At 47.0% G+C, this 454,674-nt stretch overlaps 1 protein-coding gene across 1 annotated transcript; it reads right to left on the minus strand.

The window, feature by feature from the left end:
• Positions 1–47,514: 47,514 nt before the first annotated feature.
• Positions 47,515–311,632, minus strand: rock1 (Rho-associated, coiled-coil containing protein kinase 1). Its single transcript, XM_072467883.1, has 33 exons — positions 310,745–311,632; positions 229,567–229,648; positions 215,566–215,666; positions 202,678–202,815; positions 199,320–199,495; positions 198,505–198,589; positions 187,385–187,529; positions 186,169–186,307; positions 185,203–185,294; positions 172,376–172,535; positions 162,153–162,204; positions 160,266–160,354; positions 159,754–159,802; positions 159,022–159,157; positions 152,376–152,467; positions 152,045–152,291; positions 130,706–130,812; positions 128,882–129,032; positions 127,964–128,124; positions 126,986–127,170; positions 119,298–119,367; positions 104,854–104,957; positions 97,463–97,628; positions 97,207–97,300; positions 96,178–96,266; positions 95,861–96,049; positions 94,881–95,046; positions 81,281–81,351; positions 76,012–76,100; positions 65,171–65,249; positions 62,284–62,545; positions 53,176–53,392; positions 47,515–48,972 (listed from the first exon to the last, which is right to left on the minus strand). Exons 1-33 carry the CDS (start codon positions 310,835–310,837, stop codon positions 48,969–48,971), a joined length of 4,080 nt encoding a protein of 1,359 aa, XP_072323984.1. The 5' UTR covers positions 310,838–311,632; the 3' UTR covers positions 47,515–48,968.
• Between the last annotated feature and the right edge of the window lie 143,042 nt (positions 311,633–454,674).

Raw genomic sequence — 454,674 nt, forward strand, 5'->3', positions numbered from 1 at the left:
AAGTCAACCAATTACTTTTAAAGTTTGGTTAGGACACTTTCCGTAGTCAGCAAAGAATGACAGTGGATGTCAATCAAGACCAAAACTTTTTAACATCAAGGAGAAAATTGTTCAGGATACAGGACAAGCAACCTGCTTGATTGGTACCACTTAAAAAAAAACATTTTACAGATTTTGGTGTCGCTGGCCTAGGCCAGCATTTATTGCCCATCCTTAATTGCCCTTGAGGGGCAGTTAAGAGTCAACCATGCTGCTGTGGGCCTGGAGTCACATGTAGGCCAGATCAGGTAATGATGGCAGATTTCCTTCCCTAAAGAGCATTAGTGAACCAGATGGGTTTTTACAACAGTCAGGAATGGTTTCATGGTCATCATTAGACTTTTAATTCCAGATATCTTTTGTTATTGAATTCAGATTCCACCACCTGCTGTGGTTGGATTCAAACATGGGTCCCTGGAGCATTAGCCTGGGCTTAACGATAATACCATTACACCACCACGCTTCCACCATTTTAAATATGCACTCTCTCCACCACCGAATAAGCAGAATTTACAAGGTGCACTGCAGCAACCTGCCACAGCTTCATTGGCAGCACCTTCAAAATCTGCAACTTCTACCACCTAGAAGGACAAGAGGTGTATGGAAACACCACCAACTTGCAAGTTCCCCTCCAAATCACACACTGACTTGGAAATATGTCACTGTTACAAAATCCGAGAACTCCCTACCAGTATTGTGGAAATACTTACACCACAAGGACTGCAGCAGTTTAAGGTAACATCCCACCACCACCTTCTGGAGAGCAATTAGAGATGGGCAATAAATGCTGGCCTTGCAACAATGAATGAATCAAGCAAGGAACCGCTGACTTTCCTTGATTATACAGAAGCATACCATGAATTATTTTTCAACTTTACAAAGCAATTTAGTTTTAATGAATTTAAAAGCAACATAAATGATGCATCAACATCGAATACAAAACACTTTTTTCCTGTGCCCTCCCCCAATAAATATCAATGATACTACAGGAAGGTAGAGGCATAGTTAATCTGTTTTAGTAACATACCATCATTGATGGACTGACTAGTGTACCTTCACTAGGATTGGAAGAATTTTGTAACAAAAGTTTGATAAGACTGCAAACCAAAATTAGTAATAAAATGGTACAGGCCATTCAGCCCTTTTGTCATTTGAGCACTGTTGCCTTTGAGCTTTAAAAGTTACACATTTCTGACTTCCGGTGACGGCGGGAGACTTCCGGTGACGGCGGGCGGGAGGTGGCCGCACAATGGAGGGCTCCTGTTCGGGAACGGCATTTTCGGGGCTTTAAGCCCGGTCCCAGGGTCCACGGAGGCGGCAGAAGCAGGGAGAAGGCACGGAGGAGGCACAGTGAAGACACAGGAGGGAAAAAAACCCAAAGAAAAATGTCAAGGGTGAGCAAGAAAACGGCCGAAAAAAAAACAGCTGAAGGTCCGTCGGGGACTGGAAAGGTCACCGCGGGGTCACCAAGGAAAATGGAGGCTCGAACACCAGGGAAGGCCGCACTGCTTACGGCTGAAGAAATAACTACGGTGATGGCTGCGGAATTTGAAAAGCAGTTGGCGCAGATTGTGAAATGCATGGAGACGGTGAGGAAGGAGATGAGGGAGGTTTTGAGTGTGCTGGTGGAGGAGGCGGTTTCCCCAGTGAGGACGGAGGTGGCGAGCGCAGTGGCGGAGGTGCGAGAGCAAGGGGAGGCGCTGAAAGAAGTGGAGGAGACGTTATTGCAGCACGGTGATCAACTTGCCTCGACGGGGAAAGAGATGCGGAAGGTGATGGACACTAACAAGGATCTGCAAGGAAAAATGGAAGACCTGGAAAACAGATCCAGGCGACAGAATTTGAGGATGGTGGGGATGCCCGAAGGAGTTGAAGGACCGAAGCCGACTGAGTATTTTGCCGCGATGCTGGCAAAACTATTGGGGGAGGGGGAGGATCCATCCCGATATGAACTGGATCGGGCTCATCGGTCGTGGAGGCCTGTACCAAAGGTGAGTGAGCAGCACGGTAGCCTTGTGGATAGCACAATTGCTTCACAGCTCCAGGGTCCCAGGTTCGATTCTGGCTTGGGTCACTGCCTGTGCGGAGTCTGCACATCCTCCCCGTGTGTGCGTGGGTTTCCTCCAGGTGCTCCGGTTTCCTCCCACAGTCCAAAGATGTGCGGGTTAGGTGGATTGGCCATGATAAATTGCCCTTAGTGTCCAAAATTGCCCTTAGTGTTGGGTGGGGTTACTGGGTTATGGGGATAGGGTGGCGGTGTTGACCTTGGGTAGGGTGCTCTTTCCAAGAGCCGGTGCAGACTTGATGGGCTGAATGGCCTCCTTCTGCACTGTAAATTCTATGACAGAGCCGCCAAGGGCAGTGACTCTGTGCTTCCGTAGGTACAGTGTGAAGGTGAAGGTCCTGAGCTGGGCCAAGCAGAAGCGGGTGGTGCAGTGGGCTGGAGCTGGTATACGTGTATACCAGGACTTTACGGTGGAGCTGGCAAGGAGGCGGGCCGCCTTCAACCGGGTGAAGAATGCACTGTACATTAGCAAGGTGCGGTGCGGCATTGTATATCCAGCGAAGCTGAGGGTGACTTACAAGCTCAGGGACTTTTATTTTGGAACGGCGGAAGCAGCAGAGGAGTTTGCGAAAGCAGAAGGACTGTGGCAGAACTGACAAATTGAGGAATGGCCATGTGCCGATGTAACCTCATGACTGCATTTTCTTCTTTTTTGTATCACTGCGCGCGGGTGTAGAGATTAAAGGAGCCAAGGTGGTATATATTTGGACAAGGGAAGAGACGGGACTTTCACTCGAAATGAGGGTTCTTTGGGGTGGAGGTGGATATGCGGGGTTTGTGTGCTAAAAGGGGATCTTTGGGCTTTCCTAAGGCCGGGCAAGTGGGAAAGGGACCTGGGCGGGGGCCTCCACGCTGGCCGGTTTAAGCCGGCCAGTGAACGGGAGTGAGGTGGGGGGAGGGGCTGTGGCCATCGGAGCCTGGCAGAACAGGGTCCAAGTGGTCTAGCCGGGGTGGAAAGTTGGGGGGAAGGAACCGAGGTTGGGAGGAGGAGTTTTACAAGAGGCAGTGGACGGGAGGAGACCTGGGGGCGGTGGGGGGAGCTGTGTAAGATTAAGGGTGACTACGGGTAATCCCTGATTCCTTTTTGTCATTTGTTTATGTTGTAGCCATGTAAAATGGCTGCGTTCCGATTAATCTGGCCAAAACCCAGTTTAAAACGGCTAACCCGAAAGACTGCTGGGAAAAGCAGCCAAGAAGACACAAGCAGGCAGCTGCAGACAGGTTTGCATATTCGGCTCTGGGAAGGTAGCCCAGATCGATACTCAGGGCTATCAACAGCCCATCAACCCAGGTATTCGCAGTTGCACTCAGGACTGTTTGCAGCTAATCTATTCAGACATCCACAGTTAAATCGGCTATCCCCGGGAACAATTGCAACATATTAGCAATTGAATACCGGGCCAGACCTGTCGGCGCCTGCAGTGGCCGAAACAAAGACAGGTGAGCAACCACCCCCCGATCGAGGAATCGCCTCACCATTGGACACATTGACCCCAGAGATTGGGGACAGAATCCAATCACTTGGGACTCAGGGTCAAGGGCCGCCCCGGGAGGCGGGAAGCCCCTGGGCCCCATAAAAGTGAAGGTCCAAGTTCAGATCTCTCTCTCTCATCTTCGCCTGCTCGAGACCTTCGCAAGACCAGCCACCGGCAACTGTAAGTTTGAATCCAACGATCGCTATCCGGTAGAGACACCTAGCCACTGACCTGTAGCAGCCTTTTGAATCCCGCGGGCCAGATCTGATTGGACAAGCCATTTGTTTCCCTGACCTGGTGGGCTCTTCCTAAGTTAAGTATTGGCCAGTAGTGATAGGTTTATTATATAGAAAGTAGTATTCGGGTATTAATATTGCTTGTTGTATATAATAAATGACCGTTGTTTTAATCCTTACTAAGCGGTGTGCTGTGTTATTAATCATAACCTGAACTTGAACCACGTGGCGGTATCATAAAGATACCTGGCGACTCATGAGCAAAGGTGATGTAAATAGAGCAAATAAACTAAGGCTAAAAAGAGCAACATAATTGGCGACATCCTGACGGGACCCGACTTAGAAGTGGAAAACCACTCCGGGAGAACCCCAACATTTTGAATTAGAATCCAATCGGAAACAAAAAAAAACACAAGTGTTCAAGCGGTTCTGGTTAATAATTCACAATTCGGAAGTGTGTATATGCATGCGTAACTAACAGGGTTATAAGGCAAAACTGATAGATTTTGTTTGTTGCGTCAAAACTATCGGCAGTTGGTATTTCGGAAAATAGCGCAAGCCGTACCCGTATCTACCACACCACCGTGGCCCCCTGTTCCAAATTTGAACGTAACGAGCAGATAAGAGAGAGCCATGCAGGCAATGCAAGCGATGCAGCGCCTCATGAACCCCGAAGATTTTGCTGTTGCACCAGTCAGCAGCGTAGGAGCGGGACAGTGTCCCGTTTGGGAAGTGGAAATCCGCAAAATTCTGCAGGGCAAAGGATGGCCCATGTGGAAGGATTTCTGCAATAACGACGACTCAGGTCCTGGAAGTATAGGGCATACTTGGTGGGAGAACCTGAGTGAGATCCACAGAAAGAGTTTAGCAAAAGCGCGCAAGCCGATGGCAATTGTGTCCTGTCTGGCACAATTGCGAGGCACAGAGGAGGTCGTCAGGATGCTCCGCAAGGAAATGGAAGGCATACATCGGATAAGTGAAACCGATATATGTGAAATTGAGAAAGAGAACCTGGAATTGAAAGGGAAATTAGCAGCAAAAGACGAAGAGGTGGCTGATGCCAAACGGGGTCACCAATCTTGTCTGGCGAACTTGAGTAGTTTCCAGTCACAATATGAAAAGGCTTATCAGGACCTGCAGCGTGCAGTCCTGGTAAAGAAAGAAACAGAAAACCAGTTAGAGAAGCTCCAGAAACAATGCAGTGATCTCAAGGCAGCCTTGAGAGCGCTCCACGCCACAACAACGGAACAAAGGCAGAGTACTTTAGACCATGCAAAGTGCCGAAAGCAGGTTGCAGACTTGAAAGCACTGCTTTCTGTCCAAAAGGGATTTCAAGAAACCTTTGGGGAAAGTTTAGAACAGGAAGACGGCCCTGATTGGGAAGAATTGCAAGAGACAGCGCAGCGATATGTTCAGGGAGCATGTGCGCAAGGAAAACCCCAAAGGAGGAAAGCACCCCCCCCCCACACAACAGATAATACAGGCTCCCATGAACCCTGTAACAACCCACTGCACCGCCACAGCAGACGAGGCGGAGGTCTTATATTCCACCCCCCTCACAGTGACCCAATTACGGGACGCATGTGCCAAAATCACACCGTTCCTCCCCGCTTCAGACCCACACCATTTCTTTGCCACCATCAAACACCAGGCGACCATGTACGGCCTGGATGAGAAAGAGCAGGTAAAGCTCACGGTCCTCAGCTTAGACCCATCAGTCGCAGCAGCCCTTCCCGACCCACAGAATGTAGGAGGAGGCACCCTTGCAGAAACGCATACCGCGATCCTGGATGCGATCGGGTACAACCGGGGCGACCCCGTAGACGGTCTGAATAAATGCAGACAGAAAAAGTCTGAACACCCCACAGCGTTCGCAGGACGCTTGTGGATTCACTTTGAAGCCGTTTTCGGCAACGTAGATCGTGCCCATTTGTCCCCAGACAATATGGCCAAGTGGACCCGCACCCTTATCTCCCATGCCACGGAAGCAGGACAGAATGCCTGTAGCAATTATGACCCCTCGGAGGAGGCTCATAATGAGAAGTGGGTGGTCAAGAGATTGTCCCGCGTTTGGGAACAAGCGGCTCATGGTAAATCAGCCACTAGAACACCCGAGGAAAACCAAGCCGCCGCAGACGTGCAGGCAGTAAGAACCACTCTACACAACCCCGCCTGGGTAAACGAGGGAAAGAACAGCCCCCCAGCCAAACCGCAAGAGTGCTACAATTGCGGCCAATTGGGACATTTTGCTAGAGAATGCAATGGCCCTAAGAAACCACAGAGTGCCCAACCGACAGGCACTCTCGATAAGAAAAAGGCAGAGCCCATAGCGACCGAGAACTGAGGTGTCCACATGATGATTTAAAGGAGACACTTGGTGAAAAGTGTTGTCCTTTCTGATGGAACCTGCAGAATGTTTTACGTTGTCTGTCTGTTTGTTAAATGTTGTACGTTGTCTGTCCGTTTGTTAAATGTTGTTCGTCCTACAGGAGAATTTTCTCACCGCCCCACACCCATTCACCTGAACTTTTTAACTTTCCCACTGACACCCACCGTGGCCACATGCCCATTCTGCCGATACCTCTGAGGACTTGCCTCAGACACCCGATCGTAGCTACTCTTCTGATTTGATGGTAGAATCAGAACAGTAACCCCACCATGATGACTACATTTTTGTCCGTTCTTTGGTCGCTTAGGCAGTGAGAAACGGCGTGAGACCCGCCCTGCCTGGGGACCCCCCCGTTGGTCAAAAACGCTCGGGTAGGGAAGATACAGTATTGGTAGCCGTCCTACCCGGGGACTCCACCCAAATCGTACCCGTTGCGGCCCACACGCACCTCATTCAAACTTTTCTTTCAAAAACCGTTTTATTTTATTTAGGCAACCTTTGGGTTGCTGCCACATGCTATTTACATCCTAGAGCATTTGGATGATAAACTTAGCACTGGTCCACCATTGGGAAGTGTGCCGTGTCCAAACATTTGTTTTGAAAAAAAAATGGGGGGAGAGTCACATGTTGTGACCAATTATAAGGGTTTAATTGGCCCCAAGAAGACAGACACACTAACACACCAGATATTAAACCGAAGTATTTACACACACTACGCTTGTCTTACAGAACTCCAGAAGCTCCAAGTCTGGAGAAAACCAGTAAACAGAAAAAGGAAAAGAAAGAAGACAGCCATGAGGACTCCCTTCTTCGTGCTCAACATGTTTGTTATGGACCTTTGGTTGCGCGGGAACGCGGACCCCATCACCCCTTTACTGTTAACACTTCATGGCCCAGTAGTACCGAGGGCCCAGTCACCAACCACGCTGCATTATCCTGGTGTGCCAAGTTCATAACTTGGTACTCCCTATCATACGTCATTGAGGCACTGTTGGCATTGGCTATACTCAGTTGTGCAGTACAGACCATGCGCCTCCGCAAGTGGAAAAGGAGAGCGTACCGCGCTCGAACCCCGGTCTATCGGACCCGATCCCCGATATTCGGCTATGACCAGACCCCAGACCCCCGCGACATATGAATAATAAAACATGCACTGGCGGTTTGTTTGTTTTTCCTGTAAATAAAAAGAGAATGTGTGGAAATGTATGACCCTGAGCTTGACTGCCAAGCCAGGAAAGAATATATTAAATGTTGTAATTGTTATTGTATAGAGAGATAAGATTGTATAATACTTGAAGACTTGTTTAGGTAAAATTAGAGGTTCCCAGTTTATTTTTTTCCAGACACATGCCCCTGCCTGACATAGCGCCCTCGAGAATTGTTTAGGTAAATTTTTGTGCATAGCTAGGGTCAGAGTAGTGGCCATGTGGGAGGTGCCCCCCCCAGTCGGGAAACAAAGAGATCAAAATTTATGTGATCCTTCACGCTTCGCGTTAGGATCACAAGGCGGGCATGTAGCCATGTAAAATGGCTGCGTTCCGATTAATCTGGCCAAAACCCAGTTTAAAACGGCTAACCTGAAAGACTGCTGGGAAAAGCAGCCAAGAAGACACAAGCAGGCAGCTGCAGACAGGTTTGCATATTCGGCTCTGGGAAGGTAGCCCAGATCGATACTCAGGGCTATCAACAGCCCATCAACCCAGGTATTCGCAGTTGCACTCAGGACTGTTTGCAGCTAATCTATTCAGACATCCACAGTTAAATCGGCTATCCCCGGGAACAATTGCAACATATTAGCAATTGAATACCGGGCTAGACCTGTCGGCGCCTGCAGTGGCCGAAACAAAGACAGGTGAGCGACCACCCCCCGATCGAGGAATCGCCTCACCATTGGACACATCGACCCCAGAGATTGGGGACAGAATCCAATCACTTGGGACTCAGGGTCAAGGGCCGCCACGGGAGGCGGGAAGCCCCTGGGCCCTATAAAAGTGAAGGTCCAAGTTCAGATCTCTCTCTCTCATCTTCGCCTGCTCGAGACCTTCGCAAGACCAGCCACCGGCAACTGTAAGTTTGAATCCAATGATCGCTATACGGTAGAGACACCTAGCAACCGACCTGTAGCAGCCTTTTGAATCCCGCGGGCCAGATTTGATTGGACAAGCCATTCGTTTCCCTGACCTGGTGGGCTCTTCCTAAAGTTAAGTATTGGCCAGTAGTGATAGGTTTATTATATAGAAAGTAGTATTAGGGTATTAATATTGCTTGTTGTATATAATAAATGACCGTTGTTTTAATCCTTACTAAGCGGTGTGCTGTGTTATTAATCATAACCTGAACTTGAACCATGTGGCGGTATCATAAAGATACCTGGCGACTCATGAGCAAAGGTGACATAAACAGAGAAAATAGACTAAGGCTAAAAAGAGCAACAATGTAAACATGCGGGTTGAGGTTTGGGGGTTGGTGGGTAGATGGGATCGTTGTTATTATGGGGACTGACATATCTTACTGATTATTGTTTATTGTTGATGGATGTAAATGTGGGTGAAAATGTGAAAAAGGAGGAGAATAAAAAAATAAAAAATAAGTTACACATTTCTTCCAGTTGGCCGTTGAAAAATCGGGATCCCACACATTGTGTGCTAGTTTCCTGGATAAGGAGAAGATTCTGCGGTGGGCAAAGGAGATGAGAGAATATACCTGGGAAGGAAACGTGGTAGTGCGTATCTACCAGGACCTGGGTGCGGAGTTGGCCAAGCAGCGGGCTGGGTTCAACAGGGTCAAGGCTGCCCACTACAGAAAAGGAGTGAAGTTCGGGGTGCTGTATTCTGCTCATCTGTGGTCACGCACCAGAATCAGGAATTTTATTTTGATACGTCGGAGGAGGCGAGTAATTTTCGGAGAAACCATGGACTGGGAGGCTTGTGAGGATACTGATATTTGGAGATGTCAGATGGGGAATGTGGGTGTGTAGGCCGGGCGGATTATTGTATTTTCCATGTGTGGATGTGGATTGGGTAAGTCTGTTACATTGTTTTGGGGAAATTACGAGTGAGGGGTGGTAGAGGGGAAGGGGGGGGGCTAGACGGTTTCCTTGAGTGGGGGCCACCATGCTAGCAGGTAGGACATATCACTTGCTGAAGGGGAATGTGTTTAGGTACCTGCAGGTGAGGGATTTTGTGAGGAAGGGAATGCCTTTGTTTCCGGCGCTGCTACCCTCGGTGCTGCAGGACAAACTTCTGTCTCAGGAAGAAATAGGAGAGGGCAAGGTCTTAGATATATATGGGTAGCTGTTGAAGAGAGAGTGCCCCGGTGGAGGAGGTTAGGCAAAATTGGGAAGAGGAGCTGGGGTGGGTGCTGGGGGCTGCTGGAGAATGGAGCGAGGCTTTGTAGTGGGTTAATGCATCCTTGCCGTGTGCAAGATTAAGTCTCATCCAGTTTCAAGTAGTACATGGGGCCCACATTATGGCGTACAGAATGAGTTGGTTCTTTTCAGGGGTGTAGGCAATATGTTGGGGGTGGGGGCGGTGAACCATGTTCATATGTTTTGCTCGTGTCCGAGGTTGGCGGGTTTTGGACGGGATTTGCAGAAAAAATGTTGACGATTTGGGGGGTAACGGTAGCTCCGAGTCTGGAGGTGGCATATGTGTCGAAGGATCTGGGAGTGCACGTGGGGAGAGAGGCCGATTTTTGGCCGGGTGCCGGGTGGCAGCAAGCAGCATTGGGGAGGGGGGCAGCAGGCTGAGGGGTGTGTAAGTGTTATGGGTCAGGGTTTAGAGAATCCCAAAGTGTATCATGGAGTTCACCTGACCCACAACTGTTAATAGATTGTGGTATGGGGAGCACACGGCCCACTCTACAGGTGTGGTACAGCAGAAATGGAAAAGTATTTTTAAAAACAAAACAATGTTTATTCTATGAACTCAAGTTAACCTTTCCAAAACAAACAGTGAACATCTTAGCAACCAGTAAATCAAGTACACCCCCCAAAGAATACAACACTAAGTAATCTGTATGCTGTCCTTTTCACCCAGAAGACTTAACAAACCTTTAAACAGAAGCACATCAGGGTTTACATTCAATACTGAAAACATTTATAATTCTGAATTCACCAAATGATTAAGAGATAGTCCTTCTTGGCAGAGAACAGCAGTACAGCTGCTTTGTCTGACTTCAGCTGCAACACATTGAAAAACGAAACCAAAAAGACAGACACACCCAAGCTTTTCTCAAAGTGAAGCTAAAAAGCAGAACCAGAGCTCAGCTCCACCCACACTCTGACATCACTGCAGCAACATGAGCAGCTAACCATTTCTTAAAGCGACATTTGCATGACACCTCCCCCCAAGAAAAAAGAACCCCATCAACTTCAAGATGGTTTCATTTTTCACCTTTTCACCACCCTTTAAGAAATGCACACAGTAAATATACTTTATCGTTGCAAAAAACACACGCAAACAGGTATAATAATAGTCCATTTTTTTCCCGTTCTTCTTCCTCCAACTGAAATCCTTCATGATTGATAGTCCCTTTGAACAGGAAGATCTCTGCAGGATCCATCCATTTCTCTACACCTCGGCATTTCTCTTTAAAGTCAGATACTTTAGTTCAATCTTATCACAGAGTCGGACTTCCGGGTGCGGCTATGCAGAGCTAGGTCGCATATTCGGCAGCTCCTGCTTGGAACGGACTTTTGGGCTCTTTTACAGGGCCCCCACGGCATTTGTTTGACATTTCCCGGTGTGGAAAGAAGGCTGCAATATTCCCCCGACAGTGTCCCCCAGGAAGGGTATGTCTCTTGGTTGCCAGACACACGCAGAAACAGTAAAAGATTTGGCTGCAACTGCAGGATAAACAGGGCCTCTTCCAGCATGCAGGCGGGGGAAGGGCAAGCTTAAAGCTGCAAGCTGACCTGAGGGCCTGTATCAAAAGTGAATTCTAGCAGCAGAGGGAACAACTGTGAAAAGACCTCATCAAGGCCACTGAAGGGACTTTCGGTTGCGGTGATGCCTAGCTAGCCGCACGCTTCGGCGGCTCCAGCTCCGACGGACCTTCGGGCTCTTTTAAGAGCCCCAACGTGGAATTTTTCGACGACGCAACCCGGTGTGGGGCGTGTGAGAAGGGAGTCCCCCCCAAACGAAGGAGGAAAAAACCGGCGGCGGCTGCAGCGCGAGGAATCGTCGACCAAAGGGTCAGAAAGAGAGAAGTACAAGATGGCGGCGGAGAAAGCGCAGGCGACATGGGGGCCTGAGCATGAAATTGTGAGACGGTGCGTGGAGCTGCTGAAGAGGGAGGTGCTGACCCCGTTGCTACAGGCAATTGAGGGGCTCAAGGAGACATTAAAGACCCAGGAGACAGAGCTCCGCGTGGTGGAGCAGAAGGTGACAGATATTGAGGACGAGATCCTGGGCCTGGCGGTTAAGACACGGACGCACGAGGCACTTCATAAAAAGTGTACTGAAAGGATCGAAGCCCTAGAAAATGGAGCGCGAAGGAAGAACCTTCGGATACTGGGTCTCCCTGAGGGTGTGGAAGGAGTGGACTGTGGAGCGTACGCAAGTACGATGCTGAGCTCACTGATGGGTGCTGAGGCCCCTACGGGCTCCTTGGAGGTGGAGTGGGCAAATCGGATTCCGGCGACAAGACCAAAAGCGGGAGAACCACCCAGGGCGATAATCGTGCGATTTTACCGCCTTAAGGATAGAGAAGAGGTCCTGAGATGGGCTAAAAAGGTGCGGAGTAGCAGATGGGAGAATGCAGTGGTACGGGTATACCAGGATTGGAGTGCGGAGGTGGCGAGAAGGAGGGCGAGCTTCAACCGAGCCAAAGAGGTGTTGCATAAAAGGAAGGTGAAGTTCGGGATGCTGCAGCCGGCAAGACTATGGGTCACGTATCAGGAGAGACACCATTATTTCGAGACGGCGGAGGAAGCATGGACCTTCATCAAAGAAGAGAAATTGGATCGGAACTGAGGGACTGATGCTGCAGGAAATGTTATTGTTAATGTTACGGTGGAAGTTAATTGAGAAGTAAACAGGGAAGGGGGGAGACATTGGGGAAATGTGGGCGCCGGTGAGGGGGGAAAGACGGGACATAGTTGGAGAATGGGGAAGGGGAGGGGGAGGGGAAAGGGAGCTGCGCCATAAGAGGCGGGTCAGGTAAAGGGATGTTCCCGCACCAGAAAGAATAAGGCGGGAAGACAGGCGCAAGGCGGATGGGAGTTCCCCACATGGGGGGGGTCGAGGAGTGAGCAGGAGTAGCCGGGGTCAGTTGAAGTCAGCTGACTTACGGAAGTAATATGGGGGGAGCAATCATGCTAGAAAGAGATCTAGCGGGGAGGGGGGGAGGGAGGGGGGGGTGGGGGACAACTGGGTTGCTGCTGCGGAAATCCAAAAGGAAATGGCTAAAGAGTGGGTGGGCGGGGATGGTGTGCGACGCTGGGGGAGCGAGCGGGAGCGCGGAGGCGGGATATGGGACTGGCCTAGAGAAGGTAATGGCTAGTCGACACGGGAGGGGGGCAGGTCGCCCCCTAGTGAGGCTGATCACGTGGAACGTGAGAGGCCTGAACGGACCGATAAAAAGGGCCAGTGTGCTCGCGCATTTGAAAGGACTAAGGGCAGACGTGGTTATGCTCCAAGAGACGCACCTAAAGGTGGCGGACCAAGTTAGGCTAAGGAAAGGATGGGTGGGACAGGTGTTCCACTCAGGACTGGACGCAAAGAATAGAGGGGTGGCCATTTTGGTGGGGAAACAGGTCGCATTTGAAGCAAAGAACATCGTAGCAGATAGCGGAGGTAGATATGTAATGGTGAGTGGCAGGCTGGAGGGAATGGAGGTCGTGTTGGTTAACGTGTATGCCCCAAACTGGGACGATGCGGGATTTATGAGACGGATGCTGGGGTGTATACCGGACCTAGAGGTAGGAAACTTGATTTTAGGAGGGGACTTTAATACGGTGCTGGACCCGGGGCTAGATAGATCCAGCTCAAGGACCGGAAGAAGGCCGGCAGCGGCCAAGGTACTTAAGGGGTTTATGGACCAAATGGGGGGAGTGGATCCATGGCGATTTCTTAGACCTAGGGCTAGGGAGTTTTCCTTCTTCTCCCATGTCCATAAAGTGTACTCCCGGATAGATTTTTTTGTTTTGGGAAGGTCGTTGATCTCTAGGGTGGAAGAAGCTGAGTACTCAGCCATAGCGGTTTCGGATCATGCCCCACATTGGGTGGACCTGGAATTAGGAGAGGAAAGGGAGCAGAGAACACTCTGGCGATTAGATGTGGGACTGATGGCGGATGAGGGAGTGTGTGCAAGAGTGCGGGGGTGTATTGAGAGATATCTGGAGGTCAATGACGACGGCGAGGTCCCTGTGGGAGTGGTATGGGAAGCACTAAAAGCGGTGGTCAGAGGAGAGCTGATCTCCATTGGGGCCCACAAAAGGAAAACAGAGGCCAAGGAAAGGGAAAGATTACTGGGGGAGATTTTAAGGGTGGATAGGGAATTTGCAGAGACCCCGGAGGAGGAATTGTACAGGGAGAGGAGACGACTCCAGACGGAATTTGACCTTCTGACCACCAGAAAGGCGGAGGTACTGTGGAGGAAGGCACAGGGGAGGAGGTATGAATATGGGGAAAAGGCGAGTCGCCTGTTGGCTCATCAATTGCGAAAGAGGGCAGCAGCGAGGGAGATAGGAGGAATTAGAGACGAAAGGGGAGACACGGTGCGAAGGGCAGGAAAGATAAATGAGGTGTTCAAGACCTTCTATGAGGAACTGTATAGGTCTCAACCCCCAGAGGGAGAGGAGGGGATGCGGCAGTTCCTGGACCAATTGAGGTTCCCGAAAGTGGAGGAGCGGGGGGTGGTAGGCCTGGGGGCACCGATTGGGGTGGACGAGGTTATTAAGGGACTGGGAAGCATGCAAGCAGGGAAGGCCCCAGGACCAGACGGGTTCCCGGTGGAGTATTACAGAAAATATGTGGACTTGTTGGCCCCGTTGATGGTGAGGACGTTCAATGAGGCCAGGGAAGGGGGGACTCTACCCCCGACGATGTCGGAGGCGACGATATCGTTAATTTTGAAGAGGGATAAAGATCCGTTGCAGTGCGGGTCCTATAGACCCATTTCATTGTTGAACGTGGACGCCAAATTGTTGGCAAAGGTACTGGCATCGAGGATAGAGGACTGTGTCCCGGGGGTGGTGCACGAAGATCAGACAGGGTTCGTAAAAGGGAGACAACTGAATGTTAACGTGCGACGACTATTAGGGGTGATAATGATGCCCCCAGTGGAGGGGGAGGCAGAGATAGTGGCGGCAATGGACGCAGAGAAGGCATTTGATCGGGTGGAGTGGGAGTATTTATGGGAAGTGTTAAAGAGGTTTGAGTTTGGGAACGGGTTTATTAGCTGGGTTAGACTTCTTTATGGGGCTCCAACGGCAAGCGTAGTTACAGGTCGACATAGATCGGAGTATTTCCGACTATATAGGGGAACAAGACAGGGATGCCCGCTGTCTCCATTGTTGTTCGCGTTGGCAATTGAACCTCTGGCCATGGCGTTGAGAGACTCCAGGAAATGGAGAGGGGTGATTAGAGGGGGAGAAGAACACCGAGTCTCGTTATATGCGGATGACCTATTGTTATACGTGTCGGACCCAGCGGGGGGAATGATTGAGGTTATGCGAATTTTGAGGGGGTTCGGGGATTTCTCGGGGTATAGGCTAAACATGGGGAAGAGTGAATTATTTGTGATACATCCAGGGGACCAGAGTAGAGAGATAGAAGGCTTGCCTCTAAGGAAAGTGGAAAGAAACTTCCGATACCTGGGGATTCAGATCGCTAGGAGTTGGGGAACCTTGCACAGACTTAATCTGACACGGTTGGTAGAACAAATGGAGGAGGACTTCAAGAGGTGGGACATGCAGCCTCTATCGCTGGCGGGCAGGGTGCAAGCAATTAAGATGATGGTCCTCCCGAGGTTCTTATTTGTATTTCAATGTCTCCCTATACTAATCACTAAGACCTTTTTTAATAAAATAGACAGGAGCATCACGAGCTTCGTGTGGGCAGGGAAAGTTCCGAGAGTAAGGAGGGGGTTCCTTCAGCGTAGTAGGGACAGAGGAGGATTGGCACTACCGAACTTGGGCGATTACTATTGGGCCGCCAATGTGGCAATGATACGTAAATGGATGATGGAGGGTGAGGGAGCGGCGTGGGAAAGACTGGAGAGAAAGTCCTGTAAAGGGACGAGTTTAGAGGCGCTGGTGACGGCGCCGCTACCGATCCCACCTAAAAAGTTTACCACGAACCCGGTGGTGGCGGCAACATTGAATATCTGGGGACAGTGGAGGCGACAGAGAGGGGTGCGGGGAGCCCTGGTGGGGTCCCCAATCAGGAACAACCATAGGTTCGCCCCAGGAAGAATGGATGGAGGATTTCAGAGCTGGTTCCAGTTGGGAATTAGGAGGGTGGGAGATTTATTTATAGATGGGACTTTTGCGAGCTTGGGAGCATTGGAGGAAAAGTATAAGTTGCCCCGGGGAAATTTCTTGAGATATATGCAGGTGAGGGCATTTACTAGACAACAGGTGAGGGAATTTCCGTTGCTCCCGACACAGGGGATACAGGACAGGGTGCTTTCAGGGGTGTGGGTCGGAGAGGGCAAGGTGTCAGAGATTTACCGAGAGATGAGGGAAGAGGGGGAGGAGTCGGTGGGCGAACTAAAAGGAAAGTGGGAAGAAGAACTAGGGGAGGAGATAGAGGAGGGTATGTGGGCTGATGCCCTAAGCAGGGTAAATTCCTCTTCCTCATGCGCCAGGCTTAGCCTGATTCAATTTAAGGTGCTACATAGAGCACACATAACGGGAGCAAGATTGAGCAGGTTCTTTGGAGTGGAGGACAAATGTGGGAGGTGTGGTGGGAGCCCGGCAAACCACGCACATATGTTTTGGGCATGCCCGGCACTGGAAGGGTATTGGAAGGGAGTGACGGGAGTGATTTCGCGGGTGGTGAAGGCCCGGGTCAAACCAGGCTGGGGGTTAGCTCTATTTGGAGTTGCGGAAGAGCCGGGAGTGCAGGAGGCGAAAGAGGCCGACGTTGTGGCCTTTGCGTCCCTAGTAGCCCGGCGCAGGATCCTACTCATGTGGAAGGAGGCGAAACCCCCCGGACTGGAGGCCTGGGTAAATGATATGGCGGGGTTCATTAAACTGGAGCAGATAAAGTTTGCCCTGAGAGGATCGGCTCAAGGGTTCACCAGGCGGTGGCAGCCATTTCTCGACTACCTAGGGGAACGTTAGAGGGAAGACAGATGACCAGCAGCAGCAACCCAGGGGGATGGGGGGGGGGTTAGTTTAGGTCAAAGATAAAGGGGTTTTGTTACTTGTGTATTGTTTAAAATTGCTGTATTGTTATTGTTGCGTTTGCTTTGTAAGAGGGGAAAAATTGTTGTTTGGGAAAAATTTTTCAATAAAACATTTATAAAAAAAAAATCTTATCACAGAGTCCCTTGCAATTTTCCAATACAGGAGCATTGGTGATCACAGCTTTCAGGCTGTCAAATGCCTGTTGAAAGCCCGCTGTCCATTGAAATTTTCGACGCTTCTTCAGCAAGTCCATCAGTGGAGCAATCACGCTACAAAGCTTTTGCACAAATTATCGATCAAATCCACTCATGCCAAGAAATCGCATTATTTCCCTTTGTCTTGAGGGTATCGGAAACTCCTCAAGGAAAGTGACTTGGGCTTTTCCAAATTCACTTTTGGCAAGGTTTATCACCAAACCCGCCTCCTGAAGTCAATCAAATAACTCTATCAGATGTTTTAAATGTTCTTTCAATGTCTGGCTGAAAATTACCAGATCGTCGATGTACACCGCACAATTGGGTAATCCTGAAACAACTTTGTTGGTTATTCGTTGAAATGTGGCTGGGGTGTTTTTCATGCCAAATGGCATAACTTTGAATTGGTATATACCATCTGGAATCACAAAAGCTGAAATCTCCTTTGCCCTTTCGGATAAAGGTACCTGCCAGTAACCTTTAAGTAAATCCAATTTGGAAATAAAAGCAGACTGTCCCACTTTCTCAATGCAATCCTCCAAACGTGGGATAGGATAAGAGTCCGTTCTTGTAACTGCATTAACCTTTCTATAGTCCACACACAACCGTTGGGTGCCGTCTGGTTTAGGCACCATCACTATGGGTGAGCTCCATTGGCTGCAACCCACTTCAATTATGCCATTTTTAAGCATACTCTCAATCTCTTTGTTAACCTGTGTGAATTTTAAAGGGTTAAGTCGATATGGATGTTGTTTTATTGGAACAGCATTTCCCACATCTACATCATGTATAGCCATTTTAGTACTTCCCAATTTATCTCCACAAACTTGCCCATGTGATATCAATAACTCTTTCAGGTCAGTTCATTTTTCCTCTGGAAGATAACTCAACAATTTATCCCAATTTTTAAGATCATCCTCATTTCCCTATTTAATTTGAGGTATGTCAAATTCACAGTCATCTGGATTTGGTTCATCACTTTGAGTTAGAATCATTAAAATCTCCTCCTTTTTCTCTCCTTCCCTCTCAAAGTACCTTTTAAGCATATTCACATGACACGCTTGGTGAGTCTTCCTTCTATCTGGTGTTTTTACCACATAATTCACCTCATTTAATTTCCTTTCAATCTGATAAGGTACACAAAACCCAGCTTTTAAAGGCTCACCTACCACTGGTAACCATACTAAAGCTTTATCTCCACTGGCAAAACTACGAACTTTGGATTTCTTGTCCGCTACCCGTTTCATCACATTTTGTCAACTTTCAAATGTTGTCTGACCAATTCACCTGCTCTATTTAATCGTTCCCTAAAATTTGACACGTAATCCAATAATGTAATTTCCGATTTCTCACCCACCAATCTTTCCTTAATCAATTTAAGTAGTCCTCTTACCTCATGACCAAAAATTAGTTCAAAAGGACTACATTTGGTTGACTCATTAGGTGCAGCCCTAACTGCAAACAGTACGAATGGAATTCCTTTATCCCAATCCTCTGGATAATCTTGACAATAAGCACTCAACATTCTCTTTAATGAGGGCAGTACGGTGGCTCAGTATTTAGCATTGCAGTCTCATGGCGCCGAGGTCTCAGATTCGATCCCGGCTCTGGGTCACTGTCTGTGTGGAGTTTGCACATTCTCCCCGTGTTTGCGTGGGTTCCGCCCCCACAACTCAAAGATGTGCAAGGTAGGTGGATTGAACATGCTAAATTGCCCCTTAAGTTGGAAAAAAAAAATGAATTGGGCTCTCTAAATTTAAAAAAAACATTGTCTTTAATGTCTGATGCCACCTTTCTAACGCTCCCTGCGATTCTGGATGGTACAAAGAACAAAGAAAATTACAGCACTGGAACAGGCCCTTCGGCCCTCCCAGCCTGCGCCGATCCAGATCCTTTATCTAAACCTGTCGCCTATTTTCCAAGGATCTACGTCCCTCTGTTCCTCGCCCGTTCATTTATCTGTCTCGATGCATCTTGAATGATGCTATTGTGCCCGCCTCTACCACCTCCGCTGGCAAAGTGTTCTAGGCACCCACCACCTTCTGCGTAAAAAATATTCCACGCACATCTCCCTTAAACTTTCCCCCTCTCACCTTGAAATCGTGACCCCTTGTAATTGACACCCCCACTCTTGGAAAAAGCTTGTTGCTATCCACCCTGTCCATACCTCTCATAATTTTGTAGACCTCAATCAGGTCCCCCCTCAACCTCCGTCTTTCCAACGAAAACAATCCTAATCTACTCAACCTTTCTTCATAGCTAGCACCCTCCATACCAGGCATCATCCTGGTGAACCTCCTCTGCACCCTCTCTGAAGCATCCACATCCTTCTGGTAATGTGGCGACCAGAACTGTACGCAGTGTTCCAAATGTGGCCTAACCAAGGTCCTATACAACTGTAACATGACCTGCCGACTCTTGTACTCAATACCCCATCCAATGAAGGCAAGCATGCTGTATGCCTTCTTGACCACTCTATCGGCCTGCGTTGCCACCTTCAGGGTACAATGGACCTGAACTCCCAGATCTCTCTCTACATCAATTTTCCCCAGGACTCTTCCATTGACCGTATAGTCCACTCTTGAATTAGATCTTCCAAAATGCATCACCTCGCATTTGCCTGGATTGAACTCCATCTGCCATTTCTCTGCCCACCTCTCCAATCTATCTATAGGCAGCACGGTAGCCTTGTGGATAGCACAATTGCTTCACAGCTCCAGGGTCCCAGGTTCGATTCTGGCTTGGGTCACTGTCTGTGCGGAGTCTGCACATCCTCCCCGTGTGTGCGTGGGTTTCCTCCGGGTGCTCCGGTTTCCTCCCACAGTCCAAAGATGTGCGGGTTAGGTGGATTGGCCATGATAAATTGCCCTTAGTGTCCAAAATTGCCCTTAGTGTTGGGTGGGGTTACTGGGTTGTGGGGATAGGGTGGCGGTGTTGGCCTTGGGTGGGGTGCTCTTTCCAAGAGCCGGTGCAGACTCGATGGGCTGAATGGCCTCCTTCTGCACTGTAAATTCTATGATTATATTTTGCTGTATTCTCTGACAGTCCTCCTCGCTATCTGCAACTCCACCAATCTTAGTATCATCTGCAAACTTGCTAATCAGGCCACCTGTACCTTCGTCCAGATCATTTATGTATATCACAAACAACAGTGGTCCGAGCACGGATCCCTGTGGAACACCACTAATCACCTTTCTCCATTTTGAGACACTCCCTTCCACCACTACTCTCTGTCTCCTGTTGCTCAGCCAGTTCTTTATCCATCTGGCTAGTACACCCTGAACCCCATACGACTTCACTTTTTCCATCAACCTGCCATGGGAAACTTTATCAAACGCCTTACTGAAGTCCATGTATATGACATCTACAGCCCTTCCCTCATTAATTAACTTTGTCACTTCCTCAAAGAATTCTATTAGGTTTGTAAGACATGACCTTCCCTGCACCAAACCATGCTGCCTATCACTGATAAGTCTATTTTCTTCCAAATGTGAATAGATCCTATCCCTCAGTATCTTCTCCAACAGTTTGCCTACCACTGACGTCAAGCTCACAGGTCTATAATTCCCTGGATTATCCCTGCTACCCTTCTTAAACAAAGGGACAACATTAGCAATTCTCCAGTCCTCCGGGACCTCACCCGTGCTCAAGGATGCTGCAAAGATATCTGTTAAGGCCCCAGCTATTTCGTCCTTCGCTTCCCCCAGCAACCTGGGATAGATCCCATCCGGACCTGGGGACTTGTCCACCTTAATGCCTTTTAGAATACCCAAAACTTCCCCTTCCTTATGCCGACTTGACCTAGAGTATTTAAACATCCATCCCTAGCCTCAACATCCGTCATGTCCCTCTCCTTGGTGAATACTGATGCAAAGTACTCATTAAGAATCTCACCCATTTCCTCTGACTCCACACATAAATTCCCTCTTTTGTCTTTGAGTGGGCCAATCCTTTCTCTAGTTACCCTCTTGCTCCTTATATACGAATAAAAGGCTTTGGGATTTTCCTTAACCCTGTTAGCCAAAGATATTTCATGACCCCTTTTAGCTTTCTTTATTGCGCGTTTGAGATTTGTCCTACTTTCCCGATATTCCTCCAAAGCTTCATCAGTTTTAAGTCGCCTAGATCTTATGTATGCTTCCTTTTTCATTTTAGCTAGTCTCACAATTCCACCCGTCATCCATGGTTCCCTAATCTTGCCATTTCTATCCCTCATTTTTACAGGGACATGTCTGTCCTGCGCTCTAATCAACCTTTCCTTAAAAGACTCCCACATTTCAAATGTGGATTTACTCTTAAACAGCTGCTCCCAATCCACATTCCCTAGCTCCTGCCGAATTTTGTTATACTTGGCCTTTCCCCAATTTAGCACTCTTCCTTTAGGACCACTCTCGTCTTTGTCCATGAGTATTCTAAAACCTATGGAATTGTGATCGCTATTCCCAAAGTAATCACCGATTGAAACTTCAACCACCTGGCCGGGATCATTCCCCAATACCAGGTCCAGTATGGCCTCTTCCCGAGTTGGACTATTTACATACTGTTCTAAAAAACTCTCCTGGATGCTCCTTACAAATTCTGCTCCATCTACGCCTCCAACACTACATGAGTCCCATTCAATGTTGGGGAAGTTAAAATCTCCCAAGACGACCACCCTATTGCTCCTACATTTTTCTATAATCTGTCTACATATTTGTACCTCCACTTCACGCTCGCTTCTGGGAGGCCGGTAGTAAAGTCCCAACAATGTTACTGAGAATTTGTTTCCCTTCAGTCCGGATGAAATGATCAATCGACACCAAGTCACTTTAACATACGTTTATTCACGGCCGGGGCTGCACCACCGTATTTCGGAGAGGTACAGTAGCAAGCCAAAGTTAATACATCCGACAGTAGCTTATATACAATATATGACACTGTTTTTTTTCTGAGGACGGCCCCCTTAGAGGAGGCCTAAATTACGGCATTCTGTTGCTTTCAGCTTAGTTATAGTTATCTTTAGAATTAGGAACCATTCCCAAGGCTGTATCTTGTTACTGCAAACTGTCTGGTGCAAAAGCAGAAGCGATTACAAAGCCCTGACATTCCAGTTTACACAAAGCTCTATTTGACATTCCATTTTCCCATCGAGCTCTATTCTATCTTGAGCCAAACTCTCATTCCCCCCTGTTATCATTTCACGATAACTTCTAATCCATAGCCACTCGTCTCAGTCTCTCCCATTCTATCTGTATTTCTATCATTTTCTTATGTTCCTCAGCACCTTCTTTCACATCCATTAACTCTTCAAGGCTCACTTCATGTTGCTGTATTAACTGTTGGGAAATTACTGCTGCACCGACACTTTTACACAAGCATTTCATTAGGAAGCTAAGCATAATTATTACAAGTATTACAACTACCAGGATTATTAATCCATGCACTAGGTAAGACCCCCATGATCCGGCAAACAACCAATCTAACCACCCATCTCTTGATATTTCATGCTGTTTCTTAACCTCTTTGCGGATATGATTCACGAGGTGGGTGATGTTCTCCGAACTATCGGGGATATAGGTGCAACATTCCGAACCGATCACGGCACAAGTCCCACCTTTGTTTGCAAGGAGGTAATCGATGGCCATTCGGTTTTGTAGGGCTACGGTTCTTATTGCCACCATTTCATTATTTATCTCAGTCAATGCTTCAGTGGTGTTGTTTGCTATCTCTTCCAGGATTTTTGCTACCTTCCTTATTTCCTTTATTGCAAGAGCTACCCCGATGGGGGGGAAGCAGGATCCCAAAGTATCGCTGCATTTCGGTTATTGCTCTCTTTTGTCGCTTCATCATTTGGTAATGGTCGCCTAAATTGGCGAGGTGGTGTATAAAGGGGTCTACATACCCCAGATAACAGGATCCCGTCCAATTCTCTGGCAACCTGGGATATGCCTTGTGACCACAAATAAAGTACGTCCCATTGTATGAAGTGAGTTTGTCCACATCAAACCCTTCAGCCATCAGGGAGTACTTGAAAGCACCTGTCCCGTTAGCGTAGGGACGTCCAGTGTACACCCATAAAACTGAGGAGACGTTATATACAGGATAGACCTTGGATATGTTGGCCACTACAAATTTGTGCTTGCATCGACTAGCACCTACGAATATCCCTTTAACCACATTCCTTACTAAACATATTATTCCCAGTGGTCTTCCCATGTTGGTGGTATTAGTGAGGGTAAGAAACGGAGGCTGGTGGGATTTGTTATAACTAAGTTGGTACCACATCTCAAAGGTGTGCATTGGATAGCCCCCCTCTTTCCAAGGTCTTGGGGATATGGGGAGAAATGATAAACTAGAAGCTGCCCCGCTGTCTGGGTATCTTACCATAGATGCGATTCTTATAGTCCTGGGGGATTGACGAGTACCATTCTGGCAAATATACCATTCTACTGTTTCCGACAGGTTAAGCGGAACAGGTTTGAGGGGGATCCCTCCCTTAGCATGGGTCGGGATATGTGTACATACCCAGCAACCAGAAACATTCATATCCTTTGCATACACATATGACATATACAGATACGTGTTTACATGTAATTCCCTTTTTTTTCCGCAGCCTTACCCTCCCTTGGTCAACGCATCCCAAGGGTAAAGTCTTATTTTTGTTTCTGCAGCTATAGTCCCAATTACAGTTGACCCGATGACAGGGTAGGTTGCCCTTAGTTACTCCACTGATGAGTATGGTCCGATTGCATCGTTGTATGTAGGCCGAACATTCGTCCGCAAGGGTCGCATTCCAAGGTCCTTCTCCTGGGTCTTGACTGGTGCATTGTAAGGTGTCTCCTCGACAGAGGTGATGAGTCTGTCTTCCTTTGGGGCCACAGGTTCTTCTCTTGGCCTCTCCTCCCGTTTCCAAAAGTCCCAGCAGGGTTACGATAATAAGTGTGGCCTTCATCCTTGAAGTGATGCTGGAGTTATTACCTAGGGCTCGAAACAGAGGGTAATTCTCTATTGCATTTTCACAACCTTACAATGGTGGATGTGGATCCAGGCATTTCTGCCTTCCACTTTTACAGCAGTGGGAGTAGTGAGTAGGACCTGGTGTGGTCCTTCCCATCGGGGTTCTAATCCTTTCCTAACCCAATTACGAATCAGAACAAAGTCCCCCGGATTAATAGTGACAGAACTGGACAAGGGAGGTATCTCCTCATAAGCAGCTCGTACACGTGAATGGAGGCCTTTTAGTACTTTAGTCAAGGCTATCACATAGTTGGCCATTTCAGTGGTCATATGGTGAAACTGTGCTTCCTTAGGTTTCCCTTAATCCCAAGGAGTACGCAAGGGTCTTCCGTATAACATTTTGGCGGGACTCAGTCGTTTTCCAGCTGGGGTTGCACGTATCTGGAAGAGGGCAATAGGCAATAATTTGAGCCAAGTGGCTCCAGTCTCTGCCTGTTGTTTTGCCAGATTCATTTTTAATGTCTGATTAGCCCTTAGCTGCTTGGGGTCGGTATGCACAATGTAATTGTTGTTTTATTCCCAGCTGAGTACAACATTTTGATCTATCCCACAAAATGAGGTCCATTATCAGAACTTAATCGATATGGAATCCCAAATCTAGGAACAATTTCTCGCATCACAACTTTTACTACCATGGAAGCTTTGTTATCTACAGTGGGGTAAGCTTCTATCCATTTACTAAATACATCAACAATAACTAATACATGTTTATAACATTGACATCTTTCCAGCTCAATGTAGTCCATTTGGAGGGTTTCAAAAGGACCCTCCGGTAGCGGGGTTTTACCCATTTCACAGGGTATTGCTTTTCCAGGATTATACTGCAGACATACTAGGCAACGACTGCTAATGTTTTGCGCTATGTCCTGCAGTCTTGGATGCCACCAAGTCTTGAGCAATACATCACCCGTAGCTCGCGCACCACAATGAGTTGCAAAGTGAACACATTCAGTTACCCAGGCTGCTAATGCATCGGGCATACAAGTTTGCCCTGCCGGGGTGACCCACAATTTGTTTACAGGATCATAACAACATCCCAATTCTTCCCATAGGCTTTTTACACAGGCAGGAGCGTCCTCCTGTAACTGAATGATGTCAGTGATGGTCGGCATTGGCTTTTCAGAGGGAGGCTGACCCTTAGAGCTTTTGGTCTGGCTTATCATTTTTGGTACCACCATGTCTTTAAAGCGAGAAGCCTCTTTGGCTTGGTGGTCCGCCTGCCGATTACTCGCGTCCACCGGGGTTTTGCCTGTCGTATGGGCAGAGCACTTTATTGCGGCTATTTGTTTAGGGAGCATTAAAGCCTGTAGTAATTGTGTAACTAACTGTGGGATATCTGAGTGCCTGCAGATGTAGAAATCCCCTGTTCTTCCATAATTGACCGAAGTCGTGTGTGACTCCAAATGCGTATCTGGAGTCTGTGTAAATGTTTATTTTCTTATTCTCTCCTAACACGCACGCTCGGATAAGTGCAAATAGCTCGGCTTGTTGGGCGGAGAACGGCGTTTCAAATGCTGCTGCTTCCAGGGTTTCGCCCTGCTGATTAACTATAGCGTACCCTGATAATCTATGCCCCCTTTCGCCGACGGAAGCACTCCCGTCGGTGAAAAGTTAATTCTGCGTCGGGCAGGGGAGTGTCAATGGACCAGTTGTGGATAAAGGGCTTGATTAAAAGGTGGAGGAGCAGTCGGCTACCCTCGATACTGCCAATTTTCAGGGTCATCGTCATCGTCTCCCTCGGTCAAGGCAAGGCCGGCCATTCGTCTGCACGGTCCCGATTTAGAAATGTTTTTTTTTACAGACTTAGGCCTTTTATGGTGGGCACATTCCTTTCTCAAAACCTCCGCAGTCTTAACAATTGCCCCTTCTATAAATTCAATACCTAACTTTAAAGCGTTAGCCTGCCAACTAGCCAATAAAGATGTATCTTTTAATTTTTGGCAGTACTCCTGCCATAACTCGATCAATTTCTTAGCCGTGGAGCTACGGTTATGTCGCCAAATAATCTGCTGTGCCTCCATAACCGTGGGCAAATCTTTTGATCCTCCCAGGGGCCATTTTCCCTTTCCCAAATTCTTATGCAATTCCCCCGACAACTGCCGCAGCTGCTTAGAATGTTCCGGATACTGTTTGCAAAGTGTCTGAAGCGCGCTTCCACTATCAGAGGTGCTATCCTGAGTTTTACCCATTGTCTCCTATCCTCGGATGATCCTTGTGGTTACCTACTTAATTTTGATGGCGATCCTAAATCGCTTATTCAATCAAGAATTTAAATGGGTTTATCCTGCCCCATTACCCAATCAGGAGGCTTAGGCAATTGTTCGAGTGTTCCGACAGGGTACGCAACGGTGGAACCCTGTTTATTGTGGAGTTTAAGGCGTCATCCGTACCTGATGGGAAGTACTATATTTTGGATGGAGTTATCGGGCTCCGCTGTAGCCAATAGTCAACCCGGAGTGTCGAACAAGTCAAGACACTCGTTGAGACAATCACTTGTTTTAAGGGCAACCTTTTATCGCGAAGGTATCAAGCAACCAGAAGGATCATCAACAGCCAAGCACCTTTCTTCGGCCGAGGGCCTCTAACCCTCGCGCACGGGTCTCTAACCCTAATTCGAAGAGGACTCTAACCCCTTACGGGCCTCTAACCCTGTCTCGGGCCTCTAACCCGGACTGTAACGGGTTCGCCGGACTGACCTGGATCTCGTAAGAGTCTCTTCAGAAACAGATGGTAGGACTAGGTCGCGCTCGGTACATCGGAGGGGGAAACCAAAGTGGTAACAAGGGTACTCACATTTGGGGGCCCGATCCCTCCTTCGCCTCCGGACACGATCAGTCAGTTACACCGACTGCTCCTGGCGAGGCTCCTTGAGATCCCACCGCTGCCACCAAATGAGAATTTGTTTCCCTTCAGTCCGGATGAAATGATCAATCGAACACCAAGTCACTTCAACATACGTTTATTCACGGCTGGGGCTGCACCACCGTATTTCGGAGAGGTACAGTAGCAAGACAAAGTTAATACATCCGACAGTAGCTTATATACAATCTATGACACTGTTTCTTTTCTGAGGACGGCCCCCTTAGAGGATGCCTACTTAATTCTTGATGGGCTTATAAGCTTGTAGTATTGTTTTGGGTATCATGTGCTTGAATGCCTGTATGCTCAAAAGTAAGGACATAATCAACTGTTTGAATGCATTGGAGTTCTTATTGTGCGGTTGGAACAAGCAACTGTCCAATGGCGTATTATATAATGAACTTCATATGATCTTCTTGTCGGATGGCCTGATGTATATTACAAGAACAATTGTAGCTAAAGCTATAAATGATTTATTAACATTAACTGTGGGTCACCTATATACAAAACAACAGATGAATAACAGTATTAATATGCACAAGCAACCTCTCTTTTCCAGCTCTCTAGTCAGTCTGAGGTCGTCTGACTCTAATATTCGCTTATATACTAATGAGACTCCTAGTGGTCAGTCGGCGAATTACAACACATCCAAGAATCACCACATCCCCTTTCCTTTGAAGCAATAAATTAATACATCATCAGTATATTTACATATGATATGATTAGCCTGTGAGTCTAACAGTATTAATTTTTAACAACTGGTTTAACAAATATATATATAGATATACATAAGAACAACAAGCATAGTCTGTACAAATAGTCCAAATCTACAAATTGAGTCGATCAGGTTTTCTTCTGACTCTGGTTGATCTTTTCAAAGTTTGACCTTGCTGCTCAGAACTTGTAGATTCAATGTTCTCCATGACATTCTCATGCTCAGGAACTGCTGAACCATCTGACACTTCAGCTGATGTTGATTCTGATGTAGATTTGCACCCATCACGTTGTTGTGAAAGTCTTCTCTGGTTTTCAAGAGTGCATGACGATTTCTTCTTAAAACCAACCATTCCTCTGTCTGTACATTGCAGGAACAAGGTGCTACTTCTTTAAGTACAGTGGCTTTTCGCGACCACTTGCCTGAATCTTCTATTCTCACAATGTCATAACTACTCAGAGGTGGTAAAGTTCTAAACACTCTGGCCGAGATTCTCTGACCCTGCACCGGGTCGGAGAATCCCCGGGGGAGGCGGAATCCCGCCCCGCTGCTTCCCTATTCTCCGGGGCCGTTTTTCGGGCACTGGCGGGATTCCCGCCACACCGGTCGGGGGCTGTCGCCGCCCCCGGCGATTCTCCGGGCCCCGATGGGCCGAGTGGTCGACAGGTTTTGCCCAGTCCTGCTAGCGTGAATTACTCACCTCAAACATGGCAGGACCTGGCAGGTAAGTGTGCGGGGGCCGTCCTGGGGGGGGGGGGGGGCCCTCCCACGGTGGCCTGGCCCATGATTGGGGCCTACTGATCGGCGGGCAGGCTGGTTCCGAGGGGGCCTTCTTTCCTCTGTGCCGGGCCCCTGTAGGGCTCCGCCATATTGCCCCGGGTCCAGCGCGGAGAAGGGAACCCCGCACATGCGTGGAATGTGGAAATACGCCGCCCGTTCCGCGCATGTTCGAACTCGTTGCAGGAACTTGTAGCCCTTCGGCGCTGGCTGGAGCTGCGGGAACCACTCCGGCATCAACTTTGCCCCCTAGAAAGTGGAGAATTCCTCATTTTCGGGGGCCGTTGATGCCGGTGTGATTGGCGCCGGTTTTCATGCCGGCTTGGGGACATTGCCCCATTATTGGAGAATCCCGCCCTCTATCATAGAATTGTTTTAGTTTTGCTTTAATGTTTTGCATTTCCTGTAGCATCACTGCATTCTCTTCCTTCTTTTCCATGTATGGAAGTGTAGTATGCAACCTTCTATTCATGAGTAACTCTGCTCACAATCTATCATGTGACAATGGTAGTGCTTTGTTACATGATTTCATGAGATATGGATCAGATTGGTTGTCCATTGCTTGCTTTAATGATTTTTTTTCTATATGCGCACTTTTTTCATTAAAATCTGTGAGATCGGACTTCCGGGTGCGGCGATGACCAGCTGAGTCGCACGTTTCGGCAGCTCCCTGTGAAACGGACTTTTGGGCTCTTGATAGGAGCCCCAACGGCAATTTTAACGGCTGAAAACACCGTGCGGTAAACCAGAAGGGTGTTCCCCCTGGACACGGATGGAAAAAGGAGAGGAAAGTGGCCGGATTGCAGCGGATCCTTTGGAACAACGGCAAGGAAGGCAAGCAGAAACCAAGATGGCGTCGGAAGGTGGCAGTTTCATATGGGGCCCTGAACAACAAGAGTTTTTGAAACGCTGCGTGGAGGAGATAAAAAAGGAAATGAAGAAAGAGTTGTTGGCCCCGATATTACAGGCGATTGAAGGGCTGAAAGAGGAACAAAAGACCCAGGAGCAGGAGCTTCGGGTCGTGAAGGCGAAAGCAGCAGAGAATGAAAACGATATACAGGGCCTGGTGGTGAAGTCGGAGATACAGGAGGCACACCAGAAACGATCTGTGGAGAGGTTGGAGGCACTGGAAAATAACGCAAGGAGGAACAACTTGAGGATTCTTGGCCTTCCTGAAGGTGTGGAGGGGGCGGACGTCGGGGCATATGTGAGCACGATGCTGCACTCGTTAATGGGAGTGGAGGCCCCGACGGGTCCGTTGGAGGTGGAGGGAGCATACCGAGTTATGGTGCGAGGATCGAGAGCAGGAGAAGCTCCCAGAGCCATAGTGGTGAGATTTCTCTGTTTTAAGGATAGAGAAATGGTCCTTAGATGGGCGAAGAAAACTCGGTGTAGTAAATGGGAGAACGCGGTGATCCGCGTCTATCAAGATTGGAGTGCGGAGGTGGCGAGAAGGAGGGCGAGCTTTAATCGGGCCAAAGCGGTACTTCACAAAAAAAAGATAAAGTTTGGAATGCTGCAACCGGCAAGACTGTGGGTCACATATCAAGGGAGGCACCACTACTTTGAGACGGCGGATGAAGCGTGGACTTTTATTGTAGAAGAAAAATTGGAATGATTGGACTACGAAAATGAACGTTTGGACAAAGTGGTGGGACGAGTGGGGGGGGGGGGGGGCGAAGAGGGATTGTATGATTAATCCTGCGGTATGGTAACTTTTCTTTCTCCCACAGGTGGTGATGGGGGGAGGTGGGGAGGGAGAGGAGATGGGGCGTTGGCCATGGGAGGCGGGGCCGAGGGAGAGGCGCGGGCTTGGTTCCCGCGCTATGATAATTATGGCGGGAATAGAGAAGCAGGAAGGAGGGGGCGCCGCACGGGGCGAGCCGTGATCACGGGGGGAAGCCGAGGTCAGCCAGAGTTTGTTGACTTCTGGGAGCAACATGGGGGGAGTAATTACGCTAGCGGGGGGGGGGGGGAGGGGGGAATTACTGGGTTGCTGCTGCTGGGGAAAGGGGGGAGTGGGTACGGGAAAGGATGGGCAGGGGGGCACCGTCTGGGAGAAATACAGCTGCGTGGGAACTGGGCGAGAAGCTGGAAAAAGATGATGGCTAACCGGCAAGGGGGGGGGGGGGGGTGGGAAGCCCCCCAACTCGGCTGATCACGTGGAACGTGAGGGGGCTTAACGGGCCGATAAAGAGGGCACGAGTACTCGCACACCTTAAGAAACTTAAAGCAGATGTGGCCATGTTACAGGAAACGCACCTGAAACTGATAGATCAGGTTAGGTTGCGCAAAGGATGGGTAGGGCAGGTGTTCCATTCGGGGCTGGATGCGAAAAACAGGGGGGTGGCTATATTAGTGGGGAAGCGGGTAATGTTCGAGGCAAAGACTATAGTGGCGGATAACGGGGGCAGATACGTGATGGTGAGTGGCAAATTACAGGGAGAGATGGTGGTGTTGGTAAACGTGTATGCCCCGAATTGGGACGATGCCAATTTTATGAGGCGAATGCTAGGACGCATCCCAGACCTAGAGACCGGAAAGCTGATAATGGGGGGAGACTTTAACACGGTGTTGGAACCAAGGCTGGATAGGTCGAAGTCCAGGACTGGTAGGAGGCCGGCAGCAGCCAAGGTGCTTAAGGATTTTATGGAGCAGATGGGAGGGGTGGACCCGTGGAGATTCAGTAGACCTAGGAGTAAGGAGTTCTCGTTTTTCTCCTATGTCCATAAAGTCTATTCACGCATAGACTTTTTTGTGTTGGGTAGGGCATTGATCCCGAGGGTGAGGGGAACGGAATATACGGCTATAGCCATTTCGGATCATGCCCCACACTGGGTAGACTTGGAGATAGGGGAGGAAACAGGAGGGCGCCCACCCTGGAGAATGGACATGGGACTAATGGCGGATGAGGGGGTGTGCTTAAGGGTGAGGGGATGCATTGAAAAGTACTTGGAACTCAATGACAATGGGGAGGTTCAGGTGGGAGTGGTCTGGGAGGCGTTGAAGGCGGTGGTTAGGGGGGAGCTGATATCAATAAGGACACATAAAGGGAAGCAGGAAAGTAAGGAACGGGAGCGGTTGTTGCAAGAACTTTTGAGGGTGGACAGACAGTATGCGGAAGCACCGGAGGAGGGACTGTATAGGGAAAGGCAAAGGCTGCATGTGGAATTTGACTTGCTGACCACAGGCACTGCAGAGGCACAATGGAGGAAGGCGCAGGGTGTACAGTATGAATATGGAGAGAAGATTGCTGGCACACCAATTGAGGAAAAGGGGAGCAGCGAGGGAAATAGGGGGGGTGAGAGACGAAGATGGAGAGACGGAGCGGGGAGCGGAGAGAGTGAATGAAGTGTTTAAGACATTTTATAAAAAATTGTATGAAGCTCAACCCCCGGATGGGAGGGAGAGAATGATGGAGTTTTTGGATCGGCTGGAAATTCCCAAGGTGGAAGAGCAGGAAAGGATGGGATTGGGAGCACAGATCACGGTAGAAGAAGTGGTGAAAGGAATTAGGAACATGCAGACGGGAAAGGCCCCGGGACCGGACGGATTCCCAGTTGAATTTTACAGAAAATATTTGGACTTGCTCGCCCCGCTACTGACGAGGACCTTTAACGAGGCAAAGGAAAGGGGACAACTGCCCCCGACTATGTCAGAAGCAACGATATCGCTTCTTTTAAAGAAGGAAAAGGATCCACTACAATGCGGGTCCTACAGACCAATCTCCCTCCTCAATGTAGATGCGAAGGTCTTGGCCAAGGTAATGGCAATGAGAATAGAGGAATGTGTCCCGGGGGTGGTTCATGAGGACCAAACTGGGTTTGTGAAGGGGAGACAGCTGAACACGAACATACGGAGGTTGTTAGGGGTAATGATGATGGCCCCACCAGAGGGTGAAACGGAGATAGTAGTGGCGATGGATGCCGAGAAAGCATTTGATAGAGTGGAGTGGGATTATCTGTGGGAGGTGTTGAGGAGATTTGGGTTCGGAGAGGGGTATGTTAGATGGGTGCAGCTGTTGTATAGGGCCCCAGTGGCGAGTGTGGTCACGAATGGACGGGGATCGGCATATTTTCGGCTCCATAGAGGGACAAGGCAGGGATGTCCTCTGTCCCCATTACTGTTTGCACTGGCGATTGAGCCCCTGGCGATAGCGCTGAGAGGTTCCAAGGGATGGAGGGGAATACTTAGGGGAGGAGAAGAACACCGGGTATCTTTATATGCGGATGATCTGCTACTATATGTGGCGGATCCAGCGGAGGGGATGCCAGAAATAATGTGGATACTTGGGGAGTTTGGGGATTTTTCAGGGTATAAATTGAACATGGGGAAGAGTGAGCTGTTTGTGGTGCATCCAGGGGAGCAGAGTAGAGAAATAGAAGACCTACCGTTGAGGAAGGTAACAAGAGACTTTCGTTACCTGGGGATCCAGATAGCTAAGAATTGGGGCACATTGCACAGGCTAAATTTGACGCGGTTGGTGGAACAGATGGAGGAAGATTTCAAGAGATGGGATATGGTAGCATTGTCAATGGCAGGGAGGGTGCAGGCAGTTAAGATGGTGGTCCTCCCGAGATTCCTCTTTGTGTTTCAGTGTCTCCCGGTGGTGATCACGAAGGCTTTTTTCAAAAGGATAGAAAAGAGTATCATGGGTTTTGTTTGGGCCGGGAAGACTCCGTGAGGAAGGGATTCTTACAGCGTAGTAGGGATAGGGGGGGGCTGGCACTACCGAGCCTAAGTGAGTATTATTGGGCCGCTAATATTTCAATGGTGAGTAAGTGGATGGGAGAGGAGGAAGGAGCGGCGTGGAAGAGATTAGAGAGGGCGTCCTGTAGGGGGACCAGCCTGCAGGCTATGGTGACAGCCCCATTGCCGTTCTCACCAAGGAACTATACCACGAGTCCGGTGGTGGTAGCTACACTGAAGATTTGGGGACAGTGGAGACGACATAGGGGAAAGACCGGAGCACTGGGGGGGTCCCCGATAAGAAACAACCATAGGTTTGCCCCGGGGGGAATGGATGGGGGATATGGAATGTGGCAAAGAGCAGGTATAACGCAATTGAAAGATCTATTTGTGGATGGGAAGTTTGCGAGCCTGGGAGCGCTGACCGAGAAATATGGGTTGCCCCAAGGGAATGCATTCAGGTACATGCAATTGAGGGCTTTTGCGAGGCAACAGGTGAGGGAATTCCCGCAGCTCCCGACACAAGAGGTGCAGGACAGAGTCATCTCAAAGAAATGGGTGGGGGACGGTAAGGTGTCGGATATATATAGGGAAATGAGAGACGAAGGGGAGACTATGATGGACGAACTAAAAGGGAAATGGGAAGAAGAGCTAGGGGAGGAGATTGAGGAGGGGATGTGGGCAGATGCCCTAAACAGGGTAAACTCGTCGTCCTCGTGCGCCAGGCTAAGCCTGATTCAGTTTAAGGTATTACACAGGGCACATATGACTGGAACAGTAAATTTTTTGGGGTGGAGGATAGGTGTTCGAGGTGCTCGAGAAGCCCAGCGAATCATACCCATATGTTTTGGTCATGCCCGGCACTACAGGGGTTTTGGATGGGGGTGACAAAGGTGCTTTCGAAAGTAGTAGGAGTCCGGGTCGAACCAAGCTGGGGGTTGGCTATATTTGGGGTTGCACAAGAGCCGGGAGTGCAGGAGGCGAAAGAGGCCGATGTTTTGGCCTTTGCGTCCCTAGTAGCCTGGCGCAGAATATTGCTAATGTGGCAAGAAGCCAAGCCCCCGGGGGTGGAGACCTGGATAAATGATATGGCGGGGTTCATAAAGTTAGAGCGGATTAAGTTCGTCCTAAGGGGGTCGGCTCAAGGGTTTACCAGGCGGTGGCAACCGTTCGTCGAATATCTTGCGGAAAGATAGATAGGGGAGAACAAAGAAGGCAGCAGCAGCGGCCCAGGACTTGGGGGGGGGGGGGGGGGGGAGGGATGGGGGGGATGGGGGTGGTGGTGTGTGGCCTGAGACAAGGCAGTTGCCAATTAGGGCTAGTTTTTATTTTTTGTTATTTAATATTTATTTATTTGTTGTTGTTTTTGTTTAAATTTAAAAAGGTCATTATTATCTGTATTGTTACAATGTTGTGTAAAGGATGCACAATGTACTGTGTTGGTTGACCAAAAATTTTCAATAAAATATTATTTAAAAAAAAAATCTGTGAGGTCCATGCCTATATGAGCATCACCATTTTTTTGTTTCACACATACCATGGAATGTACCTCATTGGTAGGTTCTTCTAACTTCTTGATTACTTGTTGTTTCGTATCTGATATGGGTGGTAGGGTAGAAATGAGATTGACATGCAGATCTCAATTTTCAGCAATTTCACCATTAATAGTTTGTATCGGTGCTTTAGATAATGTATCTTCTTTAAATTGTATCTCGTTCGCCGAATGGTAGTCCACTAAAATCAGTGAATACATCGCTGAATTTGCTGATAATGTTCTCAGAATCGTTGGAGTGTTGATCCAATCCTTTGTAGATGCTATACACCAACTGCATTAGACCGAATTCTTCACAGGACTGATCACCTAATAATGAATCCAAGCCCTCAGATACAATACAAAATGGGACGGAATAAACTGTGTTCTTCACCGCCACACTCAGGTCACAAACACCATAACGTTTAATGCTTGAACCATTATAATCTCTCAGAGATATTTTGTGATTTCTTCTAATTGGCTGAATTTTTAGATTTTAAAAAATTAGTCATGCTGATTAAATTAGCTTTGGCATCAGTGTCTAGCTTCAATTGGACCACTGTACCGTTTACTTCAAGTGGTAGCAGCCATTTGTCCTCATCAACCACATTTATTTCAAATGGAGCATCAGTTTGTATTTTTTTAAGTGCTGGGGAATTTTTTGATGTCTCCAAAAAATTAGTCTTCTCTGTTATTACTCCAACAAACAATGATGTTTCACTGGAGACTGTCTGCCACTGTGCTGACTGATCTGGGGTTGAGCTTAAAGTAACAATTCTGAGCAAAGTGATTGTTCCTTTGCATCTGGAACAAAACTTGTCAACTGCTGGACATTGCCTTGATTTGTGCCTTTAACCACATCTTTTACACGGAAATACTTTGTCCTGGTCTTTAACCTGTTGGTGTGCGAGGAGTTGCAGGAACTTTCCCGCCTTTTTGGAAAAAGGGCAGCAACCGGAGTGCTTTCTTCCAAGAAGACGCCGCCATTACTGAGAAACATTTTAGAATGCCTGACATATCTTAACTATTTGTTCCAAAGACAGCTCCGATTCCCTCAGCAACTATTCCCTCAGCTTATTTTCATGCACACAAAACACAATTTGGTCCCAGAAGATTCCACTGCAGAAAAATTAGTTTTGGCTTTTAACTTTAAATCAGTGATGAAATGATCTATGGACTCTTCTGTAAACATGATCTAAACACATAGCGTTCATAAATTCCATTTTTTCAGGGGGTGCAATGTTCATCAAATCTTCAAATTATGTCATTGAAATTTTTACTATCTTCATCGTTTGCATAATTTAAATGTATTAAACACAGCAATTGCTTCGGGCCCTGCCGCTGTTAGGAGCATCGCTGCCTTAAGCAAATCTGATTGATCTCCTAAATTTACTGCAGTAAGAATCAGATTAAATTGTTGTTTAAACACATGCCAGTTGCTGTCCACATCACCATGAAATCTGAGACCCGTTGGTGGTTTCAACTCCAAGTTATTAATTCTGGCAGTCGACAAAATCTTCAAATCTCTGTGGACCATGTGGCAGACTGATTCTCAGTGCTTAATTCCATCCAGCCCTGGTACCATGATGTTCTTGTCGAATGGCCTGATTTATATTACAAGAACACTTGCGGCAAAAGCTATAAACAATTTACTAACATGAACTGTCGGTCATATAGATACAAAACAACAGCTGAATAACTGTATTGACATGCACAAGCAACCTCTCTCTTCCAGCTCACCAGTCAGTCTGAGGTCACCTGGCTGTAACATTCAGGGGACTCCTAGTGGTCAGTCGGTGAATTACAACACAACCATGATATCACCACAGTTCATATGTCGGGGTACGCCCCATTAACAAGGTTGGTTAGTCAACGGATGCTGTATAAAAGGAAATACCTGCTACTCGTCTTGTTCAGAATAGCGATCTTAGGATTTGATTGATGGTTTTATTTAGTTAAAGGTTTATTATCACACTGTTTGTTTTTTGTTCCAGTAGGAGTGGGGTGATTGTTTTGGGGACAGAGAGGAGTGGGAGGGATTTTCTACATTGACAGCGACCAAAGAACTTTTTGTATTTGGCCATTTTCATTATGTAATGGATCCTCTTGGCCCCGCTTTCTTTTTCATTCAATTTACTGATCTGTTTAAAATGTCTTCCTCTCTGTATGACTAGCTTAACCGGTCAGGCTGGTACAGGTCTCTTGATCAGATTATTTCCATGGAATTTTAGGGATTGAATGGCCCAGTTAAGCATTCCAAAGTGCTTTCACATCTCAAGAGGCTTAATGCTGATGTTGCATTTATTCAAGAAATTCATGTTATTCATGTTAAAGATTACGTAAAGCTCGGTTTGGTCAGATGTTTCATTCCAACTTTAACGGCAAAGCTGGAGGGGGTGGCAATTTTGATTAACAAAAGAATGCAGTTCTCCTCCTTGAATGTAATCTCAGACCCTAGGGGTATTATACAATAGATAGTGGTACACTTTCTCAAATTGCTGTAGTTTTGGTGAACGTGTATGCTCCTAACTGAGACGATATGAAATTTTCCACATCACGTCTATCCTCCCTTCCCAATCTGGACATCTACCATCTTATTTTTGGAGGGAATCTAAACTGTGTTACAAATCCAAAGCTGGATTGCTCAAGTCCAAAGACATTCGCCCTTTCCGGCATTTCCAAAGCTCTCTCCACCTTTTATCAAAGATATTTGATAGATCGAGGAATAGAGGGCGATGTGGAAATGGCACAGAAAAGGAATTGAGGCTGGCACAGTTCAGCCATGATCGTATTAAATGACAGGGCAGGCTTGAAGGGCCTGGTGGCCTACTCTTGGTTCTACTTCTTGTGTGTTTAGAACTCAAATGGGTTTTGCAGACCTTGCCGATTCCTCCACCCAGTCAAAAGGGGCTTTCGTACTTCTGTCATGCCCATCATACTTACACATGCAACAAGCTTTTTCTCCACAGTTAAAACCGCTGAGTATTTTGCCGTAGTTATATCAGACCATCCGCCCTACCCCCGGCTCTTGGGTCTAAAGCTAAAGGTTTCCCTCCAAGGAGATTTAACACAACCGTACCAATTGAAAAAGATTTTTATAAATCGATATCCACCAGTATAGGCAGGGTGGCATGGTAGCACAGTGGTTAACACTGCGGCTTCACAGCACCAGTGACCCGGGTTCGATTCCCGGATTGGGGTATGAAGGGTGGGAGGTGCAGGGCAGGTGCGTAGGGGCCTCTGGGACGTTGGGGGGGGGGGGGGATGACGGATTGGGGTCCTGGAAGGGGGGGGGGGGGCTGTAAGGGGGCCTAAAGAGGGCTTCAGGGACCACATAGCAGGGTGTCCAACTGGGTGTGTGTGGGGTAATGCCCATGTGTGTGGGGGTGACATTGCCCATGGGTGGGGGGGTGGCGGTGACCCAGAAGCTCTGACAAAGTCGCAGTTAGCACCCGGAACAGGTGGCATGGCTGTGCATGTGCCACTGAATGCGCCCGGGGCCCTCCGGCCCCAGAGGACGTCTATCGGGGCATCAAAGGCCACGGGACATAGTAGGCAGCTGGCTGTCTCCACCTCTGATGTTACTCCTGGGGATATACACCGGTGGGACTCGGCCGACCTCAGCAGGCACTCAGCCTGTCGAGGCCCGAGGGGGGGGGCCTTTCAACGGCCTCCAACCGGCGGGGCTGCAATCCCACGGGCGCACGAGAATCGGCGGGCCGCGTGGTGCGATTATCGCGAACTCCCGGCGATTCTCCGTCCCTACGTGGGGTCGGATAATCCCGGCCCGTGTGTCCTTACATGCTGATGACCTCCTATTATATATTACTAACCCTGCTGCTTGTGTTGATGGCATAATGAGTATTCTCAGTGGCTTTGGCTCATTCTCTGGCTATAAACTGTATATCAACAAAAGTGAGTGTTTCCCAATCCCAAACAAATCCCCCCCCCCCCCCCCCCCCCCCCGGAGCTTTGCTGTTTCGTCTATCTGGAGCTGGTTTTCGGTCCTTAGGCGTGAACATAACACACTCTCTTGCAACTCTTCTTGGAACAAAGCTCACAAGTCTGGTCAACAAAATTAAAGTGGATTTACAACATTGGGATAGTTTGCCTCTCCTTAACTGGCAGAATTCATCTATAAAAATTAACATTTTACCTAGATTCTTATTTCTTTTTCAATGACTCTCTGGGCTGGATTCTCCGCTGTTGGGATTCTCCGTTGTGGCGGCAGTGCACCCACGGCCGGGGATTTCACGACAGCGTGGGGCTGCCCACAGTTGGCCGGCTGGCAAGACGGAGAATCCTGCCGCGGGTGGGGGCGCGCTGCACCAGAAAACTGGTGCGTTGGGATGGAGAATCCAGCCCCCTATTTGTCTTTATCAAAATCATTTTTTGTTATGGTCAACATTTACCTGAGCAGAGCGGGTGGAGGCGACCTCATGGAAAGACATAAGTTTGGGGGCACTGTTAACGGCACCTCTGCCGTTCTTGCAGGCCAGGTACTCCACAGGCCCAGTAGTAGTGGCGGCCCTCAGGGTGTGGGGACAATGGCGGTAGCACATTGGGCTGGAGGGGGTGTGGTGTGGGCACTGATATGTGGTAACCACCGGTTTGCACCGTGGGGGGTGGGGCTGGATGGGGGGGTTCCGGGGGTGGCAGTGGGCGGGGATCGAGAGATTTGGTGATCTCTTTATTGATGAGGGCTTCCCGAGCTTGGAGGAGTTAAAGGAGGAGTTTGTGTTGCCAGGTGGGAATGGGTTCAGTTATCTGCAAGTGAGGGAGTTTGTGCGGAGGCAGGTTTCGATCTTCGTGCACCTGCCGCCCCAGGAGCTACAGGATAAGATGGTGTCGAGAGTAGAAGTAGGGGAAAGGAAGGTTTCAGAGATCTATAAGGAACTGATGGAGTGGCAGGTAACCCCGATAGGGAAGGTGAAGAGGAAAGTGGGAGGAAGAGTTGGGTGGAGCGTTGGGAGGAGGCCCTGAAACGCATCAATACATCCTCGTCGTGTGCCAGGCTTAGCCTGATACAATTCAAGGTGGTCCACAGGGCAAACATGACAGTGTCCTGGATGAGCAGGTTCGTTCAGAGGGTGGAGGACAGGGGTGGGTGCTGTGTAGGGGGATCTGTGAACCATGTTCATATGTTTTGGGCATGTCTGAGGGTGAGGGGTTTCTAGCAGGGTTGCTGACGCCATGTCAGAAGTATTAAGGGCGAGGGTGATGTTGAGTCCAGAGGTGGCGATCTTTGGCATGTCAGAAGATCCGGGAGCCAGCGGGTGAGAGAGGCCGATATCGTGGCCTTTTGCCTCCCTGGTGGCCTGGATACGGATCCTACTAGGTTGGAAGGACTCGGAACTCACAAACTCGGGTGTATGGGTTAGTGACATGGCGGGGTTTCTCAGACTCGAGAAAATCAAATTCGCCTTGAGGGGATCGCTGCAGAGGTTTGCTCGAAGGTGGCAGCCGTTCATCGACTTCTTCGTGAAAAATTAAGCTGTCAGCAGGGGGTGGGGGGGGGGGAGGGAGGGAGGAAGGAAAGGGAGGCATTGTGGGGGGGGGGGTTAAGTAAGGTTAGGAAGAGCTATGACAAAGGGTAAGCCAGATACAAAACATTAGCTCCGTTCTCTCTCCAGAGATGCTGTCAGACCTGCTAAGATTGTCCAACATTTTCTGTTTTTGTTTCAGATTCCAGCATCCGCAGTAATTTGCTCTTATCATAATATAGTTGGATTGTTTAAACCCTAAAGCCACAAAATTGAGTCTGTAAGGACAATGATACCAATAGTACAGAAGCCTCAAACTCAGAAAATGTCACACACCATGCTGTCAGAGGCAGTCTAACCTTCCTCTCCACTTAACAGAAGATCTGAGTTATATCGGGGGCGGAACTTCCGGTGATGGTGGGCCGCACATTGGAGGGCTCCCATTTGGGAACGGCATTTTTGGGGTTTAACGCCCGGTCCCAGGGGCAACGAAGGCGGCAAAAGCAGGGAGAAGGCACAGTGTTGCTAATTTTCTCATTAGTTCAATTGCACTGTTTTATTACCTTTGCTCTCGAGTCGCCAGATATCTTTATGATACCGCCACGAGGTTCAAGTCCGAGTAATGATCAATAATCCAATACACCGATTAGTAAGGTTTATGGGTACGGCTTTCGCTACTTTCCGAAATACAAACTTCCAACAGTTTTGTCGCAACAAAAAATCTATCAGTTTTACCTTATCGCCCTGTTAGTTACGCATGCATACACACACTTCCGAATTATGAGTATTGATCAGAACTGCTTGAACACTTGTGGTTTTCTGTTTCCAATTGGATCTCTAATTCAAATTCTGGGTTCTCCCGGAGTGGTTTTCCACTTCTAGATCGGGTCCCGTTAGGATGTCTCCAAATAATGTTGCTGATTTTGCCTTAGTTCAATTGCTCTGTTTTATTACCTTTGCTCTCGAGTCGCCAGGTATCTTTATGATACCGCCATGAGGTTCAAGTCCAAGTAATGATCAATAATCCAATACACCGATTAGTAAGGTTTAAATCAAAGCACATTTATTATACACAGTAATCGCTACTCATGCACAAATTGTACGTCTAAGCTACTTCTACAACTAACAGGCTTATACTTAACTTTGGACTGGCCCACTAGGTCAGGGAAACAAATGGCCTTTCGTTCGGGTTCTGAGCCTGCGGGATTCGAAGTTGGTACGGTTTGGTAGCTAGGAGTGCCTATCTCGTAGCGAGCGTTGAATTAAGACTTACGATTTCGATCTTCACTACTCCGGTCACGGTCAATGTTGGTTCGTTGTTTCTGGGTGACCCGGGCAGGAAGAAGAGCGTGAAGAGAGCGAAGAGGTGGAGAAGAAGAGAACAATTTGAACTTGGGGCTCAATTCTTATAGTCCCCAGGGGCTTCCCGCCTTTCGGGGCGGACCTTGTACCGGGTCCCAAGTGATTGGACTTTGTCCCAATCGCTTGGTTCGATTTTCTCCAATGCTGGAGCGGTTCCCTGATCGATGGGCGGTCTTGAGGTGCTCGTTCACCTCCTTTTGTGTAGGCTTCTGCTGGCGTCGAAGAGTCTGGTTTTGCTTTGTGTGTCTAAATGTTGCTTATTGTTCCCGGGGATTGCTCATTAGTATGCAGATGGCTGTTGTTTTGTTATGCTGATGGTTGCTGGTATTGATATTGTCTGGCCTTTCCAGAGGTAAATACACAGCCAACCTGCAGCTGCTGGTTTTTGTCTTGTTGGCTGACTTTCCCATCAGCCTTTGCCATTCGCCATTTTGAATCAGGAGTTGGCCATTTTAAGTGGCTACAACAGTGAGGGGAAATGTCTAAAATAAGTTAAAAAATGGCCGTGAAAAAAGCAGCTGAAAGTCCGTCGGGGAGTGGAAAGGTCACCGCATGAAGGCAAGAAAAGTGGAGGCTGGGGCACCAGGGGAGGCCTCATTGCCCACGGCTGAAGAAATGACTAAGGTGATGGCCGTGGAACTCAAAAGGTAGTTCACAAAACACATGGAGGCGATGAGGAAGGAGATAGAGGCGGTATCGAAAGTGCTGGTGGAGGAAGCGATTGCCCCGGTGAGGGCGGCGGTATTGAGCGCAGTGGCGGAGGTGAGGGAGCAAGGTGAGGGGCTGAAGGAAGTGGAAGAGACATTATCGCAGCACAGTGATCAACTTACTTCGATTGGGAAGGAGATGCGGAAGGTGATAGAGATTAACAAGGGTCTGCGAGCCAAAATGGACAACTTGGAAAACAGATCCAGGCGACAGAATCTGAGGATTGTGGGTCTGCCCGAAGGAGTGGAAGGCCTGAGGCCGACTGAGTATTTTGCCATGATGTTGGCGAAGCTATTGGGGGAGGGGGATGATCCCTCCCGATATGAACTGGATCGGGCTCATCGGTCGTGGAGGACTGTACCAAAGGAAAGTGAGCCGCCAAGAGTACTGACGCTGTGTTTTCGTAGGTACAGTGTGAAAGAGAAGGTCCTGTGCTGGGCAAAGCAGAAGCGGGTGGTGCAGTGGGCTGGAGCTAGTATACGCATATATCAGGACTTTACGGTGGAGCTGGCGAGGAGGCGGGCTGCCTTCAGCCGGGTGAAGAAGGCACTGTACATCAGCAAGGTGCAGTGCGGCATAGTATACCCAGCTAAGTTGAGGGTGACCTACAAATCCAAGGACTTTTATTTTGGGACGGCGGAAGCAGCGGAGGAGTTTACGAAGGCAGAAGGACTGTGGCTGAATTGAGAAATGGTCATGTACTGATGTAGCTTCATGTAACTGTATTTTTTCACTGCGTGCTGGTGTATGTGCTAAATGAACCAACGTTGTATATATTTGGACAAGGGAAGAGATGGGACCTTCACGTGCAATGATGGTTCTTTGGGGCTTGGGTGTGTATGCGGGGTTTGTGTGCTAAAGGGGATTTCTTGGTTTTCCTGGGACCGGGCAAGGGGGAAAGAGACCCGGGCGGGGGGCAAACCGGCCAGTGAACGGGAGTGAGGTTGGGGGAGGGGCTGTGGCCATTGGAGCCTGGTAGAACAGGTTTTGGTGAGTCTAGCCGGGGTGGAAAGTTAGGGGGGAAGGAACAGAGTTTGGGGGGAGGAGTCGGGGAGGGGCGGGGTTACAATTCATGGGTGTCACAATTCATGGGTGTCATTTACGGTACTCTTTCGGGGACTGGATGGCATTGAATGTTAGGGGGAGGGTGGACTCTATAGGTCAATGGTGACCATAGGCGATTCCTGATTCCTTTTTTTTCTCCTTTGCTTTTCCCACTGTGGGAGGGTTTGTTTTATTTGATGCTTATATTGTCAGGTGGGCCGTTGTTTGGGGTGGTGGGAGGATGGGATCGTTGTTGTTAAGGGGATTGACTTTGTATTTGTTACCGTTTACTGCTTGTTGGTGGGGTGTAAATTCTGAAGAAAATGTGAAAATGGAGAATAAAAATATTTTACAAAAAAAAAGGTTAGGAAGATCAGTGGAAAGGGAGGCTGTCGAGGGAGGTCCTGTTTGTGTAAACCATGTTGGCTGGAGTTTGTTACTAAGGAGGTGGGTTGGTTATATTGTTTTGTTCTTGTTGATACCTGATCGTTAAAATTATAAATGCCTTTATACATCTTTTTCCAAATTTTCTTTTATCTGAGCAGACAGAACTCCCAGAGCAAAGCTTCAAAGCGAGTTGGTGGACGAGCACTTCCTAACCTACTATACCATTATTGGACAGCCAATATTAAAAATATTTTAATATGGTGTCACAATCCAAGTTTAAACTGGTGCCATATGAAAGTGCATTCCTGCTGCTCATCCTCTCTTCCTGCCTTAATTTGTGCCCAGAAATCTCCCCCCCCCCCCCTCTAAATACACGTCAAACCCCATTGTAATGTCTACTTTTAAAATATGGAAACAATTTCATCAGCATTTTAAACTTTCCATTCCTTCGCTGTTGGATCCTATTTCTAACAACCACTTATTCTTGCCCTCCAAGCTTGACTCAGTGTTTGGATTGGATTGGATTGGATTTGTTTATTGTCACGTGTACCGAGGTACAGTGAAAAGTATTTTTCTGCGAGCAGCTCAACAGATCATTAAGTGCATGAGAAGAAAAGGGAATAAAAGAAAATACATAATAGGGCAACACAACATATACAATGTAACTACATAAGCACTGGCATCGGATGAAGCATACAGAGTGTAGTGTTAATGAAGTCAGTCCATAAGAGGGTCATTTAGGAGTCTGGTGACAGTGGGGAAGAAGCTGTTTTTGAGTCTGTTCGTGTGTGTTCTCAGACTTCTGTATCTCCTGCCCGATGGAAGAAATTGGAAGAGTGAGTAAGCCGGGTGGGAGGGATCTTTGATTATACTGCCCGCTTTCCCCAGGCAGTGGGAGGTGTAGATGAAGTCAATGGATGGGAGGCAGGTTCGTGTGATGGACTGGGCAGTGTTCAGGACTCTCTGAGGTTTCTTGCGGTCCTGGGCCGAGCAGTTGCCATACCAGGCTGTCATGCAGCCTGATAGGATGCTTTCTATGGTGCATCTGTAAAAGTTGGTAAGAGTCAATGTGGACATGCCAAATTTCCTTAGTTTCCTGAGGAAGTATAGCGCTGTTGTGCTTTCTTGGTGGTAGCGTCGGCGTGGGTGGACCAGGATAGATTTTTGGAGATGTGCACCCCTAGGAATTTGAAATTGCTAACCATCTCCACCATCTTGATGCTGACAGGGGTGTGTACAGTACTTTGCTTCCTGAAGTCAATTACCAGCTCTTTAGTTTTACTGGCATTGAGGGAGAGATTGTTGTCGCTACACCACTCCACTAGGTTCTCTATCTCCCTCCTGTATTCGGACTCATCGTTATTCGAGATCCGGCCCACTATGGTCGTATCGTCAGCAAACTTGTAGATGGAGTTGGAACCAAGTTTTGCCATGCAGTCGTGTGTGTACAGAGAGTAGAGTAGGGGGCTAAGTATGCAGCCTTGCGGGGACCAGTGTTGAGGACTATTGTGGAGGTGTTGTTGTTGTTCATTCTTACTGATTGTGGTCTGTTGGTCAGAAAATCGAGGATCCAGTTGCAGAGTGGGGAGCCAAGTCCTAGGTTTTGGAGCTTTGATATGAGCTTGGCTGGGATTATGGTGTTGAAGGCGGAGCTGTAGTCAATAAATAGGAGTCTAATGTAGGAGTCCTTGTTTTCGAGATGCTCTAGGGATGAGTGTAGGGCCAGGGAAATGGTGTCTGATGTGGACCGGTTGCAGCGGTATGCGAATTGCAGTGGATCCAAGGCGTTCTGGGAGTATGGAGGTGATGCGCTTCATGATCAACCTCTTGAAGCACTTCATTACGACTGAAGTCAGGGCCACTGGTCGGTAGTCATTGAGGCACGTTGCCTGGTTCTTCTTTGGTACCGGTATGATGGTGGTCTTCTTGAAGCAGGTGAGGACCTCGGAGTGCAGTCGGGACAGGTTAAAGATGTCCGTGAATACCTCTGCCAGCTGGTCCGCGCAGGCTCTGAGTGCACGACCAGGGATCCCGTCTGGGCCTGTCGCCTTCCGAGGGTTCACTTTCAGGAAGGCCAATCTGACTTCGGAAGCTGTGATGGTGGGTATGGGTGAATTATAGGCTGCTGGAGCACTCGCCAGCGGATTGTTGGTTACCTGCTCGAACCGAGCAATGAATGCATTGAGTTCATCGGGGAGGGGTGTGCTGCTGCCAGAGATACTGTTCGGCTTCGCTTTGTAGCCAGTTATGTTGTTTAGTCCTTGCCACAACTGCCGAGAGTCTGTCTGTGACTCTAGTTTGGTTTGATATTCTCTCTTGGCATTCCGGATGGCTTTGCGGAGGTCGTACCTGGATTTCTTGTATAGGTCAGGGTCGTCTGCCTTGAACGCCTCAGATCTGTCCTTCAGTAGGGAGTCAATCTCGCGCTTGAGCCATGGTTTCAGGTTGGGGAACGCACGTACTGCTTTCTTTGGCACGCAGTCGTCCACACATTTGCTGATGAAGTCTGTGACGGTGGTGGCATACTCATTTAAGTTGGTCGCTGAGTTCTTAAATATGGACCAGTCCACTGTCTCGAAGCAGTCACGTAAGAGCTCTTCTGTCTCCTCGGACCAGCACTGCACAACCTTCTTAGCTGGATTCTCCCGCTTGAGTTTCTGCTTGTATGCCGGGAGAAGGAGCACCGTCATATGGTCTGATTTCCCAAAGTGCGGTCGGGGGATGGAATGGTAGGCGCCTTTGATTTTTGAGTAGCAGTGGTCAAGAGTGTTGTCGCCCCTGGTGGGACAGGAGATGTGCTGGTGGAATTTTGGCAGTACACTCTTGAGGTTGGCCTTGTTGAAGTCTCCGGCCACGATGAACAAGGCCTCCGGGTGTTCTGTTTCGTCGTTGTTTATGACTGTGTATAGTTCGTCCAGCGCCTTCCTCACTACTGCCTGGGGTGGGATGTAGACCGCTGTGATAATGGCTGAAGTGAACTCACGTAGAAGATAATATGGGCGGCACTTCACGGTCAGGTATTCCAGGTCTGGGGAGGTTTGCCTTGTGGAGGAAAAGGGGACTTAAATGTTTTACTGACCTGTTTGCAGATGGGAACTTTGCCAGCTTCAGTGAGCTTCCAGCCAAATTTAATGTACCTCAATCTAGTCTTAACTGCTAATTTCAAGCCTGTAATTTTGTTCGTTCACACTATTCCTCAACTCCCTCCAAGTACATTATTGAAAGGGATTTTGTCATTGCTTCAAAACAGCAGTGGTTTTATTTCAGGGTTGTATGATCTCATGCTATCCGCTGGACCCTCCCCTCTCCATAGATAAGAAATGATTGGGAGTGGAGCTTGGGCTCGACCTTGTGATCGGCTGGTGGGAGGAGACCCCTTTCACGGTGAACTCCACATCTTCCTGTGCTTGGTTAAGCTGAATTCAATTTAAAGTTCTGCACAGAATTCACTTTATCAAGGTCAGGATGGGTAAACTTTTCTCCAACACAAACAACAAAAGAGACAAGTGCTCACTCACCTCTGCAGACCATACCCACGTGTTCTGGTTGTGCCCAAAGCGGACTGGGTTTTGGTCACACTTCTTTGATATTGTTTTCCAAAGTTCTAGATATTGACCTAGAGCCTTGTGCTTTGATTGCCATAATTGGAGCCTCATCTGCACTGGTCAGTTTCACCAAGATGAAGGCAGACGCCATTGCATTTGCTTCATTAATAGCCTGCAGGCAGATTCTATTAACCTGGAGGTCCCCCAAACCACCCACTGCTTCATCCTGGTTGGAGGGCTTAATGTCTTTTCTATGTTTGGAGAAGATTACGTGTGCCATAAGAGGATCCACTGAAAAATGTCTTTGTAGATGGCAGCCATTTGTCTCTTTGTTTAAAGAGTTAATTACTGTTGACTGTTAATTTTACTTTTTTTTCTTGCATTGTTTTTGCTTATTCGTTTGTTTACAGGGGGACGTTGCATTGTGGTATTGTGTTGTACTTTGTTTACCTGCTCTTTACCTCTTTTGAAAAATCAATAAAAAGAATTTATAAAAATAAAGCTGTACAAAGTGGCCGCCATAAATAACAATTCTTTCTTCAGTGAATGAATAAATTTTGCTTCAATAACAAGGATTCATCCTGCATATTTTGGTGAACAATGACAATAGTAGAAAAGTCAGGTGACACGAGAATCATTTCCGACCATATTAAAACAGGCAGATGCATGTAGATAAGATATGTTTATTGGTACATACCCATCAGTGCGACGTTCAGTATCATTTAAAACATGCGTTCATCCTAAACAAATATCCAATTTCCAGTGCTTTAATACATGTAACTGCAAAGCTATTATAAATTATTTTGGGAGGTATTGGGTGAAGTAAACCATATCATGAATGTGTTCCTGCTGACTGGCAAGAGATAAAACAGCAAATACAACAATTCCTATATTACTGGAGTGACTCCTGAAATAATTCACAGAAACAAATCTTACTTAATGCCTTCTACAGTTCAAGTTTCCTGCATGTTTTCCTATGAATAACTCCCACTCACTACCGGCAGTTTATTCACCTTAATATTGCATTCAAAATTATACCCAAAATAAAATCTTAACTTAAAATACATTTCACAATGCAAAGGAAAATGTCTAAGCAAATGCAGTTATTTAAAATTATGTTGCATTAATTGTATGGCAGTAAAACAGTTCTTCAAAAGTAAGGCACCAACAGGACAACGTAAGTCCTGTTAAAGTGTCTTGAGTAGAATAATTTATGTTTTAAAACAGTGCACAATTTTTCTGTTAAGTTAATGTTGTCTATCATCTGATAGAAATCCATTTGCAAATGTAAGGCAATATATTTATAAAATTACAAAATAACGTACCCCCCAATATACTCATAAACCTGGTTGTTCTGAATTGTTGCTACTTTCCTAATGCTTCTGTTATTTCTAGTTGTTCATCAATCCATGAACCACTATGGTTTGGCAAAAAATGCATACATTAAGAGTGAAACGCTCTGCTTATTTTTCTCTGTTCGACACATTTTTAACTGAAGCATTTGGAAGAATGTAATTTCTAAGCACTTATATGAGGAGTTCACCAAACTTTTCCATCTTCTCAACAGATATGCACTGAAGGCATGAAAAGGTTGAAGACATATCAGATTACATGATGTCATTGGTATTTTCAAGCATTTAACACCATCTTGAGAGCAGTCCCATCTTGTCCTGTGCTTGTATTATCAGTACTTTGATTCCACACCTTCCCTCCTATTTAGCATAAACTATTCCCTCAACTGCAGCTGCCCTATCTTTTACTCATTTAAATGATACGATAAAGAAAGCTCAATGAGCTATTCCATAATGATCTACCTCAGTGTTCAGTTGACTATCACAGAAAAAAACCAGCATCTTATTTCTAGCTATGCTTTATCTGTTGCAATTGTAAAAAAAAAAACTATGGTAATGTGGGTAACACAGTGAATAGTCTTCTGCGTACTTCGATCACATGAAGAATGGGGAATTGGGGAATGGGAGACAGGGGTTAAACAACAATTGCAACCCTGACATTTGTAATGTTTATATTGGAAGGAACCAAATCCATTTTGCACTACGTTGTGACCTTAGAAAATCTGGCTTCTTGAAAAGAATTTTAGATTCCAATTCCATAGGAGGTTAGCTGAAATATAAAAACAAAATCATGATCAACAGAACTTTGACATCCTCCTGAACACAGCAATTAGACTAAAGTATGAAGACATGTCTGCTGAAAGCAGCAAGGAGTTTATAAAAACACTGCATTTTATTTGAATTACAGAGTAAACTATTATTTACCTCATTATATAAATTATGGTTCACACCAAATTACTAGTTGCAAGCCATTGTGCAAAATGAACTCAGAGCTTTTCTAGTTTGCAACGTTTTGTGTCCCAATCTATCCATTTTAGGCCTTTTTAGCTCCGCTATCTATCGTTCTGCTGTCCCTGGCAGCTCTGTATTATCTTTCACATGTATTTTTTCCAGTAAGCACCACAAATTCTAGTGTCTAATGCGCAGCTTCCAGCAGGATGTCATTTGATGGTCAGGAATGGAAACATTGGTTGATTTCCCCCAATCCAAAAAACACATTGATTACAGTAATCCAACATAATAACAACCAAATCCATGTCTGTCCTATATGAATCATTTCCGTGCTACATCACTGAATACCTTCGTACAGCTACAAAAACAACTTGCAATTATATGCCGCTTTTAACAATAAAATGTTCCATGGCACTTCACAGGAACTTAATCAAACGAAAGGTGACACTGAGTGAAAGAATGAGACATCAGGACAGATGACCAAATGCTTGGTCTCCCTCCTCTATTCCTGAATTACTTCTCATTCCCTATGCCTTTTAATTCATTATCAGAGGCTGGTCTGCTTACCTCTCTGGAATTACCTTCCAAAACCCATGTTGATTTATTATTCCTCTCTGCTTTCAAAAGCCTCATAGATGTCTATTTCTTCAGCTATGTCTTTTACCTTCATATCCCCCCATCACTATTCTTTCACTTCCTCAGGGTCCACTACTCTACCATCTAGCATGTAAGGATATTCATCTACAATAGAAACTGCATTATACAATGTAAATTGTTGTTGAGGAACAAATATCCTTTCCTCCTTCGCAAATCGTATGCCCCAATTCAGCTATTGTTTCAGCTGTTATTTCCTAAGTTTCTAGTACTTATTTACAACCGTTTACTGTAATTTATAAAGCTACTATAACTTGAATGCTTGGCTAGCTCAGTGGTAGGATTCACATCTTCAACTTAGGGGGTGAATCTAGTTTGACACTTCACTCCACAGCTGAGGAAATGCTGAAATTTTGGAGGGACTGTTTTTTTAAATATAAATGTTGTTATTCTCCATTTTCACATTTTCCTTCAAAGTTTACACCCACCCACAAACAGTAAATGGTAACAAATACAAAATCAATCCCCTTAACAATACCAACGATCCCATCCTCCTACCACCCCAAACAACGGCCCACCTGTCAATATATGCATCCAATAAAACAAACCCTCCCACGGTGGCAACAAAAAAACAAAGGAGAAAAAGGAAAAGGAGTCCGGGACCGCCCATGGTCACCATTGACCTATAGAGTCCACTCCTCCTCCCCCCCCCGTACACTCAACGCCCCCCAACCTCTGAAAGAGCACCGTACATGATACCTAAGAGTTGTACACCCCCCCCCCCCACCAGTCTCCAACTCCTCCCGTCCACTGCCTCTTGTAAAACTCCTCCTTCCAACCTCGGTTCCTTCCCCCCAACTTTCCACCCCAGCTAGACCACTCGGACCCTGTTCTGCCAGGCTCCGATGGCCACAGCCCCTCCCCCCACCTCACTCCCACACACTGGCCGGCTTATACCGGCCAGCATGGAGGCCCCCACCTGGGTCCCTTTCCCCCTTGCCCAGCCCTAGGAAAGCCCAGAAATCCCCTTTTAGCACACAAACCCTGCGTATCCACCTACACCCCAAAGAGCCCTAATTTCGAGTGAAAGTCCCATCACTTCCCTTGTCCAAATATATACAACATTGGCTCCTTTAGCCCATACACCCGCACGCAGTGAAACAAAAAAGAAGAAAATATAGTCATGAGGTTACATCGGCACATGGCCATTTCTCAATTTCTCAGTTCTGCCACAGTCTTTCTGCCTTCGCAAACTCCTCCGCTCTTCCGCCATTCCAAAATAAAAGTCCCTGAGCTTGTAAGTCACCGTCAGCTTCGCTGGATATACAATTCCGCACTGCACCTTGCTAATGTACAGTGCCCTCTTCACCCGGTTGAAGGCAGCCCGCCTCCTCGCCAGCTCCACCGTAAAGTCCTGGTATACACGTACACCAGCTCCAGCCCACTGCACCACCCTCTTCTGCTTGGCCCAGCTCAGGACCTTCTCCTTCACACTGTACCTATGGAAGCACAGAGTCACTACCCTTGGCGGCTCACTCGCCTTTGGTACAGGCCTCCACGACCGATGAGCCCGATCCAATTCATATCGGGAGGGATCCTCCCCCTCCCCCAATAGTTTCGCCAGCATCGCGGCAAAATACTCAGTCGGCCTCGGTCCTTCAACTCCTTCGGGCAGCCCCACAATCCTCAAATTCTGTCGCCTGGATCTGTTTTCCAGGTCTTCCATTTTTCCTCGCAGATCCTTGTTAATGTCCATCACCTTCCGCATCTCCTTCCCATCGAGGCAAGTTGATCACCATGCTGCAATACCGTCTCCTCCACTTCTTTCAGAGCCTCCCCTTGCTCTCGCACCTCCGCCACTGCGCTCGCCACCGCCTTCGTCACCAGGGAAATCACCTCCTCCACCAGCACACTCAAAACCTCTCTCATCTGCTTCCTCATTGTCTCCATGTATTTTGTAAACTGCCTTTCGAATTCCGCAGCCATCACCTTAGTTATTTCTTCAGCCGTAAGCAATGCGGCCTCCTCTGGTGCTCCAGCCTCCATTTTCCTTGGTGACCCCGCGGTGACCTTTCCACTCCCCGACGGACCTTCAGTTGTTTTCCTTACAGACGTTCATTTGCTCACCCTCGACATTTTTCTTCACTGTGCCTTCACTCTGCCGCCTCTGTGCCTTCTCCCTGCTTTTGCCACCTCAGTGGACCCTGGGACCGGGCTTCAAGCCCCGAAAATGCCGTTCCCGAACGGGAGCCCTCCATTGTGCGGCCAACTCCCGCCCGCCGTCACCGGAAGTCGAGGTACTGTATTCTTCATAAAATGTTAAAACGAGATCCCAACAGCATTCTCAGGTGTACGTGAAATAATCCATATAACAATTTGAAAAGGAGTAGGGAAGCTGTCCTTGTGTTTGGGCCAGCATGTATCCCCCAAACAACATCACCAAAATTGATTAACTGGTCATTCATCTCAAAACTGTTTGTGGGACCTCACTGTGTGTAAACTGACTGGTACATGAGATACAACATGTGACATACAATAAATTGAACAATGGCTGCATCAGAAGTATTCTATTCTTTATTCAGTGCTTGGAGAAGCCCCATGGATGTGAACAGTGCTATATTATGCAAGTATCTTTGCTTCTGATGGTCAGGGGCAGCACGGTAGCATTGTGGATAGCACAATTGCTTCACAGCTCCAGGGTCCCAGGTTCAATTCCGGCTTGGGTCACTGTCTGTGCGGAGTCTGCACATCCTCCCCGTGTGTCCGTGGGTTTCCTCCGGGTGCTCCGGTTTCCTCCCACAGTCCAAAGGTGTGCAGGTTAGGTGGATTGGCTATGATAAATTGCCCTTAGTGTCCAAAATTGCCCTTAGTGTTGGGTGGGGTTACTGGGTTATGGGGATAGGGTGGAGGTGTTGACCTTGGGTAGGATGCTCTTTCCAAGAGCCGGTGCAGACTCGATGGGCCGAATGGCCTCCTTCTGCACTGTAAATTCTATGATCTATGAAAGATGGGAAAACCTTATTTAGCTCGCTGCCTTTATATGTGTTCATTTTTGCTATTCTTACTTTAAAGCTATGCAGAATTTCAACTTTTTTCTGCACAGTCTTTAGGTTCCACTTCTCCAGGAATAGCATTTAGAACTCTTAGCAGCTATCATAGAGATATTTAGAGGCATGTTCCACAGGTATAACAGCAGCACAAACAATATGTAACCTAACTCGATTTAACTGTTATTTAAAGAGTCGCTGATACAGTGACTAAGTCAATTTAATTTCTCTTTCTTTGAATCACAGGATATTCTTCAGTGTTTGTAGGATTGTATTCTATGAACTATCCATTTTTCCAAGAAAACTGCAAATCAATAATTTTTGTCCTGTCCCTTTCCACAGTTTTACACCAGATGAAAATATTTTACCAAATATATTACCTGGGTTTAATCGGAACAATATGTTTGGCAGGTTTGCGAAAAGATTGGTTTGGCGCTGATCTTGTAGAAGAAGTCCTGGGAGAAGCACGCACAAAGGTTGAGGCAACTGGTGGACTCTTAGGAATCTTCTTCACTAAATGTCCAATCCATTTTTTCTGTTCATCCTGAGAGCATGCCAATAGCAACATATCTCTAGCTGTGTTAACGTCATAATTCACTAAGGAAAAACCACAATTTTAGCAAAGGTCAATATAAAAAATTCTACATTCCCCTCTCCCCTGTTCTAGTTACTTTGCAGTTGGATGAATAAAATTAGACAGACAACATGTTCCTCTAAACTTGTCATGAACTCCCTAAACAGCCACGAGAAGAACATCAGGTTCACTGGGTGGCTTGAACCATCTCAAAAGAATACTTTACCTTAGTTTGACATCTTACGAGCGAGGGAGGTAACATTATCGGTGACAACATACATCTTACAAACCTGTATGACAGCATGAGTATTGCAATATTCTACTGTGTTCTATTAGCTTGTTTTTTAAAAAATATATATTTTATTCAAGATTTTTTGGCCAAACATAACAATACGTAGTGTTTCTTTTACACAATAAAGCAATATAAATAACAGTGGCCAGTTTTAAACAAATAAATAAATATATAAACAAAAACAAAACTAAATGGCAACTGCCTTGTCCAAAATAAATACTCTCCAAAAATACAATCCAACAATCCAATATACAATTACCTATAACAAATACCTATACATATACAATAACATCCCTGGGAGTCCGTCCGATTCCTTCCCCCCCCCCCCCCTCCCCCCTGGGTTGCTGCTGTTGTCTACTTCTTTTCCATTCCCTCTATCTTTCTGTGAGGTAATCGACGAACGGTTGCCACCGCCTGCTGAACCCCTGAGCCGAACCCCTTAACACAAACTTAATCCGTTCTAACTTTATAAACCCTGCCATGTCGTTTATCCAGGTCTCCGCACCTGGGGGTTTGGCTTCCTTCCACATTAACAATATCCTGCGCCGGGCTACTAGGGACGCAAAGGCCAACACGTCAGCCTCTCTCGCCTCCTGCACTCCCGGCTCTTCTGCAACCCCAAATATAGCCAACCCCCAGCTTGGTTCGACCCGGACCCCCACCACCTTCGAAAGCACCTTTGCCACCCCCACCCAGAACCCCTGTAGTGCCGGGCATGACCAGAACATGTGGATGTGATTCGCTGGGCCTCTCGAGCATCTCGCACACCTATCCTCTACCCCCCAAAATTTACTAAGCCGTGCTCCAGTCATATGTGCCCTGTGTAACACCTTAAATTGTATCAGGCTTAGCCTGGCACACGAGGACGATGAGTTTACCCTACGTAGGGCATCAGCCCACAGCCCCTCCTCAATCTCCTCCCCCAGTTCTTCTTCCCATTTCCCTTTCAGCTCATCTACCATGATCTCCCCCTCGTCCCTCATTTCCCTGTATATGTCCGACACCTTACCATCCCCCACCCATGTCTATGAGATCACTCTATCCTGCACCTCCTGCGTCGGGAGCTGCGGGAATTCCCTCACCTGTTGCCTCGCAAAAGCCCTCAATTGCATGTACCGAAATGCATTCCCTTGGGGCAACCCATATTTTTCCGTCAGCGCTCCCAGACTCGCAAACGTCCCATCTACAAACAGATCTCTCAGTTGTACTACCCCAGCTCTTTGCCATGCTCCAAATCCCCTATCCATTCTCCCAGGAACGAACCTATGATTGTTTCTTATCGGGGACCGCACCGAAGCTCCCGTCCTTCCCCTATGCCGTCTCCACTGCCCCCAAATTTTCAATGTAGCCACCACCACCGGGCTTGTGGTGTATTTCTTTGGTGAGAACGGCAACGGTGCCGTCACCATTGCTTGTAGGCTAGTCCCCCTGCAGGACGCCCTCTCCAATCTCTTCCACGCCGCTCCCTCCCCTTCTCCCATCCACTTACACACCATTGAAACATTTGCGGCCCAGTAGTACTCACTTAGGCTCGGTAGTGCCAGCCCCCCCCTGTCCCTACTACGCTGCAAGAATCCCCTCCTCACTCTCGGGGTCTTCCCAGCCCACACAAAACTCATAATACTCTTCTCGATTCTTTTGAAAAAAGCCTTCGTGATCACCACCGGGAGGCACTGAAACACAAAAAGGAATCTCGGGAGGACCACCATTTTAACCGCCTGCACCCTACCTGGCAATGACAGGGACACCATGTCCCATCTCTTAAAGTCCTCCTCCATCTGTTCCACCAACCGCGTTAAATTAAGCCTGTGTAATATACCCCAATTCTTGGCTATCTGGATTCCCAAGTACCGGAAGTCCCTTGTTACCTTCCTCAACGGTAAATCCTCTATCTCTGTGCTCTGCTCTCCTGGATGCACCACAAACAACTCACTTTTCCCCATGTTCAGTTTATACCCTGAAAAATCCCCAAACTCCCCAAGTATCCGCATTATCTCTGGCATCCCCTCCGCCGGGTCCGCCACATATAGCAACAAATCATCCGCATAGAGACACACCCGGTGTTCTTCTCCCCCCCCTGAGTACTCCCCTCCACTTCCTGGAACCCCTCAATGCTATGGCCAGGGGTTCAATCGCCAGTGCAAACAATAACGTGGACAGAGGACATCCCTGCCTCGTCCCTCTATGGAGCCGAAAATAGTCAGACCCCCGTCCATTCGTGACCACGCTCGCCATCGGGGCTCTATACAGCAACTGTACCCACCTGATATACCCATCCCCAAAGCCAAATCTCCTCAGCACCTCCCACAAATAATCCCACTCCACTCTATCAAATGCTTTCTCGGCATCCATCGCCACCACTATCTCCGCTTCCCCCTCTGGTGGGGGCATCATCATTACCCCTAGCAGCCTCCGTATATTTGTATTCAGCTGTCTCCCCTTCACAAACCCAGTTTGGTCCTCATGAACTACCCCCGGGACACAATCCTCTATCCTCATTGCCATTACCTTGGCCAGAATCATAGCTTCCACATTCAGGAGAGAAATGGGCCTGTAGGAGCCGCATTGCAGCGGGTCTTTTTCCTTCTTTAGGAGGAGCGATATCGTTGCCTCTGACATAGTCGGGGGCAGCTGCCCCCTTTCCCTTGCCCCATTAAAGGTTCTCATCAGTAGCGGGGCCAGCAAGTCCATATATTTCTTATAGAATTCAACTGGGAATCCGTCTGGTCCCGGGGCCTTCCCCGCCTGCATGCTCCCAATCCCTTTCACTACTTCCTCCGTCTCAATCTGTACTCCCAGTCCCACCCTCTCCTGCTCCTCCATCTTAGGAAATTCCAGCTGATCCAGAAAGCACATCATTCTCTCCTTCCCATCCGGGGGCTGAGCTTCATATAATCTTTCGTAAAATGCCTTGAACACTCCATTCACTCTCTCCGCTCCCCACTCCATCTCTCCCTCCTCATCTCTCACCCCCCCCTATCTCCCTCGCTGCTCCCCTTTTCCTCAGTTGGTGGGCCAGCAACCTGCTCGCCTTCTCCCCGTATTCGTACTGTACACCCTGTGCCTTCCTCCATTGTGCCTCTGCATTACCCGTAGTCAACAAGTCAAATTCTACATGTAGCCTTTGCCTTTCCCTGTACAGTCCCTCCTCCGGTGCCTCCGCATATTGTCTGTCCACCCTCAGAAGTTCTTTCAGCAACCGCTCCCTTTCCCTACCCTCCTGCTTTCCTTTATGTGCCCTAATAGATATCAGCTCCCCTCTAACCACTGCCTTCAGGGCCTCCCAGACCACTCCCACCTGTACCTCCCCATTATCATTGAGTTCCAAGTACCTTTCAATACACCCCCTCACCCTTAAACACACCCCCTCATTTGCCAATAATCCCATGTCCATTCTCCAGGGTGGACGCTGTTGTTTTTCTTCCCCTATCTCCAAGTCCACCCAATGTGGAGCATGATCCGAAATGGCTATAGCCGTGTACTCCGTCCCCGTCACCTTTGGGATCAGTGCCCTTCCCAAAACAAAAAAATCTATTCGTGAATAAACTTTGTAGACATAGGAGAAAAATGAAAACTCCTTACTCCTAGGTCTACTAAATCTCCAGGGGTCTACTCCTCCCATCTGCTCCATAAAGTCCTTAAGCACCCTAGCTGCAGCCGGCCTCCTTCCGGTCTTGGACCTCGATCTGTCCAGCCCTGGGTCCAGCACCGTATTAAAATCTCCACCCATTACCAACTTCCCCACTTCTAGGTCTGGGATTCGTCCTAACATACGCCTCATAAAGTTGGCATCATCCCAGTTCGGGGCATACACGTTCACTAATACCACCGCCTCCCCTTGCAATTTGCCACTCACCATCACGTATCTGCCCCCACTATCCGCCACTATAGTCTTTGCCTCAAACATTACCCGCTTCCCCACTAGTATGGCCACCCCCCCTGTTTTTTGCGTCTAGCCCCGAATGAAACACCTGCCCCACCCATCCTTTGCGTAGTCTGACCTGGTCTATCAGCTTCAGATGCGTCTCCTGAAGCATAACCACATCTGCCTTAAGTTTCGTTAGGTGTGCGAGTACCCGTGCCCTCTTAATCGGCCCGTTCAGCCCTCTCACGTTCCACGTGATCAACCGGGTTGGGGGGCTCTTTACCCCCCCCCCCCCTTGATGACTAGCCATCTCCTTTTTCAATCCAGCTCCTCACCCGGTTCCCACGTAGCCGTATCTCCCCCAAGCGGCGCCCCCCCGCCCCGACCCCCCCCCATACCAGCTCCCCCTTCTCCCCAGCAGCAGCAACCCAGTTAAACCCCCCCCCCGCTAGATCCCAAACTAGCGTAATTGCACCCCCCATGTTGCTCCCAGAAGTCAGCAAACTATGGCCGACCTCGGCTTCCCCCCGTGACCTCGGCTCACACTGTGCGAGGTCCCCTCCTTCCTGCTTCCCTGTTCCCGCCGTGATTACCATAGCGCGGGAACAAAGCCCGCACTTCCCTTTTGGCCCCGCCCCCAATGGCCGGCGCCCTCAGCTCCTCATCCTCCCTCCCCCCCTCCCCCACGACATGGGGAAGAGAAAAGTTACAGGGTCGCAGGATTAACAACTTGGGAAGTCATCTCTTCCCCTTTTTCCCCCCCTTCATCCCACATATTCACCCCCCCACTTTTTCCCAAACGTTCTTTTTCTGGCCCGCTCACTCCAGTTTCTCCTCGACAATAAATGTCCACGCCTCATCTGCCGTTTCGAAGTAGTGGTGTTTCCCTTGATGTGTGACCCACAGTCTTGCCGGTTGCAGCATTCCAAATTTAATCTTCCTTTTGTGCAGCACCGCCTTGGCCCGATTAAAGCTTGCCCTCCTTCTCGCCACCTCCGCACTCCAATCTTGATATACGCGGATCACCGCGTTCTCCCACCTACTGCTCCGAGTTTTCTTTGCCCATCTGGGGACCATCTCTCTGTCCTCATATCGGAGAAATCTCACCACTATGGCTCGAGGAATTTCTCCAGCCCTCGGTCTTCGCGCCATAACTCGATCGGCTCCCTCCACCTCCAGCGGACCCGTCGGGGCCTCCGATCCCATTAACGAGTGCAGCATCGTGCTCACATATGCCCCGACGTCCGCCCCTTATACACCTTCGGGAAGACCAAGAATCCTTAAATTCTTCCTCCTCGCATTATTCTCCAGCACCTCCAGCCTTTCCACACACCTTTTGTGTTGTGCCTCGTGCATCTCCGTCTTCACCACCAGGCCCTGTATGCCGTCCTCATTCTCAGCAGCCTTTGCCTTCACGACCCGAAGCTCCTGTTCCTGGGTCTTTTGCTCCTCCTTTAGCCCCTCAATCGCTTGTAATATCGGGGCCAACAGCTCCTTCTTCATCTCCTTTTTGAGTTCTTCCACGCAACGCCGCAGGAACTCTTGTTGGTCAGGGCCCCATATTAAACTGCCTCCTTCCGACGCCATCTTGCTTTGTGCCTGCCTTCCTGGCCGCTGCTCTAGAGGATCCACCGCAATCCGGCCACTTTCCTCTCTTTTTTCCATCCGTGTCCAGGGGGGGGATTCCCTTCTGGATTACCGCAGTGCTTTCTGCCGTTAAAATTGCCGTTGGGGCTCCTATTAAGAGCCCAAAAGTCCGTTCCACTGGGAGCTGCCGAAACGTGCGACTTAGCTGGTCATCGACACACCCGGAAGTCTCTATTAGCTTGTTGTTCATCATGGAACATTATAAAATGCTAACATGGCAAATATTTTTCACTCTCAAACATGGGTGATGAAATATATGTTGTGAAAGATAACTGACTGTAAAAAATCATTAGATAGAGTGTTACAAGTTGCTGCACATATCAAATTTAATGAAGCTGCTATTAACCAAAATATAATGTTATTTTCCAATGATAAAATAATTCTCAATTGAAAAGAGGTACAGTGCAGTGGAATATATTTCTGCTGGCCCAATACATGAAGGGCACTACATGACTCAGAGGTAGTCTTTTTATACAAGTGACCCATCAATGCCATTGCCATTATAAGCCATAAGTAACATTTAAAGACAAAATAAAAATATTAATTAGATCTTTCATACTTGCAAGTGCAATATTATTCTGTAACAGTATTTTTTAGTTTTTCTTTGTCAATTCAATTAGAGCCTTTTGTAAAATTTTAAAACAAAAATAAACTTAAAATGAGAAATTCCTGAAACCTGTAGTGTGTGCCTGACAGAAACAGACTTTCATAGAAAGTACATTAGACAGTCCAAATAGTTTCTGTGGTGGCAAACTTAGATGGCTGGGATGTTGGGCATTGCACATGTTGGGGAAGTGGGGTGGTGCGTTAGTTTGGTGAGAATGCAGGTTGTGTAAATACACTTAAGACGAGTAACTGCTAACCACACCATAACTCCTCAACTTGTTCCAAATAACTAATCCAAATATCGATTGCCTAAACATTTTAAAAAATGAGTTCTTCCAAGAAGCCTGTGTTTACCGCAAAGGCATAATTGAATCAGTACAAAATTTATCAGAATTAAAAAAAAAAAAATTCAGCAATTAATTTGCTTTCAAGAAAATTATGATGCAAGTCATGTATGGTACTTTCTATTTGTATAATTCATCTGCTTGTAAATAAATAACAATGATCAGTTTAGCCTGCGTATATTGGTCAGACGGTGTGATACTTGAAAATGGACCGGAGATCATGGTGCCCACCACCTTCTTTTTAAAAAAAATAAAATAATTTTTATTAAAGTTTTCACAAAATATCAACAACAAAATGTAAAAGGAACCCAATAGAATTAAATACAAAACAAAACTAAACAACCCCGTGCCCCCCTCCCCCTATACATAAATAATAAATTAACACCCGCCGAAACACATAGCAAACATATACACCCCCTTACTTCAGCGGTAGGGAAATTACTGGAGAGAATTCTTCGAGACAGGATCGACTCCCATTTGGAAGCAAATGGACGTATTGGTGAGAGGCAGCACGGGTTTGTGAAGGGGAGGTCGTGTCTCACTAACTTGATAGAGTTTTTCGAGGAGGTCACAAAGATGATTGATGCAGGTAGGGCAGTGGATGTTGTCTATATGGACTTCAGTAAGGCCTTTGACAAGGTCCCTCATGGTAGACTAGTACAAACGGTGAAGTCACACGGGATCAGGGGTGAGCTGGCAAGGTGGATACAGAAGGCAGAGAGTAGCAATGGAAGGATGCTTTACTAATTGGAGGGCTGTGACCTGTGTTCAGCAGGGCTGAACACCAGGGTGTTCCGCAGGGATCAGTGCTGGGACCTTTGCTGTTTGTAGTATATATAAATGATTTGGAGGAAAATGTAACTGGTCTAATTAGTAAGTTTGCAGACGACACAAAGGTTAGTGGAATTGCGGATAGCGATGAGGACTGTCAGAGGATACAGCAGGATTTAGATTGTTTGGAGACTTGGGCGGAGAGATGGCAGATGGAGTTTAATCCGGACAAATGTGAGGTAATGCATTTTGGAAGGTCTAATGCAGGTAGGGAATATACAGTGAATGGTAGAACCCTCAAGAGTATTGAAAGTCAGAGAGATCTAGGTGTACAGGTCCACAGGTCACTGAAAGGGGCAACACAGGTGGAGACGGTAGTCAAGAAGGCATACGGCATGCTTGCCTTCACTGGCCGGGGCATTGAGTATAAGAATTGGCAAGTCATGTTGCAGCTGTATAGAACCTTAGTTAGGCCACACTTGGAGTATAGTGTTCAATTCTGGTTGCCACACTACCAGAAGGATGTGGAGGCTTTAGAGAGGGTGCAGAAGAGATTTACCAGAATGTTGCCTGGTATGGAGGGCATTAGCTATGAGGAACGGTTGAATAAACTCGGTTTGTTCTCACTGGAACGACGGAGGTTGGGGGGGCGACCTGATAGAGGTCTACAAAATTATGAGGGGCATAGACAGAGTGGATAGTCAGAGGCTTTTCCCCAGGGTAGAGGGGTCAATTACTAGGGGGCATAGGTGTAAGGTGAGAGGGGCAAGGTTTAGAGTCAATGTACGCGGCAAGTCTTTTTACACAGAGGGTAGTGGGTGCCTGGAACTCGGTACCGGAGGAGGTGGTGGAAGCAGGGACGATAGTGAGATTTAAGGGGCATCTTGACAAATACGTGAATAGGATGGGAATAGAGGGATACGGACCCAGGAAGTGTAGAAGATTGTAGTTTAGTCGGGCAGCATGGTCGGCACGGGCTTGGAGGGCCGAAGGGCCTGTTCCTGTGCTGTACATTTCTTTGTTCTTTGTTCAGATGATGACATTTGAATTCAATAAAAATCTGGAATTAAAACTCTTTAGGGTGGCACAGTGGTTCGATCCCGCCCCCGGGTCACTGTCCGTATATAGTTTGCACATTCCCTCTGTATCTGTGTGGGTTTCAACCCCACAACCCAAAAAGATGTGCAGGATAAGTGGATTGGCCACGCTAAATTGTCCCTTAATTAAAAAAAAGAATTGGGTACTCTAAATTTATTTAAAAAAATATATATATTCCATGAGTGAATTTAAAAAATCAGCTTAAATGAACAGTCTTTTGCTGTAAACATGAGGCTAAGAGAGGTTAAGATGAAAGTTAGCATGTTACTGATCACAAAAAATATTTCATACCTTTGCATGGCACAATCATCTCTTCCTTTTTATCCAAATGATCCTTATGGCACTTAACATGGCATCGCCTACATTCCAATGCAGCTGGTGGTTTGAAGACATGCCATAGAGGCTTTGCACAAGCTTCACAATTTGTAGGAAAATGGTACAGTGTAGGAATGAATTCATGACCTTTATGAGATATATAGTCAGGCTTTTCTGTTGACTGCACAGGGTCTGCTTCCACATCTTTCCGACATTCACCCTCATTGGCGTATAGTATCTGAAAGAAACACAATTTACTGTCATTCAAATACAACAACATAGAATAATTGAAATTAATGGTTCATACAAGGTTAATGCTACAAAATCACATACATAACTCTGTCAAGAGCAGAAGCATTTGGGAATATTACAGACACAAGATTGATCAGTCCTCAAAACCACACTTGGGAATCAATCTGCACAAATACCTGTAACTGTGGGAAACCTGAATGAAAGTCCAAATGGATATATAAGTTTTTCTTTTCCACATTAGGCTTGTAGCATCGTACATGGTGAGTCATGGAAAGTGTGGTCTGTTACGCTAAACTGCATTCACCCCATCTGTTCTCAGGTGGGCCAGAGATCAGCCGTGTAAACAAAGTTTCTCTCCCTCTCATTCCATCCTGCCCTGATTCATAGTTTCTCACTATTCCCTCCCCATCCTCTTTAACTGGGACCGGAATTCTCCAGCCATTGGGACAGCCTTTTCCCACCGGCAGCGCACCCTTACCCGCGGGTTTTCCAGTGGCGTGGGGTGGCTTCAATGCGAAATCCCATTGACAAGCAGTGGTAATCGAGAATCTCACCACCAGTGAACGGCGCGCCACTGAGAAGCACACTGCTGGGGGACCGCAGAATCTCCCCCCAGGGTCTTTCATCTCAACAGGTTTTCTTTCCCCACCCTCTTCCCAATAACTGAATTGAACACTCTTTCTTTTCTCGTCTCCTGCAAGATAGGACATTTCCTCTAACAGGGTTCTCAACCAGCTTCTCCTCTGCTGCCCTTCCTTGATTGGGTACCCAAGAGGATCTCTCTTCCTCTCGATGAGATTGCAGGTGCACTTCAGCTTTGGAAGGGGCAGGTATTCCTTTCATCATATCAATACAAATTGTTGTTGAAGAATAATGCTATGCCCTGATCTCTACTATAGTCTTTTCCAGGGGCACTGGTTCCTATATGAGTTCATTTTACTTGTGTCTGTTGGGGTCTCTATATTGGACCTCGCCACATTCTGCTGGTTGAGTGGACATTATAGAGAAAAAAGAACAATGAAAGAAAAAAATGTGGGGGGGGGGCGGGGGGACCAGAAGAGAGAGGAAAATAAATAGTTAATAAATAGCAGAGTCTGAACCAGTTAGTGCCAAAGGGTTAATAAATCCAATTAGATATTGAGTTGCTGTCAGGAGACTGGGAGATTGCAAATATCACATCCTTGTTTTAAAAAAAAGGGAAGAGGAATAAATCCAGTTTACTGTTTTTTGATGAACTTAGTGTGTATATATCGTGCAAGTACAGCAAATTTACACTGTTCCATGTTTAAAAAAAAATATTTTTTATGGGATGTGGGCTGGCATGATGAGCTTCCTTCTTGAATTGCTGCAGTCCCTGTGGTGTAGGTACACACACTATGCTATTAGGGAGGGCCTTCCAGGATTTGACCCAGCGACAGTGAAGGAACGGCAATATATTTCCAAGTCAGGATGGTGAGTGAGGCAGTATGGTGGCGCCGAGGTCCCAGGTTCAATCCCGACTCTGGGTACTGTCCGTGTGGAGTTTGCACGTTCTCCCGGTGTTTGCGTGGGTTTCGCCCCCACAACCCAACGCTGGGTACGTGGACTGGCCTCGCTAAATTGCCCCTTAATTAGAAAAAATGAATTAGGTACTCTAAATTTTTTTTTTTTTTTTTTTTAAAGGATGGTGAGTGACTTGGTGAGGAACTTCAAGGTGGTGGTGTTACCATGTATCTGCTGCTCTTGTCCTTCTAGTTGGTAGCGGTTGTGGGTTTGGAAGGTGCTGCCTTGATGAGTTCTGACAGTGCATCTTGAAGATGGTACACACTGCTGCTACTGTGCCTCGGTAGTGAATGTTTGTGGAAGGGGTGCCGATCAAGTGGTCAGCTTTGTCCCAGATGGTGTTGAGCTTAACTGTTGTTGGAGCTGCACTCATCCAGGCTAGTGGGGAGTATTCCAGCACACTCCTGACCTGTGCCTTGTAGGTGGTGGGCAGGCTTGGATGAGTCAGGAGGTGAGTTACTTGTCGCAGGATTCCTAGCCTCTGACCTGCTTTTGTACCCACAGTATTTATATGACGAGCCCAGTTCGGTTTCTGGTCAATGATAACTCCCAGAATAAAATAGTGGGGAATTCAGTGATGGCAATGTCATTGAATATCAAGGGGTGATGGTTTGATTCTTTCTTATTGAAGATGGTCATTGCCTGGAACTTGTGTGGCGCAAATGTTACTTGCCACTTGTCAGCCCAAGCCTGGATATTATCCAGGTCTTGCTGTATTTGCACATGGACTACTTCAATACTGAGTCTCTTAGCAAGATACCAATTGATTGCAGCTTTTCTAGGAGTAGGACAGGTTGGACAGCAACTTCCTGATTTATGCCTTTAATTGCTCATATGTAGCCGCTGGAGGTTGTTGTCCAATTTCCACTTTCATGGTTTAGTGTTGTTACAGACTTTTATATTTCTGCAACAAATTCTGGTCTGATGTTATTTTAACTGTACATAAACATATGTCCTTTCCATTTGTGACCATAACATCCCTCTATTCCGTACAGCCTAAACGCAGACAATAAAAATAAGCTCCAAATCAAAAATCCTTTATGGAAACTAACTGTGCTTGATAGCCCACCTGAAATATCCGAGGAATTTCACCAGTTTCTGCCCTGTATACATCACCTTGTGTTACAGGACGCACATGGAATAATTTGCTGGAACATAAAGGCAAAGAGATGCAAATGAGTTACAGATTTCATTCTGTATGTGCTCATTCATATACAAATCAACTTTAAAGGTAAAATGCTTGTAAACCATTAAAGATTATTAGATATAATTGTATTCATATGTAAAAACATTTGCAGTAAAAATGCTCTTTTCAGCAAAACTAATCATAACATTCTTACCCATAGATACTAGAAATTAATTGCTGAACGTGACAGGCTTGTTGCCATATTCAGATGCTGCAGAGCCATGGAACACAGTAGCGAAATACTATAGGTGAATTCTATACTATCTGGTAAGAAAGAAAAAGTCTGTTGCTATATTTTTCACCATATCAACATGCGATGCAGAAGGGGAACAAAAGAGAAAATGCTGGAAAATCTCAGCAGGTCTGGCAGCATCTGTAGGGAGAGAAAAGAGCTAATGTTTCAAGTCCAATGACTCTTTGTCAAAGCTAACAGACAGAGAAAGTGGGAAATATTTATACTGTGGAGTGAGAATGGAAGATGAGTAATAGCCACAGAAACCCAGGGAAACTGGGTGCTAATGGCCACAGAAACCAAGGGGAAAGAGTGCTAATGGCAGTCCCCAGGGAGAACAAAAGATGTGAAAGGCCAAACAGCAGAGAAATTAACATCAGAGGGTGAACTGTGAGAGATGTAGATGTGGGGGAAGGGAAAGGGGGAAGTGGGGGAAGGGAAAGGGGGAAGCAAAGAGGAGAAAGGGTAAGGATAGGTGGGTTTAAATATATATTAAGAAAGACAAGAAAGAAAGAAATGGTAAAAGACAATTAAAATGAAATGGGATGAAAACAAATGGGTCAAGGTGGGGTAGAACTAATCATGTGAAGTTGTTGAATTCGATGTTGAGACCGGAAGGCTGTAGCGTGCCTAACCGGAAGATGAGATGCTGTTCCTCCAGTTTGCGTTGGGCTTCACTGGAATATTGCAGCAGGCCAAGGGCAGACATGTGGGCATGGGAGCAGGGTCTTTTGTTAAAATGGCAAGGAACGGGAAGGTCAGGGTCCTGAATGCGCACAGACCGAAGATGCTCAGCAAAGCGATCAACCAGTCTGCGTTTGGTCTCTCCGATGTAGAGGAGACCACATTGGGAGCAGCGAATGCAATAGACTAAATTGGAAGAGATGCAAGTGAAACGCTGCTTAACCTGGAATGAGTGTTTTGGGCCTGGGATGTTAAGCATGGAAGAGGTAAAGGGGCAGGGGTTACACCTACTGCGATTGCATAGGATGATGCCATGGGTGATGGGAGAGGTACTGGGTATGGTGGCGGAGTACACTAGATTATCTCGGAGGGAACGGTGTCTGTGGAATGCTGACAGAGGGAGTGAAGGGAAGATGTGTTTGGAGTGGCATCATGCTGGAGTTGGCGAAAATGACAGAGGATTATGCTTTGCATACGGAGACTGGTGGGATGAAATGTGAGAACAAGGGGGACTCTATCCTTGTTCTGGGAGGGAGGAGAGGGTGTGAGGGTAGTGGCGCGGGAGATGGACCACACACTGTTGAGGGCCCTGTCAACAACTGTAGGTGGGAAACCACGGTTGAAGAAGAAGGAACACATTTTTGAAGCACCATTTTGGAAAGCGGCATCATCGGAACAAATGAGATGGAAGCGAAGGAATTGAGAGAAAGGGATGGAGTCCTTACAGGGTGTAGGATGCGAAGAGCTGTCGTCCAGATAGCTGTGGGAGTTAGTGGGCTTGTAGTGGATATTAGTGGATAGTCTATTGTCGGAAATGGAGACAGAAAGATCAAGGAAGGGAAGAGAAGTGTCTGAGATGGACCAGGTGAAAGTGATGGAGGGGTGGAAACTGGAGGCAAAGTTGATGACTTTATCCAGGTCCGGACGAGAGCATGACGCGGCACCAAAATAGTCATCAATGTATCGGTAAAGGAATTGTGGGAGGGGACCCGGGTAGGCCTGGAACAAGGAATGTTCCACATACCCCATAAAAAGGCAAGCGTAGCTAGGACCCATGCGGGTACCCATTGCTACACCTTTGATTTGGAGAAAGTGGGATGAATTTTTAAAAAATATATATGTTTATTAAGAATTTATTAACAACATTTTCAACCATACAAACAAACCCCCCCCCCCCCCGGTAACAAAAAGAAAAGAAAGCTCGCATAGCAAGACATAAACATGGCAAGTCGATATGATACAGAGCTTTGTACATTGGATTCCTCCCGTACATATCAGTTTTCCGGATCATTTATGCATTTTCTTGCTCAGATGCCCCCAGAAACGCCCCCCCCTCCTCCCCAAAGAAAAGTTCCCACCCCCCCGGTTGCTGCTGCTGACCGAACTTCATCTAATGCTCCGCGAGATAGTCTAGGGACGGTTGCCACCGCCTGTAGAACCCCTGCACAGACCCTCTCAGGCAAACTTTATCCTCTCCAATTTGATAAACACTGCCATGTCATTTATCCAGGCTTCCACACTGGGGGGCTTCACATCTTTCCACACTAACAAGATCCTCCGCCGGCGGCTACCAGGGACGCAAAGGCCAGAATGCCGGCCTCTTTCGCCTCCTGCACTCGCGGCTCGTCCGCTACTCCAAATAATGCTGGCCCCCAACTTGGCTTGACCTGGACTTTCACCACCTTAGATATAGTTCTCGCAACTCCCCTCCAGAACCCATCCAGTGCCGGGTACGACCAGAACATATGGGCATGGTTCGCCGGGCTTCCTGATCACCTCCCACATCTGTCCTCCACCCCAAAGAACCTGCTCAGCCTCGCCCCCCGTCATATGCGTTCTGTGAACAACCTTAAATTGTATCAGACTAAGCCTGGCACACGAGGAAGAGGAATTAACCCTACTTAGGGCATCAGCCCACAGACCCTCCTCAATCTTCTCCCCCAGCTCCTCTCCCCATTTACCCTTCAGCTCCTCTACCAAAGCCTCCCCCTCTTCTTTCATCTCCTGGTATATCGCCGACACCTTGCCCTCTCCGACCCATACGCCCGAAATCACCTATCTTGAATCCCCTGTGCCGGGAGCAGCGGGAATTCCCTCACCTGCCGCCTCACAAACGCCCTCACTTGCATGTACCTGAAAGCATTTCCCGGGGGTAGTCCAAACTTCTCCTCCAGCGCCCCTAAGCTCGCAAGCGTCCCATCGATGAACAGGTCCCCCATTCTTCTAATCCCTGCCCCGATGCCAGCTCTGAAACCCCGTCCATCCTTCCTGGGACACACCGATGGTTATCTCTGATCGGGGACCACACCGAGGCTCCCATCGCACCCCTGTGCCGTCTCCACTGCCCCCAGATCTTTAGCGTTGCCGCCACCACCGGGCTCGAGGTGTACCTTGTCGGCGAGAGCGGCAGCGGTGCCGTCACCAGCGCCCCCAGGCTCGTTCCTTTGCAGGACGCCATCTCCAACCTCTTCCATGCCACCCCCTCTCCCTCCATCACCCACTTACGGATCATCGCCACGTTGGCTGCCCAGTAGTAGCCACCCAGATTCGGCAACGCCAGCCCTCCTCTATCTCTACTACGCTCCAGGAACCCCCTCCTTACCCTCGGGGTCTTACTTGCCCACACAAAACCCATAATGCTCCTGCCTACCCTCTTAAAAAAGGCCTTGGTGATCACATTTGGAAGCCATTGGAATACAAAAAGAAACCTCGGGAGGACCACCATTTTAATCGACTGTACCCTGCCCGCTAGCGAGAGTGGCAACATGTCCCACCGTTTAAAGTCCTCCTCCATCTGCTCCACCAGCCGCTTCAAATTAAGTTTGTGCAGGTCCTCCAGCTCCAAGCTACCTGGATCCCCAAGTATCGAAAGCTCCTTTCCGCCCTCCTCAACGGTAGGTCATCTATCCCTCTTCCCTGATCCCCCGGATGCACCACAAAGAGCTCACTCTTCCCTACATTGAGCTTGTAGCCCGAGAAGTCCCCAAACTCCCTTAGGATCTGCATGACCTCCACCATCCCCTCCACTGGGTCCGCCACATACAGCAACAGGTCGTCTGCGTACAGCGACACTCGATGCTCCTCTCCCTCTCGAACCACCCCCCTCCATTTCCTGGACTCCCTTAATGCCATGGCCAAAGGTTCAATTGCTAATGCAAACAACAGGGGGGACATGGGGCACCCCTGCCTCATCCCTCGATACAGCCAAAAATACTCCGACCTCCGCCGATTCGTAACCACACTCGCCACCGGGGCTCTATATAGGAGCTTAACCAAACTGATAAACCCCTCCCCAAACCCAAGCAACACTTCCCAGAGATACTCCCACTCTACTCGGTCAAAGGCCTTCTCCGTGTCCATAGTTGCCACTATCTCCGCCTCTCCCTCCACCGATGGCATCATTATCACGTTTAGGAGCCTCCGCACATTGGTATTTAGCTGGCTGCCCTTTACAAATCCCGTCTGGTCCTCGTGAATCACCCCCGGGACACAGTCCTCAATCATCGTAGCGAACATTTTTGCAAGCAACTTAGCATCTACGTTGAGGAGCGAGATCGGCCTATACGACCCGCATTGCAGTGGGTCCTTATCCCGCTTCAGGATCAAAGAGACCGTCGCCTCCGACATTGTCGGGGGCAGGGTCCCCCCCCCTCCCTTGCCTCATTGAAGGTCCTTATCAGCAACGGGGCTAACAGGTCTACATACTTCCTATAGAACTCCACCGGGAACCCATCCGGTCCCGGGGCCTTCCCTGCCTGCATGCTCCCCAGTCCTTTAACCAACTCCTCCAACCCAATTGGCGCCCCCAAACCAGCCACCTCCTGCTCCTCCACCCTCGGGAACCTCAGTTGGTCCAAGAATTGTTGCATCCCCTCTTTTCCCCCTGGGGGCTGGGACCTCTACAGCTCCTCGTAGAAGGCCTTGAATGCCTCATTCACTTTCACCGCACTCCGCACCGTAGTTCCCTTTCCATCCTTGACTCCACCTATTTCCCTCGCTGCCATCCTCTTACGGAGCTGATGTGCCAGCATCCGGCTCGCCTTCACCCCATACTCATACATCGCCCCCTGTGCCTTCATCCACTGTGCTTCTTCCTTCCCTGTGGTCAACAGGTCGAACTCCATCTGGAGACTTTGTCTCTCCCTGAGTGGTCCCTCATCAGGGACCTCTGCATATCTCCTGTCCACTCTTAAGATCTCCCCCACTAACCTCTCCCTTTCCCTGCCCTCTCTCTTCTCCCTATGAGCCCTGATGGAGACTAACTCTCCCCTGAGGGCCCGAGTGTTCGCGCACTTAAAGGGACTGAAGGCAGACGTGGTCATGCTTCAGGAGACAAATCTGAAGGTGCCTTCAACGCCTTCCTTACTACTCCCACCTGCACGTCCCCGTTGTCGTTGGCCTCCAGATACCTTTCGATGCACCCCCGCACCCTCCCGCACACTTCCTCGTCTGCCAGCAGTCCCACGTCCAACCGCCACAGCGGGCGTTGGTCCCTCTCCTCCCCCAGCTCTAGTTCCACCCAGTGCGGGGCGTGGTCTGAAATGGCTATGGCCGAATACTCCGTTCCCTCCACTTTCGGGATCAATGCCCTGCCCAGAACAAAAACATCTATCCGGGAGTAGGCCTTGTCTACATGGGAGAAAAAAGAAAATTCGCTGGCCAAAGGCCTGGCAAATCTCCACGGATCTACTCCCCCCATCTGATCCATAAACCCCGAGCACCTTGGCCGCAGCTGGCCTCTTTCCGTCCTAGATCTGGAGCGATCCAGTGCTGGGTCCAACACAGTGTTGAAATCCCCACCCATTATCAAACTTCCTACCTCCAAGTCCGGAATACGCCCCAACATCCGTTTCATGAATCCAGCATCGTCCCAATTCGGGGCGTATACATTTACCAATACCACCCCCGTCCCCTGCAACCTACCGCTCACCATCACATATCGGCCTCCATTGTCCGCTACTATGTTCTTGGCCTCAAACGACACCCGCTTCCCCACCAGTATTGCCACCCCTCTATTCTTCGCATTCAGCCCCGAATGGAACACCTGTCCTACCCATCCCTTCCTTAACCTGACCTGATCTGCCACCTTCAGATTTGTCTCCTGAAGCATGACCACGTCTGCCTTCAGTCCCTTTAAGTGCGCGAACACTCGGGCCCTCTTAACCGGCCCATTTAGGCCTCTCACATTCCACGTGATCAGCCGAATTGGGGGGCTACACCCCCCCCCCCCCCAAACCCGGCCGACTAGCCATCTCCTTTCTTAGGCCAGTCCCGTGCCCACGTCTCCCACACCCTCCAGTCTCCCAGACGGGGAACCCCCGCCCCGACCACCTCTTCCATTCCCCCTTGGCCAATGCAGCAGCAACCCTATTGTTCCCCCCACTAGATCCGAATCTAGCTCTTTTGCTCCCCCCATAATACTTCCATAAGTCAGCTGACTCCTGCTGACCCCAGCTTCCCCCGCCTTCCCGTTGAGCCCCCCCGGTGTGGAAATCCCTCCTCCTCCTTGCGCTCCTCCACCACCACCCCCCCAACATGGGAAAAAGCACGCGCTTTCCTGAGCCAGCCCCGCCCCTGTGGCGCAGCTCCTGTTGCGGCCTTGTCCCAATTCCCCCATCCCCAAGTCTCACCTCCCTCCAGCACCGACGGCCACATTCCTCACTGTCCCCCCATCAAGAACTCTTCCCCCATCCCCATCCCACCCGTGAAACATTCTTTACCCAGTCAACATCTCCCCCACATCCACAGTCCCTCAGTTCGAGTCCAATTTTTCCGTTTGGATAAAGGTCCAAGCCTCTTCTGGCGTCTCGAAATAGTGGTGTCGGTCCTGATAAGTGACCCACAGTCGCGCTGGCTGCAGCATTCCGAATCTCACCCTTTTTTTATGCAGCACCGCCTTGGCCCGGTTGAAGCCAGCTCTCCTCTTTGCCACCTCCGCGCTCCAGTCCTGGTAGACTCGGATCACCGCATTCTCCCATCTGCTGCTCCGCTCCTTCTTGGCCCATCTCAGGACACTCTCTCTGTCCGCGAAGCGATGGAACCTCGCCACTATTGCCCTTGGCGGCTCGCCAGCCTTGGGTCTCCTCGCCAGGACCCGGTGAGCCCCTTCTAGCTCCAGGGGGCTCGGAGAGGTCTCCGCACCCATCAGCGAATGGAGCATCGTGCTCACATATGCCCCGGCATCAGCCCCCTCCACTCCTTCAGGGAGGTCCAGAATCCGGAAATTCTTCCTCCTCGACCTGTTCTCCAGGACCTCGAGTCTCTCGGCCCACCTCTTGAGCAGCGCCTCGTGCGCCTCCATCTTCACCGCCAGGCCCAAGATCTCGTCCTCGTTACTTTTGTCCTTCACCTCTCGGAGCTCTACCGCCTGGGCCTTCTGGGTCTCCTTCAGCCCCTCGATCGCCAACAGCATTGGCGCCAGCACCTCCTTTTTAAGCTCCTCCACGCAGCGCCTGAGAAACTCCAGCTGGTCCGGCCCCCATGCTGCTCGATCTCCGCCCTCAGCCCACCTTGATTTTTTTCCCCCTCGTTTCTGCCGCTGCTCCAAAGCCTCTTTTTCCGCCGCTCCACTGCTAATCCCCTCCATACGACGGAAGGGGGGACCTGACTTCACCTTCCCACATGGGATTTAGTCAAAAAATTTCCGTTGGGGCTCCTCCGGAGAGCCCAAAAGTCCGTTCTAGCAGGAGCTGCCGAAATTTGCGGCTTAGTTCTGCATTGCCGCAACCGGAAGTCAAAGTGGGATGAAAGGAGAAGTTGTTGAGAGATATCTGGCTTTGCTGTTTTCAAATTTGTTTCTGTAAATAAAGTGGCATCTTGTTTTACCTTGTTTATATATTGACATTGATTGCTTTGACAATATTTTCCAACTGAAAATATGAAGGGGGGGAAGAAACAGATCAAAAGGGATGGCACCAAGGTAGATTTTGCCACTGCCAACCTGAAAAATATGTTTCATAGTTTGGTTTTGTTGCCCAGTGAGGTATGTGGCAGTTGGAACCTTCAGTAGTTGTTGTAGGTGGAGCTTCAGTAGGCGGCATGGTAGCACAGTGGTTAGCACAATTGCTTCACAGCTCCAGGGTCCAGGTTCGATTCCTGGCTTGGATCACTGTCTGTGTAGAGTCTGCACGTTCTCCACATGTCAGCGTGGGTTTCCTCCGAGTGCTCCGGTTTCCTCCCACAGTCCAAAGATGTGCAGGTTAGGTGGATTGGCCATGCTAAATTGCCCTTAGTGCCCAAAAAGGTTAGGTGGGGTTACTGGGATAGGGTGGAGGTGTGGACGTAGGTATGGTGCCCTTTCCAAGGGCCGGTGCAGACTCGATGGGCCGAATGACCCCCTTCTGCACTGTAAATTCTATGATTCTATGGTGGCAAAAATTAGCAGGGTCCAAAGATCATTAAATCACAAGAGTGCTGGGTTGTGAAAATTACATTACGTTTAGGAAAAATGTGCCATCTCACATTCTGCGTGTAATAGAGAAAAAGATTTCCGAACAGTGGTAGTTATTATGCATTTCTACTCTCCTAGCAGTGCTGAGCAGGTTATTGCTACGTTGCAGCTTGATAATATTGTCAAGGACACCTTTCATCATTTTTCTGAAGATGGAGAGTAAGCTGAGGAGATAGTAATTGGCTGAATTGGATTAGTCCTGCTTCTTGTGGACAGGTCATACCTGGCCAATTCTCCACAAGGTAGATGCCAGCATTGTAGCTATAAAGGAACTGCTTGGCTAGGAGCATGGCTAGTTTTGGAGCACAGGTCTTCAGTACTAGTCAGAATGTTGTCAGGGCCATAACCTTTGCTGTGTCCAATGGCTTCATCTATTTCTTGATGTCATGTGGAGTGAATCAAATTGACTAAATCACTGGCTGTGATGCTGTGGACCTCAGGAAGAGGCCAAGATGGATCATTCACTAGCACTTATGGCTGAAGGTGGTTGCAAATGCTTCAGCGTTGTCTTTGACATTGATGTAGTGAGCTCTCCCATCATTGAGATGGGGATATTGGTGGAGGCTCCTCACCCAGTTACCAACATTCACAACTCGAATGTGGGAGGACTGCACGGCTTAAACTGGTCCATTGGTAGTGTGATCGCTATGCTCCATCTTTTTCATGCTGTTTCTGCTGTTTGTCATGCAGGTTTGCATCGAATTTTCAGGTATTGCCTGGCAATACACCTGGAAATGCTCTCCTGCACTCCTCAATGACCCAGGGTTGATCCTCTGGTTTGATGACAATCATATTGAGGGAAATGTTGGACCATGAGGTTACACATTGTAGTTGCAGACAATTCTGTTAATGCTGACAGCCACAGTGCCTTATGAATGCACAGTTTTAAGCTGCTAGATCTGTTCTGAATCTATCATATTCAGCACAGTGATAGTACCGCACAATACAATGGAGAGTGTCGTCAGTGTGAAGACTGGACTTCTCACCAGAAGTGAATACTGTCTCAGAGAGATACATTTGTGACAGGTAGGTTTTTAAGGCATGGTCAAGTAGGTATTTTGCTGGTTGATTTTCACACCAATTACTGCAGGCTAACTCTGGCAGATATATCCTTCGCGTTTGGCCAGGTCGGTCAGCAGTGGTGCTACGATGACCGTCTTGGTGATGAACATTGATGTCTCCCACCCATTGTACATTCTGTGCCCTTGCTACCCTCAGTGTTCCTTCCAAGTGGTATTCAACACGGAAGAGTACATGGCATTCAACTGATTAATCAGCTGAAGGATGATGCTGGGCAGTAATCAGCAGGAGGTTTCCTCTTCCATGTTTGACCTAATGCAATGAGACTGCATGGGGTTCATGTCTGGTGGATCTGTCCTGTCACTGGAACAGGTCATACCTAGGGATGGTGATGGAGTAGTCTTGAACAAAAGAAAAATACTCTGGATCCTGGAAGTCTGAAATTAGAAATGAAAATACTGGAAACATTCAGCAGGTCTGGCAGCATCTGTGGAGCGAGAAACAGAGTCAACGTTTTGAGTCTATGACACCTCTTCAGAGCATCTGAAGCTCTGAAGAAGAGTCATATGGACTGGAGAAGTCTGGAACATTGGTTGTAAGGTATGATCCTGGTGGGCAGATGATAAAAGATTATTATTATTTAATTCCAGTCGGGTACCTCTGTTGTTCCACATAATGGGAAATGGTAGCCAAGTGGTAATGTTACTGAACTAGTAATCCAGAGGCCTGGGCTACACTGTGGAGACATGGGATCAAATCCTACCAAGACAGTATGACTATGTCAAGCTGTCGCCTGACTTGCCCATGGGACAGCTCTCCTTATTTTGGCACAAGTCCCCAGACGTTAGTAAGGAGCACTTTGCAGGGTAGACTATTGTCATTTCTGGTGCCTAGGATTATTGCAAGCTGAATTGTCCAGTTTTATTCTTCAAATTTTCTGCAGTTTTGATACAGCAAATCACACAGGGTTTTTATGACAAATCTCAAGTGTTATGGTGACTATTGCTGAGACTATATTTTTTATTCCCAATTTATGAATTAATTGAATTTTAATCCCACATGCTCCATTGGTAGGATTTTAACTCATTTATCCACAGCATTAGTCTAGGGCTCTGGACTGTGTACCTAGTAACATTACTTTGAAACATCAGAGGTACCCCTGCTAGAATTTGTTTCAATCACTCTCTACCCCCACCTCATGTTAAACATCATACTTCTCATTGGTATCCTCCATTTTCTGCTTTAAACCAATTTCTTATATAACTGTGTGCTCTATTTTGGATTTCCCTATTCACCATGTCCTTTGTAACATTCTCGGGTCAAATTGGTTGTACTTACTCGATATCCAGCACCATAGAAGGATTAGACTGTTCCTTGGTCAATTCATCATTGTAAAACAATATTTTTCTGCTGCTGACCACAACATACTGTAGATAAAGAAGAGTTTGACATTACATAAAACTTTAGATCAAAATTTTGCAAAGACGTACAAAAGGCTTTAAAAATCTATTTTCCATCAGCTTGCCGATAATCCAAGTGAAAAAGTCACCAGCCTATGCAACACAGTTTGACAACCTTAAGGTTTCTGATATGCGTGACCAGCCTTACAGACCTCAAGCTGCGCTAGGTTAACTGATCTCAGCCTGAAATGCAGTTGAGACATTATAATTACTCTCAGTGGCCTGTGCAAGGAAAAGGAATGAAATTAGCCAGGATTGCTAACCACAGCCTTCAAACAAAACAGAGGAACTAAAGTCAGTAAATTGTAGCAAGGGTCCAGATGTTAAAACATTGGTAGTTAAGTACTGCAATGATACAACATATATAGAAAGGACAAAGTGAGTAGGGTAGCTGTACTAATTTGGGATAGCTTTTACAAGTATAGCATTAAGATAGAAACAGAATCAATATGATTGAGCGAAAGGATAAGGGATTGATCATGTTAACAGTGCAACTAAACATACCTGCAAAATGTGGAAAGGAATTGGAGGAAGAGATGTGTACGCAAATACATTTTCTTGTCTATTAATAGTATCCACACTCCTCATGATTTTGAATACCTCTATCAATCTCCTCTCAAACTTATCTTCTCAAAATTGTTCACATTTTTAATGATATTTAATATGAATTCTTTAGTGTTGTTGGTTTTTACTTTGTTTCATTGTGAGGGTCTTTTTCAGTTTCAGCTAGGTCCAAATCAAACATGGGTGTCAACACCTTGAAAGCATTATCTGTGAAACGTCGACTCTGTCACTTCATTTTAATTGTTTTCCAATTAAGGGGCAATTTAACGTGGCCAATCCACCTACTGTGCACATCTTTGGGTTATAGGGTGAGACCAATGCAGACACGGTGATAATGTGCAAACTCCACATGGACAGTGACCCAGGACTGGGATTGAACCCGGATCCTTGGCGCCATAAGGCAGCAGTGCTAACCACTGTGCCACCGTGCTGCCCTGCGCAGGCAATTTAAAGCCAAGCTCTGATTGCTATAGAGTCTAGGGCAGTGACCATTACCTCCCAGATCCAAGTTACCAATCCACACAGGCAGAGTATAGGCCCTGAGGAGCTTTTAAGAGGTATTGGGCAGATGCAAATGGGTAAAGCTCCTTGGCCTGATGGATTTCTAGTGGAATTCTATAAGAGGTTTGCTGATCAGTTGGTCCCGTTGCTGATAAATATGTTTAATGACTCTTTGTCCCGGGGATCTAGACTTTCACTGGCCTCTAATTAAGGAACCAATGGAGTGTGGGTCAAACTGGCCTATCTCGCTGTTAAATGTGGACACCAAGATACTGGCTAAGCTGTTGGTGGTAAGGCTGGAGTCCTGGTTCCCTGAGGTGATTGCGGAGGAACAGACAGGCTGTGTTAAGAGCCGCAATTGTCAGCCTATATTCGGAGGCTGTTGAATTTTGTTCTTTCCTCGTCCGTGGGGTCTGAGCCGGAGGTGATTGTGTATTTAGATGCCGTAAAGACATTTGACAGGGTGGAGTATAGATACCTTTTTGAAATTCTGGGGAGGTTCAGTCTAGTGCCAAAATTGATTTAATGGGTACAGCTGTTGTACAGGGCCCTTCGGCCAGGGTTCATACCAACTCCTTGAGTTCAGGGTACTTTCATTTGAATTGGGGGACTAGACCGGGCTGTCCAATGCCCCCCTCCTTTTTGCGTTAGCGATTGAGCCCTTAGCCATAGCTTCGAGAGCTTCAGGTAAGTGGAATAAAGAGGGAGGGGTGGAACAAAGGGTGTCCCTATATGCTGACGATCTGTTGCTTTAATTTACAGACCCAGTTCCCACATGGGTGATATAATGGAGCTACTGAGGAGCTTTGATTTTCGGGTTACAGGTTGAATCTGAAAAAGAGCAAATATTTTCTGGTTAACTTCACAAGGAGGGTGGTTAGAGGATTAAGTTGCTTTGTTTGTTGGTGTATTGCCCTTTTTACTTTTCGTTTGTATATTTTCTTTCCATTTTGGAGTGTTTTGTAAAAATTATTGAAAACTTTGAATAAACATATTTTTAAAAAACTTCACAAGGAGGGGAGCCAACTTGGGGGTGTTGCCTTTTCGCTTTGACCAGCTCTAGCTTCAGATATCTGGGTGGTCTATGATTGGGCCTGGCTTCATAAATTGAACTTAACAAGTTCAATTTGTCTGGTGGACAAGGTTAAGTGGTAAGGTTAAAAATGGGACAACCTTCCCATCCCCGGCGGGCAGAATCCAGTCGATTAAAATGAATATTCTTCCAAGCTTTTTGTTTTTGTTTCAATGTCTCCCTGTCTTCCTCCCTAAATCTTTTTTTGTGAGGGTTAATAGGTTGTTCTCATCCTTTATGTGGGCGGGCAAGCCCCCAAGGATCCGCAGGATAGTTCCTCAAAGGGATAGGCAGTCAGGGGGGGCCTAGCATTGCCAAATTTGCTTTATTATTATTATTGGGCGGCCAATGCTGAGAAGTTGCTGGGGTGGTGCAGTGACCCAGGTTTCGTATGAGGACAGATACAGGTGAGATCATGAAGGGGATCTAATCTGGATGCACTGGTGATGGCCTCGCTTTCTCCAGCTAGGTACTCCTCAAACCCGGTGGTCATGTCCACTTTAAGGATATGGAGATAAATCTGGCAGCATTTTACGCTTGGATCTGTAGCTAGGATGATCCCCATCTGTGCTAATCACTTATCTGAGCCATCAAGATTAGATACCACGTTCGGGGTGTGGGAAGGGGGGTGAGATACTTGGGGGCTTGTTTGTAGAGGGGCGGTTTGCCAGCTTGGAGGAATTGTCGGTGAAGTTTGGGCTTGTGGGGTCAAACTCATGCAGGTATCTCCAGGTTAGAAATTTTGTACGGGTTGCTTCCCAACATTTCCCATGGTACCAAGGACGTCTCTGATGGAAAGGATCCTTTTGTTGGTGGGATTGGAGGAGGGTAGCACATCTGGTATTTATGGGCGAATTCTGTCTGAGGATTCGGACTCGGCAGATGGGGTGAAGGCGAAGTGGGAGAGGGAGTTGTGACCCATAGTGGATGATAGGTTGAACTCCATGTCTTCATGTGCGTGGCTTGGTCTAATCCAGCTTTAGGTGGTGAATGGGGAGCACCTGACCAAAACGAAGAGGAGTGGTTTCTTTCCGGAGGTAGAATACAAGTGCCAGCGGTGTTCCAGTGGGCCGGCCAATTACACACACATGTTCTGGTCTTGCCCCAAACTGGAGAGCTTTGGGTCTGGAGAATCCTGCCCTTAAAGTTATGATCTAGTATCAACTGCCATCTGTGGACATGAGTTCCAAACTTCCAGCATGTTTTGTCAGTAAAAGTGTTTCATAACTTCACTTCTGAATTGGTACTAACGTTTCAGCCATGTCCTATAATCCTAGACTCCCAAATCAGCAGATATAGTTTCTCCCTATCTACTCTATATGTTCCCTTAAGATTTTGTAAACTTTGAGTGAATCGCTCCCTAACCATCAAAATTTCAGAGAATGCAACCCTGGTTTGCGCAATCTTCCTTGTAATTTAACCTGTGGTGTCCAGGTATCAATATAAATCATTAAAAAGCATTGATAGATACAATAAGCAATCAAAAAAAGTTCATGGAATGTTGGTCTTTACGAAGGCTAGAATATAAAGGAGAGAAAGTTATACTTTAGTTGTGTTCAGTCTTGGTCTGGGCTATGGAGTTCAATTTTGGGCACTACCTCTGTAGAGGATATATTGGTGAAGAGCAGGTTCAACAGCATCCAGTCTAAGAGTCGAATTACAAATAAAGATTGCATGGACTAAGCTTGTATTCATTTGAGCTACGACATTGCGGGATGATCTTATTGAGGTATTTAAAATGATAAAAGGAATTTTATAGGGTAGATACAGAGAAACCTTTTCCTTGTCTGAGGAATAAAAAACAAGAGGCATACTCTTAAAGTTGGAACAAGGCTATTCAGGAGCAAAATCAGAAAGCACATTTTTGCACAAAAAGCAACAGAAACATGGAACACTCCCCAGAGAGCTTTGGATGCAAAGACATTTGGAACTTTCAAGAATTTAACACATTTTTATTGGCTAAGACCATCAATGCCAGGATTTTTTAAATGGCTGGGTTTCCAGCCCTCCCACTTGAAGAGTTGACAAAAAAATGTATCTCTGCTGATCACAGCAGCCCCATTGTGACCAGACGTCTGCTGAACACTGGTGGGAGACCCGCCTCAGACGAGCTGCTGGTCAATCTGATTGGCTGGAAGCTCTGTAGTCCCAGCTGCAGCAGCGACCAGGAATGGGACTACAAGCAGTCCCCAGATTCAATGCCTCAAGAGTCCAGCACAAAGTGTGAGGGGTTTCAGGGCAGGGAGGGAAGGTGAGGCCCAGCAAAGTTGGGGTCTTGATGAAGAGATTGGGAGTACTCACTGAGGTACAGACTTTGGGGGGTGGAGATGTCGCTTATAGAAAGGGGACCCTAGAGAGAGAGGTGCCTTCACCCCTTCCTACACAAGCAGGGTGAATTGCCAGGCCTCCCTCTGCCCCAAACTCCTCCCACAAGCCTCAGAATTGAGGCCAGGTGGGAAATGGCACTTAAGTAAACAATTATTAGCCACTTAACAGCTTCAACCAGGCAAGAGTTGGCGGGTCATCTTGCCTGCTCCACATGAAATTATGAACAAGTCATGGACAGGCAGGAGGGAGGTGGGAAGGCCACCAGGAGAATTTTACAACCCTGCAAACCCACTGGAAGGGGAGGGTAAAGTTCTGCTCAGGCAGAAAAAAAGGACTGCAGAGCAGCCATCAGTCTAATTGAATGGCTCAACAGGTCTATGTAGCTGCAATAATCCTATCCTAATGTGCCTAACTCAGTTTTTAAATGTGATCTGTTGTCGACTGTTATTAAGGAATTTTACTTTTTCAGGAATAAAACTTGCTCATTTATTATCCTATTTGTATTTTAAAGTGGATGTTGATATTGTACCAAACTTGAGATTGCATATTCATTCACAAGATCTGTATTAAAAATAACATTCTATGAGAAAGGGAGATTTCGTACAGGTTTAATATACAGTTCAATAATGTGGTATACATGTTTGAAGACTTGATTCTTTTTTTAAAAACAACGGTTTCATACCTGTTTTTTCCATCCATATCTTTTGATGTTGGCCCTATTTGGAATCGATAACCAGCCCTCCATCCTGGTTTCTGATTTCAAAAATACATTGAACATGTAGTGAATGAAAACCCCTTTGACAGAAATTCTGTTTGTGAAAGCAATATTATCGCGATAGGTTTAGTCATATAGAATTACATGATAGAATTGACATAATTTCCACAGTCAGGCTGCCACGAACATCTCTTTCTTCCCTTCTTAAACCGTTAGGCTTAACAGACAGTACAGTGCCAAGATGTATAACAAGCTTTTTAAACATTACTAAAACTAATGAAAGTTGGAGTCTGGTACTTTGGGGTCAAAATCCCAATCAATACATTTAACATGGTTAAATGGTATTGTTGGGCTAAGTGCAGGGCGGGGCATATTTCTGGGTTCGTCTTCCAAAAATCTGGTCTAATTATCTGGTCATTATCACAGTACTGTTTGTGGAAGCTTGCTGTATGCAATTTGGCTGTCACATTTCACATATTAGAACAGTGACTACATTTCAAAAGTACTTCACTGGCTGTGTAGCATTTTGAGATGCTGACAGTTGTGAAAAGGGCTTTTTAAATGCATTTTTCGTTTTTTGAATCTATTGCAGAGGTTGTGACCTCCACCTGCAATGGAATAAGACGGCGCCAACCCACCCCAAAGAACCCAACATAGAAGGTCACCTAGGATCAATGTAGGTTTTCGGTCATCTGATTAAATGGATTGTGTTGTCAATGCAGGAAATGTGCAAGTGAGCAATTTATACTGCAACAGCCAGCTTAGTGAGTTCAGTTTCCGAAGGTGTTCACGGGGCATAACCGAGCCCCCACCAGAAATGTAGGATCTTGATGAAATGTCAGCTCCTGGCCATGGAATCGACACTCCTGGGGAAGATTACTTACCTCAATAATGCTTTTCTTGTACCATGTCCGAAAGCAGGTTACAGCAACAATTATGAGAAGGTTCTCAGCTTTGCCACATGAAGGCATATAAGCCTCATGTGACACCTGCAGTATGATGCAAATTTTTGTTTTGCAGCCAAGGTTAGAGCAATTGGTATTTCAGAGTATTGCTGCTCTTTTCTTGGGAGTCTGTGAATGGAAGGAGATGCTCTGGAATGGCAAAACAGCACTTGCCTCGATTCCTTGCAACATTTTGTTCCTTCGCTACCTCTAGGTTTTCTTGACCTAGGTCTTAAAAGCCATCAAAGCTTACAAGAGAGGCACGGAAATTACAACACTTCTAGGATCATCCAGCTTTCACTTCTTGAAGCAAGTTATTGTATCTCAAGATTGGCACAAATTGATGCATGCTACAACACATTCTTAGAAAAAGGATATTTGTCACTCAGAACAAGTAACAAACAGGCTCCATTTGGGGCCAGGAACCTGTCATAATATACACCAGTATATCATGGTGCAGACACACACACTGATGGACACACAGCAAGACCAATAAACACACACACACCGCAGCCAATCACCAGTTAGAGCACACTCACTATAAAGACAGGGGGCATCAGAGTTCCCGCTCATTCGGGTTGCAGCCTCTTAGAAGGACAGAGTTTACAGCTTACAGCACAGATCTTCACCATGTGCTGAGTGCATAGACTGGTTAGGACAGGCATAGGTCTTTAGTTTAATCTAACATCGTGTTAACCCACAGTGAAAGTATGTTCAACAGTTTCTAACTTAATAAAATAGTGTTGTACTATTTTAAGTGTTGGTGGCCTGTATGTGTTCCACAGATCCAGAGCACCCAACACATCAGAACCATTTGGGTATGTTGGGCCTGAAGCACGGTCACCACCCATTCAAGTCCATTCCCAACAAATAACACCACATAACTACTAAGAATTAAACAGATGTGCAAGAACCACAATCTTATCTTTGCAACATAGCATCTGCACCATATGTTGAGCGTGTGTATTCATTCACAAATAAAATTACTTGAAAGAAACAATTGAAGTAACTTGTGGGAACAGGGAGAAGGGTGGTCACTATTGCTATAATGAAAACAATTTATTTTATATTGGTACTTATTATATAGGATGAATCGAGAGAGGAAAATTGTATACATCTGGGGCGGGATTCTCCGTTGCCCGACGCCAAATCGGGAAAGGCGATCGGGTGGGGAATGGCTACCGCGCCGAAATCGCAGCAGGCGGCGGTTTGATGTTGGGTCGCAAGGCTCTGTCCCCCCCAAATCGGCATCATCGAGCCGCGCGCAGTCGCATCCCAGTTTGAATATCATTAGCGGACCTACCCGCAATGCTCCACCTCCGATGGGCTGGGTTCCCGACGGCACGGGTCACGTGTGGTCTCAGCGGTCGTGAGCCTGGAGTGGCGGCTGCGGAAAGAGAGAGGGCATGGGGACATTGTCGGGCACTGCCACACTCCGCTGAGTCGTGGGCTGGGGTGGGGGGGGGCCAGGATGTGGGCTGTGGGGTGGAGGGGTATGCGGTCCAGTATAACCAGCACCATCGGTGTGTGTGTGGGGGTGTAGGCGGATGCACGCCTGCAACTTTTCAGCCCTGCGCATGCCCAGCATGGACCCGGCGATTTCCCAACCGTTTTCCACGCGTTCCGCGGATATTTCATGCGGCGCCGGTGCTCGCCCCTCACTGGTAGCGGAATCGGTGTTGGTGTGACACCGATTTTTCCTTCATGACACATCACGGATCCTCTGTTGGCGTCAGCACTTGACACAGGAACGGAGAATCCAGCCCCTGGTCTAAGCATTTACTCTTGCTGCCCAAATTAAACCGATCATAGTTTTTTTTCTCTTCATATGTATAGTTTTCAATGACACTATGGTAAATAGCACCATCAAAGCTAATTGATTTACATGTTAAAATGCTGTAAATCAGAAAAATAATTCCTCTCATAAATATACTATATGTTTGAAAGTTTTAAAAAATAAATTTAGTCTTTCTGATTCTTTTTTTCCCAAATAAGTGGCAATTTAGCGTGGCCAATCCACCCATCCTGTACATCTTTTAGGGTAGTGGGGAGGAGACCCACACAGACATGGGGAGAATGTGGAAACTCCACACAGACAATAACCGGGGATGGGATCAAACGCGGCTCCTCGGCGCCGTGAGGCAGCAGTGCTAACCATTGCGCCACCATGCCTCCCTTCTATATGTTGAAAGTTAGTGAAAACATGCTATTTCAATCAAGAGGAAGTATTGTAGCCATGATTAAAAAAGCTAACAAGACACGCACAAGTACCGAAGGGCAACGAGGGATGGGCAATAAATCCTGGCCTTGCCAGCGACACCCACATTTCATAAATGAATTTTTAAAAAGGACTCATTAAAAAAAAAAAAATCAGTTTAATCCCAGTCAAAAGATCTCAAAGAGGGCAGAGTTGGAGAACTATAGACTTCTTGGGGCAGAATTTTACGCTCCTCACAAGGCAGGTTCTGAGGTGGGAGTTAAAAACGAAATGAATGGGATTCCCCGTGCCTGTCCAAACCCAGATGCAATTTCATGTTTGTCAGGCAGGGCCTCTGGCGGGAAACCTACCCATTCACCTATTAAGGCGCTGTAATAACCCTCACGCTACCCACGGGATGATCTGATTGACAATGCTGCTTCATTGCTTTATCCCCAGTTCATCATTTTGTGTCTTAAGAACTGTTCCGAAACTTTGGAGATTAGAAAGACCAGTTGAACCATCTTAGTTTGCAAATTCATTCTTCTATTCCATTCCAATAGGGGCTGGTTTAGCACAGTGGGCTAAATAGCTGGCTTGTAATGCAGAACAATGCCAGCAGCGCGGGTTCAATTCCCGTACCGGCCTCCCCGAACAGGCGCTGGAATGTGGCGACTAGGGGCTTTTCACAGTAACTTCATTGAAGCCTACTTGTGACAATAAGCGATTATTATTATCTTCCCGTGGGGTTTGTGGAATACGAGCTCTCCCCTGATGGGCAGAGGCCATCTATTGGAGCTCATAGAATCAACCCTTAAAAGCCAGCCTGGATTGGGATCGGCATAATCGGTAGTCCCAGTCTAAAGCTAGACCCCCCACCTCCCTGACTACCCTCACGATCTCCCGACTCAATAACCTCCCGATCCTCCGGCTGAAAACCTGACACTTGACTGACCACTCAACCCCTCCTTTGCTAATAATATGATCACATCACCACTGGCCACCTGACTCCTCCAGTGATCACCCATCCCTGCCTGACCCCCTGATGAACCCCCAGCTCACGGCTACCCTCCTGACTCCCTGACTGACCACACGGTACCATTGTTGACCACCCTCATTGACAACCCGCATCCCTCCTCAGTGCCAACCTCCAGCAAGCCCTATCAACCCTTTATCCTACCGTCTTACACACTTACCTTCTCCCTGGCTTCTAAAAGCGGCTGGGATCTTTAAACTGAGATGCTTTACGGCAGATAGTGCCATAAAAATGGGGCATAGCTTCCTTTCCTCTGACTCTGAAGGCCTCGGGAACCTGGCTGCACTGCACTATTCTCACCTGGCTCGAATTCTAAGGTTGGTAAGAAAGGTATAGCTGCATTTTAGTGTAAGTAAATAGGAGCAGAGTGGCAATTGGACTGTGATTGCCATACCACAGAATTTCTGGCCCCGGTTTTAGATGGTGTCACCAAGGGGCAATATGGATATGAGAAATAGAAGATCTCATACTCAGTACATTTAATCATAACACCCAAATGTGTAATTGTTTCTGAAACCAAGGGCGGGATTCTCCCCTACCCGGCGGGGCGGGTGGTCCCAGCGGGACGGAGTGGCGTGAACCACTCCGGCGTCGGGCCGCCCCAAAGGTGCGGAATCCTCTGCACCTTCAGGGGCTAGGCCCGCCCCGGAGTGGTTTGCGCCCTGCCGGCTGACGGGAAAGCAGCTTGGCGCCACGCCAACAGGCGCCGAAGGGTCTCCGCCGGCCGGCGTGAGTTGGTGCATGCCCGGGAGCGCCAGGCGTCATCCCCGCGCATGCGCAGAGAGCTTCGCTTCCACACCAGGAATGGCGGACCTGTACAGCCTCCGGTGTGGAAGGATAGAGTGCCCCCACGACACAGGCCCACCCGCGGATCGGTGGGCCCCGATCGTGGGCCAGACCACCGTGGGGGCACCTCCCGGGGCCAGATACCCCGCGTCCCCCCAAGAGCCCCGGAGGTCGCCCACGCCGCCAGGTCCTGCCGGTAAGGGACCTACTCCAATTTACGCCGGCGGGACTTCGGCCCATCGCGGGCCGGAGAATACGGGCAGCCCCGGGGCCCATTGAGTCGCGCCGGACCCCGGCATTCTCCGATGTGTGCGGCGGGACTCACGCTGGGCCGATTTTTGGGGGCCCGGAGAATTTGGAGGACGGCGGGAGCGAGGGTCACGCCGACCCCCGGCGATTCTCCGACCCGGCGGGGGGGTCGGAGAATCTCGCCCCTGGACTCAGTGATTCCGACAAAATAGAGTTGTGATTTTCAGAACATTATGAAAAATATATTGAAATAGGAAAACCACAGACAATTCAGTAGCACATGGCTAAATCAACCATTGTTTAAAAAAAGATCATGCTAAGCTGCATTCAATATTTTGTACAATAATGCTATTAAAATTTTACATTTTAACGGTTTAAAGGACAGTATCCCTTGTGCAAGATGAACTCTGAAAGCTAACGTGACAATTTAGCATCTCAATGAAAAACATGGGAATTACAGTTTTATGGAAAATATATAAAATTTCCGTAATGTTATTTTATCATGCGCTATATAAAAAGACAAATAATTTTAGTCATATATAATAAAACATAGACGCTCCAGCCTTTTTAACTAAGTATGAGTACGCAAAAGATTAATGCACTATTTTAAAATTGACCATGTGCTTGGTGGGCATTAACCCTCTCTGAAACTGCACTAACACTTCTGTAACCTTGAATGGTCAATGAAACATTTTGACAAATTAAAGCAGTAATGACTGCTTCTTGTATTTGTGAGTTCCTGTGAAATTAAATGTTCAAACATTCTTATTAGTAATTCTGCAGTTTTTCAATAAAGATTGTGTATATGGACATAAAGGAATGCTGTCCCTTAAATATCATAAAGCGACTTAATCAGATACAAATGGGATCAAACGTCAGCCAACATGCAGAAAGTGCAAATGGAACAAGGCTTTCAATTACTCACTGGAAAAAGATAGATAAGACATGTGTTGCAAGAGGAACACTCAACTAGGCACAAAGAATAAAAGGCATTTCTATAAAAAAAGGCATTAACTGGAACATAATGTTTTAAAATTACTCTGCCATAATATGTGTTAAGTAAATGAAATTTAAATGAGTGAACTATTTGATCACGAAGAATGTTAGCACGTCAGTACCCGAGTGGATAGATGTCAGTGACAAAATCTGGATTTGAATCAAATGCCAGTCACTGCAAGATTACTTTCCAGCAGATATAAACAAATTTGGAATAGTATCATAGAGATGATGACAAATGCAACAATTTTATTTATTTTTTAATGGAGTTTTTTTCATAGAATCATAGAATGGTTATACGGCACAGAGATTGTGAATTCCAGATCCTAAAAAGTTGCTGCGTAAAAATATTTTCCTCATGTTAACTTTGGTTTGTTTTCCAATACTTTAAATCTGTCCTCTGGATCTAGGTCTTTCCACCAGTCAGAACAATTTCTCTCTATTTACTCTGTTCAGACCCCGTCTGATTTTTAACACCTCGATCAAATCCCCACTGAACCTTCTCTTCTCTCAGGAGAACTGTCCGACTTCTCCAGTCTTTCCAATAAATTCCTTATCCTGGAACCATTCTGTACATATTTTCCGTACTTGCTCTAAAGACTTTCTAAAATGTAGGGCCCAGAATTAGACAGATTGCTCAATCTGAAACCAAACAAATGTTTTATAAACCAAAAAGAAAATGCTGGCAAAATCAAAGCAGGTCTGGCAGCATCTGTAGGGAGAGAAAAGAGCTAACGTTTCAAGTCCAGGTGACCCTTTGTCAAAGCCTTTGACAAAGGGTCATCTGGACTTGAAACGTTAGCTCTTTTCTCTCCCTACAGATGCTGCCAGATCTGCTGAGATTTTCCAGCATTTTCTCTTTGGTTTCAGATTCCAGCTTCCGTAGTAATTTGCTTTTATCCAGTGTTTTATAAAATTTATTCAACATCTTTTATAATCTCTGGGCTGGATTTTCAAATTCCAAAAAATGCCCGACACAAACATCCTGTAGGTAGGAAGAGGTCACCATTGTCAGGCCAAGGGGACATTTGTATTTATGCCCCAGTATTTCTGTCAGGTTGGGTGGGTATCAGCAGCTGCTGGGAAACCCGCCAGGTTCGGGACCTTGGGAGAAGCCTGCCGAGGAGCCAGGAACATTCTGACAGGTAAAATTAAATCTTTTGACAAATACAAATGTCATTATTAGATACTGTTTTTTAAATTACTGGAGTGATAGTGCTCTATCGGTAAGTTGACCATTATATTGACCAGCATGGTGTAAGTGTTGTGATGCAATAAAGTACTTGTCCTAATAGGAAAAGTAGTACTATTGTTGCAAATATCTAACTCATAATTCATATGTTTTAGAATATAACATAGTTTTAGAAATTAAAGTTTTAACTGTGGAAAAATGGATGCATCTGGTTGAAAAACTGGTAAACAAAATTCGGAAGTAAATAGTTGTTTGGTAGTACAGGACTTGAGTATTGGTGAAAAAATACATTTCATTGAAGGTTTCATCTTGCACTCATCAGGATCAATATTAGGGGAAACAACAACTTTATACTTTGAGAAGAGTGTTAATTACCCTGAACAGGTGCCGGAATGCGGCGACTAGGGGCTTTTCACAGTAACTTCATTTGAAGCCTACTTGTGACAATAAGCGATTTTCATTTTCATTTCATTCAATTGATTGGCTGGTGGACCATGATTGGCAGAAGCGTGTCATGGAAAATGCACCAGGACATGGTGACTGCCATTGTTTGGAACTTTAAACCAAGTAGTCGTCTTGACATTGCCCTGACAAATGAGCCAGCGAATGGCTACCATTTATTTTATTTAGCTACAAGAGGTGCAATGTGTGTACACGTTCTTTCTGTCTGCAAAGTAAGGTATTATATCAATTTCAGTGCCAGTGTGATGCTAAGTATTTAGGCTATATGTTCCAAAGACTGGTGGATCTTACCAAACAGCATGTCCCTTCTAGTGTTCACAAAGGACCAGGTACAGACCATACCCAACCAGCCCGTGCTTGCAAAACACAAACCTCAGGATCCAACATTAGATGTGGCTCTGTGTTTGGACAACATTTGCTAAATAATCGTCAGTGTTCTAAAAATTGCACTGACAACCAATTTAAGATTGTCAATGTGGCTCGCAGTGTGGCGTATTTGGGTGGACTGGAAGTTATATTTTTAGTTTTTATAATATATTTTCAAGAAAATGTTTCATGATAACACAGTAAACCAACACACATAACCGATACAACTCCAAACTTACCCCTCTCTCACCCCACCCACTCTCCCATCCCATCCCTCCAAAACAAAAACAGAGCTTAACCAAAACCACTCCCTTTAACACATGACGGTGACCAGCTCATTGAAGTAGGAAATGAATGGCTGCCGTCCTTGAGGAGAACCTTTTGTCCACCCCCTCATGATGTACTTGACCTTCTCTAAGTACAAAAACTCCATAAGGTCACTTAATTAGGATGAGGCACTGTACGGAACTGGAGTCCTCCACCCAAGCAGAACTCGCCTCCGGGCGAGGAAGGAATCTCCTTGTGCAAAAAGACGCAGACCTGAAAAAACTTAAATATGTTATGCTTCAGGAGTTGGAACTTATCCAACAGCTCCTGTTGGATAAGGGCAGCACGGTAGCATTGTGGATAGCACAATTGCTTCACAGCTCCAGGGTCCCAGGTTCGATTCCAGCTTGGGTCACTGTGTGCAGAGTCTGCACATCCTCCCCGTGTGTGCGTGGGTTCCCTCCGGGTGCTCCGGTTTCCTCCCACAGTCCAAAGATGTGCAGGTTAGGTGGATTCGCCACGATAAATTGCCCTTAGTGTCCAAAGGTTACCGGGTTATGGGGATAGGGTGGAGGTGTTGACCTTGGGTAGGGTGCTCTTTCCAAGAGCCGGTGCAGGCTCGATGGGCCGAATGACCTCCTTCTGCACTCTAAATTCTATGATAATCCCAGAACCGGTGAACGTCCCTTCGATAAACATGTCCCAAACTTTTCCAGCCTTGCCCTCCCCCATGACCAGAACGACGAGTCCAATCCCGCCAGAACAAAAAGACGAATTCTGCAGATTGGAGACCATCTTAAAATGTTGCTTGAACTGTCTCCAAATACTGAAGAGTGGACAACACTACTGGACTTAATTTTAAAAAGTAAATTTTGCGGGGGAAAACAAAAGCGGAGCTGTAGCTGTAGCCAAGGCCCTCAAACTAGTCCCTCCACAAGAACTTGACACCAACCGTCCTCATGTGGAACCCGGATCCTTATGCCACCCCTGTACCTTTTCAACGTTCGCAGCCCAATAATAAAATAACATATTAGGCAGTGCTAGGCCCCCTCCGACTGCCTCTCCCTCTGAAGAAACATCCAATGAATCAGCGGGCTCTTGCCCGCCCAAACAAAGGAAGACATCATCTTATTAAACTTAACAAAGAAAGACGTGGGGAGAAAACGGGGAGACACTGAAACAAAAATAAAAACCTCAGGCGGATATTCATTTTTGTCATCTGAACCCTGCCAGGCAAGGACAGAGGGGGGATTTTCCCACCTCTTCAAGTCCGGCTTAACCCCATTCACCAGGCTAACGTAATTCAATCTATGGAGCGAGACCCAGTCATGTGCCATCCAAATTCCCAGGTAACGAACGTTTGATTTGGTCAAGCGAAAAGGTAACGTCCCCAAATTGGTTCCCCTCCCTGGGAAATTCATTGGAAGTGTTCGGTTTTGTCCAGTTTCAATGTCTACCCCGAGAAGGAGCCAAAACTCCCAAGTAACTTCATTATCTCCTCCACATTGGAGAGTGGATCCATTTCATGCATCAGCAGGTCACCAGCATACAAGGACACCCTATACTTCCAACCTCACCCACCCCCTTCGCTGGGAGACTGCTGTTCAAACTGGCCCAGACCAAATTCCGATACCTGGGGATTCAAATAACCCACGACTGGACATGGATCCAAAAATGGAACCTGACTAGGCTGGTGGAGGAGGTTTAAAGTGACTTGCAGAGGTGAGACTCATTCCCGCTCTCCCTGGTGGGGGGAGTGCAGACGATCAAGATGAACGTGCTGTCCAGATTCCTTTTCCTGTTCAGATCGCTCCCGATATTAATCCCCAAGGCTTTTTTCACCACAATTGTTAAACTAATCAATTAATCATGGTGCTTGTGTGTGTGTGGAAGAGAGAGAGAGAGAGAGAGAGAGAGAGAGAGAGAGAGAGAGACCCAGAGGATTAGAAACAAGGTCCCACAAAGAAAGAGAAACGTGGAAGGCCTCCCGAACCTCCAGTTCTACAACTGGGCACTACCGCGGAAAGGGTACGGGGATGGGTCAAGGAACTGGGAGCGGAATGGGTCAGAATGGAGGAGAGTTCCTGCTCAGAGACATCTCTCCGAGCAGTGGCCATGAAAACACCCAACCTCTCCGGCCAGATACTCAAAAGGTCCAGTTGTAGTAGCCACACTTCAATATGGAACCAAATGCGACATCACTTCAGTCTGACTGAGATGTCCACCATGGCCCCTCTCTGCAAAAATCAAAAGTTTCCTCCCTGCGACAATGGCAGGTAGAAGAGGAGAGAGCCGCAAGGGACACAGGGCAACAAAAGGGGTGCATTTAGTGGACAGGCCCCTTCCCCCCCTCCAGCATGGCTAAATTCCAGGAGGCAGCCATGGCAGGGGGCAGGCCGCACAACAGTAACGGCCGACCGCTGGAGTCCCCAAACGGGGATCACCCCCCTCCCATAACTATTTAAAAAAATCTCCCTCCCAGGGAAGCACAGCCAGCTACCGGCCCAAGGCCGAGTGGGCATACGGCGGGCCATGGTCTAGCCCAGCAAGCGTTCAGCAGCATTTTCTTTGTAAAGTACTTTTGACTGTATTGTGCTCGGTTACCTTATGACCGTAACCAAGACAGCCTGAATGTCAAGTTCCATGTATCGAGAGGCTACATCCTATGTAAAATAGCTAACACTACATTGCTGTAAATTCTTGTAGTTACATGTTTTGATTGTCTTGTTGTGTAATGTATGATAAAAAATGTTAAAACTCCAATAAATATATTTTTAAAAACCAAGCAATCTGATTTTTCACCAAGCTGTACTGTTTGGAGCTATAATGGTTTGTTTCAATAACTGAGCATGTTATGAATGCATGGTTGAGTTTCAAAAGCTAATGAACCACTTAGTTCTGCAGGCGTGCATACACAGTTTGTCTGACAGTTTTAAGAGGTTATTAAAAGATTATTTGTCCTTTATGTGGTTTCTGAATAGAATATTTTTTATTTTACAACTGAATAACTACTTGAGGGGTTTTGTTCAATGAATCTGGAGTATTTTTTCCAGGTGTTTGAGTGACAGCTCGAGTAGATTATTAGAGGTTTAATTTTTCCTCATATCCATTACAAAGCCTTTCCATGGTTCCGGAGGTCGGTTCATAGTAAATACTGGGTGAGTGACGATGCAGGATCCATGTGGGGCACAAAAAGAGCATGGGATATGAGGACATGCAGGAATCTTGGGCATTATGAGGGAACATGGTGATGGATGAGGGTGAGGGAGCGTAAGAACGATGTAGAGAACTGCAGTAACCGAGAACTGAGGCAAATCTTCTAACCAGCCCGCTTCCGCACCCGAGCTCTCTAAGCCTACACTTAATTGGGAGTTGTGAAACCTATGTTATCCCACTCATGTCTCTCCATGTCAAAAATGTGGCAGAAATCACGAGAGGAGGCGGGTATGAGTTTCCAAAGTCTGAATTGGCCCAAGGTGGAAATCTGCTCCTGTGTCTCTATAATGTTCAGGATGCCGTAAGCCTTTTAAACCACTTTCCCAACCTTACCTGCTAAGTTCAATTATTTGTGCACATACACCTCCAGGTCTCCCTATTCCTACAGCCACTTTAGCAAAGGACCCTTTATTTTATGTTACCTCTCCTTGTTATTCCTACAAAAATGAATCACTTCACACTTGACTGCATTAAGTTTCATCTGCCACATGTTTGCCCATTCCACCATGATGTCCTCTTGAAGTCCATCACTATCCTCTTCATGGTTCACAATACTTCCAAGTTTTGTGTCATTTGCAATTTTTGAAAATGTGGCTGTACACTCAAGATCAAGGTCAAGTCTTTTATATACACCAAGAAAAGCAGTGGTCCTAGTACTGACACCTGGAAAACCACACTCTACCTTTCTCCAGTATGAAAAGCAACCATTTACCACTATGTATTCAATCACTCACCAGCTTTGGATCTATATTGTTACTGTCCCTCTTATTGCACGGGTTTCAACTTTGTTCACAAACCTATCATGTGGCACTTTATCAAACCTTTTAGAAGAGCATATAGACCACATTACCCTCATGTAAAATCCCAATTACATTTGTTAAACACAATTTGCCTTTAACTAATCTCTGCTGGTTTTCCCTAATTAATCTACACTTGTTCAAGTGTCTGTTAATTTTATTCTGGATTACCATTTCACATCACTAAGGTTAATTTGGCTGGCATGTATTTACCCGCACATTATTTTTTAAACAAAAGTGTAACATTTGCATTTCTCCAATCCTATAGCACCACCCACTATATAAGGAGAATTTGAAAATCACAGCTCATACTTCCTCAATTACCACCCTTACTTCTCTCAGCATTCTCAAATGTCACCCTGTTCCAAGTTAGTAGTGATATTGCTGTGGAACAAAACATTTTTCACTCTTGAATGCATAGTTGGCCTTGAATATTAATTAGGTCAGATTTAGCAGTCCACCAGACTTCCTCTTTTTTGCCCAAAGAAGTTGTCAGGAATGCTCTTCATCATACGTGCAGAATTACTCTGTTTGTTGAACCAGGCAGCTTTTGTTGTCCAAATGAAATGTTAATGAGTGCTAAATTGCAACTAGTTTTTCTTTTCTTTGTCGCTGTCGGATTGGGTCAAGGTTTTCCCAGTTAGCTTTACTTTACTTTAAAACCACGAGTAAAGGGAGATATTTTTTCTAGGCTGAACTGAAATTGTGACCCCAGAACTGAAAGGCTAGCATGCTAATCCACTGTACCATTATGACCCTCTAATTTGGTCAGCTCCCTATTTGATCAAGGGCAGCTTGGATAAAAGAACCTAACCGTGGGACTGAGATGGATAATGTTTACAAGTTTAGAGTAAAATTAACAAGTGAAAATTATTATTTATGTTCTGGTGCTGATTTTGTAAAAATGGATCTACTTTTATCCATCCTAACACATAAAAGAATGGACAGAAACTATTACTCAATTTCTCAAAATAATTTGAAATTTCAATTAATTCCTCGAATACATAGACACAAAACGCTTGGTCCAAAAGTAAACTGTTAGGTTTAAGACAATCTTACCAGCTACATTTCCATCAGAATCCTCACTCTGTAAACTGGCTACACTTGTGTTATCCATACGGAGCTGGAGGTCCTGAATCTTAGAACGAAGTTGTTCAAGATCACTGTCCTTACTATCAAGCTGCATTTGTAGCTCTGTACGATTGTTAGATTCCTCTGCCAATTGCTGTAATATTCAAAAATAGTTGAAGTGAGAGCAAAAATGTAATATTTCAAGATAATTGTAGAAAGTTCTCAAGGCCACTTTCAGTTAAAAACATTTTTATAAAATATATTTCATTGCCACACAGCAAAGACATCCCTGTAACCTTTTTGGCTGTTGTTGACTTCACAAAAATCGACAACAAGAATGCATAAATCACAATCTCAGGGCTATAATCTTAAAAATCTACATGATGATATGGCTTATTTCCGGAAATGTATGAAAATGCAAACAGCATTTAGCATACTAACACAATACAATGGAATAGCCATTTAAATCTCTTTAGCACAGTTCCTGATCTCATTAGGACTGGGAAACCTGAGCAACCCACCACGCTTTCTGGCCACATTGTGGCAGCCTTGGATCATATTCCCATCCTTTCTGGTTTGATGTTGAATTTGCTGCAGTGCAGTCCACACTATAGAATGTCAAATTTTCCCGACACACTATTTCTCACATTCAGGAATACTTAACCAGGTTGTGGAGACAGAATTGAGTCCCCATTTTGAAGTCATGCATTTTGCACCTATTCTTAGATCCCCATTATAAAATTCTGAATGTCTATTTGTCCAGTATTTACTAGAAATTATCTACGCAAACTTGTCATGTTGTCATTTAAGTTAGAGACACTATGGTGCCACCACTGGAAGAGTGCTGATTACAATGTGGCTGCATGAATTTCCGATAGAAAAATCGACAAGAGTGCGGCATCAAAATTTTAGTAATTATGTATCCGTATAAAAATAACGATTAGCACATCTATGTAAGATTTCCTTACTGCTTGCATTTCATTTAGGTCCTTCTGATACTTCACAACCATGTGACTATATTTCTCCCTCTCTAGGCTCAATTCCAGTTGCAATTTTTTGTTTTCCTTTTCTTTTTTTCGGACGTCTGCTGTATTTGCTTTCTTTCGATCCACTTTTATATCTTTGCGGTTCATAATTTCAGCAAGTTTATTAACAGCCTAATTGATGCAAACATAAAACATTCATGAAAATGTACCCACAAAGCAAATCAACAGCAACTATTAGCAAACTGTATTAGAATGTGGCTATTTATAGTTAGGAGAGCAGAGCATTTTAAAACATCGACCTGTGTTTTCAGTGTACGTTCCTGGTTAATTATCTTTTCATAATTAGTTTTCATGTTGTTTACGTCTTCCTCTCTCTTCTTCTGCGACTCTGAAAGAAGAAATTTATAGTGTGAGTACTTATGGTTGATCTGTGTGATGCATTTACTTAAACAACATTATTTTGACCGGTATCCCATCCTTCACCATAAATATTCCTCCACCTTTCACTTGCGCACAGTGGTAGCAGTATCCACCATCTATAAGATGCACTGCAGCAACTCACTAAAGGTCCTTTAACAGCACCTTCCAAATCTGTAACCTTTATCACCTACAAGGACAAGAGAAGCAGGCACATGGGAACACCACCACCTCCAAGTCACACATCATCCTGACTTGGAAGTATATCACTGTCACAAAATTCTGGAACCCGCCCTAACAGCACTGAGGGTGCATCAACACCACATGGACTGCAATGGTTCAAGGCGGCAGCTCACCACCACCTTCTCAAGGGCAAATAGGGATGGACAATAAATGTCAGCCTTGCCAATGATACATATATCCGAGAATGAATTTTAAAAAGTTTTTGCCTAAAGCATTTATCAGGATAGAATTCAATTTCACAAACGTTCTGGTGCATCATCTAAGTAAACATAATTTATAATTTGAAATAAAAATAGAAAATGCTGGAAAAATTCAGCAGATTTGGCAGCATCTGGAAACATGTACATTATTTATGCTTGAGTTAACGAGGTTATGGACAATGAGGAACAATACAGTTGACTTCCCTACAGTTGGTCTTCCCTACACTTGTACACAAAAATCTACTAAAAGGATCTGGAAATCATCAAAAGTGGAAAAAAATATACATGTTCAATCATCAGCCCATGGTGCCTCCCTCTACCAATAGTCATGGCTGCTACAGCAGCATTCTTATATGATATACTTTTACAGATCAATTTCAAACAATTAGCTTTATAATAGGCAATAATTGGCAGAAATAAAACAGTCAATTTAAAAGTAATTATAATATGATTAAATATGCTCCATACCTTCTCCCACATTCTTCAGTTTTTCATCAAGCTCTGCTTTTTCCTTTGATAGATTTTCTACATCTTTGGTCAGGGTTCTATTTGATTCCTCTAGCTAAACATGAATAAACATTTGCATATTTTTTATATATTAAATAATACAATGCTAAACATCATTAAAGGCATGAAGATATAAAAAAGATCGAAAATTTACTCCTGCTAATATATGCAATAGTTCACACATAAGAGTTGGCATGTGTAAAATATCCAAGCTTACTAAGATAATGGTGTTGTCTTTCTCATTTTGCTCCTGCTTATGGCGCGCTGTTACTTTCTTCAGTTCCTGATCAAGTTCATAACATTGGTCTTCTGCAATAGCTCGAGCTAGCTGCTCAGAATCCGCTTTAGTTATTGTTAGATCCATTTGTGAAGATAATGATTCCCTAGCGGAAGACAGAACAATTAACATACATAATAATGCCAGTCTTATAAATATACAGTGTGGAAAAAACATTATGCCCTATAAATTAGATGAGATTGAGGAAGCAGTGGCTGGCTGGTGTCCAATTGTTGGGGCCTCAAAAAGTATAAAATATTCAACTCACCTTGTGCGCAGCGTCTAGCATTTTCTTTCAGGTTTGCACGTGCTGCATTAATTTGAAGAACAGTATGGGAAAGAGTTCACGTATTTGCAAAATCAGAGGGGACCAACACCAATATCCGGCACCTGTCCTAGATGTCCACTGAGCAGCTCTAACCAAGTGGCACACTCGCAATGAAGAATAAGTGCGCACATCACATGCCATATTGGACTTTTAGGCAGCTGTTTTACTCTTCGGCGCCACGTCATTGACTTTCTAGGAGTTGAAATCTTAATGATAGGTATTAAAGGAAAGGGAAAGACTAGGAGAAGTGCATTGTTTATAAAATCACTATCTTTCAAAAATTCATTTGTGTTTGCATTGTGGGGGGGGGGGGCGGGGGGGGGGGGGGATCGTGAGAGGGTTTTTTTGTGGGGAGGCTTAGCTTGGCATGGGGGCATAAGGAGGACCTTCTGAACTTTTAAGACATCCCCTCATGCCGACTATGGTTCATGACACCTTAAGTGCCATGGACCACAACTCATTGAAAAGCTGGGCTGACTCCATGAAAACTGTGGAGAACTATGACATGCAAAGGAGCCGGCCAGGTTGGGAGAGCAGGGTGCAGACTCACAACGCAAACCAGCATGCACCCTTAAAAGGCACTCCCGAATATCGGAAAACCTGGGAATCGGGTTGGAAATCCTGGAATCAGATTCAAGTTGCCATTTTTAAAGGGCTCCCGAGTCATCCTGGCACTGTGAAAATCCAGCCCAACATTTTAAGTTGTGGCTTTCATCACGACTGGGAAAACTTTAGAAATGTAATAACTGTCGAGGAGGCGAAATGGGCCAGGTGACGGGATGGAAGATTACAGTCTGACATTGTTTAACTCATTGTTGAGTCCAGAAGGCTGTAAGTGCCTCATCTAATATCAGAAGATGGGTTGCTAATCCTTGAGCTTCATCAGAAAACTGCAGTTGGCCCAGGACAGAGGTATCAGCATGACAGCAAGGTGGAGAATTAAAATAGCAATTCACTGGAAGATGGGGGTCATGCTTCCAGATTGAACAGAGGTGTTTCAGAAAGCTGTCACCTCGCCTGCGTTTGATCTCCCAAATGTAGAGGAGACTGATTTATGAGTAGTAAATACAGTATGCTAATCTGAAAAAGAATATTTAAATCATTGTTTCACCTGGAATTGTGTTTAGGGCCTTGAATGATGAGGAGAGAGGGAAAAGGGTAGGTGTTACATCTCTTGCGCTTGCTTCAAAAGGTACTTGGGAAGGAGATGGGTGTTGGGGATGATAAAAGAGTGGGTCAGAGTGTCACAGAGGGAATTATCTGTTTGATGGCGGTGATCATGCTGGAGGACGTTCTGTTGAATACGGAGGCTGGTGTTAGGAAAGAGTTAATGTTCCCTGTTTGGGAACATTAGTGGGGGCATGGAATGCACTGCCTGTGGAAGTAGTTGAGTCGGAAACATTAGGGACCTTCAAGCAGCTATTGGATAGGTACATGGATGACGGTAAAATTTACGCAAAGAGTAGTGAGGCCGTGGAATGCCCTACCTGCTACAGTGGTGAACTCGCCAACATTGAGGGCATTTAAAAGTTTATTGGATAAACATATGGATGATAATGGCATAGTGTAGGTTGGATGGCTTTTGTTTCGGTGCAACATCGTGGGCCGAAGGGCCTGTACTGCGCTGTATTGTTCTATGTTCTATGATATAGTGTAGATTTATTAGTTCTTAAGGGCAGCACGGTAGCATTGTGGATAGCGCAATTGCTTCACAGCTCCATGGTCCCAGGTTCGATTCCGGCTTGGGTCATTGTCTGTGCGGAGTCTGCACGTCCTCCCCGTGTCTGCGTGGGTTTCCTCCGGGTGCTCCGGTTTCCTCCCACAGTCCAAAGATGTGCGGGTTAGGTGAATTGGCCAATGATAAATTGCCCTTAATGCCCAAATTGCCCTTGGTGTTGGGTGGAGGTGTTGAGTTTGGGTATGGTGCTCTTTCCAAGAGCCGGTGCAGACTCAAAGGGCCGAATGGCCTCCTTCTGCACTGTAAATTCAATGATAATCTATGATTAATCTAGGACAAAGGTTCGGCACAACATCGTGGGCCGAAGGGCCTGTTCTGTGCTGTATTTTCTATGTTCTATGTTTAATTGTTTAATAGATTGCACTACCGATCAGATCCCTCCCAATCTTCATCCCCAAGGCCTTCTTCGCCAACAAAGAACAAAACAGCACAGGAACAGGCCCCTCGGCCCTCCAAGCCTGCGCCGACCATGGTACCTGCCTAAACTAAAACCGTATGCACTTACGGAATCCGTATCCTTCCATTCCCACCCTATTCATATATTTGTCTAGATGTCCCTTAAATGCCGCTATCATACCTGCTCCCACCACCTCCCCAGGCAGTGCGTTCCATATATTTACCACCCTCTGTGTAAAAAAACTTGCTTCGCACATCTATTCTAAACTTTTCCCCACGCACTTTAAACCTATGTCCCCTAGTAGTTGACTCTCTGACCCTATGAAAGAGCATCTGACTATCCACTCTGTCCGTGCCACTCATAATCTTGTAGACTTCTATCAGGTCGCCTCTCAACCTCCAGTGAGAAGACTGAGTTTATCTAACCTCTCCTCATTGCTAATGCCGTCCATACCAGGCAGCACCTTAGTAAACTGGTTCTGTACCCTCTCCAAAGCACCCACATCCTTCTGGTAGTGTGGCGACCAGAATTGTACACAATATTCCAAATGAGGCCTAACTAAGATGCCGTACTGTTGCAACATGACTTGCCAATTTTTATATTCAACGCCCCGACCGATGGAAGGCCAGTATGCCTTCTTGACCACCTTATTTACCGTGCCGCCCGCTGTATTACTGTATTCTAAAATGCTTAGGAAAAAAACATTATTTTTAAATTCCTACCTGTTGCCACTTTCAGTGATCGGTGGACATGCACGTCCAGATTTCTCTGCCTATCAGTACTCGCAAGAGTTCTACCATATATTGTGTAATTCAACCTCGACAAATCAATCATTGGTTGTTCACCTTTGGAACCTGGGCTTTAATCCAGCCAGATACAATGGCCTTGGGGCTTCTGGAGCCTCAGTTCCTAGTAGGACTGAATTCACATCAAAAGACCGGCATTTACTGGCAATTTAATGCTATTGGCAAGTGTGGGAAATGTTGGGAACACATGTGGGGCTAACAGGTAGTAATTTAAAAAAAGTTTTTTTTCCCCCCAAAGCATTTTAGAATATATTAATACAGCAGGCGGCACGGTAGCATAGTGGTTAGCATTGTTGCTTCACAGAGCCAGGTTCCCAGGTTTGATTCCTGGCTTGGGACACTGTCTGTGCGGCATCTGCATGTTCTCTCCGTGTCTGCGTGGGTTTCCTCCAGGCGCTCCAGTTTCCTCCCACAAGTCCCGAAAGACTTGTTAGGTAATTTGGACACTCTGAATTCTCCCTCTGTGTACCCGAACAGGCACCAGTGTGTGGCGACTATGGGATTTTCACAGTAACTTCATTGCAGTGTTAATGTAAGCCTACTTGTGACAATAATAAAGTATTAATAGCTTTTACTGAAAAAAGCTGATCTGTTAAGAGATTAAATAAGTCACTGTTGTGGTTTATAAATCAACTGTCAATCTATATTTAGGGCAGCACGGTAGCCCAAGTGATTAGCACTGTGGCTTCACAGCGTCGGGGTCCAGGTTAGATTCCCCGCTGGGTCACTGTCTGTACGGAGTCTGCATGTTCTCCCCGTGTCTGCGTGGATTTCCTCTGGGTGCTCCGGTTTCCTCCCACAGTCCAAAGATGTGCAGGTTAGGTGGATTGGCCATGATAAATTGCCCTTAGTGACCAAAAAACGATAGGAGGGGTTATTGGGTTACGGGGATAGGGTGGAAGTGAGGGCTTAAGTGGGTCGGTGCAGACTCGATGGGCCGAATGGCCTCCTTCTGCACTGTATGTTCTATATTATTTGAAAAAAATATTAACTCTATTTTTAAATTAAACCTCTTGATTTTTTAAAGAGTTTCTCTCTTGATTTATGTGACAGTAGGATTGACATGGCTATTACTCACTCTGATCCCTCTGATAAGCCATCACCTATTACTTTCTGTACACTCACTATCAACCCTCTAATATTCTGTGCGACTTTATATGTTTGTGAACTCCAGGGAAGGAAAACACACACAACCAGGCAGTCCCCTTGATCAATACACAAACACTTAGGAACAATTGTCCAGTAACGAGTTCCTAAATTCAATGGAAATTGGATTATTTCTACAAAGAACAAAGAAAATTACAGCATATGAACAGGCCCTTTAACCCTCAAAGCCTGTGCTGATCACGATGCCCCAACTAAAAAAAAAACCTCCTGCCCTTACTCGGTCCATATCCCTCTATTTCCTCCCTATTCATGCACCCATCCAGATGCCTCTTAAATGTTGCTATTGTGGCTGCTTCCACCACATCCTCTGGCAGTGCATTCCTGGCACCCACCACTTTCTGCGTGAAAAACGTACTCCGCTCATCTCCCTTTAACTTTCTCCCTCTCACCTTGAACCTGTGCCCCTTGTAATTGAAACTTCCACCCTTGGAAAAAGCCTCTGGCAATCCACCCTGTCTATGCTTTTCGTAATTTTGTAAACCTCTTTCAGGTCTCCCCTCAACCTCAGTCTTTCCCATGACAACAATCATAGTTTATTCAACCACTCCTCCTAGCCAAAACCCTCAAAACCATATCCTGGCGAATCTTCTTTGCACTCTCTCCAAAGCTTCCATATCCTTCTGATAATGTGGTGACCAGAACTGCACAGAATACTCCAAATGCGGCCGAACCAAGATTTTATATCGCTGCAACGTGATTCACAACTCCTGTACTCAATGGCCCGGCTCGAAGGCAAGCATGCCATATGCCTTCTTAGTCACCTTGCAACCTGTGATGCCACTTTTAGGGAACTGTGGACCTGCACACCCAGATCTCTCTGTATGTTAATGTTCCTAAGGGTTCTGCCATTTCCAGTATAATTCATACCTAGATTTGATCCTCCAAAATGCATCACCTCGCATTTGTCCGAATTAAACTCCATCTGTCATTTCTGTACCCAAGTCTCCAATCTATCTATATCCTGTTGTATCCTCTGAAAATCCTCGGCACTATCAGCAACTCCTCCAATCTTTGTGTCATCTGCAAACTTACTAATCAGACCACCCACATTTTCCTCCAGATCATTTATATATACTACAAACAACAGAGGTCCCAGCACAGATCCCTGTGGTACTAGCCACAGATCTCCATTCTGAAAAACACCCTTCCACCGCTACTCTCTATCTTCTATAACCAAGCCAATTCTGTACTCATCTAGCCAGCCCACCCTGAATCCCATGTGATTTTAGTTTTTGTATCAGTCTGCCATGAGGGACCTTGTCAAACGCCTTACTAAGTCCATATAAACTCCATCCACAGCCCTTCCCTCATCAATTTTCCTTGTCATCCTCTTCAAAAAAACTCAATCAAGTTGGTGAGACATGACCTTCCCCGTTAAAACCATGCTGCCAAGTGACTTCTCTTCCTGATTATTAAACCTGCACATTCCTGGCACAATTGTGTGCTGTATGTTATAGATTAAACTAAAAAGCTCAAATAATGTTCCAGCAATACCCCAATCCACTTAATTTAACCTGTTCCTGAATAGAGGTACCCAAGCACAATACAATGCAGAGGGAGAGATTGCAACGTATATTCTAAATTCTTTTCTTTAAAGTGCCCTAACTGCAATGGTATTTCTGGCATCTTGTCACAGACATGCTGGCATGAAATGCACTCAACGGCATAATGTAATAACATGTTTGAGTACTGTGTACACTTCACGGATATAATGGTTAATGAGAGCAGCAGTGGCTGTTGCCTGGTTACAAGCTGGACCAATATGTAACGGCCTCTGAAAGATGGGTTTTAAGAACGCCTGTTAAAAATCCTGACTTTTAGAACTCTATTAAGAGATTGCAAGTGAGAATTAATTTCACTCAGCAATTGCATCTTCTGTGACAAATTTGTGAGAGTTTGTAAGCTTGGGAAAGAGCAATTAATGAAATGAAAATAAAAACTGTGGAGGAGTTACCCCCGCCAACATCCATTAAGGTAGTTGAGTCATTTTTGCAAATGTTGGGGTATTGCTGAAAAACAAGTTAACTCTCCAGGCAAAAAGCACTTTAACTCCACTTTTAGGGAGTTCCCCAATCAAACCACAGTGAATTAGCCCAGACTGAAAAACACATTCCTCTGGGCAATTTACTGTTCTGGCTCCGAAAAGCTCCCAGGACCTACAAAACAAAATTGTTTTTAAAAACATGACCACTGCAGTCAGACACACTATAACCCAGGTTTTTAACCCTTACAGTGCCAAAGGTTTCTTATCCAATATTCCTAAAATCCTCCATTTGTCACAATGCTAATAAGTCAGGGGGCACGGCAGCACAGTGGTTAGCACAGTTGCTTCACAGCTCCAGGGTCCCAGGTTCGATTCCCGGCTTGGGTCACTGTCTGTGCGGAATATGCACATTCTCCCCGTGTCTGCGTGGGTTTCCGTCGGGTGCTCCGGTTTCCTCCCACAGTCCAAAGATATGCAGGTTAGGTGGATTGGCCGTGCAAAATTACCCTTAGTGTCCAAAAAGGTTAGGTTGGGTTACGGGAATAGAATGGAGATAAGGGCTTATGTAGGATACGCTTTCCAAGGGCCTGTGCAGACTCGATGGGCCAAATGGCCTCCTTCTGCACTGTAAAATTCTATGATTCTAAGTCAAATGTTAAGATAAAAGATAGGGGTCTAGCTATTCTGTGGTAACACGGAATGAACAAAATGTTTTCCTTTACCATAAATATCCTAAATTGTTTCCTTGTCTTGTTTCCTGTAGACCAACGACATTTAGATAAATGCAAAACAAATTTACAGGATTATATATAATAAATGTTGAGCAATATGTATGTGTTCCATCTGATACTGTAGTATTTCAGCACCAGTCATCCTTCGAAAAACAAGTTCATAACATGAAGTTATTTTACCTTTCACTGATAATCTCCTGCATCCTTTTCTGAAGCTCGCTATTTATTCTGTATTTCTCTTCATTCTCTTCTTTCAGTTCCTTAACCTGAGTCTTATACAGAGTCTGTGAACAAATCCAACCAATTGTTCATAATACAATACTTCATGTTGGAAAACAAAGGAATAAACCAAGAGTATAATTTACCACAAATAAATCATAAATGTGTGCATGTAAAATTCACCCTGCATCTTCCAAAGATCAAAGTGCTATACTGTAGTTAAACAAACAATAAAACTTCAGAACAAGAATCATTCCACCTATTAAGCTTGCTCCTTCATCGGATGAAAGAGCAGCGCTCCGAAAGCTTGTGATTTCAAATAAACCTGTTAGACTTTAACCTGGTGTTGTGAGACTTCTTACTGTGCCCACCCCAGTCCAACGCCGGCATCTCCACATCAGACCTTGTACATGAATTTTCAAGGATATTTCATCATTTCAATTAAACCTGCGCCTCAGCCTATGAACCAGTGAAATATACTCAAGGAGGCAATTTGTCAATTATGAAACAAGAATGTAATGCCCTGAAAGACAAAGGCAAAATGGCAATGTAACCATTGTCTAAAAGAGTGGTTAGGGTGAGTATAAAATGAATAAGAAAGGAGAATTACAATAAGATTGAATAAAATTGCAGGAATTAGCAGCTGGAGAAATAGACAAATGGAGTCAAAGACACTAATGAATATGACAAATGAGGAGTGTGAGAACATAGATAATATAATATCAAATGTTCTACTATAAATAATACATTGAAGATTTCAAGGAAACATTAACCAGGATTGGATCTGAGAACAGTAGGTAATAAAGCCATGGTGAGCTTGCCAAATAAAATTTGGCTTTGGTCCTCATATTAGAAAACAAGGATCTGAAACTAGAAACTAGACCAGACAGCAACATTTACATAAACTTACAGGGATGAAAAAAAAAGCTGTAATAAATAAGCTAATGTATTCAAAACATACAATTTTAAAAACCTTCATCTTCGGGTTCAGATTGACACTGAAAAATGGAAAATTTACATCATTATTCAAAAAAGAAAGGATCCAAAAGGAGGATATCTTACCCATGGATTTCAGGAGGTGTTTAAAAGACTGTATAAGAGCATGCCAGAGGCTGTAAATTCTGTGGTGAGTAACTCACGTCTTGAATCCCCAAAGCTTATCCACAATCTACAAAGCTCAAGTCAAGAATATGATTGAACATTCTCCGTTTGCTTGGATGAGTTCAGCTCCAACCACATTCAAGAAGCTCAACACCACCCAGGCCAAAGCAGCCCACTTGATTGGCACCCATCCACCGCAATAAACAATTTTTTTCCTCCATTACCGATGCACAAGGGCAGCAGTGCTCATCTACAAGGAGCACTGCAGCAATTCACCAAGGTTCCTTCGACAGCACCTTCCAAACCCATAGCCTCTATATTCTTGATGCCAGCGCCACAAGCATTCAGGTAATACTGAGGTAAAATCAATCACAAAGAACTGGATATGGTGTCCGGATGACTGAAATGCATCTTCTTCGCTAGGTGTTATTTTTTCAACTCTCAAATAGCCAACATTCCAGAGGAGGCTACATGAAATGCTGCAAAGACATTCTGAAGCGCTCCTTGAAGCATGACAGCATTAATGGGGAAGAGCTTACCACCAATCGGCAAATGTGGCAGTCAAGTGGTTGAAGGGAGAACTTGTTTACATTTCTTCGAATAGTGCAGTGAGATTTTCTTATGTCCATCTGTGCAGGCATACAGGGATTCAGCTTGACAAATCTATTAAAATTCTTTGAAGATGTAACTAGTAGAGTTGACCAGGGAGAACCGGTGGATGTGGTTTATTTTGACTTCAGCAGGCTTTCAACAAGGTCTCACATAGCAGATTAATATGTAAAATTAAAGCACATGGGATTACGGGTAGTGTCTTTTTGATGGATAAAAAGCTGGTTAGCAGATAGGAAGCAAAAAGTTGGAATAAATGGGTCTTTTTCTGATTGCAGGCAGTGACTCGTGGGGTACCGCAGTGATCTGTGCTAGGACACAACTGTTTACATTATATATTAATGATTTGAACAAGGGAACTAGATGTATTATATCCAAATTTCCAGATGATACAAAGTTGGGTGGGAGTGTGAGCTGTGAGGAGGATGCAGAGATGCTTCAGTGGCGTTTGGACAGGCTGTGTGAGTGGGCACATACATGGCAGATGCAGTAATAATGTGGATAAATGTGAGGTTATCCGCTTCGGTAGCAAAAATAGGATGGCAGATTATTTGAATGGGTGTAAATTGAGAGAGGTGGATACTCAGCGAGACCTGGGTGTTCCCATGTATCAGTTGCTGAAAGTAAGTGTGCAGGTACAACAGGCAGTAAAGAAGGCAAATGGTATGTTGGTCTTCATAGCGAGAGGATTTGAATATAGGAATAGAAATGTTTTACTGCCGTTGTATAGGATATCGGTGAGGCCACACATGGGAATATTGTGTGCAGTTTTGGTGTCCTTATCTGAGGACGAATGTTCTTGCTATGGAGGGAGTGCAGCGAAGGTTTACCTGGTTGATTCCTGGGATGGCGGGACTGTCATATGAGGAGAGACTAAATCGGTTAGAATTATATTCATTGGAGTTTAGAAGAGTGAGAGGGGATCTCATAGAAACTTACAAAATTCTAACAGGATTAGACAGGGTAGATTCAGAAAGAATGTTCCCGATGGTGGAGGAGTCCAGAATTAGGGGTCATAGTTTGAGGATAAGGGGTAAACCTTTTTGGTCTGAGGTGAGGAGAAAGTTCTTCATCCAGAGTGTGAATCTATGGAATTCGCTACAACAGAAAGTAGTTGAGGCCAAATGGTTTTGTGATTTCAGGAAGGAATTCGATATCGCTCTTGGTGCTAAAGGGATCAAGGAATATGGGGGGGGAAGGCGGGATCAGGATATTGAACTTGATGATCAGCCATGATCATAATGAATGGCAGAGCAGGTTCAAAGGGCTGAATGTCCCCCTCCTGCTTTGTTTTGTCTGATTACATCACTGCTTTCCAAATGCTGTGAAATCCTTAATGGACTCTCGCAACTTCGCTACTGCCGACCTTTTGAATAACAGGGTTATATTAGCTACCCTGCAACCCGTAGGAACCATTCCAGCCTCCAAAGAATTTTGGAAAATAACCACCAATCAGAACAGATGTGACGGAACTGGGAGAATGGGATGGAGTCCTCACAGGATGTGAAGTGTAAAGAGCTGTGGTCAAGTTGCTGTGGCAGTCAGTGGGCTTGTAATGGATACTAGTGGACAGTCTATCCCCAGAAATGGAGATAGAGAGGTCAAGGAACGGAAAGGTAGGAGGTGAACTACGTAAAAGTGATTGAGGGGTGGGAATTGGAAGCAAAATTGATACATATTCCAGGTCTAGACGGGAACAGATTAATGGTGGCAAAACAATGAAACCCACCTTCAGCAGCAGAGGACAGAAATAGTGAGGAATCATGGCCAGGATTCTTCAAAATCCTGGCCAAGAGTTGACGCCAGCGTAAACACCGGAGTGGTGTATGCCAGCGTCAATGGGTCTCCTGGCCCAGCAATTCATCGGTCTTCAGGGGGCTAGCACGGCGCCGGAGTACTGCGCACTGCTCCAGCGCTGAAAGGTGGCCCTGCACGGCTGGGTTGCCGGCTCTGCGCCGGCGTGGAGCAACATGTCGGGGACCTTACAGCAGGCCGCGCGGAAGGAGGTAGGCTCCCTCCAGATCGCGGCCGCCCGCCGATTGGAAGCCCCCGATCACGGGCCTGGGCCCCATAGAGCCCCCCCCCCACCAGGACGTCCACTGCGGGCGCGGGTCCAAGCTCCCGCCGGGTGGTACCAAGTTGGAATCACGGCGGCGGGAGTTCGGCCTGTCCCCCGCGGAGAATCGCCGCGGGGGCCTATTTCAGCGGCCCCCGACCGCCGCCGCGTCGACTGCGGTTGGTGTCGATTCTCCGGTCACCGGAGAAGCGTCCCAGCATTGCAGGAATTTCCCGTGCCCGCGGCAATTCTCCGACCCGGTGCGAGCTTGGAGAATCCCACCCCATGTTTAATAAGTACGAAGTCTTACAACACCAGGTTAAAGTCCAACAGGTTTGTTTCGATGTCACTAGCTTTCGGAGCACTGCTCCTTCCTCAGGTGAATGAAGAGGTATGTTCCAGAAACACATATATAGACAGATTCAAAGATGCCAAACAATGCTTGAAATGCGACCATTAGCAGGTGATTAAATCTTTACAGATCCAGAGATGGGATAACCCCAGGTTAAAGAGGTGTGAATTGTGTCAAGCCAGGACAGTTGGTAGGATTTCCTACCAACTGTCCTGGCTTGACACAATTCACACCTCTTTAACCTGGGGTTACCCCATCTCTGGATCTGTAAAGATTTAATCACCTGCTAATGGTCACATTTCAAGCATTGTTTGGCATCTTTGAATCTGTCTATATATGTGTTTCTGGAACATACCTCTTCATTCACCTGAGGAAGGAGCAGCGCTCCGAAAGCTAGTGACATCGAAACAAACCTGTTGGACTTTAACCTGGTGTTGTAAGACTTCGTACTGTGCTCACCCCAGTCCAACGCCGGCATCTCCACATCATGTTTAATAAGAGTGAGGAAATTAAAATAATTAATATTAAAGTAAATGTACAAGAGAAAGTAATGGAACTAAAAGCTGACAAGTCTCTTGGATCTGATGACCTATATCCTCGGGTTCGAAAAGATGCAGCTGCAGAGATAATGGTTATGATCTTCCAAAATTCACTATATTCTGGCATGGCCCCAACGGATCAGAATTGACAAATATAACACCTTTATCCAAGAAAGGAGGGAGAGGAAAAATAAGGGAATGACAGGATTTCTGAGAGTTATGGTTCCACACGGGCTTTGGTATCAAACTGGGGTTCTGAGCCCCTAATTACTGGCGGTATGCCTGATCGCAAAATCTTCCCAGTATGCTTATTGGCAAAATCATCCCAGATTTTCCATAATGGTCGCCTCTGCGCTCACCATCCTATTAAGGATGGGGAGTAGGCTCTTGACGCTGTCAGTCCAATCAAAAAATTAGACTTAACGTTAGAAGGGACACGAAACACACCCAAGTGGATCATTTGTACGGAAAGTGTGGCATTTCCTGCCCAAGGCTGCACTGTTTGAAGTATGAAGCCTCCGGCTCAGATGGTCCCCAGATTGCAGCCAGCATGCCCGCAAAATCAGAACTAATTAGGCCCATAATCAACTTAATTGGCTGCCAGTCTCCATGGTGTGAGCAGTCAATTCAAGTCTCTGCCCGCCCATGTGAAACATCCCAGTGAGAAATGTGTTGATGAGCCATCTGAGCGTGGCTCCCACCTATTATCACAGGATTCCATTTCCAAGGCGCTATCATGGGGCTGTGAATATTCAGCCTGAAGAGTCTGTAAAGGGATAGTTTTAGACAGCAAGCCAAAAGGTATAATGCAGGGTAATTTACTTTGATAGGAAGAATAGGACAAAGAGAATAATTTTTCAATCTGAGAAACTACTGTTTGTGTTCAGAGGAATCGGAGTGTCCAGTGCAGAAAGGTAACATGCAAGAACAGCAAGCAATGGGGATGGCAAACGGTATGTTGCCTTTCGTGAAAGGGGGGTTGAGTATACGAATAAGGAGTTCTTCCTGCAACTGTACAGCAATTTGATGAGTCCAAAATTTGGGGCACTGATCTCCATCCCAGAAGGGGGTTCATTAAATTACTTCCTTGAAAGGGAAGATTGTCCCTGAGGAGAGGTTGGGTAGTATGGGCTTATACTTGCCAAAGCATAGAAAAATAAGAGTTGCTCTCATTGAAACACACAAGATTCCGAGAGGACTTAATAGGGTAAATGGTGAAAGGCTGCTTTCTCAGGTTGCAAAGTATGAAACTAGGGACGTAGTCTCAGAATTTTCATCTCAGTCTTTCAGCACTGAGATGAGTAATTTCTGCATTTCAATGGTTATGATTTTTTCGAATTCTCTTCCTGAGAGGGCTATAGATGCTTCCCTGTTGAATATATTTAAAGCTGAGATTGATAAAATGTTGACCTCTAAGGGAATCAAGGCATATAGAAATCAGGCAGCACGGTAAAGTTCAGGTCCAAGGTCAACCACGATCTTGTTGAAAGATGAAGCAGGCTTTAAGATCCATTTGGCTTACTTCGGCTTTGGTTAGCTCAGTTGGCTGGTTCATGATGCAAAGCGACGCCAACACTATGTTCAATTCCCATACTGGCTAGGGTTTCATGAGGTTGCCTTCTCAACTTTGTCCCTCCCTGAGGTGTGGTGGCCCTCAGGTTAAATGATCACCAGTCAATTCTCAAAAGGGAGAGCAGCCTATAGTCCTCTGGATTGTCGCGACAATTTCCTGCTGCTATTTCTTATCTTTTTATCAATAGTGACAAAAACTTGGTTAAAGGTTGAGTTTAAAAAAAATAAATTTAGAATACCCAATTCATTTTTTCCAATTAAGGGGCAATTTAGCGAGGCCAATCCACCAACCCTGCACATCTTTGGGTTGCGGGGTCGAAACCCACGCAAACACGGGGAGAATGTGCAAACTCCACACGGATAGTGACCCAGAGCCGGAATCGAACCTGGGACCTCGGCGCCGTGAGGCAGCAGGGCTAACCTGCTGCGTCACCGTGCTGCCCTAAAGGTTGAGTTTTAAGGAGGGTCTTTGCATAAGTAAAAGAAAGTCAAAAGGTTTCGGAAGAAAATTCCAGATTGTGGGACTAATCAGCTAAAGGCGCAATTGCTAATAGTGGGACACATAAAAGGCATCACAAGAACAGAAAGTATGCGTGATGGTTTGGAGGCTGCCTCAGAAGTGGTGAGCAAGGTCTCGTGGAAGTTATCGGCAGCAAAGCTTTGGGTGATCTGAAGTTTATGGAGCACTTATGATGTGTAGTCCGTCAAACTTGATACACATTTCCATTTTATTTCCAAGGGAAGACTGCAAACCTTTGTGGGTTTCAGTGCTTTGTTATCAAATGCCATTCAGTATCCTAGAATGCATAATATCTCAACTTATTACGAAAACAGTATAGACAGTGGGATTGCTTACAAAAAATTAACATGATTATGGCATTAATTATTAAGATGTATTTCTTTGTGTACTTACAGGCATACTGCACACCTGCTAGTGGCACTATAAAGCTTCCAATACCACAAAACAGTTTGTTATTTGTATTACAACCCTAGTACAGAGCAATGCATAATAATTATTTCCTCAATCGGATATTTCAGTTAAATTTGAAAATGTTAAAAACAGGTGCAATGTTACAAATTTGTAGGGATCTGCAGTATACTGGTATTGCTATTTGAGAAGATTTTCTGACGTAAACCTTTGGAGATTTGTCCATGCGTGTTGCCTGAGTAAGACCATAAGACCATAAGACATAGGAGCGGAAGTAAGGCCATTCAGCCCACCGAGTCCACTCCACCATTCAATCATGGCTGATTTCAACTCTATTTACTCGCTCTCTCTCCATAGCCCTTAATTCTTCGAGAAATCAAGAATTTATAAACTTCTGTCTTAAAGACACTCAACGTCCCGGCCTCCACCGCCCTCTGTGGCAATGAATTCCACAGACCCAACACTCTCTGGCTGAAGAAACTTCTCCTCATCTCTGTTCTAAAGTGACTCCCTTTTATTCTAAGGCTGTGCCCCTGGGTCCTAGTCTCCCCAGCTAATGGAAACAACTTCCCTACGTCCACCCTATCTAAGCCATTCATTACCTTGTAAGTTTCTATTAGATCTCCCCTCAACCTCCTAAACTCCAATGAATATAATCCCAGGATCCTCAGACCTTCATCGTATGTTAGGCCTACCATTCCTGGGATCATCCGTGTAAATCTCCGCTGGACCGTGGGGCCCAAAATTGCTCACAGTATTCTAAATGGGGCCTAACTAATGCTTTATAAAGCTTCAGAAGTACATCCCTGCTTTTATATTCCAAGCCTCTTGAGATAAATGACAACACTGCATTTGCTTTCTTAATTACGGACTCAACCTGCAAGTTTACCTTTAGAGAATCCTGGACTAGGACTCCCAAGTCCCTTTGCACTTCAGCATTATGAATTTTGTCACCGTTTAGAAAATAGTCCATGCCTGTATTCTTTTTTCCAAAGTGCAAGACCTCGCACTTGCCCACGTTGAATTTCATCAGCCATTTCTTGGACCACTCTCCTAAACTGTCTAAATCTTTCTGCAGCCATCCACCTTCTCAATACTACCTGCCCCTCCACCTATCTTTGTATCATCGGCAAACTTAGCCAGAATGCCCCCAGTCCCATCATCTAGATCGTTAATATATAAAGAGAACAGCTGTGGCCCCAACACTGAACCCTGCGGGACACCACTCGTCACCGGTTGCCATTCCGAAAAAGAACCTTTTATCCCAACTCTCTGCCTTCTGTCTGACAGCCAATTGTCAATCCATGTTAGTACCTTGCCTCGAATACCATGGGCCCTTATTTTACTCAGCAGTCTCCCGTGAGGCACCTTATCAAAGGTATTTTGGAAGTCAAGATAGATAACATCCATTGGCTCTCCTTGGTCTAACCTATTTGTTATCTCTTCAAAGAATTCTTAACAGGTTTGGCAGGACCTCCCCTTATTAAATCCATGCTGACTTGTCCTAATCCGACCCTGCACTTCCAGGAATTTAGAAATCTCATCCTTAACAATGGATTCTAGAATCTTGCCAACAACCGAGGTTAGGCTAATTGGCCTATAATTTTCCATCTTTTTCCTTGTTCCCTTCTTGAACAGGGGGGTTACAACAGCGATTTTCCAATCCTCTGGGACTTTCCCTGACTCCAGTGACTTTTGAAAGATCATAACTAACGCCTCCACTATTTCTTCAGCTACCTCCTTTAGAACTCTAGGATGTAGCCCATCTGGGCCCGGAGATTTATCAATTTTTAGACCTCTTAGTTTCTCTAGCACTTTCTCCTTTGTGATGGCTACCATATTCAACTCTGCCCCCTGACTCTCCTGAATTGTTGGGATATTATTCATGTCTTCTACTGTGAAGACTGGCGCAAAGTACTTATTTAGTTCCTCAGCTATTTCTTTGTCTCCCATCACTAGATTACCAGCGTCATTTTGGAGCGGCCCAATGTCTACTTTTGCCTCCTGTTTGTTTTTAATGTATTTAAAGAAACTTTTACTATCATTCCTAATGTTACTGGCTAGCCTACCTTCATATTTGATCCTCTCTTTCCTTATTTCTCTCTTTGATATCCTCTGTTTGTTTTTGTAGCCTTCCCAATCTTCTGACTTCCCACTACTCTTTGCCACATTATAGGCTTTCTCTTTTGCTTTGATGCATTCCCTAACTTCCTTTGTCAGCCATGGCTGCCTAATCCCCCCTCTGATAACCTTTCTTTTCTTTGGGATGAACCTCTGTACTGTGTCCTCAATTACTCCCAGAAACTCCTGCCATTGCAGTAAGGGCATGTGATTGAGAAAAGGCCACTGAGGCTACAATGTAAAACAAATTTGAATCTAAAGAGAAGATTATAGTTGGAATTAATTGTAGACCCGAGAACACGCGTGTTGCTGTGGGTATATTTTATTGTATTCAAAGTTAACTCCTCAAATATCAGAGTATCACACTGGGGACTTCCGGTGGCGACCATGGAGAGTGGTCGCACATTTGGTGGCTCCCACCTGTGGTGGATTCTTCGGACCTTATCCCAGGTTACCAGGTGGATGTAAAGCAGAATAAAGGTGCAAGAGAGTGAGGGGAAGAGACTGATCCTCTGGTGTATGGAGCTGAGGGCCAGAACTGGTCGAAAAAGAGGGAATCAGTTGGTTGGAACTGGTGCGGCGCCTGCGACGTATGTCGAGATGGTGGAGAGGCAGGGAGCGGCCCTGCCGGCTCAATGGTCGACGGAACAGCTGGTGAGCTTCTTGAATGAGATGTTCACCCAACAATGGAAGGAGAGTCTGGAGGACCTGGCCCGGGCGGTGGATTCTATCAGGGCGGTGGTCAACCACGTGGAAACGAAGCTGTTGGCCCAGGGTCAGGTGATCCAGAAGATGGAGGAGGTGGCAGGGGAACACGAGGAGCACTTTGCCTTGATGGCAGTGGAGATGGGGCTGATGTGTGATCAGTAGAAGCGGCTTCAGGAGAAGGTCGAGGACCGAGGGAGGTCACGCAGGCAGAATATAAGGATCATGGGCCTGCCGGAGGGGAGTGAAGGAGCCTATGCTGGCGCAAATGTGAAGAGGATGATAAAATAAAATAAATAAATAACTAATCTTTATTGTCACAAGTAGGCTTACATTAACACTGCAATAAAGCTACAGTGAAATGCCCCTAGTCGCCACATTCCAGCTCTTGTTCGGGCACACAGCGAGAGAATTCAGAATTCTTTGCTGGAGAAGCTGCTCGGAGAGTTGCGTTTGAATGGCCCTTGGAGGTGGATCGAGCGCACAGCGCGCTAATGAGTAAGCCCCAGGGGAATGAGCCGCTGAGGGCGATGGTGATGCGAGTGCACTGGTTCCTGGACAAGGAGCAAATTATGAGGTGGGCCAGGCAGGTGAGGTGCTGCACCTGGAAGGGCAGTGAAATCCGAGTGTACCAGAACCTGGGTGCAGAGTTGGCCAAGAGGAGAGCGAGCTTTAACAAGGTCAAGGCAGCCCTCTACAAGAAGTGGGTGAAGTTTGGGCTAAAAAAACCCGGTACGTCTGTGGGTGACCTACGAAGGCCGGGAATTGTACTTTGGTTCGGTGGAGGAGGCGGTAGATTTTGTTAAAGACAATGGACTGGCAGGAGAAGGTGGACCTTGAACTTTGGTGGAGATGCTGTGATGTTGCTGTTATGTTTGGGTCCATTTCCTTTTCTTTTACGGCTTCAGGTTTGTTCATTGTTTAGGGATGGGAGGTTGGTCTCATTGTTTGGGCTTGGGGAAGGGTCGTTTTTGGTTTGTTTGCACTAATGGTACCCCCCCGACCAGGCTGGTCACGTTGAACGTGCGAGGATTGAATGGGTCGGTCAAGAGGGCCTGTGTGTCGCACACTTAAAAGTGATTGAAGGTGGATGTGGCCTTGCTACAAGAGACACACCTGAAGGTGGGGGACCACAATAGGTTGAGGAAGGGATGGGTTGGGCAAGTATTTCATTCGGGTTGGATTTTAAAACGAAGGGGGTGGCAATTTTGGTTAATAAGCAGGTGGCGTTCAAGATGGGAAATATAGTGGCGGACTCTGGGGGAAGGTACGTTATGGTAAGCAGGAAATTGGAGAGGATGGCGGTGGTGTTGGTACACATCTATGCCCCGAACTGGGACAATGAGGAATTTATGAGGCGGGTGCTGAGGAAGATTCCGGATCTGGACTCTCATCGGCTGATTATGGGGGGGGGACTTTAACACAGTCCTGGATCCGAGACTGGACTGGTCGAGCTCGAGGTCAGGTAGGGTGTTGACTACAGCCAAGGAGCTTTGGGGGTTCATAGAGTGCATGGGGAGGGTGGGGTGGGGGGTGGTAGATCCGTGAAGATTTGGGAGCCCGGGGGCAAAATAATTTTTGTTTTATTCCCATGTGCACAAGATGTACTCCCGAATAGATTTTTTTGCATTGGATAAGACACTGTTGGCAGGGGTGATAGATATTGAGTATTCAGCAATAGTGGTGCCTGATCATGCCCCAGACTGGGTGGATTTATCAGTGAGCAAGGGGAGGAGGAGGGGGACGGGCAGCGCCCGCAATGGAGGCTGGATGTGGGATTGTTAGCGGAGGAAGGCCATCCGGGGTATGTTGAGATTAATGACACGGGCGAAGTTTCGGCAGGTACGGTTTGGGAGGCACTAAAAGCAATGGTCAGGGGGGAGTTTATTTCGATTCGGGCACACAGGGAGAAGGCAGAGCGGATGGAGATAGAAAGGCTAGGGGAGGAAATCCTGCAGGTGGATAGGAGATATGCAGAGGCCCTGGAGGAAGGGCTGTTAAAGGAACGCCAGAGGCTGCAAATGGAATTTGGGTTGTTAGCCATGGGTAAGGCGGTAGGGCAGTTGCAAAGGGTGAGAGGGGCAGTATATGAGTATGGGGAGTAAGGAGCATGATGTTAGCTCACCAGTTGAGGAAGCAGGAGGCAGCGAGAGAGATTGGGAAAGTGAAGGACACAGGTGGAAATACGGTCCTGGACCCGGCGGGGGTGAATGGGGTGTTTAGAGGGTTTTACAGCAAATTATACGAGTTGGAACCCCCAGCCGGGGAAGAGGCGGTTTCTGGGAGGATTGGAGTTCCCGAAGATTGAGGAGGGGCTGGTGGAGGGCCTGTTGACCCCAATTGGGCTTGTAGAAGTAGTAGAGGGGCTGGAGGCGATGCAATCGGGTAAGGCCCCGGGACCAGAAGGGTACCCGGTGGAATTTTATAAGAGGTTCATGGCGGTATTGGGGCCGCTCTTGGTAAGGGCCTTCAATGAAGCAAAGGAGTTGGGAGTGCTCCCACCGACGTTGTCACAGGCGACGATCTCCCTCATTTTAAAATGGGATAAGGACCCAGAAGACTGTGGGTCGTACAGGCCGATCTCTCTGCTAAATGTGGATGCCAACCTATTGGCAAAGATCCTGGCTACAAGGATCGAAGATTGCGTCCCAGGGGTAATAGGGAAGGACCAGACGGGTTTGTTAGGGGGTGGCATTTGGCGACCAAAGTTAGGAGATTATTATGCCTCCAGAGGGACGAGAGGTTGAGGTGGTGGTGGACATGGACACAGTGAAGGCCTTTGACCGGGTGGAGTGGGGCTACTTATGGGAGGTCTTGGGTCGGTTTGGGTTTGGGCAGGGATTTGTGGATTGGGTCTGGTTATCGGACCCGCTGGGGGGAATTAGAGAGTTTATGGGGATATTAGAGAACTCTGGGCGGTTTCCGGGATACAAATTGAATATGGGGAAGAGTGAGGTTTTAGCGATCCAGGCGAGGGGACAGGAGAAGAGATTGGTTGAGATGCCGTTCAAGGTGGTGGGAGGGAGCTTTCGATATTTGGATATTCAGGTGGCGCGGGAGTGGGAGCAGCTGGATAAACTAAATTTGGGGCGGCTGGTAGAACAGATATGGGTGGACATTTGGAGGTGGGATGCACTCCCGTTGTCAACGGCGGGGCGGATATAGACAGTCAAAATGACAGTCCTCCCGATGTTTTTGTTTGTTTTCAAGACTCTCCCAATTTTTATCCTCAAGGTGTTCTTCAAAAAAGTGAATGCAGAGATCTTGGGATTTGTTTGGGCGGATGAAAAAGATGTTGCTGGAGTAGGAGCGTGGGGGGGCTGGCCCTCCCGAATTTCATTAGCTACTACTGGGTGGCGAATATTGCGGTGGCCAAAAAGTGGGTAGTGGGGGGTGTATGGGAGCGGTTGGAGGCAGCATCATGCAAGGACTCGGGATTGGGGGCTTGTTAACGGCACCTCTGCTGTTCGCGCCGGCTCGGTACTCCACAAGCCTGGTAGGAGCGGCAGCCTTGAGGGTTTGGAGACACTGGAGACAGCACATGGGGTTAGAGGGGGGTCGGTGTGGGCACCGCTATGTGATTACCACCGGTTCGCTGGACGGGGGGTTTCGGAGGTGGCAGCGGACAGGGATCGAGAGATCTGAGGATCTCTTTATTGATGAGGGTTTCCCGCACCTGGAGGAGGAGTTTGAGTTGCCAGGTGGGAATTGGTTCCGGTATCTACAGGTGAGGGATTTTGTGCGGAGGCAGGTTTCGACCTTTCCACACCTGCCTCAGAGATCTATAAGGAGCTGATGGTGTGGGAGGGAGCCCCGACATTAGAGGTGAAGAGAAAGTGGGAAGAAGAGTTGGGTGGAGATTTGGAGGCTGGGTCATGGGAGGAGGCCCTGAGGAGAGTTAATGCATCCTCGTCATGCGGCAGGCTCAGCCTGATACAGTTTAAGGTAGTCCCACAGGGCGCACATGGTTGTGGCCCGATGAGCAGGTTTTGTGAGGAGGTGGAGGATAGGTGTGGGTGCTGTGCAGGTGGTTCTGGGAACCATGTCCATATGTTTTGGGCGTGTCCGAGGCGGAGGGGTTTCTGGCAGGGGTTTTCTGGCATCATGTCAAAGGTCTTAAAAATGAGGGTGGTTACGATCTTCAGTGTGTCGGAAGACCCGGGAGCCCAGGGGGTCAGAGAGGCCGACGTCCTGGCCTTTGCCTCCCTGGTGGCCTGGAGGCAGATCTTACAAGGGTGGAGGGACTCGGAGCCCCCGAAGTCGGGGATGTGGGTTAGCAACATGGCGGGGTTTCTCAGACTCCAAAAAATTATTGGTTATACTGTTGTGTTTTTGTTGAAATTTGATGTTTAAAATTGTTAAAATTAAAAATACCTCAATAAAATATTTTCTAAAAAAAAAAATTCAGAGTATCACACTTACTGAAAAATACTGCTCTGCCTCAAGCTGGTCCTGAAGCTCCCGCATTTGTCCCTCATTTCCTCGATATTGCCTGAAGAAATCAAAATGAGGCATTATCAGATAGTGGTATAACCAGCTTTAAATTAAAGCGACATTAAGTGACAAGCATAGCTGGAAAAAACATTTGACACAAAACTGCTACCATCTCTATTTCAAGTTTTTTTCCTTACGTGTATAACAAATTACGGCACTGGGAAAAATGTCTTAAATTTGGTCATTTTTTTGACTTATTTAGATGTCTAATGTGCATGAAAACATATTGTGTTTTAAGTCTCCAGGTAATGCTCTGAATGAAACTGCACCCACCTATTGGGTTTTTGTTTGTCCAATATGGAGCTCAAATCCTCTTACCATCGACACACATTGCACTAACTCAGTCAAGTGCAAGATTATTATTAATAATAATAATAATAATAATAGCAGGGCACGTGGAGTTTAACCAGGTAAAACCAGCTTGACAGAACTGCCTCTCAATTGCTTTTCAGCTAAGATCACTTTAGCAATTGTGATATTGGCTTGCATTGATAATTGAATTAAGTGAGAAGAATTCCAGATTCCAGTGGCAATCTGCCCCTCCAGATCCCAGCAAAGAGCTGAGATGGCCAGTCAATCAGCAGGTCTCTGGATCGAGAACTGCAGATTTGCCTGATTCAGCTTTCAAATTACCGTGGCTGCCATAAACTGCTAACTTGGATCCACATGCCATCTTTGAGCCACCTCCACTATTATGGAATTTGAATCATCTCCCTTCTCTTTCCAACTCTCACTTCCAACCAAGGAGGAAAGTAACCAGTCAAAGCCAAGTATATATGGAAAATTAGTAGATGCAGGCATTTGAGTTTGGCACATTTGAGAATCCGTTAAAATTTCCAAAGCTTAAGTGTCAGCATGGCTCAGAAAGTCAGGATATTATGGTTTGAAAGCATAAACTAAGATGACATTTTGTTACAGTCAACGCTGCATTGTTCAGATGGACTTAAGAGATCCTACTCAGAAGAGAGAGAGTTCTGGAATTTCATATTCCCCCATTAGCATGTGGCCATCAACCAACAAAACTAAAATATATTAAGTTGTGGGACCTTTAAGAGACTTTTTTTGGAGCAGCTTGTGGTAGAGCCCACTAGGGATCAGGCAATTCGAGATTTGGTGATGTATAATGTGGCAGACTTGATTAGGGACCTTAAGGTGAAGGAACCCATAGGGAGCAGTGACCACAATATGATAGAATTTACCATGCAGTTTGAGAGTGAGAAGCTGGAGTCAGATGTAACGGTATTACAATTAAATGAGGGTAACTACAAAGACATGAGGGAGGAGCTGGCCAGAGTTGATTAGAAAAGGAGATGAGCAGGGAAGACAGTGGAACAGCAATGGCAGGTGCTTTTGGGGGTTATTTGGGAGGCACAGCAGAAATTCATCCGAAGGAGGAGGAAGCATGCTAAGGACAAGGCATCCATGGTTGACGAGGGAAGTCAAAGACAGCATAAAAGCAAAAGAAAAAGCATACAAAGTGGCAAGGATTAGTGGGAAGGCAGAGGCTTGGGAACCATTTAAAAGTGAGCAGAGGACAACTAAAAAATCAACAAAGGGAGAGAAGATGAAACATGAGTGCAAGTTAGCTAGTAATATAAAAGATAGGAAGAGTTTCTTTCAATATATAAAAGGTAAGAGAGAGAGGCAAAAATAGACATTGGACCACTAGAAAACGTGGCTGGAGAAGTAATTATAAGAAACAAAGAAATGGCAGACGAACTGAATAGTTACTTTGCATCAGTCTTCATGGTGAAAGACACCAGTGGGATGCCAGTGCTCCAGGAGAACCAGGGGGCAGAGGTAAGTGCAGTGGCCATCACTAAGGAGAAGGTTCTAGGGAAACTGAAAGGTCTGATGGTGGATAAGTCACCTGGACCGTATTGACTACACCCCAGGGTCCTAAAAGAGATAGCTGAGGAAATTGTGGAGGCATTGGTGGTGATCTTTCAGGAATCACTGGAGGCAGGAACGGTCCCTGAGGACTGGAAAGTGGCTAATGTAACACCCCTGTTTAAGAATGGAGGGAGGCAGAAGACGGGAAATTGTAGGCCGGTTAGCCTGACTCCGGTCATTGGTAAGATTTTAGAGTCTGTTATTAAAGATGAGATCACGAAGTACTTGGAAGTGCATGGTAAAATAGGACTGAGTCAGCACAGCTTTGTCAAAGGGAGGTCATGTCTGACAAATCTGTTAGAGTTCTTTGAGGAGGTAACAAGGAAATTAGACAAAAGAGAACCAGTGGACGTGATTTATTTAGATTTCCAGAAGGCCTTTGACAAGATGCCGCATAGGAGACTGTTAAACAAGAGCCCATGGTGTTAAGGGTAAGATCCTGGCATGGATAGATGATTGGCTGACTGGCAGAAGATAGAGAGTAGGGATAAAGGGGTCTTTTTCAGGATGGCAGCCGGTGACTAGTGGTGTGCCTCAGGGGTCTGTGCTGGGACCACAACTTTTCACAATATACGTTAATGATCTGGAAGAAGGAACTGAAGGCACTGTTGCTAAGTTTGCAGATGATACAAAGATCTGTACAGGGACAGGTAGTATTGAGGAAGCAAGGGGGCTGCAGAAGGATTTGGACAAGGTAGGAGAGTGGGCAATGAAGTGGCAAATGAAATAGAATGTGGACAAGTGTGAGGTTATGCACTTTGGAAAGAGGAATTTAGGCATAGATTATTTTCTAAATGGGGAAATGCTTAGGAAATCAGAAACACAAAGGGACTTGGGTGTCCTTGTTCATGATTCCCTTAAGGTTAACGTGCAGGTTCAGTCGTCAGTTAAGAAGGCAAATGCAATGTTAGCATTCATGTCAAGAGGCTAAAATACAAGACCAGGGATATACTTCTGAGGTTGTATAAGGCTCTGTATTGAGGGTGTAAGGCTCGGAGTATTGTGAGCAGTTTTAGGCCCCGGATCTAAGGAGGACGCGCTGGCCTTGGAAAGGGTCCAGAGGAGGTTCACAAGAATGATCCCTGGAATGAAGAGCTTATCGTATGAGGAACGGTTGAGGATTCTGGGTCTGTACTTGTTGGCGTTTAGAAGAATGAGGTGGGATCTTATTGAAACTTACAGGATAATTCGAGGGCTGGATAGAGTGGACGTGGAGAGGATGTTTCCACTTGTAGTAAAAACTAGAATCAGAGGACACCATCTCAGACTAAAGAGACGATCCTTTAAAGCAGCGATGATGAGGAATTTCTTCAGCCAGAGGGTAGAAAATAATCTGTGGAACTCTTTGCTGCAGAAGGCTGTGAAGGCCAAATCACCGAGTTTCTTTAAGATAGATAGGTTCTTGATTAATAAGGGGATCGGGGGTTATGGGGAGAAGACAGGAGAATGGGGATGAGAAAATATCAGCCATGATTGAATGGCGGAGCAGGCCCGATGGGCCAAGTGGTCTAATTCTGCTCCTATGTCTTATGGTCTTTCAATGTGAAATTGCCTGCTGTACTTCTTTACAAAACTACAGTGACTACACTTCATTCATAATTTAACATGACATGTTCAATGATGCCAAGAGGTTGTGAAAGGCATTAAAACACTTGTTCTTTGAGGTCAAGGAAAGAAAGAACTTGCATTTAAATAGTTCCTTTCACAACCTCAGGATGCCCCAAAATACTTTATAGCCAACGGAGTACTTGTGAAGTGTAGTTGCTGTTGTAATGTGGAACATGCCACAGCTGATGTGGCTTAGATAGGTCCCACAAACAGCAATGTGAAAATGACCAGATAACCCATCTCTTTAGTATTTGTTCAAGAGATAAATATTGGCCAGGATATCAGAAAAACTCCCCTGCTATTCACTGATATACTTCCAAGTATATTTCATGCCTGCCTGACAGTCATAAGAGTTTTTTAAAAGTTTAATAGGTTCTGAGATTCATTATTCAAATAATACCAGCATAAAATGTCCTTTGCTCTGCGGACAGAGCATGCATTTGTCCTGACCAACTTCCTCATCACCGCATTCTATGACATTATCCAGGTGCATAGTGCATAATCAGAGGCAGCTGTTTGAATTTATTTTCATTTTGATCTACATTCACAGCGAGAAAAAAACTTGCTCGATATTACCCATAACTGGCATTATGACAGTTAAGCATTTGGTTAAACAATATTAATACATAATCTATAAATTCTCAAAAATAAGCACTACCAGGAAGAATCAATAGTGTGCACCATAGACTTATCTTGATCTAATCCAGTATTCTTCAAACTAGGGGGTGCGACCCGCGGGTGGGTCGCGGACGGGTGTTGGGAGGGTCGCGGAGCCGCCTTCGCGGCGCTCCCGATCGCACAAATCCCCGCGCAGCAGCTGGCTTTTAATAACGCCGGCTGTAAGCTGCCGTTAAAATGGCCACGAACATGTAAAGAAAATTCGGCCGCATTGCGCATGCGCGCACGATCATCAGGGTGCATGCGCAAAACTATGTGCATGTGCGTCGATGATCAGGCGCGCATGCGCAGTGCGGCTGCTATTTTTTTTAATGGTCGCAGCTTTTTGTTTTACAAGTTCGGGGTTTTTTAAAATTCATTTTATTCATTTATTTTATTCATTTAATTTTTATTTTTTTCATTTATTTTATTCTTTTTTTTTTTACAAGTTTGGGGGGGGGGTTTATTTAATAAAATTTTACGGAAAAAAATGCAGAACTTTGGACAGATGGAGACTCCATACTTTCCGACACCGGAAGGCTTCACTTTCATCCAACAGGTTCCATTAGAGAAGCATGTACGAGGGCCAAAGGGACCCGAAACCATTTCCTCCATTTTTATCATTAGCAAACAAGGTAAGAGAAAATGGAGGGTCGCTCAGGTCGGCCGGCGTGGGTCGCGAAGGTCAGCCTGTATGGGTCGCGAAGGTCGGGCGGGTTGGGTCACGAAGGTCGGGCGGGTTGGATCCCGAAAGTCGGCCGGGTTGGGTCCCGAAGGTTGGCCGGTTGGTAAAAATGGGTCCCCGGAAAAAAAGTATGAAGAACACTGATCTAATCTACCTACATATTAGCAAATATTGTGAAATTAATGCCATTGCAGCTTTAATTAGCCTGTTTAAATCCATTAGGCCTTTTCTAAAAGACACCTCCGATGAAAGGCAGAGAGCATTCTTATCTTCTGTCTCAACTTGTTGGTCCTTAGATACATAACAGCAGAGAGCATGGGATGCTTGCTCTTGTTTCCTCAGCCATTACCAATACGAGTGTTAGTCAGCAACCAAGAGGCCGATTGTAGGAGTGTTTTCAAGGACTGAGTATTGAGCTGGCTTTTACATTGGGTTCCTCCCTCTTAGTTACAGCTCAGCTAAACACAAAGACCTGTGGACACCCAACTCTAGTTAAGACCGTTTTATTTTTCCAAGCTTGGTCAACATGCGAGGGATAAATGGTAAAACCACTACTTTACACTGGTTCAGGTTCAACACTTATACAATTTTCCAATAATCAATAGCCCACCCCAGTTGGACTCGATCCAATCCTTGGAGCTGTCAATTTTACCGTGACCAATAAAATTTACTTTAGGCAGCATGATGACTGTGTGGTCAGCTCATGATTCAACCACAACCTGACATCTGTTGTTTTCCAGAACTCTTGTATCCATTATGTCTTGTTCTCTCCTATTCCCATGTTGCTTATCTCAGCCAGTTTCTGCCTATCTCATAGTCTGTATGGGTGCAGGATGTTGAAGCTGGTACCACTTTGTACCATGGATTGGCTGAGACAGGATATTGGGGCTACTGATAAGAACTGCTTAATGAGGTGGCTATATTATTGCTGACCACATTATTTCTGTCTGATTCTGTTTGCCTTAAGAACATGGGCAAGTTAGCTACCTTAAATCCCATCATGCATTGCTGCCACTATTTAGTAGCCAGGTTTAAATGCGTGTTACTACTATGTTCTAAAAACACATGTTTAATGGTTAATAATGATTACTGGGTATACTTCCTATGATTAGTCTCAATCCTCAATAAACTAACTTATGCAGAACTATTCTAGTGTTATCCTAGCTATCTGGTTTTAAAGGGTCTCATCTCAAGACACTCCCTTTCACCAACCACAGTGGCTCTGAGGGAAACCCCAAATATTTTTTCTTTGTCAGGGTGATGCATACCATTTTTCAGAGCAATATAAGGGCAGCACGGTAGCATAGTGGTTAGCACAATTGTTTCACAGCTCCAGGGTCCCAGGTTCGATTCTCAGCTTGGGTCACTGTCTGTGCGGAGTCTGCACGTTCTCCCAGTGAGGGCGTGGGTTTCCTCCGGGTGCTTCGGTTTCCTCCCATAGTCCAAAGATGTGCAGGTCAGGTGGATTGGCCATGCTAAATTGCCCTTAGTGTTGGCTGGGGTTACTGGTTATGGAGACAGGGTGGAAGGGTGGACTTGGGTAGGGTGCTCTTTCCAAGAGCTGGTGCAGACTCGATGGGCCGAATGGCCTCCTTCTGCACTGTAAATTCTATGATTCCATGAAACTGAGATTGGGAACTGTACAATTCTGCTTCCTAATGCTGTTTCCCATTCGGAGTCCAAAATTTAACAGAAGAATCAAATTACTGATCCATGATAGATCATTTGGGATTTGATTGGGTGGCAGAAGCACCACAAACAGGCCAGGCATTTTATGACAGGGAGCAGGGAAAAACTGGAAGGATGATTCTACTGGAAACAGCTGCATGTAATAATCATAAAAATAATACATAGGGTTTCTTCACCTAAAATCTTTGACATTCTACGCCTAGAAAGTTGTGGATGCTCCATTGTTGACTATATTTAAGACTGGGATAGACAGCCTTTTGGTTTCTCTTGGAATCAAGGGATTTGGGGAGCAGACAGGAAAGTGAATTTGAAACACAAGATCAGCCATGGTTGTATTGAATAGAGGAGCAAGCTCAACAGCTCGTATGTTCTACTCTTGTTCCTATCTTATGATATTGTGAGACATTACACAATAAGGTATTCGGCATTATTTTCCAACAAGTTGAGAAATTAAGAGTGGCCATTAATGACAGATGAAAAATGGAACCATTTTCACAAATAGTTAAAATTAATATTATATTTACTGTTGGATAGAATTTGCAACTTAGGTCGTGAAAGGTTCCCTGTGTCTGCATGGGTGCTCCGGTTTCCTCCCATAGTCCAAAGACCACTGACCATGATCAATGCGTGGAATTATGAGGATATGGCGGGGATGTGGGCCTAAGGGGGATTCTATGAACATTCTTTCCAATATCTTAGTATTTAAAAGGAACTGTAAAAGGATCCATAGCACACAATGGAGATTATCGTCATGCATTTTACCATTTCCATTTTTCTTTCATTTCCTATCTGAGGTGCACAAAAATATCCCCAACTTTGGGCAAATTTTAGATTTTTACCCCCTGCAGAAAAGCACTTGACCTCCACCAATGCAATGAAACATTTAGCTTATTGTTGTGTAAATCTTTGGTGCAAAACTGCCTCTTCAACCTGCTGTCCCACATTATTAAACATATTCATCTTTAACTTTTATGACTAATTTTTGAAATTGCATGTACTACAAAACTTTACACTAAGTCCTCCCCAAGCAGTACATTTAAAATATATTTTATGGAATGCTAATATTCCAAGCAGAAATAAATACTTTGAAAGTTGTGCCAGCTGGAATTCGAGCGACCGTTTGGATTCCAGCATTGAATTGATCTCTTGTTTCAGCTGCTTCTCTGAACCTTTCAGATTGTCTGCTTCCAATGACTGTGCCTTTAGTTCACTCTTTGTTATCTCTCGTTTATTCATCTCTTGATCCAACTGCAATGTCAGATTCTTCACCTGTGTAATTAAGAATATCAATCACCATTTCTTAAACTAACTAAATTTAAGATGAAATAAATTAACTGCATTAGAAAGTGCCTTTACATATCTGTCAAATTGCTCCAAAGTACTTCACATTCAAATATTTAACTATTAAAATGCAAACAGGTAAACATGGCTCCTAACATATGCACAGCAATTGAGACAGGCACTGGGGGAAGTATTCATATGCCTCATAGGAAGAAGGCAAATTATCCCAAGTTACTCGTACTTCTTTCCTGACCATTTTTTGAGGGTTTTCAGTAACTGGGGCCTGGGAGCCTGTTGTCTGCCCTCTTGGCCAAAGGTAGTGTGTGACCTTAACTGAGATGTTCAGTTTAGTTCTCATTAAAACTTTTGGGGAAATAATTTACACAGATTAAAAACAAAAACGATGTGCATATACTGCAGCATCAGGAAAGAGAAAATAAGTTTAAAATAATTTTAAAGACATTTCAATAGCCTTGAGTGATGGGTTTTTTTTTGAAATATTAAAAAGATATAAAATAATGGTATAGTGCCAAAAAAGTATTGCTTACAAACAAATTCCAAACAATACGCCATAGAAACTAAAGTGATATAACATATTATCAGTTCTCATAAAATTACCTACATGATTTACTCAGCCCGAGTCTCTCTACAGTTATAAAAGAGACACAGATACATTTATCTTACTGTTTGTTTCTGCAAAACCTACTGTTGGATTCATATGGTAAAGTAAACACAAGTATTTTTAAAAATCCAAAACAGGTCTTGGTTTGCAACCTCTCACCTCATCCTCCAATCTCTCCTTCTGTTTGCTGAGCTGCTCCACTTTTTGTTGAAACTGCTTTAAATCAACTTCCGACATTGAAAGCTTTTTTTCCACTTCCATCACCTGATTCTCTGCCCTCTGCCTGGACATCCTCTCTTCTCTCAGCTTGTTATCCATTTCTGAATAGTAACAAATAAGTTTTAAAATACATCAACATTTTAGGATGAATATTTTATCATGAACTTATGATTTTGAGATGCCAGAAGCAATTCAATGATAGCATATGCACAGAATTAATAAAACTGAATGAAATTTCAGAAAATTTCAACTGCAAGTAAAATCATTGTATATTGTACAATTGAATTCGTTGAATTGAGTCAGTTGAATCTAGAAATAGTTGTTCTATTCAAACCAAATCAAAGCTTTTTCATACACATCCTATTTTGTACTGAATTTTCTGTGACTTCATACCCAGTGTGAATTTCTATTTTTTTTTTTAAATGCACATTAACGTGATTAACTTCTTCCTTAAAGATTCATGCAATAAAACAAAATATTTCTGGAATCCGTTAGAACAGCCATCAGACAGCAAGGCTGCTGATAGATATACTGGATGGATTTACTGGCCTTTTATACACTTATAATGATCATTCAATGGTACATTCTATGATCTATGAAATAAAGAAAAACTCATATTGGCTGAGGCAACCAATATGTCTATTACGCAATGACTTCTATCATGGTATTTTTTGTCATTATATTTGTATCTATTTCACAGCTGAGTCAAAGCCAGCATTTGTGTAACTATTTATTCCTTAGTAACCCGACAATCCGATGTGCCATACACCAATGTGCTGCATGCACAAGGTTGGCCGCAGATTTACACAGAGGTCCTTTAATTCATTTGCATGAAAAATAATCTTTGCGAATACTAACCATTCATGGCCACAGACCTTGCTTCTTCTATGGATTCATACTCATCTACCAATCGTGCTTTAGTTACTTTATGCTCCGTTATTTCTTGATCGAGCCGCTGCTGTAACATTTTACGTTTGTAATTCAAGTCTATTTCCAAATTATTCTTTTCCTACAGTGAAAAGGATTTACAGAATGATTATAACATAGTGAGCATAAGAGACTGAGGAAGCAATGTTACCATGTCTTACTTGGTGGAATGTAAGACAACAAGAAAAGGTTTTGACAATTGTTCGTAAGGAATTACCCATCTGAGCTGTACTGCAGTAATAAGTGCCGAATAAAGGCAGGTTCTTTCTGACACATAAATACAATCATTCATGGGTTTTATTCTGTACCTTGAAGTTACAAAGGACTTCCTGTCCTCCTTTGCAAGAATGAATGACGCAAGATACATAGGGGGAAAGGGATAGATATTAATTGATTAATGTAATTTTCTTGAAGTAAGCTCATGTGGAAAGTTCATTATGTTATTCATATTTGTTCTAACAGTTACAGATGGTAGTTGTTTCATTAAGCATTGTGAACTTAATTACCAAACACTCTTGCACTTTTGAAAAGGGTAGAAGAAATGGAATTGCTGGAGCATGAAGGAAAACAAATGACATAAATTCCATGTAACCTTCAAAGATTTTATCCCAAAAACAAAATAATGCAGATGATAGAATATAAGCGAAATGCTTGTTTGTCTGTTTGTTGGTAAACTCCTCCGAGGTCTTTGGGCTAATCTCATTCAAGCTTTGTGGACTGATACCTTGGATCAAGGGACATGTTGTAAAGGAGATGTTGGTGCAGTGGTTAGAACTGCTGCCTCACGACGCCAAGGGCCTGGATTCGATCCTGGCCCCAGCTCACTGTCCATGTGGAGTTTGCACATTCTCCCCGTGTCTGCGTGGGTCTCACCCCCACAACCCAAAGATGTGAAGGGCAGGTGGATTAGCAACGTTAAATTGCCCCTTAATTGGGAAAAAAAAGTAAAGGAGATGTCATAAAGGTGCTTAGGCCTCCAAGCAGGGGATCCCGATGCCTTTACCCCATTAGGGCCGTGGCAGCAAGGCCCATGGACAGCCTTCCTGCTCTATTGTCATTTGAGGCCCTTATGCGGACAATTATTGTGCACATACGGTCCCATCCAGCCACTGTTGCTATTAACCCAGTGGTGGGCAGGGCTCTCATCACATGGAGAGTACAAGGAACACTCTTTTGCTTGTGGACTCCTGGGACTTGGGGGTGGGTGCCCCTCATTCAAAGGCACTAAGTGTCCCCTCGAAGGACCCGGGATTGGGCCACTGAAATACACGCCATAAGAGGAGGAATTTCTTCAGCCAGAGGGTGGTGAATCTGTGGAACTCTTTGCCGCAGAAGGCTGTGGAGGCCAAATCACTGAGTGTCTTTAAGACAGCGATAGATAGGTTCTTGATTAATAAGGGGATCAGGGATTATGGGGAAAAGGCAGGAGAATGGGGATGAGAAAAATATCAGCCATGATTGAATGGTGGAGCAGACCTGATTGGCTGAGTAGCCTAATTCTGCTCCTATGTCTTATGGTTAATATTTCAACTATTATTTCATTGAAACATTTTCTTTATCATATTTTTAAAATAATATCTTTAACTTTTATCCCTTTGTTTCCCGGATGTAGGATGGTTAGTGTAACTTTTATGAAATATAAACAAAGTGCTGGAAATGCTCAGCAGGTCTGTCAACAGCTGTGGAGAGAGAAACAGTTAACATTTCGGGGGAATGACCTTTCATCAGATATTATCCAAATTCTGTATTAGTTACCTTCTCCAGATTGCTAAGCTTGTCTTGTGTCTGCTTCTTCTCCATCTCGGTTTTTGATAGGTTCATTTTTATCATTTTCAGTTCTTCTTGTAAAGACGTGGTCCGAGCTGCAACAAATGTTGCCATTATCTGGTTACTCATTTGTGTTAGGGAGATGCACCAACAACCTAATCCAACAAAGGCTCCCCCCGCCCCCAACACACAACCACCCTTTTCAGGTAAAGCCAACACACAGTGCAATTTTAAATTATACAGACCATGAGTCACAGGTTTGATTCATGGTCTGTGCTGAGTTGGCAGACCTCAATTTGGCCAGCAGGTGGAATATCACCATTGACGGACTCTCGAGCAAAATCAGTTAGTGTTCCTGCTAACAAAGGTTATTCAGCAAGCCTTGCTCCTAAGTGAGAGCAGAATCAGATTTTGTTGTGATACTATGCTGATGGTCTCAGTTCATAATATAATGGCTATTTGAATGGGGTAGGTGATAGGTTTCTAACATTTGTGAACCAGATCCCAGCAAGAATTTTCAGGACCATAGACCAGAAAAGTGAAATGTAGAAGAAAAGTTTAGCATGTCTCTGGATGGCAAAGGAAAAAAGACCCAATTTTTCAAACCTTTCTTTGTATCTGATATGGTGGCAATAACAGAGACCTTGCTCAAAGAGCAGGTTTTGGATCACAATTCCTGGCTACAAGGTATTTAGGAGAGAGGAAAAGAAAACAAAAAATGAGTGAGGAGCAATCGTGAAAGCACTGATCAACAAAATTAGTACAGTACCGGAGGGAACGATGTCATTGGGGGGGGTTCAAAGAACCTTGTTTGGTTCACATTAAGAAATAAAAGGGGAGCCATCAGTATAACAGGTAGAGACGAATTCCTCAAATATGGACAAGAGAACTTTCTTAATCAGCATGTTTCCAGCTAAAAGAGGAAGAAAGAGGACTGGATCTAACTCTGGCATTTGAAGTGGGATATTGGAACGTGTTTCAGTGGGAGAGCATTTGAGAAACAATAACTTGCATTTTACAGCAACAATGATCACAAAACCACCAGGTGTAGAATAGTTAAGGAAAGGGACAAAGAAGAACTGAGCATAAAAATACTTAATGGGAATAGGGCTGCCTTCAGGAAGTTGAAAAGGGATCTGGACCAGGTGGATAAGAATCAAAATTTGGTAGGCAAAATAGTAATTGAACAACGGGTGGCCTTCAAAGAGATGTTCAAGTACAGCTGGGACACATTCCCATCAGCAGGAAAGGAAGGTTATCCAAAGCTGCAGCTCCCTGGATGACTAATGATTATGGAGTTAAAATGAGACAGAAGTGGGAGCTAGGAGGTGAGCGGTTGCCTTGGGGATTTGGTTTTTGTATCTGTGCCTGGTTAACAGGTGGAGTTTTGGGAAGAAAAGGGGGGCAATTGATGTTGTTGGTTCCTCCTCTGTTGGGGGATGTCTGGAGGATACAACACGAGACTGAAGTCGAATAGAGGCGCCTCATCAAACTCAGAAGGTGCAGTAGAGGAGAAAATGGTGGAACCCGTTATGTAAACATTGCCCTCCCAATGGACAACGGAGACGTTACTGGAATTCCTCATAGGGGAATTCAAAAAGCAAAGACTAGGGATGTTGGAGGACATATCCAGGGTGATTGAGGTGGCTGTGACACCCTTTCGAGTGACTCTGGATGGGGTGGAACAGCGGTTGGAAACACCGGGCTCAACAATTCGGGTGAGGTGAAGGAGGCGGTCATAGACCACAGTGACCGGATTGCCCCTTTGGAGGTAGAGGTGGTGTTACTAGCGGAGGCCCAAAAGGAACTGAAGGTCAAGGTGGATGATCAGGAGAACTGGTAGAGGTGCCAGAACTTGAAGATTGTTGGGCTACCAGAGGACATTGAAGTTATGAATGCCAGAGTATGTGGCAAAGATGTTCAGGAAAATGGTGGGGTCTTTGCGAGCCCTCCTGAGTTGGACCAGGCCCACCGCTGCGACAAAAGCCCAGATCCGGGCATCCACTGCAGGTGGTTATAGTCCGTCTCCAGATATTTCTGACCATGGAGCAGATTTTAAAGTGGGCAAAGGCCATGTGAGAGAGTAGATGGGAGGATCACCCTATCTGAATTTATCAAGATGCCAGGGCGAAAATGGCAAAATGGCGAGCTGGGTTCAACAAAGCCAAGGCGGTGCTCCACAAGAGCAAGGTGCAGTTTTGAGTGGTGTACCCAGCTCGCTTGCGGTTCACGTATAAAGACAGAGACCATTATTTTGAGAAACTGGAGAAGGCGAATGACTTTGTGAGGAAAAATGGACTGGGAGAGATCTGATTGTAGTTGTTGGATGCCATGGAATTTTGAACTTTACATGTTTATGTATCTTGTTTTTTTCTGTGTTTCTGCTTTTCTGTTTTGTCTTTTCCATGGTATGGCGTTTTCTTGTTTTCTCGAAGGAGGGTGGGTTCTTTCTTCCCAGAAAACTGGGATTAAAAAAGGGGGGTGTTTGTTTTATTGCCTTGTTCCCCAAGTGAGGATCACCCTGCTAGCAGGTATGCTAGTTACCAGGAGCGGAGTGGGGGGAGGGCTGTGGCTGGTTGCCTCGAAGGGGGGAATTGTTTTGTTTGTGGGTTAAGGTAACAAACTTAGGTTGGTTGGGTTTTCGTTGTTTGGGATGGGGCGGGGTGAAGGGTGCGTTTTAAAATTGTGTGGGTTGTTTATTTGAAGTTTGCAGGCGGAGGGGGTGATGGGTAGAGTGCTGGAGATTAAGGTTTTTTTGTTTATGGATTGGTGTGGGGTGGTGACAGCAGCTGGTGGAATCAGGGTAGGTTTGGGCCCTGTTGAACTTCCTCATGGGTGGATTCTAGTAGAGGGGGAGGCCCAGAGGCCCCCAGTTAGGATGGTTACGTGGAACGTGAGGGGGTTAAACAGTCTGGTTAAAATGTCCTGGGTGTTTGCCCATTTGAAGAGTTAGAGATGGATGTAATTTTGTTGCATGACAGGCATCTAAGGGTTAGGGATCAGAAGAGGTTCAGGATTGGATTGGATTGGATTTGTTTATTGTCACGTGTACCGAGGTACAGTGAAAAGTATTTTTCTGCGAGCAGCTCAACAGATCATTAAGTACATGAGAAGAAAAGGGAATAAAAGAAAATACATAATAGGGCAACACAACATATACAATGTAACTACATAAGCACTGGCATCGGATGAAGCATACAGGGTGTAGTGTTAATGAGGTCAGTCCATAAGAGAGTCATTTAGGAGTCTGGTGACAGTGGGGAAGAAGCTGTGTTTGAGCCTGTTCGTGCGTGTTCTCAGACTTCTGTATCTCCTGCCCGATGGAAGAAGTTGGAAGAGTGAGTAAGCCGGGTGGGAGGGATCTTTGATTATGCTGCCCGTTTTCCCCAGGCAGCGGGAGGTGTAGATGGAGTCAATGGATGGGAGGCAGGTTCGTGTGATGGACTGGGCGGTGTTCAGGACTCTCTGAGGTTTCTTGCGGTCCTGGGCCGAGCAGTTGCCATACCAGGCTGTGATGCAGCCCGAGAGGATGCTTTCTATGGTGCATCTGTAAAGGTTGGTAAGGGTTAATGTGGACATGCCGAATTTCCTTCGTTTCCTGGGGAATTATAGGCGCTGTTGTGCTTTCTTGGTGGTAGCGTCAACGTGGGTGGACCAGGACAGATTTTTGGAGATGTGCATCCCTAGGAATTTGAAACTGGAAGGGATGGGCGGGGCAAGTGTTCCATCGAACTTTGATGCAAGGATGATGGGAGTGCAGTGTTAATTAACAGGTGGGTGGCCTTTACAGTAGTCAGTATTTTTTAAAAAAAAATTATTCTCCTTTTTCATATTTTCTCCCCAATTTACACCCAATAATAAACAATAATCAGTAACAAATGTAATGTCAATGCCCATATCAATAACAACGATCCGATCCTCCAACCAAACCGCAGACATTAGCCCACATGTTACCATAAACAAATGACAAAAAGGAATCAGGAATCGTCCATAGTCACCATTATTAACACACACAGTAAAGCCCCCCCCCCCCCCGAATGTTCGATGTGATCCAATTCTCAAAAGTGCATAATGAATAATGCCCATGAATTGTAAAACCCCTTCATCCTTCCTTTGACCTTTTCAAGCGTCAAGAATTCCAGCAGGTCCCCCCACCACACCAAGGCACAGGGTGGAGAGGTTGATCTCCAACCCAACAGGTTCCGCCTTCGGGCGATCAATGAGGCGAAGGCGACAACATCTGCCTCCGTGCCCGTTTCCAACACCGGTTGGTCCAACACCCCGAATATGGCCTCCTAAGGGCCATGGTCCAGTTTCATGTGCACCACTTTAGAGATTACCCTAAACACCTCCTTCCAGTAATCCTCTAGCTTTGGACAGGCCCAAAACATATGAACATGGTTTGCGCTGTAGCCATCTGGGATGGCCACTTCCAGAATACAAAATGGACATTTGCAAAGACTGCAGGGAAAAATGGACAATTTTAAGAAAGCAAGCAGGCACAGAGCCTGTCTGCATATTTGAGCCGCAGCTCCCAGACAAGACTGAAACTGTAGGCCCATTAGCATATGGATGGCCCATCTCCGGGAACAAAGGAAGATACTTAAGTAACCGATCTGGCTCCAGACCTCAAGGCGCCAGTTCCCCAAACTGAAAGCAGAAAACAAAGCAGGTCAACGGCCACCTAGGACACGCCCAGCCATCAGGGCACCCACCCCTTTATTGGTCAAGATCAATACGAGTGATCAAGATACGGCCCAATTAATTGGGGCCAGGTTCAAGGCCTGCCCAAAAGCGCGCGAAGCTCATTCAGGTATAAGTAGGCCCCAAGAGAGAATCGCTCTCTTGGACTCGGCTCTCGCAGCGGAGAGACCCGTCCACCAGCTGCACCAGAAGCAAGAAAGTCTAAGGTCAACGCTCGTTAGACGGACGACCTTAGCTGTTCCCCTCTACCACTTCGACCCCAGCAGCCTCAGAACCGAACAATGGCCATTGTTCCTCTGACTGAATGGGTGCCCAAAGCTAAGTATAGGCTTTAGCAGTAGTGATAGTTTAGTCTGTAGCGTTTCGTGCATGAGTAGATGTTACTGTGTGTGTTAATAAATAGTATTGAATTGAACTAACTAACTGGTGTACCGACTCTTTGATCAGTATTCGGGTTTGAACCTTGTGGCGGTATCGAAAGATACCTGGCGACTCTAGAGCAAACATAATTAGGATTAAGGAAGGCGACCCCAGGTAGACCAGGAAAACGGCCCCGATTGGCAGGAGTTAAATGAGACTGCCCACAGATATGTACATGGCACATGTACACAGGACAAGCCACAAAAGAGAAAAGCACCCCAACCCCCGACTGCACAGGCAGAACACACCCCTATGAACCCTATAACCACACAGCACAGGGCCACAACAGAAGGAGGCCCAGATTTCCTGTACACCACCCCATCAGTCACTCAATTACGGGACGCGTGCGATAAAATTACACCATTCCTACCCACATCGGACCCCCACCATTACTTCGCAAGAGTAAAACAGCAGGCGACCATGTACGGCCTGGATGAAAAGGAGCGAGTGAAGCTCACAGTTTTAAGCCTCGACCCTTCAGTCGTGGCAGTCCTTCCCGACCCACAGAATGTAGGAGGAGGCACACTCCAAGAAATGCACACAGCGATCCTAGATGCGATCGGCTATAACAAAGGAGACCCCGTATAAGGTCTAAACAAATGTAGGCAGAAAAAAACAGAGCACCCCACAGCGTTTGCTGGACACTTGTGGATTCATTTCACAGCGGTATTTGGAGAGTAAGCCCGCGCCCATCTGTCCCCAGATAATATGGCCAAATGGACATGCATCCTAGTCTCTCATGCGACAGAGGCAGGGCAGAGAGCTTGCACAAATTACGACCCCTCAGACGAGGCCCACAACAAGAAATGGGTTTTGAAGAGATTGTCCCGCTCTTGAGAACAGTCCATCCAAGGCAAAACCGCTTTTGTTAAAACCGAGAAAGAACAGGCAGACATGCGTCCAGTTAGGACACGCCAGAACCCCGCATGGGTAAATGAGGGCAGGAATAGCCCACAGCAACCCAAATCCCAGGAGTGTTACAATTGTGGACAATTAGGACACTACGCACGAGAGTGCAATGCGCCCCAGAAGCAGCAAAGAAACCAACAGGCAGGCACCCTAAATAAGAATAGGGCAAAGCCAATCCACAGTGTTAGCGCCCGTTCTGAGAATATAGATATGAACGGCACCGACTGACGGTGTTCGGGCTCCACAACTTGGGTCTGCGACACCCTTTGGGACAAGTCCGGTAGACCGGTAGTGGCAGGCATCGTCCGGGGATACCCCGTAAAATTTCTTTGGGACACAGGAGGATCCCGCACGACGCTAAATTCCTCCACGATGTTTCAGCGAGACACGTGGCCCACCACCGACACCATTACACTCAGCGGTTTTACAGGCCATTTACAGCAGGGACACATCACAGCCCCTGTAGCAATCGAGATAGGAAACATTAAAACAAAACACCCCGTAGATCTGGTCGATCTACCCCAGACAGCCGAACACATGTTAGGAGTTCCCACAACCTCTCATTTGATCCGGTAAATAAATGTGTATGGAGAATGGCAGAGGCTGCATGAGCCCCCGCCACGCTCACAGTTGGAGAGTATGTATATAGGATCAGCGCAGTAGGAGACTTCTGGTTCGACCCTCGAGCCATTAGTCAGAATAAAGAAGTTAGGGAAGTCCTGCAGCAACACAAAGCAGCATTTGCACAGCACAAGCACGACTGTGGCAAGGTAGCTGGCTTAGTGAACATTACAGGACCCGACCCCAGACCCCAAAAGCAGTACGGTTTTCCCCAAGAAGCAGAGGGAGAGATCTCCAAAGTAATAGAGAGTTTGCTTGATCAAGGCGTACTCCGATCAGTAGCCTCCATGACTGACCGCTGATTACTGGGAACTGAACAAAGTAACCCCAGTAGCAGCCCCCACCGTAGCCACGAGTCCCGAGACTATGCTCAAACGGGGACTACAGTCAAAGAAAATTCCGGTTTTGGACATTAGCAACAGCTTTTGGTCCATTCCATTGGATAAAGCGTGCCAATATAAATTCGCATTCACATTCCAGGGACAACAATATACGTGGACGTGCCTTCCACAATGCTTCCACAACACCCTCTCCATTTTCCCCCGACAGCTGGCAAATGGTTTAGCAAAGTTTTCCCGACCCGATTGTCTGGTCCAATATGTAGATGATCTGCTACTACAGACGGACACAAAGGGAGAGCACATTTCACTTCTCGACGAACTTTTAGGACTCCTACAACAGATTGGATGTAAAGTGAACCCCAAGTAGGCCCAGAGTTTGCAGGAAAAAGTGATTTACTTGGGTACAGTAATCACACATGGTAAACGCGAGATCGAGCAAAAGAGAATTGACTCGATCGTCAAATTGCCCCTTCCCCATAATGTAACAGCCCTCCGGTCATTTCTAGGACTGGTTAGCTACTGCTGAAACCACATTGACGGTTTTGCCACAAAAGCAGTGCCCCTACCCGACCTTCTCAAGAAACAAGCATCTTGGGAATGGCTTCCATAGCACATGGATGCATTAAAAAGTTCCTTCAGCACAGCGCCCGGGTTACAGGTCTCAGATCCACTTTCCCCGTACGCAATTGAAGTTGCAAGCATCAACCGAACCGTTTCGGCAGTGCTCCTCCAAGAACGCCATGACCGATTAGGCCTCGTGGCATACGCCTCACGCGTGTTAGATCCTGTCGAGCAAGGATTTTCTGCCTGCGAAAGGCACCTGCTAACTTTTTTGGGCAGTACAATACTTCGCCTACATTACAGGACTCAACCCCATCACCATTCTCACTGAACACACCCCAACACAGCTGCTACTAGATGGTCGACTTAAGGATGGCACAGTCAGCCAAATCCACGCAGCCCGTTGGACCCTTCTTTTACAGGGACGGGACATAACAGTTAAGAGAACCAATAAAGCAAAAGTTCCATATAGCATACCACCCCAAATCAAGCGGCATTGTAGAAAGGATGAACAGAACTCTAAAAGCCACCCTCAGGAAAATGGTGCAACAGCACAGTGGCACCTGGGACTCAGTTCTCCCCATTGCACTGATGTTCATAAGAAACACGGCATCCACATCCACAGGATACACCCCCTACACCCTCATGACCGGACGTCCCTTGAAAGGGAGAAAATATTTATTAGGACTGGATTTGGCCAGCCCCACAGTCACCGCCCTCACGCATGAAAAAGCAGTACAGCAGATTATTGATAATGTAAAGGCAGCCCAGGTCGCAGCAGCTGTTAGACTTGGGACACGGAAGAAGCAAAGCAAAGCTTGCTTTGATAAAACGGTACACGCCACCGGGTTTGCAGTAGGGCAGCAAGTGATGCTATCCCTATACAACCCCAGTTCATTCCTTTCCCCCAAATTTTCCGGACCGCACTCCATCTCTGACAAAGTCAGCCCCTCTGTATACAAGAACACATATCCCAATGGCAAGTCTGCGTGGTATCACATAAACCAGCTTATGGCTCGCAGAAAAACCATGCACACCACATCTCGCTTGCAGCAGCAGATGAGCATGCCCCACCCACGAATGACGTATTCCTACACTCCCTCAACCCGTCCAGCCCGTCCTCAGACACAATTTCGACTCCACCCCCAGAGGCACGACTCCGCCTCTCCCTTCCTTCAACCAGCAGCGACAGCGATAGCGACAGCCCCAGCACACCACGCTATGATTACACCCCTGCACCAGTCCCCATTCCCAGCAATTCCGAACATGATTCCAGCGACCCCTTCGAGATAACTTACATTAAAACCCCTGACCCAGACCCACCACCCGACGATTATGGATTAAAACCTTGCAGCTCCAACCTCGGCACAAGATTCTGGCACCGAGACAACTCGTTCAGGCTCATCCGGAATGATGAGATGGACCCCAATTCGCCCCAATTAGCTTTAGCAAACCTACTCCAGTCAAGAGTATGGCAGCCGGGAGAAGATGATGACTTAAGAGTCTGACTCCCACCAAACAAATTTCTTTGCGACTCTGTTCGCTACTGAGCAATGAGGTGTCCAGATGATGGTAAAAAGGAACCAATGGAGAGTTACGGTGTCCTTTCTGATGGAACCTGCACCATGTTTGTGATGTATGTTTGTTCGTTATTGTGAATGTTAAATGTTGTTTGTTAATTTAAAATTTTCATGGCCCCACACCACCACTCTTTTAACGCCCACTGGCAGTTAATGGAACAAGTTTGTCCGCGGACATCCAATCATAACTACTCTCCTGATTTGAAGGTAATCACGAGAGGCAGCCCCACGACGATCACATATTCGTTCCCTTCTTGCCGGTCGCTCAGGCAGTGGAGAAACGGCACTGGTTCCCGCTCTGCCTGAGGACCCCCCCTCTGGTCAGCTACGCTCGGGTAGAGCACACACAGCACTGGTCACCGTCCTACCGGGGGATTCCACCCATTCTTACCCGCTGCGGCCCATATGCACCCCATTTTGGCTCTTTAAGTTCAAAACTCTTTTGTTTCTTTATGGCAACCCTTAGGTTGCTTCCAAATCCTATTTACATCCTCGAACACTGGGATGGTAGATCGCACAGGCTGCGAGACGGCTCGCACTGTGTCAGTATTTTTCTCGGATGTCTTGTCCCAAATATTTGGATTTTTAAAAAAATGAGGGAGTCACAGATGGTGACCAATTATAATGGGTAATTGGCAATAAGAGGACAGACAGACAGACATACGAGATCTTAAGCAAGATAATAACAGATATTATGCTTGTGTCCATAGAACTCCAGAACCTCAGAAGAAGACAGAAAGAAGGAAAGATGAAGACAACCATCATGTTCTACAGTTGGATCTTAGCGGGATCCCTCCAGTTGCGCATGGACGCTACCCCCCTGACCCCTACCACGCAGGCCGTGAATGTTTCCCACCCCTGCCATACACTAAACCCTGAGATAGTTACCAGTACACCGACCTGGTGTGACCGGTTCATCACCTGGTATTCCCTATCCTACGTTGTGGAATCACTATAGTACTTGCGATACTCTGCAGTGTCGTTCAGACTCTCAGACTGAGGAAATGGCGGAGGAAAGCCTCCTGCACTCGCACTGCGATATACACACTCAGATCCCCTATTTTCAGACTTCAACAAACCCCCAACCCCTTTAAGTGAATTAAAGGGCATCCGTGTTTTGTGTGTGTTTTGTTCGTTCCAATATAAATAAATGTAAAACTGTGTGCTTGACTGCCAAACCAGAGAGACCTGTGTTGCTGCTATTTGCACAGTTTAAAATGTGGTAAATTCTTTTGATTGTTTGAATAAGGATAGTTTAGTTAAGGATAGTTAGAGGTTCCAGTTTTTTTTATTTTGTGATGCATGCCTGAATGTCATAGCGCCCCGTAGAATTTTATAATGATGTATGTACATAAATAATTTAGGTAAAAGTTGCAATTCATAGGACAGAGCAGTGTAGAGCCTATGAAGTGCTTACGGGTGCCCAACTTGGGAGGAAAACGAAGATGACGCGGTTATTTGATCCTTCACGCTTCGCGTTGAGGATCACAAGGAGGGCGTGTAGCCATCTGGGATGGCCACTCCCAGAATACAAAATGGACATTTGCAAAGATTGCAGGGAAATATGGACAATTTTAAGAAAGCAAGCAGGCACAGAGCTTGGCTGCATATTGGAGCCGCAGCTCCCAGACAAGACTGAAACTGTAGGCCCATTAGCATATGGATGGCCCATCTCCGGGAACAAAGGAAGATACATCGCCGGATACAAAGGAACAAAGCAGGCCAACGGCCACCTAGGACACGCCCAGCCATCAGGGCACCCACCCCTTTATTGGTCAAGATCAATACGAGTGATCAAGGTATGGCCCAATTAATTGGGGCCAAGTTCAAGGCCCGCCCAAAAGCGCGCAAAGCCCCTTCAGGTATAAGAAGAAGGCCCCAAGAGAGAATCGCTCTCTTGGACTCGGCTCTCACCGCGGAGAGACCCGCCCACCAGCTGCAATAGAAGCAAGTAAGTCCAAGGTCAACGCTCGCTACCAGACGGACGACCTTAGCTGTTTCCCCTTCACCACTTCGACCCCAGCAGCCTCAGAACCGAACAATGGCCATTGTTCCTCTGACTGAGTGGGCGCCCAAAGCTAAGTATAGGCTTTAGCAGTAGTGATAGTTTAGTCTGTAGCGTTTCGTGCATGAGTAGGTATTACTGTGTGTGTAAATAAATAGTATTGACTTTGAACTAACTAACTGGTGTACCGACTCTTTGATCAGTATTCGAGTTTGAACCTTGTGGTGGTATCGAAAGATACCTGACGACTCTAGAGCAAACATAATTAGGATTAAGGAAGGCGACCATATTGACCGCCATATTCAGAGCCAACCAAAGAGAGCAACAGTGTGCCCACCCCCCCAACATTCATACACATCTTCTACCCTCTCAAAGAACTGGCTCAGCCTCACCCTTGTAAGGTGCGCTCTATACACTACCTTCAGCTGTATCAGCCCCAACCTCGCACACGAGGTGGAGGTGTTCACCTTCCGGAGCATCTCACACCAGAACCCCTCCTCCATACCCTCACCCAACTCTTCCTCCCACTTTGCCTTGATCCCTTCTAGCGGCATCTTCTCCTCCTCTAAAATAGCCCCGTAAACCGCCGATACAACCCCCTTCTCCAATCCCCTTCTCGTCAGCACCTCCTCCAGCAATGTGGAAGCCGGCTCTACTGGGAAGCTCTGTATCTCCTTTCTGGCAAAGTCTCGAACCTGCATGTATCTAAATATTTCCCCCTGCTCCAACACATACTTTGCTCCCAGCTCCTTCAATCCCGCAAAACGACCCCCAGGAAACAAATCTTTAAGTGTTCGAATTCATTTCTCCTCCCATCTCCAAAAATTTCCATCCCACTTCCCTGGCTCAAATCTATGGTTCCCCCGAATCGGCATTTCCCTTGACCCTGACCCCAACCGGAAGTGCTGTCGAAACTGCCCCCAAATTCTCAACAAGTATTACTACCGGACTCCCTGAGTATCTCCCCGGGGCCGTCCGGTGTGGCGCTGTCTCTAGCGCCTTCAATCCCGACCCCCTACCCAAACTCTCCTCCATTCTGACCCATTGGGAGTCAACCCCTCTGACCCAGCCCTGTACTTTCTCCACATTCGCCGCCCAGTAATAATACGTCAGGTTCGGAAGACCCAAACCCGCTGCCTGCCTTCCTCTCTGTAGTAGCACCTTTTTAATTCTGGCCATCTTCCCTCCCCATATGAACGAGGTAATCATCCCCTCAATCTCTCTAAAAAATGCCTTTGGCAGGAAAATCGGCAGGCATTGAAAAATAAACAGGAATCGCGGCAGCACATTCATTTTAACCGCCTGTACCCGACCCGCCAGTGACAGAGGGAGACCATCCCACTTGCCAGATCAGCTCAGTAGTCAGTATTTTGACAGACCCTGAAGGAGGTACGTGGTTGTGAGTGGGATGTTGGTGCTCCAGTAGTTTTAGTCAACACATATGCACCAAAATGGGGTGGCACAGAGTTTATCAAGGTAGTGTTGGCGGCCATCCCCGAGCTAGATTCGCAACAATTGATCATGGCGTGGGAGATTTCAATCTTGTATTAGACACACATTTGGAAACAAATTAACTTATTAGTGATAGGCAGCATGATTTCGTGAAGGGGAGGTTGTGTCTCACTAACTTGATTGAGTTCTTTGAGGAAGTGACGAAGGTGATTGATGAAGGAAGTGCAGTGAATGTTTTCTCCATGGACTTCAGTAAAGCCTTTGACAAGGTCCCACATGGCAGATCGATACAAAAGTTGAAGTCACACAGGATCAGAAGTGAGCTGGAAAGATGGATACAGAACTGGCTTGGTGATAGAAGACAGACGGTAGAGGTGGAAGGATGCTTTTCTGAATGGAAGGCTGTGACTAGTGGTGTTCCACAGGGGTCAATGCTGGGACCTTTGTTGTTTGTAGTATATATAAATGATTTGGCGGAAAATGAAGCTAGTCTGATTAGTACGTTTGTGGACGACACAAAGATTGGTGAAGTTGCGGATAGTGAAAAAGATTGTCAGGATACAGCAGGATATAGATCGGTTGGAGACTTGGGCGGAGAAATGGCAGATAGAATTTGATGCTGACAAATATGAGGTAATGTATTTTGGAAGGTCTAGTACAGGTGGAAATGACACAGTAAATGGCAGAATTCTTAGGAGTATTGACAGGCAGAGAGATCTGGGGGTACAGGTCCACAGATCACTGAAAGTGGCAATGCAGGTGGGTAAGGTAGTCAAGGTGGCATACGGCATGCTTGCCTTCATCGGTCGGGACATGGAGCATAAAAATTGGCAAGTCATGCTGCAGCTGTACAGAACCTTATGCCATATTTTGCTTACAATTCAGTTCACCACACTACCAGAAAGATATGGATGCATTGGAGAGGGTACAGAAGAGGTTTACCAGGATGTTGCCTGGTCTGGAGGGCATTAGCTATGAGGAGAGTTTGGACAAACTCGGATTGTTTTCACTGGAACGATGGAGGTTGAGAGCAACCTAATTAAAGTTTACAAAATCATAAGGCATAGACAGAGTGGATAGTCAGGTGCTTTTTCCCAGGGTGGAAAAGTCAATTACTAGGAGACACAGGTTTTAAGGTGCGAGGGTGAAAGTTTAGAGGAGATGTGTGAGGCAAGTTTTTTTTACACAGATGAGTGCCTGGAACAAAGGTGGTGGAAGCAGATTCGATGGCAGCGTTTAAGAGGCACCTTGGGGCAGCATGGTGGCGCAAGTGGTTAGCACTGCTGTCTCACGGCGCCGAGGTTCCAAGTTCTATCCCGGCTCTGGGTCACTGTCTGTCGTTTGCACATTCTCTGTGTGTTTGCATGGGTTTTGCCCCCACAACCCAAAGATGTACAGGGTAGGTGGATTGGCCATGCTAAATTGCCCCTTAAGTGGAAAAAATGAATTGCGCACTCTAAATTAAAAAGAAAGGCATCTTGACGAATATATGAATAGGATGGGAATAGAGGGATACGGACCCCAGACGTGCAAAAGGTTTTAGTTCATACATGCATCATGATCGGCACAGGCTAGAGGGCTGAAGGGCCTGTTCCGGTGCTGTGCTGTTCTTTGTTCAAGGGTGGATAGGTCGAGTCCCAAGTCCTTTGTAATTTCCGGGGTGGCAAAGGAGCTGGCAGTGTTCTTGGAGCAGAGGGAGGGGTTGGATCCATGGAGGTTTAGATCCCGGCGGAAAGCAGTTTTTCTTCTTCTCATACGTGCACTGGGTCTACTCCTGAATAGCTCTTTTTGTGGTGGGGAAATCGTTACTCCTGGGCATCGTGGGGGCTGCGTTCTCAGTGATTGTAATATCGGACCATGTCCCACACTATGTGGATATGCGGCTGGAAACCGGCCGAGCCCATCGCCCCCCCATGGAGGTTGGACACAACGCTCCTTGCAAATAAGGGGTGTTGTGAAAGGCTGGTCTCGGCCATCAGGGACTATGTGGGATTCAACAAGAACGGGGAGGTTTCACCCATTCTATATGGGAAGGATTGAAGGCGGTTATCATGGGGAAGATAATTTTGTATAAAGTCCACAGAGATACAGTTGGAATGGTGAAAAGGCAGAGGTTGGTTGACGCCAATCGTTTGCGAGGGGCATTTTAGGAGTATGGTGAGAAGGCCAGCTGGTTATTGGCTCATTGATTGAGGCAGTAGGTGGCCGCGTGGGGAATATAACCCAAGTTAAGGACCGGGGGAGGGCTGATTACTGCTCCAGATAGGATTAATAGGGCAATGGAGGTTTTCTACCGGGGCTGTACAAATCTGAGTTTTTGGAGGATGACTTGGGGATGGAGCGGATTTTGGATGGGTTGGACTTCCCGGTAGTTGATAGGGAGAGTAGGCAGGGGCTCGAGGCACCAGTGGGTTTGGAGGAGATTATGAACTGTATTTTTGTTCCATGCAGTCGAGAAAGGTACCGGGGCCGGATGATTTCCGGTGGAATTCTATAAACCGTTTGCGGTCTTGTTGTCGCCACACTTATTGGGGATGTTTAATGACTCTGTCTCGGAGCGTGTTGCTGGCCACATTGACGCAGGCATCGATCTCTTTGATCACAGAGCAGGACAAAGATCTCTTCAGGTGTGGGTCTCACAGGCCTATCTCACTTGAATACCGACGCAAAGGTACTAGCTAAAGTCCAGGCAATGCGCCTGGTGGGGTGCTTGCCGGAGCTGATCTCTGAGGACTAACGGGGTTTGTCAAGGGCTGAAAGTTGTCGGTCAATAACAGAAGACTTCTAAATATGGTCCTGACAACCTCCTTGGGGACTGATCGAGAGGTCATCATCTCTATGGACGCAGAGAAGGCATTTGATCAGGTGGAGTGCAGGTATCTCTTTGAGACTTTAGAGCGATTTGGGTTTGGGCCAACATTTATCTCCTGGGTGAGACTGCTGTACAGTGCCCCCATGGCTAGTGTCCAACCAAAGTGGTGAGTTCAAGGTTTTTTCGGTTGCACAGGAGCACAAGACAAGGATGCCCGCGGTTCCCATTACTATTCATGCTGGCGATTGAGCCATTTTGCTTAGATTGTCAGGCGGGTGGAGGGGTACAGAGCGGGGGGGGTGCGGTGGTAAGGAACATAATGTTTCCCTTTCTGCAGACTACTATTGCTATTCATTTCAGTGAGGATAATGGAGCTGTTGAAGAAGTTTGGTTCTTTCTTAGGATACAAATTGAATGTGAGTAAGAGTGAGTGGCGCATGGCAGGACCATGCTATATAAATTGAACCTGGCCAGTCAGGTGGAGGCGATGAAGAGGCGCCCTCCCGTTGTCCTTGGCAGGGAGAGTGCAAACAGTCAAAATTAACATTCTAGATATTGGGGCCGGTGTTGTTGAGGATGTTCAATGAGGCAAGGGAAAGAGGGGTGTTGCCCCCGACGATGTCACAGGCAATGATTTTGCTGATTCTTAAGCGGGCCAAGAACCCGGAGCTGTGTGTGTCCTACAGGCCGATCTCTCTGTTGAATGTAGATGCTAAGTTGCTGGCCAAAATCTTGTCCTCCAGGATTGAGGATTGTGTTCCGGACGTTATTGGGGAGGACCACACGGGGTTTGTTAAGGGCAGGCAGTTGGTGGCCAATGTAAGAAGGCTGTTAAATGTGATCATGATGCCCCTGGAAGGTAGGGAGGTGGAGGTAGTGATCGCAATGGATGCAGAAAAGGCTTTTGATAGGGCAGAATGGGACTACCTGTGGGAGATACTGGGACGGTTCGGATTCGGGCGGGGCTTTATTGACTGGATCAGGTTACTGTATCAGGCTCCTGTGGCAAGTGTACGGACGAATAGGACAACATCGGACTATTTTAGACTGCACCGGGGGACGAGACAGGGATGCCTCCTCTCCCCACTGTTGTTTGCGCTGGCTATAGAGCCGTTGGCAATTGCTCCGAGAGCCTCGAGGGGCTGGAGAGGGCTGGTCCGGGGGGGGCGGGTGGAGCATAGGGTTTCACTCGATGCGGATGACCTGCTTCTGTATGTTTCGGACCCAATAGAGGGGATGGAAGAAATCATGCGGACTCTAGGGGAATTTGGCCGGTTTTCGGGGTATACGCTTAATATGGGAAAGAGTGAGATGTTTGTGGTCCAGGCGAGGGGACAGGAGCGACGACTGGGAGAGCTGCCGTTTGGTTTGTAAAGGGAAGCTTTAGGTACCTAGGCATCCAAGTGGCGCGGGAATGGGTCCGGCTGCATAAATTGAATCTGGCCCAGCTGGTGGACCAAATGAAGGACGATTTTCGGAGATCGGACGCGCTTCCGTTGTCTCTGGCTGGGAGGTGCAAACGGTTAAGATGACGGTCCTCCCGAGATTCCTATTTGTATTTCAGTGTCTCCCCATCTTTATTCCGCGGACCTTTTTTAAGCGGGTCAACAGAGTGATCACAGGCTTCGTCTGGGCGGGCAAGACCCTGCGAGTAAGGAAGGTAATGCTTAAGCGGAATCAGGGAGAGGGCGGGCTGGCTGCTAAATTTTAGCAACTAATACTGGGCGGCTAATATAGCCATGATCAGGAAGTGGGTGGTGGGGGAGGGGTCGGCATGGGTATGTATGGAGGCGCCTTCATGTAAGGGCACCAGTTTGGGGGCGTTGGTAACTGCGCCTCTGCCGTTCCCGCCGGCACGGCACTCCACCAGTCCAGTGGTGGTTGCGGCCCTGAGAGTTTGGAGCCTGTGGAGGCGGCATGTGGGAGCATCAGTCTGGGCCCCAATCTGTGATAATCACCCGTTTGCCCCAGGGAGTATGGACGGGGGTTCCGGTTATGGTGGAGAGCGGGGATTGAGAGAATGGGGGATATGTTCATAGAGGGGAGCTTTCCGAGTATGAGGGCGTTGGAGGAAAAGTTTCGGTTGGCGAGGGGAAACAAATTCAGGTATCTGCAGGTGCAGGACTTCCTTCGTAAACAGGTGTCAACCTTCCCGCTCCTACAGCTAAGGGGGATTCAGGACAGGGTAGTTTCCAGAGGGTGGGTAGGAGAAGGGAGAGTCTCGGATATTTATAAGGAGCTTATGGGGTCGGAGGAGACGCAGACCGAGGAGCTGAAGCGCAAGTGGGAGGAGGAGCCGGGAGGTGATATTTTTCTTTTCCCATAGAATTTACAGAAGGAGGCCATTCGGCCCATCGAGTCTGCACCGGCTCTTGGAAAGAGCACCCTACCCAAGGTCAACACCTCCACCCTATCCCCATAACCCAGTAACCCCACCCAATACTAAGGGCAATTTTGGACACCAAGGGCAATTTATCATGGCCAATCCATCTAACATGCACATCTTTGGACTGTGGGAGGAAACCGGAGCAGCCGGAGGAAACCCACGCACACACGGGGAGGGATGTGCAGACTCCACACAAACAGTGACCCAAGCCGGAATCCAGCCTGGGACCCTGGAGCTGTGAAGCAATTGTGCTATCCACAATGCTACTGTGCTGATAGAGGATAGTCTATGGGCAGACGCATTGAGTAGAGTCAACGCGTCTGCAACATGTTCAAGGCTCAGCCTGATCCAATTTAAGGTTGTTCACCGGGCTCACATGACAGTGGCCCGGATGAGCAGATTCTTTGGGGTGGAGGACAGGTGCGCAAAATGTGCGGGAGGACCGGTGAACCATGTCCACATGTTTTGGACATGTCCAAAACTTTGGGGATTTTGGCAGGGGTTTGCAGACGTCATTTCCTCGATTTTAAAAATAAGGGTGGATCTGAGTCCAGAGGTGGCGATTTTCGGGGTGGCAGAAGACCCGGGAATCCAGGAGGAGAAAGAGGCAGATGTTCTGGCCTTTCCTTCCCTGGTAGCCCAGAGATGGATACTATTAGCATGGAGGGACTAAAGCCCCCGAAATCAGAGACCTGGCTATCGGAGATGGCTAGTTTTCTCTGTTTGGAAAAAAATCAAGTTCGCCTTGAGAGGGTCACTGTTAGGATTCACCCGGAGGTGGCAACCGTTCGTCGACTTCTTTGCGGGAAATTAATCGTCAGCAGACGGGAGTGGGGGGGGGGGGGGAGAGTAGTTAAGATTAGAGTAGGGGGTCAATAAGGGTGGGACCTGTACGAGAGGTAAATGGCTTTTGCACTATGCTTATGGTTTCATGTATACCAAAAATACCTCAATAAAATGTTTATTAAAAAAAAAAAATTAACATTCTGCCGAGGTACATATTTGTGTTCTAGTGTCTCCCAAGTTTCCTTCCCAGGTCTTTTTTCATTAGCGTCGATGAATTAATCTCAGCCTTTATCCGGGCAGGTAAGACCCCCAGGATTTGAAAAGCCTTCCTGCAGAGGGAGAGATAATCGTGAGGGCTGGCACTACCGAATTTGATGTTCTATTATTGGGCAGCGAACATCGAGAAAGTGCGGGTGTGGATGGAGTCATAGAAACATACGGCACAGAAAAGACCCTTCGACCCATCGCGTTAGCGCCGGGTAAAAACCTACTAATCATTTGAATCCCATTTTCCAGCACTTGACCCACAGCCGTGTATGCCTTGGCATCAGAAGTGCACATCTAAATACATTTTAAGTGATATGAGAGTCTTTGTCTTCACCACCCTATCAGACAGCAAATTCCAAACTTCCCCCACCCTCTAGGTAAAAAGGTTGTTCCTCACATTCCCTCTGAGCCTCCTTCCCGTAAATCTATGTCCCCTGGTCATTGACCCCTCCACCAAGGGGAAAGCTTTGTTCCTGTCTACTGTATCTATGCCCCTCATAATTTCAGAAAAAGCCTCTGACTATCCACTCTGTCTATGCCCCTAAGGAGAAGGTTCTGGGGAAACTGAAAGTCTGAAGGTGGATAAATCACCTAGACGGAATGGACTACACACCAGGGTTCTAAAAGAGATAGCCGAGGAGATTGTGGAGGCATTGGTGGTGATCTTTCAGGAATCACTGGAGGCAGGGAGGTCCCAGAGGACTGGAAAGTGGGCAATGTAACATCCCTGTTTAAGAAGGGAGGGAGGCAGAAGACAGGAAATTATAGACTGGTTAGCCTGACTTCGGTCATTGGGAAGATTTTAGAGTCCATTATTAAAGTTGAGATTGCGGAGTACTTGGAAGTGCATGATCAAATAGGACTGAGTCAGCACAGCTTTGTCAAAGGGAGGTCATGTCTGACAAATCTGTTAAAGTTCTTTGAGGAGGTAACAAAGAAGTTAGACAAAGGAGAACCAGTGGACATGATTTGTTTAGATTTCCAGAAGGTCTTTGACAAGGTGTCACATAGGAGACTGTTAAATAAGTTAAGAGCCCATGGTGCTACGGGTAAGATCCTGGCATAGATAGAGGACTGGCTGACTGCAGAAGGCAGAGAGTGGGGATAAAGGGGTCTTTTTCAGGATGGCAGCTGGTGACTAGTGGTGTGCCTCAGGGGTCGGTGCTGGGACCACAACTTTTCACAATATACATTAACGATCTAGAAGAAGGAACTGAAGGCACTGTTCCTAAGTTTGCAGATGATACAAACATCTTGGAAGCGCATGATAAAATAGGACTGAGTAGAGGGACAGGTAGTACTGAGAAAGCAGGAGGGCTGCAGAAGGATTTGAACAGGCTAGGAGAGTGGGCAAAGAAGTGGCAGATGGAATACAATGTGGGAAGGTGTGAGGTTATGCACTTTGAAAGGAGGAATACAGGCATAGACTATTTTCTAAATTGGGAAATACGGAGGAAATCAGAAGCATAAAGGGACTTGGGAGTCTTTGTTCAAGATTCTCTTAAGGTTCAGTGCAAGTTCAGTCAGCGTTTAGGAAGGCAAATGCAATGTTAGCATTCATGTTGAGAGGTCTAGAATACAAGAGCAGGGATGGACTTCTGTGGCTGTATAAGGCTCTGGGTCAAACCCCATTTGGAGTATTGTGAGCAGTTTTGTGCCCCTTTTCAAAGGAAGGATGTGCTAGCCTTGGAAAGGGTCCAGAGGAGGTTCACAAGAATGATCCCTGGAATGAAGAATTTGTCGTATGTAAACAATTGAATATTCTTAATGGATTTGCTGGGAGGCTCTTACTGCTACTAAAGGAGTGTTCAGTTGTGCAAGGTTACGAGGAGCCTACAGCCAGAGCATTGAGGTCTAAAATGACACCTTTGCCATTAAATCAGTGTGCACATCATGATCTGCTTGTTCTATTTCTAGTAGCTAATTGTGCATGTGCCAATGTCTTCACCAATGTGAAATTTGATGTGACTCACCACAAATGTGTATGCATAATCACAGGCACCATTGTGATCCCTAAACTGTACCTACAACATCCAAACATCAGAACTTACATATCACAATTTAGTGCCATTTGTATCTCAGTGAAGACTTTTTAATCTGATTTATCGGAGAGCATTGCTGTTCACAGACTTCCTGCAGATGCCACAACACTGAAACAGGTGGTGGATGAGGGGAAATCTCCACTGACAAGCCTGTGAAAAGTGTGTGGGCAACTGTTAGCTAGGTGAATGCCACTGAGAGCACAGTCTGGGCCAATAACTTCCATGTAGGCCATAGTACCATTAAGAACAAACAACATAGATTGATTGAAGACTCCTATTTCAGCGAGTTCCTCAGTGTTATCAGACAATAATTCTTCTGGGGAGGGGAGGGAAGCCTGCGGAAGAGGATTTTTTTTCACTTGCAAGCAGGCAGGAAATATTCCTACGGTCATAAATGACAACATATTGTTAACATCATATGAATTTCCAAATATTGCTTACCTTGCATATCACTGATCATTTCTGAGCCATGGCTACGAACTCTCCTTTCAGCATCCAAAGCAGATTGATGCTGGATAATTTCCTTCTCCAGCTGTAGCTTGATATTTTCTAAAGTTCGGTTTCTCTCCTGCAGTTCACTATTTATAGTCTCTAGCTGGCTCATTACCTTTGATGATTCAGTTTGGTTTCTCCGTAACCTTGCCGCTGTGTCCGATTCTGTTCGCAGTAAAGCATTAGCTTCTTCCAACTATTAATAAATAACAGCATTACATTTTTCAAACATACCTTGCTTTTTGATTTGAAAACTTCAGCATATGTGTTTAGGACTTACTTGCTTTTGTAACTGTATTATTTTCTCATTTGAAATGTGAGAATTCTGGCTCATCTTCTTCAATTCCTCAAGTTGCTCCTTTAGTGTAGATACTACAATCAAAAGTTACAGCCCCATTATCAATGTAACGTAATTCATTGTGCAAGCGGTTCTCTATTAAACTAATTTCTAGGTATACATTTCAAGAAAATATCGAGGAGAAATTACCTTCTTCAGTGCTATATATTCTGATCCCAGACCAGGTCCTAACAGTGGTTAGGATACTGGGCCAAAACCCCAATATTTCAGTTTATTTTAAGACTGTGTGGAAAGAATGATTTGTTCCAGGGGCAATTGCATGAAAAAAAAAATAGGGCTTTGGTACTTCTAAAACAAAACCTTTATTATAAATACAATATTAAACTTTTAACTTCACACCCAATAAATAACAGTTTACAATTATCCCTCAACACAACTATACAATTTCCCATTAAACAACAAGAAAAGAAACATACAGCTCTTAATCCAGTTTTAAATTAGCAGGGCATTGAGTAATACTTGTGGTATAGTCCACACACAATCATTGTGTTGCATCTGGTTTTGGTACCATAACAATCGGTGAGCTCCAATCGCTGCAAATCAATTCAATGATACCCTCCTTAAGCATGTTGTTGATCTCCTTTTGTACCTATACTAACTTTAGTGGATTGAGTTTGCATGGATGTTATTTGTGAATAACATTTCCTATATCTACATCATGCATAATTACTTTCGTACCTCCCAATTTATTCCCAAATACAACTTTATGTGACTGTAATAACTCTTTTAGGTTATTTTGATATTCCCCCAGAGGGTAGTTCAATAATTTATCCCATTGTTTTATAATTCCTCATTATTCAATTTAATTTGAGGAATGTCAAATTCAGAATCATCTGCATTTGTCTCTTCTCCCTGAGCTACAATGCCTAACACTTCCTGCTTCTTTCCTTCTCAATCAAAATACCTTTTTTTTAAAAACTGTTTTTCATTTTACACACTGTACACTGGACAAGGTTTTGTGCATTGGGTACAAGATACAAGAAATTTCCGTTGGTAACGACCCACCCTCCCCTCACCCACTCTTTTTGTTGCTTTAAGATATTTTCTTAGGTCTCTTATTATATGTGGGCAATTGTCATGTATCTACATATATACGGTTCTTCACCGCCCCCCATCCTATTTTTGGTGTTTCTTTGGGTATTTGTTCTTTGTGGCATGCCTCTAGGCCCCCTGATATCTGTTTTGGCCATTCACAGCTTGAACCCCCAAATAAATGGTAGGGCATACAAATGAGTCCCCAAAGATGGCACCTTGCCCATAATTGAACCATGCCTCAATGCTGAGAGTGACATGACTTAAGACAGACGGCACGGTAGCACAGTGGTTAGCATTACTGCTTTACAGCGTCAGGGTCCCAGGTTCAATTCTGGCTTGGGTCACTATCTGTGTGGAGTCTGCACATTCTCCCCATGTCTGTATGGGTTTCCTCCGGGTGCTCCGGTTTCCTCCCACAAGTCCCGAAAGACGTGCTATTAGGTAATTTGGACATTCTGAATTGTCCCTCCGTGTACCCGAACAGGTGCCGGAATGTGGCGATTAGAGGCTTTTTACAGTAACTTCAATGCAGTGTTAATATAAGCCTACTTGTGACAATAAAGATTATACAAGAATGCTCCAAACTCTCAGGAGCTTCATGATCCCTTCCATGCCGCTTTGCGGGTCTGAGATGTAGAGGAGCAGGTCATCTGCATAGAGTGAGACTCCGTGCTCTCTGTCTCCTCTTCAGATTCCCTTTCAGCTCCTTGCCATTCTAAGGGCGTTTGCCAGTGACCCAATTGCCAGGGCGAATAAGAGTGGGAAAGCGGGCATCCATTCCTTGAGCCTCTGTGCAGCTGGAAGTATTCAGAGCTGGTGGTGTTGGTCCATACGGACCAACGCCTTGGGGGCGTTGTACAGGAGTTTCACCCACAAGATGAACCCTGTCCCCAGCCCAAACCACTCTAGTACCTCTATGAGGTACTTCCACTCAACTCTCTTGAAGGCCTTCTCTGTGTCCAGGGAGACGATCACCTCTGGTGTTATCAAAATACCCTTTGAGCTTATTAACATGACACATTCTGAGGATTTTCCTTCTGTCTGGAGTTCTTATCAAATAATTTGAGGAACCTTTTAGAGTCCTAATTGACTCACGGGGCAGCACGGTAGCATTGTGGATAGCACAATTGCTTCACAGCTCCAGGGTCCCAGGTTCGATTCCGGCTTGGGTCACTGTCTGTGCGGAGTCTGCAAATCCTCCCCGTGTGTGCGTGGGTTTCCTCCGGGTGCTCCGGTTTCCTCCCACAGTCCAAAGATGTGTAGGTTAGGTGGATAGGCCATGATAAATTGCCCTTAGTGTCCAAAATTGCTCTTAGTGTTGAGTTGGGTTACTGGGTCATAGGGATAGGGTGGAGGTGTTGACCTTGGGTAGGGTGCTCTTTCCAAGAGCCGGTGCATACTCGATGGGCCGAATGGCCTCCTTCTGCACTGTAAATTCTATGATAATCTATGAATTCACCTCACTCAAATGCCTTTCAATTTGATAAGGCCCACTAAATCTAGATTTTAATGGTTCACCTATCATTGATAACAATACTAGTACTTTCTCCCTACTAACAAAACTACCAATTTTTGATTTCTTATCCACCTCTTTTTTTCATTACCTGTTGTGTCAATTTTAAATGTTTCTGAGCCAACTCACCAGCCCGAGTTAATCGCTCCCTAAAGTTGGACACATTGTCCAACAAAGTAGTCTCTGACCGCTGACTCACCAATTGCTCTTTGATCAATTTTCAGTGGTCCTCTCACCTCATGACCAAAAATCAATTCAAATGGACTGAATTTAGTTGATTCATTAAGTGCATCCCTAATTGCAAATAGTACAAATGGAATTCCTTTTTCCCAATCCTCTGGATAATCCTGACTATAGGCTTTCAACATGGTCTTTAGAGTTTAATGCCATTTTTTTTACTGCCCCTTGTGATTCCGGATGATACACTGTTGAGTTAAATTGCTTTATTCTGAAAATTCCATAACTTCCTTGGATAATTTTGACATAAAATTGGATCCCTAATCTGATTGAACTTCTTTTGGTAGTCCATATCAGGTAAAAGAAAAATTGGTTAACTCCTCTACAACTCTCTTAGATATAATGTTTCTTAATGGAATTGCCTCCAGAAATCTAGTAGATACATCCATTATGGTCCACAGATACGGATTCCCGCTTTTGGTTTTGGGCAGGGACCACATGCAGTCAATTAGGACTCTAAAAGGTTCCTCAAATGCTGGAATGGGTACTAAAGGGGCTGGTTTAATTACTGCCTGAGGTGTCCCTATTATCCGACATGTACAACAAAATTCGACTACATCCTTATGCAGTTCAGGCCAATAAAAATAATTTTGTATTTTTGCTTGCATTTTCCTTACTCCGAAATGACCCCTACAGGAACCACATGTTCTGCCACAAAACCTCCTCTCTATAACACACGGCAATACCACTTGACGAACTTCTGCCCATTTCTCATCTGCTTGAATATGTAAAGATCTCCATTTTCTCATTAATACATTATTTCTAATTTAATAACAGTCTGATATACACTCAGGACTAAAGATATCCGCTTCATCCACCACCTGCTCTTGTTCTTTACTAACCATCTAATCAAACATGGTTTCTGACAACTGAACCTCAGTCTCCCTAGCAGCACTCCTCAAGTTCTTTTCCTTCTGTCTCAACCTGTGGCTTTGTGATCTGATTAGCACACGATCAGGAAAAGCTCCCAGATATACTTTTTGCAACATCTCAGTTGTTTGACTTTCCACTGGCATCTCAACCACAGTAGGCTGTACTCCTCCCAGCGATCCAACTATATCAATACTGAGGATAAATTATACCCCTGAAAAAGGTACTTTTTCTATTATTCCTACTACCACTCACCATTTTTCACCAGACTATCTAACCATACCTTACATAGTGGCACACTGCTGCTCTCACCACTAATTCCACATATTACCACCTTTTCTGGCAATACTCCTTTCAAACTACATACATCCTCATCTCTCAATCTCTCACCATTAAAGACTGACTTGCTCCTGTATCCCTTAAGATCTTAATCTCCTTACCTACTCCACCTTGTAGACGAGTAAATCTTAACCTCACAATTAAAATACTTAAAAGTTCTGGTACCTGCTTATCCACTGGCCTCTGAACAGACTATTCACTATGTTGCACCTCTTCCACTGGGACAATGGTTTTCCTCCCACTTTAATAAACCTCACTGACTTATTCTGTTTTACTGAGTCTGCCTTCCCAGTATAGAATAGATTCTGTCTCTTGTTAGAACCTCTTCAGACTCAGGCAGAATGTCTTCAAAAAGCTGCCTCCACTAGGTGGTTTCAGTCTCTTCCTTGTCTTCAGACAAGACTGCGCTACTTTAAAATATTATTAGTCTTTTTTCCTTACCCAATGGGGAAAGAAAACTGCCGTTATCTGTGGTCTATAAAACAAGGATTGCCAGATCAGATATCACTTCCAAAAGCCTGTCCTTCTCCACAGCTTTCTCCAAAACTGCCTCTCTCCACAGCTTCTCAAAATGTATTTCTACATTCTATGGCTCCATCCAGCAATGACATCTCCCCAAGCAAAAAAACAAATTCTCTCTGCAGAGTGCAAAGCCCTTTAACGGCCCACGGACTTTCCCAGGCAAACCACCGGGCATTAGCCCATTGAAAAACACATTCCTTGGTCAATTTCACCTGGTGGTTGTTAAACCCATCCAGGCTCTGCAGAACAGAATTATTTTAAAACAATGCTAAACCCAGGCTTTTAACCCTTAAATTGCCCACTACATTTATAATCTAATTTTCTTAACATCTTTCAATTGTCACATCTGAGATTCAAGATTTTAATCAGCAAATGTGAAAAAGCACTTACTATTTTCTTACAACTCAGAAACCGCTTGCTGCTTCCCACTCGGATCTTCCCATCTCTCACTCACTTCCCGATTCTCCCTCTCGCTCATTGCTTCCCTCTCCCTCGTTCTTGCTGCTTCCCTCTCCAGATCCCCTTCCTCCCACTCTCCGCTTCCTTTTGCTGACCACCTCACTCCCTTCCTCTTGCTGTCCCTCTTGCCGTCTCGTCCATTTTCCCCCACTGTCTCCCACTCACCGCCCCTTTTTCAACCCTCTCACTACTTCCCTCTCCCTCCCGCTTGCTCCTTCCGTCTCTGGACCCCTCACTCTCCTTCCCACATGGCATTTTTCTCTGCTGACCCCTCTCTCTCACTGCCCTTTTCCTGACCCCCTCGTTGGCCTTTCCTTGAGCCCTTGAGAGGGGACTTGGGAGAGGGGTGGTGAGTGGGAGGCAGCAAGGGGGGTCAGGAGAAGGAAGCGGTAAGCAGTGGGAAACAAGAGATGTGATGAGCAAGAAAAGTGAGGGGTTGGGAGAGAGAAGCAATAAGCGTGAGGGAATAAGGGTGTCAATAGAAGTGCTGAACAAAGCAGCGAGAAGTGTTTAAATCAAAGACAACATGTGTACAGTTAGAATATGGTCCTAGGCACATATGCAGTAACAGTGCTAAAACAAAAATGGAGGCAGGGCTCCACGGTTACGTTCGGTTATAATAATAATCTTTATTGTTGTAAATGGGCTTACATTAACACTGCAATGAAGTTACTGTGAAAAGCCCCTAGTTGCCACATTCAGGCGCCTGTTCGGGTACACAGAGGGAGAATTCAGTATGTCCAATTCACCTAACAGCACATCTTTCGGGACATTTGGGAGGAAACCGGAGCATTCGGAGAAAACGCACGCAGACACAGGGAGAATGTGCAGACTCCGCACAGGCAGTGACCCAAGCCGAGAATTGAATATACAAACCATGCTAAAATAAAAATAGGCTCTAATAGAATGCATTTTAAATGGGGGATATCTGTATATGGTCCTTATTCATCCTATAAAATTGCACCACCTCACACTTACGTATATTGAAGTTAATTTTCTAATTATGCACCCTTTCTGTAAGTTTATTGGTGTTTTCATGCATTTTGCTGCAGCTTACTACACTACTCAATCTGTTGTTCGCAAATTTTGAAATTCTACTTCCAATTCCCAGTTGGTGAGCAATAGTGATCCCAGGTTAAGTGACAGACATCATAGCTCTGTTGAAAGTTTTCAAAAATAGAAACAAAAACATAATGTTTTTTATTAACCAGTTATTAACAGAATTGCTGCATTAGAAATGTACTAATACTACTACTGGCATAGAAACATTTCTTCGAATCTCTAGCACTAAATCCTGTCTTTTCCATGGATCTTCACTACTATTCATTTGTAGGTAGAAATTCCTCATCTATCGTAGAATAACTTCTTTCTACTTGTATTCAGATGTCCTTGGGAAGCACTCTAGTATTTCATTTGTTTTGCTTTAAATTGTTATTATAATTAATCAAATGGGCACAGATAAAGAATACGCTAAAATAGTGCACAAAACTAACAACTGCATCATTGGATAAACAAGTTTGCACTAAAGAGGACAGTAACATTTTAGAAAAATATTTATGTATGACACTGCAAGAATCTAGCCATTGTGCTTACCCTCATTTTCTAAATTTCGTCTCTTTTCAGCCTCTTGTTCCACTTTCCTTTGGTATTCATTGATTTTGTGCTGCAGCATAACTTTTTCCTTTTCAAGCTGAGACACATTAACCTCTAAACTTTTTCGTGAATTGCCCTATAGATAAAGCCAAAATTTCAGATGAGAAACATCTTTGATTTTAAAAAAACAGACTAATGAATCTGACTACATTGAAAATATCATATTTCAATAAGTTGCCATGATATTTTCTGAATGCGAGTATGACTAAATCAAGCCTAAAGTGCTTCGCAAGCCAGTTTCTAATGATATTGATGATTCAAGATAGATTTTTGAGAATTCTTTTACATTAAACAAAATGCAGATAAACTATAATGCATGTGAATTTAAAAGTAATCACATTATGGGATAAACTACTTTGTAACATGAATAGTACTCAAATTTTGTTGCTTAAAGCAAACAAATACAAACTACACAAATATTTCCAAAAATTCAGTATTGTTACATTTTGCATGCTACAACTGTAAATGAAGAGTAAATGCATGATCCAGATTTATTGCGTGAGATAGTAGAAAAGTTCTGAGAAACTCAAATACATCACATTTTAAAACACGTAATTTTCTAAGAGAACTATTTTAAAGTTTTGTCAATTGGAAAGTCATGTAAACGTGATGGTGATATTTGTGTAAGAAATAGACCAAAAAATAAACAAAAATGAATACAAAGCAAATTACCTCATCATCCAGCTCCTTTGTCATTTTCTCCAACTTGGTGTTTGCTGACCTAGAAACAAAACCATTGAAAACTTTCATCAGAAAAACAAACAGAACACATAGAGTTTGCTGAGGTTCTTGCCTATTATCCTTTGCAAGAACATACTCAACAACACTGCAGATTCAAATATGACATGCATCTATGTTATCTTTGTGTTGCATCATTTTTGTGTTGCACAGGGGCGGCACGCAGTGCAGAGGTTAGCACTGGGACTGCAGCGCTGAGGACCCGGGTTTAAATCCTGGCCCTGGGTCACTGTCCATATGGAGTTTGCCCATTCTCCCCTTGTCTGCGTGGGTTTCACCCCCACAACCCAAAGATGTGCAGATTAGGTGGTTTGGCCAGGCTAAATTGCCCCTTAATTGGAAACTCTAAATTTAGGAAAAACAATTTTGTGTTGCTCGCCAAAAACAGAATTACTGAAAGAAGGCTCCAACAAATTAAAAATGGACAGTTTGAGATAAAGCCTTACCTGGATTTGTGTTCCCATTCATCCTTCAATTTTACTGCATTATGTAATTTCTCCTCAAGTTCATGAATTGTCTTTTTCAAATTTTCAACCTGAAAAGCAGGATAGCTACGGTGAAGTACTTATTGATGAAACTATTTTCTTCTAAATTTCTAAGATTGAATGTCAAACAAGAACATGCTCATCAATACTGCAGTTTCAAACAAAGAAAACAGAAACACATGGCATCACTGGACATGTTTAAATTAATTGCAAGTCCTACAGTTGAGGGGGGCTGGGGGGTGCGGGGAGAAGAGAGGGATAATGAGGAAAGATATTCCCGATGTTCTGGCTAAGATTTATCCCTCAATCAACATCACAAAATCAGATTATCTGATCATTATCACAGTGCTGTTTGAGAGTTTGCTGTGTGCAAGTTAACTGCTACGTTCCCTACATTACAACCATTACGACAGTGCCTCCACTTCATAACTACTTAATTGGCTGTAAAGTGCTTTGAGATGTCCCATGGAAAGCACTATAGTCTTTCTTTTCTTGTTTTACCTCTTCGCACAATTTGTAAAGCTCTTCTTTTCTAAAAAACAATTTCTTTGCTCTAGTAGAAATAATCTCTGGTCCCTTCTCATAGTGACAGTTTCTTATCCTTCGGCAGTATACCTGGACTCTATGTTCTCTGTTTCTTCAAATGTTTTTTGAAATGGTTGAACAAATCCATCATAATACTTAACTCTTGTAATCTAACCATTACTTATAAATCCCTAAATTATATGGTGTTATCAATTGGTACTTGAAGGGAACCAGGAATTTGAAACCTGTCGGTCCCCACACACTTCAATGTCTTTCTTAAGCTTTTCCTACAAAAATGCACATTTCACACTTTTCCACATTTAATTACATCTGCCACCAGTCTGGCAATTTCAATAACCTGTTATGTGATCCTTAACCCTCTAACAGTCCTGATTGCTGTTTGCCAAACCCCTTATTGTTGCACCATCAACAAATGTTGATGTGCTCCGTGTCCAAAACGAAATCATTTATCAACACAAAAGTGGATCCAGCACCAGCTTCGGGGTACACACTGTCAACGTATTCCAATCTCAGCATCACTTAGGTTAACTCTCCGTACCCAGTCATCAAACAGCTTTCCATACATTTGTCCTCCAGAACTAGATTTACCCCTTCATTCATAAGCAGTTTTATCCCTACTAATGATTTTATTCTTACAAAGGCCCTTAATATTTAGTTTTCCATTATCTGTTAGCCTTTGTCCATCCAATCTTTATTTTCACATCCTCAGTGCACATTCTACATTTTTAATTATTTTTACCATAAATCATTCCTTTTAAACACCATAAGTCTGTATCACCACACTCTACTTTGGTTTTGGAAAGTTTGTCAAGCCACCAGAAAGAAAATCCTGAAATCAGCATTGGAGAAAATTCTGTTTCTTATTCCATTCCCTTCACTCCTCTCCGAAAATACAATTATTTATTTCATATGAAATGTTTTGAGACAGGAGCTCATATTTTAATAACAATCCATTTACAAAAAATAAGCTTGTCTTCTGTATTGCAGACAGCAATGCCATTTAGTATGACTACATGAACAATCATGTTTTTATAGTAAGAAGTCTTACAACACCAGGTTAAAGTCCAACAGGGTTGTTTCGAATCACTAGCTGTCGGAGCTCTGCTCCTTCCTCAGGTGAATGAGGAAGGAGCAGAGCTCCGAAAGCTAGTGATTCGAAACACACCTGTTGGACTTTAACCTGGTGTTGTAAGACTTCTTACTATGCTCACCCCAGTCCAACGCCGGCATCTCCACATCATGTTTTTTATAAACGCACTATTCAAATATTATAATCTGAAAGCAATTACATAAAATCCTTACTTGACTATTGTCTACAGTACAACTGGCTCGCCTAGAGGTACGAGGTGAGTTCCTATGAAGGGAATTAAAATACAGAAGAATTTTTGAAAGCATTTCAAACCTATTTGAATAAAATGTTAGGTTAATACAGTAAATACTGTAAATCAAATCAAACTTGACCAGCTTCATTCAGACAAACTGCAATTTATAACAACTTTAATGATACACTGAGAAGGTACAAGTTCACCTCATCACATTTAGTTCTGTCTATTCTGTCATAATACCAAATGAGAGAATGCATTCATGCTTGATACAAATCTGGAAAGGCCAGAATATAAAAAGCAAGAAAGCATGGGATATTTAAGTTGCCATCTAACTTAAAGATTAATACATAACTTGTGTTTATAACAATTCAACATAGAAATCATCCTAAGTTGCTGAGCAGAGTAAAATAATTGGAGGTGGTGATCTAAATCTTGGTTTAAGAGTTGGATTATGAGCAGGTTTTTAAAAGGAAGAAGAGAGAGAAAGAAATATAAGGAGGGATTTGCATAGACCCTTATTACATGCTTTTTCAGAAACCATTTGGCCTGCTTGCCTCACTGGAGCACTTCATAGCTCTCTTTATTAGGCTATATCCATTGCAGGAAAACTTAAACAGGTTCAATGCAGTCCAATTTCAGGAGAGAGTCCTGAGACAGGTGCTAGGCCTCTCTAACATATGTAAAACAGATCAAGGCCTGTTTTAGGCAGCTGCCAGAAACCCCTGAAAAACTGCCTGATCTAACATGGAACTAGACATATTTCAAGTGTCTTTGGAGCAGACAAGATAACACAGCATAATTGTTGCTTTTTTACCTCCGTTTTCCACCTGAAAAATAATCACAATGTGGATGAATTTCTACCCTATAGAGAGAGAGTTGTAGTACATGAGGCTACAACAGTGGAGGCTTTTGGCATTCCTGACTGAACAAAGTAAGTGGGAAGTGCAGAAAACACCAGAGTCAGCAGCAAAGACGACAAAGTAAAGGATTTGAGTCTAGGGAAAGTTCTGAAGAAGGATGGGTGATGCTATGAAAGTGCTGGTAGTTGAAAATAGGTCACTTGGCTGGACAGCTAGTTCGTGATCAGAGCAAGACCAGCAACGCGGGTTCATTTCCCATGCCAGCTGAGGTTATTCATGAAAGCATTTCCCCTCGCCTGAGGTGTGGTGATCCTCAGGTTAAATTACCACCTTTCAGCTCTCTCCCTCAAAGGGGAAAGCAGCCGAAGGTCATCGGGACTATGGCGACTTTACCTTTACCTAGTTGAGAATAGGCAAACAACGAGGCAGTATGCATGAATGAGGATGGAATGTTGGTTCAAGGAAACAAGAGTGGAATGAAATTGGAAGTGTTAGACTTCAGGATACTTCTAGAGAAATAAAATCAACCAATTATAAAAGTATGCATAAAAGTGTTAGCAGGCATAAAGATGAGGTCAAGGGAAACGGCAATGGCATAAATATGCAGTTTGGGGTTTAAACTCAGAGTCAAACAGAACACTGCTGCAGTGCACTGCATGGTTCAATGTGAGTGGATCTTTGGGGGTGGGGAGAAGAGTAAACTGAAGTTAATGACAAAGGAGCTGTGAACACAAGGGCAAAAGGAGAAATCATAGAATTCATTCATAGAATTTACAGTGCAGAAGGAGGCCATTCAGCCCATCGAGTCTGCACCGGCTCTTGGAAAGAGCATCCTACCCAAACCCACACATCCACCCTAACCCCATAACCCAGTAACCCCACACACCAAGGGCAATTTTGGACACTAAGGGCAATTTAGCATGGCCAATCCACCTAACCTGCACATCTTTGGACTGTGGGAAGAAACCGGAGCACCCGGAGGAAACCCACGCACACACGGGGAGAACGTGCAGACTCCACACAGACAGTGCCCAAGCCAGGAATTGAACCTGGGACCCTGGAACTCTGAGGCAATTGTGCTAACCACTCTGCTACCGTGCTCCCCAAATCATTGACAGGAATATCTTGTTGGGGGTATAACCATGCAAAACAGTCACAGAGTTGGATATGGAGGGGAACTCAAAGAAGACAGTGAAATCATCATGTTGGCAGGATAATGAGTTGTTGCGTTACCACTGATAATATCATTCATGACTTTTTGACCAAGGTGGTCTTGATGTTATTAACAAGAAACTGTATTAAAAGAAGAGAGTAGAATCATAGAAATCATAAAAAATTTATAACACAGAAAGAAACCATTTGGCCCATCCTGTCTTTGCAGTCAACAAAAGGTTAACCAGTATAATCAAATATGCAGGTCATGGTTCTTCAGATAGACACCCAAGTGCTTTTTAAACAAGATGAGAGTTTCTGCCTCTACCACCCTTTCACGCAGTGAGTTCCAGGTCCCCAATGCTGATGAAATTTTTTTCCTCATCTCCCTTCTAATCCTTCTGCTAATTATTGCTGAGAAAAGAGATGCTGTCAAAGCTTCTCATCTTGCACTTATCAGGACAGATGCAAGAATGCCAAATCTGAAAGGAAGCAACAACTTCTCCTACATGAGAAAAGGGTGCATAGTGGTTGGCAAGTCAACCGACTGGTCAAGGCATTGCCATGGAGAATGCACAGGACACTACTGTCATTGCTCCATTTGTCTAATTCAAAAAAGGCCTGGACATGTTCCCTTCACCCGCACAGGACATGTCCCTGTGTATGAATATGTGTTGTTTCTAGCAAGTGCAAGTCAGCCATATTGCTAGCTCGACTGATAAACTTAAATTGGTTGCTAGCTCGGGATTGTTCAGCGGTGCTATCCAATCATGGAATCACATCTAACAGCAGACAATACTGTGTTTTTCAAGCAGAGGTTGGCTGAGTAAATTAAGTACTGAGCCTATGCAGATAACCAAGGGGACAAGCTGTCTGATACAATCTGCCAGTTATTGGGACATAATGACTATGTACCTGGCATTGCACCAGCACTGAAATTAATATATCACATTACTCCTTTGTGTGATAGGCAGGACCTCTTTTTGGCTTGACAGCAGTATCCTGTTAATGGAAATACCACTTAATTGCTACTGCATAGTGGCAGTATGAAAAGGCTAGCTTCATCGGTTGCTTGATTTTTGAGATAACTTACCTTTCCAGGGTGAATTGAGGTAGACTGGGCATATTTTAGGTCTGAAAGAAGTGCATTAGGCTCATTTGCGAGTATGCACAACACACAGCAGGCAATGATCTGACTGCGGTAGCCTTTAATCAAGTTCTGTACTACCAAGTGACTATTTCCACCAATTATTTAAAATCCATGCTTGCTGGCTTTTTACTCCTCTTACGATAAATACTTTGCTCCATTTTTTTCTATCTAGGGCCCTCATAATTTCATGGTTTGAGAAAGGTTAAGTCCATATGTGTTCCGAGAATTTAGCGAGCTAAGGGAGAGTAGAAATGAGCTGGCTGCTAAAGACATGATGAACTAGGAACGTTTTGTTTACAAAAGGGGGTGATGATTTCAGATTTGCAAGACAGGGGAATGATGTCTGAGCAAAAGTATAAGTAACAGTGTTGGTGAATATAGGGATGGGAAAATATATTTAAGTGGTCAGGTGGGAGTACTTCAAAGTTGAGTTGCATGGACTAGACACAGCTGAAATGGATTGGCAATGCATTGCAGTTAGGGTGAATTAGGACAGGAAGGATGATCAGGGACAGGAATAAACCCGGACAGATTGTCTTCATCTTCAATTTAAAGAAATTCACAAGCTTTCAGCATTTGATTTCAGAAATGAGGGTGTAAGTTGTGGAACAAGAGGATTTGAGGAAATCATTTTTTATAAAGGTCTTCAAATTGGCCATATCCTCTAGTATGATCAGAGAGGATTAGGCAGGTGTGGCCAAGAGGAAGGTCTGAGAATACTTGAAATACTTGACTTAGGTCAGCAGTAAATAAGCACTCATGTCATGGGACTTTTGGAAATCAAGATGGGAATTGTATCTGTGGATAAGTGGAGACGAATGGCGGTGAGGCTCGGGCGCAAAGGTAAGAGAACAGCATGTTAACAGTAGTAATGTCATGACAGATGCAACTAAGAATATAAGATCATAAGAACTAGGAGCAGGAGTCGGCAATTCAGCCCCTCGAGCCCGCTCAGTCATTCAATACGATCATGGCTGATCTCCTTTCGGCCTTAATTTCACTTTCCTCCCCGTTCACCATAACCCTTCAACTTATTAGTAATTAAAAATTTGTCTATCACCTCCTTAAATTTACTCAATGTTCCGGCATCCATTGCACACTGGGGTAATGAATTCCACAGATTCACAGCCCTTTGAGAGAAGCAATTTCTTCGCATCTCTGTTTTAAATCTGCTACCCCTTAACCTAAAACTATGACCTCCTGTTCTAGATTGCCCCACAAAAGGAAGCATCCACTCTATGTCTACTTTGTCAATTCCTTTTATCATCTTATATACTTCAATTTGATCTTCTCTCATTCTTCTAAACTTGAGAGAGAGTATAGGTCTAAACTACTCCATCTCTATTCATAAGGCAAACCCCTCATCTCTGGAATCAATCTAGCCAACCTCCTCTGAACTGCGTCTAATCCCTCCTCAAGTAAGGGGACCAAATCTGTACACAGTACTCCAGTTGCGGTCTCATCAATACCTTGAATAGTTGCAGCATTACTTCTCGACTTTTATACTCTATTCCTTTAGCTATAAAGGCCAAAATTTCATTTGCCTTCCTCATTACCTGCGATACCTGCATATTAGATTTCTCCAATTCATGCACAAGGAACCCTCTGCTCCATATAACCATAAGACATAGGAGCGGAAGTAAGGCCATTCGGCCCATCGAGTCCACTCCACCATTCAATCATGGCTGATTTCAACTCCATTTACCCGCTCCCTCTCCATAGCCCTTAATTCCTCGAGAAATCAAGAATTTATCAACTTCTGTCTTAAAGACACTCAACGTCCCGGCCTCCACCGCCCTCTGTGGCAATGAATTCCACAGACCCACCACTCTCTGGCTGAAGAAATTTCTCCTCATCTCTGTTCTAAAGTGACTTCCTTTTATTCTAAGGCTGTGCCCCCGGGTCCTACTCTCCCCTGCTAATGGAAACAACTTCCCTACATCCACCCTATCTAAGCCATTAATTATCTTGTAAGTTTCTATTAGATCTCCCCTCAACCTCCTAAACTCCAATGAATATAATCCCAGGATCCTCAGACGTTCATCGTATGTTAGGCTTACCATTCCTGGGATCATCCGCGTGAATCTCCGCTGGACCCGCTCCAGTGCCAGTATGTCCTTCCTGAGGTGTGGGGCCCAAAATTGCTCACAGTATTCTAAATGGGGCCTAACTAATGCTTTATAAAGCTTCAGAAGTACATCCCTGCTTTTATATTCCAAGCCTCTCGAGATGAATGACAACATTGTATTTGCTTTCTTAATTACGGACTCAACCTGCAAGTTTACCTTTAGAGAATCCTGGACTAGGACTCCCAAGTCCCTTTGCACTTCAGCATTATGAATTTTGTCACTGTTTGGAAAATAGTCCATGCCTCTATTCTTTTTTCCAAAGTGCAAGACCTCGCACTTGCCCACGTTGAATTTCATCAGCCATTTCTTGGACCACTCTCCTAAACTGTCTAAATCTTTCTGCAGCCTCCCCACCTCCTCCATACTACCTGCCCCTCCACCTATCTTTGTATCATCGGCAAACTTAGCCAGAATGCCCCCAGTCCCGTCATCTAGATCGTTAATATATAAAGAGAACAGCTGTGGCCCCAACACTGAACCCTGCGGGACACCACTCGTCACCGGTTGCCATTCTGAAAAAGAACCTTTTATCCCAACTCTCTGTCTTCTGCCTGACAGCCAATCGTCAATCCATGTTAGTACCTTGCCTCGAATACCATGGGCCCTTATTTTACTCAGCAGTCTCCCGTGAGGCACCTTATCAAAGGCCTTTTGGAAGTCAAGATAGATAACATCCATTGGCTCTCCTTGGTCTAACCTATTTTTTATCTCTTCAAAGAACTCTAACAGGTTTGTCAGGCACGACCACCCCTTACTAAATCCATGCTGACTTGTCCTAATCCAACCCAGCACTTCCAAGAATTTAGAAATCTCATCCTTAACAATGGATTCTAGAATCTTGCCAACAACTGAGGTTAGGCTAATTGGCCTATAATTTTCCATCTTTTTCCTTGTTCACCTTACAACAGCGATTTTCCAATCCTCTGGGACTTTCCCTGACTCCAGTGACTTTTGAAAGATCATAACTAACGCCTCCACTATTTCTTCAGCTACCTCCTTTAGAACTCTAGGATGTAGCCCATCTGGGCCCGGAGATTTATCAATTTTTAGACCTCTTAGTTTCTCTAGCACTTTCTCCTTTGTGATGGCCACCATATTCAACTCTGCCCCCTGATTCTCCTGAATTGTTGGGATATTACTCATGTCTTCTACTGTGAAGACTGACGCAAAGTACTTATTTAGTTCCTCAGCTATTTCCTTGTCTCCCATCACTAGATTACCAGCGTCATTTTGGAGCGGCCCAATGTCTACTTTTGCATCCCGTTTGTTTTTAATGTATTTAAAGAAACTTTTACTATCATTCCTAATGTTACTGGCTAGCCTACCTTCATATTTGATCCTCTCTTTCCTTATTTCTCTCTTTGTTATCCTCTGTTTGTTTTTGTAGCCTTCCCAATCTTCTGTCTTCTCACCACTCTTTGCCACATTATATGCTTTCTCTTTTGCTTTGATGCATTCCCTAACTTCCTTTGTCAGCCATGGCTGCCTAATCCTCCCCCCCCCCCCCTCTGATAACCTTTCTTTTCTTTGGGATGAACCTCTGTACTGTGTCCTCAATTACTCCCAGAAACTCCTGCCTTTGCTGTTCTACTGTCTTTCCCACTAGGCTCTGCTCCCAGTCGATTTTCGTCAGTTCCTCCCTCATGCCCCTGTAGTTACCTTTATTTAACTGTAACACCTTGACATCTGATTCTACCTTCTTTCTTTCAAATTGGAGATTGAATTCTACCATATTATGATCACTGCCTCCTAAGTGCTCCCTTACTTTAAGATCTTTAATCAAGTCTGGTTCATTACATAACACTAAGTCCAGAATGGCCTGTTCCCTCGTGGGCTCCATCACAAGCTGTTCCAAAAAGCCCTCCTGTAAACATTCAATGAAGTCTCTTTCCTTGGGTCCACTGGCAGCATTATTTACCCAGTCCACCTGCATATTGAAGTCCCCCATGATCACTGTGACCTTGCATTTCTGACATGCACTTTCTATTTCGTGGTGCATTTTGTGCCCCCGGTCCTGACCACTGTTAGGAGGCCTGTACATAACTCCCATTATGTTTTTTTTGCCTTTGTGGTTCCTCAACTCTACCCACACAGACTCCACATCATCTGACCCCATGTCGTTTAGTGCTATTGATTTAATTTCATTCCTAATTAACAAGGCAACCCCGCCCCCTCTGCCCACCTCTCTATCTTTTCGATAGGTTGTGAATCCCTGGATGTTTAAATGTCAGTCCTGAACCCCCTGCAACCATGTCTCTGTGATGCCTACCACATCATACCTGCCAGTCACAATCTGGGCCACAAGCTCATCTACCTTGTTCCGTATACTGCGCGCATTTAAATATAGCACCTTTAATTCTCTACTGACCGTCCCTTTTTGTTTTCTTAGTGTGGTGGACCTTGGTTTACTGAGCCTTTCCATACACTGTGTTATATTTTGTGGGATGGGGGCTATCGTAACCTCTCCTGAGTTTTGTCTTTTCGTGCTTTTTTGTATTCCTAAGCAGCTACGCTTCCCACTGATTACTTCACCTCTTGGTTCCCTGACTTTCCCTTCCCCCCCAATCTTTAGTTTAAAGTCCTATTGACCGAAGCACTCTGAAGTTTTGCCCTATTTAGATAATAAGTTGCCTATCAAATTTTCTGACCAAAATGTTATAATCCATCTGCCAAATTTTGGGACACTCACTTAACCTATCTATATCCATTTGTAATTTTTTAATTTCCTCATTGCAACTTACTCTGCCACCAATTTTAGTGTCATCTGCAAATTTGGCAGTAGTACCTTCTATCCGAACATCCAAGTCATTAATATATATTGTAAATAGTTGGGGCTCCGAGGACCGAACCCTGTGGCACCCCACTAGTTACATCCTGCCAACCAGAAAAAGATCCATTTATTCTGACTCTCTGCCTTCTGCCGGTTACTCAGTCTTCTATCCAAGCTAATAGATTACCCCATATCCCATGTGATTTTACCTTTTGCGCAGCACCTTATAAAATGCCTTCTGGAAGTCCAGATATACTGCATCTACAGGATCCCCATTAACCACTTTGCTTGTTACATCTTCGAAGAACTCTAGCAAATTAGTCAAACGTGATTTACCCTTCATAAAACCATGCTGACTGTGATGGATTGTGTTTTGACTTTCTAAATGTCCTGTTATTACTTCCTTAATAATGTATTCTCAGAATTTCTCAACTACAGAGAATTTCTCAAACTAACTGGTCTATAGTTTCCTACTTTCTGCATCCCTCCCTTTTTGAATAAGGTTGTTACAGCAGCATTTTTCCAATCCGCTGGAACCTTTCCCGCATCCAGGGAATTTTAGAATATTATAACCAATGGATCCACTATCTCTGCTGCCTCTTCCTTTAAGACCCTAGGATGTAGGTCATCAGGCCCTGGGGATTTGCCTGCCTTCAATCCCAATGTACTTTTTCCCTATTGATGATGATTATTCTAAGTTCCTCCCTTTCTATTATCTCTGCATGACGTGTTACTATTGGGATGGTACTTGTGTCCTCCACCATGAAAATTGAGGCAAAATATTGATTTAGAGTCTTGATTAACTCCCCGGTCTCATCTGCCAAGGGACAAACATTCACATTCGCTACTCTCTTCCCATTTATATTTTTATGGAAACATTTGCTATCCTTTTTGATATTTTGCGTTAGTTTCCTTTTATAATTTATCTTTATTCTTCTTATTACTTTTTTAGTAACCCTTTATTGATCTTTAAAAGTTTCCCAATCTTCCAGCCTGTCACTGGCTTTTGCAATATGGTATGCCTTAGTTTTTGTCTTTATGTTATCTTTAACTTCCTTGCATAGCCATGGGTGTTTTCTCCACCTCTTACAATCTTTCTTCCTCTCTGGAATATACTTTAGTTGGGAGGAATTGAATATCTCCTTAAACAATTGGCACTGCTCATCAACTATCCTATCTTTCAATCTTCCAGCCCAATTCACTGGGTCCAAATCTATCCGCATGCTGACGTAATTATCTTTGTTTAACTCTGGAACGCGAGTGTGGGACTCCAGTTCTCGGCCTCAAACTGAATTTGAAATTCTATCATGCTACAATCACTCTTTCCTAGAGAATCCTTAACTACGAGGTCATTAATTACTCCCTTCTGATTGTACAATACCAAACCCCAAAAAGTGTGCGCCATGGTTGGTTCCGCAACATATTGCTCCAAGAAACAATCTCTAATACATTCAATGAACTCTCCCTCAAGGCTATCCTTGCCAATTTGATAAATCCAATCTATATGCATATTAAAATCACCCATGATTATTGTCGCACCTTTCTTATAAGCCTCCAATATTTACTGGTTTATACTGTGCCCCACTGAGGAATTACTGTTTGGGTCCTATAGATTATTCCCACCAGGATTTCTTTCCTTGCTATATCTTATTTCTACCCAGACTGATTCTATGTCTTGATCTCCAGTGACTATAACATTTCTCATTCCAGCACCAAACCCTTCCTTTACCTTTCTGCCCATCCTTCCAGCTAAGGAGTACATTGCTGAATGGGAGGTGGGAGAAGTTGTTTTTCTGGAGGCAGAGATAGGCACCGAGATGGAGGCGACAGTGCATGTCAATGAATGACCAAGATCTCAGAGGTGATTGGGAGATGAAACAGTCGAGGTGTAGCTGAGTATGGGAAATTATGTCATAGGGGAGGATAAGTGAGAGCCAAAAAAGGGCCCAAAAGTCAGAGGAGAGGGAGTGCAGGGAATTTAGGTGGTGGTTGGTCAGTGAGAATGAGTAGCTGTTCATTTAGGGCTTTTTGTTTGATTTTGTACGTTCATGCCATTATTAATGAGGCGATATGATACTGTGTCAGAGAGCTTTGCTTTCTTGTTTAAAGCAAAGTGTATTTCAAATTGACTGTACTCACTCAAAATTTCTGTAGTATGTAAAGCCTACAAAAGGTAACTGGTTGCCAACAAAGGCCTTTGGTATAGGAAATGTTTCTTCCTCGCCTTTATCTTCTTCCAGATCATCAAAGTTGCTAGTGTCGATGTCACTACTTAGTTCAGGCACAACCGGTGCAGAAGCTATAACGTAACGAAAGACGGATGTGAATTAATTGCATTAAACATTGGAATATAAAAGCAGAAGAATGACATTCAGTGCCTTGAGCCTGTTCTGCCATTCAATTAGAACATGACGGATACCTACTCTCCTCAACTCCTTTAACACTCTTGTCTAACAAAATTTATCTGTTGCAGTCTTGAAAATTTAAAACGATCAAGCACCACAGGCTTTTGAGGGAGAAAGTTCCATTTTTATTACTATTCATATGGAATGAAAAAGTGCTTCCTGATTTCAGTCCTTAATAGCTTAGCTCTGATTTGAAGATTATTCCCATGTTCTAGATTTTCCAACCACATGAAATAGTTTATCAGGAACTAACCTGTCAAATTCCGTTTGTCAATCTAAGGACCTTAATTAGATGGCTCTTCAATCTTTTTAAACTCAAGAGAATAAACCCATCTTCATAATGTAACCGTTTAAGCCCTGATGTAATTAAAGTTAAAAAGCACTATGTAAACTCTTTATGCCGTCTTGACCATTTACTTTACCCGAGTGGCTTGCTAGCCATTTCAGAAGCAGAGTTACCCACATTGCTATGGGGCAGGAGTTACATGTGGCCAGACTGGGTAAGGAAGACTGGTTTCCTTCTCCAAAGGATATTAGTGAACTAGTGAGTTTTTACAAAGAACAATAGTTTCATGTCATCATTACTGAATCTACCTTTTTATTCCAGATTTATTTAATTAATTGCTGTGGAGGGATTTGAGCTGTTGGCTCTAGATTATAAGACCAGGGGCGTGATTCTCCAAAAACTGGCGCGATGTCCGGGACCCGGCGGCAAAAACGGCGCGGATCACTCCGGCGTCGGGCCCCCCCCCAAACAACGCAAATTCTCCGGCCCCGAATGGGCTAGCAGCAGCGTGACGCCATTCGCGATGGCGTCACCCGACGTGGACGGTGACGCCGTGCGGCATCATTGACGCCGCATGGCGTGACGGCTCAAAAGACGCGACCACCCACCCCGGAAGACCCGACAAGATGGCCGCCCGCCGCGCAACCATGAGGTTCCAGGACCGTGACATCGAGGCGCTCCTGGATGCAGTGGAGGAGAAGAGGGAGCCCCTGTACCCCGGACACGGCCGCAGGGTCGCCCCACGCCTCAGCCGGCATCTGTGGAGGGAGGTGGCGAGGCTGTCAGGGCTGTGGCTCTGACACCATGGACAGGCACCCAGTGCCACAAGAAGGTGAACGACCTCGTCAGGGCAGCCAGGGTGAGTGGTCCCCCCACCCCCCCCCCTCCCCCGGCCCGATGTGCGGCACACCCCTAGGTGAAACCAATCTTAACCCTAACCTCTGCACTATACGCGCAACCGATGGCGTGCATTCATATACCTGCCTAATCTCTTTACCCCTGCCACCCACCCGCCCCCCACAGGAGAAGCGCGCACACAATAGGGAGCATGAGAGGACTGGAGGCGGCCCAGCTGATGAGAGGCCACTCACCGTACATGAGGAAAGGGCCCTGGAACTGGCTGGCGGACCTGAGGACCGGGAGGTTGCCGATGCAGAGGTCGAGGGCCCACCAGCAAGTGAGCCACCGACAGCCCGTCCCCATATCCCCCCTCCCCCATATCCCCCCTCCCCCGCATCCCTATATACCCCCTCCCCCATATCCCCCCTCCCAATAACACCCATATCCCCCCTCCCCCATCCCCCATCTCACCTGATCACCGCCTGCGTGTCTAACCATGCATGCTTCATTTTGTATCGCAGGAGCAAACGTCGAGGCATCCATCCCCGCAGGTGCCGACCGCCCGCAGGATGCCCCAGGGCGACCACGGGATATGGAGAGACCCGGACCCTCTGGCACGCGACGCCCGCAGGATGCCCCAGGGCAACCACGGGATACCGAGAGACCCGGACCCTCTGGCACGCAACGCCCGCAGGATGCCCCAGGGCAACCACGGGAGATGGAGAGACCTGGAGCAATCGGGAGATGACGCCCCTGTCTCGTGCAGGTACGGCGACGCAGGCGTGTGCCACCCAGTGACGAGGGGGGCAGCCACAGGACCCTGTCGCAGCCGAGCCACGAAGCTACTACCCAGGACAGCCCTACCCAGGACAGCCCTACCCAGGACAGCCCTACCCAAGACAGCCCTACCCAAGACAGCCCTACCCAAGACAGCCCTACCCAAGACAGCCCTACCCAAGACAGCCCTACCCAAGACAGCCCTACCCAAGACAGCCCTACCCAAGACAGCCCTACCCAAGACAGCCCTACCCAAGACAGCCCTACCCAAGACAGCCCTACCCAGGCCACCCCTACCCAGGCCACCCCTACCCAGGCCACCCCTACCCAGGCCACCCCTACCCAGGCCACCCCCACCCAGGTCACCCCCACCCAGGACACCCCCACCCAGGACACCCCCACCCAGGACACCCCTACCCAGGACACCCCTACCCAGGACACCCCTACCCAGGACACCCCTACCCAGGACACCCCTACCCAGGACACCCCTACCCAGGACACCCCTACCCAGGACACCCCTACCCAGGACACCCCTACCCAGGACACCCCTACCCAGGACACCCCTACCCAGGACACCCCTACCCAGGACACCCCTACCCAGGACACCCCTACCCAGGACACCCCTACCCAGGACACCCCTACCCAGGACACCCCTACCCAGGACACCCCTACCCAGGACACCCCTACCCAGGACACCCCTACCCAGGACACCCCTACCCAGGACACCCCTACCCAGGACACCCCTACCCAGGACACCCCTACCCAGGACACCCCTACCCAGGACACCCCTACCCAGGACACCGATATACAGGACAGTGACACAGAGTGGATGGGTGGAGACGAACCGCCACCCCAAAGTACCATCGACTCAGAGTCGGACGATGCACACGACTCAACGCCACTGCTGTCTCCAACACCCTCCACCATCGCAGAGACACTCACCTTGGTTGGGCACTTTAGTGATGAGGCGTCTGGTACACTCACGGGTGCGCACAACACAGCCGTCCCGGTACAGCAGGTGGAGGTAGGAGCAGCAGAGGGGCCGGGAGGTCGGAGGGCATCCTGGCGCAAGCGAACAGCTGCCGTCCAGATGGATCCCGGGTTCCTGGAGTTACCACACTCACCCATAGCCCCGATGCAACCACCGAACCTGGGACGAGCGAAGAGGATGACGGCCGGCTTGCAGCGGCTGCAGTCGCAGGTGGAGGAGTGCACCCGTGTCCAGGAGCTGGAAGTGGTGCCGGTCATGCGTGCCACCCAGGCCGACACCGCACGGGTGGCCTTCACGGTGGAGGCAATGGGTGCAACGGTGTCAGACATGGGGAGCAGTATGCAAGGCCTGGGGCTTTCCGTGCAGGCGGCGTCTGTGGCCCAGGACATGGCTGCCCTCTCACAGGAGGCCATGAGCCAGCGCCAGCGGCAGATGGCAGAGGCGCTCAACGCCGTGGCCCTGTCTCAGCAGGCCATAGCCCAGTCTCAGCAGGCAATGGCCCAATCCCTGCAGGCCATGGCCCAGTCTCAGCAGGCCATCGCTGAGGGCATCGGCGCCATTGCTGAGGGCATCGGCGCCATTGCTGAGGGCATCGGCGCCATTGCCCATGCGCTAGCCGGGGTCGCACCGTCACAGACAGGGATGGCCAACTCCCTCAGCTCCATGGCTGCAAACCTGCAGACCCTTGTCGATACCAGCACGGGCACCCAGGACTGGCAGCGCCAGGTGTCGGAGGGGCGTCGGATGGCCAGTCCGTTTGCACCCCCGACCCATGTAGAGGCTTGGGGGCCATTGGGCACCCCGAGAGAGGAGTCGCTGGCGCCCGTCCCTGGTCCCCCTGCAGGGGGAGTCCAGGAACACTGCAGCACCTCGGACTCCTCCCTCTTCCGTCCCAGGTGCATCGAGTGGGCAACGGGCAGGACAGGCTGGCAGCTTGCCATCCCAGTCGCCTGGGCCGCAGCCTGGCCCATCTAGGCCAGGTCGCCCGCCAAAGGGATCCCGAGTCAGAGGGCAGGAATCGCAGGAGTCCACCTCCAGTTCTGCTGTACCGTCTAGGGAACCACCTAGGCGTAGTCAAAGGGCCCATAAGGCCAAACAATTAGACACTGAGTAAGTTGGCACGGGTGCAGGGCACAGACGAGCTTTAGGGGCTCGGGCATGTGTATGCACTGTTTGTTATTAAAATCACTTTAACACCTACAGAAGCTGCCTTTGTGCTCTGTCTGAAGCATGCGGGGGTGTCATGTACGTCGAGCGCCAGTGTGTGTGTGAGGGGTGGTCTTACGTCGGACTCAAGTGAGTCTGCTCCGTTCCCCCTGGGCGGCCCTCACCATCCCAGAGGACGGGACCGTGCGCTGCAGTGTCACAGCCGCATGCAGGGATGGTCCGGGTGGATGGGGGTACTGTGGCATGGGTCAGACATCGTCCAACGATGTGGAGCCAGGAGCTCATTGCAGAGCGGGTTGTCATCATCCTCCATGGCCTGCAATAGACACGCTTCCACCGGCGCCTGTGAGAGCCCGGCCATTGTGCCGCAGGTGGATCTGCAATGGAGGGGTGGTGTGCACGCACGTGGGTGTGGTTGGGGGGAGGGGGGGGGGGGGGGTGCTGGGGGGGTGCTGGGGGGGTGAGGGTGTTGCCATGGTGTGCGGTATGTGGCCATACTCGCTGATTCCCACGCCCCCTAGTCAGTGAAGCGGGCGGCTATCAGCCTGTCCCGTGCCCGCTGGCCCAGCCGGTAACGGTGGACAGCCACCCGCCCATGTCTGCCCTGACCATTGCCCCCATCCCCCTCATCTGGGGAGGACAGTGAAAACAGCGCGAGAGGAGAGACAGCCGGGACAGTGAAAACAGCGCGAGAGGAGAGAAAGCCGGGACAGTGAAAACAGCGCGAGAGGCAAGTGAGCCGGGACAGTGAAAACAACGCGAGAGGAGAGACAGCCGGGACAGTGAAAACAGCACGAGAGGAAAGAAAGCCGGGACAGTGAAAACAGCGCGAGAGGAGAGAGAGCCGGGACAGTGAAAACAGCGCGAGAGGAGAGAGAGCCGGGACAGTGAAAACAGCGCGAGGGGAGAGAGAGCCGGGACAGTGAAAACAACGGGAGAGGAGAGACAGCCGGGACAGTGAAAACAGCGCGAGAGGAGAGAGAGCCGGGACAGTGAAAATAGTGTGAGGGGAGAGAGAGCCGGGACAGTGAAAACAGCGCGAGAGGAGAGACAGTCGGGACATTGAAAACAGCGCGAGAGGAGAGGAGAGTGAGCCGGGAGATTTAAAAAGCGCGGGAGATTTAAAAAGCACGGGAGGAAAGAGAGCCGGGACATTGAAAACAGCGTGAGAGGAGAGACAGCCGGGACAGTGAAAACAGTGCGAGGGGAGAGAGCCGGAACAGTGAAAACAGCGCGGGAGGAGAGACAGCCGGGACATTGAAAACAGCGCGAGAGGAGAGACAGCCGGGACATTGAAAACAGCGCGAGAGGAGAGACAGTCGGGACATTGAAAACAGCGCGAGAGGAGAGGAGAGTGAGCCGGGAGATTTAAAAAGCGCGGGAGATTTAAAAAGCACGGGAGGAAAGAGAGCCGGGACATTGAAAACAGCGGGAGAGGAGAGACAGCCGGGACAGTGAAAACAGTGCGAGGGGAGAGAGAGCCGGGACAGTGAAAACAGCGCGGGAGGAGAGACAGCCGGGACATTGAAAACAGCGCGAGAGGAGAGACAGCCGGGACATTGAAAACAGCGCGAGAGGAGAGGAGAGTGAGCCAGGAGATTTAAAAAGCGCGGGAGATTTAAAAAGCGCGGGAGCTGCAAGTCAGAGCGGAGATTTTAAAAGATCGCGGCATAGTTTCGGGAGCCGTTCGGAGGAAGAGGAGCAGTCTCTGTCAGGGAGAGAACCTGAGAACATCTAAGACACTCAGAAGGTAAGAAGGTAAGAAAGTGATTTTTACTCATTTTTACTTTTATACCTTTTTCAAATTGTGTGTGTCGGGGGGGAAACAGAAAAGCTGTGACCGGAGTGGCTGGTTGGGAATCTACACTAAATTTAAAAAATTAAGCATTGGTAACGAATTAAACATAATTACTTAATTATAATTTAGAGGGGTATCTAAGCCAGAGATCGGAGAGTACTATATTTAGCTTTCGCATTTATATTAGAAATCTAGTGCTAGGAAACAGATAGTTAACAGTAACTTTTTTAAAAAAAAATTTTTAAATATAAATGTTTTTAAAAAACTTTTAATTTTAATTAATTGACGCAATGTCAGTTAGAGGGGTGCAGTGCTCTGACTGTGAGATGTGGCAGGTCCGGGAGGCTTCCAGCGTCCCGGATGGCTTCATCTGCAGAAAGTGCACCCAACTGGAGCTCCTCACGGACCGCATGGTTCGGTTGGAGCAGCAATTGGATGCACTTAGGAGCATGCAGGTGGCGGAAAGCGTCATAGATCGCAGTTATATAAATGTGGTCACACCCAAGGTGCAGGCAGAGAAATGGGTGACCACCAGAAAGGGCAGGCAGTCAGTGCAGGAATCCCCTGTGGTTGTCCCCCTCTCGAACAGGTATACCCCCTTGGATACTGGCGGGGGGGATAGCCTATCAGGGGAAAACAGCAGCAGCCAGAGCAGTGGCACCACGGCTGGCTCTGATGTTCAGAAGGGAGGGTCAAAGCGCAGAAGAGCAATAGTAATAGGGGACTCCATAGTCAGGGGCACAGATACGCGCTTCTGTGGACGTGAAAGAGACTCCAGGATGGTATGTTGCCTCCCTGGTGCCAGGGTCCAGGATGTCTCCGAACGGGTAGAGGGCATCCTGAAGGGGGAGGGCAAACAGGCAGAGGTCGTTGTACATATTGGTACCAACGACAGAGGCAGGAAGGGGCATGAGGTCCTGCAGCAGGAGTTCAGGGAGCTAGGCAGAAAGTTAAAAGACAGGACCTCTAGGGTTGTAATCGCGGGATTACTCCCTGTGCCACGTGCCAGTGAGGCTAGAAATAGGAAGATAGAGCAGCTAAACACATGGCTAAACAGCTGGTGTCGGAAGGAGGGTTTCCGTTATCTGGACCACTGGGGGCTCTTCCGGGGCAGGTGTGACCTATATAAGGATGGGTTGCATCTAAACTGGAGAGGCATAAATATCCTGGCCGCGAGGCTTGCTAGTGTCACATGGGAGGGTTTAAACTAGTATGGCAGGGGGGTGGGCACGGGAGCAATAGGTCAGAAGGTGAGAGCATTGAGGGAGAACTAGGGAATAGGGACAGTGGGGCTCTGAGGCAGGGCAGACAGGGAGAAGTTGCTGAACACAGCGGGTCTGGTGGCCTGAAGTGCATATGTTTTAATGCAAGAAGTATTACGGGTAAGGAAGATGAACTTAGAGCTTGGATTAGTACTTGGAACTATGATGTTGTGGCCATTACAGAGACCTGGTTGAGGGAAGGGCAGGATTGCCAGCTAAATGTTCCAGGATTTAGATGTTTCAGGCGGGATAGAGGGGGATGTAAAAGGAGTGGCGGAGTTGCGCTACTGGTTAGGGAGAATATCACAGCTGTACTGCGGGAGGACACCTCAGAGGGCAGTGAGGCTATATGGGTAGAGATCAGGAATAAGAAGGGTGCACTCACAATGTTGGGGGTTTACTACAGGCCTCCCAACAGCCAGCGGGAGATAGAGGAGCAGATAGGTAGACAGGTTTTGGAAAAGAGTAAAAACAACAGGGTTGTGGTGATGGGAGACTTCAACTTCCCCAATATTGACTGGGACTCACTTAGTGCCAGGGGCTTAGACGGAGCGGAGTTTGTAAGGAGCATCCAGGAGGGCTTCTTAAAACAATATGTGGACAGTCCAACTAGGGAAGGGACGGTACTGGACCTGGTATTGGGGAATGAGCCCGGCCAGGTGGTAGATGTTTCAGTAGGGGAGCATTTCGGGAACAGTGACCACAATTCAGTAAGTTTTAAAGTGCTGGTGGGCAAGGATAAGAGTGGTCCTAGGATGAATGTGCTAAATTGGGGGAAGGCTAATTATAACAATATTAGGCGGGAACTGAAGAACATAGATTGGGGGCGGATGTTTGAGGGCAAATCAACATCTGACATGTGGGAGGCTTTCAAGTGTCAGTTGAAAGGAATTCAGGACCGGCATGTTCCTGTGAGGAAGAAGGATAAATACGGCAATTTTCGGGAACTTTGGATAACGAGAGATATTGTAGGCCTCGTAAAAAGAAAAAGGAGGCATTTGTCAGGGCTAAAAGGCTGGGAACAGACGAAGCCTGTGTGGAATATAAGGAAAGTAGGAAGGAACTTAAGCAAGGAGTCAGGAGGGCGAGAAGGGGTCACGAAAAGTCATTGGCAAATAGGGTTAAGGAAAATCCCAAGGCTTTTTACACGTACATAAAAAGCAAGAGGGTAGCCAGGGAAAGGGTTGGCCTACTGAAGGATAGGCAAGGGAATCTATGTGTGGAACCAGAGGAAATGGGCGAGGTACTAAATGAATACTTTGCATCAGTATTCACCAAAGAGAAGAAATTGGTAGATGTTGAGTCTGGAGAAGGATGTGTAGATAGCCTGGGTCACATTGAGATCCAAAAAGACAAGGTGTTGGGTGTCTTAAAAAATATTATGGTAGATAAGTCCCCAGGGCCTGATGGGATCTACCCCAGAATATAGAAGGAGGCTGGAGAGGAAATTGCTGAGGCCTTGACAGAAATCTTTGGATCCTCACTGTCTTCAGGTGATGTCCCGGAGGACTGGAGAATAGCCAATGTTGTTCCTCTGTTTAAGAAGGGTAGCAAGGATAATCCAGGGAACTACAGGCCGGTGAGCCTTACTTCAGTGGTAGGGAAATTACTGGAGAGAATTCTTCGAGACAGGATCTACTCCCATTTGGAAGCAAATGGACGTATTAGTGAGAGGCAGCATGGTTTTGTGAAGGGGAGGTCGTGTCTCACCAACTTGATAGAGTTTTTCGAGGAGGTCACTAAGATGATTGATGCAGGTAGGGCAGTGGATGTTGTCTATATGGACTTCAGTAAGGCCTTTGACAAGGTCCCTCATGGTAGACTAGTACAAAAGGTGAAGTCACACGGGATCAGGGGTGAGCTGGCAAGGTGGATACAGAATTGGCTAGGTCATAGAATGCAGAGAGTAGCAATGGAAGGATGCTTTTCTAATTGGAGGGCTGTGACCAATGGTGTTCCACAGGGATCAGTGCTGGGACCTTTGCTGTTTGTAGTATATATAAATGATTTGGAGGAAAATGTAACTGGTCTGATTAGTAAGTTTGCAGACGATACAAAGGTTGGTGGAATTGCGGATAGCGATGAGGACTGTCAGAGGATACAGCAGGATTTAGATTGTTTGGAGACTTGGGCGGAGAGATGGCAGATGGAGTTTAATCCGGACAAATGTGAGGTAATGCATTTTGGAAGGTCTAATGCAGGTAGGGAATATACAGTGAATGGTAGAACCCTCAAGATCCATCTGACGGATATTGGAGGGCGCCCCCAGAGAGGTCCAGGCACCTGAAACCCATTTTGAGCACGCCAAAGGACCTATCACACCCCTTGTCGCTGCATGGGCATCATTGTAGCTGTTCTCCGCGTCATTCTGTGGCCTCCGTATAGGCGTCATCAGCCACGACCACAACGGGTAACCCCTGTCGCCCAGCTACCAGCCCCTCAGCCGGGGGTGGCGTCCCTCGTGCATGCTGGGGATGTAAGACCGCGACAACACGTATGAGTCATGTACACTTCCCGGGTACCGGGCGCAGACGTGCAGGATAATCATGCGGTGATTGCAGACCACCTGGATCTTCATGGAATAGGTCCCCTTCCTATTGGTGAACACGGCCCTGTTATCTGCAGCTGGCCACACGGCGACGTGCATCCCATCGATCGCGCCCTGGACCATGGGAAGCCCGGCCACGGCAGAGAAGCCCACGGCCCGGGCATCCTGGCTGGCCCGGTCGACAGGGAAGCGGATGTAGCCGTCCACAATGGCATATAGGGTGTCTGTCACTGCCCAGATGCACCGGTGCACCGATATCTGCGAGATGCCAGACAGGTCCCCACCTGGCATCTGGAATGACCCCGTGGCATAAACGTTCAAGGCCACCGTAACCTTGACGGACAAGGGGAGAGGGTGTGTCCTCCCAGTGCCACGCGGTGCCAGGTGTGCCAGCAGGTGGCAGATGTGTGCCACGGTTTCCCGGCTCATCCGGAGTCTCCTCCTGCATTCCCGGTCTGTGAGGTCCTGGTACGACAACCGGGGCCGATACACAAGGGGCCTCATTGGGTGCCTCCGTTGCCGTGGCGCCGCGACATTCTCCTCCCCCTCCTCGTGTTCCACCTCCACTACGTGCTCCCACTGCTCCTCCTCCTCCTTGTCCTGTTGGGCGGGTGTCCCTCCAGCCTGGGCGGCTGCCGCCTGCCCCTCTGCGGCATGCTCCTCCGCGGCAGCCTGCGCCTCCTCCTCCTCCTCCTGGGCAACATGGAGAATAGTGGCTGCCGCCACGGCGGCCAACATCGCTGGCTGATCAGAAAACTTGAAGGCCTGCGGGGGGGGGGGGGGGGAACGATGACATGCCATCATTGCCCGTAACCCCCCCCCCTTCCTCCAGCCAGGTGGCATGGGCGCGACTGTTGGAGGATGGCACCTGGCCAGGCGGACAAACTCCCCTGCCCTCGCACCCCCCGTCCTCGGCACTCATCCCCCCGTACCCGGCACTCTCACCCCCATACCTGGCACTCATCCCCCCGTCCCCGGCACTCATCCCCCGGCACCGGCACTCAACCCCCCGGCCCTAGCACTCATCCCCCCCCCCCGTCCCCGGCACTCATCCCCCCCGTCCCCCTTGTCGGCACTCACCCCCCCCTTCCCCGGCACCCCCCCGAAGCCCCCACACCCCCGCACACACACCTCTCCCGCACACACACAGACTGCGGCCACGCTATCACCTCTCCTGCGGCCACCCCCCAGGCCGTGACCGACCTCCACGCTGGACGGCGTCAACCATCAGCACTGGTTGACGTCGTTAAAAAGGTGTTTTGATTCACGCCGACGTGATCCATGGTCACGTCGGCGGGACATCGGCCCATACGGCCGGGAGAATATGGGCAGCCCCGGAGTCCATTGTCTTGGGCCCGCCCCTGCCATTCTCCGAGGCGGGCGGCGCGATTGACGCCCCGCCAACGTTTCACCCTTCGGAGAATTCGGTGGGGGCGGGATTTACGTCGCCCCCCAGCGATTCTCCGACCCGCCCCTGGTCTCTGAAATTACCAGGAATACCAATAATTACCAGGTAATACGTGTTGCTAACTCTGTAACACAACTATTATGCTACTGTATCTTCTTAAAACCTTAAAAGACTTACTAGGCTGTGCAGTACACGACACATGCTAGAGTCTTTCTAGAGGTACAGCACAGATTCACTGGAATTTTATCCAGTATGAGAAAATGTAAATACTTTCAATTAGAAAAATTTAATTACAGGTAACATGTTTGAAGCATTTATGAAGTTACTTAAAATTATCGGACAGGTTCACTGGACGAAGTGTCTAAAACAGTGGTTTCTCAACCAAGGGGTTTGTGAGAATAATAATAATAATAGCTTAATGTCACAAGTAGGCTTCAACGAAGTTACTGTGAAAAGTCCCTAGTCGCCACATTCCGGCGCCTGTTCGGGGAGGCTGGTACAGGAATTGAACCCTTGCTGCTGCCTTGTTCTGCATTACAAGCCAGCTGTTTAGCCCACTGTGCTAAACCAGAAGGGTTCAAGGGGTCCACCAAGTCAGCATCTTTCAAGAATACAATTAGGTAAGAATAGTAAAAGGTCAGTGGGCCTACATGTTGAAGATTATTCGACTGATTTCACCTTTTGCTCCTCATGCAAATGACTACTACTTGTCTGAGGCAACCGAGATCGGCAGCTGATTAAACAGTCTGCTGCCACCGGGAGTTCATGATTCCAGTTCCGAATTCCAGGACATCATTCACACGAGGTGCAGATGGCTATGAAAGTTGATTTTTCTTATATTCGGAAGCGAAGTTTGGGTGAACATCATATATGGTGATCCATTTGATTTCCTGTTGTAGGATCTTGCACACATTTGTTGCTAGTTTTTACCTTGTGGTAGAAGCTACTCTAAAATAAAATAGTTGTGTTGTGTTACAGGGGCGTCTACAAAATGTTTATAACAAGGGATACAGCCTTAGATGCAAAAAGGTCAAGAACCCCTCATGTAGAATAAGAGGCCTAGAACCATGGGTCATAGATACAAGATTGCATGCAAGGCATTTGAGCCAAAGAAAGATTTTTTTTTAAAGGAGTTGTGGAATGCACATCCAGGAATAATAACTGAAACAGAATCTTTGTTCCCATTGATCAATCCTATCCACTTTTGAAAAAAAATATATTTTAAGATAGCCTGTGAACAATTTACAATGTGACAAAGGAAAGAATTCTGTAGCTTTTTTTTAAGGCCATGAAGTACTAATGCAGTCAAATGCTGCTATTTGAACCAATTCAACAGTATGTGCTATGTAATTACACCTCATTAATTATGTAAATTCAGGTTCTGAATCAGTTAGAATAACGGAATGGAAGTATATTTTTTAAATTTACAATGGCTTTAATGCAATTCACATAATATTACATAAGTAACATTTAAGGCAACTTACTCTCTCTAATGTTTTCCCATGTCCACTGATCATTTCGGAAGAAAGGATGCCTTTTGATTTCTGCAACACCATTTCGGCCTAGTCTTATTTCCCTAATGGAATAAATCAATAAACTGTCACTACAACAATGCTAGTGATCATATTAGGGAAGAGTACTGAATATGTATACACCATATAAAGACAGATTGTATACTCATCTCGTGTCAATGCAGTTTAAACTAAATTAATTAGCGATTCTTTGTTTGCAACCTTTATATAAGCCAAAATTGACCGCTAATTACACAAATTTTTGAAACTGCTCTTAATCCCTGCAAAGGACAAATTTTCCGAAAAATTTTATCCTTCCGTACAGGAGCTTTTTCTGTAAATGCTTTTGTTAGAATCAAGTGTTCACAGGATCCCAATATGAATGTATTAGACTCTGCACCTTATGAAAACTTTCACATATTGTAGAAAGTGTCACAAATTTAGCAACTTCCTTTTAATTGCAATGCTTTGCTGGAGACCTGGAAAGATGGTGAAAAAGGATATTTTTTCCCATCACGCTAGAATCCTAACAGGATAATGATATAACCGTTTCTTAATTGTTGCTGGGTCAAAATCCTGGAATTCCTTTCCAGCCAGCATTGGGGGTATACCTACACCAGATTGGAGTGCAGTAGTTCAAGGACGTGGCTCACTGCCACCTTCTCAAGGACAATTTGGGATGGACAATATATGCTGGTCTTACCAGCAACAATCGCATCCATGAAAGCAAAATAAAGGGTTTCATACAATTAATTACTTATTTTAAAATAATATTCTAGAATGTAAACAAAGATTCTTCTTGTTATGAAGAGTCCAGGAAAACGGTGAACTAGTTTGTTCTAAATCTCTATGGGATCTATTCGATCAATTAATTTGTATTTCAAGTAATGTACTGGAGAGAGCTATATTTCCTCATGGTTCATTGTCTTCTTAGTGTACCTGTCAGTGAGGAAAGCACAAATTAGGCTTTTTGCATCCTTGGAAATTTCACTGTCGTCAGGAAACATTAATGAGTTTTTGTGATTCATGATTTTGCTGTATGTTCCAACTAGTGAGTCTGCATAAAAGGGTGTGTCACCTACAAAAGAAACAAAATCACTATTAAAGATCAATTCAGATATGGGCTCTGTATAATTGAAGAGGACAATGACAAACAAGAACAACAGATTATAAACAACTGAAATTTACCGACTACCTCATAGTAATCACAGTAATTAATTTCAATATTCAGTTATCCACACTAGCTCAATCCAAGGCAGCACGCTGGTTCAGTGGTTAGCACTGCTGCCGAGGACCCGCGTTCAACCCTGGCCCCGGGTCACTCTGTGTGGAGTTTGCACATTCTCCCCGTGTCTGCGCGCATCTCACCCCCACAAGCCAAAAAGATGTGCAGCATAGGCGAATTGGCCACGTTAAATTGCCCCTTAATTGGAAAAAAGGAATTGGGTACTCTAAATTTATTTTAAAAAACATATACTAGCTCAATGGATGAGTGTGGAAGGCGTACCAGTGGAAAATGCAATCCTAATAGTTCAATCGCATTGAATAAGATAAATTGATCAAAGGATCATGTTTGTGATGTAATATGTAACCTAACAAGAATTTAACCCAATTTTAATGCAGATTTTATTTTAAAGCTTCCAGCCTACAGAATACAATCAAAACAAGCTTTCCATAATCACAGATTTTCATTGGCCTACAGGTAATCAATGTCTCTGAATTTTATTTTAAAATTATTTTAGGTGTTAAAATTATGAGAACGGAGTTGTACCTTTGGTAAAATCTGCATCAAGAGTCATTGACTACCGTCAGGGTGAAGAAAGCTACACCACAGCACATCAAGCACAGTGAAATATTTGTGTGGTCAGATCATTTTAAAATTAGCATAAGCTTCCAGACAGCACCCAGCTAAATGTAGAATTTAGTGGTTGTGCTGATAACTCTTTTAAGTTTACTTGTTGCACCCGCAAAGCATCGATAGACTCTCAGTTCCTTATCTGATTCTTAAAAGAGAAAGTTGATATTTTCCCTCAAATTTCACACACTAAATAGTATGAAGTTGTGTACATTGATTTGTTTTGTTTCAAATTAGAATTAGTAAAGCATAATTAACATTTAAATATACTAACATTAAATGTACCATTTCATCACTCACCAACAAGCATTTCATACAGGAACACTCCAACTGACCACCAGTCACACTCCCTCCCATAATACCCATCCCCTCCTTGAGATTTCAGCACCTCAGGGGAAATATAATCAGGAGTCCCCACTGCAGTATCACATCGTACCATCCCTTCCTACAATAACAAGGGAAACAATTAGGTAACAAAACTTGCATTTATATTGCGGCTTTAACACAATAACATTTTCTGAGAGTTTATTGGAGGGTTATGGAACAAAATCTGACACCAAAACACATGAGGAAATATTAGGCCAGATGACCAAAAACTTGGTCAAAGAGGTAGAATTTTAAAGAACAGCTTAAAAGAAGAAAGGGAGGAGAGGTGGACAGACAGGAGGGAAATCCAGAGTTTAAAATCTACGGCAGGCTGCCAATGGCGTGTGATTAAAACTGAGTATGCTTAGAAAACCATCAATAATGTCAGATAACAGGAATCTGGACTGAAAGTTGAGTGGTTAGCAGTTTAGTAGGAGTAGGGTCTGAAGCGCAAGAGGTGGGTCCAATCAAAAAGATCAGGGGCGGCAAGCAGGAAGGAGGGGGCGCCGCACGGGGCGAGCCGTGATCACGGGGGGAAGCCGAGGTCAGCCAGAGTTTGCTGACTTCTGGGAGCAACATGGGGGGAATAATTACGCTAGCGGGGGGTCTAGCGGGGGGGGGGGGGGGGGGAATTACTGAGTTGCTGCTGCTGGGGAAAGGGGGGAGTGGGTACGGGAAAGGATGGGCGGGGGGGCACCGTCTGGGAGAAATACAGCTGCGTGGGAACTGGGTGAGAAGCTGGAAAAAGATGATGGCTAACCGGCAAGGGGGGGGGGGGGGGGGGGGGAAGCCCCCCAACTCGGCTGATCACGTGGAACGTGAGGGGGCTTAACGGGCCGATAAAGAGGGCACGAGTACTCGCACACCTTAAGAAACTTAAAGCAGATGTGGTCATGTTACAGGAAACGCACCTGAAACTGATAGACCAGGTTAGGTTGCGCAAAGGATGGGTAGGGCAGGTGTTCCATTCGGGGCTGGATGCGAAAAACAGGGGGGTGGCTATATTAGTGGGGAAGCGGGTAATGTTCGAGGCAAAGACTATAGTGGCGGATAACGGGGGCAGATACGTGATGGTGAGTGGCAAATTACAGGGAGAGATGGTGGTGTTGGTAAACGTGTATGCCCCGAATTGGGACGATGCCAATTTTATGAGGCGAATGCTAGGACGCATCCCAGACCTAGAGACCGGAAAGCTGATAATGGGGGGAGACTTCAACACGGTGTTGGAACCAAGGCTGGATAGGTCGAAGTCCAGGACTGGTAGGAGGCCGGCAGCAGCCAAGGTGCTTAAGGATTTTATGGAGCAGATGGGAGGGGTGGACCCGTGGAGATTCAGTAGACCTAGGAGTAAGGAGTTCTCGTTTTTCTCCTATGTCCATAAAGTCTATTCACGCATAGACTTTTTTGTGTTGGGTAGGGCATTGATCCCGAGGGTGAGGGGAACGGAATATACGGCTATAGCCATTTCGGATCATGCCCCACACTGGGTAGACTTGGAGATAGGGGAGGAAACAAGAGGGCGTCCACCCTGGAGAATGGACATGGGACTAATGGCGGATGAGGGGGTGTGCCTAAGGGTGAGGGGATGCATTGAAAAGTACTTGGAACTCAATGACAATGGGGAGGTTCAGGTGGGAGTGGTCTGGGAGGCGTTGAAGGCGGTGGTTAGGGGGGAGCTGATATCAATAAGGACACATAAAGGGAAGCAGGAGAGTAAGGAACGGGAGCGGTTGCTGCAAGAACTTTTGAGGGTGGACAGACAATATGCGGAAGCACCGGAGGAGGGACTGTATAGGGAAAGGCAAAGGCTGCATGTGGAATTTGACTTGCTGACCACAGGCACTGCAGAGGCACAATGGAGGAAGGCGCAGGGTGTACAGTATGAATATGGAGAGAAGGCGAGCAGATTGCTGGCACACCAATTGAGGAAAAGGGGAGCAGCGAGGGAAATAGGGGGGGTGAGAGACGAAGATGGAGAGACGGAGCGGGGAGCGGAGAGAGTGAATGAAGTGTTCAAGACATTTTATAAAAAATTGTATGAAGCTCAACCCCCGGATGGGAGGGAGAGAATGATGGACTTTTTGGATCGGCTGGAAATTCCCAAGGTGGAAGAGCAGGAAAGGATGGGATTGGGAGCACAGATCACGGTAGAAGAAGTGGTGACAGGAATTAGGAACATGCAGACGGGAAAGGCCCCGGGACCGGACGGATTCCCAGTTGAATTTTACAGAAAATATTTGGACTTGCTCGCCCCGCTACTGACGAGGACCTTTAACGAGGCAAAGGAAAGGGGACAACTGCCCCCGACTATGTCAGAAGCAACGATATCGCTTCTTTTAAAGAAGGAAAAGGATCCGCTACAATGCGGGTCCTACAGACCAATTTCCCTCCTCAATGTGGATGCCAAGGTCCTGGCCAAGGTAATGGCAATGAGAATAGAGGAATGTGTCCCGGGGGTGGTTCATGAGGACCAAACTGGGTTTGTGAAGGGGAGACAGCTGAACACGAACATACGGAGGTTGTTAGGGGTAATGATGATGGCCCCACCAGAGGGTGAAACAGAGATGGAGGGGAATACTTAGGGGAGGAGAAGAACACCGGGTATCTTTATATGCGGATGATCTGCTACTATATGTGGCGGATCCAGCGGAGGGGATGCCAGAAATAATGCGGATACTTGGGGAGTTTGGGGATTTTTCAGGGTATAAATTGAACATGGGGAAGAGTGAGCTGTTTGTGGTGCATCCAGGGGAGCAGAGTAGAGAAATAGAAGACCTACCGTTGAGGAAGGTAACAAGAGACTTTCGTTACCTGGGGATCCAGATAGCTAAGAATTGGGGCACATTGCACAGGCTAAATTTGACGCGGTTGGTGGAACAGATGGAGGAAGATTTCAAGAGATGGGATATGGTAGCATTGTCAATGGCAGGGAGGGTGCAGGCGGTTAAGATGGTGGTCCTCCCGAGATTCCTCTTTGTGTTTCAGTGCCTCCCGGTGGTGATCACGAAGGCTTTTTTCAAAAGGATAGAAAAGAGTATCATGGGTTTTGTTTGGGCCGGGAAGACTCCGAGAGTGAGGAAGGGATTCTTACAGCGTAGTAGGGATAGGGGGGGGCTGGCACTACCGAGCCTAAGTGAGTATTATTGGGCCGCTAATATTTCAATGGTGAGTAAGTGGATGGGAGAGGAGGAAGGAGCGGCGTGGAAGAGATTAGAGAGGGCGTCCTGTAGGGGGACCAGCCTGCAGGCTATGGTGACAGCCCCATTGCCGTTCTCACCAAGGAACTATACCACGAGTCCGGTGGTGGTAGCTACACTGAAGATTTGGGGACAGTGGAGACGACATAGGGGAAAGACCGGAGCACTGGGGGGGTCCCCGATAAGAAACAACCATAGGTTTGCCCCGGGGGGAATGGATGGGGGATATGGAATGTGGCAAAGAGCAGGTATAACGCAATTGAAAGATCTATTTGTGGATGGGAAGTTTGCGAGTCTGGGAGCGCTGACCGAGAAATATGGGTTGCCCCAAGGGAATGCATTCAGGTACATGCAATTGAGGGCTTTTGCGAGGCAACAGGTGAGGGAATTCCCGCAGCTCCCGACACAAGAGGTGCAGGACAGAGTCATCTCAAAGAAATGGGTGGGGGACGGTAAGGTGTCGGATATATATAGGGAAATGAGAGACGAAGGGGAGACTATGATGGACGAACTAAAAGGGAAATGGGAAGAAGAGCTAGGGGAGGAGATCGAGGAGGGGATGTGGGCAGATGCCCTAAACAGGGTAAACTCGTCGTCCTCGTGCGCCAGGCTAAGCCTGATTCAGTTTAAGGTATTACACAGGGCACATATGACTGGAACACGGCTCAGTAAATTTTTTGGGGTGGAGGATAGGTGTGCGAGGTGCTCGAGACGCCCAGCGAATCATACCCATATGTTTTGGTCATGCCCGGCACTACAGGGGTTTTGGATGGGGGTGACAAAGGTGCTTTCGAAAGTAGTAGGAGTCCGGGTCGAACCAAGCTGGGGGTTGGCTATATTTGGGGTTGCACAAGAGCCGGGAGTGCAGGAGGCGAAAGAGGCCGATGTTTTGGCCTTTGCGTCCCTAGTAGCCCGGCGCAGAATATTGCTAATGTGGAAAGAAGCCAAGCCCCCGGGGGTGGAGACCTGGATAAATGATATGGCGGGGTTCATAAAGTTAGAGCGGATTAAGTTCGTCCTAAGGGGGTCGGCTCAAGGGTTTACTAGGCGGTGGCAACCGTTCGTCGAATATCTTGCGGAAAGATAGATGGGGGAAAACAAAGAAGGCAGCAGCAGCGGCCCAGGACTTGGGGGGGGGGGGGGGGGAATGGGGGGGGGGGGTGTGGCCTGAGACAAGGCAGTTGCCAATTAGGGCTAGTTTTTATTTTTTGTTATTTAATATTTATTTATTTGTTGTTGTTTTTGTTTAAATAAAAAAGGGTCATTATTATCTGTATTGTTACAATGTTGTGTAAAGGGTGCACAATGTACTGTGTTGGTTGACCAAAAATTTTCAATAAAATATTATTTAAAAAAAAAAAGATCAGGGGCGGGATTCTCCACCCCCCCCGGCCAGGGCGGAGAATCGCCGGGGGCTGGCGTGAACCCAGCCCCTGCCGGCCGCTGAATTCCCCGGCACCGAAAATTTAGCGGGGGCGGGAATCGCGCCGCGCCGGTCGGCGGCCTGCCCCCCCGCCCCCGCCCCCCGGTGATTCTCCGGCCCGCGACCGGCAGAGTCCCTTCGGCCCCAGCTGGCGTGGCGCCAAAGGCCTTTCCCGCCAGCCGGCGGCGCGCCAACCACTCCGGCGCGGGCCTAGCCCTTCAAGGTGAGGGCTTAGCCCCTAAAGGTGCGGAGATCCGCACCTTTGGGGCGTCCCGACGCCGGAGTGGTTCCCGCCACTCCATCCCGCCGGGACCCCCGCCCCACCGGGTAGGGGAGAATCCCGGCCCGGCTTAGAGAGGGCATAAGGGGAGAGTGAAAAGAAACTTGAGAAAGCTGTAAATTCACGTTGAGGGCAAGGTCCAAATTATGCCATGACATTAAAACTTCAAGCTATTATTCATCCTAACTAGTGTACAGGTTGGTAGGAAATGTATAAGCAGTATTACCTTTAAACAGCTGGCTTGTAATGCAGAACAAGGCAGCACCGCGGGTTCAATTCTTGTACCGGCCTCCCTGGACAGGCGCCGGAATGTGGCAACTAGGGGCTTTTCACAGTAACTTCATTGAAGCCTACTTGTGACAATAAGCGATTATTATTATTTAGGGGCTGGTTTAGCACAGTGGGCTAAACAACTGGCTTGTAATGCAGAACAATGCCAGCAGCGCAGGTTCAATTCCCGTGCGAGCCTCCCCGAACAGGTGCCGGAATGTGGCGACTCGGGGCTTTTCACAGTAACTTCATTGAAGTCTACTTGTGACAATAAGCGATTATTATTATTATTTTTAACTGGGCTCTATGTCACTGCTGGCTCCGATTTGCAAGAACCATGGGTTTGTGCTGTCTGGCTTATATTGTTTAGGGCATGGGAGCGGGAGGGGCTGGAAAGGTTTAGAGACATGTATTTGGAAGGTAAATTCACCAGCCTGGACGCATTGTTAGAGACGTTCCAGCTCCTGGGGGGGGGGGGGGGAGATTAATTCAGGTACTATCAGGTGCAAGGTTTTTTACACAAGGAACCTGCTTCATTTCCCTTGGGACCGTTGTCTTCGCTTATGGACAGGGTCCTCTCCTTGGCCGGCTTGGGTGAGGGTAGGATTTTGGAGTCTATGGGCAGATGTTGGCGATGGGGCATGCATTGTTGGAGGAAGTAAAGAGGAAGCGTGAGGCTGAGCTGGGCTTGGTCTTTGAAGAGGTGGGTATGGAGTGAGGTTCTTCACAGGGTCAACTTCACCTCCTCATGTGTGAGGATAAGCCTGATCCAGTTCAAGGTGATGCATAGGCACACCTGACAAGGGCGCGTATGAGTGGGTTCTTCTCAGGGTAGAGGATAGGTGTTATAGGTGTGAGTGTGGAGAGAAGCCAGGAGTCTAAAAGAACGCAAGAGGAGTCAGGAGTTTAAAAAGAGCATGAGAGGAGCCAGGAATTTATATAAAGAGTGTGAGAGGAGCCAGGAATTTAAAAAGAGCAGAGAGGAGCCAGGAGTGCAGAATAACGCGAGAGGAGCCGGGAGTCTAAAAGAGCGCAAGAGGAGCCGGGAGTATAAAAGAGTGCGAGAGGAGCCAGGAGTGTAGAATAGCGCGAAAGGAGCCAGGAGTCTAAAAGAGCGCGAGAGAAGCCTGGAGTCTAAAAGAGCGCAAGAGGAGCCAGGAGTTTAAAAAGAGCGCGAGAGGAGCCTGGAGACTAAAAGAGCGCAAGAGGAGCCAGGGTTTAAAAAGAGTGCGAGAGGGGCCAAGAGTCTAAAAGAGTGCGAGATGAGCCGAGAGTTGAAAAAAACGTGAGGAGCCGGAAGTTTAAAAAAGCGCGAGCGGAGCCAGGAATCTAAAAGAGTACGAGAGGAGCCGGGAATATAAAAGAGCGCGAGCGGAGCCAGGAGAAAAGAGCGCGAGCGGAGCCAGGAGAAAAGAGCGCGAGCGGAGCCAGGAGACAAGAGCGCGAGCGGAGCCATGAGTTTAAAAGAGCATATGGGGAGCCAGAAGTTTTTAAAAATCGCGAGGAGCCAGAAGACTAAAAGAGCGCGAGAAGAGCCTGAAGTCTTAAAGAGCGAGAGGAGCCACAGACTAAAGGAGTATTAGAGGTGCCGGGTGTCTAAAAGAGCGCGAGAGGAGCCAGGAGTTTCAAAAGAGCGCAAGGGGAGCCAGGAGGTTAAAAAGAGCACGAGAGAAGTCAGGAGTCTATAAATAGTGCGAGAGGAGCCTGGAGTCTAAAAGAGTGCAAAAGGAGCCATGAGTCTAAAAGAGCGCGAGAAGAGCCAGTAGTTTAAAATGAGCACGAGAGAAGCAAGGAGTCTAAAATAGTGCGAGAAGAGCCTGGAGTCTAAAAGAGCGGGAGAGGAGCCGCAGTCTAAAAGAGCACTAGAGAAGCTAGGAGTTTAAAAAGAGCGCGAGAGGAACCAGGAGTCTAAAAGAGCCGAAGAGGAGCCAGGAGTTTAAAAGAGTGCGAGAGGAGCCAGGAATTTAAAAAGATCACAAGAAGAGCCAATAGTCTAAAATAGCGCGAGTGTATAGTAGTACGTAATGAAGGAGTTTTGATAAATAGTCTTGTTGTTAAGGGTCCTCTTGGAAGGAGTGATCACAACAAGTTGAAATTCAAACTTAGATTCAGCGAGAAAAGACAGAGGACCATACTACATTTTAGCGTTGGATAGAGGTAATTAAACAGGTCTGAGGGAAGAGTTGGCCCAAGTAGACTGGGCACAAATAGTTGAGGGTAGGACAGTTGAGGATAGTTGAGGGTAGGACAGTTGAGGAACAATGACGGTTGTTCAGGGAGAGATTAAATACCATTCAATTAAAGTACTTGGGTTACATGGCTTGTGCTATGTCACAGCAAGTGTTTAGTAGGTGTCTTTGTGAGACAGAGCCGAGATAAAATGTTTAAATCCTCAATTGTTCATGGCAGCTCAAGTGGACTGGGATGAGGCCATACTTGCACTGGTGCGGTTGCTGTTGAGTAGGCTTTCGCCTTGGCCGTGCTGTGTGCTTCGGATGATGGCTGCCAATGGAGATGTTGTCTTTGCTGAAAATCTCGGCTCTGTGGTGCGGATTATTAAGGCTCACTTCCAGTTGCAGGGCACTTTTATGGAGGTGATGGAGGTGCAGGAGGAGGTTTTTGAAATGAGAGCACTGTCCCTAGTGAGACCTGCCTCTGCACAGTTGAGTTCCTGTTGTTTGGCTCATCGTCCATCCTGAAGGGTCTGTGAGGAGACTATGAGGGTATATCCATGCACCCGGCCCCTGGTGAGAGGTGGTTTAAAGAGTTCCCAAGTGAGCTTGAGGAATGGTTGCCATGGTTCAGTGGAGACTGGGTGTATCAGATTCTATGGTCACAACAAATCCTGTCTTCGAGGCCAGGGGTCAGTCTGGCCCACTGATCACTTGTCCTGTAATGTTCTGTTCCTGATGCTATTTATGAGGGGTTGGAGGTGGCCGAACCGGTCAAGGGATGCCCCCTGGAGGGGGCCTAGGCTGTAGAACATCAGGATGGCGGTGAGACGGCATGGTGAAGTAATGCAACCGTGGCATTATTAGCAACACGCTCTAACCATCTGAGCTAACGGGCCATTGCATGGCAGAAGTAATGATATCTCATGCTTCGACTGTCGGAATCCTTGAGAGATTTTAAAGAGTGCTCATTGATCCTGCTTTATCCTTGGCTTTTGCTCTCTTGGTGGGACTGGGAAGATGTCTTTATTCTGAGGACTGCCCTGCAGCTCACCTGCTACCCTGAACATTACTCCCTGTTGATCATGTTATTGCTTTCAAATGCTGTCTTTTTGCCTTCAGGGGAGTGTGAAATATGGGTACGATGTCCTGTACCGTTGGTTATCCTGATTTAGAGAAGGGAAATGGGATTTGTGCACAGTTTCACTTCTAATTGTAAGTATGCCTTATAGAGTCTTACAATCCTTGTAATTGGGGAATGGGGTGTTCTTCGCTATCATTCCCATCTCGTTTAAAAGGAAGTGAGTGAAGTCGGAGCGGGGAGAAAGGTTGGGGCTAGTGGAATTAATTCATCATTGCTGTGAGTGAGGATGGTCCCCCTCAGTTGGAAATAATCCGTTTCCGGTTTTTCTTTTCTTTTTCTTTCAATTTGAATTTAAAATTGTCTTTTATGAGTATAGGTTGAAGTGGGATTGGTAGTCATGGCTGAGAATTAAGGAAGAGAGTGGCGCTGGACATCCTTTATTTGACAACGGTTACCGTGAGCCGGATGGTGTCCCCTTCCTTGAGGGTTCTTTTTTTATTCTTTTTTTCATCTAGACAGCATTGTGCAGTTCCTGGTTCTGGTCTGTCCCAGCGGAATGGGAGGGGTTTTCGGGTGGCGGGGGGAGGGGGGCCGGCCCTCCCTCCCAGGACACCCTATTGATGAGGGTCTTGACTGTTCTTCTCCTCCTAGACTGGGATCCTCTCCTGGCTAAGGTAAGAGCGATTATCCTTTCTCTCCTTGTGTGAATGGGAGCGATGCATTGCAGTGGGTGGATGTGGTTTGGATACTGATTCCCTGTTCTGTTTTTTCCTCCGCTTTTTTTGTGTACTGTATTGTTTTGTAACTTGTTGTGTCAATTTCTAAAATCTAAAATCCAATAAATACATTGAAAATAAAAGACAGTCACCAAGAAATCTAACAGGGAATTTAGAATAAACTTTGCCACTCAATGGGTGATTAGACTGAGTTTGCTACCAAAAGGAGCGGCTGAAGTGTACAGTATAGGAGAAACACAATTTGACACGTTCATTAGAATTCTTTGAGGATGTAACAAGCAGGATAGATAAAGGGGAACCAGTTGATGCAGTGTATTTAGATTTCCAAAAGGCCTTTGATAAGATGCCACAGAAATGGTTACTACAAAAGATAAGAGCTCACGATATTGGGGATAATATATTTGAATGGATAGAGGAATGCCTAACAGATAGGCAACAGAGAGTCGGCATAAATGGATAATTTTCAGGTTGGGAATCCACAGGGATCAATGCTGGGGGGGGGGGGTCAAATATTTAGGAATAGAGAGCATTGTAGCCAAATTTTCTGATGACACAAAGATAGGTTGGGAAAACAAGGTGTGAGAACACAGAAGTGTGCGAAGGGGTACAGATAGGTTAAGTGAGTGGGAAAAATCTGATAGATCAAGTATAATGTTGAAAAATGTGAGGTTGTCCACTTTGGTGGGAAGAATAGAAAAGCACAATATTATTTAAATAGAAAGAGATGGCTGAATGTCACAGTAGAGAGAGATTTGGAGATCCTTGTACATGAATTACAAAAGGTTAGCTTGTAGGTACATCAAGTAATTAGGAAGGCAAATGGATTGGTCTTTATTGGAAGGGGACAGAGTATAAAAAGTAGGGAAGTCTCACTACAGGTGAATAGGACCTTAGCGACGCCACACCTGGAATAATGCATATGGTTTTGGTCTCTTTATCTAAGGAGGGATATACTTGCAATGAAGGCAATTCAGAGAAGGTTGATTCGGGGGATGAAAGGGTTGTCTTATGAGGAAACATTGAGCTCATTGGGGTGAAGAAGACGATGGTGATTTTATTGAAACATTTAAGATTCTGAGGGGATTGACAGGGTAGATGCTGAGGATGATCCCCTCATGGGGGAGGGGCAGTCTCCAATTTAAGACGGTGGTGAGGAGAAATTTGTTCTTGGAGAGCGTTGTTGAGGTTTGGAATTATCTGCCTTAAGACAGTAGTGGAGGCTGGGTCATGAATGTAGGCAAGACTGAGTTAGACAGACTTTTAATCTACTAGGAGTCGAGGTTGACTGGGAGGGAGCAAGCAGAAAACTGTGGCTAAGGCCACAATCAGATCAGCCATAATCGTACTGAATGGCAGAGTATGCTCGAAGGGTCAAATGGCCCAGTCCATTCCTATTTCTTATGTTTTGTTCTCATGTTCTTCTGAAACTAGGCAAGCATATGAGGGAGAAGGGATATAGATGGTAACAATGGTAGATTTAAATGAGAAAAGATGGGAGGAGGTTCAAGTGGAGCATAAACACCAGCATAGATTGAATGTGTTAAATGGCTTTCTGAGCCTTATACCCAATGCAACCCTATGAAATACAAGCCCATATCACCACTGAAGTCACAAGAGCATCTGTCAGCTAGAAATTATCACTCAGAGTTCAGAGTATCAGATCAAAACTGAAGTTGTGTGATGTCAACTGAATCTCACAAAGCAATACTATTTGGCAATAAATATATCTTGCATTACACAAAACAAGACAATGGTTCAGTGTTATGTAATTCAACAGTGTATTAGGAAAGAAATCAATACAACAAAATTGGGACAACTCATCAAACTTAAAACACAAAAACCCCCATACATTTTCAAGGGGAAAATATCCAACAGGGACTACAACAACTTACTTTATTCATCTTCATGCAAGTTCCAAAATCTGCTAATTTTAAGTGACCAGATTTGTCAAGTAACATATTATCTGGCTTCACATCTCTGAGAAAAAGACAAAAAGGAACTTTTAATTTAAAATATTTTTGAAAAGTAGAAAGTAGTTTATATGTTAATTGTTAGCAATGTTTTTGTAAACATTTAATATCGACAAAATGCACGTGTGTAACATGCAAGTGTACACGCGCATAGGGAAAAAATAACTTGTATTTTGATAGCATATTTCACAACCTCAGGATGGCCCAAAGCATTTTACAGCTAATGAGGCATTCTTAATGCGTTGTCACTATTGCCACATAGATAATGCAGCAGCTAATATGTCCAGACATTGCAATGTGATAATGATGACCTAATTTATTTTAGTGAGGCTAAACAAATAAAGTGTAAGTATTGGCAGGAAACCAGGAAGAACTTCCCTACTCTTCTTCAAAATAGTGCCACAAATCATTTACACCTACCTCAGAGGGGAGGTGAAGCCATGGTTTAAAGTCTCATTTGATAAAATGGTACCTGTAACAGTGCAACTCTCCTCAATACTGCAATGCAGTGTCAGTTTAGAGTTTGCGCTCAAGTCTCTGGAGTGGTACTTGAACCCGCAACCTTCTGACACAGGTAAGGGTGCTACCACTGAGTCACAGCTCACACACACATGTTGTTTATGTGAATTTGTGTACATATTTTAAATAACACTAAAGCTTTAACATAACTGCAAGAAACCAGTGTTATCAATTCAATTTATAACAGTTAGGATTAACGTCCAAGAATGATTAATTACCTGTGAATGAAGCCCATAGAATGAATGGCATCCAGGGCAAGTACAACTTCTGCTGTATAAAACCGGGCCCATTTTTCAGGCATATCGTAATTACTCATCAAATTTACAAGATCCCCACCAGGCATGTATTCCATCACCATGTATAGATAACGGTTATCTTGGAATGCATAGGATAGCTATTCAGAGAATAACAGCAGATTTATCAATTCATGATAGAAAAACTGTCAAAAGCAACAGTGCTATTACACATTATGCAAATGCGAATAAACACTCACATTATGGCAAAAACAAAATATTGCAGTGGAACAAAAAATAGAAAAGGTTGAAAATATTCAGGATCTGTGAAGAGAGAAATTTTAAGTCATGTCCATAACCTTTAGTATTGCTGAAAAGAGATATGGTTTCATCTTGCATTCATCAGGACAAACCCAAGAATACCAAATTTCAAACAATCATGACACTTTATATTACCAAGGAAAAGGGTGCTGATTGGTTGACAAGTCAACTCCGAGTGCGTGAGGCGTTGCCATGGACAAAGCAATGTGGAACTATAGGCTCCCCAACTTCCTGGGTAATTCAAAAAGGTGCAAAGCTTGAACATGTTCCTATTGTTGGTACAGAACAGGACTCAACATATGAAATTGTGTTGCTTCTAGCGAGTGTAAATGAGCCACATTGCTCTCAATTGATTGTTACATTTGTTGATAGTATTGCTATTATCATACTCAGCAGTGTTCAGTACTTCCCAACGCAGAATCATATCTAACAATTGACATTTTGTTTTGAGTTTTACAAGTGCAGACTGGTTGGGTATAGTCCTGTATGCCCAAATAGATGGTGCAGCCCTGGGATCCCCTCTAGGTCCAGTGCTCACTAATAGTTCCATTGGTTTCCACAAGAATGTTTGCTGGAACGAGCTTTAAGCTCGTTCCCTGTGAGATTTCCGTTAAGTAGATGATATGTTCGTGATCTCTGTATCTGCAACTTACATACTCCATTCTATGCTCAAATTCACCTCTGTGATGCAGCAGACCAATGCGCTCCCTTTCCTCAACGTGCTAGTCGAGAAACTACTAATGGGTTTTTCACTATTGCTTAGCGCAAGCCTACCTTCACTGGTCAACATACATGATTGTATTCATATAGCTTCACAAGTGATACGGTTGACCTCATCACCAATTTTGGAACTAGGGCACTAGCCATTTGCTTACCTTGTAAGCTTGACACAGAAATAGAGGACATCTTGACTACCCTGTGGAATAATGACTATCCTGATTCAGGTTATTGTTCACTGTATATAATGCACACTTACAACTTAGCCAAAGGTGACCAGTGTAGACTTTAAAAGTACCAAGTCCACGTCAAATTACTCTGGAAATGCAAAGTATCCTGAAAATTGAACAACAGGTTAAGCAAGCCTTTTCATGCTGCTTCTATGCAGTGGTGGTGTTTTCCACCAACAGGATGTGGCCATCAGTCCAAAAAGACATTCTGCCTACCACACAATTGAGCATAATTGTTTATGAATTTCAATGCTAGAATGCCAGGTATGCAGGTCAGATGTTCTAGTTATTGGCTGATCGAACCAAAGAGCATATTACTTCTGTTGTTCATAATAGGTGGAGTGTAGACCATACTCAACCAGCCCTGGCTTGCACAAATCCAAAACATCTACTTTAGAAGTGATTCTGCAATTGGGCAGCATCTTTTGAACAATTCATGAACGTGCTAATAGCTACACTTAAAACTAATTTAAGATCATCAGTTGATCTCGTAACATGGCTCATTTGCTGGAAACAACATACATTCACATGTAGCGACCTGTTCTCTGCAAACAAAAATATTATGTTCAAGCCTTGTGCCTTTTTAGAATTACCTATAAGCATGGGGAGCCTAAAGTTTCCCTTTGCTTACTCCATGGCAATGCCTTAGCCAATCAGCTGACTTGCCAACCAATCAACACTCCTTTGTTCCTGTAGTATAAATTGTTGCAATTGTTTGAAATTTTACATTCTCCACAGTGAACGCAAGATGAAAAGTTTCAGCAACTTGTCTCTCTTTTCAGCAATATTTAATAACCTTTCACAAGAACCGGAAAGCATTATAGATGTAATAAAAAGTTAATGGGAGGGAAAAGGGAGGGGGGGTGCAAAGAACAAAAGGGTAGGTCTGTGATAGGGTAGAAGGCAGGAATGATTCAGTGACAACGGGAATAACGTAGTACAGAGACAGTAAAATAAATAAAAATTAAATCATTTTATTCACAATCTACAAATATAGTGCTTGTTCCTTTTGAAAAGAGTCAACATACAATGTTTTGACTAAAGACCTTAAACTGGAAAAAGCTTTCTTCTATAGAATGACAAAAAGTCCTCATCAAAAGCATTACCTTGAAAACTTTGTGAGCCAGCTTTAACCAACACACAAGCTCATAAACTCTTGCTGTACACTTTAAAAACAATAAATACTTTAAGAATAAATGTGACATGGTGAACCATAACCTTTGTACTGTTGTCAGGCTTCAAGAGACTCTTTATTATTCTGCATCCCTTCTTCACACCCCGCCTCAAACATGTCTGTTTAAGTACAATGGGCTTCTGTCTTGCGGAAATGGGTCAAAATTATTCAACTGCATGCACAGGTATCTCATTCAAGATGAGAAGGAATATAAAAATCAAAGACACAAGCTTGATTTTTGTTTTCCATTAATATGTATATTCACTACAGAATATACAAAGCATACTTCCTAAATGTATTTACCAGGTAATATAAATTAAAATTATGAATTACATTGAATGCAATATATAATGTTCAAAGATATCCAAATTTGAAAGGTGGTCTGCATGATATCTGGTTAAAAATAGTTTTATTTGGAACTTTCAACTTTGGAAGTGTGTCTCTTCTCCATCCTAAAGACAGTGACAGCTTCCTGCGTAAGGTGCCACAGGCACAAGTCTCCCTCTGATACCTTGTCCAAATGGCTACGATTCAGCAGTAAACTAGGACAGTCGTCTATGGTGAATCACAGCCAAACCTGCTGCCTTCAACTGGTGAAATACATAATACTTTTCAGCACTAGAAAAGTATGATGGTAATAACGTTGGCAGATTTTTTGCTTTATCCACTATTAGACCAGGATTGAATCTGAAACCTTCTCAATCCATACGGTTTAGTTAGTCACTTGCTTATTTGTTAACCTCTCAGATGTATGGGTGAAATTACTATTTTTCAGGTTGAAGATCACCTATTGAAACTCATGTGGTAATTTTCAGATTCAACAAATCCATAATTTATACACAGACTTTCAAAAGCTACTCAATACAACTGCACATAATAGTAAAAACACATTTACGTTTACCTGCACAACCCATGGACTATTGGCAAAAGCCATGATGCCCCTCTCTTCCCAGAAGAATGCTGAATCAGATCGCTTAATCATCTCAAACTTGCTGAGCAGTTTCATTGCAAATACTTTTCTTGTACCTCTGTGTCTCACCTTAAAAGAAGTATTGCAATAGCAGTTAACTCAGGAACAGGGAATTGAGTCTTTAAGTCCAAGGCTAAAATAATGTCATGTATAACTTCAGAAAAATATATCCAACGTGCTTTCTTCTCTCACTAATTTTTAATGACTATATGTAACAGTCAATAGTTAAAATATTTTAATTTCATGAATCACATTGGAATCTATTCTTTCAATTTCTGAATTTGTTAACAATGAAGAATGCAAAATGTCAAACTGTGCCATGAAAATTAGACTCAAGCAGCAGTCTTTAGTTTCCAAATCATTAATGATAAGATTTGCATCTAGCTTGTGTCCATCATGCAATGAGTGTGTGCTGCAGATGTCAAATCTTCTTCATTCTCATAGATTTCCATGGAACAGACATGAGTAATTCACACAAATGCCACAGCAATTAAGAAAAACACAAAACATTATTTGTTATAAAACTTAATAACCAGAGGGTAGAAAAGCTATGAATCAGCAACAAGTGAAAATCTAACTAAATTGCTTGCTGAAGATGTTTTCTCAAGTATCATTATAGGGGTTGTTGTTTTATCAACCACCTAGTATAAAAAAATAATTATTTTAAAAATGGGAACATTATACATTCATACAAAACCAAATAAATTTGATCATGGAATTCTCCTGCTGATTACTATCTACTGATCTTGCACAGTTGATGTATCCATATTTTTCCATATTGGAAGCAGCACAGGGTACCAAGGATACAAAAAGTACTCTGGGTGAAGGACTTCATCTCCATCACCAAGTGTGGCTTAGAAGCACTACTACTGACTGATTTGTAAGGAAATAGCTGCTGGACTGGGCTTGTGGCAGGTTATGAGAGAACCTACTTGGCCTATCTCTCACCAACCTACCTGTTACAGATCCAGCTGTTCTTGACAGCTTGGCAGGAGTGACCATTGCATAGTCCTTATCGATTCAAAATCTTGTGTTTCCACCGAGGATACCCTCCATTGTGTTATATAGCACTGTTACAGTTCTGGATTTGATAGATTCAGGACAGATCTAGTAACTCGAAACTGGATATCCATAAAGCAGCAGAATTGTGTTGCACCACAATCTGTAACCTCATGGTCTTGCATTTAACCATTATTATCTAATCACCTGTCCAACCATCGTTTAATGAAAGTATAGAAGAGCATGCCAGTAGTGTGTCTGACATTGAGGTAGCAATACAATGAAGCTCCAACGTAGGATTACATGCAATCTAATTAGTGGAAACAGCATGCTATAGACAGATCTAAGCATGTTATAGACAGATCGAAGTGATCCCACAATCAATGGATTTTATAAAAGCTCTTGCTACATCCAATCAGGAATAGTGGACGACAATGAAACAACTAATAGGAGGAGGAGGCACCATTAACAACTCCGTCCTCAGCGTTGGCAGGGCCCATCATCTAAGTACAAATGACAAGGCTGAAGCGTTTCACAATCATCTTAACCAGATGTGCTGACTTCCAAGATCCCATTTTTACAGATGCCAGGTGTCAGCTAACTCTATTCACGCCATGTGTTAAAAGAAATGGTCAAGCGCACCGGACACAGCAAAGACGGTGGCGCCAAAGGTGGCTGGTTCCTCGGTGGCAGGACAGGTGAGTCATGCAAAACACCGTAGACATTTGGGGGGGGGGGACCAGACGATCCCACCGGCAGCCAATGGCGGGCCACCGGAAAACATGCCGCAGAGGCCGGAAATTCCTTCACTATCAGTCCTGACAACATCCCAACTGCAAATCCATAGGATCCCTACAGTGAAGAAGGAGGCCATTATATCCACCGAGTCTCCATCAACCCTCCAAAAGAGCCCACTCTCCTGCCCTATCCCTGTAACCATTGATCATAGCCAACCCACCTAACCTGCACATCTTTGGACATGAGGGGGCAATTTACCATGACCAATTTACCTAACCTGCACATCTTTGGACATGAGGGGGCAATTTACCATGACCAATTTACCTAACCTGCACATCTTTGGACTGTGTTCCAGAACTAGCTGCACATCTGGCAAGTTCGAGTACAGCTACAAAGCCGGCATCTACCTGACAAATTGGAAATTGACCAAATATGTGCTGTTCACAAAAGCAAGGAAACCTCAATCCAATCAACTGCTGTCCCATCAGTGTACTATTAATCCTCAAGAATCCCTCATCCTTAAGGGCCATAAAAGCAGTGAGATAAAGCAGCAGAGCCTGAAAAGCGCTGAAGTTCAGTGAGAAGCAGGGCTATAAAAATGACGGCATTTCGGAGACAACTGGACCATAAAAGCGGTGAGTGTCGGATAGCAGTAGGACATAAAAGTGGCACAAGTTCAGAGGAGCTGAGCAGGGCCATAAGAGCAGCAAGGGTTCAGAGAGCATTTCTATTAAACAGTTTGCAGTTTCAGTTTTGATCAGAAACAAAAATCAAAGTGTGACATCACAGGGAAGCTATAGGTTAATTGGTTGCTGCGTATTGTTGCTTAGGAATGGAGTCTAAATAACTGGCATATTAAGAATAAGAAGAATATTAATACTTAACAATAAGCAGCAAGTGTAGTCGGTGAGTTTTATTTTCTATTTTTAAGTAGGTTTTACTACCAGTAATGTGTGAACATTAGGATTTGTCATCGGTAAAATTTATGAGCATCAAGCTTTTTTATCATTAGTATGGTTTGTTACACCAGCAAGGATTACTAATAAATAGAGAAATAGCAGGGATGCTCCAACCTATAGAAACACATCCTGTGCTTTGTGGGAACTCCATAACCATTTGCACAGTAAATGTCATCAGTCTGGACAGAGTAGAAGTACAGAAACTGTTCCAAGTCGTGAAATGATCGAGAATGAGACAGCAAAAGTGATATGAGTAAAATAATTTTCATGCAGTAGATGGTTAAGCTCTGGAATGCAGTGCCTGAGAGTGCAGTGGAGGCAGGTTCAATCGAAGCATTCAAAAGAGATTTAGACTTCCCTGAAAATGAGGAATATGCAAGGTATGAGGAGAAGATGGTAGAATGGCACTAGGTAAATTGTTCATTTGGAGAGCTGGTGCAGACATAATCAGCTGAACAGTCTCCTTCTGCGCTGTGACAATTTTGTGATTCTGTAATCATCAGCAAAGTGATGAAAGATATCATCACTAGTGCTTACTCAGCAACACTCAGTTTAGGTTCCACCAGGACCAGTCAACTCCTAACATCATTACAACCGCAGTCCAAACATGGAGAAAAAAGCTGAACTCAGGAGGTGAGGTGAGAGTGACGGCCCCCTTGAGATCTAAGCATCATTTGATCGAGTGTGGTATCAAAGAGTCCTAGAAAAACTGACGTCAAGAGGAATCACGGGGAGGGAACTCCCAACTGGTTGGAGTTGTACCTAGTACAAAGGGAGATGGTTGCGGTTGTTGGGAGGTCTCAGTCCCAGGGTACCATGGCACAAGTTCCTCAGGGCAGTATTCTACACCCAACAATCATCAGCTGCTTCATTAATGACCTCCATCAGATGGTCAGAAGTGGGCTGATGATTGTACAATGTTCAGTGCAGTTTGTAACTGCTCAGATACTGAAGCAGTCTGTGTCGATATGCAGCAAGATCTGGACAACATTCAGGCTTGGGCTGATAAGTAACATGTAACATTTGTGCCACACAAGTGCCGGGCAATGACCAGCTCCTAGAGATAATCTAATCATATCCCTTGTCATGCGATAGCATTACCATCGCTGAATCCCCCCTATCAACATCCTGGAGTTTTACCATTGACCAAAAACTGAACTGGACCAGCCATATAAATATCATGGCTACAAGAGATCAGAGATTGGGTATACTGTGAAAAGCAACTCATATTCTGACTCCCCAAAGTTTGTCCACCATCAACAAGGCACAAGACAGGAGAGTGATGGGATACACTTGCCTGAATGTTGTAGCTCCAAGAACATGCATTCAGAACAAAGCAGTCTGCTAGATTGGCACCCCATCCACCACCTTAAACATTCACTCCTTCCATCACCGCTGCACAGTGGCAACATTTTGTAACATATACAAGATGCACTCCAGTAACTCATCAGGGCTTCTTCAGCAGCATCTTCCAAACCTTTGACCTCTACCACCCAGAAGGATAAGGGCAGCAGTTGCATGGGAATTTCACCATTTGCAAATCCCTCTGCAAGCCACACCATCCTGACCTGAAAATATATTAAGAAATGCTATAACACCAGGTTAAAGTCCAACAGGTTTATTTCAAACACTAGCTTTCGGAGCACTGCTCCTTCCTCAGGTGAGAAAGGAGCAGTGCTCCGAAAGTTAGTGTTTGAAACAAACCTGTTGGACTTTAACCTGGTGTTGTAACATTTCTTACTGTGCTCACCCCAGTCCAACGCCGGCATCTCCACGTCATGAAAATATATTGCTATTGCTTTTCCTTCACTGTCGCTGGGTCAAAATCTTGGGACTCCTTCTCGAACAGCACTATGGGCATGCCTACAGCTTCCAGACTGCAGCCATTCACATAGGTGGCTCACCACCACCCTTTCAATGGCAATTAGGGATAGGCACCAAATGCTGGCCTAGTCAGTGATGGCCTAGTTCCCGTGAAAGAATGTTAAAAAACATGATTCCCTCTAATGTTTTTTTTTTGGGGGGGAGAGGAGAGAGAGAGAGAGAGAGAGAGAGAGAGAGTGCGCAGCACTTATAATGGCTGACATTGGCGCATGACCTGCAACAGGACCTTGTGGGTTTTTACGTCACAGCATCACTAATAATGAACATTGCCCATTATCACTATGGCTGTGTTGGCTCCTAGTTAAGGGATATCACAATTTTAAAATTCTCTCCCTCATTTTCAAAGTTCTCCGTGGCCTCAGCATTCCCTTTCTCTGTAATCTCTTTCAACCCCAAAACCCTCTAAGGGTCTGCGCTCATCTACTTCTGACCTCTTGGCCATTCTCAATTTTAATTGCTCCACCACTCGTGCTCTGACTTCAGCTGTTTACCTCCTAAACTCTGAAATTTTCTCCCTAAACCTTTCCAGCTCTCTACTTCTCTTTCCTCTTTAAAATGTTCCTTAAAATTAAACTCTTTGATAAGCTTTTGGTCAACTGCCTTAAGTTGCTCAGTCTCAATTTGCTTTATGATGCTCCTGTGAAGCATGTTAGGGCATTTATTACATGAAAGATGCTGTGTAAATACAATTTGCTTCTGTTTTGTATCATAACTTAAACCATTGACATTCAGGACAGTGGTATACTCTCATCAAGTAAATATACATGTGAAGTAAATTTATGTTAATTATACATACGGTAGTTTCTACCAATACGGTTACACAGTGTCAGTGTTATAGTGATAGAGTGAATAAGTAAAGATTATTTTCTCTGCCTGAGGAGTCAGTGACAATGTGTCATCAATTTAAAATAATGATTAAGAGAAGAGGACAGATCAGCAGACATCTATTTATTATGCACAGCATTGTTTAGGACTCTAATGAGAGCAACTAATGGAATTAGTTATGGATTTATCCAACAAAAAGCTGAATGGCCTCCTGTGTTGTAAAGCTTTATGGCACTGTACCCGGACCTGTTAAGTGTTTAATCTTAAATGTAGAGTCATGGAACAGTAGAATTACTGCTAATATCATTTCATTGGTATCTATTATTTTCTCCAAGTGGGTAGTATAACATGGAAACAAACACCTATGTTAAGCGTAACTGCATTTAGTAAGGAAGGAGAAGTAGGCAAAGAAAAGAAACAATTTTAGGTTCCTAATTTGGCACAGGAAAGTTTATTCCAAGGACTAGCTTTTTGCCCATTACTTGGCCAAATACACCATCAAAGTTATGCCACATTACAGACATTACAATTATTACATTGATATTGAATTCTGCAGAAATATGTATTTTTGTTTTACGCCTATGATAAAAATGTTCTCCTGATATCACAACAATTTAAACAATCAAATCAATTTTGTTGATTTGAACAGCTGCAAATCAAAGTTGACCAATTCATGCAAAGAAGTATAAAAATGTGGTGAAGTCAAAGTGATTATTCTCTCATTGATGGTTCTGTTAGTGGAGGTGTTCAAAGTTTTTGCACATCCTATTTTTATTTTTATGGTAATAACAAGATTGTTGTATCATGTCTACATGTGGCTTGGTATTATTATTGTATTTAGCAAAGTCAACATGATTACAGGGCAGGAAGTGTTAGTGGAACAAGTGGTCTATCATTCACAGTTCATCACCATACTGAAATAATTAAAACCAAACTGCACAAATCCAATTTATGCATCTATTGAAATTGCATCTTGTAAGGTTTATAAATAAGATTTTGTGTTTGCACTCAATACCAAAATTCCAAAACTAAATGCAAAATATGGTGATGATTCCCTCTTGGGAAACCAAACACTTCCTTCACCAGTCTCAGAGCTAACTCTTCTGATGGGTATGGATACACGTGTCAGATATAACTTAAGCAGATGGCACCCAGCATACTGATGATCAGTGGGGCATGATGTGCATTTATGAATCCTCCTATGAGGGAATGAGTAATGTTTTGACCAATTAGCTGAAATGAATAACTGAGACATTAATTTTTGTACAAATTTCCTAAAAGTCAATGTTATAAATGTGGAAATATTTCACATAAATATTGCTGCTAACTTTCTTGAAGTTCATCGGAGCAATTCTGTGCTTTCTGGAAGAATATAATTTATGCAAGAAAGATATTTTGACCAGGTAACTCTGAAAATTCATTAACAAAATCAATAATGAACTGAGCACCCACAAAACTGCAAAATTTGATACTAGTTCCGACAGAATCTCAAATTTTGTCCCAAGATTGGTTAAATGTCAAGACTCACTATTTTTATCAAATTGTTATATCTATTTAACATACTGTAAGAGAATCCTTCCTGTTTATTTTCTTTGTTCCCATTTCTTTTATTAATTTTGGTCCGTGGACCCTTAATAGGAATGTGCCTTCAAGCAAAATAGTACTTGCCAGGACAGTGTGATCCTAGGTTTTGTATTTTGGAGAGGAGAAATTAGAATTGTCAGCACCAGGTCAGTCTTAGGAATCAGTTTTGGAAGAAGTCAGTTAGATTGGCTAATTGGAAAACAGTGGGTTGGCCAGGGACAGGGATCTGCCTGACAACAATCAGTGATTGGTTTCTGTGTGATGCTTTCCAAGAGAACTGGCCAGATCTTCTAGACCCTCTCTCTGCTGCCGGTTGCCAGTTGTCTCAGTAAGTCTGCAGTGAAGATCATTACAAGCTGAAGGAAAAGAAAATACCCAACTGGAGACCTAAACTTGAGAAAGAAACCAACTGGAAGCCATCCATCTAAATCAAAAGAGAGTTAGAAGGGGGAGGGTTGGGAATCCGATGGTAGACAGCCAGTTGTATTTTTTGCTTATTTAATCACCGCTAATAAAATTATTGGAAAAGATTTTTAGAGTTAGGATTTACTCACATTTGGAAACAAATGGACTTATTGGTGATGGACAGACAGCATGGTTTTGTGAAGGGGAGGTCGTGCCTTTTAGAACATAGAACATAGAACGACACAGCGCAGTACAGGCCCTTCGGCCCACAATGTTGTACTGACATGGGAAGTCAAAAAAAAAGCCATCTAACCTACACTATGCCATTATCATCCATATGCTTATCCAATAAACTTTTAAATGCCCTCAATGTTGGCGAGTTCACTACTGTTGCAGGTAGGGCATTCCACGGCCTCACCACTCTTTGCGTAAAGAACCTACCTCTGACCTCTGTCCTATATCTATTACCCCTCAGTTTAAGGCTATGTCCCCTCGTGCTAGCCATTTCCATCCACGGGAGAAGGCTCTCACTGTCCACCCTATCTAACCCCCTGATCAGTTTGTATGCCTCTATTAAGTCTCCTCTTAACCTTCTTCTCTCCAACGAAAACAACCTCAAGTCCATCAGCCTTTCCTCATAAGATTTTCCCTCCATACCAGGCAACATCCTGGTAAATCTCCTCTGCACCCGCTCCAAAGCTTCCACGTCCTTCCTATAATGCGGTGACCAGAACTGTACGCAATACTCCAAATGCGGCCGTACCAGAGTTTTGTACAGCTGCAACATGACCTCATGACTCCGGAACTCAATCCCTCTACCAATAATGGCCAACTTTCAGGGATCTATGTACAGGGACACCTAGATCCCTCTGCTCATCCACACTTCCAAGAACTTTACCATTAGCCAAATATTCCGCATTCCTGTTATTCCTTCCAAAGTGAATCACCTCACACTTCTCTACATTAAACTCCATTTGCCACCTCTCAGCCCAGCTCTGCAGCTTATCTATGTCCCTCTGTAACCTGCTACATCCTTCCGCACTGTCGTCAACACCACCGACTTTAGTGTCGTCTGCAAATTTACTCACCCACCCTTCTGCGCCCTCCTCTAGGTCATTGATAAAAATGACAAACAGCAACGGCCCCAGAACAGATCCTTGTGGTACGCCACTTGTAACTGAACTCCATTCTGAACATTTCCCATCAACCACCACCCTCTGTCTTCTTTCAGCTAGGCAATTTCTGATCCACATCTCTAAATCACCCTCAATCCCCAGCCTCCGTATTTTCTGCAATAGCCTACCGTGGGGAACCTTATCAAATGCTTTACTGAAATCCATATACACCACATCAACTGCTCTACCCTCGTCTACCTGTTCAGTCACCTTCTCAAAGAACTCGATAAGGTTCATGAGGCATGACCTCCCCTTCACAAAGCCATGCTGACTATCCCTAATCATATTATTCCTATCGAGATGATTATAAATCTTGTCTCTTATAATCCCCTCCAAGACTTTACCCACAACGGACGTGAGGCTCACCGGTCTATAGTTGCCGGGGTTGTCTCTACTCCCCTTCTTGAACAAAGGGACCACATTTGCTATCCTCCAGTCCTCTGGCACTATTCCTGTAGCCAATGATGACATAAAAATCAAAGCCAAAGGCCCAGCAATCTCTTCTCTGCCTTCCCAGAGAATCCTAGGATAAATCCCATCAGGCCCCGGGGATTTATCTATTTTCAGCCTGTCCAGAATTGCCAACACCTCTTCCCTACGTACCTCAATGCCATCTATTCTAATAGCCTGGGTCTCAGCATTCTCCTCCACAACATTATCTTTTTCCTGAGTGAATACTGACGAAAAATATTCATTTAGTATCTCGCCTATCTCTTCAGACTCCACACACTACTTCCCATCCCTGTCCTTGACTGGCCCTACTCTTACCCTAGTCATTCTTTTATTCCTGACATACCTATAGAAAGCTTTTGGGTTTTCCTTGATCCTACCTGCCAAATACTTCTCATGTCCCCTCCTTGCTCGTCTTAGCTCTCTCTTTAGATCCTTCCTCGCTACCTTGTAACTATCAAGCGCCCCAACTGAAACTTCACTCCTCATCTTCACATAAGCCTCCTTCTTCCTCTTAACAAGAGATTCCACTTCTTTGGTAAACCACGGTTCCCTCGCTCAACGCCTTCCTCCCTGCCTGACCGGTACGTACTTATCAAGAACACGCAGTAGCTGTTCCTTAAACCAGCTCCACATATCCAGTGTGCCCAACACTTGCAGCCTACTTCTCCAACCTATCCCCCCCAAGTCATGTCTAATGGCATCATAATTGCCCTTCCCCCAGCTATAACTCTTGCCCTGCGGGGTATACTTATCCCTTTCCATCACTAATGTAAACGTCACCGAATTGTGGTCACTGTCCCCAAAGTGCTCACCTACCTCCAAATCTAACACCTGGCCTGGTTCATTACCCAAAACCAAATCCAATGTGGCCTCTCCTCTTGTTGGCCTGTCAACATATTGTGTCAGGAAACCCTCCTGCACACATTGTACAAAAAGCGACCCATCTAATGTACTCAAACTATATCCTTTCTTTTCGGGTTTGATCGGGTTTTCCGAGGAAGTGACAAAGGGCAGCACGGTAGCATAGTGGCTAGCACAGTTGCTTCACAGCTCCAGGGTCCCAGGTTTGATTCCCAGCTTGGGTTAATGTCTGTGCAGAGTCTGCACGATCTCCCCTTGTCTGCATGGGTTTCCTCCAGGTGCCCGATTCCCTCTGACAGTCCAAAGATGTGCGGGTTAAGTGGATTGGCCATGCTAAATTGCCCTTAGTATCCAAAAAGGTTAAGTGGGGTTACTGGATTACGGGGATAGGGTGGAGGTGTGGGCTTGGGTAGGGTTCTCTTTCCAAGGGCCGGTGCAGAATTGATGGGCTGAATAGCCTCCTTCAGCACTGTAAATTCTATGATTCTATGATAAATGAGGGAAAGGCAGTAGATGTTGTATACATGGACTTCAGCAAAGCCTTTTACAAGGTACCTCATGGTAGACTGGTACAAAAGGTGAAATCACATGAGATCACAGCAAGTTGGATACAGAACTGACTTGGGCACAGAAGACTGAGGGTAGCAGTGGAAGGGTGCTTTTTTGAATGGACGGCTGTGACTAGTGGCATTCCACAGGGATCAGTTCTCGGGCCTTTGTTGTTCGTGGTGTATGTCCAAGATTTGGAAGTAAATGTAGCTGATCTGATTAGTATGTTCGCAGACAACACAAAAATTGGTGGAGTTGTGGATAGTGAAGAGGATTGTCAGAGGATACCGCAGGATATAAACTGGTTGGAGTCTTGGGCAAGAAATGGCAGGTGGAGTTTAATCCAGACAAGTGTGAGGTAATGCACTTTGGAAGGTCCAATGCATGTAGGAATTACACAATAAATGGTAGAACACTTGCAAGTACTGACAGGCGAGAGATCTGGGCATGCATATCCACTGATCACTGAAAGTGGCAACGCATGTGGATAAGGTGGTCAAGAAGGCATGCAGCATGCTGGCCTTCATTGGTCGGGGCATTGAATATTAAAATGAGCAAGTCATGTTGCAGCTGTACAGGACCTTAGTTAGGCCTCATTTGGAATATTGTGTACAATTCTGGTCGCCACACTACCAGAAGGATTGGAATGCTTTGGAGAGGGTACAGAAGTGGTTTACTAGGATGTTGCCTGATATGAAAGGCATTAGCTATGAGGAGAGGTTAGATAAACTCGGTCTGTTTTCACTGGAACGACGGAGGTTGAGAGGCGACCTGATAGCGGTCTACAAGATTATGAGTGGCATGGACAGAGTGGATAGTCAGAGGCTCTTTTCTAAGGTGGAAGAGTCAAGTACTAGTGGACATAGGTTTAAAGTGCGTGGGGAAAAGTTTAGAACAGATGAGCGAGGCAAGTTTTTTTTTTTTTACACAGAGGGGGTAAATATATGGAACGCGCTGCCTGGGGAGGTGTTGGGAGCAAGTACGATAGCGGCATTAAGGGACATCTAGACAAATATATGAATACGGTGGGAATGGAAGGATACGGACTCCGTAAGTGCAGACGGTTTTAGTTTAGGCAGGTAACATGGTCAGCGCAGGCTTGGAGGGCCGAAGGGCCTGTTCCAGTGCTGTATTGTTTTTTGTTATTTGGGTTCAAATGTTACAAACCTGATGACTGTAGTCAATTTAACTCAACCAAAGACACGGATATTTATGTAAAATCTAATTTCACCTGTGTTTCGACTCCAGATCAAGTAGGGCTGGAATTGATCGATCACTAGCACAGGGTGTCATAACATTACTCTTCTTTAATAATGATCAATTTTCAAAAGAAACATTTTCTTTTGTCTCAAACACTCATACTGGCATTGAAATTCTGTTACTTACTTTGACTGTTATTAAATCAATTTCACAATCATTCATTTGGGAGATGCAAGTTGAAGTGATTAGTTTAGCATAAGCACACCAATTTGCATTCATATATTTTTATATGTTAAGTCCCGTACTTCAGTTACTTGCCTTGAGAAAAACACTGGACAAGTAAAGACTGAAAAGTTAAAGTTCAGGGATGTAGAGGCAGTGCATGTTTTCTGAATACTCGTTCTTATGTGTAGAAACAACATGGTCTGACAACTTAATAACTTAAATTGCTTGACAAAATAAACGTCTATTCTTACCAAGATCAAAACTATTTTTAAAATAGCCAATAGAAACTACACATAAGAATAGCTTTAAAAAAAGCTTTGAAAAAAATAACACAGCAGCCATTATATTTAATGTACAGCCACTCATTCATTCCTCTGGAAATCGTATAAAATGCATTACAATGAATAAAGCTTCACAAAGCAATTATGTTGTGCACTGTACTTCATTAAATCTCTTTAAAAAAAAGAACCATTCTTACATCAAGAGTGCAGGCTTAATATTAAAGTACGATGCCATAAATATGCCATAAAAACTAACTGTGAGAGGTGTAAGACAGCAAGAACATAAGAATAGGAGCAGAATTAAACCTTTTGAGCCTGCTCCGCATTCAAACAATCATGGCTGATTTACCTCAACCCCACCGTAGCAAATATATTTTTATTATTAGGTATTTTTCACAAATCATTGATATTCATAGCATGATCCAAGACCACTGCAATCAACCACACCATCACCGTGAATCTGTTCTCCCATTTATGGTGTGTCAAGTGAAGGAGAATTTCATGGTTCTAACTGAAGCACAGTTATCCTACCATCCGGAATCAGGCAAAGCTGCTAGACTGAAACTGCTGATTGCTGGCCCTTCACTACATTGTATGGTATGTTGGAGCATTCTGATTGTTTCTCGGTTTGGTATGCTAGCCTCCAACAATAAAGCGAATAAAAAATTTGTCAAAACCCACCAGCTGAACTTCACCAAATGCTCCTCTCCCAATCACTTTAACAACTTCATAATCTTCTGCTTTCATCCTTAAATCCCGAACTTTACTCATTGCATCTTTGTCTGTAAAACAAATGTAAAAAGTATTAGTTTATCTTCGCTGCAATTGTGACCACGTTTTCAGTCAAGAAATGAAACTTAGTAGTGGGCACATTTTGAATGCTGTTATGGATCATAACGGCACCCACATTGCGCCAGCACACTTCTGATATGAAGCAAATCATATATCAGTTTAGTGAAACTTTTAGCACAGTTAATGTGCACGAGAAACATGCAGAGCAGGCAGATAATGTCAACATTGCATGCTGATTGACGTCATGATACCACAGCTGCTATTTTGGAACTCCACGCTCCAGTTGAAGCTCTCTCTTAAGTTTGCAACACTGAACATATGTTAAGCATCAGCAAGGAGCTCTCACCAGCGCTGTTTAAAGATATCAAGTACTTCCAGATTAGTTGATGCCGGATTTCTCCTGGCTGCTGCTACAATTCTATATGTCTTTGGGAGCTTTCCACTGTTGTTCCAAGTTGCAAATGTCTACAAGGAAAGGTGTGCCAGGTGCTCAGTACCTTTTGTTGATTTCAATATCTGCATAAACCAGTTAATTTCCAGACATGGATGGGCTTGTAGTCCTTCCTCTTAGACATGAGCACTACCAATGGTCACAGAAAGCAGGACATGTTGTGAAGGAGAAGGTGAGAGAAAAGGGCTCTCAGTGGAAGGCAATATCTGCTCAGGGAGCAATTTTCCTATTTGAAGCTCAGCAAGAAATAGTGCAAGATAAATCAGCACTTCATTAAAGAAATCCTTACTGAAATCTACCAACTGCTGCAGCCACAGCTACAACCTAATAAGAGGAGGGCACAGGCTGCTTTGCCAGTAGCTGGCAAGCTTACTGTCGTGACACATTTCTTATTTTGGGCTTCTTTCAGGCTGGAGTTGAAGATATTAGCAACAAACACCTTGCGCATTGTTGAATCAACAAGATCATTGAGACTCTCTATTTAAAGAAAGCCCATGTAATTTTCATTTCCTCATGTCTCAGACAAGCAGGTAGTCAACATAAGAGTTTAATTGAATGCAAGGTTTCCACATGGTTCAGTGTCATGGAATGTATGCATAAAACTGCCATGCAAAAAACCTGAAAGGGCTTCCACCCTCTCAATGCCCAGCTGGTGTGAGCTCAATGCCCGTTATTGTGTCAGCAGTCACATTCACGCCACACAAGTGCAGGCCATGATGATCTCCAACAAGAAAGAATATAACTATCGACATGAGATTCAATGGCAGTACCATCACTGAATCCCCCACTATCAATATTCTGGGGGTTACCATTGACCAGAAACTGAACTGGACTAGCCATATAAATACTGTGGTTACAAGAGCAGGTTAGAGGCTAGGAATCCTCACTTCCTGACTCCACAAAAACTGTCCTCAATCTACAAGGCACAAGTCAGGAGTGTGATGGGAGACTCTCCACCTGCCTGGATGAATGCAGTTCCCATGCTTCCATGCCGTTCTTTTCCACCCGCTACATTTAGCTGGTTTAGTTCACTGGGCTAAATCGCTGGCTTTTAAAGCAGACCAAGGCAGGTCAGCAGCACGGTTCAATTCCTGTGCCAGCCTCCCCGAACAGGTGCCGGAATGTGGCGACTAGGGGCTTTTCACAGTAACTTCATTGAAGCCCACTCGTGACAATAAGCGATTTTCATTTCATTTCATTCTGCCGAGAAATGGAAAAATTCCTCCCAAAGTATAAATATAAAAAGTGCTTTCCTAGTAGAAAGATGTGGCTAGCGATACATCGCAGAGATCAGTGTTAAGTGCTCTCTTACTTAGCATATATGATTTTGACTTGGGAATTGAAGAAACATTTAAATGTAAAAAAATGTTAAATAATGCATTTTTGGAAGCAGGTAAATGGAAATGAATGATAACTTAAACGGTATAAAAGTACCCTTGTATACACAGTTCATTTGCTTAATGATCCATTAAGATTAAATACATTTTCATCGGATGGCAAATAAATTTGGGATGTAATACTTAATAGGTAGGTGTTGGTGACTATGGGATTGTCTCTAAAACCACATGCATACTCTATATCTTTACGTATATTATTATTGGTAAATTTACTAGATTATGACATATATTTTTGATTTTCTTTCTTGCTGATCAAACTTCTAAATGGGCCATTGATATATCTGACACGATGCTGTGTTTTCCTCATTCTTTCATAAGATGTGGGTGTCATGGCAAGGCCAGCATTTGTTTCCCTTCCCTAATTGCTCTTGAGACTGAGGTGGTGAGTTTCATTTTTGAATTGCTACAATCCATCTGGTGTGGATGCACCTACATATATATATATATATATACTGTTCAGAAGAGAGTTCCAGCATTTTGATCCAGCGACTGTGAAGGAACAATGATATAGTTCCAAGTCAGAAGGGTGCATTGCATGGAGTGGAATTTACAATTGGTGGTGTTCATATACGTCTGCTGCCTTTGTCCCTCCAGGTGGTGAGTTTGTGGGTTTAGAAGGCACTGTTGAAGGTGGGTGGCAAGTTGCTGTAGAGTATCTTGGTACACAACGCTGTCACTGCGAATTGGTAGTGAAGAGAGTGAATTTTAATGGAGTTGGTTGGGGGGGTGCATCAAGTAGGCTGCTTTGTCCGAGATGGTGTTGAACCTCTAGAGTGATGTTGATGCCTCACTCATCCAGGCAAGTCAAAGTATTCCATCATACTCTTGTCTTGTGCCTTGTGGGTGGAGGGCTGATTTTGGGGAGTCAGGAGGTGAGTTACTCTTGTAGCTACAATATTTGAATAAATCCAGCTGGTAAAGAATAGTACTCTCTTTAGCCTATCTTTACTCTTTACTCAATCTAACATTATTTAGAGAGTTCGAACATTACAAGTAAACATCTCTGAACTCAATTACCACCCAACTCGCCATCCACCCCTCCACAAGAGTTTCAGTGACTGCCCCCTTATAGTTGTTAAACACCTGACTCTCCAGTGAAGGAAGAGACACGTCTTTACTCAGTTTTAGATTTATTCACAAAGTGAAACATTACAAATGTCCAGCTCCTAACTGGACAACACCCACCAGTGTCATTAATTACCTCTTTATATTAATTGATTTTAAATTCCACCACTGCCATGTGGGATTTGAACCCAGACCCTCAGAGACTGGACTTTTGAATAACTGGTCCAGTAACATTTCCACTGTGTTTTTTATATCTGCACAAGTGAAACTCCAATTAATGCCCTCCACCTGCATTAAATTAAATACAATTGATATATAGTTAACTCAAGTTCCCAGTTCACCAAATCTTTTAAAAGAAAGAGGAGGGCAAAAGACAGAGGGAAGAAAGCAAAACGCGTTTAAAGTTATGATCGAGGACCGCTATTTGAAGTGTTGTGTTACTAAGTGCTATTAGTAAAGGGATGAATTTGTTTATTGCTTTGTATTGAACGAGGAACAGATAATGTTGAACTATGGTAATGTGCTGAATTATCTTTGCTACTTGTCTATTAAATTGAACATGTTTCTAAGTTTGTAATCTAAGCCATTCTCTGGCAGGAATCTTCCATTTTGGATTGTAAATTTGGGGGCCGGCGCAGAGGTGGGAGGAGGAGGGTTGGCAGACCACTCACGATCTTGCGCTTTTCAGCTCATTAAATATACATGCACAAGGAGCTCGCTGATTCTCATTGTGGGCACAGACAGGAAGTCACTGCACTGCCGTTACCTCAGAGTCAAAGGTCCGGATGCCATATACAAAGATAACATGCACTATTCCTTCCACCTTTGTCCAGCCACGACCTCACCAATACCCGCTAGCCCCTCCATCATCATCCTCCACACATCTTGCACTGCCACCACCTGGTCTCAAGCATAGGCTGGCATTTGCAGACAATGCAGTGGCAACTCACCACTAATCATGGAAGACATCTACCTCATGAATGCCATTTATGTCCAGTCATAAAAGTGAATGTTCTAATTTCTCACTGGCTGAGAACTTAATTGCATGACTTGTTAATGCATGCAAAAGGGCTTCCTTACAATTTTCCGTTGGGAAGCTTGACCCGTCTTTAAAGTCCCAAGAGCTTAATTGTAAACATTCGTCCCGCCATCAGGAAACTGGTTTTTGACCTCCCGTCAAATAAGTTCTGCCACCCACCAAGCTTGCAGCTGCTGACGGGACCCAAACACGTTGCCCTCTGATTCTGCCACTTTCCAAAGCCTAGGGAATCCAGAAAAAAGATATGATATTCCCAGTAAGCTAAACACAAATGATAAAAGGTCGCACATAGAACCCCTCTAGTGCAGAAGGAGGCCAGTCGGCCCATCAGTTCCACACCAATCCTCTGAAAGCGCACGACAGGGAGGCCCACTCCCAGCATTGCCTATCCCATTGCCACACTTAACCTTTGGACACGAAGAGGAAATTTAGCATGGCCAATCCACCTAACCTGCACATATTCAGGCTACATTATATAACACTGGGCATATGAAAGTAGCACTCTGGTTCCTAGGGCGAGGTTACAGGAGTGTTTTTTTGTGCTAACAAAAGTACAAAACAGGAAACTTCCTGACATGACTCTCCAGGAGCGGATTTAGGGCTACCCAAATAATGCACTGGGGAATCCCGGACAATTTTGCTGCACTGGGATCCATCCAACAAAGTGATTGAATCGCTAACTTCGGATGCTTCTGCCGGCTTTACACAATAGTTACTCTGAAGGAATTAGAAGAAATAAAACCACTTTTAACTTTTGCGTAACTATTATAAACACCTAGACTGAATCCCATACGAACATCTCCACCTGCCCCTGTCAATTTCACTGGACCCTTGAAATCCACCCTAACTTCCAGGAGCCAATGTAGTAAACAAGGGGGTATATGGCCTCCCTGAGCTCGCCAGTGTTGCGCTGCACTGAGATCTTCAGGGTCTCTTATGTTAAAGTCCCAGGCAGATTCAGGCAGATCCAGCCAGTGGAGGTTTCAATAAAGTTTCCCAGAGCAGGTTAAGTGCACTTTAAACTCTGGTAATTCCAGCAGGACATTACTTTACATAACTGGGTGGATGTTATGGATAATCACTGAGCCATTTCAGTCAGAGGTGGTATTACTGCTCTACACTGACAGTGGGATCCCCACTCCAGATCAAATGAGAGGGAAGGTCACTGATGCAACAGCTGAAGATATGGACATAAAATCTCAAGAAAATAGGAGCTGGAGTAAGTAACTCAGCCCTTTTAGCCTGTTCCACTGCCAGTTAACAAGATCATATTTGACTTTCTGCCTCACCCAGCTTTTTGGATGACCCTCAAAATCCCTTAATTTTCTTAGCACCTCTGCCTTGAATATGCTAAACAACTGAGCATTTCTCACTCTCTGGGGTAGAGAATTTCAAAGATTCTCAGCCATTTTAGTGAAGTAATTTCCCATCTCATCCCTAAATGGCCAATGTCCCTGTTTGACATGTTCGTCAATTTTCATCTGGAGTATTATGTCCTGTTTTGGTCCTCAAAAGAAACAATATACTTGGTATTGGAAATGATCCAATGATAGTTCACCATGAATAATAACTGGGGTGGAAGGACATGGAAAACTTGGATTATATTCCCTCGAGGTGAGACAGCCAAGTGGTGATCTAATAGATGTGTTTATAATAATAAAGGGAATTGACAGGGATAACAGGAAACAATGCTTTATTTTCAAAGAAGAATTGAGCAAAAGGAGTTAATAAGCTTTAAATCAGAACTAACTTGGTTAAAAGCAAAGCCAAAAGTAAAATTCTTGACACGGAGGGTTGAGAGGAATGCACTGCCATGGATGTGGAATGATTGAGGTGCTTATGAGAGAGATAGATAAGCCCTTGGGAAATAAAAGTACAGAGGATGTGGGGAAATATTGGGGAATTAGAATTTAAAAGATAAATAGCAACCAGTGCAAACAAAATAGCAGAGCAGGCTCAATGAGCTAAAAGGCTTATCACCATTCCTATGTTCTTACAAAATCTCATTACAATTATGTTCCAAAGCAATCATTACCAATTTAAACCACAGTTTTCGGTTAAAATGTCCAGGAGTGCGGGCCCAGCAGTCTTTTTTCACTGCTCTTTGCTTCTTCTTTCCACCATCTCTTGTTATATCGCAGGAGGCACCTGCTTTATTGAAGCAACCTTGTCCGTGTGGAGTTTTCACATTCTCCCTGTATCTGCGTGGGTCTCACCTCCACAACCCAAAAATGTGCAGGGTTGATGGATTAGCCACTTAAATTGCCCCTTAATTGGTAAAATTTAAAAAAAGATCATCTGGTCCCAGATGTTAGAACAACTTTTCAGAGTTGTCTGGATTAAGATTGTTTTAGCCTGGCCTGATGTTTATCCTGAATTATTGCCAATACTTCTAGCTAAATATATTATTGAACTTCACAGTAATTATTGATGGCTGACTTGGTGGACCATTTTATAGGGCTTTGAGAGCCAAGCATGTAGCATGGGGCTGGTTACGTTGATTTTTTATTCATTCAAGGGCTGTGGGCTTCGCTGGCTAGGCCAGCACTTATTCCATATCCCCAATTGCCCTGCTGAGTTGTCTTCTTGAGTTGCTGCATTTGGTCAAGAGTGGCAGGCTCCCTTTCATAAAATCATAGAATTCCTACAGTGCAGAAGGCGGCGAATTGGCTCATCAGGTCTGCACTGGCCCTCTGAAAGAGCACCCTACCCAGACCCAAACGCTCACACTACCCCGTAACCCCACCTACGGCCAATTTAGCATCCTAACCTGCACATCATTGGACTGTGGGACGAAACCGGAGTACCCAGAGGAAACCCACGCAGACACGGGGAGAAAGTGTAAAGTCCACACAGACAGTCACCCGAGGTCAGAATTGAACCCGGGTCCCTGGCACTGTGAGGCAGCAGCGCTAACATTAGTGCCACCATGCCGCTCACCGTGCCACCCCTTTCTGGGTTTCATGTTTATTTCTATATTATTGAATTATTTACAATCTACATCATTGAGTTAGATGCACAGTAGGTAAATATGCAGATGACACAAAGATAGGTAGGAAATCAAGTTGGGAAGAGGACGTAGAGCTTCGAGATGTATATAGATAATTAAATGAGTAGGCAAAAATTTTGGAGGATGGAGTATAATATGAGAATATTTGGTAGTAAGATAAACAAGCAGCATATTATTTGAAATGAGAGACTACAGAAGGATCTAGATGTCCTGGTACACGAGTCACAAAAAGTTAGTCCACAGGTACAGCAAGTGATTAGGAAGGCAAATGAATGTTGCCTTTTAAACCAAGGGGAAGCGATTGCGCTGATAGCAACAAAGGCCTGAGGCTTAAGGCGGAAGATCTGGAGAACAGGTCAGGTTGGTGGGGATGCTGGAGGGATTGGGGGGCTCAAAGTCGACCCAATACTTTGCAGAGATGTTTTCTCAATTGATTGATGGGGATGCAGGCGTTTCCCCATCTGGAATTGGACAAAGCTCACCGGGTGCTCCGGCAAAAACCAAGGGCAAATGAGCCGCCACGAGCGGTGATTATCGTTCCAAAAATTACCAACGGAAGGGGTAAGACTTGGAGTAGGCGAAGAAGATTCGGAATATCGACTGGGTCGGGCACGCGGTGCAGATATACCAGGACATTGGGACTGAGCTGGCGAAGAGGCTGGCGGCCTTCAACAGGGTGTTTTCTGGAGCAAGGGCTTGCAATTTGGAGTGGTGTACTCGGCGAGGTTGCGGGCCACCATGGAATTGAAGGATCACTTTTCGATATGCCGGATCAGGCGGAGGCCTTCACCAGAGAGAATTTGGGGCCGCTGTGAAATGGACTGTTTGGGACTCTGGATATGAAGGGGTGATGCATGTGTTCTGCATTTGCACCTTTGTGGGTTATGTGTTTTAGGGCTTGTTTGGAGGGAGGGGGGGGCGGGGGGGGGGGGGGGGTTAAATGAGAGTAAGGGAAAGGTCCTGTGTGTTTTGGAGGGGAAAGAGGCTTGTTAATGAGGGTGGGATTTGGGCATGTTAGTGGGGAGTTTGGGCCAGAAGGGATGGGGTCGTTGTGCTGCTGAGGGAGTATCGGAGGTGGGCTTTGGTTGAGGACCACTTTGCTAGCAATGAGGAGAAGGTAGGTTAGCGAACAGGAGTGGAGTGTGGAGAGAGTCTGTGGCCTGTTTAGGTGGGTTACAATGGGCCTAGTTGTTTGTATGGGTGGTGGAGAGATGTGGGGGAGGGAGTGGGGGACCGTGGCATCAGGCACCTAGGGGTGGGGCCAGTGGCCATCTTAGGTGGGCCTGAGAGCCGGGAATTAAATCACGTGCCAATGACTGAATAGAGAAGGGGGGTGAGACTGAATCGGGTTTGATGCGGTGCTTCTGCTGGAGACTCACCTTCAGGTGTGGGACCAGATCAGATTGCTGAAGACATGGATTAACCGGGTTTTTCATTCGGGGTTTGACAGTAGGTCAAGGGAGGGGGCGATTCTGGTGAATAAGAGGGTTTGGTTTCAGGCGGGGACAGTGGTGGCGGGCCAGGTGGGGGTTGCAGTTTGATGGTTACAGGCACACTGGAGGGGACGGCAGTTTGATGGTTACAGAGGCCTCCCCCCCAGCGATTCATCGACGAAAACTGGCCAAGTTCCCGACGACGTAGTTCTAACCACATTTTGCCTGTCGGGAACGGTCGGTGGCGGCTGCAGACTCAGTACACGGCCGCCCTGGTGGGGGGGGGGGGGCGGGGGGATCCTTCACTAGGCGGGGTCTCAGGGACGGCCAGGCTAGTAATCGGAGGCCACCGATCCGTGGGCACACGCGATCTCGGGGGAGGGGGGGGCTGTATTTTCGGGGCAGCTCCGCATTGTGAGTCCGTCATGTCGTGCGGTGCGGCCGCCGTGCACATGCGCGGACTCCCAATTGGAAGTGCAGGGCCCCGGGGTACTCCCGAGACCTGCTAGCCCCCTTCAGGTAGGAGAATCACTCCGGACATTCTTCAAGAAAGTCCAGAGTGAAACGCTGGCGTTTTGAAGCTGGAGTGGGGACATTATTGGAGAATCCCGCCCATGGAGTTTTTGTTTTTTCCCCCGGTGCACAAGGTGTGCTCAACTTTCCTCAGGTAGTGGAGGATTAGCAGGAAGAATTGCAAGCGCCATCGGAGACAGCCACACAATTTTGAGAAGGAGCAGTCTGGGAAAGCACCCGGGTCAGATGGGTTCCCGGTAGAATTTTATAAGAGGTTTGTGGATTAGCTGGCCCGATTGATGCTGGGGATGTATAATTATTCACTGTCGCCGAGCTCCCTTCCGAAGATGCTGAAGAAGGATAAGGATACCATGGCATCTGGGTCGAATAGGCTGATTTTTCTGCTGAATGTGGACTCAAAACTTCTAGCTAATGTTTTGTTATTAAGGTTAGAGCCATGCCTCCTGCAGGTTGTGGGAGAGGACCAAACATGCTTTGTAAATAGCAGGAAGTTGTCATCTAATGTGAGGCAGTTACTCAACGTGGTTCTTGCCGGCGGTGGGGCCAGAGCTAGAGCCAGAAATAATTGTGTAGTTGGACGCGGAAAAGCCTTTGATAGGGTTGAATGGAGATACTTGTTTATGGTTCTAGAGAAGTTTGTATTTGTGCCTGGGTTTGTGCCGTGAGTGCGGTTGTTGTATGAGGCACCGTCGGCTAGGGTGCAAACTAAAACCACTAATTTGGGGCCATTTAGGCTTTTTGGGGGACCAGGCAGGGTTGTCCTATGTCCCTGTTGTTATTTGCATTGGTGACTGAGCTGTTGGCAATTGCTTTGAGGACCGTGGACAAATGGAGGGGGATTGTTGAGGTATCATTGTATGTTGATGAATTTTGTTGTATGTAAGGGACCAGGGGACGGTGATGGGTAATATTACAGGGCTATTGGAGAAGTTCAGTTCGCTTCATCTGCGGGGTATAAGTTGAATGTATTTGGGGGTTCAGGTGGCATGAGACTGGGCATGACTTCACAAGCTGAACTTAACTAGTTTGGCAAGCGGGGTGAGGACAGCCTTCCATTGTCTCTGGCGGGCTGGGTGCAGGCGATTAAGACGAATATCTTGCCATGATTCGTGTTGTTGTTTCAATGCCTTCAGGTCTTTCTGCCGAAAGCATTCTTTCAGGGTCTGGAGCGACTCATAACGGGGTTATGAGTGGGGCGGCCACCTCGGATTCGGAGGGGGCTTTTGCAGACGGAGGGGCAGGTGGTGGGGTCTGGCGCTGCAGAACCTGTTGTTTTACTATTGGGCGGCCAAACCCCAGAAGGTATTGGGTTGGTTTGGATCGAGTCGGGGTCAAGTAAGAGGTTGTGCCTGGAGGCGTTGGTGACAGCTGTGCTGATGTTCCCACCAGCAAAGCATTCATCGAACCAGTGGTAATCTCTACCCTGAAGATGTGGTGCCAGCATTTCAAGTTTTTTTTGGGGGGGGGGGGGGGGGGGGGTTGTTTCAGCCAGGGAAAATTTATTCCACAATTGGAGGGTGGAAAGCCAAGGGCGGAAGCGGTTAAAGGACTTAATTTTGGAGGGTCAGTTTACTGCTTGGGAGGAGCTGAGGGAGAAGGTAGGCCTTGGCAGGATGGATATGTTCAGGTACTTTCAGGTGCATCATTAGGTCAGGCGAGCATTTCCGACATTCCTAGTGGCGCCGCCATCCACTTTGCTGGAGAGAATTGTTTAATGTGCAAGATTGGAGGAAGGCAGCACATCCGGGTTATATGGACGGATTATAGGGAAGGGCAGGTTTCGGTGGAGGAGGTGAAGGCCAGGTGGGAGGAGGAGCTGGGTCCCATTTTGGAGGAGGTGGCGCGGAGTAAATCTCCCCATAAGGAGAACTCTACGTCATCCTGTGCAAGGTTAAGTTTGATACAACTCATGGTGGTGTTCACAGCACATCTCACCAAGTCCAGAATGAGTCGCTTTTTTGAAGGGGTCGAAGATAGGCGAGAGCGGTGCTCAAGGGGGCTTTGAACCATGCGCACATATTCTGGTCCTGTCCCAGGCTGTTGGGTTTTTGGGGGCCTTTTATGACACCATATTCGCAATTTTAAATGTGAATTTGGAGCCCTGTCCATTAGTACCGATATTTGGGTTACGAGACCAGCCGGAACTGAGGGTGAGGGTGATGGCGGACGCTTTGACTTTTGATTCATAGCTGGCCCGGCGATGGATCCTGCTGAGGTGCACACAGGCGGCACTGCCCAGTGCCACAGCATGACCGGATGATTTAATGGAGCTCTTGTATCTCGGGAAGGTTAGGTTCACAGTGAGGGGAGTGATTGATAGGTTCTATCGAAGATGGCATCCGTTTATATTGGATTTTAAGGATCTGGTCACTGTTAGCTGTTACTGGGGTGGGGGGGTTCTATTGGGTAGTGGGGCGGGTGGTTGTTTTTGGTCAGTTGTGGTTTGTTAAGGGTGTTGAGACATGGTTTGTTGTTTTGATTGTGACTTTGTATATTTTGTATAAAATGATAAAAACTAATAACAATATTTTCAACAAAAAGAACTACCCAATGTGGCATCCTGAAGGAATGAGGTTTCAATAAGTACATTAAAAATTGTGCAGTTTCTAATACCACAAATTTACAAGCTTAAACATTCCAACTCTCAAAACTTGTTAAATATTAACTTAAAAATCTCCACATTAAATTTGTCAAATGTAAAAGCCACAAACATGTCATAGGAACATAAGAAATAGGAGACGTAGGCCATTCGGATCCTTGCATCTCTTCTGCCAGTCAATTAGATCATGGCTGATCTGATGTGGCTGAACCCCACTTTCCCACCGGTCCCCACTAATCCTCAACTCCCTTGCCTATTAAAAGTCTGTCTAACCCAACTTTGAATACATTCAATGACCCGACCCTCTGAGAGAAGAAATTCCTCCTCATCAGGCCAGCACGGAGGCACAAGTGGATAGCACTGTGACTTCACAGCACCAGGGTCCCAGGTTCGATTCCCCGCTGGGTCACTGCCTGTGCGGAGTCTGCACTTTCTCCCCGTGTCTGCGTGGGTTTCCTCCGGGTGCTCAGGTTTCTTCCCACAGTCCAAAGATGTGCAGGTTAGGTGGATTGGCCATGATAAATTGCCCTTAGTGACCAAAATAGGAGGGGTTACTGGGTTACGGGGATAGGGTGGAAGTGAGGGCTTACGTGGGTCGGTGCCAACCCGATGAGCCGAATGGCCTGCTTCTGCACTATATGTTCTATCTCCATCGAGGAGACACCTTATTTTAAAGCAGTGCCCCATAATTCGCGATTCCCCATAAGGGGAAACATTCTCTCTAGCATTATCAAGACCCCCCAGAATCTTTACGTTTCAATAAGACCACTTCTCATTTTTCTAAACTTAAAATATATGATGCAGACCCTAAAGGAAAGAAAAAGTAAAATATGTAACTGTGAAATATAAAATAATGGAAAAGGCACGGGGAAACCCAGCCAAATACTCCAACATCTAAACTAAAGTCAATCAGGTCTAATTATAGAAGTTTTCTAAAATGGTTTCGATCAGTACTGACAAAATTAATTCAAATTGAGATCAACATGTATACGTTTCACCCTTCCCCTCAAATGGCATTGCTCTCAACAGTATTCCAATCAATTTTATTTTGCACCAATAACCAGCTTAGCCTCTGGAAACAGATTTTTATCCCTTGGCAAATTTTATGGAAAATAAATCTGAAAAATTCCCACAGGGATTTGCATACATATCCATGTACAATTCTAGGACTGGCTGATCCTCAGTAGTAAGTAAATTAGAAAATAACCATTTTGTCCTTTCCCAAAAATAAGTATGATCTTTTCAAAGACTTCTCAAGGTCTCAGTTTATTATGCAATAGCCAACTGTAAAATGCATCTATCAGCAACTTTTCTATACAATAAATTATTTTTGTCTGTGGTGGTCTAATGCTGTTGGTTCCAGTCATATTTGTACATTTAATACTAAAAGCAGCATACCTATTAACTGATCATTTGTAGATGTAAACAAGAATCCATTCACTATACTTACGCAGTTAATTAAACCTAGTTAAGCACCATCAGTCATAAAGATGAAATAAAAGGGTATTGTAACTTAAACTAGTATAATCTAAACAAGTTTTTTTTGTTAAGTGGACTGTGCTACATGATACAGGTAAAATAGCCTCCAAGTTTCAGTGTTGCAACCATCTTCCAGAAACGCAGTCATCAGCAGTTCATTGCCAGCTCGTTCTTTAAAGAGCAGCAAAGTTAAAGGATGAAAAAAATGCACTCTTGGTTCTGACAAAGAGTAAGTAGTAACCTGAAAGATTAATTCTGTTTCTCTATCCGCATATGGTGGCAGACCTATTTCCAGCATTGTGTTTTTATTTCATATTTCCATCATCTACAGTACTTTGATCTCAACTCTAATTCACTTTTTTTCCTTCTTTTTTGATTTTTTCTAAATCCTTAAATCTCATTGGTTAAGAAGGTGGACTGTTAAATCTGTATTCACCCCACTGCCCTTGCCTCAGTGTGCCATTTCAGCAACATGCAGGACAAAGAATGCAGGATGAGGGTGAAGGGAAAGTCCAGTTAACAGGTCGCATGGCGAAATACCTTGCTCTGACAAAAAAAAGGTTCTATGCTTTTAGATTTCTTCCAGAAAGAAGTTATACAAATTAAACTATTCATGTTTTTCTTTTCAGACAATCGCAGTAACTATTAACTTGACACTGTCTGTAGAAATTCACAACTTTTACTATGTAGAAGTTTAACAACAGTGCAGTAGAACATAGGAGAATACTAATGCATAGAAAAATGACTTCTACCATATATTAGAAATATTGGCTTTATTGAATCCAGGATTCTATCTTCTTATTTACAATTATATTCATGATCTTCGTTTCAAAATTGTTAATTTTAAATATTTCTGAATATTTGTACATTCTACAATACTCACATCGATTTATGAAGTTGTCAATATTCTTGTTTTTTCTTAAGGCTGGGAAGTCCAAATCATAAATTAAGGCATCCAAACTATCCTGCAAAAAAAAAAGTTTTTTTTTTTAAATGACTGCAGATTGTTAGCAATTTACACAAAAACAATATTTTAAAAAGTGTTTACTTCTAGTACTTTATGACAGGCATTACATTGAATGTTAAAAAATGATTAGACTGAATATTGAACATTGCGTGACTAATCTAAACTGATGTATTGATCAAAATAAATGTTAGGGCTCAATTTTGGTTGTGTAAAATAATCTTTGAATTGCCTGATTGTTGTCACACCAAAAAAAGAACAAATAGTATTTATGCAGAATGCAATGATCATCTCCAAACATAAGTACTGTGAAATAGGAGTACCAAATATAATTTTCCGTCCTATGGAATTACGAGGGCAATCTTCACCCGTTACAAAATAAAAAATTGAAAGGTTATGATAGAAATCTGATTATATAATAGCAAGTAAAATAGAAGCTAGTAAACTGGACTCAGAACAATGGAGCAGGATTTTGAAATAAAAAGAGACTCAAACTTCTTCTTTGCTTAGCCTCGATACCTGTGACATGAGCAACCACTAAATGTATTTAAAGTGTGATTAAACAATTTTGGAGCTATTTCAAAGCAGGTTCCATTTCTTATATTAAACTTAGTGTTAACCAGTAGAGGTCCCTTCGGCACAAGGTGCAAAGAATGCACGTTTCTGTGTAGAGCATAATTTCAATACTCCACAGAATCCCTACAGTGAAGTGGGGGGTCACTTGGCTCATTGGGTCTGCTCTGAAAGAGTACTCTACTTAGGTCCACTCCTCCATCTATCCCCTTAACTCATTGATCATGACCAATCCACCTTAACCTGCACATCTTTGGACTGTGGGAGGAAATTGGTGCACTGGGAGAAAACAAACACAGGCACCTGAAGAAGGTGCAAACTCCACATAGTAATCCAAGGATGGAATCGAACGCTGATGCTGTGAGGCAGCAGTGCTAACCACTGTGCCACTGTGCTGCACAGACAGTGTCAAACCTAATGTAAAAGTGTTTGAGGGCGCTTCTGGGCACCTTTAGTCTAACAGCAATTAATTTAAAATGTTTAAGCATTGAGAACCTTATAGGCTGTCTAACTTAAAACCTAACAGTGGAGAAAGGAGCTCTGTGCATATGTTTGAATATTATCCTGGGCAGGCAAACTGAAGTTTCTGTAAAACATAAACTGCAGCCACTAATCTTATAAGTGGCAACCTAAACATAATGGCAGATTTTTTTGTTAGGAGTGACAGTGCTCACCATCATTACTGTTCAGAAACTGATGGCAACTTTTGGAGTCTGCATATGTGCAGTTAAAAGTGAAAATCCTGAAGTTGCTGTCAAAGATTCTATGCTTATCCATAGTGGCGGCTGTTGAAACACCCACAGACTGGAATCGAGCAGAAATTTGGAATTGACAAGAATTTGTACTTTTGACACTATTAGTCACACTGTAAAAATTCTTGAAAACATAACATCTTGTTGAATGAGGTGTGCTAGGTTCAAAATTACTGCTGAACAACCTCACTAGGCTGAAAAATTAAATTCATGTTTGTGGAATAGCAAATTCCTCCTTTATGATCCAAAAATCCATTTAAAAAATAATTTTCTTAAAAGTTTATATTTAATCTTCGACCTTAATCCCATGTGTACATCCCAAACTTTATTACGCTCTCTGTAAAATTATATTTAAAAGTGTAATCAGTACTTTTAACTTCCCATTTGTATGAGAATTCTCAATATGATTGGCTCCTTATCCTGTTTTATGAGATGACTATTGCTGGATGCCTGAAGATTTCCTTGACTGGAAGACAAATTAACGATGGAAGAGAAGAAATCCACAGAGATCACCAAATGTTTGACTGCAAAATCTGGACTATTATTTTAATTTATTCTAAATTGCTGAAAAGAGAGGAATCAAGGCTGATGTCTTGGAAAATTGTAAAAAAACTGTAGCTTAACATCATGGTGAACAAAGTTACGCTTCAGCAACTGGACCTCAAGAACTCTTGTCCATAAAGGCTGTCTACAGCACAAATTCATTTAGAGAAATAAGATTGATGGATCAAATTAATTTTCCACATTTCATAATTTTTTCACGTATTGAATTTTCTACCTACTTAATAGAACATTAATTGATAAATTATTCAGTTTGTTTCAATCTTTAACCTATCTAAAGCAGATTATATGATTAGAAATATGCATGGCAGTTTTATGGCCCTGGTTAATATACAACATTAATTATAGAGGAAAGTACAAGAAGTGTGAGAGAAAAAAACAGAGAAACATAGATAACACATTTCATTCTTACGTTTATTGTATATTAGGGTTAGGATTCAATTCTTTACTACTAGCCTGTTTCACTTTTGCAGTTGGATGTTGTGAAAAGCTAGTTCATGTTTTATATGTTTTTTAAATTATGTTTATTGAAGTTTTACTTAACAACAAAACAACAAACAGCCAACGAGAATGCAAAAGTGCAAGAAATTACAAACAAATATAAAATAAAAACACATAATTAACTTAAATATTCTTACAAAACCAATCTGAGGTTGCGCGGTGGCACAATGGGTTGACATTGCTACCTCACAGCACCAGGGACCCTGGTTTGATTCCAGCCTAGGGGGACGTCTGCGTGGAGTTTGCACATTCTCCCCGTGTCTGCGTGGATTTCCTCTGGGTGTTCCGGTTTCCTCCCACAGTCCAAAGACGTGCAGGTTAGGTGGATTGGCCATTCTAAATTGTCCCTTAGTGCCCAATGGTTGGGTGGGGTTACGGGGAATGAGTAGGGCTATGGGCCGAGGTACGGTGCTCTTTCAGAGGGTCTGTGCAGACTCAATGGGACAAATGGTCTCCTTCTTCACTGTAGGGATTCTTTGATTATCTGAGAAGAGAATTGAACTCTCTTATTAATTAAAATTGCTGTACCCCTGCTCCTGCCATGGAAATTGGAATGAAAAACCTGCACAACACAACCCTTGCTTAACCTTGTCTGATCCTTGATACGCAACTGAGTTTCCTGCAGGAAAACAATATCAGAGTTTAGGCTCTTAAGATAAGTGAATGCCCTCGCTCATTTTACTGGACCATTCAACCTCCTAAAATTCCAGGTGCCCAAGCGGATTGGAGGTCTCCCACCTCCCCTTAATTCGGTCAGACATTTCCAATGAGAGAAATCAAACAAGGGACATTGAAAAGATAACAGCGAAATGATCCACCCAAGATGGCCACCGAGCCAAGTCAGATGACTCGACAAAGGGAAACCAGCAGACACCATGAGCAAACATCCACTAAAACCCACCTCATCCCCCACCCCAAAAACGCCATAATGAAATAAGAAACAAACAATAATTTATCTTAGCAAAATAAAACTAAACACAAGCTGTGAGCTCATTTTTGAAAACTATTATAATGAGCTGCATAACCCTTCTAAAACCACTCTCATTAACTTGTTAGCAGGGAGGCTTCCAACTGGTTTAGCACAGTGGGATAAACAGCTGGCTTGTAATGCAGAACAAGGCCAGCAGCGCGAGTTCAATTCCCGGACCGGCCTCCCCGAACAGGCGCCGGAATGTGGCGACTAGGGGATCTTTACAGTAACTTCATTGAAGCCTACATGTGACAATAAGTGATTATTGTTATTAGCGGCTAAATTCACGTCCAATGACGACAATGAAAAGAAAATGGGAACAATAGTTGATGTAAAAACAAACAGTAGAGAACTCTCAAATCTAACCAAAGGCATCAAGAGCCCACCCAAATAATGAAAATGAAAAGACATAAAAGTACAAAGTTGTTGTCCACAAAGCCATAATACACATCAATCAGCGCACAACTTGTGCCTTCGAAGAAAGGAGTCTGCATCTTGTGGCATGTCAAAAAGTGGTCTTTTCCCCATCCAAACGTTACACGGAGACGAACTGGATAGACCATCCCGAACTTGATTCCATTCTTGTATATCACTCCGCATTCATATCTTGGTACAGTCTAATGGAGTGGCCTTCCCACTTGAGATCACAATGTTCCTTTGTCCATAAGATCGCAAGAACTAGGAGCACGAGTAGGCCATCTGGCCCCTCGAGCCTGCTCCACCATTCAATACGATCATGGCTGATCTTTTTGTGAACTCAGCTCCAGCTCACCGTAATCTTTTATTCCTTTACTGTTCAAAAATCTATCTACCTTTGCCTTAAAACATTTTACGAGGTCGCTTCAACTGCTTCACTGGGCAGGGAATTCCACAGATTCACAATCCTTTGGGTGAAGAAGTTCCTCCTCAACTCAGCCTCAAAATAAGTGGGAGCAGATTTAGGACTATGCCCCCTAGTTCTAGTTTTACTCGCCAGTGAAAACAACCTCCCTGGTTCTATCCTATCTATTCCTTTCATAATGTTCAGTAAGAACTCTTACAACAGTAGGTTAAAGTCCAACAGATTTGTTTCAAATCACTAGCATTCGGAGCACAGCTCCTACCTCAGGTGAATGAAGAGGTGGGTTCCAGTTTCACATGCACCACCTTGGAAATTACCCTAAACACCTCCTTCCAGTACTCCCCTAGCTTTGGACAGAACCAAAACATATGAATGTGATTCGCGAGCCCCCCCCCCCCCCCCCCCCCCCCCCGCAACGCTCACACACATCCTCTACTCCTTAAAAAAAATCGGCTCACCCTCGCCCTCGTGAGGTGCGCTCTATATACCACCTTCAGCTGTATCAGCCCTAACCTCGCACATGAGGTGGAGGCATTCACTCTCCGGAGCACCTCACACCAGCCCCCCTCCTCTATAACCTCTCCCAGCTCTTCCTCCCACTTTGCTTTGATCCCTTCCAGTAGTGCCTTATCCTCTTCCAAAATGGCTCCGTACACCGCTGACACTGCCCCCTTCTCCAGTCCCCTTGTCGTCAACACCTCCTCCAGCAATGTGGAGGCCGGTTCCTCTGGGGAGCTCTGTATCTCCTTCCTGGCAAAATCCCGAACCTGCATGTACCTAAACACTTCTTTTTAATTAGTTTAAGTACATTTGAAAGTGGTTGCAGTTTTTACAGAAGTGATACCACTCAGAGAAAATAAATTAGCTACTTGTGACAATTTAGCATCAACAACGCCGTAGTCCTTTTTTATTAAAGACAATGCTAAAGTATGTTTGCATAACGCCCTGCCATATCTCTAGCCCACACTGCCACAGTAACATTCCTAAGCAGGCTGACACATGAAACAAGTTATTTCAAATACATTTGATCAGGGAACAAGAAGCAGAGAGGGAAAGGTATATTATAATATTTTTAAAGCTTACTTACAAACAGCATTGCAGCTTCAGTTGCTGATATTGTTATATGTTGCCACCCAAGGTGGGTGTAGGGAATTTCTGGGCTTCACTCAGAACTTTCCTCAAACATTCTACAGTCATAAACAGGCAATAGGCCCAGAAACAGGATCTGCGCATATTTGCCATTAATTTTACAAAGATTATCACAAATCTAAGTTCCACAAATTCTTAGGTATGGTTAAATGGTTATGGAAGTAAGTAGGTAGGTGATATTACGGCATGATTTAACTGAACAGTGAAACGGGCTTGAAGGACTGAACAGTGCTATGATCTCAGCTGATGTTAATAGTGAGCAAGTCAGATCCCAGGGTGAAACCTGGCTGGATAGATCCTAACTTTGCTTTTCTTTTGGAGACTTTGGAGAAAATTTACTGGCCAAATTCACAGGAGGCTGATGTACTATAATACAAAAAAATGAAACATTTATTGAACAAAAATAACTATATTACACCAGACAAAAAGGTTCTACTTAATACCAACACAAGAAAATGATTCAATTCACTCTATTCCTTTACCACAGCAATATATTTTCCAACATAAAAATTAAGACAAAGTATCTTATATTCTAACATTTGGAAGAAGTAGGAGGTACATGTGAAATAACAGGCAAACTGTGGTCAGACATACCACACTCAAAAGTAAATGACAGATGAGACCAAAGCAGATTACATGGATTTCTCAACAACCCACCCAGATGTACGTCACACTTTGTCTTTCTCACGAGGGTTTGCAATCTTCACATTTTAAGAACGCGCCTTAGAATTCTCTTCAAACATCGCTCCCACTTGAATGGCTGCAAAAACGGCGCACTTCATAGGGTTTCAATTTCACCTTTTGGGATCGTTTTCCTCCGGATCTCGAGTACTCTCAAACCTCGCCTTCCATGCACAATTTCAGATCCTTAGCCATGCAAGCAAAATAATACTGCTCAAAAAATCCTGCAATAAGGAGTCAGCAACCTTTTGGCTGTCTCCTTAGATCTTCAGTGCTTCTCTCAAGCCTGCTTCATTTCAATTTTTCTCCTTACAGCTCTCCCTATAATTTGGAGCCTATTGCTTTGTTCCTTTGTTTTAACTTGACTTCTGGGACCTCTTCTGATCCCTGTCTTTATCCCTGCCTGGGACTTTATGTGAGACCTCTCCAGGTCCTGATCCATGGGATACCTTCCACGTAACGGCTCTCTGGTTCAGGTATCCTGACCTGCATTTTGTGCCATTTTCTTTCTGCGCAGATGCGCAGGGTTGGGTCCGGACCTAAAGACAGTAAAAAGACACCAGCTTCACATGCACAGGAGGCCAGAGATCTGCTGAGAATTGGAGTTTCCTTTCTCCAAGGTAAGTATTTGACTTTCTTAACAATGGCCTACTTTCCTTTCTCGGATACAGCTGCTGCAAACCCACAGCACAGAGGTTACAGACTTGATAGGATGAGTAACTCCAGCAAATAATCACAAACAGTACAAAAGAGTCCGAGGGTCCACCAGAGCTCTTCCGCCTGCCAGTTTTTTAAAAGTGGAAATGTTCACACATGCGACATATTTAAATGCCACAGAATTTTGCTTTCTGGTCCAAGTTCCTGACAAGAGATATCTAAAATCACTGACAATTAGACTCTTCGGCCTTCTAGAATAAATGTTGAAACTATAAGAGCAGGGCACATTAATTTACTTCCACATTTTTAAATGGAGTTCGGTATGTCAAATTTATCTGTTACTTTCGCAATCATCAACTGGCCAGCAAAAATAGACGAATTGCCTAAATGGAGTAGACAGTGAGGAAAAGCAGCCCACAGCACCCTTGTTCCATTTCTGGAAACCAATTCAAAAGTGACAATTGGCCTCGAGGAGAGTAGAAAGACAACCTTTTAAATTAGCGTACAGTTTGGGGAGTTTTCAAGCATGTTCTCAAGTTCAGGACCAAAAGTCATTACTGTAAATGGACCTCATGCTACCTCAGAATCAAGATTTGCCCAACATCTGGAGAAACAAAATCAAAAGCAAAGCAGATCACTATCCTTACTCTCTACTTATTACAAGAGCATTACATAGCACCGCCTAAATTATCCTCTTTTAAAGAGATTATGAACCAAACAAATACAGTATCCTAATAAGAAACGGCAGAAGGACTTCCGGGTGCTGCTATGCAGAGCTAAGTCGCATGTTCGGCAGCTCTCGCTTGGAACGGACTTTTGGGCTCTTTACAGGGCTCCCAACGGAATTTTTTCGACATTTCCCAGTGTGGGAAGAAGACTGCAACATTCCCCCGACAGTGTCCCCCAGGAATGGTATGTTTCTTGGTTACCAGACCCGGCAGAAACAGTAAAAGATTTGGCTGGAAAGACAAAAGCCTCTTCCAGCATGCAGGCGGGGGAAGGGCAAGCTTAAAGGCTTCAAGCTGACTTGAGGGCCTTTATTAAAGGTGAATTCTAGCAGCAGAGGGAACAACTGTGAAAAGATCACACAAAGGCCATTGAAGAAGTAAGGAAGAGGCTTCCGGTGGCGGCCATGGAGGAGTAGGTCGCGCATTCGGCAGCTCCCGTCTGGAACGGACTCTCAGACCTTTTTCAGGAGTTTCCACAGACATTTTGGGGCAGATTGGTGAAGCGAACACTGCCAAAAGGATTCCCTCTCGAGACTTCCGGTTGCGGCTATGCAGAGCTAAGTCGCACATTCGGCGGCTCCTGCAAAAACTGACTTTTGGGCTCTTTTCAGGGCCCCCAACGGCACTTTTTCGACGTTTCCCGGTGTGGGAAGGAGTTAATAACAGCTCCCCGTCAGTATATGGCTTTAACTAGGAGCGGGGCGACAAAAAAGGTGGTGGTGGACCCGAAGAAGGGAGGGAAGAAGGACAAAATGACAGCGGGCGGAGACCAGGCAGCGTGGAGGCAGTGGGCGGAGGAGCAACAGGAGGGTATCCAGCGCTGCCTCAGAGAGATTAAAACGGACCTGCTAGAGCCGATGTAGGCTTCTATTGATAAGCTGCTGGAGACACAGACGGCCCAGGGGGTGGCGATCCGAGAGGCTCGACAAAAGATCTCTGACAATGAGGACGAGATCTAAGGCCTGGCGGTAAAGGTGGAGGCGCACAAGGCCCTCCACAAGAAATGGCAGGAGCGGTTCGAGGAGAATCGGTCGAGGCGGAAGGGGGGGGGGGGTGGCGAGGAGGGGTCATGGCTAGTCGGCGGGGGAGAGGGGGCGGGTAGCCCCCTGATCCGGCTGATTACCTGGAATGTAAGGGGACTGAATGGCCCGGTTAAGCGGGCCCGCATGTTCGCGCACCTGAAGGGGCTCAAGGCGGATGTGGTTATGCTCCAGGAGACACACCTGAAGGTGGCAGACCAGGTAAGACCGAAGAAAGGGTGGGCAGGTCAGGTGTTTCACTTGGGGCTAGATGCCAAAAATCGAGGGGTGGCGATCTTGGTGGGAAAGAAGGTGTCATTCAAGGCGTCGAGCATTGTGGCAGATAATAGCGGTAGGTACATAATGGTAAGTGGTAAGTTGCAGGGAGAGAGGGTGGTACTGGTCAATGTGTATGCTCCGAACTGGGACGATGCGGGTTTTATGCGGCGTATGTTGGGTCGGATCCCAGACTTGGAAGTGGGGGGCCTGATAATGGGGAGAGACTTTAACACGGTGTTGGATCCGGCACTGGATCGCTCCAGGTCTAGGACGGGTAGGAAGCCGGCGGCGGCTGGAGTGCTATGGGGATTTATGCACCAAATGGGAGGGGTGGACCCTTGGAGATTTGCAAGGCCGGGGGCTAGGGAATTTTCATTCTTCTCACATGTCCATGAGGCTTATTCTCGAATCGACTTTTTCATTTTGAGTAGGGCGCTGATAGCGAGAGTAGAGGATACCGAGTATTCGCCAATAGCCATTTCGGACCACGCCCCACATTGGGGGGACTTGGAGATGGGGGAGGAGAGGGACCAGCGCCCGCTGTGGCGCTTGGAGGTTGGGCTGCTGGTGGACGAGGAGGTGAGCGAGCAGGTCCGAGGAAGTACAGAGAGGTACTTGGAGACCAACGACAACGGGGCGGTCCGAGTGGGGATGGTATGGGAGGCACTGAAGGCGGTGGTGAGGGGAGAGCTGATCTCCATTCGGACCCACAAGGAGCGGGGGGAGAGGGAGAGGCTGGTGGGGGAGATGGTGAGGGTAGACAGGAGGTACGCGGAAGAGCCTGAGGAAGGATTGTTGAGGAAGAGGCGCAGCCTCCAGGCCGAATTCGACCTGGTGACCACCAGGAAGGCGGAGGTGCAGTGGAGGAAGGCCCAGGGGGCGGTCTATGAGTATGGGGAAAAGGCAAGCCGGATGCTGGCGCATCAGCTTCGGAAGCGGGACGCAGCTAGGGAGATCGGGGGAGTTAAGGACAGGGGAGGGAGCGTGGTGCGGAGTGGGGTTGGCATCAATGGGGTCTTCAGGGACTTCTACGAGGAATTGTACCGATCCGAGCCCCCACGGGAGGAGGGAGGGATGGGCCGTTTCTTGGACTATTGAGGTTTCCAAAGGTGGAAGAGGGACTGGTGGCGGGACTGGGGGCCCCGATTGGGCTGGAGGAACTGATCAAAGCGATAGGAAGCATGCAGGCGGGGAAGGCACCGGGGCCGGACGGTTTCCCGGCCGAGTTCTATAAAAATATGGACCTGGTGGGCCCGCTGTTAGTTAGGACCTTTAATGAGGCAAGGGAGGGGGGGGGCTTTACCCCCGACGATGTCCCGGGCACTGATCTCCTTGATCCTGAAGCGGGACAAGGATCCCCTGCAATGTGGGTCTTACAGACCTATTTCCTTGCTAAATGTAGATGCCAAGGTGCTGGCGAAGGTCTTAGCCACGAGGATTGAGGATTGGGTGTCGCAGATCACCCATGAAGACCAGACGGGGTCTGTGAAGGGGAGACAGTTGAACGCGAATGTGCGGAGGCTTTCGAATGTTATCATGATGCCGGCGAGGGAGGGGGAGGCGGAGATAGTGGTGGCGATGGACGCTGAGAAAGCCTTCAATAGGGTGGAGTGGGGGTACCTGTGGGAGGTGCTGAAGAGCTTCGGGTTTTGGGAGGGGTTTGTCAGGTGGGTTAGGCTGTTGTACGAGGTCCCGATGGCGAGTGTGGCCACAAATAGGAGGAGGTCCGAGTACTTTCGGTTGCACCGAGGGACGAGACAGGGGTGTCCCCTGTCCCCCCTGCTCTTCGCACTGGCGATTGAACCCCTGGCTATGGCACTGAGAGAGTCGAGGAACTGGAGGGGGTTGGTGCAGGGTGGGGAGGAGCACAGGGTGTCGCTTTGTGCGGACGACCTGCTGCTGCATGTGGCAGACCCGATGGGAGGAATGCCAGAGGTAATGAGGATCTTTAGGGAATTCGGGGACTTTTCGGGGTACAAGCTCAATATGGGGAAGAGCAAGCTGTTCGTAGTTCAGCTCGGGGACCAGGAGAGGGGGATTGGCGAGCTCCCACTAAAAAGGGTGGAGAGGAGCTTCAGATATTTGGGGGTCCAGGTGGCCAGGAGCTGGGGGCCCTGCATAGGCTTAACTTTACAAGGCTGGTGGAGCAAATGGAGGAGGAGTTCAAGAGGTGGGACGCGTTGCCGCTGTCATTGGTGGGTAGGGTGCAGTCAATCAAAATGACGGTGTTCCCAAGGTTTTTGTTCCTGTTCCAGTGCCTCCCCATGTTTATCCCGAAGGCTTTCTTCAGGCGGGTTAACAGGAATATAATGGGGTTTGTGTGGGCGCGAGGGACTCAGAGGGTGAGAAGGGTGTTCCTGGAGCGGAGTAGAGATAGGGGGGGCTGGCGCTGCCCAACCTCTGTGGGTACTACTGGGCCGCCAATGCGACGATGGTGCGCAAGTGGGTGATGGAGGGGGAGGGGGCTGCATGGAAGAGACTGGAGACGGCGTCCTGTGTGGGTACGAGTCTGGGGGCGCTGGCAACGGCACCGCTGCCGCTCCCTCCAAGGAGGTATACCACGAGCCCGGTGGTGGTGGCGGCCCTCAAAATTTGGGGGCAGTGGAGGCGGCACAGGGGGGGAAGTTGGGGTCTCGGCGTGGACCCCATTACGGGGGAAACCACCGGTTCGCCCCAGGAAGAACAGGTGGAGGGTTTTCGGGGTGGCACAGGACAGGGATACGCAAGTTTGTGGATGGGAAGTTCGCGAGCTTGGGTGAGCTGGAGAAGAAGTACGGGCTCCCCCCACATCCTTCTGGTAGTGTGGCGACCAGAATTGAACACTATACTCCAAGTGTGGCCTAACTAAGGTTCTATACAGCTGCAACATGACTTGCCAATTTTTATACTCAATGCCCCGGTCAATGAAGGCAAGCATGCCATATGCCTTCTTGACTACCTTCTCCACCAGTGTAGCTCACGTTTAACCTGATGCCATGTGACTTGTAGCCATCTGGGATGGCCGCTTCCAGAATACAAAATGGACATTTGCAAAGATTGCAGGGAAATATGGACAATGCTAAGAAAGCAGGCAGGCACAAAGCCTGTCTGCATATTGGAGAAACAACATCCAGACGAGGCCGAAACTGTAGGCCCATTAGCATATGGATGGCCCAACTCCGGGAACAAAGGAAGATACTTAAGTAACCGAACTGGCCCCAGACCTCGCGGCGCCAGTTCCCAAATCGAAAGCAGAAAATAAAGCCGGCCAACGGCCACCTAGGATATGCCCAGCCATCAGGACGCCCACCCCTTTATTGGTCAGGATCAATGCGAATGATCAAGAAATGGCCCAATTGATTGGGGCCAAGTTCAAGGCCCGCCCAAAAGCGCGCAAAGCCCCCTTCGGGTATAAGAAGGCGGCCCCAAGAGAGAATCGCTCTCTTGGACTTGGCTCTCACAGCGGAGAGACCCGTCCACCAGCTACACCAGAAGCAAGTAAGTCCAAGGTCAACGCTCGCTACCAGGCGGACGACCTTAGCTGTGCCCCTCTACCACTTCGACCCCAGCAGCCTCAGAACCAAACAACGGCCATTGTTCCTCTGACTGAATGGGTGCCCAAAGCTAAGTATAGGCTTTAGCAGTAGTGATAGTTTAGTCTGTAGTATTTTATGTATGAGTAAATATTGCTGTGTGTGTAAATAAATAGTATTGACTTTGAACTAACTAACTGGTGTACCGACTCTTTGATCAGTATTCGGGTTTGAACCTTGTGGCGGTATCGAAAGATATCTGGCGACTCTAAAGCAAACGTAATTAGAATTAAGGAAGGCGACCTATTGACCGCCATATTTAGAAACAACCAAAGAGAGCAACATTTACTGGCAAAATCTGACGGGACTCGACCTATAAGTGGCCTAGTCACTCCGAGAGAACCCAAACGAGAGAACCCAAATTTGAATTGGAATCCAATTGGAAACAGAAAAAAGTGTAAGAACGATACTGATCAAACCTCCAAGATTCGGAAGTGTGTTAACGCATGCGTACTAACAGGGATATAAGGTAAACCTGAGAGATTCTGTTGCGTAAAACTGTCGGGGGTTTTGTAGGCCGGAAATTAGCGTAAGCCGTACCAGTGTTAACATCACCACTTTATCACCCCCTGTTCCAAATTCGGTAGAGACGCCATAGATAGAGAAAAATGGCAATGAAGGCAATGGAACGCCTTATGAACCCCCAAGAATTCGAGGTCGCAGCGACCAGTAGAGTAGGACAGTGTCCCGTATGGGAAGAAGAGATCAGAAAATATCTCAAAGGGAAAGGATGGCCCCTTTGGAGTGAGTTCTGCGCCAATGATGAGACAGGTCTCGGGAGTATAGGGTATACTTGGTGGGAGGACCTGACAGAGATCCATAAGAAGAGCTTAGGGAAAGCTCGCAAGCCAATGGCAATCGTGTCCTGCTTGGCATAATTGCGAGGCACAGAGGAGGTCGTGAGGATGCTCCGTAGAGAGATTGAGGAGACAAGAGTAGTGAAGGAGAAGTGAACGGATATGAGAGAGAGAACAAGGAACTGAGAGAGCAGTTAGCGGCAAGGGACAAGGAGATGGAGGATGCCAAGCGGACACACCAGTCTTGTCTCGCCCATTTGAGCAGCTTTCAGTCCCAATATGACAAAGCCTACCAGGACAAGCAACGCACGGTGTTGGTAAGACAGGAAACCTAACAACAGGTCGAGCAGTTGCAGAAACAGTGCAACGACTTAAAAGCAGCCCTACGAGCACTCCACACTTCCACAACGGAACAAAGGCAGAGCTCGGTAGATCACGCAAAGTGCCGGAAGCAAATTGCAGAATTGCAATCTCTGCTTTCTCTTCAGAATGGGTTTCAGAGTATGTTTGGACCCCAGTTAGACCAGGAAAACGGCCCCGATTGGCAGGAGTTAAATGAGACTGCCCATAGATATGTACATGGGACATGTACACAGGAAAAAACCCAGAAACGAAAAGCACCCCAACCCCCGACTGCACAAGCAGAACACACCCCTATGAACCCTGTAACCACACACTGTTGGGCTGCAGCAGAAGGAAACTCAGATTTCCTACACACTACCCCGTTAACCGTCACCCAATTAAGAGACGTGTGTGATAAAATTACACCGTTCCTACTCCCATCAGACTCCCACCAGTTCTTTGCTAGAGTAAAACAGCAGGCGACCATGTACGGCCTGGATGAAAAAGAGCAAGTGAAGCTCACAGTTTTAAGCCTTGACCCTTCAGTCGTGGCAGCCCTTCACGACCCACAGAATGTAGGAGGAGGCACACTCCAAGAAATGCACACAGCGATCCTAGATGCGATCGGCTATAACAAAGGAGACCCTGTAGAAGGCCTAAACAAGTGTACGCAAAAGAAGACAGAGCATCCCACAGCGTTTGCAGGACGCTTGTGGATACATTTTACTGCAGCATTCGGAGAATTAGCCCGTGCCTATTTGCCCCAGATAATATGGCCAAATGGACTCGCATCCTAGTCTCTCATGCGACAGAGGCAGGACAGAGAGCTTGCGCAAATTACGACCCCTCACACGAGGCCCACAATGAGAAATGGGTTTTGAAAAGATTGTCCCGCACTTGGGAACAGACCATCCAAGGAAAAACCGCATTTGTTAAAACAAAGGAAGAACAGGCAGACATGCATCCAGTTAGGACGCACCAGAACCCCGCATAGGTAAATGAGGGCAGGAACAGCCCACAGCAACCCAAATCCCAGGAGTGTTACAATTAGGACACTATGCACGTGAGTGCAATGCACCCCAGAAGCAGCAGAGAAACCAACAGACAGGCACCCTAAATAATAGGGCAAAGCCAATCCACAGCATTAGCGCCCGTTCTGAGAACGCAGATATGAACGGCACCGACTGACGGTGTTCGGGCTCCCCAACTTGGGTCTGCGACACCCTTTGGGACAAGTCCGGTAGACCGGTAGTGGCAGGCACAGTCCGGGGACACCCCGAATTCCTTTGGGACACAGGAGGGTCCCGCACCACGCTCAATTCCTCCATGATGTTTCAGCGAGACAAATGGCCCACAACAGACACCATTACACTCAGCGGTCTTTCAGGTCATTTACAGCAGGGACACATCACAGCCCCTGTAGCAATCGAGATAGGGAACATTAAAACAAAACACCCCGTAGTTCTGGTCGATCTACCCCAGACAGCCGAACACATCTTAGGAATTGATTTCATGAGCTCCCACAACCTATCATTTGATCCGGTAAATAAATGTGTATGGAGAATGGCAAAGGCAGCACGAGCTCCCGCCACGCTCACAGTTGGAGAGTATGAAAATATGATCAGCGCAGTAGGAGACTTCTGGTTCGACCCTCGAGCCATTAGTCAGGACAAACACGTTAGGGAAGTCCTGCAGCAACACAAAGCAGCATTTGCACAACACAAGCACGACTGTGGCAAGATCGGTGGCTTGATGAATATTACAGGTCCCGACCCCAGAGCCCAAAAGCAATAAGGTTTTCCAAGAAGCAGAGGGAGAAATCTCAAAAGTTATACAGAGTTTGCTTGATCAAGGCATACTCCGATCAGTAGCCTCCACGAATAACGCACCAATTTGGCCCGTCAGGGAACCCGATGGATCATGGCGACTGACCATTGATTATAGGGAACTGAACAAAGTAACCCCAGCAGCAGCCCCCACCGTAGCCATGAGTCCCGAGACCATGCTCAAACAGGGACCACGGTCAAAGGTTTTTTCGGTTTTAGACATTAGCAACGGCTTTTGGTCCATTCCATTGGATAAAGCGTGCCAATATAAATTTGCATTCACATTGCAAGGACAGCAGTATACGTGGACTTGCCTTCCACAAGGCTTCCACAATTCCCCCTCCATTTTCCACCGACAGCTGGCAAATGGATTAGCAACATTTTCCCAACCCGATTGTCTGGTCCAATATGTAGATGATCTGCTACTACAGACAGACACAAAGGGAGAGCACATTTTGCTTCTCGCCAAACATTTAGGACTCCTACAACAAATTGGCTGCAAAGTAAACCCCAAGAAGGCCCAGATTTTACAGGAAAAAAGTGATTTACTTAGGTACAGTAATCATACACGGCAAACGCGAGATCGAGCAGAAAAAAATCGACTCGGATCGTCAAATTACCCCTGCCCCATAATGTCTCAGCCCTCCGGTCATTTCTAGGACTGGTTGGCTACTGCAGAAACCATATCGACGGTTTCGCCACAAAAGCAACGTCCCTATCCGAACTTCTCAAGAAACAAGCACCTTGGGAATGGCTTCCACAGCACACGGATGCCGTGGATGCCTTAAAAAGAACACCGCATTACAGGTCCCAGATCCACTTTCCCCGTACGCAATTGAGGTTGCAACTACCAACCGAACCCTTTCGGCCGTGCTCCTCCAAGAACGACAGGATCGATTAGGCCCCGTGGCATACGTCTCACGCGTATTAGAGCCAGTTGAGCCAGGATTTTCTGCCTGTGAATGGCACCTTCTCGCAGTTTTTTGGGCAGTACAATACTTCGCCTACATTACAGGGCTCAACCCCATCACCATTCTCACTGAACACACCCCAACACAGCTACTACTAGATGGTAGACTTAAGGATGGCACAGTCAGCCACATCCACGCAGCCCGTTGGACCCTTCTTTTACAGGGACGGGACATAACAGTTAAGAGAACCAAGACCCACACTTTCGTCGCCGATAATTTACATTATGCAGGTACCCCACATGAGTGTGAGATCATCACCACAAAGCATAATACAGGACCCTTTATACCAAAGTCAGCCCCCAGGAAAGCAGGTACTACACCCCAGAGACCCCAGCCCACAGACACATGCGCACCCCTTAGAATCTATGTGGATAGCTCCTCCACAGTTTTAAATGGGAAAAGAATTACTGGTTGCGGTATTGATGTAGAGGACTCGCAGGGACACGCCCTAGAAGAGATTTTGTTAAAATGCCCAGGACATTTAGGCTCGCAGGCAACAGAACTGGCAGTCGTAGCTTATATTGTAGATCACCCCGACTCGTTTCCGACCCCATCCGACATATATTCGGACAGTTTGTATGTCTGCAACAGTTTAACTGAATTCCTACCCCTATGAGAAACTAGAGGATTTGTTTCTGCAGACGGAAAGCCCCTACCCTCAGCCCCATTACTCCAACATATTCTGAAAACGGCCACAGACCATAAATATGGAATCATCAAAGTTCAAAGTCATCATCGTTCTTGCCCCCCCCCCCCCTCCCCGGTAACGTTAAGGCAGACGCCCTAGCGAAGGCAGGTTCCAGACATGGTCACTTTTGGAACCCCCCCCCCGAAAGCGCCCCAGTACACGCGCTTCAGGTCTCACAGACCAACATTCAAGATTTGGCAACGGCTCAAAAGGAAAATGAGACGCTCAGGGAAGTTTTAAAAGGCAACTTCCCAGCCCCTTACGATAAGTTTAAAAACGCGATAACTACACATGGCGGTTGTAGCGCACAAAGACTCCGAGAGACGAATAGGGTGAAGTCGATGAGGATTTATTAAGCGTGACTGTTTCCCCCGCAGTTCAGTAGTAGACTGCCTGCGGGGGAGGACTCCAGGTACTTATACTCCGCCTTCAGGGCGGAGCTAGAGGTCAACGTCCAACCAGGACCCGGGATCTGTCAGCCAATGACATCATGGCTTCACAGTCCCACATGACCCCTAATGCATACTACCACAGCGGTGTGATCCTAAAAGACGGCATTTATGTCGTCCCCAGCCAGGAATCAATGTATTTGTCAGTTCCATGACAATCAGTGACACCAGGGCATTGGACCCACCCTAGCCCATCTCAGACCCCTCTGCTGGTGGCCTGATTTGAAAGCCAATGTTACACATTACATTGCGAATTGCTTAATCTGTGCCCAGAACAATCCGGACAGATATGCAAGAAAGGCTCAGCTTAGTCACACCCGCCCCGTTAATGGCCCCTGGATGAATTTGCAGATAGATTACATAGGACCCCTACTCCCCTGCAGAAATGGTTTTAAGTATGTGTTGGTGGTCATCAACACCTTCACAAAGTGGGTGGAAGCTTTTCCATCCAGGACAAACACTGCCAAAACGACAGCTAAAATCCTAACCCAGCACATCTTTACAAGATGGGGCCTCCCACGCAGTATAGAGTCCAATCAAGGCTCCCATTTTACAGGACGAGTAATGAAAAACATCCTCACAATTTTCGGAATAAAGCAAAAGTTCCATATAGCATACCACCCCCAATCAAGCGGCATTGTGGAAAGGATGAACAGAACTCTAAAATCCACCATCAGAAAAATGGTGCAACAGCACAACAGCACCTGGGACACAGTTCTCCCATTTGCATTAATGTTCATTCGAAACACAGTATCCACGTCCACAGGATTCACCCCCCACACCCTCATAACTGGATGCCCCATGAAAGGCACAGAATATTTATTAGGACTGGATTTGGCCAGCCCCACAGTCACCGCCCTCATGCATGAGAAAGCAGTACAACAGGTTATTGAGAATGTGAAGGCCGCCCAGCTTGCAGCAGCCGTCAGGCTTGGAACCCGCAAGAAACAAAGCAAAGCTTGCTTTGATAAAACAGTACACGCCACCGAGTTTGTAGTAGGGCAGCAAGTGATGCTATCCCTATACAACCCCAGTTCATTCCTTTCCCCCACGTTTTCCGGACCCGACTCCATCTCAGATAAAGTCAGCCCCTTTGTGTATAAGATCACCTATCCGAATGGCACGTCTGCGTGGTTTCACATAAACCAGCTTGAGGCTTATGGCTCGCAGAACAACCATGCACACCACATCTCGCTTGCAGCAGCAGATGAGCACGCCCCGCCCATGAACGACGTATTCCGACCCTCCCCAACCTGTCCAGCCCATCCTCAGACTCAACTTCGACTCCACCACTAGAGGCACGACTCCGCCTCTCCCTTCCTTCAACCGACAGCGACAGCCCCAGCACACCACGCTACGATTACACCCCTGCACCAGGCCCCATTCCCAGCGATTCCGAACATGATTCCAGCGACCCCTTCGACATAATGTACATTAAAGCCCCTGACCCAGACCCACCGCCCGACGATTATGGATTAAACCCTAGCAGCTCCAACCTCGACACAAGATTCAGGCACCGAGACAATTCATTCTGGCTCATCCGGAATGATGAGATGGACCCCAATTCACCCCAAGCAGCTTTAGCGCACCTACTCCAGTCAAGAGTATGGCAGCGGGAGAAGATGATGACATAGAGTCTAACTCCCACCAAACGAATCCCTTTGCGACTCTGTTCGCTATTGAGCAATGAGGTGTCCAGATGATGGTAAAAAGGAACCGATGGAGAGTTACGGTGTCCTTTCTGATGGAACCTGCACCATGTGTGTAATGTATGTTTGGTTGTTATTGTGAATGTTGAATCTTCTTTGTTAATTTTAAGTTTTCATGGCCCCACGCCACCACTCTTTTAACGCCCACTGGCAGTTAATGGAACTAGTTTGTCGGCAGACAACCAATCATAGCTACTCTTCTGATTCAAAGGTAATCATAAGAGGCAGCCCCCACGACGACCACAAATTCTTACCGTTCTTGCCGGTCGCTCAGGCAGTGGAGAAACGGCACTGGTCCCCACCCTGCCTGAGGACCCCCACCTGGTCAGCTACACTCGGGGAGAGCACAAACGGCACTGGTCACCGTCCTACCCGGGGATTCCACCCATTCTTACCCGCCGCGGCCCATACACAAAACATTTTGGCTCTTTTAGTTCAAAACTCTTTTGTTTCTTTATGGCAACCCTTAGGTTGCTTCCAGATGCTATTTACATCCTCAAACACTGGGATGGCAGATCGCACAGGCTGCGAGACGGCTCGCACTATGTCAGTATTTTTCTCGGATGTCTTGTCCCAAATATTTGGTTTTTAAAAAAAATGAGGGAGTCATGAGGGAGTCACAGTTGGTGACCAATTATAATGGGTAATTGCCAATAAAGGGCAGACAGACAGACGAGATCTTAAACAAGATAATAACAGAAATTATGCTTGTGTCCATAGAACTCGGGAACCTCAGAAGAAGAAAAGACAGAAAGAAGGAAAGATGAAGACAACCATCATGTTCTACAGTTGGATCTTAGCGGGATCCCTCCAGTTGCGCGCAGACGCTACCCCCTGACCCCTACCCACACAGGCCGTAAATGTTTCCCACCCCTGCCATACACTAAACCCCGAGATAGTTACCGATACACCGACCTGGTGTGACAAGTTCATTACCTGTCCTACATTGTGGAAGCACTGTTAGTACTGGTGATACTCTGCAGTGTCGTTCAGACCCTTAGACTCAGGAAATGGCGGAGGAAAGCCTCCTGCACCCCGGTATACTCCCTCAGGTCCCCTATTTTCGGACTTCAACAAACCCCGCAACCTGTCTAAGTGAATCAAAGTACATCCGTTTTTGTGTGTGTTTGTTTCGTTTTAATAAAGAAATATAAAACTCTGTGCTTGACTGCCAAGCCAGAGAGACCGGTGTTGCTGCTACTGTACAGTTTAAAATGTTGTAAACTGTTTGGATTGATTGAGGATAGTTTAGTTAAGGACAGTTAGAGGTTCCAGTTTTTTAATTTTTGTAATGCATGCCTGAATGTCATAGCGCCCTGTAGAATTTTATAATGATGTATGTACATAAAATAATTTTGGTAAAAGTTGCAATTCATAGAACAGAGCAGTGTAGAGCCTGTCAAGTGCTTATGGGTGCCCGACTTGGGAGGAGAATGAAGCGGTAATGTGATCCTTCACGCTTCGCATTGAGAATCACAAGGAGGGAGTGTAGCCATCTGGGATGGCCACTTCCAGAATACAAAATGGACATTTGCAAAGATTGCAGGGAAATATGGACAATGCTAAGAAAGCAGGCAGGCACAAAGCCTGTCTGTATATTGGAGAAACAGCTCCCAGACGAGACCGAAACTGTTGGCCCATTAGCATATGGATGGCCCATCTCCGGGAACAGAGGAAGATACTTAAGTAACCGATCTGGCCCCAGACCTCGCGGCGCCAGTTCCCCAAATCGAAAGCAGAAAATAAAGCCGGCCAACGGCCACCTAGGATATGCCCAGCCATCAGGATGCCCACCCCTTTATTGGTCAGGATCAATGCGAATGATCAAGAAATGGCCCAATTGATTGGGGCCAAGTTCAAGGCCCGCCCAAAAGCGCACAAAGCCCCCTTCGGGTATAAGAAGGCGGCCCCAAGAGAGAATCGCTCTCTTGGACTTGGCTCTCACAGCGGAGAGACCCGTCCACCAGCTACACCAGAAGCAAGTAAGTCCAAGGTCAACGCTCGCTACCAGACGGACGACCTTAGCTGTTCCCCTCTACCACTTCGACCCCAGCAGCCTCAGAACCGAACAACGGCCACTGTTCCTCTGACTGAATGGGTGCCCGAAACTAAGTATAGGCTTTAGCAGTAGTGATAGTTTAGTCTGTAGTATTTTGTGTATGAGTAGGTATTGCTGTGTGTGTAAATAAATAGTATTGACTTTGAACTAACTAACTGGTGGACCGACTCTTTGATCAGTATTCGGGTTTGAACCTTGTGGCGGTATCGAAAGATATCTGGCGACTCTAAAGCAAACGTAATTAGAATTAAGGAAGGCGACCATACTGACCGCCATATTTAGAAACAACCAAAGAGAGCAACAACTTCATGGGGGTCGATGTTGAGGACTTTGAGGGCAACTCCCGCCCAACCTATACCACTGTGCCACACCTCTGGTGGGTCTGTCCTATCAGTGGGACAGGACATACTCAGGGATAGTGATATCTGGCACATTGTCTGTAGGCATGTCAGGCTATTGCTTGACTCATTTGTGGGACAGCTCTTCAAATTTGACACACGTCCCCAGATACTAGCAAGGGCTTTGCAGGATCAACAAGGCTCAGTGCACTATTGTAATTTGCAATGCCTAGGTCAATGCCAGGTGGTCTGTCTAATTTAATTCCTTTTAGTCTTCGAAGTGGCTTTAAACAACTGAGTGGCTTGCTAGGCCATTTCAGAGGCAGTTAAGAGTCAAACACATTGCTGCGGTTCTGGTGTCAGACCAGGTAAGGACGGCAGGTTTCCTTCCCTAAAGGACATTAGTGAACAAGATGGGATGTTATGACAATCAACAATGGTTTTGTGGTCACCATTAAACTAGCTTTTCTTATTAGTTCCAGATCTATTAATTGAATTTAAATTCCATTAGCTGCTTGATGGGTTTTTAGCTGTCTCCCCAGACCATTAGCCTAGGCCACTGGATTACTCACTCAGTGACATGAGCACTATTCCACTGCCTCCCCCATCTCTGGTATCATCCTGATAAATCGTCCTGTACTTTCTCCAAGGTCTCAGATTGAAATATAGTGCTCAGAACTGGAGACAATACCCCAGCTGAGGCCCCACCAACGATGTGTAATAATTTTGCCCGACTTCTTTGTTTTATTTTTTTAAATTCAATGCTCCTATTTACAAAGTTAATATCTCATGCATTTTCTTAACTGGCTTATCAACCCGCCCAGCCACCTAAACAATTGGTGAAAATGCACCCAAGTTTCTCTGCACAAAATAATACCACTTTGATTATATCTTCTTTCATTGTTCGTCCTCCCATTGTGCATCACTTTTACTTACCTGTGCTATGCATCTTCACATTGCACCAATCAGTCTATAAGATCCTGAAGCATGTTACCATCTTCCCCAAGGCAGTAATGGCTGCTGGGGAGATGAAACTAGATGTTAATGGAACCCTCGCAATGACCAACTTTGATAGAACTACAATTCCCGACATGCTCCAGCAAGAATCTGGCTGGTCATCAGGAGATCTGCCAGATCAGGCTTTCCTTTTGCTGTCTTGAGTTTGATACAGCGGTATTCACTAAGCAGCCTTCAGGCCACTTGTCTTTCTTGTGGCCCACTCACCAACCCTCTCACTTACTACCATGCTCACTCCCTCGCTTGCTTCCTCTCATCTCACTGCCCCTCTCCCAATCCCTTGCTCAAAGCAAGGATTGAGGAGAGGAAAGCGGCATGTTGAGAGGGTCAGTGAATGGGCCTTCAAAATGGTATAGCAACTCCGCCCACCCCTCTGTGAACTACTCCCCTGCCCCCCCCCCCCCCACGCCCCCCACCCCCCACCCCCCAAGGTTTGGGACCACTGCTTGAAAAAGGAGGGAAGTGAGGTGCATGGGTGCAGGGAGGGGGTTACAGAGTTTAGGGTCTATGGGTGCAGTAATCTTAACTGGAAATGCACACAATGCCAGAATTAGAGGAGCACAGGTATCTTGCAGATTGTGGGTTTGGAGGAGATTACAGATTTAGGAAGGGGCAAGGCCATGGACAGATTTGAAGACAAGGATGGGAACTTTCATGACGTTGCTTGATCAAGAACAATGTGGGTCTGTGACCACAAGGGTGATAGGGGAAGAGGACTTGCTGAGAGTTAAGACATGACAGATAAGATAACATAAACCAATTTAGATTTGCATTGTATATCATTTTAACTATTTATTAGAAACTGCATGATAAACACCTATACTGATATGTTATAAGACTATGCAACTTTTCAAATTGTTCAGAGAGATGCACATCAGATGCAGTTGCTACAATTGGAGGCTACAATGATACCTATGAATTTCAGTACTATACTATTTAGCTAATTTAGTGAATTCTAATCTGCATTGTGATAGGCACTTCAGGATATCACCAATTATGGTATACAGTTTGACAAAGGACCTATGTTTTTAATCTACCACTTCCCCATGTCATACCACATTTAGCAACTGCATTCCCCAATGTCAAGTGATGCTCTGTTTCAACTTTTGTTTCGCCAGAGGTTTCTATATGCATAGGCTAAAACAATGCGGTGTAAAACTATAATGTCAAATTTTGTTTTCAGCAAAGATCTCCACTTTCAGAAACCAAATAGATGCGCTCATACTACATCCAGTTATTTTTGAGAGGTTTGTTTCCCTTCACTTTTCTTAATTCAATATGAGCAGCCAAAGCATTTAACGAGCTCCTTCCAGACTTTCAAAATTCTACCTTGAATTTGGCAAAAGGTGCGCCGGAAAGGTCATGTGATGATTCTCATTTCCTGCTCACTGGTCAGCAGTTCAATAATACAATATAACTGACATCAGAAATTTAAGAGGTGACGAGAAGGAAGAACCACATATACAAATCCATATATACAAATCCATATTCCTCCACAGCATGATGTTTCAACACACCTGTTCACCAGAATTATTAGTTTTGAATGAAATTCAATATTTAACTATGCCATTTTTAATGTTTGATAGGCTCTAGCCAATCTTTAAAGCTTCTGAAGTAATTAGAATGATAAAGTTTCACACCAACTCCAGCTCTCACCCCAGCACACTTGATCGTTCAAGTAGTTAGATGCACGACTTGGTGTGGTACAGAATTGTAAACAGACACTAAAATGTATTCTTCTGTTGCTGCATTTTTGGTATTTGGGCAGGAGAGGGGAAAGCAAGGGCATAAATCAGCCTAAGGTCCCATCTCATGGCTATGCAACCAGTCTTACCTTACTGATAATAAGTGGCGTTTAAGCGGGAGAGTGGAACCAACTAGATTCCTCTTCAAAAGAGTCACCTCAGACTCAATGGACCAAATGCATGCTTCTGTGCTGTACTATTCTATGATTCTATACAAATTGAGCTAGGACAAGATGGGGTCAACTATGATGACAACAGATTTTCAAAATAATCAGGATCATACATCAACAATACTGAAGAAATGTGCTAAACGTCTGTTAGCCACTTCCCTGGCAATAGGAGAATAAAGTTCAGGAAAAGCAAAGAAACTATTCTATTACATACTATTACATAATTCCAAACACAGCCAAAGAATTATTTTATTGAAAGTCAAACAGTCATGGGAAAAATCAGCTTTAAGCGAGCCATTAAAGAAAACTAATAAAAAATAAACAGTTTCTTGTTCACAGTTAAAAATTTGAATTTCACATTATTTTCCCTTCCTATTTTCTCTTCTGCTCTTTCAAAGTCTCTGACTTTGTTGGCCTATTGCTTTGTGGGTGTCAGCTGCCTTCTAGTACTTTATTCAAGTCACCGGTCTTCGCAAATGAGCTCAAGCAGGATATCTAGAGCAGTGGGTGCCATCAGTCAGTCCCAATGCTGTACTCAGCCAATATCCATATACACTTTACAGGAGTCACCGGACACCATTGGGAAATTAAAACCTTGGCCTACATCCCAGCATTAGATCAGGAAATTAGCCAACAAAACATACACCAGGGATTGGACCTTGCATTTTTTGTGGCTCAATTCCACATCTGGTAATATATTTATCAACTCAGCTTTTCAGAATGATTATGTTCAGGATTTAAAAAAAAATAATTTATGCACTTTCAAAGAAATTGTAACATAGTGACATAGTAATAGGAGGGCAGCCAGCCCCTCAAGCCTGTTCGCCATATCATTAGATTATGGCTCCTCTGTATTTGTTCCATATCTCTTAATATTTTCGTTCCATATCTCTTAATATACTGGACTAATAAAAATCCAATTTTGACATTTTCAGTTAACCTACACGGTTAACAGGCTTTGGTAGGAGAAGTGGGTATCCTTGTTATGCAAAGTGCTGATATTACCCCTAAACTCCCTTGTTCTAGATTCACCATCAGAGGAATTTATCTCTATCTTATCTAATACTTTAATCATCTTAAACACTCAATTAGATTAACACTTAATCGCCTAGCCTCCAAGAAATACTAGCGTAGTCACGCAACCTGTTCTCATAATTGACCTTTCAGTCCTTGTATCACTCCAGCCAATTGGCATTGCACCCCCTTCAAGAATTGCACATTCTTCCTGATCTGCAGTGCATAGAACTGAATGCAGTACTCCAAATATATAAACAGAAAATGCTGGGCCATCAGGTGGCGACATGCAAGAGGGAGGTCGCACTTTTGGTAGCTCCGGCCGAGATCTACATTTATTTTAAGGCATTTTCGCCTATTTATTTGAATGATCTTCATCAGAAAACGTTCTAGACCGGTACAACAGGTTCCCCCCAAGCCAAATTCATGCCCAAAAGGAAGCGGAAAGAAACCAGGAAATGCGGAGTAGATATTCCTTCGGTGGACTCAGGGGTCTAGTGGAACTCCTCAATAGCTAAGATGGCGACGGCAGAGCTGTAGTCTTTGGCTGTCCTGATTACAATGATATGCTATCGGACGCACTTGTTTTGAGAGGCAGTGGAAGTTGGTCTCGGAGAGATTATGTAAGTCGGCTGAGGAAGCATTGGGCCTGGTCTGCGTGGAGCTTGATAAAGCCATCGGAACGGTAAAAAAAGCATGGTGATATTCTGGAAGGTATTAAGGAGGCACTCACAAGGCATGATAAGCAGTTTGTGTCATTAGAGGCCAAGATAGCAATGGTGGTTGATAAAAATAAAACGTTGAAAGTGAAATTCAACAATCAGGAAAATCAGTCAAGAAGGCAGAACCTGCAAATTGTGGGGTTGCTGGAGGAGGAAGGGCATTCGATTTGGAATAGTGTACACGGTGAGGTTGCGAGTCCCACACGAGGCTAAGGACTTTTATTTTGAAACATCTGAGGTGGTAGAGGACTTTCTTAACAAACGTGGACAGCGGTACAATTAAACAAAAGGTGTTGTATGGGAGATTTCTATGCGGTTTGTTGTGAGTATTGCAAGCTGAATGGGGTGGTGGAGATATTCTGTATGTATTTGTTGAAGTTTGTTTTCTATGTGGAAATGATGGGGGAATCTCTATGTTGTCTGGTTTATGGGTCCCTTTTTCTTTTGAGGAATAGTTGATCCTCATGTTGGGCACTGCTGTTGTCCTTTTCATTGTCCTGGTGGGAGCTACCTTACTAGCAGTGTATAATGTTGGCCAACGGGAACGAGGTGGGGGAAGAAGGTGCAGCCATAAAACCAGTTTAATCTGGTTTGGCATGCTTAGTGTCGGGATTGGGGGTGGGTGGGGGTGGGGGGGGGGGGGGGGGGGGGGGAAGAAGAGTACTGAAGCTGTGGGTCTGGTTTCAGTTTGGGGATTTGGGGGGGAATAAGGGGTGTGGGGAAGGAGTTAGCTGGCTGATCGAGAACATTCTTTGTGTTTTTCTGGGGTAGATGAATATTCTGCTGAGGTTCCTATTTTTGTTTCAATGCCTCTCGATTTTTCTTGCTAAATCGTGTGCGAAGGTAAACAAGCTTGTGCATTCCTTCATAGAGGCGGGTAAGGCAACAAGAATTTGCAGAGTGTACCTAGAGAGGGGCCGGCAGTCATTCCGCTTGGCACTACCCAATTTCCTCATGTATTACTGGGCGGCCAATGCGAGACGATGTTGGGGTGGTATAGGGAATCGGATACCATTTGGGGAACGATAGAGGCACATTCGTGTAAGAGTCCAAGCCTCTGGGCTCCAGTGATGGTGCTATTCCCATTCTCGCCAGCGAAGTATACCACAAACTCGATGGTGCTTTGAAGATATGGAGGCAGCTCAGACATTACAAGCTTGGTGCCATGCCATTATTGGCCCCTATACGTGGTAACCATTTGTTTTATGGCATGAGAAAGGAAAGAGCTAGAATGCCTTAGATACCTGTTTATGGAGGGATGGTTCACCAAATGGGAGGTGATTTCAGCAAAATTCCAACCATCAGGGGGCACAACTGTTCCGATACTTCGAATTGCGCGACTTACGTTTGTGGGGCTTGCCATGCTTCCCCTTGAGCACCACAGCCCCTGTTTGAGGAAATCTTACGGTTGCCAAGGGTTGGGGGAGAAGATCTCAAATATCTATAAGCGGACCACCTCATCGGCATCTGCGCCACTTGATCGGATGAAGGCGAAATGGGGGAAGGAGTTGGAACCCATCCTAGATGAGATGTGTGGAATTAGGTCTTTTGTAGGGTAAATTCCACCTCCTCTTGTGCATGGCTCAGCTTGATCCAACTCAAAGTAGTACAGAGCGCTCAACTAACCAAAAGTAGGATGAACGGGTTTTTTGCTGAAAACCACTTCAATACAGTCGTCTCCAGGTTATCCAAATGCTCTTGCTCGTAGGCGCCTGTGACAAGCACGTCATCTAAATAAACAGCAACATGAGGGAGTCCTTGCAGGATGTTCTCCATTACACGCTGAAAAATCATAGAATTTACAGTGCAGAAGGAGGCCATTTGGTCCATCGAGTCTGCACCGGCCCTTGGAAAGAGCACCCCACTTAAGCCCACACCTCGAACCTATCCCCGTTACCCAGTAACCCCACCTAACCTTTTTGGGCACTAAGGGCAATTTAGCATAGCCAATCCACCTAACCTGCACATTTGGACTGTGGGAGGAAACCGGAGCACCTGGAGGAAGCCCATGCAGACATGGGGAAAACATGCAGACTCCACACAGGCAGTGACCCAAACCGGGAATCGAACCTGGGACCCTGGGAGCTGTGAAGCAACTGTGCTAACCACTGTGCTACTGTACTGCACGGACAGAGGACACGGGCAAAGGACACTGCGAAAGGCAGCTGTGTATACTCGTACAGGCCCCTGTGCGTATTAATGGTGGCATACAGACTTGCATGAGGCAGGATACAGCTTTAGCTGCAAATAAGCGTGCCTCATATCGAACTTCATGAATGAATGCCCACCCGTAAGCTTTGCGTACAGATCCTCAATGTGGGGCATGGGGAGCGGTCCAACCGCGAAACCACATTTACCGTTAATTCATATTCCCCGCATATACAAACTGTTTGTCCGCTTCATGACCGATAGCACCGGCGCTGCCCTATCAGTGAACCGGATGAGCATGATGATCCCCAAAGATTCCAAGCTCGTCTCCACCTTTATACAGTAAGGCATAGGGAACCCGGAGGGCCCAGAAATACCATGGCGGAGCTTCTGAGTCAACCTGAATGCGGGCTAAGATCTCTTTTATCTTCCCCAACCACGGTTGGAACACTTCAAGGTATTTGCCCAACCCCTTGCCCAAACTACCGGAACCCATCTGAAGGATGCTGCCACTGCAGCTGTAGGTGAAACAACCAGTCACATCCCAACAGGCTGGGCCTATGGCCCAATACCACGATGAGCGGGAGGAGTCATAATAGTACCTGCGATATCCAACGGTTCCCCCGTGTAAGTGGCCAATCTGGCCCAAGTATTCATAAAATCCAGGGTCTGAACTCCCGTCTTAATGCGGGAAGACCCATCCTTCAGTTACCGGGTCGGAGCCTTGTGACATTCTGTCCAGGGCAAGGTGGTGGGTCGGGAAGGGACCCCTGCATGGGAGGGGACACGCCCTGTATCTCCTGCACCCCTTGCTCTGTGGTTTCTCAAGACAGCGTAATTTGGATCGCTTGTTGCAAAGTTAGGAAAGGCTCAGCTAGCAGCTTCTCCCGAGAGGCCACATTGTTAATGCCGCAAACCAAGCGGTTACAAAGCGTTTCAAACGAAGCAGTGCGATATTCATAGACCTCTGTAATTTTACGTAACTTTGACAAAAACTTGGTGATGGACAAACCCGGGGTCCTTTAAGTGGTATTAAACCGGTACCATTGTACTATACCAGACGGGGTTGGGTTAATATGCTGCTCCACTAGTGCCACAAGCTCATTGAAAGTTTTAGTGTCTGGGGCCGCTGGGTAGTTTAGGCTCCATATCACTCTGAATGTGTGCTCACCACAGGCAGTGAAGAAGATGACAACCTGGCGATTGTTCTCTGCAATATTGTGGGCCCAGAAAAAGTAACGCATGTACTGATTCCAACCTTCCAGTCTGCCATCAAACACATCCAATCATTCAAAAAGAGACATAATTGAAGGAAATTTCCTTCCCGTGTCCGATAAAGATGGGGAGGTGGCTCAGCTGCGTCGATAGCTATCCAGCTTTTATCCCTGTCTCCAGTTTTGTACGGGCATGAAGAGCCCACACCAAGTTTGGCCAAAAACAAAAGCTTACTTTATTTTACACTTTACTATAATGTACAGCTCCAGAAGTTCCCTACAGGGTATTCTCCAGTCGACGCCTTACTGGCCGACTCTATTTTTACAAGCAAACATTGCTACGGACACCCGCACCCTTATCAGAGGAGCTCATATTCTGAAAGATCCACAGGATAGTTAATCCTTCCTACGCTGTAAGACCCGTGCAGGTTATAACACAGAGTTAATCAAGTCCGTATGACTCTTCTTCAAAGCTGATAGGTGTGTAGATAGCCTGGGTCACCTTGCGATCCAAAAAGACGAGGTGTTGGGCGTCTTGAAGAATATTAAGGTAGATAAGTCCCCAGGGCCTGATGGGATCTACCCCAGAATACTGAAGGAGGCTAGAGAGGAAATTGCTGAGGCCTTGACAGAAATCTTTGGATCCTCACTGTCTTCAGGTGATGTCCCGGAGGACTGGAGAATAGCCAATGTTAGCAAGAAGGGTAGCAAGGATAATTCGGGGAACTACAGGCCAGTGATCCTTATGTCAGTGGTAGGGAAATTACTGGAGAGAATTCTTCGAGACAGGATCTACTCCCATTTGGAAGCAAATGGACGTATTAGCGAGAGGCAACACTGTTTTGTGAAGGGGTGGTCGTGTCTCACTAACTTGGTAGAGTTTTTTGAAGAGATCACAAAGATGATTGATGTAGGTAGGGCACTGGATGTTGTCTATATGGACTTCAGTAATGACTTTGACAAGGTCCCTCATGACAGACTTGTACAAAAGGTGAAGTCACACGGGATCAGGGGTGAGCTGGCAAGATGGATACAGAACTGGCTAGGTCAAAGAAGGCAGAGAGTAGCAATGGTAGGGTGCTTTTCTGATTGGAGGGCTGTGACTAGTGGTGTTCCGCAGGGACCACTGCTGGGACCTTTGCTGTTCGTAGTATATATAAATGATTTGGAAGAAAATGTAACTGATCTGATTAATAAGTTTGCAGATGACACATAAGGTTGGTGGAATTGCGGATAGCGATGAGGACTGTCAGAGGATACAGGAGGATTCAGATTGTTTGGAGACTTGGGCGGAGAGATGGCAGATGGAGTTTAATCCGGACAAATGTGAGGTAATGCATTTTGGAAGGTCTAATGCAGGTAGGGAATATACAGTGAATGGTAGAATCCTCAAGAGTATTGACAATCAGAGAGATCTAGGTGTACAGGTCCACAGGTCACTGAAAGGGGCAACACAGGTGGAGAAGGTAGTCAAGAAGGCATATGGCATGCTTGCCTTCATTGGCCGGGGCATGGAGTATAAGAATTGGCAAGTCATGTTGCAGCTGTATAGAACCTTAGTTAGGCCACACTTGGAGTATAGTGTTCAATTCTGGTTGCCACACTACCAGAAGGATGTGGAGGCTTTAGAGAGGGTGCAGAAGAGATTTACCAGGATGTTGCCGGGTATGGAGGGCATTAGCTATGAGAAGAGGTTGAATAAACTCGGTTTGTTCTCACTGGAACGACGGAGGTTGAGGGGCGACCTGATAGAGGTCTACAAAATTATGAGGGGCATAGACAGAGTGGATAGTCAAAGGCTTTTTCCCAGGGTAGAGGGGTCAATTACTAGGTGGCATAGGTTTAAGGTGCGTGGGGAAAAGTTTAGAGGCGATGTACGAGGCAAGTTTTTTTTTTTACACAGAAGGTAGTGGATGCCTGGAACTCGCTGCCGGAGGAGGTGGTGGAAGCAGAGACGATAGTGACATTTAAGGAGCATCTTGACAAATACACGAATAGGATGGGACTAGCGGGATACGGACCAAGGAAGTGTAGAAGATTTTAGTTTAGACGGGCAGCATGATTGGCACAGGCTTGGAGGGCCGAAGGGCCTGTTCCTGTGCTGTACTTTTCTTTGTTCTTTGTTCTGAAGAGAGCTAGAAATGTAATGGGCTTTATACTGCCGAAGAGAGGTGATGGAGCAAGTGGAGAAACACAGGTCAGGGATAGGTGGGAGCACAGGAGAGTTATGAATATTCTGAGTTGGGAGTATGCTGCATGTTGCCAGTCAAATTCGCCAAAGTGGATAAAGCAATTGATGAGCTCTGTGGGTTACATATTCAGCACTCCAGATGCTGTCTATCATACCTTCAAACCCTTTGTATTCCGGCCATCTTGAGAAAGAGATCAAATATTCTATTAGCATCTTTAATTATTCTTTGGACTTGTCCGTTAGATTTTTAGTGATTTTTTTTACATGCATTTCTTAATCTCTCTGTTTCTCCATTGTGCCTAGCTTCTCAGCTTTTAGAAATTACTCTTTTCTATTTTTCTTGGATCCAAAGTGCATGGTCTCATATTTAACCACGTTGAACTCCATCTGTCAGTTTAGCCTAAACACTTTATTCATGTGCATTTTCAACTTCCTGCCTGCATGCAAACTATTTAATATACCACCTTAGTGTAATCAGCAAACTTTGATACATGACACTCTAATCTTTTGTATTAAGTCCTTAATATCATTTTTTTTAAAAAGCTGTAGCCCATGCACAGTTCCCACTGAGGTCACAACTTGCTACATCCTGCCAATATGAGTACAAATCAATTATGCCCTCTGTCTCCTACCTCCTAATCATGTTTTATGATTTTGACATGAATATAGCCAGTCAGCTTTCAGTCATTTAACTTCTCAAAGGATTATATCAGTGACTCATAAATAAAAAATTACAAGTTTGAGTCTGTGAAACAGGCGGAGAAGGCAACATCTAACTATTACTATTACATACTATTTTTTTAATGTTTATTTAATAATTTTCATAATAAACAAAATCATACCAAATAATTAACCAGTTACACAATAAAAGAACAAGATTAACAAGCAACGGCACATATTAACATAACCCCAAAAAACTAAACTTACCCCCCTAACAGCTGATGGTGACGAGCTCCTTAAAAAAGGAACCGAAAGGCTGCCATCTTAGGTAGGGCACTACTACTGACCCTCTAATAGTAGACTTAATCTTCTCCAAATGCGAGAAAGACATGAGGTCAGCCAACCAAGCCAAGACACTGGGCAGAGTAGGAGACCTCCACCCAAGCAGAACTCATCTCCTAGCTATCAACGAGGCGAAGGCAAGTACATCTGCCTCACTCCCGTCTGAAGCACCAGCGAGTCTGATACCCCAAAAATGGCCACTAGCGGACATGGATCCAAACCAACATTGAGTAACTCCGACATGATGTTGAAGAAAGAGACAAGACCAGAACATAGGAGTGTGATTAGCTGGCCCCCAATAGCAACGTTCAGACTTGTCCTCAACCCCAGAGAAAAAGCCACTCATCCTCGCTTTAATCAAATGCGCCCTGTGCACCAACTTGAATTGGACCAGACATGGCCGAGCACATGAAGATGTGGAGTTGACCCTGTGAAGGACTTCACATACCTCATCATCCAGAATGGGACCCAACTCACCCTCTCATTTCGCGCTCATTTCACTCAACGGCGCCAACTCCACTGGGAGGTTATGGCCAGTATGTCCCTCTACCAGACCCGGCCAAAAACAAAATTCTCTTCAACAGGGAAAGGAGGGAAAATTCTTCCGTGAAAAATCGTGAACTTGAAAGTATTCAAAATAAACTGGAACCAGACAGTTTGAATTCCTCCGCCAGCTCCTTAAAACTGGCAAACCTCCTGTCCACAAACAGGTCTCCAAACCCTTCCCCTCCCATGACTTAAATGTAGCATCCAAACCCACCGCGCAGGAAAAGGTGGTTATTGCAGATGGGGACTAGCAAAGATAGGAAACAGAGCTTTAAAATGCTGCCTGAACTGCTTCCAGATTTCTCAAGGTGGACTTACCGGAGAGAAAGGCAACGGTGCAGTTACTATTGTACCAAAGCTAAATATCGTGCAGAAGCTCGCTTCCATTTGTCCCCATATGGAACCAGAATCATTGAACCACAATAATATCTTCTGAATATTGGCTGTCAAATAGTAAAGCGGTAAATTGGGTAGAGCCATGCCCATTGACTGTGTATCTCTTTGGATAAAAGCCCTCGGATCCTTGGAGTTTTACCCGCCCAAAAAAAGGAGGACATTTATTTATTGATTTTGACAAAAAAGCATTGGGGAGAAAAATGGGAAGACATTGAAAAAGAAATAAAAATCTCGGGAGTACGTTCATTTTAATAGTCTGAACCCTTCCTTCTAAGAATAGGGGGAGGCAATCTGTGGCGAGGGCCCGGAGAGAGGTCCCCTTGCAGGAGGCCTCCTCCGCGCATACACACTCGGCTTCTGGCTTCTTTATCCATCCCATCACTCTTTCCGCTGTCGCTGCTCAGTGGTCGACTTGTAGGTTTGGGAAGGCAAGCCCTCCCCTGGATTTTGTTTTCTGTTGGACCTTCTTTGTGATCCTAGCATTCTTTTCCTCCCATACAATCGCCATGATTAACTTGTCCAGTGAATTAAAAAAGGCCTTGGGGATATAGATCGAGATGGATCTTAATAGGAAGAGGTCCCTGGGCAGTACATTCATTTTGATTGACTATACTCTCCCTGTGGGAGTGTGTTCCATCTCTGCAGGTCCTTTTTGACTTCCTCTGTCAGATTGGGCAGGTTCCATTTATGGATCCCCGTCCAGTCAAGAGCGATTTGGATCCCCAGATAGCGGGATTTGTGTCAGGCTTGTTTAAATGGCAGTCCCACCAGTGCCGCCCCTCCCCATTACGGGTTCACCGGGAAAATCTCACTCTCACTTTTGCTCATGTTGAGTTTGTAGTCCGAGAAGGCACCGAACTCTTTCAGGAACGCGATGATTCCTTCCATGCTGCTTTGTGGGGCCGAGATGTAGAGAAGCAGGTCATCCATGTAGAGAGAGACTCTATGCTCTCTGCCTCCTCTTTGGATCCCCTCTGGCTCTTTGCGATCGTTAATGGGCCGATCGCTAGAGCGAACAGCAGCGGAGACAGCGGGTATTCCTGCCTGGTGCCCCTGTGCAGCTGGAAGTACTGGGAGCTGGTGTTGTTTGTCCGTACGCTTGCCATAGGAGCGTTGTACAGGAGCTTCACCCATGAGGTGAATCCTTTTCCGAGCCTGAACTGCTCCAGCACCTCTATGAGGTACTTCCACTCGACTCTGTTGAAGGCCTTTTCTGCGTCCAGGGGGACGACCACCTCAAGTGCTCTGTCCCCGGATGGGGTCATGATCATATTCAGCAGGCGCCTGATGTTAGCTGTCTACCTTTGACAAAGCCCGTTTTAACCTCTGCGTCCACCTCTGCTACACAATCTTCTACTCTTTTGGCTAGGATCTTGGCCAATATCTTGGAGTCTACCTTTAGTATCGAGATGGGTCTGCATGAACCACATTCAATCTTAGGTATTAGCGAGATTGAGGCATGTGTTAACGTAGGTAGCAGTGTGCCCTTTGCCAGTGAGTCTGTGAACATTTCCCGCTGGTGCGGGACCAGTGCAGTCGCAAACGTTTTGTAGAGGTCCGCCGGTAAATCGTCTGGTCCCGGCGCCTTCCCTGCCTGCATGGAGCTTAGACGCTCCATGATCTTTCTCAGTTCTAGCGGTGCTCCCAGGCCCCGTTTTCTGTCCTTCCCCACGACTGGCATGTCCAATCCATCAAGGAACTGTTTCATCCTCGAGTCCCCTGTTGGGACTCTGAGGTGTACAGTCCCCGTAAAAGTTCTCAAAGGTTTTGTTAACCTTGTCTGGGTCTGTTTCTAGCGTGCCTTTGTTGTCCCTAATTTGCACGATCTCTCTGGTGGCTACCTGCTTTCTCAGCTGGTGCGCCAACAGGCAGCTGACTTTGTCCCCGTGTTTGTATAGGGTGTCCCGTGCCTGCTTTCCTCGTGGAGAGCAGGTCCAAGTCCATTTGTAGCTTTTTCCTCTCCGCCAAGGCTCTATGGTCGGGGCCTCAGAATATTTACAGTCTATCTCCAGTGTGGAGTCGACCAGCTGCTGCCTGGCCACTCTCTCCTCTCTATCCCTTCATGCTTTAATGGCAACCGTTTCCCCTCTAATCACGGCCTTTAGCACCTCCCAGAACATGGAGGGTGAGACCTCCCCGTTTTGGTTGTTTGTCATGTACTTCGCTATGGCCTATGATACCCTCTTGCTGAAAGCCTTGTCGGCCAGTAGGGTGGTGTCCAACCTCCATGTGGGGCATTGGGTACTGTCTGTCCCCAACCTCACATCCAAATTTAGCATGGCCATTCCACCTAACCTGCACATCTTTGGACTGAACAAGAGAAAAAAAGATAGAAGCAAGAGATCTCAATGTGACTTGCAAGCATACAATGAGTGGTATAGGTACTGAGATCTAAAGGACAGAGTCTTGTTAAGGAAAGAGATGGCAAAATGATGGGGTACTGCAACAATTATTGGCACATAATTACAATGTTCTGTGAACAGAAAATGATGAGTTAATTTAGATGGAATATATAATGGAAAATATATATTCAGAGCATTAATGCCAACATTGTTTTAAGTCTGTAAACATCTTGATTTTGGACACAATTTTTTGGTCTACTTTTAAAAATATTTAAATGAAGTTCATCTCATGATTGTGTTCATTTAAACTGAAGAATTAGAATTTTGTGAGACACTTAGAAGTTTGACTAACTTGCACTATTTATTACTCAAATTAAACCAGATTGTTTATTTTCCCTAAATGCAGCAAGAAGCATGCACAAAAGCCCAAGAGAGACAGAAATAAAGTCAAGCCAAATATTGGATCCTATAAACTCTCAAAGAATGATTTTAGGGGGCTGAAGGAAAATAAAGGACTTTGTTATTTTAGCTCGCCGAGCAACATTTTAATTTTAGTATACTTCCTGTGGACGAACTGGAATAAAATTCCAATAGTGTACGATTGTAATAGAATTGATGTTTGTTCCTCCATCTTCTCAAGGGCAATTAGGGATGGGCAATGAATGCTCGCCTATGAACAAATACATTTAAAAAAATGTATTTTTAAAATCTTGCTTGCACAACTCATCCAGGGAGCGACGAAGTAGACCTATTTTGAAAACAGTGCTGTTACCAATGAAATTGCTTGTTATGTTTGTGTTCCAAACTCTTTCATTTCCATTGAGTTGTTGCTAAAATCATTAAATAAAAAAATAGAAAAAGACATCCAAAGTTGATCTTTAGTTCAACTTGAAATATAAATTACTAAGAACGTGAAACATTTTAACATGAAGGGGAAAATCCCTCCACCTTGCATCAGCCTAGTTCATCCACTTCACTGAAAGCCATCCTTTTTACGATAAACTAGAGTCGTAAATTGGGCACCGAAGGGGATAAGTGTATAATTCCTTATACTTCAACTTAAAAGTTGCCTTTTAAAATAAATCAGCACTTTCCTGAATGGCTAAGAGGACAAATGACTACAGTGAGGGAAGTGCTGAGCCACACAGATATGGAAACTCACAGGCTTCACGCACATTGAATGCTGATGATTCAACCATTTGCACCTAAAATAAGTAGTACTACAACAAATATCAGCTCTCCAGGGCCTTGGGTTGAAAGCCTGCCAAGACACGGCTTCTAATTTTTAGACAGTGATTCTCTTGATGAATTTTGCTTATGGAGACCAAGTATGGGCTCTTTTATGAACCATGTTCTGAAATAAGAACAGAAAAACATAAGAAATAGGAAGAAGAGGCAATATGGCCCTTTGAACCAGCTCTACTATTCAAAATGATTATGGCTAGGGTGGCACGGTGGCGTAGTGGCTAGCAGTGCTGTCTCACGACGCTGAGGACCCGGGTTCGATCCCGGCCTGGGTCACTTTCCGTATGGAGTTTGCACATTCTCTCCGTGTTTGCGTGCGTCTCAACCCCGCATCAGTGTCTACCCTATCAAGTCTCTTCAGAATCTTGAATGTTCAATGAGAAAACCTTATATTCTTCTAAATTCGAGAGAGTACAAATCTAATTACTCGGTTTCTCAGCATACAACAACCCTCTCATCCCAGGAACCAATCTGGTCAATCTTTGCCGTTCTGCTTCTAATTCAAGTATATCCTTCCTTAAATATGGAGACCAAAACTGCACACAGTATTCTAGGTGTCCTCTCTATAAAGCCCTGTATAATTGTAGTAAGACTTATTTACTCTTTAGCTCTCATCACCTTGTAATCTAACATGCCATTTGTCTTCCTCATTGCTTGTCGCATCTGCATACTACCTTTGTGTTCCTTGTACAAGTACACATTTACAAGTTTCAAACCTTAGTAAAAAACATTCTTGGCGCAGTGGGTTAGCCCTGCTGCCTCACGGCGCCGAGGTCCCAGGTTCGATCCCGGCTCTGGGTCACTGTCCGTGTGGAGTTTGCACATTCTCTCCGTGTTTGCGTGGGTTTCGCCCCCACAACCCAAAGGTGTGCAGGCTAGGTGGATTGGCCACACTAAATTGCCCCTTAATTGGAAAAAATTAATTGGGTACTCTAAATTTATGTAAAAAAACATTCTGATTTTCTATTCATATTACCAAAGTGAATTACCTCACTTTTTGCCAATTCTACTCCATCTGCCACCTTGTTACCCACTCAATTAACCTGTCCAAATCTCATGGCAGCCTTTTATGTCCTTTTCAAAGCTTATATTCTCACCTCGCTTTGTACTGTCAGCAAACTTAGATATATTATTCTGGCATTCTTTCTTTAAACCATTAAAGAGGCTGTGGATAGCTGAGGCTCTAGCACTAACCCTAGCGACACTACGATACTCACAGGCTGTTAATTGGGATGCACTGTTTAGCCCTACTTCTGCTTTCCATTGGTCAACCAATCCTCTATCCATGCTAATATATTACCCCCGACTTCATGAGCTCTTAACCTGTGTGGTAACCTTTTACGTGGCGGCTTATCAAATACTTTTTAGAAAACCAAGCATGCAGCTGTTTAGAACTTAGTTAGGCCACACTTGGGAGTATAGTGTTCAATTCTGGTCGCCACACTACCAGAAGATGTGGAGGCTTTAGAGAGGGTGCAGAAGAGATTTACCAGGATGTGGCCTGGTATGAAGGGCATTAGCTATGAGGAGAGGTTGAATAAACTTGGTTTGTTCTCACTGGAACGAAGGAGGTTGAGGGGTGACCTGATAGAGGTCTACAAAATTATGAGGGGCATAGACAGGGTGGATAGTCAGAGACTTTTTCCCAGGGTAGAGGGGTCAATTACGAAGGGGCATAGGTTTAAGGTGCGAGGGGCAAGGTTTAGAAGAGATGTTCGAGGCAAGTACATCTCCTCACAGGCACCCACTACACAGAGGGTAGTGGGTGCCTGGAACTCGCTGCCGGAGGAGGTGGTGGAAGCAGGGACGATAGTAACATTTAAGGGGCATCTTGACAAATACATGAATAGGATGGGAATAGAGGGATACGGACCCCGGAAGTGTAGAAGATTTTAGTTTGAACGGGCAGCATGGTCGGCACAGGCTTGGAGGGCCGAAGGGCCTGTTCCTGTGTTGTACTTTTCTTTGTACTACATCTGGTCTGATTAGAACAATATGTTGTGGAACCAATTTCAGATTTGGTAATGTGTAAGGAGACAGAATTAATGAACAGAACATTGGACGTAGGAGCAGGAGTAGGCCATTAAGCACTCTGAGCTTGCTCCACCATTCAATAAGATCATGGCTGATTTGGTTGTGGTCTCAACTGCATTTTTCTATCATTCCCCCTTGATTCCTCGTCTACCAAACCCTATCTAACTCTGCCTTGAATAAATTCAACGAACCAGCCTCCGCTGCTTTGTGGGCAAGGGAATTCCACCTACCAACGGTCCTTTGAGAGAAAACAATTCTCCTCATTGCTGTCTTAAACAGTAGACCTCTTATTCTTAAACTGTGTCCCCTGGTTAGAGTCTCTCCCACAATGTAGAACATACAGTGCAGAAGGAGGCCATTCGGCCCATCGAGTCTGCACCGACCCCCTTAAGCCCTCACTTCCACCCCATCCCCGTAACCCAATAACCCCTCCTAACCTTTTTGGTCACTAAGGGCAATTTATGATGGCCAGTCCACCTAACCTGCACGTCTTTGGACTGTGAGAGGAAAACGGAGCACCCAGAGGAAACCCACGCAGACACGGGGAGAACGTGCAGACTCCGCACAGACAGTGACCCAGCGGGGAATCGAACTGGGACCCTGGTGCTGTGAAGCCACAGTACTTTCCACTTGTGCTACTACAAGTGGAAATCTATCTGCTATCTACCTAATCAAATCCTCTTAGGATCTTATAAGTTTCAATAAGATAACCTCTCATTCTTTTAAATGGTCTCACAGTTAAGGATCCTCAAGCAAGAGTGATCATATCATGAACGAATTTCACATTCAGTGTATGGGTGATAAACATGGGTCTGAAATGAATGTCTTAAACTAAGGCAATTACAAAGATTGTGAAAATAGGTTAAATGCTAGATAAGCAGTGTCAGACATTTAAGGAGATACTTTGTAATTTCCAACAAAATTATATTCCATTGAGAAAGACTCTAGGAGAGGATGCATCATCTCTGGCTAACAAAGTTATGGATGGTATCAAATTGATAGAGGAGGAATACAAGACTACAAAGGATACAGTAGACAAGAAGATGGCAATATTTTAGATAATTCAGAAAATTTGCAAAGGATGACTAAACAAAAAAAGGTAGATACTCGAGTAAATTAACAAGAAATTTCAAAACAGAAAGTAAGAGCCTTACAAGCAGATATAAACATAAGAACATAAGAACTAAGAGAAGGAGTAGGCCATCTGGCCCCTCGAGCCTGCCCCACCATTCAATGAGATCATGGCTGATCTTTTGTGGACTCAGCTCCACTTTCCGGCCCGAACACCATAACCCTTAATCCCTTTATTCTTCAAAAAACTATCTATCTTTATCTTTAAAACATTTAATGAAGGAGCCTCTACTGCTTCACTGGGCAAGGAATTCCATAGATTCACAACCCTTTGGGTGAAGAAGTTTCTCCTAAACTCAGTCCTAAATCTACTTCCCCTTATTTTGAGGCTATGCCCCCTAGTTCTGCTTTCACCCGCCAGTGGAAACAACCTGCCCGCATCTATCCTATCTATTCCCTTCATAATCTTATATGTTTCTATAAGATCCCCCCTCATCTTTCTAAATTCCAACGAGTACAGTCCCAGTCTACTCAACCTCTCCTCGTAATCCAACCCCTTCAGCTCTGGGATTAACCTAGTGAATCTCCTCTGCACACCCTCCAGTGCCAGTACGTCCTTTCTCAAGTAAGGAGACCAAAACTGAACACAATACTCCAGGTGTGGCCTCACTAACACCTTATACAATTGCAGCAGAACCTCCCTAGTCTTAAACTCCATCCCTCTAGCAATGAAGGACAAAATTCAATTTGCCTTCTTAATCACCTGTTGCACCTGAAAACCAACTTTTTGCGACTCATGCACTAGCACACCCAGGTCTCTCTGCACAGCAGCATGTTTTAATATTTTATCATTTAAATAATAATCCCTTTTGCTGTTATTCCTACCAAAATGGATAACCTCACATTTGTCAACATTGTATTCCATCTGCCAGACCCTAGCCCATTCACTTAGCCTATCCAAATCCCTCTGCAGACTTCCAGTATCCTCTGCACTTTTTGTTTTACCACTTATCTTAGTGTCGTCTGCAAACTTGGACACATTGCCCTTGGTCCCCAACTCCTAATCATCTATGTAAATTGTGAACAGTTGTGGGCCCAACACTGATCCCTGAGGGACACCACTAGCTACTGATTGCCAACCAGAGAAACACCCATTAATCCCCACTCTTTGCTTTCTATTAATTAACCAATCCTCTATCCATGCTACTACTTTCCCCTTAATGCCATGCATCTTTATCTTATGCAACAACCTTTTGTGTGGCACCTTGTCAAAGGCTTTCTGGAAATCCAGATATACCACATCCATTGGCTCCCCGTTATCTACCGCACTGTTAATGTCCTCAGAAAATTCCACTAAATTAGTTAGGCACGACCTGCCCTTTATGAACCCATGCTGCGTCTGTCCAATGGGACAATTTCCATCCAGATGCCTCGCTATTTCTTCCTTGATGATAGATAAAGGAAGAGAGTAGCTCAAGTAGAGGATGAGACTTGGGAATTGATAATGGAAATAAGGAAATGGCAGCTGTTATAACATCCTGGGCTGTGCACGGCCAATTCCAGACTCACTTGACCCGGAGTCACAACACAATTGAAATTAACTATTAATTTAAAAAATACCCGAAGTCTTTGGCTGCCCAATAACTACAGTCACCAGGTTTTTATAAATGTAAACAAACAATTAATTTTTATCAATAGCTATAAATAGGCAAATACAACTGGTTAACTACTATCTAATTTCTAACCCCCTCCCTTAACTCACCCTACCTTCTACACACACACACATAAGGCAGACAACACAAAGGAGACAAAAGGGTATAAAAGAAATAATACTAAAGTAAAAGGATAAAAGTCTCTGTTTCAGATTGACATCTTCCAGTTAGATTTTTCTTCATTCTAGGCCTCTAGTTGGATGTCTTTGCTTTCAGTCTGTAATGGTTTTTACTGTGGATTCATCAGGATCTCAAGACTTCTTTGCAGACTCAGAACCAGCAGACAGGAAACATTTATGGGAGAAGAGGGAGAGCGAGAGACAGAGAGATAGAGATGGAGACAGAGAGAGAGCAACACACAACCTCTCCTCTAGCATCCATGAGCTTTCTCCTAGATTCTCCGAAAAAACTCCAGTTGGTAAGACCCAATCACTGTCTGTTGCCGGGCAGAATACGGTCCATGGTCAACCAGTCGAACCAAATCCTTTCAATCTCTCGGGTGCCATAAAGTCAGTTCTTCTGTTCAAAATCAAAATCTTCATAGCATATTGTACTATTTTGCAACTTTTTACTTCCTCACTTGCCCTGCTCAACTTAAAGGTATGTCTTCACTAAAGATCCATGGACCAAAAACGATAACAACAAAGTAAAACAAATAGGAAAGAGAATCAACAGTAAGGGCCCTTACTCAGCAACTTTGAATAACTATTGTGTATGTCTTTATGATAGAAAACAGAAAGAGCTAAGTAGAGCCAACTCTAGGACAAAGGTTGGGCACAACATCGTGGGCCGAAGGGCCCGTTCTGTGCTGTATTTTTCTATGTTCTACCTGCTCCTACAAGAGCTAAGTAGAGCCAACTCTACCTCCTCCTACTCAAGGCTAAGCCTCATGCAGTTTAAAGCGCTGCACACAGCGCACCTAACCAGAACTCTAATGAACAGGTTCTTCCCGGAGGTGGAGAATAAATGTGAACGGTGCCAGGGAGGCCCGGCCAACCACACCCACATTTTCTGGGCCGGCCCCAGGCTTGTCGGGTTCTGGACAGCCTTCTTTGAGGCGATGACCAAGGTTGTGGGGGTGATGGTGGAGCCGTGCACGAAAGTGGCAGTCTTCGGGATATCGAACCAGCCAGAACTACATATGGGGTAGGGGGCTGATGCCTGACTTTTTCTTCCTTAATCGCACAGCAGAGAATCCTGCTTGGCTGGCGATCAGCAGCACCTCCCACAGCTGCGGACTGGCTGGCAGACCTGTCGGAATTTCTCCACCTGGAGAATGTCAAGTACCCCATCCGATGGTTGGAAGAGGGCTTCCACAAAGCGTGGGGGCTATTCATCAGCCTGTTCAGGACATGTTCGAAGCCAATAGTGATTAGGATGAAAGAGGGGAGGGGGGAACCAATGAGGGCAGTCAAGAGCACACAAAGCAAAGAGGAACAGAGGGGGGGGGGAGGTAAGGAAGGAACCCACCAAGTTATCAGGGGGAGACATGGAAAAAGAGGGAGGAGGTGAGGGGGTCAGAGAGCGCCCCCCCCCCCCCCCCCCCCCCCCCAGCGAACCCACAAGGGTAACAGCAGGAATCGCATAAGGAAAGAAGAATAGCAATATGACACCCAGGGCGAAAGGTGGTGCCAGGAGGGAGCCCGACTATCAACGGGGAAGGGGGGGGGGGGCCTAACTGAAAGGATGTGGGTAAAACTGTTAAAATTGGAAACTGCCAATAAACATATATTTTTTAAAACACACAAAGAGCATGCCACGAATATTAGAAAACAAGGGAAACGGGTTGGAATAATGAAAAACAATCACTATTATTAGAGGAAAAGTATGAGAAAAATTAATGATACTAAACGTATACGTCCCTGGACTTAATTACCCACATCCTAGGGTCTTAGGAGTTGTGGCTGCAGAGAAAGTGGATGCATTGGGGCGGAGTCTGCACGTTCTCCCTGCGTCTGCGTGGGTTTTCTCCGGGTGCTCCAGTTTCATCCCACAAGTCCTGAAAGACGTGCTGTTAGGTAATTTGGACATTCTGAATTCTCCCTCTGTGTACCCAAACAGACGCCGGAATGTGACGACTAGGGGCTTTCCACAGTAACTTCATTGCAGTGTTAATGTAAGCCTACTTGTGACAATAAAGATTATCATAATACTTCAAAATTCTCTAAATTATTAGAAAAGCATAAATGTAACATCTCTAGTCAATGATGAAGGGAGACAGATAAAAGGAAAATACAGGTAAGTTAGCCAAACATCTGTCATTTGGAAAAGGCTGGAATCTATTTTTTTTTTTTTAATTTGTTTTTATTCAACATTTTTCAATAATTTTTACAAACCACTACAAAAAGAAAACAACAAAAAGCATAGTAATAATTAAATAAACTTAACAAATTAGCAAAACAAGGTGGAGTATCTGCCCTTTACAAATAAAATCTATCCACCTCCCCCCCCTCTGGTTTGCTGCTGCTGCTGACCTCCACTTAATGTTCCGCAAGAAAGTCAAGGAACGGTTGCCACCGCCTGGAGAACCCCTGCAAGGACCCTCGCAAGGCAAACTTTATCCTCTCCAACCTGAGAAATCCAGCCAGGTCACTGACCCAAACCTCTATACTTGGGGTTTTTGCGTCCCTCCACATTAACAAGAGCCGCCTCCGGGCTACCAAGGAGGCAAAGGCCAGAACTCCGGCCTCTTTCGACTCCTGCACCCCCGGATCGTCTGACACCCCAAATATCGCTATCCCCAGCTCGGTTTTACCCGAGTGTCCAAGACCTTGGACATAGCCTTCGTGAAGCCTTTCCAAAATCTGTAAGTGCCAGCCATGCCCAGAACATATGGACACGGTTTGCTGGGCCCCCTGAACACCTCACACACCTGTCCTCCACCCAAAGAACTTACTCATTCGCACCACTGTCATATGCGCCCGGTGCACCACCTTAAACTGAATCAGGCTAAGCCTGGCGCAAGATGAGGAGGAATTGACCCTGCCCAGGGCATCAGCACACAGGCCCTCATCTAGCTCCTCACCCAGCTCCTCCTCCCACTTGCCCTTCAGCTCTTCCACCGAAGCCTCCTCCGCCCCTGCAGCTCCTGGTATATGTCCGATACCTTGCCATCCCCTACCCACATGCCGGAGACCACCGTCCTGTATCCTCCAGGCAGGTAACAATGGAAATTTCCCCACCTCCTTTTTCATGAACGCCCGAACCTGCATGTACCTAAAGGTATTCCCTGGAGGCAACCCAAATTTCTCCTCCAGCACCCTCAGACTAGCAAAAGTCCCATCAATAAGCAAGTCCCCCATCCTTTTGATACCCGCTCTGTGCCAGCTTCGGAACCCACCATCTATTCTACCTGGAACAAACCTGTGATTGTTCCATAACGGGGTTCAGACTGAAGCCCTTGCCTCCCCCCTGTGCCCTCTCCACTGACCCCCAGATCCTCAATGTCGCCGCCACCACAGGGCTCGTGGTGTACCGTGTCGGCGGGAGCGGCAGCGGAGCCGTTATCAATGCCCCCAGGCTAGTATCCCTGCAAGACGCTACCTCCAACCGCTTCCATGCCGCCCCCCCCTTCTTCTACTACCCACTTCCGAATCACGGATATATCCGCTGTCCAATAATAGCTGCAAAGGTTCGGCAGCGCCAGCCCACCCCCACCCCGACTGCGCTCTAAGAACAGTCTCTTAACACGCGGGGTCTTGTTTGCCCACACAAATCCCGTAATAATCCTGTTTACCCGCTTGAAAAAGGACTTGGGGATGAGGATGGGAAGGCACAGGAAGACGAACAAGAACCTGGGGAGCATCGTCACCTTCATGGACTGCACCCTGCCCGCCAGGGAAAGCAGCAGCATGTCCCACCTCTTAAAGTCCTCCTCCATCTGATCCACCAGCCGCGCTAAATTGAGTTTGTGCAGGGCATCCCAACTCTTAGCAACATGAATGCCCAAGTAGCGAAAGCTCCTCTGCACCATCTTAAGCGGTAGCTCTCCCAGTCTCTTTTCCTGGCCCCTCGCATGTATCACAAAAAGCTCGCTTTTCCCAACATTCAGCTCTATCCCGAAAAATCCCCGAAATCTCTAAAGATCTGCCTGACCTCCCCCATCCCCTCCACCGGATCCACAATGTACAGGAGCCAGTCATCCACATACAGTGAAACCCGATGCTCTTCCCCCCCCCCCCCCCCCCCCAAACCAGCCCCCTCCAGTTTCTGGACTCCCTCAACGCCATGGCCAGCGGCTCGATTGCCAGGGCAAACAGCAGGGGGGACAGGGGGCACCCCTGCCTCGTTCCTCGATGTAACCTAAAGTACTCCGACCGCAGCCGCTTCGTCGACACACTCGCTACCGGGGCCTGATACAACAATTTAACCCACTCTACAAATTCCTCTTCAAACCCAAATCTGCCTCACACTTCCCACAGGTACTCCCACTCCACCCGATCGAAGGCTTTCTCCGTGTTCATTGCCGCCACCACTTCTGCATCCCCCCTTCCGAGGGCATTATGATCACGTTCAGGAGCCTCTGCACATTCGTGTTCAACTGCCTGCCCTTCACAAACCCCGTCTGATCCTCATTGATCACTCCCGGGACACAGTCCTCAATCCTAGTGGCCAAAATCGTGGTCAACAGTTTGGCATCTACATTAAGGAGCTGTAGGAGCCACATTGCAACGGTCCTTATCTTGCTTCAGGATGAGCGAGATCAGAGCCTGCGACATCGTCGGGGGAAGGGTTCCCTTTTCTTTAGCCTCATTAAAAGTTATCAACAATAGCGGAGCCAACAGCTCTGAGAATTTCCTGAAAAGTTCTACGGGATATCCATCCGGTCCCGGGGCCTTGCCCGACTGTATACCCTCCAACCCCTTAACCAATTGTTCCATCTCAATCGGGGCCCCCAATCTCTCTACCCGCCCCTCCTCCCCCTTAGGGAACTTCAGTTAGTCCAGGAATTGCTTCATCTCTCCCCCCCCCCCCCCCCCCCCCCCCCCGCCCTCCGGGGGTTCTGACTCATACAATTTGCCATAAAAGTCCTTGAAGACCTCGTTGATCCTTGCCGAGCTCAGCATCGTGTTACCCCCTATCCATAATTCCCCCAATCTCCCTGGCCGCCTCTCTCTTCCGCAGTTGATGCGCCAGCATTCCTGCTTGCCTTCTCCCCATACTCATACACCGCTCCTTGTACTTTCCTCAACTGAGCCTCAGCCTTCCCCGTGGTAAGCAGGTCAAACTCCGCCTGCAGACTCCGGCGCTCCTTTAACAACCCATCCTCGGGGGATTCCGCGTACCTCCTGTCCACCCTAAGTATCTCCCCCACCAACCTCTCCCTCTCCATCCTGTCCCTCTTCTCCCTGTGGGCCCTGACTGAAATTAGCTCCTCCCCCCTAATAACTGCCTTCAGCGCCTCCTAGACCACACTCACTGAAACCTCCCCCGTATCATTGGTCTCCACATAGCTTTGGATATACCGCCAAATCTGCCCACAGACCTCCTCATCCGCCAATAGTCCTACGTCCAGTCTCCACATTGGACGTTGGCCTCTCTCCTCCCCCAGCCCCAACTCCACCCAGTGTGGGGCATGGTCCAAGATCGCAATGGCCGAATACTGCACCCCCTCCAGTCTCGGGATTAGCGCCCTCCTTACCATGAAAAAATCAATCCGCGAGTACGCCTTGTGCACATGGGAGAAGAAAACTCCTTTGCCCTTGGCCTGGCAAATCTCCACGGATCCACTCCCCCCATCTGGTCCATGAACCCCCTCAGGACCTTGACCGCTGCCGGCCTCTTACCTGATCTCGACCTAGACCTGTCCAGTGCCGGGTCCAGGACTGTATTGAAGTCCCCCCCATTACCAAACTGCTTGACTCCAAATCCGGAATCTGACTCAACATCCGCTTCATGAACCCTGCATCGTCCCAGTTCGGAGCATACACATTCACTAGCACAACCCGGGCCCCCTGCAACTTGCCATTCACCATAATATATCTACCCCCTTTATCCGCCACAATACCCGCCGCCTCAAATGCCACCCGCTTGCTCACCAAAATTGCGACCCCACCTGGTCTTCACATCCAGCCATGAGTGGAAAACCTGCCCCACCCATCCCTCAGCCTGGTTTGATCCGCGATCTTCAGATGCGTTTCTTGTAGCATGGCTACGTTTGCCTTTTGCCCCCTCAAATGCAAAAACGTGCCCATTCAGGCGCCCCCACCCCCCTCCGCCGACTAGCCATCTCCGTTTTTAGGCCAGCCACGTGCCCGCGCCTCCCACACACTCCAGTCCCCCAGCCGGAGGCTCCCCGTCCCGACTCTCCCCCTTAAAATCAATTCTCCTTCAGTCAGCAAAGCAGCATCCCGGCAGCCCCCCTGAAGCCCCCCACCCCCAACCCAGTCAAGCATCCGCTTAACCCCCCCCCCCCCCCCCATTGCACTCCCGCAAGTCAGCTGACTCATGCTGACCCCGGCTGCTCCCACCTCCACCTCCAATCCCACTGTCGGCTCACCTTACGAGTCTCCAACCCCCCCCCCCTACCGAAGTGAGGAATGAGAGTCCCCCCTACAGAAGAAAAAAACAAGGCACAATACTCTCAAACTCCCTAGCTTCGGGTACTGCCCCCACCATTGAGCGGATAAACCGCTCTCCCTGTTTGGGCCAACCCCACCACCTGTGACGCAGCTCTTCCCAACTGCGACCCCGCCCAAAGCCTCGAGGGCCAGGGGAAAGGGGGCAACAAAAACACAAGAGAACACGGGGAAAACCCCAACATAACCCCCCCCCCCCCAACTACCCCACCAGCAACCCCCACAACATACTACAGTCCATTAGCTCAAGTCCAGCTTCTCATTCTTGATAAAATTCCACGCCTCATCCGGCATATCGAAATAGTGGTGCCGGTCCTGATATGTAACCCACAGCCTCGCCGGTTGTAACAGCCCGAACTTCACCCCTTTGCTGTGGAGGACCGCCTTGGCCCGGTTAAATCCCGCACACTTCTTGGCCAGCTCTGCACTCCAGTCCTGATAGATACAGATCTCGGTGTTCTCCCACTTGCTGCTCCGCTCCCTCTTCGCCCATCGCAGGACACACTCCTTATCGGTGAAGCAGTGGAATCTTACCACCATAGCTCTCGGCGGCTCGTTCGCCCTCGGGCTCCTTGCCAGGACTCTGCTCGCCCCATCCAGCGCCAGCTGCCGCGGGATAGCCCCCACGCCCATCAGCGTACCCAGCATCGTGGTCACATGCGCCCCAGCATCCGACCCCTCCACGACTTCAGGGAGACCCAGAATCCGTAGATTCTGCCTCCTTGACCTATTCTCCTGGTCTTCCAACGTCTCCTGCCATTTGTTGTGCAGCGTCTGGTGCGCCTCCACTCTAACCGCCAGGCCCAAAATCTCATCCTCGTTATCAGAGGCCTTCTGCTGCACCTCCTTTATCACGGTCCCCTGCATCTTCTGGATCTCCACCAACCTCTCAATCGACGCCTTCATTAGGGGCCAACATCTCCGCCTTTAACTCTGCCAAGCAGCTTCTCAAAAACTCTTGCTGCTCCCGTGACCACTGGGCCCACTCTGCCTGATCCCCGCCAGCCACCATCTTGTTTTTTCGCGCCCGCTCTCCTCTCTTCTCCAAAGCCGCTTTTTTGACCGCCCCACTCCTGGTCCGCTCCATACAGCACTGGGGCACCCTCACTGTTTCCTTCCCACACCGGGAATCGCCGTCAAAGTGCCGCTGGAGCTCCATAAAAGGGCCTAAAAGTCTATTATCGGCACGAGCTGCCGACCGTGCGACCTACCTAGGCATAGCCGCAACCGGAAGCCTGGAATCTATTTTTAAGGAAATAGTAGCAAGACATCTAGAAAATCATAAAACCATGTTGACTACATTTAATAGAATGGAAAGGAAATCATGTTTGACTAAGTTATTAAGAGTTCTTGAGGATGTGACAAGCAGGATGCAAAAAGGAACTAGTAGATGTAGTGCAGTAAGAACAAAAAATGGTGGGAAAAGTCAGCAGGTCTGTGGAGAGAAAAGCAGAGTGAACGTTTCAGAATAAGAGTCAAATGGTCTTGCAACGTTAACTCACTTTCCCTCTCCATAGTTCATTTAATCACAGAATCTCTACAGTGCAAAAGGAGGCTATTCAGCCCATCAGGTCTGCACTGGCCCCCTGAAGGCGCTCTATACCAAGGCCCAATCCCCAACCTATCCCCATAGCCCCACTAGGGGCAATTTAGCATAGCCAATCCACCTAACCTGCACATCTTTGGATTGTGGGAGGAAATCAGAACACCCAGAGAAACCCATGCAGACATGGGGAAAACATGCAAACTCCACACAGTCACCCGAGGTCAGAATCGAACCTGGGTCCCTGGCACTGTGATGCAGCAGTGCTAACCACTGTGCCACCATGCTGAATTTTTCTGGCATTTTCTGTTTTAATTTCAAACATCCAATATTCACAGTATTTTTCTTTTATTATAGTAGATAATAATAAACTTTATTATTGTCACAAGTAGGCTTTCATTAACACTGCAATGAAGTTACAGTGAAAAGTCCCTAGACACCACACTCCGGCGCCTGTTCGTACATTGACGGAGAATTCAGAATATCCAATTCACCTAACAGCACATCTTTCGGGACTTGTGGGAGGAAACCGGAGCACCCGGAGGAAACCCAGGCACGTACACATGTGGTGTATTTGGATTTCCAAAAGGCATATGATAAGGTTACAACACATGATAAGAGCTAATGGTGTTTGGGATAAACTTTTACCATGCTAAAAGACTAGCTAACTAATAGGAAACAGAGAATCAGGAGTAATAGGTAATTTTTTAGCTTGGCAGACTGTATCTAGTAGAGTACCACATGGATCAATTCTGGGGCCTTAACTATTTACAATGTATACTAATGACTTGAATGGAGGGACCGACTGTATTGTAGACAAATTTGTTGACGGTATGAAGATAGGTGTGAAAGCAAGTTGTTAGGAGATAAAAAAAAGAGTCTGCAAAGGGATGAGGATAGGTTAAATGAGTGGGCAAAAAAATTGCCAGATGGAAGTATAATGTTTTTTGTTATTCATAAATGGGGTGTGAGCATCACTGGCTGGGCCAGCATTTATTGCCCATTCTTAATTGACCTTGAACTGAATGGCTTGCTAGGCCATTTCAGAGTCAGCCACATTGCTGTGGATCTGGAGTCATGTGTAGGCAAATTAAGATAAGCTCTTCACACAGATTTAGGTATTCATGTTTACAAAACACAAAATTCCTAGTGCACACGTAACAAAATCGCAAATGGAATGCTGGCTTTTACTTCAAAAAAAGGTTAGGAATTCAAAATGGATGAAGTGATTGCTACTCCACTGATGTTTCACCCCAATATTTGCAAGGCTGGGTTGGACAGATTTTTGATCTACAACAGTCAAAGGTTATGGGGATGGGGTGAAGCATCAAAAGATGCACAGCATAGATTCACTAGAATGATTCTTTGGTTAAATTACAAGGACAGATTGCAAAAACTAGGCTTGTATATCCTTGAGTTTAGATGGTTGAGAGGTGATCCAAATGAAATATCTAAAATGGTTAAGGTATTTGATTAAAAAATAGATACAGAGCACTAGCGGGTGAACTAGCACAAAGAAGTACGAGTGAAGGGAGGGCCGTGGCAGCACAGCGACACGGTGGCACAGTGATAAGCATTGCTGCATCACAGCTCCAGGGACCCGGGTTCAATTCCGGGCTCGGGTGACTGTCTGTGTGGAGTTTGCACTTTCTCCCGTGTCTGCATGGGTTTCCTCCGGGTGCTCCGGTTTCCTCCCACAGTCCAAAGATCTACAGGTTAGGTGGATTGGCCATGCTAAGTTGCCCTTTAATGTCCAAAAGGTTAGGTGGGGTTACTGGTTTACGGGAATAGGGTGAAGGTGTGGGCTTAAGTAGGGTGCGCTTTCCAAGGGCGGGTGCAGACTTGATGGGCCGAATGGTCTCCTTCTGCACCGTAAATTCTATAATTCTATGAACTCCTGACAGGGAGAGGGTGCCTGGCGAGGGGGCGAGAAAACTCTAGATGGGGGGAAAATAGTGGGGGTTTAAACAGTGGGGGAAAAGCTGCGGAGGAGGGGGGTTGGGAAAGGGAAGACAGACAGACTGCGGGTTAGAAAGAGCTGGGTAGGACAGACGTACCATTTGTGCTATTGGACAAGGGCTAGGTGGGTGGCCATACGATTCAATAAGACAACAGCATTTACAGCAACGAGAACGATTACGGACCAAGGAGGATGGTGCATCATGGTTAGTGATGTCATGGTAGGGGCATCAGTGGTCCTTGTAAACGTGTACGCTGCCAACTGGGACGACGCAGAATTCATGAAGAAAACCATGGTGGAAATCCCCGACATAGACACACACCGACTCACCATGGAGGGGGACTTTAACTGCGTACAGGACCCACGGATAGACAGATCAAACCCCAAATTGGGGAAAAAATAAACATGACGAAGGAACTGGATGTGTTCATGGAACAGGTGGAGGCATTGGACCCATGGAGCTTCACACACCCAGGGGAGAAGGAGTACTCCTTCACAGGGTGTATACTAGGATCAACTTCTTTGTAGTGGGGAAAACGGTGCTTCCACGGGGAGTAAGAGCAGAGTACTCCTCAATCGTAATCTCCACATTACGTGGGTGTGAGGCTGGAGACGGTCCGAGCACAACATCCCCCATGCAGGTTGGACACGACCCTCCTGACCAACAAGGCATTCTGCAAACAGATATCACAGGCCATAGACGGGTATGTTACCAACAACCAGAATAGGGAGGGTCTCAATCTCCACATTCTGGAAGGCGCCAACAGCAGTGATAAGGGGGGGAAATTATTGCGTACAAGGCACACAAAGATAAGAAGGAAAGGGGGGGCTAGGCAGCTGGACTACTCCATACTGGAGGTGGAAGGCGGCACTCCTCAGTCCTGATTGTAAAGCTACTGGCGGAGAGGAAGGATCTACAAATGCACTTTGACCTGCTCTCCACTGGGCGAGCAATGCACCAGCTCTGCCACACACAAGGGATCTTTTACGAACATGGAGACAAAGCCAGTCACCTGCTGACCCACCAGCTGAGAAAACAGGAAGCCACGAGGGAAATAGCCCAGGTTAGGGACAGCAATGGTAGGCAAGTTGCCATGCTAGAAATGACCAACGAGGCCTTTGCGACCTTTTACCAGTGATGGTACACTCCGAGTCCCCCTGTGGGGGACACGGGGAGGAAGCAGTCCCTCGGCGGACTGGACATGCCTGTCTGAGGGTCGGAAGAGGGCTTCCATAGGACGTGGAAACCATTCACCAACTCGTTCCAAGATCTGTTCATAGCCAGCAACCAATAGAGTGGGGGTTGGGGGGGCGGCACACAAGCGAGTCACGGGATAAAGATGAAAAGGAAAGGGGAGGGAAAGAGGGGAGGGGGGTGGACATGCAAGGAAAATGAGGGGGACATGGGACCGAAACTGTAGACAGACATCTGTAAATAGGCACCCGGGCCAAACTAGGAATTGCAACAAAAGGATAATGACCAAAGGGGGGTCACGGCCACAGCAGGAGGGAAAGCAATTGTATGTAATATCTGCACTGACTTCTGCCTGTCTTTCTACCTCCTTTTATTTCTTGCTTGTTTTTTCCCCTTTTCGACGCAGTTATGTAAATTGCAACATACGAGTTGTGAAATACAAAATGTGAAAACCCAATAGAACCACTTTAAAAAATAGATACAGAGAAACTTTCTTTCTGAAAAGGAATCCAGAACAGAGGGCACAATGTTAAAATTAGAAATAGATGAACAAAAGGTAGTGAAGATCTGGAACACACTCCCCAAAATGACTGTGGATAACTGATAGGTTAGAATATAAATAGATATGGAACAAAGGAGGGTAAATTTCTACATTCCAATCTCAAAGTTTATTGTGTAACTAGGTGTCCTGAATACACACCACACCAGAAGTGTATAAGCTTTTTATTTTTATGCGCTGCATAAGTTTATATTACCAAGCCTTCAGAGGTTGGCAAGCTTAAATTCATGCTCCCATTAATTTCTGCATACTTCAAGTTGCTGATATCAACTTATGTATTTTAATTTAAGGTTAATCTGTTACATTACATCAATGGTAGAAGAGTATTCCTCCCAGGAATTCCAAATAAGACTGAGTCACTTCGGCTTCAAGGGCCAGTTTGCCAAAGGGTTGGAACCATGTGGGGTGCAGGGCATAGCTAGACACCTCGATATATAATTAATCTAACTTTGATTTTAGACATGAATTATTAATCTTCCTTGCTGATAATGTATGGTCTTGGAAATGCAATTTTAACCACCACTTGCTCAAAAGTTGGCATTGCTAAAGCCCAAATGTTGTTACAAACCTGTGACTTACTTGTTAGCATGCCAGTACAATTTGTCTCTCTATTCTGGAGGTATCATTTGAGGTCTGTCCTGTTACAACCAAATCGGCTATGCCACCTGATAGATAAACAAATTACCATTCATACAGCAATGACAAAGGTCATAGGAGGAGTGGGCCATTCGGCTACTCAAAACTGCTCTATCATTCGATAAGATCATGGCTGGTCTGCTGGTAGCCTTAACTCCGCTTTCCTGCTTGCCATTCCCCCCCACCCCCCTCAACAAATAACTCCCGACTCCGTTGTTGATTAAAAATCTGGGGTGGCATGTGGCGCAGTGGATAGCACTGGGACTACGGCACTGAGGACCTGGATTCGAATCCCAGCCCTGGGTCACTGTCCGTGTGGAGTTCACACATTCTCCCCATCTCTGCGTGGGTTTCACCCCACAAACCAAAGATGTGCAGGTTAGGTGGATTGTTCACACTAAATTGCCCCTTAATTGGAAAGAAATATATAATTGGGTACTCTAAATTTATGTTAAAACAAAATCTGTCTAGCTCATCCTTGAATTTATTCAATGGCCCAGCCTCCAATGCTTGCTGGGGATGAGAATTCCAAAGTCTAAAATGACCTTCAGAGAAAACATTGCTCCTCATTTCTTTCTTAAATGAGAGACCTCTTAATTTTAACTGTGCCCCCTTGTTACCCAAGTAGAAACACCTCCCGACATCCATACTGCCAAGCCCCTCAGGATGTTATAAGTGACAAGCTGATACCTCTCCTCTGTATTTTTATATTAATGCACTTGCAAAACTGGGGGGGGGGGGGGGGGTCACTAGATCAGAGGATACTACAAAGTGACTCAATAACAGGGTTTAAAATTAGATGGGGATCAAACAAAGAATTAAAGAAATAGACGGCTTCCGTTGGTTGAGAGTTTCAGGAAAAGGAGATAGCGATACCAGACTAAATGCAAGAGGTTTAGGACAATGACTGAATAACTCAGTACCTGGGTGTCTAGGTTTGAAGAATAATTCTGATATTCTATTTGATGAAATTTCACTGAAATAAGTACATTTGTAAACACACAATTGACGACTAAAACTGCCTCATACTATGTCAGCAGTAAAAGGAAAATTCCCTCAGACAATGTTTAGTTTAGACTAGAGGCTTCCTTACAGTCACCATTGCCTGCTACAAAGAATCAATGCCAAATTCTTTAAAAATTACATCCATCATTTAACAAGATCAAGGCTGATTCATGCCCTCAATTCTGCTTCTCCACCTGATCACCATATTCCTTGGTTCGTTTAGAGTCAGAACACTATCGCTCTCAGCCCTTGGACATTCTCAATAACTAAGCATCGACAGCCCTCTGGTTCGAAGATGCCAAAGATTCACAACCTTCTACGAAGAAATTTCTCATCTCAGTCCAAAAAACCATCATGGATGACCTGATGATGATGATTTTATCCCCCCCTTTCCTGCCTGCCCCTCAAACCATTTGACTGCCTTGAAGATTAAAATCTATCTAACTCATCCTTGAATATATTCAATGACCAACCCTCCATTGCTCTCTCAGGCATCAAATTTCAAAGATTAACCATTCTCAGAGAAAAAGGTTCTCCTCAACTCTTGTCTTAAATGCGAGACCCGTTATTCTAGATTCACCAATGAGGGGAAACAACATCTCAGCTACTACCTAGCCAAACTTCCATTTTGCTTCAATATGGCCACATATCATTCTTCAAAGCTCCAGTGTGTCTCGGCTCACCAGGCTTTAGCTTTCCTCGGAAGATAACTCCCCCATCCAAGGAATCAATCTAGTCAATTGTTACTAAGATGCTTCCAATGCAAGTAAATCTCTCCTTAAGGCGATCAAAACTGTATGCAATATTCTTGGCTGAGTCTAACCAATACCTTGTACAACTGTAACAAAACTTCCCTATTTTTATACTCCACCCCGCTTGCAATAAAGGCCAACATTCCATTTGTCTTCCTAATTGCTTTCTGTATCGACATACTAACTTTTTGTGATTTGGATTTGTTTTATAGTCACATGTACCGAGGTACAGTGAAAAGTATTGTTCTGCATACAATCCAAACAGACCATTCCATACATGAAAAAAAACATAGTACATACATGAATACACAATGTAAATACATAGGCACAGGCAACGGCTGAGCATACGGAGCTCAGTATTACTCAGTAGAGAAGGTGTATGAAGAGATCAGTTCAGTCCATGAGAGAGTCATTCAGGAGTCTAGTAACTGGCGAAAAAGACGTTTTTGAACTTGCTAGTGCATGTTCTTAGACTTTTGTACCTCCTGCCCAAGGGAGGAAGTCGGAAGAGTGAATAGCCCAGGTGGGAGGGGTATTTGCTTATGCCACCCGCTTTTCCAAGGCAGCGGGAGGTGTCGACAGAGTCAATGGATGGGAGGCGGGTTCGTGAGATGGACTGGGATGTGCTCATGACTCTGCACTTTCTTACGGTCTTGTGCTGAGCAGTTGCCATACCAGGCTGTGATGCAGTCAGATAGGATGCTTTCTATGGTGCATCTGTAAAAATTGGTAAGAGTCACTGTGGGCATGCCAAATTTCCTTCGTTTCCTGAGGAGATATAGGCGCTGTTGTGCTCTCTTGGCTTCACGTTGACCTGGGTGGACCAGGACAGATTGCTGGTGATGTGCACACTATGAATTTGAAGCTGTCAACCATCTCCACCTCGGCACCATTGATGTAGACAGGGGTGTGTACGATACTTTGCTTCCTGAAGTCAATGACCAAGTCTTTAGTTTTGCTGACATTGAGGGAGCGATTGTTGTCGTTTCACCACTCCACTAGGTTCTCTATCTATCTCATGTACTCTGACTTATCGTTGTTCGAGATCCGACCCACTAAGGTCGTGTCATCAGCAAACTTGTAGATGGAGTTGGAGCCAAATTTTGCCACCCAGCCGCTGTGTATAGGGAGTATACTCGAGGGAATTACGCAGGCTTGCGAGGCCCCGGTATGAGGTCTATCGTGGAGGAGTTGTTGTCCTTACTGTTATGGGTCAGGGTTTAGTTCATGTATCATGGAGTTCACCTGACCCACAACTTTTGGGGAGCACACGGCTCACTCTACAGGTATGGTACAGCAGAAATGGACCAGTATTTTTTTTTTTAAACAAAACAATGTTTATTCTATGAACTCAAGTTAACCTTTTTAAAACAAACAGTGAATATCTTAGCAACCATTAATTCAAATACATCCCTCAAAGAATACAACGCTAAGTAATCTGTATGCTGTCCTTTTAACACCCAGAAGACTTAACAAACCTCTAAACAGAAGCACATCAGGGTTTACATTCAATACTGAAAACAATTATAATTCTGAATTCACCAAATGATTAAGAGATAGTCCTTCATGGCAGAGAGCCCAACAATACAACTGCTTTGGCTGACTTCAGCTGCAACACACTGAAAAACGAAACCAAAAAGACAGACACACCCAAGCTTCTCTCAAAGTGAAACTAAAACCAGAGCTCAACTCCACCCACACTCTGACATCACTGCAGTAACATGAGCAGCTAACCATTTATTAAAGCGACATTCTCATGACATTACTGATTGTGGTCTAGGGGTCAGGAAGTCGGGGATCCAGTTGCTGAGGGAGGAGCCAAGTCCTAGGTTTTGAAGCTTTGATATGAGCTTGGCTGGGATTATGGTGTTGACGGAGCTGTAATCAATGATTAGGAGTCTGACGTGGGAGTCCTTGTTGTTGAGATGCTCCAGGGATGAGTGTAGGGTCAGGAAGATGGCATCTACTGTGAATCGGATGTGGTGATATGCAAATTGCAGTGGATCAAGGCATTGGAGTATGGAGTTGATGTATCTCATGACCAATCTTTTAAAGCACTTCATAATGATCAATGTCAAGACGGTAGTCGTTGAGGCACGTTGCCTGGTTCTTCTTTGGCACCGATATGATGGTGGCCTTCTTGAAGCAGGTGGGAACCTCGGAATGGAGTAGGGAGAGGTTGAAGATGTCCGTGAACACATAATAATAATCTTTTTAGTGTCACAAGTAAGCTTACATTATCACTGCAATGAAGTTACTGGGAAAATCCCCTAGTCGCCACATTATGGCACCTGTTCGGGTACACGGAGGAAAAATTCAGAATGTCCAATTCACCTAACAAGCACGTCTTGAGAGAGGAAACCGGAGCACCAGGAGGAAATCCACCCAGATACAGGGAGAACATGCAGACTCCAGATAGACAGTGACCCAAGCTGGAAATCGAACCCGGGTCCCTGGCACTGTGAAGCAACAGTGCTCACCACTGTGCTATCGTGCATCTACCAATTGGTCCGCACAAGATCGGAATACACGACTAGGGACCCAGTCAGGACCCATTGCTTTCCGCGGGTTCACTTTCAAGAAGGCCGATCTGACTTCGGAAGTTGTGACGGTAGGTATAGGTGTGTCTGAGGCTGCTGGGGCAGTTGACAATGGTTTGATGGTTTCCCGCTCAAACTGAGCATAGAATGCATCGAGTCCATTGGCGAGGGGTGCGCTGCTGCCGGAGATTCTACTCGGCTTTGCTTTGTAGCCCGTTATGTTATTTAAGCCTTGCCACAACCGACGAGAGATTTGTGTACAAAGACAACCAAAATCCTCTGCACAGCAACATTCTGCAGTATTCCTTTATTTAAATAATATCACTGCAGAATATGATTAGCACAGTTGCTTCACAACTCCAGGGTCGCAGGTTCGATTCCTGGCTTGGGTCACTGTCTGCCCAAGTGGATAAGCTCAAATTTCCCACATTACACCTCATCTGCCAAATTTTTTGCCTACTCACTTTATCTATGTCCTTTTGCAGACTCTTTGCATCTTCCTCACAATTTTTTTTCCATCTCTATCTCTGTATCCTTAGCAAATTTGACTACAGTACACTCAGCCCCTTCATCCATGTTATTAATATAGATCATAAATACTCGAGGCACGAGTACTGATCCTTGTGGGACTCCATGGTGATATAGTTCCAAGTCAGGATGGTGTTTGATTTGATAGGGAACTTACAGAGGTGGTGGTTGTCATGATATGCAAACACGCAGATAATGATATACAGACAGGCACAGACAGGCAGCTAATGAACGCAGAGAACAGGACATGACCAATGAGCAGGCAGGACACTCAGGGGTGGTATCTCACTATAAAAGGCACGAGGCACTCACACTCCACCTCTTTCCACTCATGAACATCTACAGAGTGAGTCAGGGTGTATGTACAGTATCACACCTCCAGCACGTGGCTAAGAGCTAGTCTGGTTCAGTCAGAGTAACCACACTTAAGTTAGCAGAGAGTCGAGCTCATAGAGAACTGTGCTAACTGTGCTACTGGTTCAATAAATCAGATTGAACTAACTTCAAGGTCTGGAGTATCTTTTGGTTAAAGCTGCATCCAGTTGCAGCCTGTGTTATCCCAGAGTACATAACATGACATGCTACCAGGAGACTGCTTAATCTAGGTGGTCTATCTCAGTCCATTCCGTGACGATCAGCGAATGTATCCCGGCACCATGGAAACGATTCAGGCTCCTCACCAGCTCAGGACCTCCGGCAATCTCAGTGCCAACTGGCGGACATTCAAGCAAGTTTCTGCTGTACATCGAAGCTTCAGACCTCGTGGGTGCGTCTGATGCAAGGAAGATCGCGTATCTCCCCTCAACAGCGGGTGATCAAGCCATCGAACACTTCAACTCTTTTCACTTCACCGAAGACCAGGACAAGACAAAGTTTCAGACCATCCTGGACAAGTTTGACAGTCACTGTGAAGTGGACACCAATGAAATCTTCGAGCGCTACATATTCAAACAGTGTCTACAAGGTAAAGGTGAATCTTTCAACTCCTTCTTAACTAACCTCCGCCTGCTAGCGCTGTCCTGCAACTTTGGTGATATTGCTGACTCCATGAAAATGAGAAACTTGCCTCCCACGAGGCAGAGTGTGTGCAGGCCATCTCCCGGATGCAGCGCCTCAGCATTGATGAAAGCGGCCATTTTGCGCACTTTTCCCAGGGCCCCACGCATGCGCGATGCGAGGGTGATAAAGAAGCGGTCGACACCCGCACTGCGCATGTGCGACGTCGTGCAGAGCGTCAGGACGTCGACGTCCTGATGTGCTCGAACTGCGGCAACGCCCACTTAAAGAAACACCGCCCTGCAAGAGGCAGATGATGTTTCAACTGCGGGAAGCCTGGACACTATGCAGGTCTGCACCAACAGTCAGGGCCCATTTCTGCCGACAGCGCGTTCAGAGTGTGCAACAACGATTACAGGATTCTGATCCTGGCAGCACAACGGATCCAGAGGAAGAATGCCTGAACTCCACCTACTGTGTGGGCATCATTACCAAATGTGAATATGTCACATCCAACTCATCACAAATTCAATCCATCCTCGCTGTGGATTCTGCGGACGAATGGCGTGCGGTGATGCAGGTCAACCACTGCTCCATCCAGTTTAAGCTGGACACAGGTGCTTCTGCCAACTTCCTCTCACAGGCAGATTTCAAATGCATCAAGAAGCCCCCCCAAGGTCCTTCCAGCAGCCTGCAGACTCCTGGACTACAACGGAAATGCCATCACGGCACTGGGATCCTGCCATCTACTCGTCTCCAACCGGAGCACCCATGCACAGTTACGTTTTGAAATTGTCAAGCCAGACAGGGCATCCCTACTTGGCTCGCAGGCCTGCAAGCAGCTGAACCTCGTGCAGCGGGTTTACACAACGACATCCTCCAATGTGGATCTTCAGGCCGGCATTGACGACATCCTCGCTCAGTATCCGGATGTGTTCGACGGGATGGGCACGCTGCCATATCATTACAAGATTCTGCTACGACCTGATGCCAAGCCAATGGTCCACGCACCACGCCGGGTCCTGGCTCCGCTGAGGGAGCGCCAGAAGGCACAGCTCAAGGATCTTCAGCAACAGGGCATCATTTCCAAGGTAACCGAACCGACTGACTGGGTCAGCTCGATGGTATGTGTTAGAAAGCCTTCGGGAGACCTGCGGATCTGCATTGATCCCGAGGATCTCAATAAGAATATAATGCGTGAACACTACCCCATCCCGAAGTGGGAGGAACTCACCAGTGAGATTGCACACGCACGTTTTTTCACCAAGTTGGATGCGTCACATGGATTTTGGCAAATCCAGCTGGATGAGTGCAGCAGAAGGCTCTGCACCCTCAACACACCGTTTGGCATATACTGCTACAATCACATACCGTTTGGCATTGTCTCGGCATCAGAGATTTTCCATCGCATCATGGGGCAGATGATGGAGGGCATTGAAGGGGTTTGTGTGTACGTGGACGACATCATCATATGGTCCACGACCCCTGAAGAGCATGTTTCCCGCCTCCAGCAGGTATTCCGCCATGTCCATGCCAATGGCCTGAAGCTGAACAAGTCCAAATGTTGCTTTGGCATGCCGACACTCAAGTTCCTAGGTGACCAGATCTCCCAACAGGGCGTGCACCCGGACACAGACAAGTTCAAGGCCATCGAAGCCATGAAGGTCCCTGATGACAAGAAGGCGGTGCTGATCTTCTTGGGCCTGGGCAACTTTCTGGGCAAGTTCATCCCAAAACTGGCCTCACACACCACGGCCCTACGAAACATGGTAAAAAAAGTCCACTGCCTTTGAGTGGAAGGCAGCACATCAGGCAGAGTGGTTGGAAAGCCAAGCTCACCACTGCACCCGTCTTGGCATTTTTCGACACAGACAAGGAGACGAAGATCTCAACAGATGCGAGCCAGGATGGCATCGGCGCGGTGCTGCTTCAACACAACGACACTTCATCCTGGGCACTGGCAGCCTACGCATCGAGGGCCATGACTCCCACCAAAACAAGGTATGTGCAAATAGAGAAGGAATGCCTGGGTCTTCTCATTGGCATTCTTAAGTTTCGCGACTATGTCTACGGCCTGCCGACATTCACTGTCGAGACGGATCATAGGCCTCTCGTCCACATTATCCTCAAGGATCTGAACAACACGATGCCTCGGTTGCAGCGCATCCTCCTCAAACTCAGAAGGTATGACTTTGATTTAGTGTACACGCCTGGCAAGGAGCTCATCATCGCTGATGCAATGTCCCGCTCCATCACATTGCCTAGTGAACCGCTGGAAGTCATCCGGCAGATTGAATCACAGGTGCAGCTGTGTGCTAGTACCCTCCCGGCGTCTGATGAGAAGGTGATTCATATCCGGGCGGAGACAGGCAATGACCCCCTCTTGCAGCGTGTCATGCACCACTTCGCCAATGGCTGGCAGAAAGGGCAGTGCCTTCTCTCAAGAGATCATGATTGTTCCTCCCTCCCTTCTGACCCTTGATTTTCTATTAGCCTTGAGTTAATTTTTGTATATTTTACTGCGAAGAGAGATATAAATTACTTGCTCAAATTCCCTCCTAGTTCCTTGTTTCCCCACTATTAATTCCCCAGTCGAATAGCCTAAAGATAGATCTGGCAGCCTAATACTTTCTTTTCCTTAGGCTTTCATGGGATGTTGACGTCAGTGACAAGGCCAGCATTTATTGCCCATCCCTAAACGCCCTTGAAGTAAGTGGCTTTCTAGGCCATTTCAGAGGGTGATTAAGAGTCAAACATATTGGAGTCACTTGTAGGCCAGACCAGGTAAGGGTGGCAGTTTTCCCTACTTGACGGATATTAGTGAATTAGATGGGTTTGATGACAATCAATGATAGTTTCATGGTCACCAACTGAGACCAGATTTATTAATTGAATTTCAATTCCACCAGCTGTCATCGCCAGAGCATTAGCCTCGGCCCTCTGGATTGCGAGTACACTGACATTATCACTATGCCCATCATCTCCCCCATGGGCATCCATGAGTTGCAGTGAGCCATTAGCAGCAAAGTTATATATCACTACAATTATGGTTTTGACACATTGCTCACTTGTTCATCATATGGTTAAATGAAAAGTGAGAAGGGCTTTAAATGAGAAAAACCTGAAGCTATAAGACTGCATGGTAAGCACCAAAAGTAGCAAGTTCTGGACTGAGTTAGCAACTAACAATCCAAGCAGAGGACGTCCGGTGGCGGCCACGGAGTGAGTGGTCGCACACATAGCAGCTCTGGCTCGAAGGTGTGGGTTTTGGCATTTTTTACCCGTTATTTGGGTAGTTTAGGCAGAAAGATGGAGCGGAAAGTGTAAGAGAAGAAGTTCTCCCCTGGATTGGCATGTCTACTGGCTATCAGACCTGGAAGAAGACAGTGAAGGACCTGGCTAAGGAATTGGAGGAGACCTGTGGCGCAGCACCAATTGAGAGAATGGCAGAGGGGGAAGGGTTGTCGTCGGTGGGAAAGCCTCAAAAGGAGCAATTGATGAGCTCCATCAAGGAGGAATTTCGACAGCAGAGGAAGGAGATACAAGTGACTGGTCAAAGGCAATTGAAGGAGCAGTGGCACCTCTTTGCGAATCGCTGGATTGGGTGGAAAAATGCCTCGAAGCGCAAGAGGCAACGATCCGTGAGGTGGTGGCTGACCAGAGTGACCGTATTATGGCTTTGGAGGCAGAGGTGGGAATCCTGGGGGATCTATGCAAGTCGCTGTGATTGAAGGTGGAGGAGCAGAGGAACAGGTCCAGACGACAGGTTTTGCAAGTTGTGGGTCTGCCGGAGTGAGTGCCAGATAGTACGTTTCAAAGATGTTGGCCAGGTTTGTGAAGGAAGTGGTGTTGGACAAAGCCCCAGAAGTGGATCGGGCCCATAGGTCCTTGAGGCAGAAGCCAAGAGCAGGGGAGCCACCGCGGGTGGTGATTGTGCGGATGCACAAGTTTTTGGACAAGATCGATCCAACCCTCCCACCTTTTGTTTTTTGGGGAGGAGGTTAGTTGCGAATTTTGGTAATTTTTATGTAAGCGGTATGTTGGATGGGGCCCTTTGGGTGGTGTTGATAGTTTTATCATTACTCCGGGGGGGGGCGCCTTTTGCGCAGGCGAAGGTGAGGCTGCTGGGGGGAGGGTTGGGAGAGTATGCAAGGGGGCCTTCAGGCAGGAGTTGCCACGCTAGCAGCAATGATAGTGAACGGAAGTGCGGTGGGGGAGGAGGTCGCGAGGGTTGGTCAGTTGGGGTGAGGTAGGGGAATGCAATGTGGTAGATTTGGAGGATGAGCGCGATCGTGGGCAGAGAGGGGGCCTTCTTGGATGGGCGTGGTTCAGACTAGGATTGGGCGCGGCAGAACCGAAGGGGGCTGATGGCTGACGATAGAGGAGGAGGGGGAGGCACAAGCCTCCAGTAAGTTTTGTGATGTGGGAGCAGCACGGTGGCGTAGTGATAGCACTGCAGTCTCACGGCGCCGAGGTCCCAGGTTCGATCCCGGCTCTGGGTCACTGTCCGTGTGGAGTTTGCACATTCTCCCCGTGTTTGCGTGGGTTTCGCCCCCACAACCCAAAGATGTGCAAGGTAGGTGGATTGAACACGCTAAATTGCTCCTTAATTGGAAAAAATGAATTGGGTATTCTAAATTTAAAAAAAAAGATTTGTGATGTGGAACGTCCGGGGACTAAACGGACCAGTCAAGAAGTCTCAGGTTTCTGCACACCTAAGAGGTTTGAGAGTGGAGGTGATTTTCTTGCAGGAGACACATCTCCAGGTGAAGGCTGAGGAAGGGATGGGTGATACAAGAATTTCACTCGCGGTTTGACTCGAAGTCCAGGGGGATGGCCATTTTGGTGAGCGAGAAAACAAGGTCTGTGGGGGCCAGGGAGGTATGAAAACCGGGGTGGGGGGAGGTTTGCGATAATGAGTGGGGTGTTAGAGGGGTCGCCGGTAGTGTTAGCCAACATATACACCCCATGGGCAGCATGGTGGCACAGTGGATAGCACTGCTGTCTCATGCCGCCGAGGTCCCAGGTTCGATCCAAACTCTGGGTCACGGTCCGTGTGGAGGTTGCACATTCTCCCCGTGTTTGCGTGGGTTTCGCCCCCACAACCCAAAGATGTGCAGGGTAGGTGGATTGGCCACATTAAATTGCCCCTTAATTGACAGAAAAAATGAATTGGGTACTCTAAATTTATTTTAAAAAACATATACACACAAGCTGATCATGGGAGGGGATTTTAACTGAGTAAAGGAGCCGAAAATAGACAGGTCGAGCCCCAAGTCGATGGGAAGGTCGAGGATGACAAAGAAGCTGGGGGTGTTTATGGAGAGCATGGTGATGGAGGATCTGTGGACGTTTAGGAACCCAAGAGGAAGGGAGTATTCCTTCTTCTCACATGTGCATGAGGTGTACTTAGAATTCATTTTCTCGTGGTGAGTCGAGCAGTGCTAATGGTGGTGGTAGGAGTAGAATATGCCGATAAGGTGAGAGTGGCGATTAGAAATTACGTGGAGTTTAATCAGAACGGGGAGGTGGCGGCGGCCATGTTTTGCAAAGCTTTGAAAGTGGTGGCGCGGGCAGCACAGTGGCGCTCTGGTTAGCACTGCTGCCTACGGAGCAGAGGACCCAGGTTTGATCCGGTGACGGGTCACTGTCTGTGTGGAGTTTGCACATTCTCCGTGTGTCTGCTTGGGTTTCACCCACACAACGCAAAGATGTGCATGTTAGGTTGTTTGGCCACACTAAATTGCCCCATAATTGTAAAAAAATAATTTGGTACTCCAAATTTTTTTTTTAAAGAAAGCTGTGGTTCGAGGTGAGATTATTTGTTTAAGGCTCATAGGGCTAGGAGGAGGAGGGAGGAGCACAAGCGGCTGTTAGGTGAGATAGTCGAGGTGGATAGGAGATACTCAGCAGCCCCCACAAAGGGGTTGTTGGCGGAGAGGAAGATGTTGCAGTGGCAGTTTGGCAAATTGACAACGGGCAAGGCGATGGGGCAGCTGCGGGGGCGAGGGGGGTGCAGTATGAGTATGGGGAGAAGGCGAGGTGTATGTTTGCCCACCAACTGCAGCAGCAGGCAGCGTCTAGGGATTTTAAAGGTAAGGGCGGAGAAAGGGGAGGTGGTGTTGGAGCCGGAAAGGATAAATGAGGTGTTCAGGGGAACTACAAGAGGCTGTACGAGGCTGAGCCAGGTGGAGAGGTGGGGGATATGGGATAGTTTCTGGATGGGTTGGAGTTCCCATAGCTGGAGGAGGGGAAAGAGTCAGGCATTGGAGGAGTCACTAGGGTTCAGGGAGGTGACGGGATAGTATAAGGGGAACGTAGTCGGGGAAAGCCCCGGGGACGAATGGCTTTCCGGCAGAGTTTTATAAGCAGTTTGCGACAGAGTTGGGTATGTTCAGTGAGGAAATGGAGAGGGGGGGGGAGTTGCCAGCAATGCTATCACACGCATTGATTTCATTGATCCCGAAGAAGGGGAAGAACCTACTGGAATGTGGGTCCTACAGGCCCCTTCTCTTTGTTAAACACGGATGTGAAAGTACTGGAGAAGGTGTTGGCATGTAGGTTAGAGGGATGCGTGCCAGAGGTGGCCTCCGAAGACCAAACAGGTTTTGTGAAGGGCAGGCAGCTCTGCAGCAACATTAGGAGGCTGTTGAATGTAATTATGACTCCATCAGTGGGGGGGGGGGGCTATTTCGGGTTACACAGGGGAACGAGGCGGGATGCCCTCTGTCGCCCTTGGCAATTACCCTTTGGGGGTCAGCCAAGTGGTGAAGAATTGTGAGGTTGGGCAGGGAGCACCAGGTTTCATTGTACGCAGATGACCTGCTTTTGTTTGTGTTGGACCTACTGGAGAGTATGGGAAGAATCAAGGGCCTGCTAGAGAAGTTTGGGACCTTTTCCAGGTATAAGCTGAATGTAGGGAAGAGCAAGGTGTTTCAGGTGAATGTGGCGGAGCGAGGGGCCAGTTTGGGGGCACCACCATTTAAGGTGGCAAGAGAGTGGTTTAGGTAATTGGGGATTCAGGTAATGCACGAGTGTGCCACGATGCACAGATGGAACTTGACAGCATTAGTGAAGGTGGTTAAGGGGGATCTCAAGAGATGGGCCACTTTGCACTTGACATTGGCATGGAGGATGCAGGTGTTAAAGATGAATGTACTGTCAAGGGTCCTGTTTGTCTTTCAGACCCTCCCGATCTTTGTCCTCAAGGACTTCTTCCGGAGGGTAGAGGCACTGATCTCGTAGTTCATATGGGCAGGGAAGGTACCGAGGGTGAAGAGGACTCTGTTGCGGAGGCAGAGATAGAAAGGGGGGTTGGCGCTCCCAAACCTGATGTATTATTAGTAGGCTGGTTTCAGCGGGGGGGATGGATGGGAAGTGGAGGGAGGCGGAGATGGAGCGGGTTTGGGAAATGTTCTCGGAGGGAAGTTTGTGGGGCTGGACTAGCTGTGGGAGAGGTTTGAGCTGCGAGGGGCAGTGAGTTTAGGTACATACAGGTGTGGGACTTTGCGCGAAAGTGTGGCAGACATTCCCCAAGTTACCAGAGTATACGTTGTTGGAGCAACTGCTGCTACCTGACGATTTGGGGGAGGGTAGGATTGGGGACATATACGGTGGATGGGGGAGCAGGGCGAGGCATAGGTGGTGAGGATAAAGCAAAAGTGGGAGGAATTGAGGAGGGGGTTGTTTAGCACAGGGCTAAATCGCTGGCTTTGAAAGCAGACCAAGGCAGGCCAGCAGTACGGTTCAATTCCCATAACAGCCTCCCCAAACAGGCGCCGGAATGTGGCGACTAGGGGCTTTTCACAGTAACTTCATTGAAGCCTACTTGTGATAATAAGTGATTTTCATTTAATTTAATTTCAGCTTGATTCAATTCAAAGTGGTCCACAGGGAACAAATAACTCGGATGAAACTGAGTGGGTTCTTCCAAGAGGTAACCAATGGTATGAGAAGTGTGGGTGGAGACCAGTGAATCATGCTCACATGTTCTGGGGCTGCGAGAAGTTGGAGAGCTTTTGGGAAGTGGCGTTTGGGACGTTATCCAGGATAGAACAAAGAACAATACAGCACAGGAACAGGCCCTTCGGCCCTCCAAGCCTGTACAGGTCATGATACCAACCTTTGCCAAAACCATCAGCATTTCCTTGTGCCGTATCTCTCTATACCCATCCTATCCATGAGTTTGTCAAGATGCCTTTTGAACGCCGTTAATGTATTTGCTTCCACAACCTCCCCTGGCAAAGCGTTCCAGGCACTCACCACCCTCTGCGTAAAAACCTGCCTCACACATCTCCTCTAAACTTTGCCTCACGGACCTTAAACCTATGCCCCCTGGTGACTGACCCCTCCATCCTGGGAAAGAGTGCCTGTCCATCCACTCTATCCATGCCCCTCATAATCTTGTAGACATCTATCAGGTCATCCCTCAATCTCCGTCTTTCTAATGAAAACAGTCAAGAGTCTATATTCAGCCTCTCCACATAGCTAACATCCTCCAGACCAGGCAACATCCTGGTAAGCCTCCTCTGCTCCCTCTCCAAAGCCTCCACATCCTTCTGGTAGCGTGGCAACCAGAATTGTGCGCAACATTCCAAGTGCGGCCTTATCAAGGTTCTGTACAACTGTAGCATAACTTGCCAGGTTTTATACTCAATGCCTCTTCAATGAAGGCAAGCATTCCGGATGCCTTCTTGACTACCCTGTCCACTTGTGTTGCCACCTTCAAAGATCTGTGGACCTGCACCCTCAGATCTCTCTGACATTCTATATTCCGAAGGGTTTTACCATTTACGGTATATTTTGCCTCTAAGTTAGACCTACAAAAATGTATTACCTCACATTTGTCCGGATTAAACTCCATTTGCCATTTCTCTGCCCAAGCCTTCAACCTATCTATGTCCTGCTGTATCTTCTGGCAATCCTCAACACTATCTGCCACTCCTCCAACCTTGGTGTCATTCACGAACTTACTAATCAGACCGGCTACATTTTCCTCCAAATCATTTCTGTACACTACAAACAAGAGGCCCAAGCACAGATCCCTGTGGAACACCACTAGTCACCACATTCCATTCAGAAAAACACCCTTCTACTGCTAACCTTTGCCTTCTGTGACCGAGCCAGTTCTGTATCCATCTTACCACCTCACCTCTGATCCCGTGTGACTTTACCTTTTGTACCAGTCTGCCATGAGGCACCTTGTCAAAGGCTTTACTGAAGTCCATGTAAACAACATCGACCGCCCCCCCTCATCAAACATCATTGTCACCTCCTCAAAAAACTCAATCAAGTTATTGAGGCACGATTCATATAATCCCCTTCACAAATCCATGCTGTCTATTGTTTATGAGTCTATTTGTTTCCAAATGGGTATAAATCCTGTCCCTGAGAATTCTCTCCAATAATTTACCTACTGCCGGCGTGAAGCTCACCGGCCTGTAGTTTCCAGGATTATCCCTGCTCCCTTTCTTAAACAGCGGTACCACATTAGCTATTCTCCAGTCCTCTGGGATCTCACCTGGAGCCAATGAGGATACAAACATGTCAGTCAAGGCCCCAGCAATTTCCTCCCTTGCTTTCCTCAGTATTCTGGGGTAAATCCCATCTGGCCCAGGAGACTTATGTGTCTTAATATCTTTTAAAAGACCCAATACCTCCTCCTTTTCGATGTTAACATGATGCAGACTGTCCACACACCCTACCCAAGAATCATCTTCCACAAAGTCCCTTTCTTTGGTGAACACTAATTTAGTGCCTCGCCTATTTCCTCTGGTTCAACACAGAGTCCCCCCACTGTCCTTAAGTGATCCAATCCTTTCCCTGGCCACCCTCTTGCTTTTTATATATGAATAAAAAGCTTTGGGATTCACCTTAATCCTACTTGCCATGGGCTTTTCATGACCCCCTCCTAATTTCCCGCTTCAGTACCTTCGTTCTTTCTTTCTACTCAAGGGTTTTGACTGTTCCCACCCTTCCAGGCCGTACAAGTCTCCTTTTTCTTTTTGACGAGGTTCACAATATCCCTCGTTATCCAAGGCTCCCTAAGCGTCCCATACTTATCCTTTGTTCTCTCAGGAGTGAGACTTTCCTGAATCCTAATCAACTATCACTTGAAAGACTCCCACATGCCCGATGTTGATTTACTATCCAACAGCCACACCCAATCCAAATTCTCCAATTCCTGTCTAATGTTATCGAAATTTGCCTTTCCCCAGTTTAGCACCTTACCATGGGGGTTACCGACATTCCTGTCCAAAAGTACCCTAAAACTTACGGATTCCGGTGACTATTCCCAAAACATTCCCCTAATGAAATCTCAACCACCTGTCCAGGCTTATTCCCCAATACCAGATCCAATACTGCCCCTTCCGTAGTTGGACTATCTACATATTGCATCAAGAAGGCTTCTTGGATACACCTTACAAACTCTGCCCCATCCAAGCCCCTAGCACTAAGTGAGTGCCAGTCAATATAGGGGAAATTAAAATACCTACCACAATAACCTTGTTATTTTTGCACCTATCCAAAATCTCTCTACCTATCTGCTCCTCTACCTATCTGCTCCTCTATCTCTCGCTGGCGGTTGGGGGCCTGTAATAAATAACCAACATTGTGATTGCCCCTTTCCTGTTCCTGAGCTCACCCAGATTGCCTCATTGTATGAGCCTTCCAACGTGTCCTTCCGCAGTGCGGCTATAGTATTCTCCTTAACCAGTAATGCTACTCCCTGCCCCTTTTATATCCCCCTCTTTCTCTCGTAAAGCATCTATATCCTCCAACGTTCAGCTACCAGTCCTGCCCTTCTTTCAATCATGTTTCTGTGATAGCCACAACATCGTAATTCCAAGTACTAACAAGTGCTCTACGTTCATCTGCCTTACCCGTCTGGCATTGAAACAAATACACTTCAAACTACTGCGTTTGAGCAGACAGGGTGATGTTGTTCTCTTATTTTTGTTCTCGATTTCCCCTTCAGTTATTACACCTTCTAAGCTAGCACTCTGGTTCCCACTCCCCTGCCATACTAGTTCAAATCCCCCCCAAGTGACTCTAGCAAACCTCCCAGCCAGGATATTAGGGCCCCGCCAGTTTAGATTCAACCTGTCCTTTTTGTACAGGTCAAACCTGCCCTGGAAGAGATCCCAGTGGTCCAGAAATCTGAAATCCTCCCTCCTACACCACCAGTTTAGCCACGTATTTAGCTGCACTCTGCTCCTATTTCTAGCGTCACTGGCACATGGAGTAATCCTGAGATTACAGCCCTAGAGGTCCTGCTTTTTAGTTTAGCGAGATAGTCGGGGTGGATATCAGTCCGGACCTTATGATAGCGATCTTTGGGGTCTCGGACGAGCCGGAGATGCTGAATGAGAAAGTGGCTAATGTCGTGGCCTTCGCATCTCAGGGTGGCACAGTGGCACAGTGGTTAACACTGCTACCTCACAGCGCCAGGGACCCAGGTTCAAATCCGGCTTTGAGTCACTGTCTGTGTTGAGTTTGTACGTTCTCCCCATGTGAGCGTGGGTTCCTCCGGGTACTCCGGCTTCCTCCCACAGTCCAAAGATAGAACAAAGAAATGTACAGCACAGGAACAGGCCCTTCGGCCCTCCAAGCCCGTGCCGACCATGCTGCCCGACTAAACTACAATCTTCTACACTTCCTGGGTCCATATCCCTCTATTCCCATCCTATTCATGTATTTGTCAAGATGCCCCTTAAATGTCACTATCGTCCCTGTTTCCACCACCTCCTCCGGTAGCGGGTTCCAGGCACCCACTACCCTCTGTGTAAAAAACTTGCCTCATACATCTACTCTAAACCTTGCCCCTCTCACCTTAAACCTATGCCCCCTAGTAATTGACCCCTCTACCCTGGGAAAAAGCCTCTGACTATCCACTCTGTCTATGCCCCTCATAATTTTGTAGACCTCTATCAGGTCGCCCCTCAACCTCTGTCGTTCCAGTGAGAACAAACCGAGTTTATTCAACCGCTCGTCATAGCTAATGCCCTCCATACCAGGCAACATTCTGGTAAATCTCTTCTGCACCCTCTCTAAAGCCTCTACATCCTTCTGGTAGTGTGGCGACCAGAATTGAACACTATACTCCAAGTGTGGCCTAACTAAGGTTCTATACAGCTGCAACATGACTTGCCAATTCTTATACTCAATGCCCCGGCCAATGAAGGCAAGCATGCAATATGCCTTCTTGACTACCTTCTCCACCTGTGTTGCCCCTTTCAGTGACCTGTACACCTAGATCTCTCTGACTTTCAATACTCTTGAAGGTTCTACCATTCACTGTATATTCCCTACCTGCATTAGACCTTCCAAAATGCATTACCTCACATTTGTCCGGATTAAACTCCATCTGCCATCTCTCCGCCCAAGTCTCCAAACAATCTAATCCTGCTGTATCCTCTAACAGTCGTCATCGCTATCCGCAATTCCACTAACCTTTGTGTCATCTGCAAACTTACTAATCAGACCAGTTACATTTTCCACCAAATCATTTATATATACTACAAACAGCAAAGGACCCAGCACTGATCCCTGCGGAACACCACTGATCACAGCCCTCCAATTAGAAAAGCATCCTTCCATTGCTACTCTCTGCATTCTATGACCTAGCCAGTTCTGTATCCACCTTGCCAGCTCACCCCTGATCCCGTGTTACTTCACCTTTTGTACTAGTCTACCATGAGGGACCTTGTTAAAGGCCTTACTGAAGTCCATGTAGACAACATCCACTGCCCTACCTGCATCAATCATCTTTATGACCTCCTCGAAAAACTCTATCAAGTTAGTGAGACACGACCTCCCCTTCACAAAACCATGCTGCCTCTCACTAATACGTCCATTTGCTTCCAAATGGGAGTAGATCCTGTCTCGAAGAATTCTCTCCAGTAATTTCCCTACCACTGAAGTAAGGCTCACCGGCCTGTAGTTCCCTGGATTATCCTTGCTACCCTTCTTAAACAGAGGAACAACATTGGCTATTCTCCAGCCCTCCGGGACATCACCTGAAGACAGTGAGGATCCAAAGATTTCTGTCAAGGCCTCAGCAATTTCCTCTACAGCCTCCTTCAGTATTCTGGGGTAGATCCCATCAGGCCCTGGGGACTTATCTACCTTAATATTTTTTAAGTCGCCCAACACCTCGTCCTTTTGGATCTCAATGTGACCCAGGCTATCTACACACCCTTCTCCAGACTCAACATCTACCAATTCCTTCTCTTTGGTGAATACTGATGCAAAGTATTCATTTAGTACCTCGCCCATTTCCTCTGGCTCCACACATAGATTCCCTTGCCTATCCTTCAGTGGGCCAACCCTTTCCCTGGCTACCCTCTTGCTTTTTATGTACGTGTAAAAAGCCTTGGGATTTTCCTTAACCCTATTTGCCAATGACTTTTCGTGACCCCTTCTAGCCCTCCTGACTCCTTGCTTAAGTTCCTTCCTACTTTCCTTATATTCCACACAGGCTTCGTCTGTTCCCAGCCTTTTAGCCCTGACAAATGCCTCCTTTTTCTTTTTGACGAGGCCTACAATATCTCTCGTTATCCAAGGTTCCTGAAAATTGCCGTATTTATCCTTCTTCCTCACAGGAACATGCCGGTCCTGAATTCCATTCAACTGACACTTGAAAGCCTCCCACATGTCAGATGTTGATTTGCCCTCAAACATCCGCCCCCAATCTAGGTTCTAATATTGTTATAATTAGCCTTCCCCCAATTTAGCACATTCATCCGAGGACCACTCTTATCCTTGTCCACCAGCACTTTAAAACTTACTGAATTGTGGTCACTGTTCTCGAAATGCTCCCCTACTGAAACTTCTACCACCTGGCCGGGCTCATTCCCCAATACCAGGTCCAGTAACGCCCCTTCCCTAGTTGGACTGTCTACATATTGTACGGGTTAGGTGGATTGGCCATGATAAAATTGCTCCTTAGTGTCCAGGGATGTGCAGTCAGGCTATGGGGTTAGGGCTGGTTGCATGGGTGAGTGGACATGGGTAGTGTGTTCTTTCGAAGGGTCGGTGCAGACTTGATGGGCCGAATGGCCTCCTTCTGCACTCTAGGGATTCTATGAATCTGTTCTATTCTGTGATTGCCTGGCGAAGGATCCTGTTGAAATGGAGGTCAGATATGCCGCTGGGGATGGAGCATGGCTGGGGGACTTGTACGACTTTCTCCGCCTGGAGAAGATCAAGTTTGAGTTGACGGGGTCAGAAGAGGATTTCAAGGTACGGTGGAAGTCGTTCATTATCTTTGAGGAGCTGTTCATCGCCGGGGGTGGGGGGGGGATTAAAAGGGATAAAAACTATATAAACTGTTGACTATGCTTTGATAGACTGTGTATTCTGGTGAGGTGTATAAAATATTTTTGTTGAAAAATGTTTTTATTCCAATTTTCAACATTTTTGCAACATGTAAAGCCACCCCAACGCCACCCCTGTCCCACCACCCCACCCCTTGACAGCAACCAGATCCCCAAAATGTAAGACAAACAAACCCATCTCTGGTGGAACCCCTCATCTGTCCCTCTCAGAGCAAATTTCACCTTCTCCAAATACAGGAACTCCATTAGATCCCCCGGCCATGTCGAGGCACAGGGGGGAGCAATCAAAGAGGCAAAGGCTAAAACATCTGCCCCCTCACCTGTCTGCAGCTCTGGCAGGTCTGACACCCCGAATATGGCCTCCAGGGGACCCAGCTCCAAATCTACATGCAGAACCTCAGACATGGTGCTGAAAAACGACCCCCAAAATATCTGCAACCGGGCAGGACCAGAACATATGGACATGATTAGCTGGGCCTCCAACAGCCGGTTCATCCTCGCCTTTGTTAAGTGCGCCCTATACGCCACTTTTAATTGAATCAACCCCAGCCTGGCATACACGGTCGAAGCATTGATCCTTCAAAGCACTTCGCACCATAAGCCTTCCTCCAACACCATCCCCAACTCCTCCTTCCACTTGGCCTTAATCCCTTCCATGGACTCGTCCTCCTCCTTTATAATCCTACCAAAGATCGCCAAAATGGCCCCACTCTCCAGCACCCCCACTCTCCAGCACCTCCTCCAATAATGAGGACGGTGCCACCGGAAAGTTCGGGAAGACCTTTTTTTGCGCCGTTCCGCACCTGCATATACCTGAAGCCCATACTTCATCCTAAACTCCTCCAAGCTTGCGAACCGCTCCTCCAAAAAACTGATCCTTCATCTCTTTTACCCCTTTCTCCTCCCATCCCCGGAACCTCATATACATCCTCCCTGGCTTAAACCCATGATTCCCTCTTATCGGCATCACCCTCGAACGTGCCCTCAACTTGAAGAGTTGTCGGAATTGCCCCCAAATTTTCAGCGTGGCTACCACCACAGGATTACCCGAGTACTTCCCCGGGGCGAATGGCAGCAGCGCTATTGCCAGCGCCCGCAACACCGACCCTTTACAAGAACCCGCCTCCATCCGCACCCACAAAGCCTCTGTCTCTCGACTCTAGCCCTGCACCACCTCCTCTGCATTCGCCGTCCAGTAATAGTGTGACAAGTTCCGAAGGGCCAAACCCTCCGACTGCCTCCCTCTTTGGAGCACCACCTTCCTTATCCTGGCTACCTGACCTGCCACACAAACGACGAGACCAGCCTGTCAACTCCTCGAAAGAATGACTTTGATAAAAAGACCGGCAGACACAGGAATGTTGGCAAAATGTTCATTTTTACTGCATGCATCCGACCTGCCAGCAACAAGGGGAGACTGTCCCATCTCACCAAGTCCTCTTTACCCTCCCCACCAAGCTTGTGAAATTAAGCTTCCAAAATGGTGCCCAGTTCCTCGCCACCTGCACCCCCAAATACCCAAAATGCATTGTCGCTACCTGGAATGGCAACCTTCCCACTCCCGCCCCTGCACCTGGAAAAGACACCGCAAAGGATTCACTTCCCTAAATTTAGCCTATGCCCTGAAAACGCCCCAAATTTCCTCAGCAACCCCATTATGTCCCTCACCGATATGCCCGGGTCCGAGATGTACAGCAGCAGATCATCCACGTACAGAGACACCCTATGCTCCAACCCCCTTCCTAAGTCCAAACCCCTTAGCGCAATGGCCAAGGGCTCAATCACCAACGTGAACAGAAGAGGAGACATGGGGCATCCCTGCCTCGTTCCCTGAATGGTGGAAAGTACCCCAAATTTGTATCATTCGTCCGCACACACGCTGTCGGGTCCTTGTATAACAATTTCACCTATGCCACAAACCTAGGCCCAATCCCAAACTTGGAATAAAATATCTTAAAAACAAAACAATCCAAGCAGAGCTTCATAGTGCTACCACATCCAGTCAGGGTGAATAACTCGATCATAGCATCTTCAGCTAAATGCACCAAGTGAACAACTCTATTTGGCCTCCTTCAAAAGTTCACATTTTATAGGTGCCAATATTCAGCTAATTCAGTTCTCACCATGACATTAAAAAGTGGCCAAGTGCACTGGGCACAGTAAAGACTTTGGTGTCCATTCACAGTCTGGTTGAAGGTGTGTGCACCATTTATAGCCATTTCGCTGATGAAGCTGTTCCAAAGCAAGTATTAACTGATGTTATAAAAATTGCTAAAGGTGAGCCCACTCTGGTGAATCACCCTTATCCCAGTTATAATAAAGTAATGAAAGGAGTCATCATTTTGATTAGTAAGTTTGCAGACGACACAAAGGTTGGTGGAATTGCGGATAGCGATGAGGACTGTCAGAGGATACAGCAGGATTTAGATCGTTTGGAGACTTGATCGGTTTAATCCGGACAAATGTGAGGTAAAGCATTTTGGAAGGTCTATTGCAGGTCGGGAATATACAGTGAATGGTAGAACCCTCAAGAGTATTGACAGACAGAGAGATCTAGGTGTACAGGTCCACAGGTCACTGAAAGGGGCAACACAGGTGGAGAAGGTAGTCAAAAAGGCATACGGCATGCTTGCCTTCATTGGCCGGGGCATTGAAAAAAATGAAATGAAATGAAAATCACTTATTGTCACAAGTAGGCTTCAAATGAAGTTACTGTGAAAAGCCCCTAGTCGCCACATTCCGGCGCCTGTTCGGGGAGGCTGTTACGGGAACAGCCTCCCCGAGTATAAGAATTGGCAAGTCATGTTGCAGCTGTATAGAGCCTTAGTTAGGCCACACTTGGAGTATAGTGTTCAATTCTGGTCGCCACACTACCAGAAGGATGTGGAGGCTTTAGAGAGGGTGCAGAAGAGATTTACCAGGATGTTGCCTGGTATGGAGGGCATTAGCTATGAGGAGCGATTGAAAAAACTCTTCTCACGGAGGTTGAGGGGCGACCTGATAGAGGTCTACAAAATTATGAGGGACATAGACAGAGTGGATAGTCAGAGGCTTTTCCCCAGGGTAGAGGGGTCAATTACTAGGGGGCATAGGTTTAACGTGCGAGGGGCAAGATTTAGAGTAGATGTACGAGGCAAGAATTTTACACAGAGGGTAGTGGGTGCCTGGAACTCGCTGCCGGAGGAGGTGGTGGAAGCAGGGACGATAGTGACATTTAAGGGGCATCTTGACAAATACATGAAGAGGATGGGAATAGAGGGATATGGACCCAGGAAGTGTAGAAGATTGTAGTTTAGTCAGGCAGCATGGTCGGCACGGGCTTGGAGGGCTGAAGGGCCTGTTCCTCTGCTGTACTTTTCTTTGTTCTTTGTTCTTATCAATGTCCATCTGAAATGCATGTTTTCCTGTGTACACTGACATCCAGCTCTACCTCACTACCACCTACCTCTCTTGACCCCTCCACTCTCTTTAAAAATCATCAGATTGCTTGTCCAACATCCAGTATGGGCTGGGTAAAAATTTTCCAATTAAGTACTGCGAAGACCAAAGCCAGTGTTGTGTCAACATCAGTGTCATACCTGAACCGTAGATGAGCTTCCAACCACACACCCGCGCCATCACCAGGGCTGCCTATTTCCATCTTTGCAACAGTGCCAGACTACAGTTCTGTATCAGTTTATCTACTGTTGAAACTCACATTCATGCCTTTGTTTTCTCTAGAATTGAGTATTCCAACATACTTCTTGTTTACCTTACACATTCGGCTCTCCGTGAACTTGAGCACATTCAAACTTTGTTGCCCAGTCCGAACTTGCACAAAACCCACTGACTTTACACCGGCTGCAAATTAATATATACATATGAACGTATGAATTAGGAGCAGGAGTAGGTAACTTAGCCCCACGAAGCCTGATCCACCATTCAACAAGATCATTGCTAATCTGACTGCAGCCTCAACTCTACTTTCCTATCTACCCCCTACAACCTTCAACTCCCTTGTCAATCAAGAATCTAACTCAGCCTTGAATCTATTCAATGACTCTGCCGCCACTGTTCTCACAGAATTCCACAGGCTAATGACTCTAAAAGGAAAAGAAATAACCAACTAGTTGATTTTTAAATTATCTTCCTCCTTTTCAAATCCCTCTAGAGTCTCACACATCCCCTTCCTCCAATCCTGTGAGATTTCTGCCTTACTCTAATTCTAGCCTTATCATTTCAATCACTTCCCCATTGGAAGCTGTGCCTTCAGCTGCCAAGGCCTTAAACTCGAGAAATTCCTCCCTAAACCACACTCCCTCACTTTTCTTCTTTAAGAAACTTCTTAAAATTTATTTGTGACCAGGTTTTTGGTCATATGGCTCTGTGTCAAATTTTATTTTGCAATGCTTCTGAGAAGTGCCATGGTACATTTTATGTTAAAAGCACCACATAAATACAAGTTGTTTTTGTTGTAGCAAACAACTGTGATCCATGGTTATTAGAAATGTACCAAGAAAACGCCAGGCTAAAGCAGAATCTGGACGATATCCAGACTTGGGTTGACAAAGTAAAATTAGCACTACATTACATAACAGGCAATAACCACTTCCAACTAAAAAAGCTCAGCTACCTCCCCAATCTTCAATTGCAATACCATCACCAAGTCCTCTATCAACATACTGGAGGTCACCAATTACCTGAAGTATAACTACATCAGGCATAAGCAACACAATGACTAAGAGGCACTACAGAAGCAGAATACCCTGTGATCACAGTCTCAAACCTCTCCACCATACATAAAGGCACACATCATACAACAGGTATATAAAACCTTCCACAATCTTTGTGCATCCAAACATGTTTTACAGACAGTTAAGTACTTTTTGAAGCGTAGTCACTGTTATAATACAGGAAACATAACAGGAAGCTCCAACAAACAAAATGTGATAATAACCAGATAATTGTTTGTGATGTTGAAGGATAGTCCCATAGGATCTTTTACGTTCACCAAAAGGGGACAGATGGAGTTTCGCGTTAACCAAAATATACTAAGTGGGCGATTCAATTTCTTCCAAAAGGTGGCACACCAACAGTACTCCCTCAGTGCTGCACTGTCAGCCTAGATTGTGTGCAAGTCTCTGGAATGGCATTTGAACTCACAACCTTCTGACTCCGAGGCAAGAATATGATGAAAGAGCCATGGCTGGTACCTAAAAAGTATGATGTAATGCTCATGACTTCACTGAATGAATGCATATTCAAGGAATTCAATAATATTCGCAGAGCAATCTGCTTACTAGCACTTCAGCCAATAGACTCAATTTTCTGTCCTTTCCACCAAGGTGTACCACAGCTGTAGTATGCATACATAGCACAACTCAAGAAATTCAATAATATTCACAGAGCAATCTGCTTACTAGCACTTCAGCCACTAGACTCAATATCTGTCCTTTCCACCAAGGTGTACCACAGCTGTAGTATGCATACATAGCACAACTTGCCAAACTTATTGCAGCAATGTCACCCAGCTCTGCAATAATTCACAATAAAAAGGATAAGGGAAGTAAATGTCACAGAAACACCATTATTGCAGTGTTAATGTAAGCCTACTTGCGACAATAAAGATTATTTATTATTATTATCTCAAAGTCACACAACACCCTTGTATGTCTACATTCCCACACTGTCATTAGGTCAAAATCCTGGAAAACTTTTCCTGACATAACTGGTAACATCATAAACAGAAGTTCTGAAGTACCATACAAACATTTGCTCATCACACTTTGGAAGAATTAAAAAAGGTTTTTCACTGGAAGAATTAAAAATGGTTTTTCACTGGAGATGCAAAATTATGAAAATGTTAATAATATTTTGATCTCTCTTATTCTAAGTCTACTCTAGACTACTTTAGTTAACAGGAACGCTAGCTATCAATTTTAAATGATGCACCTGGTAAATTTCATTCCTGATTTGTCAGGAGCATCAGAAACTATTTAATACAATAACAATTTGGATGTACAACCTGAATTATATCGGCAACACTTGTAGCAACATGAGCCTTACACAGAAGGAATAATAACATATTGCAACCAATATTCTGTACTGATTTAGATATCAATAGTGATGGTTCAAATCATGTCACTATTACTGGTTCAAACTCAGCTGATTTTTCAACTGAGCAACTAAATTCTTCTCGTGTGTTATTAAGCAACAAGCATTATTACACGTTGTAATACCCATTCAGAAAAGGTCTAATGGAGAGTACATTCAATATACTGGAAACCAGTTTATTTTTACATAACAATAAATTCAACAGATTTGATCAGATTGAAACACTGATCTCACAAAGTATATCTGTGAAAAGGGGAAGAACACAATTTGAGCATCTTGAAACATGAAGATAACATCTAAGCCTCTGGTCAACTTAATTAGAGCATCAAAAACCCCACTTACCAGTAAACATTCACTGTTCACTTCGCATTTGGGATCTTTTAACATCACCTCGATCTTTTCAAACCGAGCCTCCAAACTTTCTCCAGATGACATTGTGCCCACGTTGTTTTATAAAGTTTCGTCCCAATTAAAAAGTAAACAAAATCGTTACAAAATAAGCACTTCCGAAGTGTCTGTCAACCTCTTCACTGAGTATCCAACACGGGATAGATGTACTTAAAGGTCGATTCCAACGGCTTCACAGCATAATTTCACCCAACAGTTTTTTTTCCAATCGGAACCATAAAAACTTTCATGGAGCTTCTGCGAATGATCTGTCGCATTTTTTTAAAAAGAAAAACTTTTCAAGTTCCTCCTCAAAGTCTTAACAGGGGCAGTGGCTCGTTTACAAAAAAAGAATATACTGAAAATATATTTACTTATGTATATATATATATATAGATTCGTCAACTCGGTATTTTAAAACAGTAGAAATGTGTAATTTTGTTTAAAATTACAGTTGATTTTGAAGAAAGCACCTTGCCAAGCCTCAGTTAGAGGCCTGAACAGCTCATCTGGTCCCTTGACAGCTTCTGCTCAAGAAAACGAACTTCTGCAAATATTTCTTCACAGCGGATAACACGGCGCGCGTTTAACATCCTGTGTACCCATCGCTTCACATAAAACTCGGTTCGCAAAGAAGCAGCTGGCCCGAGAGCCCCCCGACGAGACTTTTCTTTTTAAAAAAAAACCACCGATTGTTATCCTCCAGCTTCTTTCTCAAAGGCGGCAGAAATGTAGAACAATTTTTTTTTCTCTTCCTGAAAATGTACCCGTCAAATGCAACTTTCTTTTCCTGATCAACATGTCCGCCTTCCTGTTCAAACACTCAGAGGAAGCCGGCCCGAAACCACTGCGCACGCGCCATTTAGGCCTTGCCTCACAGTGCGCCGGGAAAGCCTTGACAGCCACTGCCTCTGTCAAGGGCCCTGATAAAGTTAAAAGCAGAAAATGTTGCCCTGTCAGTAAATATGAAGGGGTCTGCTGACTGGAGACTTGGAGTTTTGTACAGCGTTTAGGAAGGAAAGCCGAATGTGAGGTCAAAAAGACGGCTTTTCAGAGGTTTTGTTTTTAACAAGGTGGAGAGGTTGTGGGAGCTCAGGACTGAAGCAGCTGAAAGCTTTGTCAATGTGGGTGCCAGAGGAAAGGGTGGGCACGTAGAGAGATGGTTAGTGTCGGGGAATCGACCATTCAGGAAGGGGCATGGTGCCGGAGAAGACTGCAAAGATGAGGGGGGAGGGGCAGGGCAAGGTAATCAAGGGATTTTAAATCAAATGCAAAGATATTGAAGTCAATGTTGCTGGGGAGGATGGAAGCGATGAAGTGATAGTGCAGAACTGAAAGCAGAATTTGGGATTCATGGAAATTGTCAGGTTGCCAAGTGAAGTATCAAAGTATTCAAATATGAATTGACAAAAGTATGGATTTCTGAGACTGAAATTGATGTGGACAGTGTTACAGAAGTGGAAGAAAGCAGCATTATGATGAATAGGATATGGGGGTTAAAAGTCAGCTCGAGATAGGACAGCATATCAAGATAGCAGACAGTCAGATTCTGCCTGAATATTTGTATTGGGTCTGTTGTAAGGAAATTGATTTTATGACAGGGCTGAAGACAATGTTGTTGCTGTTCCTGATGTTGAGTTGGAGGAAGATGGGTCAGGTGTGTTTACCTCTGAAATATTACCCCCTACAAAAGCAATAGGGATAAAAAGGGTATGTGTTCCCCAAACCTTGGCTGCAAAGAAGAATCTTAAAGTGCACTTGACATGTTAAATCTGTTTCTCTCTCCATGGATGCCTCCAGATCTGCTGTGATTTTAAAAAAATCATTTGTGGGATGTGTGCATCGCTGGATGGGCCAGCATTTATTGTTCATCCTAAATCTGAGTGGCTTACATAGATACATAGAAGATAGGAGGAGGCCTTTTGGCCCTTTGAGCCTGCTCCAACATTCATCATGATCATGGCTGATCATCCAACTCAATAGCCTAATCCTGCTTTCTCCCCATAGCCTTTGATCCCATTCTCCCCAAGTGCTATATCGAGCCACCTCTTGAATATATTCAATGTTTTAGCATCGACTACTTCCTGTGGTAATGCATTCCACAGGCTCACCACTCTTTGGCTGAAGAAATGTTAATATCTGTCTGAAATGGTTTACCCTGAATCCTCAGACTATCACCCCTGGTTCTGGACACAACCATCATTGGTAACATCTTCCCTGCATCTACCCTGTCTAGTCCCATTAGAATTTTATAAGTCTCTATGAGATCCCCCCTCATTCTTCTGATCTCCAGCTAGAACAATCCCAACCCAGTCAATCTCTCCTCATATGACAGTCCCGCCATCCCTGGAATCAGTCTGGTAAACCTTTGCTGCACTCCCTCGAGAGCAAGAACATCCTTTCTCAGAGAAGGAGACCAAATTAGGCTTGTGAGGCCATTTCAGAGGGCTGTGGGTCTGGAGTCACATGTAGGCTAGACTGGGTAAGGATAGCTGATTCCTTCCCTAAAGGACATTAGGGAACCAGATGGGTTTTTAACGACAATTGACAATGGTTCCATGATCATCAGTAGACTTTCACTTCCAGATACTTTTATTGAATTCAAATTTCATGGTGGCACAGAGGTTAACACTACTGCCTAGGCACTGAGGACCCGGGTCCGTTCTCGGCCCCGGGTCACTGTCTGTGTGGAAATTGCACATTCTCCCCATGTCTGCGTATGTTTTGCCCCCACAACCCAAAAGATGTGCAGGGTAGGTGAATTGGCCACGCTAAATTGACCCTTTATTGGAAAAAATAATTGCGTACTCTAAATCTTTTTTTTAATGAATTCAAATTTCACCATCTGCCATGGCAAGATTTGAATCCAGGTCCCCAGAGCATTACTCTAGGTCTCTGAATTACTAGTCCAGTAACTATTTCAACATTTTCTGTTTTCATTCCTAAAAATCAGTCTAATTTGTCTGGATTAACAGCCACTGTTAACATTTCTATAATAGATTTATATAGCAAAGAGAATTTGATTTGCCCATTGTGCCAATACTAGTTCTCTGAAAGAACTATCAATTAGCCCCATGCTCCTGCTTTTTCCCATTGCCATGCATTTGTTTTCCTTTTTAACTAGAGTACTTCAGTACTAGAGTTCAATTCCATTTTGGTAGTAACTATTGAATCTACTTCCACCACTTTTACAGGAAGTGCATTCTAGGTCATAATGCACTAAGTAAAAATAAATTATTGATTTTCCTGGATTCCTTTGGCAATTAATTATTTGCTATGATCTCAGTATGGAGCAGTAATGTGTTTGTTTTGTTTTCTCGAAATCCAAAAACCCATGTATTTGGTTTTTTAAAAGTATTTTTATTCTCCTTTTTCACATTTTCATCCAAATTTAAACCACCAACAACCAACGGTAACAAATACAATGTCAATCTCCTGGCCATCAATTCTTTCCTCCCACCAACCCCAAACAACCCTCAACATTTTAAATACAAACATCAAAGAAAAGACATCAGGAATCCACCATCCACCCATACATAGTTACCAAAAACATGCACAGTCCAAACCACCCCACCCCACCCCAAACCCCCGCCCTAATGTTCGATGTCATCCAATTCTTGAAAGTGCATAATCAATGGCGTCCTGTGTGGGCACGAGTCTGGGAGTGCTGGTGACAGCACCGCTGCCGCTCCCGCCGACTAGGTACACCACGAGTCCGGTGGTGGCGGCGACTTTGAAAATTTGGGGGTAGTGGAGACGCCTCAGGGGTGAGATAGAGGCTTCGGTTTGGTCCCCGATCCGGGACAACCATCGGTTAGTCCCGGGGAGAATGGATGGAGGGTTCCTGAGCTGGCACAGGGCAGGAAATAGAAGGATGGGGGACCTGTTTTTAGATGGGACGTTTGCAAGCCTTGGGGCGTTGGAGGAAAAATTCGAGCTTCCCCCCAGAAATGCCTTCAGGTACATGCAGGTAAGGGCATTTGTAAGACGGCAGGTGAGGGAGTTCCCACTGCTTCCAGCACTCAGGATCCAGGATAGGGTGCTCTGGGGGGTGTGGGTTGGAGAGGGCAGGGTCTCGGCGATCTACCAGGAGATGCAGGAGGAGGAGGAGGAGACCTCGGTGGAGGAGCTAAAGGGTAAATGGGAGGAGGAGCTTGGGGAGGAGATAGACGAGGATGCGTGGGCGGACGCCCTGGGTAGGGTTAATTATTCCTCCTCTTGCACCAGGCTTAGCCTGATACAATTTAAGGTTCTTCACAGAGTGCATATAACAGGGGCGAGGCTGAGCAGGTTCTTTGGGGTGGAAGACAGGTGTGGGAGTGCACGGGGAGCCCAGCAAATCACACCCACATGTTCTGGGCGTGCCCGGCGCTGGATGGGTTCTGGAGGGGTATTGCGAGGACAGTGTCTAAGGTGGTGAACACCCGGGTTAAGCCGAGCTGGGGGTTAGCACTATTTGGGGTATCGGACGAGCCGGGAGTGCAGGAGGCGAAAGAGGCCGGTATTCTGGCCTTTGCGTCCCTGGTAGCCCGGTGGAGAATTCTGCTACAGTGGAAAGATGCGAGGCCCCCAAGCGTGGAAGCCTGGATCAGCGACATAGCAGGGTTCATTAAATTGGAGAGGGTAAAATTTGCCTTGAGAGGGTCTGTGCAAGGGTTCTTCAGGCGGTGGCAACAGTTCCTAGACTTTCTAGCGGAGCGTTAGGGGGTGGTCAGCAGCAGCAGCAACCCGGGGGGGGGGGTACTTTGTGTTTTCTACTGTGATTATTATTGCTTAATGGGGAGTTTGTATATTGGGGGAATTCGTGATGGAGTTGTAAGATGTTTATTTATGTGTTCGGGGGGGTTTGTTGAAAATATGTAAAAATTTGAATTAAAATATTTCTTAAAAAAAAAGAAAGTGCATAATCAACAAAGCCCATGAAGGAAAGCCTCCTTCCTTCCCCTCAACTCAAACTTCACCTTCTCAACTGTTAGACACTCCAACAGATCCCCCCGCCATGCCAGGGTGGAGAAACTGACCTACACCCCAACAGGATTTGCCTTTGGGCGGTCAGCGAGGCGAAGGCTAAATATCTGCCTCCGCACCAGCTTCCAACCCTGGCCAATCCGATACCCCGAATGTAGCCTCCAGAGGACCCGGCCTAAGCCTCACATGTACCACCTTCGAAATTACCCTGAACACCTCCCTCCAATACCCCTCCAGCTTTGGACAGGACCAAAACATGAGCGTGATTTGCAGCCCCCCACGCAACATCCTCAAACATCTACCCTCTCAAAGAGTCGGCTCATCCTTGCCTATGTGAGGTGCACCCTATACACCACCTTCAGCTGTATCAGCCCCAACCTACCGCATGAAGTTGAAGCATTCACCTTCCGGAGCACCTCACACCACAACCCCTCCTCCCTGCCCTCTCCCAATTCTTCCTCCCACTTTGTCTTAATCCCCTCCAGCGGTGCCTTCTCTTCTCCCAGAATCACCCCATAAATCGGCAACACCACCCCCTTCTCCATTCCCCCTGTCATCAGCGTCTCCTCCAACAGTGTGGAGGCCGGTGCCACCGGAAAACTCTGTATCTCCTTCTTGGCGAAATCTCGGACCTGCATATACCTAAACATTTCCCCCTGCTCCAACCCATATTTCGCCCTCAGCTCCTTCAATCCTGCAAACCGGCCCCCTACAAACAAATCCTTTAATGCCCTGACTCTTTTCTCCTCCCAGCTCCAAAAATTCCCATCCCACTTCCCTAGCTCAAATCTGTGATTCCCCCAAATCGTCATTTCCCTTGACCCCACCCCCAGTCTAAAGTGCTGGCGCAACTGCCTCCAGATTTTCAACGTCGATACAACTACCGGGCTCCCTGAGTATTTCCCCAGGGCCATCGGAGGTGGCGCTGTGCCAACGGCCTCAGCCCCGACCCCCTACAGAGTTCCATTCTAACCCCCTCCCCACTCTAACCCAGCTCCTCACCTTCTCCGCGTTCGCCACCCAGTAATAATGGAGTAAATTTGGAAGACTCAACCCCCTCTGACTTCCATTCTCTCTGCAACAGCACTGTCCGAATCCTAGCCACCTTCCTCTCCCCCCCCCATATAAACAAGATAATGATCTTTTCAACCTCCTTGAAAAATGCCTTATGCAGGAGGATCGTCAGGCACTGAAAAATAAACAAGAATCGCGGCAACACGTTAATTTTAATTGCCTGTACCCGACCTGCCAGCGACAGGGGGAGACCATACCACCTTGTCAGATCCGCTTTCACCCTTCCCACCAGAATAGTAATGTTATACCTATGGAGCCCCCCCCAATCCCGTGCCACCTGCACCCCCAGATATCTAAAGTGAGTCCTTGCCCTAAGGAATGGTAGCCGCCCCCCCCCCCCCCTCCACCCCTGGCCGAGACACCACAAAATATTCATTTTAATCTAAATTTAGTTTATATCCCAAAAAAGAGCCAAACACTCAAAGCAGCTCCAATATGCCCCCCATCGACACACTCGGTTCTGATCCATACAACAACAAGTCGTCCGCATACAATGTGAGGGAGATAATGGAGCTGCTCAGGAAGTTTGACTCTTTCTCGGGATTCAAACTAAATCTGGGTAAGAGTGAATTTCTTCTGGTGAACCCCCCCGGGGAGGGGAGCTGATCTGGGGAGGCTACTGTTCCGGCCGGCCAAGACTAGCTTCCTGAACCTGGGTTTCTGGGTGACCCATGATTCGACCACGCTTCATAAACATAACTTTGCTAGTTTGGTAGATGGGGTGCAGGCCGATTTGAAAAGTGGGATGCTCTCTCTCTGACTTTAGTAAGAAGGGTACAGACAGTGAAGATGAATATTCTCCCGAGGTTTTTGTTTCTGTTCCAGTGTCTCTCAGTTTTTCTTCCGAAGTCTTTTTTTTGCAGGGTTAATAAATTAATATCTGCTTTAGTTTGAGCTGGTAAAACCCGGGTTCGTAGGATGTTCTTGCAAAAGGATAGGTCTTCGGGGATGTTGGCATTCCCAAATCTGTTATGTTATTACTGGGTGACAAATATTGATAAGGTGCGGGGGTGGTTCGAGGATCCGTATTCTATATGGGGCAGTTAGAGGAAGTTTTGTGCATCAGGTCGCGTCTGAGCGCCCTGGTTACAGCGGCGCTCTCTTTTTGTCCTTGTGTAGAAATGGACAGTGCCCTGAATTTTAATATAAGATTGGACACTTTAATTTAAACATGCTAATCTGAATGATGTTTAATAGCGTGTGTTTTTAGGCGTTGCGAGCGCCGGGAAATAAGCGGCTAAACGCGCTCGCTATGGGACTTTGTTCCCATTTAGTTAAATCGCTTCCCGGATCTCTCAAAAGCAGTATGAATTGAGAACTATGGAAGCAGTCTTCCGTGAAACTAAAGGAAGAAGGAAATGTGGTGGAGTGTAAAGGGTCAAGGTCACTAAAATTCCTACATTCTCAGTGAACACTATACATTTATTTACAATTGGGAACAGCAGCGCCCTGTATTCCCTTTTGAGGTGGTGATTTAAGTGGGCAGGCTCCGGCTACATGGAACCTGCTCTTCCACTGGCTCCCGGTCGTAGCGGTGCACCAGGCGCCTCCGAAGGTGCTTTCGAGTGTGTACAGTTTAATTGCGACTCGTTTTTCTTTTCTGCCGCAACATCAGACGGAGCCTTGCATCTGGGGTTCACGTGGTGGGACTGGAAACAAGGGGTAGGGGGTCACGGCCTACTGCCTCACTCCCTTCGAGTGTGATATAGTTCTGGTGATAGTAGTTCTGGGAACCGAATGCCTTCACTTGGTTCACACGGTGCCATCCGGCTTTCCCGGAATCCATCAGGCCCCAGTAAGTGGAAGGACTCGCCTTATCCATCACCGGGTAGGGTCACACGTACCTGGGGGATAAGAATGTGCCAGGCCGGAAGACGTGCATCATCACCTTCTGCCCGACTTCATACTTGATGGGGTTTACCTTGCATCAAAATAATGTTTCCAAACTTTGTTTGCAGCGTGTGAGGCCCAGCTTCGCAGATGAAGACCCTGGGACAACCAAGACTCAGAGAATTGAACCCACAGCTCAACTGAGCTCATCAGCACAAGTAGTGTTAAGAATCTTGGAAGTGTTATTGTTCGGAATAACTTAAGGGGGGGGTGACTGTTTACTGTGTTCAGTAATAAATTTGGTTGAATCATACATTTGTATTTGTCCTTTATTCATCTCGCAAAGAAAGGCACCTGGGTAAAACATTTCAGCGTAAATTGGTCGAAGTGTCTGAGGTTTTACAGACAAAACTGTCTAGATTCTCTTCTAGTCCAGTGGTGGTAGCCACATTGAGGATTTAGAATCAGTTTTCGCAGCATTTTAAACCTGGCTCCATGTCTCGACTCTGCAGGAACTACAGGTTTGTGCCATCTGGCTTAGATTCATTGTTTAGACATGGGAGAGGGAAGAGTTTAGGACTTATGGGAGAGGTTAAGGAATTATTTCTGGAAGGTAGGTTCACCGGCCTAGACGAGTTGGTAGAGAAGTTCCAGCTCCCGAGAGAGAATGTATTTAAGTACTTTCAGGTGCCTGAATTTTTAGGCAAGGAACTACCTTCATTTTGTCTGGTGCAGTCGTCCTCGCTTATGGACAGTGTCCTATCCATGGCCGAGTTAGGGGAGGGTAAGATTTGAGAGGTTTATGGGCAGATGTTGGCGATGGAGCAGGCATCATTGCAGGAGGTAACGGGGAAGTGCGAGGATGAGCTGGGTTTGGTCTTTGAGAGATAAGTGTGGAATGAGGCTCCTCACAGAGTCAACTTTACATCCTCATGTGCGAGGGTAAGCCTGATTCAGTTCAAGATGGTGCACAGGGCGCACCTGACTGGGCGCATATGAGCGGGTTCTTAGCGGTGGAGGATAAGTGTGAGCGGTGCTCTGATGGTGAATCACACGCACATGTTTTGGTCTTGCTCCAAGCTTGTTAGCTTCTGGGTCTCCTTTGTTGACACAATGTCAGGGATTTTGGGTGTTCAGCTGGAGCTGGGCCCATTGGTTTTAATTTTTGGAGTATTGGACTCGCCAGTGCTGCAGACAGGGACAAAGGTGGATGCCTTAACGATCGCCTCGCTAATAGTCCGGAGGCGAGTTTTGCTTGAGTGAAGGTCCCTGGTGCCACCGAAGGCTTCGGCTTGGTTGTGGGACCTAATGGAATACTTACACCTAGAGAAGATCAAGTATATGTTCTATGTAATCTATGTAATACCATAAAGGAGACCAAATGCAGACTGGGTGGTCGCTGAGCTGAGCACCTTCGGTCTGTGCGCATTCAGGACCTTCACGTTGCTTGAAATTTAAACAAAAGACCCTGCTCCCATGCCCACATGTCTGTCCTTGGCCTGATGCAATGTTCCAGTGAAGCTCAACGCAACTGGAGGAACAACATCTCATCTTCCGGTTCGGCACGCTACAGCCTTCCGGTCTCAACATCGAATTCAACAACTTCAGATGATTAGCTCTACCCCACCTGACCCATTTGTTTTCACCCATTTCATTTCAACAGTCTCTTACCATTTCTTTCTTTCTTGTATTTCTTAATATATATTTAAAGACCCCCCCCCCAATCTTATCCACCTTTCCTTACCCCTTCTCCCCTTTGCTTCCCCCTTCCCCTCCCTCCACATCCTCATCTGTCACAGTTTAGCCTCTGATGTTAGTTTCTCTGCTGTTTGACCTCTCACACCTTTGTTCTCTCTGGGGACTGCCATTAGCACTCTGTGGTATTATCAGGTATTGCAGCACCCGAGAGGCTGAAGTTCCATTGGTCAAACCTGGGGGTTTACCATGGGCTGTATAGTATGTAGCTCCGCCCAGATAGGCGGGGTATAAGAGTCGGTGCCGTCCCAGCAGCTCTCATTCTGTACCTGAGCTGCTGGGGAACAGTTCTAGTCTATTAAAGCCTTCAGTTATGCTTTAACCTCGTCTTTGCAGTAATTGATCGTGCATCAATTTCATAGACTACACTTAAGCAGAGAAGATGGATCTCCGAATCAAGCCGGAGTGTCTGAACTCAGCGGCAATTTTCAGACACTGGCTGGCGTGTTTCAAAGGCTACCTTGAGACGGCTGGAGGCACACCCACGGGGGAGCAGAAACTGCATCTCCTGCACTCAAGGGTAAGCCCTGGGATCTACACCCTCATCGAGGAGGCGGAAGACTTTGATGCCGCAATCAAACTTTTAATAGGACATTATATCCGCCCAGTAAACCAGGTCTACACACGTCACCTGCTTGCAACGAGACGACAAAGCCCCAGGGAATCGTTGGAGGAGTTCTACCGCAAGTTTCGGCGAGCGACCACACGGAACTCCTAATCCGGGGTGCCTTCGTAGCAGGTATGAGCTCCTCAGTGATCCGCCAGCGTCTTTTAGAGAAAGACATCCTGGGACTTAGAGAGGCACGCGCCCTGGCAGGGTCCATGGACGTTGCCTTCAGGAACGCACAATCCTACGTTCCCGACCGCACGGTGGCCACATGGGCAGCGTGGAATCCCACAGCGGCAGCCCCACAGATCTTCCCCCTGTCCCCGTAGGCCTGCGCTGAAAGGCGGCCCGCCAACTCCGATGGGCCCCGCTGTTTCTTCTGCGGGCAAGAAAAGCACCCCCGCCAGCGCTGCCCGGCCCGCACATCCACCTGCAAAGGGTGCGGCAAGAAGGGCCATTTTGTGGGGGTCTGCCAGGCACGAGCGGTGGCCGCGGTCTCCAGCGGCGACTCCGGGCTGCGGTCTCCAGCGGCGACTCCGGGCTGCCACAGCAAACTTCCCCTCGGGCCCCAGGCGACCAGCAGTCACCGCCACCCCCGTATCCTAGGGCCACATGCGGCCCAAGGGGGCCGCCGTCTTGTTCTCCAGACACCGCGTTGGATGGATGGGCGCCGCCATTTTGTCCATCTCCGACCACCATGTGCGACCCATGGGAGACGCCATCTTGGATGGGGCCCCAGGACCCCAGCCGGCCGACTATACACTGCCCGATCAAAATTCACAGCTACTGCGCCTGGCCTCGGTGACTCTGGACCAAACTCGACATCGAACACTCTCAACATCAACGACGACGGTCTTCATCAACGGCCACGAGAGGTCCTGCCTGATCGACTCTGGGAGCACGGAGAGCTCTATACACCCCGACACGGTAAGGAGCTGTTCACTTTTTACCCACCCTGTAAATCAAAGAATCTCCCTGGCCTCCGGTTCCCACTCAGTGGAGATAAAGAGGTTCTGCCGAGCAAACCTCACAGTCCAAGGAAGGAAATTCAACAATTTCCGCCTTTATGTCTTTCCGCACCTCTGTACAGCTACACTCCTGGGGTTGGACTTCCAGTGTAACCTGCAAAGTCTGACCTTCAAATTCGGCGGCCCTATACCCCCCCTTACTGTCTGCGGCCTTCGCGACCCTTAAGGTTGACCCGCCTTCCCTGTTTGCGAACCTCACCCCGGATCGCAAACCCGTCGCCACCGGGAGCAGACGGTACAGTGCCCAGGACCAGACCTTCATTAGGTCGGAGGTCCAAAGGCTACTAAGGGAAGGGGTCATTGAAGCTAGCAACAGTCCCTGGAGAGCCCAAGTAGTGGTGGTAAAGACCGGGGAGAAACATAGGATGGTCATTAACTACAGTCAGACCATCAACAGGTTTACGCAGCTGGACGCGTACCCTCTCCCCCGCATATCCGACCTGGTAAACAGGCTCGCGCATTATAAGGTCTTCTCCACGGTGGATCTCAAGTCCGCCTACCACCAGCTACCCCTCCGCACGAGTGACCGCAAATACACTGCCTTCGAGGCAGATGGGCGGCTCTATCATTTTTTAAGGGTTCCCTTCAGTGTCACTAACGGGGAGGCTGAAGTTCCATTGGTCAAACCTGGAGATTTACCATTGGCTGTATAGTATGTAGCTCCGCCCAGATAGGCGGGGTATAAGAGTCGGTGCCGTCGCAGCAGCTCTCATTCTGTACCTGAGCTGTTGGGGAACAGTTCTAGTCTATTAAAGCCTTCAGTTAGGCTTTAACCTCGTCTTTGCAGTCATTGATCGTGCATCACACTCTTTTCCCTTGGTTTCTGTGGCTATTAGCACCCCGTTTCCCTGGGTTTCTGTGGCTATGACTCATCTTTCATTCTCACTCCACAGTATAAATATTCCCCACATTCTTTGACAAAGAGTCATTGGACTTGAAACGTTAGCTCTTTTCTCTCCCTACACATGCTGCCAGACCTGCTGAGATTTTCCAGCATTTTCTCTTTCGTTTCAGATTCCAGCATCCGCAGTAATTTGCTTTTATACCATAAAGGAGTTGGTGGAAGGGTTCTACTCGAGATGGCAGCCTTTCAGGGAACTAGGAGGGAGGGGAACTGTCTTTTTAGTTGGGTTTGGGGTTTGTTTGTTTTTATTGGAGAAGTGAGGGAGGACTGGGTGGATTCATTATGGGAATAAATTGGGGTTGGAGTTAGACCATAAGACAAAGGAGTAGAATGACCATTTGGCCCATTGAGTCTGCTCTGCCAATCATGGCTGATATATTTCTCAACCCCATAACTCCTGATCCCCTTATTAATCAAGAACCTATCCATCTCTGTCTTCAAGACACTCAGTGATTTGGCCTCCACAACCTTCTACGACAAAGAGTTCCACAGATTCACCCCCTCTGGCTTAACAAATTCTAGCACAGGGCTAAATAGCTGGCTTTTAAAGCAGACCATGGCAGGCTAGCAGCGCGGGTTCAATTCCCGTACCAGCCTCCCCGAACAGGCACCGGAATGTGGTGACTAGGGGCTTTTCACAGTAACTTCATTTGAAGCCTACTTGTGACAATAAGCGATTTTCATTTTATTTCATAATCTCTGTTTTAAAGGATCGTCCCTTCATTCTGAGGCTGTGGCCTCAGGTTCTAGTTTTTCCTACTAGTGGAAATATCCTCTCCACATCCACTCTATCCAGGTCTGTCTGTATCCTGTAAGTTTCAGTAAGATTCCCCCTCAGCCTTCTAAACTTCAACGAGTACAGATTCAGAGTCCTGAACCGCTTTTCATATGGCAAGCTCTTCATTCCAGGGATCATTCTTCTGAACCTCCTCTGGACCCTTCCCAAGGCCAGCACATCCTCCCTTAGATACAGGGCCCCAAACTGCTCACAATACTCAATGGGGTCTGACCAGAGCCTTATACAGTCTCAGAAGTACATCCCTGGTTTTGCATTCTAGACCTCTCGACATGAATTCTAACATTGCATTTGCCTTCCTAACTGCTGACTGAACCTGCACGTTAACCTTTAGAGAATCTTGAACTAGGACTCCATAGTGTTATGGGCCAGGGTTTAGAGAACCCCTAAGTGTATCATGGAGTTCACCTGACCCACAACTTTTAATAGATTGTGGTATGGGGAGCACACGGCCCACTCTACAGGTGTGGTACAGCAGAAATGGAAAAGTATGTTTTAAAGCAAAACAATGTTTATTCTATGAACTCAAGTCAACCTTTTTTAAAACATACAGTGAACATCTTAGCAACCATGAATTCAAATACAACCCCCAAAGAATACAACACTAAGTCATGCGTACTCTGTCCTTTTACAAAAAACATAACCTTTAACAGAAGCATGTTAGGTTAAAGTCACTACTCAGAACATTTATAATTCTGAATTCACCAAATGATCAAGAGATAGTCTTTTCATGGCAGAGAGATCAACAGTACACCTGCTCTGTCTGGCTTCAGCTCCAACACTGAAAACAAAACTAAAACACACCCTGCAGCAAAAAGCTTAAAACAAAAGTAAAAATCTGACAGATAGCCCAGCTCCACCCACACTCTGATATCACTGATAAACACCCATTTTTTAAAGGTACATTTCTTAAACACCCATTTCTTAAAGGTACTCTCACATGACACCTCCCCCCCAAAAAAAATAAATAAACCATCAACTTCAAGATGGTTTCATTTTTCACCTTTTCACTATCCTTTAACAAATGCACACAGTAAATATACTTTTTAGTTTCAAAAAACAACGCACGCAAACAGCTGTAATAATATAGTCCATTTTATTTCATTCATCTTCCTCCAAATGAAATCCTTCTGGATTGACAGTTTCTTTGAACAAGAAGGTCTCTGCACGATCCGTCCATTTCTCTATGCCTCGGCATTCTTCTTTAAAGTCAGACACTTTAGTTCAATCTGATCACAGAGTCCCTTGTAATTCTCCAACACATGAGCTTTGGTTATCACAGCTTTCAAGCAGTCAAATGCCTGTTGAAACTCGGCTGTCCATTGAAATTTTTGACGTTCCTTCAGCAAGTCCATCAGTGGAGCAATCACGCTACAAGACGTTTGCACAAATGTTCAATCAAATCCACTCATGCCAAGAAATCGCATTATTTCCCTTCGTCTTGAGGGTATTGAAAACTCCTCAATAACTGTTGGTTTCACATCCCGTGTGACCATTCGACCATGTCCGATTGTATGGCCAAGGAAAGTGACTTGGGCTTTTCCAAATTCACTTTTGGCAATGTTTACCACCAAACCCGCCTCCTGAAGTCGATCAAATAACTCTATCAGATGTTTTAAATGTTCTGTCCATGTCTGGCTGAAAATTACCAGATCGTCGATGTATACCGCACAATTGGGTAATCCTGAAACAAATTTGTTAGTTAACCGTTGAAATGTGGCTGGTGCGTTTTTCATGCCAAATGGCACAATTTTGAATTGGTATATACCATCTGGAGTCACAAAAGCTGAAATCTCCCTCACCCTTTCGGATAAAGGTACCTGCCAGTAACCTTTAAGTAAATCCAGTTTGGAAATAAAAGCTGATTGTCCCACTTTCTCAATGCAATCCTCCAAATGTGGTATAGGATAAGAGTCCATTCTTGTAACTGCATTAACCTTTCTATAGTCCACACACAACCCTTGGGTACCGTCTGGTTTAGGGGCTGTTTAGCACAGGGCTAAATCGCTGGCTTTGAAAGTAGACCAAGGCAGGCCTGCAGCACGGTTCAATTCCCGTAACAGCCTCCCCGAACAGGCGCCGGAATGTGGCGAATAGGGGCTTTTCACAGTAACTTCATTTGAAGCCTACTTGTGACAATAAGCGATTATATAAAAAAAAAGTACCATCACTATGGGTGAGCTCCATTGGCTGCAACCCACTTCAATTATGCCATTTTTAAGCATACTCTCAATCTCTTTGTTAACCTGTGGCAATTTTAAAGGGTTAAGTCTGTTTGGATGTTGTTTGATTGGAACAGCATTTCCCACATCTACATCATGTATAGCCATTTTAGTACTTCCCAATTTATCTCCTCAAACTTGCCCATGTGATATCAATAACTCTTTTAGGTCAGTCCGTTTTTCCTCTGGAAGGTAACTCAACAATTTATCCCAATTTTTAAGAACATCCTCGTTTTCCAATTTAATTTGAGGTATGTCAAATTCACAGTCATCTGGATTTGGTTCATCACGTTGAGTTAGAATCATTAAAACCTCCTCCTTTTTCTCTCCTTCCCTCTCAAAGTACCTTTTAAAAAATATATATTTATTAAAGTTTTTTAACACAGTTTTTCTCCCTTACAAACAATAACCCCCCCACCCCCCGTAACAAAAAAAAATGAGAAATCGCGCAGAGCAAGATATATACATGGCAAAATGATATATTTACACAGCTTTGTACACTGGCCCTCACCTGTACGTGCCAGTTTCCCCAACCCTTCATGTTATCTCTTGCTCATCCACCCTCCCAGGCATGCCCCCCCCCCCCAAGGTTGCTGCTGCTGCTGACCGACCTTCCTCTAACGCTCCGCGAGATAGTCTAGGAACGGTTGCCACCGCCTGTAAAACCCCTGCGCAGACCCTCTCAAGGCGAACTTAATCCTCTCCAACTTTATGAACCCCGCCATATCATTTATCCAGGCCTCCAGGCTGGGGGGCTTCGCCTCCTTCCACATTAGCAAGATCCTTCGCCGGGCTACTAGGGATGCAAAGGCCAGAATGCCGGCCTCTTTCGCCTCCTGCACTCCCGGTTCGTCCACTACTCCAAATATTGCTAGCCCCCAGCTTGGCTTGACCCGGACTTTCACCACCTGAGATATTGCTCCCGCCACTCCTCTCCAGAACCCCTCCAGTGCCGGGCATGACCAAAACATATGGACATGGTTCGGCGGGCTCCTCAAAGTACCTTTTAAGTATATTCACATGACACGCTCGGTGAGTTTTCCTTCTATCCAGCGTTTTTACCACATAATTCACCTCACTTAATTTCCTTTCAATCTGATAAGGTCCACAAAACCTAGCTTTAAAGGTTCACCTACGACTGGTAACAACACTAAAACCTTTATCTCCACAGGCAAAACTATGAACTTTGGATTTCTTGTCCGCTACCAGTTTCATCACATTTTGTGCAACTTTTAAATGTTGTCTAGCCAATTCACCTGCTCTATTTAATCGTTCCCTAAAATTTGACACATAATCCAATAATGTAATTTCCGATTTCTCACTCGCCAATTTTTCCTTCATCAATTTAAGTGGTCCTCTTACCTCATGACCAAAAGTTAGTTCAAAAGGACTGAATTTGGTTGACTCAATAGGTGCATCCCTAATTGCAAACAGTACGAATGGAATTCCTTTATCCCAATCCTCTGGATAATCGTGACAATAAGCGTCAACATTGTCTTTAATGTCTGATGCCACCTTTCTAATGCTCCTTGCGATTCTGGATGGTATGCATATCTAGTAAAGAATTTAGGTAACTCCTCCACAATCATTTTAGCTGTAATATTATGTACTGGAATGGCCTCTGGAAACCTAGTAGACACATCCATTATCGTCAAAAGATATTGATTCACACTTTTTGTTTTAGGAAGCGGTCCTACTCAATCAATTAGGACCCTTGTAAAAGGCTCCTCAAATGCTGGAATGTGTATTAAGGGCGCTGGTTTTATCACTGCTTGAGGTTTCCCCATCACTTGACATGTGTGACATGATTGACAAAATTTAACTACATCTTTATGTAGTCCAGGCCAATAAAAATGTTTCTGGATTTTAGCTTGAGTCGTCCTTATTCCCAAATGACCTCCCACTGGTACCTGATGTGCAACTCGCAACACCTCCTTTCTATACCCTACCGGCAATACTACTTGATGAACTTCTGCCCACTTTTCATCCGCCTGCATATGTAAAGGTCTCCATTTTCTCATCAAGACATCACTTTTATGGTAATAACACTCTGGTATACACTCAGATTCCACTTCCATGTGTGCTTTCTGATACATCCGTTTTATTTCTATATCTTTTTGTTGTAACTCCGCCAATTTTCCTAAACTAAAAATATCCGCCTCATTCTCCACCTGTTCTTGTTCTTTTTCAACCATCTGATCAAAAATTGTTTCTGACAATTGCACTTCACTGTCATCTTCACTCTTTGATTTCTCCTCTTGTTTTAACCTGTGACTTTGCGACCTTGTCACAACACAATCCACAAAAATCCCAGGATATTCGTCCTTCAACACTTCAGTTGTCTGATTTTCCACTGGCTTATCAACCACAGTAGGCATCACTCCCACCTGCAATCCAGCTATATCGTTACCCAAGATAAACTGTATTCCTGGACACGATAGTTTCTCTATTACTTCTACTACCACGTCACCACTCTTCACTGGACTTTCCAACCTTACCTTATATAATGGAACATTACTCCTCTCACCCTGAATTCCACATATTACCACCTTTTCTGGCAACATTCCTCCCAAACTACATAACTCCTCATCTCTTACCATTAAAGATTGACTAGCCCCCGTATCTGTTAAAATTGTGACTTCTTTACCTGCTCCTCCTGATATATATAAACTTTACCCACACAAATAAATTATTTTAAGAGATCTGGCACCTTCTTATCAATCACCTCTTGATCAGGCTGTACAATCTTTTGCACCTCCTTCGCTTCACTTGGGCTTTCCTTAACCACTTTAGCAAACCCCACTGTCTTATCCTGTTTTACCACATCAGCCTTCCCAATGCTTTTCTTCAATCACCAACACTGTGACTTTACTTGGCCTTGTTTATTACAGTGAAAACATTTGCAACTTTTCATGTCTCTTCCACCCTCCTGGATTTCTTTTTTAATCTGAGGTACACTCTCCTTATTATCTCCCATCAGATCACCTTTACTTTTACCACTTGAGTATTTCTCAAGTCCCCAGTTTCTATCCTTCACAGGCTGAAATTGATGTCGGAAATCAAGCTTTGATTTATGAACTAATTCATAATCATCTGCCATTTCTGCTGCTAATCTCGCAGTTTTACCCCTCTGCTCTTCCACATAAATTCTCACTACATCAGGAATTGAATTTTTAAACTCCACCAAAAGTATAATTTCTCTGAGAGCTTCATACGTTTGGTCTATTTTCAAAGCTCTTATCCACCTATCAAAATTACTCTGTTTGATCCTTTCAAACTCCATATATGTTTGACCAAATTCTTTCCTTAAATTTCTAAACCTTTGTCTGTAGGCTTCAGGCACTAGTTCATATGCACCTTAGATGGATTTTTTCACCTCCTCATACGTCCCAGATACCTCCTCCGGTAGTGATGCAAACACTTCACTCGCCCTACCTACCAGCTTTGTTTGAATTAGTAATACCCACATGTCCTGTGGCCATTGCATTTGTTTAGCTACCTTCTCAAATGAAATGAAAAAGGCTTCTACCTCCTTCTCATCAAACATTGGCAATGCTTGGACATATGTAAATAGATTCCCACCAAGCCTTCGACTTTGACGCTCTTTCTCACTATCCTCAAACTGTACATTTACCTTTAAGTCTGCCAATTTTAACTGACTGTCATGTTTCATGGCCATTTTCTGAAGTTCAAATTCTCTCTCTTTATCTTTTTCCCTGATCTGTATCTCCCTTTCTTTTTCTTTTTGTTCTGCTAGGGCTATTTTTTCTTTCCTCCTTTCTTCTCTCTCCTTTTCTTTTTCCTATCTCTCTCTTTCTTTTTCCTCTCTACTTCTTTCTCTTTCTTTTTCCACTCTCTCTCTTTCTTTTTCTTTTGCCGCTCTCTTTCACATTCAAGCTGCTTTAATTCTTTCTCATGTTCTATTTATTTAATTCGTAACTGAATTTTTGCCATTTCCAATGAATCAAACTGTATCTCAGGCAATTTTAAATCTTAGCCACCGCCATAATTACCATTTTGTCAGGTAATGTTAATTGCAAAGTTTTTACCAAATCTAACAGTCTGCTTTTAGTCTCTGTCCGTAAGGTACTGTGTGTGATCGTCTCCACTCCCAAAAACTTCAGAGCCTCTGAAAGAGCTATTGTCCACAACACACTCCCCACTTAAACTAGAATACCATATCTGATAAGCAACCACAATATGCCCACCACTCACTTTCTTTAAGTTCACTAAGCCAAACCAATAGGTAGACTTTTATCCCCCTCAAGCCCCCAATTTGTTATGGGCCAGAGTTTAGAGAACCCCAAAGTGTATCATGGAGTTCACCTGACCCACAACTTTTAATAGATTGTGGTATGGGGAACACACGGCCCACTCTACAGGTGTGGTACAGCAGAAATGGAAAAGTATTTTTTAAAGCAAAACAATGTTTATTCTATGAACTCAAGTCAACCTTTTTAAAACATACAGTGAACATCTTAGCAACCATCAATTCAAATACAATCCCCAAAGAATACAACACTAAGTAATGCGTACGCTGTCCTTTTAACATCCAGAAGACTTACAAAAAACATAACCTTTAACAGAAGCACGTTAGGTTAAAGTCACTACTCAGAACATTTATAATTCTGAATTCACCAAATGATCAAGAGACAGTCTTTTCATGGCAGAGAGATCAACAGTAGACCTGCTTTGTATGGCTTCAGCTCCAACACTGAAAGCAAAACTAAAACACACCCTGCAGCAAACAGCCTAAACAAAAGTAAAAAGCTGACAGATAGCCCAGCTCCACCCACACTCTGACATCACTGATAAATACCCATTTCTTAAAGGTATATTTCTTAAACACCCATTTCTTAAATATACTCTCACATGACAATAGTCCCTTTGTTGGTTGTATTGTTGTGTTTGTTATAATGAAAACTTTGTTTGAATAAAAATATGTTTAAAAAGAAGGAACATGACTTCCGGGTGCGGCGATGACCAGCTGAGTCGCACGTTTCGGCAGCTCCCTGTGAAACGGACTTTTGGGCTCTTGATAGGAGCCCCAACGGCAATTTTGACGGCTAAAAACACTGTGCGGTAAACCAGAAGGGAATCCCCCCTGGATACGGATGGAAAAAGGAGGAGAAAGTGGCCAGATTGCAGTGGATCCTTTAGAACAGCGGCAAGGAAGGCAAGCAAAAACCAAGATGGCGTCGGAAGGTGGCAGTTTAACATGGGGCCCTGAACAACAAGAGTTCTTGAAATGCTGTGTGGAAGAGATCAAAAAGGAAATGAAGAAAGAGCTGTTGGCCCCGATACTACAGGCGATCGAAGGGCTAAAGGAGGAACAAAAGACCCAGGAGCGGGAGCTTCGGGTCGTGAAGGCAAAGGCAGCCGAGAATGAGGACGACATACAGGGCCTGGTGGTGAAGACGGAGACGCAGGAGGCACATCAGAAACGATGTGTGGAAAGGTTGGAGGCACTGGAAAACAACGCAAGGAGGAACAACCTGAGGATTCTTGGTCTTCCTGAAGGTGTGGAGGGAGCGGACGTCGGGGCATATGTGAGCACGATGCTGCACTCGTTAATGGGAGAGGAGGCCCCGGCGGGTCCGTTGGAGGTGGAGGGAGCATACCGAGTGATGGCGCGAGGACCGAGAACAGGAGAAATTCCCAGAGTCATAGTGGTGAGATTCCTCCGTTTTAAGGATAGAGAAATGGTCCTTAGATGGGCGAAGAAAACTCGGAGCAGTAAATGGGAGAACGCGGTGATCCGCGTTTATCAAGACTGGAGGTGGTGAGAAGGAGGGCGAGCTTTAATCGGGCCAAGGCGGTGCTTCATAAAAAGAAGATAAAATTTGGAATGCTGCAACCGGCAAGACTGTGGGTCACATATCGAGGGAGGCACCACTACTTTGAGACGGCGGATGAAGCGTGGACTTTTATTGTGGAAGAAAAACTGGAATGAGCGGGTTATTAAAAAGAACGTTCGAACAAAGTGGTGGGGCGAATGTGGGGGGCAAAGAGGGGTTTTATGTACTAATCCTGCGATGTGGTAACTTTTCTCTCTCCCACAGGTGGTGATGGGGGGAGGAGGGGAGGTGGAGGAGATGGGGCGTTGGCCATTGGGGGCGGGGCCAAGGGAGAAGCGCAGGCTTGGTTCCCGCGATATGATAATCATGGCGGGAATTGAGAAGCAGGAAGGAGGGGGCGTCGCACGGTGCGAGCCGAGGTCACGGGGGGAAGCCGAGGTCAGCCAGAGTTTGCTGACTTCTGGGAGCAACATGGGGGGAGTAATTACGCTAGCGGGGGATCTAGCGGGGGGGGGTGGGAGGGGGGAATTACTGGGTTGCTGCTGCTGGGGAGAGGGGGGAGCTGGTATGGGAGAGGATGGGCGGGGGGGCACCGCCTGGGGGAGATACAGCTGCGTGGGAACCGGGTGAGGAGCTGGAAGAAGGTGATGGCTAATCGACAAGGGGGGGGGGGGGGGGGGGGGGGGGGGGGGGGGGGGGGGGGGGGAGGCTAGGAAGCCCCCCAACTCGGCTGATCACGTGGAACGTGAGAGGGCTGAACGGGCCGATAAAGAGGGCACGGGTACTCGCACACCTTAAGAAACTTAAGGCAGATGTGGTTATGTTACAGGAAATGCACCTGAAACTGATAGACCAGGTTAGGCTACGCAAAGGATGGGTGGGGCAGGTGTTCCATTCGGGGCTAGATGCGAAAAACAAGGGGGTGGCTATATTAGTGGGGAAGCGGGTAATGTTCGAGGCAAAGACTATAGTGGCGGATAACGGGGGCAGATACGTGATGGTGAGTGGCAAACTACAGGGGGAGACGGTGGTTTTGGTAAACGTATATGCCCCGAACTGGGATGATGCCAATTTTATGAGGCGGATGCTCGGACGCATTCCGGACCTAGAGATGGGAAAGCTGATAATGGGGGGAGATTTTAATACGGTGTTGGAACCAGGGCTGGATAGGTCGAAGTCCAGGACTGGAAGGAGGCCGGCAGCAGCCAAGGTACTTAAAGATTTTATGGAGCAGATGGGAGGTGTAGACCCGTGGAGATTTAGCAGACCTAGGAGTAAGGAGTTCTCGTTTTTCTCCTATGTCCATAAAGTCTACTCGCGAATAGACTTTTTTGTGCTGGGTAGGGCATTGATCCCGAAGGTGAGGGGAACGGAGTATACGGCTATAGCCATTTCGGATCACGCTCCACACAGGGTGGACTTGGAGATAGGGGAGGAAACAGGAGGGCGCCCACCCTGGAGAATGGACATGGGACTAATGGCAGATGAGGGGGTGTGTCTAAGGGTGAGGGGGTGCATTGAAAAGTACTTGGAACTCAATGATAATGGGGAGGTCCAGGTGGGAGTGGTCTGGGAGGCGTTGAAGGCGGTGGTTAGAGGGGAGCTGATATCAATAAGGGCACATAAAGGGAAGCAGGAGAGTAAGGAACGGGAGCGGTTGCTGCAAGAACTTTTGAGGGTGGACAGACAATATGCGGAAGCACCGGAGGAGGGACTGTACAGGGAAAGGCAAAGGCTACATGTAGAATTTGACTTGCTGACTACAGGCACTGCAGAGGCACAATGGAGGAAGGCACAGGGTGTACAGTACGAATATGGGGAGAAGGCGAGCAGGTTGCTGGCACACCAATTGAGGAAAAGGGGAGCAGCGAGGGAAATAGGGGGAGTGAGGGATGAGGAAGGAGAGATGGAGCGGGGAGCGGAGAGAGTGAATGGAGTGTTCAAGACATTTTATAAAAAATGATATGAAGCTCAACCCCCGGATGGGAGGGAGAGAATGATGGGCTTCTTGGATCGGCTGGAATTTCCCAAGGTGGAAGAGCAGGAAAGGGTGGGACTGGGAGCACAGATCGAGGTAGAAGAAGTGGTGAAAGGAATTAGGAGCATGCAGGCGGGAAAGGCCCCGGGACCGGATGGATTCCCAGTCGAATTTTATAGAAAATATGTGGACTTGCTCGCCCCGGTACTGACGAGGACCTTTAATGAGGCAAAGGAAAGGGGACAACTGCCCCCGACTATGTCTGAAGCAACGATATCGCTTCTCTTAAAGAAGGAAAAGGACCCGCTACAATGCGGGTCCTATAGACCTATTTCCCTCCTAAATGTAGATGCCAAGGTCCTGGCCAAGGTAATGGCAATGAGAATAGAGGAATGTGTCCCGGGGGTGGTCCACGAGGACCAAACTGGATTTGTGAAGGGGAGACAGCTGAACACGAATATACGGAGGTTGTTAGGGGTAATGATGATGGCCCCACCAGAGGGAGAAACGGAGATAGTAGTGGCGATGGATGCCGAGAAAGCATTTGATAGAGTGGAGTGGGATTATTTGTGGGAGGTGTTGAGGAGATTTGGTTTTGGAGAGGGGTATGTTAGATGGGTGCAGCTGTTGTATAGGGCCCCAGTGGCGAGCGTGGTCACGAATGGACGGGGATCTGCATATTTTCGGCTCCATAGAGGGACAAGGCAGGGATGCCCTCTGTCCCCATTATTGTTTGCACTGGCGATTGAGCCCCTGGCGATAGCGTTGAGGGGTTCCAAGAAGTGGAGGGGAGTACTTAGGGGAGGAGAAGAGCACCGGGTATCTTTGTATGCGGACGATTTGCTACTATACGTGGCGGACCCGGCGGAGGGGATGCCAGAAATAATGCGGATACTTGGGGAGTTTGGGGATTTTTCAGGGTATAAATTGAACATGGGGAAAAGTGAGTTGTTTGTGGTGCATCCAGGGGAGCAGAGTAGAGAAATAGAGGACCTACCGTTGAGGAAGGTAACAAGGGACTTTCGTTACCTGGGGATCCAGATAGCTACGAATTGGGGCACATTGCATAGGTTAAATTTAACGCGGTTGGTGGAACAGATGGAGGAGGATTTCAAGAGATGGGATATGGTATCCCTGTCAATGGCAGGGAGGGTGCAGGCGGTTAAGATGGTGGTCCTCCCGAGATTCCTCTTTGTGTTTCAGTGCCTCCCGGTGGTGATCACGAAGGCTTTTTTTAAAAGGATTGAAAAGAGCATCATGGGTTTTGTGTGGGCCGGGAAGACCCCGAGAGTGAGGAAGGGATTCTTACAGCGTAGCAGGGATAGGGGGGGGGCTGGCACTACTGAGCCTAAGTGAGTATTATTGGGCCGCTAATATTTCAATGGTGAGTAAGTGGATGGGAGAGGAGGAGGGAGCGGCGTGGAAGAGATTAGAGAGGGCGTCCTGTAGGGGGACTAGCCTACAGGCTATGGTGACAGCCCCATTGCCATTCTCACCGAGGAACTACACCACAAGCCCGGTGGTGGTGGCTACACTGAAGATTTGGGGACAGTGGAGACGGCATAGGGGAAAGACTGGAGCCTCGGGGGGTCCCCGATAAGAAACAACCATAGGTTTGCCCCGGGGGGAATGGATGGGGGATATGGAATGTGGCAAAGAGCAGGAATAACGCAACTGAAAGATCTGTTTGTGGATGGGAAGTTCGCGAGTCTGGGAGCGCTGACCGAGAAATATGAATTGCCCCAAGGGAATGCATTCAGGTATATGCAACTGAGGGCTTTTGCGAGGCAACAGGTGAGGGAATTCCCGCAGCTCCCGATACAAGAGGTGCAGGACAGAGTGATCTCAAAGACATGGGTGGGGGATGGTAAGGTGTCAGATATATATAGGGAAATGAGGGACGAAGGGGAGACTATGGTAGATGAACTAAAAGGGAAATGGGAAGAAGAGCTGGGGGAGGAGATCGAGGAGGGGCTGTGGGCAGATGCCCTAAGCAGGGTAAACTCGTCGTCCTCGTGTGCCAGGCTAAGCCTGATTCAGTTTAAGGTATTACACAGGGCACATATGACTGGAGCACGGCTCAGTAAATTTTTTGGGGTGGAGGATAGGTGTGTGAGGTGCTCGAGAAGCCCAGCGAATCATACCCATATGTTTTGGTCATGCCCGGCACTACAGGGGTTTTGGATGGGGGTGACAAAGGTGCTTTCAAAAGTAGTAGGAGTCCGGGTCGAACCAAGCTGGGGGTTGGCTATATTTGGGGTTGCACAAGAGCCGGGAGTGCAGGAGGCGAGAGAGGCCGATGTTTTGGCCTTTGCGTCCCTAGTAGCCCGGCGCAGGATATTGCTAATGTGGAAAGAAGCCAAGCCCCCGGGGCTGGAGACCTGGATAAATGACATGGCAGGGTTTATAAAGCTAGAGCGGATTAAGTTCGTCCTAAGGGTGTCGGCTCAAGGGTTCACCAGGCGGTGGCAACCGTTCGTCGAATACCTCGCAGAAAGATAGACGGAATGGGAAAAAGAAGGCAGCAGCAGCAGCCCAGGATCGGGGGGGGGGGGGGGGGGGGGAGGGGGGGGGGAGGAACCAGAAGGACTCTCAGGGTTGTTAATATATACTGTATAGTATGTATAGGTCGTTGCTACAGATAATTATATATTGGACTGTTAAATTATATTTTCGGAGAGTGTTACTTGTGACAAGGCAGTTGCCAATTTGGGCTAGTTTTCATTTTTGTTATTTATTATTTATTCATTTTTTGTTTATAAAAATAGGTCATTGTTATTTGTGTTGTTGTAATATTGTGTAAAGGATGCACAATGTACTGTGTTGGTTGACCAAAAATTTTCAATAAAATATTTAATTTAAAAAAAGAAGGAACATATAGAATTCTCTTGGTGGTGATATCATAGGTGTGCTTGAGATTGTGTTAATTTCTATGAAATTGTTGGATTTATACATTTCTTGAGTTACAGAAATCAGTGCTGACAGCAACTTCATGAAACATTTTTCTATCTTTTACAAAGTTTCAATGGAAGCATGTTCCATGCCTTTCAACAACGGGAGAAGCAGTAATCAATCAAAGATGCCCACATGAGTATCTCTGAGCAATAATTCTTACATCAGAGATTGCTTTAACATACCGCCAAAGAAGACAATTATAGTGGTTCTCTGAGTCTTATGCAAGTTAACAAGGACAGAAGTGAGTTACTCAATGTTGATAAAATGAAATGGTAATTTTGCTTGCAAACAGAAATTTTTTTATTTTCTGAACTCTTGATTGGACCACAACTTCTCTTTTCTTTCATATTCATATCCTTGTTTGAATGACTGGAACATTATAGCTAAAGAGAACTGTGTAAAATTTTGAGGCAGGCTGAAAGTCTTCCTATCCATTGGTCTTCTAAGAATGGAACCAGGTCTGATGAATGAAAAAGATGCTGAATACTTGGAGGAGTTGGTATGTTGGTGTGGGGGCTGAAGGGGGGCGGGGGGGGGGGGGGGGGGGGGGGGGGGGGGGCGGGGGGGGGGGGGGTGGGGGGGGGTGGTAAAGAAGAATTGAGGTGAACTTTTCCAGGTGAGTTACAATCCTGACCTTGGCTTCAATTGTAGGTCAGAAGCCCCTAAGTGGCAGTGGAGGGACATCAGGTGCGATCTTCCTGGGGATAACCAATTAAGAGCAGGCCATGCCCATATGCAGCAAGAATTGGAACACATTCAGGCTTGGGCTGGAAAGTCGCAAGAGCAACATTTGAGCGTCACTGCCAACAAGAGAAAATCCCCCCACCCCACCATTCAATGGCATTACCATTACTGAATACCCCCACTATCAACATCCCGTGGTTACCGTTGCCCAGAAACTGAACTGATTAGTCATTAGTCACATAACTAATGTCCTTTTTAAAAAATATATATTTATTAAAGTTTTTTAACAACACAATTTTTTTCCCTTACAAACAATAACCCCCCCCCACCCGTAACAAAATAACACAAAATCGCACTGAGCAAGATATATACATGGCAAAATGGTATATTTACATAGCTTTATACACTGGCTCTCGCCCGCACGTGCCAGTTTCCCCCACCCTCCATGTTATCTCCTGCTCCTCCATCCCCTCAAACAATCTCTCGTCCCCCCAGGGTTGCTGCTGCTGCTGACCGACCTTCCTCTAACGCTCCGCGAGGTAGTCTAGGAACGGTTGCCACAGCCTGTAGAACCCCTGCGCAGACCCTCTCAAGGCAAACTTAATCCTCTCAACTTTATGAACCCAGCCATGTCGTTTATCCAGTCCTCCAGGCTGGGGGGCTTCGCCTCCTTCCACAATAGCAAGATCCTTCGCCGGGCTACTAGGGACACAAAGGCCAGAATTCCGGCCTCTTTCGCCTCCTGCACTCCCGGTTCATCCACTACTCCGAATATTGCCAGACCCCAGCTTGGCTTGACCCGGACTTTCACCACCTGAGATATTGCTCCCGCCACTCCTCTCCAGAACCCCTCCAGTGCCGGGCAAGACCAAAACATGTGAACGTGGTTCGCCAGACTCCCTGAACACCTTCCACATCTGTCCTCTACCCCAAAGAACCTACTCAACCTCGCCCCCGTCAAGTGCGCTCTGTGAACCACCTTAAATTGTATCAGGCTGAGCCTGGCACATGAGGAGGAGGAATTAACCCTACCCAGGGCCTCAGCCCACAAACCTTCCTCGATCTCCTCCCCCAGCTCCTCCTCCCATTTTACCCTTCAACTCTTCTGCTAGGGCTTCCCCCTCTCTTTCATCTCTTGGTGTATTGCCAAAATCTTGCCTCCCCGACCCCTACACCCGAGATCACCCTGTCTTGAATTTCTTGTGCCGGGAGCAACGGGAATTCCCTGACCTGTTGCCTCACAAAAGCCCTCACCTGCATATAGCTAAATGCATTTTCCGGGGGTAGCTCAAACTTCTCCTCCAGTGCCCCTAGGCTCGCAAATGTCCCGTCAATGAACAGGTCCCCCATTCTTCTAATCCACGCCCGATGCCAGCCCTGGAACCCCCCCGTCCATCTTCCCCGGGACAAATCGGTGGTTACCCCTGATCGGGGACCACACCGAGGCTCCCACTGCACCCCTGTGCCGTCTCCACTGGCCCCAGATCCTTAACGTTGCCGCCACCACCAGGCTCATGGTATACTTTGATGGCGAGAACGGCAGCGGTGCCGTCACCAACGCCCCCAAGCTCGTTCCTTTACAGGACGCCATCTCCATCCTCTTCCATGCCGCCCCCTCTCCCTCCATAACCCACTTGTGGATCATTGCCACACTTGCTGCCCAGTAGTAGCTCCCTAGGTTTGGCAGCGCCAGCCCTCCTCGGTCCCTACTGCGTTCCAGGAACCCTCTCCTTACCCTCGGGTCTTATTAGCCCACACGAAACCCATAATACTCCTACCTACTCTCTTGAAAAAGCCCTTGGTGATCACGATGGGAAGGCACTGAAACACAAACAAAAACCTCGGAAGGACCACCATTTTGACCGACTGCACTCTACCCGCCAACGAGAGCGGCAACATGTCCCATCCTTTGAAGTCCACCTCCATTTGGTCCACCAACCTCGTCAAATTCAATTTGTGTAGGGCCCCCCAACTCCTGGCTATCTGGATCCCCAGATACCGAAAACTCCCCACCGCCCTCCTCAGCGGTAAGTCCCCTATCCCTCTTTCTTGGTCCCCTGCCTGTAATACAAAAAGCTCACTCTTCCCTACATTGAGCTTATAGCCCGAGAACTCCCCAACCTCCCTCAGAGTCTGCATGACCTCCACCATCCCCTCCATTGGGTCCGCCACGTACAGCAGCAGGTCATCCGCGTATAGCGACACCCGATGCTCTTCTCCCCCGTGGACCCCCCCTCTCCATTTATTAAACTCCCTCAGTGATATGGCCAAGGGTTCGATCGCCAATGCAAACAACAGGGGGGACAGGGGGCACCCCTGCCTCGTTCCTCGGTACAGCCGAAAGTACTCCGACCTCCGCCGACGTCACCACACTCGCCACCGGGGCGCTGTAAAGGAGCTTAACCCAGCTAATAAACCCTCCCCCGAACCCAAACCTACGCAACACCTCCCAGAGGTATTCCCACTCTACTCAGTCAAAGGCCTTTTCCGCGTCCATAGCTGCCACTATCTCCGCCTCTCCCTCCTCCGATGTCATCATTATCACGTTTAAGAGCCGCCGCACATTAGTATTTAATTGCCTGCCCTTTACGAATCCCGCCTGGTCCTCATGAATCACCCCTCGGACACAGTCCTCAATCCTCGTGGCCAGCACTTTTGCCAATAACTTAGCGTCCACATTGAGGAGCGAAATCGGCCTGTACGATCCACATTGCAGTGGGTCCTTGTCTCGCTTCAGAATCAAGGAAATTGTCGCCTCCGACATTGTCGGGGGCAGGGTCCCCTCCTCTCTTGCCTCGTTAAAGGTCCTCACTAGTAGCGGGGCCAACATGTCCACATACTTTCTATAGAACTCCACTGGGAACCCGTCCGGCCCAGGGGCCTTCCCCGCCTGCATACTCCCCAAACCCTTACTCAGCTCCTCCAACCCGATTGGTGCCCCCAAACCAGCCGCCTCTTGCTCCTCCACCCTCGGGAACCGCAGTTGGTCTAGGAATCGTTTCATCCCCTCTTCCCCCCCGTGGGGGCTGGGATCTGTACAGCTCTTCATAGAAGGCCTTGAATACCTTGTTTATTTTTGTTGCACTCTGAACCGTGGCTCCCCCTCCATCTTTGATTCCCCCTATTTCCCTCGCTGCCGTCCTCTTACGGAGCTGGTGTGCCAACATCTGACTGGCCTTTTCCCCATACTCGTAGGTCACCCTTGCGCCTTCCTCCACTGTGCCTCCGCCTTCCCTGTGGTCAACAGGTCAAACTCCGTCTGGAGCCGTCGCCTTTCCCCAAGTAATCTTTCCTCCAGGGCCTCTGCGCATCTCCTGTCCACTCGCAAAATCTCCCCCACTAACCTCTCCCTTTCCATGCCCTCTGTCTTCTCCCTGTGAGCCCTGATGGAGATTAGCTCTCCCTGGCCACCGCCTTCAACGCCTCCCATACCACCCCCACTCGCACCTTCCCGTTGTCGTTGGCCTCCAAGTACCTTTCGATACACCCCCTCACCTTCCCACATACCACCTCATCTGCCAGCAGTCCCACGTCCAGACGCCACAGCGGGCGTTGGTCCCTCTCCTCTCCCAGCCCCATTTCCACCCAGTGCGGGGCATGGTCCGAAACGGCTATGGCCGAATACTCCGTCCCCTCCGCCCTCGGGATGAGCGCCCTGCCCAGAACAAAGAAATCTATCCGGGAGTAGGCCTTGTGCACGTGGGAAAAGAAAGAAAATTCCCTGGCCTGCGGTCTTGCAAACCTCCATGGGTCCACTCCCCCCATCTGTTTGTCATTTTTATCACTGTTTGTCATTTTTATCAATGACCTAGAGGAAGGCGCAGAAGGGTGGGTGAGTAAATTTGCAGACGATACTAAAGTCGGTGGTGTTGTCGATAGTGTGGAAGGATGTAGCAGGTTACAGAGGGATATAGATAAGCTGCAGAGCTGGGCTGAGAGGTGGCAAATGGAGTTTAATGTAGAGAAGTGTGAGGTGATTCACTTTGGAAGGAATTTGGAAGTAAAGTTCTTGAAAGTGTGGATGAGCAGAGGGATCTAGGTGTCCATGTACATAGATCCCTGAAAGTTGCCACCCAGGTTGATAGGGTTGTGAAGAAGGCCTATGGAGTGTTGGCCTTTATTGGTAGAGGGATTGAGTTCCGGAGTCGGGAGGTCATGTTGCAGCTGTACAGAACTCTGGTACGGCCGCATTTGAAGTATTGCGTACAGTTCTGGTCACCGCATTATAGGAAGGACGTGGAGGCTTTGGAGCGGGTGCAGAGGAGATTTACCAGGATGTTGCCTGGTATGGAGGGAAAATCTTATGAGGAAAGGCTGATGGACTTGAGGTTGTTTTCGTTGGAGAGAAGAAGGTTAAGAGGAGACTTAATAGAGGCATACAAAATGATCAGGGGGTTGGATAGGGTGGACAGTGAGAGCCTTCTCCCGCGGATGGAAATGGCTGGCACGAGGGGACATAACTTTAAACTGAGGGGTAATAGATATAGGACAGAGGTCAGAGGTAGGTTCTTTACGCAAAGAGTAGTGAGGCCGTGGAATGCCCTACCTACTACAGTAGTGAACTCGCCAACATTGAGGGCATTTAAAAGTTTATTGGATAAACATATGGATGATAATGGCATAGTGTAGGTTAGATGGCTTTTGTTTCGGTGCAACATCGTGGGCCGAAGGGCCTGTACTGCGCTGTATTGTTCTATGTTCTATGTTCTATGTTCTATCTGATCCATAAACCCCCTGAGCACCTTGGCCGGCGCCGGCCTCTTTCCCGTCCTTGATCTGGAGCGGTCCAGTGCTGGACCCAGCACTGTATTGAAGTCCCCTCCCATTATCAGTCCTCCTACCTCCAGGTCCGGAATGTGCCCCAACATGTGCTTCAGGAATCCAGCATCATCCCAGTTCGGGGCGTATACATTTATCAACACCACCCACGTCCCTTGCAACCTACCACTCACCATCACATATCTCCCTCCGTTATCCACTACGATAGTCTTGGCCTCAAATGACACATGCTTTCCCACCAGAATTGCCACCCCTCTGTTTTTTGCGTCCAGTCCCGAGTGAAATACCTGTCCTACCCATCCCCTTCTTAACCTAACCTGGTCCGCCACCTTTAGGTGTGTCTCTTGGAGCATAGCCACATCTGCCGTCAGTCCCTTCAAGTGCGCGAACACTCGAGCCCTCTTCACCGGCCCATTCAGGCCCCTCACGTTCCACGTTATCAGCCGGATTGGAGGGGCTCTCAACCCCCCCCCCTGACTAGGCATCTCCTTTTCAGGGCCAATCTCGTGTCCGCGTCTCCCTCACCCTCCAGTCCCCCAGCCGGGGGACCTCCGTCTCGACCACCTCTTCTGTGTCCCATTCCCTTTCGGCCAGTGCAGCAGCAACCCTTTCCCCCCCCTTCCCCCCTCCCCCCCCTACCCTCCCCCCCGCTAGATCCCTGTCTAGCTTTTTTGCTCCCCCCATATCACTCCCGTAAGTCAGCTGACACCTGCTGACCCCGACTTCCCCCGCCATTCCTTTGACCCCCCCGTGTGGGAGTCTCCCCATCAATATACGTTCCTTCATTCCCCTTCCCGCTTTTCTTCCCGCGCACGGGAAAAGAACCCCGCGCTTTCCAAAGCCTGCCCCGCCCCCTCTGGCGCAGCTCCTGTCGCGGCCTTGTCTCTCTCCCCCAACCCATATAACATTCCCTGCATGTGGTTGACCCCCTATATACAACAACCATCATACTTCAACCCTCAAACACCCCCCACCCTCACAAACCCTCAATTAGAGTCCAACTTTTCAGTTAGTATGAAGGTCCACGCCTCTTTGGGCGTTTCGAAGTCGTGGTGTTGGCCATTATGTGTAATCCACAGATGCGCTGGCTGCAACATTCCAAATTTCACTCCTTTCCGATGCAGCACCGCTTTGGGCCGGTTGAAACCCGCTCTCCGCTTAGCAACCTCCGTGCTCCAGTCCGGATATATTCTGATCTCTGCATTGTCCCACTTGCTGCTCCGCTCCTTCTTGGCCCATTTCAGGAACCTCGCTCTGTCCGTAAACAGGTGAAATCTCACCACCATCGCCCTTGGCGGCTCATTTGCCTTGGGCTTCCTCGCCAGCACCCGGTGCACCCCTTCCAGCTCCAGCAACCTTGGGGGGGCCTCCGCGCCTATCAGCGCCCCGATCATTGTGCCCGCATATGCCGCGGCGTCGGCCCCCTCTACTCCTTCTGGGAGACCCAGGATCCTCAGATTATTTCTCCTCGACCTGTTCTCCAGGTCTTCGGGTCTTCCCGCCCACGTCTTGTGTAACGCCTCGTGCCGCTCCACTCTCACCGCCAGGCCCAAGAGCTCATCCTCATTCTCACTCACTTTGTCCTGGATCTCCTGGATCTTCACCTCGTGGGCTTTCTGGGTTGCCCCAAGTCCTTCAATTATTGCCAACATAGGCGCCACCATCTCCTTACGCAGCTCCTCGAAGCAGCGCTTGATGAATTCCTGCATCTCTTTGTCCCCAGCCACCGCCATTTTGCTTGTTTTCCCTCTCTTCTCCCGCTGCTCCAATGCCACTTTTTTGGCCGTTTCGCTGCGTGTCCGGTCCATACAAGTTAGTAGGGGACCTCTCTCCTTTCTTCCCCACGGGTTGGCTGTAAAAAAGGTTCCGTTGGGGCTCTTCTATCGAGCCCGAAAGTCCGTGTTCGCGGGAGCTGCTGAATCGTGCGGCTTAGCTCCACATAGCCGCAACCGGAAGTCTAACTAATGCACTTTAGGGAAGGAAATCTGACATCCTTACTGAGTCTAGTCTACATATGCCTCAACATGGTTGACTCTTAGCTGCCCTCTGAAATAGCTTAGCAAGCCATTCAGTTCAAGGGCTATTAGGAAGGGGCAATAAATGCTGACCTAGCCAGCGATGCCTACATTCCATTAATGAATTTTTAAAATGTAAATACTGTGGTGAGAAGTAGAGATCAGAGGCTGGGAATTCTCACCTCCTGACTCAGAAAAAACATGATCTACAAGGCACAATTCAAGAGTGTGAAGGTATACTCACCATTTGCCTAGATGAGTGCGGCTCCAACAAGACTCAAGAAGCTCAACACCATCCAGAACAAAGTAACCCACTTGATAGGCACCCCAACCACTACCACCAGCACAGTGTAAGCAGTGTGTACCATCTACAAAATGCACTGCTAGCAACTCACCAAGGCTCCTTAGACAGCACCTTCCAAAGCTATGACTCTACCATCTAGAAGGATAAGAGCAGCAGATACCTGGGAGTACCACCACCTGGAAGTTCCCCTCCAAACCATACACCATCCTGACTTGGAATTATATCGCTGTTCCTTCACTGTTGCTGGGTCAAAATTCTGGAATGTCCTCCCTAACACCACAGGGGTATACCTACACAACATGGACATCAGCAGTTCAAGAAGGTAGCTCACGACCACCTTCTCAAGGGAAATTATGGATGGACAATAGCCAGGGACACTCATATCCGCTGAAAATTTTTTAAAATAGAGGCTGCCTTCTGAGGCCCATCTGATTTGGACTGTAGTTTTCTGCTTTCTATCTCCCTTCTTTCTTGAATAGTGTTGTCATATATGCGGTTTTCCAAACTGCCGGGAGCTTTCCAGAACCTAAGGAATTTTGGGAGATTACAACCAATGCATCCACAATCACTGCAACTACTTCCTTTTAGACACTATGTGGATCATCAGTTCCAAGGAACTTGTGAGCCTTTAGTTCATTGGCTATCTTAGTAATTTTTGTCTCGCGATTATTTTAAGTTACTCCTCATTTTGCTTTTCCATTTCTACTATTTTTGGGATGCTTTCTGTGTATACTGCTGTGAAGCCATAGACAAAATACTTGTTCAAAGTATCTGCCATTTCCTTGCTTCCCATTTTCAAATTTACAGACTCACCCTCTAAGGGACCAATCCTTAAGCTACTCTCTTTTTATGTATTTGTACAAGCTTTTAATGTCTGGTTTATATTCCTTGCTAGTTTTCTCTCCTACTCCAATTTCTATCTTTTTTTTCTGTCACCCATTGCTGGTTTCTTCAATGTTTTTAATCTTTGCAATGCCAAGAAACACCATACCATCTACCGGGACTCTGGTTCCATTCGGGGCCTCAGTGGGGAACTCCCCAATGAGACTACATTTAATCCCGTTTCCTGCACTGAGGAGCTCTGGTCACCAGAACTCCTCAGTGCAGGGAGAGATCGGGATGCCATTCTTAAGTGGCGTTCTAATCTCTAGACCCTTGCGCAACTCCCAAACCCTCTCAAAGCCCTGACTCACGCATAAGAGGGTGTTCAGGCCCCCCCACACCCCACCCACACAGGGAACCCTCGGGTGCAATCCCCAGCACAGGGAAAATGCCAGCCAGCACCTTGGCATCACCCCTGGCAAATGGTAGTGCCTCCCAGGCACCCAGGTGGCACTGCTGTGGTGCCAGGTTGGTAATGCAAGGGCACCCAGATGGCAGCAGCAGTGCCAGGATGCCACCCTGCCCAGAGGGCAAGCTTCTGGAGGCCTCTGATCACCTGGAGGCCTCTGATCACCTGGGAGACTCCAGTGAGTGCTAATCCATCTGGACCCATTTGTGGAGAGCAGCATTGAACAGCGCTCACCCGAGGTCTCCAAGGCAAAGGGGTTAGATCCCAAGGCCTTGGTAGATCGCGGGAATGCATATTAGAGTGAGACTAGCTGTCTCGCTTTAATATGCAAATTTGCAAAGAGTGATCCCACCCACAATGGGAGGAATTCAGATTGCGATGTCTCGTGACATCGCGTTAGATTCTGCGAAGCATGGCGAGCCGGGTATATCCTGAAATCTCGCGGAATCTACACGTCATGCTGCGTTGCCTTTCGGACATAACACAGCTGGTAGGTCATGCCCCATGTCTCTGTAATGGCTACCATATCTGTCGGACCGCTCTGCTATTTAGAATGTTGATATATTAAAATGTTAAAATTATAAATGCCTCAATGAAATGTTTTCTAAACATAAAATAAACCATATCATACCAATTTTTATCTGTTTGTCCAATCAATTCATTCCTCTTGTTATGACTGATGCATGTATTCAATTAAGCAGCCTTTAATTCTTTACTTTTCCATTTGTCCCAATTTTGACCTTATGTGCTGGTGCACACTTATGTTTGTAGGCACTGGGACATCCGGTGGCAGCCATGGTGTGAGTGGTCACCCACAGGGACGCTCCTGCTTGAGGGGGTTGAAAAGAGTTATTTTTACCCGAAATTGGGTGCAACCTCAATGGAAAGTGTAGCTGAAGGTGAAGGAGACGTTTCCCTGGGAGTGGTATGCCTGCTGGTTACCAAACCCGGCAGAAGAAGGTGAAAGGTAGATAGGGAGTACTCGAGAGTGCCCACTACGGAGGGATTGGCGAGGAGGAAAAATTACAGGGCAATTTGAGAGGCTGACAACAAGGAGGGCGGTAGGATAGCTGCGTAGGGCAAGAGGGGTGCAGTATGAATACGGAGAGAAGGCATGTCGAATGTTAGCGCATCAGCTTCGGAGGCAGGCCGCATCCAGGGACATATTGAAGATATGGACTGGGGCAGGGGATGTGGTGTCGGAGCCGGGGAAGATAAACGAGGCGTTTAGGGATTATTATAAGGAGCTGTACAGGGTGGACACGGGGGGGGGGGGGGGGGGGGGGGGGGTGAAGAGTGGGACATGAGACGGTTCTTATACAAACTGGAATTCCAACACTTGGAGGAAGAGAAGAGGCAGGCACTAGAGGAGCCCCTGGGGCTGAGAGAGATATTGGACAGTATGAGCGGTATGAAGTCGAGGAAGACCCTGGAGCCCGATGGCTACCCGGCGGAATTTTATCAGGAGTTTGTCACAGATCTGGCACCAAGTCTCTTGGGGGCGTTTAATGAGGCGTTGGAGAAGGGGGAGCTGCTGGTGACGATGACGGAGACAACAATCACATTAATGATGGCCCATATCGCTGTTAAATACAGACGTGAAAGTCCTGGCTAAGGTGGTGGCGGGAAGGATGGAAGATTGTGTCCCGGGGGTTGTTGCGGAGGACCAAACAGGTTTCGTAAAGGAAGGCAACTTTCTCGTAATATAAGGAGACTGTTAAATGTAATATGACCCCGTCGGGAGCTCAGGGACCAGAGGTAGTGATGTCCATGGACCCAGAGAAGGCATTTGACCGGGCAGAGTGGCGGTACCTATTTGAGGTCCTGGGAAGGTTTGGGTTTGGGCTGAAGTTTGTGGCATGGGTGCACCTATTATATGTGGCAGCAAAGGCGAGTGTGTTCACAGAACTTTGAACTGCACAGGGGAACAAGGCAGGGACCAGCTGTCGCAGCTGCTATTTCTGCTGTCTATACAGCCTCTGGCAATGGCTCTTAGGGAGTCAGCAAAGGCAAGGAATTATGAGGGGACGAAAGGAGCATCAGGTGTCGCTCTATGCTGATGACCTACTATTCTGTATTTCAGACCTGTTGGAGAGCATGGAGAGGATCTTGGGCTTGTTGGGAAAGTTTGGGGCGTTCTCAGGATATAAGTTAAATGTAGGAAAAAGCGAAGTGTTCCCGGTGATTGAGTTGGATCGGCGAGCCAATTTAGGGGGGATGCCATTTAAGGTGGCTAGAGACAGGATTGTATACCTGGGAGTTCAGGTAGTGAGGGAATGGGCAATGTTTCACAAATGGAATGTAACAAAACTAGTGGAGGAGGCTAGAGGCTAGATCTCAAGAGGTGGGACAGGCAGCACTTGACTTTGGCAGAGAGGGTCCAAGTGGTGAAGATGAATATTCTGCTATTCATATTCCAGACACTCCCGATCTTTACACAGAAGGCCTTCTTTTGAAAACTGGACACAATTATTTTGACTTTGTATGGGCAGGGAAAGTGTCAAGGGTTAAGAGGACCCTGTTACAGAGGCAGTGGCAGCAGGAAGGGTTGGCGTTGTTGAACCTGTTCATTACTATTGGGCGGAGAACGTGGAGAAGGTGAGGCGATGGTGGGAAGGAGAGCGGGTAGAACCGGTTAGGATGGAGGAAGAATCCTGTAGGAGGTCCAGCTTAAGGGCTATGGTGATGGCAGCATTGCCAATGGCACTGAGCCGATACTCAGGGTGCCCGGTGATGCAGTCCACGATGAAGATCTGGAACCAGCTGAGGAGGCACTTTAGGATAGATGCGATGTCGGTGTCAACACTGTTGTGTGAAAACCATGGCTTTGTGCCGGGGCCGGGGGGGGGGGGGGGGGGGGGGGTTTGGAAAGAGTTCCCCAGGTTGCCGAGGTACACCCTGCTGGAGTAACTGCTGCTTCTGGGTGTGGAAAGGGAGGGCAGGATTGGAGTCATCCACAGGTGACTGGGAGAACAGGAAGGTGAGCGGGTGGTGAAGATTAAGGAGAAGTGGGAAGGGGAGCTGGGAGGGGAGATAAACTGAGGAGTATGGAGTAAGGCGCTACGAAGGGTAAATGCGAACTCCTCGTTCACGAAGAATGAGCCTGCTACTGTTCAAGGTCGTACACAGGGTACATATGACACCGGCAAGAATGAGGGGGTTCTTTTAATGTGAGAAGTGTGGGCGGGGACCAGCGAATCACGCACATAAGTTCTGGGGCTGCGAAAGATTGGAGAGATTCTGGGCGGGAGTGTTCGCTGCGCTAGCAAGGGTAGTGGGCGAGGAGTTTGAGCCGGACCCTTTGGTGGTGATATTTGAGATATTGGAAAAGCCGGAGCTGATGGAGAGGCGAAAAGCCGATGTTGTAGCCTTTGCTTCTCTGATTGACTGGCAACAAATTGTATTGGAGTGGCGGTCAGCAACGCCACTGGGGATAGTGGCCTGGCTGGGTGACTTATAAGACTTTCTTTGGCTGGAAAAGATTAAATACGAGTTAAGGGGTTCATCGGACGGTTTCGAGGCAAGGTGGGGGATGTTCGTGGCCGTGTTTGAGGAGTTGTTCATCGTAGGAGGGCTTAGGTGGGGGGGGTTGCGAAAAAGGGGAACAATTGTATAAACTGTAGTTGTGTTGGGAAGTTAGTTTCCCGAGCTGCTTATGTGTTGTAACCTTTCATATATGTTTGGAATAAAATCTATTAAAAAAATATGTTTGTAGGCGCTGACCCTTCCTGTCACACTCTGGTTATCATTGCTTGCATCACTACCCTGCGCTATTGATCTTTTCTTTTTCTTTAGCTTTCCAAATCAAGGGGCAGCACAGTGGCGCAGTGGTTAGCCTCATAGCGCCAGGACCTGGATTCGATCCTGGCCCCAGGACACTGTCCATGGGGAATTTACACATTCTCCCCATGTCTGTGTGGGCCTAAGCCCCACAACCCAAAAAGATGTGCAGGGTAGGTGAATTGGCCACGCTAAATTGTGCCTTGATTGGAAAAAAACGTATTTTTAAAAAACTTTCCAAATCTTGCCTCGTGTAAACCAACTCCCTATCTCCCACTATTTTATATAAAGACATCTCTGCAGCTCAAGGCATACAATTTGCCCGTGCACTGGTCCCATCGTGGTTCATGTGAAAGCTGGGCCAAAGGTATAGCTTCCTCTTTCCCCAAGGATCATGCCAGTTACCCATGAATTGAAACCAATTTCTCCCACATCAACCTATTCGCCATGCATTCAACTCTTTAATCTTATTTATCCAGTGCCAATTATTAGTAATTAATTGATTATATTATCTTTGTGATTCTGCTGTTGAATTTAGCCCCTAGCCACTCATACTCCCTCAGCTGACCCGCTTGCTTCGTCCTACTTATGTCATTTGTACCCAGGTGACTCATGACAATTGGAAACTTCTCCTCCCACTGCCAGTCCCCCTGCACCCCTGAGATGTCCTTAACCCTGGCACCAGTCAGGCAACACAGCCTTTGGGAGACACAGTCTAGACTACAGAGAGCTGTATCTATCCCCCTAATTATACTGTCCCATACTAAAACTCCATTCCTTTTTACTTCCCCAACTTGAATGACTCCCTACACCAGTGTTTTTCAAACTTTTTTTCCCGGGACCCACTTTTGTGAACAGGCCATCCTGTGTGACCCACGTCGGCTGACCTTCGTTAGCCACACCAGCCGACCTTCACAACACTCACCACGTTTGCTTACCTTTAATGTAAAAGGGAACCTATTGACCCTCACAATCTCACTCCAATCAGGTTCACAGGGGGAGAGAGCAATGTGCATATCAGGTGCAGACTTCAGCCAGTTCCTTTGTGCCATCCTTATCTTTGTGAGAACAGAAAATTCAACCTCACCATATAGGCCATCGTGAACGGCAATAGTAACAAAATGCTTGTTTTACTCAGCACTGGATACTCCTGGGAGACGTTACTCCAGAATGCTGATAGCCTCATGGGCTTTTGCCATGTTTGTAATATGCTGTTACAGGTCAGGTAAGCAGCTTAGCCTTTTATTTTGGAGTCAGCTGTAAGTTAATAGCTGACTCTAGAGTCTCAACCTCAAAGGAATTTTTAAAAAATATATAAATTTAGAGTACCCAATTCATTTTTTCCAATTAAGGGGCAATTTAGCATGGCCAATCCACCTACCCTGCACATTTTTGGGTTGTGGGGGCAAAACCCACGCAAACACGGGGAGAATGTACAAACTCCACACGGACAGTGACCCAGAGCCGGGATCGAACCTGGGACCTCGGCGCCGTGAGGCAGCAATGCTAACCACTGGGCAGCCCTCAAAAAGAATTTTTAACACACTACTTTTCTTTCAAAATCTGAAACTTCTCATCCCATTTTCCAGTACTTCCCTGCATATAACACATGTGGGCTTTGCATCCTTATTTAAAAAAAAAATATTTTTATTAAGAATTTTTCAATAACAATACTTTCCACCTTACAAACAAACCCCCCCCCCCCCCACCCCCCATAACAAAGAAAAGAAAAAGAACTCACGTGGCAAGACATGAACATGGCAAGTCAATAAAATACAGAACTTTGTACATTGGATTCTTCCCATACATGTCAGTTTCCGGATCATTCATGTGCTTTCTTGCTCACATGCCCCCCCACAGGAACCCCCCCTCCCCCCCCTCCCCTTCCCCTTCCCCCCCATGAACGATGTCCCCCCCCTCCACCCCCCACCCCCCTGGGTTGCTGCTGCTGCTGTCTGACCTTCCTCTAGATGGTTTAGGAACGGTTGCCACCGCCTGTAGAACCCCTGCGCAGACCCTCTCAAGGCAAACTTTATCCTTTCCAACTTGATAAACCCAGCCATATCATTTATCCAGGCCTCCACGCTCGGGGGCTTCGCCTCCTTCCACATTAGCAAGATCCTTCGCCGGGCTACTAGGGACGCAAAGGGCAGAATGCCGGCCTCTTTCGCCTCCTGCACTCCTGGCTCGTCCACTACTCCAAATATTGCTAGCCCCCAGCTTGGCTTGACCCGGACTTTCACCACCTTAGATACTGTTCCCGCAACTCCCCTCCAGAACCCCTCCAGTGCCCGGCATGACCAAAACATATGGACATGGTTCGTCGGACTTCCTGAGCACCTCCCACATCTGTCCTCCACCCCAAAGAACCTACTCAGCCTCGCTCCCGTCATATGCGCTCTATGAACCACCTTAAATTGTATCAGGCTAAGCCTGGCACACTAGGAAGAGGAATTAACCCTACTTAGGGCATCCGCCCATAGCCCCTCCTCAATCTCCTCCCCCAACTCCTCCTCCCATTTACCCTTCAGCTCCTCTACCAAAGCCTCCCCCTCTTCTTTCATCTCCTGGTATATCACCGACACCTTGCCCTCCCCGACCCATACGCCCAAGATCACCCTATCTTGAATCCCCTGTGCCGGGAGTAGCGGAAATTCCCTCACCTGCCACCTCACAAACGCCCTCACTTGCATGTACCTGAAAGCGTTTCCCGGGGGTAGCCCAAACTTCTCCTCCAGCGCCCCTAAGCTCCCAAATGTCCCGTCAATGAACAGGTCCCCCATTCTTCTAATCCCTACCCGATGCCAGCTCTGAAATCCCCCGTCCATCCTTCCTGGGACAAACCGATGGTTGTCTCTGATCGGGGACCACACCGAGGCTCCCGTCGCACCCCTGTGCCGTCTCCACTGTCCCCAGATCTTTAGCGTTGCCGCCACCACCGGGCTCATGGTATACCTTGCATCCTTATTTACATTGGCACAATTGACAAAACCACACCTCAAGAAATTACCTTTGTATTGCTTTGTTCCCGGGTTAAGGTTCTTCTTTGTAGGGTGTTAACCAGAGGTTCAGAGCTCTGTACAGAGCTAACACTGGCACTGCTCTGTCCTGCCCTGGACTCTTCTAAGCAGCTCTCTCCAGCAGGTTTAGATGTGAGACCCTGGCCAGTAGGTACACTGCCTATTTGTGTCTCAGGCCATCTCTTTCTTGTAAGAAAATGATTCATCTTCACACCCTTCTTGCCTTGCTGCCAGCAGCTAGATAATGGAAAATGCTCTCCTCCATGATTTGGCGCCAAACGTACTTGCATACAGGGCCTTTGACGTCAAGTGTTCATGCAGGGCAGGTGGAGGGTAATGGGGCTGGTCATGGTGAGGGATCTGTATTTGGAGGAAGGGTTCGCCAGTCTGGAGGAGCTAAGGGAGAGGGTAGAGCTGCCGAGGGGGGGGGTGAGTTCAGGTATATGCAGGTTAGGGACTTTGCGCCAAAGATCTGGAGGGGGTTGCCTAGGTTGCCGGGATACACCCTGCTAGAGTGACTGCTGCTTCCAGATGTGGAAGGGGAGGGAAGAATTGGGGATATATACAAGTGGCTGGGGGAGCATGGAGGCGAGCGGCTGGTGAAGATCAAGGAGAAATGGGAAGCGGAGTAGGGAGGGGAGATCAATTGGTGAGTATGGAGTGATGCACTGCGTAGGATAAATGGGACCTCCTCTTGTGCAAGGATGAGCCTGATACAGTTTAAGGTAATGCACAGGGTGCATATGATTCAGGCGAGAACGAGTGGGTTCTTTCAGGGGGTAGCAGATGAGTGTAAGAGGTGTGGGCTGGGGCCAGCGAATCATGCGCACATGTTTTGGGGTTGCAAAAAATTGGGAAGAATCTGGGCCGGAGTGTTCGCAGTCTTAGCCAGGATAGTGGAGGAGGAGGTGGACCTGAACTCTGAGGTGGCGATATTTGGGGTTTCAGAGAAGCCGGAGTTCATGGAGAGGAGGAAGGCCGATGTCATAGTCTTCGCCTCTCTGATTGCACGGTGGTGAATTTTGCTGGAGTGGCAGTCGGCATCTCCACCGGGGGTAGTGGCTTGTCTGGGTGACCTGTACGACTTCCTGCGATTAGAGAAGATAAAGTATGAGTTAAGGGGCTCTTTGTTTCAGATCTTTTGAGGAAAGGTGGGGGATGTTTGTGACTGTGTTTGGGGGCTGATCGTCGCGGGGGAGGGGGGCTGAAAAGGGGGAAAAATCTGTCCAGACTGTATAGTTGATTGTTGGAAATTATGTTTCCCGGGTTGTTTATTCGCTGTAACCTGTTTTGACACAGGTTTGTAATAAAATACATTTTTTTAACAAGTGTTCATGCAGGGCGTGTGACCTGCTCACTGCTGCTGCTTATGGTCGGAAGACTGTACACAGCCTCATTTCCTTCTCATTTATAAGACGGCAGCGGCTGCGTTTCTCAACAAAAATGCCGGTAGCGGCTATTGGGCTCCTCTCCCATGGTTGGGGCCACTGCAGGAACTCCGCAGCTAATCGTTCCGCGACCCAACCGAAACCCGGCTGCGACCCTCAATTTGAAAAACCCTGCCCTACATCGTGGTGCCATGGTCATCTTGCTCATTCTCTCTGCAATCGCTGCTCTCATCCACAAAAGCTACAAGTACCTGTCAGACAATTGCAATTGCTTCTAGAGGCTGAAAAAAGTTACAACATCAGCACCTCCTTCCCCCTCGGCACCAAATCCCAAGTTACCACTCATACCTCATCATCCTGTATGTGATAAAAACATCTGTCTACTTTTATAAGGAACTGATGACTCACACACAAGTTGCAATTGCTAAATCAGCATCCTGCTACAGTGACTAACACTTAATTACTTTCTGTTTATTGGCAGATATCTGCTACTACCAGACAGTTTCTGTTAACTAGGTTCCTTAACTAGTGTAAAGCAAATTACTGCAGATGCTGGAATCTGAAACAAAAACAGAAAATGCTGAACATACTCAGCAGGTCTGACAGCATCTGTGTAGAGAAAATGTTTCGAATCTGAATGACCATTTGCTGAAGTTTGAGAGAACTGGAAACAAGATGAGATTTATACTGCTGTGGGGGAGGGGGGCATGGAGCTGTGAAGCTGGATACAGGGCCAGTGATGGGTGGAAATTGACAAAGATGTCATGGACAAAATGACAACGGGATGTAAATGGTGGTGATAGTGATTAAGAACGGTGCTAACAGTGGCACATTCTTCAAATGGCAGAACAGATATAACCAGTGTGTCAAAGGAGTCTCTCAGGTTCAACCCTGACTTTGTCATCAAACCCACTGACTATTGTAGGGTTTTTGTTGTCTGGCGTACTGACCTCTACCTCGCCGAGGCTGAGTGCAAACTCTCAGACACTTCTTCCTACCTAGACCATGACCACCGAGCATCAAGCCATTGTTTGCAGGACTGTCACTGACCTAATCTCCTCTGGAGATCTTCTCTCCACAGCTTTCAAGTTCATAGTCTCTCAATCCTGTTCAGCCCGCTTCTACCTCCTCCCCCAAATCATCAAATAGGACTGTCCCTCCGACCCTCTTATGGACTGACCTCATTCACACTACACCCTGTGTGCTTCATCCGATGCCGGTGCTTATGTAGTTACGTTGTATACCTTGTGTGCCCCATTATGTATTTTCTTTTCTTCCCATGTACTTAATGATCTGTTGAGCTGCTCACAGAAAAATACTTTTCACTGTACCTCAGTACACGTGACAATAAAAAAATCCGATCCAATCCCGGTAGGCCCACCGTGTCAGCCTGTTACTGCCCCGCTGAACTAATTTCTTCCTATCTTGACTCCATACTTTTTAACGGATGTGAGGTAACCCGGTTCTCCCACCCTCCCAGGCAGTGCATTCCAGACTGTCAGCACCCTCTAGGTAAAAAGTTTTTCCTCAAATACCCCCCAGACCTCCTGCCCCTCACCTTGAGCTGTGTCCCCTTGTGATTGGCCCTTTAACTAAGCAGAACAGCTGCTTCCTATCCACCCTACCCATGCCCTTCATAATCTTGTACACCTCAATCAGGTTGCCCCTCAGTCTTCTCTGCTCCAGTGAAAACAACCCAGCCGATCCAATCTCCCTTCATAACCTAAATGTTCCATCCCAGGCAACATCCTGGTGAATTGCCTCTGCACCCCCTCCAGTGCAATCTCATCCTTCCTCTAATGTGGCAACCAGAATTGTACACAATACTCCAGCAGTGGCTTCACCAAAGTTCTACACAGCTCCAGCATCACCTCCCTGCTTTTGTAATCTATGCCTCGATTGATAAAGGCAAGTTTCCCAGATGCTTCTTTCACCACCCTGTTGACCTGCCCTTCTGCCTTCAGAGATCTATGGACAAACACACCAAGGTCCCTTTGTTCCTTGGAACTTCCCACCGTCAGGCCATTCATTGAATACTTCCTTCTGATTCCTTAATGTGCCAATATCAGCACGCTATTTAGTCATTATCACCACCATTTACATTCACTTTGCCTTTTTGTCCATGACATCTTTGTCAATTACCATCTATCGCTGGAACTCTATCCAGTTTAGGGCAGAACTGAGGGTGAAGAAGAGATTTACCAGAATGGTTCTGGGTTCAGTTGGAGAAGTTTCAGCTGCTCTTCTTGGATAAAGCAGACTGAGGAAAGATTTGGCACAAGATCATAACAGGTTTAGGTAAGGTAGACAAAGAAAAACTGGTGCTATTAGCTGATGGTACAAAAACAAGGGGGCACAGATCTAGAGATGCAGGGGACTGTGAGGTAGAACCTTTTTAAACAGCAAGTGATAATGGCCTGGTAATGTTTCTGCCCAGTTTTGAACAGAGGGGCCATTCACGTGTGAGGCGAACATGATAAACACAAAATTACAGGAACACGGCAGTAGGTAATGACCTGGAACTTGCTGCCTACTAGAATGGTGGAAGTGGAGGCAATTAATAATTTCAAAAGGAAATTGGATGGGCACTTGAGGGAACTAAACTTGCAGGTCACGAGAGATAGGGTGAGGGAATAGACTGGATTATCTGTAGAGAACATGGTCTTGGTGGGCTGAATTACCTCCTTCTGTGCCAGAATGACTCTCTCTCTGAGAATAGGGAAGAATTGCCTTACTAAGTATCTAATTTGATATCCCTGCTGCTGGGAGCCTGCCTCTGGGAAAAGCACACAGAGGCAAGAATATGTCACGGAACCCATTGACCAATTCCATTAACATTTACCTCCTGCCCCACCACCTCCAAAGCCACGTCTGTGGAGCTGAGAAAGTTTAGCCCATTATTTCTGAGACAGGGTTACAAAGCATTTCACGAGCACAGATAACAAATAAACAGTGCTGTGCTACTGCACTTCTCATACATTTGACAAGAGATTCTTTGAAGCAGTACACCTGTTTCCACTGGGCAGTACATGGCTGAATTTGCTTTGAAACATTGACATGTTCTTATTGAAAACTAAGTCGAAGCAGGAGACGATTGCTGATATTTAGCAACTACTTAATTTGATTAGTTTATTTCCAGTTATCCACAAGGTGATGAATTGAGAGGAGGGGCACCAATCAAGTCCAAGTATAGTTTCAACACTGGCATCTACCCAACAATGTGGAAAATCGCCCAGATATGTCCTGTCCACAAAAAGCAGGACAAATCCGGGTAATTACCGCCCCATCAGTCTGCTCTTTTTAAAAAATATATTTTATTAAAGTTTTCAAACACAATTTTTCCACTTTACAAATCAACATAAAAATAACACAATAGCTAATAAGTAACATTATTTAAATAAATTAGTGAACTAACAAAGTAACAAAAAAATATAGTGCTCCCCCCCCCCCCCCCCGCCCTGGGCTGCTGCTGCTGACGATCTATTTTCCCTTAACGTTCCGCGAGATAGTCGAGGAACGGTTGCCACCGCCTGGAGAACCCCTGAGCCGATCCTCTCAGCGCAAATTTCATTTGTTCCAGTTTTATGAACCCTGCCATATCGTTTATCCAGGCCTCCACGCCGGGAGGTTTCGCTTCCTTCCACATAAGTAGGATCCTTCGCCGGGCTACCAGGGACGCAAAGGCCAGAATATCGGCCTCTTTCGCCTCCTGCACTCCCAGCTCTTCCGCTACCCCAAATATAACTAACCCCCAGACTGGCTTGTCCCGGACCTTCACCACCTTTGAAATCACCCTTGCCAAGCCCCTCCAGTACTCATCGAGTCTGCACCGGCTCTTTGATGGGCCGAATGGCCTCCTTCTGCATTGTAAATTCTATGAAAACAGGGGGGTGACTGGTGCCTCGGTGTGGTCCCCGATCAGGAATAACCATAGGTTTGTCCCAGGAAGGATGGACGGAGGGTTCCAGAGCTGGCATTGGGCAGGAATTAGAAGATTGAGAGATTTGTTTATTGATGGGGAGTTTGCGAGCCTGGGAGCGCTGGAGGAAAAGTATGAGTTGCCCCCGGGGAATATCTTTAGATATATGCAAGTGAGGGCGTTTACAAAGCAACAGGTGAGGGAATCACCGGCAGTGTGGCTTTGATGGCCTTGTTGAAGACATGCAGCTGACAAGACCCTAACGCAGTAATGGCATTACCATTATAATCAAGCAGCTGGAAGGCCGGCGGAAGAATTTATGGCTGCCTTTGGATGCGAGCAAGATCTGCTTGAGGTATGAGATTGGCTGAAGCACCAGTGTCCAGCTTGAACTGGATGCTGCATTGGTTGACTTATACGACAGCACGCCATTCATCCGCAGAATCCATATTGAGGATGGGTAGGCGTGTTGCTGAATTTGAGGAGGCCTTGTCATACGTGGTAATGATGCCCACACGATATGGGGACTCCAGGCAGTCGTCCTCTGGATCCGTGGTGTTACCAGGTTCTGAATCCAGCAGCCCTTGCTGCACACGTTGAATGCGTTTGAGGTGCGACTGGGATCGCTGGCCCACGATCGGAGGTGCAGACCTGCACAAGGCTGCATAATGGCCAGGCTTCCCACAATTTAAACACCGCCTGCCTCTTGCAGGGCATTGCCGCTTTAAGTGGGCGGTGCCGCAGTTCGAGCACGTCATGACGTTGACGTCGTAATGCTCAGTGCGCCGTCGCACATGCGCAGTGCGGTCAGCCGCCGCTTGCACCTGCGCAGTGTGGTCTTGTTCTGCCGATTTAAGGCGTGCGTCGCGACTTTTCGCCTGTTCATGCACTTTAGTCTCGATGGCTACTGGCAGGGTCATGTTTTTTATTTTTAGGAGCTGCTCCCGCAGGGCGTCGAAGTGGACCCCAAACACGATCTGAGGGAATCAGCGGTGTCACCGTAGTTGCAGGATTGCACTAATATGCAGAGAAGAGTTAGAAAGGATTGGAAAGGCTCATCCTTACCATGAAGGCGTTGCTGGAAGACATAGCGCTCAAAGCTCTCGTTCGTTTCGACTTCACACTGACTGTCGAATTTGGCTAACATGGTCTGGAACTTGGTCTTGTCCTTGCAGTCGGCAAAAGTGAGCGAATTGAAGATTTGGATAGCCTGGTCCCCCGCAGTCGATAGGAGCAGCACGATTTTTATGGCATCGGACGCATCCTCGAGGCCCAAGGCCTCAATATATAGACTGAATTTCTGCTTGAAGACCCGCCAGTTGGTGCCGAGATTTCCGGAGATCCGGAGCTGTGGAGGGGCCTGGATCTTCTCCATGCCGCTGGAAGGCACTTGCTGGTCGTCACTGAATTATTCAAGGTAAATTACTTAGATGAAGTAGACTCCTGGTATCATGTCGTGTTATTCACCCTGGGGTAACATGCTCTGCAACAGGATGCAGATGAACTGTAAAGCATACACCAAACATGGGCGTTGGTTCAATTTATTGAACTTCTGTAACAATGCACACAGCTGGCTGTGGGTTGACACTCTACTACTCTAAGTGTACTAACTCTAACTTACTAGACTAGGCTAGCTCTGATCCACGTGTAGAAGGTGCTGGCTGATATATACACCCTGACTGTCACTACAGTTGTCACCAGTGGAAAGAGGCGGAGTGCTGATGCCTCGTGTGTTTTATAGTTGGAAGCCCCCCTCTGGTGTTCTGTCTGGTGATTGGTTGTGTTCTGTTCTGTATGTTGATTGGCTAACCTGGGTGTCTGTCACTGCCTGTTTTTATCTCATGATGTGCATGGGTGCATACTATGACAGTTAGAAAAATGACAGTCTCTAATTTACTTCAGTAAAAGGAAAGGTTCAGAGTGTCTTTGAAGCATTTTCTTTGTCCTCCCTGGAATGTTGATCATTTGAGAATTGAGAAAACAGCACCTGGCAAAGAGATGCTTTTTGGCCATTTGGACACAATGCCCTTTCTGTTGTAGTTAATGCTGCAGGAATTTTTCCTGAATGTTTGTGGAGTTCGCTTCAAGAAAGGCACTAGCGTTTGTTAAATGGTCCTCCCATGATATTCTGAGGATGTGGCAGCAGCATTGCTGATGAAATATTTAAGGGCTCTGGGACACAGTGCAGGTGTCACTGCAGTACAGGAGTGTGATGACATCAACTGCTCTGTACACTAAGACTTTTGTTGACTTGCAGAAGTCTTTGTTGTCAAACACTCTTTGTAGAAGGACGAGCTGGAACAGTTGATCCAATGTTGGATCTCCTCGTCAATGATGACCTTTTGAGAGATGTAGCTGCCAAGGTATGGGAAGTAGTCACCGTATTCCAGAGTCTCTCCTCCAACATATATGAGAGGTGGAATATTTGACTGACCAAGTATGGGTTGGTCTCAGCTTTGTTCTGGCAATGTTGAAGGACAGGCCATGTCTCTTGTATGCATAATTGAAGGTTCTTTTTCGGAATGGCAACCGGTGACGAGTGGTGTCCCGCAGGGTTCAGTGTTGGGGCCACAGCTGTTCTCTTTATGTATTAACGATCTAGATGACGGGACTGGGGGCATTCTGGCTAAGTTTGCCGATGATACAAAGATAGGTGGAGGGGCAGGTAGTATTGAGGAGGTGGGGAGGCTGCAGAAAGATTTAGACAGTTTAGGAGAGTGGTCCAAGAAATGGCTGATGAAATTCAACGTGGGCAAGTGCGAGGTCTTGCACTTTGGAAAAAAGAATAGAGACATGGACTATTTTTTAAACGGTGACAAAATTCATAATGCTGAAGTACAAAGGGACTTGGGAGTCCTCGTCCAAGATTATCTAAAGGTAAACTTGCAGGTTGAGTCCGTAATTAAGAAAGCAAATGCAATGTTGTCATTTATCTCAAGAGGCTTGGAATACAAAAGCAGGGATGTACTTCTGAAACTTTATAAAGCACTAGTTAGGCCCCATTGAGAATACTGTGAGCAATTTTGGGCCCCACACCTCAGGAAGGACATACTGGCACTGGAGCGGGTCCAGCGGAGATTCACACGGATGATCCCAGGAATGGTAGGCCTAACATACGATAAACGTCTGAGGATCCTGGAATTATATTCATTGGAGTTTAGGAAGTTGAGGGGAGATCTAATAGAAACTTACAAGATAATTAATGGCTTAGATAGGGTGGACGTAGGGAAGTTGTTTCCATTAGCAGGGGAGACTAGGACCATGGGGCACAGCCTTAGAATAAAAGGGAGTCACTTTAAAACAGAGATGAGGAGAAATTTCTTCAGCCAGAGAGTGGTGGGTCTGTGGAATTCATTGCCACAGAGGGCGGTGGAGGCCGGGACGTTGAGTGTCTTTAAGACAGAAGTTGATAAATTCTTGATTTCTCGAGGAATTAAGGGCTATGTAAATGGAGTTGAAATCAGCCATGATTGAATGGTGGAGTGGACTCGATGGGCCGAATGGCCTGACTTCCGCTCCTATGTCTTATGGTCTTATATCACAAGTGGCTTGCGAGTCTGGTGCAAAGTGAGCATGACACTGCAGTCATCTGCAAACTGTAGATCATGTTTGTCTATGGTGGTCAGTTTAGTTTTGGCACAGAGGCTACTGAAATTAAAAAATTGTCCATCTAGGTGGAATTTAATACTCACACCAAACAGCCGTTGATCTTTGATGAGATGGAAAAGACCATAAGATGTTAAGACATCAGTGCAGTAGTTGGTCATTCGACCTATCAAGTCTGCTCCGCCATTCAATGAGCTCATGACTGATCAGGGGCGAAATTCTCCGGAAATGGCGCGATGTCCGCCGATTGGCGCCCAAAACGGCGCAAATCAGTCGGGCATCACGCCGCCCCAAAGGTGCAGAATGCTCCGCATCTTTGGGGGCTGAGCGCCAACCTTAAGGGGCTAGGATGGCGCCGGACAAATTTCCGCCCCGCCAGCGGGGGGGGGCCGCCAACCGGCGCTGCGCGATTCCCGCCCCCACCGAATATCCAGTGCCGGAGACTTCGGCAACCGGCGGGGGCGGGATTCACGCCAGCCCCCGGCAATTCTCCGACCCGTATATGAAAATCCACAACTCCACTTTCCTGCCTTATTCCAAAATCTCTTGATTCCCTTATTGAATAAAAATCTGTCTATCTCAGCCTTGAACACACTCAACAACCCAATGTCTACAGCGGTAAAGAATTCCACAGAATCAATACCCTCTGAGAAAAGAAATTCGTCCTCATCTCTGTCTTAAATGGTGACGCCTTGCGTTGAGATTATGCCCTCTGGTCGTAGAATACTGGGAACAGTTTTGGTCTTCTCATCTGAGGAAAGACATACTGGCATTGGAGGCAGTCCAAAGAAGGTTCACCAGGTTGACCCCAGGTATGGGGAGATTTTCTCATGAAGAGAGGTTGAGTAAGTTGGGCCTGAACTCATTGGAGTTTAAAGTATGAGAGGCAACCTGATTGAGACATGCAGGATTCTCAGGGGGTTTGACAGAGTACATGCTGAGCCGTTGTTTTCCCTTGTGGGAGAGTCCAGGACCAGTCGGCATAATCTCAGAGTAATTCCTTACTAAAATCCATGTAGGCAACATCCACTGCACTGCCCTCAACACTCCTTGTTATTTTCTCCCAAAATTATATTAAGTTAACAAGACATGGGCCGGGATTCTCTGATCCCGCGCCGGGTCGGAGAATCGCTGGGGGGGTGCGAACATCGCACCACACCGCTCCGCCGCTGAGCCCCCGATTCTCCAGCGACTGGAGAATCGGCGGCAATCACGCCCACAGGGCTGCCACCGTGTCGGTCGGGGGCCGTTGATCCGACTCCGGGGGAGGGCCTCCACATTGGCCAGGCCCATGATCGGGGCCTACCGATCGGCGGGCGGAATAATTCCGGGGTGGCCTATGTTCCTCTGTGCCGGGCCCCTGTAGGGCTCCGCCATATTGCCCGGGGGCCGGTGCGGAGACGGAAACCCATGTGCATACGCGGATCCGCGCAAGGCCATGATGCGCATGTGCAGACCCGCGCCGGCCGTGTCACGCCGACTTTCGAGTGCGCAGCACTCCGCTGCCGTGCTAGCCCCCTAGGAATGGGTGAATGTCTGGGCCTGGAGGCCCATTGACGGCGGCGTCGCTCGCGCCCATTTTGATGCCGGCATCAACACTTGGCCGGGATTTCGGAGAATTCCGGCCATGATATTTCCCAAACAAAACCATGCTGACTATCCCTGATTAATCCGTGCCTTTCTAAATGACAGTTTATTCTGCCTCTCAGGATTGTTTTCAATAATTTGGCAAACACTGAAGTCAGACTGACCAGACTATAGTTTTCTTGCCTATCTGTTGCACCCTTTTTAAATAATGGTAGAACATTAGCAGACTTCCAATCCTCTGGGACCTCACCTGTATCTAGTGGGGATTGGAAAACAATTCCAGAGAACCACTATTTCCTCCCTGGCTTCCTTCAACAACCTGAATGTCAATCGTCTCATTGAAGGTAACAATGTCAATTTGGAGTCTTGATAGAAACATAGAAAATAGGAGCAGGAGGAGGCCATTTGACCCTTCAAGCCCGCTCCACCATTCATTATGATCATGGCTGATCATCCAACTCAATAGCCTAATTTCACTTTCCCCCCACATCCTTTGATCCCTTTCGCCCCAAGTGCTATATCTAACTCCTTCTTGAAAACATACAATGTTTGGTCTTCAACTACTTCCTGTGGTAATGAATTCCACAGGCTGACCACTCTCTGGACGTCTCCTCACCTCTGTCCTTTTTTTTGTTAAAAAAATTTAGACTACCCAATTATTATTTTTTTCCAATGTAGGGGCAATTTAGAATGGCCATTCCACCAACCCTGCACATCTTTTTCGATTGTGGGGGTGAGACCCATGCAGCCACAGGGAGAATGTGCAAACTCCACATGGAAAGTGATCTGGGACCGGGATCGAACCTGAGTCCTGAGTAAGGCAGCAGTGCAAATCACTGCGCCACCGTGTTGCCCCTTCCTCATCTCTGTCCTAAATGGTCTACCCCGCATCCTTAGTCTGTGACCTCTGGTTCTAGTCAAACCCACCATCGGGAACATCCTTCCTGCATCTATCCTGTCTCGTCCTGTTCAAAATTTTATAGGTTTCTATGAGATTCAGTGAGCACTCCCAGTGAGACAGAGAGCAGAGAGGACACATCAAGAATGAGACACATCAAAGAGTGAGTTTGGGAGCTGGGAATTTGAAGCTAGGTGGGAATTCGAGACTGGGTGGGAGGAGGTGCTTTTTATCCTTTGATTTGTTAAACTCAAATTTCCTGTGAGTGGCCTTGCCCTGCCGCAGATCACTACAAAGGAGACAGCTGATTGGTGAGTAGCAGGTAAGGCAGGCAAGCCCTTCATATCGGGAGCGGAGATGATCGGGAGAAATCTGGAGAGAAGTCTGGGAATGGAAGTGGTTCTCTGTGTCTCAGTCTCTGTCTCTCTGTGTTTTCAAATTGGGGGAGAAAACTGAGAAGTAACATCACAGTAAAGCTGTGACCCGATTGGCTGGTGGGGAATCTGTGTTAAGTTTGAAAAAAAACACTGAAAGTACTCATTAAAACTAATTAATTAACTAGGTCGAGGAGTAGCATTTAATTTTGCAGTAAAAATCAAACACCAAAGACCATGGGCGAAATTCTCCGTTATCGGCGGAAACTCCGCCGATCGGCGCAAAAAACGGCGCAAATCCCACTTGCGTCACGTCATAAAAATGGGCCGATAGTCTGCGGCCCGAAATGGGCTAGCAGCGACGTAACGGGATCCGCGCTTGCGCAGTGGTTCACGCCGTGCAGCGTCATACGCGCTGCACGGCGTGACGGCTCATAAGGCCGCGCAGCTCCCCCCCACCCGACCGGAACAGCCGACCGCAACACCCGACTTGATGGCTGGCCGTCGCTCAGCCCCGAGGTTCGAGTCACGCGATGTGGGGGCGCTCCTGGATGCGGTGGAGCAGAGGAGGGACGCCCTGTATCCCGGGCACGGCCGCAGAGTTGCCCCACGCCACAGCCGGCGTCTGTGGAGGGAGCTGGCAGAGGCCGTCACCGCTGTGGCCCTAACACCACGGACAGGCACCCAGTGCCACAAGAAGGTGAACGACCTTGTCAGAGCAGGCAGGGTGAGCGTCCCCCATATCCCCCATATCCCCTCTCCCCCAAATCCCCCCCTCACCCATATCCCCCCCTCCCCCATATCCCCCCCCCATATCCCCCATATCCCCCATATCCCCCCTCCCCCATATCCCCCCTCCCCCATATCCCCCCCCTCCCCCATATCCCCCTCCCCCATATCCCCCATATCCCCCCTCCCCCATATCCCCCCTCCCCCATATCTCCCATATCCCCCCTCCCCCATATCCCCCATATTCCCCCCTCCCCATATCCCCCCTCCCCCATATCCCCCATATCCCCCCTCCCCCATATCCCCCCCTCCCCCATATCCCCCATATCCCCCATATCCCCCTCCCCCATATCCCCCATATTCCCCCCTCCCCCATATCCCCCATATCCCCCCTCCCCCATATCCCCCCCTCCCCCATATCCCCCATATCCCCAAGTGAATCCAGCCCTAACCTTAACCTCTGCAATGCACGCGCAACCGATGGCGTGCATTCATATACCTGCCTAACACTGTTGCCTTTTACCCCTGCCACCCCCCCCCCCCCCCCCAGGAGAAGCGCGCACACAACAATAGGGAGCATGTGAGGACTGGAGGAGGGCCCGCTGATGAGAGGCCACTGACCGTACACGAGGAAAGGGCCCTGGAACTGGCTGGCGGACCTGAGGACCGGGAGGTTGCTGATGCAGAGGCCGGGGCCCCACGAGCAAGTGAGCCACCAACAGCCCGTCCCCATATCCCCCCTCCCCTATATCCCCCTCTCCCGTATCACCTGATCACTGCCTGATGTCTAACCATGCATGCTTCATTGTGTATCGCAGGACCAAACGTCCAGGCACCCATCCCCGCAGATGCACACTGCCCGCAGGATGCCCCTCGGAGACCACAGGAGACGGAGAGACCCGCACCCTCCAGCATGCGACGCCCGCAGGATGCCCCTCGGAGACCACGGGAGACGGAGAGACCCGCACCCTCCAGCATGCGACGCCCGCAGGATGCCCCTCGGAGACCACGGGAGACGGAGAGACCCGAACCCTCCAGCATGCGACGCCCGCAGGATGCCCCTCGGAGACCACGGGAGACGGAGAGACCCGAACCCTCCAGCATGCGACGCCCGCAGGATGCCCCTCGGAGACCACGGGAGACGGAGAGACCCGGACCCTCCAGCATGCGACGCCCGCAGGATGCCCCTCGGAGACCACGGGAGACGGAGAGACCTGGAGCAACAGGGAGACGACACCCCCGTCACGTGCGGGAGCGACCACCCAGTGATGAGGGGGGCAGCCACAGGCCCCCGTCACATCCGAGCCAGGACACCACTACCCAGGACACCACTATCCAGGACACCCCTACCCGGGACACCACTACCCAGGACACCCCTACCCGGGACACCACTACCCGGGACAGCACTACCCGGGACAGCACTACCCGGGACAGCACTACCCGGGACATCACTACCCAGGACACCCCTACCCGGGAAGACGAAATACCGGACAGTGACTCAGAGTGGATGGGTGGAGACGAACCCCCACCCCAAAGTGCCATGGACTCAGAGTGGGACCAAGAGCACGACACAACGCCACTGCTGTCACCAACACCCTCCACCATCGCAGAAACACTCACCACGGTTGGGCACTTTAGTGATGAGGCGTCTGGTACACTCACTGGTGCGCACAACACAGCCGTCCCGGTACAGCAGGTGGAGGTAGGAGCAGCAGAGGGACCGGGCGGTCGGAGGGCAGCCCAGGTCAAGCGAACATCTGCCGCCCAGATGGATCCCGGGTTCCTGCAGTTACCACACCCACACATAGATCCGATGCAACCACCGACACGGAGACGAGCGAATAGGGTGACGGGTGGCTTGCGGCGGCTGCGGTCGCAGGTGGAGGAGTCCACCCGCGTCCAGGAGCTGGGAGTGGTCCCGGTCATGCGTGCCACCCAGGCTGACACCGCACGGGTGGCGTCCGCGGTGGAGGCAATGGGTGCGACGGTGTCAGACATGGGGAACGGTTTGCGAGGCCTGGGGCCTTCCGTGCAGGCGGCGTCTGTGGCCCAGGAAATGGCTGCCCTCTCACAGGAGGCCATGAGCCAGTGCCAGCGCCAGATGGCAGAGGCGCTCAACGCCATAGCCCAGTCTCAGCACGCCATAGCCCAGTCTCAGCAGGCCATGGCCCAGTCTCAGCAGGCCATGGCCCAGTCTCAGCAGGCCATAGCCCAGTCTCTGCAGGCCATGGCCCAGTCTCTGCAGGCCATGGCCCAGTCTCAGCAGGCCATCGCTGAAGGCATCGGCGCCAGTGGCCATGTGCGAGCTGGCGTCGCACTGTCGCAGACAGGGTTCGACAACCCCCTGGGCTCCATGGCTGCAAACCTGCAGACCCCTGTCGATACCAGCACGGGCCTCCAGGACTGGCAGCGCCAGATGTCGGGGGCGCGTCGGATGGCCAGTCCGTTCGCATCCCCCACCCATGTAGAGGCCTGGGGGCCATCGGGCACCCCGAGGGAGGAGGAGGTGGTGTGGTCCGTCCCGGCTCCCTCTGTAGGGGAGGTCCCGGTACACCGCGACACCTTGGACTCCCCCCCTTCCGTCCCAGGTGCATCGGGTGGGCAACGGGCAGGACAGGCTGGCAGCTCGCCATCCCAGTCGCCCGGGCCGCAGCCTGGCCCATCTAGGCCAGGACGCCCCAGGAAACGGCCGCCAAAGAGATCCAGTGTCAGGGGGCAGGAATCACAGGAGTCCACCTCCAGTTCTGCTGTACCATCTGGGGAACCACGTAGACGTAGTCAAAGGGCCCGTAAGGCCAAACAATTAGACACTGAGTAAGTTGGCACGGGTGCAGGGCACAGATGAGTTTTAGGCGCTAGGGCACGTGCATGAACTCCTTTGGTTATTAAAGTCAATGTTACACCTACCGAAGCTGCCTTTGTGCTCTGTCCAAAGTGTGCGGGGGTGTCATGTACGTTGAGCGCAAGTGTGTGTGTGAGGGGTGGTCTTACCTCAGCCCCAGGTGAGTCTGCCCCCTTCCCCCTGGGCCGCCATCAACATCCCCCGGGCAGAGGACGGGACCGTGCGCTGCAGTGTCACAGCCGCATGCAGGGATGGTCCGGGTGGATGGTGGTACTGTGGCCATGGGTCAGACATAGTCCAACGATGTAGAGCCAGGAGCTCATCGGAGGCGGGTTGTCATCATTCTCCATGGCCTGCGATAGACACGCGTCCACCCGCAACTGGGTGAGCCCGGCCCGTTGTGCCGCCGGTGGATCGGCAATTGGGAGTGGGGGGGTGGTGTGCATGCGGGTGGGGTGTGTGGGGTTGGGGAGGGGGGTGAGGGTGCTGGGTGGGTGGATGGGTGGGGGGTGTGGGTGGTCGGCTGTTGTCATGGTGTGCGGTCTGTGGCCATACTACCCGATTCCCACGCCCATCTAGTCAGTGAAGCGGGCGTCTATCAGTCTGTCCCGTGCCCGCTGGGCCAGCCGGTAACGGTGGACAGCCACCCGTCTGTGTCTACCCCGTCTGCCCTGACCATTGCCCCCATCCCCCTCATCTGGGGAGGACTGGGCCTCTTCCTGCTGCTCCTCCACTCCGCCCTCCTCTGCCTGCGGCACATCGCCCCTCTGCTGGGCTATGTTGTGCAGGACGCAGCACACCACAATGATGCGGCCGACCCTATCTGACCGATACTGGAGGGCGCCCCCAGAGAGGTCCAGGCACCTGAAACGCATCTTCAGCACGCCAAAGCACCTCTCGATCACTCCCCTTGTCGCTACATGGGCATCATTGTAGCGGTTCTCCGCCTCATTGCGTGGCCTCCGTATAGGCGTCATCAGCCACGATCGCAATGGGTAGCCCCTGTCGCCCAGCAACCAGCCCCTCAGCCGGGGATGGCGTCCCTCGTACATGCCGCGGATGGATGACCGCGACAACACGAATGAGTCGTGTACACTGCCTGGGTGACGGGCGCAGACGTGCAGGATCATCATGCGGTGGTCGCAGACCACCTGTACGTTCATCGAATAGGTCCCCTTCCTATTAGTGAACATGGCCCTGTTATCTGCAGGTGGGCGCACGGCGACGTGCATCCCATCGATCGCGCCCTGGACCATGGGGAACCCGGCAATGGCAGAGAAGCCCACGGCCCGGGCATCTTGGCTGGCCCGGTCCACGGGGAAGCGGATGTAGCGGTGCGCCATGGCATAAAGGGCATCTGTCACTGCCCGGATGCACCGATGCACCGATGTCTGCGATATGCCGGACAGGTCCCCACTCGGTGCCTGGAATGACCCCGTTGCATAAAAGTTCAGGGCCACCGTAACCTTGACGGACACGGGGAGAGGGTGTCCCCCGCCAGTGCCACGCGGTGACAGGTGTGCCAGCAGGTGGCAGATGTGTGCCACGGTTTCCCGGCTCATCCGGAGTCTCCTCCTGCATTCCCGGTCCGTGAGGTCCTGGTATGACTGCCGGGGCTGGTACACACGGGGCGCCCTCGGGTGCCTCCGTTGCCGTGGGGCCGCGACGTCCTCCTCCCCCTCCTCGTCCTGTCGGTCAGGTGTCCCTCCAGCCTGGGCGGCTGCCGCCTGCCCCTCTGCGGCAGCCTGCGCCGCCTCTCTGGCACGCTCCTCCTCCTCCTCCTCCTCCTCCTCCTCCTCCTCATCCAGGGCAACATAGACATGAGCGGCTGCCACCACGGCGGCCAACATCGCTGGATGGTCTGAAAACATGACGGCCTGGTGGGGGGGAGGGGAACGACGACATGTCATCATTGCCCATATCCCCTCCTCCCCCCAGCCAGGTGGCATGGACCGCATGGGTCCTACTGTTGGAGGCTGGCACCTGGCCAGGTGGACCAACTCATTTGCCCTCCCATCACCCACCCCGGCACGGACCCCCCCCCCCCAACCTCCACCCCGGCACGGACCCCCTCCCCAACACCCACCCCAGCACGGACCCCCCCCAACCTCCACCCCGGCACGGACCCCCTCCCCAACCCCCAACCTCCACCCCAGCACGGACCCCCCCCCAACCTCCACCCCGGCACGGACCCCCTCCCCAACCCCCAACCTCCACCCCAGCACGGACCCCCCCCAACCTCCACCCCGGCACGGACCCCCTCCCCAACCTCCACCCCGGCACGGACCCCCTCCCCAACCTCCACCCCGGCACGGACCCCCTCCCCAACCCCCAACCTCCACCCCAGCACGGACCCCCCCCAACCTCCACCCCGGCACGGGCCCCCCCCCCAACCCCCAACCTCCACCCCGCACGGACCCCCTCCCAACCTCCACCCCGGCACGGACCCCCTCCCCAACCCCCAACCTCCACCCCAGCACGGACCCCCCCCCAACCTCCACCCCGGCACGGACCCCCTCCCCAACCCCCAACCTCCACCCCAGCACGGACCCCCCCCCAACCTCCACCCCGGCACGGACCCCCTCCCCAACCCCCAACCTCCACCCCAGCACGGACCCCCCCCCAACCTCCACCCCGGCACGGACCCCCTCCCCAACCTCCACCCCGGCACGGACCCCCTCCCCAACCCCCAACCTCCACCGCAGCACGGACCCCCCCCCCAACCTCCACCCCGGCACGGACCCCCTCCCCAACCTCCACCCCGGCACGGACCCCCTCCCCAACCTCCACCCCGGCACGGACCCCCTCCCCAACCTCCACCCCGGCACGGAACCCCTCCCCAACCTCCACCCCGGCACAGACCCCCTCCCCAACCCCCAACCTCCACCCCAGCACGGACCCCCCCAACCTCCACCCCGGCACGGACCCCCTCCCCAACCCCCAACCTCCACCCCAGCATGGACCACCCCCCCCAACCTCCACCCCGGCACGGACCCCCTCCCCAACCTCCACCCCGGCACGGACCCCCTCCCCAACCCCCAACCTCCACCCCAGCACGGACCCCCCCCCAACCTCCACCCCGGCACGGACCCCCTCCCCAACCTCCACCCCGGCACGGACCCCCTCCCCAACCTCCACCCCGTAACGGACCCCCTCCCCAACCTCCACCCCGGCACGGACCCCCTCCCCAACCTCCACCCCGGCACGGACCCCCTCCCCAACCCCCAACCTCCACCCCAGCACGGACCCCCTCCCCAACCTCCACCCCGGCACGGACCCCCTCCCCAACCCCCAACCTCCACCCCAGCACGGACCCCCCCCCCAACCTCCACCCCGGCACGGACCCCCTCCACAACCCCCAACCTCCACCCCGGCACGGACCCCCTCCCGGCACTCCCCCGGAGCCCAGCCTACTCTAACCCCCCCCCCCCCCCCGCCGCACACACACACAAGCCGAGACACACCTCTCCTCACGCAATCAGTCTGCGGCAACACCATTTCCTGCCCAGAGCCAACCCCCCAGGCCGTCACTCACCTCCTCGCTGGTCGGCGTGAGCCTGGAGCACCGGGTCACGCCGATGAAAAGGAGGTTTGATTCACGTCGACGTGAACGGTCATCACGTCGACGGGACTTCGGCCCATCCGGAAGGGAGAATATCGGCAGGCCGAAAATCGGCTGCCTTGCGCAGACCCGTGACATTCTCCGCGGCAGCGGCGCCATTAACGCCCCGCCGACTTTTCTCCCTTCGGAGACTTCGGCGGGGGCGGGGGCGGGATTCACGGCGGCCAACGGCCATTCTCCGACCCGGCGGGGGGTCGGAGAATGACGCCCCATATTGTTAATTGTAACTTAATCTAATAACAATTTAAGTATTTATTTTAAATTAATTAACTAGTGCTTAAATGTCACTCAGTGGGGTGCAGTGCTCTAACTGTGAGATGTGGGAGATCCATGACGCTTCCAGCGTACCGGTCAACTATGTCTGCAGGAAGTGTATCCAATTACAGTCTTCTGGCCAGAAGCGGCAGCAGAGAGCAGGTCACGCAAGCCCTTACATATATTGATGTCACACGCCCTGTACATCTGTACTTTTGGCATGAAATCACTGAGGAGAGATTCCTCCATTTTCTAGCTGCAAGCAAGCAAAGCAACAGGACTGTGAAGGACTGAAGATGGATCATTTGAAACAAAGAAAAAAATGAAATTGGAACAAAGCAGTGTAAAGATGATTTCTTGAGGTATGGCTTTGTTAATTGTGCCAGGGCAAATCAAGATGCAAAGACCTTGGGCGCGATTCTCCACTCCCACGCCGAAGTAGCCGCGCCGTCGTGAACGCCGTCGAGGTTCACGACGTCGCGAAATGGCCCCGATCCCGATCGGTTCAGGGCCCGAAAATGGGCTAGGATTGGGGCCGCGAGAACCTCGGGGGGGGCATGCCGCGAAGGCCGCGTCGTCACCACCCGACGCCCGAATGACACAGCGCTGCATCATAAATTGCGCGATCCGCGCACAGAGGACCCGGAGGAGAACAGAGGAGATGGCTGAGCCCCGAAGAGCCGCACCGAGGTCCGGGACACGGACCCGGACACCCTGGTGGATGAGGTGGAGCGGAGAAGGGACACCCTCTGCCCAAGACATGGGCATCGCCAGCCATCCAGCGCGGTGAGGCGCGGCTGGCGGGAGGTGGGCACCGCAGTCAGTGCTGTGGGGCAGACCCCCTGGACGGGGTGCAGTGCCGTAAGAAGCTGTACGACCTCACCCGGGCTGCCAGGGTAAGTGCCATGAGGGTGCCCCCAGGCTCCCCCCCCCCCGGCACGGGGGGGGGAGGTGGGGTTGGGGGGGGGGATTGGGAGTGTTGGGGGGGACTGGGGCATCAGGGGTGATGTTGGGGGGGTCAGGGGGGGTCACGGTGCCCAACTATCTACTCGACCCACATGAGCCCCGGGACCACCCCTGGAGCGAAGCCATGGCATGCTGTCTCCTGAACCAGCAACAATATTGTCTATATCTGCATGCCCTGGTGATACCCGCCTAATGATGATGCTTCATCCAAACCCCACCCCCCCAGGACAAGACAGCGCACAACCAGCGGGAGCGCATGAGAACCGGAGGGGGTCCTCCGGTCCTGCACCCACTAACTGTTCACGAGCAGAGGGCCCTGGACCTCGCTGGGGGATCCGCCACCCGGGAGGTCGCGCCATGCCAGGTCGGAGGTGCAGAAGCAAGTGAGAGAACCCTGCATGTCCTCCCCACCCCAACCCGTCATCACCCCCCTCACACTCTGGCCACTGCACCCCCGATCCCATCCCCCCTCACACTCTGGCCACTGCACCCACGATCCCATCCCCCTCACACTCTGGCCACTGCACCCCCGATCCCATCCCCCCTCACACTCTGGCCACTGCACCCCCGATCCCATCCCCCCTCACACTCGGGGCACTGCACCCCCGATCCCATCCCCCTCACACTATGCACCCACCACCACCATACACCAGGGCCACCGTGTCTAACGAACCCCGAATCTTTTATGTTCCCCAGGGCCATCTGCCGAACCTTCAGGGACGTCTCGCCCAGGAAGCAGCGCAACGCCGCCCACCGCAACTGCACCCAGGGACGCACGCCAGAGGTTGGCAGTTGGTCGGACAGGAGGGCAGACCTCACAGTCTGGGACACAGGACCGGGACGCTGAGACCACCGGGACAGACATTAGTCAGGGGCACAGGGTGGACAGTAATGCCGAAGCCCACATCACGGCCACACACCCGCTGGATCGAACTCAAGACGACATGGCCCGCATGGAGCTTGCGCCGGGCCATGAGGGGGACCAGTACACACCAGACCTCTTGACGGATGATGACCTCGAGCTTGCGGCACTGCTGTCTCCCACACCGTTCACCATCACAGAGACACCCACCTCGGTTGGGCATATAAGTGATGAGGCTCCCGGGTTACTGTCTGGTGCGCACCCCACAGCCGAGCCGGTACAGCAGGTGGAGGTTGGAGCAGCCGAGGGGCTGGACGGTCGGAGGGCAGCCCAGGCCCAGCAACCAGCTGCCACCCAGATGGTTCCCGGGTTCCTGGATGTAATTGACCCACCCAGACAACCAATGCGTGTGGACACCCAGGGACTGAGTAACGGGATGAGGGCCATTGGCTGAGTCTCACCATGCCATGGCCCAGTCCCAGCAAGCGATGGCTCAGTCCCAGCAGTCGGTCGCGGAGAGCATTGACCGCCTGGCGCACGTGATGGATGGCGTCGCGCACTCACAGGTCGAGATCTCACAGACCTTGGCAGGAATGTGGTACTCCCTGGGCCCCGTCTCGGCGAACATTCGGACCGTGGTCGATACCGCTGCAGCCCTCCAGGACTGGCAGCGCCAGGTGTTGGGGGTGCGACGGGGCATGTCTCCGAGCGCATCTCCATCCCACAGTGAGGCTCGGAGGTCACCGGGCTCCCCGAGGGAGGAGGAGGTACTGGGGCCCATCCCGGTAGCTCCACCAAGGAACGTCCCGGTACACTCGGCCTCCCCCCTTCCGTACCTGGCGCATCTGGTGGGGAGCGGGCAGGTCAGGGTGGCACCACGCCATCCAGCACGCCCGCAGAGCAGCCTGGCCCATCGAAGCCGGGCCGCCCCAGGAAACGTGTGCCGACGGGGAGCCATGTCGAAGGGCGTGATTCACAGCAGTCCACTTCCACTCCTGCTGTACCATCTGGGAACACACCTAGACGTAGTGGTAGGGCCCGTAAGGCAAAGTCATTCGGCACGTAAGAAGTTGGCACGGGTGCAGGGCACAGTCTAGTTGTAGTGGGTAGGGCACCTATGTTTACCACACGAATAAACGCACAGTTAAATCTGACTTGTAAGACTCTGTGCTATGTCTGGTGCCAGGGGGCTCGTGAGGGTGCCCGATTGGCGTAGTGGTATACGAGCCGTTCAAGGTCTGTTCCGGATGTGCTGACCCTTTCCCCCTCCCACCCCCCATAATCGGACACCGTTGTCCTCGGTACACTGACGCCAGCCACCCCACAGGCATGTGGTGAAATATCCGTCACAAAGGCTGTGACCACCGGAGTGCATGGTTCAGCCATAGCCATGAGTCAGACCTTGGCTGGTGAATCTGAGCACACAGCTCATCGCAGAGCGGGCTGCCATCATTCAACATGGCACTGATCGCACCCGCTTACCCAATCATCAATGTTGTGCAATCCCGTAGTGCCGCAGTGGTACGGTGATGTGGAATTGGTGCCGTGAACGCGGTGCGGGGGTGGGGGGGGGGTGGGCGCTGTGTGGTGCCCGTGTACAGGAGTGACGGTGCAAGTGGCAGTGTTCAGCGAATCCCACCCCCACAGTGCGTGAACCGTGCGGCCACCAACACGTCGCGTGCCCGCTGTCTGCAGTGGTGCCGTCGCACAGCCTCCTGGACGTAACGAGCAGCCGGGCAGTGTCTGTGTCCTGCTATCCTCCCCCACCCTGATGCGCGCCATCATCCTCCTCCTCCGCATCCTCCTCTTCCCCCTAGTTTGCGTCGGCTCCGGTGCCGTCGGGTCCTCCCTCCGACTCCTCCACCAGGTCATCTCCCCTCTGCATGGCAATGTTGTGCAGCGCACAGCAGACCACAACCATGCGACCGACCCTGTCGAGTTGGTACTGCAGGGCCCCTCCTGATCGGTCCAGGCATCTGAAGCGCATCTTCAGCAGCCCGAAGCACCGCTCCACCACACCCCTGGTTGCTGCATGTGCCTCGTTGTATAGGCTCTCCGCGTTGGTGTGAGGCCTCCGTATTGACGTCAGCAGCCATGACCTCAATGGATAGCCCTTGTCGCCCAGCAACCAGCCCCTCAGCCGGGGGGGGGGGGCATCCATCGAACATTGCGGGGATGAACGACTGTGCCAGAATGTAGGCGTCATGCACACTGCCGGGGTACTTTGCACACACGTGCATGATCTTCATGTGGGGGTCGCACACCACCTGAATGTTCATGGAGTATGCGCCCTTTCTGTTCATGAACACGTCCCTGTTGTCTGCAGGCGGGCGCATGGGGACGTGCACATCATCGATGACACCCTGGACCATCGGTATCCCGGCCACCTTGGCGAATCCACGTGCCCGTGCTTCCTGCTGTGCTTGGTCCTCGGGGAATTGAATGTACCTGTCCGCGATGGCGTACAAGGTGTCGGTGACGGCCCTGATGCACCTGTGGACAGATGCCTGTGATATCCCGGATAGGTCCCCGCTCGGCGCCTGGAAGGAACCGGTCGCATAGAAGTTTAGGGCCACCGTCACCTTGACGGAGACTGGTATCGCGTGTCCTCCTCCCATTCCACGTGGTGCGAGGTGCGCCACGAGCTGGCATATATGTGCGACCGTCTCCCTGCTGAACCGTAGTCTCCTCCTGCATGTGATGTCCGTTAGGGCCTCGAACGACATTCTATCACGGTACACCCTCGGCCTTGCTGGACGCCTGTGGCGCCCTGGCACCACCATTAGTGGATCCTCGTGCTCCACCTGCTCCTCCTCCTCCTCCTCCTGCTCCCCCCCAAGCACTTCCTCTGCATTCCTCGCCGTCTGGTGGTCAATGTTCCCCTCGGCATCCCCCTGTACATTTGGGTCCTGAGCGCCTGCGGCCTGCGCGGTGACGACGGGCCACTCCGCGGCCATCCCCTCTGCTGCACCGGCGACCACTGCATCTGCAGCCACTGTGGGCCGTCCGACTCTACGCTGCCGGATGGCAAACTCCGGAGCTGCGGCTCCAACCGCGGCAGTGAACATCGCTGTCTGGTTGGCATACATGGTGACCTGCAGGAGGGTGGTGGGGGGCAGAGAAACGACATGTTACACGGAGGTTCTTCCACACCTCGCCAGCCGGGTTGCATGGGATCCCTGTGTGCCCCGGTGGCCTGGTCGCGCTGCAGACACGCAGCCAGCCTAACACCTGGTCACTGTCTGTGCCCAACGGTCAGTTCACACCGTACTGCTCACCAGTGTGCCACTCTCCTGTGACCATCAGCCACACGCACCCTACGGCCGTGTCCTCGTCACCGTCCTGCCATATCAGGGCGGCTGACCTGTGGCATCCGCGGATGGACGATACCATCCACACTCTCCCTCACCCCCCCCTCCCACCTGCACGCCGCTCCCTCATCCCCCCCTCCCACCTGCACGCTCTCCCACCCACCCCCACCTGCACGCTCTCCCCCCCCCCCCTCCCACCTGCACCGTCTCTCTCCCCCCCCCCCCCCCACCTGCACACTCTCCTGCACACTTCCCCCCTTTGGACGCAGCCTTCTCAGGGAAGCCGACCCGGTCTCCAGGCGCTGCGCAACAGTCCGCTCACCTCCTCCCTGCTCAGCGTCAGCCAGCACGACTAGCTGACGACTTTAAAAAGCAGGTGTGAACGGCGACGGCGTGAACTGGGGTCACGCCGTCAGGACTTCAGCCCATCCGGGCCGGAGAATCGCCGTTTTGGGTGTCTCGGGCGATTCTCCGGCCTGCGGCCCGCGAAACTCGACCGGGCCGTTCCCGCCGCGTGGGAGAATCCACGGGAGGGCGTCGGACTTTTGGCGGCCCAGGCGATTCTCCCAACCGGCGCGGGAGTGGAGAATCGTGCCCCTTGTGTGTTATATTCAGGGAAGTACAGGGAAATTAAAGTTTAGAATCTCAAAACCTCAAAGGCATTTGAAGACTAAGCATGATGTGTTTGAGGACAAACCTCTTGATTTTTTTCAAAGGATGCAGCGAGAACTTAAATCACCAGCTGACGTTCTTAGCAGAAATGTAACATTAAATGACAAAGCAAGTGAGATCGAGAGGACCAAGCAGGTTCACCTGTCACATTAAAGGTAAGCAAAATGATGTGTTGCGAAAATCGAATGCGTGGGTTGCAAAGGTCAGCCGGTATTTGTTCCAAAGGTCAGCCAGTTGGTCATAGGTCATAGAATTTACAATGGCTGAAGGAGGCCATTCGGCCCATCGAGTCTGCACCGGGCTCTTTGAAAGAGCACCCTACCCAAGCCTCCACCCTATCCCCATAACCCAGTAACCCCACCCAACACTAAGAGGGTCCGGGAAAAAAGTTTGAAAAACACTGCTCTATATTACCTTTACGTAATGAGTCATCAATGAATAGTTTGAGTGGTAATATTTCAAAGAAATTGTTTACACTCCTGTAACCACAGATAAGTTAAGAAGTATTTCAGAAATAATGCACTATTGTCAGGATTATGGACATGGCACTTTGTGGCAAAACCACGGGAGTACACCTGGATTTGAAACCATATGTCACCTAACGGCTCAAACACTCTGTACAGGCTGACTGTCTCCTCCGGGGAATGAGGATTTTCATTTCAACATTATTAAGGGAATGTGCAGGGCCGGCATGTGGCGCAGTGGTTAGCACTGGGACTGCGGCGATGAGGACCCGAGTTTGAATCCCGGCGCTGTGTGGAGTTTGCACATTCTCCCCATTTCTGCGTGGGTTTCACCCCCACAACCCAAAGATGTGCAGGTTAGGTGGATTGGTCATGCTAAATTGCCCCTTAATTGGAAAAAAATATATAATTGGGTACTCTAAATTTATTTTAAAAAACAAAATTAAGGGAATGTACCTTGTGGTATTCAATCACAATCTGCAACCTCATGGCCCGGCATATTCCTCCACTCTACCATTAGCACCAAGCCAGGGGATCAACCTTGGCTCAATGAAGAGTGCAGGAGGGCATGCCAGGAGCAGCACCAAGCATACCGAAAAAGGTGTCAACCCGGTGAAGCTGCAACACAGGACTACTTGTATGCCAAACAGCATAAGCAGCAAGTTACAGACAGAGCTAAGCGATTCCACACAAACGCATCAGATCTAAGCTCTGCAAACCTGCGACATCCAGCCATGAATGGTGGTGGACAATTAACCAACGCACTGGAGGAGGAAGCTCCACAAATATACCCATCCACAATGATGGAAGAGCCCATTACATATTTACAAAAGACAAGGCTCAGGCATTTGCAACAATCTTCAGCCAGAAGTGCCGAGTGGATGATCCATGTCAGTCTCTTCTGGAGGTCCCCAGCATCACAGATTCAATTCACTCCACATGGTATCAGAAAATGGCTGAAGGCACTGGATACTGCAAAGGCTATAGGCCCTGACAATATCCTGGCAATATTACTGAAGACTTGTGCTCCAGAACTTGCTGCACCCCTAGCTGGATTGGATTTGTTCTGTTTCTTGTGTACAGGACACACCTGGGCACTTTCCCACATTGCCAGGTAGATGCCAGTATTGTAGCTCACCCTTTCACAAACATTCAAACCCTCCACCACCGACGAACAGTGGCAGCCATGTGCACCATCTACAAGATGCACTGCAGTAACTCACCACGGTTCCTTAGACAGCACCTTCCAAACCCACGACCACTGCCGCCTAGAACGACAAGAGCAGCAGATACCTGGAAACCCTACCACCTGGAGATTCCCCTCCAAGTCACTCACACCCTGACTTAGAAATATATCTCTGTTCCTTCACTGTCGCTGGGTCAAAATCCCGGAACTCCCTCCCCAACAGCACAGTGGGTGTAACTACACCTCAAGGACTGCAGCAGTTCAAAAAGGCAACTCACCACCACCTTCTGAATGGCAACTAGGGATGAGCAATAAATGCTGGCCTAACCAGCGATGCCCACATCCCATGAATGAATAAAATTAAAACAACTTCATGAAGGTCATTGTGGGATAGTAAGGATGAAGGAGATAGCCAGAAGCTATTTTTGATGGCCTGGACTCAATAGCAAAATCGGGGAGAAGACAGGCACATGTTTGGCATGTGCAAAGGTGTGAAACCTGCCACCACTAGCGCCGTTACATCTATGGGAATGGCCAGAAGGACCATGGCAGGGAGTTCATATAGATTATGCCACACCATTTGAAGGATGAATATTTTCATTGTGGTAGATGCACACTCAAAATAGCCTGAAGGAAACAGCAAAGTCAGGTTTTGTGATGTGAGAACAGGGCTAAACGCTGTGTTTTTCAGAAAGGTCAGGAAGTATTGGCAAGGAAGTATATCACCAGTGAGAAGTGGATATCTGCCGTTGCCTTCGCAAAGGTAGAACTGGTCTCCGACACTGTTCAAACTCAAGACGATTTAGGAACTAGAACTAGTTTTCCAAAGACTGAGTCAACCAAGAGTCCGCAACAAACAGTGCCAAGTAAAGACCGGGACATTCCTGAGAACCCAACAATACCAGAAATAACTGTGGAAGACGGTACCCCAGTTGAGGACACTTCAACACCGAGTCAACCTGCGAACAAAAAGTCGACCCTGGTTGAAACAACTATGGACGACATCCAAATTAAACCAAAAACACCAAAGGTTGTAATCGACATGAAAACACAACTGTCAAAAGAAAGATTCACTTAATAACCAGGACGATTTTGGAAAATATAGGTGGGAATTGAAAAAGTTAATGCAGGGTTCAACAAGAATAATGATGAGCCGAAAACATTAAATTGAACACAAAACATGTTTTATAAACCTAGTTTACAGTTTGATCGAGGAATGGTTGGACCTATCAAAGACCCAGGAGATATGTCCTGTTCCCCTGAGGGTCCTGGAAGATCAGCCACAGGGCAGTCAGTGCTGCCTGGGGCGATGTGGCGGTAGCTGTAAGCTCCGGGAGTGTGACCAGGAGGACGGGCCTCCTATGCCGAAAAAAGGTCAACAACCTGTGGTGATATACATCACTGTGAATACACAAGGGGTTAATGTAAATGCACTTAGACTAGATAAACACAAGAGGGAGCACCAGAGACATGACACACAGACATTCAACCAATAGGTCAGTAAGATAGGACACGACCAATGGGCAGTCAAGACACACACAGATGTGACACTACCACAAGGGAGCTACCCATATATAAGGACACAGCACACATGCTCTCTCTCTTTCCAGTGGAGACACTTAGTGAGTACAGACAGGGTTGAATGTAAACACATCACACCCACCACGTGGATTGCAGCAGACTGGTTAGTTAGTCTGAGTAGCTATAGCAGGATTAACAGGAGAGTCGAATCCAAGTAGCAGAATCATTAACAATTTAATAAATGTGTTAAAGCTATCTCCAAGTCTGAACCTTTCTTTGACAGAGTGCACGTCAAGGAAGCAGCTTATGCTACGTCAAGAGCATAACAAAACACCTACACCGGGCAGCACAAGTGAGTAGACTCCAATGCCTCCTCGCCGAGACTTTTTCGCCCCCATGCAAGCATCCACCCTCCCAAACTCTCCATGCCACCCCTAACTCTCTCTTCACCCCCCCTCTCCCTTCAACCCCTCAACCCTTCCTTCACAACCCCCCCTCCCTGCACTGTGAACCACGCATCTGTCTCCCCAGGAAAAGCTCTCCCACAAACGCCAGGAAGAGGGCTCTATGCGCCATTGCCAGTGGCTCTATCACAAAGGCAAAGAGCAACAGGGAGAGTGAACATCCCTGCCTCATCCCACGATGCAGTCTAAAATATCCCAAACTCACCCGGTTCGTCCTTACACGCACTGCGGATGCCCGATACAGCAACCGGACCCAATCCACAAACCCCTGTCCCAGTACCTCCCACAAATATTCCCATTCTACCCGATCAAAGGCCTTCTCCACATAGATAGCAACCGCCACCTCCACATTCCGTCGCTTCGAGGGCATCATTATAACGTTCAACTTACGCCTAATGCTAGCCGACAGATGCTTCCCCTTTACAAACCCCATCTGGTCTTCCCCTATCACCCCTGGCACACAGTCCTCAGTCCACGAGGCCAAGATTTTTGCCAACAACTTGTCATCTACATTCAGCAGTAATATCGGACGGTAGGAACCACACTGCTCCTGATCCTTATCCCTCTTCAAAATTAAAGATATTGAGGCCTGCGATAACGTGGAGGGTAGCTCCCCCTTCTCCCTCGCTCATTAAATGCCCTTACCATCAGGGGCCCCAGGTTTTCCAAAACCTTTTTATAAAATTCTACCGGAAAGCCACCTGGGACCGGGTCCTTCCCTGCCTGCATCACCCCCATACCCTCCACCACTCTAATTGGTGCTCCCAAACCCTCTACCAGGTCCTCCTCCACCTTGGGGAACTCCAACCCGTCCAGGAATCGCCGCATTCCCCTCAACGTGTCCAGTGCAACGCTACCCTTCCCATCCTTCTCCCTTCCAATCTCCCACGCCGCCTCCTGCTACCTGAGTTGATGGGCCAGCATCCTACTAGCCTTCTCCCCGTACTCATACACTGCACCCCTGGCCCTCCGCAACTGCCCCGCTGCCTTCCCCATGCACAGCAGCCTGAACTCCATCTGGAGCTTCTGTCCACCCGCAGAATCCGGTCCACCAACCTTGTCATCTCTGCTCCCTCCTCCTTCTCTCTATGCGCCCGGATTGATACAAACTCCCCCCTAACTATTGCTTTGAGCGCCTCCCCCATCGTGGCGGCCGAGACGTCACCTGTATCGTTTAGTCCCACATACCCCCCGATGGCCGCCCTCACCCGCTCACACACCTCCTCATCCACTAACACCCTATGTCCAGCCTCCACTACAGGTGCTGCCCCCCCACCCAATGAAGCGCGTGGTCTGAAACCACGATCACCGAGTACCCCGAGTTGACGACCTCCACCAATAACGTCTTGTGCAGCACAAAAAAATCAATCTGTGAGTACACCCTGTGCACATGAAATGAATGAAATGAAATGAAAATCGCTGATTGTCACAAGTAGGCTTCAAATGAAGTTACAATGAAAAGCCACTAGTTGCGACATTCCGGCACCTGTTCAGGGAGGCTGGTACGGGAAGAATGAGAACTCCTTTGTCCTCGGCCTCCCAAACCTCCACAGATCTACTTCCCCCAATGTGTTCCACAAACCCTTTCAGCTCCTTTGCCACCGCCGACACACTCCCCAACCATGGGCTTGACTGATCCAAACCTGGGTCAATGACCATATTAAAGCACTCCCCCATAATCAACCGGTGCGAGACCAAATCCGTGATCTTCCCCAGCACCCACCTCATAAACACTACGTCATCAAAATTTGGGGCATAAACATTTACCAGGACCAGAGACATCCCTACAACCTCCCACTTACCATCACGATCCTTGCAAAGCCATCCGAGATGCCAAGAGAGAATATCAAACCAATCTAGAGTTACAGACAGACTCTCGACTTTTGTGGCAAAGACTAAACAACATAACAGGCTACAAAGTGAAGCCGAACAGTATCTCTGGCAGCAGCGCACCCCTCCCCGATGAACTCAATGCATTCTATGCTCGGTTCGTGCAGGTAACCAACAATCCGCTGTCGAGTGCCCCAGCAGCCCATAATTCACCATACCCACCATCACAGCTTCCGAAGTCAGATTGGATTTCCTGAAAGTGAACCCTCGGAAGGCGACGGGCTTGGACGGGATTCCTGGTCGTGCACTCAGAGCCTGCGCGGACCAGCTGGCAGAGGTATTCGCGGACATCTTTAACCTGTCCCTACTCCACTCCGAGGTCCCCTGCTTCAAGAAGACCACCATCATACCGGTACTAAAGAAGAACTAGGCAACGTGCCTCAATGACTACCGTCCGGTGGTCCTGACTTCAGTCATAATGAAGTGCTTCGAGAGGTTGATCATGAAGCGCATCACCTCCATACTCCCAGAACGCCTTGATCCACTGCAATTCGCATACCGTTGCAACCGGTCCACATCAGACGCCATTTCCCTGGCCCTACACTCATCCCTGGAGCATCTCGAAAACAAGGTCTCCTACATCAGACTCCTATTTATTGACTACAGCTCCGCCTTCAACACTGTAATCACAGCCAAGCTCATATCAAAGCTCCAAAACCTAGGACTTGGCTCTCCACTCTGCAACTGGATCCTCGTTTTTCTGACCAACTGACCACAATCAGTAAGAATGAACAACAACACCTCCTCCACAATAGTCCTCAACACCGGGGCCCCGCAAGGCTGCGTACTTAGCCCCCTACTCTACTCCCTGTACACACACGACTGCGTGGCAAAACTTGGTTCCAACTCCATCTCCAAGTTTGCTGACGATACGACCATAGTGGGCCGGATCTCGAATAACGATGAGTCCGAATACAGGTGGGAGACAGAGAACCTAGTGGAGTGGTGTAGCGACAATAATCTCTCCCTCAATGCCAGCAAAACTAAAGAGCTGGTCATTGACTTCAGGAAGCAAAGTACTGTACACACCCCTGTCAGCATCAACGGGGCCGAGGTGGAGATGGTTAGCAGTTTCAAATTCCTAGGGGTGCACATCTCCAAAAATCTGTCCTGGTCCACCCACGTCGACACGACCACCAAGAAAGCACAACAGCGCCTATACTTCCTCAGGAAACTAAGGAAATTCGGCATTTCCACATTAACCCTTATCAACTTTTACAGATGCACCATAGAAAGCATCCTATCGGGCTGCATCACAGCCAGGTATGTCAACTGCTCGGCCCAGGACCGCAAGAAACTTCAGAGAGTCGTGAACATCGCCCAGTCCATCGCACGAACCTGCCTCCCATCCATTGACTCCATCTACACCTCCCGCTGCCTGGGGAAGAAAGCGGGCAGCATAATCAAAGATCCCTCCCGCCCGGCTTACTCACTCTTCCAACTTCTTCCATCGGGCAGGAGATACAGAAGTCTGAGAACACGCACGAACAGACTCAAAAACAGCTTCTTCCCCACTGTCACCAGACTCCTAAATGACCCTCTTATGGACTGACCTCATTAACACTACACCCTGTATGCTTCATCAGATACCAGTGTTTATGTAGTTACATTGTATATGTTGTGGTGCCCTATTATGCATTTTCTTTTCTTCCCTTTTCTTCCCATGTACTTAATGATCTGTTGAGCTGCTCGCAGAAAAATACTTTTCACTGTACCTTGGAACACGTGACAATAAACAAATCCAATCCAATCCAATCCCCCCGAATCAGCTACTATGTTCCCCACCTCAAATGCTACCCGTTTAAACCAACACCGCCAACCTCCGCGACATCATGTTGAATCATGAATGGAAGACTTGCCCTACCCACCCTTTCCTTAGTCTTGACTGATCCCCGATCTTCAAGAGTATTTCTTGTAAAAAGACCACGTCTGCCTTCAAGCCCCCAGGTGTGTGAAAACACGCGACCCTTTAACTGGCCCATTCAGCCCCCCACATTCCATGTGACCAGCTTGGTTGGAACGCACTCCGCCCTCCTCCCCTGCCGATCAACTATATCTCTTTTTGGGGCAGCCCCTGGCCCACCCTCGGATGTTCACCATCACCACTCCCTCCCATGCTACGCCACAGCAACAACACCTTTGTCAGCAGCCCCACCTCCTCCTGAACAAAACAACCCTATCCCCCTCTTCCACACTAACCACTTGACCACCCCCCACTGCGCTCCCATTAACTAACCTGCCCAGCTAGCCTGGCAGCCCTACCCAAGACTCCCAAGCCTCCTACACCCACCTCAGTGATTCACCTCCCCCCACTCGTACACCTCCATTTCACAAACAATAAAAGAACAAGAAAAAAGTGTGCACTCCACCTCATAAAACGAAGAAATGGATAGATAAAGCACCCATCTCCTCACACCTCCTCCACAGTTCAATGTCTTCCTTCTCCTGCCAGTCCTTTGTCTGTTAAAAACTCCATTGCCTCGACTGATGTTCCAAAATAATGTTCTTGGCTATTAAAAGTCACCCAGAGGCGGGCCGGGGACAACATCCCGAATTTCACCCCCTTTTTAAAGAGGGCAGCATTCACACAATTAAGCCCTGCTCTTCTCTTCGCCAGATCCTCTTCACCAGGTGTTGCCTCCGCAGTGTTCAAGCACAGTGTCCATGTGTCAAGTTGTGATTGGGATGCAAGGCAACGGCTCCCACACGCTACATGTCCCGCCCACCCACGGGAAGTCCACTTGGATTGTCTAGAGTGCTCACTTAACCACGATTGCCAATTCCCTATCAGCAATAGCCTTCAGTCGCACAGCCAGAGGCCTCAGCAGCCGGTGGGGGTTATGGGCAGATGGGCAGGGGCTAGGGTTGCCCCTGGAACGGGTACACACGATCCAGGGGTTGGCAAGCTGGTGCCGCAAGCGGTTGCCCACAGCACCTCCCCCTTCCACCCCCTTCACATGGCGGCCGACCCTTCGGCGGGTCCCCCCCCCCCCACCCCCCCCCCCACCCAGCCGAGGGTCTCCAACACGTCGTTGAGCAGTGGGGTGGCAAGCACAGTGTCCCCAGGCTCTTTGCCGTGAGCAAAAATGGCTACTCACCTTCTCGGCTCCCCATAGAAGCTCTTCTGCCAGGTTCACATTTTTAAAAAGGAGTACTAATCGGCGCCAGCGTGACCACTTGCTGGGGAGGCCAATGAATGGCAGGGTGCCGTTGGATATTGGGGTGACTCTCGTTGATTGTATGGAATTAGGGCTTAAGTGGTGATAATTGGTTTCTCTTTTTAAAAAATATTTTTTATTCTCCTCCTTTTTCATATTTTCTCCCAAATTTACACCCACCAACAACGAACAATAATCAGTAACAAACATGTCAATCCTCATATCAATAACAACGATCCCATCCTCCCACCAAACCCCAAACATTAGCCCGCATGTTCACATAAACAAATGACAAAAAAGAATCAGGAATCACCCATAGTCACCATCAACACACACTGCCCCCCTCACCCCAACCCTCCCACCCACCACCTCAACTAATGTTCGATGTTATCCAGTTCTTGAAAGTGCATGCTGAATAATGCCCATGAATTGTAGAACCCCTCCATCCTTCCCCTCAGTTCAAACTTAACCTTCTCATGAGGCACGAATTCCAACAGGTCCCCCCGCCACGCCAGGGCACAGGGTGGAGAGGTTGCTCTCCAACCCATCAGGATCTGCCTTCGGGTGATCAATGAGGCGAAGGCTACAATATCTGCCTCCGCACCCGTTTCCAACCCTGGCTGGTCCTACACCCGGAATATGGCCACCCGGGGGCCTGGGTCGTTTCACGTGCACCACTTTAGAAATTACCCCCAAAATGCCCTTCCAGTAATCCTCTAGCTTTAGACAGGACCAAAACATATGAACGTGAGTAGCGGGGCCCCCCCCCCCCCCCCCCCCCCCCCACAACGTTCACACACATCTTCTACTCCTTCAAAGAATCGGTTCATCCTCGTGAGGTGTGCTCTGTATACCACCTTCAGCTGTATCAGCCCCAACCTCGCACACGAGGTGGAGGCGTTCACTCTCCGAGCACCTCACACCAGAACCCCTCCTCCATATACTCTCCCAACTCTCCCTCCCACTTTGCTTTGATCCCTTCCAGTGGTGCCTTCTCCTCTTTCAAAATAGCTCCGTAAACTGCTGACACTACCCCCTTCTCCAGTCCTCCTGTCGTCAGCACCTCCTCCAGCAATGTGGAGGCCGGCTCCACCGGGAAGCTCTGTATCTCCTTTCTGGCAAAATCTCGAACCTGCATGTATCTAAACATTTCCCCCTGCTCCAGCCCATACTTCGCTTCCAGCTCCTTCAGCCCTGCAAACCGATCCCTGTGAAACAAATCTTTTAGTGTCTTAATCCCCTTCTCTTCCCATTTCCAAAAATTTCCATCCCACCCCTCTGGCTCAAACCTGTGGTTCCCCCGAATCGGCATTTCCCTTGCCCCTGCCCCCAACCCAAGTGTTGGTGAAACTGCCTCCAAATTCTGAATGAAGCTATTATTACCGGACTCCCTGAGTAGTTCCCCGGGGCTATCGGGAGCGGTGCTGTTGCTAGTGCTTTCAATCCCGACCCCCTGCACAAACTCTCCTCCATTCTGACCCACTGGGAATCAACCCCTCTGACCCAGCTCCACACCTTCTCCACATTCGCCGCCCAGTAGTAATACATCAGGTTCGGAAGACCCAAACCCCCTGCCTGCCTTCCCCTCTGTAGCAGCACCTTTCTAACTCTGGCCACCTTATCCTCCCCATATGAATGAAGTAATCCTTCCCTCAATCTCTCTGAAAAAAGCCTTGTCAGGAAAATCGGCAGGCATTGAAAAATAAAGAGAAATCGCGGCAGCACGTTCATTTTAACCGCCTGTACCCGACCCGCCAGTGACAGAGGGAGACCATCCCACCTTGCTAGATCAGCTTTCACTCTCCCCACCAAACTAGAAATGTTGTACCTGTTGAACCTAGAGAAGGTTCAGTGGCACCAAACCCCACCAAGTGCCGCCCTCTTTGTAGGTCAGTTTTGCGGATCCTGGGGTTCCTTCCACTCTACAGGAAAGACATGATTAGCTTATCCAGCTTGCAGAAGAAGGATTTGGGGATGAAGATCAGGAGTGTTCTGAATATGAAGAGGAACCTTGGCAGCACTTTTATTGTCTGCACTCTTCCCCCCAGGGAGACCGGGAGCGAATCCCACCACCACAGGTCCCTCTTCAACTCCTGCATCAGGCTAGACAGGATCCATTTGTGGAGCCATGCCCAGTTGTGGGCTATCTGGATCCCAGATATCGGAGTTTGGCTTGGGCCAGTTTGAATGTCAGCATCCCCAGCTCTGTTCCTCCTTCCTGGGGGTTCACTGGGAGGATTTCACTCTTGTTCAGGTTTAGTTTGTATCCCGAGAAGGCTTTGAACTCCCTCAGGAGTTCGATTATCGTACCCATGCTGGCCAAGTGGTTCATGATGCAGAGGAGCATGTCATCCGCAGAGAGAGACAATCTGTGCCCTTTGCCTCCCCTCAGAATGCTTCTCCACCCCTTCGCTGATCTAAGAGCAATGGCCAGTGGCTCAATTGCCAGAGCGAAAAGCAGCGAGGACGACTGGCATCCCTGTCTCATGTGTCTGTGCAGCGGGAAATAGCCAGAGCGGGTGGTGTTCATTCGTACACTTGCCATGGGAGAGCTGTAGCATAGTTTCACCCATGAGGTGAACACTGGCCGAAACCTGAACCATTCCATACCTCTATGAGGTACCTCCATTCTACTCTGTCGAAGGCTTTCTCTGCATCCAGGGAGATGATCACTTCTGGTGTCTCCTCCCCAGGTGGGGTCATGACCACATTCAGCAGGTGTCTGATGTTCGCTGTCAAATAAATGTCTGCCCTTGACAACCCGATCTGATCTGCCGCGATTATTTCTGGCAAACAACTTTCCGGTCGCCTCGCTGGAGCTTTCGCCAACACTTTGAAGTACAGTTCGCAGAGTGTCCTTAAGCCGAACAAATTGGTCCGCCTCTGTGCAGGTTATAAGCTAACAGTCAGTTGGTTGCCCGGATGAGTAAATTCTTCGGGCTGGAGGACAAGTGTGCCAGATGCGCCGGTGGGCCGGTTAATCACGTGCACATGTTCTGTTCTTGCCCTAAACTCAGGGGGTACTGGCAGGGATTCGCGGACATCATGTCCCGGGTTTTGGAAACTGGGGTGGTAATGAGTCCTGAGGTGGCAATCTTTGGGGTGTCGGAGGACCCGGGAGTCCAGGAGCAGAAGGAGGCCGACGACTTGGCCTTTGCTTCCCTGGTAGCCCGGCGACGACGACTGTTGGCATGGAGGGACTCAAGGCCCCCAAACACCGAAGTATACCTATCGGACATGGCGAGCTTTCTCGGTCTAGAGAAAGTTACGTTCACCTTGAGAGGTTCACTATCGGGGCTCACCCATAGGTGGCAGCCACCTTTGGGGTCTCATCAGCATGTGCCATACTCCAACGGATGATGGAGAAAATACGCCAAAGGTTACCCAATGTGGCGGTGTGCTTGGATGATATCCTGGACACGGGGACTTCAGAACGAGAGCACCTGGCTAACCTAGAAGAAATCTTGTAGAGATTCTTGACAGCTGGGGTGCACCTAAAGAGGGAAAAATGTGTTTTTCAAACAAATTAAGTGACCTACTTGAGCTATTGGGTGGATGAAAAAGATTTACCTCCGGTGGGGGACAAGGTGAAGGCCATCAATGAAGCACCATTTCCAAGAAACATCACAGAGTTAAAATCCTTCCTAGGATTTGCAAATTATTACAGGATATTTATCCCAAATTTGGCCTACCTCCTGACCCCCTTGCACACCCTACTATGGAAGTACCAAAGGTGGTCTTGAGAGGCACCACAAGTGGAGGCCTTCCATAAAGTTAAACAACAACTGCTGTCATCCAACGTATTGGCCCATTTTGATCCGAGGAAGGAACTTGTTTTGATATGTGATACTTCCCCTTACAGGGTTGGGGTGGTACTTTCACACCACTGGAAAGATGGAAAGGACTATCGCACACACATCCTTTCTGAGAGGAGGTATTCACACATTGAGAAAGAGGCTTGGCGGTCATGTTTGATGTAAAAACATTCTCTCAATAAATCTACGGTAAGCATTTCATAATAATAACTGACCACAAGCCCTTATTGGGACTTTTTAAAGAGGCTAAGGCTATTCCTCCTATTGCCACCTACTGAATACAATGTTGGGCCTTGTTACTTACAGCTTATGAATACTTTTTAGAGCACTTCCCTGGAACCCGGATAGCTAACACATTGAGTCGCCTCCTGCTGGCCACTAGTCATTCTTTTATTCCTGACATATCTATAGAAAGCTTTAGGGTTATCCTTGATCCTACCTGCCAAAGACTTCTCATGTCCCCTCCTGGCTCTTCTTAGCTCTCTCTTTAGGTCCTTCCTAGCTAACTTGTAACTCTCGAGCGCCCTAACTGAACCTTCATGTCATAAGTCTCCTTCTTCCTCTTGACAAATGTTTCGACTGCTTAAGTAAACCATGGTTCCCTCACTCGACCACTTCCTCCCTGCCTGACAGGTACATACTTATCAAGGACACGCAGTAGCTGTTCCTTGAACAAGCTCCACATTTCCATTGTGCCCATCCCCTGCAGTTTTCCTCTCCATCCGATGTATCCTAAGTCTTGCCTCATCGCATCATAATTGCCTTTCCCCCAGATATAACTCTTGCCCTGCGGTATATACCTATCCCTTTCCATCACTAAAGTAAACGTAATTGAATTGTGGTCACTATCACCAAAGTGCTCACCTACCTCCAAATCTAACACCTGTCCTGGTTCATTACCCAGTACCAAATCCAATATGGCCTCGCCTCTCGTTGGCCTATCTACATACTGTGTCACGAAACCCTCCTGCACACATTGGACAAAAACGGACCCATCTAATGTACTCGAACTATAGCGTTTCCAGTCAATATTTGGAAAGTTAAAGTCCCCCATAACAACTACCCTGTTGCTTTCGCTCCTATCCAGAATCATCTTTGCAATCCTCTCCTCTACATCTCTGGAACTTTTCGGAGGCCTATAGAAAACCCCTAACAGGGTGACCTCTCCTTTCCTGTTTCTAACCTCAGCCCATACTACCTCAGTAGACGAGTCCTCATCAAACGTCCTTTCCGCCACCGTAATACTGTCCTTGACTAACAATGCCACTCCTCCCCCTCTTTTACCACCTTCCCTGAGCTTACTGAAATATCTAAGGATATCTAAGAAAAGCACTTGGAGCATTTCTGTCCAGCGGCCTAGGCAAGCGGTGACTTTGGTCTCCAGCTCCTGCCAGTTAGCCAGGCAGGATTCCTCAGCCGGGCAAAGATGGACTCCCAAGTAGAAGAGGCTGGTCCTTCTCCAGGTAAAAGGTTCCTCCAGGAGGAGGTCCATCTGCCACGACTGATCAGGAGTCCGGAACATTTGGCCCAGTTGATTCTGGCAGAGGACGCGGCGGAGTACACAGCCTGGCACTCTCGCATCCTCCGCAGGTCAGCAGGGTTGGTGAACATGAGCACGTCATCAGCGTAAGCTGAGAGGACCACTCCAATGCCCAGCCTGCGCAGACAACCTCCTCCACTGGAGGTGCAGGAAAGTCTCCATGCAAATAGAATAGAGATGGCCAGATAAGGGGCAGCCCTGACGCACTCCTCTCCCAAAGTGAAGAAGCGCCGTCAGGGACCCGTTAACCTTAATGAGACATTCCGTGGCAGTGTACAGAAGTCGAATCCGGGCATCGAAATGCGTCCCGAACCTGAATGCTTGCAGGGTCCCGAATAAATATTCGTGACCTACCCTATCGAACTCCGTCTCCTGATCAAGGGACAGGAAGATGCTCATCAGACCAGCCCTCTGGGAATGATGGATCAGGTCCACCAGATAGATGTAATCGTGGATCGTGTGGCCCGGGACTGTGCAGGACTGGTCAGGGTTGATCATGGGACCTGTGTGATGCCAAGGCGCAAACACATCGCCTTGGCGAAAATCTTGTCATCCATGCTGAGGAAGCAGACCGGATGCCAGTTTTTAAGATGGCGGTGATCCCCCCTCTTTGGCAGCAGTGTAATGGTGGATCTGTGCCATGAGAGGGACATCTCCCCGATCGCGATACTTCCAACTAGAACCCCCGCGTAGTCACCCCCCAGGACATCCTAAACGCCCTGAATAACTCCACGTTCAGCCCGCCCAGCCCTGGGATTTTGCCCCTAGAGAGGCTGTCGAGGGGGTCGGTCAGCTCCCCCAGGCCTATAGGAGTCTCAAGCCTCCCGGCGCCCTCCGGGCCGATCTTCAGTAGGTCCTCTCACAAAACTCTGCAAGGATCCTCACTGGACGGATCCGGAGAGAAGAGGGCGCTGTAGAAGCTTAAAAATTGGGCCCTGACTTCTTCCGGATCCTAGTCGAGGGACCCGTCGTCGCGCAGCAGCGTAAGGAGCTAGTGCACTGCCTTTCAGGCACAACATGGCCGTTCAATCGCGCCCTATATGTCTGCAAACGCTAGGCAGGCTGTGTTGTCACTCATGGGAGAGGCTGGGTCTGTTATTAGTATTGTTTTTCATAAGGGCAGCACGGTGGTGCAGTGGTTAGCATTGTGGCCTCCCAGGTTCGATCCCGGCTCTAGCTCACTGTCCGTGTGGAGTTTGCACATTCTCCCCTTGTTTGCGTGGGTTTCGCCCCCACAAACCAAAAGATGTGTTGGGTAGGTGGATTGGCCACACTAAATTGCCCCTTAATTGGAAAAAATGAACTGAGTATTCGAAATTTATTTTTTTAATGTTTTGTTTTTTAGCCCTTGCCCTATGTCTGATTTTTGTTTAATTTTAGAGTTCTACTCTGGGTTCTGAGGAAAGGAATTGTGTTTCTCAGACTGACTGCTGAAAGCTTCTCTCCAAGGACATTTCCCCATTTGTCAGTGGAAACACTCCTGGGGGTGAAGTATCCTTCCCTCACAGTTTACAAATTAAAATATTATTGGGGGTCTCTCATCCCGTTCCCTAATATAAACTGGGGTCTGGTCTGGTTCTGTGACACATTTCAGCAGAAAATCTGTTTCCATCAATAGCTAAAAGCAATCTACAATTATGTTCATGCAAACCTTAAAATTGATTTTGGTTCAATTAGATACTCGCAGACAGCAATAGTTGTCTGAACTGAGTTAGAAGAGATTCTATTCAGTGATGTGTTTTGTAAAGTAAAAGCAAAATAAAGCAGATATTTAAAACAAGCTATAAACACAAAATAACTTTCTCTAAACTCTAAGGCTGGCTAGCACTCCATCTAATGGATAACTAATGTTACAGCACTTAACTGATGTTACCGCACTCAATAACACAAGGGTTGTGCAAACAAATTGAGAAATTGAGTAACCTGGAATATGGTGAACATTTAGGGCATAGTGGTCACATTGTGAGATTTGATATTGTCAAAGAAAAGGGCAAAGAATAGCTATGTGATGGTACATGACTTTGAAATAATTGATTCTGGAGCTGTGAGAAAAGTCTTTTGCAATTTCATTTTTTTAAATTTAGCATATTCGATTATTTTTTTTTTCCAATTAAGGGGCAATTTAGCGTGGCCAATCTACCCACGCAGACAAATGGAGAACATGCAAACTCCACACGGACAGTGATCCGGGGCCGGGATTGAACCCGGGCCTTCAGCGCCGTAGGCAGCAATGTTTACCACTAAGCTACCGTGCCGCCCCATCTTCTGTAATTTAAATTAGAAAACTAAGATTTAAAAAATAAAAATGAATGTATTTTGTGATATCGTTCGTGGCATTGTATGTTGGGAGTCATATTTAACCTTCAGATGAAATGGATGAGGGCAGTGCACACAGATGTAATTAAATCCCCATTTCATACATTCTGTTCTAACTTTTATGTAATATTTTCATTTTGTTATTATTTAAATAGCAAGCAGCCAAAAAGATAATGTGTTTAGGGCATAAGAGTTTCTTTGCACTGCAGGCTATGGAACTGAGAGACGCAACAGTGATGTTAACAAAATGAGAGCACATGAAATTAGAGGAAGCCAATTGGTTTGAATGAGAAATTGCTCAGGAGGAAAGAGACGGAAAGTAGGTACAATGGATATTGACTCAAATTGGCGAGATGTAACAAGTAGTGTCCCCTAGGTATCTGTCTATCCTTCAACCTCCGCTTTTCACTATATATATAAATTAATTGGATGAAGGAACGGAATTTCCGACATATTTAAGTTATGTGGCAGAGTAAATGGTATTGATGGTAACAGAACTTCACAGACTACAATTTTGCAGTCAGCAGGTGGATCCCCGGGTTGAAACATGAATAGTGAAAGGAGACAACCTCCTGGTGGCAGACAGGAGGGCCAGAACTCCATTCCACTATTACCCCCTCACAGCCAAATTACAAATGGCTTCAGGCTGCATTGGTGGAGGGTTATGGCAGCTGTGGCAATTCCCATTTTCAAAGATTTTGAAAGTGTGGAGTGGGTGATTCCACCTTGAGGTTCTACTGCACTGTCAGACATTCACTCTTTAATGCTGCCGGGCCTCTTATTGGCCCTCCAGGTCTGCGTACTATCCCTAATTGGATGTTGAGCATGCCATGGCTATTAATTGGGAAATCCAACAAAAATCACATTGGGTGTATCATGTCTAGGCCATACAGGGTTGGGGCCCAGAAACGATCGTAGCATTGATCCCAAAATAAAAATCCTACCCATGAACCCCTTTTTTCAATTCTCAGGTGAGGCCTTCTGAGTTTCTCCAGAATTTTATTTTTCTGGAAAGTTGTTTTTTCTCCCAGGAGAGCTGGAATACAAAAGGGGGGAAGTTATGTTCAAGCAGTACAAATTTCTAGTTAGATCTCATCTGGTCCACTGCATTCAGTCCTACAAGAAGCACTGCAGCAATTTGCCAAGCCTCCTTTGATAGCACCTTCCTAACCTGCAGCCTTAACCATCTGGAAGGACAAGGGCAACAGCTACATTGGAACACCACCGACTGCAAGTTTCCCTCCAAGTTACTTGTCATCCTGACGTGGAACTAAATTGCCGCTTCTTCACTGTTGCTGGACCAAAATCCTGGACCTCCCTCGCTAACAGCACTGTGTGTGTACCACGCCACATTGACTGGTGGTTCAAGAAGGCAGCTCCCCACCATCTTCTCAAGAGCAATTAGGGATAGTGAATAAATGATGGCCTTGCCAGAGATACTCATGCCCCATGAACAAATAAAAAATGTTTATTTACCTCTTAGGGCTAACTGAGCCATGCTCATCTGCTAATCTCATGGAATCTTTTTCCACATTGGCCTTCAAAATTCTCTGTATATTTGCTACTACCAATAAGATCTGCACTTGGCCCATTTCAGCAATGATAAATTGGTTTTGGATGGGTGCAGTGTTGATTCACCAGAATGATACTGGACCTAAAAGGATTAAATTCTGCAGATAGATTGCACACACAAGGCCAGTACATCCCTGAGTATAGCAGATAAGGTACTGATCTAATATAGGTATTTAGGATGATAAAAATATTTGATAGCGTAGTCAGAGAGAAATTATTTCCTTTGGTGTGGGGAGTCCAGATCAAGGTGGCATAACCTTAAAATTAGAGCTTTGCCATTCAGAAGTGGTGTCAGGACACTTCTTCAAAGCTACAAATGGACTTTGAGCTGCTCTCCACGAGGAAAGCGGTGCACCAATCCACCAGGTACAGGAGACCCAGTATGAGCACAGAGAAAAGCCAGTCGCCTGCTGGCTCACCAGCTGAGAAAGCCGGCAGCCACAGGGAAATAGCTCAGATTAGAGATAACAAAGGCAAACTAGTAGCGGAGCCGGAAAAGGTCAATGATAGACTTTCTACCGAGGGCAGTACACCCACGAACCCCACCCCAGGGGACTTGGGGATGAAACAGTTCTCGATGGTCTCGACTGGCCAATTGTGGGGGAAGACAGAAAATGGGGGCTGGAAGCACCATTAGAACTGGGAGAGGTCATGGATCATATTAACTCCATGCAGGCGGGGAAGGACCCGGGACCAGATCGATTCCCGGCGAACTTCTACAAAACATTTGTGACAGCACTGGCCCCACACTTGCAGGAGATGTTCACGGACTCGCTGGCGAGGGGCACACTGTCACCTACGTTAGCACAAGCCTCAATCTCACTGATACCCAATAAAGACAAAGGCCCAACAGAATGCGGGTCCTACAAACCCATTTGCTGCTAAATGTAGACATGAAAATACTGGCCAACATCGAACATCAGGTGTCTGATGAACATGATCATGACCCCCTCCGGGCAGAGCACACCAGAGGTGATCATCTCCCTGAATGCAGAAAAGGCCTTCGACAGAGTTGAATGGAAGTACCTCATAGAGGTACTGGAGTGGTTTGGGCTTGGAGCAGGGTCACTGCCTCGGTGAAACTTCTATACAGCGCTCCCATGGCAAGCATACGGACAAATGCCACCAGCTCTAAATACTTCCAGCTGCACAGAGGCACAAGGCTGGGATGGCTGTTGTCCCCTCTGCTGTTTGCCCTAGCGATCGAACCACTAACGATCGTGCTCAGGGCGGTGAAGAATTGGAAGGGGAAGTGACATGCGACACTTTCATATTATGAGTATTATACACTATTATAATTTAGTTGTGATGTGGAGATGTCGGCGTTGGACTGGGTGAGCACATTAAGAAGTCTTACAACACAAGGTTAAAGTCCAACAGGTTTGTTTCAAATCACTCGCTTTCGGAGCACTGCTCCTTCCTCAGGTGAATGAAGAGGTAGTTTCCAGAAACATATATATAGGCAAAGTCAAAGATGCAAGACGATACTTTGAATACAAGCGTTTGCAGGTAATTAAGTCTTTACAGATCCAGAGAGAGGGGTATTCACAGGTTAAAGAGATGTGAATTGTCTCAAGCCAGGACAGTTGGTCAGATTTCGCAAGCCCAGGCCAGATGGTGGGGGGTGAATGTAATGCAACATGAATCCAAGGTCCCTTTTGAGGCCGTACTCATGTGTGCGGAACTTGGCTATAGGTTTCTGCTCAGCGATTCTGCATTGTTGCGCATCCTGAAGGCTGCCTTGGAGAATGCTTACCCGGAGATCAGAGGCTGAATGCCCTTGACTGCTGGAGTGTTCCCCGACTGGTAAGGGAACATTCCTGCCTGGCGATTGTCGTGCGTTGCCCGTTCATCCGTTGTTGCAGCGTCTGCATGGTCTCGCCAATGTATCATGCTTCGGGACATCCTTTCCTGCAGCATTTGAGAGAGACAACGTTGGCCGAGTCGCACGAGTATGTACCACGTACCTGGTGGGTAGTGTTCTCACGTGTAATGATGGTACCCATGTCGATGATCTGGCACATCTTGCAGAGATTGCCATGGCAGGGTTGTGTGGTGTCGTGGTTGCTGTTCTGAAGGCTGGGTAGTTTGTTGCAAACAATGGTTTGTTTGAGGTTGTGCGGTTGTTTGAAGGCAAGTAGTGGGGGTGTGGGGATGACCTTGGCAAGATGTTCGTCTTCATCAATAATGTGTTGAAGGCTGCGAAGAAGATGCCGTAGTTTCTCCGCTACGGGGAAGTGCGGGTCGACGAAGGGTACTCTGTCGGTTGGGTCCCGTGTTTGCCTTCTGAAAATGGACCCCATCAGTCTCACAGCATACACGGAGGAATTCATCAGGCGAATGAGGCTCCGGGAATTCTTCCACAGACCACGAGTCTGACAGCGAACCCAATGAGACAACCAATGAACTGGAACAGCAGACCGAGAGATCTGCTGTGCGGCAACCGAAGAGGAAGGCCGCTGTCCTAGACTCGACATGTATCTCAAGCCGTCAGGAGTCGCGTCAATGCCAGATTCATCAGTCGCATTCACAAGACAGCCCCGAACGTCACCCAAGCACAACGCAAAGCCATCTGCGCTCTCAAGACCAGCCGCAACATCGCCATCAAACCAGCAGACAAAGGAGGGGCCACCGTCATACAGAACAGAACGGACTACTGCAAAGAAGTTTACCGACAACTCAACAACCAGGAACACTACAGACAGTTACCCACAGATCCGACCAAGGAACACACTTGCCAACTCAACAGACTGATCAAGACTTTGGATTCAGAACTTCAGAGCACCCTACATGCTCTCATCCAACGTACTCCCCGTGTTGGAGATCTCTACTGCCTCCCGAAAATACACAAGGGCAACACACCAGGCCATCCTATTGTATCAGGCAATGGGACCCTGTGTGAGAACCTCTCTGGCTACATCGAGGGCATCTTTAAACCCATCGTACAAGGAACGTCCAGCTTCTGGCGCGATACGACAGACTTCTTACAGAAACTCAGCACCCATGGACCAGTTGAACCAGGAACATTCCTCGTCACAATGCACGTCTCAGCTCTCTGCAGCAGTATCCCCCATGAAATGAAATGAAAATCGCTTATTGTCACAAGTAGGCTTCAATGAAGTTACTGTGAAAATCCCCTAGTCGCCACATTCCGGCACCTGTTCGGGGAGGCTGTTACGGGAATTGAACCGTGCTGCTGGCCTGCCTTGGTCTGCTTTCAAAGCCAGCGATTTAGCCCTGTGCCCAACAGCCCCAGATGACGGCATTGTTGCAACAGCCTCAGTACTCAACACCGACAACTGACAATCTCCACAAGCAATTCTGCAACTCATCCGCTTCATTCTGGATCACATCTTCACCTTCGACAACAACTTCTTCATCTAGACACATGGAACAGCCATGGGGACCAAATTCGCACCTCAATATGCAAACATCTTCATGCACAAGTTTGAACAAGACCTCCTCACCGCACAGGACCTTCAACCGACGTTATACACCAGATACATCGATGACATTCTTTTCCTCTGGACCCACGGTGAGGAATCACTGAAACGGCTACATGATGACATCAATAAATTCCATCCCACCATCAGACTCACCATGGACTACTCTCCAAAATCGACTGCATTCTTGGACACACTCGTCTCCGTCAAGGACGGTCACTTCAGCACTTCGCTTCACCGCAAGCCCACAGATAACCTCACGATGCTCCACTTCTCCAGGCTTCCACCCTAAACACATTAAAGAAGCCATCCACTATGGACATGCCCTCTGTATACACAGGATCTGCTCAGACGAGGAAGAGCGTAACAGACATCTACAGACGCTGAAAGATGCCCTCGTATGAATGGGATATGGTGCTCGACTCATCGATCGACAGTTCCAATGCGCCACAGCAAAACACCGCACCGGCCTCCTCAGAAGACAAACATGGGACACAACCGACAGAGTACCCTTCGTCGTCTCGTACTTCCCCGGAGTGGAGAAACTACGACATCTTCTTCGCAGCCTTCAACACGTCATCGGTGAGGACGAACATCATGCCAAGGTCATCCCCACACCCCAACTACTTGCCTTCAAACAACCGCACAACCTCAAACAAACCATTGTTTGCAGCAAACTACCCAGCCTTCAGAACCCTTCAAAGTTAGGGCAGGAGGAAAGGGATGGATGTGACATGGGTAGTTGAAGGGAAGGTCTCAACCTTAGTGACAAAGAACTTCAAGTGCCCTTGTATATTTTTTTGGAGGTGAGGGCAAAGAAGGAAGAGGAGATAGATTTAAGGAGATGGTAGATAGTGAAGAAAAGAAACTAGGGCTTTCTTTTGCCTTTCAGGATGATGCTTGAGTAGCTTGATGTGGTATAAACTAGTTGTGCTCCAAAAATGTTGAAGACTGCGCCTCTGCCTTGGGGGAGTGAAGTTGCGAGCCATTCTGGTGGAACAATTAGCATGAGACAGAGTAAGGGTTTTAGTGGAGATAAGTGCATGTGATGCAAATGAGGGAATGATTGAGTGGATTGACAGCTGCAGGGGTTTTGTGGTGAATGGAAGACCAGATATGGGAGTTTGAAAGTGAAGCTATAAGTTGGTTAGTGGAGAGTTGTTTCAGGGACAATTGAGCAATTGTGTTTGGAATGGACTGGGGAGTGAGGTGTGCAAGAAAGTAATCAAAGATGGCCTTATCTGTGATTGAACTGATCAAAGTAGTGAGGCCACTCAAAAAAGCAATGCTCCTCCTGGACAATGCTCCTGGCCACCCTACAAAAAAGAGCAAGGTCAAGGGGATCAGCATGTATATGTGGAGGAGAGTTTCTATGAAGAGATAAAAGGATTAAAGGAAAGGAGGGCCTTAACATCAGAGGAGGGAGGGCAAGCTGAGCTGAGATTGAAATTATGTGTTGGGTGATATTTATCCAAGCTTCATAACTGTTGGGGAATACTCGAGGACTAAAGGAAAGGAAGTTTATTCAACAAAGAAGTTGATGCACGATCAATGACCACTAAAGCGAGGTTGTAGTCCAACTGAAGGCTTTATTAAGCTAGATGTTTCCCCCAGCAGCTCAGGTACAGAATGAAGGCTGCTGGGGCGGCACGGGCTCTTATACCCCGCCTAGCAGGGCGGAGCTACCATACATTTTGACCAACAGGAAGCATACATTTTCTACCAATGGTGTTCCAGCATTACCAGGTACCGTAATACCTCTACTACCACATTCACCCCCTGTTAAAAAAGAGTCCGGCGGGGGTGGTAGCCTGATACTACAGTCATGGCAACGGGGTAGAATTAGTTATGGAGGTACCGTAATACCTCCGTACGGCGTTTTGTAACTATTTACAATTCTAATAACTATTTACAATTTATGATTTAAATTTACAATTTAAAATGAAGCAATCAGTCGATCGGGGGCCCTGGTCATCCTCTGTGATCGTCGGAGCTTCGGTGGTGACTTGGGTGGAGGCTCGGGCGCCTGTGACTCCGGGAGCGTGGCATTGATCTCCGTGGCAGCTTCGACACCCCTAGACGACGCTGGTGGGGAAAACGGTTGACCTGGGAAGGGAGCGCCTGCAGGGTGTGTCGGTGGGTGGGGGGGCCTAGACGGGGCCAGCGGAAGGATCGATCCTCCTGTAAGATGCCCTGGTGGAGGGGAGGGTGGGACTGGTGGCTGGGGTGTGCGTGGGATCCGGCGGGTGCCAGGTCTCGTAGGGAGACCGTATCTTGTCGGCCGTCGGGGTACGCCACGTAGGCGTACTGGGGGTTGGCGTGGAGAAGATGGACCCTCTCGGCCAACGGGTCTGACTTGTGTGCCCGCACGTGTTTTCGGAGCAGGATGGGATCCGGAGCTGCCAGGCAGGTCGGGAGCGAGGTCCCAGAGGAGGACTTCCTGGGGAAGAAAAGGAGATGTTTGTGAGGTGTCTGGTTGGTTGTGGTACAAAGCAGTGACCGGATAGGTGGAGGGCATCCGGGAGGACTTCCTGCCAGCGGGAGACTGGGAGATTCCTGGACTGTAGGGCCAGTAGGACGGTCTTCCAGACCGTTCCGTTCTCCCTGTCTACCTGTCCGTTACCCCGGGGGTTGTAACTGGTCGTCCTGCTCGAGGCAATGCCCTTGCTGAGCAGGAATTGACGCAGTTCGTAGCTCATAAAGGAGGACCCCCTATCACTATGTATGTAGGTGGGGAAGGCGAACAGTGCAAAGATGCTATGGAGGGCCTTGATGACGGTGGTTGCAGTCATGTCGGGGCAGGGGATGGCGAATGGGAACCGGGAGTACTCGTCAATCACGTTCAGGAAGTACGTGTTGCAGTCGGTGGAGGGGACGGGGCCTTTGAAGTCCATGCTGAGGCATTCAAAAGGACAGGAAGCCTTTATCAGGTGCGCTTTCTCTGGCCGGTAGAAGTGCGGTTTGCACTCCGCACAGATTTGGCAGTCCCTGGTGGCTGTCCTGACCTCCTCGATGGAGTAGGGCAGGTTGCGGGTCTTGATAAAGTGGAAAAAGTGAGTGACCCCCGGGTGACAGAGGTCCTAGTGGAGGGCTCGGAGGCGGTCCACTTGTGCGGTGGTACATGTGCCGCGGGACAGGGCGTCAGGAGGCTCGTTTAGCTTCCCGGGACGATACAAGATCTCGTAGTTGTAGGTGGAGAGTTCGATCCTCCACCGCAAGATCTTATCATTTTTTATCTTGCCCCGTTGTGCATTATCGAACATGAAAGCAACCGACCGTTGGTCAGTGAGGAGAGTGAATCTCCTGCCGGCCAGGTAATGCCTCCAATGTCGCACAGCTTCTACTATGGCCTGGGCCTCCTTTTCGACTGAGGAGTGGCGGATTTCGGAAGCATGGAGGGTACGTGAGAAGAAGGCCATGGGCCTGCCCGCTTGGTTGAGGATGGCCGCCAGAGCTACGTCAGACGCGTCGCTCTCGACCTGGAAGGGGAGGGACTCGTCGATGGCGTGCATCGTGGCCTTTGCAATATCTGCTTTGATGCGGCTGAAGACCTGGCGGGCCTCTATCGATAGGGGAAAAGCTGTGGATTGGATCAGGGGAAGGGCCTTGTCCGCATAGTTGGGGACCCACTGGGCGTAGTAACTGAAAAACCCTAGGCAGCGCTTCAGGGCCTTGGGGCAGTGAGGGAGGGGGAACTCCATAAGGGGGTGCATGCGTTCAGGGTCAGGGCCTATAACTCCATTTCGCACTACGTAGCCGAGGATGGCGAGGCAGTCGGTGCTAAACACACATTTATCCTTATTGTATGTAAGGTTAAGGATCTTTGCGGTCTGGAGGAATTTTCGGAGGTTGGTGTCGTGGTCCTGCTGGTCGTGGCCGCGGATGGTGACATTATCGAGATACAGGAATGTTGCCCGTAAACCGTACCGGTCAACCATTCAGTCCATCTCGCGCTGGAAGACCGAGACCCTGTTGGTGACACCGAAGGGAACCCTTAAGAAGTGATAGAACCGCCCATCTGCCTTGAAGGCAGTGTATTTGCGGTCACTAGTGCGGATGGGGAGCTGGTGGTAGGCGGACTTAAGGTCCACCGTGGAGAACACCTTGTAATGCGCGATCCTGTTTACCAGGTCGGATATGCGGGGGAGAGGGTACGCGTCCAGCTGCGTAAACCTGTTGATGGTCTGACTGTAGTGATGACCATCCTCTGCTTCTCCTCGGTCTTTACCACCACTACTTGAGCTCTCCAGGGACTGTTGCTAGCTTCAATGACTCCTTCCCTCAGTAGCCTTTGGACCTCTGACCTAATAAAGATCCCGTCCTGGGCACTGTACCGTCTGCTCCTGGTGATGACAGGTTTGCAATCCGGGGTGAGGTTCGCAAACAGGGAAGGCGGGTCGACCTTAAAGGTCGTGAGGCTGCAGACAGTGAGGGGGGGTATAGGGCCGCCGAATTTGAAGGTTAGACTTTGGAGGTTACACTGGAAGTCTAAACCTAGGAATGTGGCCGCGCAGAGGTGGGGAAGGACGTAGAGCCGATAATTTTTGAACTCCCTTCCCTGGACTGTGAGCTTTGCTACACAAAACCCCTTTATCTCTACTGAGTGGGAACCGGAGGCCAGGGAGATTTTTTGATTAACGGGGTGGATGAGGAGAGAACAGCGCCTTACCGTGTCGGGGTGTATGAAGCTCTCCGTGCTCCCAGAGTCGATTAGGCAGGACGTCTCATGCCCGTTGATAAATACAGTTGTTGTAGCAGTTGAGAGTGTTCAAGGCCGGGACTGATCCAGAGTCACCGAGGCTAATCGCAGCAGTTGAGTGTTCTCTTCGGGCAGTGTGTGGTCAGTCGAGCCGGGGTCCTGGGGGTTCATCCAAGATGGCGGCATCCATTGGTCGCAACCCGCACAAAATGGCGGCGCCGATCCCTCTAACATGGCATCTGCGGGACAAGATGTCGGCGCCCGGGGCCGCACGTAGCCCTGGAGTAGGAAGATGGCGGCGCCCGTTGGCCGCACGGGGACCGTGGAGAGGTTTGTGGTGGCGGTCCGCATTCGCCGCCGGAGACCGCGGCAACCGCACAGGCCTGGCATACCACCACAAAATGGCCCTTTTTACCGCATCCCTTGCAGGTGGATGCGCGGGCCGGGCAGCGCTGGCGGGGGTGCTTGGCCTGTCCGCAAAAGTAGCAGTGGGGCCCCCCGGGGTTGCCAGGCCGCCTTGCAGCACAAGCTTGTGGGGGGATGGGGGATGTCTCGGGGTCGGCTGTGGAGGGGGTTCCACGCTGCCCAGGGGGCTGCCGCGCGGTCGGGAACGTACGTGCGGGCGTTTCTGGAGGCCACATCCAGGGAGCCTGCAAGGGCCTGTGCCTCCTTGAGACCTAGAGTGTCTTTTTCTAGCAATCGCTGGCGGATTTGGGAGGATAGCATACCTGCCACGAAAGCGTCCCGGACCAAGAGTTCAGTGTGTTCGCTCGCCGAAACTTGCGGGCAGCTGCAGTTTCTCTCCAACACCAGGAGTGCACGGTAGAATTCTTCCAGCGATTCCCCAGGGATTTGTCGCCTCGTTGCTAGCAGATGTCGGGCATAGACCTGGTTTACCGGGCAAATATAATGTCCTTTTAGCAGCTCTATTGCTGCATCGAAGTCTTCCGCTTCCTCAATGGGGGTGTAAATCTCCGGCTCACCCTTGAGTGCAGGACTTGCATTTTCTATTCTCCCATGGGTGTGTTTTCGGCCGTCCCGAGATATCATTTAAAGCACTCCAGCCAGTGCTTGAAGATTGCCGCTGAGTTCGCCGCGTGGGGGCTGAGTTGCAGACACTCCGGCTTCATTCGGAGCTCCATCCTTTTAAAAACTAACTTATTAAATTGATGCACTATCAATGACCACTAAAGCGAGGTTGTAGTCCAACTGAAGGCTTTAATAAGCTAGATGTTTCCCCCAGCAGCTCAGGTACAGAATGAAGGCTGCTGGGGCGGCACGGGCTCTTATACCCCGCCTAGCAGGGCAGAGCTACCATACAGCTTGACCAATAGGAAGCATACAGTTTCTACCAATGGTGTTCCAGCATTACCAGGTACCGTAATACCTCTACTACCACAGAAGTAACCAAGATGTTAATTACAGGCCAGATGACCGAATATCAAAGGTTGGAAAAATATTGGAACGGTTGTAAAGATACTCTACAATGTTCCATAAAATAGCTTTTAAACACAGTAAAGTAGGGGGCATTCAGCATTGTTTTACAGGTTTAGGAAGAATAATTCTCAGAACATGGGTGAGCTGGCAAAGGGCACATTTAGCGATCATTCCTGCTTGCCTTCAGAGGATGGTGATGAGCCGTCATAACAAGTGCAGTTCTTGTGCTGATGGTGCTCTTAAAGTTTGTGAGAGTGGGATGTGTTAGTTTTCGTTACCTTACCTCAAAGATTATGTAGATGAATTGAGGAGGGTCAAGAGGCAAGTGATCAGGATGATTTAATACATTTGGGATGGAACATTACAGATATTTAATTGCATTATTTGATTTTTATTCACCAAACAAGGCAATTGAAGCAAATGTAAAGCCTCAATAATATTGGAAAAGCAGATGGTGTAGGACAGAAGTCTGTATAGAATGATAGTAGTCTGGACAGAGGAGGTTTGGTGGACTAAATTTCAACTTTTCATTCTGAATTTTGTGGTCTATTGATGCTCTTTAGAACATAGAACATAGAACAATACAGCGCAGTACAGGCCCTTCGGCCCACGATGTTGCACCGAAACAAAAGCCATCCAACCTACACTATGCCATTATCATCCATATGTTTATCCAATAAACTTTTAAATGCCCTCAATGTTGGCGAGTTCACCACTGTAGCAGGTAGGGCATTCCACGGCCTCACTACTCTTTGCGTAAAGAACCTACCTCTGACCTCTGTCCTATATCTATTACCCCTCAGTTTAAAGTTATGTCCCCTCGTGCCAGCCATATCCATCCACGGGAGAAGGCTCTCACTGTCCACCCTATCCAACCCCCTGATCATTTTGTATGCCTCTATTAAGTCTCCTCTTAACCTTCTTCTCTCCAACGAAAACAACCTCAAGTCCATCAGCCTTTCCTCATAAGATTTTCCCTCCATACCAGGCAACATCCTGGTAAATCTCCTCTGCACCCGCTCCAAAGCCTCCACGTCCTTCCTATAATGCGGTGACCAGAACTGTACGCAATACTCCAAATGCGGCCGTACCAGAGTTCTGTACAGCTGCAACATGACCTCCCGACTCCGGAACTCAATCCCTCTACCAATAAAGGCCAACACTCCATAGGCCTTCTTCACGACCCTATCAACCTGGGTGGCAACTTTCAGGGATCTATGTACATGGACACCTAGATCCCTCTGCTCATCCACACTTTCAAGAACTTTACCATTAGCCAAATATTCCGCATTCCTGCTATTCCTTCCAAAGTGAATCACCTCACACTTCTCTACATTAAACTCCATTTGCCACCTCTCGGCCCAGCTCTGCAGCTTATCTATATCCCTCTGTAATCTGCTACATCCTTCCACACTATCGACAACACCACCGACTTTAGTATCGTCTGCAAATTTACTCACCCACCCTTCTGCGCCTTCCTCTAGGTCATTGATAAAAATGACAAACAGCAACGGCCCCAGAACAGATCCTTGTGGTACTCCACTTGTGACTGTACTCCATTCTGAACATTTCCCATCAACCACCACCCTCTGTCTTCTTTCAACTAGCCAATTTCTGATCCACATCTCTAAATCACCCTCAATCCCCAGCCTCCGTATTTTTTGCAATAGCCTACCGTGGGGAACCTTATCAAATGCTTTGCTGAAATCCATATACACCACATCAACTGCTCTACCCTCGTCTACCTGTTCAGTCACCTTCTCAAAGAACTCAAAAGGTTTGTGAGGCATGACCTACCCTTCACAAAGCCATGCTGACTATCCCTGATCATATTATTCCTATCTAGATGATTATAAATCTTGTCTCTTATAATCCCCTCCAAGACTTTACCCACTACAGACGTGAGGCTCACCGGCCTATAGTTGCCGGGGTTGTCTCTGCTCCCCTTTTTGAACAAAGGGACCACATTTGCTGTCCTCCAGTCCTCTGGCACTATTCCTGTAGCCAATGATGACATAAAAATCAAAGCCAAAGGTCCAGCAATCTCTTCCCTGGCCTCCCATAGAATCCTAGGATAAATCCCATCAGGTCCCGGGGACTTATCTATTTTCAGCCTGTCCAGAATTGCCAACACCTCTTCCCTACGTACCTCAATGCCATCTATTCTATTAGCCTGGGGCTCAGCATTCTCCTCCACAACATTATCTTTTTCCTGAGTGAATACTGACGAAAAATATTCATTTAGTATCTCGCCTATCTCTTCAGACTCCACACACAATTTCCCATCCCTGTCCTTGACTGGTCCTACTCTTTCCCTAGTCATTTGCTTATTCCTGACATACCTATAGAAAGCTTTTGGGTTTTCCTTGATCCTTCCTGCCAAATACTTCTCATGTCCCCTCCTTGCTCGTCTTAGCTCTCTCTTTAGATCCTTCCTCGCTACCTTGTAACTATCCATCGCCCCAACCGAAACTTCACACTTCATCTTCACATAGGCCTCCTTCTTCCTCTTAACAAGAGTTCCACTTCCTTGGTAAACCACGGTTCCCTCGCTCGACGCCTTCCTCCCTGTCTGACCGGTACATACTTATCAAGAACACGCAGTAGCTGATCCTTGAACAAGCCCCACTTATCCAGTGTGCCCAACACTTGCAGCCTACTTCTCCACCTTATCCCCCCCAAGTCACGTCTAATGGCATCATAATTGCCCTTCCCCCAGCTATAACTCTTGCCCTGCGGTGTATACTTATCCCTTTCCATCATTAACGTAAACCCATCATTAACGTAAACTCTTTGTGTGTCATGTCACGAGCTGATGACTAAATAGATGGATGTATTTTAAACAACCTGCCAATTGTCGTCAGGAATCACCATCTGCCTTTAATCTGCCACCAACTTACTTCCCAACTTTCATCCTGCTGTCGGGAAGCTGACATTTTGTCTCACACACAAAAGGTGCCGCCACTCACCTCGTTTCCTGCTCGCAGGATATTCTGCCCAACTGTTGCCTGAGAAGGTGATGTGCCTTCCAACACTTGCCAGAACATTTCTCAAATTTGTGGTGGTCTTCTGCATCCTACACAACCTTACTGTAAGAAGGGGCAATCAATGCCACCATGCCTTCAGAGAGGTTGGAGGAAGAGGATGAGGAAGAGGAAAAGAAAAGGATGGGTTGTTTGTGACTGGTTACAAAGGTTCCGGTTGCCCTAAAATCTCATCATATCACTGCTGCTTCACACTTTCCCACCTTTCCAATCTTTTGTCTGTCCTCATGCTCCAATGCAGCACTATCCCTGTGGCTGCAGCATGGCTGGAGGAAGGCTGCTGACTTTGAGTGGGGGAGACAACAGATGGCCTTAAAGGATGACCTTGATCAGCTCTATACCTTGAAAGCCCGGATTTGAACTGCACCATCTTGGCAGGGACTACAGCAATTTCGGACAGCAGGTCTGTGATTCCTGAAGTCACTGCTATTCAACGGAATGACTCCTGAGCAATCTTAGTAATCCTCTGGAGCACAGATTGCTGGACTGCTATGAGATCCTGCTAGTCCGTTTAAGCACAGCTATTTATAGACATAATGCAGCAGTCTGAGCCTGTATGGCACAATTCTGGGCTTGCATGGCGACAAGCATGGAACTCATGACCTTAATCTGACGTTCTACTGCAGCATTGAGTCATTCGGCAATTGCCTTTCTTGCGATGGCAGCCAGGAAATCGGACTCCAGATCCTGCATCATAGTTGGGTCCACAAGTGGTCTCATGGAGTTGGTCACCACTTTCACACTAGAAAGGATTGGATCCAAGCTTAGCGCCAAACCCTGTGCCAAATTAGAGCCTAACACCTTCATGCTCCTAGGCAGTGTCAACAAGCTAAGTGGCAGGACTGTCAGTGCACCAAACATCTTTATGTGCTTACTCATCTGTGTTCTCCTATATGCCATCCCAACAAAGTCCTCTACAGCAGAACCCCTCTGCAACCTTGTCCTCTGGTGTGCTGTCATAGATGCCATTCTTTCCCACTGTTGTGACTGAAACCCACTCATGCCTGGTGACTCTCCATAAGCAGATCTTGCCTTTATACAACCTTCTAAAGTATGTAAAGAAGGTAAAGTCGCCATCATCCCAGATGACCATCAGCTGCTTTCCCCTTTGAGGGGCAGGCTGACTAGTGGTGATTTAACCTGATTTTCACCACACCTCAGGCGAGAGGAAAGGGTGAGAACGCAGGGCCTTCATAAATAACCTCAGCCGGTATGGGAATTGAACCCGCACTGCTGGCCTCGCTCTGCATCATGAACCAGCTGTCTAACCAACTGAGCTAATAGTAATTGCAGTGACACTGAAGGTGCTTCTTCATCAGACATTTTGGTTGCTCGCACCATTGTTGATGAGACTGCACAGCTCGCCAAGTAGCAGGCCTCCGGTATCTGAAAGCAGACACACAAAAAGGGAGGGTTGCAATCAGGGAAGGGGGTTGGGGTGTAAAGCAAATGACCCTGGTGACACCATCTTCAATTTGTACTTTAAGTTAGATAGCAGGATGATTGTGAAGTGTAATCTGAGGAGGTGCTTAAGGCAGGGACATACTACAATCCTGCATGATCACAGTGGTGCCAGGTACAGTGGCCTCAAAGACTGCTGGTCTGATAATGCAGAGCACGTCTCCCCAAAAAGACTCAGGCGATTGTCATGTGAGAGTACCTTTAAGAAATGGGTGTTTGTCAAATAGCTTCAGTGATGTCAGAGTGTGGGTTGAGCTGGGCTGCCTGTCTGCTTTTACTTTCACTTTGAACAAAAGCTGGTGTGTGTCTGTGAGTTTTAGTTTCGTTTTGAGAGTGAAGAGCTGCAGTGAAAGCCAGCAGATGTGCATGTCTATCTCTACAAGTTCAAGAGTGTTCATTTGGGTGATTTCATAGTGATAACTGTTCTCAGGAGAGAATTTAAACCTGATCTCTGTGTTAAAGAGGGTATTTGTCTTATGGGTGGTATAAGGAACGATTAAGGGTTACTTATAGAGTACTGTATTCTTTGGGGGGAGTATTTTAGTTGATGGTTGCTAAGACGTTTACTGTGTTTAAAAATGTTAATGAGATTCATAGAATAAACATTGTGCTTTGTTTAAAAATACTTTTAATTCTCTGTTGCACCACACCTGTAAAGTGGGCCCTTGTGCTCCCCATAACCAAAATCTATTCAAAGTCATGGGTCAGGTGAACTCCATAATACACTTTGGGGTTCTCTAAACCCTGGCCCGTAATATGATGTAGTTCTCCTGCCTGCTCTTTGTTGTTTCCTGTGGTAATGTGTGAGCTAATCCTGCTCCAGAGGGAAGATTGTCAATGAGTGTGTTGCAATGTCTTTGGTGCTATGTTAGCCATGGCTGAATAACTGGATGTATGTAGGAGCTGCCGACCTCATTGATATGAGGCTGACATCATTGGTAAGTGTGTGAGGGTGAGGTGGAGCATCTGAAAATTGGGCATAAGTCTTGATTGCCAATGGGTGAGTGATAGGGTGTGGGGCATTCGGCAGCAGAAGAGGCTGGTGGTGGAGTGGCTGGAAGATGTTATTTGAAGCTAAATTCACTGACCTTTGCTACTCAGGTGGGGTAATTGTATCTTGGTTTCTGACATGCAGCCAGATTCTTGGGACAAGGCACTGGGAAATTACTTTCCTGGCCACCAGTTCCTACTGCATTTGCAGCATCTCATCATGGCCCATGTGGACCTCCTCCACTGAGACGTCGCAACAATGAACCTGGATGACCTCTTTCTGCTCCATTTTCAGTTCCCTTCCTTCCCTCAAACTGTTTCTGCCAGTTCCAACAGTTGCTGTAGCCTGACTGCCATTCTTCTTTAAGAGGGGCAGGCTGCCTTTAAGAAGAGCAGGCTTGCCATACACTGTTGTCGCCACGTACACTCGTCAGCCCTCGGCCCTCTATTGAATGTGCAGTCAGTCAGTTAAGCCAAAGGTTCTGCTGTGCATCCACCACACGCCTCAATCATTGAAATGAGCAGAAAGCACAGAGTTTGGCGTTGCCTGTCTCAACTCAGCCGGGCGGGGGGTGTCACGCAACGCGATCCACGGATCTGATCGAATTTTTAGTCTTACTTTTTAAGTGCCTCATTAGTTGGAGAGTGATGTGGAGACCTGCAAAAAAATGTTTATCCTTGGCAGATGAGGAAAGAGGATTCATTAAAAAAAACCTTCATAGTATTTTATTGAGGCTGCAAAATGGTTTTTGGGGGGGCACTGCTATCAGTATAAAAACAACGGTGTGCACGTATTCTCAGCAGAGAAAGTTGGATTTGAAGTTGCCACTAGCCTGCAGTCTCTGCAAACTCCAAACCCAAAGCTCCACTTCGCTGCAGTTTTGACGTAACCCATCAGGCCAAACCACTCTCACCGAGGAGGAAACTGCAATATCTCTTCTGCAATAATTGGCTCCCATGCTCTTTTCCCCCTCTGTAAATAAAACAGAAGAGTATTAGAAATAATTCAATGCCTGGTATCGAAACGTGGTGTGCTGGTGTAGCAGGAAAGAGGGGTGGTCAGAGTCGGTCCCTGTATTCCCCCCCTCCTGCTGTTAATGATGGATGGTGCAGCGCAGAGTCCTGGCTGTGTCACAATGCTCCGCTCGTTGGTGTTGGCTCTGACCGTGTGTACAAGAGCCGTCTGAGCTGGCGAGGACGAGCGGTTTGTGCAAACCCCAGTCCCACTTAGCACACGACACGGAGTAGTCACAGCACCCAAAAGCAATGCGGTAAGGTCGGCGAATCCAGCGTACAAATCGAGTCACCATCGGGCAGCCGACGTGAGGAGGGAGAGAGTTTGCATGCACTCGCCTGAAAAAAGGAAAATGTAAGTTGCTAAAATCCGGTTGCAGCACTCTTCGTTTTATTGCCGTTGACCGCCACATGCCTGGGGTTACAAGAGGCAGGCTTGGCGATGCGACACCGTGCCTTTTTGATCGTCCGCTACATTTGTACAGGGCGATGTCATTTTTCTTTCCTCCAATTTCTTTGTGCTTAGACCTTGGGTACAATCCAGGTTACAGTAAAATGAGCTTTAAATGTGGAGGGGTATGTGTTTCTCTTGTAGCCAGAATAAAACGCTGATTTATATCAGGACGTGACATTGGCTGACTTTATTCGAGAACGGGCACGTTTATTTATCCTCTTTGGTTATTATAATTCAAGCTAGAACATTGTAAATATGCACATATTTTCGATTGCTCTGGCGTCCGTCTTGATTTCCATTTAACGTGTTTTAAAGGTTTTGAATCACGTTTGCGTAAACATGAATGTTCGGAAACTGGAAGTTCTTTTTAATGAGTATATTTTCAGTTTTCCTTTGTGTTTCTAGTCAAGTTTGAGCAAATTTAAATAGAAAATATGCATTCACTACTCTACACAAATTATACAAGACAATTATGCAACATTTGAATATCAAGCGTTCCGAAATTAAAAGGACCAGTGAATTCGTGTTGACTGAAAAATTGCTGAGGGTTTTATTCGCGTGCTTGGGATAGCTATTGTTTGCAGGGTAATTTTATCACAACATTATTTTATAACTTAACATATTGTAATAACACAAGCGCTGAGTTGAACATATAACATTTAAAACAAACCTTTTCAATGAGTATGTGTTAATATCGGTCGTAACTACCGTTTGAATGTAGTGATCGTTCTATGTGCTGGGAAATAAAGGTACTTGGACGTGTCTCTTTATTATGTGCCAAGTAAAATAAGATTGAGGATGGTTGGGAATGCATTGAAATGAACAATATTTCTGTCTTGTCTGAGCTGCATTGTTGCTCCCACTGGAAACCCCGCCGCGTTATATTACCATAAAAATGGTCGTGATTGTAAATACAAAAAATAACCTTTTAGGCTCTTTGGACTTCATGCTGGGCTGTGATTTGTTGTCTTTTTTTAGCAGAGTGGAATAATTAACAATAGTGTGATGTAAGTTAGTGCCATTGGCCAAAAGACGGCGATATTCCAAGTAGCACCTTGTCAAGGTGGGTAGATGGAAGAGTTGGGGGGCAGGGGAGAAAGCGACACTAGAGGAGCGGGTGACAAAGGAAGGAGGAGCTAAACGAGGAGATGAGAGAGAGAGAGAGAGAGCCAAAGAGAGGAAGGTGGATGACAGAGCCAAATGAACTGCCCTCGTACCACTCTCCCGGAGTTCAGAGACTCGACGGCGGGAGCTGTGGCCCCACTTTGTTCCCATACATCCTGAGTTGCTCATGGCCACTCAAGACTAGCGAACAAAAAGTGGCCAAGACCTGCTGGAGAGGTTTCGGGCCGACATGACACGTCGATCTTGAACCCTGGGGTAAAAGGAACAACTCTTCACTGTATCACTGGGCACTATGTTTGAACAGGCGACCCGACGTTTTATGTCCACAATCTCACATGTCGACACCAGCTTTTAGCTCCTCCCAGTTTGGAACTCTCCTGTTGATTTTGTATAGTTCAAGTACATATTTACTGTATTCCCACTCTGTTTCGGGTTAGCAATGTCTTTGAGCAGCAGAGTAATGGACACATATAACCCTTCCTCTACCCAAATGGGGCAGATGTTTAAATTGAAAAATGACTGAGGAACTGAAAAACTGCTCACAGGCAACACTGTTAACTTACTGACATTGTGGAAAGTCTGTTGGATGTTACAGTCCTTAATACACTTTTGATTGTTGATATTCTTACAGAATTTACTCTTGTGAATCTCAAAACGCGTATGATGTGCCTGTCTTTCTAAATGGTGAAAGAAAATGAAGCAAAATTGTGAGATCTTGAGTATTTAAAAAAAAAGACAATGTTTTCCATTGGATGATGTGAATATCTAGAAAACATATTTTCGTGATTTAATTGCAGCTGCAAATTGTTTGACAAGTTGGTCTGACAGACATGAGCCATCCAACTGTTAATTAAATATTTCCTTCTATTTTAACACATTTGACCAAATAAATGTATTTCCAATTCTATTGTCGAGTTCTGTTGAGAAATGCTTATTAAAAATCAGCTTTAAATAGAATTCCTCCCTTTAGTTAATCAGTTCTGCCGAGGCTCCGTACATATGTTTAGTAATTTATATACCAATCATTGCAATGAAAGTGAAATTAAAAAAAATATAAATTTAGAGTACCCAATTTATTTATTTTCCAATTAAGGGGCAATTTAGCCTGGCCAATCCACTTACCCTGCACATCTTTGAGTTGTGGGGGTGAGACCCACACAGACACAGGGAGAATATGCAAACTCCACATGGACAGCGGGCCAGGATCGAACCCGGGTCCTCGGCGCCCTGAGGCAGCAGTGCTAACCACTGCGCCACCATCCCGTCCTAAAGTGAAAGTTAGTTTCTGAAATTTTGCTCTATTACAGTGCAAATTATCCATTCATTTTTCAGGGTACTTGCTGGTTAGCACTGCACAAAATAAAACCTTTTCTAATCACTGGTATGCTTATTACAAAGGTGAAGTTTATGTTCCAACACGCTATTTCCAGTTGTCAATGCTATAAGAGTCCCACCATTGGGCACTAATGTCTGATAAAAGGTCAGTGACCTGAAAGGCTAATTCTGTTTCTCTCTCCACAGTTGCTGCCTGGCTTGCTAAGTATTTCCATCATTTTCCGCCTTTACTTCAGATTTCCGCCATGTTTTGCTCTGATCTGTTTGAAAACACTGCAATGTCCTGCCGGAAATAATAAGTCTCAAATTGTCCTCTTAGATGAAGGATTGCTACACTATGATCTTGGAAACTTAAGCCCATATTGAATATTTAAAGAAGCACATTCCTAAAGCTGCACACTTTCAGCTATTTCCCATTTAACTAATTGTCTGTTTAATTATGATGTGTTAATTTCTCAACAACTTATATAGCACCTTTAATGTAAAACACCACAAGACGCTTCACGAATGTTTGATCAGGCAAAGAAATGGAGAATGAGCCAAAGAAGGCGATATTAGGACTAAAAACTTGGTCAAGGTGTTTAGTAGAGTTGGCTCCTTAAACTTAAGTTCATCCAAAACTCTGTTGCCTATACCTTTTAAAAAAAATAAATTTAGAGTACTCAATTATTATTTTTTTAATTAAGGGGCAATTTAGCATGGCCAATCCATATCTTTGGGTTGTGGGGGCGAAACCCACGCAGACACGGGGAGAATGTGGAAACTCCACACGGACAGTGACCCGGGGCCGATATCAAACACGGGTCCTCGGCGGTGTAGGCAGCAGTGCTAGCCACTGTGCCATCGTGCCGCCCAGCTGTACCTTAACTTCTTTAAAATTATCTTATTAAATGGCGGAGCAGGCTCGAGGGGCTGAATGGCCTACTCCTGCTGCTTGTTCATATGTAGCAAAAGAGATCCACAGGCCTCAACAAAGTGAGACATTCGCTGCTGACAGATTTAAACACCTTTAATGTGGATGTCTTCTTTAAAAAAAACTCCGCCTTTGGATCATCTTGGTAACTTAATACATTAACTTAATTGGGGCCAGCTGTAAATCTAAATGCTGAGAGTTTGTTTTCAGTTAGCATGGCGCTGATGCAAACTCTGATTTTGTAGGGATTGCATTATAATGTAGCCTGTAATCTTAGCTCGGAAACACTCAACAAAACTGTCTAGGCCATGGCCACAACATCCTTACTCCACATCATCAATTTAAAAATGTGATTACACATTCTTGAACAGTTGAACAATACAGGGTACTACAATTTCTGGCAGATGGTTTCATTCTGTAAGCTTTCCAATGATGCATCATAATTTTATTTGGTTAAAAAGACATAATTTTAAAGGACAGTTGGTTGTCTCTCTATTCAGTATGATGGACAATGCTTTCTTGTCCATGTGATGCGACATAAAAGATTAAAATATTGCATCTTTAATATACAGGTTTTGGTTCCTGGATTTATTGACAATAGTTTTAAGATTAAGAAATGCCTTTCTGAATTTATTTTAGAGAGATATATTTTATTCCATTGAGATTAGGCATAAATGCTTAAATTAATATTAAAAAATTTTTTTTTTAAGACTACCCAATTAATTTTTCCAATTAAGGGGCAATTTAGCATGGTCAATCCACCTAGCTTGCATATTTTTGGGTTGTGGGGGTGAAACCCATGCAAACAAGGGCAGAATGTGCAAACTCCACACGGCAGTGACCCAGAGCCTGGATCGAACCTGGGACCTCGGCGCCGTGAGGCCGCAGTGCTAACCCACTGCACCACCGTGCTGCCCAAATGAAGATTTATTAACAGACTTTTCTCATTGATCTGCAAGTGGTAACTGTCGAGTCAAATAATCCTCAAATGCAATTTTATTTTTCAGCAGAAATCTCAAAAGTCTAGGTCTGACTAAAGTTTTCACTTCAGAGAGCCAGAAATATGTGCTGGTTTGAATCTTATAATCCCTGCAGAATCCATCAATGAACTCACAGTTTTGAGCATAGTTTTTGGGTGGTATGAGTGTTATAGAACTTGTGGAAGATTGAAGAATTAGTGGTAATTTGAGAATCTTTTAGACATCTGTCATTGGATATTTGTGAAGGAGATTGTGTAACTCCTCTCTCGGTTGACTGCCTTGTAAAGGATTCCCTCATTGGACAATAATCCTATTCCATTTGTTGCTTTTCCCTACGGCACTTTGTAGCTAGGCTTTGGAGTAGTGAGATAATATTGGTGAGAAACAGCTGTGATGCAGCAAGATTACACTTTCTTTCTAAGGACACCTCAGTGTTTCATGTAGAAGCCACATTAATTACCATAAAGAAAGAATACTAAGTGAAAAAAATCCAAATTGTTTTACAATGATATGTCCATTAAAGAAACATTTTGATACTATGTTCCAGAAGCAACATTAAATTGAGCTTCTGTCTTAATTTCAGCCTTTGTAGCACAGTTAGAGAATGTTTTTGCAAAATTAATTTCTCGACCAATGTAGTGCCGTATGACCCACATACAGCAATTTTTTTTTAATGAGTTAATCTTCCTTCGTGATGTGAGTTCAGGAAAAATATTGACCTGGAGAACTGTCCTGTTCCTCCTTGAGTAGTGACTATTTTTATCTACATCTGAACAGACAGGTAAGGTGTCCATTAAGATCTCATCTGAAACACGGCACGATTAACAATGCAGAACACTCTGAATTTCAACCCAGATTATATGCCCATGTCATTGTCAGATATTTATCTGTTTTGAATGTATATCTGTGAGGTCTGCCAGCATATCCAATGTTTCTGCCAGTGAATGTAGCGGACTCTTAAATACCCTCTGAATGGGCAGCAAATTCTGACTTTTCCTATGATGCCCACATGCCATGAAAAAATATAAAGTAAAATCTTAAGACGATGATTCCTGACGTGATTGAGACATTTTGTCTGTACCTTGTGCATACCAGTTTTGAATCATTTTTACCCCTACTGAATGTCGGTAACACCTTGGACAGTTCTCTAGTTTTACTTTACTTTTTATGGTCCATTTCCACCATCTATCCATGAATTTTATTTTATTTGGTGTAAGCCACGTTTTCAGGGATTTAATTTTTGAATGGGAATCATAAAAGTATTGATTTAATAAAATTACAGTCGAATTACAAAACCAGAAGATCAATGTGGCCAATTCTATTATTGCTGTTTATAGTTCTTCAACTGAAGTAACTCCTCTCATTCCATTTCCTTGCCTCTTCTCCATATTTTTTACATTGTCCTTTTATAAACACTTTTAAATTATATATTCTGTTCTTCAGTCATCACTTGTAGTGAAGCATTCCGTGATCTAAAAACCATCTGTGTGTAAAGCACTTTAACTTCTTCCTTTGCGCTTCTGTTGATATTTTCAACACCTTGTTTCCAGTTTTCCAACTCTTGGAAGTAATCTTTTACAGTTTATCTCCCAAAATCTTTACTAAATTTGGAAAACCGCTAGTAGTAGTTACTCCCTTAACCTATTCTGTTTTAGTAAAAAATAATTTTTTTCACCTTTCTCTATAAATTTAACCTTTGTTCCTGTTATAATCCTAGTGAATTTTTGCTGTGCTCTTTCCATAGCTCCAACATCCTTCAACAATGGGGTGCCCAGACTTCATACAGTACAGAGTCCAATTGTAGCTTAATGACTGTTTGTATAAATTCAACAAATCCATGCTGCTTTTGTGCACAATGGCCCTATATATAATCTTTTGCAATTGTTTCTACCTGCACTCCCGTATCCATGTATCTGCATCTCTAAATATCTCTGATCTTCCATTCAATTAAGAAGGTTACTTATTCACAAAGTTACTACTGAATAAAACGCACAATGTCACATTGCTCTGCCCTCTTGAAAAGTCATGCATTTTCATAGTCTCCCTTTTTTGGTATATAATGTAAACTTTAGTACCCACTCCAGCATCAGGACATAGCCTCCAAATCGGAGAATCCAGCCCGGCATCTTTTGGAACTTTTATCCTGAGTAGTTATTCCAAATCATTCTCAAGTGTACATATGTGCCCTCAGTAAAAAATAAAACCGAGGCAAAGTACTTCAGAATAATTTCCATTATTCGCTCACTCCGAAGTACAAAATTAATTTCTAGGCGGGTCTACCTGTTTTTGGATTATCATTTTGCTTCTTGGTCAATCACTGATCCATCAGGCAGGTCAGGTGCTTAACAGCAGCTGATGTTTAGAATTATTAGAATGCAACACACACAAATTGTTACATGATTACTATTTTCCATTCAGTTTGTTTAATGTGGTATAAAGATTTCAGTGATCCAGGGCGGGATTCTCTGACTCCGGGCCGGCGATTCTCCGCACGGGATGGGCCTAGTGGCCGCCAAGATAGGCCAAGTCCCGCCAGCGCCGTTCACATGTGGTCCTAGCCAGCAGGACCTTGCCGTCCATCCAACGGGGGAGCGGCCTGGTGATTGGGGGGGGGTGCTCCACCATGGCCTGGCTCGCGAACGGGGCCTACCGATCGGCAGGCTGGCTTCTCCAGATGGGGGCCTCGTTTACTCCGCGCCGGGCCCCGGTAGCTCTACGTCATGTTGTGTCGGGGCCGGTGCGGAGAACAAAACTAGCATGCATGCGCGAGTTCATTCCGGTCGCAGCGCGCATGTGCGAATTCGCGCCGGCCGCAGCACGCATGCGCAGACCCGCGGCGCCCGTTTGAAGCCGGTATCGGCAGCTGGAGCTGTGTGAGTCACTCCAGTGCCGTGCTGGCCCCCTGTAGGTCGCAGGATCGCTGATCCTAGGGGCCTGTTGATGCTGTCGTAAAACGCGATGGCGCTTACGACAGCGTCAAACTTAGCCTCAGGATCAGAGAATCCCGCCCCCTGTTTCTCTACTGAGATTGCTCAAACTTTACTTTTCTATTGAAAAATATATTTCCTGGTATATGTGGACAATTTCTTGATAACCTTATATGAGGTGTTTATTCCTTTATGAACATAATAGATTCAGGAAATGTAGTTCATTGGCAATTACTGGTTCAGGAATAAAATAAAATTCACACATAAAACTGAAAGAAAAAATTCCAAAAGGAGAATTCAAAGCTGCAATCTAAATCAACCTGCACTTGAGTGATTTATTACGTTTTCTGTCCTGACTTGATTATATTGCTGCTTTGTAATTGTTTCCAGGTATCCATTTTTCTATTACATCAAAGAAATGGTAACATTTTACTTTGTCTAATATCGGAGTAAAAAAAAGTTCTTGGCAGTGTATAGAAGACCTGTCATTTTGTGGAGTTAACCTTTGTTAATGAAATTTCTTAACTGACACTGAGCAGCCACTTAGTCGATGATGGGGTTGACTGACCACATTACTTTGTAAAGAGAAAATAAGAGAGTTAACACTTTGGGGATAGTTTGAGATAATTTTTGGGATTACACATTTTAATTCTTATGCAACAGTTACGTTTGATCAAAACCGCAATTGAGTATGCTTGTAGAAGCTATTTAAGTAGGTTTAATCAGCTTTCACAGACCTAAGACTTATTCAAATAAATGCCATGGAACTTTGCTTACTGGAGAGTCAGAGACTTTAAGGTGACTTGATTTAGGTGTTTATGATTATTATGGATATAATTATACAGAAACCTGATTAATATGGATATAATCATCATATAAAATAGAAAGTTTTTGATGCGATGGATTCACTTAGGATTAGGTGTCAAAGCTACAAGCTGAGGAAGCAAGTCTGAGGTTGGATCTATGAAAACTTTCCTTTTCTGAGGGTGATTGACCTGTGTAATAGGAGCGAAGGGCAGGTCGTGGAGGCTGATTCCTTCCAGCCCTCCAAGAAGGCATTAGATGGATTACAGGAAAGCACAGTCATTTTGACATGTGGAGGCAAGAATGCATTGTTTCTACACACAAAAAAAAATGACTTGGTGCCTTCTGGGGTTTGTTTGATTGCCTGTGATGAGTTGAAGAGGAGCTTTTGCCAGAAGACTCAATTTAGCTATGGGTCTGTTTTCATCTCACTCGGGCGGGGCGGGGCGCAATGTTGGTGCATAGAGATGGAATTACCCAGTGAATCGGGCTGATGGGTGAGCATATACACCTTTTTTTCACCCTGAAACTTAAATGTGCACCATATACCATCAAGTATGAGGCAACTTTTGAAGCCTCCAAAACGTTTTCCAAAAATGGGGACTGACTTGTACGCAGAGTATAACCATGTGAACTGCTGATGTGGGTGTGAGTGCTCATTCTTTTGAAATGATAACACCGGTAATGCATATTAAGTTAATGTGACACCGTTTATTTAATTAATTAATTTTATAAAGCTAACCACAATCAAAGCATTTTAAAACCATCAAATTTATTGTCTTTGGCATCCGACACAGAGTTCATCGAATTGATTCTGAGTCACTTTGGCTATGACCAATTGTAAGGATCCCCACTCTGGATCAGTTTTGATGCTTTTGCTTTCAGAATCATTCCACCACAACTAATCATCTTTCTATCTATCCATTGAATTGGATATTCCACATTTTTTGAATTATTTGATGACACTTTGTGCACCAATAGCATCCCATGATTTGATAATCATAAGATCAGAAGAAATAGGAGCAGGATTAGGCCATTTGGCTCAGCAAGCCTGCTTCGCCATTCAATATGAAATTGCTGATTGGAATAACCCTTGACAGCCCTGGTCAATCAAACACATGTCCAATTTAGCCTTGAATATATTCAATGACCCACCATCCACTGCTCTGTGTGGAAGAGAATTCCAATGACTAATGACCATTTGCGAGAAGAATTTTTTCCTCATCTCCATCTTAAATCGGAGACTCCTTATTTTTGAACTGTGCCCTCTTGTTCTGAATTCCCCCATGAGAGGAAATACCCTCTTAAGCATCTGCCCTTTCAAGCCCCCTCAGAATCTTATGTTTCAATAACATCACTTCTCATTCAACTAAACAACAATGAATATAGGTCCAATCTGTTCAACTATTCCTAATAAGAGAATTCCTTCATCCCAGGGATCAGCCTAGTGAACATTCTCTGAACTTTTTCCAGTTCAAGTATATTCCTCCTCAAACAAGGAAACCAAAACTTTGCACAGTATACGAGTTGTGGGCTTACCAATACCCTAAACTGTTGTGGCAAGACTCAATTAATTTAATATTCCATTCCCCTTGCAATGAAGGCTAACATCCAACATACATTTGCCATTGTAATTAAATGCTGTACCTGCACGCTAACATTTTGTGATTGATGTATGAGGACATCCAGATTCCTCTCTACTGCAGCATTCTGCAGTCTCTCTCCGTTTCAATAATATTCTGTTCTATTCTTTCTGCAAAATGGTCACCCTCACATTTACCCACAAGATACTCCCATGTGGCAAATATTTGCCCATTCACTTAACCTATCTATATCCCTTTGCTGACTTAAAAAAAAAAATTTAGTGTACCCAATTCACTTTTTCCAATTAAGGGGCAATTTCGCGTGACCAATCCACCTACCCTGCACATCTTTGGGTTGTGGGGGTGAAACCCACGCGAACACGGGGCGAATGTGCAAACTCCACACGGACAGTGTCCCAGAGCCGGGATCGAACCTGGGACCTCGGCGCCGTGATGCAGCAATGCTAACCACCGTGCTGCCCCATCCCTTTGCAGACTTGAGCCAAAATCTTCTGTTCTGGATTCTAGGTTTGGTGGCGGGTATGGAAGTGGGAGTGAATTCTGCTGGTGGGTGGGATGGATACCAGCGCAATTTTGTGTAGTTCAGCTCATTACATATGCATCTGTGAGGAACTTGCTGATTCTCGAGGCGGGGGAAGGCAGGAAGTCACCATCCCCACTGTTACTTCCTGGGGTCGAATGGGACGCCACATTTAAAGAGAACCCGGACCTCCTCACTAACCCACTAACTTTGCCTGGCCACTGCTCCTCCATCCTCCCCCTCTAACTCTTCTCTTCCTTGATCATCCTTCACACATCTTGCACTGCTACCACCAGGTCTTAAGCATAGGCTAGCATTTACAGACACTCCCCAAAGAGGACACTGCAACAGGAACTCACCATTAACCATTAGTGTACAAAAGGTTAGGTTGGGTTACTGGTTCCGGGGATAGGGTGGAGCCTGGGTTTAAGCAGGGTGCTCTTTCCAAGGGCCGGTGCACACTCGATGGGCCAAATAGCCTCCAGCACTGTAAAAAAAGAAAACATTCTATGAACTGTCCGTGTGGAGTTTGCACATTCTCCCCATGTTTGCGTGGGTCTCACCCCCACAACCCAAAGAGATTCAGGCTAGGTGGACTGGCCACGCTAAATTGTCCCTTAATTGGACAAAAAAGAATCGGGTGTACTCTAAATTTATTAAAAAGTATTAACTATTACACAGATACCTTGGGCAGTCCCTGGAGAATATTCTGCATAACACACTGCAATATGGCACATACCAACGAGAACTCTAAAGGACAGGCAGGTATACTTGTACAGGCCCTTATGTTTGTTAATCGTGACGTATTTATGGGATGGTACATCCAGTTTGAGCAGGAGGAAGGCATTTCTCATGTCTTGTTTTGTGAAGGTTGGGCCACCTGCTAATTTGTCATACAAACCCTCTGAGTGGCATAGGGTCAGTTTTGAGACGCTATTGACTGTGTATTTTTAGTCCCCTCGACTAACCTGTCAGGTTTGAGTTTGGGAACAACGGATGCACTCCATGCTGTGAACTGCATCGCTTCTATTATCCCAAGGCCATCCAATCGCTCAAGCACAGATTTCACTTTCTCGAGCAACTTCGGCATAGCATTGGGTTTGACGTAGATTCAGGCCCTGGCTCCTTTTATTTTACCGAGGCCCTCTTGGAAGACTTCTGGATATTTACCAAAATCTCATAAAGCCTTCCAAATAATTTCCAGCCAGTTCAGACGGATACGATGGAGCCAATCCCTGCTCATGAGACTTAGTCCTGATCCTCGCATGGCTATGAGCGGAAGTCGAGCCGATTGTTGTCTTTAGGTTACCAGGGTCGTGGCGGTTTCCATAATTCGCAAAGGTTCCCTTGTATACATGGTTAATCTGGTTCTGGTATCCCATAGGTGTAAGGGTAGAATACCAGTTCAGGGGTGATTGACTGTTTGTTCACCATTGGGGCGGCACGGTAGCACTGTTGCTTCACAGTGCTGGGTTCGATTCCTGTCTGTGCGGAGTCTGCATGTCCTCCCACAAGTCCCGAAAGACGTGCTGTTAGGTAATTTGGACATTCTGAATTCTCCCTCTGTGTACCCGAATTGGCGTTGGAGTGTGGCGGCTAGGGGATTTTCACAGTAAATTAATAGCAGTGTTAATGTAAGCCTACTTGTGACACCAATAAAGATTATATTATTATTGTGACAGAGACAGCGTCCCCCATATTTACCTCCATCTCTAAAGAATGACCGTTTACCTGTAGCCTTATCCTTATTGAGGTGACCTTGATTGTGACGATGCAGTTCAACTGTGGCTGTCATGCACACTTCCATGTTCAGGCTCACACGTGTATGTTCCAGATGGGTAATAGTTGCACATAAGTTGAACATGTTGAACATACACACAAGTGGAACCCCTTCCTGTTAATGAAGGGTGCTCCCGGTTGCCCCGGTGCGCGCAAGGTGACATGCATGCCATCAATTAAGCGCTGGATTTGGGACATCCCGGTAATGGTGGAGAATCCCGCTGCCCGGGCATCTTGATGGGCTAGGTCCAGTTCGAAGTTCGAAAGTACATGTTCAAAGTTCCAGTTCGAACGCACATATCTGCGTAGCATGAAAATCGCTTATTGTCACAAGTAGACTTCAAATTAAGTTTCTGTGAAAAGTCCCTAGTCGCCACATTCCGGCGCCTGTTCGGGGAGGCTGGTACGGGAATTGAACCTGCGCTGCTGGCTGCCTTGGTCTGCTTTAAAAGCCAGCTATTTAGCCCTATGCTCATGCAAGAAATAATACTTTTCACTGTATACTAAAACATGTGACAATAATAAATCAAATCAAATCAAAGGCCCCACAGAGTCTTCTTGCTTCAAGCCAGATTTCCTTCTGGACTCAAATGTCCCCCTGAGCACTTGCTATCCCAGCTATCTTAGAAAAAATTGTCCTTCTTTCCGGCTATAGAAAAGGAAGGAAAGAGCAATTGCAGCCACCAGGCATTTGCAGCCACCAGAAGGAGCAAGCAGCAAACACAACCTGCAAATATTTTAGTTTATTGACAGTATGAAAAGCGAACACAATGAGGACACCAATCACTTGGCACACAGAACACACTCAGACCACTCCCCCACCCTGGGCTACATCAGCGGAAAGGCACACCTGCCCACCGGTAAAAGCTGCTCCAGCAACCCCCCCCTCCCTCCCCAAGCATCAGACCTAAATCACGCGAGGGTGCTAAGAAGCAAACCGCTGGACAAGGACACTGACCTGGGTCCAAGGGAAGAAAGAGAGAATAACCCACCCCTTCACCAGCGCTGGTAGTGTGCACCAAAAGAAAACACAAACCAGACAGGAATATCATGAGAACACCAGCTGCACACCAAAGAGAAAATGGACACCAAAAAACAAAAAGAATACAACCCCCCCCCACCCCCCGGGCCCCAACAGCATATCTACATCGTTGGAAAGGCGACAATGCTTGTACAAAAAAGCAAGTGTGTAAATGTCAGTGCATGCATATCGGCTCAAGTGTGCGTGCATAACAAGTATACGCAATAACCCCCCCCCCCACAGCCCCTTCGGTGGAAATCCACTGGTAATCCAATGAGTGGAAGGTCTCACTGATCTGGAGCACAGCGGAGGAGGGGGAGATACTGAAAACCACCTCCCCCTCAGCAGCACTGGAAGCGCCTTCCAGTGACACCCAGGCCACAGAGGCAGGATTGGCTGCAACTGGCAAAAAGGTAATCAGCAGTGACATGGTAGCGATCATACAATCCCCCCACCCAAACATAGACAAAACAAGACACAGTGCAAAAGGAAACCAAGGAACAACAGCGACCTGCACGGCTCCCATAATAGGAGCAGCAGATGGCTACTGAACGTAAAAAGTCACCAGTAGCTCATGAACATGTCCCGGCATAATCTCTGGGCTGCATAGCTGAGCCAGGCTGCCGCGCCTCCTCTCCTGCAGTATCGGTGTCTGATCTTCCATAACCACCCTGGTGGCCACAGGCACACAGGGGGCATGAACAGGTGACTCACAGGTCATGAACAGATAACAGTCAACACAAAAAGAAAGGCCTTTAAAAAACATCCACAGACTGCTTGAGCAAGCCCTCCTACATCCTCAGCTCAGTAGTAGGACCACCAAAATCCTTCTGTCGCCCCACACTCCAGCAGCCAGTAAGCCCAAGGGGAAGAGGCAGTAGGCAATCAGAAAATGCAGCAGCAAACAAACTCACAGCAACAGCAGCCTCTTAATGGGCAATTTAGAAATAGCGGGCAATTTAGCATGGCAATTCACCTACTCGGCACATCTTTGGGTTCTGGGGGTGAGACCCACACAGACACTGGGAGAATGTGCAGCTGGAGTGAAGTGGCAGCCATTTCTGAAGCAGGTGTTTGTAGGTTGATAATATTTTAAGAAAAGGCGAGTTAGGATATGAAGGTGACAGTTTGTTCCTCGATATATCTATTTAAAATTCTCTGGAGTTACTGATTTTTTAATGGGGGGTGGAGGATGAATAAAGTGGTTAAACAAACCAGATGGTCTTCCCATCCTCATCATAGTTGCAGAGCTAATACTATTTCCACCTCTTTTTTTCCCCTGAGGTAGAATCACAAATGTGATTGTCAGCATTCCTCCTCCCCTCCCCTCCCCTCCCCCTCTTTATTTTGGATCACTGCAGGATCCAGACATGTTGGAGCCATTTTTCTTTCACAACTGAGCCAAGTTTGAGAGGGAACAGAAACCTTGGATATTTGACTTTGATGACACTTTATAAATGTTGTTCCACACTTGAATATCTCTAAATCCCATCTAACAATGAGTAAAGGGAATCAGAGAGCAAATGATGATCAGATAAAGCTGAGGCACAACACCATCATCATTCTGGATGATATTTATTTTACAACAGGAACCTAAGTAACGAGAGCTTGAAACAGTCATGCCTCATGGTCCTTGGTGAACAGGGGAATCAAAGTCTCCATTAGCAGGATAAGAAAGTGGTCATTAATCTACTTAACTTGACATACCTCGATGTAATTGTGAGCTCGGTCTCATCAATTAAAAATATTCTGCATTGTTAAATGGTACAATTTCAAACGAACCCAACAGCTTATGTATTGCAATGACCTCCAGTACTGTTATCTACCTATAATATATATATGTTAAAGCTTTAGACATGCAAATATTTCCTTTGGATGTTGCTAGGGAGCAGAAAATGCTGATTAAGTTTTTTCAGAGGAGGGAGATGCCACTTGAAACAGGCCATCTGTCCTGAGGGGATTGATTTCCTGTGAGCAGGCTTTTGTTGCTGGAGGACAATTGATGTTGGTGTTTGCTGATAACACTGATCTTGATGATATTGTGCTCGACCAATGTTATAGTAAATACATGAACTATGAAAGATGCAATTTTGAACAGATGTTGTAAAGGACCCCATCCTCACAATATTTTTGCTCATTATAGGTTTGCTGGCATTGCTTAGCATGTTTGCTTCTGCTATCCTAGTCACGATTCCCCTCCCCCACTTTGGTGAAATGTGTGGCAGCCCTTAGGTGCAAAGATGCCTGGGAAGTTTACATAGGAAAGAGTCATCCTGTTTGGCATGGATGATCAGGAATGAGGCTAGAATAGCCCATAGCTGTCATTCACATTTTGTTTGAAAGGCTGTGAGCCTGCTGGGAGCAACAAAGGTGGGGAGGGGTAGTTGAGACTGTGGGGGTAGCTGCATGTCCTAAGATCTGTATTTTGAGACTGGAAATCCAAAATGACATTGAATTTCTTTATCTGTCAGACCGTCACTGTCCTGGTGCTATAGCAGCCCTTTTATTAGGTCATTTTATTGTAAACCAATTGTTTTTGTTTAATCAGAGGTTTTCAATTTAGAGCTTTGAAAGAACAAGGTTCTCTTAAAGTAACCTATATAATTCAGTGAAGTCCCATTTGTGTTATTGTTCTTAATGTGTGTTGTGTGCGGGCATTTACCTAATTCGCAAGAGCTAACTTGTAAATATTACAAGTTTATCCACACCATTAATGCTTAGAAATAAAGAAATGTCCCTTAAAAAAGTGCAGGTTCTAGTCTTTGGTGCAATGGATCAATTCAGTTGCGTGAAGCAAGCACGCTAAAATTGGCCTCAGTGCCCTTGGACTCAAAGGGAAGAAAGAGCTGCCGGATTTCCCTTTCTGAATCGGTTATCCTGGTTGAAAGGTGCATATAATTGCTTCTTTATTGACATCTTAAATTGGATGCTGGAAGATTGACATCTGTGAATCAGGCACTGGCATTTATATTGCCGAGTCTAGCTCCTTTGTCCTGACAGTAGATTTGCAGTTACAATTTTTTGTGAGCTGAACCTGGTTGAGACCTGTGACTCTTGCTGACTAGATTTGCATGTGAATAAGTGACATTTGGATGATATACCAGAGGGTTGCATTACATATATGATTAAGTATTTTCAAGAAATGCAGGCAGAGAGGGCGCTGAGTGCCAGGGTAAAATTAAATGTTATTTATGGGCAGTTGCATCAGTGAACTAGTCATGTAATTGCAGGTTCACACTTGTAGTGATAGAGTAAGTTCCAATCATGTTTATATTGAGGATAGACACTTTTTACTTGTAGTGCCATTGACTAGAATTTTACTTCTTTCACATACTGGGCAAACTTACAGTTGTAATAAATTGTCCTGCTAAATGAAGCATCATATTTTCTGTCTATACTCATCCAAAAATGGTGAATTAGGAAGGTTGTTACATTGCTGCAAAAAGGACTCCAGTTTAATCAAATTTAGGATTGCCTTCTCCCCCTCCCCCAATGCTACAGCAAGTATAGCTTGCTAAGCCACACAGACGCTCCTAAATTTAATTGTCCATTGCCCTGAGTTAGTTGATCTCCTTTGGGGCAACAGACTAGGACTTGCGCATGAATAATGATTACTTGGGAAAGAGTCTAGAGTGTGTGGATGCTCGAGAAACTCTATCCCACGGTTACAGGAGAGGAGAGAAAGTTAGTAAGAAGCTAATGTGAAAAGAATGCCTTGTACTCTTGCATCACAAATGGGGAATGGAAGGGCTTGCATTAGGGTGGGGGGCGGGGGGTGACAGGGTGGGAAGAGAAGGCTCATGCGGAGCATAAACACCAGCACAGATCATTTTTCTGATCTGCTGTTTCTGGGCTGTAGATTCTATGGAAGGTACTTATGAAAACATTGCTTTCAAAAATCACACTAATACTCCTTTAAATAGTTTTAAACACACAGCTTTCCTTACTTATGTGCAAAGTTTTCCCTTAGGAGCATACAATTCTGCAAAACTACTGAAAAATAGCTTAAAAACTTGTTTTATTCCAATCTGTTTATCCACTGTATAAAGATGATGGGCTGAACTCAACACTTCACTTATAACATTGATTTAAATAAGGGCTGTTGAAAGGGTGAGTTTGTATTGTCTTCCATGTTGGTAAACCATCCCAAATTATTTTCATTAATTCATTATTTCAAAGTGCATTTACTTGTATAGAAAACATAATATGTTCCATACAAAAAGTTCCATACAAAAAGTTATCACAAATAAAAGTGAAAATTATATGACCAGTTAATCTGTTTTTGGTGGTGAGTTCCCCAGCTCCTCTTTGAATGGTGTCTGAACAGGCAGATACGGCTTTGGTTTATCATTTCACCTGGAAGATGACACCTCTTGCAATGCAGCACTCCCTCAGTAGATCTTGTGCTTGAGCCTTCTGACTCAATTTGAAAACAACCCGTTAATTCCTACTCTTTGTTCCCTGTCTGCCAACCAGTTTTCTATTCATCTCAATACACTACCCCCAAACTGATGTGTTTTAATTTTACATGCTAATCTTTTATGCAGGACTTTGTCAAAAGCCTTCTGAAAGTCCAAATGCACCACATCCACTGGGTCCTTTCATCAATTCTACTAGTTACATCCTCAAAGAATTCCAGTAGATTTGTCGAGCGTGATTTCCCCTTCATAAATCCAAGCAGATTGTGTCTGATCCTGCCACTGTTTTCTAAGTGCTCTGCTATAAAATCTTGATAATGGATCCTAGAATTTCCCCCACTACTGACGTCAGGTTTACTGATCTATAATTCCCTGCTTTCTCTCTATCTCCCTTTTTAGATAATGGAGTTACATTAGCCACCCATCTGCAGGAACTGTTCTGCAATCTATAGAATCCTGGAAGAAGACCCCCAATGCATCCACTATTTCTGGAGCCACCTCCTTCAGTACTCTGGGGTGTAGATTATCTGGTCCTGGGGATTTATCAGCTTTCAATCCCATCAATTTCCTCAACACCATTTCTCTACTGATATTGGTCACCTTCAGTCATAAAACCCTGCATTCCCCAACATTTCTGGTATCTTATTTGTGTCCTCATTTGTGAAGATAGAACCAAAGTATGTATTTAGTTGCTCAGCCATTTCTTTGTCCCCTATTATTGTTGGGCAGCACGGTAGCATAGTGGTTAGCACAATTGCTTCACAGCGCCAAGGTCCCAGGTTCGAATCCCGGCTTGGGTCACTGTCTGTGTGAAAAATGCATGTTCTCCCCGTGTGTGCGTGGACTTTCTCCGGGTGCTCCGGTTTCCTCTCACAGTCCAAAGATGTGCAGTTAGGTGGATCCCACCATTTTCTCTTACCTTGTTTGCTGCTGACAAAAATGGAGGAAATGGTTTTGGGTCCCTTTGGCACTCGTACACGCTCCTCCAATGGAACCTGTTGGACGAAGGTGAAGCCTTCTGGTGTCAGAAAGTTACATCCTCAAAGAATTCCAGTAGATTTGTCGAGCGTGATTTCCCCTTCATAAATCCAAGCAGATTGTGCCTGATCCTGCCACTGTTTTCTAAGTGCTCTGCTATAAAATCCATTTGTCCAAAGTTCTGAATTTTTTTCCCTGTAAAATTTTATCAAATAAACCCCCCCCCGAACTTGTAAAAAAATAATGAGTAAAATAAATTTTAAAAATGAATAAAACCCCCCCGAACTTGTAAAAAAAAAAAAAATTAATAAAATAAATGAAAAAAAACGAATAAACCCCCCCCGAACTTGTAAAAAAAATAAAATGAATAAAATAAATGAAAAAAATTAAAATTAAATGAATAAAAACCACTACAGAACTTGTAAAACAAAAAGCTGCAACCGTTTAAAAGAATAGCGGCCGCACTGCGCATGCATGCCCGATGCGCATGCGCGCCGATCATCGTGCGCGCATGCACAATGTGGCCGAATGTTTAAAAAAAACATGTTCGCAGCCGGCGTTATGAAAAGCCGACTGCTGCGCGGGGATTTGCGCGATCGGGAGCGCATGGACAACGGCTCCGCGACCCTCCCGACCCACCCGCGGGTCGTGCACCCGACTTTGAAGAACACTGCTCTAGTTGGCTCTCCAACATATTGATCCAGAAAATTATCCCGCAAACACTTCTGGAATTCCTCTTCTACGATACTTTGGCTAATTTTATTTTCCCAATCTTTTGCAGATTAAACTCACCTTAATTAGAGTTGTTCCTTTATCACACGTGTCTCTAATTTCCTATTTAATGGCATTCCCCACAATATCACTGTGGTTTGGGGATCTGTAAATGATGTCCACTAACATTTTTTGCCCCTTGCTGTTTCTTAGCTCTACCCATACTGATTCCGCATTGTCGGAGCTAATATCCTCCTTCACTATTGTGTTAATTTCTTCCTTTACCAGTAATGTAACTCCACTGCCTTTTTCTTTTTGTCTGTCTTTCCTAAATACTGAATACCCCTGGGCATTCAGTTCCCATCCCTGAAACCATGTCTCCGCAATCCTGACTACATCAAACTCATTTAGATCTATTTGCACAATTAGTTCATCCATTTTATTGCGAATGCTCCACGAGTTGAGGCACAAAGCCGTTAAGCTTGTCTTTTTAACATTACGAGTCCCGCTCCCAATATTTTTCACTGTGGCCCTGTTTGAATCTGGCTCTTGGTTTATATGCCTATCACTTTTCTTATTCCCCTTTTTGTCTTTTGTTTTTGTCCTTATTTCCTCCTCCTCTGACTCCTTGCATAGATTTGTATCCCACTGCCATGTTAGTTTAAACCCTCCCCAACCACTGTAGCAAATATTCCCCCAGGACATCGGTCCAGTTTGTACTGGTCCCACCTCCCCCAGAACCGGTCCCAATGTCCCAGGATCTGAAATCGGCCCCTCACACCATCTCTTCAGTCATGTATTTATCCAATATATTCTGCTATTTCTACTCTGACTAGCACGTGGCACTGGTAGTAATCCTGAGATCACTACCTTTAGAAGTCTGACTTCTCAACTTTTTTCCTAACTACCTATATTCTGCTTTTAGGACATCATCCCTATTTTTATCTATATTGTTGGTACCGATGTGGCACCACCACCACTGGCTGTTAATCTTCCCCATCCAGAATGTCCTGTAACCGCTCTGAGACATCCTTGACCCTCGCAACAGGGAGGCAACAGACCATCCTGGAGTCTCGTTTGCGGTCACAGAAATGCCTATCCATTCCCCTTACAATTGAATCCCCTCTAACTATTGCATCCCCACACTTTTTATTCCTCCCCTCTGCAGCAGAACCAACTGTGGTGCAATAAATTTGGCTGCTGCTGCTTTCCGCTGAGAGGTCATTCCCCTCAACAGTATTCAAAGCAGTTTATCTGTTTGCAGAGGAATGGTCACATGAGATTCCTGCACGGTCTTCCTAGCTCTCGTGTTCTGCCTGGTGATCACCTATTCCATTCTTGTCTATGGAGCCTGAGCCTGCGGTGTGACTACCTCTCTATACGTGCTATCCACTACACTCTCCGCCTAGCAGATGCTCCACAGTGTCCCCAGACACCGCTCCAGCTCTGAAACCCGGGTTTCTAGGAGATGCAGCTGGAGACACTTCCTACACACATGCTGGTCCTGGGCACTGGAAATGTTCCCGGTCTCCCACATGGAGTAAGAGGAGCAAACCAAGGCTTTGAGATCTCCTGCTATGACGTAACCCTTTAAATTAACCATTAGAAGATGCTTAATATCAGATTATATCCAATTTTCTAGAACCCTTCTTTCCTTGTCGTAACTACTAATTATAGCCCTTGCAGATTATGAACCACAAAATGGATTTTCAAACCATAAAGGTGATAGAAGTTGTAAAGACTTACTGACCTTACCCATTACTTACCACTCATCTCTCTCTCCCAGTTCCACCTAACTCCCACTTTTCATGCAACTCCAAAAGCATTTTTATTCAGCCAACCAGCACTCACTGTGCTGACCAATTGTGCTGTGAACTCATCCTGTATGTATTGCATTGCCATGAAACTCCAACATGCTGTACCACCATGTGTCCTGGTGAATAACAAATATTCTAGGTCTGGCAAATTAATACCAGGGCACATGTTGGTACAGGATATTGGAACTTCATGCAATCCTATCTGCCTGGTGGTTGTGCCTGCCCACAGTATTCTTACTGCACAGCTTCACAGAGTGGGCTGAAGCTATGAGCGCTACCTCCCGAAGTAGAGTGGAGCCTGAAATGGAAGTGGCCAGATGCTGAAGTGAGTAAGTTAGAAGATCAACTGAGCCATCACCCCAGTTCTGTGAATGAGTGTTTGGCCCCCTAAGCCTCGCATCCCCTGCTGCCTGTCATCCCATATGTCACCCTCAGCCCCCCATGCCCACTCACCCACCCCCATATTCCTCACCTATATACATTCTACATTGAACTCTTGGACCCTATAGGAACATGGAAAGTCTTTGAGATGCCCATAAAACTGTCCAGATAAATAAATAGTCATTCAAAAAACATTTCAAAAACATAATCCTATTAAATGATCATGAAACAGTCAAGATAAACAACCCTGCTGAGATGAATCCATTAGTGAGGTTTGGAAATCAGCCAAGCATTCATAATGAGATTCTATTGTATCACTATATAATCAAAATGACAATGCTCAATTTTAAAAATAGGGAACAGATGTTTGAGATCTCATTCAATTAAACAATCACAGGGGACAGTTGACATAATCAAATCTAAATATCACTATTTTTCAATGCAGATAAACACTTTATCGATTGGATAATGCACTGTAATGCATCTGAACACACACTTTTACAATGCTGGTCAATGTAATGGTCACTTACCTTTTCAGAACAAAGCCTGATCATCAATCACTGCATTCAGAATAAATGTAACTTATCATAAACTATAATGTTATCACATGTGATGCTGGCAACACCTTTATAACTTGCTGACAAAAGATTTCTAATGCCAGACAAGGGGTGCCCTTTGGTACCGGTTCCTCTGAGCTGCTATGAACCAAGTCACCTTCAGAAGCTGGCCTGACTCGAAGAAAGCTGAGGGCCTGAAGTGCCCACTCCCAAAATAGATCTGCAAAGGCCAGTAGCACTACGTGTGGGCTCACTGCCCACACCTTTAACCCACTCCACTGAAAATTACCGGTGATGGGAATGGGGGCAGGAATTTCATTTTTATAAAAAATTTAGAGTACCCAATTAATTGTTTTCCAAACAAGGGGCAATTTGGCATGGCCAATGCACCTGCCCTGCACATCCTTGGATTGTGGGGGTGAGACCCACACAGACACGGCGAGAATGGGCAAACCCCACACGGACAGTAACCCAGGGATGGGATCGAACCCGGGTCCTCAGCGCCGTAAGGCAGCAGTGCTAACCTCTGTGCCACCGTGCTACCCAGGGGGTGGGAATTTCAGAATTGGGTTCCACTCACCATTCTTAAGCCAGCCCATCTCTGTTCTCACATTTATTGAGGCATGAAAAGCTGGCTCCTGATTTCTGCAACCAGTTTAAAACAAGAGTGGATCATTGCGAGGTAGAGAAATAATGTTACGTTATACCCTTCACAGCGACAATTTGTCTATGATTATGCCAGGAAAGGTGATTATGCCAGGGAAGGTATGCTGTTATCTGAATCTGTGGGTTTTGTGGATTCTAATTTGAATAATATAACATTAAGGTTCGTAATTATTGTTGTAGATCACTGCTTTTTCTTGTAATGAATCTATGCTCAACTTTTTATTTCGGTGAGCAAAGGTGTTTCGTTTTCTTTAGAGATCTCTTTTCAAATTTTGCATCTGATTGTGAAAAGCACTTCACTGACCATCCATCTCTGACAAGAGTTAGATTTGAACTAGGTCACTTTTGTAACAAGAGGGCAAAGGGCAGATGTTTGCAAGGGTGAAATTTAGTTGTTTAGTGATAAAACCCAACCTTAAAACAACATTAGGTAGACAATTAACTATACATTTTACAGACATTTGATTTTTATTGAGATACTGGCTAGTTTCTCTGAAGGTCAAAGAATTGCTGTTTAATCTGAAAACTGAAACCAGTTTATTCACAGGTGATTTAGTTTGACTGGCCATGGATAGCTAGTGTAAAACCATAGCTGAATTTAGCAACTGAATTTACACAGCACTTCGAGTTGAATGAGTGGGGAGCAGTTTAGGGAACAGTCAATGTTTAGTGCAAACCACTTAATTATGAGAGTATTTAGATTATCAACCCTAATTTCCTTAGGAATGCAGCTTGCAATATAAAATTATTTTCCTTTGAGTTAAGTTTGCATCTCCTGATGACCAACTTAAAAAATATAATAATTTAATTTTCCATTTTTCTCTTTAATGTGCAATATTTTTAGCTGTGAAAATTTAGTGGACAAGTTATTTATTAAGAGTGATTAGAACCTTCTTCTATCTTTATCAATTAAAAAAAAATGACAATGTATTATTAACCAGCTGTCCAATCAGGAATGTGGGATTTTGATTATAATGTGTTTTTCTTATATTTTACTATCATTAATTGACATGAACTCTTATTCAATAGAAGCAGGGGTCTGTGAGATTGTGCAATTTGTTTCAGAGTGATATGATTTCTGTTTGTCCGTAGATGTTACTCTTTTAAAGAGACAATACTTCTTTAGGGCGGAATTAGGTGGATTGGTCATTCTGAGGTCTCCTTCAGTGAGCCTGAACAGGCACCGATGTGGCGAGGAGGGATTTTTCACAGTAACTTCATTGCAGTGTTAATGTAAGCCTACTTGTGACAATAATAAAGATTATTATTATAGAAGTAACAGAACCATAAGACTCAAACTTTAGATTTGGTCTCTCAAAGGTAATAATAATAATAATCTTTTATTGTCACAAGTTTGAAGTTACTGTGAAAAGCCCCTAATCGCCACATTCCGGCACCTGTTCGGGTAAGCTGGTACAGGAATTGAACTCACGCTGCTGGCCTTGTTCTGCATTATAAACCAGCTGTCTAGCCCACTGAGCAAAAACCCAGGTACATAATGTAATATGTAGCAGCAAAGTAACTAATTAAGATATCTTCTTCCAGTCCTTTCCAACATCAGAAATGTGGTTAGCTCGTTATAAGTACTATTTTTGTTAGTATTTTGTGAATGTAACATTGTGCTTAACCGTGCTATTCTTAAATGTTTATTATTTCTGCTTTTATATTGAAGGTTTCAAATTTCCATTTATAGGGAATATTGTATCTGTTAACAGAAAACACTCTCATGAAATGCTTAAGTGCATAGTTTACTACACTCTCTTCATTCATAGTGTGGTAAATGTTAATTTGGACAGCTAGATTCAGGCTATCGGATCCAAATGTTTATAAAGGGGAACAGTACTTGATGGGGGAGATGTATATGAACAATTTTAACTTGTTTTCACAGGTGGTAATGATCTCAAAATGGGATCAGGGGTCTTAACAAAAGAGAAATTAATTATAACTAATTTGTTGTGCGTGATTTCAATATATCAGGGATAGATTGAGAAATCTATAAAGGACACAAGAAGAGGAGTGAAAACATTATTGTGGGCACAATGTGAGATTACTACATGGGACATTAGTCAAGTCAATTGTCTAGCAAGCAGGAGTCTTATTTGACCTGATTCTAATTTACAACTAGAAGTAGTGTCGGTCAAAAATCAGAGAATACCTTAGAAGTAGTAACACAGTTATGATTGTTACGGTTATGATTATATTAGGAATTAGAATGTCTTTAATCAGAACATTTATTTTTACAGATACATTTTGATGCATTTAAACGTTGGGGAAAATTAAAAAGTCCTTGAAAATGGGCATGGGGATCGCGATGCACAATGTTATGCTGCCTGCTCATTTGAATGATTGATGTGTGCAGGCAATGCTAACTGTGCTCTTCAATGGGTGCAGGCAAAAGCTGGGGTTGGTGAGGGTGGTGTCCAAAGGTAGAAAGTAGGAGAGATGTGCTGCATCAACTGGGGTCCTGGAGGCATTCCAGGTACATAATAATATAATAATCTTTATTAGTGTAACAAGTAGGCTTACATTAACACTGCAATGAAGTTACTTTGAAAAGCCTAGTCACCACACTCTGGCGCCTGTTTGGGTACACAGAGGGAGATTTCAGAATGTCCAAATCACCTAACAAGCACGTCTTTTGATACTTATGGGAGGAAACTGGAGCACCCGGAGGAAACCCACGCAGACACGGGGAGAATGTGCAGACTCCGCACTGACAGTGATCCAAGCCGGGAATCGAACCCTGGACTCTGGTGCTGTGAAGCAACAGTGCTAACCACTGTGCTACCCATGCTAAAAAAACAGTGGGAATAGATGATCTCAAGGTCAATGTCAGGAATCAAGCCCGAGGTGTAGTCGGCACTGCCACAAGAAGTCCATTGAAATCACATGAGTGGTCATGTTCAGTGAATGCATCTTCAAATGTCATGTCCTATCAACTGCACAACTAGTCTCAGACAGTGCCAAAATATCCAGTCTCAATTTTCACCTACCAACAATGTCTATCAGTCAGGTTCATATTGGACACTGCAACTTCATTGCTGAAAGCTTCACACCCACATCATAACTTTCATAGACTGCCCACTGTTCAAACGTGGAAGCGACACCAGCCAAATAGTTCCATCACTTTCACTGGCACAATTTCCCCTTTCCCTGCAGGACAAGGAAGTGCACAACCGGAAGCAGCAGCAGCTATCCTTGGGAGACAGTTTTGTCAGGGTGTCCTAACTCTATAGGAGGAAAGGATGCTTGCCATCAGTGGAACAGCCATGTCCGAGGCTGTGGCCAACGGTGAGGTTGAAAGCATTGAAGATTTTCATAGAGTTTACAGTAACCCCACATAACCTTTTTGGAAACTAAGAGGCAATTTATCATGGCCAATTCACCTAACCTGCACATTTGGACCGTGGGAGGAAACCGGAGCACCCGGAGGAAACCCATGCAGACACGGAGAGAACGTGCAGACTCCGCACAGACAGTGACCCAAGCCAAGAATTGAACAGGGACCCTGGAGCTGTGAAGCAACTGTGTTAACCACTATGCTACCATGCTGCCTCTATGGTAGTGTCCTTCTATCTAATCCTCCTTCCCACATCCCACACTCCCTTATTACGTGAAAGATTGTAAATTGGAAGAGAGGAGTGTGCAGCAGGATCTGGGTGTCCTTGTGCACCAGTCGCTGAAGGTAAGCATGCAGGTGCAGCAGGCAGTAAAGAAGATTAATGGTATGTTGGCCTTCATTGCGAGAGGTTTCGAGTACAGGAGCAGGGATGTGTTGTTGCAATTAAACAGGGCCTTGGTGAGGCCACACCTATAATATTGTGTGTAGTTTTGGTCTCCTTTTCGGAGGAAGAATGTTCTTGCTCCTTGGGAGTGCAGCGAAGGATTACCAGACTGATTCCAGGTATCACAGAATTATCATAGAATTTACAGTGCAGAAGGAGGCCATTCGGCCCATCGAGTCTGCACCGGCTCTTGGAAAGAGCACCCTACCCAAAGTCAACACCTCCACCCTATCCCCATAACCCAGTAACCCCACCCAACACTAAGGGCAATTTTGGACACTACGGGCAATTTATCATGGCCAATCCACCTAACCTGCACATCTTTGGACTGTGGGAGGAAACCGGAGCACCCGGAGGAAACCCACGCACACACGGGGAGGACATGCAGACTCCGCACAGACAGTGACCCAAGCCGGAATCGAACCTGGGACCCTGGAGCTGTGAAGCAATTGTGCTATCCGCAAGGCTACCATGCTGCCCCTATCCACAAGGCTACCGTGCTGCCCCGGGACTGTCATATGAGGAGAGATTGACTAGGCTAGGAGTGTTCTCGCTGGAGTTCAGAAGAATGAGAGAGGATCTCAAAGAGACTTATAGTATTGTAACAGGACTAGACAGGGTAGACGCAGGGAAGCTGTTCCCAATGGTGGATGAGTCCAGAATCAGGGGTCACAGTCTGAGGATTCAGGGTAAACCATTTCGGACAGAGATGAGGAGACATTTCTTCACCCAAAGAGTGGTGAGCCTGTGGAATTCATTACCACAGGAAGTAATTGATGCTAGAACATTGAATGTATTCAAGAGGCGGCTAGATATAGCACTTGAGGAGAATGGGATCAAAGGCTATGGGGAGAAAGCAGGATTAAGCTATTGAGTTTGGTGATCAACCATGATGGTGGTAAATGGCGGAGCAGGTTCGAAGGGCCAAAAGGCCTCCTGCTCATATCTTCTATGTTTCTGGAAGAATGGGGGACCTGTTCATCGACGGGACGTTTGCGAGCCTCGGGGCACTGGAGGAGAAGTTCGAGTTACCCCCGGCAAATACCTTTAGATATATGCAGGTGAGGGCTTTTGTGAGGCGACAGGTGAGGGAATTCCTGTTGCTCCCGGCACAAGAAGTTCAAGATAGGGTGATCTCGGGTGTATGGGTCGGGGAGGGCAAGGTGTCGGAAATACACCAGGAGTTGAAAGAAGAGGGGGAAGCGCTGGTAGAAGAGTTGAAGGGTAAATGGGAGGAGGAGCTGGGGGAGGAGATCGAGCAAGGTCTGTGGGCTGATGCCCTAGGTAGGGTTAATTCCTCCTCCTCGTGTGCCAGGCTCAGCCTGATACAATTTAAGGTGGTCCACAGAGCGCACTTGACGGGGGCGAGGTTGAGTAGGTTCTTTGGGGTAGAGGACAGATGTGGAAGGTGCTCAGGGAGCCCGCCGAACCATGTCCATATGTTTTGGTCATGCCCGGCACTGGAGGGGTTCTGGAGAGGAGTGGCGGGAGCAATATCTCAGGTGGTGAAAGTCCGGGTCAAGCCAAGCTGGGGGCTAATGTGGAAGGAGGCGAAGCCCCCCAGCCTGGAGGCCTGGATAAATGATATGGCTGGGTTCATAAAGTTGGAGAGGATTAAGTTCGCCTTGAGAGGGTCTGCGCAGGGGTTTTACAGGCGGTGGCAACCGTTCCTAGACTATCACGCGGAGCGTTAGAGGAAGGTCGGTCAGCAGCAGCAGCAACCTTGGGGGGTGGGGGGGGGGGGAAACGTCCTGGGAGGGGGGGGTGGAGAGGGGGGACTGCCTGGGAGGGTGGGTGAGCAAGAGATAACATAAAGGGTTGGGGAAACTGGCATGTACGGGTGAGGGCCAGTGTACAAAGCTGTGTAAATATATCATTTTGCCATGTATATATCTTGCTCTGCGCGATTTCTCGTTTTTTTTTGTTACGGGGGGGGTTATTGTTTGTAAGGGAGAAAAATTGTGTTAAAAAACTTTAATAAATATATTTTATTTAAAAAAATATCTTCTATGTTTCTATGTATAAACTGCTATAAACTTGCACTTCTTATTTTGCCTTTCTCCCTGCTCCATAACCTTGGTCTTGTGAACAAGGAGCATGAGTAGGCCATTCAGCCCCTCAAGTCCTTGTGCCTTTCAGATTCCAAGAGGTGTAACCTAGCCAGGTATGCACATGGTGAGACATAGTGCATGAATAGGCTGCAGCCAGGGCTGGGGCCTATGATAACATAGAAGTTAGCTCAGCAGAGGGCAAAGTGGTATAGATGTTTTTCTGCATGAGCACCTCGATCTACCAGTGGACAGAAGAATCCGAATGTTCATGCTCCTTGTGTTGGGAATTGGTTTGTGCAGAAGCAAAATGTCCATTAGCATCTTTAAACAACTATAGAAAGCACCAAACTCTTGTGAAATTGTAGGAACAGTAGAATAAATCACCTAGCAGCTAACTTGTTAACATTGATGATCCTTTTTTGCTGGTTGGGAGTCTTCCTGCTGCTGAACTTGTGTTTGGCTGTGCAAGGCTAGGGATGTGTATTTATGAGATAATGAGTGACTGTTTAAATGGTATAGGGATACAGATGAGAACATTTTCACTTTATTATGGGAAAACTTTCATTTTTGCATACGGAGTGGCTTTAATTGTTTTAAAGGTTGCAGATGAGGAGAGCAGCCAAAGGTACCCCATCCCAGGGAAGACGGCCAACCTGAGCCCCTTCAGCCCAACACAAGCCTCCCTGACTCCCACCTCCCAGGAAGGAACCCCTCGGCACTTTGGTGGCTATTGCTTGGAGGGTACTTATCATCTTGCCACCCCTTAGATATTGGCACTGCCAAGGGGCAGGGCATGAGGGAAAGAATGGGGGGCTGAAGAGGGGGACTGGGAGGGTGTGGGGGTGGTATTAGGGGTTGGCTGAAGAGGAGTTATTTGTGGGGAGGGGGGGAGGTGCTTGCCAGGGATTTAGGGTGGGGTGTTGCCCTGCCTGTGATAGGGGGTGGGGGAGGGGGCCTTTAAAAACGGTGCTCCGATCTCAGGTCCAAGAGATCAGGTCCCGCCCCTCTAAATTGTAGTGTGAACCCCAGCATGCCATAGAGTGGCACGGAGAAGCCGATTTCCCAAATACATTTTCCAAGTGCCATGGAATGGCATGTCTGGGGTGCTCCTAGCACCAGTGGGACCAGACCCGATTCTCCGCTGGCGGGAGCACTTAGACTCCGGAAAGACGAATCCTGGTCTGTATAGCTCAATTTTCAGGCACACGGCCTACTATTGACAGGGATACTGGGAGGGGAGAATGTGTTGAAGCTCGGACACAGAGGCTATTATAAATGGTTCCTTCTGCTTCCTGCCTGACTGATAGCTAAATTTCTAGGATGGCCTGCTGCTAGGGGCCAGCATCAGAGGTTGCAGATGGAGAACCTTGAGGATGCACCATAGAAAACCGAAAAGAGGAATTCTGCACATCAGGGCTTGGGAACATGAGAGAAAAACAGGAAAAAAGCAGAAGGGGGAAGGTCATAAATTGGTGCTTGGCTCGGGAAGTGAGTTGGAGAGGGAGGCCAACCTTAGAAAGGGAAGGATAGTGCTTGGTGGGGAGGAATGGTGAGGTTGTTTGCAGTCCCTGCATGGCAAGGACATCGGTACTTGGTGGGAGAGGGGAGTCGTCGTCAATGTGACAGAATATGACAGTGGGAGAGGGCCTATCAGAAACCCCCTTGGGAAACTGAAGAAGCACTCGAGGTCCTCCTGATCTAGACTTTGCTGTAAAAGCCGCTTAGCTTTTTAAACCAGTAGCTTTTCCTCCCTCTCGTTTTTAGAATTCCTGGATCCGTGGAAATCTGTGCAGCAACTGTTAAACATAAATCAGGTTTTCGATTGTAATTTTGGAGCATCATCTGAAAATGCCTTTCCGTGGTGGAACATTCCATTCCATAGAAGAATCCATAGAATCTCTACAGTCCAGGAGACCATTCGGCCCATTGAGTCTGCACCAACCCTCCAGAATAGCACCCTACCAAGGCCCACTCCCCCACCCTATCCCCGTAACCCCATCTAACCCAGACACTTTTTGGACACTAAGGGCAATTTAGCATTGACAATCCATCTAATCTGCACAACTTTGGACAATGGAAGGAAACCAGAGCAGCCAGAGAAAACCCACAGAGACATGGGGAGAATGTGCAAGCTCCACACAGACAGTCACTCAAGACCAGAATCGAACCCGGGTCCAGGCACTGTGAGGCAACAGTGCTAACCATTCATGCCACAAAACTGTGAAAGTGGTGGCAGATGTGTAAGTAAAGTCACCATAGTCCTAGGTGACCATTGGCTGCTTTTCCCTTTTGAGGGGGAGAGCTGACTGATGGTGATTTAACATGAGGATCACCACACGCCAGGCAAGAGGCAAGGTTGAGAGGGTGGGGCCTTCATGAATAACCTCAGGGGATATGAATCCACGTTGTTGGCTTTGCTCTGCATGACAAACCAGCTGTCTAGCAAATTGAGCTAAACCATCCCCGACTGATGTGTACATGACGGCTTGGGGACACAATTTCCATTTTAACCTCTTTCTCGCACCCCTTAGTGTCAGTCAGTTTAATAATAAAGTCAACTGATTTGTAATAACATTCTGTGTTTTCATAGTTCAAGAGAACATACCATTATGAAATTATATAGCAATATATAGTTATGATGAGAACACAAAAGGAGAAATTATAAGCTCATCATTTTTATGCAGCATGGGATGGCATTGCTGGCTCGGCCAGTAATTTATTGCCCATCGCTAATTGCCCTTTCAGAAGTTGTTGGGGAGCTGCTTTCTTGAAACGTTGCATTCCAGATGGTGTAGGCACATTGCTGTTAGGAAGGGAGTTCCAAATTATAAATGAACAACAGTGAAGGAACGATGATATAGTTTAAGTCAGGATGGTGTTAGATTTGGAGGGGAATTTGCAGGCGGTGATGCTTTCATGCATCTGCTGCCCTTGTCCTTTTAGGTGATCGAGATCACGAGTGTCATTGAATGTCAAAGAGAAATGGTTAGCTTTTCTCTTGTTGGAGACGGTCATTACCTGACACTTGTGTGGTGCGAATGTTACTTGCCTCTTGTCAGCCCAAGCCTGTTATGCTCCTGTTCTTCGATATGGACATGGGCTGCTTCAGTACCTGAGGAGCTGCAAATGGTGCTGAACATTGTGCACACTCGGTCAAATACTTGAGGCTAATGCAGTCATTCTCACCTCACTGGATAGAGAATTATGTTAATGACTGAAAAAGTAGTTAATCGGCAGCAGAAGGTAAACTTGGTCAAAAAAATGTGGAAAATGTTGTACTCTTCAACATTTCAGATGCACTTTATTGGGGGACGGAAAGAATGGAGTACTTTTTAAAATAATTGACAAATGTGGGGCGAGATTCTCCGACCCCCCCGCCGGGTCGGAGAACCGCCGGGGGCTGGCGTGAATCCCGCCCCCGCCGGTTGCCGAATTCTCCGGCACCGGATATTCGGCGGGGGCGGGAATCACGCCGCGCCGGTTGGCGAGCCCCTCCCCCGCGATTCTCCGGCCCGGATGGGCCGAAGTCCCGCCGGCGTAGATTAAACCACCTACCTTACCGGCGGGACAAGGCGGCGCGGGCGGGCTTCGGGGTCCTGGGGGGGGCGCGGGGCGATCTGGCCCCGGGGGGTGCCCCCACGGTGGCCTGGCCCGCGATCGGGGCCCACCGATCCGCGGGCGGGCCTGTGCCGTGGGGGCACTCTTTCCCTTCCGCCTTCACCACGGTCTCCACCATGGCGGAGGCGGAAGAGACTCCCTCCACTGCGCATGCGCGGGAATGCCGTCAGCGGCTGCTAACGCTCCCGCGCATGCGCTGCCCGGAGATGTCATTTCCGCCAGCTGATTAAAAATCCGATATTTGCCCTAATGAGATGTTGCAGTATATTGCAGCTGTATCACAATAGTTGTCACTTTTACACAGCACAATTAATTAGGACACAGTGGGCCCCATAATTACAAGAGGTGCTGTTTCAGGAGTAATAAGGTCATGGTCACTGTTGCATTATAATGGTTTACTATGTAGATTAGCAATTATTAAACTTGATGGACCCCTTTATAGGACCACCACTGATTTGTCTCGATTCTGTGAGTGATGTGGGCCATCACAGCTGCCCACTACATTGTATACTTAGGCCGCGATCTACCTGAATGGGGACAGAGTCCTGCGGTGCGTAAGATTTGCCGGGTGTTTCCGGCGCTCGGAGCGTCGAGAAGGACCTCGCTATCTAACGCCCATCTGGGTAGATGGGGGTGTTAGCGGGTAGTTCCCCAAAGAGGCTGCACTTAGCTCCGTTTTCTGCACTGAGGAACTCCATTTTTACATGGTGTCCCCATCTCTTGAGCCCCTGATGTGACCCCGAAGCCCCAACTCACTGCATACCCCACACCAGCACAGGGCACATCACCAAGCAAATAATGCCAGCTTGGCACACCCTGCCAGCTGGCAGTGCTACCTGAGCACCTTGGCAGTACCAGGCTGACACACAGGTGGCAATACCAGGATGCCCAGGTGGCACTAGCTTTGGGATTTATCCCCTTCGCCTTGGAGACTGTTTGGTGCTGGTCTCCGCAACTGGGGACCAGACAGAACGGCAGTCATGAGGTCCTCCCAGGGGTTCGGAGCCCCCAGCTGCTTGCCTTTGGGCAGGGTGGTGCCCTGGCACTGCTGATGCCACCTGGCCACATTCACAGTGCCAGTGTGACACCTTGGCAATGCCAGTGTGACACCTTGGCAGTGTCACCTTGGCGCACAGGGGCACAATCCTGGGAACACATCAAGGCCCAACACATTGAGGATCACTGAGGGCACCCGGGGGGGGCAGGGTGGGGGGGGGGGGGGGGGGGGGGGAGGAGGAGGAGGAGGAGTAGGAATGAGGAGGTGTGAGGGGTAGGTGGGTGGGTAAGGAGTGGAGTGTGCATTGGGGGGATGGGGCACTGCGGGGCATTGGTGGGGTGGGAAGGAAGGTGGGGTTAGTGGTCAGCATATAGAACTAAGCATATAGAGTGGGCTGATTTAGTGTTGATGTGGAGATGCCGGCGTTGGACTGGGGTGAGCACAGTACGAAGTCTTACAACACCAGGTTAAAGTCCAACAGGTTTGTTTCGATGTCACTAGCTTTCGGAGCGCTGCTCCTTCCTCAGGTGAATGAAGAGGTCTGTTCCAGAAACACATATATAGACAAATTGTTGTCTATAGACAAGTGATTTAGTGTTAAAAGAACTGCATGCAGACTTTGTCACTTACAGATGTGGGAAATCAAAATTACAAGTAAAGAAATGGGGAGCAGTATTGCCTCTCAAATTATAATTACTGAGCGAAGGAAGAAAAACCATGTCCGAGTTCCCACTTTCGATCACTATCTGCATATAGAGGTGTTGGTTATGGACACTGTTGTGATGCCCAATTTTCAATAGCTTGTCAATATCCGGTGCTTTGGCTTGTGGATGAAGCTGCTTGGATGAGGCATCAAAAGTCAACCGGCGAACTTGAACTGTACTCTAATTTGAAGGAGGCAAAAGGGACAGGAATATATTATGATTGGAATCGTTATGAAAGAACTAAACAAAGAAACACTCCTGGCTGGAAGATCATTTCAGGATATGATATGTTTTATGATAATGTGATAGATATATCTATTCTAAACCTGCATCTAGGCTCTCCAATGGCTCAGTTGATAAAGAACAGTGTGTAACTGAACCATTCAATCCAAAATGTTCCAAGTTTAATTCACATTGTATGTTAAGTTGGTTAGGGACATGACAATTGATTTCAGTATCACTTGACTAGAATAGTCAATTCAACTAGGTTTTTTCTTGTTCATTAATATCCTGTGGCCCCTGCTGGAATGTTAATGAATGTTGGGCTAAAAAAGGAAATGAAGAAAGAGCTGTTGGCCCCGATACTACAGGCGATCGAAGGGCTAAAGGAGGAACAAAAGACCCAGGAGCGGGAGCTTCGGGTCGTGAAGGCAAAGGCAGCCGAGAATGAGGACGACATACAGGGCCTGGTGGTGAAGACGGAGACGCATGAGGCACATCAGAAACGATGTGTGGAAAGGTTGGAGGCACTGGAGAACAATGCAAGGAGGAACAACCTGAGGATTCTTGGTCTTCCTGAAGGTGCGGAGGGAGCGGACGTCGGGGCATATGTGAGCACGATGCTGCACTCGTTAATGGGAGCGGAGGCCCCGGCGGGTCCGTTGGAGGTGGAGGGAGCATACCGAGTGATGGCGCGAGGACCGAGAGCAGGAGAAATTCCCAGAGCCATAGTGGTGAGATGCCTCCGTTTTAAGGATAGAGAAATGGTCCTTAGATGGGCAAAGAAAACTCGGAGCAGTAAATGGGAGAACGCGGTGATCCGCGTTTATCAAGACTGGAGTGCGGAGGTGGCGAGAAGGAGGGCGAGCTTTAATCGGGCCAAGGCGGTGCTTCATAAAAAGAAGATAAAATTTGGAATACTGCAACCGGCAAGACTGTGGGTCACATATCGAGGGAGGCACCACTACTTTGAGACGGCGGATGAAGCGTGGACTTTTATTGTGGAAGGAAAACTGGAATGAGCGGGTTATTAAAAAGAATGTTTGAACAAAGTGGTGGGGCGAATGTGGGGGGCGAAGAGGGGGGTTAAAAAGGGGGGAAAGAAGAGTTTTATGTACTAATCCTGCGATGTGGTAACTTTTCTCTCTTCCACAGGTGGTGATGGGGGGAGGAGGGGAGGTGGAGGAGATGTGGCGTTGGCCATTGGGGGCGGGGCCAAGGGAGAAGCGCGGGCTTGGTTCCCGCGCTATGATAATCATGGCGGGAATAGAGAAGCAGGAAGGAGGGGGCGTCGCACGGTGCGAGCCGAGGTCACGGGGGGAAGCCGAGGTCGGCCAGAGTTTGCTGACTTCTGGGAGCAACATGGGGGGAGTAATTACGCTAGCGGGGGATCTAGCGGGGGGGGGGGTGGGAGGGGGGAATTACTGGGTTGCTGCTGCTGGGGAGAGGGGGGAGCTGGTATGGGAGGGGATGAGCGGGGGGGCACCGCCTGGGGGAGATACAGCTGCGTGGGAACCGGGTGAGGAGCTGGAAAAAGGGGATGGCTAATCGACAAGGGGGGGGGGGGGGGGGTAGGAAGCCCCCCAACCCGGCTGATCACGTGGAACGTGAGAGGGCTGAACGGGCCGATAAAGAGGGCACGGGTACTCGCACACCTTAAGAAACTTAAGGCAGATGTGGTTATGTTACAGGAAACGCACCTGAAACTGATAGACCAGGTTAGGCTACGCAAAGGATGGGTGGGGCAGGTGTTCCATTCGGGGCTAGATGCGAAAAACAGGGGGGTGGCTATATTAGTGGGGAAGCGGGTAATGTTCGAGGCAAAGACTATAGTGGCGGATAACGGGGGCAGATACGTGATGGTGAGTGGCAAACTACAGGGGGAGACGGTGGTTTTGGTAAACGTATATGCCCCGAACTGGGATGATGCCAATTTTATGAGGCGGATGCTAGGACGCATTCCGGACCTAGAGATGGGAAAGCTGATAATGGGGGGAGATTTTAATACGGTGTTGGAACCAGGGCTGGATAGGTCGAAGTCCAGGACTGGAAGGAGGCCGGCAGCAGCCAAGGTACTTAAAGATTTTATGGAGCAGATGGGAGGTGTAGACCCGTGGAGATTTAGCAAACCTAGGAGTAAGGAGTTCTCGTTTTTCTCCTATGTCCATAAAGTCTACTCGCGAATAGACTTTTTTGTGCTGGGTAGGGCATTGATCCCGAAGGTGAGGGGAACGGAGTATACGGCTATAGCCATTTCGGATCACGCTCCACACTGGGTAGACTTGGAGATAGGGGAGGAAACAGGAGGGCGCCCACCCTGGAGAATGGACATGGGACTAATGGCAGATGAGGGGGTGTGTCTAAGGGTGAGGGGGTGCATTGAAAAGTACTTGGAACTCAATGATAATGGGGAGGTCCAGGTGGGAGTGGTCTGGGAGGTGTTGAAGGCGGTGGTTAGAGGGGAGCTGATATCAATAAGGGCACATAAAGGGAAGCAGGAGAGTAAGGAACGGGAGCGGTTGCTGCAAGAACTTTTGAGGGTGGACAGACAATATGCGGAAGCACCGGAGGAGGGACTGTACAGGGAAAGGCAAAGGCGACATGTAGAATTTGACTTGCTGACTACGGGCACTGCAGAGGCACAATGGAGGAAGGCACAGGGTGTACAGTACGAATATGGGGAGAAGGCGAGCAGGTTGCTGGCACACCAATTGAGGAAAAGGGGAGCAGCGAGGGAAATAGGGGGAATGAGGGACGAGGAAGGAGAGATGGAGCGGGGAGCGGAGAGAGTGAATGGAGTGTTCAAGACATTTTATAAAAAATGATATGAAGCTCAACCCCCGGATGGGAGGGAGAGAATGATGGGCTTCTTGGATCGGCTGGAATTTCCCAAGGTGGAAGAGCAGGAAAGGGTGGGACTGGGAGCACAGATCGAGGTAGAAGAAGTGGTGAAAGGAATTAGGAGCATGCAGGCGGGAAAGGCCCCGGGACCGGATGGATTCCCAGTCGAATTCTATAGAAAATATGTGGACTTGCTCGCCCCGGTATTGACGAGGACCTTTAATGAGGCAAAGGAAAAGGGACAACTGCCCCCGACTATGTCTGAAGCAATGATATCGCTTCTCTTAAAGAAGGAAAAGGACCCGCTACAATGCGGGTCCTATAGACCTATTTCCATCCTAAATGTAGATGCCAAGGTCCTGGCATGGCCCCACCAGAGGGGGAAGCGGAGATAGTGTAGTGGTGGCGATGGATGCCGAGAAAGCATTTGATAGAGTGGAGTGGGATTATTTGTGGGAGGTGTTGAGGAGATTTGGTTTTGGAGAGCGGTATGTTAGATGGGTGCAGCTGTTGTATAGGGCCCCGATGGCGAGCGTGGTCACGAATGGACGGGGATCTGCATATTTTCGGCTCCATAGAGGGACAAGGCAGGGATGCCCTCTGTCCCCATTATTGTTTGCACTGGCGATTGAGCCCCTGGCGATAGCGTTGAGGGGTTCCAAGAAGTGGAGGGGAGTACTTAGAGGAGGAGAAGAACACCGGGTATCTTTGTATGCGGACGATTTGCTACTATACGTGGCAGACCCGGCGGAGGGGATGCCAGAAATAATGTGGATACTTGGGGAGTTTGGGGATTTTTCAGGGTATAAATTGAACATGGGGAAAAGTGAGTTGTTTGTGGTGCATCCAGGGGAGCAGAGTAGAGAAATAGAAGACCTACCGTTGAGGAAGGTAACAAGGGACGTTCGTTACCTGGGGATCCAGATAGCCAAGAATTGGGGCAAATTGCGTAGGTTAAATTTAACGCGGTTGGTGGAACAAATGGAGGAGGATTTCAAGAGATGGGATATGGTATCCCTGTCACTGGCAGGGAGGGTGCAGGCGGTTAAGATGGTGGTCCTCCCGAGATTCCTCTTTGTGTTTCAGTGCCTCCCGGTGGTGATCACGAAGGCTTTTTTTAAAAGGATTGAAAAGAGCATCATGGGTTTTGTGTGGGCCGGGAAGACCCCGAGAGTGAGGAAGGGATTCTTACAGCGTAGCAGGGATAGGCGGGGGGGGGGCTGGCACTACCGAGCCTAAGTGAGTATTATTGGGCCGCTAATATTTCAATGGTGAGTAAGTGGATGGGAGAGGAGGAGGGAGCGGCGTGGAAGAGATTAGAGAGGGCGTCCTGTAGGGGGACTAGCCTACAGGCTATGGTGACAGCCCCATTGCCGTTCTCACCGAGGAACTACACCACAAGCCCGGTGGTGGTGGCTACACTGAAGATTTGGGGACAGTGGAGATGGCATAGGGGAAAGACTGGAGTCTTGGGGGGGGGTCCCCGATAAGAAACAACCATAGGTTTGCCCCGGGGGGAATGAATGGGGGATATGGAATGTGGCAAAGAGCAGGAATAACGCAACTGAAAGATCTGTTTGTGGACGGGAAGTTCACGAGTCTGGGAGCGCTGACCGAGAAATATGGGTTGCCCCAAGGGAATGCATTCAGGTATATGCAACTGAGGGCTTTTGCGAGGCAACAGGTGAGGGAATTCCCGCAGCTCCCCACACAAGAGGTGCAGGACAGAGTGATCTCAAAGACATGGGTGGGGGATGGTAAGGTGTCAGATATATATAGGGAAATGAGGGACGAAGGGGAGACTATGGTAGATGAACTAAAAGGGAAATGGGAAGAAGAGCTGGGGGAGGAGATCGAGGAGGGGCTGTGGGCAGATGCCCTAAGCAGGGTAAACTCGTCGTCCTCGTGTGCCAGGCTAAGCCTGATTCAGTTTAAGGTATTACACAGGGCACATATGACTGGAGCACGGCTCAGTACATTTTTTGGGGTGAAAGATAGGTGTGCGAAGTGCTCGAGAAGCCCAGCGAATCATACCTATATGTTTTGGTCTTGCCCGGCACTACAGGGGTTTTGGATGGGGGTGACAAAGGTGCTTTCAAAAGTAGTGGGGGTCCGGGTCGAACCAAGCTGGGGGTTGGCTATATTTGGGGTTGCACAAGAGCCGGGAGTGCAGGAGGCGAGAGAGGCCGATGTTTTGGCCTTTGCGTCCCTAGTAGCCCGGCGCAGGATATTGTTAATGTGGAAAGAAGCCAAGCCCCCGGGGGTGGAGACCTGGATAAATGACATGGCAGGATTTATAAAGCTAGAGCAGATTAAGTTCGTTCTAAGGGGGTCGCCTCAAGGGTTCACCAGGCGGTGGCAACCGTTCGTCGAATACCTCGCAGAAAGATAGATGGAATGGAAAAAAGAAGGCAGCAGCAGCCCAGGATCGGGGGGAGGGGGGGGGGGGGGGAGGAGGAACCAGAAGGACTCTCAGGGTTGTTAATATATATACTGTATAATATGTATAGGTCGTTGCGACAGATAATTATATATTGGACTGTTAAATTATATTTTTGGAGAGTGTTACTTGTGATAAGGCAGTTGCCAATTAGGGTTAGTTTTCATTTTTGTTATTTATTATTTATTCATTTTTTGTTTATAAAATAGGTCATTATTATCTGTCTTGTTATAATATTGTGTAAAGGATGCACAATGTACTGTGTTGGTTGACCAAAAATTTTCAATAAAATATTTATAAAAAAAAAATGAATGTTGGGCTAGGCCACAGTAAGTCTTTCCTATGGTGATGTGGTTTTCTAGCCTGCCAGGAACATTTATGGTCAGGTTTACACATGTAGGCCAGAATTCTCCATTTGGGAGACTAAGGGCTGGATTCTCTGATTGTCTATGCCGAAATCGCATTTGGCGATTGGCCGAAGAATCAATTTTTACGCCGGAATCGGGGAACTGTACCGTTTTTCCGATGCTCCGCCCCCTCAAAAGCAGCATACTTGAGGTGTACGCCGTCAGGACGACCTCAGGACGTCACCTGAGGCCCTCCCCTAATGCTCCGTACCCGATGGCCCGAGTCCCCGATGGTGTGGGACATGTCGTCACAACTTTTGAGGATCTGCGGACTGTGTCCAGTGCCGCCACAGTTGGCCGGGGGGGGGGGGGGGGGCGGTGAGGTGTTCTGCTGGCCGGGGGGGGCTTCGGCGGGAGCTGGGGGGACTGGTGGGGGATGGTCTGGGGGTGATGAGCGGGGTTACGGAGGGTGGGGGCAGTTTTTCGCAGGCCGGGTCCGCGCACGGCCGTGCCATGTACGGCACAGGCGCCACTGGCCACCACCGTGCGCATGTGTGGCCACGGGATGGCCATCCTGCAGCTGTATCCGCAGGTAAGCCGGGGGCTTTACGCTGCGCGGCTGCTAGCCCCCCACCGGACAGAGGATGGTGCGGGGTAGAGCCGACTTTCTGGTCGTAAGACCAGACCGATCATGCCGACATAGCCGCAGAATCGGAGAATCCAGCCCTAAGTGTTGCTGCCCGGACTGAATTGCGTGCACTTTTTGTTCCCACTGGAAAGCGAGTCAGGACATGCAAATTTGCGCCCGAGTGACTTCCACTTAAGAGTGGCAGAGCATGGCAGAAGGGTGGAGCATGAAGTGTCCAACCGATGAATGATATTTGGGGCACAAACTTCGATGGAGCATGAGCGTTGGAATTGACACCAGTGCAAATCTTGTTTTTTCACTTTGGCACGATTGTCCGCCCGATTGCGATTCGCATTTCTGGCGTTGCAAAGCAGAGAATGCAGCTCCTACTCTTTAACTGAATGCACACAACATTGGCAACAAAATGTATGAATAAACAGAAATAAATGAATGTGGCTAACAGCCATTGCAGAGATGTGGGAAGGAGCTTTAATCCCGCCCCCATCCCAAGGTAATGCATCTGGCAAGTGGCAATAAAAATAAAGCGGGTGTCCAGCCCGCCACCTTCCTGCCACTCCCGGGTTGTCCCCATGTCAGGCAAGACGAGGTAAGTTGTTGGTCAGCCTGCCAGCCCTTAGGCCTATTGAGGCCTTTAAGTTGCCAAGTAAAGGATCTAATTTCGCATCTGCCGCCAAAATAGATTGGGAAGGTGGAAGGAAGGTGTCCAGCTTCCAAAAATGATGGGAAGGAAGAGTTGTTTGTGGAGTGGGGGTGTGTGGGGGGGGGGGGGGTGGGGGGGGGGGGGGGCGGTGGCGCTGCAGTACTTGAGGTGGAAGACTTTGGTCCCTGCATGATTGAATCACCTGTCTTCTACTTTTAGCATCATCCAAGAAGAATGGCTACCTGGGTGTGATATTGATTTGCCTCTGCGTATACCAGAGGAACATTAACTCAAAAATGGTTCTCATTTTCAGACAAAACCCCCCAATGATTTCGCAGCACCTGACATGGAATTTTACAAGGGTAGATATTGCTGGCTCACTGCCAGGGAAGGAAATTTGGTGCCACACTGACTGATGCTAAAAAAGCCTGTCCTGCAGCAATAATTCACTGTTCGTGGCCTTGAGCAAGTGAGGGTCAGACTTTGCCCTTTAGTGGCAGAAAGTCTCACCCTCAAGAACTGCCAGTCAGTCTAATTGGTGGCAGCTCTATCAGTTCCACCAGTACCAGAGCTAAGTAGTGGGCGCCGCTGGGATTGGAAGCAGGCCCACAAGGAAGGGTGGTGAGGTAAGTCCTAGGCTTTTCGGGTGGGAAAGGATTCGGCAATCTTTAGGTGTGGGGCAAGAGGTGGGGGAGGGGGGAGGGAGCAGTTTTTGGAGGGTTGCCGTGAGGGAACAAAGAGGAGGAGGTTAATATCTTACAGGGGTGGGAGTGTACCCTCGATGTGCACAGGGGACCTCCCAAAGGACATATCCCCCCCATTTCCTTCCCTCCCTTTCAATCAATTAAGTTAGAAAATGGCTACCCACTCCTGCCTGCCGGCACCACCCGAATTATGGAGGCAGTTCAGGGGTGTGCAGGAATGTGGTGAGCTATCTATCTGTAATACTTTATCTGCGCTCCCACCACTAGCCATTAAATTAAATTAAATTAAATTTAATTTAATTTAATTAAATTAAATTAAGTTAATCTGTATTTAAGTTCCTGTCCTTAGGTGACCCAAAAAAACATAAAGTGAGTCATTTTTAGTGATGGTTTGTGTGCTAATCTTCATGATGCATATTCTAGTTTAGCTGGTTTCGTAATAGTTTTTCTGGGTGAGAATGGGAAATTCTGTCCTTTAGCTTGGGAACCTAACAAATAAAAAAGACTGTTAAAAGTACTTTGGCTGCTGATACACTAGGTCTTGTAGAGGCAGTGCATATGGAATTTTATTTGCCAAATAATTTGAGAGATTCTGTACAATAGGCATACAGAAGATCGTAGACCCATTGACTGGTATTTATATGATCATTTTATGTGGGATAATATGCACACTCTGAGTGTAAATGAGAAAAAAACAAAGATTGATCCTTGATAGCTTGAAATAAGAGAGAAAGGAAATCCCTAAAATTAATTGGGCGGATGCAGTTCATCAACTGCCAGATTGTTTTAAAAATGAAAATGAATGCGCAAAGAAATTATTGCACGTCTCAGAGGGAATTTGCTAATTATATATAAATTGGATAATGCTGATGGGCATTAACTGTGCCCTTATAAAAAGGGACATACTGAAACTCATTTGTGGGTGCAGAGGTGCATACTATTAATATGTACCTCTGTAAATAAATGTTGCTAAAAGTGTGTAAAAATTAGCTCCAATGCTATTCTTCACCATCTGGCTGTCTGGAATATAATAAGAACTGGACAGGCAGAAACTAAGGGAGAGAATT

The sequence above is a fragment of the Scyliorhinus torazame genome, chromosome 11, assembly GCF_047496885.1.
Source record: "Scyliorhinus torazame isolate Kashiwa2021f chromosome 11, sScyTor2.1, whole genome shotgun sequence".
NCBI lineage: Eukaryota > Metazoa > Chordata > Chondrichthyes > Carcharhiniformes > Scyliorhinidae > Scyliorhinus > Scyliorhinus torazame.

Excerpts from the sequence above, each read along its gene's own strand:
- rock1 (XM_072467883.1), bottom strand. The coding sequence starts at position 310,837 with ATGTCATCTGGAGAAAGTTTGGAGGCTCGGTTTGAAAAGATCGAGGTG. Across the intron at positions 95,047-95,860 it reads ACCTAAATGAAATGCAAGCA|CAATTGGCAGAGGAATCTAA; the intron begins GTAAGGAAATCT and ends TGAATATTACAG. Across the intron at positions 65,250-76,011 it reads TCTATGGTGCTGGATATCGA|CAAATTATTCCATGTGCGTC; the intron begins GTAAGTACAACC and ends TTTATGTTCCAG.